Below are 576,716 nucleotides of genomic sequence, written 5' to 3'. Positions count from 1 at the left end.
CCAATTTTTTTTTTTTTAAATTTCAGTAAGTTCATATGCTTCTGTGAACAGAACATGAGGGAATTGTAGGATACACTTAAACCTCCTAATATCAGGATCACTGGAATACCAGAAGGAGAAGAAATTCAGACCAAAGGCATGGAAAACTTATTTAACAAAATAATTAAAGAAACTTCCCCAGTCTCTTAAAAGAAAGGCCCATCAAGATACAAGAAGCCAACAGCACTCCAAACAGACTTGACCAAAGGAGAAACTCTCTACGACATATTGTCATTAACATTCTAAACATTGACATCAAAGAGAAAATCCTACGAGCAGCTAAGGAAAAACTGCATATCACTTTTAAAGGTAACCCCATCATAATTACTCCAGACTTCTCAATGGAAACCCTGAAAGCTAGAAGGGCCTGAAAAGAAGCACTGCAAAGCCTAAGAACCTATGGCTTCCAACCCAAGCTACTCTACCCAGCAAAAGTATCCCACATAATACATGGTGAAAGAAAAACGTTCCATGATAAAAAACAGCTTTAAAACTATATGAACATGAAACCAAACCTACAGAGAGTATTTCAGGAAATTCTCCACACAGAAGAAACAATAATCAAACTCAAATGCCTACAAGAAGCAGATCACAATAACCAAACTCAGAGTAGGCACAAAAAAAAGTCAAACTCCATGGAAACACCAACGCATGCCTACCATCAAATTATGGCAGGGATAAAATCAAATCTCACAGTCATTACCATAAATATTAACGACCTTAATTCACCCATAAGGAGATAGAAGCTAATAGGATGGATCAAAAAATTAGACCCCTAAATCTGTTGTCTTCAAGAAACCCACCTCACCACTAAAGACAAACACGTCCTCAGGGTGAAAGGGTGGAAAGCAATATTCTAAGCAAATGGGAATAAGAAACAAGCAGGCCTAGTTATAATAATATCGGATAAAATAGACTTCAAATGAAAAATAATAAAAAAGACAAAAAAGGCCACTTCCTACTTATCAAGGGAACGATCCATCAAGAGGATATTACAATCATAAATCTGTATGCACCAAACACAGGGGCACCACAGTTCATAAAACAAAACCTACTTGACAATAAAACAGAAATAACCACCAACACCATCATAGCTGGGGACATCAATAAACCATTATCAGTAATAGATCATCCAAAAAGAAACTCAAGAGGGAAGTAAGAGAGCTCAACAAAACCATAGATCACTTAGACCTAATGGACATCTACAGAACTTTCCACCTCATCCCAAATCCACAGACTACACAGTCTTCTCAGCAGTCCATGGAACATTCTCTAAAACAGACCATATACTGGGTCACAAAGCCTGCCTCCACATATTTAGGAACATTGACATAATTCCCTGCATGAACACAATGCTGTATTTCTAGAAATTAACAACAGACCCACCAAGAATCCCAATGGTCCCTGGAAACTGAACATCACACTTTTAAACAAAAATGGATAGAGGATGAAATAAAAAATGAAATTTCAAAATTTCTGAAAATTGAATGACAATGAGAACACATCAACCAAAACTTATGGGACACAATGAAGGCAGTTTTCAGGAGAAAATTCATAGCACTCATGCCTTCATGAAAAAGACAGAGAGATACCAAATCAATAACCTAAACATCTACCTATAGGCACTGGAAAAAGAAGAAAAATCCTACCCAAAGAGCTCCAGAAGGAAAGAAATAATTACAGTCAGAGCAGAAATTAATGAATTGATAACCAAGGAAACAATTAAGACAATTGACAAAAAAAAGAGCTAGTTCTTTGAAAAAATAAACAAGTTTGACAATCCCCTGGCCAATTTGATCAAGCAAAAAAAAGGAGAAGCCTCAAATTAACAAATTCAAAATGAAAAAGGAGAGATCACAACAGACAGAAGTGAAATTGGGAGAATAATCAGGACTTATTTCAAAAAGCTCTACTCCACAAAACTGGATAATGTGAAGGAGATGGATAAATTCCTAGATGCATACCATCCATCTATTAAAGCTAAACTCAGAGCATATTAATCACCTCAATGAATGCAACACACTCATGGAGATTGAAAAAGAAATAAAAAGCCTCCCCAAAAAGAAGAGTCTGGAACCAGATGGCCTCTCAGATGAATTCTATCAAGCCTTCATGGAAGAACTCAAACCAATCGCCCACAAACTGTGACACAATTGGAGAACAGGGAAAGTTACCTAACTCTTTTTAAGAAGCTACTAACACCCTAATGCCACAACCAGGCTGAGATGCCACAAGAAAATAAAACTACCATACTATTTCCCTGATGAACTTAGATGCAAAGATCCTGAACAAAATTCTCGCAAGCTGAATCCAACAATGCATCAAAAGCATTATCCACCTTGACCAAGTGGGATTCACCCAGGAACACAAGGGTGGTTCAACATATGGAAATCTGTCAATGTAATACACCACATAAACAAGGTTAAACATAAAAACAACATGATCATTTTGATAGATGCAGAGAACGCCTTTGACAAGATACACCACTTCATGATCAAAACAATGGAGAGAATTGGCATGTTGGTTCATATTTTAACATAATAAAGGCAATATACAAAGCTCCTAAGGCCCAAATAATACTTAATGGAGTCAGGTCACAGAGGAAGAAATGCACACTTAAGAAAATGTTCATTATCCCTAATCATCAGAGAAATGTAAATTAAAACAACTATGAGATTCCACCTTACCCCAATAAGGATAGCAAACATTAAAAAATCAAATGAAAATAAATGCTGGCGAGGATGTGGAGAAGTAGGAACACTCATCCACTGTTGGTGGGAATTTAGGATGTTACAACCACTTTGGAAAGCAATATGGATACTCCTGGAAAAGCTGACTAGAGATACCAACAGACCCAATTATTTCCTTACTGGGCATCTACCCTAAAACCTTCAAACCACAGGCCAGAGAGATTTGCTCAACTATATTTGTAGTGGCTTAATTCATGATACCTAAGAGTTGAAATCAACCCAGATGTCCATCAGTAGAAGAATGGATAACTAAGATGTGGTATATCTAGACAATTGATTTCTATACAACAGTAAGAAAATGTACACAATGAAATTTGAGGAAAAATGGTTGAACCTGGAACAGATCATTCTCAGTGAACTCACCCAATCATAGAAAAAAAACTTGCCACATAGTCTCACTCATCTACAGCACCTAACCTGAATCTACCCAAGATACCCTACATATCCAGCAAGCATCTCGTGGACTAGACACTAGGATGGATGGGGAAAGAGGGGAGGGCATCGAAGGGGTTGGAAACACAAATCTAGACCCAAATGGCAATGGTACAACTAAATTCTACTTCCTAAAAGGCAGACCAAATGGCTGAACCTTCACCAGGCCCTTACAGGGGACACCTAAACCACAAGAAACTGGAGAGGATAGCATCAAGGCAAACCTTCATCTTCTACATCTTCCCTCCCTCCTTCTCCTCCTCTCTTTCTCTGTCTCTTCTCTCTAACTCTTGTATATTAGTTACCTTTTTCCTCATTTTCTTAGTGGGTACTGACCTGTAACTCCCAGTACCATCATGGAGCTAACATCTACAATGACCTTTTCATCAGAGAGACCGACAAAATTTCCTAAAAGACAGACAGATTTCTGTCAGGGTACTTGATGACCCACAAATAGTTAGTGGTAAGGTCCTACTGCTGAAGACACCAGATGCAGTTGACACTTAAAATGGAATGGCATGGCTTGAAGCTAGAAGAGAGTCAGTCCCCAGACAACGCATCTAATGCCAGAGGGTGTTATATGTGCGACTGGGTGAAAATGACCAATATCTGTCCGAGCAATGCATGGTCTAAACTACTTAGCAGCAAATAACCTGTTGTGATGCCCACACAAGTGCAATAGTGGCACACAGCCATGGTGGGGAACCAACTGCTCTTGATTTGGCTAGCTGATCACTCAGTGGTATGGGACCCATAGCTGGAGCTGGGATACAAGTCAGAACCATATCCAAACATAAGCCCACTCTCCAATATCAAGCTACCATCATTCATGGGCTACAAGAAGGCCTACACCTATTAAATTCTCTATTAAAAAGTTAGGGTTATCTCATTTGTCCTGGTGCTAACATACTCTCCATTGGAGAATCTGCTTCTCTTTTTCAGATAGATGTAGATCCTAAGGAGAGAGCCACCCCATCATACCTCAAAAGGGTCTTGGCTGAAACTAAGAAAAATTGGTGAAACAAGCAAGGGTTGTTTTCCTGATGTACTAGATACCGGCACAAGGGGGAAGGAGATCAACACAGAGAAAAATCAACTCCTACAAAATCAGAGAGCCAGAGCCTCACAGGCCCCCAACACCTCATCACTGAAGCAGACCAAAAATGAACACAAGGCTCAGGAAAATTTTGCAGAAGAGGGGGCGGAAAGAATGGTAGAGCCACATGTTGGGTCATGATATGCAGAGACATTTATCCTACCCATAAATGTGGGCCAACTCCACAATGCACAACCAATATACGTCAACAAGGAGGGGCCAATGGGGAGGAGGTAGGTCACAGATGAGTCTAATAATGGTCCCAAACTGACTGTATTTGCTAAATACAAAACTAATTGATTTTAAAAAAAAATTTAAAAAGAGACGTGCTGCCTTGTGTTAGAGTAATTGGGGGAAAGGAAATAATCAGACCTTTAGGGTCTACTGGACACTGGCTTTGAATTGACAGTGATTCCAGGAAACCCCAAAAAGCACTGTGGCCCTCCAGTTAAAGTAGGTGTTTATGGAGGTCAGGTGATCAATGGAGTTTTGGCAAATGTTAAGCTGACAGTGGGTCTAGTTGGTCCCCGAGCTCACCCTGTACTTATTTCCCCAGTCCTAGAATGCATGGTTGGGGTAGATATAGTTAGAAGTTGGCAGAACCCCCACATTGGTACCCTGACTTGTGGGGTGAGGGCTATTATGGTTGGAAAGGCTAAATGGAAACCACTGAGACCCCTACCACTGGGAAGATAGTGAATCAAAACCAGTGTCGCATCCCTGGAGGGATTGCAGAAGTTAATGCCACTATCAAGGACTTGAAGGAAGCGGGGATAGTGGCTCCCACAACATCTCCCTTTAACTTTCCTATTTGGCCTGTTCAGAAGACAGATGAAGCCTGGCGAATGACAGTGAATTATTGGAAACTTAATCAGGTGGTGACTCCAATTGCAGCTGTTGTACAGATGTGGTGTCTTTTTTTGAGCAGATTAACACATCTCCTGGCATCTGGTATGCAGCTATTGATCTTGTGAGTGCTTTCTTCTCCATACCTGTCCATAAGGGCCACCAGAAGCAATTTGCTTTCAGCTGGCAAGGTCAGAAGTACACCTTTACTGTTTTTCCTCAATTTTATATTATATTAGCTCTCCAGCTCTGTGTCATAGCTTAGTTCGAAGGGATCTTGATCACATGTCCCTTCCACGAGGTGTCATATTGGCCTATTATATCAATGAGATTTTGCTGACTGGATCAAATGAGCAGGAGGTGGCAACCACTCTGGAGTTTCTGGCACATATGTGCATCAGGGGATGGGAAATAAATCCATCCAAAATTCAAAATTCACCTCAGTTAAATTTCTAGGAATTCAGTGGTGTGGAGCATGCAGGGATATTCCTTCTAAGGTGAAGGGTAAGTTGTGGCATCTGACCCCTCCTACCACTAAGAAAGAAGCACAATGCCTAGTGGTTCTATTTGGATTTTGAAGACAGCACATTCCTTATTTGGGTGACTTGCTCTACCCCATATACTAAGCAACTTGGGAAGCTACTAGTTTTAAATTGGGCCCAGAACAATAGAAGGCTCTTCAACAGGACCAGACTGGCTTGATAGAGTAGTGGAATGGCCTTTTAAAGAAACAGCTACATGGCCAATTAGGTGGCAATAGCTTGGGGGCCTGAGGAAGTGTCCTCCATCAGGCTATATATGCTCTGAAATCAGCACCCTATATAGGGTACTGCTTCTCCTATAGCCTGGATTCATGGGTTCAAGAATCAAGGGGTAGAAATGGAAATGGTCCCACTTGTCATCACTTCAAGTGACTCTTAGCTAAATTTTTGTTTCCTGTTTCTACAACCTTACACTCTGCTGGCCTAGAGGTCTTGGGGCCAGAGGGGGGAGTGCTTTTGTCAGGAGGCACAAAGCACATTCCATTGAACTGTCAACTAAGACTTCCCCATGGCCACTTTGGGCTCCTTGATGCCCTCTAGTTTATAGGCAAAGAAAGGAGTTACAGTGTTAGCAGGTGTGATTGATCCAGACTACAAGGGGGAACTGGACTAATCCTCCACAATGAAGGTAAGGAAGAGTATGTCTGAAGTACAGGAGATCCTTTAGAGTGTTTCTTAGTGTTACCATGTCCTGTTATCAAAGTCAATGGAGAACTGCAACAACCCAGTCTAGGTAGTGTGATAAAATGGCCCAGATCCTTCAGGAATGAATGGGTCACCCCTCCAGGTAAAGAACCAAGACTTGCTGGGGTGCTTGCTGAAGGTGGAGGAAGTACAGAATGGGTAGTAGAAGAAGGTAGTTACAAATACCAGCTAAGACCACATGACCAGTTACAAAAACAAAGACTAATTGTCATGTTTCTGACCTACTTTGATACAAAGTGTTTATACTTATATACACCAATATTAAGATTATATAACTAGATAACTGTTCTTGAATTTATGTTAGACCTACTATATTAGAGACTAAGCATTCCTCAAGAAACCTTGATTTGTGTTGGGGGAAAGATTTTATATTTCCAGTTGTACAAGGGATAGCTATACCTAGGTGGAATTATGAGCTCGTTACTCTCTTCATTTGGAAATTAAGTATTATGTAAGTAGATGTGATTTGATGTCAAGTTGACAAGGGGTGGACTTGTGATGGTTAAGGTGTTGTCAACTTGATCTCTTTAGTAATACTCAGAAATCCCTTTCTGGTGGGTCTCTGAGGTTGCTTCCAGGAAGGCTTAACTGAAGGAAGGAGTCCTTCCTCTAGAGCAAGCCCTTCCTCAGAGCAGGCAGCTTCTCTCAGATGGTAACTTTATGTAAGGAAGGTCTCAGTGAGAAGAGTCCTGTTCCTTTCACTTGGATGCCAGAGCTGCTTGCTGCTTTCCAGTGTGAATTGAAGACTTGTCAACTGAAGACGTGTGTGGATTGAAAACCAGTGGATCCTCGGGAAGCCTACAGGCATTCAGTGCTGAATTGGGACAGCTGAGGCATCTGGCCATGTAGACTGACCAGCTACTGGGTTCCGTGATTCTTGGGCCTGCTACTGCTGTAGGACTACTATAAACTAATCCAATAAATTGTCTTTTTAACATAATTCATCCTAGAAGTTATGTTCCTGTAGAGAACCCTGTCTAATACACTGGAGTTAGGTAGAATCTCATAGTTGTTTTAATTTGCATTTCCCTAATGGTTAGGAATGTTGAACATTTTCTTGTGTGTGTTAGCCATTTGTATTTCTTCCTCTGAGAATTCCCTATTCAGTTCTTTGTCCCATTTATGGAGTGGGTTGTTTGATTTTTTTTTATTGTTTAGCTTTTTGAGTTCTTTGTAGATGCTAGATGCTGAATTTCTGTCAGTGGTATAGCTGCCAAAGCTTTCTCACATTCAGTGGGTAATCTATTGGCTCTGCTTATGGTATGTTTGTCTGTGCAAACACATTTTAGCTTCAACAGATCCCATTGGTTGAGTGATTATTTAATTTCCTGGGCTACTGGCATTTTGTTCAGGAAGTCTTTCCCCACTCCTATGTCATGGAGAGTTCTTCCAGTAGGAGAAGAGTTTCAGGTCTTATATTGAGGTCTTTAATCCTTTTGGATGTGATTTTCGTGTACGGTGTAATGAGTGTTGCTAGTTTCATTTTTTTACATGTGGTTATCCAATTTGTCTAGCACCATTTGTTGAAGATGCTGTCCTTTTGGCAATCTAGTACTTTATTGGCACATTTGTCAAGAATCAGTAGCTGTTACTTGACATAAGGTCCATGTCTTCAATTATGTTCCCTTGCTCTATGTTTCTTTATGCCAGTACCATGCTGGTTTTGTTACTGTGGGTTCTTTGTAATATAGCTTTACATTGGGTATGGTGATACCTCTAGAGGTGTGTTTTTTTTTTTTTCCCTAAGGATATGTTTGAATATTTGAGGCTTTCTGCCATTCCATATGAATTTTGAGATCATTTTTTTTTCTGTTTCTGTGAAGAATGATGCTGCATTTTTATTGGTAGTGCATTAAATCTGTATACTAGCTTTGGTAGAATTACCACTTTCACAATATTAATTCTACCTATCCAAGAGCATGGAAGATCTTTCCATCTTCTCAAGTCCTACTTGAGTTCTTTCTGGAGTGGTTTTATGTTTTCATTACATAGGTCTTTCATATCATTGGTTACTGTTATTCCAAAATATTTAACTAATTGTTGCTATAAAAAATGGAACAACCTTGCTGATTTCTTTTTCTATATATTTGTCCTTTGCAACTGATTTTTGTGTGTTGATTTTGTATCCTGCCACTTTACTGAAGGAATTAATCACTTTTACTCATGTTGAGATGGAGACTTTTGGGCCACTTATATATAAGATCAGGTCATCTGTAAATAGGGCTAACTTGACTTCTTCATTTCCAATTTGTATCTTTTTTATTTCTTTCTCCTCTCTTATTGCTTGTGTTAAGACTTCTAGTACTGTGTTCAAGAGCAGTGCTGAGAGTAGACACCCTTGTCTTATTCTCAATCTCAGTGGGAATTCTTTGAGTCTTTCCCCATTAAGTATTATTCGGGCTTTGGCTACTTTATATATAGCCTTTATTGTTTTGAGATACAAACCTCCATGACAATTATCTCCAGCATTTTGATCGTGAAATGATATTGTGTTTTGTCTCTGCATCAATTGAGATGATTATGTGGTTCTTATGATTAAGTTTATTTATGTGGTATATTACATATTGAATGATTTCTGTATGTTGAACCTGCATCCCTGGGATGAAGCCTACTTGATCAAGGTGTATAATACTTTTGATGTTGTTGAAGTTGGTTTGCAAGGATTTTGTTCAGGATCTTTCCATCTTTCCATCAGGGATATTGGCCTGTAGTTTTCTTGTATTTCTGTCTGGTTTGGGGATTAGGGTTATGATAGCTTCATAAAAGGAGTTGGGGATGACTCCCTCATCTCTGATTATGTGAACAGTTTGAGAAAAAATTGGTTTCACTTTTTCAATGAAGGTTTAATAGAGTTTGGCTGAGAAGCCATCTAGTGCAGGACATTTTTTTTTTTTTTTGAGGAGGTTTTTGATTGCCATTTCAGTCTCCATGGATGTGATAGGTTTGTTGAGGAGATTAATCTCTTCTGAGTTTACTTTTGGTAGGTGGTATGTGGCTAGAAATTCATCTGTTTCTTTCAGATTATTCAATTTTGTGGAGTAAAGGTTTTGAAAGTATGTCCTAATGATTCTTCCAATTGCAATGATGTCTGTTGTTACCTCTCCTTTTTCATTTCTGATTTTCTTAATTTAAGACTTCTCTTTTATTTGCTTAATCAAATTGGTCAAAGTTTAATCAATCTTCTTTATTTTTTCAAATAACCAGCTCTTCATTTCATTAATTTTCTAAATTTTTTTTTATTTTCCAACTTACTAATTTCTGCTCTGATCTGAATTTTTTTCCATCTGGAGTTCTTAGAGATGGCTTTTTCTTGTATTTACAATGTCTTTGTCTTTAGGTGGACAGTTAGGTTATCCATTTGAGATCTCTCTGTCTTTGTTATGAAGGCATTTAGTGCTATGAATTTCCCACTTAAGATTGCCTTCATTATTTCTGTTTTATTGTCAAGCAGGTTTTTAATAATTTCTTTTTTATTGACAACTTACATAAGTATAGACAATAACCCATGGTAATTCCCTCTGCCCCCACCTTTCCCTTTTGAAACTCTACTCTCCATTATTCCCCTTCCCCCTCTCAATTAGTCTCTCTTTTATTTTGATGCATGTCATCTTATTATGATGGTACTGTGTACATAGTGTCAGGCACTGCAATGTCATGGATATCCAGGACATTTTGTGTCTTGAGGAGCATGCTGTGAGGAGTGCTTCCCTTCCTTTGGCTCTCACATTCTTTTCTCCACCTCTTCTGCAAAGAACCATGAACCATGAAAGGTGTGATAGAGATATTTCAGTGCTAAGCATATCTCTGCCATTTCTTGGCACCATGGTGCCTTCTGAGTCATCCCAAGGTCACTGCCATCTGAAAAGAGAAGCTTCTTTGACCAAAAGTGGGAGTAGCATTAATATATGGGCATGAACATTAAGAGAAGTGCTTACTAGGCAGTTTGGTGAGCATAATATATACATTTAGTCAGACATCAGCAGATATTACATGCTTTGTCATAGGTTTTCAGTATTAGGCATGTATTTCCACCCATAGAGTGGTTGGTTTCCTCCATAAAAGACATGCCAGCATTGCATCTCTTGGCTCATTTGGCCTGGCTGGCCAAATTTAAGCTTGAAGTGTCCACTATTGAGAATCTCCACTAGTGATTTCTCTCTCTCCCATGGAACTGAAGCTTTTTCCAGCTTTTTGTCAGCTTGTCTACACAGAGGATGTTTTCAGCTCAACTCCAGAAGGATTTCTTCATGAGCTTGCAGCCCAAGTATGTGGAATCTTCAGCAACAGGGTCTTACCATCTATTCCTGGTGGGAAACCAAGAGCCTTGGCAATGGCCTGTAATGTTTTGTGGGGCATCAGGGACCTCCCTGGCCAGCAACTCACTGGAAGGTATCCCATTCCTAGCACTGAAAATTGACTAGTAACAATCTATAGCTTCTGGGTGTTCCATTTGTCTAAAAAGTAGGTTTCCATATGACTTATTCATACCTTCTTAGATTTTGATTAGCCCTCCCTCAACCTTTCCTTTACTCAATATCTTCCTCCTGATCTCACTTAAACCTTTTCACCCCCATTAATCTGTTCTTGAGCTTACATATATACAGTACTATCCTATTAAGTGCCACCTCCCTCCCATTCTATTCCCTTTATATCCCCTTTCTAAATTACTGGCCTCTGCTACTGAATTTTATTCCAACTCACATAGAAGTCCAATCATTTGTAGCTAGGATCATCCACATATGAGAGAGAACATGTGACATTTGGATTTCTGGGCCTGGGTTACCTCACTGAGTATAATTCTTTCCAGATCCATCCATTCTAATGCAAATATCATAATTTCATTTTTCTTTACCACTGAGTAGACTTCTCTGTATAAATGTGCCACATCTTTATTATACACTCATGTAGACATGTAGGCTTGTTCCATTTCCTAGATATTGTGCCTAGAGTAGTACTAAACATGGTTGAGCAAGTTTCTCTCCCATAGTGAGACAAGGCTTTAGGATATATGCCTAGGAGTGATATACCTGGGTAATAGGGTAAATCTCTTTTTTGCTGTCTCAGGAACCTCCACACTTATTTTCATAATGGTTGTACCAGATTATATTCCTACAATTTATTTTCTGGATGGTAACCATTAAGACAGGAGTGAGAGAGAATCTCAAAGTAATTTTAATTAGAATTTCCCTGATGGCTAGGTATTTTAGAAGATTTTTTGAGATATTTGTAGGCCATTTGTGTTTCTTCCTTTGAGAACTCTCTGTTTAGTTATATAGCCCATTTTTAATTGGGTTGTTTGATTTCTTATTATTTATTTTTATTTTTGAATTCTTTGTGTCATGGATATTAATCGCTTGTCAGATGTACAGCTGGCAAAGATTTTCTCACATTCAATAGGTTGCCTTTTTGCTATATTCACAGTGTCTTTTGCTGTATAAAAGCTTTTTAATTTAATGGGGTCCCAGTGGTGGATCAGTGGTTTTATTTCCTGAGCAACTGGGGTTATATTCAGAAAGTCTTTGACAAGACCAATATGTTGATGGGTTTCCCCTACTTTTTCCTCTAGCAGTTTCAGAGGGGTTTTTTTGGGGGGGGGTCTGTTTTTAAGGTCTTTGATCCATTTGGACTCAAGTCTTAGGCATGGAGAGGGATAAGGATCTATTTTCATCCTTCTACAGATACATATCCAATTTTCCCAGTATCATTTGCTGAAGATGCTTTCTTTTTTCCTATGAGTATTTTTGGCATTTTTGTGGATGATCAGATGGCTTTAGCTACTCTGACTTACATCTGGGTCCTCTGTTCTGTTCCATTGATCTACATGTCTGTTGTCTGTTTTTCTGCCAGTACCATCCTGTTTTTGTTACTATGACTCTGTAATATAGGTTAAAATCATGTATAGTGAATCACCAGCCTTATTTTCTTTGCTTAAAATTGTTTTAGATATTTGAGATTTTTGTGCTTCCAAATGAATTTTAGTATTTTTTTCTGTTTCCATGAAGAATGTCATTGTAATTTTGATGGGGATTGCATTAAATGTATAGATTTCTTTGGGTAAAATTGCTATTTTCACACTATTGAGTTTTCCAATCCAAGAACAAGGGATGCCATTCCATTTCTTAGTGTATTCTGCAATTTCTGTCTTGAATGTTTTCAAGTTTTCATTGTAGAGATCATTAACTTACGTGGTTAGGCTTATTCCAGGGTACTTTATTATTTTTGGATGCAGTTGTGAATGGGAGTGGTTCTCTGATTTCATCATCTGTGTGTTGATTCTTAGCATATTGGAAGGCTACTGATTTCTGTTTTTTGTTTTTTGGTTTTTTTTTTGTATCCCACTACATTTCTAAAGTGTTTATCAGCTCCAACAGTTTGCTATATAGAGTCTCTAGGGTCATTTATGTATAGAATCATATCATCTGCAAATAATACTTGATCTCTTCCTTTCCAATTTGTATCCCTTTTATGAGTGTCTCTTATCTTATTGCTACACTTAAGACTTATATCTTATGTAAACATGGGGACTGTAGATACCCTTGTCTTTGTCCTGATTTTAGTGAAAAAGCTTCAAGTTTTCCTCCACTTGGTATTGTGTCGGCTGTAGATTTGTCATAAATAGCCTTTATTATGTTGAGATATGCTCTCTTCCCAGTTTCTTTAGGACTTTTATCATGAAGAGATGTTGGACATTGTCAAATGCTTTTTCTGCATCTAATGAGGTGATCATGGAATTTTTGTTCTTCATATGACTTTTGTTCTGCATTTCTGGGATAAAGCCCATTTAGTCAGGGTGAATGATCTTCATAATATGTTCTTGTGTTATGTTTGCCAATATTTTGTTGAGAATTTTTATGTCAATATTCATGAGGAAGATTGGTCTGTAATTTTCTTTTTTTGTTGTTGTTTTGTCTTTGTCTTGTTCTGTTATCAGGGTGATGCTGGCTTTGCAGAAAGAGTTTCTTTCAGTTTTATGGAAAAGTTTGAGAAGCATTGGTGTTAGTTCTTCCATGAAGGTCTGGTAAAATTCACCAGTGAATTCGTCTAGGTCTGGACTGTTTTTAGTTGGGAAACTTTTTATAACTGCTTGGATCTCCATGCTTTTTATAGCTCTATTTAAGTGGTTAATCTCATCTTGATTTAATTTTGGTACATCCTATAAATCAAGGAAATCATCCATTTCTTTCAGATTTTCAAACTAAGTGTTCTTATATATATGTTATATGTTATATATGTTCTTATAGTATGTTCCTATGAGTTTCTGAATTTCTATTGTAATGGTGCATTTTCATCTCTAATTTTAGTAACTTGTATCTCTTCTCTCTTTTTTTCAGATTTGCTAAGGGTTTATTAATCTTGTTTGTTCTTGCAAAGAACCAATTCATTATTTCATTGATTCTTTAGATTTTTTTTTTGGGGGGGGGGGTTCTGTTTCATTAATTTCTGCCCTAATCTTTATATTTCTTCCTGTCATTGATTTTTGGTTTGCCTTGTTCTTCTTTTTCCAAGGCTTTAAGTGAAGTTGTTTACTTGAGACCTTTCTAATTTCTTAATATAGGCACTTAATGCTAGAAATTTCCTTCTTTTGACTGCCTAAACGTCCCAAAGGTCTTGGTATATTGTGTTCTCATTATCATATGATTCTATGATTTTTTTGATATCTTTCTTGATTTCTTCATTGACATATTCATCATTTAGTAGTATATTCTTTAGTTTCTATGATTCTATGTATATTTTATAGTGTTTTTGCTATTGGTTTGTAGTTTAATCCCATTGTGATCAGATAGAGTGCAAGGAATTATTTCAATTTTCCTGTATGTGTTAACATTTGCTTGTGTACTAATATTCTGGCCTATTTTAGAAAATGTTCCATGTGCTGCTGAAAAGAATGTGTATTCTGCAGAATTTGGATGAAATGTTCTGTAGATCTCTGCTAGGTCCATTTGTTCTATGGCCTCATTTAATCTAGATGCATCTCTGTTTATTTTTCACTGGGATGACCTGTCAGTTGATGAGAAAGGGATGTTGAAGTCAGCCACTACCACTGTGTTTGATGTTATCGGTGACCTTAGTTCTAATACTGTTTGATGAAATTAGGAGCATATGTTAGGTGCATATATGTGTCAGATTGAAATGTCCTCCTGTTGGAGTGTTCCTTTAATCAGCATAAAGTGACCTTCCTTATCTTTCCTAAGTAATGTTGGTCTGAAGTCTACCCTGTGAGACATTAGGATAGTGACACCTGCTTGTTTTCTATGCCCCTTTTCCATTCTTTCACCCTACAATAGTGTCCATATTTTGTGGAAAGGTGAATGTCATTGAGGGAACAAATTGAAGAATACTGTTTTTTAACACAGTGTGCAAACCTCTGTCTTTTGGTGGGGGTATTGAGGCCATTGATATTAAAAATTAATGAAAGGTGTGTGTTTATTTTTACCATTTTTCTTGTTTTGTAGTTCTTCCCATTTTACTTATACTCTTGTATTAACTAGTATTTGAGTATAATTTGTTTATTGCAGGTTTCTTATGTGCATGCTTTTCTTTCCCTTCAGCATGGAGGATTCATTCAAGTATTTTCTGTAGAGATGTTTTGGTCTTCATACATTCCTTCAGCCTGCTTTTATTGTGGAATGTCTTTTCTCCATCTATTTGAATGGATAGCTTTTCAGGATAAAGTAATCTTGGTTGACAGTTGTTATCTTTCAGAACTTGTAATACATCATTCCAAGCCCTTCTGGCTTTTTAAAAAATATTTTATTTTTATTTATTTGATAGAGAAAAAGGAAGAGAGAGAGAGAGAATGGGTGCACCAGGGCCTCCAGCCACTGCAATGAACACCAAATGCATGTACCACCTTGTGCATCTGGCTAACATGGGTCCTGGGGAATCAAACCTGGGTCCTTTGGCTTTGCATGAAAATGCCTTAGCCATTCAGCCATCCCTCCAGCCCCTTTCTGGCTTTTAAAGTTGTGTTGAGTAATCTGCTGTTATCCAGATGGGCTTGTCTTTGTATGTAAATTGATTTTTCTCTCTAACTGCTTTCAATATATCTCCCTTGGTTTGTGTGTTTTGTAGTTTAATTATAATATGATGGTGAAAGGTTCTTTTCTGATTTTGTCTGGCATTCTAAAGGCTTCCTGTATATGTATTGGCAGCACTTTCCCTACTTAGGGAGAGTTTTCTTCTTTGATTTTGTTGATAATACCTGTCATGTTTTTGGAGTGAATTTCTTATGCCTGTACTAAGCCCTGAATTCTTGTGTTTGATCTCTTCACAGTATCCTGAATATCTTGAAATTCCCATTCATCCCTTACTATTAGATTATCTTTCTCTTTGCTGGACTGTATTGGATCTGTAACCTGGTCTTTTAGTTTAGATATTCTGTTCTCTCCTTTATCCATTCTACTGGTAAGACTTTCTGCAGTTCTCTATTTGACTTACTCTGTTTTTTATTATAGTGATTCATCTTGGTATTTTTTTTTTTCATTATTTCTATTTCCTTACTCATGTTTTGTATTGACCTCCTTATTTCATCAAGTTGGTTTCCTGTGTTCTCTTTCAGAATTTGGTTTTCTTCTTTGATTCCTTATATTTATTCATTGATTTCTTTAAACATAGATATAATCATTTTTTAAAATCTTTGTCAGGTATTTCTTCTAAAGCAGTCTCACTGGAGGTCATTTCTGAAGGATTTATAATGTTTTGTGGGATTGTATTGTCTTGAATTTTTGTGTTTCTTGTATTATAATGTAGAGATTTTTGCATCTTGAGTGTATTAGATGCTTGGGTTTTCTAATTGCAGTGTTATTAGCTGTATATATCTGACTTCATATATCTTTAGTGTAGGGTTTAAGGTTCCAGCTACATTTTTTATTCTCCAAGAGGAACAACATAAGTGGCCATGGGTGTTGAGTTTGCCTGCTGTTCAAGTATTGTAGTAGACTGGGTAAAGCAAATTACTGCAAAATTATAAAATTCAAATGGGCAATATAGATAGTCAATAAAAACTGGCACAGAGTATTTATTCAAGCACATAAATCTAGTAAATCTATTAAAGCTAGAGTCCCTCAGGGTGTGTGTCACCCCACACCCTTAATCCTGTCAACTGGGAGGTTGATATTTCTAGTATGAAATGGGTTCCTAGTCAGCCTGGGAGCAATCAGTCCATGACCCCAATAATGACAGAAGAAAAAGACAAAAGCCCTAAAAATTAGGAAACATCAAAGGCAATAATAGTCAACACCAAAATACAGCTTATTTGAGAAGTATACAACAAGCAAAATATATATCATTCAAATGTAATACATAACATTTCCTGGCATGGAAAGAGAGATTAACACTTCCAGTGCAGACCTATGTATCTGGTGTTGTATAAGTAGGCCCTGTTACCTTTTGTGGTGGCTTCCAATCTCACCAATACTGACTGCTCACCTTGTTCCCTCTTGGTGCTGGGTGGCCAGGGATGAAAGAGTTCAGTGAGTTCTCTGGATGTTCACAGTCCTGACAATTGGGATTAGGGAGACTTTACAGGGTGCCTGGAGTTGTAGCAGAGCTGCTCAGCTGGTCCCATTTGTATTCTCCTTTAGAAGCTGCTCAGCTAGTCTGTGATGCCTTCTCCCTCAGGTTTCTTGACTTTGCAAGGAGGGTGATGTGAGTGGAACATCCCCCTCGCTTTGTTTTTGCTCTTGCCACTCTGTGCCCCTAAGCATGTGATCTCACAGGTTGGGGTTGCTGTTGCCTCAGTGGGATTCTGGTCAATTTCCTCCTTTCTGGAAGATCTTGGTCTCTCCTGCTTCTCTGCTGTGTTGATAACAACTTATACACCTTCAACAACTTATACACATTTCAATAGAAGAGTGTATTTTTCTGTGTTTCTATTTATTTCCCTCCCTACACTATTTTTGGTGTGGTTACTTTGGTACCATCTTACCTGGAAGTGGGTTTTCTTTAAAAACTGGTGTACCTGTGTTTGCTGCATACAGATTTATGATTGTGATGTCCTCATATTAGATCATTCCCTTCAAGAGTAAGAAATGGCCTTCTTTGTCCTTTTTGATTACTTTTGGTTTGAAGTCTATTTTATCAGATATTCATATAGCAATACCTGCTTATTTCTTATTTTCATTTGCTTGGAATAGGTTTTTCCATCCTTTCACCCTGAAGAGGTGTCTGTCTTTTTTTTTTTTTTAATTTAATTTATTAGTTTTCTTTTCAGTAAATACAGGCAGTTTGGTACCATTATTTAGGCTCATCTGTGATCTACCCCTTCCCATTAGACCCTCCTTGTTAATGAAAATGGGTCGTGCATTGTGGTGTTAGCCCCCAGTTATTGGTATGATAAATGTCTCTGCAAAACATGACCCAACATGTGACTCTAACATTCTTTCCGCCCCCTCTTCCGCAAAATTTCCCTGAGCCATGTTGGGTTCATTTTTGGTCTGCTTCAGTGCTGAGGTGTTGGGGGCCGAGGTGTCTGTCTTTAGTAGTGAGGTGGGTTTCTTGAAGACAGCAGATAGAAGGGTCCATTTTTTTATGCACCCTGTTAACTCATGCCTTTTGATGGGTGAGTTAACACTGTTACTATTTAATGTTATAACTGTGAGGCTAGATTTAATCCCTTCCATGATGGGGTGCTTGATAGGGTTTGGTTCTTTCTTGTGTTTTGTATTTTTTTGAGCCTGGTCTAGTTTTGGTTATTGTGATTTTCTTCTTGTAGGCTGTTGGCATTGATAGTTTGACCCTGTGGAGTATTCCCTGAAGTATTCTGTGCAGGTTTTGCTTTGTGTTCATATAATCATAGAGTTAACTTTTTATGGAAAGATTTCCTTTCACCATCTATTATGAGGAATACTTTCATTGGGTACAGTAGCTTCAGTTGGAAGCCATAATTTTTTTTTTTTTTTTTTTTTTTTTTAGAATTTGAAGTGTTCTATTCCAGGCCATTCTGGCTTTCAGGGTTTCCATTGAGAAATCAGATGTAATTCTGATGGGATTGCCTTTGTATTTAGTGAATTGTTTCACTTTTCTTACTTTAGCATGCTCTATCTCTCTTTGCTTTCATTGTTAAGATGTGTCTTGGTGAGTTTCTTCTTTGGTCCTATCTGTTTGGTGTTCTGTGAGCTTCTTGTATCTAGATGAGCCTCTCAAGAGATTGTGAACATTTTCTTCAATAATTTTATTGAATAAGTTCTCTATGACTCTGGCCTGGATTTCCTCTCCTTCTGGTCTACCCATGATCTGGATGTTTGGTCATTTTAGGATATCCCACAGTTCCCTCATATTCTGTTTGCATAATTATTTGAGCGTGGAGGTTTTTGAACTTCCAATCAATTTCTTCTGTCTTATCTTCCAGCTCACATGAGTAACTCTGTTACTGAGGGGTTCTAGAGAGGTGTTTAAATGTTTTATTCAACTTTTTTTCCTGCTGTGTTATTTTAAATCATGTCCATCTCTTTTTTGAGGTATTATTTTACTTCAAGGTCTGATTTTCTTGATGTTTCCTGGATTTCATTCTGACATTTGACAAAATCTTCAGTAAGCTTAATAAACTGGTTCTTTTGAGGCTTCTAATGTTTTCTTTAATTCTTTAATTTCTTTAATTCAGTCAAGTCTAGTGTCAAAAGCTATAAGAGATGATTCTGTTCAAGTTCATTTATGTGACTGTTTTTTTTTTATTATTAATTAGTTTTGTACTCAGAAAATACAGAAAGTTTGGTACCATTATTAGGCTCATCCATGATCTACCCCCTCCCCTTAACCCCTCCTTGTTGAAGTATATGGGTCATGCATTGTGGAGTTATCCCACAGTTATGGGTAGGATAAATGTCTCTGCATATCATGACCAAACATATGGCTCTAACATTCTTTCCGCCCCCTCTTCTGCAAAATTTCCCTGAGCCATGTTGGGTTCATTTTTGGTCTGCTTCAGTGATGAGTTGTTGGGGACCTCTGGGTCTCTGGATCTCTGATTTGATAGTAGTTGATTATTCTTTGTGTTGATCCCCTTCACCCTTGTGCTGGTACCCTGTATGCCAAGAAAATAGCACCCTTGTTTGTTTCACCAATTTTTCTTAGTTTCAGATGGGACCCTTTTGAGGTATGATGGGGTGGCTCTCTCCTTAGGATCTACATCTATCTGAAAAAGAGAAGCAGATTCTCCAATGCAGAGAACAACAGACAAATGAGATAACACTTATTTTTTTTATAGGGAATTAAATATGTATAGGTCCTCTTTTAGCCCACAATTAATAGTAGCTGGATAATGGAGAGCAGGCTTCTGTTTGGATATGGTTCTGACTTGTATCCCAGCTCCAGCTATGGGTCCCTTAACACTGAAGGGATCAGTTAGCCAAATCAAGAGCAGGTGGTTCCCCACCATGGCTGTGTGCCACTATTGCACTTGTGTGGGCATAACAACAGGCTATTTGCTGCTAAGTAGGTTAGAACACGAGTTGCTTGGACAGATATTGGTTATTTGCCCCCAGTAGCAAATGTAGCACCTTCTGGCACTAAATGTGCTGTCTGGGTACTTACTCTCTTCCAACTTCCAGCCTTACCATTCCATTTTACATGTCAACCACATAAGGTGTCTTCAGCAGTAGAATCTTACCACTAACTTTTGGTGGGTCATCAAGTACTCGGACTGAAATCCGTCTTTCTTTTACAAAACGTTGTAGGTCTCTCTGATCAAAAGCTCATTGTGGATGATAACCACATGCTGGTACTGGGAGTTACAGGTGAGTGCCCACTAAAAAATGAGGAAAAAGATAACGAATATAAAAGAGTTAGAGAGAGGGGGGGAAAGAAGCTGTAGATTAAGGTCAGTCTTCATCATACCCTCTTCAGTGTCTTGTGGTTCAGGTGTTTCCTGTTAGAGACTGATGATGGTTCAACCATTTGGTCTGCCTTTTAGGATGTAGAATTTTATGGTACCATTGCCGTTTGGGTCTAGATTTGGGTTTCCCACCCCCTCTGTTGCCCTCCCCTCCTTCCCCACCCATCCTATTGTCCAGTCTACAAGATGCTTGCTGAGTATGTAAGGCATCTTGGGTAGATTCAGGTTAGGTGCTGTAGATGAATGACACTATGTGGGGATTTTTTTTTTTTTTTCTGTGATTGGGTAAGTTCACTGAGAATGATCTGTTCCAGGTTCACCCATTTTCCCTCAAATTTCATTGTGGCATTTTTCTTACTGATGTATAGAATTCCAATGTGTAGATATACCACATCATAGTTATCCATTCTTCTACTGATGAACATCTGGGTTGATTCTAGCTCTTAGCTATTACAAATTGAGCTTCTACAAACATGGTTGAGCAAATCTCTCTGACCTGTGGATTAAAGGTTTTAGGGTAGATACCCAGTAAGGAAATAACTGGGTCTGTTGGTATTTCTGTAGTCAACTTTTTCAGGAGACTCCATATTGCTTTCCAAAGTGGTTGTACCACCTTACATTCCAAACAACAGTGGATGAGCATTCCTACTTCTCCACATCCTCACCAGCATTTGTTTTCATTTGATTTTTTGATGTTTGCTATCCTTATTGGGTAAGGTGGAATCTAATAGTTGTTTTAATTTGCATTTCCCTGATGAGTAGGGATGATGAACATTTTTTTTTTTTCATTTCAGTTACTTTTCTTTTTTTTTTTTTTTTTTAATTTTTATTAACATTTTCCATGATTATAAAATATGTCCCATGGTAATTCCCTCCCTCCCCACCCCCACACTTTCCCGTTTGAAATTCCATTCTCAATCATATTACCTCCCCATTACAATCATTGTAATTACATATATACAATATCAACCTATTAAGTATCCTCCTCCCTTCCTTTCTCCACCCTTTATGTCTCCTTTTCAACTTACTGGCCTCTGCTATTAAGTATTTTCATTCTCACACAGAAGCCCAGTCATCTGTAGCTAGGATCCCCATATGAGGGAGAACATGTGGCGCTTAGCTTTCTGGGCCTGGGTTACCTGACTTAGTATAATACTTTCCAGGTCCATCCATTTTTCTGCAAATTTCGTAACTTCATTTTTCTTTACCGCTGAGTAGAACTCCATTGTATAAATGTACCACATCTTCATTATCCACAATGAACATTTTTTTAAGTGTGTGTTTGCCATTTGTATTTCTTCCTCTGTGTACTACCTGTTGAGCTCTTTGCCCTACTTTGTGAGTGGGGTGTTAGACTTTTTATTGTTTATATTTTTGAATTTTTTGTAGATTCTAGAGATTAGACCACTGTCAGTTGGATAACCCACAAATATTTTCCCCATTCTGTGGGTAATCTATTGGCTTTGCTTATTGTATGCTTATCTGCAATGAAACTCTTCAGCTTCATGTGATCCCATTGATAGAGTGACTGTTTAAGATCATGAGCTACTAGGGTTTTGTTCATTCCTGTATCATTGAAAGTACTTCCTATATTTTCATCCAGTAGTAGTCAAGTTTCTGGTCTTATATTGAGGTCTTTGATCCATTGGGACTTGAGTGTAGTGCATGGCAAAATGTGTGGATCAAGTTTCAATTTCCTGCATTTGGTATCCACTTTGTCCAGCACCATTTGTTAAAGATGGTGTCATTTTTCCAGCCTTTAATGTTAGGAGCTTTGTCAAATATCAAGTAGCTATAGTTGCTTGACCCAAAGTCCTAGTCTTCAAGTCTATGCCATTGGTCTATACTCCTGTTTTTATGCCAGTACCATGATGTTTTTATTACTATGGCTTTGTAATAGAGCTTTAGATCAGGTCTGATGATGCCTGCCGAGGTATCTCTTTTGCTGAGGATATGTTTGGACATACGAGGCCTTCTGCCTTTCCATATAAAATTTGAGATCATTTTTTCTATCTCTGTGAAGAACACTGTGGGGATTTTAATTGGATTTGCTTTAAATTTGTATATTGCCTTTGGTAGGATTGCCATCTTCACAATATTAATTCTGCCTATCCAGGAGCATGGGAGGTCTTTCCATTTTCTCAAGTCCTCCTCAATTTCTTTTTTGAGTGTTTTCATTGTATAGATCTTTCACTTCCTTTCTTAACATTATTCCAAGGTATTCTATTTCTTTTGTTGCTATTGAAAATGGGACTATGTCCCTTATTTCTTTCTCTGTATCTTTGTCATTTGCATATAGAAAGTCTACTGATTTTTGTGCATTGATTTTGTATCCTTCTACTTTGCCATAGGAGTTAATCACCTTCAGGAGTTTTGTGATGGAGTCTCTTGGGTCTCTTACATACATAATCATGTCATCAGTGAATAGAGCTAATTTAACTTCTTCCTTTCCAAATTATATCCCTTTTATTTCTTTCTCCTGTCTTATTGCTTGAGCTAGGACTTCCAGTACTGTATTGAAAGCAGAGGTGAGAGAGGACAACCATGACTTGTTCCTGATCTCAATCAGAATTCTTCCAGTCTCTCTCTGTTAAGTATTATTTGGGCCTTAGGAACTTTGTATATTGCCTTTATTATGTTAACATATGCACCAACCACACCAATTCTCTCTATTGTTTTGATCATGAAATGATGTTGTATCTTGTCAAAGGCCTTTTCTGCATGAATTGAAATGATCATGTGTTTTTTGTGTTTGACCTTGTTTATGTGGGGTATTACATTGACAGATTTCCATATGTTGAACCACTCCTGTGTTCCTGGGATGAATCCAACTTGGTCAAGGTGGATAATGCTTTTGATGTGTTGTTGGACTCTGTTTGCTAGTAATTTGTTCAGGATCTTTGCATCTAAATTCATCAGGGAAATAGTATCATAGTTTTCTTGTGGCATTTCTGCCTAGTTTTGGAATTAGGGTGATACTAGCTTCACAAAAAGAGTTGGGTAACTTTTCCCGTTCTCCATTTGTGTGGCAAAGTTCTTCCATGAATGTTTGATAGAATTCAGCTGAGAAGCCCTCTGGTCCTTGACTCTTCTTTTGGGGGAGTTTTTTTTTTTTTTATTGTTACCTTTTCAATCTCAATGAGTGTGATAGGTTCACTGAGGTGATTAATCTGCTCTGAGTTTAGCTTTGATAGATGGTATGCATCCAGGAGCTTATTCATCTCCTCCACATTATCCACTTTTATGGAGTAGAGGTTTTTGAAATAAGTCCTGATGATTCTCCCAATTTCACTTATGTCTGTTGTGTTCTTTCCTTCATCATTTTGAATTTTGTTCATTTGAAGCTTCTCTTTTTATCTTTTGCTTGATCAAATTGGCCACAGGTTTGTCAGTCTTGTTAATTTCTTCAGAGAACCAGCTCTTTGTTTTGGCAATTATCTTAATTGTTTTCTTAGTTTCCAATTCATTAATTTCTGCTCTGATTTTAATTGTTTCTTTCCTTCTGGAGCTCTGTGCATTGCATTTTTCTTGCTTTTCCCGTGCCTCTAGGCGGATGGTTAAGTTATTGATTTGGGATCTCTCTGTCTTTTTTTTTATTATTTTATTTTAATTTTTTAATTTTTTATTTATTTATTTGAGAGCGACAGACACAGAGAGAAAGACAGATAGAGGGAGAGAGAGAGAATGGGCGTGCCAGGGCTTCCAGCATCTGCAAACGAACTCCAGTCGCGTGTGCCCCCTTGTGCATCTGGCTAACGTGGGACCTGGGGAACTGAGCCTCGAACCGGGGTCCTTAGGCTTCACAGGCAAGCGCTTAACCACTAAGCCATCTCTCCAGCCCCCTCTCTGTCTTTTTTATGAAGGCATTGAGTGCTATGAATTTTCCCTTGTGGACTGCCTTCATTGTGTCCCATAAGTTTTGGTGCGATGTGTTCCTACTGTCATTCAATTCTAGAAATTCTGAAATTTCATTTTTTTTATTTCATCCTGTATCCATTTTTGTTTAAAAGTGTGATGTTCAGTTTCCAGGTGCTGTTGGGATTCTTGGGGGTCTGTTGTTAATTTCTGGAAATATAGTATTGTGTTCTGATATCATGCAGGGGATTATGTCAATGTTCCTAAATATGTGGAGGCAGGCTTTGTGATCCAGTATATGGTCTATTTGGAGAATGTTCCATGGGCTGCTGAGAAGACTGTGTAGTCTGTGTATTTGGGATGGAAAGTTGTGTAGATGTCCATTAGGTCTAAGTGATCTATGGTTTTGTTGAGCTCTCCTACTTCCCTGTTGAGTTCCTGTTTGGATGATCTGTCTATTACTGATAATTGTGAATTGAAATCCCCGTTATGATGGTGTTGGTTCTTATTTCTGTTTTATTATCAAGTAGGTTTTTTTTTATGAACTGTGGTGCCCCTGTGTTTGGTGCATACAGATTTATGATTGTAATATCCTCTTGATGGATCATTCCCTTGATAAGTAGTTTGTCTTTTTGATTATTTTTGGTTTGAAGTCTATTTTTTCTGATATTATTATAGCTATGCCTGCTTGTTTTTTATTCCCATTTGCTTGGAATATTGTTTTCCACCCTTTCACCCTGAGGAGGTGTCTGTCTTTCGTGGTGAAGTGGGTTTCTTGAAGACAACAGATTGAGGGGTCTAATTTTTTTGAGCCATCCTGTTAGCTTGTGTCTCTTGATGGGTGAATTACGGCCATTAATATTTAGGTTGATGACTGTGAAATTTGATTTGATCCCTGCCATATTGTGATGGCATTGTGGTTTGTTGTTTTCATGGACTTTGAAGTCTTTTGTGCCTATTCTGAGTTTGGTTATTGTGATCTGCTTCTTGTAGGCATTTGAATTTGATTATTTGTTTCTTCTTTGTGGAGAATTTCCTTAAATACTTTCTGTAGGTTTGGTTTTGTGTTCATGCAGTTGTAAAGCTGAGTTTTGTCATGGAAAGTTTTTCTTACACCATCTATTATGAGGGATACTTTTGTTGGGTAGAGTATTTTCAGTTGGAAGCCATAGGATCTTAGACATTACAGTGTTTCATTCCAGGCCCTTCTAGCTTTCAGGGTTTCCATTGAGAAGTCTGGAGTAATTCTGACGGGGTTACCTTTAATTTTTGAACTCTTGAACTGTTTCTTCCATCTTGTCTTCCAGATCAGACTTTTTATACTCCACATGGCTGACTCTATTCTTGAGAGCTTTTAGAGAGTTTTGGACTTGTTCAATTAGGTTTGCATTTTCTACTACTTTTCTATGTATAATTTCCATCCCTCTGTCAAGCTCCCTTTTCACATCATTTTCTGATTTTCTTGGTGCTTCTTGGAATTCATTCTTACATTTCTTTATGTCTTTGTTTAGCATGGCCAGCTGATTTTTAAGGTCTTCTTTTTTTTTCACTCTCCCTCAAATCTCTTAATTGTCTTTGAACTTCCATTTTCTTATCTATTATGTCTAGCCTAGTGATGGCAGCATCCACATGATTATTGGTCTTTTGTTGCTTTTCTGCAAGTTCTACCAGTAGTTTGGTCAGGATCGCATTGCTCATAGGTTCATTTTGGTGTTCTGATCCTAATGACTCTTCTATGTTTTGATTAGAAATGTTCATTGTAGGACTGGGTGATCTTACTGGATTTTCTTGCATTTGGTTTTTCATGCTATTTCTTTTGCACTGTGGTCTGCCATTGCAGTGTATGGGCACATAGGTGAGGGGATCAGCCTGGGCCCAAGCACAATGGGAGTCTGGTGGTTGCCATACAGTATGGGCTTTGGGTCTCACTTGCCAAAGCCACCTAAGCTCCTGCCTGTCTGGGCTGCTAAAGTTGCCCTGAGCTCTCACATGGTAATTCGCCAAAGCTGCCTGCACTCACCCTAGGAGGGACACTGAGGCTCCAAGCACTGAAGCAGCCCAAACACTGGTTGGAGATCACTGGAATCCAGAAGCAGTCTGTGCTCCCCTACAACAGGACAATCACAGCTAGCCAACACAGCAGACAGGGTGGGGATAGCATCTGAGCTGGTGCAAGCAACATACACAGTCTGAGCTTGTGTGGCAGTTGCAATGGGCCTGGGTTCTCGTGAATGTGCTGTGGAGCGAGCAGTAAGTGAGCGAATGGGCAGAGCAGGCTAAGCTTCCACATGCAGTGATCAATAGGTGCAGTGCCTCCATTGGGCAGGCAAATTTATCAAAGGAGCCTGAGCTGCAATGGGCCAGCAGGCATAGCCTGACCAAGGTCACTCTTTGGCAGGGTAGCAGGGCAATTGCCCCTTTGCTATGAGGCAAGTGGAACTATGTTTGCCTGGGACCCTTTTCCTACAGTAAGTTCAGGAATTTGCTGAAGCTGGGACTGTGGGTACAGCAGCTGCTTGGGGGGGGGGGACTACCCGCTCTCGAGGGAATCAGCAATTCCCTGTTTTTCTGCCTCTGTGCCTTCCCACTGGCAATCTATTGGAGATTGCTCTCCCCTAAAAGACACAGTGAACCCTTAATGTCTTGCCTTTCTTTCCCAGGGATCTGTGGGGTAGTTAGGCAGTCACCATCTTGGCCAGAAGTCTGTGATTGGTTTTTGTTGTCTTGCTTCTTGTTCAGCAATTCTTTTGATCAGGATCACATTTGTTGTCATCTTTTCATTTTGGGATTAAATTCTGGCTTTTTCTCTGATTTCATTGGAAGCTTCCATTGCGGGACTAGGCATCCTTGGTGGAGATCTCTCATTTTTCTAAATTTTGTTGTTTTTTTGCATTGTGGTCTACCCATCTTGCAGAAACACTTTATTCCATTTAGGTGGAGGAAAGTATTTGCCCTCGTAGGGTCCTCAGTTGGTGTTCTGTTTTATTTCATTAACTGTGTTCTTCATTGCTAGTAATTCTGACTGGTTTTAATTCATTATTTCTATTTCCTTATTTATGTCTTGTATTGGCTTCTTTATTTCATTAAATTGGTGTCTTGTGTCTTCTTTGATTCCTTTGATTTCCTCTTTGAGGTCCTCTTTGACTCCTTTGACTTGTTCTCTGACTTCTTTGAACATATTTACAATCATTCTTTTGAAATCTTTCTCAGGCATTTCCTCTAACTTGTTCTCACTGGAGGTCATTTCTGATGCATTAATACTGTTAAGTGGATTTATATTGTCTTGCTTTTTAGTGTTTCTTGTGTTATAATGTGTATATTTTTGCATCTTGGTTTAAGTTAATGCTTGGATTTTCTAGCTAGCTAGGTATTCTTAGCTTTATCAATTGATTTTATGTTATATATCTTCAGGATAGGAGCTTAAGGTGTTAGGTGTGGCTCTTAAGGCTCTCAGAGGATCTACAAAGGTGTTCCTAGGGTTTGAGTTTCCCTGCTATGGGAGTATTCAAGTAGGCTGAGTGGAATAAAATATAGGTAGATTCCAAAATTGAACTAAACATTGTACACATTCAATCAAAATCATCACAGAATATTTATGCAAGAGTAATTATTATAATAACCAGATCCTCTATCAACAAAGAGGTTAAGATTTCTGGTCTATTGAGGGATCCAAGTCAGCTTGTGACCAAGTGAGACCCTTCCCTGATGCAATCCCAGTTACCTTGGATGGTTTTGGTCTCAGTCAAGTTGCTGCCTGGTTGCCGGGCTGCTGTTCTGATTTCTGGAGCTGGGCATTGGCTTTTCCTACTTGGCAAACTGAGCCTGGCAACTGTTGTCCTGCAGATCAGCACCCTTGCTGCTGGAACTGCTGCTGCTAAAGCTGCCACTACTGGATCTGTCGCCACTGCTGCTGGGTCCACTGCTGCTGCTGCCTCTGCTGCTGCTGCTGCTGTAGCTGCCACTGATGGAGCCGCCGCTGCTGCTGAAGCTGCTGCCACTGAAGCTGCTGCTGCTGCTGGGGCTGCTGTTATCAGTGCCAGAGCCGCTGATGTTGCTCCCAGAATGTGCTCCTGCTTGGGTCCCACTGTTAGCTCAAGTTGGTGTGGCCAGGTCCCGGGACCAGCTGCTCTGTTCACTGGAGCTGGGCACAGGCAGTGGGGGAGGGGAGGGAGCCACAGCTGCTCTAGCTGTCTTGCTGTTCCACGTGTTCTTCTACCTTTCTTGAGTTGCGGAGAGCTCTGGTGTGAGTGAAAGCTCCCCTCTCCTGGCTTTTCCTGTGGCTCGAACTGAGCCTGGTGGCTTTCTTGTGCACCACTGCTGCCACCGCCATCGCAGTCAGCAGACCTACTGGGGCTACTTTTGCCAGCCTGTGTGGGCTCTGGATGCTCTGGATCTCTTCTACTTCTCTGCTGCCACTTCAATTTCCTATACACCTCACTTTTTAGTAAAAGTGTATATTTTGCTGAGTTTTTTTTTTGGTCTTTTTCCCCCTATGCTGCTTTGGCATGTTACCTACACCACCGTCTTAACCAGAAGTCTCCTGGTGCTCTGTTTTAAATGTTAACTGGATTGGTATCCAGGCTGTGGAGAATTCAAGTGTCTGGGTACCTGTACAAGTACAAGGTACCTGGGGAACTTGGAATTCTGGCCTACTCACTCCACTTGCATGACCTATTCAGCAGGGGTTAGGGAACCAGGAACCAGGCAGCTGGATAGGCATGACAAGAGGCTAGCTTCTACAGTGGCCCATGTACCCTCTGACTCAGAATAATAGTGATTTGGGTTCCCAGGGGGCAGTCAATTATGAAACCAGACCAAAAGGCCTGCTTTCACAGTCCACATTCAGGGGCTAGGCCATTCCAAGGCAGCAGCAGGGGTTCTGAGACCAGGGAAGTAGGAGGTGGCCAACCCACCAGGAGCTCCAGCCTACTCCTTAGGTGCACCCTCTGGAGCAGGGGATCTGAATATTGGAAACCTCAGTGCTGTTTAATCAGGAAAGCTGCAGCAAGCTTGCAGGAGCTGGGCAGGTGAACTGGGGCCAGGGAGCTGTGAGGTGAGGAGGAACTGAGAGCTCTGGCCAACTGTCTCCACCCACTCACCCTCTGGAGCAGGGGATCCAGGAATTGTGGACCCAGGTGCTGTTCAATCATTAAGGTACAGCAAGAGGCCTGCTTCAGAAACAAGCTCACAGGGTCCAGGGGTACCAACCAAGACCAGAGAACTGTGATGATGGAGGAGACTAGGGAGATCGCTTTTTATATGTTTTTTTAGAGAGAGAGAAAGAGAAAGAGGGAGAGAGAGAGACAAACTTGAGACATTTCTGCTCCCTTGTGGACATGCATAGCATTGCATATTTTCATCACTGTTGTGTCTGGCTACATGTGGGATCTGGAGGATTTGAACAGCAGTTCATAGGCTTTGTAGGCATGTGCCTTAACTGCTAATCCATCTTTCCCACCCCCTTTTTTGTATTTTTGAGGTTGGGTCTTACTCTAGCTCAGGATGACCTGGAACTCACACTGTAGTTCTAGCCTGGTCTCAAAATCAAAGCAATACTTCTACCTCTGCCTACTGACTGCTGGGTTTAAAGGCATGTACAACCACAACCAGGAAAATATTTTCATTTTTATTTATTTATTTGAGAGAGGTAGAGAGGCAGATGGCAGATAGAGAATGGATGTTCCAGGACTTCTAGCCACTGAAAATGAACTCCAGATGCATGCACCACCATACATATCTGGCTTACGTGGGTACTGCAGAATCAAACCTTGGTCCTTAGGCTTTGCAAGCAAGTGCCTTAACCAGTAAGCCATCTCTGTGCCCCCCACAGTTTTAATATACATAAGACAACTACAGAAAAAGCCAAAGATGATTATACTTCCAGTTTATGATTGTTTCTCCTCCAAATCTATTTCAACATACTTTTCAATTCACCAGTATGTATTGTGAATTTTAATACATGAGCATATAATTTGATTGCACTCCCATCTAATTATCTTTGTTTGGCCCTTCTCTTCCATCCCATTGTGAACACTCTGCTTTCCTAATATACAAGATCTATGTTTCATTCCTAATCACCTTCTTCTCAGGGGACCTCAGAAAACCCAATCTTCACACTTGGGGCTAAGTTTGTGCTGAACAACATTATGACATCACCTCTTGCCTGCCAGAGTATTGAGGCCACAAGGACAGTGTACACAGCTGCAATGGAGATGTTTCTGGTTTAGCATCCACCAGCTGTGACTGATTCTTGCTCTTTAGGATTATGGCAATGTGGCTCCATAGACCTCTCTCTATCGTGCGCTCTGAGCTTTTTGGATAACTCTTCCTAAGTTTAGAATGCTGAGTTCTAGCATAAAAACTTCCCAGGGCCCTGTCACTCTTGACCCTAGAACACTCAGCCCAGCCAGCTGGTGTTATGGTGCACCAGGAGTGAATGGTGAGCAAGGAATTCCCCCTCCTGATAATCTGTTCATAGTTCATAGTTAAAATGACTGAGGGAATTCCCAGGTTTGGAGTCATGGTGTCCTTTTATAGAAGTTTCTGTTTCTAGGACTCATCAGAAAGGTAAAGAGAGGAAGCCATTGGCTCTAATAATAATCCAGAGCACAGGAAAAAGGGACAAGAAACAAGGTAAGGCAAGATGGTACACCCCTATCATTCCAGCACTGAGTTGGCTATGACTTTGCAAACAATATAGACTTTATAGTACCAGACAACTAACCTGACCTACATGGCAAGATCCAGTCTTATACCTGCCCTCCCTCATGAATGTTCTGTGATAGGTATTGTAGCACATGTATTATCTCAGCATTTGGCTGCCTGAAGGAAGAAGGTTGTTAGTTCACAGCCAGCTTCTGCCACTTGTACAATATAGTGAAGGATAGGCAATGAAGGGGAAAAATGGAAAAGGCTAGTGAATAAAAGTGAGGCTGTGGGAAGGAGGGCAGAAGGAGCTTGAGATAGATAGATTGTACCTCTAGTCCAAGTACTTGGGAGGGTTAAGTAGGAGGCCTGTCTGAACTTTACTATGAGATACTGTCTCAAAGTAAAGAAGAGGAAGGAGAGGTGGAGTGTGGGAGAAATATAGATACTGATATTTAGAGAATGATTCTCACATCATAAAACAAAAACTATCCAAGGGAAGAAGGAAGGTCTCTACTATTTAACATAAATGCATATTCCAAAGATGTAGGATTATGGGGAAAAAAGAATATTTCAAAATTATTGCTTGCCAAAGCATCTATTTGCAGAGTTTAGAGAAAGGGAAGAGTGATCAGTATGTGGTGAAAGACAATTTTTGGGCAGTGGCACTGTTTTATATAATACTGGGATGCTGCATACATGACAAATATTATTGAAACCTACCAAATTGTGCAAAGTTGAGTGACATCCAATGTAAAATTTGAAAGTTTGTTCGTTATTCCTCACCACCATAAAATATAATATATCAGTTTATGGTTGTAATAAATATACTGACTACATGTCAAATGGTAGGAAGAAGAAAGTATTTGTCATAAAGTATGAGCATCTAAAAAAAATCTGAACTATATGGTTAATTTCTCTGTAAAAAAAGAACGATTTAAGCAAATAATCTGTAAAATCAAGTCACCTGTGTGCAAAAAATAAACTTAACATAATATCCTATACAGAATTATGTTATTTAATTACAATGTGCAGAAATAGATGAACATCATGATACACACCTACACTTGAGGGAAAGAATGGAGGTGTTGCCTTTGCAAAGCAAGCCTGTTTTACATAGTGCTTCCCTGTTTGCAACATAGACACACACACACACACACACACACACACACAATGAATGAAGGTATAAATTAATAAATTAAATTTAAATGTAGGAGAGGGCTTGAAAGATGGCTTAGTGGTTAAGGTGTTTGTGAAGCCTAAGGACCCAGATCCAACTCACTTGAACCTATGTAAGCCAGATACACAAGATGACATATGTATACAAGTTGGCACGTGCACCTGCAGTTTGTTTGCAGTGGCTAGAAGCCTTGGTGTGTCAATTCTCTCTCTCTCATAAATAAATAAAATAAATACAGGAGAGCTTAGTTCATCATAATGTAGATTTAAGTACTTTGAAAGAATGATCAATGTCTTAACACATGAATGATCTTTAGGTCTGTCAGCTTTTGCTTGACATACGTGAATGGTCATGGCTGCAATTATTTTCAGGCAATTTTCTTCCTTTTTAAAAATCTTCACACCAGGGCCAAGTGTGGTGGAACATGCCTTTAATCCCAGCACTTGGAAGCCTGAAGTAGAAGGACAGCTGTGAGTTCAAGAATACCCTGAGACTACTTAGTCAATGAGACCCTACCTTGAAAAACCAAAAGTAAAAAAAAAAAAAAAAAAATCAAGAAAAAAAAAATCCATACCAAAGGAATTCTCAAGAGTGCTGGGCACTTTATTCAGCTCCCAGCACATCATAGAACACTTGCAGAACTAGGTTCAATGAGGAGCAAAATGAATAGAAGCTGTAGAGTTGAGCATCTAATCGTAAGTAGATATCATGGGTAAGAGGGAAAACCCACAACACATCTGCAAATGATTTCCTATGATTTAAGTGTCACTTGCAAGAGGTTAAATAATGCTAATGTTCTCCAAAGAAGTAGTTTTTCATCTTAACCTCATACTGAATCTCCCTGGAAAGCATTTAACATATTTAAAAATACCAGAATGAAGATTCAGATTTTATGACTTCACAATAACTTGAATTTGGATGGTTTATAAAGTCCTTCTGAGATTGTAATGTGCTTTCAGCAGTTTAACAATGGATTCAAAGGCTTAGAATGTATGAGCTATGCATGACATCTGTGTGTGCTATTTGGTTTATAGATTGTAGTAGCTCCCTTGTTAATATGAGAAAACAGCTTTGCCTGGATTTAATGTTTTTTGGAGGTGGGGTCTCACTGTATCCCAGGCTGACCTAGAATTCACTATGTGATCTCAGGGTGGCTTCAAATTCATGGCAATCCTCCTATTTCTGCCTCCCAAATGCTGGGATTAAAGGCATACACCACCACACCTGGCATGGATAATTTTTAATGTATTATTATTATTATTATTATTATTATATTTTATTTTTGCAGTTATTTAATACATTCAAGTAGATACCATTGTTAGACTCCACCCTGCCCTCCACAGGACCCTCCTTGTTGGGGTACATGAGTGGTGCATTGAGGGGTTAGCCTTTAGTTTCGGGTAGGAGGAAATGTCTCTGTGTGTTGTGACCCAACATGTGGCTCAGACATTCTTTCTGCCCCTTCTGCAAATTTCCCAGAGCCATGTTGGGTTCATATTAGGTCTGTTTCCATGTTGAGATCTTGGGTGCCTCTGTGTCTTTGGATATCTGGTTTGGTAGGGGTTGATTGTTCTTTGTGTCTATCTCCTTCACTGTTGTGCTAGTTCCCAATTCACCAAGCAAACAGCATTCTTGCATGTTTCCCCAATTATTCTTAGTTTCAGCTGGAGTCCTTTTAAGGTATTATGGGGTGGTTCACTCCTTAGGATCTGTGTCTCTCTGAAAAAGAGAAGCAGATTCTCCAATGGAGAGTAAAGTTAGTACCAAGTAGATGTGTTGACCATTGTTTTTTAGAGATAGTTTAGTGGAGAGTGGGTTCACTTTTGTATATGGTTGTGACTTGTTTTGCAGCTCCAACTATGAGTTCTGTTCCACTGAGCAGATCAGTTAGCCAAATCGAGAGCAGTTGGTTTCCCACCATGTATGTGTGCCACTATTGCACTTGTATGAGCATCACATCAGGTTGTTTGCTGCTAAGTAAGTTAGAACAGGCATTGCTTGGGAAGATATTAATCTTTATCCTCCAGTCACTCATGTAGCACCTTCTGGCACTAGATGCACTAACTGTCTGGGGACTGACTCTCTTCCAGCTTGCAGCTTCCAGCTTCCAGCCATGTCACTCCAGGCTACATACCAACAGTGTATGATATCTTCTGCAATAGGGTCTTACCACTAACCTATGGTGGGTCCTCAAGCACCCTGACATAAATCTGTCTTCTTTTGGGAAACCTTGTAGGTCTCTGTGATCAAAAGCTCATTATGGATGATTACCACTGCTGGTACCAGGAGTTACAGGTCAGTGGCCAAAAAGAGAAGGAAGAACCAGATAAGTTATGTAAATGAGATAGAGAGATGAGAGAGAAGAGGTAGAGAGAGAAACAGAAATAGGAGGAGATAATGAACAGTTTATGTCATACCCTCTCCAGTGCCTTGTGAGTCTGGTGTTCCCTCCAAGGGCCTGGAGGACGTTCCGCCATTTGGTGTGTCTTTTAGGATGTAGTGTTTTATGGTACCATTGCCATTTGGGTCCAGTCTTGTGTACCCCCCTCCCTTACATGCCCTCCCCTTCCTCCCCACCCTCCCTATTGACCAGTCCTCGAGATGCTTGGTAGTTATGTTGACAACTTGGGTAGATTCAGGTTAGGAGCTGTAGATGAATGAAACTATGCAGCAGTTATCTTAATGTGATTGGGTGAGTTCACTGAGAATAAGCTGTTCCAGGCTCATTTTTCTTCAAATTTCATTGTGTCATTTTTCCTTACTGCTGTGTAGAATTCCATCATGTAGATATACCATATCTTAGTTATCCATTTGTCTAGTGATGGACATCTGGGTTGATTCCATTTCTTGGCTATTACGAATTGAGCAGCTATAAACATGGTTGAGCAAATGTGAGCTGAAACACGGAGCTTTTAGGGTATATGCCCAGTATGTAATAACTGGGTCAGTTGTTAACTGTATAGTCAGTTTTTTTTAGGAGCCTCCATATTGCTTTCCAAAGTGGTTGTACCATCTTACATTCCTACCAACAGTGGATGAGGGTTCCTTTATCTGCACATCCTTGCCAGAATTTATTTCCATTAGATTTTTTGATGTTTGCTATCCTTACTAGGATAAGGTGGAATCTCATAGTAGTTTTAATTTACACTTTCCTGATGATTTGAGATGATGAACATTTCCTTAGGTGTGTTTGCCATTTGTATGTCTTCCTCTGTGAATTGCCTGTCCAGTTCCTTGCCCCATTTTGTGAGTGGTTTATTTAACTTTTTATTGTTTAGGTTTTTGAATTCTTTGTAGATTCTAGAGATTAGACCACTGTTAGCTGGATAACCCACAAATATTTTCCCCATTCTGTGGGTAATCTATTGGCTCTGCTTATTGAATGTTTGTCTGTGAATAAACTTTTCAGCTTCATAAGATCTCATTGGTTGAGTGATTGTTTAAGATCTTGCACTACTAGGGTTTTCTTCAGGAAGTCTTTTCCCATTCCTAGATCATGGAATGTTCCTCCTAACTTTTCTTCTAGTAGTAGCCAAGTTTCCAGTCTTATATTGAGGCCCTTGATCCATTTGGACTTGATTGTTGTGCATTGTGAGATGCATGGATCAAGTTTCAATTTCCTGCATATGGTTATCCAGTTTGTCCAGCACCATTTATTGAAGATGCTGTCTTTTTGCCAGCCTATATTGTCAGGGCCTTTGTCAAATATCAAGTAGCTGTAGTTACTTGACCCAAACTCTGGGTCCTCAATTCTATTTCATTGGTCTATACTCCTGTTTTTATGCCAGTAACATGCTGTTTTTATTACTATGGCTTTGTAATATAGCTTTAGATTAGGTGTGGTGATGCCTCCAGAGGTGTTTCTTTTGCTGAAGATATGCTTGGATATCTGAGGTCTTTTGTTTTTCCATATGAACTTTGAGATAATTTATTATATCTCTGTGAAGAATGATGTTGGGATTTTGATGGGAATTGCATTAAATCTGTAGATTGCCTTTGGAAGGATTGCCATTTTAACAATGTTAATTCTGCCTATCCAGGAGTATGGGAGGTATTTCCTTTTCCTTAAGTCCTCCTCAATTTCTTTTTTGAGTGTTTTTATGTTTTCATTGTGTAGATCTTTCACTTCCTTGCTTAATATTATTCCAAGGAATTTTGTTGTTGTTGCTATTGAAAATGGATAATTTCACTTATTTCTTTCTCTATATCTTTGTCATTTTCATTTAGAAAGGCTGCTGATTTTTGTGCATTGATTTTGTATCCTGCTAATTTGCTGAAGGAGTTTATCACCTCTAAGAGCTTGCAATGGAGGCCCTCAGATATAGAATCATGTCATTTGCAAATAGTGTTAACTTGACTTCTTCCTTTCCAAATTATAATCCCTTTATTTCTTTCTCCTATCTTATTGCTTGAGCTAGGTCTTCCAGTACTATATTAAAGAGCAGAGGTGAGAGTGGACAACCATGTCTTGTTCCCAATCTCAATGGGAATTTTTTAAAATAATTTTGTTAAATAAGTTCTCCATGCCATTGGTCTGAATTTCTTCCCCTTCTGGTATTCCCATGATCCAGACTTAGGTAATTTCAGGGTATCCCACAGTGCATTCATGTCTTCACAGAAATTTTTGAACTTATTGAAACTTTTGAACTCTCAAACTGTTTCTTCTGTCTTGTCTTCCAGATCTGACTTTCTATCCTCCACATGGCTGACTCTATTCTTGAGAGCTTCTAAATAGTTTTGGGCTTGTTCAATTAGGTTTGCATTTTGTACTACTTTTCTATGTATAGTTTCCATCCCTCTGTCAAGTTCTCTTTTCACCTCATTTTTTGATTTTCTTGATGCTTCTTGGAATTCATCCTTGCATTTCTTTATGTCTTCATTTAGGATCACCAGCTGATTTTTGAGCTCCTTTTTGTTTTCACTTTTCTTCATATTTCTTAACTGTCTTTGACCTCCTTCCATTTTCTTATCTATTAGGTCTAGTCTAGTAATGGCAGCACCTATATGGTTATCAGTCCTTTGTTGCTTTTCTACAAGTTCTACCAGTAGCTTGGTCAGGACTGCATTGCTCATACCTTCATTTTGGTATTCTGATCCTAATGTCTCTTCTATGTTTTGATTAGAGACATTAATTGTAGGACTGAGTGATCTTACTGGATGTACTTGCATTTGATTTTTCATGTTATGTCTTTTGCGCTGGGGTTTTCCCATTACAGTGTATGGACAGAGAGAGTAGGACTATGGTTTTGATGGGTGGGGAAGTGGTGCCTTTTGGGGGATCAGGCCTGAGCTCACACCCAGGCAAGCAAATGGGCAGAGGAGTCCTGAGCTCACAAGTGGGTGGGCAGACAGAGTGGTCCTGAGCTCACACATGAATGGGCAGATTAGCCTGAGCTTGCACAAGTGGCAGGCAGACGGGGGGGGAGGGGGTGTGTGTGCTGAGGTCACACAGGCAGATGGATGAAGCTGGCCTAATGTAATGTTGTGTGGTGGCTGGGCAGAGCAGGCCTCAGCTCACATGTGGGCTTGTGGGATCAGCCTGAGCTCCTGCGTGGGCTGATGGCCAGAGCAGCCTGAGCTCACTGGGGCAGGTGGGTGAAGACAGCCTGAGGTCATGTGTGGATGGAGTAGCAGGGCAATTGTCCCTGCGCAGTGCGGCAAGTGGAACTATGCTGGCCTGGGTCCTCTTTCCTGCAGTAACTGTGGGAGTATCCTGGTGCTGACACTGTGGCTAGGGTGGTTGTTTGGGGGGATTGGGCTATTGGCAGGCTACCCAGGAGTGAGGGACTCAGCTGATTCTCTTTTGTTTTACCTTCTGCACCCTCCCACTGGCAACCTTAGAGATTTCTTTCCACTAAAAGACCCAGTGAACCCTTAATGCCTTGCCTTTCCATCTTGGGGAGGTGCAGTGCAGTTAGGCAGACGCCATCTTGACTGGAGGTCTTCAACTTTCTAAGTATTCTTAAACTTTCTCATTCTCTTTAACACTTTAATACTGGATTTAAGCCACTTCTGAAAATGCTCATTTGTCAGAATCCATACTTTGCATTAACATTTCAGTTTTTAAGAATTATGGTTTCCACATCCTGTAATGATCATAGTCAGTGCATAAGAAAGTGAATGGGGTAGGACAAGTGTTTAATTCAGCTCACAATCATCCCCAGGTATGTAAAATTTGGACTGCCTCTCCAAATTATCCTGTGTTCTATCTTTTAAGTTCATATTCCTGTTAGAATGAGATAGATCACTCACAACTTCCTGTTTTGTGCCTTTCTGATCAAACTTATCCATGTTTGGGATTTAGCAAACTGTAAAATAGTCTGTATTAATTTTTCCATATTCTCTTTTACTTTTGTCTTTCTAGACTGTTACATAGCATTTCTTTTCACTTATAAAAAGAACATTTTAATAAACCTTCCAAGTGCCTATCTTGTACTATAGTTTTAATTATAAAAGAAAATTGGGGGTGGGACTGGTGAAATTGAGGAGCAAAACTAATAATTTTAGATCTCCTGTGTTCATACAGATTTTTAAGCATTTTTCCTGATTATTTTTAAATACACTTTCCTTGATATCCTTTTTAATCCTCACTAGACATGAATTCTGTCTTGGGGAGTAAGTTTCAAATCAAACCAGAAAGTGTTATTCCACTTATTGTGCCAGTGAGCACATCTTGTCTGCCTGGCTAGTTGTAGAACACATGAGGTATGAGGTCCACAGCTGGGTAAGACTGTTGAGAATTTTTTTTTTTTTTCCCTCAGCAGTCTGCATAGCACGTCCAGTACTAGGAAAGTCAGCCAGCAAGGAAGAAGTCTCCAGTGCAATTCCAGCTTGATTTCTCTTTATATTGCAATTGAAGTTCTGGTGTTTTAGCAGAAAGGACTTACCTTCTAGTTTTGGTGGGAAAGCACAAATAGTGGCAATAGCCTGTGTTGTCTTAGGGGCCTCTGTAGATTCCCTGATGAACAACTCTCTCCCCTGGCACTAGGATTGGTGTTTAACAACTTATGGCTTTTAGGAGCAAGTTTTCCCACCCACATAGGACATTTTCATTCAAACTGTTTTTTTTTTTCCTTTGGTTGGTTTTGTTTTACCTTTGGGGTCTTTTTTGTTTTTTGAGGGAGGGTCTTGCTGTAGCCCAGGTTGGCCTCAAACTCATAGCGTTCTCCCTACCTCAGACTCCTACTTCAGGATTAAAGGTGTGTGACAAAACGACTAGCCAAACTATACTTTAAATTATATTTTTAATTAGCTTACAAAGTAATAGGCTTACATGTTGCTTTTTTGTACATCTTTAGTTTAGGTTAGCCTCCTCAACCCCCTCCTGCTCCTATTCTTTGCCCTCATCCATGCTTAAACCTTTCCTGCCACTATTCTCCCTCTACTTTCATATCACATATGTCCTACTATTGCACATAGCTTTGATTGTGAAGTTGTCACATCATTCTGTTTTCATGTCTTGATCTTTCATGCTTTTCTCTGCAGAAGAGGACAGAATGTGCCAGTGTCTGCATCAGTGATGTTCTGAATTCTTTATGTCTCCCATAGAATCGGCTAGCCTGGAAATGATTTGTCCTCATAAATTCAATGTGTGCTTAAAATACACACAGTAGCATACTTAACTGTATGACTGATATACAACCATCCAGAAAGTTTGAATCAAAATAATATAATTAAAATTTGTCAAACTAGTTTTGCTTACCATCCAAAAGTTCAAACATGTTCAGCTTACAACTAAATATGAATCATTTATGAAGCAGATTCACACTTTTGAAAGGACCTCAATCTGATTATACGCATAATTCCTAAACTAAAAGGTTATTTGCTTGTTTGTGTGTTTGTTTTGAGACAGTATCTTATGTAATCCAGGCTGCTCTTGAACTTCTGATCCTCCTGCCTCCATCTCTTAAGTCCTGGGATTCTAGGGAGGCATACCACCATACATCTGCCTAGTTTATAATTGTGCATGTTAAGCAGTCACTCTACCACCAGAGGTTCACCCCAGACTATACTAAAAGTTCTCCAGAATAATGCAAGGTCTGAATAAGAGTTCTTAGTCACGTTGTATAGTTTCAAAAGCACTATTTAGAATTCTTCAAAATTCAAGTAAATTAAAAAAAAAAACAGGGTAAAAATTTTTTTGTTACCATATCTTCATTTAAACCTAACTAAGTTCTTGGGTAATTTTACTATTTAAAAAGTATAAGCAGTGTAAAAAGGAAATGGTGATGTTCTATTTCACATGTTTGTGGATATATATTTTTTATTTTGAGCTTATTTCATGCTAGATTTATGGAAGGCTTTTACGAAGAACACTATTGAGGTTAATGATGAGAATATGTATCTGTGTTCTGAAACTTGCTCTTCTAATTTTTAGTGAAACTTGGACATAGAATAGGTTGTTTTAAGGGTCATGAGTTCCTGATATCATGCCTCTTCAAGTAGAGGCTAAGGAAATGTAACCAGAGTTAGCTGGGGTCAAATCCTACTTCAATGGCTTGTAGGTTAGCTGGCTTTATAATTTTGTCCTGTATATCTGGGTTTTCTGGCAGATAAGATGGAAATCTTAAGAAGACATTTCTTGCAGGCTGGATATGGGAATGATATAGATTAATACACAAGGAGAGTATGGGACAGTGCCTGATTCCAAGTTTACACATCTACTATCATCTGTATAATTCCTTATGATGGGACGCATGAAGAGGACATTCATGCATCACCGGGAAAGACCCATGTTATCAGAATTTGTTACACATTTTGTATAATGCAATATGTATATGCATATATCAATTTAGATAAACATATATGTATGTAGGACTATAAACAAAAGTTTCCTAAAATTCTCATATTGTTTTATTAAAAATATTTCAGCCGGGCGTGGTGGTGCATGCCTTTAATCCCAGCACTCGGGAGGCAGAGGTAGGAGGATCGCGTGAGTTCGAGGCTACCCTGAGACTCCATAGTGAATCCCAGTCAGCCTGGGCTAGAGTGAGACCCTACCTTGAAATAACAAAACAAACAAACAAAAAATTTCATTATAACTTGCTAAGTTGATTTCATAACCTTCCAACAGGATGTAACCACCAGATGAAGATCTTTAAGGTTCTTTTGTAGTCTAAGATGATTTGAAGCAATTGCATATAATAAAGGTCTTATGGGTTAACACTACTATTTTCATACATAAAGTATAATTTGTACAAATGAGTCACTGATGTATACTTTTAAAATTAACATTGACATTAATGTGATTTTTTTTTAAATATTTTTTGTTCATTTTTTATTTATTTATTTGAGAGCGACAGACACAGAGAGAAAGACAGATAGAGGGAGAGAGAGAGAATGGGCGCACCAGGGCTTCCAGCCTCTGCAAACGAACTCCAGACACATGCACCCCCTTGTGCATCTGGCTAATGTGGGACCTGGGGAATTCAACCTCGAACCGGGGTCCTTAGGCTTCACAGGCAAGCGCTTAACCGCTAAGCCATCTCTCCAGCCCATTAATGTGATTTTCTTAACTGTGTCTGCTTCACCAAGTAAGCCATGTCCATGGATTTTTTTTTTTCAGTTAGCAGTAATCTTTTCCTTGCAAAGAATTCTCCCATAATTTAAATTCTGTGGTGAATATATTCTATTGACCTATTTTGAAACTTGAGATTTTATTTTAAAAAATACATATAATTGTGATTTACCTTGGGTTCCCAAATCAAAATTATCACAGTGGTACAGGAGCTGTAGGTTTACTCATCTGTCAAGAAAGACCTCAATCTTTCTCCCCCTTTCCTTGTGCCATCAACTGGGATTACCTATCCCTTGTGAGAATATGTACCTCCTGTCTTTGTAGCATTTTGACATCCATTTATCAATATTGCTTTTTACTGAGTAAATACCATGCATGGCAGTTATCCAAGGTAGTATGAATTGGGGGATTTGCATAAAAGCTTCACTGCTGTATACAAGTTATTCAGCTGTTACCAAGTAGATCAGTATATTAAGTCTTCTGAAGGGAGAAAATGCTCTAACTTGCTTGATTTTATTTTTTTGTAATCTTAAAGGATGATCTGGCAATTTTGATACTCTTGTCCCAGTTTTCCTGGCATGACTTTAGGCATTTTACCCTTGAAATCTTAGAATAAAGGAATTTTAAGGAGCATGAGTATTACACTAGGTGTTTTATGTGTAGTATGTATGGTGCAAGTGCATGTGATGTGTGTGTAGTATATGCATGTGTGTATGCCCAGTGTGCACACATGTGGAAGCCAAAAGATAATGTTGAGTATGCTCTTTTCCACTCATCTGCCTGTTTCCTTGAAAACGTGTCTCACTCAACCCAAGCTGCTGTTTTTGTTTGGTTTTGTTTTCTGTTTGTTCAGTCAGCAAGCCCCAGCCATTCTCCAGTCTCCATCCACCACAAGACTGAGGTTACCAACATGTATGACCATGCCCAACTGTTTATGTGGATGCTGGGGAATTACAGTTGGATGGCCTTAGGCCCTCATGCTTCTGCACCATATGCTGTTATCTGCCAAGCCATTTCCCCAGTCCCATCGTCTTTAGAAATGTGTTTCACATTATTTAGGGCAAGAGATTATTTTTGTTCTAATTCAGTCATCTCTTTCATGGCTAATGTTCTGTCCACCAAGAATGTTCCTTCCAGTTGATACCCTCCATATTAATAACTGCATAATGTTGAGCTAAAATTTCCACCTTGGCATTGCAATGGAAGAGAGTTCTTTGAAAGCAAAAGCAGCACATGTGACCATTAAGTTTACCCTTTTAAAAACTGAATGCCTATATTGTCCCAGCAAATACCTTGTAGCTCCTCCTGACCTTAGAACTCAAGGAAAACATCAAGTCCCAATTCCTAGTTTAAAAATTAGTCAGTGATGGATAGGTTAGATTATTTAATGGAAGAGTGAATACATTGTATTCACTATAATTTTCAAGAAAAAAATCAAGCATACCATTAGTATGCTTAGTATAGAAATGTCAAGCAAATATATAATACCAAATAGTAATGTTTGCTTTATCTTGTCTGTTTGTTCATGTCATGTGATTCCATCTGTAGGGCTAAGTCCTAGCCAGCTGAAGCATTATAAATGGCTGCTAACTAAAACCACAACCCTGTGCAATCAGATTAATAAGAAAAAAAATCATACTTTATTGTCCCAATAGTATCAAGTAGCTGATTACTTCTTGTTCACCAAACTCTAGAGTGATTCTTTTATTATTTTCTATAAGAGACAGAGAATGGGTGTATCAACCCTGTTCTACTTCATAATCTTTCCATCCTTTTAGCAAACTACCATTCTCAGAGTGTTTCATGGAGCTCACTGAGTATAAATTCCATGTTTGAATGAAAAAAGAAGAAAATCACAGATATGTTCAGGTTCCCTTAAAAATTCCATTTGTGAACAGCACCCCCTTTCACTAAACTGGTTTGTGCCAGAGAACAAAAACAAGTGGCTGTATTGTTTCTGCTTTCTGAAACGTATTTTACCAAAGGGGAAGTAGAACCAGCCAAAGTGCCAAGTGAGCGTGCATTTGAGGGTCTGTGTACCACGCAGATTATACCCTGAGCAATTTGTTAAATTTGCTTTTTCTCCTCAATTGTAGGAAGAATGCAAAACTCAGCAACCTTAAAGTTAACCTGTTGTTTATAGGACACACCCTTCATTCACTGTGCATGGCAACAGGGTCTGAAAGCTGTCTACACAAGGCTGGTCAAAGTGTCTATCTTTCCCAAATGCAAACTTGTTATTTACTGAGTGCACATGTGCCGGGCAGGGTATACTTTTATGTCTGCAGCACAGGTAAGTGTTGAACTTGTAATCTTCTGGCCTCAGCCTGGTGAGCAGCTAACTTTACAGGTGTGTGCCAACAATCCTGACTTTTTAAAATTTCATTTGATATTGTAAAAGCTCAATGTAGTATGTCTTATGGTAACTTAAGACACTTGCCTGCCAAGCCAAAGGACCCAGCTTCAATTCCCCAGGACCCACGTAAGCCAGATGCACAAGGTGGTGGTACTTATGTCTGGAGACCATTTGGAATGGCTGGAGGTGCTGGTGTGCTCAGTCTCTCTATCTCTCTGTCTCTGTCTCTCTCTGTGTCTCAAATAAATAAATAAATCATATTTCTCTTAAAGTGTGGTTTTAGTGGACAAGGCATTCAGGAAGGGCTAGGCTTGGAGGTGTCTCTGCCTCTTTTCATCTCTACATCACTTAATGTAATTTCCTGTGTGGTCATAAGTCCCCCCAGATGCTAGCAAAAGAAGTAAAGATCATCCTAGAAGGTGGGGCAGGCAGTATTTCACTTCTTTGGTAACAGTCTGCCAAGCCCAGTGATAGCAAGTGTGCAAGAGCTGGAATTATAATGAAGGCACATTACCTCTGGAGCCCACATGTTCAACTTTTGCACTCAACAGCCACCATTTTAATGTGTCATACTTTCCCCACCACTCTCCACAAACTGGATCACATGATGTAGCCCAGGCTGGCCATGTGTCCACTATGATCTTCCTGCCTCAGACTATGTGAAATGTTCCATACTCAATCCCAATAGTTTCTGGGTAAATACACATTTGATGCCCAAGGCACTTTGCATTCTATGAGTCAAGACCTGGGCTTAAAGTTATGACAAGGGCTTGAGGGATGGCTTAGCAGTTAAGGTGCCTGCTTGCAAAGCTGAAGGACCCAGGTTTGATTCCCCAGGACCCACGTAAGCCAGGTGCACAAGGTGGAACATGCATCTGGAGTTTGTTCACAGAGGCTGGAGGCCCTGGTGTGCCCATTCTCTCTCTCTCTCTCTCTCTCTGTCTTCCTATCTCTCTCTCAAATAAATAATAAACTGAATATTTTTTAAGAAAAGAAATGAAATAGCAAGTGCTGTATTGACTAGCAAGCTTAATATTTAAAAAATAATAAAGCTATAGCAAAAACAGAGTAATAAGTTGCCCTTCACTGTACATTGATTCCAAATGTTTATCATGGCCCTTCTGTAAGCCAGTGTCTGTGCTAGTTGCTAAGGTCATAAAGGAACCTCCATTCCTGAAGACCAGTGTCCAGATGAAGAAACTGCCAGGTAACCAAATTTCAATACAATGTAGGAACAAAATTAGCATGCTCATGGGATGTCTGACATTTGAAACCTAACACCAACAACTCAAGAGGCAGAAGCAGGAGGATCATCACAAATTTGGGGACAGTCTCTCCTATATGTTGAGTTCCAGATCAACTAGGGCTTCATAGTAAGGCTTAGTCTTTTATTTTCTCTTTGCATGTGTGTGGGTCTGTGTACATGTGTATGTGAATACATGCATGTACACCAGGATCTCATAGTGCTGCAAGAGAACAGCGTATTCTTGCATCACTTTTATTTTCTTTTGGTTTTTTTGGTTTTTCAAGGTAGGGTCTCACTCTAGCTCAGACTGACCTGGAATTCACTATGTAGTGCCAGCATGATCCTCCTGCTTCTGCCTCCAGAGTGCTGGGATTAAAGGCATGCACCATCAACCATGCACAGCTTCATCACTTTTTATATCTGGCTTACGTGGGTTGGTTGGGAATTGGAGAATTAAACCTGGGCCTGCAGGTTTTGGAAGTAAGCACTTTTAACCATTGAGTCTTATTCCCAGCCCCCCAAACCCAACCTTTAAACAAAAAAGCAAAACAAATGAATACTAAGACTAACTAGATAAGGGGGAAGGTAATAATCTTGGAAAATATGACTTAACTGTCACGAGGCTCTTTAAACATTAATACTCCTTTTGAATGTGTTTAGAGTTCTTCTATAATAAAAGACAAATGTAGAAAAGAAACCCAGAGGAGGTGATTCATTGCACTAAGTGAGACTAACAAGAGAACAGTGAGGTGAGGAGCCTTCAAGGAATGGCCTGGATGTTGTTTTAGTCTTCATGTTCATAATAAAATTATTCTGTGTTCTTGTTAACATGAGAATGCATGTCCATCACCCACGAGCAGATAACAATATGAAAGCTGAAATCTGGAAGACATGAAGGTTTGTAAAATAAACAGAGCAAGGAAGAACATTCCATGTGATGAAAGGAGATGTTGGCATCCACCCTTGCTGGCACTGTGGCAAGCCCACAGATTCCAATGTAGACTTGTCTGCTGATGAGTAAGCTAGTGTGTTTCCTCCCCTCAGAGATTAATGTTTCCTGAGAAGAAGCAAGTGGGTAAGATGAAGCCAGAGCACTAACCACTATCACTAACTCTGCTGAAGAGCAGGGCTTCTCCTCCTGGAATTCTATAGCTTGGGTGGTGGAACACTCCAATCTGATTTTAGGAACCAAAAAAAAAATTACAGTTTGATTTGATCTTGAATACTAATTTTATGGCCACTATATTAAGGGCTGAAATTCACGTTATGTTTAACCCACACACAAAAATAAGCCTTCTATATAAGATTTATTGTTCAGCACAAGATGGGTGGGTGTTCAAAATAGCAAATTTTGTTTGTTTGTTTGTTTGTTTGTTTGTTTGTTTTTTGAGGTAAGGTCTCACTGTAGCCTAGGTGACCTGTAATTCACTATGTAATCTCAGGATGTTTTCTAACTCATGTCAATCCTCCCACCTCTGCCTCCTGAGTGCTGGGATTAAAGGTGTGCACCACCATTCCATCTCCACAATAACATCTTTAACAATTTTGTTGGGAATCTTAACATATGAAATACTGCATATTGGTTTTATTCCCATCAGTATTTTCCCCCTCTCCCATGACCCCATTCCACTGAGGGCCCTCCTAAGTGGCTGTATCTCTAATCACTGTGTGGACATGAGTGTATGTACCAGTTTGTTCCTGTCAGAAGGACAGTATCTCATAGTACACCTTCTGTGGTAGTTTGAATGGATGTCCCCCAATAGATTAAGTTTTATGAAATCTTAGATATCTAGCCACATGACTGGAGGAGGTATCACTGGGTGGATCCTGGAGTCCACCCTAAGGTGTTTGTTACTGGGGGTATATATGAATTTGAGCCTAGGATATACAGAATGCTTGAGGTATTCCTTGCTTTCTTGAATGTGCTTGCTTGTGGTGTAGGTGGTGGTTTCTTTCTCTGTGTGGACCTGGGAAAAGAAGCTATCTTCTCCTGCCATTATGAAACTTCCCCTAAATCTATAAACTTCAAATAAATTCCATTCCTCCTATAAACTGTGCCTGATTTAAAAGTTCATCCCAACAACCTAAAACTCTCTACTATACCGTCCCACATTCATTCCATTCCCTATTCTACAATGTTCTCTGACATTGGGAGGTTGAGTTCAAAGTCTCCTCTCAAGTTCTCAGCAGTCTCTGATGTTCTGTTTTGATGAGTTTTAAAATGTTTCAAATTATTAACAACGTCCATAATTATAAACAATAAACCAGGATACTCCACTGGCACTTTCCCTTTTACAACTTCACTCTCCATCATATCCCATCCCCCTCCACCAATCTCTCTCTTATTTTGATGTCATCTTCTTTTCCTCCTATTATGATGGTATTGTGTAAGTAGTGCCATCCACTATGAGGTCAAGGATATCTGCCGGAGCCTGCCAGCTGAAAGGTTTCGAGCCTGATGGGGAGTGAGGATTAAGGAAAGACAGAAGACTGAAAGCTAGGACTCCAGTCCAGGGCTGAAGCAAGGATTCAAGCCAGGACTGAAGACACGGTTTATTTCACAGCATTCCTTTTTATATCTTTTTACAAACAGTTTTTCCATGGACAAAGATTTTATGAGCTTCACACAAGTTTCTATAAAAAAAAAAAAAACACAACCCTTCCTGTTACAGAGTTTTTGCACTTCAATCACTTCTCAGGACAAAAGACTATTAAGGCCAGCCAAATGGCTTCCTGACACTGAATATACATAATCTTGCTTACATGTAGGTGCTATAGTTTTGCTAAAGTGTTGCTGCCAAAAGCCCAGAGCTATGGATGCAAGTCCAACCAATATGGCTCCTGACAATTCCCCCTTTCTTATTTATTATTTTTATGAAGCGGGCTCCACCAGGCCTCAGTGCAGAAAGACTGTGCCTGTCTTAGGCTGTCCTCTACAATATTTAGGCCTTACCCTTCATCAGTACATGAATTCCATCATTCATGCCCTGTCTTAGGTTGACCTAACTCAAGAGAATCTTACTGGTCTTTAACTACCAGCCTCTGCAGGGGCTTTAAGATAATGTCTCTGGTAGCTGAGGTCGGTTCTGTAGCTGTATCCCATGTATTTCTGCATGGATATCCATAATGGATCTCAAAAGGCATTTAACGAGTATGGGCAGCAGACACAGAATGAGCAAAAGACAACACCTGTAGCAGCAAAGCTTCCTATCCAAGAAGTGAGAGAATTCCATCCAGGCAAGGTGGACTTAAAAGCAGATATGAAGTCATCAGCAGCTTTAGCTGCATCAAAAGTAAGATGATTATTTTGTAAAGACAAAATCTCTGAATGCAACTGAATCAGATCCAAGAAATATTATCATTATGCCAATACCTCTTAGATGCATTTTTATCTTTTCCCAATGCTATTGACTGTCATTATATGTTTTAGTAACACAGATCCATTGAAAATCTACATGACACTCCAAATGAGTTCTAACTTTCAACCCTAGTATCTCTTCACTCAAATACGTAACCTCATCATACAGTGCATCTATTTTTTCTTCCAATTTTCTATCTATATCAACTTGAGTTCCTAGAGAAATAGAAACATTTTTGGATAATTCATTAACAAATTGTGCAATTTGAACTTCTTGTGAAAAAGCAACAGCTGCAGTAGTAGCAGTAACTACCAATGTAATAAAAGATAGGATGCCTGCAATTACTAATCCTACCACCCTTTTTAGTCTACTTAAAGTATTCTTTACTTCTTGTAACACCTGTATTCCCTTGTCAGAATACCAAGGCCTCGTTACATTAACAGGAATCATAACAAATGCTGGTTGCTTAAAAATCATAACTCTATCAGACAATTCTGAAACACAATTAGACAAAGTACAATTGTTACATGTAACATTGACCATTTCCTCAGTCCATGTAATATTTATGTCTCCCATTAACATAGCATAGGGTGGAGTAACACAAGCCATGACCCTTCCCTTTGGGAGGGAAGAACTGTCATTCCTGGTGGAGGTGACACTCACTCCTCCCATGGCTGCAGCAACTTTCCATAAGTAAGTCTGTTGGAAGCCCTCATCAGACCACCAAAGTCCAGCAGAGAGTCCACCAGTCCAGTCATTGTCCCATTTACCACTCCCTTCTGTTCCAGGATTTCCTGACCAGTCTTTAATATGCCTTTTAGTTCTAGAGATGTTACACACGATGTAAGCAGTCCCAAGATACCTTTTCCAATGCAGAGACCTATTATACCAAGGTGATTGTCCCTCACACGGGGGCAAAAGCATCTGGTGACTCAGCTCCTCTGACTTGATTCCCTGAGGGGATCCAAATAGAGACTTGTGAAATAGACCCTTGACTTGCCTTTTTTCCTTTATCTGCTGAATGCTTTACAATCACATTCCTTGGTTGAATTTTTAAACATCCAGTTACTTCTGTTTTAGTTAGGCATATAGGAATACCAGTACTATGACCAGTATAATTGACTCCAAATTTCTGATGAACCTGCATATTCCCACTGGATGGCGTACCTAGTAAATGAGTACTGTTTACCAAGACCATAATTTCTCTATCTTGCCAAGTTGCTGGATGTAAGATGGGTGGGTCAGGAACATAAGCCCAGTACAGCTCACTGTGGATCATCAGGAGTTGAATCCACATCATCAGGAGCAGAGGCATCATTCTTCTGATGTTCAGTCCCCGCAAACCAGACCACCCTCTCCGGCAGCCACCTGGCATTGTCAGCGTCCTGTGGGAAAACACAAACATACCCTTGTCCCCATATTAATACCAGGTCAGGGCCATGTCATTGCCCATCAATGGGGTCCTTCCATCTAACCTGAGCATAAGTGTCCAATGTTCTAGGATGCTGTAATCTGTCTGCAGCAGAATGACCAGATGCATCCACATTTAAAAAGTTTAAAATAAAGAGTACATGGTTTAAAGCATTCTGTGGTGACCAAGGCTATAACTCCCCCATTTTTATTTTTTGTAATTGATTTTTTAAAGCTCCATGAGCACGTTCAACAATTCCTTGTCCTTGAGGGTTATAAGGATGCCTGTTTTATGAACAATTGATAATTGAGCACAAAACTGCTGAAAAGATTGACTAGTGTAAGCTGTACCATTATCTGTCTTTATAATTAATGGCATACCTGCTACAGCAAAACATTTTTTTTTAATTTTTTTTTTTTTTTTGAGAGCGACAGACACAGAGAGAAAGACAGATAGAGGGAGAGAGAGAGAATGGGCGCGCCAGGGCTTCCAGCCTCTGCAAACGAACTCCAGACACGCAGCAAAATATTTGATGTATCTGCTATGACATGTTTAGTAGCTTCCCCAGTCTGTGCTGTAACCATCAGAAATCCTGAGTAAATATCAATGAATACATGAACATATTTTAATTTTCCAAATTCAGGAATATGAGTTACATCCATCTGCCACAGATGATTTGGTTTTAATCCTCTAGGGTTTATTCCATACTGAGAAATTGAGTGATATTCAGAACAGGTATTACATTGTCGCACAATTTGCCTAGCAGCTTCTCTAGTAATTTGAAACTGTTTTCTTAAACTTTGACTATTTTGATGATGTAAATTATGAGATCTTTGAGCTAATTCCAATTGAGATATACCTATGACCTGTGTGGCTTTATCTACCATATCATTTCCCAATGCTGAAGGACCTGGCAAGCCTGAATGAGCTCGTATGTGACCTACAAAACAAGGATGAGAGTGAGTATGTATGTATCTCTGTATTTGACTAAACAAATCTTGCACTTGAGTATTAGCAGTTTCAATATAAGACAGGGTTTCAAGCACCTGTAAAGTTCTAGCAATATATTGACTATCAGTATACAAATTAAATGGAGTTGCAGCTAAAACATTAAATACTGTAGCTACAACTCTAAGTTCCACTACTTGAGCTGACACTGAGGGAGCAGAAAATGCATAAGACTGTTCTTGAATAACATAGAGGATCCATCTGTAAACACTACTAAAGCATCTTCAATAGGCTCTGCCCTGACTGTGTTGGGGGAAATAAAGGAATGAAAATTTGCAAATTTCAACAACTTGTCTTTAGGGAAATGATTATCTATAACACCAGGATAATGTGCAAAAGCAATAGCCCAAGAGTCTGCATTTTGAAATACCCAATCTATTTGTTGCTTTGTAAAAAGAACCCCTATAATAGCCAGTTCCTTAACAAAATATTTTCTAGAGTTTACTCGAGCCATTTGAATCAAACAAGCTACTGCTTTGTAATAAGGAATCAACACTCTATTGGGAGAAACAGGTAAATGTAGGCACAATAGAGGTCCTTCTTGCCATAAAACTGCAGTTGGAGTATGTTTAGTGGCCAGAACATATGCAGCCCATCACTGAGAATAATCTATATATTGAATGTGTTGTTTTTCTTTTTCTTTTTTTTAATTTTTATTAACATTTTCCATTATATAATATATCCCATGATAATTCCCACCCTCCCCACCCCCACACTTTCCCATTTGAAATTCCATTCTCCATCATATTACCTTCACATTACAATCATTGTAGTTACATATATACAATATCAACCTATTAAGTATCCTCCTCCCTTCCTGTCTCTTCCCTTTATGTCTCCTTTTTAATTTACTGGCCTCTGCTACTAAGTATTTTCATTCTCACATAGAAGCCCAATCATCTGTAACTAGTATCCACATATGAGGGAGAACATGTGGTGCTTGGCTTTCTGGGCCTGGGTTACCTCACTTAGTATAATCCTTTCTAGGTCCATCCATTTTTCTGCAAATTTCATAACTTCAGTTTTCTTTACCACTGAGTAGAATTCCATTGTAAAAATGTGCCACATCTTCATCATCCACTCATCAGTTGAGGGACATCTAGGCTGGTTCCATTTCCCAGCTATTATAAATTGAGCAGCAATAAACATGGTTGAGCACGTACTTCTAAGGAAATGAGATGAGTCCTTTGGATATATGCCTAGGAGTGCTATAGATGGGTCATATGGTAGATCAATCTTTAGCTGTTTTAGGAACCTCCACACTGTTTTCCACAATGGCTGGACCAGATTGCATTCCTACCAGCAGTGTAGAAAGGTTCCTTTTTTCCACATCCCCGCCAACATTTATGATCATTTGTTTTCATGATGGTGGCCAATCTGACAGCAGTGAGATGGAATCTCAATGTAGTTTTAATCTGCATTTCCCTGATGACTAGTGATGTAGAACATTTTTTTAGATGCTTATATGCCATTCGTATTTCTTCCTTTGAGAATGCCCTATTTAGCTCCATAGCCCATTTTTTGATTGGCTTGTTTGATTCCTTAATATTTAACTTTTTTAGTTCTTTGTATATCCTAGATATTAATCCATTATCAGATATATAGCTGGCAATATTTTTTCCCATTCTGTAGGTTGCCTCTTTGTTGTTTTTCACTGTGTCCTTGGCAGTGCAAAATCTTTGTAATTTCATGAGGTCCCAGTGATTAATCTGTGGTTTTACTGCCTGAGCAATTGGGGTTATATTCAGAAAGTCTTTGCCAAGACCAATATGTTGAAAGGTTTCTCTACTTTTTCCTCTAGCACTTTTAGAGTTTCAGGTCTGATGTTAAGGTCTTTAATCCATTTGGACATAATTTATGTGCATGGCGTGAGAGAAGAATCTATTTTCATCCGTCTGCAGATATATATCCAGTTTTCAAAACACATTTGCTGAAGAGGCTGTCTTTTCTCCAATGAGTATTTTTGGCATTTTTATTGAATATCAGGTGGCTATAGCTACTTGGGCTTACATCAGGGTCCTCTATTCTGTTCCACTGATCTACATGTCTGTTTTTGTGCCAGTACTGAGCTGTTTTTGTTACTATGGCTCTGTAGTATAGGTTAAAATTAGGTATGGTGATTCCACCAGCCTCATTTTTGTTGCTCAGTATTATTTTAGATATTCGAGTTTTTTGTGATTCCAAATGAGTTTTTGGATTGTTTTTTTATATTTCCATGAAGAAAGCCTTTGGAATTTTGATAGGGATTGCATTAAATGTGTAGATTGCTTTAGGTAAGATTGCCATTTTCACAATATTGATTCTTCCAATCCAGGAACAAGGGATGTGTCTTCTGCAATTTCTCACATGAGTGTTTTATAGTTTTCATTGTAGTGATCCTTTACTTCCTTGGTTAGGTTTATTCCAAGGTACTTTATTTATTTATTTATTTATTTTGATGCAATTGTGAATGGGAGTGATTCTCTGATTTCATCCTCTGTGTGTTTGTTGTTAGCATATATGAAGGCTACTGATTTCTGTGTATTTATTTTGTATCCTGCTACATGGCTGTAGGTTTTGATCAGCTCTAACAGTTTGCTAGTAGAGTCTTTAGGGTCCTTTATGTATAAAATCATGTCATCTGCAAATAATGATAACTTGATCTCTTCCTTTCCAATTTGTACCCCTTTTATTTGTGTCTTTTGCCTTATTGCTATGGCTAAGACTTCCAAAACTATATTAAATAAAAGTGGGGACAGTGGACACCCTTGTCTTGTTCCTGATTTTAGCAGAAAAGCTTCCAGTTTTTCCCCATTTAGTAATATGTTGGCTGTAGGCTTGTCATAAATAGCCTTTATTATATTGAGATATGTTCCTTTTATTCCCAGTCTCTGTAGGACTTTTACCATGAAGGGATGTTGGATTTTGTCAAATGCTTTCTCTGCGTCTAATGAGATGATCATGTGATTTTTGACCTTCAACCCATTTATGTAATGTATTACATTTATAGATTTGCGTATGTTGAACCATCCCTGCATCTCTGGGAAAAGCCTACTTGATCAGGGTGAATGATCTTTTTGATATACTCTTGTATTCTGTTTGCCAATATTTTGTTGAGAATTTTTGCATCTATGTTCATGAGGGAGATTGGTCTGTAATTTTTGTCTATCTTTGCCTGGTTTTGGTATCAGGGTGATTCTGGCCTCATAGAAGTAGTATGATAGAATTCCTTCTTTTTCTATTTCCTGGAAAAGCTTAAGAAGCAATGGTGTTAGCTCTTCCTTAAAGGTCTGGTAAAATTCAGCAGTGAATCCATCTGGGCCTGGGCTTTTTTTAGTTGGGAGATTATTGTTAACTGTTCAGATCTCCATGTTTGTTATAGACCTATTTAAGTGATTAATCTCATTTTGATTTAATTTAGGGAGGTCATATAAATCAAGGAAATCATCCATTTCTTTCAGATTTTCATACTTGGTGGAGTATATGCTTTTATAGTATGTCCCTATGATTTTTTTAATTTCTCTGGAATCTGTTGTGATGTTACCTTGTTCATCTCTGATTTTAATAATTTGTGTCTCTTCTCTCTTTCTTTTGGTCAGATTTGCTAAGGGTTTATCAATCTTGTTTATCCTTTCAAAGAACCAACCCTTTGTTTCATTAATTCTTTGGACTGTTCCTTTTGTTTCTATATCATTAATTTCTGCACTAATTTTTATTATTTCTTCCCGTCTACTGATTTTTGGTTTGCCTCGTTCTTCTTTTTCCAAGGCTTTAACGTGAAGCATTACATCGTTTACTTGTGACCTTTCTAATTTCTTAACATAGGCAATTAAGGCTATAAATTTACCTCTTAGGACTGCCTTCATTGTGTCCCAGAGATTTTGATATGTTGTGTTCTCATTATCATTTGACTCTATAAAGTTTTTGATTTCCTTCTTGATTTCTTCATTGACCCATTCATCATTTAGTAGTGTATTGTTTAGTTTCCATGATTTTGTGTATGCTCTATGGCATTTCTTGCTACTGATTTGTAGTTTAATTCCATTGTGGTCAGATAGAATGCAAGGAATTATTTCAATTTTCCTGAATTTGTTAAGATTTGCTTTGTGTCCTAATATATGGTCTATTTTAGAGAATTTTCCATGTGCTGTTGAAAAGAATGTATATTCTGCAGCCTTTGGATGAAATGTCCTATATATATCTGTTAGGTCCATTCCTTCTATGACCCCATTTAGTTCAGTTGCCTCTCTGTTTATTTTTTCCTGGGATGACCTGTCAATTGATGAGAGTGGGGTGTTAAAGTCACCCACCACCACTGTGTTTGGTGTTATCTGTGACCTTAGTTCTAATAGTGTTTGTTTGACGAATTTGGGAGCCCCCATGTTAGGTGCATATATGTTTAGGATTGTAATGTCCTCCTGTTGGAGTGTGCTTTTAATCAATATAAAGTAACCTTCCTTATCTTTCTTGACTAACGTTGGACTGAAGTCTACCTTGTCGGATATTAGGATAGCAACCCCTGCTTGTTTTCTAGGCCCATTTGCTTGAAACACCATTTGCCAACCTTTCACTGTAAGATAATATCTATCCTTTCTAGAATGGTGAGTTTCTTGGAGACAACAAATTGTAGGATCCTGCTTTTTAACCGAGTCTGCAAACCTATGTCTTTTCACTGGGGCATTGAGGCCATTGATATTAAAAGATATTATTGAACGGTGTGTATTTATGTTTGCTTTTTTTTTTTGTGGTTCTGGTTCTACTTGTGCTCTCTTATGTTAATGAGTATTTGAGTATTGCTTGTTTTCTCTAGGTTCCTTATATGTGTGCTTTTCCTTTTGTTCAGCATGGAGGATTCTATCAAGTATTTTCTGTAGAGCTGGTTTTGTCTTCAAATACTCCTTTAACCTGCTTTTGTCATGGAATGGCCTTATTTCTCCGTATTTGAATGGATAACTTTGCAGGATAAAGTAACCTTGGTTGACAGTTGTTATCTTTCAGAACTTGTAATATATCACTTCAAGCCCTTCTGGCATTAAAACTTTGTGTTGAATAATCTGTAATCCTGATGGGCTTGCTTTTGTAGGTAACTTGATTTTTCTCCCTAACTGCTTTCAATATTTTTTCTTTGGTGTGTGTGTTTGGAAGTTTGATTATAATATGGCGAGGAGAGGTTCTTTCCATGTTTTGTCTGGCTGGGGTTCTAAAGGCTTTCTGTATCTGCACTGGCACCTCTTTCCCAATTTGGGGGAAATTTTCTTCTATGATTTTGTTGAAGATGCCTACTATGCCTTTGGAGTGGAATTCTTCTCTTTCTACTATGCCCTGAATTCTTATATTTGATCTTTACATAGTGTCCTGAATATTGTGAAATTCCCACTCATACTTTTCTATAAGTTTGTCTTTCTCTTTGTTGGACTGTATTAGATTTGCCACCTGGTCTTCTAGCTTAGATATTCTGTCCTCTCCCTCATCCATCCTACTATGAGATTTTCTACAGAGTTTTTTATTTCATTAACTGTGTTCTTCATTGCTAGTAATTCTGACTGGTTTTTCTTTATTATTTCTATTTCCTTATTTATGTCTTGTATTGCCTTCTTTATTTCATGAAATTGGTGTCCTGCATTTTCTTTGATTTCTTTGATTTCCTCTTTGTTTTCCTCTTTGATTTCTTCCTTGATTCTTTTTATTTGTTTTTTGACCTCTTTGAATATATTTATAATCATTCTTTTGAACTCTTTCTCAGTCATTTCCTCTAACTCGTTCTCACTGGAGGACATTTCTGATGCATTAATACTTTTAGGTGGATTTATATCGTCTTGTTTTTTAGTGTTTCTTGTGTTCTAATAATATATTTTTTTTCATCTTGGATTAAGTTAATGCTTGGATTTTCTAGCTAGCTGAGTATTCTTAGCTGTATCAATTGATTTGATGTAATATATTTTCAGGGTAGGAGCTTAAGGTGTTAGGTGTGTCTTAAGACTCTCAGAGTATCTACAAAGATGTTCTTAGGGGTTGAGTTTCCCTGCTATAGGAGTATTCATGCAGGCTGAGTGGAATAAAATACAGGGAGATTCTAAAATTTAACTAAACACTGTACACATTCGATCAAAAACAGCCCCGAGTATGTATGCAAGAGTCGTTATTATAATGACCAGATCCTCTACCAACAAAGAGGTTAAGATTTCTGGTCTATTGAGGGATCCAAGTCATCTTGCAACCAAGTGAGACCCTTCCCTGGTGCAATCCCAGTTACCTTGGATGATTTTGGTCTCAGTCAAGTTGCTGCCTGGGTCGTCGGGCTGCTGTTCTGATTTCTAGAGCTGGGCACTGGCTTTTCCTGCAGGGCAAACTGAGCCTGGCAAGTGTGGCCCTGCAGATCAGCACCCCTGCTGCTGGAACTGCTGCTGCTTAAGCTGTTGCTGCTGGGTCTGTAGCTGCTGCTGAAGCTGCTGCTGCTGGACCCACCGCTGCTGCTGCCTCTGCTGCTGCTGTAGCTGCCACCTCTGGAGCCACCACTGCTGCTGAAGCTGCTGCTGCTGTGTCCACTGCCGCTGCTACCACTGAAGCTGCTGCTGTGGGATCTGCCACTGCTGCTGCTCCTGGGTCTGCTGCTGCTGCTGCTCTTGGGTCTGCTGCTGCTGGGTCTGCTGCTGCTGCCGCGACTGGTGCTGCCACTTCTGGGGCCCCTGTTACTGGTGCCGGGCTGTTGATGTTGCTGCCGAACTCTGCTCCTGCTTGGGTCCCGCTGTTGGGCTCAAGTTGGCGTAGCCGGACCCTGGGACCGCTGCTCTGTTCGCTGGAGCTGGGCTCAGGCAGTGGGGGAGGGGAGGGAGCCGCAGCTGCTCTGGTTCTCTCGCTGCTCTACGTGTGCTTCTACCTCGTGGTCTGCTCCTCCGTTGCTCACTGCCGCTCACCCTTCACATTTCCTGAGTTGTGGAGTGCGCCGGTGTGAGGGGAAAATCCCCACACCTGGCTTTTCCTGTGGCTGGAGCTGAGCCTGGAGGCTTTCTGGTGCACAGCTGCTGCCGCAGTTGGCGGAGCTGCCAGAGCCGCTTTTGCTGGCCTGTGCGGGTTCTGGATGCTCTGGATCTCTTCTACTTCTCCGCTGCCACTTCAAGTTCCTATACACCTCACTTTTTAGTAAAAGTTTGTATTTTGCTGAGTTTTCTTGGTCTTTTTTCCCCCCTAGGCTGCTTTGGCGTGGTACCTACGCTGCCATCTTAACCAGAATTCGAATGTGTTGTTTTTCAATAGCTTGTTCTACTAAGGCTAATGCCTTACGTCCTTCATCTGTTAACTGACGCACAGACTTTGGATTTGGATCTCCTTTTAAAATATCAAAGAGAGGCTTTAATTCTCCAGTACTAATTCTTAAATGAGGTCTAAACCAATTAACATCTGCCAAAAGCTTTGGAAATCATTTAAGGTTTGTAACCCGTCTTTCCTGAGTTGAATTTTTTCTGGGAATATGGTTTTTGGATATAATCTGTGTCCTAAATATGAATATGGTGGCTCAGTTTGAACCTTATTTGGAGCTATAATTAATCCTTGCTCTTTTAAGGCTCACTGTAAATGTGAGTAAGCTGTTAATAATAATCCCTCTTGTTTGAACGCCAGGAGAATATCATCCATATAATAAATAATATATACCTGAGGATAGGCCTGTCTAGTCTTTGTTACAGCTTGAGCCACAAACTTTTGACACAAGGTGGGGCTGTTAGCCATTCCCTGGGGCAACACTTTCCAATGATATCTTTTCATAGGCTCCTTAAAATTGATAGAAGGCACACTAAAGGCAAATCTTTTACAATCTAGAGGAGCAAGCGGAATAGCATAAAAACAATCTTTTAAATCCAACATAATTTTATAAGTATCTTCAGGAATAGCAGAAGGCATAGGCAAACCTGGTTGTAAAGTTCCCATCAATTCCATTGCTTCATTTACCTTGCTAAGATCCTGTAATAACCTCCATTTACCAGACTTCTTTTTTATAACAAAAATTGGAGAATTCCAAGGTGAATTTGAAAAAGAACCTCCTTGACTGACTTCCCTTGAAGGGCAGCAACCAAGGCTAGCCCTTGTGTATAGGATGGACCTATGTCAGAACACAGATTAATGTAATCAGTTATGTTCCCCTTTCTCCTAACTGGCCTCAAGGCTACTTGACAAGCAGAGTTAGCATTCTCATAGGCTAATAATTTTACAAGTGCAAGTCCTGCTTCAGAATCTCCAGCCAGTCTGCTAGCAGCCTGTAATAATCTATCCACAAAATTTTGATATAATTCATCAGGTCCTTTCCTAATTTTTGACAAATCTTCAGTCCCCCTCCCAAGGGATGGAGGCTTACGCCAAGCCTTTTTAGCTTGTGCATTAACCTGAGCATAAACGCCTACATCAGACTTCAATTGATTCATAAGTTCCCGATATGGTTCCTCTATTGCCAGCATATCAAAAGTAATAGGTACCCCCTGAGCCTTATTCACCTCAGCAATAGCCTGACAATTTTCCATATATTCTGTTTTCCACAATAAATAGTCTCTTCCTGACAAACATGCCTTTGCTACTTGTTTCCAGTCCCCTGAGTCTATAATAGCAAGAGTGAAAGGAGCTGTAGGGCCATATTGCACACAAGCTGCTTTTAATTCTTTCAACTGCTCAAAAGATATAGGGTTATGAGATCTTACTTTATTCGCTGAACTACCTTTTTGTTCAAAAATAGGATACACATCAAATCCATGCATATCTTCTCCTTTTTGCGCTACTCCTGCAAGAGTGCAGGGGTGAATCAAAGATACAAGATGAAATTCACCCTCAGGTTTTGACACTACCGCAATAGCGGGAGGTTTTGTTTCCTGGCGTACGCTTTCCCTGACATTGCTGTACTTGTAAAGACAGTGATTTAACCATACTTTGCAAACGTTGCATTTCCTCTAAATAATTTTCCTTCTGTTCATCTTCAGATTTAGTAAAAGTTATAAAAGGTGGAAAGTCTTCCTCTTGATGACCTTCTGTCACCTCCTCCTCTACTTTTGCTTCCTTATCTGAATCTGAATAACCAAGACAACATTCTTCTCTTCTAAATAATAGCTTAGATCTAACTCTGGTCCCTCAGGTGAGATGAAAATCTTAGTTTCATTTTCTAAGTTCATGCTGGGAAGCAGTCCTTTATCGTTAATTGTACCTGATTTAACTTTCTCTTTGATGTCTAGGATCTAAACTATCTCTAACTAAAGCTCACAAGCTAAAAGTTTCCACTGGTACTTTACTTGGCCCATGGGTATTATAATAATCTTGAAGCTCAGTCCCTACCCTTTGCCATATTTTTAAATCGATAGTTCCTCCTTCTGGGAACCAAGGACAAACTTTTTCTATAAATTCCAAAAAGTTACTAAGTTGTAGTAGACTAACTTTGGTTCCCCGAGCACACAACATATTTTTCACATATGAACAAAAAGAATACGACTATTACCTTGTCCCATTTTTACTTATATTACTCACTGCTCCCTTTTTTCTTTTTTGAGCCCTCCTTTTCAATCCAGCGGTGTCCTTCACTGTATCCCCATCTTCAGGCCACATGTTTGGGTGCCACTTGCCAGAGCCTGCAGTCTGAAAAGGTTTGAGCCTGATGGGGAGTAAGGATTAAGGAAAGACAGAAGAAAGACTGAAAGCTAGGATTCCAGTCCAGGGCTGAAGCAAGGATTCAAGCCAGGACCGAAGACATGGTTTATTTCACAGCATTCCTTTTTATATCTTTTTACAAACAGTTTTTCCATGGACAAAGATTTTATGAGCTTCACATAAGTTTCTGTCAGGGAAAAAAAAAAAAAAAAAAAAAAAAAAAAAAAAAAAAAAACCCTTCCTGTTACAGAGTTTTTGCACTTCAATCACTTCTCAGTACAAAAGACTATTAAGGCCAGCCAAATGGCTTCCTGACACTGAATATACATAATCTTGCTTACATGTAGGTGCTATAGTTTTGCTAAAGTGTTAATGCTGAAAGCTCAGAGATATGGATACAAGTCCAGCCAAAATGGCTCCCTACAGATATCCAAGCTACTTTGTGTCTGAAAAAGTGCATTGTAAGGAGTCCTGCTCTGCCTGTGGCTCTTATATTCTTTCTGTCACCTCTTCTGCAATGGACCCTGATCTTTGGGAGGTGTGATAGAACTGTATTAGTGCTGAGCACTCCTCTGTCACTTCTCAGCTCTGTTGTGCCTTTTGAGTCATCCCAGAGATCACTGACATCTAAAAAGATAAGCTGCTCTAACCAAACTGAGAGTAGCATTTATACATGGGTATGAGTATTAAGAGAAGTGCTTACTAGATGGTTTGGTGAGCAAAATGTACACACTTAACCAGACATCAGCAGGCACTACACCCCTAGGGCTCATGACTTCCCCTGTCATAGGCTTTTCAGTATCAGGCATATATTCCCTCCCATGGAGCGGGCCTCCAGACCAATTAGAAAGTGACTGGTTTCCTTCATAACAGACATACCACTGTTGCACCCATTGGCTCATTCTTCTCTTGGAATTCACTCCTTAAAGACTAGAACATACTTACAGATGGTGGGGCATTGGGATTCTTCGGTTGCTGAGTGGTCTGCCTTGCCTCACTTTAAGGGAGTGATATTTAGGCAGGTGATTTGGGTCATTCTAGGAACAATAATGGGGATGACTGCTCCAGGTAATTTCAGAAATGAGATAACTGGGAGAAGTAGTTGGATCATTTTGAGAAACAGAGGGTTACAATGAGATGGAAGTCAGAGTCCAAAGATGGAGTTATTCTGGTTCTAACATTCCAAATTCTGTTATTATATAGAAATCCAGGGTAGAAATATGCTTCTGAAACTGAAATTTGGAATTCTGCAGTTTGGAAGTGGAGCCACTGAATAAAACTACATAAGTGGGCAAATAAAATGTTGACACACATGGTATTAGAAAGAGAAAAACCTCAGTAAGTGTGAGGGAGGCCTTGAAGACAAGAGAATGATTTATCTTGGAGGAAATAAGCAAGGCCTTTATAGGTCTAGTTTAATAAGAATGTTTATAAAAACTATAATCCAGAACAACAGGTACATCAGCCTGTCACAAATGTCAAGTCATATACGGAAAAGGATAATAAACTGGCTATTTTAAAAGGCTAATATAGCCCCAAATTATTTTGGCTCTGGACTGGTAATATTTACTTCTCCACAATTGCTGAAGTCCATAGTAGAAGTTCTAGTCACACAGTGTGGCTTCTGGAAGACTCGGGTTTTGGTTCTTCATTTGCCAAACATCACTTTGCACATTTTGCATGTGGCAGGCTGTTGTCCCACGTGGCTAAGAGGCTTTCTCTTAGGTCTTATACATGATGTCCAATGAGGCATTAAGGCAGCATTCTTCAGAAGAATTATATAAATCCAAGCAGCTATTAGACATTATGATCTGGTCATTATAAATCTACATGAATTTTCTTGTATATGACATTTATAGGTGACACAAATATATCTAAGGTTGAAAATAACAGGCATTAGGTAAGGAAACAAAGAATGTCTGTAGAAGTAAGGAAGAAGAGTTAAATGAAATTTCTGGAAATCAGATGATTTAATTTAGGTAAAGTGAAAATGGGAAGCCTAAAAACCTAGTTTTGAAGTGATACTTTAATTATAACAGTTTTAAATTTGAATATTATTGAAATTAAGAAATTAATTTTGTAGTTATTTATAGGCACAACGAAATTTTATATAATTATGTCAAATTTCTATCTATTAAAATAAGTTTATAGGAAGCAAGTAAAATTTTTACCCAATAGGAAAACATATAAGGACAGAATATTTAAGAAATCTATTAATGTAGACATGTGCCTTAATTTCTGAGCTATCTCTCCAGTCCAAGATAAATTATTATAAACAGAATCCAAGCCAAGTAAAGGCTTTATCAGATGGAAAACATATACCTTAGCATTTGGATATAGCTTAATTGTAAGTTTTAAGTATCTATCACAAAATTCTTGCTTGTAACCCATTTTGTGAACATTAATAGAGTACTATAATATCTATGAGATCTATTGTTGTCAGAGAATCAAACACTTATCTTTTTATTTAATTTTCAAATATATCTCACCCTGAAACTTAAAAATCTTTTTAAAATCTTTTAATTTATTAGCAAATATTATATATTCTATATCATTATTCAAGACAAGACCTGTGGTCAGAAAGCAGTATCTTTTTCCCTTTTAATGTTACCAGAGACAAAGGAAATTAGGTCTGTATTTCAATGACATCAAAGTCAAGTCTAATGTCTTTTAAAAGTGGACAGACACTGCAAGTTCTTTTGGGAGGTGGATGCCAGGTTTGAATCTGTCTTCTACTAGAAAAGCTGCCAGGGAGTCAGCTATATTTTCTTTCTGTATTTTTTTTTCAAGGTAGGGTCTCACTCTAGCCCAGGCTGACCTGGAATTCACTATGTAATCTTAGGGTGGCCTTAAACTCATGGCCATTCTCCTACCTCTGCTCCCGAGTGCTGGTATTAAAGGCGTGCACCACCACACACTGTATTTTATTATTGTTGTTGTTATTATAAAAAAAAATAGAAATTAAGGCTGGAGGGATGGCTTAGCAGTTAAGGCGTTTGCCTGCAAAGCCAAAGGACTCAGGTTCAATTCCCCTGGACCCACATTAGCTAGATGCACAAGGGGGTGCAAATGTCTGGAGTTTGTTTGCAGTTGCTGGAGGCCCTGAAATGCCCATTTTCTCTCTCTCTCTCCCTCTCTCTCTCCCTCTTTCTCTGTCAAATAAATAAATAAGACAAAAAAAAATAGAAATTGGAAAGCACATATATATATTGTCTCTTAACAGTGATAAATATAGGCTGTCCCGACCCGCGGGACCTCGTTATTCGTGGGGGCGAGGGGGACCCTAACCTGAAATAAGATGGGCAAGAGAGAGGAAGAGACTCAAGCAAATGTACACTTGTCAAGAGTCCAATTTTATTGAGCCACAGCAGCCTTTTTAAGGGTTAGGGTTAGGGTCTTGGGTGAGGGGGGGGCTGGAGGAGGCAGGTGCTGGAAAGTTCCAGAATCTTCTTGGCCTTTGGCCTAGGACAGTTTACAGTTATTCCAAGAATTCACGGTATAGTTCTCATATCTCTGCAGTCGCCAGGCAGGATGTTAATTAGTTAGGTGTGGCAGGGTGGGGGGATGGAATCAGTTAGGTATGGCAGGGTGAGGGGATGAGGAAAGGTCGGAAGTTGCTCAGGGCAGAGGTTATCTCAGGGCAAAGATCTGTTCAGGGCTCATCTCCTCGTCTCCAACATCTCCCCCTCTTCTGTATACAAGGACCAGGATAGGGAGGTTACCGTGACCCCTTAATGATGTCCCAAAGAAGGGCTTGTTTTGGTGGCCAATTATTTTTGTTTAAGAGTAGAAATGGATCCAGAGGAGCAACCTGACAGCAACCTGACATCAGAGAGGCGAGTGAGCGTTCCCCAGAGTAGGTTGAGCGCTGTTACTCATAGGTCATTGATTTTAATAAAGTCATTTGGATTGACCTTAGAACAAGGGGCACAAATGGTCTGAGCCTGTTAGAAGGGCAGTGCTGGACCCTTACCCGTCATTGGATTGGCCTCCTCTTGGCGAGGTCGTCCTGTCTTAGGTGGGTCGAGACTTAGCCACCCGTTCCGTCGCTGACTTACCAGACCACTCACTTTGTGGAAATGTAACGCATTTTGCTCTCAACAAGACCGTCAATGCCACATAAGGATCCTGGAGGAAATATGTTTGGTAGCCAATTAGTATGAGGGGTTGCGGAGACCTGAGTTATTATTCGGAGGGGCGGGACCAAAATTTCCACCCCAGGGTGGGTTTTTGCAGGGAGGTAAAGTCTAAGGGTCGAGATGGGGGTTGTCTTGTTCTTTTGGCAGGTCAGCGGCAGATGTTTCTTCTGTGGCAAGGCGAGGTAGTGGACTTCCACCGGCTTGATTGCAGAATCTACCTGACTCTTAATGAAACTGGTTAGTCGTCTGAAGGCCCAGGGGCCAAAGGAGATAAGCAAAAGGAATCCAACAAAAGGGCCTAAAAGACTGGGAAGCAAAGTAGTTAGCCAGGGAGATGTGGAAAACCAATTTTTATACCACGATTCTTGTTGTTCTCGAGTCCTTTTTCTATCCTCTAGATTTCTTTTAACTTTATCAAGGCAATTTTGTATTAGTCCAGTCTTATCTAAGTAAAACAACATTCTTCTTTGAGGGCTACACAGAGTCCCCCTTCCTTTAAGAACACCAAATCTAGCCCTCTCCAGTTTTGAAGTACAACCTCAGAGAGCGAGGCCAAAGAATCTTTGAGATCTTGTATCCCCTCATGTATGAGGTTAAGATCTCTGTCCACTAAGGCACTGAGTTGTGAAAAATGCTGTTGGGAGGTTACCAGCGAGGCAATACCTGTCCCGGCCCCTGCAGCACTAAGTCCCAGGAGCACAGTCAGGGTGAGGGCAGTTAAAGGCTCTCTTTTTGGTCTAATGGCAATGCCTTGATCTATAGTAGTTGTAAAACTTTCAGAATCATGAATGAAAAATAGTGGCAAAACTATAACTACAACACAATAGTCCTTAGTATGTAAAAAGTCCTTGTTGACAATAAAGGGAGTCAGCCCCGTGGAACAAGCAAGATAGGAGTTATTAGGGGCTTTAGTATATATATGAAGGAGTCATTGATAATAGCAGTTTGGTTGCATACTGGTTCAAGAGTCAGAGGAGGGAGCATATCAGGGCCTAATAGACGCAGTCCGAGGCTGGAAATGGATGCAAGAGTAATACCCCCTCTGGGGCAGAGTGCCAGAATAATCCCTCTGCACTGTTAGTAGACATAGGAGATGTAAGGATGGCAATTCCCTCATAAAAGGGAGGTCCTAGAACTTTTAATCTGTATGGCATTTCAATCAAGCTCTATAATTTTATTTGAGGAACTTTAAATAAACTTATTTTAAGTAAACCTTATCTATGACAACAGGAACGTATGGTATAGACAGTCTATTTCCCTTTTGTTTCTCCCTCTCATGAGAAGACACTCTAACTGCTTTAGGGGGCGGGGTCGAAGACATCGGATCATTTACTACTTCCTGCTGAACGGGACACGAAGTGGAGACTTGTTGCAGTTAGAGAATCTCTCCTAGAGAGGGGAGCTATTTTAATGTACCCCAGAGTGTAGGAAGATAATCTTGAAAGATAACTTTGGAAAGAAAGAATAAAAGTAAGGAGTTACTGAGAAGTGAACACACAGCAAACTGGTCTTTTTGTAGGTCGAGGGAATCCAGGTAGACAGGCTTGGATCATCTCAGGCCCATCTGAGGATGAGCTGGCTGAGATTTTCTTTCAGAACTGTTCATTAAATGGCACAGTAGTATTTAACATGGCTTGTAAAACAGATGAGATGCTAGCAGAGTTATCAGAAACATATACATAACATTTAATCTTAATAATAAAGAGCTATTTTTTATCATTGGTTATACATTTTTCTCTGACTGTTTAAGACCTTGCAGATAGCCAAAAGTTAATTAAGGATTAATTTTGGAGGTCATTAATGGCTCTCCAAAGAGACTTTAGGGACACAGGAGTAGCCCCATAGCTTACTGGTGTCTTTTGCCTGTTAGGATGAATCAGGGCCATGCTGGCCAAATAGTTTTCCCTTCTTTGGGAAGTCAGGACGACCGATTGCTTCTCAATTGTGACTCTCCTGTTTTACATTGTACACCACTTTTGTTTGGGTCTCCATATCCTCCCTGCTCAGGAAGACAGGTGACTTACCAGGGGGCCAGTGTAGAAGTGTCCCATCATCTCCAGTGGCCTCATGACATGGGAGCACAGGCCAAAATATTGACACTTTTTACTCCGATGATTCCAATTGGCTTTGGCTTCTACATAGGTGATTAACACACTTAGAAAGGAAGTTACATCAGCTTGGATGTACATACATATGGAGCACATTTAATTACTGAAATAGACTTAACTAAAGAATGGCACAGGGCTTCTAAAATCATTTTGTCCTATCTTTAAAATTTTTGTTGTACTGTGGTACCATAAGCCATATATCTGAGGTATAGAAAGTAGGCACATCTCCCATTTTAAATATCCAACATTTATAAGTATAGGCAGAACCTGTTATCAGTCTTGAAAACAGTACCAGTTGATTTACAAACTTAACTTATTTAACCTAGAAAACAAGTAAGACAGTATAAGGTCTTAGCACCTGTGTGAAAACATCTTTGATTAGTTCAGATACCTGTGTGGGTACAAATTACCCAGAGAACATTGGAAACAGAACCATGGAGCTTGATTTATTTTTTTTCATATGAGGACCATTGTTTGAGCATGAGGCTGTGCCCTAAAGTAGGGAATATGTCTTAAGGGTTAATTTTGTTATAAGCACTGGACTTAAGATGCCAAAATTGAGACAGTTACTTTACATATAACAGAGTAGAATCTGGTCTTTTCTGAGCCCAAACAGCTAGCTAAATATTAATATAACCCTTGATAAATCTTTTTGAAAGAAAAAACCATTATTTGACAACCAATGATTTTGGCTTAAACTTGATAACTATTGATTTCATGCACCATAGAAATTTTTTATTAACATAAAACAATTTTATGTTTTACCCATGACTTAAATTTGATAAAGCTCAAGCAAACTATCCCAACATACTTAAGCCTGAAATTTCTTTTTCTATCACTGCAGCCAATATCCTATTTAAGTTCCTTTCTTGTCTCCTTTTCCCGTTATTTTTTCTCTCTTCTGCTTCCTTTTTTTTTCTTTCTTTTCTTTTTCTCTCTCTCTTATGATAAACCTTTTCAGCTTCCTTAATTATGTCTGTCATAGCTAGATCTTGTAAACCCTCCAGATGTTGTAATTTCTTTTTAATGTCTGGAGCGGACTGCCTTATCTATGTCATTGTTATCGCTGCCTGTTGACCCGGAGAAGTAGGGCCAAAAGGAGTATATCTCCGGGAAGCCTCCGTCAAGCATTCTAAAAAAATAGAGGGAGGTTACCTTAGCCAGATTTGCGGGGCGGCGAGCAGCCCCCCTGAGACCTGCCATCAGAGCCTGGCGGTAGACTGTCAGTTGCTCCCTACCTTCTGCTGAGTTATAATTCCATTCAGGTCGGGTGAGAGGGAATCCCACATCAATCTCATTTGGGAGCTAGGTAGGCTACTCATTTGGGCCTGAGACATGCTAGGGTCAGGGGGAGGACCAAAGGCTTGTATGGTGGAATCAGGTCCTTCAGTTTCTAGTCCCTGTAGCGGGCCCATCTCCTCCTCCCTTGGGCAAAGCTGGAGCAAGGAGAGCAGGGGGGTAAAGTGGGGGAGATGGAATCAGGGCAGAGGGCCACTTGGGAGGGTCCTCTATTTCAGGATATATTTTGGGCTGAGCCAAGGGGTCTGGGGCCACTTGGCTTGGTTTTCTCGTGGCTTGTTGGGCCACTGCCAGGACTCGGGAGCCTGACCATGGTGGGGGGTGGATCCAGGGCTTGACCCATGCTGGGGGATCCGTCACTAGGCTCTCCCAGACCAGGATGTATGGCTGTTGATCTGGGTGAGAATGGGTCCCTTCTGAAAAACAATATTCTTAACAGCAGAAATAATGGTTAGATCAAATGCTCCCTCTGGCAGCCACTCAAAGGAGCAGAAAGTCTGTAATTTACCTTTTTTAATTTTTACAGATTAGTCATGAGCCTTACTTCTAACTTCAGAGAAATGAGATACCGTCAGAGTCAGGGGGGTCGTCACAGTCTGTACCATAATTACAAACAAGAGTCCACAAACAAACACAAAATAGATACTGACAAAAAGAAACCAAAAACCGTGACACCTCCAATGCATCCAGAACAGAAAACCAAATGTAGTTTCAGATGGAAGATGCCTCTGTGGTTTCTCCTGAAGGAGAACTACACAATCTTCCTTTACCAGATAGGAGACTGTCAGCCACCCTGACTCTCCTCAGATCCTGGGGCGTCCCCCAGGATTGCAGCCTGTGGTCCTGCCAACCACCATTATCAGGTCCTCACGGTCCTGAACAACAGCTGCCCAAACCGAAATTAAAACAGATCAGAGCAACAGAAATCACTCAAACACTCAGACAAACACTCAGACAAGTAGCGCTGCAGACATTTACATTGTTTACCTCCAAGGGGGTCTCTGGAGTCCGGGGTAGACATGCAAATCCCCGGACGAGTCCTCAATTGAAAGACCCCCAGAGGGAGACCTTCACTCAAGTCTTGAGATAGCACGCACCCAAAGACACACAGGAGACCCAACTTGCTGCAAAAGCATGAGGCTTTATTTAGGAAACCAGAGCTCTGGGGTCGACACATATCTCACGCAGGGGACAGAGGTGTTGACTCTTTGCCATTTCTTTAGTAGTAAGTTTTTGATTTAATTCTTTACTGACTCTTTGTCATTTCTTGGGATGAATGTTAGGTCCATCAATCATAAACCATGGACATGTCTTATCAACAAAAATAAAAAACTGTATAAGATCCTTTTTCTTTACCCGTATTCCTTGCTCTCTGAGAGAGGCTTTTAAATCCTTTATGAAAGAAGCCTCTTTAGACAATGAATGGCCCATCTTGATGGGACTGAATGAAGAGGGAAAACTTACCAGGTTTTGCCGTCTTCTTGGGCGGAGAAGCGGTGACCATTCAGGAACACTCCGGAGCTCGTGTGCTGGGGGCTCTCCGTCCGGCAGGGGTCTGTGCCTCGAGCCGCCACATTGGGCGCCACTTGTCCTGACCCGCGGGACCTCGTTATTCGTGGGGGCGAGGGGGACCTTAACCTGAAATAAGATGGGCGAGAGAGGAAGAGACTCAAGCAAATGTACACTTGTCAAGAGTCCAATTTTATTGAGCCACAGCAGCCTTTTTAAGGGTTAGGGTTAGGGTCTTGGGTGAGGGGGGGGCTGGAGGAGGCAGGTGGTGGAAAGTTCCAGAATCTTCTTGGCCTTTGGCCTAGGACAGTTTGCAGTTATTCCAAGAATTCACGGTATAGTTCTCATATCTCTGCAGTCGCCAGGCAGGATGTTAATTAGTTAGGTGTGGCAGGGTGGGGGGATGGAATCAGTTAGGTATGGCAGGGTGGGGGGATGAGGAAAGGTCAGAAGTTGCTCAGGGCAGAAGTTATCTCAGGGCAGAGGTTATCTCAGGGCAAAGATCTGTTTAGGGCTCATCTCCTTGTCTCCAACAATAGGCAAAGCATATGAACAATTTTGGGTTTTGTCAGTAAGCCCAAATCACTCCTTTAAAGATTTAAGTCATAATAAATGTTCAGAAGTCAATGTTAGGAGCAGGGATAAACTTTGGTATGCAACATGTCCATTGTTGTAATAAGCATGAAGCCATAAGTACAGAAGTAAATTATTTTAAAATATCATAAACCTGTTTTTAGCAATTTATCAACATTGTGAAGTATATCTATGAACATCAGAACACTTAATAGCTATAACTTTTATTTGTTTATTTATTTTTTATAGAGAGTGAGAGACAGAGAAAGTGGAAAGGAGAGAGCAAACTGGCACACCAGGGCCTCAGCCACTGAAATCAAACTCCTGATACTTGCGCCACCTAGTGGGCATGTATGACCTGGTGCTTGCCTTACCTTTTGTGCTTCTGGCTAATGTGGGATCTGCAGAATAGAACATGAGTCCCTAGGCTTCATAGGTAAGCACCTTAACCACTAAGCCATTTCTTCAGCCCCAGAATGCTTAATAACTATAAACACTGCAACAATTACACTCCATAATTTAATTACATATAATGACAGAGTAAATGAAATATAGAACACATGACATGACATGGCTGGCCAGCATTAGAAATGATAAAGAACATGAAACACAGAAAGAAACAACCTGTAAGATTTTAGTTATACTAAACTTTAAAAAAAATTTTTTTCTCAATTTTTATTAACATTTTCCATGATTATAAAAAATATCCCATGGTAATACCCTCCATTTCCCGCCCCCCTTTCCCCTTTGAAATTTCATTCTCCATCATATCCCCTTCCCATCTCAATCATTCTGCTTACATATATACAATACCAACCTATTAGGTACCCTCCTCCCTTCCTTTCTCTTCCCTTTATGTCTCCTTTTTAACTTACTGGCCTCTGCTACTAAGTATTTTCATTCTCACACAGAAGCCCAATCATCTGTAACTAGTATCCACATATGAGGGAGAACATGTGGCACTTGGCTTTCTGGGCCTGGGTTACATCACTTAGTATAATCCTTTCTAGGTCCATCCATTTTTCTGCAAATTTCATAACTTCATTTTTCTTTACCACTGAGTAGAATTCCATTGTAAAAATGTGCCACATCTTCATCATCCACTCATCAGTTGAGGGACATCTAGGCTGGTTCCATTACCTAGCTATTATAAATTGAGCAGCAATAAACATGGTTGAGCACGTACTTCTAGGGAAATGAGATGAGTCCTTTGGATATATGCCTAGGAGTGCTATTGCTGGGTCATATGGTAGATCAATCTTTAGCTGTTTTAGGAACCTCCACACTGATTTCCACAATGGCTGGACCAGATTGCATTCCCACCAGCAATGTAGGAGGGTTCCTCTTTTTCCACATCCCTGCCAACATTTATGATCATTTGCGTTCATGATGGTAGCCAATCTGACAAGAGTGAGATGGAATCTCAATGTAGTTTTAATCTGCATTTCCCTGATGACTGTGATGTAGAACAGTTTTTAGATGTTTATATGCCATTCGTATTTCTTCCTTTGAGAACTCTCTATGTAGCTCCATAGCCCATTTTTTGATTGGCTTGTTTGATTCCTTATTAGTTAACTTTTTCAGTTCTTTGTATATCCTAGATATTAATCCTCTATCAGATATATAGCTGGCGAAGATTTTTTCCCATTCTGTAGGTTGCCTCTTTGCTTTTTTCACTGTGTCCTTGGCAGTGCAAAATCTTTGTAATTTCATGAGGTCCCAGTGATTAATCTGTGGTTTTATTGCCTGAGCAATTGGGGTTGTATTCAGAAAGTCTTTGCCAAGACCAATATATTGAAGGGTTTCCCCTACTTTTTCCTCTAGCATTTTTAGAGTTTCAGATCTGATGTTAAGGTCTTTAATCCATTTGGACTTAATTCTTGTGCATGGAGAGAGAGAAGAATCTATTTTCATCCTTCTACAGATACATATCCAGTTTTCCCAACACCATTTGCTGAAGAGGCTGTCTTTTCTCCAATGAGTATTTTGGGCATTTTTATCGAATATCAGGTAGCTATAGCTACCTGGACTTACATCTGGGTCCTCTATTCTGTTCCATTGATCTACATGTCTGCTTTTTGTGCCAGAAGCACACTGTTTTTGTTACTATGGCTCTGTAGTATAGGTTAAAATCAGGCATGGTGATGCCACCAGCCTCATTTTTGTTGCTCAGTATTATTTTTTTTGTGATTCCAAATGAATTTTTGGATTGTCTTTTCTATTTCCATCTAAAATGCCTTTGGAATTTTGATGGGGATTGCATTAAATGTATAGATTGCTTTTACAAGATTGCCATTTTCACAGTATTGATCCTTCCAATCCAGGAACAAGGATTGTTTTTCCACTTCCTAGTGTCTTCTGCAATTTCTCGCTTGAGTGTTTTAAAGTTCTCATTGTAGAGATTCTTTATTTCCTTGGTTAGGTTTATTCCAACGTACTTTATTATTTTTTTTTAAATTATTTATTTGAGAGCGACAGACACAAAGAGAAAGACAGATAGAGGGAGAGAGAGAGAATGGGCGCACCAGGGCTTCCAGCCTCTGCAAACGAACTCCAGACGCGTGTGCCCCCTTGTGCATCTGGCTAACATGGGACCTGAGGAACCAAGCCTCGAACCAGGGTCCTTAGGCTTCACAAGCAAGCGCTTAACCGCTAAGCCATCTCTCCAGCCCTACTTTATTATTTTTGATGCAATTGTGAATGGGAGTGATTCTCTGATTTCATCCTCTGTGTGTCTGTTGTTAGCATATATGAAGGCTCCTGATTTCTGAGTATTTGTTTTGTATCCTGTTACATGGCTGTAGCTTTTGTTATATTGAGATATGTTCCTTCTATTCCCAGTCTCTGTAGGACTTTTATCATGAGGGATGTTGGATAAACCCTTAGCAAATCTGACCAAACAAAAGAGAGAAGAGACACAAATTAATAAAATTAGAGATGAAAAAGGTAACATTACCACAGATGCCAGAGAAATTCAAAATATCATAGCAACACACTATAAAAGCATATATTCCACAAAGTATGAAAATCTGAAAGAAATGGATGAATTCCTTGATTTATATGACCTACCTAAATTAAATCAAGATGAGATTAATCACTTAAATAGACCCATAACAAGCATGGACATCTGAACAGTTATCAAAAGTCTCCCAACTTCAGCAATTCAAGTTTTCTAAGTTAATCCAAAAGTGGTATATAAGGTGAAATTTAGTAAATTGAATTTGTAAATCAATTTATCCTGTATGTATGCATTTCTTACTGTTTCTTGGGATTGGCCTTTTTCAGTTGTATGTGGTTATATGTGTATTTTATTTCTTCCAATAAATTCTAAATTACAAATGTAAAAGAAAACTTGATACATTACTAAATATATAAATTATGTGGTCTGATTGTGTATACCTGTCATATTGTGAAGTTTTTTTGATGAGTTTTTAAAAGTAAGTTTGTTGAACTGGAGAGGATTTTTAAGAATGGTTTAACTGTTTCTAAGGTCTTTTCCTAAAAGGCTTGCAAGGTACATGAATGAAGTGGGATGATTTTGTAGCATTTGTTTTTTGTTTTTTTTTTTATCAGAAAAATGGAAAAAGAGCTGTTTTAAAGTTTGATCATTTTAAATAGTTTTGGATTTTTTGTTGTTGTTTTGCCTGCTCTGGTAAAGATGATTTTTTCAAATACATATCGATTTGGTTTTTTGATTCTGTATCCTAAATGCTGTTAGATACCCATTACTTTTGTTTTTTAATAGAATTAAGTGTTTACAAAAGCTCTGAAAATACTTTTTATAAAACCTGAAAATGCATACCAAAGCTTTCCAAGAGAATTTTACGATCAACTTCATGTAAGGGCTGTCACGTTCTGAGAAAGAGCAGTTAGTCGAGGGAGATTTGTTAGAGACTATTTTGTAATGTAGCGAACGGTACCTTTATAAGAAGAGTGACTTGCCAATATATTTTTATAGCTAATCTTTATAAATTCTAATGTTGAGTTTTAATGATTATTTTAAATATTTTATGTAGTTTGTTTAGTGAAATTCTGCATCTCATCCTTTTTATATTATGAGAAAGTTATCAGATTGGCTAATATTTGGAATTGTAAGCTTTATATGGAAATCTAAATTTCAAAATGTCAGTTACACAAGTGTTAAACTCTGTATTCTAATTTGTATACACCTTGAAACTGTACTGCAAAACCTTTGTGCTTATTTCATATTGTCTTCTGTGAAATTAAAGAATGTTTGATTAAACAAAAAAATCTCCCAACTAAAAAAAGCCCAGGCCTAGATGGATTCATTGCTGAATTTTACCACACCTTCAAGGAAGAGCTAACACTATTGCTTCTTAAGCTTTTCCATGAAATAGAAAAAGAAAGAATTCTACCAAACTCCTTCTATGAAGCCAGCTTCACCCTGATACCAAAACCAGACAAAGATAGAACAAAAAAAAGAAAATTACAGACCAATTTCCCTCATGAACACAGATGCAAAAATTCTCAACAAAATATTGGCAAACAGAATACTAGAATATATCAGAAAGATCATTCACCCTGATCATTCACCAAGTAGGCTTTATCCCAGAGATGCAGGGATAGTTAAATATATGCAAATCTATAAATGTAATACATCATATAAATGGATTGAAGGATAAAAATCACATGATCATCTCATTAGACACAGAGGAAGCATTTGACAAAATCCAACATCCCTTCATGATAAAAGTCCTAGAGAGACTTGGAATGGAAGGAACATATCTCAATGTAATAAAATTTTTTATTGACAATTTCCATTATTAGAGACAAAAAACCATAATAATTCCCTCCTCTCTCCCACTTTCCCCTTCATATATATACCCTTGTTATATCCCCTCCCCTTGAAAGATAATGATATCAAATCTGTTTTTCTTTTTCAGAAAACAAAAAGAATGAAGAACAACCAAAATCTATCAGCAGGACAATGATGTCCATGTCAGCAGGTGAGCCACCTCTAGCACAGCAGCTAGAGCCCAGGTGAAAACACAAAGGAATTCGTGAGGTGAGCAAGAATAATGCTTCCATGGTGAGTTTGACAACCTGAACCACAGTGATGGAGACAAACATTAAGGACACTCAACATGCACCAAATCAGAAATCCAGAACCTGCTGGAAGTTCAACACTAAAGTAGGCTTAAAGCATACTGGCCATATCTCAGGGAATTTTGTGGAAGAGGGACCTGAAAGCATGTAAGAACCTCAGGGTGGGGCAAAATAAGCAGAGGCATTGCCCTTCCCCCCAATAACAGAATGCTGCTTTCACAATTTATAATTCATAACTCCATAGTGAATAACAGCTATCCAACTAAGAGGGGTCCTTGTGGAGTGGGGGCAGGAAGGAAGGGAATAATGGTACTTGATGTATCCATACAAAGTTTTAACTTGAAAATAAATAAATTTAATAAAAATTTAAAAACCAAGAGCAACAAAAAAATGATATTTTTAAATTGATATGAGTGCTTGCTTGTGAGTCAATGTTCCCATATCAACAATATAGAAATATATTTTCAAAGACAAATTGTTATCCTGATTATTTTTTAAACCATCAAGTAATCTTAAAGACAGGGCAATACCTGCTTGTAGTTTGAATTAAAAACTGACTTTTTTTTTTTCTTTCCTTGAGAAGACTCTAACATGTGCGAGTAGCCTATATGCCCTTTGGGAAGGCATGAAGTTGATGAGTAGTTCTTATTAACCTTATCTGGTGTCACAAAGAACAATTTATGTGGCCAGCATTTATGACTGGTAAATGAAGGCGCATACAGCAGAGAACATGGTTCCTATCTTAACATGCGGTACCAAATGTTAGGGGAAAGGGCGTGAGTGACATGAGAGTAGGAGGAGATGTCTGTAAGAGCTGATGCAGAGGCAGAGGAGTGAGGAAGGGCTGCAGCACAGCTAGGGTGGGAAAAGTTGCAGTGACACAGACCCCACAAGTGAAAAGGACAGGGATCAGAAGCAGCAGCGACCATGGTAGTGGTGGAAGTGCATAGGAAGTGACCAGAGGAAGGGTCAAAGAAAGGAAGTGCCCATTTTGGAGTTTTAGATATTGTAGGCCAAAGCTAGATTCCAATCTCCAAGTTGACATTTTGTTTGAATGATTTTCTGAGAGTTCTTTTTGAGCATCCCTGGAAAAGACTGACAGAAAAATGCTGGGCTCCTTCCTGCACAGGTAGTGCCAAGGGAAGAACCAGGCCTGCTGGTTCCTACCTAGGGGTTGAGGGGATGATGAGCTTCGGAGGACCCAGAAACCTCTCCTGGCCACCAGAGAAAAACCACACTGGATCAGGAATCCTTTCCAAGCAGGAACTCACTTTATTGTTACAGGCGGGTGTTTATATAATGTTGAGAAGAAGGCGGAGACTTTAGGGTGGGGTGAGATGGAAGGGCCAATAGCATACCGAGACCTCTGAAATGATTGGTTCCAAGCATGCACGAGCGGGGACTCTAACTTCCTGTGCAGAAATAGCAGGCCAGAGGCCATTTGGCTCCCTGCTGAATTCTAAGTGCCCATGGGCAGGAATTCTAATTTCCTGTGTGGAAATAGCAGGCCAGAGGCCATTTGACCCCCTGCTGAGTCATAGCTGGGCAGAGGCAGTTAGGCTCAGGAAGTTCCCCTAGGCCTCATGTCAGGGGCCTCTCAAGGCCCAACAGAAAAATATCCAGGAGATGTGAATCTCTTGCAGTTTGGAAACTGGAAACGCAAAGGCATGTGAATCTCCTGCAGTCAAGAGATGGAACCAGATGAAACCTTCTGGTGTCTGCACCAGAGGATTAGAATCTCTGATAGTCAGGACACAGAACCAGTGGAAACTAACTTTGTCTCTCAAGACAAAGGTTGTCTGAAACACTTTCCTGGAATTTTTCAAGAGTCCCTTGTGGTAGAAAAGAGGCTAAAAGTTGAACTGACTTACTGAGTTACTCTAAGAGTTAATTGCTAAGGAGCTAAACTTATCTTTGTCAGTGTAAGACCCCCAGAACGAGGACCCCATGCTCTGCCCAGAAATGGCGACACTCCAAATCACTCATGAGAAACGGTCTTGATGCAAACAGCAAGAGGATTTTTTTTTTTAATTTTTATTAACATTTTCCATGATTATAAAATATATCCCATGGTAATTCCCTCCCTCCCCACCCCCACACTTTCCCGTTTGAAATTCCATTCTCAATCATATTACCTCCCCATTACAATCATTGTAATTACATATATACAATATCAACCTATTAAGTATCCTCCTCCCTTCCTTTCTCCACCCTTTATGTCTCCTTTTCAACTTACTGGCCTCTGCTACTAAGTATTTTCATTCTCACACAGAAGCCCAGTCATCTGTAGCTAGGATCCCCATATGAGGGAGAACATGTGGCGCTTGGCTTTCTGGGCCTGGGTTACCTGACTTAGTATAATACTTTCCAGGTCCATCCATTTTTCTGCAAATTTCATAACTTCATTTTTCTTTACTGCTGAGTAGAACTCCATTGTATAAATGTACCACATCTTCATTATCCACTCATCTGTTGAGGGACATCTAGGCTGGTTCCATTTCCCAGCTATTATAAATTGAGCAGCAATAAACATGGTTGAGCATGTACTTCTAAGGAAATGAGATGAGTCCTTTGGATATATGCCTAGGAGTGCTATAGCTGGGTCATATGGTAGATCAATCTCTAGCTGCTTTAGGAACCTCCACACTGTTTTGATGAAAATAGATTCTTCTCTCTCGCCATGCACAAGAATTAAGTCCAAATGGATTAAAGACCTTAACATCAGACCGGAAACTTTGAAACTGCTAGAGGAAAAAGTAGGGGAAACCCTTCAACATATTGGTCTTGGCAAAGACTTTCTGAATACAACCCCAATTGCTCAGGCAATAAAACCACAGATTAACCACTGGGACCTAATGAAATTACAAAGATTTTGCACCGCAAAGGACACAGTGAAAAAAGCAAAGAGGCAACCTACAGAATGGGAAAAAATCTTCGCCAGCTATATATCTGATAGAGGATTAAGATCTAGGATATACAAAGAACTCAAAAAGTTAACTAATAAGGAATCAAACAAGCCAATCAAAAAATGGGCTAAGGAGCTAAATAGAGAGTTCTCAAAGGAAGAAATACGAATGGCATATAAGCAAGAGGATTTTTATTCCAAGCTCGCTGGGGCCCCCAGTCGTACACCACGCAGGGGTAGAGGACTGCAGAGCCCCAAATGCAAGAACAGGACAGTTTTTATAGGGTTTCTAACAAAACCTGTGCATTAGACCAATCATTTTTTTAACATCAGGAGCCCGTGGGATGTGAGCCAGTCAGTTTGTGCCACTCCATAGTTTTTAAGCCAATTAGTTTAATTTGTTCAAGCCCCTCATGGACCAATCAGTCTCCTATGATCTTGGTGGTCAGCATTTTGCAGGTCCTTGGGTGGGAGTAACAGAGTGTGGTATCAGTCTCCTGTGACCTTGGTGGTCTGAGGCAGGCTGCTACAGCTTATGGTGCTGGCTACTAAGGCTTACGGTGCAGGCTATTAGGGCTTATGGTGCAGGCTATTTACAGAAACCAAATAAGTGGTTCACTTTATTATTCATTTCCCATCCTTGAGGGCTGTCTCATGCCCTTTTTACCTAGTTTTATATTAGGAGCAGGCTCTGATATAATGAGAAGAGGGATTCTTTACTTGCTTCCAACAGAGAGTAAAGCCTGGAGTTTGAGGTATGCAGGGGCCCACTTAAGCTCCCTTTGGAGCATGATAGTATTTCTGGGCTTCTGAATTCTTGGGCCTTTCATTTCCCACTTTTTCTCTTGTTAATAGTTCTAATCCTAGAACTTGGAAGGACTAAATGTAAGCTTTCTCTTTGCCTTGAAGGCCCTTGTATTGTTGTCTAAGTATCATGATTAGGACCACGCTCACTCGTTCTCTAACAAAAGTAAAAATCTTATTAAGTATGCAAGGCCCAACTGAAAGCATCAGGAGCAAAACCATTAAGGGTCCCATCAGGGTGGAAAGCAGAGTAGTCATCCAGGGGGACTTGTTGAACCATCCCTCAAACCATCCTTGGTCAGTTTCCCTTTCCCTTCGATGCTTTTTTAGTCTTTCCCTGAGTTTGCTCATGGAGTCTCTGATAGCTCTTGAGTGATCTATATAAAAGCAACATTTTTCCTTTAAGGCTGCACATAATCCACCTTTTAGGAACAGTAGGTCTAATCCTCTCCAGTTTTGTAGGACCACTTTGGATAAGGAGGTCAGGGACTCCTCTAGATTACTAACAGATTTCTCTAAAGCTTGGAGATCCTCATTTATGACAGTATGTAGTTCATCAAGCCCTCTTTCTAATTGTTGTGGTCCCGTGATCAGGGCTGTGGTCCTTGTCCCCACATTGGCGGCTATCCCTAAGCCAAGTATGACTGCTAGGGTAAGGGTCACAGGCTCCCTTTTGGATTGGGTGGGATGATAGTCATATTTATCGATGACTATTTCCTCAGGATGGTAGTAAACCCGGGGGACAAGCTGGACCATTATACAGAAATTTTTGGATGGGTTAAAAACTGAGGTAGAAACACAGGGAGTTAGCCCAGTATCACATGTCCACCACCTGTTATACCCTGGCACTAGATTTTGGTTGTCTGAGGTCTGACTATAGGTCAGAGTAACATTACAAAGATGTTGGTGGGATGGGGGGGCTTTCCTATACATGCCCCCCTTCCTGAGACCTCCAGGAGAGTCAACTTGTTTTTGGTCCACCATGAACACCAGCTATATGTTCTTTAGTCATATTAAATTCTCCCATAGTTGCCATCCCCTCATAGTAGGGTGGTCCTGAGGATAAACAAAGCCAGCAGGCAGAGGTAACGTTGGAGTTGGTGGCATTTATGGCAAGGAAGGCCCCTTGGATAAGGTTAAAGAGCCACTGTCTTGTCCTGTGTTGGGCCTCCAAGAGTGGGCTAGTCAAAGGGGTTCTAGCAGTCGTTATGCAATGGGTCTTGGCTGCCACTGTGGGTGGGAGCTTGGGCAATGCCACTTTAGTTCTACTAGAACTTTATTAGGTCCTACTGGTCTTGGGGTGGGAGGCTCTATCTTAAGTCGTATAGTAAAGCTTAGGCCCTTATCCCATCCTGTCATATAAAACCTGAGTCCCCAAGTTTTTCCTTTTATCCAGTCTCAGGACTCTCGACCTTGGGGGATGGAAGAGATGCTGAGAGGAACTGCTTTTTTTTTCATCTAATCCTTCCTGCATAGTAATCAGGTCCCAGGAGGAAACTGGATGCCAGTAGGTATTGCCTGTAGTCTCACAACCCCAGTATTTACAGTAGAACTGTTTTATCCCTCCACAACTTTGTTTAGAAGTTCGGGGGCAGACATAAAATGGAGTATGCTGCATCTTACGTTGGGCTGGCCCAGAGCTGCACCCCGGGTTGTCTGCCATATATTGGCCTTGGGAGACGACCCCTTGTGTGAGTGCCCACTTAGCCACATGAGAGTGGACTTCTCTAGGGACCTCCTCCGGGGTGAGCTCTGGGATATCCCAAAATTTTATCCCAACTACCAGGGCACATACATCTGGGGTCAAGACAGGCCACCAAGTCCAGGGGGGCACTTCCCTAGTTGCAGTCCATATTATATCCCCAGTTTGAGAAAGCACTTGCCAAGTCAACTTTTGGGGGGTATGGGGATTGGAGGCATCACCTAGCTGGAGAAGGAGAAGCCACACAGTGAAGCCTAAGTTTAAGGGGATTGTCTGTCCTCTCAGCTTGCCATTTGGGGCCCAGCAGCGGAGCAGGCTTGACGTGAAATGCATGGATCCAGGTGGGTATTCCTTCAACTTTCATGGCCATTGGAGTGGTCAGTACGATGAGGTAGGGACCATTCCACCTAGTCTCAAGGTTTCCTGCACGGTGGCGTCTGACATAGACTGAATCTCCCACCTGGAAGCGATGTGGGACCTGTAAGTCTCCTTCTCCTGAGTAAGCCTCCCGGAGTCGCTTCCACACTCATTGTCTCACCCACTCGAGTGCCTTGAGCCTACAGAACAGAGGCTGGGAAAGCGGCACATCAGTAGTATGTATAGAGGTTATTTCTACCAGTGGAGGAGGCCCCCTGTATAGCAATTCATAGGGGGTCAGTCCAAATTGTCCGGGTGTGTTTCTGACCCTAAAGAGCACAAGGGGTAGGAGAGCTATCCAATCATTAGCGCCAGTCTCTGCGGTCAATTTGGTGAGGGTATCTTTAATGGTTCTATTCATCTTTTCTACCTATCCTGAACTTTGGGGTCTGTATGCACAATGTAATTTCCAATCAATCCCCAATATTTTGGTCAGTCCTTGACTTACCTGGGCAACAAAGGCTGGACCATTGTCTGATCCTATTACCTTGGGTATCCCAAATCTTGGGAAAATTTTTTCCAGTATTTTTTTAGCCACCATGGTTGAGGTTTCTTTCTTGGTAGGATAAGCTTCTATTCATCCTGAAAAAGTGTCTACAAACCTAGTAAATACTTATTACCATACTTAGCTGGCTTTACCTCAGTGAAGTCCACTTCCCAGTGAGCACCTGGGTTGTCTCCTCTTAGCCTCTTCCCAGGAGGCATTCTTGAGGGATTAGCATTGACCATCTGGGAAGGTACACAATGCTTGACTATTGAGCCAGCTATCTCTGGCAACCTCAGAATATGGTAAGGAGACATCTGTAGCAGTTTTTGTAGATGTTTGGCCCCTAGATGGGTTAGGTGGTGTATTTGTTGAATGTACTTTAGTCCCTTCACTTGAGGTAGAATCTCTTTTCCCTCTGAGGTAAAACAGGCCCCCTCTGGAGTTTCGGAGAACTGGCCTAACTTTTTAACTTCTTGCCAATTACCTGGGGTATATCGTTGCTCACTTTTTTGGTTCTTTGGCTTTTCTATTATGGGCAGAAGGCTGACCCCCTGGGCAGCCTGCTTGGCCACTTGGTCAGCCATCTGGTTCCCTTTGGAGATAAAATCTTTGGCTTTTTGGTGGCCAGGGCAATGCATAATGGCCAGTCTTTTGGGTAGATATAGAGCTTTTAGCAAACTTAGAATTTTTTCTTTGTTTTAATTTCTTTCCCTGCTGAAGTAAGTAGCCCTCTGTTTGTAGATGGCTCCATGTACGTGTGCAGTAGCAAAAGCGTACCTGCTATCCGTGTAGATATTCATAGACTTTCCTTCAGCTAGTCGTAAGGCCTGTGTGAGGGCCATGAGTTCACCTTTTGTGCCGAGGTTCCTTCTGGCAGACTGCTGGCTCAGAATGTTCGCATTTCGTCTACTATCGTCGACCCAGCCATCCTCTTACCTTCTACAATGTAACTGGTCCCATCTGTGAACCAGGTTAATGTTCCTCTGGTCAGTGGGACATCTGTAGGATCCTTTTGGATCCCAGTTTCCTCAACCAGCAGTTGATGACAGTCATGAGTCACTGGCTCATCAATTTCTTCAGGCAGAAGAGTAGCGGGGTTGAGGATGGCAGGTGGGGCAAATGTCATCCTGTCGGTGAGGAGCAGGCTCTGGTAGTGAGTCATATGGGCGTTAGTCATCCATTGGTCTGGGGGCTGCCGGACAATGCTCTCCAGGGCATGGGGGACAATGACAGTTAGCCTCTGCCCTAGAGTTAGTTTATCAGCATCTTTGATCAATGTGGACACTGTCGCTATGGTTTTTAGACATATAGGCCATCCACTAGCCACAGGGTCAAGTTTCTTTGATAGGTAGGCAACGGGTCTTCTCCATGGCCCTAAGGATTGGGTTAGGACTCCCCGGGCTATCCTCTTATGCTCATCTACGTAAAGGGTGAATGGTTTAATCACATCAGGGAGGGCTAGGGCAGGCGCACTTAATAGTGCCTTCTTGACGGCATCAAATGCCCCCTGGTGTTTGGAGTTCCAAGTGAATTTTCCTTTCTCTTTAGTTAGTGGATAGAGGGCAGCTGCTAGGGTTGCAAACCCTGGGATCCATAGTCTTCAGAACCCAGCTGTCCCCAGGAACTCTCTAACTTGTTTGGCCGTAGTTGGAACTGGTATTTGTACTATAGTCCTCTTTTTGTGCCTCTGTCAGCCATCTTTGTCCATCCCACAAGGAGTTCCCCAAATATCTTACCTCTCTTTTGCATATTTGGGCCTTCTTAGTTGAGGCTCGGTAACCAAGGTCAGTCAGCTCCAGTAGTAACACTTTTGTACCTTTTAGACAGTCCTGCTGGGTAGGTCCTGCCAGGAGTAAGTCATCAACATATTGAAGGAGGGTTACCTGGGGGTGTTGAACTCTAAAATTGGCTAGGTCCCTGTGTAGGGCTTCATCAAAGATGGTTTGGGAGCTCTTGAATCCCTGGGCTCGGGGAGGGGCTCTGAGCCCCATCCTCCCTAGTCTTTATCTTTTTTAAGGGGTAGGACCCTAGGTCTTTGCTGTTTTTCTTAGGGCAGTCTCTTGCCTAGTGCCTTTTCTCCTTGCAACAGACACATTGATCTCTATCAAGTTGGGTCCTGTTGCCCAGGTTCCCTATCTGCCTAGGGCCTGTCCTAAATTTTTGAATATATATTTTTTTCTTTTTCCTTTTTTTTTCTATCACTGTGGCCAGGATCCTGGTCAGATTTTTCTCTTGTCGTCTATTGCGCCTATCCTCCCTTTCCTCTCTCTCTTTCTCATGTCTCTCCTCCCATTCTTCTCTCTCTCTTTCTTTCCTTTGCTCCTTTTCCTCTCCTGTCTCCCTTTTGTAATATACCTTTTCTGCCTCTTTTACTAAATCACGCAGCTCAGCTTCCTGTAATCCCTCCAATCTCTGAAGTTTCTTTCTGATATTAGGAGCTGACTGTCCTATGAAAGCTAATGCTACTGAGCCTTTTTGAATCTCAGAGGTGGGGTCAAAGGGTGTGAACCTCCTAAATGCTTCCATGAGCCTCTCAAGAAACATTGAGGGAGACTCTGTTAGCCCCTGCATCATCTCTCTCACCTTGGCCAAATTGGTGGGCCTTCTGGAGGCACCTCGGAGACCCACCACCAGAGCCTGGTGATAGATTTTTAAGCTCTCCCTACCTTCAGCCATATTGTGGTCCCAAACAGGGCGAGTCAGAGGGAACCCCATGTCTATCTCATGCTGCAGCTGCGTGGGCCGCCTGTTGGCCCCAGGGACATTTTTTTGGCCTCTATTAAAATTTTCTCTCATTTCTCCGTTGTGAAGAGTGTCTGTAACAGCTGTTGGCAATCGTCCCAAGTAGGCTGATGAGAAAAAATAAGAGATTCCATCAGCCCCATGAGACATTGGGGTTCCTCTGAAAAAGGGGGGTGGTTAGCTTTCCAGTTATAAAGATCTGCAGAGGAAAAAGGCCAATATTGGAGGAGTTGTAGTTGGTCCCCCAGCATGGGAGGACCTGCCTCGCGTAGCGGCAGTGTTACAATTCCATCTGTTCCCTCCAGGGTAGCATCTCTCTGGCTCCGCGTCCTTGTGGCTGGCCCTCCCATTTCCAGGGACTTGGGAGGGGCTGAGGGAAGAAGCTTGCGTAAGCTGGGAGGCGGAGGCTCGGGGAGGGTGGAGTTTTGGGAAGGGTGAGGGGCGGAGGTTTGGAAAGGGCAGAGGGCCTAGTTTCGGGAAGGGCGAGGGGCCCTGTCTCGGCTCCTGGGACTAGGTAAGGGGGGAGAGGGGCAGGCTGAGTCTCCTGCCACACCGCGGGCTCCTCAATCTTGGAATAGATGAGAGGGAGAGGTCTGGCTCCCTCAGGAGAGGGCTTTTTTTTTTTTTTTTCTCAAGAGTCAGGACTCTGGAGCTTGAGTTCCTTGGTTTATTTAATTACGGCCTGACCCACAGCGGGGGGTTGTCCATAAAATCCTTCCATGTGAGGATATAAGCCTCTTGGTTGGGATGGGAGCCTAGTCCATTCTGAAAAATAATATCTTTAACAGTCAGAATAGTCTCGGAATTAAAGGTTCCTTCTGATGGTCATCCGACCTCATAAGTTGGCCACTCAAAGACACAAAACGTTTGTCAGGGTGTCTTTTTAACCTCAACTGACAAATTATGGGCCCTAGATTTAACTTCAGTCCAATGGTCAAGAGTCAAGCTAAGGGGAATTATCATCATCTGTCACATGACAAAAACTGTAGACAAAGACACAAAGGACAACAACACATACAACTGAGACTAACAGATTCAGACATCAGTGGCCCGTCCACGTCCTCCACAAGCAGGCAAAAGGATCTGACGGCCGCGGAGGGGGAAGCCTCCGCCTCAACAACAGAACTCGGTCCTCTGACTGACAATAGGAGACCACCAGGCATCCCTGGTTCTCCTCACCTCCTGGGGCATCCCAGAAAACATACTCAGAAGTCCCAGAAAACAGATACTCAGAACAGAAACACTGGCCGGCACACATTCACTCCAGGGGGTGTCCCCATTATCTCCAAGTCGGTTCTCAGGTGTGAGGGTGGTCACAAATTGCAGACAAGCCCCCAAACGTAAGACCCCCAGAATGAGGACCCCACGCTCTGCCCGGAAATGGCAACACTCCAAATCACTCATGAGAAATGGTCTTGATGCAAACAGCAAGAGGATTTTTATTCCAAGTACGCTGGGGCCCACAGTCATACACCACGCAGGGGTAGAGGACTGTAGAGCCCCGAATGCAGGAATGGGACAGTTTTTATAGGGTTTCTAACAAAACCTGTGCATTAGACCAATCATTTTTTTAACATCAGGAGCCTGTGGGATGTGAGCCAGTCAGTTTGTGCCACTCCATAGTTTTTAAGCCAATTAGTTTAATTTGTTCAAGCCCCTCGTGGACCATCCAGTCTCCTATGTCCTTGGTGGTCAGCATTTGTGCAGGTCCTTGGGTGGGAGTAACAGAGTGTGGTATCAGTCTCCTATGACCTTGGTGGTCTGAGGCAGGCTGCTATGGCTTATGGTGTGGGCTACTAAGGCTTACGGTGCAGGCTATTAGGGCTTATGGTGCAGGCTATTTACAGAAACCAAGTAAGTGGTTCACTTTATTATTCATTTCCCATCCTTGAGGGCTATCTCATGCCCTTTTAACCTAGTTTTATATTAGGAGCGGGCTCTGATATAATGAGAAGAGGGATTCTTTACTTGCTTCCAACAGAGAGTAAAGCCTGGAGTTTGAGGTATGCAGGGGCCTGCTTAAGCTCTCTTTGGAGCATGATAGTATTTCTGGGCTTCTGAATTCTTGGGCCTTTCATCAGCAGATAAAAAATCCCAAAGAGAGAACTGCCCAGAAAGGGCCCAGAGGGATGATAAGAGAGAAAAACGAAACAAAGTAAAATGGAGTTCATTGCTGGGGTGGCCTGACTACAGAAATGATTGATATGTGAATTGCCATGTCTTGTTTGTTCACCTATCCCTTCCCTCAACCATAAACTATAAAATGGAAATAAAATCTCAGCTTGGGTTCAGAGCTTCTTTGGAGAGCTATCTCAAGCTCTTTGGCCCAGAAGATGAGACAAGGACACCCAGGGTCAACAAAATCAAAGTCCCAGTTGTGCTATAATAGGGTGTTAGGGGTTCAGGAAAGTTCTTGAACCCTAAATCCTAGGTCTGTGTCTACTTTTAATCAAATGCTTGAATAAAAAGGAGATAAGGATAATTATTAAATTATTATATTTATTGAGGGAAGTACAGAACAGAGGAAAGACACCCATATAGCTTGAGAGCTTTGCATGGAGCCTGGGATAACTGCAGAGAGAAAGAAAGTTCAAAGAGCCCCTGCCATATGGGGAGCTGGAGGGGTAAACAGGGTGGGGGAGGGGCCTCCCCTCTGCTTGGTGGGGTGAGCAGAGGAAGAACTCAACAGTAGCTGGAAGTTCAGGAGAGGTCAGGCAACACAGAGACCTTGTTCTTCCCTCTCAAATGTATTTATAACCTATTATGGTGAGCCCTATCTTCTGGGTGTTGAGAGTGCTGTATTAAGTAGTTGAGAGGCAGATTATGTTATTTAATTGCCATACTTTATTCACTCTCCACACATGTTAATCAAGCCAAGTCCTTTCCTTTTTCATCCTCTCAACTACCCTAGCCTGAGGAGGTACTCACCTATGATGTCACTTGACCAGTGGGCAGCATCTGGGTCTTCTTCATCCATTTGCTAGACTCTGTGCCCAGCTCCCAAGGGCTGTTCCTTCTTGCAGTGGCTATCAACACAAAGAAGAATATGGAGTCTGCCTCTCTGAGTTCAGTGACAGTGTTCTGAGCTTTTTCTGGGGGATTTTAAACCCGTCTTTTTCCCTCAGTCACTCTCACTGCCAATAGCCACCTTAGGGTTAGCTCATTCACATATTGGCATGTAGGCATCCCCCCTCCTTGCCATGGTGATGTCATCATTGCTAGGTGAGTGCCTTTTTTATTCTTGCTATTACTAGTGCTCCATAAGGTGACTCAGTTCACCTTAGGGGACAGTTGATTAGTTTGGACTTGGAAGAGGCTAGCCATGATGCCAAATTCTGGGGGCTTAACTTTGACCAACCATAATGTTAGGGCTACATTTATATCCTAGGAGAGACCTCCCGGGAGGGACCCAGCTTGTCTGTGGAAAAACAGGTTTAGGGAACTAAGCAAGAGATAAGAAATCAGATCTGGAAAGTATAGACTTTCTTGCCTTTTTAATATCAGAGGCCCAGTCACCCTAACTTCCTACCCCCTTTCAGCACTCTGGGAAATAGATACCTTACCTAAAACTCCTTGGCTTGGTGAAGCATGGCTAGTGTTGAATGTTATTAAGAGAAAAGAGGGAGATAAATGAGCACCTGGGTAGGACAGCATTATTGACAGAGCTATTATTGTGTCTGGTTTATGAAGTTAACAAGATCTTTAAAGATTTGGAAGTTGAGTGTGCTATTTTGGCGCCAGCAGAAATTTAAGAAATAAGACAATTGTAGTTTATGTCTCCTTTTCGGCCAAGAGTCTGGGGTAGATTTGGAGCAAGGAGTTCCCATAGCTCTGCCTAGTGGGGAGAGTATGAGGGTAATGTCTAGTGAGGAATGTGGTAGGCTCTAAGTTCTGAAAATAAATCAGGAAGAGAGCAAAGGGGTCCCAGACTTCATCCAAAGGGACCTGGTCCCAGTCACCTGATTTAGATAATGGAACTGGTATTGCCTGTAATAAAGGCACCAGAATAGGCAGGTGGAAATGGGGAGAAGTGGAGCAGTCACTTTTGGGATATCTCCATCCCTTGTTTTATAATGGAGGACCAAAACAGACTGCTTTTTGGATATAAGAGTTTAAGATTGGTCATGAGACAGTTAAGGGAGAAGGCCAGTGAAGTTTTGGAAATTTAAGAACCCATGGAGGGCTGAAGTGCATGGGCCTCAGGGGTCCTTGAGCAATTGTTTCTGGCCTGATACTAGACAAAGCTCCCAATAGATGAAACTCGCTCCTCTTCTGTGAGCATCTCTAGAACTCTTGAACTTGTGAGAAAATTGTGTTCTTCAATTTGAAGTTCCCATCTCCTTTATTTGTTATGGAAATTTTGGGATTTCTTGTCAATACACCAATATGTCAATGCACTAATAAATTTAGAGTACTCCAGACTCTTGTCTTATAAATTACAAGAATTTAAATCCATAGACAAGAGGGTAAGGTTTAGAGAGACTTTATTAGGTTAAGAGAAGAGAAGAAAGTACAGAGAGTCTCTGCCATGTGAAAGGCAGGAGGGATTAGAGAGCCCATGTGGGGGTAAGGGGTAGTCTCCCCTCATCTCAGCCTAGGTGGACAGCAGTTAGGGAAGCTTACCGGAACCTTGAGGTTCATAAGCCAGCCAAGAGAGAACTTGCCCTTCCCCATGTAAATGTATTTATAATCTTACTGTAGTGGGTTTTACCTCTGGCTCAGGTAAGTCAGAGTAAGAGTTGATTGGGCTAGGGGCTGGCTCATGAAGAGGTTAGCCTTGACAATAAACTGGAGGCTGAAATTGACCAACCACAATGTCAGGATTAGATTTACAGTCTAGGAAAGAGGCTCCCCTCCCAGTAGGGGCTTAGGTTGTTTGTAGAAAAGCAGATCTAGGGAATTCCTTTAGGCAAGAGATAGAGAAGCTAGGATGCACATGCTGGTGCCTTTAATCTAGCACTGGGAAGTGGGGAGGAAGGACAGAGAAAGGAAGATCCCTGTGAGTTCAAGGCCATCCTGAGACTATATAATGAATTCCAGGTCACCCTGAGCTAGACAAAACCCTGTCTCTAAAGACAAACAAAAGAAATGGAGAAGCCACCTTCCTCTCTGATCTCTAGAAAAGCCCCAAAGGCATTCCTGGATTTTACTTTAAGGGTCCGAGTCACCCTTACTGCCTAACAAAGCTACCTGACACCCTCTCATATCAATATAAGGAGCAGTCAGCCAGGTGGTTGGGACTGCATATAGTGCACATTTAGAATACGATAGAGTATGAGGTTCAAAAGGCCTTACACTGGGGTGTCCAGCCTATGAACGAAGGGCCAGAATAACTATAAACGCAGCCCAACACAAATCATAAACTTACTTTCTTAAACTTTTTTTTATTACGAATACTTTTTGCATATTTTTTATAACTCAGTTGCATGGTTTTCTAGCATGAACTTTTACATAATATTGTGTCACGATGTCACTTAAAATAAACGTGTGCACTTTTACTATTTGCACACATATACAGCCTCAGTTTTATGGTTGTGTGCAGCTTCCAGTGGCACCATCAGACATGATGAAAGCTCATGGTGACTTGTGAAGTGAAAAATAGTAATTATCAATAACACTCTCTTACCATTGCCAATGATAGGTGCTTAGCAACAATTATAAGACAGGTAAAATTCTTGTTTGATTGTTAAGGGCACTTCCACACCTTGGCTACCTACACCTCATGCATCACGTTCAGATTAATCTCCTAAACAAATCTATCATATTTGAAAAGGTAATCAAGACCCTTCAAGTCAAGGACCAAATGGTTTCTCAGCTGAATTGTATCAAACATTCATATAAGAACTGAAACCAATTTTTCGCAAGCTATTCCACATAATCAGAAGCCAGGGAGTCCTACCTAACTCCATGTATGAAGGTAGTATCACTCTAATGCCCAAACCAGATAGAGATGTGACAAGGAAAGAAAATTATAGACCTATATCATAATGTACTTAGATGCAAAGACTCTGAATAAAATCATTGCAAACCGAATTCAACAACATATCAAAAGCATTATCCACCTTGATCAAGTAGGCTTCATCCCAGGGATTCAGGGATGGTTTAACATATAGAAATTGGTCAATGTAATACACCATATAAATAAACTGAACCAGAAGAACCACATGATTATCTCAATTAATGCAGAGAAGACCTTTGACAAAATGCAACACCACTTCCTGATCAAAACAGTGAAGAATAGGCATGGAGGGTTTATATCTCAACACAATAAAGGCTATATGTATAAAGCTCTTAAAGCTTAAATAATTATTAATGAGGAAAAACTAAAGGCGTTTCCAGGAACAAGACAGGGGTGTATACTGTCACCACTGCTCTTCAACATAGTACTAGAAGTACTAGCCCAAGCAATAAGACAGGAGAAAGAAATAAAAGGGATTCAAATTGGAGAGGAAGCAGGCAAGTTAGCCCTATTTGTGGATGACATGATCCTATATATAATTGAACCAAAAGTCTCCATCCCAAAACTTCTAAAGGTGACAAATTCCTTCAGCAAAGTGGCAGGATAAAAAATCAATGCACAAAAATCAGTAGCTTTTCTATATGCAAAGGACAAATGAACAGAGAAAGAAATTAGTGAGGCTGTCTCATTTTCAATAGCAACAAAAAAATGCAATACCTTGGAATAACACTAAAAAAAGATGTGAAGGAACTATATAATGAAAACATAAAAATACTCAAGAAAGAAATAGAGGAGGATGTAACAAGATGGAAGGATCTTCCATGTTCCTGGATAGGTAGAATTAATTAATAGAATAGAATTAATTAATAATTAATTAATTAAATAATAATTAATTAATAATTAATTAAATATTGTGAAAATGCAATTCTATCAAAAGCAGTATACAGATTTAACGCAATGCCAATAAAAAGTACCAGTATCATTCTTCATCAAGACTGAAAAAATGATCTCAAAATTCATATGGAATGGCAGAAGGCCTCAGATATCCTAACATATCCTCAGCAAAAAAAATAAAAATAAAAAAATAGCTCTGCTGGTATCACCATACCTGATCTAAAGCTACATTACAAATCCATAGTGACAAAAACAGCATGGTACTAGAATAAAAATAGAAACATAGAGCAATGGAACAGAATGGAAGACCCAAACTTTAGGCCAAGCAACTACAGCTGCTTGCTTTTTCACAAAGGTGCCATAATGTAGACTGCAGAAAAGACAGCATCTTCAACAAATGGTGTTGGACATATTGGATGACCATATCTAGAGAAATGAATTAGACTCACTCATTTTGCCTTATACAAAAATCAAGACCAAATGGATTAAAGACCTCAATATAAAACTTGAAAGTTTTCAATTACTGGAAGAAAAAATAGGAAGCACACTCCAAGATACAGGACTGGGAAAAGACTTCCTGAACAAAACCTCAGTAGCCAAGGAAATTAAACAAGCACTCAACTAATGGGATATCATGAAGTTAAAAAGCTTTTGCACAGACAAACATGCCAGAAGCAGAGCCAATAGAATACCCACTGAATGGGAGAAAATCTTTACCAGCTATACCACTGACAGAAGCCTAATATCTAGAATCTACAAATAACTCAACAAACTAAACAATAAAAAAAAACCTCACTCCATAAGTGGGGCAGAGAATTAAATAGAGAGTTCTCAGAGGAAGAATTACAAATGGCTAACATACACTTAAGACAATGTTCAACATTTTAGCCATTAAGGAAATGCAAATTAAAACAACTATGAGGTTCTACCTTACTAAGGATAGCAAGCATTAAAAAAATCATATGAAAACAAATGTTGGCAAGGCTGTGGAGAAATAGGAACCCTCTTTCACTGCTGATGGGAATGTAAGCTGATACAACCACTGTGGAAAACAATATGGAGACTCCTGAAAATGATGAATATAGAGTTACCAGCAGACCCTGTTATTCCCCTACTGGGAATTCACCCTAAAAGCTCCATATCTCAGTTCAGAAATATTTGCTCAATGATGAAACCATTTTGTCATTGGTACCTCTGATAGGAATGACAAGTTGAGTCTTATCCAAAGCATCAGTCTCTAAAGCATAAAATTTAAAATTAGTGCTCTACTCGCCAAAATGTTTTCTATAGATTTTAAAACTTCTTCATTGTGCATGGCTATATTCCAGTTAAACAAACTTATTTTATAAATAGCCCCTCATTTTCAGGGCATATTTTATTTGTCATAAATTGCTTAATAAACTCATCATCAGTAAATTTATTTTGTGGTGGTGGTATGTTTTTTTTTTTTTCTTTTTTTGAGGTAGGGTTTCACTCTAGTCCAGGTTGATCTGGAATTCACTATGTAATCTCAGGGAGGCCTCAAACTCATGGCCATCTTCCTACCTCTGCCTCCCAAGTGCTGGGATTAAAGGTGTGCCCAGCCCTGCCTGACTAGTAAATGGTTTTTGATATTAAAGATGCTACCACATAACAAGCTTTTATAACAGTATTCATCTGAGTTGTAATTTTTATTATTAGACACGGACATATTTTGTATGTGAACATCACATGTTGGTACCATCCTTTCCCTCCTCCATGCCCCTTTTCTGAAGAGGCCTTCCTCATTGGGGATGCAGGTCAACCCCATAGGGATTGTGGGTCATGCATTATTGAGGCAGCAGTCAGTTATGGGGGAGTGGCAATGTCTTTGTGAAAAATGTCCCAACTTGTGGCTCTAACAATCTTTCTGCCCCCTCTTCTGAAAAATTCCCTGAGCCGTGCTGGGAGCATTTTAATTCTACTTCAGTGATGGGCACTTAGGATCGCAATGTGTGGTTTGGTAGGTGTTGAGTGTCCTCAGTATCTTTCTCCATCACCCTTGTGCTGATATCAGCCTAATGAAGAGAAAAGCATTCTTGCTCATTCCCTAATTCCTCTGTGGTTTCAGCTGGGGCGGGGGTGGAGTGCACTGGATCCTTTATCTCCTCAAGTCCAGTTCCCATCTGAAAAAGAGAAGCAGATTCTCCAAGGAATGAAGCCAGCACCTGCTAAATGGGATAACATTATTAATTTAGAGAGAACTACAAGGGCTTAGATACTTTTATAATGTCAGGATAGTGGGAGCTTGACAGTGGATATGATTCTGACTTGTTTCCCAGTTCCAGATATGGTTTCCTTTCCACTGAGTGGAGCTGTTATCTAATTCAAGAGCAGTTGGTTACCCACTATGGCTGTGTGCCACTATTGTACTTGTGTGAGCATCAGGTTGTTTGCTTCTGAGTCACTTGGACTTTGAGTTGCTTATACAGATATTGGCTACTTTCCCCTGGTAGCTCATGTAGTGACTTGCAGCATTAGATAGGCTAATTATCTGAGGACTGGCTTGTCTCTGGATTCCATCCAGGTCTCTCCATGGTCCATGCCAACAGTAACTGGTGTCTTTAGCAGTAGTGTCTTACCATTAACCTCTGGTGGGTAATCAATGCTCTGACAGAAGTCTGTCTAGTTTATCTTGGGAGATCTAGTAGGTCTCTCTGATTAACAGCTCATTGTGGATGTAGACCATGTCCTGGTACAGGAGATTACAGGCCAGTGCCAAGGGAAAAAACAAAAACAAGCCAGAGAAGAAAGAGAAACAGGAAAAATTTGAGATTAGGTTTTGTTTCACTTTCTCCAGGTCCCTTCCATTCAGGTGCTCCCTCTAAGGTTTACTTGAGGGTTCCCCCTTTAAGTCTAATCTCCAGGATATAAGATTCTATGGTAACAATTTAATTTGGGTTTGGATTTGGTGCCCTTCCCCCACCTTTGCCCTACTGCCAAGCCCTACCCTCCCTATTGTCCAAGCCTCAGGATGCTATTCAGTAATGTCATCAACTTGGGCTGATCCAGGTTTGGAACTGCAGATGAGTGAGATCATGTGACAACTGTATTTCTGTGATTGTGTGAGTTTACTTAAAATGATCTGTTCCAAGTTCAACCATTTTTCTTTTCTTTTTTGTAAAGCTTTTTTATTTTATTTATTTATTTGAGAGTGATAGACAGAGAGAGAAAGAGGCAGATAGAATGGGTGCGCCAGGGCTTCCAGCCACTGCAAACGAACTCCAGACTCATGTGCCCCCTTGTGCATCTGGCTAACGTGGGTCCTGGGGAATCCAGCCTCGAACTGGGGTCCTTAGGCTTCACAATTTTATTGATAATTAAATGATATTTCATTAAACATGAGTTTTGAGTGGAAACTGCATGTGATCAATTGCTTTTACAGTTCTTGTCTTTTAGCTACTATTACCAAAGGGACCATCAGCAACTATATACATCGAAATGAACAAAGAAAACCACTTAAATTTATTTTTACTGATTTTTATAAATTTTGTGTACAAAAGCATCAAAAAAGGATAACATCCTGAAAATTGTCATCAAAATTGAATTTAGTAAATGCCAAGGGATTAAATCTTTATTAATCCAGGAGTTCCTTGAGTGTTGATACTAGGATGGGGAGATGGAGCAGTGGATTACATGTTTGCCATAGAAGCACGAGGACGTAAATTTAGATCCCCAGAATTCACATTAATCCAGAAGTTATAGCATGAGTATATGTAATTCTATTGCACCTATGGTGAGAAGGGAGGTGGACACAGGAGAATCTCCCAGAAGCTCATAGACCAACTAACATGGTAAATGCAGCAGTGAGCAATGAGAGACCCAGCCTCAAAGAAGAAGGTGAGTACCATCTGAAACAGTCTGCTAGCCTCCACAAGCATACTGTGTCATACTCATCCCCACACTCACACACATGAACATGCACACATATTCACACACCAAAAATGTAACAACCAAAAGGAATGGTGGTGCTTGCTATGTTGACATCATTTATTTTCCAGAAGAAAGATAAGTGAAGTCAAGGTCAAATGTTGAAAGTATTTTATGATTTGTAACATGTTATCAAGTCATTTATAGTACCAAAACCAAAATTTGTGGGCTGGAGAGATGGCTTAGTGCTTATGGTGCTTGTTTGCAAAGCCTAAGAACTCATGTTTGAATCTCCAGGTCCCATGTAAGCCAGACACACAGTGACACAAGTGCACAATGTCACACAAGTGCACAGGGGCATGTATGTATGGAGTTGGTTTGCAGCAGCTGAAGGCCCCAGTGTTCCCATTCTTTTTCTCTCTCTCTGTCTGTCTTTATCTCTTTCTTGCTCAAAAAAATAAATAAATGAATAAATAAAAACAAAAAACAAAACTTGTGCCAGAACTTGATGTCAAAACTGGCTTAGACATTAAGCATTTTAATAGATTTAACCACTCATTTAAATGAGTAAAATACCTTGAAAGCCAATTTATCAGTATGACATTTCAAATCATCATATTCCAGATGAAACTGAAATTAGAGCAAATTCAAGTTAAGGCAAACAGTTTTATGCATTTCAACACATTAGCTAAACATAGTACCTTTAACAACAACAACAAAAAAAATGTAGCCTCCTGGCTTTTTGATATGAGAATTTTCAAACAAATTTAAGATATGGTGTAGAAAAAAAAGGGTCATTGGAATTGCAACATGGTTTTGGTTTTTGGAAATGGTTATTGGGCACTGAGATGTAGGGTTGTTGGAGATCCTAAGATTTTTTTTTTAATTTTTATTTATTTATTTATTTGAGAGCGACAGACACAGAGAGAAAGACAGGTAGAGGGAGAGAGAGAGAATGGGCGCGCCAGGGCTTCCAGCCTCTGCAAATGAACTCCAGACGCATTCGACCCCTTGTGCATCTGGCTAACGTGGGACCTGGGGAACCGAGCTTCGAACCGGGGTCCTTAGGCTTCACAGGCAAGCGGTTAACCGCTAAGCCGTCTCTCCAGCCCCCTAGGATTTCTTTTTAGATCCCAGGACTGTGGAGTGGCTGCCAAAGAGAGCTGCCAGTTTGGGATAAATTATTCTCCTGGATGTGAACATGTCATCAAGAATGGCAGAATAGGAACCCCAGAGACTTTGTTATGATTTGTAGGTGGATGTGAAACTGCAGGACTTGATGTTTTGTGCTTTAGATCTTTCATTGGTTCAATCTTTCCTTTACAATGCCATCTTTTGCAATGTGAATGTCTGTGCCTTTATGTGTTTTCAGTTTCACAGGCTCCACAGTTAAGAGACCTTGGACTTATGGGGGTGTTTGAACAGTGTTAGGATTGATAACAACTGTTGGAAATTTTAAAGTTGAATGGAATGCATTGCATTTTACATTATGGATGGTTATCAGTTTATGGGGGTCAGGGTCAGAATGTGGGGGTTTGAATCTAATGTCCTCCAAAACTCGTGTGTTTGGAATGCTTGATCCCCAGATGATGGCAATGTGGGAGGTGGAATATTGCTGGAGGAAGTGTGTTGTTTGGGGCAGATTTTTAGGTATATTAGCCTCTAGCTTGCCAGTGATAGTTCACCTCATTTGTCTGCTGCTGTTATCCACCTGATGTTGCCAAGGAGGTGATGCCCAGACTCTGCTCTACCTTTTTTCCCTGAAATAATGGAGCTTCTTGAGACTATAAAACCAAAATGAAAAACTTTCCTCCCAGTAGCTGTGTTGGGTTGGGTGCTTTATTCTAGCATGAGAAGGTAACTACAGCAGAACTTTGATACCAAGAAGTATTTTGATGTAATGAATCTGATCAAGTGGTTTTCAATTTTTGGAAAATGTTTGCTGGAGAAATGTGGAAGGATTTGGTACTTTGGACTAGGGAAACCTTGCCTTGAAGATCTTGATGGGCTATCCTAGTGAGTTTAAAAATGCTAAATGCAGAGACATAAATATTCTTTCATTCTGATTTCTAGAGAACCTGGCATAAGATAGGTTTACTCCAGAATACCTTGAATTATTTTCTGAGTTTAACAATTTGTAAGGATTTTTAGCCAAGATCATTTAAGTTCTTATTTTTATAAAATAAAAGACTATACATTCATAGTAGAAATTTGGAAAAGTACAAAAACAAAAGAAAGAAAAATTATCAAGTGATAAAAACATTAAGCATTTCAAAGTTTATTTCTAGTTTTATTCATTATATCCAAAGCTAGTTTTCCTTAGTTGTTGTTTGTTGGTTGGTTTCTATGGCACCAAGGATCAAATCCAGGGTCATGTGCATGCTAAGCAACTGCTCTCCCATTGAACTCCCTCCCCATCCTAAGTGTGTTCATTTTTTAAGTAGTCTTTCTACAAAACATCCAGACTTACCATTTCCAAACTGTCTCTCATAACTCACAGTAACCTCATTTGTGGATTTTTGTGTGATTCACTTACATTAGAATAATACAAACTCATAGAATAAGATGCCCAAATACATTTTTAGATGTCAATGGAAATTCCCAATGTACCTAGCAGGCTTTAAAAATGCTTTGGTCATTGGTAGATTCTCTGAACACACCCAAAATGGCTGCTTCTCCTTTTCCCTTCAGAGTCAGTAGTACAAATGATAACCTCTCATGGTAATATTCTGAGAACAATAGGCATGGGAGGAGAACCACCGATGCATTGCTATAAGTAAGAACTCAATTAAGAGCTGTCATGAAATTCTCAATGTTGTGAGATGCTAGGCAGCTGAAGGAATTTACTGCTAAGAAGGGAACTACCGATGTTGGTTTATGGAAGCTATTTTAACACTTTAGAAGACTTTATTATAGCTATTAGTACCAAAAACTTGCAATTAGCCAACCCTGGATCTTACACCTGTATGTGGTTTGACCTTTGAGTATTATCTAAACCCCATGAATTCTAACTTGCTCATCTGAAACATGAGAGTAATAATAAGCATCTTATAGACTTGATAATTATTTATTCAACAAGTGTTTTCTTAACATCACCTACCCAATTCATATTTGTTTAATAGGTAGTCTATGGAATACAGTAGTGAATAATCCTGACAAAACTCAAGCCTACAGTGAAAAGTCATTTCCATTATCATTATCATCAGTGAAGTTTTCCCCCAACTTTTTGCTTTAAAAACATTTATTATCCTACAACAGTGCATTTTTTACATTATATTTTCATTTTGAGGTAGTTATGACTACTCATGAATTATAACAAATACTACAAGAAGGTTCCTTTGTTTTTTTACCCAGTTTCCTCAAAAGGTAATATCTTTGAGTACCCAAACAGCAGGATATGGGAATTGACAGAGCCAATCATCCTTACTCAGATTTCCCCAGTGTAACATATGAATGTCTGTGCACATGTGTATATGTGTATTTAGTTCTGGAAATTGTATCACCTGTATGATTTCATTTATCCTTCATCAGAATCAAGACACAAATATATCCATCTCCATACAGAGGCCTCATGATCATGTGTAACCATAGCTACCTTGTAGAGCCTACAAAGCTCCTACTTTCTGGCAACAATTAATCTGTGCTCCATTTCTATCATTTCTCTTGATTTTGTAAAATCATGTCATTATTTGAAATTCCAAACCAATGTGTAAATTTGGGGAATTTAGGTCATGGGAATTGAGCCCAGAGCCTCACATTTGCTAGGCAAGTACTCTATGACTAAGCTACATATTCCAAACTCTTTGAAACAGAATCTCACTAATTTACTTGGACTGGCCTTGAATTCACTCTGTTACCCAGCCATCTTTGAACTTGTGGTCTTCCTGTCTCAGCCACTCAAGATGGTAGGAGTACAGGCCTGCATCATTAGGCCTGGAGTATAGAAAAATTTTTAGTATATGTACTGCTGAAGTGAGCACTGGAAATAATTTTTCTTTTAATTTTCATTGAGAATTTAATATGAACAGACTGAAATTGGTCATATTCCCAACAGACTACACTCATGTCCCCTCACCCCAGCTCCAGTCCACAGAGGGCTCTCCTCAGTAGGAGTATCAGTAATAACTGTGGGGTCATGAATGCATCAGTTAACTTTCTGTGTGGGGGACAATGCCTCAGAGTACAACTTCTACCTGTGGCACTTACATTTTTTGCCTCCCTTTTCCGCATTGTTCCCTGAGCCTTAGAGGGCATGTAAGACATCTCCTTTACTGTTGAGTTCTCAGCAGCCTCTAATTTTCTGCTTTGGTTAGTTTTAAGTCTCCTCAGTGTCTACTTCCATCTCCATGGAGGATTTTCTCACACAAGTCTTGAGAGAAGCACTTAGTTAATCTGCCATTCCACTGCCAAATGTGGTAGAGATGACTCACTGGATGCTAGGCAGTTGGCTTTCCTTTCTTATCATTTTGATGGTCTGGGGTCTCCCCTGTATTCTCTGACATCTGTAAAAAGCAGACTCTCTAGCCAAGAATGAAAACAGCATGGACCTAAGGGGATAAATATAGATATTTAGATGACTTTTTGTTGGGCATAACTTCTCCTTTAAACCAAATAACAACAGAAGTTCCTTTCTAGTGTCTAAGACCATCTAAGCCATAGGCTTTTGATGTGTTTCCCAGTAACCAGCATGAATTAGCTTCTACTAAGCAGCCTCAGATCCACTCAGAAAGCAGGTGATTACCCTCATAACATATATGCCACTATTGAACTAGTGGATTCAGCTTGCCTGGCTGGTTGATTTTGACGCCTGCAGGATCCTCTGCTTTCTATATATTTCAGTTTGTGGTATACCATCTTTGGTTTTGGTTCATTTGTATTTTTTATTTATTTTTGTGAAGGGATAAATCTCAGCATTTCACTCATGCTAGTCAAGCATTGTACCACTGAGGTAGCTATATTCCTAGCCCTTTGCTTTATTTTTTATTTGTGATTTAATTTTATCTTAATTGCATAAATTATGTTTATAAAGTCTCAAGCTTACCACGTTGTAAGTTTCACTGATGTTTTGCTTTTATCAGTGTTCTTTAGTGTTTTTTCTCCATTCCCCAAAGTCACCATTTTATGAGCTTTTAATTATTGCTTTGTGTGTTTCTTTTGCAAATTTAACATAATATAAAATTGTATATATTTTTATTTCTTATATAAAAGACCTCATTTCTATCCTGCATACACAATGCAATATATCTCTATATATTCTTGTATAATGAAGATTTTTATATTTGGTGTGCCTTATTATTTAAGAATGTTTGTTAATTTTCTAATTGTTATGTATGTATTAACAATGTATATATCTGAATATTTAGATACTTCCTTCTTGTCCCCAACCCTGGTAGCAACAAAATTGACCTATAACTATTTATTTCCTTTCTTTTCCCTCCTCAAACATTACTTACTTGACTTATTGAACTTGTCATGTACTTTTTCTCATTCATTATCATGTCTTTTTATCTTGTCAGTACATATAATATTGTTACCTTTTGTATTTTTCATTATATTATTTGTCAATTTATAGAGGTAAATATATTTAAGGTTCATTTGGGACTTTCTCCTGTAATTTTTTTTTTTTTCCAGGGTAGGGTCTCACTCTAGCTCAGGCTGACCTGGAATTCATGATGTAGTCTCAGGGTTGCCTTGAACTCACAGAGACCCTCCTACCTCTGCCTCTAAAGTGCTTGGATTAAAAGTGTGTGCCACCATGCCCAGCACCTGTAATTTCTTTTGATTATTATGAAGGGCTGTTTGAATGTGACTTCTGTAAATTCCTTAGAAAGGTTGTGGGTACAATATTATTTGTGATCTTCATGTTTATAACTGTCATACATGCTTGTTTGCTTAGCTTTTTTTTTTTTTTCAAAGAGTCTTATATAGCTACAGTTGGCCTTGGAACTCATTGAATATTTGAGGCTAGCTGTGAACTCACAGGTGTGGACCACTGTACCCAAATTGTATCTTATTTTTAAAATTTATTTTATTTATTTATGACTTTGATAGAGAGACAGAGAGAATGAGTGTGCCAGGGCCTCCAGCTGCTGCAAATTAACTCCAGATGCATGTGCCACCTTATGCATCTTGATTATGTGGGCCCTAGGGAATCAAAACTGGGTCCTTTTGGCTTTTCAGGTAAGAGTTTTAATTGCTAAGCCATTCCTCCAGCCTGTGTCTTACATTTTTGATGGTCTGTTTGAAGATATATCTTTGGCTCCTATTTTCTTTCCTCAAATGTTGTAAATCAATATATCTTCTCTTTAAAATGGTGTTAACTATTTTGATACAGATTTAATATTTTGCTTGAATATTTTTCCCTTAGTCTATGTACCCTGATCATATTGTTTCTGTTTTAATCTTGACAGTTGATGTAGAATATGTTTCAGTGTGGGTCATTTTCTTTCTACGCTTTACCACTGAATCTAAACCTCATTCCCAATATCTATCTTTTAGGAATTCTTTTTCTTCATTTTTGTTGGATTTTTAAATTTTTTCCTTGGTCATCTTTTTTTTTTTTTTTTTTCCTCTGCTTTCTGAGACACTGATTTCTCTCTTGGGCAATATCAATCTCAATGTGAAAAGTGTTATTTTTTAAATGAGGTTTCAGCTCTTATTTGAAACATTTCCCACGCTTAGCTATCTCATTTCTGAGCTTTTCTATGTCTCATTTTTGCTATATATCTATAGTTCCTATAGTTTTAAAAATCCTTTGCTCATGATACCAGGGAGATCCTGGCACATCCATATTTATTGCTGCACTATTAAAATTCTCCAAAAATATGGAAGCCCCCTAGATGTATATCAACAGAGAAGTGGATAAAGAAAACATGGTTCATTATACACTGGAATTTTATTCAGCTATAAAAAAAATAAAATATGTCATTTGTAGGAAAATAAATGTAATTAGAGATCACCATGCTAAAAAAAAATCCAGATTCTAAATGACAAGGATTGCATGTTTTCTTTCATATGTAGAATCGAGATTGAAAAAAATTGGAGGGACCAGTGAATGAGGGAATGAAGGAAGTAAGTGGGCAAATATTAGCAAGATATTAGAATATATATGCATGAAATTATCATAATGAAACCCATTATTTTATATGCCAATTAAAAATTAATTTGAGATCATTTAAGTTTTTTAAATTTTTTTATTAACAATTTCCATGATTATAAAAATTACCCCATGGTGATATCCTCCCTCCCCCTACTTACCCCTTTGAAACTCCATTCTCCATCATACCCCCTCCCAATCTCAATCAGTCTCTTTTTCACTTTTGATGTCTTGACCTTTTCCTCCTCTTATGATGGTCTTATGCAGGTAGTATCAGGCACTGTGAGGCCATGGATATCCAGGCCATTTTGTGTCTGGAGGGAGCATGTTGTATGGAGTCCTGCCCTTCCTTTGGCTCTTATATTCCTTCCGCCACCTCTTCAACATTAGACCCTGAGCCTTGGAAGGTGTGATACAGATACTGCAGTACTGAGCACTGCAGTAATTGCTTTCCATCAACATGATACCTCATTTAATATTAAGACACTTTATTCATTTTCTTGACAGTTGTTATTTTCTGGACTTTTCAGACCTTTCTATTTGATGATATAATCAGTTCATTTTTCTTAAAATATCATCTCATGATCTGTGGAAACATGGCTTTGGACCATTTAGTCTCCCAAGCACGTCCCATGGGCAGTAAAGCCTAGTTTCAGAGCCACTCTCTGAGTTTAGCTCTTGATGGCAGCTCTCAGTTGCCTAACCTTGGGCAAATTTCTTGATTTTTCTGCCTGGCCTTCCCATCTGTAAAACAAGGGCAATGATAGTTCCCACTCACTTGAATATTGGAGACACATTAAGTCAAATATCCAATTAACAATCATCTGGTAATTTTCCAGTTATCCTTCCAATTCAGATAGAGCCTCCTTAGCCTCCAATGATGGTGCACACCTTCCTCACACATCAGCCAGGGCCCAGGTGAAGCCACAGAGGTATTGGTGAGATGAGCAAGAGTGCTGCTTCCATGGTGAGCCTGACAACCTGAGACATATTGATGCAAACAGACACTGAGGATACTCAAAACATACTTAAACAAGAAATCCAGAAGCTGCTGAAGCTCAATACTAAAGAAGAATTAAAACACACCCATGACAGGTCAGGGAATTTTGCAGAAGGGGGGGCGAAAAGATTGTAAGAGATACATCCTCAATGACTGCTACTCCAACATCTCATAGGAACACCACCATGGTGAATACTATCAAGCCCACTGAAGAGAAGCCTCAGTGGAGTGGGGGCAGGTAGGAGGGAAATTATGGTGCCAACACATATGTCCATAAAAAGTGTCTACTAAATTTTTAAAAAGTCTGAAATCCCAAGTGACTCCAGTTCTTAAACTTTTCTAATGCTGATTTGATGTGACAAATGAAGAATTTGGCACCATAAAACTCTGTTTGATACATAACATTATTGCTGTATCATATAAAATTACCTTGAGGCTATGCTTATAATTTATATAAAACATAATATATTTCATGTTTGGACTTGAGCCCTATCCAAAGGAGATTTCAATATGAATATGCAAATATTCCAAAACCAAAAGCAAAATTGAAATCTGGAACATTTCTGATCGAAAGCATTCAGAATCTATATTGCTTTTTAATGTAACTCTGTTATGGTCCAAAAACATAACCCTTGTGTCCATTTAACTGTAAATTTTTATTTAATGACCCAGGATATAGTCTGTCTTAGTGAATGTTTCCTATGCAGTTGAAAAGACTGTATTTTATCATTGGGTATAGTGTTCTATAAACAGCAACTAGATCCATTTGATTTGATAGTATTGTTTGATTCTTGGTGGAATTTAAATTTTTTTATTTGTTCACCTGTGTGTGTGTCAGTGGGGGGGTGTGTGCACATGTTTGTTGTAAACCAAGGACTCTGGCCTCTGCAAATGAATGCCAGACACATATAACACTTTTTGTGTCTTGTTTTACATGGGTGCTGGGGAATCAAACCCCAGGCAACAGGCTTTGCTTAAAATGCTTTTAACCACCAAGCTATCTCCTCAGCCTGTATTTTATTTTTTTATCTTCTCAGTTTCTCTATTACTGAAATAGGAGCATAAAAATCTCCAACTATAGCTGTGGATCTGGTCGTATCTCCTGGAAGTTCTATCAGTTTTATTTCCTGTATTTTGAAGCTCTGAAGTTGGCTACATATGCCTTTAACTATGTAATTGCATATTAACTGTGTGCTGAAAAACAAGATGCTATTTTTAAAGAGCCAGCACCAGTTAAAATATGGGAGAAGAGAGTAATAACTATTTCAAACTTTCAGTGAATTAAAGTATGGCATGGCAATGACAAGCACCACAATGTGACAGGAAATCATAAGCCAGCCATATTTTTTATGCTAACCTTTGATCTGAATTATCCATGAGGCAACTCAGGGAATGGGCTGGATCATTTGCTCTTAGAAAGCACCTGGATAGGATGATTTATTTAGGCTTCACCATGTGTCACAGGCAACAGGGCATGCTTCTGGAGCCAATGTGCCTCATCCACTTTATTATCCCAACACTCGCTAGCTGAATGTACTTCAACTGTTTTTTTTTTTTTCATGTGTGACAACAAAGCTTTAAAATATATGAACATTTTTCTCTTATGATAGTAATATCCACCTTAGAATTTCAGGTTATTGTAAGGATTAAGTGAAATGACCCATAAAAATGCATAGAATGGGCTTCTGTCCAAGATGGCGACTGCCTAGCTGCGCTGCAGATACTGGAGAAAGAAAGGTAAGAAATTAAGGGTTATCAGGGTCTACTTGCCAGTGGGAGGGCACAGAGTGGGGAAAAACTGGGAATCACAGATCTCCCCTCGGGTGGGTAGTCTACCCCCCCCCCATACAGCCGCCGTGCCCTGCACCCCAGGCAGCTGTGCTTTGATCCCACACCAGCCAGCCCATTGCATGCCTGCCAGCCCGCTGTGCTGACTGCACAGGGACCTCCCCCATTGTGCTCTGATAGCGCACGCTGGCCTGCCATGCTGTGCTTGGTTTGCATACCCATGGGGCCACCTCTGTCGTGATTAGGCAGCTGCCAGACCCCACACTGCTGTGCTCCGATTGCTTGCCCGCGAGCCAGCCTCTGCCGTGTCCCAATCCTGTGCCTGCATCAGCTGCCTCTGCACTACAATTGCACGTGTAGCAGGCCCAGTTCCCCAGCAAGGGCCACACAAGCCCACACTAAGTCACTAGCACCACCTCAGGTGCCACCCATCCCCCATTCCCCTGAGGTGGGAGAGTGCAGACTGTTTGCAGGTCCTGGTGTTTGCAGCCAGAGTTTGGGCAGCTTCAGGGCTTACTACCTCAGTCCCCTTTCAAGCTCGAAGGCAGGCAGCTTTGGTGCATTATTGGGTGAGAATTCAGGCAACTTTGGCACACCTGTCAGGCAGTAGATACGTGGCTTTGGCAAGAGAGAGCAAAAACCCCGGCTGCTTGCAATTACCCCAGGCTGCCTTAGATTCTCATTGAGCTAGAGCCCAGGCTGCTCCACCCACCTACCTGCCCATACACTGGCATGGGCAGACAACAGCACAAAAGAAATAACATGAAAAATAAAAGGCAAGATAATCCAGACAGATCACCCAGTCCAACAAGGATTACATCTAACCAAAACATAGAAGAGTGTTTAGGATCAGAACATCAAGTAGAAGCTCTGAGCAATGCAACCCTGACCAACCTACTGCAAGAATTTGCAGGAAAGTTATAAAAGACAGATAATCGTGTGGATGCTACCATCACTAAGATAGAGCAATATGATAAGACACTGGAAGGAATTCAAAGAGAGCTAAGAGAGTTGAGAGAGAGTGAAAAAAAGAGGACATTAAAAATCAGCTGGCCACACTAAATGAAAATATAAAGAAATGCAAGGATGATTTCCAAGAATCATCAAGAAAATCAGAAAATGAAGTGAAAAGGGAGCTGGAAAGAGCGATGGAAGTGATAAATAGGAAAGTAGTAGAAAATGAAAACTTAATTGAACAAGTAAAAAACTCGCTAGAGGCTGTCAAGAATAGAGTCAGCGAAGTGGAAGATAGAAACTCTGATCTGGAAGACAGGATGGAAGAAACAGTTCGAGAGTCCAAAAATTGCAATAAGTTCAAAAGTTCCTGTGAACAGAACATGAGGGAATTGTGGGATACACTTAAACGTCCTAATTTCAGAATCATTAGAATACCAGAAGGAGAAGAATTTCAAAACAAAGGCATGGAGAACTTATTTAATAAAATAATTGAAGAAAAATCCCAGTCTCTTAAAAGAAAGGCCCATCAAGATTCAAGAAGCACGCAGAACTCCTAACAGACTAGACCAAAGGAGAATTTTATCAAAACTTCATGGAAGAACTCAAACCAATCTTTCTAAAACTGTGCCACACAATTGTAGGACAGGGAAAGCTACCCAACTCCTTCTATGAAGCTAGTATCACCCTAATCCCAAAACCAGGCAGAGATGCCACAAGGAAAGAAAACTACTGGCCTATTTCCCTAATGAACAAAGATGCAAAAATCCTGAACAAAATACTCACAAACCGAATCCAACAACACATGAAAAGCATTATCCACCTTGACCAGGTGGGATTTATCCCAGGAACACAAGGGTGGTTCAACATACGAAAATCTGTCAATGTAATACACCACATAAACAAGCTTAAACATAAAAACCACATGATCATTTCAATAGATGCAGAAAAGGCCTTTGACAAGATACAACAACACTTCATGATCAAAACATTAGAGAGGATCGGCATGACTGGTTCACATCTTAACATAAAGGCAATATACAAAGCTCCAAAGGCCCAAATAATACTTAATAAAGAGACTGGAGGAATTCCCATTGAGATCAGGAATAAGACAGGATGTCCTCTCTCACTTCTGTTTTTCAATATACTTCCGGAGGTCCTAGCTCAAGCAATAAGACAGGAGAAGGAAATAAAAGGGATACAATTTGGAAAGGAAGAAGTCAAGCTAGCTCTATTCACTGAAGACATGATTGTATATGTAACAGACCTGAGAGACTCCATCCGAAACTCCTGAAGGTGATTAATTCCTATAGCAAAGTAACAGGATACAAAGTTAATGCACAAAAATCGGTAGCATTTCTGTATGCAAATGACAAAGATACAGAAATAGAAATAAAGGACATACTCCCATTTTCAATTGACAGACCCCCCCAGAGGGAGACCTTCACTCAAGTCTCAAGATAGCATGCACCCAAAGACACACCGGAGACCAAACTTGCTGCAAAAGCATGAGGCTTTATTCGGGAAACCAGAGCTCTGGGGTCGACCTGTATCTCACGCAGGAGACAGAGGAGTCGACCCTGAGCCCTATTGGGTGTTTCTTTTTATAGGGTTTTTAGCAAGGAAGGGAAAGGTGAGGGGTTTCACAAGGGTATTTGTCAAGCTTGTACAGTTATGTCTACATATCTTATTTGTGCATAACCAGAGTTTAAGTCCTTAGTCAGGCTGTCTTGGGAAACTATTTTATTATTTTGGTTTTTCTCAAAACTGTATTTTTGTTTCTTTCCCTTCCTGGGACATAAAGGTTAGGTTGACCTGACCAACCCATATCTTCGGCCATTCGCAGCCTATCTTTTATCCTATTTTTGATTTACTTCTGAATATACAGTTCAGGCTGTCCCCTAGCTGTAGCAACAAGCTGTTTCTTTACTAAGTTTACTTAAAAATTTTCTTTCCTACCATTCATTCCCCACTTCTTTTTCTGAATAGTTCTAATCCTAGAACTTTTAATCTGTATAGCATTCCAATCAAGCTTTATAATTTTATTTGAGGAACTTTAAACAAACTTATTTTTTTTATTTTTATTTTTTTAAAAATTATTTATTTATTTATTTGAGAGCAACAGACACAGAGAGAAAGACAGATAGAGGGAGAAAGAAAGAGAGAGTGGGTGCACCAGGGCTTCCAGCCTCTGCAAACGAACTCCAGATGCGTGCACCCCCTTGTGCATCTGGCTAACGTGGGACCTGGGGAACCGAGCCTCGAACTGGGGTCCTTAGGCTTCACGGGCAAGCGCTTAACCACTAAGCCATCTCTCCAGCCCTAAACAAACTAATTTTAAGTAAACTTTATCTATGACAACAGGAACGTATGGTGTAGATAGTCTATTTCCCTTTTCTTTCACCCTCTCATGAGAAGACACTCCAAGTGCTTTAGGGGACTGGGTCTAAGACATCAGATCATTTACTACTTCCTGCTGAACGGGACACAAAGTAGAGACTTGTTGTAGTTAGAGAGTCTCTCCCAGAGAGGGGAACTACTTTAATGGACCCCAGAGTGTAGGAAGATAATCTTGAAAGAGAACTTTGGAAAGAAAGAATAAAAGTAAGGAGTTACTGAGAAGTGAGCACACAGCAAACTGGTCTTTTTGTAGGTCGAGGGAATCCAGGTAGACAGGCTTGGATCATCTCAGGACCATCTGAGGATGAGCTGGCTGAGATTTTCTTTTAGAACTGTTCATTAAATGGCACAGTAACATGGCTTGTAAAACAGATGAGATGTTAGCAGAGTTATCAGAAACATATACACAACATTTAATCTTGATAAAGAGCTATTGGGTGCCATTAAAGGCTATACAAATATATATATTGGTCTCAGAACTTATTTATATATTTTAGATTTGAAAATAACCCTTTGAACATCTATAGTTGTTTTTCTTCATTTTAATAGGCCATTCATATATTTAAGGTATTTTTAATCTTTGGTTATACATTTGTCTCTGAGTGTTTAAGACCATGCAGATAGCCAAAAGTTAATTAAGGATTAAGTTTGGAGGTCATTAATGGATCTCCAAAGAGACTTTAGGGACACAGGAGTAGCCCTATAGCTTACTGGTGTCTTTTGCCTGTTAGGATGAGTCAGGGCCATGCTGGCCAAGTAGTTTTCCATTCTTTGGGAAGTCAGGAGGACTGATTGCTCCTCAATTGTGACTCTCCTGTTTTACATTGCATATCACTTTTGTTTGGGTCTCCAAATCCTCCCTGCTCAGGAAGACAGGTGACTTACCAGGGAGCCAGTGTAGAAGTGTCCCATCATCTCCAGTGGCCTCATGACATGGAATCACAGGCCAAAATATTGACACTTTTTACTCTGATGATTCCAATTGGCTTTGGCTTCTACATAGGTGATTAACACACTTAGAAAGGAAGTTACACCAGCTTGGATGTACATACATATATAGCACATTTAATTACTGAAATAGACTTAACTAAAGAATGGCACAGGGCTTCTAAAATCATTTTGTCCTATCTTTAAAATTTTTGTTGTACTGTGGTACCATAAGCCATATATCTGAGGTATAGAAAGTAGGCACATCTCACATTTTAAATATCTAACATTTATAAATATAGGCAGAACCTGTTACCAGTCTTGAAAACAGTACCAGTTGATTTACAAACTTAACTCATTTAACTTAGAAAACAAGTAAGACAGTATAAGGTCTTAGCACCTGTGTGGAAATATCTTTGATTAGTTCAGATACCTGTGTGGGTACAAATTACCCAGAGAACATTGGGAACAGAACAATGAAGTTTGAATTTTTTTTTTCCTTTTTTCTCAGATGAGGACCATTGTTTGAGCATGAGGCTGTGCCCTAAAGTAGGGATTATGTCTTAAGGGTTAATTTTGTTATAAGTACTGGACTTAAGATGCCAAAATTGAGATAGTTACTTTACATACAACAGAGTAGAATCTGGTCTTTTCTGAGCCCAAACAGCTAGCTAAATATTAATATAACCCTTGATAAATCTTCTTGAAAGAAAAAACATTATTTGACAACCAATGATTTTGGCTTACTTGATAGCTATTGATTTCATGCACCACAGAAATTTTTATTAACGTAAAACAATTTTATGTTCTACCCATGACTTACATTTGATAAAGCTCAAGCAAACTATCCCAACATACATCAGCCTGAATTTTTTTTTCTTTTTCACATCCGCACACCTTCATCTATATACTTTAACATTCTGATCTAAGTACCACTCAAAAGGCATTTTAAATAAGCACTCTATGTCCCAACATTGAAAAATTCCTTCCCAGTTTCTTTCTTTTGGGGGCATTCATGAACCCAACATCCTCTTTCCTTGCAATACATACATTGGTCCTTCTCAAGGGGCTTCCTAAAGCCCTCAGGTTCCTTTTTCCTTGTTTGCTTGTTGCCCAGATACCCTGGCTGTTTAAGTGTTTCTGATCCTGATGCTCTTTTTTTTTTTTCCTATCACTGCAGCCGATATCCTACTTAAATTCCTTTCTTGTCTCCTTTCCCGTTTATTTTCTCTCTCTTCTGCTTCCTTTATTTCTGTCTTTCTTTTTTTCTTTTCTCTCTCTCTTATGATAAATCTTTTTAGCTTCCTTAATGATGTCTGTCAAAGCTAGATCTTGTAAACCCTCCAGATGTTGTAATTTCTTTTTAATGTCTGGAGCGGACTGCCCTATATATATCATTGTTATTGCTGCCTGTTGACCCGGAGAAGTAGGGTCAAAAGGAGTATATCTCTGGTGAGCCTTCATCAAGCATTTTAAAAACACAGAGGGAGGTTACCTTAGCCAGATTTGTGGGGCGGCAGGCAGCCCCCCTGAGACCTGCCATCAGAGCCCGGCGGTAGACTGTCAGTCACTCCCTACCTTCTGCTGAGTTGTAATTCCATTTAGGTTGGGTGAGAGGGAATCCTGCATCAATCTCATTTGGGAGCTGGGTAGACTGTTCATTTGGGCCGGGGACATGCTAGGGTCAGGGGGAGGACCAAAGGCTCGTAGGGGCAGGGACACAGTGGAATCAGGTCCTTTGAGACTTTGGCTTCTAGTCCCTGCAGTGGGTCCGTCTCCTCCTCCCTCAGCCAAAGCTGGACCAGGGAGAGCAGGAGGGGTAAGGTGGGGGAGATGGAATCAGGGCAGAGGGCCACTCGGGAGGGTCCGCTATTTCAGGATATATTTTGGGATGAGACGAGGGGTCCAGGGCCATTCGGCTTGGTTTTCTCATGGCTTGTTGGGCCACGACCAAGACTTGGGAGCTTGACCGTGGTGGGGGATGGATCCAGGGCTTGACTCATGCCGGGAGATCCGTCACTAGGCTCTCCCAGACCAGGATGTATGGCTATTGATCTGGGTGAGAATGGGGTCCCTTCTTAAAAACAGTATTCTTTTTTTTTTTTTTAATTTTTTATTTATTTACTTGAGAGTGACAGACACAGAGAGAAAGACAGATAGAGGGAGAGTGAGAGAATGGGCACGCCAGGGCTTCCAGCCTCTGCAAACGAACTCCAGACACGTGTGTCCCCCTTGTGCATCTGGCTAACGTGGGACCTGGGGAACCGAGCCTCGAACCGGGGTCCTTAGGCTTCACAGGCAAGCGCTTAACCGCTAAGCCATCTCTCCAGCCCAAAAATAATATTCTTAACAACAGAAACAATGGTTAGATCAAATGCTCCTTCTGGCAGCCACTCAAAGGAGCAGAAAGTCTGCTATTTACCTTTTTTTAATTTTTACAGTTAAGTCATGAGCCCTACTTCTAACTTCAGAGAAATGAGATACCGTCAGAGTTAGGGGGGTCATCACAGTCTGTCCCATAATTAGAAACAAGAGTCCACAAACAAACACAAAATAGATACTGACAAAAAGAAACCAAAAACCGTGATGCCTCCGATGCATCCAGAACAGAAAACCAAATGCAGTTTCAGATGGAAGATGCCTCTGTGGTTTCTCCTGAAGGAGAAATACACAATCTTCCTTTACCAGATAGGAGACTGTCAGCCACCCTGACTCTCCTAAGATCCTGGGGCGTCCCCCAGGATTGCAGCCTGTGGTCCTGCCAACCATCGTTATCAGGTCCTCACGGTCCCAAACAACAGCTGCCCAAAATGAAATTAAAACAGATCAGAGCAACAGAAATCACTCAGACAAACACTTAGACAAGCAGCGCCACAGACATTTACATTGTTTACATCCAAGGGGTTCTCTGGAGTCCTGGGTAGACATGCAAATCCCAGACGAGCCCCCAATTGAAAGACCTCCCCCCCAAAGGGAGACCTTCACTCAAGTCTCGAGATAGCATGCACCCAAAGACACACAGGAGACCAAACTTGCTGCAAAAGCATGAGGCTTTATTCGGGAAACCAGAGCTCTGGGGTCGACATGTATCTCATGCAGGAGACAGAGGAGTCGACCCTGAGCCCTATTGGGTGTTTCTATTTATAGGGATTTTAGCAAGGAAGGGAAAGGGAAGGAGGTTTCACAAGGGTATTTGCCAAGCTTGTACAGTTATGTCTACATATCTTATTTGTGCATAACCAGAGTTTAAGTCCTTGGTCAGGCTGTCTTGGGAAACTATTTTATTATTTTGGTTTTTCTCAAAACTGTATTTTTGTTTTTTTCTCTTCCTGGGACATAAATTTTAGGTTGACGTGACCAACCCATATCTTGGGCCATTCGCAGCCTATCTTTTAGCCTATTTTTGATTTACTTCTGAATATACAGTTTAGGCTGTCCCCTAGCTGTAGCAACCAGCTGTTTCTTTACTAAGTTTACTTGAAAATTTTCTTTCCTGCCTTTCACAATAGCAACAAAAAATAAATAAATAATAAATAAAATACCTTGGAATAACATTAACCAAGGAAGTAAAAGATCTATACAATGAAAATATAAAAACTCTCAAAAAAGAAATTGAGGAGGACTTGAGAAGATGGAAAGACCTCCCATGAACCTAGATAGGCAGAATTAACGTTGTGAAGATGACAATCCTACCAAAGGCAATATAAAGATTTAATGCAATTCCAATTAAAATCCCTACAGTGTTCTTCACAGAGATAGAGAAAATGATCTCAAATTTCATATGGAAAAACAGAAGGTCTCGCATATCCAAACATATCCTCAGAAAAAGAAATACTTCTGGTGGCATCACCATACCTGATCTAAAGCTATACTACAAAGCCATAGTAATAAAAACAGCATGGTACTGGCATGAAAACAGGAGTATAGACCAATGTAATAGACTTGAGGACCTTGATTTTGGGTCAAGCAACTATAGCTATTTGATATTTGACAAAGGCCCAAATAATATACGCTGGAGAAAAGATAGCATCTTCAGCAAATGGTGCTGGACAAACTGGATAACCACATGCAGGAAACTAAAACTGGATCCACACATTTCACCATGCACTACACTCAAAGCCAAATGGATCAAAGACCTCAACATAAGACCAGAAACTCAAAAACTACTGGAAGAAAATTTAGGAAGTACTTTCCATTATATAGGAATGGAAAAAGACTTCCTGAACAAAATCCCAGTGGCTCAAGTTCTTAAAACAGTCACTCAACCAATGGGATCATATGAAGCTGAAGAGTTTCTTCACAGACAAGCATATAATAAACAAAGCCAATAGAAAACCCATAGAATGGAAGAAAATATTTGTGGGTTATCCAACTGATAGAGGCTTAATCTCTAGAATCTACAAAGAACTCAAAAGTCTAAACAATAAGAAGACAAATCCCCCACTCACAAAATGGGGTGCAGAGTTGAACAGGCAATTCACAGAGAAAGATATACAAATGGCATATACAAACTTAAGAAAAAGTTCATCATCCCTAATCATCAGAGAAATGCAAATTAAAACAACTATGAGATTCCACCTTACCCCAATAAGGATAGGCAACATCAAAAAATCAAATAAAAAAAATGCTGGCGAGGATGTGGAGAAGCAGGAACACTCATTCACTGTTGCTGGGAATGCAGGATGGCACAACCACTTTGGAAAGCAATATGGAGACTTCTGAAAAAGCTGACTATAGAGATACCAACAAACCCAGTTATACCCTTACTGGGCATCTACCCTAAAACCTTCAAACAACAGGCCAGAGATATTTGCTCAACCATGTTTGTAGCAGCTCAATTCATAATAGATAAAAGCTGAAATCAACCCAGATGTCCATCATTAGAAGAATGGATAACAAAGATGTGGTATATCTACACAATGGAATTCTATACAGCAGTAAGAAAAAACGACACAAAGAAATTTGAGGAAAAATGGTTGAACCTGGAACAGATCATTCTCAGTGAACTTACCCAATCACAGAAAAAAAATCGACACATAGTCTCACTCACCTATAACACCTAACCTGAATCTACCCAAGATTTCTTATATACCTAGCAACACCTCATGGACTAGACAATAGGATGGATGGGGTGGGTGGGGAGGGCATCGAAGGGTGGAAAATAGTAATCTGGACCCTAACGGCAAAGGTACCATAAAATTCTACTTCCTAAAAGACAGACCAAATGGCTGAACCTTCACTAGACCCTTACAGGAAACACCTGAACCACAAGACACTGGAAAGGGTAAGATCAAGACTAACCTAAATCTTCTACATCTCCCCTCCATCCCTGTCCCCGTCTCCCCCCTCTCTCTCTCCTCTCTAACTCTTGTATATTAGTTATCTTTTTCCTCAAATTCTTAGTGGACACTGACCTGTAACCCCCACTTCCAGCTTGCGGCTACCATCCACAATGATCTTTTGATCAGAGAAACCTACAAGGTTTCCCAAAACAATGACAGACTTCTGTCAGAGTACTTGATGACCCACCAAAGGCCAGTGGTAAGACCCTATTGCTGAAGACTCCATACGCAGCTGACACATAAAATGGAATGACATGGCTGGAAGCCAGGAGAGAGTCAGTCCCCAGACAGTCAGCGAGTCTAGTGCCAGAAGGTGCTACAATATCTGTCCAAGCAACTCATTGTCTAACCTAATTAGCAACAAATAACCAGATGTGATGCCCACACAAGTGCAATAGTGGCACACAGACATGGTGGGGAACCAACTTCTCTTGATTTGGCTAACTGATCCCCTCAGTGGTATGAGACCCATAGCTGGAGGTGGGAAACAAGTCAGAACCATACCCAAACATATGCCCACTCTCCAATATCAAGCTACCATCAATCATGGGGTATAAGAAGGCCTACACCTATCAAACTCTCTATCAAAAAAGTAAATGTTATCTCAATTTACCGGGCACTAACTTACTCTCCGTTGGAGAATCTGCTTCTGTTTTTCAGATAGATGCAGATCCTAAGGAGAGAGCTGCCCCAACATACCTCAAAAGGGGCCCAACTGAAACTAAGGAGAATCGGCGAAACAAGCAAGGGTGATGTTTTCCTGATGAACTGGATACCAGCACAAAGAGGAAGGAGACCAACACAGAGAAAAATCAACTCCTACCAAATCAGAGAGGCAGAGCCTCAGAGGCCCCCAACACCTCATCACTGAAGCAGACCAAAAATGAACCCAACATGGCTCAGGGAAATTTTGCGGAAGAGGGGGCAGAAAGAATGTCAGAGTCACATGTTGGGTCATGATTTGCAGAGACATTTATCATACCAATAACTGGGGGCTAACTCCACAATGCACGACCCATTTACATCAACAAGGAGGATCCAATGGGTGGGGGTAGATCATGGATGAGCCTAAACAATGGTACCAAACTGCCTGAATTTGCTGAAAAGAAATCTAATAAATTAATTTTTTAAAAAAATGCTTAGAATGGTACTTAACAAATGCTAATCATTCAACAAATAAAATCTATCCCAAAAGAAACTGTCTGAATTAGTTCAATTTCCTAGGACATAATTAAGTACCACAAACTGGGTTGGCTCTAAAGAAATAAAAGCAGCCAGGCATGGTGGCGCACATCTTTTTTTTTTTTAGTTTTTGAATTTTTATTAACATTTTCCATGATTATAAAAAAAATCCCATGGTAATTCCCTCCCTCCCCACCCCCACAGTTTTCAAAGGTGGTGCACATCTTTAATCTCAGCACTCAGGAGGCAGAGGTAGGCAGATCACCACAAGTTCGAGGCCACCCTGAGGCTACATAGTGAATTCCAGGTCAGCCTGAGCTAGAGTGAGACCCTACCTCAAAAAAACAAAAGAAAGAAAGAAAGAAAGAAAGAAAGAAAGAAAGAAAGAAAGAAAGAAAGAAAGAAAGAGAAAGGAAAGGAAAGGAAAGGAAAGGAAAGGAAAGGAAAGGAAAGGAAAGGAAAGGAAAGGAAAGGAAAGGAAAGGAAAGGAAAGGAAAGGAAAGAAAACAAAAGAAAAGAAAGAATAGCATTTGTTGCAGTTATAGAAGCTGGAAGTTTGAAAACAAGTTGTGTGCAGGGCTACCTCTAAAGGCACTATGGGAGGATCATTCTAGCCTCTTCCAGTTTCTAAGAGATATTTGGCTTTTGGAACAATAATTTCAGTCTTAGCCTTGTCTTCACTTCTGCCTACCCTTTTTTTCGTCCCCCCCTCCGTCTAACCCAAACACTACATTCATAATGCCTATAATTTCAGACCCATTAATGAAAATTTCTAATGCTCTGCTGATGTCCACATGAGTTGAATTGTAGATGATTGTGATATTGCTGTATTTATTTAGTCTAATATGGTGTGGAAGCTCAAGGGATAAGGGAATGGGCAGTTCTTAATATTTCTGAGCCTCAGATTTCTAAGTTTATTAACCTCTAGCCCTTTCCTGCAGGTATTCAACAAAAGAGAAGTCAAAAGTTTAATTCTCCAGCCAGGCGTGGTGGAGCACGCCTTTAATCCCAGCACTCAGGAGGCAGAGGTAGGAGAATCACCAAGAGTTCAAGGCCACCTTGAGACTACATAGTGAATTCCAGGTCACTTTGTGCTACAGTGAGACTCTGCCTCAGAAAAAAATAATAATAATAATTCATAGTGAGGATGAGAATCAAATATATTAAGTGGAGATCCTTCCAGGCATTGCAATGAAGACTCAAGCACTGACTTCATTTCCTCTGAGAAGAGGGCATGGAGATGCTATTTTCATGGAGTAAATTATATACATGTTGCCACTGAATTCAATTTGGCAAGTATAGGCCCAGTCCATCCTTTAACTCCTATTTGCTTCCTCTTCCTATCTGACATTTCTTTTCTGCTCTGGCCCTTGTTTGAGATTTCTGGTAGCAGCTCAATCTTCAGAGCATTTCATTCTGAAGACATCCACTCTTTCCATAGCTTATGTTCATTATTTTTTCATCTCTCATTAGTCTTCAGACAGGCAAGAACTCTGCCCCAAGGCTGCCATGGTGCAAAGTAGACAGCTTGCTGTCAGGTAACCATACATATTTGGAATTCAAAGTGGATTTGGACAGTAAAAGTGAAACACTTAAAAAAAAATAAAACAGGGCTGGAGAGATGGCTTAGCGGTTAAGCGCTTGCCTGTGAATCCTAAGGACCCCGGTTCGAGGCTCGGTTCCCCAGGTCCCACCTTAGCCAGATGCACAAGGGGGCGCATGCGTCTGGAGTTCGTTTTCAGAGGCTGGAAGCCCTGGCACGCCCATTCTCTCTCTCTCCCTCTACCTGTCTTTCTCTCTGTGTCTGTCGCTCTCAAATAAATAAATAAATAAATAAATAAATAAATAAATAAATAAATAAAATAAACCAAAAAAAATTTAAAAAAAATAAAATAAAACAAGGTTTGGAAACCAGTCAGCTCAGCCCTGGCTCCTTTGAAGTATGCTTGTTAAGTGCTAATTTCAAGCTGACCTTTCTGTGAGGGCTGGTGAAGCATGATGGTTAGTGAGTTAATTTTTCTTCTTTTAATGTGATAAACATTCCTTCTGTCAGCTGAGCATATAGTGTGGGGTGAGATCAAGTTTTTCTGTGGGAGAGAGAAGTGTTAGGATGAGACCATCTGGGCCTGTTCTTAATGCTGACCACAGCTTTGATGAAGGCTTAAGCTGAAAGCTACATCAAGTTCAAAATACATATTTTATGAGTGGAGGGTGTGGGATAGTGTTCTGGATTCCATCAGGCATGCATGCAGCATCCTGCCATGCAAAGCAGAGGATGCAGGGAACCAGTTGCTCAAATCCTTTGCCAAGAGGACTTCACACCTCCCTGTTCAGAAGCAAAGTCATATAACTTCTTTGGTCCAAACAAAGAAGGTAAAATTCTTTAATTCTGAGTAAGGAAAGAGAGAGGGGGTATGGTGGTTTGATTCAGGTGTCCCCCATAAACTTAAGTGTTCTGAATGCTAGATTGCCAGCTGATGGAGATTTGGGAATTAACACCTCCTGGAAGGAGTATATTGTTGGGGGCAGGCTTATAGGTGTTATAGCCAGTTTCCCATTGTCAGTGTTTGGCACACTCTCCTATTGCTATTGTCCAACTTATGTTGGCCAGGGGGTGATGTCCACCCTCTGCTGATGCCATTGTTTTCCCTACCATCATGGAGCTTCCCTCTTGAGCCTGTAAACCAACATAAACCTCTTTTATCCTACAAGCTGCTCTTGGTTGGGTGATTTCTACCAGCAATGCAAACCTAACTGCAACAGTAAAGAAGTACTGAGGAGTGGGATGGCTACTAGACACCTGACTGTGTGGCTTTAGCCTCTTGGAACTGATGTTCAAGAGGAATGTGGAAGGATTTTAAACCTTGGCCTAAGAGACGACTTGCAGTGCTGTAAGTACAGCTTGATGAACTATTCTGGTCAGAGCTGAAAGGCCTGAATGCAGTAAGAACTATGGACTACGAGGTTTGGTTTATGAGGGTGAGAAAGAGATTTGCTTGGACTGGGCTAGCAGTTTGTGTGGGAAGCTTGCTGTTATGCCTGGGTCCTGAGAAGTTGTGCAAGGTTGCTTTGTGTAGAAATGAACTGGTGTGAGCATAAGTATATGGCACAGAAAGAAAAATCTTTGGGTGAATTGCTGTCCATTCAGCTGCAATTGAGAGATTACAACCTTTGAGATTGAGCTAGCTGACCTGCACTGGGACAACAGGAAAAATGTAGACTCTTTTAAAGGTGCCTGAGTGCTCAAGGAGTGTCTTATTCTTCAAAGTGTGCTTTATTCCTCCCTGGATTAACAAATTGACACCCTACCTGGTATTATGGAGTATACAAAATGTAGGAAAGAGAGGGTCATTGAGTTTGCAACATGATCTTGTGTTTTGGAAATGGCCATGGGTAGTGTGAAGCAGGTTGGCTGGATGCCTGCATGGAGACCCAATGGGCCCATGAGGATGAACTGTGGATTGCGGTCGAGATGCTGGGACCACGAAATGGCTGCTAAGGAAAGCTGCTGACCCCCAAAAATTTTTCCAGGACTGTGAGTAGCCTAGCTGGAGGGGCAGAATTAGAATGCCAGAGACTTGTTGCTAGTTAGAATTATTGGACTTGGAGATTTGTCACTAGCTGGAGTTGTTGGACTTGAAGCTATACAGTTTGATGTTTCCCCTGGTTGTTTTATATTTTGTATTGGTTGAATATTTCTTTGCTATGTCCAATGCCACCTTCTGCAGTGTGAATGTTTATTCTGTGACATTGTGGATTTTTTGAGGGTTTTTTTTTTTTTTTTTTTTTTTTTTTGTATTATGGCTCAGTTAAAAGACCTTGGATTGGGCTGGAGAGATGACTTAGCAGTTAAGCGCTTGCCTATGAAGCCTAAGGATCCCGGTTTGAGGCTCAACTCCCTAGGACCCATGTTAGCCAGATGCATAAGGTGGCACATGCATCTGGAGTTAGTTTGCAGAGGCTGGAGGCCCTGGCGCACCCATTCTCTCTCTCTCTCTGTCTCTGCCTCTTTCTCTCTCTGTCTGTCACTCTCAAATAAATAAAAATAAGCAAAAAAATTTTTTTTAAACGACCTTGGATTATGGGGATGTCTGAACATCATTAGGATTGATGGGAATTTTTAAAGTTGGATGAATGTGTTTCATTTTAAATCATGTATGGTTATCAGTTTATGGGGGCCAGGGGTGGAATATTTTGTTTGAATCATGTGTCCCCCATAAATTTAGGTGTTCTGAATGCTAGATTCCCAGCAGATGGAGATTTGGGAATTAACACTTCCTAAAGCAAGTGTATTGTTGGGGGCGGGGTTATAGGTGTTATAGCCAGTTTTGCCTTGCTAGTGTTTGGCACACTCTCCTGTCCATCTTATGTTGCTGTCCATCTTATGTTGGCTAAGGGGTGATGTCCATCCTCTGCTCATGCCATCATTTCCCCTGCCATCATGGAGCTTCTGCCTTGAGCCTGTAAGCCAAAATAAACCTCTTTTCCCCACAAGATACTCTTGGTTGGTGATTTCTACCAGCAATGCAAACCTGACTACAACATGGTGTGAGACAGGGATGGAGGGAGAGGAGAAAGAGGAAGGAGAGGAAGGGGAAGGGGAAAGAAAAAGGAAGGGAAAATGAAGAAAATGTAAATACTGGATAAACTCTTAAGGTTTTTAAGCTTTCTCTTCCAAAATCTAATGGCAGCAGTGGTTTGTTGTGACAAGGTCACTCATAGTATGAACTACCAGGGTCAAAGGCAGTACTGCAGGTCTTAACTTTCCTTGTTCTGGAGAGCAGATAACATGAATACAGAAGAAGCAAAAATGTTTGTTCAATAGCTTGGGGGCAGTTTGGGCTGGGGCATGGGAATGTTGGGGTCAAAGTTTGGGAAAGAAACGTATTGTCAGGTGCAAAATCAAATTAAGATCACATTGTATTATTTATCCATCTTCCTTTACATTTTATGTAGGGAATGTTAACCAACATCAAGAGGAACTATAAAAAAGAAAGACCAGAATCCTAAAGGGATGTTGTGCTGGCCTGCAGCATGAATCGAAACAGACCCCGAAGAAGGGAGTGGAAATGGATCTGAGACAAGAACACAAGGAATGGAGCCAAGACAAGTTCTGATCAAGGCTCAAGTTTATTCAGGCAGACACAAGCTTATATACAAAAAATAAAACTTTCTCAAAACAATGCCTTCATGTCTGAAGTCTGCTCCACCAAGGGTGTTAATGCCTCTGTGTCTGAAGTCTGCTTTACCAAGGCCATACAATAAGGCCTCTGTGTCTGGAGATCAAAGACAGCTGCAGTTCCCAAGATCTAAGAGTAGCTGCAGCTCCCGACATCTTCCCCTTCTTTATTTATTAAAAGAAGCAAGTGTGCCTGTCTTGGGTTGTCATAGGCAAAAGAACATCCTTACCCGTCATAGGACAAACGTATTATCCTTCAATACATGCCTTGTCTTAGGTTGGATGTCTCCTCCCCCAATCTTACTTGTCTCTGGCTACCAGCTGGATAAAATTCAGGGAGAATTAGGATAAAGTCTGAGGGAGCCAAGGACGTGTTCTCTAGTGCCTAGCTCAGACCTCTGCGTGAACATTCACAATAGATTTCATTAGACACTTGAAGAAAATAGGCAATAGCCATAAGAGAAGCAGAAGGCCAACTGCCACAGCTACAAAGCTGCCTGTCCAGGAACTTAGAGAGTTCTAACCAAGCAGCACAGACTTAACAGCAAGTAAATCATTAGCAACCTTAGTGGCATCAAAATCAAGATGACTGTTCTGTATAGCTACAATTTTTTAATATAAACTAACCAAATTTAATGACATGTTATCATGGTGCCAAATTCCTTCCAAGTGTATTTTGACCTTTACCCAATTTTCATAACTAGTGTTGTAAGTTTTAGAGGTGATGCAGATCCATTGGTAATCTGCATGGCATTCCAATCGAGCTCTGTAATTGGCTATGTGTATTTAAGGAACTTTAAACAAACTTATTTTAAGCAAGCTTTATGACCACAGGAATGTATGGTGTAGACAGTCTATTCCCCTTTATTTCTCCCTCTCATGAGATGACACTCTAACTGCTTTAGGAGACTGGGTTGAAGGCATCAGATCATTTACTATTTCCTGCTGAACGGGACACAAAGTGGGTACTTGTTGCAATTAGAGAGTCTCTCCCAGAGAGGGGAACTACTTTAATGGACCCCAGAGTGTAGGAAGGTAGTCTTGAAAGAGAACATTGGAGAGAAACAATAAAAGTAAGGAGTAAACAAGAAGTGAGCACACAGCAAACTGGTCTTTTTGTAGGTCGAGGGAATCCAGGTAGACAGGCTTGGATCATCTCAGGACCAACTGAGGATGAGCTGGCTGAGATTTCCTTTCAGAACTGTTCATTAAATGGCACAGTATTATTTAACATGGCCTGTAAAACAGATGAGATGTTAGCAGAGTTATCAGAAACATATACACAACATTTAATCTTGATAATAAAGAGCTATTGGGTGCCATTAAAGGCTGTACAAATATATTTTTTGGTCTCAGAACTTATTTACACATTTTAGATTTGAAAATAACCTGTTGAACATCTATAGTTGTTTTTCTTTATTATAGAATTAGAACTGTGGGGAAAAGATGTCTTTATGTTTGTTTGTTTCCCCTCTTGAAAATCTCTTGTTACTTAATAGGCCATTCATATATTTAAGGTATTTTTAATCTTTGGTTATACATTTGTCTCTGAATGTTTAAGACCATGCAGATAGCCAAAAGTTAATTAAGGATTAATTTTGGAGGTCATTAATGGCTCTCCAAAGAGACTTTAGGGACACAGGAGTAGCCCCATAGCTTACTGGTGTCTTTTGCCTGTTAGGATGAGTCACGGCCATGCTGGCCAAGTAGTTTTCCCTTCTTTGGGAAGTCAGAAAGACTGATTGCTCCTCAGTTGTGACTCCTCTGTTTCACATTGTGCACCTATTTTGTTTGGGTCTCCATATCCTCCCTGCTCAGGAAGACAGGTGACTTACCAGGGGGCCAGTGTAGAAGGGTCCCATCATCTCCAGTGGCCTCATGACATGGGAGCACAGGCCAAAATATTGACACTTTTTACTCCAATGATTCCAATTGTCTTTGGCTTCGACATAGGTGATTAACACACTTAGAAAGGTACTTACACCAGCCTGGATGTATGTACATATAGAGCACATTTAATTACTAAAATAGACTTAGTTAAAGAATGGCACAAGGGCCTCTAAAATCATTTTGTCCTATCTTTAAAATTTTTGTTGTACTGTGGCAGCATAAGCCATATATTTGAGGTGTAGAAAGTAGGCACATCTCACATTTTAAACATCTAACATGTATAAATATAGGCAGAACCTGTTACCAGTCTTGAAATCAGTACCAGTTGATTTACAAACTTAACTCATTTAACCTAGAAATTATCAGAAAAACACAAGTAAGATGGCATAAGGTCTTAGCACCTGTGTGAAAACATCTTTGATTAGTTCAGATACCTGTGTGGGTACAAATTACCCAGAGAACATTGGGAACAGAACCATGGAGCTTGAATTTTTTTTTTTTTTTTCTCAGATAAGGACCATTGTTTGAGCATGAGGCTGCACCCTAAAGTAGGGAATATATCTTAAGAGTTAATTTTGTTATAAGCACTGGACTTAAGATGCCAAAATTGAGACAATTACTTTACATACAATAGAGTAGAATCTGGTCTTTTCTGAGCCAAAACAGCTAGCTGAATATTAATATAACACTTGCTAAATCTTTTTGAAAGAAAAAACATTTGACAACCAATGATTTTGGCTTAAACTTGATAGCTATTGATTTCATGTGCCACAGAAAATTTTATTAACATAAAACAATTTTATGTTTTACCCATGACTTAAATTTGATAAAGCTTAAGCAAGCTATCCCAACATATTTTAGCCTGAAAATTAGTTTTTTTTTTAAAGAGTTTGTAAACAGTTTAAAAACCTCTAACTTTAGTCATGGTGTTTAGGTTTAGCCTGAAAATTTCTTTTTTTTACATCTGCACACCTTTATTTACATACTTAACATTCTGATCTAAGTACCACTCAAAAGGCATTTTTTAACAAGCACTACCCAACATTGAAAAATTCCTTCCCAGTTCCTTCAATCAATTCATCTCACCCCATCATTAACCATCTTTCTTATAAGGCTATTAAAAAATTACACCAAATTGATTAATCCTATTACTAAAAAGAAAGTAGTCTTAATACAATTTTATGTTATTAATACCAATAACACACTTGGAAATGATTTTATTAGGAGTAACTAAGGCAAAATGTGTTGTTATCTTGAGGCCAGCTGGCTTAGAAGTCAGGTCACTTGCCTCCTCCTTTTAAGTAACAGGACATTATAATCTTTTAAAAAGTATCTGCCAAATTAAAAGTTACCTCTTCAGAGGAAGTTCTGTTGTTTTTAAATATTTTATTTTATTTATTTGAGAGTGACAGAGAGAGAAAGAGGGAGAGAGAGAGAGAGAGAGAGAGAATGGGCACGCCAGGGCCTCCAGCCACTGCAAACGAACTCCAGACACATGCGTCCCCTTGTGCATCTGGGTAACGTGGATCCTGGAGAATCGAGCCTCGAACCAGGGTCCTTCGGCTTCACAGGCAAGCACTTAACCACTAAGTCATCTCTCCAGCCTGTTCTGTTGTTTTTAGTAATCCTCTATTTAAGGTGAAGTTGACCTAGAACAAATATCTGGCGAATTCACTCCTGCAAAAGACATTTAACTTTTCCTTTTTAATGTCTATTCTCAGGTCTTTGATTTCCTTGAAATGGTTCTCTAGAAGAGAAAGGGGTGTTACCTGCATCCGTCTCACCTCTTTAGTTACAAATAGTCATAAACACAACATAACTAGCAAACACAATAAACACACACTCACACACCACACAAAAAGAACAAATCCTCCTGGTAAACAAGCTTTGCCTAGAGATTTTCAATCATCTGCTTTTAGAATTTTCCCTGCTGAATTAACTTCTTCACACTGTAATGCCCAATTCTCCCATGGTGATATTGGTATTAATTTTTAAGATAAAATCTATAAGCTGGCCATGGTGGTGCATGCCTTTAATCCCAGCACTCGGGAGGCAGAGGTAGGATTTCCATGAGTTTGAGGCCACCTTGAGACTACATAGTTAATTTCAGGTCAGCCTGGACCAGAGCAAGACCCTACCTCAAAAAATAAATAAATAAATAAAAAGATAAAAACTATAAATTAAATGAAAATTAATTTAAGTTGACAAGTTCCATATAGGCTTAGACTATTACTCCTTGACTAATTTCAACACTTAAATGTAACACATTAGACAGTGATCTCAAAATACTTGTCTCTTCATACTTTCCTCTAGATTTTTAAGAAGTCAAATATGTAGGTCACCTACACTTCAGATAGAAGGCTAATAGCCAGTGTTTTGAAAGACTGCAAAAATTAAATACCAAAAAATTTAATTTGTCACCAAATGGGCTAATGACATTATAATTTGTCTGTCACCAAATGGGCTAATGGCATGAGTAGAAAGTTTAGAAGAATTCAAACACAAATGGTGAACAAATACTTAAGAAAATGTTCAAGCTGGGCTGGAGAGATGGCTGAGTGGTTAAGCACTTGCCTGTGAAGGCTAAGGACCCCGGTTCGAGGCTCAATTCCCCAGGACCCATGTTAGCCAGATGTACAAGGGGGCGCATGCATCTGGAGTTAGTTTGCAGTGGTTGGAAGCCCTGGCGTGCCCATTCTCTCTCTCTCCCTCTGCCTCTTTCTCTGTCACTCTAAAATAAATAAATAAATATTAACAAACAAAAAATTTTTTTTAAAAAAAAGAAAGAAAATGTTCAAGCCACCCTTAGCCATCAGGAAATGATAACCAAAAAGAGAGCTGGGCATGGTGGCATATGCCTTTAATCCCAGCACTTGGGAGGCAGAGGTAGGAGGATCACCATGAGTTTGAGGCCACCCTGAGGTTACAGAGTGAATTCCAGGTCAGCCTGGGTTAGAGTGAGAACCTACCTCAGAAAACAAACAAATGACAACAACAAAAAATTCTGAGATATCATCTTACCTCAGTCAGAATGGCTGGTATTAAGAACACTGATAATGCATGTTGACAAGGATGCGAGGAAAGGACGACTCTCCTCCACTGTTGGTGAGAGAGCAAACTAGTACAGCCATCATGAAAATAAGTATGGCGGTATCTCAAAAAGTTAGAAATTGAGATGAGCATGGTGGTGCACACCTTTAATCCCAGCACATGGGATTAAAGGATCACTATGAATTTGGGGCCAACCTGGTACTACATAGTGAATTCCAGGTCAGCTTGGGCTAGAGTGAGACCCTACCTCAAAAAATAAATAAATAAATGTTAGGAATAGAGCTGTCATACTACAAGTCATACCACTCCTGGGAATATACCCTAAAGTTGCCACATTCTACTACAGAAATAATTGAACATCTATGTTTATTGAAGCTTTATTTACAATAGCTAAGAATTAGAAACAGCATAAATGACAAGTGACAGACAAATGAATAGTGAAACTGTGATACATAAGCACAATGGAAATAGGGGGAAGAGGGAGGGAAGATAGAAGAGGGATATAATTAACAAATGCACTACTCAGCAATATGGAAAACTGAAACGAAACGTTTAGGAAAATGGATGGATTTGAAAAGAATCATATTAAGTGAAATTACTCAAATTCAGAAAGACCAAAACCATGTGCTCTCTCTGATACATGGTCTTAACTTATAAATCCCTAAGTATGTACATATAAGGGGCAAATGTGGATAAAACCTATAAAGATAAAACCATAACTAAAAGTGAATATAAAGAAGTGAACTGGAAGACATGAGGGGTGAGGTATGGGCAAAAGTATACATGGGATTTGTAAATAGAAAGAGGGAAAATACAGGGGGGAAGGGGAGCTGGGGAAACGGGGAGGGAAGATAGGAGAGGGATGGAATTGACAAAAACAAATTGTATTTGAAAATGCCAAAAATAAATAAGTAAAGATAAATTTTTTTTTAAAAAAGAAACCACCCAAGGAGTTTATTTCATTTCATAATTTGAGGGTAGGAAATGGTAAGAAAAGCATAATGGCAAGGCCATGAGGCAGCTGGCCATATTATGTCTATAGTTAGGAAACAGGAAGTAAAGACAGATGAATGTAGGTGCTCAGCTCACTTTTTCCTTTTTATCCAGTCTGGGACCCCAGCCCATGGGATGGTGCTACCTACATTTAAGATGGGTCTTCCTTCCTCAGTCAAATTTCTCTGGAAATGCTCTTCACAGACATACTTGGAAAAGTGGCTCTTAGATGATCCAGTCAGATTGACAATGAATATAAACCATTATGACATCATATGCACTGTGGTAGTTTCAATGAATGGCTCCCAGTATAATCAGGATTTTATTAAAGTTTGTAATTTAGATTTGTAGCCATCTGGCTGGAAGTGTCTTTGTGCATGATCCTAGGGTCCAGCCCTAAGGTGTGGGAGTGATTTGGAATTCCAGTCTAAAAATAGGCAGAATGTTTGAGTTTTGCCTGGAGTTTCTGAGTTCCTGCCTGGAATTGTTTGTGGTGCTGAAGCTTAGGGCTTTTTTCTTTTTACTTTGACCTGAGAAAGCAGACCATCTTCTGCCATTATGGAATTTCTCCTGGATCTGTAAGCTTCAATAAATATCCCTTCCATAAATGTGCCTGGTTTGGAAGTTCATCTCAGTGGCCTGAAGCTCTCTGCTACATGCGCTATAATTTTTCTTTTCACCAATGGAAACAGGTCATGAATACCTATAAAACCAGGTCAAACAGCCAATTTCACATGGCCTACAAGTTACTCAGAGAACATATCTTCTAGTATTATTTTGGTTCTGACTTCCACAAAGGTCAGTGTTCTGCCATGAAGGAAATAAGGGATGTAGAATAAGGATTATTTTAAAAAGTAGTCTTTACTTAACTGTAGGAGGTCCTGTAGGGGTCTATGCAAGGTTGGTTGGGGGTCCCTCTTGTCTTACAATGAAGTATCTATACATTACCTACATGTGGTTGGTAAGATAAGTTAGATATGAGACAGGGTCAGCAAAGTCTAACCCATCAGGTCAAACTGAAATCTATGCCTGTTTCACCACCTCCAACTCTGACAACAAAGGTCACATGTAGTAGCTGGGTGGACTTCATGACAACTGTACACAGCCTGTCCCAGGACTCAGAGGTACTGAAGGAAGAGCTCTAGTGGGCATTGGGGAAGCATCCAGCCTAGTTGCTGGCCCATGGAACAAGGTGTGTCAGAGAATCAATGACAACTTTTGTGAATTAACACACTGTCTACAGCCATGACTGGCCTCTGGAACATAGAAGTAAGCCTGAAGCTTTACTTTTCAAGACATATAAAATCTTTCTTGGGGATAACTCTAACAAAGAAACATAAGGGAAGAGAAAGCTGGTAAGGTAGTGTTAGGTTAGCAAGGTTATGGAGTACAAAGTCACCATAGTAGCAAACAATATTTCCTGTTGCCAGAGAGTTTAAATGCTATTAAGGAATTAAACAACAAATTAATGTGTGTTGGTGTATATCACCACAGCCTTCTACAATTTTTGCAGAAATTCTCTGCAAATATCATTCTAATGCCAGTATGAGTGAAAGTAGAGGAGTTTATTTCCCCAGGAGCCAAAGAGCTTTGACATAGCCCTCCAAAGAAGCTCTGAATATGAGCTAAGATTTTATTTTCCTTTTATAGTTGTCATAGCCAAGGGAAGGGGTAAGTGAATAAACATGACATGGCAATTTGCATATCAATCATTTCTATAGTCAGGCCACCCTATAAATGAACTCCATTTTACTCTGTTTTAGCCTAAACTGTCTTTCTTTTTTTATTGTCCTTTTGGGCCCTTTCTGAACAGTTCTCTGTTTGGGATTTTTCCATCTGCTGACAAAGGTAATTGTAGCTCCTTAGCAACTAACTCTTACAGTAACTTAATCAATCAGTTCAACTGTAAGCTTCTTTTCTACCACATTGCCTCCTGTTTATCATTATAACACCTTATGATTTTGTATGTAATGGCTGGTACACCTGGCATATCACCTGTATTTTAGTTATTTTTATCTTAGATTGTATAAACCTGAACAGAGCATTTAGAACATAGGTTTTTATTTTTATTTTTATTTGTTTGCAAGCAGAGAGGCAGAGAGATATAAGAGAGACAAACAGAGAAAGAATGGGCATGCCAGGGCCTGTAGCCACTGCAAATGAACTCCAGACACATGTGCCCCTTGTGCATCTTGCTTACGTGGGTCCTTTGGAATTGAACCTGGGACCTTTGGCTTTGTGGGCAAATACTTAACTGCTAAGCCATCTCTCCAGTCCCTAGAACATAGGGTTTTAACATAAGTCCCTGTATAATTATTACAATAGGCCCCATTAAAGGAGCTAGCCAGTGCCCCCATGTTGCTCGCATAAGGGTCACACCTCAGGTCTGGGGTACATCAGCTGTAAGACCTCCAGAGTCTTAGGTAAACATGACCTTGAGGGCCAAACATGTGTCAGTCATCATTGGTTAGACTTACACAGTTACCATTAAATCTTGTATTTAATTATCAGCAGCAAGAACTGGTTCATGATTGCTGTCTTTGAAAATATGGATGACAACACAAAAGAATTATTATAATAAAATAAAGCCAAGTAAAGAGAGCCAGGAAGGCCTTCTCTGTGTAAGATTAGCCAGGAGTGGTGACTGTGACTAATCCTATTGTGAGGAGGAGAGTGCATGACATTCCTGCAGTTAGAGGAAGGGGATCATACCACATTACTCTAAAAGAAATAGATACTCCTTTGGAAGGAGAAAGGTGTAATAAAAGGCATTAGTAAAGAACTATATCTGTTCAGGGGTAAAAGACATAAAAGTCCTTTGGAACCAATGTTTCTCTATGAATCCCATGAGGTTATCAAATGAGCTCACTGATCCAGCAAGTGAAAGAGTAAGGATTCTACCCATGTGTCTGATTATTTTTGTTATTTTTATTATTTTTATCTCATGTTGAATTTTTCAGGCTGTATCATGTGTCGACCAGTCAGCTTTTAGGATTGTGACTGGAGCAGATGTCCTCCAGAGTTTGACTTTGACAGGACCCTCTACATCCCTGGCGACTTGTTAATTGTTACAATTGGCTGAGGACATTGTCTTTTTGACTCTGGTGTGATGAGTTTATATCTCTTGGCTGACGGGTATGGGCCCAGTTTTCCAAGAGTGTATGGGTCCCTTTGTGATGCAAATTTAAAGGAGGCATCAGTGGCAAGAGAATCTGGTTTATTTCTCTAAAGTTAAGCAAACACATGCCATCAAATAACCAGCACCACCAACATCAGCAGAATAAGCATCTAGAACTCTAAACTGTTTTTATGTCTTAAGGGTAGGCTCTAGATTTGCTCCAAATGTACTTTAGGGCTTGGCTCTGAGATCTGTTCTTAGTAATATACCTCCTTTTAATAAGACAATTCAAGGAGAGATTGGACTAATACTAACCAGTTGCTATCATATAATCAGTGAGGACAAATTTTTGATCTTTGATTTAAAGGCAAACAGTGGCTGAATAATCAGGGTAATAATAATCTAGGCAGAGTTAATAGCTTAGCCAGCATCAGGCAGGGCAGTCTATTTGTCTGAATATTGGTTTATATTGTAATATCTTATAATTATATTCTCTTACTGGGTGTTTATGACCATAGGCAGCAAAAATTAACTTTGTATTCCATTTTAGAAGTCATTCATGGCTCCGCAGGAGAGACTTCTAGGGACCTATGAGGATTTCTATGACTCTCAGCATTGTCATTTGTTAGGATAAGTCAAAGCCATGTGTACCAAGTGGCCCTCCCTCTTTTGGGAAGCCTGGAGGACTGATTTTCCTCCAATATAATTCCTTTTATAGATACATTGGCTTGGAGCTCATTTCCAGGCCTCTGTGTCCTCTCTGATCAAGAAGACAACTTACCAGAGGCTAGAAGTTTGCAAGTGTATCATCATCTCCTGTAGTCTTCTGACCTCAAGCAGGAGCCAAACTATTGGTTATCCTTTTAACCCAGATGTTTTCAATTAACTTTGGCTTTTATATGTGGTTAGTAATCATTCAGAGAGATGTAGATATCTCATTTGCAAAACATATTTAGGAAAAAAGTCAAAACATATCTGGTTAGAAAAGCAGATCTGGTTAGAGAATGACACAATAATTTAAAATCATTCTGGTTAGCATTTAAGTTAAGGTGTCAGGTGACAGTGTAAGCTATATCTTGAAGATAGAAAATATACAAATTTTATCTTTTAAGTATCTGCCAGTTATTGTTAGGTTTTTTTTGTTTTGTTTTGTTTTGTTTTGTTTTGTTGTTCGCTTTTGAGGTATGGTCTTGCTCTATCCCAGGCTGACCTGGAATTCACTATGTAGTCTCAGGGTGGCCTTAAACTCACAGCAATCCTCCTACCTCTGCCTCTTGAGTGCTAGGATTAAAGGTGTGTGCCACCACGCCTTGCTGTTCTGCCAGTTATAAGTATAGGCAAAGCATGTTAGCAGCCTTGGAAACAATATCTTATCCACAACTTTAAATCAATTGATTTGATCTGGAAACTATGTCAGGAAAAGACAAGACAGCATAAAAATTTGGCATCTGTGTTTGAAAGCAACTTTGGCTAGTCTGTATACCTATGTAGGTACCAATTACCCCCCAAAATAGAAGAAAAACAGCAGAATTTAAGATCATTTTTCTACAGCAGGGAACATGTCTTTGTAAGACCCCCAGAATGAGGACCCCACACTCTGCCTGGAAATGGTGACACCCCAAATCACTCACGAGAAACGGTCTTGATGCAAACAGCAAGAGGATTTTTATTCCAAGCGCGCTGGGGCCCACAGTCATACACCACGCAGGGGTAGAGGACTGCAGAGCCCCGAATGCAGGAATGGGACAGTTTTTATAGGGTTTCTAACAAAGCCTGTGCATTAAACCAATCATTTTTTTAACATTAGGAGCCCATGGGGTGTGAGCCAGTCAGTTTGTGCCACTCCATAGTTTCTAAACCAATTAGTTTAATTTGTTCAAGCCCCTCGTGGACCAATCAGTCTCCTATGACCTTGGTGGTCAGCATTTGTGCAGGTCCTTGGGTGGGAGTAGCAGAATGTGGTATCAGTCTCCTATGACCTTGGTGGTCAGCATTTGTGCAGGTCCTTGGGTGGGAGTAGCAGAGTGTGGTATCAGCCTCCTATGACCTTCGTGGTCTGAGGCAGGCTGCTACGGCTTATGGTGCGGGCTACTAAACCAAATAAGTGGTTCACTTTATTACTCATTTCCCATCCTTGAGGGCTATCTCATGCCCTTTTTACCTAGTTTTATATTAGGAGCGGGCTCTGATATAATGAGAAGAGGGATTCTTGCTTCCAACAGAGAGTAAAGCCTGGAGTATGAGGTATGCAGGGGCCTGCTTAAGCTCCCTTTGGAGCGTGATAGTATTTCTGGGCTTCTGAATTCTTGGGCCTTTCATCTTAAGTATCAATATACCTATAATCAATGAATGTAAGATATGAAGCAGTTACTTAAGTAAAACCTTCACTGAGAACTGATTATACATACCTTAAGAGAAAAAGCCAAACTCGGTCAATGTTGAGCTAAATTAGCCTGATTTTAACATACATTAGAGACATTATGACAAACATAAAGTAATTTCCTGATCAAATACCTTTAATAATCAAAACATTTTTTTAAGTTTAACATAAAGCAATATTTACAGCTGGCAGAATATAAGAAGTTTAGACAAACTATATTAATGTTGTTTGTATAAAGCAGGTTTTCTTGGAAAAGGAGGAGTTTCCTCAGTTTTCCTAAGAACAAAGTCACAATGATTAAATCACATTTTATAAAATGTAGACAATAATCTTACTTATAATCACCCAGTAAAACAGCATTAACAAGACAGGAACCATCTTGAGGTTACAGTGTTTTAGCTTTTTTTCTTAGATGTAATAACTTTATTACATACTAAAAGGTTGACAAATAGAAGAGCATAGCTAACTTGGTTGAGAACTTTAAAGCCAGTCTTTACAGCCTTATAACTATTGTTGTGATTAGATTAATATCAGTAAGTTAAGGTTTTAAATGTATAACCAGAATATCATAACATCCTACAACCAGTCAGGGCCATTCTTTGTTATTCTGAAATAAGCTTTAGACTAATAGTCATCTTAATGTCATACTTTAAGACTTAGTTAATCAACTTTGTCTTTAAACTGGTCATCTGTTTAAATTTTCTCATACCATTATTTGCATACTCTTACGTTACAATCTGTGTAACCATTCTACAAAAAATCTTTTTTTTTAATCAAACATTTAATATCTAACATTTAAAGTTTCTTCTTCAGTTTATCCTTTCATCTAGTTTATCTCATTATATAATTACCAGCAAAACTATTATTGCTCTTATCATAAGACCTGTTATTACGACCACTTAAGTGATTTTTTTATTGTCCTCAAAAGGCTCTTTGAAATAATCTTTTATAAAAGAGTACACCAGACTTCCGGTCAAGATGGCGACTGCCCAGCTGCACTACAGATAACAAGGAAAAAAAAAGGCAACTATTAGAGGGAAATTAGGAACTTTTTAAAAGAGGGAAGGCACAGATTGGGGTTAACCAGGGAAGCACACACACCCGCAACACTCCCCTCCCCCGTGCCTGCCGCGACCCGCCGCATCTGGCACGGCCCGGGACCCTGGTGGCCCAGAGCACACTGAGCCCCACGCACCCCGCACGCCCAGGGACCCCGCGCCCCACCCCCGCGAAACCCATGCCCCCTATCTGCACGCCACCTGCACGTCCCGGGCGCCCCAATGTCCCGCGGCGTACCACGCCCCGGTGCGCCCAGGCATGCCCCAACCACCGCGCTAAACGCGCCCCTCGCGCCCAACCCCCATGTGCCTCCAGCCACCCCCCCCCGCGCGCCCCGCCCCCACACCCCACGCTAGTCAAGAGCCCCCCACAGCGTTCCACAGTGTCCCACACTCCAGCGTACCTCAGCGTGCTCCGCCTCTCCCTGCACGCCCTGCGCCCCACCGCACTCCCTGCAACCCCATTGGTGCACACCGCGCCCCAGCCCAACCACCCGCGCGCACCGTGGCACCCCATGCATCCTGCGCCTCCCGCACGTTCCACGGCGCGACCACCCCCACGTGTCCAGAGCGAACCACGGCATCCCGCGGCGCCCCGGCATGCCCTAAACCCCGCACGCCCTGCCACCCCACGCACCCTGCACTCCCCCGTGAGCCCTGTCCCAATCCACGCGCACCGCGCCCTTTGCCCACACCCCGCACGCACCGCAGCACCCCCCGCATCCCACGCCTCTCGCGCACTCAACCACACCCACCCATGTGCATCGCGCCCCCTTCACACGCAGCCCGTGCGCCCCGCAGTTCCCGAGCACCCCCAGGGCGCCCACAGCATCCTGCGTCCCAGTGTGCCACGCGGTGTCCCGTGGCATCCCACACCCCAGCGTAACCCGCAACCCCCACGCCACCAGCGCACCCCATGCCCCTAGCCCCCCACGAACCGCAGCGTCCCATGCGTCCCACGCCTCCCTCATGCTCCCCTGTGCCCCCCTGGGTGCCCTGCTCACCCCCACTGCGCTCGCGGCCCCCTGTGTCCACCACACGCCTGTCACCCCCCCCGACTGACCGGAGCACCACACGCCACCCGCCCCACCCGGGCGCACCACCCCCGTGCCCCCTGCACCCCGCCGCATCCTGCACACCCTGCTCTGATCACCTGGTGCCCCGGCATGCCCCCGCCCCCCACCGCATGCCCCACTCACTCCATACACCCTGTTGCACCCCACGACCCCCATCCGCCCCCCGTGCCCGCGCACCCTCCGCACGCCCCACGTGGCTCGGCTCTGATCAGACACCCACCAACCACACTTGCCAGCCTGCTGCACTGAAGCTGAGACCTCCTACCTCGCCCTTGTTCTCTAATCCTGCAAGTAGACCAGCCATGTGGTGCTCAGTTCACAGGCCCGTGGGGGCCACCCCTGATGTAAATATGTGGCTGCCAGATCCCCTGCTGCTGTGCTCACATCACTTGCCGCAGGTCAGCCTCTGCTGTATCCTGATCCTGTACCCACTTCATCTGCCTCTGCACTACTATTCCACGTGCAGCGGGCCCACTCCCACAGCAAGAGCCACACAAGTCCACACTGAGTCACTAGCGCCAGCGCAGGTGCCACCACCTACCTGTACATCACCACCCATCCCCCACTCCCCTGAGGCAGGAGAACACAGACTGTTTACAAACCCGTGTACCCAGCCAGAGTTTGGGCAGCTTCAGGGCTTGCTACCTCAGTCCCCTTTCAAGCTCACAGGCAGGCAGCTTAGGTACATTGCTGGGTGAGAATTCAGGCAACTTTGGGGCCCCTGTCAGGCTATAGATAGGTGGCTTTGGCAAGAGTGAGCAAAAACCCAGGCTGCTTGCAACTGCCCCAGGCTGCCATGGATTCACATTAAGCTAGATCCCAGGCTGCTCCACCCACCTACCTGCCCATACACTGACATGGGTAGACCACAGCGTAAAAGAAATAACGTGAAAAATAAAATGCAAGAAAATACAGACAGATCACCCAGTCCAACAAGGATCACAACTAACCAAAACATAGAAGAGTGTTTAGGATCAGAACATCAAGTGGAAGCAATGAACAGTGCAACCCTGACCAAACTACTGCTAGAACTGACAGGAAAGGTACAAAGGATAGATAATCGTATGGATGCTACCATCACTAAGCTAGAGAAATATGATAAGACACTGGAAGGAATTCAAAGAGAGCTAAGAGAGTTGAGGGAGAGTGAATAAAAAGAGGACCTTAAAAATCAGCTGGCAACACTAAATGAAAACATAAAGAAATGCAAGGATGATTTCCAAGAATCATCAAGAAAATCAGAAAATGAGACAAAAAGGGAGCTGGACAAAGCGATGAAAGTGATACATAGAAAAGTAGTAGAAAATGCAAACTTAATTGAACAAGTCCAAAACTCACTAGAGGCTCTCAAGAATAGAGTCAGCAAAGTGGAAGATAGAAATTCTGATCTGGAAGACAGGATGGAAGAAACAGTTCGAGAGTCCAACAATTTCAGTAAGTTCAAAACTTCCTGTGAACAGAACATGAGAGAATTGTGGGATACACTTAAACGTCCTCATATCAGAATCATTGGAATACCAGAAGGAGAAGAATTTCAGACCAAAGGCATGGAGAACTTATTTAACACAATAATTGAAGAAAACTTATCCCGTCTCTTAAAAGAAAGGCCTATCAAGATTCAAGAAGCAAACAGAACTCCTAACAGACTAGACCAAAGGAGAAACTCCCCAAGACATATTATCATTAAGACTCTAAACATTGACACCAAAGAGAAAATCATAAAAGCAGCTAGGGAAAAACATCACACCACTTTCAAAGGAAACCCCATCAGAATTACTTCAGACTTCTCAATGGAAACCCTGAAAGCTAGAAGGGCCTGGAATGAAACTGTCCAAACTCTAAGAAACTATGGTTTCCAACCCTAACTACTCTACCCGGCAAATGTCTCCCTTATAAGAGATGGTGAAAGGAAAACTTTCCATGACAAAACTCAGCTTTACAATTATATGAACACAAAATCAAACCTACAGAAAGTACTCCAGGAAATTCTCCACAGAGAAGAAACAAATAACCAAACACAAATGCCTACAAGAAGCAGATCACAGCAACCAAACCTAGAGTAGAGAGAAAAAAAAAAATTAAATTCCATGGAAATGCCAACACACCTCTACCACCACAACATGACAGGGATCAAGTCAAATCTCACAGTCATCACCCTAAACATTAATGGCCTTAATTCACCCATCAAGAGACACAAGCTAACAGGGTGGATCAAAAAATTAGACCCCTCAATCTGCTGCTTTCAAGAAACCCACCTTACCACTAAAGACAGAAACCTCCTCAGGGTGAAAGGGTAGAAAACAATATTCCAAGCAAATGGGAATAAGAAACAAGCAGGTGTAGCTATATTAATATCAGATGAAGTTGAATTCAAACCAAAAACAATCAAAAAAGACAAAGAAGTCTACTTCCTACTTATAAAGGGAACAATCCATCAAGAGGATATTACAATCATAAATCTGTATGCACCAAACACAGGGGCACCACAGTTCATAAAACAAAACCTACTTGACAATAAAACAGAAATAACCACCAACACCATCATAGCTGGGGACTTCAACACACCATTATCAGTAAAAGACAGATCATCCAAACAGAAGCTCAACAAGGAAGTAAGAGAGCTCAACAAAACCATAGAGCACTTAGATCTAACAGACATCTACAGAACTTTCCATCCCAAATCCACAGACTACACATTCTTCTCAGCAGCCCATGGAACATTCTCTAAAATAGACCATATACAGGGCCACAAACACAGCCTCCACATATTAGGAAAATCCACATAATTCCCTGCATGATATCAGAACATAATGCTATATTCCTAGAAATCAACAACAAAAAAAACCAACAAGAACCCCAATGGCAACTGGAAAATGAATAGCACACTCTTAAACAATAAATGGGTAGTGGATGAAATAAAAAATGAAATTGCAAAATACCTGGAATTGAATGACAATGAGAACACATCATACCAAAAATTATGGGACACAATGAAGGCAGTCATCAGGGGAAAATTCAGAGCACTCAATGCGTTCATAAAATAGACAGAAAGATCCCAAATCAATAGCCTAACCATCCACCTAAAGGCATTGGAAAAACAAGAAAAATCCAACCCAAACAGCTCCAGAAGGAAAGAAATAATTAAAATCAGACCAGAAATTAATGAATTGGAAACCAAGGAAACAATTAAGGCAATTGACAAAACAAAGAGCTGCTTCTTTGAAAAAATAAACAAGATTGACAAACCTCTGGCCAATTTGATCAAGCAAAAGAAGAAGAGACTCCAAATTAACAAAATTCAAAATGAAAAAGGAGAGATCAAAACAGACATAAGTGAATTTGGGAGATTCATCAGGAGTTCTTTCAAAAACCTCTACTCCACAAAACTGGAAAATGTGGAGGAGATGGATAAATTCCTGGATGCATATCATCTACCAAAGCTAAACTCAGAGCAGATCAACCAACTCAATGAACCCATCACACTCATAGAGATTGAAAAAGTAATAAAAACCTTCTAAGAAAGAAGAGTCCAGGACCAGATGGATTCCCAGCCGAATTTTATCAAACCTTCATGGAAGAACTCAAACCAATCTTCCTAAAACTGTGCCTCACAATTGAAGAACAGGGAAAGCTACCCAACTCCTTCTATGAAGCTAGTATCACCCTAATCCCAAAACCAGGCAGAGATGCCACAAGAAAAGAAAACTATCGGCCTATTTCCCTAATGAACATAGATGCAAAGATCCTCAACAAAATACTTGCAAACCAAATCCAACAACACATCAAAAGCATTATTCACCTCGACCAAGTAGGATTTATCCCAGGAACAGAAGGGTGGTTCAACATACAAAAATCTGTCAATGTAATACACCACATAAACAAGCTTAAACATAAAAACCACATGATCATTTCGATAGATGCAGAAAAGGCCTTTGACAAGATACAACAACACTTCATGGTCAAAACATTGGAGAGATTCGGCATGGCCAGTTCACATCTTACCATAAGAAAGGCAATATACAAAGCTCCAAAGGCCCAAATAATACTTAATGGAGAGAGACTGGAGGAATTCCCATTGAGATCAGGAACAAGACAGGGACCCGAGAGACTCCATCCCAAAACACCTGAAGGTGATTAACTCCTATAGCAAAGTAGCAGTATACAAAATCAATGCACAAAAATCGGTAGCATTTCTGTATGCAAATGACAAAGACACAGAAATAGAAATAAAGGACAAAGTCCCATTTTCAACAGCAACAAAAAAACAAAATAAAATACCTTGGAATAACATTATCCAAGGAAGAAAAAGATCTATACAACGAAAATATAAAAACTCTCAAAAAAGAAACTGAGGAGGACTTGAAAAGATGGAAAGACCTCCCATGCTCCTGGATAGGCAAAATGAACATTGTGAAGATGACAATCCTACCAAAGGCAATATATAGATTTAACGCAATTCCAATTAAAGTCCCTACAGTGTTCTTCACAGAGATAGAAAAAAACTGATCTCAAATTTCTTATGGAAAGGCAGAAGGCCTCGCATATCCAAACATATCCTCAGCAAAAGAAATACATCTGGTGGAATCACCATACCTGATCTAAAGCTATACTACAAAGCCATAGTAATAAAAACAGAATGGTACTGGCATAAAAACAGGAGTATAGACCAATGGAATAGACTTGAGGACTTGGAGTTTGGGTCAAGCAACTATAGCTACTTGATATTCGACAAAGGCCAGAACAATGTACACTGGATAAAAGATAGCATCTTCAACAAATGGTGCTGTACAAACTGGATAACCACATGCAGGAAACTAAAACTTGATCCACACATTTCACCACGCACAACACTCAAATCCAAATGGATCAAAGACCTCAACATAAGACCAGAAACTCAAAAACTACAGGAAGAAAATTTAGGAACTACTTTCCATGATATAGGAATGGAAAAATACTTCCTGAACAAAACCCCAGTGGCTCAAGTTCTTAAAAAGTCACTCAACCATTAGGATCATATGAAGCTGAAGAGTTTCTTTACAGATAAGCATATAATAAGCAAAGCCAATAGAATACCCACAGAATGGGAGAAAATATTTGCAGGTTATCCAACTGATAGAGGCATTATCTGTAGAATTTACAAAGAACTCAAAAGTCTAAACAATAAGAAGACAAATACCCCACTCACAAAATGGGGCACAGAGTTAAACAGGCAATTCACAGAGGAAGAGATACAAATGGCAAACACACACTTAAGAAAATGTTCATCATCCCTAATCATCAAAGAAATGCAAATTAAAACAACTATGAGATTCCACCTTACCCCAATAAGGACAGCCAACATCAAAAGGTCAAATGAAAATAAATGCTGGTGAGGATGTGGAAAAGCAGGGACACTCATTCACTGTTGGTGGGAATGCAGGATGGTACATCAACTTTGGAAAGCAATATGGAGACTCCTGAAAAAGATGACTATAGAAATACCAACAGACCCAGTTATACCATTACTGGGCATCTACCCTAAAACTTTCAAACCAAAAGCCAGAGAGATTTGCTCAACCATGTTTGTAGTGGCTCAATTTGTAATAGCTAAAAGCTGGAACCAACCCAGATGTCCATCATTAGAAGAATGGATAACAAAGATGTGGTATATCTACCCAATGGAATTCTATACAGCAGTAAGAAAAAATGACATAAAGAAATTTGAGGAAAAATGGTTGAACCTGGAACAGATCATTCTCAGCAAACTTACCCAATCACAGAAAAAAAAATCGACACATAGTCTCACTCATCTACAACACATAACCTGAATCTGCCCAAGATGCCTTACATACCCAGCAAGCACCTCATGGACTAGATAATAAGATGGATGGGTGGGTGGGGAGGGAATCGAAGGGTGGAAAACAGTAATCTGGACCCTAACGGCAATGGTACCATAAAATTCTACTTCCTAAAAGATAGACCAAATGGCTGAACCTTCACTAGACCCTTACAGGAAACACCTGAACCACAAGACACTGGAGAGGGTAGGATCAAGACTGACCTAAATCTTCTACATCTTCCCTCCCTCCCTCTCCCCCTCTCCCCTCTATCTCTCTCCTCTCTAACTCTTGTATATTAGTTATCTTTTTTCTCAATTTCTTAGTGGACAGTGACCTGTAACCCCCACTTCCAGCTTGGGCCTACCATCCACAATGAGCTTTTAATCAGAGAAACCTACAAGGTTTCCCAAAACAATGACAGACTTCTGTCAGAGTACTTGATGACCTACCAAAGGCCAGTGATAAGACCCTATTGCTGAAGACTGTATACGCAGCTGATGCGTAAAATGGAATGACATGGCTAGAAGCCAGGATAGAGTCAGTCCCCAGACAGTCAGCGTGTCTAGTGCCAGAAGGTGCTACATAGGCAACTGGGGGAAATGACCAAGATCTGTCCAAGCAACACATTGCTTAACCTAATTAGCAACAAATAACCTGATGTGATGCCCACACACGTGCAATAGTGGTACACAGCCATGGTGAGGAACCAATTGCTCTTGATTTGGCTAACTGATGCACTCAGTGGTACTAGACCCATAGCTGGAGCTTGGAAACAAGTCAGAACCATACCCAAACACAAGCCCACTCTACAATATCAAGCTACCATCAATCATGGGGTATAAGAGGGCCTACACCTATCATACTGTCTATCAAAAAAGTAAGTGTTATCTCAATTTTCCGGATGCTAACTTACTCTCCATTGGAGAATCTGCTTCTCTTTTCCAGATAGATGCAGATCCTAAGGAGAGAGCTGCCCCAACATACCTCAAAAGGGGCCCAACTGAAACTATGGACAACTGGCAAAATAAGCAAGGGTGATGTTTTCCTGTGAACCGGATACCAACACAAAGGGGAAGGTGACCAACACAGAGAAAAATCAACTCCTACCAAATCAGAGAGCCAGAGCCTCAGAGGCCCCCAACACCTCAGCACTGAAGCAGACCAAAAATGAACCCAACTTGGCTCAGGGAAATTTTGTGGAAGAGGGGATGGAAAGAATGTCAGAGTCACATGTTGGGTCATGATTTGCAGAGACATTTATCATACCAATAACTGGGGGCTAACTCCACAATGCACAACCCATTTTCATTAACAAGGACGGTCTAATGGGAGGGGGTAGATGAGCCTAAATAATGGTACCAAACTGCCTGTATTTACTGAAAAGAAAACTAATAAATTAAATTTAAAAAAATAAAAATAAAAAATAAAAGAGTACACCAGACTTGATTTATATTATTTATTCAGAATATAAATTTAAACTTATCATTTGTTGATATTTAGAACCTCTTTTGTCAGTTTTCTGAAACACATGTTTTAAAAATATGAAAGCAGATTAGAACATTATTAGAAGTTTTAGAAATTTTCTGACAAACTCAGTATTGAGTACTCCTCAATCTAAACATAAACCTTGCGGCTGTTGTCTGTTAGCAGTTCCATAGAAGCATAGAGAGATAAAGTAAACTAAAGAATTACACATTTCTGATAATAAGTTCTCATTTGTCCACAGCAATTTGGGACTCACGAATAATCAGACTCTAAGATTTCCTGTGCCTATTGATTCCCCCTGGCTCTGCAGGCAGGTAAGCCAAGAAAGCACAGCTACCAGAGATTTCCCTGGGGTGGCATAAGCCCAGAGAGTCTTGTACCTTGTCTCCCAATGAAACTTGTGTGTCAGCTTCCCCCTCCTATTCCAGGGCCACTTGGCAATCATGTAGATCAAGCCCTGCAGGGGAAATACTAGATGACACATTGAAATTACAGGTGCCTGTTCATGTGTAGTCCCTCATTTTGTCGGTGCCCTGGACAGCCATCCCAACCACAGCATGTGAGAGCAAGACACACATAGAGTTTCTCCAGGTTCCTAGCACTTGCCTGGGACTGGCCCCAGAATTTAGCTATTCCTTATTGACCTTTGGCCCCTGGGGAATACAGTAGGACAGCATAACCCTTCTTTTCAAGTGTGCAGGGACACATCCTCTTCTGGTAGGTACGTGGTTGGGTTGAGGGCTTAAGTGACTTTCATTCATGTTCATTTTCCTTAAAACCTTGCAGTGAGACTCTTTTTATCTTGGTTTGTCTTTTCCATCATTTGACCCCATACTCAGTGTTAGGCCCTGGAGTGGTGGAATTCCCCAGTATCCCAGACAACATCATCTCCTGTTATCCCTCTTTCTGTGGCCTTGGGTTTTGCCAATTTTAAGTTCTGCCAGCCAGTACTTCATTACTGGAGAATGTGTTATGAGGCAGCTGTGTGTTGGGGGTGATCTCTGGCCTTAAAGTTTCTGGTCTGACTCTGAGCTGGGTTTTTTTTTTTTTTTTCTTCCCTACTAGGGAGGGTTTTGGATTTCTCTCAGAGCTAGAGAGCAGCTCCCTGATCTTGTCATTTTATCACTTAAGAGTAAGTAGGAGAATCTTGCATTTCTCCCTGTCTATAATCTTAGTTATTTTTAGTATTTCCTCTAGGGTCGATTCAACATTAAAAGCTAGTCTTGCTGTCTGGGTGTGGTGGTCCACGCCTTTAATCCCAGCACACGGAAGGCAGAGGTAGGAGGATTGCTATGAGGTCGGGGCCACCCTGAGAATATAGTTAATTCCAGGTCAGCCTGAGAAAGACCCTACTTAAAAAGAGGAAAAAAAAAAAAAAGCTAGTCTTTCTAATTGATGAGGTATTTAATTTTTCTGGCTTCATCTTATTAATATAATATTCCCTTTCCCTTTTGAAGTATGGTTTGTTTTGACCATGTAGTCTAGGATAGTGGAGTTAGTGGAGGACTCCCCCCAACCCTGGCACAATGAATTTCGCATTGTGTTAGTGCTGCAGAATAGTCACAAAGCAAAGCCTTCTTGAGTGCACTTCTCAGGATAGAAATCACTCTGCAGCCTTAAGTCTATGAGCCATATGCATACTTGTATATATATTCAAATCAAGTGTACTCTTCATACAGACTCCAGATGTCATTCACTAAGAATTTAAAACAATTTAGGGCTTTTGGTCAAGATGGCATCCACATAACCACGCTGCAACTCCCGGGAAGGAGAGGCAAGGAATCAAGGGGTCACTGGGACCTTTAGAGGGGAGCAATCTTTAATAGATTGACAGTGTGAGGGAGCAGAGGGCCAAAAACAGGGAAGCCATGGTAGACATAGTTTGGGCCTCGGGCTACTCTCGCCCTAACTGCAGGCAAGGAGACCCAGGCCAGTACTTCCACCTGCGCCCCCAGGCACAGGCAATTACCGGGATCCACAGCACCCTGGGAAATCACAGACTTCCCCCACACCGCCTGTCTTCAGACTCCCCTCATCCCCCACTCAGGTCCCTCTCACCCCACCCCCACCTCTCGTGACTTTGGCGTCACTCCACTCTGCCCCACCCACCCCTCCACTTCCACCCACAGCAATTGCCCCCGCCCCCACCCCAGGACTTCCGATCTGACTAGCTTGGCCTTATCCCCAAACAAATTATTTTTTTTAATTAATTAATTTATTTATTTGAGAGCGACAGACACAGAGAGAAAGACGGATAGAGGGAGAGAGAGAGAATGGGCGCGCCAGGGCTTCCAGCCTCTGCAAACGAACTCCAGATGCGTGCGCCCCCTTGTGCATCTGGCTAACATGGGACCTGGGGAACTGAGCCTCGAACCGGGGTCCTTAGGCTTCACAGGCAAGCACTTAACCGCTAAGCCATCTCTCCAGCCCCCCCACACAAATTCTAATGCCCTCTGCTATGCTCAGCCCCCAGTGCAGGACTTCAGACCTGCTCTGCTCAGCTCCGTTCAGCCCCCACACCCATACCAGCCCCTGGCATTTTCAGACCTGCTCTGCTCCAGCCTACTCTGCCTCCTGACAAGTCTTGACCCTCTCCACTCTGTCCCAATGTGACACGCCCAGCCATCTGTCCCTAACCTCCACCCCACCTGCCATGATAACTCTCTCCACTCTGCCCTGCCACACCCTAGACTTCCATTGGCTCTGCTCCACATCTTTCTTCCACCCACCCTGCTTGGCCCCAACCCCAAAAAATCAGATCCAACCACTCCAGGCCCTCACACAAAGTCTGACCCTCTCTGCTCTGCTCCACCCCCAATCTGCAGGACTTCAGACCTGCTATGTTCCACTCTGTTTGCTCCCCCCATTCACCCATTTGAATTAAGACCTCCTCTGCTCCACCCTGCCCCACCCCAAGAGAGTCTTGGCCCTTGTCGCTCTGTCCAGACCCTGTGTGACCCAGCACAAAGCTTTAGCCCTGCCCCTGTGCCTGTCTACACCCCACACAAAGCTGTACCACCTCTCTCACCCATCTCAACCACAGTCACATGCTTGCTGCTCCCATACTGTGATGGGCAGACCACAACCCTAAAGAAATAACATAAAAAGTCAAATGTAAGTAAATCCAATAAGATCTCTCAGTCATACCATGGAAGTCTCTAAGCAAAAAAAGAAGAGACAATAGGATCAGAAACACAAAATGAAGTTATGAGCAATGCAACCCTGACCAAGCTATTGATAGAACTTGCACAAAAGCAACAAAGGACTGATAATCATGTGAACACTGCCATCACTAGGATAGACCTAATAAGATAGAAAATAGAACGGGTCCAAACACAGTTAAAGGATTTAAAGGAAAGCAAAAAAAAAAAGAGGACCTAAAAAACCAGGTGGCTATGCTAAACAAAGGCATAAAGAAATGCAAGGAAGGATTCCAAGAAACATCAAGAAAATCAGAAAATGATGTGAAAAGAGAACTTGACAGAGAGAGGGAAACAATACATAGAAAAGTAGTAGAAAATGTAAACCTAATTGAACAAAACCAAAGTTCTTAGAGGCTCTCAAGAATAGTCAGCTATGTGGAGGAAAGAAACTCAGATCTGGAAGACAAAACAGAAGAAACAGTTAAAGAGGGCCAAAGTTTCAATAAGTTCAAAAATTTCTGTAAACAGAACATGAGGAAAATGTGGGATAACCTCAAACATCCTGACATTCAGATCATGGGAATACCAGACAGGAAAGAAATTCAGACCAAAAGCATGGAGAACATATTCATAAAATAATCAAAGAAGGAGGCATCCAGTTAAGATGGCGGCATAGGTGCCATGCAAAAGCAGCCTGGGGAGAAAAAAGACCAAAAAACTCAGCACAATACACACTTTGACGAAAAAGTGAGGTGTATCGGAAATTGAAGCAGCAGCAGAGAAGTAGGAGAGATCCAGAGCCCGTACAGGCCCACAAAAGCGGCCATAGCAGCTCCACCAATCACAGTGGTGGGGCTCACCAGAAAGCCGCCAGGCTCGGCTCCAGCCGCAGGAAAAGCCAAGTGTGGGATTTTCCACTCACACCGGCACTCTCCACAACTCAGGAAGTGTGAAGGAAGAGCAGCAGTGAGCAATGGAGGAGCAGACCACGAGGTAGAAGAACATGTGGAACAGCGAGAGAACCAGAGCAGCTGCGGCTCCCTCCCCTCCCCCACTGCCTGAGCCCAACTCCAGTGAACAGAGCGGTGGTCCCGGGACCGGCCACACCAACTTGAGCCAACAGTGGGACCCAAAGAGGAGCAGAGAACAGCAGCAATATCAGTGCCTCCGGCACCGGTAACAGCAGCCCCAGCAGCAGCAGACCCAGCAGCAGCAGCTTCAGCAGCAGCAGAGGTTCCAGAAGTGGCAACTACAGCAGCAGCACCAGCAGAGGCAGCAGCAGCGGTGGGCCGAGCAGCAGCAGTATCAGCTGCTGACAGACCCAGCAGAGGCACCTTTAGCAGCAGCAGTTCCAGCAGTGGGGGTGCTGATCTGTAGGGCGACAGTTGCCAGGCTTGGTTTGCCCCGCAGGAAAAGCCAGTGCCCAGCTCCAGAAATCAGAACAGCAGCCCGATGACCCAGGAAGCAACTTGACTGAGACCAAAATCATCCAAGGATTGCACCAGGGAAGGGTCTTACTTGGTCACAAGCTGACTTGGATCCCTCAAAGACCAGAAATATTAAGCTCTAGGTTGACAGAGGATCTGGTTGTTATAATAACTACTCTGGCATACATACTAGGGGCTGTTTTTGATTGAATGGGTACACTGTTTAGTTAAGGTTTAGAAGCTACATGTATTTTATTCTACTCAACCTACTGAATACTCCCATAGCAGGGAAACTCAACCCCTAGAAGCACCTTTGTAGATAATCTGAGAGTCTTAAGAGCCATAGCTAAAACCTTAAGCTCCTACCCTGAAAATATATAACATCAAGTCAAATGATACAGCTAAGAATATCCAGCTAGCTAGAAAATCCAAGCATTAACTTAATCCAAGATGCAAAAATATATACATTATAACACAAAAAAAACACTAAAAAACAAGACGATATAAATCCAGCTAAAAGTATTAATGCATCAGAAATGACCTCCAGTTAGAGGAAATGCCTGAGAAAGATTTCAAAAGAATGATTGTAAATATGTTCAAAGAAGTGAGAGAACAAATCAAAGGAGTCAAAAAGGAACTCAAAGAGGACATCAAAGGAATCAAAGAAGATGCAGGAAACCAATTTAATGAAATAAAGAAGGCTATACAGACATAAATGAGAAAATAGAAATAATAAAGAAAAACCAGTCAGAATTAGTAGCAATGAAGCACACAGTTAATGAAATACAAAACTCTGTAGAAAATCTAACCAGTAGAATAGATGAAGGAGAGGACAGAATATATGAGCTAGAACACCAGGTGGCAGATCTAATACAGGCTAACAAAGAGAAAGACAAACTTATAGAAAAGTATGAGTGGGAATTTCAAGATATTCGGGACACTATGAAAAGATCAAATATAAGAATTCAGGGCATAGCAGAAGGAGAAGAATTCTACTCCAAAGGCATAGTAGGCATCTTCAACAAAATCATAGAAGAAAATTTCCCCCAAATTGGGAAAGTGGTGTCAATGCAGATACAGGAAGCCATTAGAACCCCACCCAGACAAAACATGGAAAGAACCTCTCCTCGCCATATTATAATCAAACTTCCAAACACACACAGAAAATAAAAAATATTGAAAGCAGTTAGAGAGAAAAATCAAGTTACCTACAAAAGCAAGCCCATCAGGATTACAGCAGATTATTCAACACAAACTTTTAAAGCCAGAAGGGCTTGGAGTGATATATTCCAATTTCTGAAAGTTAACAACTGTCAACCAAAGTTACTTTACCCTGCAAAGCTATCCATTCAAATAGATGGAGAAATAAGGATATTACATGACAAAAGCAGGTTAAAGGATTATTTGAAGACAAAACCAGCTCTACAGTAAATACTTGATAGAATCCTCCATGCTGAAGAAGAGGTAAAGGACACATATAAGGAACCTAGAAAAAACAAGCAATACTCAAATACTAGTTAGCATAAGAGAGCACAGGTAGAACCGGAACCACAAAAAAAAAATTGCAAACATAAATACACACCTTTCAATAATATCTCTTAATATCAGTGGCCTCAATGCCCCAACTAAAAGACAGAGGTTTGCAGACTGGGTTAAAAAGCAGGATCCTACAATTTGTTGTCTCCGAGAAACTCACCTTTCTACAAAGGATAGACATTATCTTAGGGTGAAAGGTTGGAAGACGGTGTTTCAAGCAAATGGGCCTAGAAAACATGCAGGAGTTGCTATCCTAATATCTGACAAGGTAGACTTTAGTCCAACGTTACTCAAGAAAGATAAGGAAGGTCACTTTATATTGATTAAGGGCATACTCCAACAGGAGGACATTACAATCCTAAACATACATGCACCAAACATGGGGGCTCTCAAATTCATCAAACAAACACTATTAGAACTAAGGTCACAGATAAAACCAAACACAGTGGTGGTGGGTGACTTAAACAACCGACTCTCATCAATTGACAGGTCATCCTGGGACAAAATAAACAGAGAGGCATCTGGACTAAATGAGGTCATAGAAGGAATGGACCTAACAGATATATACAGGACATTTCATCCAAAGGCTGCAGAATATACATTCTTTTCAGAAGCACATGGAACATTCTCTAAAATAGACACAAAGCAAATCTTAACATATTCAGGAAAATTGAAATAATTCCTTGCATTCTCTCTGACCACAATGGGATTAAACTACAAATCAGTAGCAGGAAAGGCTATAGAGCATACACAGAATCATGGAAACTAAACAATACACTACTAAATGATGAATGGGTCAATGAAGAAATCAAGAAGGAAATCAAAAAATTTATAGAGTCAAACGATAATGAGAACACAACATATCAAAATCTCTGGGACACAATGAAGGCAGTTCTAAGAGGTAAATTTATAGCTTTAAGTGCCTATATTAAGAAATTAGAAAGGTCACAAGTAAACAACCTAATTCTCAACCTTAAAGCCCTAGAAAAAGAAGAACAAAGCAAACCAAAAATCAGTGGGTGGGAAGAAATAATAAAGATTAGTGCAGAAATTAATGAAATAGAAACAAAAAAAAAATCAAAAGACTTAATGAAACCAAGAGTTGGTTCTTTGAAAGGATAAACAAGATTGATAAACCCTTAGCAAATCTGACCAAAAGAAAGAGAGAAGAGACACAAATTAATAAAATCAGAGATGAACAAGGTAACATCGCAACAGATTCCAGAGAAATTCAAAAAATCATAGGGACATACTATAAAAGCATATACTACACAAAGTATGAAAATCTGAAAGAAATGGATGCTTTCCTTGATTTATATGACCTCCCTAAATTAAATCAAAATGAGATTAATCACTTAAATAGGCCTATAACAAACATGGAGATATGAACAGTTATCGATAACCTCTCAACTAAAAAAAGCCCAGGCCCAGATGGATTCACTGCTGAATTTTACCAGAACTTTAAGGAAGAGCTAACACCATTGCTTCTTAAGCTTTTCCAGGAAATAGAAAAAAAGGAATTCTACCAAACTCCTTCTATGAGGACAGCATCACCCTGATACCAAAACCAGGCAAAGATAGAACATAAAAAGAAAATAACAGACCAATCTCCCCCATGAACATAGATGCAAAAATTCTCAATAAAATATTGGCAAACAGAATACAAGAGTATATCAAAAAGATCATTCACCCTGACCAAGTGAGCTTTATCCCAGAGATGAAGGTATGGTTCAATATATGCAAAACTATAAATGTTATACATTATTAGTATTAATTAATATCATATTAATTAATATTAATGGGTTGAAGGACAAAACTCACATGATCATCTCATTGCATGCAGAGAAAGCATTTGACAAAATCCAAAATCCCTTCATGATAAAAGTCCTACAGAGACTGGGACTAGAAGGAACATATCTCAATATAATAAAAGCTATTTATGACAAGCCTACAGCCAAGATATTACTAAATGGGGAAAAACTGGAAGCTTTTCCACTAAAATCAGGAACAAGACAAGGGCGTCCACTGTCCCCACTTTTATTTAATATAGTTTTGGAAGTCTTAGCCATAGCAATAAGACAAGAGACACAAATAAAAGGGATACAAATTGGAAAGGAAGAGATCAAGTAATCATTATTTGCAGATGACATGATTCTATACATAAAAGACCCTAAAAACTCTACTAGAAAACTGTTAGAGCTGATCAAAACCTACAGTCATGTAGCAGGATACAAAATAAATACACAAAAATCAGTAGCCTTCATATATGCTAACAACAAACACACAGAGGATGAAATCAGAGAATCGCTCCCATTTACAATGGCATCAAAAAATAAATAAATAAATAAAGTACCTTGGAATAAACCTAACCAAGGAAGTAAAGAATCTCTACAATGACAACTTTAAAATACTCAAGAGAGAAATTGCAGAAGACACTAGAAAGTGGAGAAACATCCCCTCTTCCTGGATTGGAAGATTCAATATTGTGAAAATGGCAATCTTACCTAAAGCAATCTACACATTTAATGCAATCCCTATCAAAATTCCAAAGGCTTTCTTTATGGAAATAGAAAAGCCAGTCCAAAAATTCATTTGGAATCACAAAAGACCTCAAATATCTAAAATAATAGTGAGTAACAAAAATAAGGCTGGTGGAATCACCATACCTGATTTTAACTTATACTACAGAGCCATAGTAACAAAAACAGCATGGTACTGGCACAAAAACAGACATTTAGGTCAGTGGAACATAATAGAGGACCCAGATGTAGTAAGTCCAAGTAGCTATAGCCTCCTAATATTCAATCAAATGCCCAAAATACTCATTGGAGAAAAGACAGTAAGTGGTATTGGGAAAACTGGATATATATCTGCAGAAGGATATATATCTCCAGGCACAAGAATTAAGTCCAAATGGATTAAAGACCTTAACATCAGACCTTAAACTCTGAAACTGCTAGAGGAAAAAGTAGGGGAAACCCTTCAACATGTTGGTCTTGGCAAAGACTTTCTGAATACAACCCCAATTGCTCAGGCAATAAAACCACAGATTAATCACTGGGACCTCATGAAATTGCAAAGATTTTGCTCGGCAAAAGACACAGTGAAAAAAGCAAAGAGGCAACCTACAGAATGGGAAAAAATCTTCGCCAGCTATATATCTGATAGAGGATTAATATCTAGGATATACAAAGAACTGAAAAAGTTAAATAATAAGGAATCAAACAAGCCAATCAAAAAATGGGCTATGGAGCTAAATGGAGAGTTCTCAAAGGAAGAAATATGAATGGCATATAAGCATCTAAAAAAATGTTCTATATCACTAGTAATCAGGGAACTGCAGATTAAAACTACATTGAGATACCATCTCACTCCTGTCAGGTTGGCCACCATCATGAAAACTAATGATCATAAATGCTGGCTGTGATGTGGAAAAAGAGGAACCCTTTTACACTGCTGGTGGGAATGCAATCTGGTCCAGCCATTGTGGAAATCAGTGTGGAGGTTCCTAAAACAGCTAAAGATTGATCTACCATATGACCCAGCTATAGCACTCCTAGGCATATATCCAAAGGACTCATCTCATTTTCTTAGAAGTACATGCTCAACCATGTTTATTGGTGGTCAATTTATAATAGCTGGGAAATGAAACCAGCCTAGATGTCCCTCAACTGATGAGTGGATAATGAAGATGTGGCACATTTATACAATGGAGTTCTACTCAGTGGTAAAGAAAAATGAAGTTTTGAAATTTGCAGAAAAATGGATGGACCTGGAAAGGATTATACTAAGTGAGATAACCCAGGCCCAGAAAGCCAAGCGCCACATGTTCTCTCTCATATGTTTATCCTAGCTACAGATGATTGGGCTTTTGCGTGAGAATGAAAATACTTAGTAGCAGAGGCCAGTAAGTTAAAAAGGAGACATAAAGGGAAGAGAAAGGAAGGGAGGTAGGTACTTAATAGGTTGATATTGTATATATGGAAGTACAATATTGTGATGGGGAGGTAATATGATCGAGAATGGAATTTCAAAGGGGAAAGTGTGTGGGTGGGAGGGAGTGAATTACCATGGAATTTGTTTTTATAATCATGGAAAATGCTAATAAAAATTTTAAAAAATAACTAAATAAAAAATTAAAACACACACACAAAAAAAAAAAAATCAAAGAAAACTTTCCCTCTCTCTCAAAAGAAATGCCCATCAAGATAGAAGAAGGTAAAAGAATTACAAATAGTTTGGAGCAAAGGAGAAACTCTCCAAGACATATTGTCATTAAGACTCTAAACACTGAGATCCAAGAAAAGTCATAAGGGAACTAGGATAAAACATCACATCACATTTAAAGGCAAACCCAACAGAATGACTTTAGACTTCTCAATGAAAACCCTGAAAGACAGAAGGGCTTGGAATGGAATACTGCAATGTCTAAGAACCTATGGCTTCCAACCCAAGCTACTCTACCTAGCAAAAGTATCCCTTATAATAAATGGTGAAAGAAAAACCTTCCATGACAAAACTCAACTTTACAACCATATGAACACAAAAACAAACCTACAGAGATTATTTCAGGTAATTCTCCACACAGAAGAATCAAATAATCAACCTCAGGTACCTACAAGAAGCAGATCACAATAACCTAATTCAGTGAAGGCACAAAATCTTCAAAGTCCATGGAAACACCAAACCACATAAACCAACATAATATGGCATGGATCAAATCAAACCTCACAGTCATTACCCTAAATACCAATGTCCTTAATTCATCCAACAAAAGACACAAGCTAACAGGGTGGATCAGAAAATTAGACCCCTTAATCTGTGGTCTTCAAGAAACCCACCTCACCATTAAGACAGACACCTCCACCTCCTCAGGGTTAAACAAATGGTGCTGGACAGATTGGATAATCATATGCAAGAAATTGAAACTTGATTCACACATCTTGCTATGTACAACAATCAAGTCCAAATGGATCAATGACCTCAATATAACACCAAAAACTCAGCTACTACTGGAAGAAAATATAGGAGGAAACTTCCATGATATAGGATTGGGAAAAGACTTCCTGAATAAATCCCCAGTAGCACAGGATCTTAAACAATTACTCAGCCAATGGGATTTTATGAAGCTGAAAGTTTCTTCACAGACAAGCATACAATAAGTAGAGCCAATAGATTACCCAGAGAATGGGAGAAATATTTTGCTGGCTACCCAACTGACAGAGGTCTAATTTCTAGAATCTAAAAAGAACTCAAAAACCTAAACAATAAAAAGTTAAACAACCCACTTACAACATGGGGCAAAGAAGTGGACAGGCAGTTCACAGAGGAAAAAATACAAATGGACAGCACACACCTAAGGAAATGTTTATCATCCCTAATCATCAGGGAAATGCAAATTAAAACTACTATGAGATTCTACCTTACACCAGTAAGGATAGCAAACATCAAAAATTCCAATGAAAATAAATGCCGGCGAGGATGTGGAGAAATAGGCACCCCCATCCACTGTTGGTGGGAATGTAAGATGATACAACCACTTTGGAAAGCAATATGGAGACTCCTAAAAAATCTGACTACAGAATTACCCAGTTATTCCCTTACTGGGCATGTACCCTAAAAGCTCATGCCTCAGCTCAGAAAGATTTGCTCAATTATGTTTACAGCTGCTCAATTCATAATAACCAATAGCTGGAATCAATCCAGATGTCCATCATTAGACAAATGGATAACTAAGATGTGATATATCTACATGATGGAATTGTACACAGCAGTAAGGAAAAACAACACAATGAAATTTGAAGAAAAATGGTTGAGCCTGGAACAGCTTATTCTCAGTGAATTCACTCACAGAAAGATAATCACCACATAGTCTCACTCATCTACAGCTCCTAACCTGAATCTACCCAAATTGCCGACATACCTACCAAGCATCTTGAGGACCAGACAATTAAGAGGGTGATGAAGGAGGGGAGGGTAAGGAAGAGTGGGGGGGACACAAAATTCAATGGTACCATAAAACTCTACACCCTAAAAGACAGACCAAATGGCTGAACCTCTATCAGGCCCTTAGAGGGAACATCAGACTCACAAGGCCCTGGAGAATGTACGACAAAAACTGTCCATAATCTCCTCCAGTTCTGCTTCTTTCTCTCTTTCTCTCTCTCCATCTTCTCTCTCATCTCTCTATCTCATTTGTATCATTTATCCAGTTCTTCCTTCTCTTCTTGGCCACTGACCTGTAACTCCTGGTATCAGCAAGTTGTTATCATTCACAATGAGCTTTTGATCACAGAGACCTTCAATGTTTCCCAAAAGAAGACAGATTTATGTCAGAGTGCTTGAGGACCCATCACAGATTAGTGGTAAGACCCTACTTCTGAAGACACCATACACTGTTGGTATGCAGCATGAAGCGATATGGCTAGAAGCTGGAAGAGAGTCAGTCCCCATACACTTAGCGCATCTAGTGCTTCTGCCCAAGCAATGCATGGTCTAACTTACTTAGCAGCAAACAACCTGACGTGATGCTCATACATCTGCAATAGTGGCACACAGACATGGTGGGAAACCAACTGCTCTCAATTTGGCTAACTGATCTGCTTAGTGGAACAGAACCCATAGCTGGAGCTGGAAAACAAGTCAGAACCATATCCAAAAATGAACCTGTTCTCCACTAAACTATGTCTAAAAAACAATGTTTACACATTTACTTGGTGCTAACTTTACTCTCCATTGGAGAACCTGCTTCATTTTTTCAGATAGACACAGATCCTAAGGAGAGAACCACCCCCTCATACCTCAAAAGGGCCCCAGCCGAAACTAAGAATAATTGGGGAAACATGCAAGAATGCTGTTTTATTGGTGAACCAGGAACCAGCACAACAGTGAAGGAGATAGACACAGAGAACAATAAACTCATACCAAACCAGATATCCAGACACAAGGGTACCCAAGATCTCAACTCGGAAGCATACCTAATATGAACCCAACATGGCTCAGGGAAATTTGTGGAAGAGGGGATGGAAAGACATGCAGAGACATTTCCTCCTACCTGAAATTAAAGGCTAATCCCACAATGCATGACCCATATACCCCAACAAGAAGGGGCCTGGTGGGGGAGGACAGGGAGGAGGCTAACAATGGTACCAACTTGACTGTATTCACTAATTACAAAAATAAAAATGTAGTTTAAACAATTGTACTTATCTAATCCCATTCATAATCCCAATGGAGCTAGTCACAGAGACTGGAGCAATGTTGGTCCTTATCTAGGTAGTTACTGAGGCCAGAATGCCACTGGTCCTGACCAGAACAACTTTAGGTCTCCTGACAGATAGAGGGCCATCACCTCAGAACTGCATTGAGGCCCGGGAGTACTCTTGCAGGCATCAGTCCACACCAGCCCCTCAAAACCTGAGTATTCACAATCCCAATTTCCAATTTCCTTGGGGAGTTCTTACTTTGTCTGGACGTCTGACTCACCTCTTTCGTCTCAGGAACTGCAGTCTGGGTTTCATGGTATCCTTGAGCCACCTGGAAAGGGACCCCACAATCATGTCAATGGTGTGTGCTTCCCAGTTCCAGAGACCTTTGGCAGGCTAGGAGGTCCAGGAGCGGCAGGCCTTCCTGACCAATGGGGTCATGGTGAAGGAAAATCTTACTGGGGCCTCCAGAGGTATTTCAAAATTTCTCTGGAAATATCACTTCAAGTCCTGTATGAGTGAAAGTAGAAGAATTTATTTCCTCAGGGGTCAAAGAGCCTGGGGAAGAGTAAGTGAACAAACAAGACATGGCAATTTGTATATCAATCAGTTCTGTAGTCAGGCCACCCTAACAATGAACTCCATTTTACTTTGTTTTAGCCTAAACCTATTTTGATTTTTTAATCGTCCTTTTGGGCCCTCTCTGGACATTTCACTCTTTGAGATTTTTCCATCTGCTGACAAAGGTAAGTTTAGCTTCTCAGCAATTAACTCTTAGAGTAATTCCTTAAATCAGTCCAACTTTTAGCTTCTTTTCTACCACAAGATAAGCATGTGCATTATCACTGTAGTACAAATGAAGAAATTAAGGCAGAAACAGATATTTACTTTTTCCTATGTACAAAGAAATGCTGGAGCCAAGCTCTGAACCAAGTACTATGACAAAGACCTTGACATTAACTGCTACTTTATTTTGTTTATTATGCATAAAGCCTCTCCCAAACATTCAAACTGATCCTTTTTTTTTTTTTCTTGTGGCACCACAAATTTTAAAAATTAATTGTTTTGTTCTCTGAGTCCTGGGATTTCAGGCATGTTCCACCCACATCTGGCTGTTTTATTTATTTTTATTTTCTGTTGTGTTTTTTGATAATGACCTCCCCTAACCAGATAGCATAGCTCTTTCACAGATAATATGAGCTACTTTTTATATATTCAGTTTAGCTGCTAATAGCATTGTACATTCAGCTGGTACTTTGTAAATTCTTGGTTTGCTGACTTTGTACTTTGACCATCAGAACAAGGTGAGTATACCACAATGTGTGGTGTCTGTAGCAAGGCAGCATTAAGTCTGAATGAGCTCTTTTTCTCAATGCTTTTTGTCAAGTCTTTGAAGGAGTTCCTTCAAATTGTTATTCAAGTCCATGCTGATCTCTTGATAATCATATAAGCCAGACAAGTCAGGGCAAGAGAACAGTTAGAGAAAAACAAGGGGTCACTTCCTATGCTGGCCAGATGCAGCACACATCTAGTTTTGCTCTGAAGCAGGATCATTCCAAGGGATTATGACATGAATTCCTGGAGTGCATTCAGCTAATGCCAGGTAAAAGTCTCAAAACTTCAGGACTACATCTTCTGCTTGCTGTAAGCACCAGAATGAAAAGGCACTTTGTTGACTTTGATTTAGGTTTGTTAACATTTGCACATAGAAAATGGGAAGGTAGTACATGACACTGAGGAAGGAGGCCCCACCTGCCTTACCTCAGTTTGGCATTAGCTGTTACTGGCTCCCATGGAAACACTGTTCAGTGGGTGGGTGCTTGAGTTTCCTTATTTTAACTGTCCTTACAGCTATATCTGCAGTGTTTCCTCAAATATGTGAGGGGAAGGGAGTGGTGACTTCCTAAAGGAAAGTATTCATATTTTTAGACTTAAATATGCTATTATGAAGCTTTACTCAGAAAATACACTTGAGAAAACAACAGAAAAATTCATAAGTACATCTTAAACCACAATAAGTTTAGCTTATAAAATCTATTATACTATGAAGAAGAAATGGACAGTTTTGTTTTAAAGAAAAAAAAATAAAATAAAATAAAACAGCTCCTTGTTTTTAGTAAATCTGCCTGTACCCTACTTTCTTTTAATTCTCTTCTTTTAGGCTCAAGTGTCAGCAAAGGCCATCATAATGGCTGTCTTGGGAATGACAACCCAGCTTGATTGCCCAGCCCAGGGAGAGACAATGGATCTGGAAAAGGGCCTATCTTCTGGTGGGAAGGAGAAAGGGTGCAAGAGGAACACAATTCTCACTATTTGGCCATATATTGAAGGAACATCATAGCTTAGGGGAGTACTGGAGTTATCTAGCCCAGCTGACCACATGCAGCAGAAAAGGAAGATGGGAAACATGCCCAGCATGCTGCCCAGGTGAGTGATCCTGCAACAAGCTAGTGGAGTTACTTCACCTATGAGCAGGCAGAGCTCTACAGAGATAACTGACTCTGAGCAGCAGTCAATTCAAGGAAAGCTCACTTGAGACCTGTGGCTTCAAGATGAACACTGCTGCCTAGCAGGTGTGGCCAGAGTTGCTATTGCCTGTGTGATGCACTGCATGTGTCTCTGAAAAGATAGCTCCACCTTCCCATTCCTCTCTTACTTGCTTCAAATTCATCAATACAGAAACTTATCATCATAGTTGTAGATAAAATATAAACCTCAGCAAATTAAGAGGTTGGCATACACATACCCAACACTCAGGAGCTGTGAACATGGATAACAATCCATTTCTGAGTATATTTCTCCACAGGATGAAGAGGTGGCAGAAAACTGCACAGGACCCAAAGGGCTGTCTTGAAAAGAGGAAAAGACACAAGATCATGGACTCATCTGGCTAGAGGTGGGAATTTGGTTTCCTAATTTTACTATATTTTCAAACATTCATAAGATTTAACAAAGTATACTGTATTATGTATTTGTAATAAAATGTTATTGCATATACCATAAATATGAATAATTATGTGTTAATTAAAAACAAACATCTGTGTATAGAGATAAATACATGTAATCGCAGTAATCAGGAGGCTGAGGTAGGAGGACCATAACTGTAGGTTTGAGGCCATCAAGAGCTACATGGTGAAACTTTGTCTTAACAAAAAGGAATGCAGTATTGCTCATCCATATATCTTTTATATCAAATAATATTAACCATGTGCTTACATTGGCATCATCTATCCACAGGTACTTTTCTCTATCAGTATGTATGTGTGTGTGTGTCAGAGAGGGTGTGAGTATGTGTATGAATGTGTGTCCTCCTATGTGTGTATGTAGTGAAGGCCAAGTGTTTCTCTAAAGGATGCAGAATGTTTGACAAAGGAAAAGATAGGCAAGGATATAATTTACTCCAAGTCACAAAACCATAAAAAGAAGGTCTAGACCTATGACTTCTGGGATTTCAGACTGTCCTTGCCACTAAATTAGGATGATGTACACTTGACAATTTTAGTCACAATTCTGGGTGTTCAAGTTGCTTTGACATAATTCACATTATTTCAGAGTTATTCCACAAAGTGTTAAAGAAACAGGACCAATGACAAAAAAGGAGAGATGACCTAGGGTATGTCACCACCAGAATGTGGAGCTCAAAACATGTGGAGTTGTTTTCTTTGCATTGAATTTGACTCACAAAGAAGATCACAGCACTTTCTAGATTCCCAGTACCTTCATTTTCTACTCCCTCAGCCCAAGTGGAGTCCTAACTATTGTCCATCTCCTTTGCAGTATGCTTCTGTGCTTTTGCCCTTTTTATGTTCCAACAAGGTTGGATGTCCCCAATCCCACCCAACCCAGGGCTTCTTCCTGTGGTTGCACTTTTCACTCTAGGTTGTTATTCCTGTTTGCTTACTGTATCCCTGGGAACACAGACTTCTCCATGACTGAAAGTATGCCCTAACAGCTTTTTCTTAGCACTAATCTTTATCCCTGCCACTAGCTAACATGAAACATGTAATATAGTTGTTGAATGGACCAGATAGAGAATTTGAATTTGTGCTTGAAATAATTAAGAGCAGCAGGGTTTTTATTTCATTTCTTTTCTTTCTGCATTTGTTTTCTAAGGTGAGAAGCAAGTGAAAGAGTTTTGTATGGAAGGAGAAAGGAAATGGACTTCGATGTACTTAAGACAGAGACTTAATCAGGTTGAAACACAGTCTAACTGGATGTTTGCAAAGCTAATAACACAGTCTTGGGACAGAGGGTATTTAATATTTCAAACAAAGAGTTTATTGAAATCTGTGCCATAGTAAGCCTGAAAGGATGATGTAAGAGAATAAATGGAGGGAAGAGCCACGGGCATGAGCAGAAAATGGGTCTAGCCTCAGCGCTGCCTAGGAAGCAGCAGGAAGTGAGAACTTTATTGGTGGCATGAGTAGATCTCTTCTCGTATCCACAGGAAAAGGCTTAGGTGACAAGTGACAAGGATAAGGATTCAACCCAAGGTATCTTGTATGCTAAGCAAACACTGCAATCCCAGACCCACATTTCCAGAAGTTTTAACCACTTTCCTCTTAGTGTTGGCCAAGGGATATCTATTTTTATCAGATATATTTATGTTTCATGTCTTGCCAAGGGAGTTTATGCTGATGAATGTGATAAATTTTAACCATCTATGTCCCAGAAACACTATGATCACACCCAAAACTTGAGACAGCAGGTAGAATGAAAGAGAAGTGTCCCAGTAATGACCAATGCAGACTAAAGACCAAGGCAAGTCAGACAGCACAAGTATAGATGAAACCGGTGAGCTGATCAATATTTGCAAAACTGGCTTCACCATGGTACCTCCACAAAACAAAACAAAACCTAGATATAATTTCAGGTAAAGGTTGAATGCTATTTCATTCTACCACTCTGTTGTATTCAAAACAGTGAATAGAAAATTTAAATAAACAAGCTAAATAAAAGTAAAGGAACATTCTTTATATTGCCCAGTATTGCAAAGGTTTACTGAGATATAGAACTGCCACAAATATTTAGACAATTCTACATTTTTTCCTTCATTGGAAGAATATATTTTTTCTTCCTTATTAGCCCATATCAGTCTTACATTAAATATTTTATTTACTGGTGTTTATGGAATGTACACATATGTGTACATGTGCATGCAGAGGTTAGGGTACAGGATTTGAGACAACACAATAATTATAATCATAAATTTATGTTTTTTGAGTCTAATTTTAGAATCATGTTTGATGTAAATGCTAGGGAGAAAGATTTTTTTTTTGTATGTGTGTTCATGTGAATACATATACGTGTACATGTGGATGGGACCAGAGGTCAATGTTGGGTATTCCTCCATCACTCTCCATCCAATTTTTTTTTTTTTTGAGACACATCACTCTCCAATCCTAGAGTTTATCTGTTCTCACCCCCCAAGACTGGGATTACAGCTATGTGCTGCTGTACCCAGATATTATATTTGTGCTGGGGATCAAAACTCAGGTATTCACGATTACACAGTAAACACTTTGACTACTGAAACCATGTACATAGCCCATTGAGAAAGTATTGTGATTAAGGAAAAGCTGATATCAGCAATATATAAAGAAAAAATGAAAATTGAAGGTAGTAAAAAGACACCAGTAAGCATGAAGGAACCTGTGGGTAGAATGTCTACCATTGGGGGAACCAATAGGAAGAAGTAGGTCAATTTAAGTTCATTGGCCCATAAGAAGGAAAGTAGTCCAGACTGGCCTACAACTAAGCATAAAAAAGAAGTCTAAGGTTTTCAGAGTCAAAGGCAAATCCATTTAAATAGGGCCATATTTAAAATAACATCAAGTTAGATTTTTAGGTGAAATCAGAGATCTAAAAGTTGGTTTTTTTCTTGGGCTATTGGATGAAGCATGAATAGCTAGATCTACAGAACAAAACAACACAAGAGTAAAGCAGATTTATATCTTTAGAATCCTTAAACAGGTAGGCTTGGTCTGCCTATTTACAGCATAAAAGCCTCTGCTATTTATTCTCTTATGTTACATGTTTGGAAGACACACTATACAACATTGCCAAGCCAGAGACTTTTAGTTAGGTCTTGGACTGTAAAGATACCTCATCTTAGGGGCTTGGACAAGGCACATTTAATAAGCAGTGTTCACAAGAGTCACATTCAAGTCTTGTGGGGAAAAGATGATTTTAAGAACCTCCAATACCTGTAGAAGCAAGGTTCCCATCACATTCCTAAGTCATCTTCTCTGATCATTCCTATAGGATAAATGTTATCTTGACAGCTCTGTAATATTCATGTAAGAATGTACTGCAATGTTTTTATGGTTGTTATGGTCACTGCTCAGAGTGGATATACTATCTCTCTCCACTGGTATATAATTCAGCAGGGGTCTCTTCAAAGCCAGTTCCTTTATAATGACATGTTCCTGAGATACTAATCACTTTCTGACTTGTGGGCATGTCCGGTACTGATTTTCTACAAAGGCCATTTTGTAGTCACAGAACCTCAATTGGCCCCATTTGGCAAAATATTTATTGTCCTAGTGCTGAGAGGGATTATAACTCTGAAAGGGATTATATTTCTATAAGGTTGCAGAAGAGTCCCAAACTTGGGAACCTCAACCTCTCCAAGTTATCAGAGAGTTGAAAATGTGGACACAAAAAAAGGTAATTTGATTATCAGATATTAAGGCTAAGGAGAAAATAGGAGAGCAGGAAAAAGCAGGAAAGACAAATTCTCCCCACTCAGTTGTGGCTCTGTAGGAGCAACTATTAGGGTTCTGGGAGGAACTCAATGCACTTTCAGCAGTTTTATCATCTGTTCAGGTGATTCAAGGCTATGCTGACCATGTGGTTCCCTTGGAAGCATTCCTCTGTTGTAAAACGCTTCTTATACACTATACACTGTAGCCCAATATCTATATCTCCATGTCCCCCTTGACCAAGAAGACAGATGGTTTACCAGAATTATAGAACACACTAGGAATATCCTGTCACTCCTGTTGCCTGCTTGTTCTGGGAACAGAGATCAAAATATTTGTTGCCCTTTTAGTTCCAATGTTTCACATTGACTTTGGCTTCTATATGGTTATTAAGCACTCAGAAGGACGGTTACACCCATCTTGAACAAAAGTGTGCGTACAGAACACATGTGATCACTTTGTCTTTAACAAAGCAGATCTAGTAAACTTTAAGTCACTTTGCCTAACATATAATTTTGGTTACCTAGTGACATTGTAAGCTAAGTCTATAACATAAAATAGACATGTCTTCTTTTTAAATATGTAACAGGTATAAGCACAGGCAAAATACGTTAACAACCCTGGCAAAAATTTACCTGTTAACAAATATAAATAAATTGATTTGATAAAGATCAAACAAACAAATATAAATTAACAGAAAAAGGCAGCTAAGGCAGCATAAAGTCTTGGAATTTGTGTTTTTTTAAAAAATCATGGTTAATCTGTATGCCTTTATAGATGAGCATATGAATTACTCAGGGAAGGCTGGAGCAGAGACAATCTAATCTTTGCATTTGGAAGAGTAGAGCTCAAGACCATTCCTCTGAAAAGAAGACCATTGTTTGAGCATGAGGCTTTATCTTGGATCAGGAGCTATATCTTGAGAATCAATCTACTTTTAAGTAATAGGTGCTTGAGATATCAAAGCTGAGACCATCACTGAAGTAAAATTTTGACTAATACTGTTTGATTATACATAGTTTAATGAGTTAATCAGAACCTGGTCTTTCATAACTAAAATAACTTGGTTTTAAAATAACCCCTTTTTGACTAAGCTGGACAAAATACAACCTTTAATAAATTTGATTTAAAAGTGAAAACACAGATGTAAAAGTGATGCACTTTATTTAATCCTGAAAGATAAATTTATAGAAATGAATCTAATATACATTATAGGGTACTTAAATTAACATAAAGCAATTTTATGTTTTACTCATTACGATCAAACATATATGAACATTAGGTAAGTTATCCAACTGCATATATATAAATGGTACCAACATTATTTATACATGACAGATTCCAATGTTATAACTGGGACTTAGCTCACTTTGACTCAGGAATTGGGGATGGAGCCTCTTAACATGTCTTTAACACAGAGGTTATCGTAGAACATGGGGGCATCTCCTTAGCTCTTTTGTTGTTGTTTTTGTTGTACTTTCATCAATGTAGGGTCTCATTCTAGTCCAAGCTGACCTGGAATTCACTATGGAGTCTTAGGTGACCTTCAACTCATAGCAATTCTCCTACCACTGCCTCCCAAGTGCTGGGATTAAAGGTATGTGCCACCATGCCCAGCCTCTCTTTAGCTCTTTGAAGTCCTAAAGACTGAAACCAAATCACTTCTTTTATAAATACTAAATGATAAACTCAGTGATGAAAATTTTGTAGAATTAATATGAATGAGACAGGTGATTAACTAATATAGTCTTATCAAAGAAAACTCAGCAACTAATGAATCAACTTTGGCCTTAATACTCAGTTTTTTCAGTAGTTAAAATTTTGATAGAGGAATATAGGTAATTTGATTAAATATTTGAGAGTCAGTTTTTATAGCTGTTATTACGAGCAAACTAAAATCAGTGAACTGAAGTTTTAACCTTGAAATTATGAGGCATGGTGACATAAATTAATTTATATATGACATTTTGTAAGGTGCTTGATCTTTAACTGCTGAGACATATCACCAACCCAGCAAGTTCAGGTTACTTGTTTTAGATTGGGATAAGTTCCCCCCCAACCCACCCAAGGTAAGGTCTCTCTTTAGCCCAGGATGACCTGGAACTCACTATGTAGTATCAGGGTGGCCTTGAACTCATGGCAATCCTCCTACCTCTGCCTCCCAAGTACTGGGAATAAAGGCATGTGCCATCATGCCTGCCTTAGCTGGGGATAAGTTTTAAGCAGGCCCTGTGGTTGTCCTTTGTACTTTTAGGAACTTGTATTTATTTTATAATTCTTATTTATTTATTTATTTGAGAGAGATGGGGGACAGACAGAGAGAGAGAGAGGAAGAGAATGGGCATGTCAGGGCCTTCAGCTGCTGCAAATGAACTCCATGTGCACGCACCATTTTGGCTTATGTGGGTCCTTTGGCTTTGCTGGAAAGTGCCTTAACCATTAAGCAATCTCTCCAGCCCTTATTTTATTCCTCTACCAAAAATCTAAAAACTATATTAAAACTAAAAATAATGGAACTTCAGTGACCTGGTAGGGATATGGGTTTTAAGTAACCAAAGTCAAGAGAGAACAATATATAGAATGAAAACTCTTTATATATGCCTTTGAGCTGTTTGTTCTCCCTTTCCTTGTCATTGAGCCAGGAGGCCAAGTCTGTCTTAAGAGAAGAAAATCCCAGGGAACATCTGAATAAAATTAAATTGAATCAGTCTGACACTTACTTTGAAAAGGAGGGGGGAAATAATCTTCTGTCATTCCTTTTCTCTAACCCCAAGGCATTCTTAGGGGCATTGTCCACTGATGAAGGAAAGAAAAACTGAAAGTGGGCTCTCCAGGATACTGATGCCTAGAATTTTCATACACTGCTTTAAGAATTCCTTTGTTTATATTATTGGGTTTGTGTCCCTTTGTGGAGTTACTTTAGGGTCTAAAATGATAACAATATGATTTTGGACTCATCTGTGTTTATGACTTGGTAACACACCATGATGACATGGTCTTACCTGTGTCTAGCCTGAAAACCATTATCCTCTAGAGAGAAAATGAATCTAGACTGACATAGCTTTCACTTTTCAAAATTTATATATTTTTAAATTCCTTTCACTGTTTAAATTTTTTCTTTCTCATATTTCACATTTACGTATGTCCCTAAGTTTTATAACATCTGTTCAATTTAATCAGACTTTTTACACATGATTTTCTTTCTAGTTTATCATTTAACCATTATATCTCAGTATAAATTTACAGAATCATAAACAAAAACATTTTTACCTGGCTTCTTTTAACTTTAATCTATTAGAGCCATTTTAAAACTGTCTTTATCAAACATTTCATTGAATTCCCCACAGACAGTTCAACATTTATTATTCAAAATTACCTTTCCCTTCTAATAAGATAATATAGTCAGCTTAGATTAGGACTTAAAATTCACCCTTTTATCATGTTTATGTCATCAAGCTCTTTTGAAAAGACATGTACATAGTAATTGTATCCCAGGGACATGACAACCAGATTTGATTTATAATATTTACCCAGCATACACATATAGGTCTTACCACATGTTGACTTTTGGAACATTTTATTCTGGAAAGTTTCGGAAACACATTTTTTAAAGCTATGAAAGTAGATTAAAACAATTGGAACATAAATTAACATTAAAACTTAGACCACTGGAAGAGGCTTACATCTCTTTGTCATTGAGCAAACCTTAATTTAAAATTTGGTGACAGTCTGAGTATAATTGATACCTCTGCAGAGCCAGTGGAAGGATGCTACCTAGCCTCAAATTGTGTCTTGTTAGGCTGGGTGGCCAGACTCTGTCCAGGTATGAATTGGATAGCTGTGGGCAGAGAATATCCATAGGCACACATAAAAATTTATGGGTCATATACACTGATTGGAATTCTCCTCCCAAGCTTGATGTCTATGGAGAGAAAAGGATTAGATACGAAAAAGTATAGTTCATTTTTTCTCCACTCTCCAATTTCAGAGAGGCAGAGGCTGCTTAGCTTCTTTGGGTTGTCCCAGCCCTCACTGCCAGGCAGGTGTATGCATCTGGGGCTCCACCGCACCTGGGCTGAGTGGCTATGGGCAGAGGGCAGCCAGAGGAAGTAGGAGGGATCATCAGCTGGCATGTCCCTCTTAAGCCTAATGCTCATGTGTTGTAGCTACCTTTTTGCTAGAACAAAAGACCCAACCAAAAGCAGCTGATAGGAGTAAAGGATTTATTTTGGTTGACAGCCTCAAAGGGAAGCTTCATGATAACAGGGGAAATCACAGCATAAACAGCAGTTGGACATCACTTCTGCACAGCAGTTGGAAAAAAGCAGCAGGAGAGTAAGCCACTTATCACTAGCAAGCTAGGGGCTAATAAGCCTCAAGGTATGCTCACAGCAACACACTTCTTGTAGCAATGCTCCACTTCCCAAGTTGCCATCAGCTGGAGACCAAACATTCAAAACACACGAGTTTATGGGGCCATCTGATTCAGACCACCACACCATAGAAACAAAGAAGATTTAAAACAATCCAGAAAAGAAAAAAAATCACATTTTACTATTTTTCCTTTTTCCCTGATGTGCAAGGGTCATTTTGCCTTTTGAGTCATTCCACTCCAAGGTGGATCTTGGGCTGAAGTGGCATTTAGGCTCCACCCAAGCAAGTATGGGCTGAAGTCATGTGGCTGTAGGCATGATGATCAAGTCACATGGTTGTCACCATGCTGGCCAGCTTTTGAAACCACCAGCTTTCAGGGACAATTTAAGTATGTGGGGAAACATGCCATTCCCCTGTATGATCAGGTCCGGGACATCTTAGCAAAAAGACAAAGCAGTTTAAAACTGCCTAACATATATACAAAATGGCACATGCATGTGGACTTCATTTGCAGTGGCAAGAGGCTCAAGTGCTCCCATTTTCTTTCTCCTCCACTTTCTCTGCAAATAAACAAACAAATAAATAATAAATAATTTTTTAAAGTGGCTAAGATTCCAACAAGAGTTCTGTGAGTACCATGTGCATTGACCATTGAAGTGTAAAGTATAGCAGTGAGACTAAAGCAGTTTTAATGCCCAGAGAAAAATGAAAAACAAGCCAGGTAATTCTCTTGCCCCATGGCCAGACAGGCCTTAGGGGCTATAATATGGTAGCATCTTAAAAATAACAATTTTCTCTTAAGATAAATTTAATAAGGAGTGTAGTCAACCCACCAAACTGTACTATCAAATTGCTTCATTTTCCTTGCATCAGGCCCAAGCACTGCACTTTGCAGCTGAGAACGTATGAATTAGCATTTCAGTTGCTTAAAGCTTGTAGTCACCATGTGCCATAGAGGTAGGTGGGCAGTGCTTGTGTAAATTAGAATTTTTAAGATGTCCAGGGCAGTGCTAGGTGGCTTGAACTCACTGGAACTTGCTGCCTAGGGAAAATTCCTTTGACTGAAGCTCCCTTCACCCACTACTCACTGTCAGGAGACTAAAAAAACATGCAGGGTCTGGAGAGATGGCTTAGCGGTTAAGACATTTTTCTGCAAAGCCAAAGGATCCCAGTTTGATTCTCCAGGACCCACGTAAGTCAGATGAACAAGGGGCACATGCATCTGGAGTTCATTGGCAGTGGCTGGATGCCGTGGAGTGCCCATTCTCTCCCCCCCCCCCGCCTCTTTATCTCTACAAATAAATAAATAAAATATATTTTAAAAAACATTCAGTTTTGAGTCATAAGATCATGGGAGACAGACAGACAAACACACACCTTAACTTACCCTGTGGTCACTTTGTGGTCAACAAAAAATGCTGTGGGATTGGAGCTCTTAGAGGGTTTAAATGTTCACAAAGGTACAGGAGATCCACAGACAACCCCAACTTCAGGTTCTTGTTCATGTTATCAAAGAATTGAAAAACACAGGCAGAGAGCAGTGTAGGATATCAAAATTTATCAAGGGTAGGATGAAGACAGACCAGGAAGGAAAAAAAGTGAGAAGGGCTAGGTTAGACAGGTTTGAATCAGGCAGTCAGGGAGGCCCTCCAGGGAGGAATCTTACATCACACCCTTGGCAGGCCTATCCCACCTCTCAGCTCACCCTGCCTACTTCAGTTGCAGGATTCATCATCTGCCAATCTCACCCAATCAAAATCAAATCTCTTTCAAGTGCTTACCCTGCCCAGGTGTGGGTGGAACCCTTCCTTGAGCCTAAATCGATTGGCTGACACAACTCATATAGTTCCATCCTGAGAATGAACTCCAAAATACCTTACTTGGGCCCACAGAGGGGGCTGGACTTCGTTCTGCCTTTTGAGCTGTACACAACTCCATGCCTGGGTCTCCAGATTATTCCTCTCCCACCAGGCTATCAGGATGGGAAGTGAAAGAAAATTAATTAGTTTTTAGGACTTCTTAATCTCTGTGGAAGCACACCCCTTTGCTTTTTAGAAAAAAGCTTTCTCACATTTTTTTGTGTGTGTGCTGAGGGTCCACACTCTTTCTTCCACATGGGGTTCTGGACCAAGTGAGTATTTTCTCTCTCCCCAGCCACTTTCCCTTCCCTTCCTCCTCGGCCCTCTGACCCTTGGGCCCTTTCTCTCCCTCACATTCCAAAGCCCCCCCCCTTTTTGGATAGGTTTTGATAGTTCCCGCTATCAGAAGAGTCCTCCCCATTTCCAGCATCGCTGGGAGAGAGGAAAAGACAGGGAAGAAATTGCCTCACATGGGAAATTCTCTATGGGGAATAAGACTGTCAGAAAGGAAGGGCTCACATAAATGTTTCAGGTGCACTTATATGACTTAGACATTCAATTAGAACGAGACTGTCATTAGGCTATGTGTGTGAAGAAACCTGTTCAGTTGGTGGGCCCAAGAGAACCTCTGATTTCAGGAAAGGTCAGCATACAGGTGCTAAGCCCATGAAATTGAGGAAGAAACTGATCTCTTCCTCCTGTTGAGGCAGGATTAGGAAGTTGTTACTTTCAGCCATCTTGGATGTTTCTTTGGGCCAGTCCCTAGCATCTCTCTCTCTCTCTCTCTCTCTCTCTCTCTCTCTCTCTCTCTCTCTCTCTCTCTCTTTCTCTCTCAGCCAAATCTTTACATCCTGTATAAACCATACCTCCTAAATCTTTTCTCACAGTAGCAAAAAAAGCTTCATATCCTACATGCATTCCATTATGTGTAGCATTTATTTACTCTTAGGTTAAGTTTGCTTTTTCATTTCTTGGAGAATGTGAGAATATTGTGTTTAATTACCAATTCATTTAAAAATACTTTTAAAAGTAAGGATCAGAATCAAGTAGCATGTTAAAACTTTTTACCAATGCTTTCTAGTTCCACTCACCAGTGGTCACCACTGTTCATTGCTTTTGTCTTTGCAGGAAACATGGCAATCACAAAAAGGAATTACAGAAGGACTTATCAAGGGTCAAAGAGTGGGCACAACTGAGAGACACTAACAAAGGACAGTGAAATATCCTGGGGTAGTAGCGCTGACCCTTTGATACTTCTCTAGATCTGAAGGAGCAAGGGAAGAAAGTCAGCAAGACCATACATTGAAGAAAAAGGCCCCAAACAGGCCATGAGGTTGGGCAGAGGGACACTACTTCTGTCATTGGGGGCCTGACTAAGAACAAGTAAATGATACATTCTCTCCCTCTTTCTGGCTTCTCATTTCTGGATATTGTCTCACTTCTGCCAGATCTGCCTGGAAGTAAGAAGACAAGAACTATTTGGTGTAGACCTTAGCAGTTTGGCTCCTTGGTGGAAAGCAGCAGAAAGTGAATGGGAAGAAACATGGAAACCCAACAAGGCAGCTTATGTACAGCTTTGGTCACTCTCATTTCTGACCAAGGTGCCCACAACATCTGCCATTTGAAGGTTTTCCTGTTTTTTTGTTTCTTGTCCCCCCCCCCCATTAGGGCAGAAGTAAATTCCTGTGTATAGGTACAATGATCCTTTGAGGGGGTGGGATGGAGGCTTGAGAGTATCCTAAAAGACTAGTCTCTAGCCAAGATACCACAAAAAGGCAGATCTGAGCAACAGACATGGTCTTCAGGGACAGTTTACTATTTAGAGTCTGATTCATCCAAACCCAGGTGGTGATAACTTAGATCCTGGCACCACTAAGCAGTTTTATGAAAGAACATTTATTTAGCTCTTAATTAATGCATGATAAAGCATAGAAACATTTTGTTTTATGGAAGTGCAATGCTTAGACTAGTCAGACCATATTTAGAACCACAGAGTTGCAGAATTGTTCCACTGTAAGCCCTTTCCCAATTTGAACCATACCCTAATAGCTAATGGTAGTTGCATAGCAAGAAACTCTGTATATAATTGCCTTTATTCCAAAGTTTTTGTTCTTAAGGTTTTGAATTATACTAATACTATGATCAAGGAAATCCAGGGGTTTTATTTTTTCACTTTTCAATTAATTTAAAAAAGTTTGCCCACAAAAATGCTTAGGATGGACTTATAGACCAGTTATTTACAAAATGGGCCACAAATCTCTATGGTTGAGTTTTAGATATTAGCAAAACAGTGCACCCACAGAGGAATTACATTTTAGTAGAAAGCATTGATTTCAGCTGTGGCTAGGGAGACACTGGTGTCTGTTATCTGAAGAAGGTAAATTGAGGCCTGGATGACTTAGTCTGTTTTGTACTGCTACAATAAAACATCACCCACAGCACAGTTCATAATTAACAGATGTTTCTTTCTCATAGTTATGAAGACTAGGAAGTCTGAGGTTGAAGGTCTTGAAAGCTTCATCTTCTGGATGGAGGCATGCAGTGTCCTCCCATGGCTGAATCCTTTCCAACAAGCCTCTCTTCAAGGACATCTAATCCCATGCACAAGGGAAAAGCCCTCTTGGTTCAATTACTTCTTAATACTGTCACATCAAGCCTTGTGTTTTAAGACCTAAATTTTGGAGAGGGACAAATTCAAACCATAGCTAGTTTAGGACAAGATTCAAGATGGCAATTGAAGCAATGTAAGATGTTATAGTTTAGAGCTGATACTTTCTGTTTGACAGAAGTATAGAGTAAGTTATAACCTTAGACATTTTTCAGTGGTAAGGCACAATGCAGCCTACAAATAATTAGAACTTCCTAATTCTGTTTGCACTTCCTACTCTTCCTTGTCATAACCCCAAAGGCAACCATTTCACAGTGCTTAGTTTGTGTGAACACATTGTGTATGGTCCTACTAGTGACAATGCAATACAAATGGATACATTTGGCACATGTTGAAATAGTCAACAGCTTTAAACTAAGCTCATTAGTTGTTAAAATATGTTCTGCAACATATTTTATTTACATCATCTTATTTTATTTTGTGTGATAAGTTAGGTTTTTTATTTTACTTATTTATTTAAGAGAGAAAAAGAGGCAGACACACACACACACAGAGAGAGAGAGAGAGAGAGAGAGAGAGAGAGAGAGAGAGAGAGAGAGAGAGAGAATGGGTGTGCCAGACACATGTACCACCTTGTGCATCTGGCTTATGTGGGTCCTGGGGAATCAAACTTAGGTCCTTTGGCTTTGCAGGCAAGCACTTTAACCACTAAGCCATCTCTCCAGCTCAAATTAGGATTTTAACCATTGAATTTTGAGTCCTCCTCCTTCTTCTCCCCCCCCCCTCCTCCTCCCCCCCCCTCCTCCTCCTCCTCCCCCTCCTCCTCCTCCTCCCCCTCCTCCTCCTCCTCCTCCTCCTCCTCCTCTTCCTCCTCCTCCTCCTCCTCCTCCTCCTCCTCCTCCTCCTCCTCCTCCTCCTCCTCCTCCGAGGTAGGGACTCACTCTAGTTCAGGCTGACCTGGAATTCACTTTATAGTCTCAGGGTGGCCTTGAACCCTCAGTGATTCTCCTGCCTCTGCCTCATGAGTACCGGGATTAAAGACATGCACTACCACACCTGGCTTGAATTTTGAGTTCTTTAAATATTATGAATATAAATTCTTTAGCAGATATGTGATTGGAAAACATTTTTTGCAGTAGAGGGTTATATTTTTCCTTTCTTTCTTTCTTGGAGATAGGATCTCCCCCTATAACCAAGGCTGGCTTCAGAATTCAAGTTCTTACTGCCTCAGCCTCTCCAGCATTGGGATGAGGGGATATGACATCATACCTTGCTTGATGGTGTGTTTTCTTAAAGTTTGGATTTTATTTTACTTATTAAAACAAAAGTTAATGACATTGACAGGTGAATAAAATGGCTCAATACACTGATTTTTCTATATGGAAATCATTTTTATTCATAATGTCACAAGTGACTAACAATAAATACCATTTTTCCTTTTTTATCTTTGACACTTATGTGCAGGTATATAAAGTATTTTGATCTTGTGCCTTCTCAAATACCCTCTCTCATCTCCATCCTCTCTTACTAAGACCCTTGCTCTTCCCAATTAATCTTTTGATGGTATCATTTGACCTGCAAAAGCTTTTGATATTCAGCCTTAGTTATCAGTTTTTCTCTGATTACATGTGTTTGTTAGGACATATCTGAAAAAGGCATCATTAGGAGACTCAAGATTGTGAAGATTTACTCCTGTTTATTCTTCTATGATGTAGAGTTTTAGCTCTAAGGTCTATGATCAGATGGGAGTTAATTTTTGTGTACCATGTAAGGTAATTTTTATTTCAAATATCCAGTTGTACCAGCACTATTTATTGAAAAGACTACTTCTTTTTCAATATCTTTTGGGCATTTAAATAAACATAGTTGGCTATATGTGGTGGTTTGAATAGATGGCCCCCAATCTATTCAGTTTTTTATTTGTTTGTAGTTTGCATCTGCAGCCACCTGGCGGGAGGCAATGTCACTGGGTGGGTCTCAAGGTGTGGTGGTGGGTTTCAGATTTCAATCTAAAGATATGAAAAGTGCACCTAGTTGGAGTTCCTGAAGTGTGTTGTGGCTTTTGGCTTTTAGGCTTGTGCTTCTCTCTCTGCTTGGTCCTGTGAAAGCAGGCCAGCTTCTTCTGCCATTATAGAACTTCCCCTGGATCAGTAAGCTTCAATAAATCCCTTCCTCCATAATTGTGCTTGGTCTGGAAGTTCATCTCAGTGAACCTGAACCTTTCTGCTACACCACAGGTCAAGGCATTTATTTCTAGGCTTTCCATTTCAATTTTTTGCCATTGACCACTATGTCTGTCCCCATGTCAATAAGTGTCTTGATTTCTATGGTTTACTTTTTATTTTGAAAAAATAAACTGTTGTAATATCCTCTGCATTCAGGTTCTAATTTGATTCCATGGAATTTTGCATTAGAACATTCAAAGATATCCTCTAGCTTCAAGCCTGAAACTTTCTCCTTCTTTTCTATTTCCAGTTCTGTCTCAGTGTTAGATTGGTGTCTGAAAGGGGTTGGAATTATTATTAAGTTAGGCTGCTGTTTTGAGTTAGAACCATTTTAACTAACCTTTATTTTGGAACACTATTGTCACTGGTAAAAATTCTAGGTTGGCAACTGCTTTCTTTCAACATTTAAAAAACTATTCCATTGTCTTCTAATTTTATAATTTCTTCTGAAAAAAAAACAGGAGATAATCTTATTGGTAGACCTTTGAATATAATATGTCTTTTCAGCCTCTGATTTTAGAATCTTTTTTATTATCAGTTTCATCTTGACATGCACAGATGTGATTTTCTTTATGTTTATCTTACTTGAGGTTTGAAGTTTCTAAAATCTGTGAGGGTGTTATTCATAAGGTTTGAAAAATATTCTTTGATCTCTTCAAATATTTCCTCTCCCACCTTATAGAATTTAAATGATACCTGCATTAGATGTTCCAATATATTACACAAGTTACTGTGATAATTTTTCCCATTCTTGTTGTCTTTTGTGCTTAAAATTTGCATGTTCCCTTTTGACACATGTTTTTCAGATCACAGATTCTTGTCCTATATATGTATCTAATCTTTTTGCATTACTGTTTTTACTGATCATCTTTTTTTTATTTAAGCAACATTTTTTATTACATATGGACATATTATGTACATAAACAACACATGTTGGTACCATCTTTTCCCCCTTTCCTACCCCTTTTCTGAAGAGGCCTTCCTCATTAGGGATGCACATCAACCCCATGGGGATTGTGGGTCATGCATTATGGGGAATGGGGGAAGAGGGAACGTCTCTGTGCAAAATGTCCCAATTTGTGGCTCTAACAATCTTTCTTCCCCCTCTTCCACAAAATTCCCTAAGCTATGCTGGGGGCATTTTAAATCTACTTCACTGATGGGGACGTAGGAGCCTTTGGGTCTCTGGTTTGGTAGGTGCCCTCATTATCTATCATAGTCAACCTTGTGCTGATATCAGATTCACTAAGAAAGTAGCACTCTTGTTCATTCCCCCAATTCCTCTATGGTTTCAGCTGTAGCCAGGGTGTAGTGAACTGAGTCATTTATCTCCATAGGTCCAGCTGCCATCTGAAAAAGAGAAGCCGATTCTCCAACAGAAAATGAAGTCAGCACTGGTTAAATGGGATAACCATTATTAATTTAAAGAGAATTAAAAAGGTGTAGACCCTCTTATAGCCCAAGGTTAGTAGGAGCTTGACAATGGAAAGCAGAATCATTCTCTGGATATGATTCTGATTTGTTTCCCAGTTGCAGATATGGTTTAATTTGCATTGAGTGGATCTGTTAGCCAATCCAAGAGCAGTTTGTTACCCACCCTGGCTGTGTGCCACTGCTGCACTTGTGTGAGCATTGCATCAGATTGTTTGCTTCTGAGTCACTTAGACATTTAGTTGCCTAGACAGATATTGGCCACTTTTCCCCAGTAGCTCATGTAGCGCCTTCCAGCACTAGATGGGCTAGTTTTCTGGGGTCTGGCTCTCCTCTGGATTCCAACCAGGTCTCTCCATGGTCTGTGCTGACAACATATGATACCTCAGCAATAGGGTCATACCATTAACCTCTGGTAGGTAATCAAATGCTTTGACAGAAGTCTGTCTTGTTTGTTTTGTAAGATCTAGTAGGTCTCTCTGATCAACATCTCATTGTGGTTGTACTCCACATCCTGGTACAGGGAAAAGAATTACAAGGGAAAAGATAAAGAAAAGAAAAAGAAATAGGAGAAATTTGAGGTTAGATTTTTGTCTCACCCTCTCCAGTTCCCTTCAATTCAGATGCTCCCCAAAATGTTCTTTTGAGGGTTCCACATTTTAGTTGGTCTTCCAGGATATAGGATTCTATGGTGCCAGTTCAATGTGGATTCAGTTTTGTATACCCCCACCCTTTCCCTTTCCCCTAGCCCTACCCTCCCTATTGTCTAAGACTGAAGATGCTATTCAGTTATGTCAGCAACATGGGCTGATCAAGGTTAGGAAGTGCAGATAAGTAAGAACATGTGATGGTTATCTTTATGTGATTGTGTGAGTTCCTTAGAATAACCTGTTCCAAGTTTGACCATTTTTCTGTCAATTTCAATGGGTTATTTTTTCCTTACTGCAGAGTATAATTCTGACATGTAAATATGCCCTGCCTTGGTTATCCATTAATCCAGTCATGGGCACCTGAGTTAATTCCAGTTTTTAGCTATTATGAATTGAGCAGCTATAAATATGGTTGAGCAAATATCGCTGAACTGAGATGTGGAGCTTTTAGGGTAACTACCCAGTAAAGGAATAACAGGATCTGTTGGTAATTACATTCGTCCTTCTCAGGAGTCTCCATAATGATTTTTCACAGTGGTTTTACCAGATTACATTCCCATCAAGAGGGAATGAGTGTTACTATTTATCCATAGTCTCGCCAACATTTGTTTTCATTTGATTTTTTAATGTTTGCTATCTTTACTGAGGTAAAATGGAATCTTCTGCCACTTAAATAGACCTAAAATAAAACCAACATGGCTCAGAGAATCACATAGTTGTTTTAACTTGCAATTCCCTAATGGTTAAGGGATGTTGAACATTTTCTTAAATGTGTATTAGCCATTTGTAATTCTTCCTCTGAGAACAACCTATTTAGTTCTCTGCCCCACTTGTGGAATGGATTGTTTGATTTTTTTTTTTTTTTTTTACTATTTCGTCTTTTGAGTTCTCTGTAGATTATAGATATTAGGCTTCTGTCAGTGGTAAAGATTTTCTCTCATTCAGTGGGTAATCTATTGGCTCTGCTTCTGGTATGTTTGTCTGTGCAGAAGCTTTTTAGCTTCATGAGATCCCATAGGTTGAGTGCTTTCTTATTTCCTCAGCTACTGGGGATTTGTTTAGGAAGTCTTTGCCCAGTCCTATATCGTGGAGAGTGCCTATTTTTTCTTCCAGTAGGAGAAGACTTTCAAGTCTTTTTTTGTTTTTGGTTTTTAAGCTTAAATGCACTAAGTTTATTTTATTTTATTATTAACAACTTTCATGATTATAAACAATATCCCATGGTAATGCCCTCCCTCTCCCCCAATTTCTTCTTTGTGTGTTTATTTTGTATTCTGCTATATGGCTATAGGTGTTTATCAGCTCTAACAGCATGTAGGGAGAGTCTTTAGGGTCCTTTGTGAATAGAATCATGTCATCTGCAAATAATGATAACTTGATCTTTTCCTTTCCAATTTGTATCCCTTTTTTGTGTGTCTCTTGCCTTATTGCTATGGCTAAGACTTCCAGAACTATATTAAATAAAAATGGGGACAATGGACACCCTTGTCTTGTTCCTGATTTTAGTGGAAAAGCTTCCAGTTTTCCCCCATTTAATAATATGTTGGCTGCAGGTTTGTCATAAATAACCCTCATTATGTTGAGGTATGTTCCTTCTATTTCCAGTCTCTGTAGGACTTTTCTCATGAAGGGATGTTGGATTTTGTCAAACGCTTTCTCTGCATCTAATGAGATGATCATGTGATTTTTGTCCTTCAGTCCATTTATGTAATATATTACATTTATTGATTTGCATATGTTGAACCATCCCTGCATCTCTGGGATAAAATTTACTTGGTTGGGTTGAATGATCTTTGTGATATATTCTTGTATTCTGTTTGCCAATATGTTTTTTGAGAATTTTTGCATCTATGTTCATGAGGGAGATTGGTCTGTTATTTTCTTTCTTTTTTTTTTTTGTTCTATCTTTGCCTGATTTTGGTATCAGGGTGATGCTTGCATTGTAGAAGGAGTTTGGTAAGATTCCTTTTTTTCCTATTTTATGGAAAAGCTTAAGAAGCAATGTTGTTAATTCTTGCCTGAAAGTCAGGTAAAATTCACCAGTGAATCCCTCTGGGCCTGGACTTTTTTCAGTTGGGAGATTTTTGATAACTGCTTAGATCTCCATATTTGCTATAGGTCTATTTAAGTGATTAATCTCATCTTGATTTAATTTAGGTAGGTCATATAAATCAAAGAAATCATCCATTTCCTTCAGATTTTCATACTTAGTGGAGTATATACTTTTATAGTATGACCCTATGATTTTTTGAATTTCTTGGGTATCTATTGTCTGCCATTTTCATCTCTAATTTTATTAATTTGTGTCTGTTCTATTTCTTTTCATTAGATTTGATAAGGGTTTGTCAATCTTGTTTATTCTTTCAAAAACTCAACTCTTTGTTTCATTGATTCTTTGGGCTTTTAAAATTTCTATTTCATTAATTTCTGCCCTAATATTTATTATTTCTTCCCATCTTCTGATTTTCAGTTATCCTTGTTGTTCTTTTTCCAAGCCTTTAAGGTGAAGCATTAGGTAATTTACTTGAGACCTTTCTAATTTCCTAGCATAGGCACTTAAAGCTATAAATTTCCCTCTTAGGACTGCCTTCATTGTGTCCCAAAGGTTTTGGTACATTGTATTCTCATCATTTGACTCTATGAATATTTTGATTTCCTTCTTGATTTCTTCATTGAGTCATTCATCATTTAGTAGTGTATTGTTTGGTTTCCATGATTTTTTTGTTGCTATTGGTTTGTAGTTTGATTCCATTGTGTTCAGACAGAATACAAGGAACTATTTCAATTTTCCTGTATTTGTTAAGATTTTCTTTGTGTACTAATATATGGTCTATTTTAAATAATGTTCCATGTGCTGCTGAAAAGAATGTGTATTCTGCAGCATTTGGAAAAATGTCCTGTATATGTCTGTTAGGTCTATTTGTTCTATGACCTCATTTAATCCAGATACCTCTCTGTTTATCTTTTGCTAGGTGACCTGTCAATTGATGAGAGTGAGGTGTTGAAGTCACCCACTATCACTGTGTTTGGTGTTATCTGTGACCTTAGTTCTAATAGCATTTGTTTGGTAAAGTTGGAGCCCCCATGTTAATGCATATATATTTAGAATTATAATGTCCTTCTGTTGAGGTGTGCCTTTAATCAATATAAAATCAGATTTTAGCATAGCAACCCCTGTTTGTTTTCTAAGCCCATTTGCTTGAAACACCATCTTCTAAACTTTCATCTTAAGATAGTGTCCATCCTTTTTAGAAAGTTGAGTTTCTTGGAGGCAACAAAATAAAGGATACTGCTGTTTAACCCAGTCTGTAAAACGATATGTTTTGTTTGGGGCATTTAGGCCATTGATATTAAAAGATATTATTGATATTATTATTTTTTTGCCATTTTTTATAGTTCTGATTTTACGTTTGCTCTTTTGTATTAACTAGTATTTGAGTATGGTTTGTTTGTTTTTTTCCCAAGTTCCTTATATATGTGTTTTTCCTTTTCTTCAGCATGGAGGATTCTCGCAAGTATTTTCTGTACTGCTGGTTTTGTCTTCAAATATTCCTTTAGCCTGCATTTGTTATGAAATGTCCTTATTTCTCCATCTATTTGTATGGATAGCTTTGCAGGATAAAGTAACCTTGGTTGACAGTTATTATTTTTCAGAACTTGGAGTACATCACTCTAAGCCCTTCTGGCTTTTACATTTATGTTGAGTAATCTGCTTTGATCCTGATTGGCTTGCCTTTGTAGGTAACTTGATTTTTCTCTCTAACTGCTTTCAATATATTTTCTTTGGTTTGCATGTTTGGTAGTTTAATTATAATATGGTGAGGAGAGGTTCTTTCCGGGTTTTGTCTGGTTGGTGTTCTAAAGGATTCCTACATCTGCATTATTACCTCTTTCCCAATATTGGGGAAGTTTTTTTTTTATGATTTTGTTGAAAATGCCTACTATATCTTTGGAGTGAAATTCTCCTACTATATCCTGAATTCTTGTACTTGATGTTTTCATAGTGTTCTGAATATCTTGAAATTCTCATTCATACTTTCCTATGACTTTGTTTTTCTCTTTGTTGGAATGTATTAGATCTGCCACCTGGTCTTTTAGTTTAGAAATTCTGTCCTCTCCATCCATTCTACCATTCTACTGGTGAGATTTTATACAGACTTTTTTTTTTTTTTCCTTCATTAACTATGTTTTTCATTGCTAGTAATTCTGACTGGCTTTTCTTTATTATTTCTATTTTCTTATTTATGTCTTGTATTTACCTCTTTATTTCACTAAATTGGTTTCCTGTGTCTTCTTTGATTCCTTTGATTTACTCTTTGACTTCTTTGAGCATATTTGTAATCATTCTTTTGAAATCTTTCTCAGGCATTCAGTCTTTTCAGATGCATTAGTACTTTTTTGTGAATTTATACTGTCTTTATTTTTGGTATTTCTTGTGTTATAATGTACATACTTTTGTATCTTGGGTAAATTTAATGCTTGGATTTTCTAGTTAGCTGCAGTATTATTAGATGTATCAATCAATCTGATGTTATATATCTTCAGAGTAGGAGCTTAACCTGATAGGTGTTACTCTTAAGACTCCCAGAGTATCTATCCTTCATGTTCGATTTGCCTGCTATGACAGTATTCAAGTAGGCTGAGTGCAACAAAATACAGGCAGATTCTAAAATTTAACTAAACAATGTACACAGTCAATGAAAAACAGCTCAGAGTATTTATGCAAAAGTAGATGACAACCAGATCCTTTTACAAAGTCACAGTCCCTTAGGGTATGTGTTGCCCCACACCCTTAATCCTGTCACCTAGGAGGTTAAGATTTCTGGTCTGTTGAGGGTTTCAAGTCAGCTTATGATAAAGTGAGACCCTTCCGTAATGAACAACAGAAGAGGAAAGAAAGCCACAATAAACCAGGAAGCAACAAATAACAAGCCCCAAATATAGCTTACTTAAGAATGGCAAACTGATCATCCATCAGATTTAACATATAACTTAATGATATGGAAGGTGCAATTAGCACTTCTGATTCAAGCCTATATACCAAGCTTATTTGGCAGGTACTGACCTGGTGTAACCCCAGTTACCTTTTAGGATAATTTTGGTCTCAGTTATGCTTTGCTCCTGCTTGAGTCCCTCTTTGGTGCACTGTGCGGTCAAGTAGGCTAGCTGGGTCACTTGATCGCTGCTCTGGTGATTGGTGTTGGGTGCTGTGAACTCCCGTCCCCAGTTCTCTATGCTTGCTGGTGGTAGGGGAGGGGAGGCTATGAATGGTGGCTGTAGTTCTCCTACTGGTCCACATGATCCTCTACCTTGTGATCTGCTCTTCTGTTGGTTGCTGCAGTCCTCTCTTCAGGTTTCTTGAGTTTGCAAGGAGCTCTGGTGTGAGTGGATACTCCCCTCACCTGGCTTTTCCTGTGGCTCAAGCCGAGCCTTGCAGTTGTGGCCCTGAAGACCTGCTGCTGTCCTGCTGCTGTGGAACTGGTGCAGCCACTACTGGCACTGCTTCTGCCTACCTATGTGGGCTCTGGATGCTCTGGATCTCTCCTACTTCTCTGCTGCCAGTGATAATTTCTTATACACCTCACTTTTTAGTAGAAGAGTGTATTTTGCTTTTTTGTTTTGTTTTGTTTTTCAAGGTAGGGTCTCACTGTAGCTCAGGCTAACCTGGAACTCACTATGTAGTCTCAGGGTGGCCTTGAACTCACAGTGATCTTCCCACCTCTACCTCCCGAGTGCTAGAATTAAAGGTGTGCACCACCACACCCAGCTTTGCTGTTTTTTTTTTGGATTCTTCTCCCCTAGGCTGCTTTAGTGTGGTTCGTACACCACCATCTCAACCAGAAGCTCCCAACTTTCAGGTCCCATTTTGAGGTCTTTAATCCATTTGGACTTGACTTTTGTGTATGTTGAAATGAGTGGGTCATCCAAATTGTCCAACACCATTTGTTGAAAATGTTGCCTTTTCTCAGTCTACATTATTGACATTTTTGTCAAAGGTCAAGCAGCTATAGTTATTTGACCTAAGGTCTGGGTCTTCAATTCTGTTCCATTGGTCTGTTTCTCTTTATTCCATTATGCTTTTGTTGTCACTATGGTTTTGTCATATAGCTTTGGATCAGATATGGTAATACCACCAGAGGTGCTTTTTTTTTGCTGAGTATCTTTGGATATCTGAAGCCTCAAGCCATTCCAAATGAATTTTGAGATCAATTTTCATTCTCTTTTAAGAATGATGCTATTATTCTTATTGGTATTGCATTAAATTTGAATTTTACTTTTGTTAGAACTACCACTGTCACAATATTAATTCTACCTATCCAGAAGCACTGACGGTCTTTCCATCTTCTCATGTCCTCTATATCTTTCTTGAGTGTTATTAAAGTTTCATTTTTTTAGGGCTTTGACATCATTTATTACTTTTACTCCAAGGCATTAAACTTTTTTTGTTTTGTTGCTATTGAAAATGAGGCAGCCATTAGGCATTGTTGCTCATGCCTTTAATCTCAGCACTTGGGAGGCAGAGGTAGGAGGATTGCTGTGATTTTCAAGGCCAACATGAGACTACATAGTAAATTTCAGGTCAGTCTGAGCTAGAGTGAGACCCTACCTCTAAAGAAAAAGAGAGAGAGAGAAAGAGAGAAAGAGAGAGAGAAAATGAGGCAGCCTCAGTGATTTCTTTCTCCGTATATTTGTCCTTTGCATATAGAAAATGTACTGATATTTTCTTTTAATTTTTATTAGCATTTTCCATGATTATAAAAAAAATTCCCATGGTAATTCCCTATCTCACCCCTCCACATTTTCTCTTATGAAATTCCATTCTCCACCATATTACCTCCCCATCACAATCATTGGACTTACATATATACAATATCAACCTATTAAGTACCCTCCTCCCTTCCTTTCTCTTCCCTTTATGTCTCCTTTTTAACTTACTGGCCTCTGCTACTAAGTATTTTCATTCTCACACAGAAGCCCAATCATCTGTAGCTAGGATCCACATATGAGAGAGAACATGTGGCGCTTGGCTTTCTAGGACTGGGTTACCTCACTTAGTACAATCCTTTCCAGGTCCATGCATTTTTCTGCAAATTTCATAACTTCATTTTTCTTTACCACTGAGTAGAACTCCATTGTATAAATGTGCCACATCTTCATTATCCACTCATCAGTTGAGGGACATCTAGGCTGGTTCCATTTCCCAGCTACTATAAATTGAGCAGCAATAAACATGGTTGAGCACATACTTCTAAGGAAATGAGATGATTTCTTCGGATATATGCCTAGGAATGCTATAGATGGGTCATATGGTAGATCAATCTTTAGCTGTTTTAGGAATCTCCACACTGATTTCCACAATGGCTGGACCAGATTGCATTCCCACCAGCAGTGTAGAAGGGTTCCTCTTTTTCGACATCACAGCCAACACTTACGATTATTTGTTTTCATGATGGTGGCCAATCTGACAGGAGTGAGATGGTATCTCAATGTAGTTTTAATCTGCATTTCCCTGATGACTAGTGATGTAGAACATTTTCTTAGATGCTTATATGCCATTCGTATTTCTTCCTTTGAGAACTCTCTACGTAGCTCCATAGTCCATTTTTGATAGGCTTGTTTGATTCCTTAATATTTAACTTTTTGAGTTCTTTGTATATCCTAGATATTAATCCTCTATCAGATATATAGCTGGTGAAGATTTTTTCCCATTCTGTAGGTTGCCTCTTTGCTTTTTTCACTGTGTCCTTTGCAGAGCAAAATCTTTGTAATTTCATGAGGTCCCAGTGATTAATCTGTGGTTTTATTGCCTGAGCAATTGGGGTTGTATTCAGAAAGTCTTTGCCAAGACCAATATGTTGAAGGGTTTCCCCTACTTTTTCCTCTAGCAGTTTCAGAGTTTCAGTTCTGATGTTAAGGTCTTTAATCCATTTGGACTTAATTCTTGTGCATGGCGAGGTAGAAGAATCTATTTTCATCATTCTGCAGATATATATCCAGTTTTCCCAACACCATTTGCTGAAGAGGCTGTCTTTTCTCCAATGATTATTTTGGGCATTTTTTATCAAATATCAGGTGCCGATAGCTACTTGGGCTTCCATCTGGGTCCTCTATTTTGTTCCACTAACCTACATGTCTTTTTTTGTGCCAGTACCATGCTGTTTTTGTTACTATGGCTCTGTAGTATAGGTTAAAATCAGGTATGCTGATACCACCAGACTTATTTTTGTTTCTCAGTATTATCTTAGATATTTGAGTTTTTTTTGTGATTCCAAATGAATTTTTGGATTGTTTTTTCTGTTTCCATGAAGAATGCTTTTGGAATTTTGATACGGATTGCATTAAATGGGTAGATTGCTTTTGGTAAGATTGTCATTTTCACAATATTGATTCTTCCAATCCAGGAACAGGGGATGTTTCTCCACTTTCTAATGTCTTCTGTAATTTCTTGCTTGAGTGTTTTAAAGTTCTCATTGTAGAGATTCTTTACTTCCTTGGTTAGGTTTATTCCAAGGTACTTTATTTGTTATTATGCAATTGTGAATGGGAGCGATTCTCTGATTTCATCCTCTGTGTGTTTGTTGTTAGCATATATGACGGCTACTAATTTCTGTGTATTTATTTTGTATTCTGCTACATGGCTGTAGGTTTTGACCAGCTCTAACAGTTTGCTAGTAGAGTCTTTAGGATCATGTGATTTTTGTCCTTCAACTTGTTTATATAATGTATAACATTTATAGATTAGCGTATATTGAACCATCCCTGCATCTCTGGGATAAAGCCTACTTGGTCAAGGTGAATGATCTTTTTGATATACTCTTGTATTCTGTTTGCCAATATTTTGTTGAGAATTTTTGCATCTATGTTCATGAGGGAGATTGGTCTGTAATTTTCTTTTTTTGTTTTATCTTTGCCTGGTTTTGGTATCAGGGTGATGCTGGCCTCATAGAAGGAGTTTGGTAGAATTCCTTCTTTTTCTATTTCCTAGAATAGCTTAAAAAGCAATGGTGTTAGCTCCTCCTTAAAGGTATGGTAAAATTCAGCAGCGCTTGGGCTTTTTAGTTGGGAGATTATTGATAACTATTCGGATCTCCATGTTTGTTACAGGCCTATTTAAGTGATTAATCTCATTTTGATTTAATTTAGGGAGGTCACATAAATCAAGGAAAGCATCCATTTCTTTCAGATTTTCATACTTTGTGGAGTATATGCTTTTATAGTACGTCCCTATGATTTTTTGAATTTCTCTAAATCTGTTGTGATTTTACCTTATCTCTGATTTTTATTAATTTGTGTCTCTTCTCTTTCTTTTGGTCAGATTTGCTAAGGGTTTATCAATCTTGTTTATCCTTTCAAAGAACCAACTCTTTGTTTCATTAAGTCTTTTGATTGTTTTTTTTTTGTTTCTATTTCATTAATTTCTGCACTAATCTTTATTATTTCTTCCCACCTACTGATTTTTGGTTTGCCTTGTTCTTCTTTTTCAAAGGCTTTAAGGTGAAGAATTAGGTCGTTTACTTGCAACCTTTCTAATTTCTTAATATAGGCACTTAAGGCTATAAATTTACCTCTTAGAACTGCCTTCATGGTGTCCCAGAGATTTTGATATGTTGTATTCTCATTATCGTTTGACTCTATAAATTTTTTGACTTCCTTCTTGATTTCTTCATTGAGCCCTTATCATTTCGTAGTGTATTGTTCAGTTTCCATGATTTTGTGTATGCTCTATAGCCTTTCTTGCTACTGATTTGCAGTTTAATTCCATTGTGGTCAGATTGAATGCAAGGAATTATTTCAATTTTCCTGAATTTGTTAAGATTTGCTTTGTGTCTTAATATATGGTCTATTTTAGAGAATGTTCCATGTGCTGCTGAAAAGAATGTATATTCTGCAGCCTTTGGATGAAATGTCCTGTATATATCTGTTAGGTCCATTCCTTCTATGACCTCATTTAGTGCAGATGCCTCTCTGTTTATTTTTCCTGGGATGATCTGTCAATTGATGAGTGTGGGGTGTTAAAGTCACCCACCACCACTGTGTTTGGTGTTATCTGTGACCTTAGTTCTAATAGTGTTTGTTTGATGAATTTGAGAGCCCCCATGTTAGGTGCATATATGTTTAGATTTGTAATGTCCTCCTGTTGGTGTGTGCTCTTAATCAAGATAAAGTGACCTTCTTTATCTTTCTTGACTAACGTTGGACTAAAGTCTACCTTGTCAGATATTAGGATAGCAACTCCTGCTTGTTTTCTAGGCCCATTTGCTTGAAACACCATCTTTCAACCTTTCACCCTAAGATAATGTCTATCCTTTGTAGAAAGGTGAGTTTCTTGGAGACAACAAATTGTAGGATCCTACTTTTTAACCCAGTCTGCAAACCTATGTCTTTTCATTGGGGCATTGAGGCCATTGATATTAAGAGATATTATTGAAAGGTGTGTATTTATGTTTGCCATTGGTTTTTTGTTTTGTTTTGTTTTGTTTTTGTGTGGTTCCGGTTCTACCTGTGCTCTCTTATGTTAACTAGTATTTGAGTATTGCTTGTTTTTTCTAGGTTCCTTATATGTGTGCTTTACCTCTTCTTCAACATGGAGGATTCTATCAAGTATTTTCTGTAGAGCTGGTTTTGTCTTCAAATAATCCTTTAACCTGCTTTTGTCATGTAATATCCTTATTTCTCCATCTATTTGAATGGATAGCTTTGCAGGGTAAAGTAACTTTGGTTGACAGTTGTTAGCTTTCAGAAATTGGAATATATCACTCCAAGCCCTTCTGGCTTTAAAAGTTTGTGTTGAATAATCTGCTGTAATCCTGATGGGCTTGCTTTTGTAGGTAACTTGATTTTTCTCTCTAACTGCTTTCAATATTTTTTATTTTCTGTGTGTGTTTGGAAGTTTGATTATAATATGGCGAGGAGAGGTTCTTTCCATGTTTTGTCTGGGTGGGGTTCTAATGGCTTCCTGTATCTGCATTGACACCACTTTCCCAATTTGGGGGAAATTTTCTTCTATGATTTTGTTGAAGATGCCTACTATGCCTTTGGAGTAGAATTCTTCTCCTTCTGCTATGCCCTGAATTCTTATATTTGATCTTTTCATAGTGTCCCAAATATCTTGAAATTCCCACTCATACTTTTCTATAAGTTTGTCTTTCTCTTTGTTGGCCTGTATTAGATCTGCCACCTGGTGTTCTAGCTCAGATATTCTGTCCTCTCCTTCATCTATTCTACTGGTTAGATTTTCTACAGAGTTTTGTATTTCATTAACTGTATGCTTCATTGCTACTAATTCTGACTGGTTTTTCTTTATTATTTCTAGTTTCTCATTTATGTCTTGTATAGCCTTCTTTATTTCATTAAATTGGTTTCCTGCATCTTCTTTGATTCCTTTGATGTCCTATTTGAGTTCCTTTTTGACTCCTTTGATTTGTTCTCTCACTTCTTTGAACATATTTACAATCATTCTTTTGAAATCTTTCTCAGGCATTTCCTCTAACTCGTTCTCACTGGAGGTCATTTCTGATGCATTAATACTTTTAGCTGGATTTATATCGTCTTGTTTTTTAGTGTTTTTTTGTGTTATAATGTATATATTTTTGCATCTTGGATTAAGTTAATGCTTGGATTTTCTAGCTAGCTGGGTATTCTTAGCTTTATCAATTGATGTGATGTTATATATTTTCAGGGTAGGAGCTTAAGGTCTTAGGTGTGGCTCTTAAGACTCTTAGAGTATCTACAAAGGTGGTCCTAGGGGATGGGAATATTCAAGTAGGTTGTGTGGGATAAAATATAGGTAGATTCTAAAAGTTAACTAAACACTGTACCCATTCAATCAAAAACAGCCCCAAGTATGTATGCCAGAGTAGTTATTATAACAACCAGATCCTCTATCAACCTAGAGGTTAATATTTCTGGTCTGTTGAGGTATCCAAGTCAGCTTGTGACCAAGTGAGACTCTTCCCTGGTGCAATTCCAATTACCTTGGATGATTTTGTTCTTAGCCAAGTTGCTGCCTGGTTGTCGGGCTGCTGTTCTGATTTCTGGAGCTGGGCACTGGCTTTTTCTGCAGGGCAAACCAAGCCTGGCAACTGTGGCCCTGCAGATCTGCACCCACCCTGCTGGAACTGCTGCTGCTGCTGCTGTAGCTGCCACTTCTGGAGCCACCGCTGCTGCTGGATCCACTGCCGCTGCTGCCACTGATGCTGGTGCTGCTGGATCTGCTGCTGCTGCCGCTACTGGGTCTGCTGCTGCTGGGGCAGCTCTTTCTGGTGCCGGAGCTGCTGATGTTGCTGCCGGACTCTGCTCCTGCTTGGGTCCCGCTGTCAGCTCAAATTGGTGTGGCCAGGTCCCGGGATGCTGCTCTGTTCTTTGGAGCTGGGCCAGGTGGCGGGGGAGGGGAGGGAGCCGCAGCTGCTCTGGTTCTCTCGCTGTTCCATGTGTTCTTCTATCTTGTGGTCTGCTCCTCTGTTGCTCATCACCGCTCTCCCTTCACGTTTCTTGAGCTATGGAGAGCTCTGGTGTGAGTGAAAGCTCCCGCACCTGGCTTCTCCTGCAGTTGGAGCTAAGCCTGGTGGCTTTGTGGTGTACTGCCGGTTGTTGGAGCTGCCAGGGCTGCTTTTGCCAACCTGTGCAGGCTGTGGATGCTCTGGATCTCTTCTACTTCTCTGCTGCTACTTCAATTTCTTATACACCTCCCTTTTTAGTAAAATGTGTATTTTGCTGAGTTTTTTGATCTTCCCCCCCCACCCCAGGCTGCTTTGTCGTGGTACGTACACTGCTATATTAACCGGAAGTCAAAATGTACTGATTTTTGTGCATTGATTTTGTGTCATGCAACTTTGCTGAAGGAATTTACCACCTTTAAAAGTTTTATGATGGAAACTTTTGGCTCACTTGTATATATGATAATGTCATCTACAAATAGGGCTAACTTGAATACTTCCTTGCCAATTTGAATCACTTTTCTTTCTTTCTCCAGTCTTATTGCTTGGGCTAGTACTTCTAGTGCTATCATTTCCACTTTGAATCCCTTTTATTTCTTTCTCCTGTCTTATTGCTTGGGCTAGTAATCCTAGTACTATGCTGAAGAGCAGTGTTGAGAGTGGGCACCCTTTTCCTGATCTCAGTGGGAACTCCTGGAGATTTTCCTGATTATGTATTATTTGGGCTTTAGGAGCTTTATATATAGCCTTTATTGTGTTGAGATATAAACCTTCCATGCCTATTCTTTCTAGTGTTTAATGTAGGGAGCTAATGCAGACGCCATTACAAGATGGCGCTGGCTTCCTGCCAGTCTTGAGGTAAACAATTCCTTATTTAGGCAGTGCCTTGGCGCCAACCTCTCTTGAGGTTGCGCATGCGCTTGACGCACCTTGTCCCGAGCCTATCCTGTGGCTCCTGTGGGCGGGTGAGCCTATGGCAGCCAATCAGCAGGTGCCCCGTAGTATTCTGCCCTATAAAAGCAGCTACACTCCTGCGCCCCCCGCCCCTCGCCATCAGCTTTCCTGTCAACCAAGAGGCTCTCCAATAAAGTGTGATCAAAAAGGATCTTCGCCTGTGGTCGTTCTTCTCCTGTAGGACAGGGGGCTGGCCCCAAGTGGTGCCGAAACCCAGGACGCCGGGTGCTTTGTGGTCACCGGGCGAGGGGCTGAAGAGGATCCAGAACTTGACACACGGAGAGGAAGACGTTGGTAAGTCATCCCCAGTCATAATGCTTCTCCACTTACACCCCTACCTGATCCTTGTTATTTTCATTCCTGTGTGGTTTATTGTCCTTGTCGTTTGCTGTGAGCGCAACATGGGCAACTCTCAGGGTGCGGACTTTGCGCCCGTTGACTTCGTCCAGCCAATAAAAGAACTGCTTAAGCAAAGGGACATTAAGGTCTCCTCCGCAACAATAAAAAAGATTGTTAAAGATTTGGACGAGATTGCGCCATGGTTTGCGGTGTCGGGGGATTTCTCTCTCCCTACTTGGGAGAAGCTAGATAGAGACCTGGAAGCGGCAAAACAAGAGGACAGAATTGGTAAGGGTACATTGCCGTTCTGGCGGCTTATTCATTCCTGCTTGAGTAAGGGGAACCACATAGACATTATTAGAAAGTGATGGGAGGCTTTGGCAAGGCATCAGGATAGCCTTTCTGAGTCAGATCCAAATGGGGATTCACAGACTAGGCCTAGAAGAAAGGGAGAAATAAAAAAGGAAAAACAAGGACAAGACAAAGATAAAAGTTTACAAGATGAGCTCAAAGAAATAGGTGAAACTTATGATCGCCCGTCCCTTGAGGGGGGCAAAGGAGCCTTTGACAGGCTCTATCCTCCCATTGAGGAGCTTGCACATTTAAATGTACTTGACACAGATGAGGAGGCTAGCTCCGATTCTGCAGAGGAGGAAGAAGAAAAATTATTTAAAGGGGAAGAGGAAAGACTAAAGGAGGCCACCGCCTCTTATAAAAGGGAGCAATATAGGTCCCCGCCTAGGCGCCCTCTGCTGACAAAGGGGCCTAAAGGCCAAGGGTGTGGTCCTTTACAGTCGATAGAGCCTTCCGCACCCCCACCCTATAATTCGCCTGGGGACACATGCCGCTTCATTAAAACAAAAACCTGGTCGCGGCTGGCCTCTGCTTTTCCCGTTTTTGAGGACCCAGTAACTCAACAAAGGAGACATGAACCAGTTCCCTATAAACAACTAAAGGATTTGGTTCAGGCTGTCAAGGATTTTGGACCAGGTACAGATTATTCCGTTGCGCTGTTGCACAGGATCATTACAGCTCCTTTGACTCCTACAGATTGGACAGAGTTGGCAAAGGCTTGTCTTTCAAAAGGCCAGTTCCTTGAGTGGAAATCTTTGGTTACAGATAATGCTCAGACACAGGCTAGACAAAATATCCAGAATGGCCATCCAGGATGGACAGCCGACATGCTCCTGGGGCTCGGCCCTCACATGGCTGACCAAGTAAATTTTCCCATGGAGGTATATCAACAGGTTAATGACATTCAGTATCGAGCATGGATAGATGTCCCCAATAAGGGGGAAGTAGCTGGCAACCTGACAAAAATTATACAAGGCTCAACAGAACCTTTTGCAGATTTTGCTGCCAGATTGATGGAGGCTGCTGAGAAAACTATAGGTACTACAGATCATACCATGCCCTTTGTGCTCCAATTGATATATGAGCAAAGCACAAAGGAATGTCAGAGAGCTATAAACCCAGTCAGAAAAAAGGGAATTGAGGCCTGTATCAAAGCATGTCGCGAAATTGGCGGGCCGCTGTCTAATGCAGGCCTGGCCGTGGCAGTTCTTGCTGCCACAAAGTCTCAACAGACTCAAAATTCAAAAGGATGTTTTAAATGTGGACAGCTTGGGCATTTTAAGCGTCAATGCCCTCAGGCCGGTGAATCTGCCCCCCTAGTCAGGGAGGGACCAAAACAGCGACCACCTGGTACTTGTCCAAGATGTAAGAAGGGTAAACATTGGGCTAATGAGTGTAGGTCAGTGAAAGATATTAATGGTCTACCTATACCTCCCCTTCAACGTGCTCAGGAGTCAAAAAACGGAATGAGGGGCCCCCGTCCCCAGGGCCCACAAATTTATGGGGCACTCCAGGCGCCAGTCCCAACATTGGGCCCGCCGCCGTCCTCCCACTCAGAAGAGCCACATCAGGCTCCGCAGGGCTGGACCTCTGTGCCGCCTCCGGACTGGTCCTGAACCCTGAGATGGGTATACTAGCCATAGAGACTGATGTCTGCGGACCTTTACAAAAGGATACCATGGGCCTCCTCTTAGGACGTTCATCATCAACTTTAAAAGGACTGCTTGTTTTCCCTGGAGTCATTGATCCTGATTATATGGGCACAATAAAGATTCTCTGTCATTCCCCTTATGGGGCTGTGTCTATTGCACCAGGAGATCGTATTGCTCAATTGTTGATTTTGCCTTCTACTCATTCCACATTCCTCGCTGAACAGAGAGAGAGGGGAAAGGGTGCTTTGGGTCCACTGGGATAGACCTGGCTTGTTTATCACTAGAACTGGATCAGAGACCACTCTTACAGTTGACCATTGAGGGTAGGACATTTTCAGGCCTAGTCGACACAGGTGCAGATAGGAGCATTATTCAGATGAATTCTTGGCCTAAGTCTTGGCCCCTTCAAAAATCTTCCCAGACCCTACAAGGTCTGGGATAAGCAGAGACACCCCAGATGAGCGCAAAAAAACTAACGTGGTGTACCGATGATGGACAAAAGGAAAAAATACAGCCTTTTGGATTGGCAGTCCCAATTAATTTGTGGGGTAGGGATGTTCAGTCCCAGTTGCGCCTCCATCTAACTAATGACTATTTGGAGGCTAACAAAAATATGATGAAAATACAAGGCTTTGTCCCAGAACAGGGACTGGGAAAATTCCTCCAGGGGCGTCCAGACCCAATCATCCCAAAAGAAAAGTTGGACCATTGTGGATTGGGTTTTTCCTAGGGGCTGTTGAAAACGCCACTTCTGAGAGAGTCCAGGTGCCCATTCCTTGGTTGACTAACAAAGCCATATGGATTCCTCAATGGCCCCTATCACACGAAAAACTGGAAGCAACAAAAGGACTAGTCCAGGAACAGTTGGATCTTGGTCATCTGGAGCCCTCTGTTTCTCCTTGGAACACCCCAATATTTGTGATCAAAAAACAATTAGGCAAATAGAGATTGCTCCATGATCTGAGAGTGGTTAATGCCCAAATGCAGATTCTAGGACCTGTTCAGAGAGGCCTGCCGGCACTTTCTGCCTTGCCCAAGGGTTGGCCAGTGATGGTCCTAGATATTAAGGACTGTTTTTTCTCTATACCGCTTTGCCCTCAAGATAGGGAACGTTTTGCTTTCACTCTTCCCTCAGTCAATCATGAGAGGCCGGATGCTCATTTCCAGTGGCGTGTGTTGCCACAAGGAATGGCTAACAGCCCTACTATGTGTCAGCTATTTGTGGACACTGCGTTGGCCTCTGTCTGCCAGGAGTTCCCTTCTCTCCGCATGATTCATTATATGGATGATATTTTGTTAACAGCCCCCACGTTGGCTACTCTGCATACCTCTTTCCAAAGGGTCATTCAGGCATTAGAAAATTATGGCTTAACAATTGCCCCTGAAAAGATTCAACAGACAGATTCCGTCACTTTTCTGGGGTCTGTCATTGGCCCGTGTTCTGTGGGGCCACAAAAGATGTGCATTCGTACCTCCCATTTACATACTCTCAATGATTTTCAAAAGTTACTGGAAAATATTAATTGGTTGCGAGGATTCCTTCATGTGCCTCGATCAGAGTTGTTGCCACTCTTCTCCATCCTTGAAGGCAACCCCGATGTTTTGTCTCCTCGCACGCTTACACAACCTGCCCGTGAGGCACTTAATAAGATTAAAGAGGCACTTAGTAAAGCACAACTTGATCGGTTTGATCCTTCTAAACCACTTCTTTTATCCATCCTAAAAACTAAAGATTTCCCTACAGGAGTGATCTGGCAGGAGGGGCCTCTATTATGGCTTCATGGAAACTCCTTGGGAGCCCGCACTCTCCAATATTTTCCGCAGCTGGTAGCCCGACAGGCTTGTTTGGGGCTTAAATATTGCTTAATACACTTTACAAAGTTACCTGACAAGCTTATCATTCCCTATACTAAGGAAAAAGTAGAGGTCTTGTCTGGCACTGTGGATGACTGGAGCATTCTCATGTGCGCTTTCCCAAATGTCATAGATAATCATTATCCAAAGAGCCCTATTTTGTCCTTTGTTGAAAATAATCTGGTTTACTTTCCTAAAATCACTGTTCAGGAGCCTATTACATCAGCCCCTGCCATCTTTACTGATGGTTCAAAGTCTGGTCATGGGGCCTACTTGGTACAGGGCTCGGAGCCTATAGTAAGAATGTTTAGACCCAATTCCCCTCAAATTGTTGAATGCCTAATTGTTTTGGAGGTCTTTCAGACATTCTCTACTTCTTTTAACTTGTTCACGGATTCCCTATATGTAGCTAATGCGGTTGCTGGCCTAGAGATTGCCGCTTCGGTTTGCTCTACTAGTCTAGTGTCTAATATTCTTTTACAACTTCAGTCTTTAATTTTACAGCGAACTTGCCCTTTCTATGTAACTCATATTCGGGCACATTCACTACTGCCTGGTCCCTTATCACAGGCTAATGACCTCGTGGACCGGGCCACTAGGCTCGCCATGATTTCTCTGGAAGATACAAAAGCTTCAGCTACTGAATTCCATAGACTATATCATGTTCCTGCAAACACCTTCAGAAAGAAATTTTCTATTTCCAGAAATGAAGCACGAGACATTGTAAAATCTTGTCGGTCTTGTGTCACCTTTTTGCCCTCCCCACATGTGGGCATTAACCCCCGGGGCCTATGTCCTGGAGACCTTTGGCAAATGGATGTGACACATCTTCCAGAGTTGGGAAGATTAAAATACCTACATGTCTCAGTGGACACTTGTTCAGGCATTATTTTCACCTCTCCATTGGCAGGTGAAAAGGTCTCTCATGTCAAGACTCATTGTTTGGAGGCCTGGGCTGCTTGGGGAAAGCCGCGCCATTTAAAAACTGATAATGGCCCAGCATACACATCTACTGGTTTCCAAGCCTTCTGCACACAAATGCAGGTCGCTCATACCACTGGCCTTCCTTACAACCCACAAGGTCAAGGTATAGTAGAAAGAGCAAATGAAAGCTTAAAAGCTCTCTTATTTAAACAAAAAAGGGGGATAACAGAAAATGCGACCCCCAAGGAGAGAGTTTCCTTAGCCCTTTTTACCCTTAATTTTTTAATTTTAGACAACAATGATAAATCTACAGCTGACAGGCATAGTCAACATAGGGTCCAGTCATCTAGTGAGATGGTAATGTGGAAGGATGTCTTAGATAATAAATGGAAAGGACCAGATCTTGTTATAATAAGATCCAGGGGAGCTGTTTGTGTTTTTCCACAGGAACAGGATTCCCCTCATTGGGTTCCAGCCCAGCTGGTGAGGACAGTCAAACGATCTCCGGAGGAGGGTCCAGAAGACAGTAAGGTCCATCAGGGCGGAGATGATAAAGGTCTTGTGGATAATCTTCCTCCTGTGCCTGGAATCCATTAAAGGAGAGCCACGTTGGGGTATTCTGTCAACCTTTCCCAAACCTATGCCGGTGCTCCATTCTGCCACGGTCTTCCCTCGCTTCTTTACAACTCCATTTTCAAAGTGGATTTTATGTGGGACAAATGGCAGCTGCACGGACTTTACACCCTTTGTACTGTTACAAGGAGGACTTGTAGCTTGCAATAATGTGTCCGGGTCCCTCCATACGGAGAATCAAGTGGAAGAGGAAGAGACACAAGATGAAGGGGCGTTTTGGAAGTGCCTCAGTACATCTGGAGGTGTTAATGACATTGAACATGGCTGTGGGAGGAATACTTCCTTTGCCCCTGCGCCGGCGTGTGTTCATCCACCGTTTCTGTTCGTTCTTAGTAACTTCTCTTTCAGTAATTGTACCAATGCTTCCTGTTACTTGTCTCAATGCTGAAATGCCAAGGTATTCAAGAATGCTATGGTCCTTAGGGTGCCCTGGTGGGTCCCCGTGCCTGTAGAGGCCCCCAGCACGCTATCGCTATTCAGACAAAAAAGAGATTTTGGTATCACGACAGCGGTGATAGCGGCTGTGGCCGCAATAACAGCTGCTGCCACAGCAGCCGGTGTGGCCATGGCCACTTCGGTACAAACTGCTGAAACTTTGAATAGTTTGGCCTCCTCCACTACCGTGGCCCTGGAGACTCAGACAGCCCTAAATTCCCATCTAAAGAGTGTTCTCTTATTTTAAGGAATGGGTAGGAATGGGAATGTTCCTGGTGTGCTGCCTGGGAGGATGCGTACTTTGCCTCTGGTTGATTTGCCGCCTGCGAACCCAGACCAAGAAAGACAAGATGGTCATTTCTTAAGCGCTCGCTGCCTTGGAAAGTGGTTCCTCCCCCCAAATTTGGCTATCAGCTTTAAAAGGCAAATAGCTCCCCTGGCCCTTGCATCCTCAGGGTCTTAGAGTACCCATTACACGAGGATGGGCAGGGATCTGGTAGCTTTCGTTTGACCGCCGCCTTTGCACTCTCAGGGGATCTGTCCCATTGCACTGAGGAAGGGGAGATTGAACTTCTTCCCTTGATCGGTCAACACATCATGAGGTGCGGACCTGATCGGGAAGGTAACTATTTTTCCTGAGCTATGCCATAAGTTAATAAAAAAGGGGGAACTGTAGGGAGCTAATGCAGATGCCATTACAAGATGGCGCTGGCTTCCTGCCAGTCTTGAGGTAAACAATTCCTTATTTAGGCAGTGCCTTAGCGCCAACCTCGCTTGAGGTTGCGCATGCGCTTGATGCACCTTGTCCCTAGCCTATCCCGTGGCTCCTGTGGGCGGATGAGCCTATGGAAGCCAATCAGCAGGCGCCCCGTAGTATTCTGCCCTATAAAAGCAGCTACACTCCTGCGCCCCTCGCCATCAGCTTTCCTGTTAACCAAGAGGCTCTCCAATAAAGTGTGATCAAAAAGGATCTTCGTCTGGTGGTCGTTCTCCTGCAGGACAGGGGGCTCGCCCCAGTTTTATCATTGTTACATTTTGTCAAAGCTTTCTCTGCATCAATTGAGATGATCATGTGGTTCTTCTGGTTCAGTTTATTTAAGTGGTGTATTACATTGACCAATTTCCATGTTAAACCATCCCTGCATCCCTGGCATGAATCCTACTTGATCAAGGTGGATAATGCTTTAGATGTGTTGAATTCAATTTGCAAGGATTTTGTTCAGGATTTTTGCATCTAAGTTCATTAATGATATAGGCCTATAATTGTCTTTCCTTGTTGCATCTCTATCTGGTTTTGGTATTAGGGTGATGCTGGCTTCATAACAGGAGTCAGGGAGGATTCCCTGCTCTCCCATTATGTAGAACAGTTTGAGACAAATTTGTTTCAGTTCTTCTATGAAGGTTTGATAGAATTTACCTGAGAATCTATCCAGTCCAAGTCTTTTCTTTTGGGGAGGTGTTTGATTACCTTTTCAATTTTCTTAGATGTGAGGTTTGTTTAGGAGAGTTATCTGCCTTTAGTTTAGTTTTGGTAGGTGGTATGTGTCTAGGAATTAATCCATTTCTTATAGATTATTTAATTTTGTGGAATAGAGGTTTTGGAAGTATACCTGATGATTCTTCCAATTTCATTGATGTCTGTTGTGATCTCTCCTTTTCATTTCTGATTTTGTTAATTTGTGACTTCTCTTTTTTCTGCTTATTCACTTTGGCCAGGGGTTTGTTATTCTTGTTTATTTTTCAAAGAGGCATCTCTTCCTTTCATTAATTAAAAATTTTTTTCTTTAGTTTCCAATTCATTAATGTCTGCTCTAATCTTGATTATTTCTTTCTGTCAGTAGCTCTTTGGTTTGGCTTCTCATTGTCTTTCCAGTGCCTTTAGGTGGTCCGTCAAGTTGTTGGTTTGATATCTCTCTTTGTAATGAAGGCATTTAGGGCTGTGAATTTCCCCCTTAGGACAGTCTTCATGGTTGCCCATAAGTTTTCATAGGGTGTGTTTTCATTATCATTCAATTCTAGGAATTTCACAATTTCTTTTTTGGTTTCTTGCATAACCCATTCATTCCTTATGTATGTTGTTTAGTCTCCAGGAGCTGGTGGAGTTCTTTTTTTTTTTTTTTTTCCCTCTGAGGTAAAGATGAAAGTTTTTATTTGGGTAAAACACGAGCTGCCAGGGCTGGCTGGAGCACAGCCTACCTGAGATTCCAGATAGTGGGCTTTATAGGGTTCTCCAGTTGGGAGAAGGTAAGGAATGAAAAGAACTCCTTTGTTCTTTACATTAGCCATTTCAAATAGCTAGTGTGTGTGACCAGAACAGTGAGCAGGTGACTTATGAGATAAGGGGGCAGGAAACCATGACCTTTTTAGGCAAGAGAGGATTAATGGTTGGACAGTTTCATGAGGAATGTGAATAAGTCTTTGTTGCCCTCCTGCTGTCCTTGGTGACTCCATTTTGGGATCCTATCCTGACCTAAAATTCTAGCCTTTTGTTAATGATAAGAGACGAAGGTTATTTTTTTTATGCTGACTATAAGGGTGATGTATTCTTATGGGAGAGGCTGGATAATGCAGTCGTGTCTCCCTCCAGGGCAGGTGATGAGGAGGCAGTTTCATGGTAGCTAGAGGTGGCAGAATGGTGGGATCAATAGTCAGCAGCAGTTTAGCATGCTGTTATGGTTTGGTCCTGAACAATGGTCTTGTACCATTCCTGTAGTGAGCTGGCCTTGCATTAGTTGCTGGTGACATCTGTTACAGAAAAGGTGTGGGAGATGGGCTCTGTGCACCCTGTGAGAGGACAGAAGGAAGAATTAAGGAGCTTGTTATCCTTGTCAACAGTTACATCAAAATGCCAGGTGCAAGGGGAGATGGGCACTCAGAGGTGAGGGATAGAGGGATTGGGGCAAGAGAGAGGAGGCAGTGCATTCAAGAGGAGCATTTTGGTATCAGGGGAAGAGTAGGAACACAAGAGAGTTTAAGTTTGAGAGTGTCCACTGGGGTGGCCATGTACTTATCCCTGGATGAGATAAGGTAAGGGCTAAGGAAGGAGGGGACCCAAGGAATAGTTCTGATTCTGGCTAAGACAAGTGTGTGTGGGGGGAGCTGGGGCCTGAGTAGGTGGAGTTCAGAAGTAATCAGGGACAAGCATAGGCAGAAGGCATGAGTTAATGTTAGAGTTTAGTATTGTAAGCCAGCATCAGGCAGGGGAGCCTGTTAGTCTGAATCTTTGTTTATTTTGTAGTTATATTTTTCTTACTGGGTGATTAAGATCATGTAGGCTTCCAGAATTAACTGCATATTTTGGAGGTCAATAATGGCACTGTAGAAGAGGCTTTTAGGGACCTGTGAGGAGTTCTATGACTCTCAGCAGTATCATCTGATAGGATAAGTCAAGGCCATGCTGACCAAGTGGCTCTCCCTCTTTTGGGAAGCCTGGGGACTGATTTTCTTCTGATGTAACTCTCCTGTTACAGATCTACTAACTTGAAATTTATCTCTGGGTCTCCATATCCTCTCTGATCAAGAAGACAGGTAACTTATCAGAGTCTAGAGGTTATCAAGTGTTCCATCATCCCTTGTGGCTTTCTGACCTGGGAGCAGGAACCGAAAATATTGGTTGTCCTTTTGTTTTTTAATTTTTTTTTCATTTTTATTTATTTATTTGAGAGAAACAGAGAGAGAGAGAGAGAGAGAGAGAGAGAGAGAGGGAGGGAAGGAGGGAGGGAGGGAGAGAGGAGGGATAGAATGGGCATGCCAGGGCTTCCAGCCTCTGCAAACGAACTCCAGATGTGTGTGCCCCCTTGTGCATCTGGCTAACATGGGTCCTGGAGAACCAAGCCTCGAACCAGGGTCCTTAAGCTTCACAGGCAAGTGCTTAACCACTAAGCCATCTCTCCAGCCCTGGTTGTCCTTTTAATCCCAAAGTTTTCAATTGATTTTGGCTTTTGCATATGGTTATTAATCACTCAGAGAGATTGTACATATCTGATTAGCAGAACAGATTAGTTAAAAGGGTGCAGAACATATCTGGTTAACAAAGCAGATCTAGTTAGAGAATGACACAATAGTTTAAAATCATTCTAATTAATATTTAAGTTTAATTGTTAGGTGACAGTGTAAGCAATATCTAGAACATAGAAAGCATACACATTTCATCTTTTAAGTAACTGTTAGTTATGAGTATAGGTAGAACATTTCAGTAGCCCTGAAAACAGTATTTTACTAAATTTTATCAATAATTTTAAGGCAATTTATTTAGTCTAGAAATTGTATGTGTAAGCTGTATCTGGAACACAGAAAGCATACACAGTCAGTTATAAGTACAGGCAGAACATTTTAGTAGCCCTGAAAACAATATCTTATCAATTATTTTATCAATAACTTAAAGCCAATTGATTTAATCTAGAAATTGTATTCCAGGAAAAAGACAAACAGTATACAAACTTGACATCTGTATTTGAAAACAACTTTGGCTAGTCTGTAAATTCCAAATGACCCCCCCAAACCTGAAGTAGAACATCAATTTAAGATTATTTTTCTAGGGCGGGAAACATGTCTTAAGTATCAATACCTCTATAAGCAATGAACTTAAGATACCAGAAATGAGACCATTAAATAAGTGAAATCTTGACTGAGACTGATAATATATAGCTCAAGAATAAAATAAAACTTGGTCATTGCTGAGTTAAGCAAGCCCAATTTTAACATTCATTAGAGACAATATGACAGACACAAAGTAACTTCTTAAATAAGTACCTTCTCCCATTGAACAATTTTAAGGTTTAACTAAAGAAATATTTATTACTATTACATGAAGCTTAGAGAACCTATATTAACATTGTTTGTATACAGTAGATGTTCCTAATGGAGAGCTTCTTTAGTTTTCCTAAGAACAAAATCAATAAGTCACTTTTTATAAGACTTATATTATAACCTCAGTAATAATCACCCAGCTAAACCAGCAATGAACAAGACAAGAACCATCTCAAAATTACAGAGTTTTAGCCATGCATGGTGATGTATGTTTATTGATAGTCAAACATCCTGGACTTTGTATAAACCAAACTGAAATATTCTAATATCTGGAAAAGTCTGATATTAACAAAAGGTAGAGTTTATATATTTAAGGCACATGAGGCTACACACAGTAAACTATGAACAAAAGATCTGCTAACAGAATTGAAATAAAAAAGAAATATATATTATGTAGCAACATTTTTGGTTTGAATATGAGGACATGAAAAATTAAAAAAAAAAATTTTTTTTTTTTTTGGTTTTTCGAGGTAGGGTCTCACTCTGGTCCAGGCTGAACTGGAATTAACTCTGTATTCTCAGGGTGGTCTTGAACTCATGGCGATCCTCCTTCCTCTGCCTCCCAAGTGGTGGGATTAAAGGTGTGCACCACCACGCCCAGCTAAATTTTACAATTTTTAAAGCTTATCATAATAGGGATATTTTATGTATTATATATATATATATATATATACAATGAGGAGAGTTGGCACTTTTAAAAGCTGAATAAGGTGACCATCCAATGTATAAGTTAGTTTTTGGAATTACTTTAGCTACATCTAACATACCCAAAGAATAGAGGAACTGGACTAAACTGCCATGATCTAATGAAAGAAGGAGACAAGTCTCATGGAAAAGAGAGGGAATGGGCATGCCAGGGCCATTTGCCACTGCAAACAGTCTCCAAATGTATGCTCTACTGCGTGTATCTCACTTTGCAAATAAGCACTCTTAACTGCACAGCCAGAAAGAAATATTGTTTTGAAAAAATATTTATTCTTTTGACAGAGAAAGAGGAAGAGAGGGGAGAGAGGGAGAGAGAGAATGGGCATGCCAGGGCCTCTAGACACTGCAAATGAACTCCAGATGCATGCGACCTCTTGTGTATCTGGCTAACATGGGTACTGGGGAATCAAACCTGGGTCCTTTGGCTTTGCAGGCAAGTGCCTTAACCACTAAGCCACCCCTCTGGCCCAGAAATATTTTTTTTTTTTTTTCCTGAGGTAGGGTTTCACTCTAGTCCAGGCTGACCTGGAATTAACTATGTAGTCTCAGGGTGGCCTAGTACTCATGACAATCCTCCTACCTCTGTCTCCCAAGTGCTGGGATTAAAGGTGTGTGCTACCATGCCTGGACAGAAAGAAATATTTTTAATCTCCTTCAAATTAATTTTATAGAACTATATTAAATTTCAAACATACACATAATTTTATGATACAATCTATAACTATTTGAGCCTTAATCAACTCTATAATTCTGCCTGTGGTACTTTGGTAAGCTTGTTTAGTAATGATGTAAATTAAATTTAAAGTATTAAGACTGATTGTTGGAGGAACTGGGGAATTATATCTTAAATCACAACATAATTTTGTTTAGAATTTTTTTTTTTTTTTTTTACTGCTCACCATTAAGTAAATAGTTTTCAAGTGTGTGACAGATAAATACTGTTTAAGGTTTCCAAATATATGTGGTCTATTTACCTTATAAAATAGGTAAAAACAGTAAATAATTTTTTTCTTTGAGATTTTTCATGAGGCAGGGTTTTAGATATAATAACCTTAGAGAGCATTAAATAATGAGTCAATTTTAACCTTAAGATTTAGTTCAAAGGTTGACAATGAGAGGAACTTCGCTATCTTGGTTGGGTACTCTAAATTGTCTTTCATAATCATTATAATGACCAGATTAACATCAATAAGTATAAGTTTGCAGCCTGAATACCATAGTAACTTGCCACTAGTCAGGGCCTTCCTTTGTTAGTCTGATGTAGGTTAATAGACATTTAAAAAAATTATTTTGATTTATTTATTTGAGAGAGTGAGAGGGAAAGAGGCGGACACACACACAAACATACACACCGAGAGGGAGAGAGAGAAAGAGAGAGAGAGAGAGAGAGAGAGAGAGACAGAGAGGAGAAGAAGGAGGAGGAGGAGAAGGAGAAGGAGGGAGGGAGAGAGGGAGAGAGGGAGAGAGAGGGAGAGAGGGCAGGGAGGGAGGGAGGGAAGGAGGGAGAAAATGTTCACACCAGGGCCTCCACTCACTACAAACGAACTCCAGACACGTGCATTTGGCTTATGTGGGTCCTGGGAAATTGAACCAGGATCCTTTGGCTTTGCAGGCAAACACCTTAACTGCTAAGCCATACCTCCAGCCCCCATAATACACATTTTATATCTCAAGAAGTCTGTAATCTGGTGGGCTGGAGAGATGGCGTAGCGGTTAAGTGCTTGCCTGTGAAGCCTAAGGACCCCGGTTCAAGGCTCGGTTCCCCAGGTCCCACGTTAGCCAGATGCACAAGGGGGCGCACGTGTCTGCAGTTCGTTTGCAGAGGCTGGAAGCCCTGGCATGCCCATTCTCTCTCTCTCCCTCTATCTGTCTTTCTGTGTCTGTCGCTCTCAAATTAAATAAATAAATAAAATTTAAAAAAAAGTCTGTAATCTAATCAAGTATTTAGTCTTTATTCATAGCTTCATCTACATACTTTACTTATACATTCATCAACATACTTTCATGCTACAATTTATGTAACCACTCTGTAACAATCTTTTTCATCAAACATTTAACATACAACCTTTGAAGTTTACTCTCCAGTTTATCTTCTTTAGTCAGTTCACCTTGTAACTACCAACAAAACTTTTGTTGTCCTTACCATAAGACTTTTAATATGACCATTTAAGTTTACTTTTTTTTTCTCAAAAGGCCTTTACTACTTATCCAGAACAAACAGGTAGATTTTATCAATTTGGTACTCTATTTCTTATAACTTTCCTGGAACACATTTTTTTAAAAAATATGAAAGCAAATTCAAACATTATTTAGAGTTTAGAATTTTTTTTACTATCTCAGTATTGAGTACTTCTAAATTCAAGCATAATTTTTGAGGCTGTTGCTTGTTAGTAGTTTTATAGAAGCATAGGAAAATAAAGTACATGTAAAACAGTTACAAATTTCTTATAAGAAGTCCCCATCTGTTCATAGCCACTTGACATTCACCCATCATCATGCTATGGCCAAGATCCTGAGATTCCATGTGGTTTCAGCCACCTGGCTCTTCAAGGCAGGGAAGCTAAGAATGAGCCAATTTTTTTTTTCTTCCTAAATTCCAGGGATATTTTGGACTTCTGTCAGAGCTACAAGGCAGCTTTCCAATCCATTTTACAACTCTTTAAGAGTAGGGGAATGTTACTTTTTTTTTTTTTTTTTTTGGCCTATGATCTTAATTTCTTTTAGTGTTCCTTCTGGGGGATACCCAGCAGTAAAAGTTGGCTATGCCATCTTGTACAGTGGGCTTGGTGGAGAACATCTCCCACAATGAAATGGCACTGCTCAGATTAGAAATCATTCTTCAGCCTTAAGGCTGTGAGCCACATGCATACTCATACACACACATTTATTTTAAGTGCACTTTGCATATTGACTCTAGACAATCATTTCCTCTTTACATATTCATTCATTCAATCATTTAGAAACTATACATTCCCATTTAAAATTTTTGTTCTATTTACGACTCTGGAGACCAAAATCAAACCTTGTTATCAGGCAGGGGCCAGGAGAGGCTCAGGGAGCTGGAGGAGCCAGAGGAGCTGTTGGGGTGTAGTCATCTATAGTGTCTGGGTCAAAAGCAGAGGGTGAAAGGGACTGGAAAGGGTTAGTGGTTAAGTGCTTGCCTGCGAAGGCTAAGGACTTAAGTTCAAAGTTCAATTCCCTAGGAACCACATAAGACAGATGCACAAGGTGGCACATGTATCTGGAGTTTGTATTCAGTGGCTGGAGGACTTGGTGTGCCCTTTCTCTCTCAAATAAATAAATAAATATTAAAATTAAAAAAAGCAGAGGGTGGGGATGAGTATGGGGAAGGGGTTGAGTGACAGTACATTCCTAAGACCTTGGCTAGAGGGACCTGGTGAGATGAGAAGATAGAGCAGAGATAAGGCAATGCATACAGAGAGAAAATGTTTGAAGACAGGGTATTTTGGACCATTTGTCTGCCTATTGGCAGAAGATTAAAAAAAAAAATTTTGTTTATTTTTATTTATGTATTTGAAAGTAACAGAGAAAGAGGCAGAAAGAGAGAGAAAGAGAGAGACAGAATGTGTGCACCAAGGCCTCCAGCCACCTCAAACGAACTCCAGATGTATGTGCGCCCTTGTGTATATGGCTAATGTGGGTCCTGGAGAATCGAGCCTCAAACCAGGGTCCTTAGGCTTCACATGCAACCGCCTAACCAACAAGCCATCTCTCCAGCCCAGAAGATTTTTAAAACTGTGAGAATTTGGAAATCAAAAGTACCTTTCTCAGGCCATTTAGACCCATTGTCCAGCTTATATTGTGGCCAGGCAGAGTTGCAGAGAAAGATAAATTATTGTCTTAGAAGCTTTAAGTTCTTAGGGAGACAGGGAAAGAGCAAGACAATGGTGAGAGAAAGGAACCCGGGCTTAAGCTGGGTTTACATAGAATAGCAATATGACCCCTTGGCCCATCAGGGTGAATGGGGCCTGAACCTCCCACATGGGCAGAAGCAATACTGGTCACTACTGTTGGCTTTTTAGCCTGTTTATGGCAAGGCAGGTGACTGTGCTACTGATGGTGAAAGCAGCTGAAAGTGAAAGATGAGACATCAAGAGGGAAAAGATGGAGGAGGAGAGTGTCCCAAGATGATGCAACCAAATCAAAAGGTGACCCTTGGGATGTGGTAGACCAGAGAGTGAGAGACCCAAAGTGTTGAGGGTGTGTCTTTCTCAAAATGTGGGGTTGGAGCCCAGAAGTGGGCAAGGGGTGTACCCTGGCATGCCACAAGGCTTCCATGCAGAGGGATTAAACCCAAGAGCAGGCCAGCCCAAGAAGGACACTTGCTGATAAGAAGGGAGGAGACAGAGAAGGGAAGAAGAGGGAGGCCAAATTGTGTTGGGTGTGAAAGCTGGTATCAGCCAGAGATGATCTGAAGCCTTCAGGGGGTTAATGCCAGCTCGGTAGTCTTGTCAGGGGAAAGGAAGTCTGGCCACCCTAGAGGGCAACTTGAAGCCTCCTATCTGAGTCAGGGTACCAGATGTTAAGGTTCAAGAGGGATCAAGACCAAGCAAACCATTCTGATGCAAAGATCAAAGCTTTTATTTGGGAAAACACAAGCTGTCAGGGCTGGCTCACAAGAGAGGTGCACACCCTCTGGTGGAGTTCTTGATGTGTTTCTTGTTAAATTCTAGCTTTAAAGCATTTTGATCTAACATGATGCAGGAAGTTATTTCAATTTTCCTGACTTTATGAAGGCACATTTTATGGCCTACTATATGGTCAATTTTGGAGAAGGTTCCATGGGCTGCTTAGAAGAATGTGTGTTCTGTAGAGTTGGGGTGAAAGTTCTGTAGATATCCATTAGGTCTGTTGATATATGAGGTTGAGCTCTATGATTTCCCTGTTGATTTTGTGCTTGGATGATCTATCTACTGATGATAGTGGAGTATTGATGTCTCTGACTATGATGGTATTGATGTTTCTTTCCATTTCATTGTCGAGTAGATTTTGTCTTATAAACTGTGGTGCACCTGTGTTTGGCGCATATATATTTGTAATTGTGATGTACCCATGTTGGATCACTCCCTTCATGAGTAAGAAGTGGCTGCCTTTGTCCTTTTTGATTACTTTTAGCTTGAAGTCTATTTTATCAGGTATTAATATAGCAATATCTTTAGTAGTGAGGTGGGGTTTTTGAAGACAGAAGATAGAAGGGTCCAGTTTTTTGATCCATACTGTGAAGTTGAAAACTTTATGGAGTTTGGAATTTTCTTTTTCTTTTCTTTTCTTTTTTTAGTTTTTTGAGGTAGGGTTTCACTCTGGTCCAAGGCTGACCTGCAATTCACTATGTAATCTCACAGTGGTCTTGAGCTCATAGTCATCTTCCTACCTCTGCCTCCTGAGTGCTGGGATTAAAGGCATGTACCACCACACCTGGCTGGGTGTTTTCTTTATCTTCATTTGCTTTCACAGCTGTGCTAGTTTTGAGTAGTATTCTGGGTATTTCCCACCCCCCTCTTTTCAGTACATTCAAGTATTCCACCCAGTATTCTTTGCAGGGCTGGCTTAATGCTCATATATTCATAAAGCCGGCTTTTTTTTTCATGGGAAGTTTTTATTTTTCTCTTTATTATGATGGATGACTTTTCTACTCATAGTATTTTAGTTTGTCAGCCTTTGTTTGCAAAACTTGAAATACTCCATTCCAAGCCCTTCTGGCTTTTAGAGCTTCCACTGAAAAGTTAGATGTACTTTTGATGGGCTTACCTTTGTGAGTGAGAGCTACTTTTCTCTTTAAGCTTTTAGTACTCTTTATTTTCTGTGTTTAGCATTTTAACTATAGTGTGGTGTGGACTGTTTCTTCTCTGGCCCTGACTATTTGATGTTCCATGTGTCTCCTGTCCCTTTTGTAAGATTTGGAAATTTTTCTTCTATACTTTCATTGAAGATACTCTCTATGCCTATGACCTGTAGTTCTCCCTCTTGTGGTCTGCCCATGAATTGAATGCTTGGTCTTTTTAAGGTATCCCATATTTCTCTCATGCTCAGTTAGTATGTGTTTGTTACCTTGTCATTGATTTTGGCCTCCCAATCTATTTTCTCTGTTTTGACCTCACCCTGATAGCCTGTCCTCCACATGATCTCTTTTATTGGTGAGACTTTCTTGGGAATCTTGAATGAGTTATTTTATTTTTATCTTCCTTTAGGGTTTTTCAGTGTCTCTATACCTTTAGTAAATTTCATTTTTATTTCTTGCTTTGAATTTGTTATTGTCTCTTACAATTCATTCCTGCATTTGATCATGTCCTTACTGAGTAAATTTCTGTGTTTTACTGATTTTTGTTTTTTGTTGTTGTTTTTTGTTATAGGAAGTAATGAGTCAATGAGAATAATCAGGCAAAATCCACTTCAGAGAGAGGGAGAGAGCCTTTATTTATGTATGAACCTCTGCTACTCATGCCCAAAATCAACAGAGGCCCTGAACTCAGACTGTGCTGGACTTATATACATTTTACAATCCTTGTTCTGAATTCTCCCTTGCTTAGAGAGGGGCGAGATTTACATCCATGAGTGTAGGGTTCTGTCAAATAAGATTAAGCATAGGGAGCTGTCTCCTGAGATAAGGTAATTATATCTGTCCAAAATATTCAGGCTCAGAGTCACAGAATTCTTGTCAGCTACCATCAGAGGAATCTCCTCTGCTGCACTTTCAGAGTAGTGAAGTGCAACATCTTTTGCTTCAGTGAAATTCCTAGGTAATACATTGATTATATTCCTTCTAAACTTATATTTTTATCTTATCTTAGATAGAAACATTAAATATATGGTATTATTTCAGTAGTTTCCCCCTTTTGAAGTCTTTTCAATTTTATATAAGAGACTTCAACTTTTATAAATGAGTCTTGTTTCATTGGACTATAATGAGACCTTAGGCTGAGATATCTAGTAGCTATAAGTCTACTTAGGAGCTCTAAAATGCAAGGCCTACATAATTATCCTGGTCTGATTGGGGACATGGACAAGTTAGCCAATGACAACCAGGAGTTTGTTAATTTTTTCTCCTTTAGCCACACCTTCTTTAAGTCTCTAGAGTCTACTATTCATAGTAACTCCAGGTTTATTTGTATAAAGTAGCATTCCTTATTGTAAATAAACATAGTCCTCTATTAGTTGTAAGTAGATTCAGGCCTCTTTGGTTCTGTATAACCATATCATCCAGGGAATTTAGCTGCTTTTTTTAGGTCCATCAATGATTTGGCTATTTGGTGTACATTACCCATGAATTTAGAAGACAAGGTATGTTAGAATTGTGTAGCAACACTTATTCTTTTATTTTTACTTCCTATTCATGGGTGTTTCCCAGTTCTGTATAGCTTGATATAGAACAGTTATATGTATATTAAAAAAGCACCTCCAATCATGTTTTCTGTCATTATGTAGAATAGGGCTATAACTATTTTTTATTTGTTTCCTTTTCAAATTTTTATTAACAACTTCCATGATTATAAAAATACCCCATAGTAATACCCTCCTTGCCCCCACTTTCCCCTTTGAAACTCCATTCTCCATCATATCCCCTCCCACATCTCAATCAGTCTTTCTTTTATTTTGATGTCATGATCTTTTCCTCCTTGTTTGATGGTCTTGTGAGGTAATTGTCAGGCACTGTAAGGTCATGAATATCCAGGCCTTTTTGTGTCTGGAGGGTGCACATTGTAAGGAGTCCTACCCTTCCTTTGGCTCTTACATTCTTTCTGCCACTTCTTCCGCATTAGACCCTGAGCCTTGGAAGGTGGTAGAGATATTGCAGTACTGAGCACTCCAGTCACTTCTTTCCAGCACCATGATACCTTCTGAGTTGTCCCAAGGTCATTGCCATCAGAAAAGAGAAGGTTCTCTACCAAAAGTGAGAGTAGCATTAATATAAGGATATGAACATTAAGAGAAGTGCTTACTGGGCAGTTTGATAAGCATAGTATGTACATTTAGCCAGACAACAGCAGATGTTACAACCCTAGGGCTCATGACTACCCCTGTGTAAGTTTTCAGTATCAGGGATGTATTCTTTCCCATGGGCTGGGCCTCCAGTCCAATTAGAGGGCAGTTGGTTTCCACCATGATAGATGTGCCACTATTGCACCCATGGGCTCATTTGGCCTGGCTGGCCAGATGTAAGGCTTGCAGTGTCCACTGTTGAGTATCTTCACTGGTGATTTCCCTTTCTCCCATTGGAATGCATGCAGAATGGCTTCTTCCAGCTTTCTGTCAGCTGATCTACATGGAGGAGGTTATCAGCTCAGTTGCAGCAGTATTTCTCAGTGGCCTTGCAGCCCAAGTATGTGAAGTCTTCAGCAATTGGGTCTTACCATCTATTTCTTGTGGGAAACCAAGGGCCTCAGCAATGGCCTATAATGTTTTGGGGGCATCAGGGACTTCCCTGGACAACAACTCACTGGAAGGTATCCCATCCCCGTCACTGAAAATTTTCTAGCAACAATCTATGGCTTGCGAGTGTTCCATTGTCCCAAAAAGTAGGATTCCATATGATTTATTTATATCCTCTTAGATTTTGATTAGCCCTCCCTCCACCTTTCCTTTACTGGATCTCTTCCCCTGACCTCATTTTGGGCCTTTTCACCCCCATTAATCTATTCTTCTATTTATATATATACAATACCATCCTATTCTCTTTTGTTTATATCTCTTTTCTAGCTTACTGGCCTCTGCTACTGAGTGTTTTCCTTCTCACACAGAAACCTAATCATCTGTAGCTAGCATCCACATATGAGAGAAAACATGTGGCACTTGGCTTTCTGGGCCTGGGTTATCTCACTTAGAGTAATCCTTTCCAGATCCATCCATTTTCCTGCAAATTTCATAACTTCATTTTCCTTTGCCACTGAGTAGAACTCCATTGTATAAATGTGCCATATCTTCATTACCCACTCAATAGTTGAAGGACATCTAGGCTGGTTCCATTTCCCAGCTATTGTGAATTGAGTGGCAATAAACATGGTTGAGCAAGTATTTATAAGGTAATGAAATGAGTCCTTAGGATATATGTCTAGGAGTGATATAGCTGGGTCATATGGTAGATCAATTTTTAGCTGCCTTAGGAACCTCTACACTGATTTCCACAATGACTGGACCAGATTGCATTTCTACCAACAGTGTAGAAGTGTTCCTCTTTTTCCACATCCTTGCACGCATTTATGGTCATTTGTTTTCATGATGGTAGCCAATCTGATAGGTGATGGAATCTCAATGTAGTTTTAATTTGCATTTCCTGGATGACCAGGGATGTAGAATATTTTTTTAGATGCTTATACGCCATCTGTATTTCTTCTTTTGAGAACTCTCTGTTTAGTTCTGTAGCCCATTTTTTAATTGGCTTGTTTGATTTCTTATTATTTAATTTTTTGAGTTCTTTGTATATCCTAGATATTAATCCTGTATAAGATATATAGCTGGCAAAGATTTTTTCCCATCCTGCAGGTTGTTTCCTGAGTTTTAACCTTATGAAGCCATTGACCCCATCACCACTGAGAATACCAGCAATGGTACCACTATCAGACCTAATTGCATGGAGTGGCATCATGATGATGGTCCAGAGGTGTCCCTGCAGATTTCTTCAAGTTTCTGGTGTGCATGGGCCAATTGGCTCTCAGTTGTGCAATTGGTGTGGGCCTGTAGATCCTCAAGCTTTAGCTGTGCATAGAATGACTAGCTTATGGGTGTGGTAAGAGAAGAGCTGCAGATCTTTGGAGTGTTCCTGGCACATCCCCAGGGTGATTCAGAGTGGCTTATCTGGATATTGTTGTGTCATCCAAGAAAAACTCTCTTCAGCTATGTGGGCCTTCTTTACCCAAGCATGATGAATCCATAGAGTAGCACCTGCAAATTTAATAGCAATTAAAGTGATGTATTGTAATATGGGAGCCCAGTCCAACCTGGCTAGAGTGACTCCTTCTTTCAATTTCTTATTTAGATCATAGCCTCTGGTTGCTGGGGGTGTGTCTAGTTTCCTAGTGGTAATTGGGTCTCCTTGTGTTACAAATTCCAAGGGAACATCACCAAACAACCAGCATCACTAGTATTTTTAAATATTTTTGTCGGGGGTCCAGATTTGTTCCAAACATACCTTTTTCCTTAGTTGGGCTCTATCCATTGGAGACAAGTTTTAGGTCAATTTTATGGGCCTACACATTTAATCCATTTTTTTTTCATAGACTCATGACCTTCTCATAGTGTAAACTGTATTTAGGTTAGCTTTATAAGTCCCCATAACCTTTTGCCAACTTTAAGTTCTAAAGCTTTAAGCCTCATCTGAGATTTAGGACTGTTTGATAACTATGAATCCCATAAAGTCAAAACAAGCTGCATATTTTAACATACAATGGCAAAATATGCATTTTCATTGTAATAAAGCACAATGAGGAGAGACTAGACAAATACAAATTGATAACCACTAGGTAAACATAACCAATAATGACAATCTTTGGATTATGTATTTTGCCTATCTAATTGGGCTGATCACAGCATGGTCAAATATCCCATCCTGAGCCATTAGCATAGATCAGGTTACATCTAGACTTTTTTTTTTTTTAATTTGAAGGAAAACACTGACATAGGCAGAAGAAGGCATAAATTGACATGAGAGCTTAGTAATGTAAGCCAACATCAGACAAAGTAAACTATTAGCCTGAATTTTCATTTATCCTCTAACATTTTGTGGTTATATTCTTTTACTGGGTGTTTAAGACCATCCGGGAAGCCATAATTAGCAATACATTGTATTTTAGAGATCAGTGCTCTAGGACTCTCACTATTGTGTCAGCTTCTAAGAAGAGTCAAGGCCATGCTGACCATGTGGCTTCCTTTAGAAGCCTCTATAGATACACTGACTTAGAGTCTATTACCTGGTCTCCAAGTCTCCATGTCCTCTCTGACCAAGAAGACAGGTAACATACCAAAGGATAGAAGTTAGACATGCCCTGTCACCTCCTGAGGCCTTTTGACCTGGGAGGAGGAACCAAAATATTGGTTATCATCTTAACTCTGATGTTTCCAATTGACTTTGGCTAGTACATATGGTTACTAATTACTCAGAGAAACTATATACTCCTGATTAGCAAAACAGATCTGCAAAAAGGAGTGAAGAACATATTGTGTTAATAAGGCAGATCTGGTTAGAGACTAATGCAAAAGTTTGAATCATTCTGATTAATATTTAAGTTTAGTTGTCAGGTGTCAATAAACCATATCTGGAACATAAAAAGCATGCATATTTTATCTTTTAAATATCTGTCAATTATACTACAGGCAGAACATGTTAGTAGCCCTGAAAAAAATTGTTTATCGCTAACTTTAAATCAATTGATTTGATCTAGAACTTGTATGTTAGGAAAAGCCCAGTAAGTATAAAAACTTAGTATCTGTGTTTGAAATCAACTTTAATAAAACAGAGTTTAAGAATTTTTTCAGCAGTAAAGATCATTTGGACATGAGGCTGTGTCCTAGAGCAGGGAACATGTTTTAAGCATCAATATATCTATAAACAATGAACTGAAGAGACCAATAATGAAACAACTACTTAAATAAAACCTTGACTGAGACTTTGATTACACACAGCTTAAGAATAAAGCAGAACCTCGCCATTGTTGAGCTAAACCAGTTTGAATTATATATATATTAGAGATAGTCCGACAGACATCTTGTAAGTAAGCACTTCTAACCATTGGGCAATTTTATAACTTAATTTATGACAGTTCACAGTAACTTATCATTTTTATTAAAATTTTTGTTGTTGTTGTTGTTTTTTACTTATTTGAGAGTGACAGACAGAGAGAGGAAGAGGGGGAGAGAGAGAGAGTGTGTAAGTATGGGTATGCCAGGGCCTCCAGCCACTGCAAACAAACTCCAGATGCATGCACCCCCTTGTGCATCTGGCTCACATGGGTCCTGGGGAATCGAGCCTTGAACCGGGATCCTTAGGCTTCACAGCCAAGTGCTTAACTGCTAAGCCATCTCTCCAGCCCACATTTTTATAGGACTTATAACTTCAACAATGACCACCTAGCAGAACCAGCATGAACAAGACAAAGACATCTCATAGTTATAGTATCTTTACATATAATAATTTTATAGTAGAAGATTTAATACTAATGAGTAAACCTTGATGCTAAGGCTCAGTTTTTTTTTTTTTAGTAATTAAAAGATTGACATAGGAGCATAGCTAATTTTGTTTAGTTACAAACATTACCACGCACAGGTTAACATCAGTGAGCTGAAGTCTTAACCTTGACATCTTGAGGCGTGGCAATCACAATTTATAACCTGGATACCATGGCATAACTAGTTAACAAATACATATTTTGGACAGAAACATCATGTTATCTTTTAAACATCTTAATTAACAAACTTTTTAATATCTGTTATCCTTCTATTAACATTGAATAATTAAAATGTCTCAAATGTTAAGCTATATTTAAATATATTTGCCTTTTAATCAAATTTTATTTAAGTTATTTTTTTAAGTAGTACCCTGTTTACTTTGTTTTCCCAGGTTTTCTAAAATCAGCATCTTATTTTTCTTGTTATGCTCATTGACCTCTGTAATATAATAATTACACATTATATATTAACATTTATAGGACATTCTTAAAAAATTTCTTATGATCAGATACATGTATAAATTTTGCTAACAGGACACATGACATATTACCCTATAGGTATATGGCTTTTGTGTTGTAAAGCTAAAATCCCAATGCTAACACATACCAATGGAAAAGTTATTTTTAACTATATCTGACTTTCTGGGTTTCCTCTTATTGTTGTCCAAGGCCTAGCCCATATCCATTTCCAGTGTAGGGAAAGCAAGATTGAGTTAATATCCATTCTCCAAATTATTATGAGTCCTAACTCTTAAAAGGGATAATATAGAGAAAACAGGCTCAAAGGCCAACAAAGACTGACCCAATATTAACATTAAAAAGAACTATTTTCTTGAGCTGGAGAGATGGCTTAGCGGTTAAGCACTTGCCTATGAAGCCTAAGGACCCTGTTTTGAGGCTTGATTCCCCAGGACTCACGTTAGCCAGATGCACAAGGGGGCACACGCATCTGGAGTTCGTTTAGAGTGGCTGGAGGCCCTGGAGTGCCCATACTCTTCCTCTCTCTCTCTCTGTCTGTCTGTCTGTCTCTCTCTCTGCCTCTTTCTCTTTCTGTTTGTCACTCTCAAATAAATAAAAATAAACAAAAAATATAAAAAGAAGAACTATTTTCTTCTAACCACAGGATTGGTTCCAGATACCTCTAAGTTAAAAGATATTGAACTGGCTAAAATTATATTATTAGAGGGTATTGTTATTAGGGAATATTAAATGCCCATAACCAAAATTCAAGTCTTAGTAAATCCAATTTTACTCTTATATATTGCTACACTTATACTGATATTTATAAAAGTTGTTTTCAAATAGAACTTTAGGTTTATGGTATTTTTAAAATCCTTAATTGTATGTTCTTTTGTCCATAACAAGATTTCTTCCTCTTAAAATATTACTATTTTTTTTCCAGGGAAGTCTTCAATAATTCCAATTTAGATTATGCCTGAATGTCAAGCTTGTATGTTTTCCCAATGAACAAACTGGCTGTTTTGATATAATATGTAAATTCCTCTCCATTTATATGTTTGATCTCATATCATTCCTGTTATACCAAACCCCATCTAATAGGGAAATTCATTTCAATAGACATTAGGCCCAATGATACAAAGCTCATAATTTCATGGTTATATAAAACTTGACAAAAATAATCACACCTTTAGTCTTTTTAGTTTGACATCCTTTCATATCTCTATTTTCTTTGCCTGTACCAAGTAAGTAAAGTACATTTATTTATTAGTCACTTAATTTTAATTACCTTTCTTTATCTAAGTTAATGTCTCTTTTTATAGACAAAATTTCTCTCACCTGTAATTGACATTTTTGACCTTGGATATGATATTTGTCTGTGTAATTTGAAAATGTCATGCCACATACAGAATGGTTGTATAAGGTAATAGCCAGGCTATAGAGGCTAATAGACTTAATATAATCCAGGGAATTATTTCCTTAGTGGGTTTGATAAGCACCCTTTTTCTGAAAAGTGGTCTCTATGCCTATTCAGCATACAAAAAGGAACTAAAACTGAAGTTCTTAAGGGCTATACCTGTATTATTAGAACTTTGTCTTCAGCAGTTAAGAATTGATTGCTGTCTGTCTAGAGCCAAATAATCTTGGGCTGTATTTGCCCCATAAAATAGTCAATTACTGTCATTCTGTATGCAACCTGGCATCTCTGTGACCAATTGAGCCACCTGTTGCTCTGTGTTATAATTCATATATATATATATATATATATATATATATATATATATATATATATATATATATATATTTTAATTTACAAAACCAGTTAGGATCTTTTGGCCCCTTTGAAATAATTTAATAGCAAACAAAGAAAGAAAGGTACCATAAAATGACCTTTTGCCCATGTATCTGTGTAATTAAAACAGTTTTATGTTCCATCAGGGCAAAAGGAGAATACACTAAAAGGAAAGAGGCTCTCTCAAACAAATTTCCCAGTTGTAAATTTTGTAAAATTTTCCCTTTTCTAATCAACCCTAGTGTGGGTGATAGTTAATAGCATTTTATTTTCCTCTCAAGTCTTCTGAAGATCCATCTCTGTTTATTTACCTTTTCTGGTCTTCCTTCCTTTACTTATTTTCTCATGAAGTTATCAGCCAGTCTCTGTGGGGGAACAATGTCTTAGAATACTCCTTAGTACCTTATCATAAGACCTCAACATAACTGAAGGATTTATGAACCACTGACCTCCATGGAAAAATTCTTTGGATCATAAAACTTACAAGCTCACAGATAGCCAGATTCAACCTTCAAGTTATCAGGCCACCTGGGGAACAGCTTTAATCCCCCCACCAACAGGCAATTAGTAAACAAATAGGAAAGTCCCAGTATGCACTCTCAGGGAAAATTAAACAGCCAGAAGTTTAATTTTATTTCTATCCCCCCCACCAATCTTGGACTGCTCTGGCAACCCAGATACTTCAATGACCCCCTCCACACAGCTGGAGTGTTTAACTTCTTCTAATGGACCCTCCCCACAGGGGAGCACAGTGAGATAGCATAAATCCCACAGGGAGACCTGTATTGCAGTTTGCATCCTCCCATTGTCCATTTGTACAAGCCAAGGGAGATAAAAGGTCCTGAAACAGCTACAGAAAATTCTTTCACAATTTCTGTAAGAGTTCCCCTTGGGTCCGCAAGTAAACCTTTAATAGTTTGGGACCCACCCCAGCACCCAACTTTTCAGATCAATTTCCAGTACTAGGGAAATAGCATGGACCAAGAGCTCAGGAACACAGTAGCATTGGCACAAGCTGTGCCAAAGCAAGTCTCCCTGTCCCCTTCCCAAAAGACTAGAGCACACTCTCTGTGCCATTACATACATTACATACATTAGAAGGCATCATGGTACCTCCTGCTTCTTGTGTCCCCCTCCTGGTTTAAGTGACATAAAACAGACAAGGAATGGGTTCAGAATGAAGCCATTCAGATGTCCATCTGGCCATGTCCCTGAGGAACTTTGGCAGCACTTGGCCATAGTGGGTTCAGCTTGTGACTTGCTATTGGATACTATTCCAATCCCTCCATGAGACCTTATGCCACTTGCCACAGTAATGTACAATAAGCCTACTGGAATACTATGGCCTTAGTGGGGATCTTAAGGATGCCCAACTGTAGGACTACAAGCTTGATCTCAGAATGCAAGTGGAATTAGTTGCCATTCATTCACACATTCACACAAAGGTAACATTACAGTTTCCTTCCCCCATACAGGAATTCCCTCGCTATCAACATGTAAATGCCTCTTAATGGCCCCCTTTGGGCCTTTATAAAGCTTTAATTTTCAGCTCTGTATACACATGGAGCCCCCTTTCAGCTCAGCATACACATGGATCAACTCTGAATACACATGGAGCAGACATCTGCTCCGAATACACATGGAACAATCCAAATACACATGGGGCCCCCTGTCAGCCACTGTTCCGACCCCATACACACATGGGGTCTACTTGGAATGGCCCTAGAGCTGATCAGGCTCTATCTCAGTCTGCTTTCTGGTACCCCCAGGACCTACATTAGCGGATTGACTGGTGGTTCTGTCCATCTTCTCTTCCAAGTCTGGTCAGGAGCTTGGGTGACATGGGAGGGCAAATCTCCAGTCTGAGTTTGGACCCTGGAACCCATCAGGGAGCACGCTTTCCAAATTGCCTGGAATCTCCATCCCCCCCAGCCACTCAGTTTCCCCTGTCAGTGGCTCAAAGGGCCAGGAGTTTGCATCAAGACTCAATTGACTCAAGTTTCCTGGCCAACACACCAGCTATGTTATAAGAATTAATGAGTCAATGAGAATAATCAGGCAAAATCCACTTCAGAGAGATGGAGAAAGCCTTTATTCACACATAGACCTCTGCTGGCTTACACCAAAAATTGACAGAGGTCCTGAACTCAGATTGTGCTGGGCTTACTATATACCTTTTACAATCCTTTGAGTTTTCCCATGTGTAGAGAGGGGAGGGATTTACATCCATGAGTGTAGGGTTCTGTCAAATAAGATTAAGTACAGGGAGCTGTCTCCTGAGATAAGGTAGTTATATATTGTCCAAAGAGGTCAAGCTCAGAGTCACAGAATTCTTTTTCTTTTTTTAAAAGTTTTTTGTTGTTGTTCATTTTTATTTATTTATTTGATAGTGACAGAGAGAGAAAGAGGCAGAGAGAGAGAGAATGGGCGCGCCAGGGCCTCCAGCCACTGCAAATGAACTCCACACGCATGTGCCCCCTTGTGCATCTGGCTAACGTGGGTCCTGGAGAATCGAGCCTGGAAGTAGGGTCCTTAGGTTTCACAGACAAGCGTTTAATTGCTAAGCCATCTCTCCAGCCCACAGAATTCTTGTTAGCTACCATCAGAGGAATCTCCCATGTTGCAGTTTCAGGAGGAGGGAAGTACACTTCACTGAAATTCATGGGCACATTTATTTTTTTTTTACATTTACATTTCTTATACATTGATTATATTGATTATATTACATCTAAACTAATATAAGCTAGAATAATTAAATATATGGTATTCCTTCAATAGCTAATGATTCACATCCATTTCATTTAGCCATTATTGAGTTCTTTTAGGTTCTCTTTCTTTTCACTCATTGTTCAGCTTAATTAAGTTTATTGAATATTCCTATCATTATTGCATTTAAATTCTATGTCTGGGGTTTCCTCTAAGTAGTCTTCACTGGAGGCTTCCACTATAGGACTAGATGTTCTTGTGGTGATACCCTGTCTTGTGTTCTTGTGTTATATTTATATGTGTGTGTGTGTGTGTGTGTGTGTATATATATATATATATATATATATATATATATGTATATATATATATATATATATGTATATATATATATATATATATATATATATATATATATATATATATGTTGTTTTTTTTGAAGCAGGGTCTTGCTGTAGCTCAGGCTGATCTGGAATAATTTACTTTGTAGTCTCAGGGTGGCCTCAAACTCTTGGCAGTCCTCCTACCTCTGCTTCCCAGGTACTGGGATTAAAAGTGTGCATCACCGTACCCAGCTTGAAGATTGTTCTTTTGTCTTGCCGAGAAAACGGAACGCAACAATATATCATTTGGAGTCTGTGTTGAGTGGCCTGGTTAGCCTTGATTCAGGTGGGTGTGGGATGGAAAGGTATGTGCAGATTTGGTCTGGGAACACTGGAAGTTGAGCAGGCTCCTTCTTGTTTATGCAGTCACCATGCATGTCTGGGCTAGACCCTAGACAGCCTGGCCTACTCATTGCCTGGGGTGGGAGTGCATTGTGAGTCCCTACTTTTGGCAGCACAGTCTTTATTGCCAGAAATGGGTGGTTTAAGTGTACTTTTTCCCCTCAGTAATGTTTTCTTAAAATATGTTGTCTTTACTGTTCACATATATTTAATTTTGATATGAAATAGAATTTTTAGATATGAAATACTAATTTAATTACTTTTTGGGAATATTTTAAGCCTTTCAAAATATGTAAGTTGCATAAATAGAGCCAAATAAAAGTGCTGAACTGAATAGACATGAAGATTTGTAATAACTCTTACAGTTGGCAGACAAGTCTAGTCGACATGGCACTTATTTTCCACTCACTTTTAATTATCAAGACAATTCCAAATATAGATGGTTTTAAAGTTATACTTTTTATCAAATCAACATGAGTGAGATCGTTGCACTTTTTCTGATGAATGACTATGTGTGGCAGTTAGAATAGATGGATCCCAATATATTCAGTGTTTTATTAGTTTGTAGTTTGGATCTGCAGCCACCTGCCTAGAAGAGGTGTCACTGAGAAGATCTTAGGGTCCAGCCCTAAGGTATGGTGGTGGATATATAATTCCAGTCTAAAGATATGCAAAGTGCCTGGAGTTCCTCAAGTATGTTTGTGGTATGGCTTTGGGGTTTTTTGGCTTGGTGCCTCTTTCTCTCTGAACTTGGTCCTGTGACAGATGGCCAGTTTCTTCTGCCATTATGGAACTTTCCCTAGATCTGTAAGCTTCAATAAATATTCCTTCCTTCATAATTGTGCTTGGTTTGGAAGTTCATCTCAGCAAACAGGCTGTCTACTACAGTCAGCCTTTGGAATGTTTTGAATATCTGCATGTTTCAGATATGTTATCTGATTAACCATAGAAATTTTCTAATGCTACCATTTTTAGTATGCCTTTTCTTTCCCCTTGGAGATCTGCCATCAGCACTAACTCAGGAGGGAGGGCTTGTTTATTAGCGAATATGTGCTGTGGGTAAGATGTTAGGGCCCTGACAGGTTATAATTTCCCTTGTTGGAGATCATAGACAATGAGTGCTTTTTAGAAAGAGACATAATCAAGGGTAGAATTTGGTGATTACATCAAAAATGAACAGATGGTGAACTGCTGGTGTTTCACTGAGAAGAAGAAAATGAATGCTGATGGCATTTGTTTTGCCATGTTGCTCTGTTATTAATGCCACTTCGTGCTATTTTACATGAAGTGTCAACAGGCTATGTATGATATGAGCACATCTGCATAAGAAAATAACAATGTCATAGTTTGTGTCATAAAAGTAGTTTGTCACTTCTTCTCTCCCATCACAACCCTCATGAGGTTGTCACTTACATAAAGGACACAATCCTGTTGGAGTACTAGTGACATTCCAACATCTTACCAGTGACATTACATGCACTCTTCTTTATTTGGTCTTTAAGAAAACCAAGCAATATGCCAAAGAATAAAATTATTAGTGAAGGAACTTTAAATATAACTTAATTTAAAAAATAAATCCATCCCAAATTGACAATTTGGTATTAACCATTTTGACATACTTCCCAGCAATACAGACTCAGCCATGGCTCATGACCCTTATGGCTGAAATAAGCTGTATGGAATACATCAGCATCATACATTTAGTCTTTATCTTTAGGACTTTTATTGCAATAACTACTCATCCAAGTTTTAGCCCAGTATTACCCACAGAATGGCATCTTCCCTCATTCCTAATGTCACCCATGTATAATGAACCACTCCTTTCTTTTATCTTCCTCTTTCTTTTCTACTCTTTGATACTATGTATAGGCTTATATCATAGTAGTGATAAGGCATAGTTTATTTTGAGGTCAATACTTAACTGTGCTTGCATACAGATAAAAACGTTATGCCACATTTATTCCTTTGTGTAGGTTATTCATCACATTGCTTACAAGAGACAATAGTTGTTTGGTATGACTAGACCCTACTGTGGTAAGATTTTTAGTGAGTGGTTGTGGCGGTTTGATTCAGGTGTCCCCCATACACTTATACATTCTAAATGCTAGGTTCCCAGCTGATAGAGATTTGGGAATTAATGCCTCCTGAAGACAGTGTATTGTTTCGGGTGGGCTTATGGGTATTATAGCCAATTTCCCCTTGCCAGTGTTTGGCATACTCTCCTGTTTTTGTTGTCCAGCTGATATTGACCAGGAGATGTTGTCCACCCTCTGCTTGTGCCATCGATTCCCCCTGCCATTATGGAGTTTCCCCTCAAGTCTATAAACCAAAATAAACTTTTTTTTTTTTTTTTTTTTTTACCATAAGCTGCTCTTGGTGGGGTGATTTCTTCCAGCAATGTGAACCTGACTGCAACAGTGGTTTATTCAGATGCCATTGTTTCTGACACATGCCTGAAAGGTAACTGGAATTATGAACTTATGACTCAAAATCCACATGTAACTCTTGTGCTATAAAAAACATACAGAAAGCCTTTTTTATTTGCTCATTTACTTATTTGAGAGAGAGAGAGAGAGAGAGAGAGAGAGAGAGAGAGAGAGGCAGATAGAGAGAGAATGGGCACACCCAGGCCTCAAGTCACTGCAAATGAACTCCAGACGCATGTGCCACCTTGTGCATCTGGCTTATGTGGGTACTGGGGAATCAGACATGGCTTTAGGCTTTGCAGGTAACAGTGGGAATAGATCATCTCTGTTATATAAAAATGGAAGCTTTAGCTGGGGTAGGTTGAATGACTGGAGATGGAGATATATGGGACAGTTCAATAAGGAGCACCAGTCTGGGGCTCCAGTTCTATAGTAGGTATCTTCTGAGATTGGAGTATTCTGTGCCTGACTTGGAATGTTAAGACTAGCTGGGGTGGTGAGGGTTATTTTTGGTCTACACCCTCTCAAGTTTTCTCACATGATGATCTCTGGAACATTTGTAAAGTGGTGGCTGCCTTCTAAGGAGGCAAGAATGGGAGCCAGGATCAATAAGGTCTGTGATCAAATTTGCTACAGAATCCCATCAGTTTTATTCAATTAGTTGAAGAAAATCGCAGTGTCTGAAGAGAGTCAAAGAGGTGAAAAAACAGACTTCACTTCTTGATGGGCAAGGGGCAGTGTGAGGTTCAGTAAGGTGTGTTGTGAGGTCTTGTCACAGAAATGCAAATGAACAGGAGATACTTTGTCAGCTATCTTAAGAAAATATTGGGGGGGGAGGGAGGGAAGGGGGGGAGGGAGGGAAATCCCATGGGATTTTTTTTATAATCATGGAAAATGCTAATAAAAATTAAAAATAAAATAAAATAAAATAAAGAAAATATTATCTGCCAAAAGCAGCAATTCCAAACTGAAGACATCTCATCTGAAATGCACATTCTCGAGTGATAGTTTTCTTCAAGAACATTGTGGATAAGCAGCAACTGAGAAGTTTGTACAAGGACAAATTTAGCAAAATCCTTTTTCTCCAGCAAGATTGGCAGGATGCTCAATTCTGGCAGTGGGGAGAAGTGTTGACAGTTTAATTGATAATGCCTTTTCATACTGAATAAAATCCCACTCATTTTGAACTTCAGTCTTGAGAACACTGAGACTCCCCAGGGCATTTGAGATGACTTTGAGGATTATGTGATTAGGTATTTAAGCACTTCTTTGTCATTTTTTTTTTCTGAATGTTTTCAGATTGATTCATGAGTTCCTAACTAACAAACACTGGTTTATCTTGTAGGACCTTAATTTCTTTAGAAGTTTAGAAGCATGGTGAGGTAGCGTGGGTCTGCAATCACAGATACAGTTCAAATCTTTGACTAAGTATTAATTGTGTGACCTCCAACAAATGATATCTGAGAACCTCACTTTCTTGGTTAGAAAATTAGAATAGCAATTATTTCTACTAACAAACTTCTGTAAGAATGAAGCTTTTCATAAATGTTGAATACATTTCCTTGGAAAATAATCTAGAAATCATACTACTAGTAGGGTCGATATAAAGATTTTGTCAATAGAATCTAGGAAAGTAAATAGCTCCTTTCTAAGTAATGTTTTCCCATTCCTTGTTGGTGGTGGTGGTGATGATGAGGATGATGATGATGAGGATGATAATGATACTTGATTCTCTGAAGGGAATAGAATAACAGCCACAATGTAGCAACAAATACGATAACTAAGGCAAGGTGGCATCTCTTATCATTGAACTAGAGTAAAGGCTTAACTTTAAGCTCTTTGGAGAGGTCTTCTCATGTTTCCTCATATGATGTGGCTTATCTACTGTAGCTCCTCCCATTTCTCCCACTTCACCTATTTGACATGTGTTAGCTTCTCACTGCTGAGATAAACACCCAACTAGAAGCAGCTTATGGGAGGAAAGGGTTTATTTTAGGATTCAGTTTCCAGGGGAAGTTTCACAATGGTGTAGGAAACTGGCTTACTTCATTAGATATCCACAGCAAGCATCAGCAAGGATGAGATGAGTCTGAACACACATGGCTGGACTCCATCCCCAGGTCCTCCCTGGCAACACACTTCCTCCAGCAGAGCTCCACCTCCTAAACACTCCACTTAATCAACAACACCTGAGGCTATGGAGACATTTACATTCAAAACCACAACATGCTATAATGATTTTTTAAGTTATTTCTTTAGCTGGTGCTTCCTCTAAGCCTGTTTATTTTTCCTTGGCTGGTATGTATTTTGACTTCATAACAGCATTTGAAGAATTCTCTGTTCAAGCTCCCTGCTAGCTCAGCAGTTGGGGAATGAGAACCAAGAAAGGGCAGACTGGGAATGGTGGTGTGGCATATGGGTGGGAGAAAATAAAAAGAAGAAAGTTCTGAGGAAAAGCAAGCTATATTCAGGAGTAACTTTTGATGAACTGACCTGGAGTTAAAGAAAATGAGTCAATAGGTTCAGTATTCTACAGGAAAACTGGGAACTGAGGATTACTGAACATGGAAGATATTGGATTCCTTATGTACAAACATTATTTTGCTATTTTAGTTCTTATCTGTAAAAGGCCACAGTAATAAAACTATGCATGAGAAGTTCTCAACACACTGCCGAGCATGTAGAGAACAATCAATAAGTGGATTTCAAGTTTTTCCTTTTTAAAATTATATTTACTTATTTATACATACATGCTCACTCACAAGTGTGCATATGCTAGGGTCTCTTGCCACTGCAAATGGCCCCATTTTTTTTTTGTGTGTGTGTCCTGTTTGAGGTGGGTAGCTGAGAAATTGAATCCCAGGCCAGCAGGCTTTGTAAGCACCTCTAATCACTGAGCAATATCCCAGCCCCAGAAATGATGATGTTAGTGGACTTGATAATAACAGTAGTAAGAACTCATAAAGAACCTACTTATTTTGATTGTTTTGAGTTTTAAGGTAATTTTATTTATTTGTTTTTAAAGATTTATTTATTTACTAGAGACAGAGAAGGGAAGAGAGAGAGAGAATGGGCATGCCAGGGCCTCTAGCCACTGCAAACGAACTCCAGATGCATGTGCCACCATGTCCATCTGGCTTCCATGGGACCTGAAGAATCTAACCTGGGTCCTTAGGCTTTCCAGACATGCACCTTACCTGCTAAGGCATCTCTCCAGCACCCCCAGGCAAATTTGTTTGAAAAGAAATAGTTTCAGAGATGTATGTAGAATTTGCATATACATATATGTAATGGAGAACATATGTATTAGACAGTGCACTTTTAATTTATAAGTTTATTGCAACTGTCTGGAGTACCTTTTCATGGTTTATTATGGAAATGGTAGGCAGCTTCAAAGCACCCCCCAGTGACCGACATTTTGGTATTCATACTTCTGTTTTAGTCCTTCCCCTTGACTGTGGGTTTGGCCTTAGTGACTGACTCTAACAAATAGTATGCAGCAGAGGTGATAAGGTGTTAACTCCCAATATTAGCCTGTTACCTCTGTCTTGAATGATATGAAAGAAGCTATCTTATGTGCTATAAGCACCCTATGGGGAGGCTCATGTTGCAATGAACAGAGACTATCACCAGAGAATACTAGAAGTCTTCATTCGAACAACCCTCAAGAGCTGACTGCTGCCCAATAATTGTGAGTGAGCCTAGAGATAGACTTACATCCACTTGAGCCTTCAGTTAGGACTTCAGTCCTGGTTTGGTTGCAACTTTGAGAGACTAGGAATCAGAGGAATTAATTCAGGTGGGCCTGGCCTGGATTCCTGACCAACTAAAATGTCTGCTGTTGTATGCTACTAAGTTTTGGAATGATGTTGTATGTAGCAATAGATAATAATTTTTTGTACTGAGCTTGTGATTTTTGTCTGAAATTATGACAAAATGAAAAATTAAATACATCAATATAAAATATACAGTCAATTTATAATAGCTGGGAAATGGAACCAGCCTAGATGTCCCTCAACTGATGAGTGGATAATGAAAATATGGCACATTTATACAATGGAGTTCTACTCAGCGGTAAAGAAAAATGAAGTTATGAAATTTGCAGAAAAATGGATGGATCTGGAAAGGATTATACTAAGTGGGGTAACCCAGGCCCAGAAAGCCAAGTGCCACATGTTCTCCCTCATATGTGAATCCTAGCTACAGATGATTGGGCTTCTGTGTGAGAATGAAAATACTTAGTAGCAGAGGCCAGTAAGTTAAAAAGGAGATATAAAGGGAAGAGAAAGGAAGGAAGGAGGGTACTTAATAGGTTGGTATTGTATAGATGTAAGTAGAATGATTGAGATGGGGAGGTAATGTGATGGAGAATGGAATTTCAAAGGGGAAAGTGCAGGGGGGGGGGAGGGTATTACCATGGGATATTTTTTTATAATCATGGAAAATGTTAATAAAAATTGTGAAAAAAAAGTCAGGAATTTTCCTTCTTCTGTTTTTCATCCACCATCTTCTCTTCCTGAGATCCAGGCACAGAGAACAGAGACTAACAATGAGACAGTTCAGCAAATGCCAAATGGAGGCTTAGAGCAAAAGCACTAAGTTCCAGGCAGGAAAATATCAGATCTCACTACATTGAGGATGCTGGGAAATTCTGAGGGAAGATGCAGGAGCTCCAGCTTTTTGAGGTCTAAGGGGTAGTGTGACTGGAAATAGCATCCTCATGCTGCATTCGAATTTCATAATCTGAGTTGAATCCATATTCACAACTTGATTTTTTTCTCCAGCCCAGTAACAGGGGCAAAGTAGGAATCTATTTCTATCCTACACATGAAGAACTGAGGCTCAAAGTCATCTTCCAATAAGACTTAAAAGTCAGACCTTCCTATCTGTATCTAATAGCATTTTTGTGATATTAACATAGCAGTATGTCAGTAGTGGACAATGCAGCCTGTGACTAAGCTGGACATATTCTATTGCAGCATTTTCACGTTTTTATTTAATTTTTTTTTGTGTGTAAGCATGATAGTATATGTGGTGTGGTGCATTCACATGTATGCACTGTTGCTGCACCCCATGCACTCATCTGAGGCACCCCTGTAGTGTCCAGAGGAGAGCATAGGGTGTCCCTTCTATCACTCATTGTCATTTCTGCAGAGTGTCTTACTAGTTACAGAGCTTACTGTTTGCCAGCCTCCGGGGTTCTCCAGTCTCTGCTGCTCACAGGACTGGGGTCACACTGAGCTGTTTACATGAGCTCAAACTCCAGTGGTCTCAGGCTCCTCATGACTGCATACTTAACCATTTTGAGTCATTTCTTCAGCCCTGTTTACTTATTTTTCTCTCTGTGTGTGGTGTATGTATGTATGGTGTGTGGTGTATGTATGTATGGTATGTGCAGATGTATGAACCCCTGTGCACTGTTAACAGGCCAGAGAGAGGTATTATGTGTCCTCTTCTTACTCTTTTTTTTTATTTTTTTAAATTTTTTTTAAAATTTATTTATTTGAGAGCGACAGACACAGAGAGAAAGACAGATAGGAGAGAGAGAGAATGGGCGCGCCAGGGCTTCCAGCCTCTGCAAACGAACTCCAGACGCGTGCGCCCCCTTGTGCATCTGGCTAACGTGGGACCTGGGGAACCGAGCCTCGAACCGGGGTCCTTAGGCTTCACAGGCAAGCGCTTAACCGCTAAGCTAAGCCATCTCTCCAGCCCACTCTTCTTACTCTTCCACGTTATTTTCCTGAGACAATCTCACACTGAATCCAGAGCTCACCATTTTTTTTTTTATCTAGGCTGGCTGACCAGCAAGCCCCAGCAATCCTCCTGTCTCTGCTCCTCAGCACTGGTGTTACAGGCGTCAGCCACATATCTGGCTTTTTACAAGGATGTTGTGGAGCCCACCTCTGGTCCTTATGCTTGTGCAGCAAGCACTCTTAGCCATTGACCTTTTTCCCAAGTCCCAATCAGTGTTTTAAAAGGGTGGTCCAGAACCAGCAACATCACCTAGGAACATGGTAAAATTTTTCTTTTTGCTTGTTTTTTTGAGGTAGGGTCTCCCTCTAGCCCAGGCTAACCTGGAATTCAGTATGTAGTGTCAGGGTGGTCTTGAACTCATTGTCATCCTCCTACCTCTGCCTACACTGCATACTGGGATTAAAGGCATGTGCCACCATGCCTGGCTTGTTAGAAAGTTTAAAAAAAATAATAAAATAAAAATCAGGTCTCTCAGACCTGTTGAGACAGACTCTGTGAGTAGGACCCACCTATCTGTGTTTTAACCTGTGTTCCAGGTGACGCTGATGCACACTGATACTGGACAACAGCTGCACCCCAGTGTTTCTTAGTACAGCCACCTCTGATGACTACAAGTCTCTCTAAAAAACTTAGCATAGAAACTCGCCTGAAGAGGGTTTTTCAAAAGGCCTCACCACGACCTTTCCTAGTAATTTCTGTAACTTCACCAGCCTGGGCTGCAGAGTTAATTCCTGGGCTTCTTCCTGGGTAGGCCCGCGCATACCTGCCACATGCCAGATTCAGGAGAGAATACCCTAAATTCGGGAGGAGGGACTCATGACAACTTTTCGTGGTTGACTGAGTTTTTTAAAAAGCTACTTCAAGGGTACATAAACCATTCAGGAAATTCACTAGTTTCAGAGGGAAGGGGGAGGTAGGCGCGGGGGTGGAGCGTGGGGCGGAGCGACACTAGCAGCTCCAGAATCCCTGCCTTGCCTGAGTCGGCGCGCCTCCCCTTCCCCCTCCGGATCCGACCGGAGCCCTGCCACCGAAACTCACCCGGCTGGCGGACCTCGACGCGTAGCCCACCTCAGTTCAGGATTTCTCGGAATTCCTCAGGCCAAGTTCAGCCGAGGGGATTCTTCAGATCGCAGCGAACTGTCCCCCGCTGGCACCCTCCTCCGGTTCACCGCCCCCGCGGGAGCTGCCCGGTGCGCAGCGGGAAAGGGTACCGTGCCCCGAGGGTGGCCCGCAGCCGCTGGTAACGCGCGCCAGAACGCGCGCGGCCAGTTCCCGTCCCCGCGCTGCGCCCCGAGGGCTGCGAGGACTCCGGGAAGCCGGCGATGCCAGGGTCGGAGAAAGGCGCGGCCCGCACGACCCCAGGGTGCCGAAGCTGACGCCGCCCGCTGGACCTGCAGCCGCGTTCCCGCGGCGGTTCCCGGAGCGGCGGGAGCCGCGGCCGCCCAGAGTGGGGTCCGGGCCGCCTATACCAGAAGATGGAGAAGTTTCTGCAGATCGCGCCGCACTCCCTGGCCATCGTCCTGGGCACAGCCGAAGGCCGAGGGGAGGAGAAGCCGCAGGCCACCCAGCCTCTGCATAGGACCCCGGCTGAGCCCCGGCAGCTGGCCCGACACCACATCGGCTACGAGATTTTCGCGGATTTCAAAGCCGAGAACATGCAGCACTTCTGGAACAAGAAGGTCACGGCCGCGGTGGCCGAGACCTTCTTCCTGGGTTGGATCGACGAGCAGGTCTTGCTGATCCAGGGCAAGGAGGAGCATCTGGAGGTGCTGCGCGAGGGCTGGACGCGCCGGGCACTACGCCCCCCCTCGGGCTTCCATATCCGCTGCTTGGGTAGGTGGAACAGCGCCGACGTGACCCGGGCAGACCAGCCCCTAGAGTACCGACTCATCCCCAGTGTGCTGGCGGGGCTGCGGAGCCCGCGCGCCCTGGGCCGGGGAAGGGCCCGTCGCGCTCTGGGAACTTCCTGGCATTTCCCCCACGGAGCTGTGCCCTGCCACACGCCTCCCGCGGAGTTTACCTGTAGGGGCGGGGCCGTGCCTGAGGCTGGCCGGGTAGGCGGCGCCGCGGAGCTCGGAGCCGGGAGCGCTGCGGCTCCGGCTAGGCGTGTCACTGGCCCCCCGGAGTGATCGTCAAGTCCTGGAAGGGGCCACTGAGGTAGCGACAGGTAGCTGTGTGGCTCTCTTGGAAGCTGAGGTTTGGGTGCTTCGCCGACCAGCGGGAGAACTTTTCCCCGGGAGGAGACCTCTTGGGGAGGAGGGGGCGTCCTGCGACGACTCAGGTGTGGCGGAATTTTCACGCACCTGCATTTCTGTACCAGGCGAAAGGTAGATTTAGTCTTAATGCTTTGCCTCCATTGCAGCTTTCAAGTCGCTTTGTGTGATTTTAGGAGTTAAAAAGACAATAACAACAACAAAAAAATTAAAACATTTCTGATTGAGGAAAGAGGGAGAAAACGAGTTAGAAGGGATTGGAGAGGAGTTCCGTCCTTACTTCCAGTGTTGCTTTTGTTACACTACTTAATTTTTCCCCTTAATTCAGTTTACTGCTCCTTTAGAACATGATTTTTAGTATTAGACCTTAGGCCCGGTGGCTAAGCCAATAGAGTAAGTAGAATGCTTTATGAACCGATTTGAAGGAAGAAAGCATTCTTTCTAGTTCCAGGGTTTAAAATTCTTTCATGACATTTTTGGGACGAGGTCAAAAGTTCAAATTCTAAAAGACTGTAAAGCCTCCTTTTTCCTTAACAATGGTAGCTAGGCCTCTCCAAAGGATTAGCTTTTACCTACTAAATGTGTCTTCTATTCCCTTGGTAAATTTATAACATTTTATATTGTTGGTTTTCTTTATCTATTATTTTTGCATGGTCGCTTTTTTTTTAAAACGCTTTCCTTGACTTGAGTAGACAAAAGGCTAATAAAGCTTGCAATTTGTGAATTCCCTAAGCTATACTGCATTTAAAGGACCTCTTCCCCCTCCCCCTCTCTCCCTCTCACTCCCCTCTAGCTTTTAGCAGAAATCTAAATAGAGTCCCTGTAATTAAAGTGCCTTAGTAAAGGGCGAGATTAATGACCCTGAGACTTGATCTGCCTTTATACTGTCAGATTTCCACACTTTAGGAAGAACAATTGTAGTCACAATTATGTAGTCTAAAGCCTTTTCTACAGCTTTTTGTTTCCCTTGAAACAACTTCATGCTTATGTTTTGCTTTTCATGTTGGAAAATTTCAAATCTATACAATAGCAATATAATATATAAATTAGTATTGTACCTCAGGTACCCATGGTACAACTCCAAAATTTATCAACAGCCTGGGCACTCTTATTTCATCTGTACCTCCCTTCACTCTTACCATCTCAATTTAGAAATCTTACACTTTTTAACGTACTTTCATTTATAAATATTTCATTGTGTTGTTTCAGCAGCATTTATAAGCAGATTGGATCTAGTCAGGTTTGAAAGGCTCCACATTGCTGATGTTGATTGTTGTCCAGTGTGGTTAGATGTTTGGAGCTGCCATAAGCTGCCTGCTCCAGGGGAGTCTGTGCTGGGTGATGCTGTACTATCCTCAGACCTTAACTTAGTCAGGAGAGGACTTTCTCATAGGGTAGTAGATGAAAAATTAGGGGTGATACCTGCTGATGATACACAAGTAATAAGTGCCTTGACAGTGAAAATTCTCAATCGGAGTTTCATTTTTGCTTCAGTTGTGATAGTCTAGTGCCAAATTGTCTGAGAGAGGTGTATCTACTATAGAAATTCACTAGTAGAGTCTCAATGACTGCTGTAGGTTCCTTATATTTGTCATATCTTCTATTGGACATTGAAATGCCAAAATTACAAAGCCAAGGTGGCCACAATACAGTGATGTTAAGTGCAAATGCAAGAGAGAGAAACATAGGGCAGGAGGGATGGCTTAGTGGTTAAGCATTTGCCTATAAAGCCTAAGGACTCTGGTTTGAGGCTCGATTCCCATGTTAGCCAGATGCACAAGGGGGCGCACACATCTGGGACTCCTTTGCAGTGGCTAGAGGCCCTGGAGTGCCCATTCTCTTTATTTCTGTCTATCTGCTGCTTTCTCTGTCTGACACTCTCAAATAATTAAATAAAAATACACCAAAAACTATTTTTAAAAAAGAGTGTGTCAACAACCCCCCACCCCCCAAAAAAAACATGTCCAGAGGAAGCCTTGCTGAAACAAGAGTGATTAACATTATCTTAGGGATACATCAGAATTTATCTAATTAATGTACAAAAGCAGGAAGCAATTGTTGTCTTTGGCATTTTACTATTAGTAATGAATCTTACGTTGTTCATGATTTAGCTATTTATTTTATGGATGCGCATTAGCCTCAGTGCCAGCTGCATCAATGGGCATTGCAGAAAGTGTTAATATTCCTACTTGCTGAGCTTGAACTAAACTCATCAATTACACCTAAGCTTCTGAAATAACAGCTGGTTCAAGTTTTAATATTCTTATGGTAGATAACGATATCACAAAACTGGTAGTTTCCTAGCTGGTCTCCTACCAGAAAGAATGGTAATAAAATAGTCCCTCAGATTGCCTGGGTGAGAAGAAGGTTTTTCTTTCTCTAAATTTTGGTTCTTCTGGACATGTGCTCTTACATACAGCCTCAAAGGAAAGGCAATTTAGAGGAAAGTAGAGAAAGTATCTTCCCAGGTACCTTTTGCTAGCTGCTCTGCAGTACAGTTGAGGCAAGACCACACAAGTTCACATTTAATTTCATAATTTGAGATACCCATACCAGCAATTGCAAGTGTTTCAGTGTCTGTAATTCTAAAAGCAGATGGTTCTAGCCAATGGTAAAATTTTCCAGTAAGGGCTGGACAACTAAGTGCTGATTACAGTATCAAATAAAAGCAGGAAATGTAGTTTTGATTTGGTATATTTGAATCCACCACTTAAAAATAAACTACTAGAATATTCTTAGAAATATCCTACTGTGGGCATAGAAAACAAGAACACTTTTTATTTATAGGGCCCTCTCAAAGGGGCTGTTTGTGCATGAAAGAAACTAGTAACATTGTAAAGTGGTGTGGCAATATTGAATCACTCATGTTAACTCAAATCGCATGCATGTATATTGAGAACTTTCCCATGACAATCTTGTCATTTTTTGAAAAGACGAAGAGTAATGTGACATGTAATTTGGGCTGGAGAGATGGCTTAGCGGTTAAGCGCTTGCCTGTGAAGCCTAAGGACCCCGGTTCGAGGCTCAATTCCCCAGGTCCCACCTTAGCCAGATGTACAAGGGGGCGCACGCGTCTGGAGTTTGTTTGCAGAGGCTGGAAGCCCTGGCGCGCCCATTCTCTCTCTCTTCCTCTATCTGTCTTTCTCTCTGTGTCTGTCACTCTCAAATAAATAAATAAAAAAAAATTGAGACATGTAATTTTTGGTTTAGAGTTATTACAAGAGAAACTGAGCTTACTAAGTATTTTGAGGGCTTTGTTGTGATTTTTGTTCTACATCTGACTTGTGAGCAGGTAGGGGAGGTTTCCCAGGGGTGAGAGGAGCTTGGCTCATGAAGTGATGGGGATGGGATGAGCGATGATACAGAATAGGAGGGCTGTGGCATGGGGCTGGAGAGTCCATGGCACATTTGGAACTGAGTGGGATGAATGAGGGAGAATGCTTGCTTAGCATAGAGGGAGCTCTGGGTTCAATCTAGTGCTTTTAAAAACTCGGCGTGTGTAATCTCAGCATTCAGATCAGAAGTTCAAGGTCATCCTTGGCTACTTAGGCAGTTTGAGGCCAACCTGGACTCCAAGAAACCATGTCTTCAAAAAAAGAAAAGGCACTGAAAAATTAAGCAAGGGTGCCAGATGTGAAGACTTAGAAGGCACTGAGAGCATTTAAGCAGAGAGGGGAATGACATGATTTCATCTGGGATCTGTATTATAGTGAGTTTTTTTTTTAAATTTATTTTTATTAGATATAGATATATAGAATGTAAATAACACACGTTGGTACCATCCTTTCCCTCCTTTCTGCCCCTTTTCTGAAGAGGCCTTTCTCATTGGGGATGCAGGTTAGCCCCCTGGGGATTGTGGGTCATGCATTTTGGGGCAGCAGTCAGTTATGGGGGAGAGGCAATGTCTCTGTGCAAAATGTTCCAAATTGCAGCTCTAGCAATCTTTCTGCCCCCTCTTCCACAAAATTCCCTGTGCCATGTTCAGTGCATTTTAAGTCTACTTCACTGATGTGGTCTCTGGTTTGGTAGGTGTTGATTGTCCTCAGTATCTATCTCCTTCACTCTTATAGTGATATCAGATTCATTAAGAAAGCAACACTCTTGCTCATTTCCCTAATTCGTCTCTGATTTCAGCTGGGGCCAAGAGTAAAGTGCACTGGGTTGTTTTACCTCTTCAGGTCCAGCTCCCATCTGAAAGAGAGAAGCAGATTCTCCAATGGAGAGTGAAGTCAGCACTAGTTAAATGGGATAACCATTATTAATTTAGAGAGAATTTAAAGGATGTAGAACCTCTTATATCCCAAGATTGGTGAGAGCTTGACCATGGAAAGCAAAATTGTTATCTGGATATGATTCTGACTTGTTTCCCAGTTCCAGATATGGTTTCCTTTCCAGTGAGTGTATCTGTTAGCCAGTCCAAGAGCAGTTGGTTACCCACCATGGCTGTGTGCTACTATTGCACTTGTGTGAGCATCATGTCAGGTTGTTTGCTTCCGAAATGTGTAGACATCGAGTTGCTTGGATAGATGTTGACCACTTTCCCCTGGTCATATAGGGCCTGCCTTCCAGCACTCATATAGGGCCTTCCTTCCAGCACTAGATGGTCTAATTATCTGGGGACTGGCTCTCTTCTGGATTCCAACCAGGTCTCTCCATAGTCTGTGCCAAGAGCATATGGTGCCTTCAGTTAGTAGGGTCTTACCATTAACCTTTGATGGGTAATCAAATACTCTGGTAGAAAGTCTGTCTTATTTGTTTTGGGAGATCTTGTAGGTCTCTCTGATCAACAGCTCATTATGGCTGTAAATCATATCCTGGTACCAAGAATTACAGGCCAGCAACAAGGGAAAGAAAAAAGAAGACAGAGAAACAGGAGAAATTTAAGGTTGGGCTTCATCTTACCCTCCAGGGCTCTTTGATTCAGGCGTTCCCCCTCAGGTCATGTTGAGGGTTCTACCTTTTAGTCTGATTTCTAGGATATAGGATTCTATGGTACCAGTTCAATTTGGGTTCAGTTTTGTGCTTCCCCCCCCACCCTTCCTCTGTATTGTCAAAGCCTGGAGATGCCATTCAGGTATGCCAGCAACCCAGGTTGATCCAAGTTAGGAACTGCAGATGAGTGAGATCATAACGACTATTATCTTTCTGTGATTGTGTGAGTTCACTTAGAATGATCAGTTCCAAGTTTGACCACATTTTTCTACAGATTTCATTGTGTCATTTTTTTCTTACTACTGAGTACAATTCCATTGTGTGGATATACCACATTCATCCAATGATGGGCACCTGGGTTGATTCCAGTACTTAACTATTATGAATTGAGCAACTATAAACATGGTTGAGCAAATAACTCTAAACTGAGATGTGGAGCTTTTAGGGTAAATGCCCAGTAAGGGAATAACGGTCTGTTGGTAACTCTATATTTACACTTTTTAGGATTCTCCATATTGTTTTCCATAGCAGTTGTACCAGCTTACCTTCCCACCAACAGTGAATGAGTGTTCCTATTTCTCCACATCCTCACCAACATTTGTTTTCATTTGATTTTTTAATGTTTGCTATCCTTCCAGGGGTAAGGTGCAATCTCATAGTCGTTTTAATTTGCATTTTCCTAATGGCTAAGGATGTTGAGCATTTTCTTAAGTGTGTGTTATCCGTTTATAATTCTTCCCTTGAGAATTCTCTATTCTGGCTATGCTCCACTTTTGTAGTGGGTTGTTTGATTTTTAATTGTTTAGTTTTTGGAGGTCTTTGTAGATTCTAGATATTAGGCTTCTGTCAGTGGTATCACTGGCAAAGATTTTCTTCCACTCAGTGGGTAATCTATTGCCTCTGCTTATGGTATGTTTGCTTGTGCAAAAGCTTTTAGCTTCATGAGATCCCATTGGTTGAGTGCTTGCTTAATTTCCTGGGCTACTGGGGTTTTGTTCAGGAAGTCTTTTCTCAGTCCTATCTCATGGAGAATGCCTCCTATTTTTACTTCCAGTAGAGTTTTCTTCCTGAAGAGTATCCTTTAATCCATTTGGACTTGAGTTTTGTGTATGTCGAAATGAGTTGGTCTAATTTCATTTTTCTACATATGGTCACCCAATTTGTCCAACACCATTTGTTGAAGATGCTGTCTTTTTCTCCTGTGTACATTATTGGCACCTTTGTCAAAGATCAAGCAGCTTTGGTTACTTGACCTAAGGTCTGGGTCTTCAATTCCGTTCCATTGCTGTATATTTCTGTTTTTATTCCAGTACAGTGCTGTTTTTGTCACTATGTCTTTGTAATATAGCTTTAGATCAGGTCTCACCAGAGTTTTTTTTTTTTTTTTTTTTTTTTTTTTCTGAGGATATGTTTGGATATCTGAGGTCTTCTGCCATTCCATATGAATTTTAAGATCATTCTCCAAATCTTGGTGAAGAACAATGCTGGCATTTTTTTTTTTTATTGGTATTGCGTTAAATCTGTATATTGCTTTTGGTAGAATTGCTATTTTCACAGCATTAATTATACCTATCCAGGGGAATGGGAGTTCTTTCCATCTTCTGAAGCCCACCTCTGTTTCTTTCTTGAGTGTTTTTATGTTTTCTTTATTTAGGTTTTTCATATCCCTGGATATTGTTATTCTAAGGTATTTAATTATTTTTGTTGTATTAAAAAATGGGACAGCCTCACTGATTTCTTTCTCTGCATATTTATCCTTTGCAGCAAAAGCTGCTGATTTTTGTGCATTGATTTTGTATCTTGCCATTTTACTGAAGGATTTTGCTACCTTTAGAAGTTTTAAGATGGAGACTTTTGGTTCAGTTATATATAGGATTATGTTGTCTGGCTAGGACTAACCTAACTATGTCCTTTCCAATTTGAATCCCTTTTATTTATTTCTCCTGTCTTATTGCTTGGGCTAGTACCTCTAGTTCTATGTTGAAGAGCAGTGGTGAGAGTGGGCACCATTGTCTTATTCCCGATATCAGTGGGAACTCCTTGAATTTTTCTCCATTAGGTATTATTTGGGCTTTAGGAGGTTTTTTTGTTGTTGTTGTTTTGTTTTTTGTTTTTTGAGTAGGGGGGGGTTCACTCTAGTTCAGGCTGACCTGGAATTCAGGAATTGACTGTGGAGTCTCAGGGTAGCCTCAAATTCATGGTGATCCTCCTACCTCTGCCTCCCGAGTGCTGGGATTAAAGGCATGCGCCACCACTCCTGACTAGGAGCTTTATATATAGCCTTTATTGTGTTGAGATGTAACCCTCCCATGCTTATTTTTCACTGTTTTGATCATGAAGTGGTGTTATATTTTGTCATAGTCCTTCTCTGCATATAGTGACATGATCACATGGTTCTTCTGGTTCAGTTTATTTATGTGGTGTATTATGTTGACTGATTTCTGTATGTTAAACTATCCCTGTATCCCTGGGATGAAACCTACTTGATCAATGTGGATAATGCTTTTGATGTGTTGCTGAATTTGGTTTGCAATGATTTTGTTCAGGATTTTTGTGTCTAAGTTAATTAGGGATATAAGCTTATAGTTTTCTTTCTTTCTTGCATCTCTGTCTGGTGTTGGGAAGGATTACCTTGTCTTTGAATATGTGAAACACTTTGAGAAAAATCGGTTTCAGTTTTTCAATGAAGGTTTGATAGAATTAGGCTGAGAAGCCATCTGGTCCTGGACTTTTCTTTTTGGGGAGGTTTTTGAATACCTTTTCATCTCTATGGATGTGATAGGTTTGTTTAGCAGATTAATCTGCTTTGAGTTTAGTTTGGGTAGGTGGTCTGTGTCTAGGAATTCATCCATTTCTTCCAGATGATTCAATTTTGTGGAGTAGAGGTTTTGAAAGTATGCTCTGATGATTCTTCCTTTTTAATTTCTGATTTTGTTAATTTGAGACTTATCTTTTTGGTTTTTTCTTTGCTTGATCAAATTGGCCAGGGGTATATCAATCTTGTTTACTTTTTCAAAGAACCAGCTGTTTATTTCATTGATTTTTAAAATTGTCTTCTTAGTTTCTAATTCTTTAATTTCTGCTCTAATCTTGATTATTTCTTTCCTTCTGGAGCTCTTTGGGTTAGATTCTTCTTGTTTTTCCAGTGCTTATAGGTGAACAATTGGTTATTAATTTGGGATCTCTCTGTCTTTGTAATGAAGGCCTTTACTGCTGACTGCCTTCATTGTATACCATAAGTTTTGGTAGGTTGTGCTTTCATTATCATTCAGTTCTAGGAATTTTACAATTTCTTTTTTTTTTTTTAATTTCTTCCATGACCCGTTCATTGTTTAAAAGTGTGTTGTTTAGTTTCCTGGAGCTGGTGGATTTCTTGCTATGTCTCTTGTTAATTTCTAGCTTTAAAGTTTTGTGATTTAAAAAAATTATTTATTTTTATTTATTTATTTGAGAGCAACAGAGAGAAAGAGGCAAATAGAGAGAGAGAGAGAATGGGCGTGCCAGTGCCTCCAGCCACTGTAAACAAACTCCAGACGTGTGTGCCCCCTTGTGTATCTGACTAATGTGGCCTGGGGAATCAAGCCTCGAACTGGGGTTCTTAGGTTTCACAGGCAAGTGCTTAACCTCTAAGCCATCTCTCCAGCCCCCTAAAGTTTTGTGATCTTATATGATACAGGAAATTACTTCACATTTCCTGAATGTTGACCTACGTTATGGCCCAATATGTGGTTAATTTTGGAGAAGGTTCCATGGGCTGTTGAGAAGAATGTGTATTTTGTAGAGTTGGGATGGAAAGCTCTGTAGATGTCTGTTAGGTCTAGTTATTCTATAGTTTTGTTTAGCTCTATAATTTCCTTGTTGATTTTCTGCTGGATGGTCTGTCGGTTGATGATAGTGGAATATTGAAGTCTCTGACTATGATGGTGTTGGTGTTTATTTATTTTTATTGTTGAGTAGATTTCGTTTTATAATCTGTGGTACACCTGTGCTTGGCACATATATACTTATGATTGTGATGTGTTCATGTTTGATCATTCTCTTGATGAGTAAGAAAAGGCCTTCTTTGTTCTTTTTCATTACTTTTGGTTTGAAGTCTATCTTACCAGATATCAGTGTAGCAACACACACTTGCTTTTTATTTACATTTGCTTGGAATATCATTTTTCAACCTTTCACCCTAAGGAGGTATCTATCTTTAGTGGTGAGGTAGGTTTCTTGAAGACAGTGGATAGAAGGTCCAGTTTTTTGATCTACTCTGATAACTTGTGTCTTTTGATGGGTGAGTTAAGCCCATTAATATTTAAAGTTATTACTGTGAGGTTTGAATTAATCCCTGCCATGATGAGGTGTTTTATGGGGTTTGGTGCTTTCTTGTGTTTTGTAATATTTTGAGCCTGATCTATTTTGTTTATTGTGATCTTATTGTTGCCTCTTGAGATTAGTTGACTGTTCTGTGTGGAGTATTCCCTCAAGTATTCTCTATAGGTTTGGCTTTGTGCTCATATAATCATAGAGTTGATGTTTTTTTCATGGAAAGTTTTCCTTCCACCATCTATTATGAGGGATACTTTTGTTGGTATAGTAGTTTGGGTTGGAAGCCATAGTTTTTCAGACTTTGAAGTGTTCCATGCCAGGCTTTCATGGTTTCCATTGAGAAATCTGATGTAATTCTGATGGGATTGCCTTGGTATGTTGTGCATTGTTTCTCTTTTGCTGCTTTTTACACTGTCTATTTGTTCTTATTAAGAGTTTTAACTATAATGTGCCTCGGAGAGTTTCTTCTTTGGTCCTGTCTGTCTGGTGTCTTGTAGTTTGATGGGCCTCTCTTTTGAGAGATTTGGAAAGTTTTCTTCAATAATTTTTGAATATGTTCTCTATGCCTCTGGCCTGGATTTCCTCTCCTTTTGATCCAGATGATTGGTCGTTTTATGGTATACCACAGTTCCCTTGTATTTTGTTCACTTGATTTTTTTGAACGTAGTGAAGTTTTTGGCCTCCTGATCAATTTCTTCTGTCTTGTCTTCCAGGTCAGAGGTTCTGTCTTACACATGAGTAACTCTATTGGTGAGGGGTTCTAGCAAGGTTTTTATAATTTCTATTTGATTTTTGTTTTGTGTTGTGTTATTTTGCATCATGATCATCTCTTTTTTAAGGTATGATTTCAATTCAAGTTCTGATTTTCTTGATGCTTCCTGGAATTCATTCTTACATTTGATCAAGTCTTCATTAAGCTTAATCAGCCAGTTGTTGAGATCTTCCACTTCTTGACTCACCTTCAATTCATTAATATTTCTATCTCTTTTTTTTTTCTAACACTTTCTTCATTCAAGTTAAGCCTACTGTCAAAAGCTGAGTGCTCTAGGAGATGATTCTGTTCAATTTTATTGATATGATTGTTGGTTCTTTGATGGTTTGTCTCCAGCTCAGCAATTCTCTTGATCAGGGTCTCATTGGTTATTGTGTTTTTGAAGGGTTAATAGCCTTCCCTGAAAACTAAAGGACACTAAAGAGTTAATAGCTATCCCTAAACCAGCAATAAAGAAGTTTGGCATCCTTCCCTAATTGATGTACTCCCCTTAGTCTTGATGGCCTTCAAGGGCCAGACACCATCTAAATATCCTCCCTTAGACATTCCTGGCTGACGAAGCCTATTCTGAACAAGGACACATAACTGTGCCTGGGCCAGTCTGTTTTTCTTGGGTTCCTCTGTATAAATTTACACCCCAGCCTGGCTCAGTGCTTCAGCCTTTATCCCCCGGAAAAACTGAGACCCCTCGCTGTTTTCTCTAATAAACATTCTATCTGTAGAGATCAAGTCTGGTGTTCTCTTTTGCTTTTATCTTTCACTTTCTTTCAGTTTTCATTTGGGGAATGGATTTCTTTATGATTCTTATTGGAGGCTTCCATTGTAGGACTAGGCATCCTTGGTGGAGACCTCTCCATTTTCTGACTTTTTTGTTTTTGTTTTTGTTTTTTTGGTATTGTTGTCTTCCCATTTTAGGGAGACTATTTTATTGAGGAGGAAACAAGTTTTTCTGCTTTGGCCTGTGTACCCTCTGACTCAGGTGAACAGGGATGTTGGCATCCAGTTGCCAATCAGGATACCAGAGCAAAAGACCTGACTCTACAGCTCACACAGGGTCCAGGCCTCCCCACGCAAGGCACAAGGGGACCCATTAGGACCAGGGAACTGGGAGGAGCCAGGGAACAGGGATCTGGCCTACTCACTCCGCACCACACCTGCTTGCACACAGTCTGGCCCAGGGAAACTGGACTGGGAACTGGGAGGAACCTGGAAACCGGGGTGTGGCCTATTCACTCCACAGGGCTGTGCCCACCACTACAGAGTCCAAGCAGGGAACACAGACCAGGGAACTGGGAGGAGCTGGGAAACTGGGGTCTTGCTTACTCACTCCATCCCCCTGCGGCACCCGTACACACACTGTCCATGTAGGGTACCCAGACCAGGGAGCTGGGAGGAGTAGTGAAACAGGGCTATAGTGAAATTTTTTGGACCAATGTGGGTGATTGATGGGGCTGGAAGGGCATTAGAAATAGGCACAATTCTATTGAAGCAGTCGCAGAGAGAATTTATGAGTTCCTTACTAGAACATATGTCTTTTATGTTACGCTGTAAACCTGCACCCCACCATGGTCATGACTAAGGATGATGCCATCTGCCTGCTTGGATTTAGGGATCTTTTACTCCAAGCTTTGTCCTCTCTGTAGAATCATATGTTCCACCCTCACTGGGTGACTGTTTTTTCCCCACCCGTCCATGCCTGTTGGTTCCCCTAACTTGAGATTTCAGGAAACATGTGTTCCTATTTATGTCACCTCAAGTGACTCTTTACACATTTGAGCTTTAGATATTTAAATAGTTAGGACCAAGGTACTTTTTAGAGCTAAATATGATTTTTATCCTGAAATCAGAGCTAGTGTTCAAATTTAGAATATATGTGCATCAAGATTTTAGACTATTTGACTATTTTAGACTATTTTTACTGGTAGTTTTGGAAAGAGTTGCTTATGTAGCCCAGGCTAACCTCAGACTTGCTGCATAGACAAGGTCCACCTTTAGCTCCTGGTCCTTTTTTATTATTTTTTTATTTTTTGCCAATGTTAAATAGTTTTTATTTAAAGTATTGCATTTTTCACTTACATACAGTGCTTATAAAGCGCAATGTTATTTCATTTCCCTGTGTACAAATGTTCCATATTCAAGTATTGAGAATGCTCAGTAAAATTTATAGCAGCCAAACTTTAAACTGCCACAGAACTCACTAATCTAGGTCCTTCAAATATTTGACTGTGGAATAGTGCTCTGTGTACTTGGGCTGACTTAATCAACCTCTTCAGTGGTGGGCCCTGAGGAAGCACCACCAGAGGGAGGAGCTCCCCCTCCAGGAAAGCCCCCAGGCATTCCTCCTGGCATGCCTCCTGTACTCTGGTACAGCTTGGTAATGATGGGGTTGCACACCTTCTCCAATTCTTTCTGCTGATGCTCAAATTCTTCCTTTTCTGCAGTCCGATTCTTATCCAGCCAGCTGATGATTTCATTACACTTATCCAGAATCTTTTGTTTATCCTCATTGTTGATCTTGCCTTGAAGTTTTTCATATTCAACAGTTGCTTTCATGTTGAATACACAGGACTCCAGAGTATTCTTGGATGACACCTTGTCTTTCTGCTTCTCATCTTCAGGTTTGTACTTCTCAGCTTCCTGGACCATTCTCTCAATGTCCTCCTTGCTCATATGGCCTTTGTCATTTGTGATGGTAATCTTGTTCTCTTTTCCTGCACAGCAGAAACATTGAGGATACCATTAGCATTAATATCAAAAGTAACTTCAATCTGAGGAACACTACGGCTTAGGATTAGTGCTGGAGAGATGGCTTAGTGGTTAAGTTGCTTGTCTGTGAAGCCTAAGGACCTATGTTCAACTCTCCAGATCCCATATGGGATGGTTTGATTCAGATGTCCCCCATAAACTTAGCTGTCTTTAATGCTAGGTTCTCAGCTAATGAAGATTTGGAAATTAACGCCTGCTGGAGATGGTGTATTTTTGGGGGTGGGCTTATGGGTGTTATAGCCAGTTTCCCCATGCCATTGTTTGGCACACTGTCCTATTGCTGTTTTCCACCTTATGTTGGGCAGGGGTAGATGTCCACCCTCTGCTCATGCCATTGTTTTTCCCCGTCATTGTGGAGCTTCCCCTCGAGCCTATAAGCCAAAATAAATCTCTTCTTCCCAGAAACTGCTCTTGGTTGGGTGATTTCTACCAGCAATGCGAACCAGACTGCAACAGTAAAGTGGTACTGAGGAGTGGGATTGCTACTTGGCCTCTTGGAGCTGGTTTTCAAGAGGAGTGTGGAAGAATTTGAAACCTTGGCCTAAGAAATGTCTTGCAGTGCTGTAAGTACAGCTTGATGAATTATTCTGGTCAGAGTTGAAAGACCTGAAATGCAGTAAAATCTATGAACTGTGAGGTTTGGCTTATGAGAGTGAGAAAGAGCTTTGCTTGGACTGGGCTAGCAATTTGTAGTGAAAAGCTGGCTGTTATGCCTGTGTCCTGAGACATGTGCAGGGTTGCTTTGTGTAGAAATTAACTGGTGTGAGAAGAGGGATATGACACAGAAAGAAAAATCTTTGGGTGAACTGTTGGCCCTTTAGCTGCAATTGAGAAATTATAACCTTTGGGACTGGGCTAGCTGACTTGCACTGGGGCAGCAGGAAGAATGTAGACTCTTGGAGGGGCCTGAGTGCTCAAGAAGTAAGTGTCCTGTTCTTCAAAGTCTGCTTTAATACTTCCTGGATTAACAAATTGGCACCCTGCCTGGTATTGTGGAGTGTGAGAAATGCAGGAAAGAGAGGGTCATTGAGTTTGCAACATGGTCTTGTGTTTTGGAAATGGCCATGGGCAGTGTGAAGCAGGTTTTCTGGTTTCCTGCATGGAGACCCCATGGGGCCATGAGGATGGACCGTGGATTGCAGTAGAGACCCAGTGGAGATGCCGGGACCACGAGATGGGTGCTAAGGTAAGCTGCCGGTCTTGATGAAGTTTCCCAGGAATGTGAGTAGCCTAGCTGGAGGGATGGAATTGGAATTGACTTGGTGCTGGTTAGAGTTATTGGACTTGGAGACTTATTACTGGCTACAGTTGTTGGACTTGGAGCTACAGAGTTTGGTGTTTGCCCTGTTTAATTTGTGTATTGCTTGCATATTTCTTTGCTATACCTAATGCCATCTTTTACAGTGTGAATGTTTGTTCTGTGCCATTATGAGTTTGGGGGGGATTTTTTTGGTATTATGGCTCAGTTAAAAGATCTTGGATTATGGGGATGTATGAACATCATTGGAATTGATAAAAACTATGGGGGACTTTTAAAGTTAGATGAATGCATTGCATTTTACATCACACTACACCCAGCAGACAGCAGGTCTTAGGATGTTATATTACAAGTAGGAACACAAACCTCTGCTGTATAGTTTGTTCTCAAGACCCAATTAAAAACAATAAACTTCCTCTATTTTCTCCATTCAGTGTAATGTAATTTTCATTTTAAATTTATTTTTAATTTTTATTGAGAACTTTAATGTATGAATACATTGAATATTGGTCATATGTCATTGGGTTATATACTTATATGTCCCATCCCTCTGCCTTCATTCCACTGAAGGCCATCCTCTAAAGGGTTATCTGTAATAATTGAGGAGTCATGAGTATACCAGTCAGTCCACTGGGGAGACAATACCTCAGAGGCCACCTTCTCACCCTGGGATTTTTACCCTGGCCCCTCTTTCTCAATGTTCCATGAGCTTTAGCAGTGAGCTCTCAACAGCCTATAATTATCTGCTTTGATGATGTTTGAGTCTCCACACTATCTAGAGCCATTTCCCTGGAGATTCTCAGCATAGCAGTGAGAGCAACACTCATATTTAATTCGTTACTCTTCTTGTAACATTTCCTAAGTCCTGATGAGTGTGGTAGAGATGACTCCTATGGTGGTAGGCACTCAGCTGTCTTTTTATGTCATTCTGAAGGGTCTCGGTCTTGTAGATTATCACTATTGTCTATAAAAAGCAGATTATATTAACAAGAGTGAAAGCAGCATGGATCAAAATGGATAAACATACACATTCAGAAGACTTTCTGAAGGATATAATCTCTTCTTTTAGCCAAACAACAGTGGAAGCTTACCCTGTAGGGTCTATAACCTTCCAGGTTTCTGACAGTTCTTAGCACCAAGCATGATTTCCCTCCTACTGAAAAATTATATCCATTCAGTAAGCAGTTGATTACCCTCATTAAACTATATGCTGCTATTGCATCACTGTGTTCATCTTTCCTGGCTGGTTGATTTTGTAGCTTGCAGTATCCTCTGCTTGTTCATGCTGTTGGTGACTTTTATCTCCAGCATGTGCCCGAGCACTTACCAGCACAGTAAGAGCTAGGGAGCTGAGTTCTATCGCAATTCCAGCATTTTCTCTCAATTTCCTGAGACCAAAGCCTGTGGTAGCTTCACAAATGTGTGTGGGTATATGTATGGTATGTGTATGTATACTGTATGCATGTGTGTGTGTACTGTGTGGGGGGTATGTCTGGTATGTGTATGTATAGTGTATGCATGTGTGTGCCCTGTGTGTGGGGTTTGTGGAATGTGTATGTATAGTATATGCATGTGTGTGTGCACTGTGTGTGGTGTGTGGTATGTGTATGTATAGTGTATGCATGTGTATGTGCACTGTGTGTGTGGTATGGGGTATGTGTATGTATAGTTTATGTGTGTGTGTGTGCCCTGTGTGTGTGGTGTGTGGTGTGTGGTATGTGTATGTACAGTGTATACATGTGTTTGTGCCTATGTGTGTGGTGTGTGGTATGTGTATGTGTAGTGTATGCATGTGTGTGTGCCCTGTGTGTGGGGTGTGTGGTATGTGTATGTATAGTGTATGCATGTGTGTGTGCCCTGTGTGTGTGGTATGTGTATGTATAGTGTATGCATGTGTGTGTGCCCTGTGTGTGTGGTATGTGTATGTATAGTGTATGCATGTGTGTGTGCCCTGTGTGTGGGGTGTGTGTTTGTGTATGTATAGTGGATGTATGTGTGTGTGCCCTGTGTGTGGGGTGTGTGGTATGTGTATGTATAGTGTATGCATGTGTATGTGCTCTGTGATTGTGGTATGTGCATGTATAGTGTATGCATGTGTGTGTGCCCTGTGTATGTGGTGTGTGTCTGTATAGTGTATGCATGTGTGTGCCCTGTGTGTGGGTTGTGTGGTATTTGTATGTATAGTGGATGTATGTGTGTGTGCCCTGTGTGTGGGTTGTGCGGTATTTGTATGTATAGTGGATGTATGTGTGTGTGCCCTGTGTGTGGGTTGTGTGGCATGTGTATGTGTATGTATAATGGATGTATGTGTGTGTGCCCTGTGTGTGGGTTGTGTGGTATGTGTATGTGTATGTATAATGGATGTATGTGTGTGTGCTCTGTGTGTGGGGTCTGTGCTATGTGTATGTAATGGGTGTATGTGTCTGTGCCCCCTGTGGGGTGCATGTGTGTGGTATGTGTATGTGTAGCATATGTATGTGTGGGGTGTGTGTTCTGTGTGTCTGTATAGTTTATGCTTATGTGTGTGCCCTGTGTTTGGAGGGTGTGTTTATAGTGTGTACATGTGTATGTGTCCTGTGTGCATGCATTCAAAGACCAAAGGAGAGAGCGAATATCCTCCTCTGTGGAACTTCCATGTTGTTTCCTTGGGTCAGAGTCTTTAACTGAACCTGGAGCTATTGTTTTTTGGTCCAATTGCCTGACCAGCAAATCCCAGCAGTTCTCCTGTCCCTGAATCCTCAGGACTGGGGCTTTAGGCATGTTTAGCCACACCTGGCTTTTTATGTGAGTGCCTTGGAGTTAAGTCAGTTCCTTATGCTGTGGGGCAAGTACTCTTACCTGCTGAACCATCTTCCCAGTTCTCAATTATCCTTTTAAAGCTATGGATTCTGTATATATATAAATCCAGATGCATTGTCTTTTGTTTGTTTGGGTATGCTTTTTATGCACAGAGCAGTGTAAGGTTAGTATATATTAATAGGGCATGAATCTTGCAAAGGACTAAGATTTTCTTACTTTGCTTCAAAGTATACTGGTTGAATACCATAAGCAGCTGAGTAACCAGGCTGATTGCAGCTGTGGGCTTGACACTCAAGGTAACCCTGAAATCAGAAGATAATACAGTGAAGTTCCAAGATTTTCTGTTCATGGTTCTGTTCATTCTGGCCCTCTTTCCCTGATACTAATCCAGTAGAGTGTAACAACTTTATTTTGCTCTTGAATTGTACCCAGAGGCTTGGATAGGGCCCTCCCTTGGGTGGGTGCCCATGTGGAACATATGGCACTTCATGGAATGCAGATAATGGCTTCATTTCCCTTTCTGTTTTAATAGATTGAAACCTGTGTGAGCAGGTAGACATTTCATAAAGTACAAATGAAAGTATTATACTATTATTCATGGCAGAGCACAGCCAGCATGTTATTCTGATGAGCAAATCCCAGTGCCCTTCTTACTTACACCCTGCTGGATATTTTGCTTATAACCTAGACCCTTGCTTTAAAGGTCACGTCTCAAAATGTAACCCTTTCTGTAATTGCTTTTCTGATGTCACAGAAGTTGGGCCTTGAGCTTTTTAGGGAGACTGATGGGCAGGTAGGTCCTGATTGGAAGGTTGGCACAACCTTCTCCTCTGCAGCTGTGGGGCTTCTGGTGCCCTCTCAGTCCCTATTACCTGTGTCCTACCTGGGAGAGGCAGGGAGGGATCCCTTCTCCTTCTCTACCTACCCAGTAAAGCACCCTACCCCTAATCCTGTCAGGCTGGAGTCTAGCTAGACTCTGATTTTTTGCCTCAGGGCTCAGTGAGTAGGATGATCACAGAGGTAGAGTTTAGGAGGATTTTTCTTTTGTTTTTGAGACAAAGCCTTGCTATGTAGCTCATGCTGGCCTCAAATGAAAGTCCTCCTGCCTCAGTTTCACAAATGTTAAAATTGCAGGCATGTACCTGGCTCAGTTTATATTATATTGGATAGGACCTTTGGGTTTAACACTTCAGCCCATTCCTGCTAGGAAACTGGAGAGTAGGAAGGTGATGTGATCTCATGAGGAGTTATAGCCAGGCTGACCAAGGGCAGCCAAAATGCAGAGCTTTGCCCTCCCAAATGGGTTGTTCTTCTTTCCCCTATCCCAGTCATCTCTAAATGTACTAAGGTTTTGCTACCTATATGATAGGAGTCAAATGGTTTCTAATTCTGGCTACAAAGCCCAATCCCCATAAATCATGAGTCTTGAAGGAGTCCTGTTACCTCTCAGAGATGATATGGCTGCTTAAGAATGAGTCTTTAGGGGACTGGAGAAATGGCTTAGTGGTTATGGCATTTGCCTGCAAAGCCTAAGGACCCACATAAGCCAGATGCACAATGGGCACATGTGTCTGGAGTTTGTATGCAGTGCTAGAGGCCCTGGTGTGCCCATTTTTTCTTTCTCAGTCTGTCTCTTTCTTTTTCATAAATAAATGAATAAAATATTGAAAAAAGAATGAGTCTTTAAAGCAGGACGTAGTGGTGCACACTTTTAATCCCAGCACTCATGAAGCTGAGGTCAGATTGCTATGAGTTCAAAGACAGTATGAGCTACAAAGTGAGTTCCAGATCAGCATGGGTGAGAATGATGCCCGTCCTCAATAAAACACAAAAAGGATGAGCCTTTAAAAGCTCACATTTACTAAATATATATAACATTTCAGTCAACAGTGGGTCATATAAATGATGGTGGTCTGAAACTGGCTTATGCTTTCTTAAAACTGTCCCTATCATTAAATCTTGAATGACTATCCATTGTTATTTTAATGATTACTATTATTTAGTCTTTGCAGAAACTCCACAAGATTTTTTGTTGTTGTTGTTTTTGTGAAGTAGGGTCTGGCTGTAGTCCAGGCTGACCTGGAATTCACTCTGTAGTGTCAGGTTGCCCTTCAACTCATGGCGATCCTCCTACCTCTGACTCCCATATGCTGGGATTAAAGGCGTGTGCCACCACACCTGGCTCTCCACAAGATTCTTCATCCCATTTTGTTAGATGCTAAAATTGAAAGGTTTCATTTCTATGTGCAGTGTGCGAGTATAGTAAAGCACTCTTCTTCTGCTACCAGCTTAGACTCTGATCCCTGCTTCAGGACTCAGTCAGTAGACTGAGTGCTAAGACCCAGTCCAGATCTAACTTGATCCATAGCTGGTGCTTAACCCATAGGGCCAGAGACAGATCTATACCTGGCCCTTCCACTTTCACTCTCATGAAAACCTCCAGGTGGGCTTCAAACCTTAGTCAGTTTTCTTCCTTTAAGACTGTGATAATTAATATCTGGTTGTCAACTTGACAGAATTTAGAATCACCATGGTTTGTTTGGAATGTTTATTAGGGATTTTTTTTTTCTTTTTTTTGAGGCAGGATCTCACTGTGGCCCAAACTGACTTGGAACTCATTCTGTAGTCCTAGGCTGGCTTTGAACTCATGGTGATCCTTCTACCTCAGCCTCCTGAGTTGTGGGACTGAAGATGATTATCACTAACCACTCCAGCTTCTATTAGGGATTTTCTAGATTAAATTGTGGTGGGAAGACCCACTCTGACTGTGGATGTCGCCATTCCACGTGTTGGAGGTCCTAAACTGTATAAAAAGAAGAAAGATATCTGAGCATCATTCATCACGCTTTCTCTACTTCCTCTCTGCTGATGTGAAAATGTGACTCTGCTTGTCTGCCCCTACCTACCATGCTTTACACACCATGACAGAGTGGGTTCCCAAGGCTTCCAGTATGATTGCTCTGAGGATCACCTTCAAGAAAACTGACACTGTTAGTTGTCAGAACTCAGCAACTTTTTTTCCTTCAATGTTCCATTTTGGCCATTCTTTCTGGTTTTAGCCACTATAAGAACCTGTCTCTCCAGGGCCAACCCAACCATTTCCTCTTCCAATTACAATGGCTTACTCATTTATAGCAGAGCATGTTTTGGTTGTCCATCTTAGCCCTACAGTTAAGGTGACCCCTGTCTACATGATTGGCCTTTGAGGCTTAACCCAGTTCACCTTCCCTATGAAACCTGCAGCTCTCTCCTCACCAATGAGTGTGTAGCACCTGGTCTGGCTTCTGTTTCCTTTTATCTTTAATTTTTTAATTTTTTTTTATTAAGAACATACTTTGTATGGGATACATCATGTGTTGATACTATCTTGTCCCTCATCCCTTCCCCCATTCCATTGGGGACCCTCTTCAGTTGGTGTTGCTGGTATTCCCCATGGGATTGTGGGTTATGTATTGTAGGAGAAGCAGTCAGTTATTGAGGAGAGGCAATGCCTCTGGGCATGACATCAGCACCTGTGACACTTACATTCTTTCCACCCCCCCCCCCTTCTGCAAAATTCCCTAAACCTTGGTGGCTGTGTTTTAAGTCTGCTTCAGTGGTGAGCTCTCAGGAGCCTCTGGATTTCTACTTTGGTATGGGTGGAGTATCCTCAGCATCTGTCTACTTCACACTGGTACTGATTGTCAGACTCAGCATGGAAGCAGCACTCTTGATTTTCTCCCTACTTCCTCTGTGGTTTTGCCCGGGCCTTGACTGAGATGTAAGGGATAGTTTATCTACTCAGTCTCACTACCTTCTGAAAAAGAAAAACAGATTCTCCAATGGAGAGTGAAGTCAGCATAGGTGAAATTGGATTAAGCATTATTAATTTAGGGAGAGTTGGATGAATATAGCCCCTCTTTTAGCCAAAGATTAGTGAGAGCTTGACACTGGAGAACATAATCTTTGTCTCCATAGGATTCAGACCTGGTTCCCAGTTCCAGATATGGGTTCCTTTCCACTGAGTGGATCTGTTAGACAATCAAAGAGCCATTGGTTACTCACCAAGGCTATATGCCACCATTGCACTGGTGTGTACTTCTTGTCAGTCTGGTTGCTTCTGAGTAGCTTAGTCCTCTGCTTGCTCACACCATTGTTGGCCACTTTCTCCCAGTAGCTCATGTAGCACTTGCCAGCACTAGATGGGCAGACATTCTAGGGAATGGCTCTTTTCCGGATTCCATCTGTGTCTCTGTTCTGTGTCAGCAGCATATGGTGTCTTCACCAATATGGTCTTACCTTTTACCTCAGGCAGGTAATCATGTGCCTTGACAGAAGTCTGTCTTGTTTTTGGGACCTTGTAGGTCTCTCCGATCAACAGCTCATTGTGAATAGCAACCTGTTTCTGGCATTGGGAGTTAACAGGCCAGAGCCTTAATTTTTAAGGTTAGGCTTCATCTCACCCTGTCCAGGACCCTTCTTTTCAGGTGCTTCACCCCTTCCCATAGTCCTGTTGAGGGTTAAATCTTTTAGTCTATCTTCAAGGATAAAGATTTCTCTGCTACTAGTTCATTTTGGGTCTAGTTTTGTGTTTGTTTCCCCATACCCTCCCCTTCCCCTCTCCCCAGACCCTTCTATCTGTCCCTCAAGTTTCCTATCAGGTATGTCAGCAACTCAAGCTGATCCATGTTAGGAACTGCAGGTGAGTGAGAACATTTGGCACTTGTCTTTCTGTGATTGTGTGCATTTGCTGAGTATGATCTGATCTGTTCCAAACCTGTCCATTTACCTGCAGATTTCAATGTATTTTTTTTTCATACTGTTGAGTAGAATTTCATTATATAAATGTACCACAACTTTGTTTTCCATTCATCCAGTAATGGGCACCTGGGTGGATTCCAGTTCTTAGCTATTATGAATTGAGCATCTATAAACATGGTTGAGCAAATATCTTTGTAATGAAGCAAAGAGCATTATGATAAATCCCCAGTAAGGGTATAACTGGGTTTGCTTGATTTTTTTTTTTTTATTGTTTAGATTTTTAAGTTCTTTTGTATATTCTAGATATTAGGCCTCTGTTAGTGCTATAACTAGTAAAAATTTTCTCCCATTCTGTGGGTAATCTATTGGCTCTGCTTATGTTATATTTGTTTGTGCAAAAGCTTTTAGCCTCATGAGATCCCATTGGTTAAGAGATTGTTTAATTTCCTAAGCTACTGAAGTATTGTTCAGGAAATCTTTCCCCACTCCTATATGGTAGAGAGTTCCTCCTATGTTTTCTTCCAATAGTTGAGGATTTTCGGGTCTTATATTGAGTTCTTTAATCCATTTGGAGTTGATTTTTGGGTATAGTGAGTTGAGTGGGTCTAGTTTCATTTTTCTACATGTGGCTACCCAATTTATTGAAAATGTTCTCTTTTTTCCAGTCTAGATTATCAGCACCTTTGTCAAAGATCACATAGCTGTAGCCACTTGACCTAAGGTGCAGGTCTTCAGTTCTGTTCTATTGGTCTATATTTCTGTTTTTATGTGAGTAGCATGTTTTTATTACTATGGCTCTGTAATATAGCTTTAGATCGGGTATGGTGATACCTCCAGAGGTGTTTCTTTTGCTGAGGATGTGTTTGGATATCTTAGGACTGCTACCATTCTGAACTTTCAGATCACTTTTTCTGTCTCTGTGAAGAATGATGCTGGGAGATTTTATTTGTAATGCATTAAATCTATATATTGTTTTTGGTGGATTGCCATTTTTACAATATTAATTCTACCTATCCAAGAGCATGGGAGGTCTTCCTGTTTTCCGAGGTCCTCCTCAGTTTCTTTATTGTTTGGCTTTACGTTTTCATTATATATGTCTTTCGCATCATTGGTTATCGTTATTCCAAGGTATTTTTTTTTGTTGCTATTGAAAATGGGTAGCATTACTGATTTCTTTCTCTGTGTATTTGTCCTTTGTATGTAGAAAACCTACTGATTTTTATTTGTTGATTTTGCATCCTGCCACATTGCTGAAAGAATTAATCACCTTTAGATGTTTTGAGATGGAGACTTTCAGGTCCCTTATGTATTGAATCATGCCATCTGCAAATAGGGCCAACTTGACTCACTCCTTTCCAATTCATATTTCTTTCTTTCTCCTGTCTTATTGCTTGGGCTAGGACGTCTAGTATTCTGGTGAAGAGCAGTGGTGAGAGAGGGCATCCCTTTCATGTGCCTGATCTCAGTGGAAACTCCTTGAATTTTTCTCCATTAAGTATTATTTGGGCATTATGTATTTTATATATAGTTTTTATTATGTTGAGATATAAATAGTCTATTCTTATTTTCTCCAATGTTTTGATTATGAAGCAATGTTGTATTTTTTGTTAAAGGCCTCTGCAACTATTGAAATGATCTTGTGGTTCTTGTTACTAAGCTTATTTATGTGGTGTATTATGTTGACTGATTTCCATATGTTGAACCATCCCAGCATTGCTGGGATGAATCCTGCTTAATCAATGTGAATAATGCTTTCATGTGTTGTTGAATTTGGTTTGCAAGGATTTTGTTCAGTGTCTTTGCATCTAAGTTCATCAGGGATATAGGCCTATATAGTTGTCTTTTCTTGTATCTTCATCTGGTTTTGATATTAGGGTTGTGCTCATTTCAGAAAAGGGTTTGGGGAACATTTCCTATTCTCAGATTATGTGAAATACTTTGAGGAAAATTGGTTTCAGCTCTTCCACAAAGGTTTGATAGAATTTGGCTGAGAAGCCATCTGATCTTGGACTCTTTTTTTTTGGGGGGGGGGGGAGGTTTTTGATGATCTTTTTCATCTTCATGAATGTGATAGGTTTGTTGAGGAGATTAATCTGCTCAGATTTTACTTTTGGTAGGTAGTATGAATTTAGGAATTCATTCATCCATTTCTTCTAGATTATCCAATCTTGTTTACTTTTTCAATGATCTAATTCTTCATTTCATTAATTTTAATTGCTTTCTTAGTTTCTAATTCATTTATTTCTGCTCCTGTCTTATTTCTTTCCATCTGGAGCTCTTTGGGTTGTATTCTTGTTTTTCCAATGCCTTTAGGTGAGTGGTTAAGTTATTGATTTGGGATCTAGCCATCTATGTCATGAAGGCATTTAATGCTATGAATTTTCCCCTTAGGACTGCCTTCATTGTGTCCCATAAGTTTTGGTAAGTTATGTTTTCATTATCATTCAATTCTAGGAATTTTACAGTTTCTTTTTCGACTACCTAGTCATTGTTTAAAAGTGTGTTGCTCAGTCTCCAGGAGCTGGTGGAGTTTGACTTGATATGTCACTTGTAGATTTCTAGCTTTAAAGCATTGTGATCTGATATGATGTAGGAAATTATGTCAGTTTTCTTGAATCTATCTAGGCATGCTTTATGGGCTAGTATATGATCTATTCTGGAGAAGGTTGTATGTGTTGCTAAGAAGAATGTGTATTCTGTAGAATTGGGGTGGAATGTTCTGTAGGTGTCCATTAGATCTGCTTGATCTATTTTCTTTTCTTTTTTTTTTTTTTTTGGTTTTTTAAAGTTAGAGTCACTCTCATCTATGGTATTTTTGAGCTGTAATAATTCACTGCAGATATTTTCTGCTTGGGTGGTTTAACTATGTTTCAACTATGATGTGTTTTAGAGAGTTTCTTCTTTGATCCTGTCTGTTTGGTGTTCTGTGAGCTCCTTATATCTAGATGGGCCTCTTAATTTGTGAGATTGGGAAAATTTTCTTCAATAATTTTGTTTGATATGTTCTGTATGCCTCTGGCTTGGATTATTCCCTTTATGGATATTTGGTCATTTTAAGGTATCCCATAGTTCCCTTGTGGTATGTTCATATGATGTTTTGAACTTTTTGACTCCTGATCAATTTCTTGTCTTCCAGCTCAGGAGTTTTGTCTTCCATATGAGTGACTCTGTTAGTGAGGGGTTCTGGAGAGGTTTTTAAAATATATATTTGATTTTTGTTTTCTGTTGTGTTATTTTACATTTTATCCATCTCTTTTATGAAGTATGATTTCAGTTTGAGGTCTGATTTTCTTGATGCTTCCTGGAATTCATTTTTGCATTTAATCATGTCTTCATTAAACATATTCCACTGGTTATTGATATCCTCTATTTGTTTACTCACTATCAATTCATTTATCTCTCTTTTGAGGTTCTCTGGTTTTCTTTAATTAAGGTAAGCCTAGTGACAAACACTTAATGCTCTAAGAGATGATTCTGCTCAATTTCATTTTTTATTTATTTATTTGATAGCTTGCTTCCAGTTGAGCAATTCTTTTGATCAGGGTCACATAGCTTCTTGCGTTTTCATTTTGAGATTCAATTTCTGTTGTTTTCTCCATGATTTCATTGGAGGCTTACATTGTGGGAATAGGTGTCCTTGGTGGAGATCTCTCAGTTTTCTGACTTTCGTTTCTTTTTTTTTTTTCTTCTTCTTTTTTTGCATTGTGGCCTACCCATCTACTGGGAGATAGGGAACAAACTGGGAGCTCTGTCCTACTTACTCTGTTTGAGTACCCTCTGAGCAGGGAATCTGGGAGTTGGGGACCTAGGGGCCATTCAATGAAGAATGCAGAGCAATGGGGTCTGTTTCAGCAGCATGCATGCAGGGTCTGGGCAGCCCCAAGCTAGCAGCAGGGGTGCCAGGACCAGGGAACTGGGCAATGAGGAACAAACTAGGAGCTCTGGCCTATTCATTCTGCAGGTGGACCCTCAGATGCACTGGATCCCTGACTTCTATTTCTGTGGTGTTTGTTTTCTACACTGATAAATTCTTTTCAAATGTCAGCTAACAGCTTGTGAAGAGAGCAAGGGCTTGCACTTAGATAGCCTCGGAGTGGTTGCTGGCTACCCTTGAGGCTCTGGGGCAAATCACTTTATGTCTCTCATCTTCGTTTTTCTCCATCTTCATTTTCATTCCTCTGTGTCAAGGAATGAAGCATTAGCACAAACCACAAGAGAACAGACTTCATAGTTTGTTTAGGTAAATGCCTGTTGCCCTCCATTTCCCTGTACATCCTGAATCTCCAGCTGGACCAAAAGATCTTCAAATGACTGTTTTTTGAGACAGGGTCTCATGTAGCTCAGTCTCAGGCTCATCTCCAACTTGCTGTGTAGCTGGAAATGAACTTGAACTTCTGAATCTTCTGCCACCACCACACCCATTTAAGAAAAACTGTTTTATGTGCCTCTGATTTCTCAACATTGAGCTTTTCTACTAGCAATAATAGTATAAGAAGTAGTTATAGTAATGGGAATTTTAGCATATTTACAAGTATTTATTATATGCCAGGTTTTACTTGTAACACTATTTATTTGGATTTCTCAACAAAGCTTTGAGGCAAGTACCGTGATACCAGATGAGGAAACTGAGGTACAGTGGTTAAGAAAATGGTTCAAGGTCACCTAGCTTCGATGAATCATAATTAAAATTTTAACTCAGGAGCTGGAGAGATGGCATAATAGTTAAAGTGCTTGCCTGTGAAACTTATGGACCCAGGTTCAATTCCCCAATGCCAACATAATCCAGATGCACAAGGTGGCACATGTATCTGGAGTTTGTTTTCAGTGGTTAGAGGCCCTGGCATGCCCATTCTCTACCTCTCTCTCTCCCTCTCATTCTCTCAAATAAATAAATATTTTTAAAAACTGAACTCAGAGCTGGGCGTGGTGGCGCATGCCTTTAATCTCAGCACTCGGGAGGCAGAGGTAGGAGGATTGCTATGAGTTCAAGGCCACCCTGAGACTCCATAGTGAATTCCAGGTCAGCCTGGGCTACAGTGAGACCCTACCTCGAAAAACCAAAAAAAAAAAAAAAACTGAACTCAGAAAGTTTGTGTTTGTGTGTGCATGTGTGTGCATTTGTGGAGACCAGGGGACTGTCTTTGACCTTTTTATTTTGAGACTGTGTCTCGCACTGGCCTGGAACTTGCTGTGTAGGCTTGACTGTCCAGTGAATAAGCCCTAGAGACCTGCCTGTCTTTGCTTCCACAGTGCTGGGATTACAAGTTCACACCACACTGCCCAGTTTTTCCTTGTTAAAAATATATTGATTCTGGAGATTTAACTCAGGACCTCATGCTTGCAGAGTAAACACTTGACAGACATTACTATCACACCAGTATCACAAAATTTTTTATATTGCTATGAAAATTTTTAGTCACATACAAAAATAGAATGGCATAATGAATTTCTGTCTTCTACCCTTCCATGACATTGCCTGACTTTCTGTCTTCCCACTCACTCCTCTGTTTCCATCTTGGATTATGTTGAAGGAAATCTCATGTAACTTTTCATGATAAACACTTTGTAAGTATTATCTTTTTAGTATAAATTCTATGCTATTATCATACTAGTAGTTTGTTAATAATAAAGGCATAGGGGCTGTGGAGAAGCAGTTAAAGTCACCTGCTTGAACAGTTTGACATCCCAGATTTATCCTAACACCTAAAACCAGGCACCAACTTGCAGTGGCAAGAGACATTGGAGTGCCCCATCCCCACACATGCAAATAAACAAATAAAATTATTTTTAAAGATATAGTTTATGTTTATTTGTCTTAGTCTTAGGTACTTGCAGAAACATATTTTTGGCAGTTCATTGTTCAGATTCAGACTCAAAAGATAGTTTAGTTTTCATAATGGTATCTAAATCCCTGAATGTTTGGGTGTTTATTGCACTGTATTCAACAGGTATTTCTTGTATGCTATGCTGGGCTCATCTGAGGATGGTGAAAGATATTTCCCTGAAGCTGTTAGCTGGCCATGGTAACTTACAGGGCTCATAAAAATACCCATTGGCTCATTGTTCTTTAAACTTATTAAGCTTGGGGAAAGGATGCAGGGTAGAACTTTTGACAGAGATGCGGAAGGTAGGAGGAAGAAACAGCCCTAAGAAGAAGCCATAGGTGTATCTTGGGGATGTAATTAGAATCTTCAATCATACTCTGTCCTCCAAGTTTGTTTTCTGCCTCTCATTCTACTCTCTCTGCCCGTCCACTTGTTTCTTCTTTCAATGGCATCTGGAAAGTCCTTCTGCTAACTCTTTCTTCCTTTTGAAAATTGTTGACAGAAACCCAATGGATGTGCTTGATGATAACAGCATATTCGCACATAATAAATGAGTGTGGTGGGGTAAATCTGTGCCAATGGCCACAATGTCACAATGGTGACAGATGTCAATTTCCCAAAATGTGTGTGTTTATGTGTTTATTATTCAATCTGTCCCTATGTAATGAAAACTTCTTGTCAAGCAAGCAGAGATCAGAGTAACTGGAAAATGACATTTGGCAAGATGTTTCTTTTTGTTTTGAAGTTATGCATATCTTTGTTTTGGGGACCTTGCTAAGCCAAAGGTATAGTCATATGACTTATCTTGAGCTTGATGGACTTATTTTCCCTATATTTAACCACTCTTTTAAACTAGACACAGAAGCCAGGGATAATTGTGCACATCTTTAATCCCAGCACTTAGAAGGCAGAGGTAGGAGGATTGCCCTGAGTTCAAGACCACCCTGAGACTACATAGTGAATTCTAGGTAAGCCTTGGTCTAGAGTGAAACCCAACCTTGAACCCCACTCAAAATAGACAAAGAATCATGGTATGATTATTAAAATTATACGCACACTTGAAACCCAACCTACTGCTGCATATATCTGAGTTTCATCAAGTATGTTTCAGCTTTAACAGGCATGAGAAAGAAAGCAGTTTGGGTTTGGTGCCAACAGAGGATTAGAACAGTAAATTGCTTATTTCAGCTGTTTAATGGCAGTTTTTATAAAGTTGACTAATTTTATCCAGGGTTATCTTGCCAACTAGCATTAAGAAATGAGAGATTTTTTTAAAGAATAAACTTTTACTCTTGTCCAATGTAAAGGAATGGTAATTTCCCCCTTTTTAATCTATCTTTTTTTTTCTTTTGGTTACAGAAATTAACTTTTATTTATGTCTGAAAATTTTTTATGCTCATTATAAGTTATTTTCCAAATTGAGTTATGAATTGACTAGATTTTCTTTTGTGAGATATTTTGTGAATCTGCTATGCTTTGAAACTCAGGTTGAGACATATTTTAATTTTGAAAAATTGAAAACATTAATCTATATATTTAGTAATATCCTTTCAGGTTGTGAGGTAAAAGTAGAAGCAAGAGAACAGAGAAATTAGAAAAGGAGCATTTCCTTATCCTAAGTTAAAACATTTAGACTTTTGTCACTTATTGCTTCTTCCCTTTACAGGTCTAAATACCCACCCGTGTGGTTATAAATAGATAGGGATGACTGGCAGCATGGCAACTATGTTACATAGTCTGTCTCTATCCCCATCTGCTCTCTCTGTCCTTGCTTTTAGCTACAAGTCTTCTATATGTTTTTGTATTAGAGGTAATGGCTATGGCTTGGGTATAATGCCTTCCCCCCAAATCAATGTGTTGAAATACAATCATAGCAAGTGGTAGATAGTTTGAAGAGATGGGACTCATATTTTAAAAAAAAAATTAAAAAATGAAGTCCTGCTGTTTGTGGCAGAATGGATGGAGCTGGAGGATGGTGTATTACATAAGATGGGGCACGGAAAGACAAGCAGTACATGTTGTCTTTCTCATGTAGGTGCTGAAAAAGTTGACCTAAAAGTAAAAGAGTAGAAGAGTGATCCCAAAAAGTTGGAAAGGGTAAGAGAAGGAAAGACAGGGGGAAGTTGATAACAGATTTCAGAGTGGAGTAACTATAATTTACAATAACCTGTAATATATTTAAGAAGAAATTGAAGAAAGGAGATCAGAGCCTCTGATTATAAAGAAATATGGCTATAAAATCCCTTTAGTCCCATTGGAAGTAGGATGATAATTGTGAGTTAGAGGCTAGCCTGGGCTACAGAGTGAGTTCTGGTTAGCCTGAACTGGAGGGAGACCCTGCCTCAAACAACCACAAAGAACAAAATGAAATGAGAAAAAAGAAACTTGGAGATGGACATGCCTACTTGTCCTGACTTGATCATGGTACATTGTGTATATGTATTGAGACATTCCACTGTTACCCAGAAATATATAGTTATTATGTGTTAATGAAATAGAAAAAACAGTTTGGGCCTAGTGGTAGGCTATTAGGTCATTGTGGGGCATGCTCTTAGAAGGGATTATGATAGTTTTCATGAGACCCTAGTTACTCTCTGGCTTTCTTTCTCACCATGTGATCTTTCCCTCTATACATGCTCTACTGTGAGGTGAGAATTTTGGCAGTATACATGCCATGGTATGTAGATTTTCCACCTCCAAAACTATGTGTGACCTAATAATCCTTTTTACTTTATAAGTTCCCAGCCTCAAGTATTTTGTTTTATTGACATAAAATAGATGAATACAGTACATGTAACACATTTAACATTTCATATGAAGCCCAATCCCTGGTCATATTATCTAGTCATTGGGACAAGTCTTTGCTGATTCTAGCCCTACCTCAGGAGGTCATGGTTATGTTAGTGAATAAATTCTCTTTAAGTTTAAGTCAGTTTGACTTGGAGTTCCTATTATATGTACCTAACTGACAATAACTGTAACAAATTGTGTCAACAGATTTTCTGTTGTTTCCTAAAAATAAAAAAGAGCAGGGCTGGAGAGCTGGCTTACCAGGTAAATGCTTGCCTGTGAAGCCTAAGGACTCCAGTTTGAGGCTCAGTTTCCCAGGACCCACGTTAGCCAGATGCACAAGGGGGTGCATGCATCTGGAGTTTGTTTGCAGTGTTTGGAAGCCCTGGTGTGCCCATTCTCTCTCTGTTGCTCTCAAATAAATTTTAAAAAAATAAACAAAAAAATAAAGAGAAACTAAAACAGAGAGCAGAATTTATACTACTAAATACACATCAAGTAGACTGAACAATTATTGAGCATTGGCTATGTGAAGCACAAATGTAGATGCTTCACAGGTATTTCCTCCTTTAATTCTGATGGTGAGCATTGCTGCACCTGTTAGCCTGCTTATGCAATGTAAGTGACTGAGGTCTCATTGGCCAGTGATATACCACATATTGCCTTGTTGCTACAGTTATGCTGACTGTGGTTATATCTGAGCCATCAGTGGGTTTTTATGTGTCTCTGGGGACAGAGCCCTAGGGAAGAAGTACTATTTGTGGTCCCTGAGGAAATCTACTCTTATTTCTACCCCTCATAAGGTACCCTAATAATGTCCAGTGCATTGATAATATATAATTAAATACTTATAATTACATATGTACATAGTTAAAAGATTATTAACATAGTACCCACTTGGTTTCAGTTGGTAGAGCATGAGACTCTTAAAAAGTCATGATCACTTAAAGATATATGGAGATTAATCTCAAAGCAAAGGTTTATTTGGGAATAAGAGAAAGTTGCAAGTCAAGAGACATGAAGGCCAGTGTGACTTCAAGTGTGTCAGAAAAACAGAAGGAATGGCTGGGGTTTTACTAAGAAAGACTGTATAGATTTTTTTTTTAATTTTATTAACATTTTCCATGATTATAAAAAAAATCCCATGGTTATTCCCTCCCTCCCCACCCCCACACTTTCCCCTTTAAAATTCCATTCTCCATCATATTACCTCCCCATTACAATCATTGTACTTACATATATACAATATCAACCTATTAAGTATCCTCCTCCCTTCCTTTCTCTTCCCTTTATGTCTCCTTTTTAACTTACTGGCCTCAGCTAACAAGTATTTTCCTTCTCACGCAGAAGCCCAATCATCTGTAGCTAGGATCCACATATGAGAGAGAACATGTGGCGCTTGGCTTTCTGGGCCTGGGTTACCCCACTTAGTATAATCCTTTCCAGATCCATCCATTTTTCTGCAAATTTCATAACTTCATTTTTCTTTACCCCTGAGTAGAACTCCATTGTATAAATGTGCCACATTTTCATTATCCACTCATCAGTTGAGGGACATCTAGGCTGGTTCCATTTCCCAGCTATTATAAATGGAGCAGCAATAAACATGGTTGAGCATGTACTTCTAAGGAAATGAGATGAGTCCTTTGGATATATGCCTAGGAGTGCTGTAGCTGGGTCATATGGTAGATCAATCTTTAGCTGTTTTAGGAACCTCCACACTGATTTCCACAATGGCTGGATCAGATTGCATTCCCACCAGCAGTATAGAAGCGTTCCTCTTTTTCTACATCCCTGCCAACATTTATGATCATTTGTTTTCATGATGGTGGCCAATCTGACAGGAGTGAGATGGAATCTCAGTGTAGTTTTAATCTGCATTTCCCTGATGACATAGAACATTTTTTTAGATGCTTATATGCCATTCGTATTTCTTCCTTTGAGAATGCTCTATTTAGCTCCATAGCCCATTTTTTGATTGGCTTGTTTGATTCCTTATTATTTAACTTCTTGAGTTCTTTGTATATCCTAGATATTAATCCTCTATCAGATATATACCTGGTGAAGATTTTTTCCCATTCTGTAGGTTGCCTCTTTGCTTTTTTCACTGTGTCCTTTGCAGTGCAAAATCTTTGTAATTTCATGAGGACCCAGTGATTAATGTATAGACTATTTTGAAAGAAAGTTAATGGGTGCTTGCAGTGTCCCATGGACTCTTGCCAGGTTTCCCCCAGCAGGTAGTTGTGGGGGAGGACCAGGCCCACTGGTTCCTCCCAAGGGGTTGAGGAGGAGTGTGGGTGTCGACGGCCAGGAACAAAACCACCAAGCTGGGAGTCTCGTCAAAGCAGGAACTTGCTTTATTGTCACAAGCTGTTACTTATATGATGTTGAAAACAAGGGTGGAGATTTTAGGACAGGGGGAGAGGTAAGGGCCAATAGTAAACTGCAACTTTTGAAATGATTGGTCCCAAGCATGTGCAGGAATTTCAACTCCTACATGGAAGTAGCAGGCCAGAAGACATTAAGCGTCTTGCTGAGTCATAGCTGGACAGAGGCAGATCACCAAACTTTAGCTAGGCTCAGGAATTTCCACTAGATCTCACACCCAGGACTTTCAAGGCCCAACATCTCCCCCTTTTGTTTTTGTAAGAGCATTAGTCACTATGGCCCCTGTCTTAGTTGTCCCCCTCTGGGGATCTTACCTGTCACTGGGTACCAGGTGTTTAGCTCACTGAGAACCCACTCCATGGCCTGTCTTAGGTTCTTTCAGTCAGTCTGAGATCTTACCCATCATTGGTCACATGGAGGGCAGAGGAGGTGGCAGTGGGTCATCTGAGGAACTTAGTTCCTGAGTTGCCAGCCTGTGATAATGTTTCTCAACCTGATGGATTTTTATTGCCTCTAGCCGCTGGTGAATGAATTGTGTAATTTTGTTAATTACACAAGGCCGGGCAGTGAGGATAAAGAAAAGGAGAAGGAGGGGCCCAAATAGAGGGAGGAGGTAGGGTAAGAAGCCATGCAGGCCCATCCACAGTGGGTTGTCCTGGAGGTCCTGCCTTCTCTTCTCCAGGTTTTCTTAAAGTCTTTTGATTTTTGTCTTGAACGATTCCCGATCTATTGGCATAGAAACAGCACTTTTCCTGTAAAAACAAGCATATGTCTCCCTTTTTGGCAGTTAATGGGTCTAGTCCCCTCCTGTTTTGTAGGACTACCTCAGCCAAGGAATCTAGCTGTTGTTGGAGATCAAGGATAGTACTGGACACAGCTTTTATGTCACTGATCAGCTGGAGAGAAAGCATTTTGTAGAGATGGGCTGCCATGCCCATCCCAGCTGTCCCGGTGGCCATGCCTATGGTTATTCCCAACCCAATGAGTAGTGTCATATGGGCAACTGTATTTGTATCATTGGTGATTACTGCAAGCAGCTGGGGAAGCCCAGATTGGAGGCAAAGCCAGCAATTCTCCGCAAGGGAGGGAATTGTTTGGTTTAGCAGGGTGAAGACCATTTTAGGAACAGTCTTCAGGGGTGGGACACTCCCTGGAGGGCTGATTATCAGTGTCCCCTTGTTGGGGTAAATATTTTAGGTCCCTTGTTGGTATCCAAATGGGTATTTTTTTATCTGGGGGGAAGACGCATCCAAACCCTCTCCCTGCTGTGAGGAGTGGGTCTGGTCCTCTCCAGGCCCCAGTCAATGGGTCTCTCCATTTGTCCTTGATCAAGCTATATGTGACAGAGGATGACCAATGTTTTTGAAATGGGGACATTTTTTTCATTTCTAGAAAAATTTAAAATATTTAAGGTGAATAATGCTGATCATGATCAGCTGATCATGGGGGGGTAGTGATTCCCCCTTTTGTTTTTGTAATTTTGATTTAAGTGTTTGGTTGTATCTTTCAACAATAGCTTGGCCTCAGGGTTATATGGAATACCTGTGGCATGTGTAATTTGCCACATCTGGAGGAAACTTGTAAAGTTTTGACTTACAAAGCAGGGGCCATTATCTGTTTTTACTTGATCAGGCAGTCTGAGAGTGGAGAATGGAAAAACATTGAAGTATATGAGTAATGGCATGTTTAGATTTCACCCTGGCATATGCAGATGCCCAACAGGCACTGGAGAAAGTATCAGCTGATAAGAAGATAAAGCCAAAAGCCACAGCACACTTCAGGAACTCCTGCTAGGCACATTTTGTATATCTTTAGATCGAAATCTGAAACCCAGCATCATACCTTAAGATACACCCAATGACATTGCCTCCAGCCAGGTGGCTACAGAATGTAAATTATAAACAAATAAACAACTGAATACCAATTTAAGATATTAAGACCTGTAAAATCAAACAAGTTAAACACTTGCCTGTAATTTTAACTTGTTTGAGGTTTTCTAGCTTAAAATCTTAAATCTCTCAGTCTAATATCTCTAGCCAAGCACATCAGTCCATTGCAAATTTAACCTTGATCAAACTCTCTGGGCCTGGGCAGCAGGATGCAGCCAACCCTTATGCCAGTAGCCCAGTTCCAACAGTCTTCTGTAGTCTTTCCTTCCCTTTATAAAGCTCATAAGCCAAGCCTCGGAGTTTAATGTTATCTGTATTTAGCATTCTCAGGTTCTCATCCGAATAGTCCATAAAATTTGGCTTACCTCTCCAGAAGACACCTTCAGTTGCAAGCACCAAGTCCATGCCTATTTCTTCAAAACAAAGGTTCCAAAAAATCAACATCCACATGGTCAGGTTCATCTTAGTCCACTCCTCGGTACCAAGTTCTGTATCAGACAGCTTCAGGTTCACTGAGATGAACTTCCAGACCAAGCACAGTTATGGAGGAAGGGATATTTATTGAAGCCTACAGATCCAGGGGAAGTTCCATAAATGGCAGAAGAAGCTGACCTGCCTTCACAGGACCAAGGAGAGAGAGAGAGAGAGACAGACAGAGAGAGACAGACAGAGAGAGAGAGAGAGAGAGAGAGAGAGAGAGAGAGAGAGAAGCACAAGCCTAAAGGTCAAAAGCCACACAGTGTGTCCACTAGGGACATTTGACCTGTTTAGAAATACAAAACCCGCAGATGTAGCTTGCCAGCCAACTGAAAGTGAAAGGAAAGAGAAGGGGAACAAAAAGATGTTGACAAACAAGCACAGGTTACAGAAGCAAAGTTTAGCACATTAAATATGAAGACTGCCTGATAACTTATGAAGGTACACTCACCCGATTGACCTCCTCAACGAGAATGCCTCCACATGGGGCATCAGTCTGCCGGGCTCCCCCAGCAGGTAGTGCTGAGGAAGGACCAGGCTGCTGGTTCCTCCTAAGGGGTTGAGGAGGAGGGTGAATGTTGACAGCCAAGAACTAATACCGAGCCGGGAGTCTTGTCGAAGCAGGAACTTGCTTTATTGTTACAAGCAGTTACTTATAAAATGTTGCAAACGAGGGTGGAGATTTTAGGATGGGGGTGGGGGAGAGGTAAGGGCATTAGTAAACTGCGACTTTTGAAATGATTGGTCCCAAGCGCGTGGGAATTCCAACTCCTATGCGGAAGTAGCAGGCCAGAGGCCATTAGGCGTCTTGCTGAGTCATAGCTGGCCAGAGGCAGATCGCCAAACTTTAGCTAGGCTCAGGAAGTTCCACTAGATCTCACGCCTGGGCCTTTAAAGGCCCAACAGCCTCTCAGGTGTCTATGGTGACTGGTAACATTTCTAGAGAAGAGTTGTTTTAGTTATGGCAGTCCGGTATGGATTTGGCTGGGCTTGGAAGACAATTCCTACAGCAAGTGTTTGCAACTTGACTTTTCTCCCTATGGCCTTGGTCTGTTTTATTTGGGTATGAAAGAAATGACTCCATTTTGCTTAATCCAGTTTTCATAACCCTTGTTTTAACAGAGCTGTCTGTTACATACATTCTAGATTCATGAAGAGATTAACTCTGATGGGTATTACATTGTTTTCTCAATTCCCAGAACCATGAATTGTTGCTGTAGTTAAAACTGTTTTCCCTTGGAGAAAGGATGGTGTCTAGTGAGACCTCAGGGTCAACATTGGAGACTGAGAAGGTGCTCTAAGTACAGACTGACTTCTCTTCCCAGCTGGCTGCTCTTCTGCTATCCTAGTTTGGCTATTCTTCTTGTACGGCTTATATGAGACTAGTTGGGGATCATGCATGGTATGTCTGCTAGTTGAAATTAGCTGGGGTGGAAAGCATACCTCTCATCATAGGCCAATGGCTTGTTGAGAAATAACTGTATCTTTCATCAAAGACCAGTGGCTCATTGAGAATAGCCATGTGAAAGCAATAATAAAGGCTTCCTCTAAGAATAAAAAAGTTGTTATGGCTTTTGTGTCATGTGATCCACCATCAGTTTGTGTAGGAAAGTCACAACGATAAGGGGCAACTGAATAATAATTCTTTGCAAGGAATTTTGTTATTTTATTTTATTTATTTATTCATGAGAAACAGAGAAAGATGCAGAGAAGGGGGTGGGGGGAGAATGGGCATGTCAGGGCCTCTAGCCACAGCAAAGAAACTCCAGATGCATGTGTGCCACATTATGCATCTGGCTTACATGGGTACTGGGCAATCGAACCTGGATCCTTAGTCTTGTCAGGCTTAATCACAAAGTCCCTGCAATGCATTTACAAAGGTAGCTGTAACAGATATGGGTCAACAGTTTTAGCAATTAAGATTTTTTTGTTGTTGTTAGCTGCATGTAGTTAAGTAGTTCTCAGTTTCAAAGTTGTACCCTCTCATGTTTAGGTCATGCCTGGAAATGACTTAGGAGAATCCTAACTGGAGCTGATCTTTGTGAGAGGCCCAGGACTGAGCTAATTTGAGGCCTGAGCAGTTGGTAGGGTATCTTGGCTTTTTTTTCTTGGTGGAGGTGAGCAGTGGAGGGATAGGGATTTCAGAAGGAGTTACTGCTATTGATAGGAGAGAGAGGATTTGAAAAGCAGGATGTTCAAGGTTAGAAAGGTTGTCCTGTCACACACCCACTGAAATGGTACAAATAAAAGAAAAAAGTTGGCAGGAAAGAAGCTTGACCTTTATTTCTTTACTCATTTCTGCCATTATTCTGCCTTGAATTTGGAACCTTTCCTTAGCAGTGTTGCCAAATTGCAGCTCCTGTCAGGAAACAGGTGTGAGACAGTTCCTGCAAAGGTAAATAACTATGGTTCACAAGGATTAATTTTTGAAAGCCTTGATAGGAAGTTTAGAAAATGTTTTGTGAATATCATACTTAAATTATGGGAAAAAGGAAAGTCCAGAAGTATTTTCTTAATTGTGCAAATTTTGTAGAGTAGTAAAGAATTAATCTACTATGAACTTGTTATATGCAAAAAATAAAATTCTGTTTTTGTTGCTTTCTTTTGCTGTTCCCAAAACATTGGGTCCTGCTGGGTTATTTCTGACTGTTTTGTTTGTTGCTTTTCTGAGAATTGAACGCCGAGCCTCACATGTGGCATACTCAACCCTCTTATTATTTTCAGACAGGGTCTTTCCAAGTGGCTCAAGCTAGTCTTGAACTTGCTCTCCAGGTTAAGCTTAAGGTTTTGTGACCTTGAGAGACTCCTGCCTCAGCCAGCCCTCTCATATCTGGGATTAGAGAGCTATGTCATCAGACCCAGGTCTTCCTGTTTTCCTTACTGGGACAGCTCTGGGCCAACCCTCCCAATTCCAAGATTTACTCACTTCTTTATTTTCTAGAAGCTTCTTTTTGAATTTCATTAATTTCAGCTTTTTCTCCCCCAAACAGTAAATATCACCACCCCCAGTCTAGCTCTTCCTCATATACTTGTCACATTTTAGAAATTGAAATTATCTCAGGAATATTAACAAACTAGATTAGATATTCTCCAATTTTTAAAAAAGTATTTATTTGCAAGGAGAAAGAGAATGAGAATATGAGGAAGGGTGGGAAGGGTGTCCCTGAAAATGAACTTCAGACACATGCTCCACTTTGTGAGTCTGGCTTAATGTGGGTGCTAGGGAATCGAGTCCAGTAATGTAGGCTTTGGAAACAAGCAACTTTAACCACTGAGCCATTTCCTCAGCCCTATTATCAAATTTTTGAAGTTCCAGAAAACTAGATTCTGCAGCTCTTTAATAGCTGCTATTCATTTTCTTAAAAATATCTTATTTTTATTTATTTATTTGAGAGAGAAAGAGACAGAGAAAGGAAGGGAGGGAGGGAGAGAAACACAGAGAGAGAATAGGTGCAGCAGGGCATCCAGCCACTGCAAACAAACTCCAGATGCATGTGCCACCTTGTGCATCTGGTCCTGGGGAATCAAACCTGGGTCCTTTGGCTTTGCAGGCAAATGCCTTAACCACTAAGCCATCTCTGTAGCCCGCTGCTATTCATTTTTGAAACTTACCTTGCCATACTTTTTTTTTTTCCTGAAATTCTCCTGTAAATGAAGATGAGGTTACCTTATACATAATGCTCACACATTCATTTAAGGAATTGCAGTTAGAACTTCCTGTTCTGTGATGTCCATGGTAATTATTACTGGCTGCTAAGAATACTTTGCTACTTTCTTACCAAATCTAGTGTATCCAGGGTACTAGTATGCCTCTAATTTTTCTCCTCAGGAAAAAATGGTTCAGTGAGGTTTTAATAGTGATGAATATATTTCTTAATGACCCTTCTAAATTTAGCTACAATTCTTTTTTTCTACAAACAATACTTGCCTGAAAGAAGTCAAGTCCAAGCTAGGCATGGTGACACATGTCTATAATCCTAGAACTCCAGAGGCCTGGAGGCAGAAACATCTTGCATTCAAGCTTCCTGGGCCTCCAGGCTACATAGGGAAACTTTCAAGAAATCAAGGTGGGGTTGGGGAAGGTGGCTCAGTTGGTGAAATGCTTTACATATAAACATAAGGACCTGAGTTCAGATGTCCAGCATATATGTAACAGCCAGATAGGTGGTGTATTTGTAATTCTAGTCCTGGGGAGACAGACAGGGGTTTTATGGTCAGCTAGTCTAGTCATAAGCTCTATATGTTCAGTGAGCTGTCTCAAAAAAAAAAAAAAAAAAAAAAGAGGTGGAAAGTGGTTGGGAAAGACACCCAAAGTCATCATCATTCTCTGGCCTACATACACGCATACACACACTTGAACTCACATACATATGAACATGTTTGCACACATGCATGCACACACCAAAATGCAAAAAAATCCCCACAAAACTGAAGATTGTGGATGTAGCTCAAAATAAAAAAAAATAAATCCAGATCAGACCAAAGAGCCAGCATCTCTTCCTGATTTTCTGGAACTTTTATGCTCTGTACCCAATCTGTGTTTATAATACAACATATCAGAATGTTCCCCATGATAACTTAGAAGAATACTTAGGTCCAGAATTGCCAAACAAGATCACTGTATGTGATGATGATGAAACTGACAAAGTTTGTTAAATTATACCTAAAAAGATGTTTCCTCAGTAGGCTTACAGCATGGGATTTTTTTTTTTCCTTAGAAAATGTCAAATGGGGCTGGAGAGATGGCTTAGCGGTTAAGCGCTTGCCTGTGAAGCCTAAGGACCCCGGTTTGAGGCTCGGTTCCCCAGGTCCCACGTTAGCCAGATGCACAAGGGGGGCGCACGCGTCTGGAGTTCGTTTGCAGAGGCTGGAAGCCCTGGCACGCCCATTCTCTCTCTCTCCCTCTATCTGTCTTTCTCTCTGTGTCTGTCACTCTCAAATAAATAAATAAATTAAAAAAAAAAGAAAATGTCAAATGTCCCTTAAATTCTTTTCTGTAACCCATCTTTAAAACAAAACAAAAACAAAGCATGAATTTGAAGTTATGTGTGGAAATAAACTGGGAAAATGAAATACAAATGTTCACCAGACATAACTGTTATGGGTTGCCACAATAAAGAAATCACAACTGGGAAGTGGGATTAGAGTTAATAAGATGTTGTAGACAGAAGAGACTTTGGTTTCTCTATAGATTTTGTTTTTTATTCCAGGCATATTGACCAAAGCAGACAGAAAGAATGTGAAAATGCATTGTTGTAAGCTTCTGGCATAGAGGTATGTCCCTGACTGACACACATCTGAGCTTTTTTGGTCCAGCCATTACATCTCAGGTCTTAGCTTCCCCATCTGTTGTAGAGCCATAGGAGTGTTATTTTCTTCACAAGAGAGAAGTGAGGCATGTACTAGCCTCATTTTCAATTTCCTGTCAGGCTAATAATACAGTTTGAGACATTCATTCATTCAACAACATATGTGTAGTTCTTATTCCATTCCAGGTACTTCTGTGGAGATCAGGGTCCCTACCTGAGGAAACTTTGAGTTTATGGTGGAAGACATGTGCATCCTTATGACCCAGTTAAAGAGGCAAGAGATGTATGAATGAGGGGCCTCTGGGAGGTGCCTAATGGGTAAACCATGAACTTTTGGTGCTAGGGCTGGGGTGAGTGTGAAGGGTGAGTATGGGGTGAGCCAAGGATTTTTAGGACTTGAAGCAACACTGTTACAGAGAGGAAACCTGTGTGGACTGAACCAGGGGTAGCTGAATGTTATTCTAGTTCTTCCTCTAACCGTTGTGGGAGTCAGAGGCAAATGACTTTTTTTCTTGAACCTCAGCCATTTTATCAGAAAATGAAGAAAAAGATAAAGATGCCCAGAAACCTTGGCATAGTGCTTGGCAACCAATTGACCAATGTTCTTTTATTCTCATTTGCTTCTTCTTACTACTTTTTACATTGTTGTAAGAAACAAACCATTGTATTTGAAAGAGCACTGTAATCCACAGATGTTTAGCTTTGGCTCTGCCACCAGCCTGCTGTGTAGTGCTAGGAGTGTGAAGCCCCCGACATCCCTTTGTGGACCTTATATGAGATCCATGGGAGGAGACCTGTGTTGATTTGTTTGTATTTGTTGGCTATTTATGAGTAGTGCTTCTACACACATTCATGTACAAGTCTTTGTGTGGACATATTTCTTTTAGGTGTATAGCTAGAGGTTGGATTACCAGGCCATAGTCTATTTAATTGTTTGAAGGACTTCAGCTTCAGTGTGTATAGATACTGATTATTTTTTTAAATTTTTTGTTCATTTTTATTTATTTCTTTGAGAGTGACAGAGAGAGAAAGAGGCAGAGAGAGAGAGAGAGAAAGAATGGGCACGCCAGGGCTTCCAGCCACTGCAAACGAACTCCAGATGCGTGTGCCCCTTTGTGCATCTGGCTAATGTGGGTCCTGGAGAATCAAGCCTCGAACCGGGGTCCTTAGGCTTCACAGGCAAGCGCTTAACCGCTGAGCCATCTCTCCAGCCCGATGATTCTTCCACACCCTTTGCCACACTTGAGATTGCCCATCCTTTTTAACTGTCATTGTGAGTGTGAAGTGGCATTTCACTATGGTTTTGATTTTAATTTCCCTCATGACTAATGATGTCAGGTACATTTCATGTCCTAATTGCTATTTATATATAGTTTCTGGAGAAATGTTGATTCAAATCTGTGTTGGAAGGCAATCCAGGAAGTATAGCTCTTCATGTCTTAGAGGCATCCTAAGGTTAGTAAGTGGCAATGATGTTCGTCATAGTCACCAACTCTCATTCTAGGGAGCAGTCACTGGCTTCTTGTGGCAGCCTCATGAACATGAAAAAGGAGGAATGACCTCAACTTAATATTTTTGAGAATATCTTAACCGCTCCACAAAACTTCACTTGAAATGTTTAAATAGATAAGGAATGTCTGTTTCTAATTGGACCTAGCAGGTTTAGTAATTTTTTGCTTCAACTATCATTTCTTTTTTTTTTTTTAATGTTTTACTTATTTATTTATTTGAGAAACAGAGGAAGAGGCATAGAGAAAGAGAGAATGGGCGTGCCAGGTCCTCCAACTGCTGCAAATGAACTCCAGACACATGCGCATCTGGTTTACGTGGGTCCTGGGGAATTGAACCGAGATCCTTAGGCTTCACAGGTAAACGCCTTAACCGCTAAGCCATTTCCCCAGTCCTCAACTATCATTTCTATTTTTCATGTCATCATTCTTAGGAAATATTCTTTTTCTTTTTTTATTACTTATGGACATACTCAGCATGTAAACAGCACATGTTGGTACCATCCTTACCCTAATCCCTATCCTGTTTCAAAGGAGCCCTTCTCATTGTGGATGTCAGTTATCCCTGTGGGGATTGTGGTTCATGCATTGTGGGGGTAGCCATCATTTATGGGGAAGGGGTAATGTCTCTGTGCATAATGTTCCAACTTGTGGCTCTAACAATCTTTCCACTCCCTCTTCTGCAAATTTTTCTGAGCCATGTTGGGTTCATTTTAGCTCTACTTCAGTGATGGGCTCTTGAGAGCCTCTGTATCTCTGTATCTCTGGTTTGGTAAGAGTTGAGTGCCGCTGTGTCTATCTCCTTCACCCTTGTGCTGATACAGGTTCACCAAGAAAGAAGCACTCTTGCTCATTTCCCCAGTTCCTCTATGGTTTCAGCTGGGGCCCTGGTGAAGTGCAATGGGCTGTTTCCTCAGGTCCTGAGTCCATCATAAAAAAGAAAAGCAGATTCTCCAATGGAGAGTGAAGATAGCACAGGTTACATGGGATGACCATTGTTAGTTTAGAGAGAAATTAATGGTGTAGGCCCTTTTATAGCCCAGGATTGGTGGGAGCTTGATATTGAAGAGTGAACTCGTAATCTGGATATGATTCTGACTTGCTTCCCAGTTCCACATATGGGTTCCTTTCCACTGAGTGGATCTGTTAGTCAATCCAAGAGCAGGTGGTTACACACTATAGCTGTGTGCCACTATTGCACTTGTGTGAGCATCACGTCAGGTTGTTTGCTTCTGAGTAGCTTAGGCCTCAAGTTGCTTGGACAAATGTTGGCCACTTTCCCCCAGTAGCTCATGTAGCACCTTCTGGTACTAGATGGACTGTCTGGGGGACTGGATCTCTTCCAGATTCCAGCCAGGTCACTCCATGTTCCATACCAACAGCATATGGTGTCTTTAGCAGTAAGGTCTTACCATTAACCTCTGGTGGGTAATAATGTGCTCTGACAGAAGTCTGTCTTCTTTTGAGAAACCTGTGGCTTTCTCTAATCAACAGCTCATTATGGGTGTTAACCATATCCTGGTACTGGTAGTTACAGGTTAGTGCCAAGGGGAAAGAAAGAAAATATAAGAGAGAGAGAGAGACAGAGAGAGAGAAAGAAAGAAACAGGAGAAAATTAAGTTTAGGCTTCATTTCACCCTCTTCAGGGCCCTTTGATTTAGGTGTTCCCTCTAAGGTCCTGATGAGGGTTCAACCTTTTAGTCTGTCCTCCACGATATAGGATTTTATGGTACCAGTCCCATCTGGGTCCAGTTTTGTGTCCTCTCCCACCCTTACCCCCCCCCCCCAAGCCCTACCCTCCCTATTGTCCAGTCCTTGAGATGCCTATTAGGTATGTCAGCATCTCAGGCTGATCCAGGTTAGGAATCACAGATGAGATGAGTGAGACCATACGCTGATTGTCTTTCTGTGATTGGGTGAGTTTGCTGAGTATGATCTGTTCCAAGTTTGACCATTTTTCTATAAATTTCATTGTGTCATTTTTTTCTAACTGCTGAGTAGAATATCATGGTGTAGATATACCACATCTTGGTTATCCATTTGTCTAATGATGGATGTCTGGGTTGATTCCAGTTCTTAGCTATTATGAATTGAGCAGTGATAAACATGGTTGAGCAAATCTCTCTGAACTCAGGTATGAGGATTTTAGGGTAAATGCCAATAAGGGAATAACTGGGTCTGTTGGTAACTCTATAGTTAACCTTTCTAGGAGCCTCCATATCACTTTCCATAGTGGTTGCACCATCTTACATTCCCACCAACAGTGAATGAGGGTTCCTATTTCTTCACATCCTCACCAACATTTGTTTTTATTTGGTTTTTATTTATTTCATTTATTCCTTTGAGAGTGACAGAGAGAGAGAGAGAGAGAAAGAGAAAGAGACAGAGAATGAATGTGGGTGCATCAGGGCCTCCAGCCACTGCAGATGAATTCCAGATACACATGCCACATTGAGTATATGGCTTATGTGGGTACTTGGGAATCAAGCCTAGAACCAGGGTCCTTTGGCTTCTGAGGCAAGTGCTTAAGCACTAAGCCATCTCTCCAGCCCTTCATTTGTTTTTTTAAATATTTGCTATCCTTACTGGGGTAAGGTGGAATCTTACAGTTGTTTTTGTTTTCATTTCACTAATGGTTAGGGATGTTGAAGATTTTCTTAAGTGTGTGCTTGCCATTTGTATTTCTTCCTCTGAGAACTTCCTGTTCAGTTCTCTGCCCCACTTTGTGAGTGGGTTATTTGAGTTATTTTTTGGTTTTTATTTTATTTTTTTTATTTATTTGAGAGCCACAGACACAGAAAGAGACAGAGAATGGGCTCTAGCCACTGCTAACGAACTCCAGATGCATGCGCCCCCTTGTGCATCTGGCGAATGTGGGTCCTGGGGAATTGAGTCTTGAACCGGGGTCCTTAGGCTTCACAGGCAAGCGCTTAACCACTAAGCCATCTCTCCAGCCCTGAATTTTTTTATTTAGGTTTTTGAGTTATTTGTAGATTCTAGAAATTAGGCCTTTATCAGTTGTATAGCCAGCAAAAATTTTCTCCTATTCTGTGGGTAGTCTATTGGCTCTGCTTATTGTATGTTTGTCTGTGAGAAACTTTTTAGCTTCATGAGATCCCAATGGTTGAGTGATTGTTTAAGTTCCTGAGCTTCTGGGGTTTTGTTAAGGAAGTCTTTTTCCACTCCTATACCGTGGAAAGTTCCTCCTAATTTTTTTCCAGTAGTAGCAGAGTAGATTTTTTGAGTGCCTACTGTGTGCTAGGTGCTGTGTGTGCTGGGGCATTAATCAGAGTTCACCCCTGTTTGTTATGACTCCTAGCCGGCAGTAGAGACAAATGTGCAGATTGGTAGTCATGCTGAGTGGAGGGATATATATACTCTAGTGTAGGAGGAAGGGGCTCCGGGATGATAGGAAGCCCCCCCCCCACTGCTGCCTAAGGGAATGGAAAAAAGCATTTCCAGGTATTTCCACTTAAATTGTGATATAAATAATATTATGATTTTGATCATTCATAAGTATGAAATTTAGTGGCATTAAATTTCATACAGTGTCTATCACCTCATCTATACCAGAACCTTTTTCATCATCCTTATCAAGAAGCTTTTTTTTTTTTTTTTTTCAGTAAACAGTAGCTCTCTTTGTCTTCAGCCCCTGGAACACTCCTTTATGCTTTCTATTTTTATGAATTTGCCTACATTATATAACTGGAATTATGCAATATTTGCCTTTGTACATCTGACATATTTCTCTAAGCATAATATTCTCAGGTCCATGTTTTAATATATATCCAAATTTTGTTTGTTTTTGTGGCTTAATAATTTTCCATAACAGTTATGCCACATTTTGTTTATGCATTTGTATGCTGATGGATACATGGGTTATTTCTACTTTAACTATTATGAATAGTACTATTATAAATATTTCTGTACAAATATGTTGTTAATGGAATTCATTGTTAAAGTCATTTTACTCCGTATTATGAAATGCATATTCACTGTAAGTCACAAGAAATTGATGACATAATTTCAAATTTAGAGATAATTTTTATACTTAAACACAGTAAATTTTAATCTTTTTATTTTACATTATTTCATGATTTTAAATGCTTTTAATGACCACAAAAAATAATATTGGGGATATCATAGCTTATTTTATTGCTTTTTAAGATTATTTTGAGTCATTATTAATTACATTGAGAAACAACATCCAGGTAAATCTTTGTTGATGAATCTGTTATTTCCTTAGAGATGGAATTGTTGCATCAAAGAAATGATCATTTCATGTGCTTGCCACGGGTGGCCAGATTACTTTGTCAGAGTTTTGTCACAGCCATGGCAGAGTGTGAGAGACCTTGTTGGTTAAAGCAACACAGTGAAACTTGCTCACTGTGCTCCAAGTTTGAGTCTGAACCCCTCTCAATGCTGCCCCTTGAGGGCAGCCATTGTGGATGGACATAGGCTGACAGACGTTGTTGGGGGCCTGTGTGATTTGTTGTCTCCACTTGTTTCTCATGAGCTACACAGGCTCATTGCTGTCCTGTACCATTCCTTGAAGAAACTTACACGTTGTAGGAAAAAAAAAAAAAAAAATCAGCATTTTTTTTTTTTTTTGAGATCACTCTAACTCTCGTTGACCAAATGTTAACCTTATATAAAACATAGAGTGGTGTCTAGATGGATATTTAATCAAATTCGTGGGTACTGTGGTCAGGCTAGTTGACATGTACCATTAACTATCACATAGATGTAAAAATTTTCTGTATCATTGACCTTAATATTCTCCTACTGCAATTCAAGAATTGAAGAACCCGGGCTGGAGAGATGGCTTAGCGGTTAAGCGCTTGCCTGTGAAGCCTAAGGACTCCAGTTCAAGGCTCGGTTCCCCAGGTCCCACGTTAGCCAGATGCACAAGGGGGCGCACGGGTCTGGAGTTCGTTTGCAGAGGCTGGAAGCCCTGGAGCGCCCATTCTCTCTCTCCCTCTATCTGTCTTTCTCTCTATGTCTGTCGCTCTCAAATAAATAAATTTTAAAAATGAACAAAAAAAAAAAAAAAAAAAAAAAAGAATTGAAGAACCCACAAAGCTCCATTTGTCCTGGTAACCACATGAGGGCACTATGAGAACCAGAAATGGAAGCTGGGCGCTTGTGCTGTTTCTATTAGAGTAAGCAGCCTCAAGCTGGCAAAAAATCTACAGGGATTTATCCATTTAAATTTCTAATTTTGTTATGAGCTACATATGATGGAAGTGGCTTCTATATACTGTTCAAATTGTAAAACTGAAGAGTCCATAGAAGTTTTAAGCATGAGTTTTTAAATGACAGACTTCTTAAGATAGCCAGTTTTTGTTATTATTGTGTCCATGGTTAGTTTTGAAGAACATGTGAACATGCCAAGTATTTTGTATTTTTGCAAACTATTGACTTTAATGGGGCTCAGAGTTAAAGTTACTTGCTTGAGAAGCCTGATAGATCAGGTACAATTCCCCAGCACCCACACAAAGCCAGATGCACAAAGTGGTTCATGTGTCTAGAGTTTGTTTGCAGCGGACAGAGGGCCTGGGCCTCACACCCCCCACCCCCCACATCTCTTGCTCTCTCAAATAAATAAAAATACTGTCTTTTAGTCACACAGAGAGGTTTGTGACCCTTGAACATTGGTGTGCAATGATTCTTTTCATGGTATTTATGTACACATATGTGAATGTGTATTGGCAAGGGGAGTATTAGAGGGCAAGGGTAAGCCAACAAAAGAAGAAAATAAAATGTATATTTTTTTCTGTTTTTTTGAAAAAATTATACTGCCATTTTACTTTTGGAATTAAGCTGTCTGGAGTGTTATAATGCCTTATCATTACAGATAGTGTGCATGAAAGGCTGAAAGGTTTGAGAACAGATGGATGATATAATTCTTAACCCATTTGGAAAAAAACTGTTTTGTTTCAAATACCATTTATTTTACCTTGTCCTTTTATAGTTGGTTCTGTGTATCCAAAGATTCTCTTGGTGGCTGCCTTCTTCTTTAGGAGGCTGCATTAGGTTTAGTTTCCCCAGAGGGGACAAACAAAGAAAAGCAGAATGCCCTGACAGCCCTCTTTCCTGCAAGTATGCTGGTGCTGCCTTCTTACCATAGGGCCACAGGTAGAGAGAGGGCTCACCTGGGGTTGGGTTTGTGAAGGACTGTGAGGGGCAAAGTAGTTTTGCTGCTGTTGTTGTTTGCTGATGAAATGACAGGCATTTAAACATTGAGGCTAAAGAGATTGAAAACCTTGCCAGCCTGGGTTTGATTCCCAATTACCAACATAAATTTAAACTCACCAGGTGGAATATGTTTCTGGAGTTTTTTTTGCAGAGGCAGGAGGCCCTGGTGCACCTATGTTCTCATATTCTTTCTCTCTCTCTCATATAAAATGTGCATGTGTGTGTGTGTGTGTGTGTGTGTGTGTGTGTGTGTATAGATATACATATATACATATGTACATATATATATATATATATATATGTTTTTAAGGAGAAATATTTTAAAATGATTAAAACAAGTGATTGTAAAGAAACATAATGATAGAGCCCAATAATATGCTTATTCCAAACTTGCCAGCCACCCTTCTTGATGCCTTGATATTTTCTGATTAATCTGACTACAAATAAATGCTTAGAAATGTGGTTAGAATGTTCTGAGAGGCATTATATATTGTGGATCTGTGTGAGAGTTTTCAAAATAATTCAGATGTTGAGAATCCCTGGCTCAGAATACTGGAATCCAGAAGTGTTTTTAATTTTGGATTTTCTTGGACTTTGGAATACTTGAATAAACATAATGATATACTTTGGAGATGGGACAAAAGTATAAACATAAAATTCCTTTATGTTTCATTTACTTACAGATATAGACTGAATGAATCTTCTATAGTGTTTTTCGTGTCCCTGTGTTTCCATTGTGATATATCACATGGTATCATGTTGGCACTAAAAAAGTTTTGGAGTTTGGTGTATTTTCGGTTTTGGAATTTTGGAACCCAGCCTACATTATTAAATAAAGAAAAACCTGTGGACCATGCTGGCCCCTTCCCTATATCTTGTATTCAATCTGCTTCTAATTTTAAAATAGGTTCATTTGTGAGTTACCTCACACACTATTGCTGAACATTGAGAACATGTTGGAATATTCAAGAAGTTTAGAAAACAAGGCAAGAAAGAAAAGGATTGCTTAAGACATTTTGAAATTTATGCCTCCTGATTACAAAGAACAACACTGTTTAAAGAATTTAATCAGTGGATGGACAGTGAAAGCAAATATGCAGTCAACCTTGCATTCATCAAGATATTGAAAACTAATGGGTAAGATAAATACTTTCTGGAGAGATTTTATTTTCCTATGAAGCCATACATTTCAAAGAGTCATGTATATAGGGAAACTTGAACACTGGAATTACTTTCAGTCTTCAGTGCTGAGTGTTTGCAAGCGTGTGTCTTATGTAATTATTTTCCTTATATAATCCCTGTTAGAAAACTTAGATGGATAATGAAAGCACTTGATCCTTTCATGTTCATTACAACATATATTCATTATAGTTCAGCACACAGGTAATTCCCCATTTTCCTAGCACTTCTTACTGCCTTTAGTGATTTGAGTATTTAGGAAGCCAGTCTTGTTAGTAGCTTCCCTAAGCACTTAAGAAAACCCAGTGTTTGTGAGCATGTAGAAGTACATTTTTTTAAAGGTGAAACCCAGCCTGTATCAGTTTACTAGTTCCATGCAATATGATTGAACTAATTTTTCAGATGCTTTGAATGTATAACAGACTATATTGCTTTACTTAAAAAGCAAACATGAAAGTTTCCACCCTTACAGTCAAGTTCTATTAGTTTCCCTTTAATTACCTCTTTGAAGTACCTGTTAATGAGTCATTAGTTACAAAAATAAACTATAGGCACTCTGCAGCTCTGTTTGTAGTTCTTTAAAGTTTCTGAGTTGGCTACCACTAGGCATATAGATGTGTGGCAATAATACAGGAATTTGAATAAAACTGTAATTTGATAGATTTAATGAAAGTACAGTGGGACAGCAGTATGTGCAAATAGGAAGAAAGTGCTTTAGGATAGAATCATGTCTTCTTAAATGTACCATGTTGACCTCCTACATTCTTTCTGCAAGATCGAGGCTCAGCAAGCAGGACTGATTGGTTTTTATTTCTGTGATTTGCATGGCCTGTGAAACTCACTTGAGACTGTAGTCCCTTCTCATGTAGGTCAAAATTTCAAACTTTTGTTTTAAATATGTTTTTAAAAATTGTATCTGAGGCTATTTTAGCATACAAGGATAAAAGCAGGGCTGGGGCGAGGCCTTATAGAATAAAGTCTCTTGCCTGCAAGTCCAGGTTCAGTTTCTCAGCACTCATGTAGAGCCAGGTGCCCAAAGTGGCACATACATCTGGAGTTTATATGCAGTAGAAAGAAGCCCTGGCATACCCATTGTCTCTCTCTTTTTCTTTCTCTCTTTGTCTTTCTCTCTCATACTCTCTCTCCTCACAAAGAAATAAAAATAGTAAAATAGTAAATAGAAGAGCAGACAGATTGTTCTTCCTTTTGGTGTGTTTGTGTGTATAGTGTATGCACATAGTTATGTAGACACATGTGCACCCCCTGCACACACATGCAGTGTGTAGGCCAGAATAACATGTCATGTGTCCTCATCTCTTACTCTTCTCCATTGTTTACTTGAGACAGAGTCACTTTCTGAACCCAGAACTGTCATTTTTTGTCAGACCGACCAATGAGCCTCTGCCTCCATGATTCTCCTGTCTGTGCTTCCTGCAGGATTGGATTACAAGCATGTATGACCATATTTTTTTTTTATGTAACTCTCTCAGGCCTTCACATTTTTGTGGCAAGCACTCTTAGCCATGTCCCCAGCCCCAGAACAGCTCTTTTTGAGAGGTAGAATAAAGGTATAATAAAGTTCCAGAACCTTTTGTCTCTCAAGATAACATTAGCTTCACCCTAATCATTCCTCAGATCATTGATGAAAATAGTAGTGTAGATAATTTCTGTTTTGATGTCCTACAAATTTCCACTTTTAAATTTTTTTTTATTTTTTGCTCATTTATTTATTTGAGAGTGAACAGACAGAGAAAGAGGCAGACAAAGAGAGAATGGGCGTGCCAGGGCCTCCAGCCACTGCAAATGATCACCAGATGCATGCGCCCCCCTTGTGCATCTGGCTAACGTGGGTCCTGGAGAATAGAGCCTCGAATGGGGGTCTTTAGGCTTCACAAGCAAATGCTTAACCGCCAAGCCATCTCTCCAGCACCAAATTTCCACTTTTTAATCCTTGTTCAGTTATCTCTATAGATAGAAACATGTACACCTTCATGGGAACTGAATTTTAGAAGACAAATTGATTTACAGTTTATTTCTGCAAAAAGCTAGATAGTCACTGTACTTGACCTTGTGGGCCAGATATCCTATAATACACTTTCCAGCTTAGTTATTGTGGAGCTGAACATGGAACTGAATGAGCCTGACTACTCCAATAGAATTTGATTTTCCAGGCTTGAGGCATGGCTTAGTAATTAAGTACACTTCCTGTGCATGCATGAAGGCCTAAGATGGCCTGAGACTGAAAAGTTCAGCTTCTTTGGTACCTACATAAACAGCAGGACATAGCCACATACTCTATTCCTGCGGGGAGCAGAGACCTGAGAATCACTACGGCTCTTGGAAAATGACAAGATCTGGAATCACTAAGAGACTCTATGTCATGGAAAAACAGGTGGATTAGTTATGGAGGGTATATATACCCATGGTTCTCTGGCCTTTGCAGGTGTGCACACCTGATGCTGCATCAGCACATACAAGTGTGTATACAATACACACACACACTCATACACACCATACAACATGTACTATACACATGCAAAAACAAACAAACAAAAAAACCCCTCAATTTTCCATATGAAGAAATACTACTGACTTTTTCCCAATGGTTTATACATTGGCACAGTTCTTGGTTCATGGACTGGATTTGGTCTGTCAACTGGAGTTTGCTCCCTCCTGCTTTAGGTTACTCTGTAGGTATAAGTTTTACTGGGATATATATGTTTGTGTGATAAATGTGCATGTGCAGTGTAATTTATGCAGATGTATGTGACCAGTGAACACACATGTGAAAGCCAGAGGAAACTATTGGGTGTTCTCCTCTTTTTGACTCATTTACTTGATTCCTTGAGATGGAGTCTCATTCAACCTGGAGTGGCCATTTTCACCAAGTTTTTCTTATCAGTGAGCTCCAGAAATATCTACCTACTCCAGGAATAGGGTTACAGGACCACATCCAAGTGTTTACATGGGAACTGGGAATCAAACTCTGGTCTCAGACCCTTATGCTTGGGCAGCAAGCATTCTTAACTAATGAACTGTTTCCTCAGTCTCTGTAGGTAGGTATCACTTTTACAAAATAAAGTTATGTTTCACTGAAGTTCATATTTTATTTATTTATTTGAGAGAGAGAGAGAGAGAGAGAGAGAAAGAGAGAGAGAGAGAGAGAGAATGAGAATGAGAATGAGAATGAATGGCACACCGGGGCTTCTAGGCACTGCAAGCATGCACCACCTTGGGCATCTGGCTTACATGGTACTGGGGAATTTATCCTAGCTCCTTAGACTTCACAGGCAAATGCCTCAACTGGTAAGCTAACTCTCCAGCCCTGTTTCACTGAAGTTCAAATAAAGGGTTTTGTCATTTATTTCTGCTCCTCTCAAAGCTCTTTCCTTTCCTGAGACTTTTCTGAGATTGCTAAATATGTCTTCTTTGCGATTTAGGGACTGCTAATTCCTGACACAAATGTTCCCTGAGGTACATCATACTAAGAAATTTCTATTAGCCATTGACCTAGATCACAAACTGGTCAAAATTTAATGTCTAAAATTACAAAACTATTATATTGGTCATTTTTCTTATTGTTTTGACAAAATATCTGATGGAAGCAACTGAAGGGAGGATTTATTTTAGCTCATGGTTTAAGAGGATACAGTATGTCATGATGGGAAAGCGTGGTTGTGGGGGCTGTTCTAGTTTCTAGTGGCAGCAGAAGCTCTCTGTTGTGGCAGCTAGAGCTTGAGACTGGTTATATCGCATGGACAGCCTGGAAGCAGAGACAGACTGGGTCTGGAAGCTGGTCAAGACTATATCCTTTAAAGCCCACATCCATTGACTTACTACTGCCAAACAGACTTCACCTCTGAAAGATTCTAAGCCTTCTACAGCATCATTAGTTGGGGACCAAAAGTTAAAATATGAGGCTCTGGGGGACATTTTACTTTTGAACCGTGACAACTACTATTCCAAATTTAGGATGTAATTCCCCCCGACCTGCCCTACATCTTATACTCCTTCATGGTAGTCATGTAGAAACCCAGTCTGTGGAAAAGAGTGATTTCATTTTGCAATTTTCTTTGCCCATTCAACCCACTCATGTTACAATGAGAGTTGAAAAGTATCATAAGTGTAAGAACCATAGTTTATAAGTGCAGAGAAGTATGTATAGGACTGACACTGAAATGTTGTCCATTGCAGGAGCTGGCATTCTACCCCTTACTCTTCTCTGCTGTCCCTAGAATGCCCTGCCTTTGATTGAGTGTTGCAAGGAAGAGATGCAAGAGAAGGCTATAGTTAGCTCATTTATTTCACTTTCCCCACGCATTTTTTGTTTTTCAAATTTTATTTCTGAAGAAGAGGAGTCTTGCAACATGCCACGCATAAAATGCAATGTCCATCAAAGACAATATGAGTCTATGTTTGCTTAGGGCCTTACTGTCCAAGGCTTGGACAGATGACGATGTGGGGCTAATAACATGGGACAAGGAGGATGGTGTTGATTGGAGACCTTGAACTTTAGAGTGGGAGCCATAGGCAGTGAGGGCCACTGTAAGTTCTTGATAATGGGATCTCTGTGAGAAAATAGATCATTTAAGAAGTATGTTCTGATTGGCTTTTGAAGATGGATCACCAGATCAAGAAGTAGGAAAATTAGTAGCTGTTTGCATGACCCAGATCTGCATTATGAAGGTGTCTGTGGTGGTAGAGAGGGAGTAAATAGTCAGGGGGATTTTGAGGCATAATAGGAAAATTATGGTGACAAGGCTGGATGAGAAAATGGAGCAAAAGGCACCAGCCTGAAGAGATACCAGGACTTTCTCCGTTCAAGGTGAAGCATCTGGGCTTTCTGAGAGGGGCTTTGTCTATGAGGTCAGGGCACTGAGTAAAACTGGTTCTACCCTGTCTTCCAGACTTTGAAGCATTCTTCCATCCATCCATTCATGTAAGAAATGCTGTTTTTATAAATATTTTATTTATTTACTTACTTGACAGAGAAGAAGGGGGGGAATGAATGAGAATGGCTACGACAGGGCCTCCAGCCACTGCAGAACTCAATATGTGTGCGCTACCTTGTAAATCTGGCTAACGTGGGTCCTGGGGAATTGAACCTGGCTTCTTTGGCTTTGCAGGCAAATGACTTAACTGCTAAGCCATCCCTCCAGCCCAAGAAATGTTTTTTTGAGCATCTATTTTTATAAGGACTGGATCACCCTCTGAGAGTTGGCAGTTGGGAGTAGCTTTGACCCATAAGTGAACCAGGTTGTATAGAGTGTCAGCTCTTGTCAGAGTGAATGCAGAGCTTGGGGGATGTGGGTGGTGTATTAAAGGTCTCAGCTGGCTGGTAATAAAGCCTGGGCCCAGGGCCCTGCATAAGTGAATAAGGAAGCCAGTAGGTGGAAGGGAAAAGAGCTGACTGAGGAGACCTGGGAAGTGTGGAGGCCCAGATTCAGAAGCAAGGCTGTTGGGCTGGTGGGGAAGAGCTGATACATCCAATGTGAAAGGAGAGAGGCAGGAGCTATGGACTACATGGTCACAGCCACCATGGCCTTTATGCCAGAGTGCTACACTGTTTATGAGAAAGAAAATCCACTATGCATGTGAGTCAGTCCCCACACCCAGTCCCACTTTGTTACCTTGACTGCATGTGTATAAAGATATGCATGACCAAAAATAGAAGTCACGCACTGTCCTCCAGTGTCTATTTATTTATTTTTTGAGGTAATAATTGCTCTAGCCTGGGCTGACCTGAAACTTACTGTATATTCTCAGGGTGGCCTCAAACTCATGGCAATCCTTCTACCTCTGCCTCCCAAGTGCTGAGATTAAAGGATTCTGCCAGCATGCCCAGCCTACTCTAGTGTTTTGTCTTCTATTGTCTTTTTCCTTTTTCTTTATTTTCCCCTTTCATTAATGCTAACTGACAACAAACTAAATTGGTCTCATGAGTCCTAATGGTAAACACTGTGTTATGTATTACATTGTAAAGAATGTGAATGTTTTCTTGTGACCTCAGGCAAGCATTAAGGCTTCTAATCTGGGGTGACACCTCCATTATATCCATTATATGTACATTATATGTATTTTCAAAAGATCACTGTGGTCAGATGTCTTGAGGAATGCATGGGATGGAGACCAGGTTGAATAAGAAACCAGTGAGGAAGCAGGTGAGGTGTCCCCTGGCCAAAATTGTAGTTTTAAGGTAAGATGGTGGCTGTGGAGATGGAGTGGGCTGGACTGGAGAGAAAAGCTCTCGAAAGGCTGGCTGAGGTAAGGTGAGGAAGACTGGGCAAGTGCACACATATTTTTCTGGTGTCATCATGTGATGAGTGGTGACAGCACAGTAGTGTAGGTACCCAGCTCCTGAGTTCTCATGGGTTTCCAAAGATGGCACTGGAGTAGGCCTTCCTCTCCATTCTCTCCCATCTCTGACCTACACACTCATGTCAACACTGCACAAAGCTCAACTTCTTCTTGGTTTCTCCAATAGTACACTCTTAGAAGTGCTTCCATTCTGTGCAGCCTTGGTTCACTTATGGGCCAGAGCTGCTCATACTGCCAACTCTGAAAGCGCTGTCCAACCCTTATAAAAATGAATGCTCAAAAAAAAAAAAAGTTACTAGTGAATGGATGGATGAGTGAATGAATGCCTCCAAGTCTAGAAGACAGAGTAGAAATATTTTACACTCAGGTTCCCTGACTTCATAGCAAAATGCAGGGGGAGTGGGGAGGGAACCTAAATGTTTTGTGGATTCATTGTGAGAGGTGAGGAAGAAATATAGGTATTTGTAAAATCTCTGAGGTAGTGCTCATTAAAAAAAAGTAAGAAAAGGTCACAAGTTGTCTTAGGCTACTCACAAATGCCAGACTCTTCACTTTTCATTTTTGCATGTCAACAGCAGCTGTTTCAAAGATTTTGTTTTTTAAAAAATATTTTTATTTACTTTTTTTAAAAAATTTTATTTATTTATTTGAGAGCGACAGACACAGAGAGACAGATAGAGGGGGAGAGAGAGAATGGGCGCGCCAGGGCTTCCAGCCTCTGCAAACGAACTCCAGACTCGTGCGCCCCCTTGTGCATCTGGCTAACGTGGGACCTGGGGAACCGAGCCTCGAACTGGGGTCCTTAGGCTTCACACGCAAGCGCTTAACCACTAAGCCATCTCTCCAGCCCTATTTACTTATTTTTTATTTGAGAGAGAAAGAGAGAGAAAGAGAATGGGTGTGCCAGGGCCTCTAGCCACTGCAAACTCCGTATTCATGTGTCACCTTGTGCATCTGGCATACGTGGAAACCAGGGAAATAAACCTTGGTTCTTTGGCTTTGTAGGCTAGTGCCTTAACCACTAAGCCCCTTAAAGTTTTTTTAAAAAGCCACTCTTATCACTATTTTTGTGTCATCTATATTAGTCTATTCAGGCTGCTATAACAAAATACTGTAGCCTGGGTGGCTGAACTCATAAAAATTTATTTCTCACAGTTCTGGAGCTAGTGTGGTTCCTCATGAATTCCCTTTCCTGGCTTGCAGAGGGTCACCATCACACTTTGTCCTTATCTGATGGGAGAAAGCCTTAGTTTCTCTTTCTCTTCCTATGGGACAGAAATTCCATCCTCATGACCTTATCTAGATCTATTTACTTCTCAAAGATCCTACCTCTGAAATTATCACATTGGAGATTAAAGCTTTAATGTGATTTGGGGGGGGATACTCAGAGGTAACATCTTCCTTTTTTTAAAATTTTCATTTTCATGAGAAGAGCAAAATTGGAATGAATACACTCAAGAAGTTGTTGGAATACGGCATTTTTTTTGTTAAATATTTTATTTTTATTTATTTAACAGAGAAGGAGAGAGAGAAAGAAAGAGAGAGAGAGAATGGATACACCAGGGCTTCTATTCACTGCAAACGAATTCCAGATGCAAGCACCCCATTGTGCATCTGGCTAACATGGGTTCTGGGGAATTGAACCTGGGTCCTTTGGCTTTGCAGGCAAACACCTTAACTGCTAAGCCATCCCTGCAGCCTGCCATTTGTTTTTGCCAAAACCTTAAATTCATCAACAAAGCATCAGAACTCAATTTGTCCACCACAGAGCTGAGCTGTTGGTGTTTGTGTGAGATAGGCCCTTTCTATGTGGCCTAAGCAGGCAGTGATACTCCCTTCTCGTCTCAGCCTGCGGAGTATTGGGATTGCAGGTGTACACTTTTTAAAAAGAGAGTGAGGGCTTAAAAGGAGACATGAAAGAGGAAAATTTACATGTGAGGCATGGCTCCCGAGATGTGCTTGCTTTAGTCAACAAATACCCATGCAAAATTTCACAACTTAAGATATTATATGTTCCTCTCACTTTGTCACCACAAACACAATGCAATATTCCCACAGTGGTATTATTGCCTGTTGGCAGCTCCATAGCATAGGGTGTGTTTCATAACTGCTTTATTTTCTCCTGCCAAGTCTTTAAGCCATTGCTGCTGTGTTGTGACCTCTACTTTAGAGATCAAGGCCTTCTGGCCTTGTGTGGGGAGTTGGAAGCCTGGGCCAAGATCATATCACAATTTAGTGACAGCTGAGATGGAGTCCAGACCAGTGGCTACAGGGCTAAAGGTCCTTATAATTGTCACACCATGCTACTTCCTTCAGCCTCGGTGGTGAAAAGTGCTTGTCTAAATTTATCTTACGGACTCGGTAACAGGGTTTCCTGTTTCAGCTTCCTGAATCCTGCCAGCTCTGTTATAGATGACCTTCTTGCTGTTTTGTGCCTCTCTTTAAGTGTTTTGGAAATTTGAGTGAGAGAATGCCTGTTTTTTTTGGGGGGGGGTTGTTTGTTCGTTTTGTTTTTGAGGGAAGTGTCACCTTTCTGTCATGGTCACTTAAAGCTAAATCCTCTAAGATGCTTATATTGATAAGAACCTTAAACAGGATTCTTAAATGCATTGGCCAAATGTATATAAAATGTAAATTTTGCTTCTATGGAATTCTGTTTGAGGCAGAAACTTATGCCAGAGTGAAAAGCATAATGACTAATAGACAATAAAACCAAAACAGCAAGAAATGAGTAAGTCCTTCTCTGGTGGTAGTAAATAGTGAGGACGAGTGTTCAGTGACTCTTAAAAAATTCTCTTTTAAGCCTTTCAGGAATACCTTAATAAGGATGAAGTAAACTTATATTTCTAGGTTGAAGTATCTTGTGGAATGTGGAGCTTGGGTATTGTGTGTGTTGAATGACTTCCTTCCAGCCAATGGTGGGAATATGGGTATCTGAACATTGGATGATGCTGGCTCCTTTAGGTAAATGTGTTGGAGGGAAAGGCAGAGGAGGGAAGTGTGGCATCCCTTGGTCCGAGTTAGCTGGGAGGTGGGGCTGAATCCTGTTTTCTTGGATGCTCCAGATTGAGATTCATATGAAGGACATACAGTCTACAAGAGTTGTGAAGATTACTGAAAGGAGGAACTGGAGGGTATTTCTTATCCTAGCCCCCAGTGTCAAGTTTTAGTCTCAACGATGTCCCTCATTGCTATGTATGCATGGAGGAGAAACTTCAATAGATGAAGGAGAATGGTCTACATTTTGTTTTTGTATCTGGTGCTCAGTAAAAGGTACTTTACTTTCTCCTTCCTTTTCATAGTTCCAAAGGCCCCCAAAGTAGCTAGTGGGTTATGACCAGTAGTATGGTATCCAGGGCTCCAGACTGTTGTGGCCACATATTCCCATTCCTACCTTCTGAGAGGAGTGTTGGCTTTGCGCTAGAGCTAGGAGAGGCCACTGAATGAGTCATAGGAGTGACTGCCTTTGTCTGAATCTGGGCCTCCCCATCCTCCATTGTGGCATGGGTATGCATACCAGTGACAAGGTAGACACAATCTGATTGAGATAGGTGCAGTTCTCTTATTCAGTAGTGTATCCTTTCCTTGTGACTACAAACTCTATGATGATATGGACCACATTAGTTACAGAGGTAAATTTAAGTGTTTCAAATATTAGCAACAAAATGACAGTTGAATGAATGAGGAACATTCTCTGACAGGTAGGAATACAAATATGAACTCCATTAATGTCTGCCAAGGAAGTGCCTTTATTTATTTATTTTTTAAATTTTAAGTGTATGATTCAATGATAGTTTTTTTTTTTTTTAAAGAAACATGTATATGAGCATGTATGTAGCTGTCCCTTGACATCAATGGGATACTAGTTCCAGGATCTCCTTGTAGATACCCAAGTCAGAAATCTCCTTTATACAATGGCATAAGTCTTCCATATTATCTATGCATATATCTTTCAGTATATTTTAAACCATTTCTACGTTACTTATAGTACCTAACACCATGTAAATAGTTGCTATGCTGCATTTTTCTTTCTTTCTTTTTTTTAGAAAAAGTATTTTTGCATATACAGTATAGACACTTTAAAAAATATTTTTGTTCTCTGGAGCTAGTGCAAATGCCCCTGGCTGGCAAAACCAGGCATTGTGGAGCTCACTGGGGAAATTTCTGGAAGGTCAGAAGAAAGGTTACTGTAAGTAGAGTATCTAGGGAATCCCTCTTTCCAAAGATTGGAGATGAAAATCTGCACCCTGGTGATGAAGAAAGTGTGGGCAAAAGAAGTCAGGCTAGTGGCCTCATCTTTTCCACCAGTGTGGGCTGTATGGCAAAAGGGTTTGTTGTTTCAAAGGAGGTGAGGTATGTTTTAGGGACAGGGAGATGATTGCCCCAGTTAGGTGAAATCTAAATATGTTTCATCATGTGATAAGGGATGTTAGAGGAGCTACCTTGGAAGAGGTAGTACAGATATATGAAGGATCTACTGGGAAAAGTGGAGCACACACAGGAAAGTCTTCTGGGAAAGGATGAATATGATGAGCATCTGGATCTCCTCAAGTGTTGTACTCTTATCACTCCACACTCCTGGAAACTGGCTGAAGGGAAGGGAGGGTGAGTTAGTTATATCTGGGCCCACTGGGATCATGGGCACAAGATCTAAGAAATGCCATGGAACAGGATTTTCTTGAACCATTGTGGAACAGATGCCCTAGCACAGTTTAAAGTGAAATGCACAGAATGAGTACAGAGACCAAGAAGAGAGGCACAGGAGATATGTTTATGTCTATAGCCTCAGTGATCAGGGAGTAGGAGCTTAGTGGGCTCCTGATTGGTGAAAGGATTCCATTTCTGAGCTGATTTCTACCAATTCTGGGACACAATACTTCAGCCTCCATTGCCGTAGGTAAGTAGGTGGTCACTATATGTAGATAAGATTCAATTTACTAAATGGGCCCTACTATTTAAAAATGGTGAAAGGCTGGAGAGATGGCTTAGCATTAAGCACTTGCCTCTGAAGCCTAAGGATCCCAGTTTGAGTCTCGATTCCCCAGGACCCACGTAAGCCAGATGCACAAGGTGGCACAATGCATCTGGAGTTCATTTGCAGTGGCTGGAGGCCCTGGTGCATCCATTCTATCACTCTGCCTCTTTCTCTTGTCTTTCCCTCTCAAATAAATAAAAAAAGTAAACAAAAAAATTTAAAATGGTGAAAATGTGCTTTATTTGGATCTTTAAAGGAACCTCAGAGCACAGAGGTTCAAATTTAGGAAGAAATATGGAAAAATAGTTGGTTTTATTATAGCAGTCACAGTTATTTGACTGCTTGGGAATCAGTTTTGCAAAAGCAATGAATAACTGAGAACAGTGGTACCTGATTATAATCTTGACACTTGGGAGGTAGAGGCGAGAGGATCATGAGTTCAAGGTTATATGTGGACACAGCAAGTTCCAGACCAACCTGGACTATAAGAGACCTTGTCTTAAAATGGCAAATAAATGAACAAACATAAAAACATCCCAAATGAGGCAACCAAACATAGAAACCAAAACTAGCAAATAGCTTTGAAAATTTTATTGAGTGTCTACTTTATGCTAGACATTATGCTGTGAACGAAAGATCCAGCAGCAATTAAAATTACAACAGTTTTTACCCTCATAGAACTTATATTATTTTGTACTGATTTTAAGGTTTTTCTTTTTCTACACTTTCACTGCTAAGAAAACATCTTAAGGACTGGGGATATATATATACACACACGCTGTCACTGATAAGAAAACATCTTAAGGACTGATAAGATATATCTTAAGGACTGGGGATACACACACACACACACACACACACACACACACGCATATGTGTGTGTGTATGTATGTATGTATATTTCAGTATTTCAGTGGTAGAATGCTTGCCCAACATGCAGAGGTACTAGGTTCAATCTCCAACACTGTGAAAAATACATATAAAAATACATATAAAAATTTAAAAATAAGCATTAATAACAAAATGGCAGTTTAAGAAGATACAAAGCAACTTCTATTGAAGTTGGAGTGGATTTTCAAATATTTAAAATCTGGGCAGGTTATAATTTTTTAAAAGACATAAAATGAATTCTAACTCAACCTTATAGTAGCATTATAAAAGGCCTGTCTCTGTTTGTTAAAATAAATAAGAAGATTTCCTTCAGATTCATGTAGAAAATATTGGGATTTGACAGCCAACTGTCGATGTGTGTAAAACAGTGCAAGCCATAGGCTCGGCTGGGCTTGAAAAATGTATCTGTGAATATTCTGTGATGTTAAGGTGACAGAAACCGTTACCTATTAAGTGACACATGGAAATATTTCAGGGCACTGACGTGTGGCCCAGCAGCTAAAATACTCTTTTTGTTGTGATTTCTTGGTATCATGAGGGAGAAGAAGCATGTAAGAAAAAAAAAAAGGAAGCACGTTGAAGAGTATCTTGCCAGGATTGTGTATCTGAAAATCAAGTAAATATGGTAAATTAACCAATGCATGCTTTTCTTCTATTTATAGAAAACAAATTCAACATTAAATAACCTTAAAGAAGGTTGCTTAAGGAAAAAAGAACCCCAATGTAAAATGTAAAAGAATCTTCAATGTAAACCACCAAGATTAATTGTTCAGTGTTTTATTTGAAGTTTTACTTCAAACCCAAGAATTCTTAGTTGTTTCCAAACTTAGTGTTGAAGCATTTTTCTGTTCCAAATTAACAACAACAAAAATAGCAGAACATGATTTTTCAGTTATTTTCACACTTCTTAAATTTAAATTTTAGAGGCAGCTTAAACCAAAACAGTGAAAATAAACTGTAAGAACTGTTTGAATTGTTAGTAGGAGAAAAGAAATTTTCCAGAAGCTCTCCAACAAATATGCTTATATTATTTATACTCAAAATTGGCAACAGAAATGCACTTACATGAATGCTTCAAGTTTTTAGTCTTTTCATGGATTTGGTTTAAAAATTGTACATTTTCTTAATCTTTGGGCTATAGTTATTAATATGAGAACATTTTCAAAGAAAATAAACTTACAAAATCTATTACTTCATCATCAGTGAATTTTATAATAATGCTAATTTTAATTGACTCATAGTTCTGTACTTTTGTTTTTTTTTCAGTTAATTTCTTTATCTGTAAATCATATTTATAGAATATAGGTATACTATTCAACGAGATCATTTACTTCTGTAATCTCATTCAGTTTTTCATACCCAACCCCACCCAATTTCAAATCTAAAACCAATATAATCCTTTTTGGAAAAGCAATCTATTCAACTTTTTTTTTTTTTTTCTATTCTCAGACTTGTAACACTGTCTCAAGAGGGTTCCTGTGGTCCAGTTGAGTATTTTTTTTTTCTTATTTTTGGCAATAAGAAATGTCTTTAGGAAAGGAACAGTTGATTTTTCTAGAAAAACAAACCTGTAAACTTTATTTTGTTTTCAGGCTTTCTGTCATTTGTAGGTAGGTATAATACTATGGTGGACAACTGAGTCATTTTCCTATAAAACCTTCAGCTTTTACTCATTTCAATTGTATTTGTTATATTAAAGTAGTTTTTAAAATTTGAGTATCATTTCAATGTTCTGGGTGAAGAGATTTATTTAAATATTTTTAACCAGAAAAGAAAAAAAGAGAGAAAAAGGAAAGGAAGGAAGGAGAGAAGAAAGAATGGAAGGACTAAAGGAAGGAAGGCAGGAAGAAAAAAAGAAGAGAAAAACAATCAAGAATTTGTGGGTGTGTGTTGGGCCATATCTACAATACTCATTTCTGTCACAATTCTGCCTTAGCCTTTACTTCTGCTGGTGCAGTTCCTGAAGATCAGCCATAGGTCAGAGCATAAGATCACTGCAAGTCTTTGAACGTGTTTCTTGCCTTTAGCATGTAATATGAGTCCTGAGAATACATGAAAGATTCTCAGAGTCCCTCTTTGGAGAAGTCTCTTACTCTCCAGCCTTTTCTCCCAGGTATTTTGGTGTTTATTATTATTTGCCCCAACCAGTATCCTTTGTTCTTGATGTCACCAACTAACACATGTGCTGTTGAACTTTTCAGGTAAATGATTCTTGAGAAGTCCCCTCCACTTAGGGAGATGTCTGAATTAAGCTAAAGAAACTAAACTGGTTGCTTCAGGCCTTTAGGGAGACAACAGTTAAGTTAAAACAGATACAGTTCTTTGAAAATATATAATCTGATCTTTCCAGTATTAGGAGCTCTTGCAATAGATAGGATGTTATAGTCAAGAACACACTTGAACTCTAGGGGCATATGACATGGGGCTGCAAATCTCTACTACTGGGATTGGGCTCCCTTTTTTTAGGGGCTACCTTGTTATTCGAATCTTGGAGTAGTTCCAGAGTGCAGACAAAGTTGATTCTATTGGATTTTGCTTATTTACTATTTCTGGTAAGGAAGAGGCCTTTGTAATTTCCTACTCTGATTTTCACTGATGTAATCTTATGCATATATGTCTTAAAAACACAGTGTGCAGGGCTGGAGAGATGACTCAGCAATTAAAGATGCTTACTTGCAAAATCTGATGGTCTGAGTTAGATTCCCCAGTACCTAGGTAAAGCCAGTGCACAAAGTGACATATGCATTTGGACTTCATTTGCAGAGACAGTAGGCCCTGATGTGCCCATTCTTTTTCTCTCTCTTTTCAAATAAATATGTAAAAATAAAAACAAAACCCCACTACATACATAAAAGAAAACAGCAAGAAACATGGGGAGGGATAGACAAATGTTAGAGAAGTAGCCCGATAATTTTGTCCAGTATTCAGGCCTTATCATTCTCTCTCACTATCATTGATTCTGTAGGTTTTCTTGATCTCAAAATAGCTATTTCAGCTCCAGATAATCTTTTTTGTACTCAAGGCATGGAATTTTCAAGAAGTTTCTTGATGATTTTTTTTAAAGCTGGAATAGATTATTCTCCTCAGATGATTTCTTATATGTATTTAACTATAAATGGGTCACATGCCACTCTTCTATTAAATACTAGAGAGAAGAAGAGATTGCCATGATTATTTCCTCACAGCTGGGGAAAGGGTATCCAATAGATTAAGGAACCAGGATTCTGTAACACAGGAAGAAAGAATAAGTGTAAGTAATTGGCAGGTGGTGGACAATGGTGGCTTTGGTCAAAAACTAGGAGAAAGTTTGTATGTGGTGTCTCTTTGGAAGGGTAACACTTCCTGCTCTCTCCTAATCATCTCAAAAAGGAACAAGTTGCCATCTTTATTGGAGAAGTGGGGGATTAGGAATGGGGATCAAAAATACAAATGTCCAAACTGTCATGTAGTAGGGGGAAAATCTGAAGAGTCAATCTGGAGCCAAAGTAAGCCAAAGTCTTTGGTGTTCTGACATGGGAACAGGAACTCAGATCCTGGAGCAGAGCCTATATGGATAAGTAGAATTCTGCTGAGTGCCTGCTTTTTGGCTCTGCTTTTTGCCTGGTGGGAGTTTAGATCACATTGAAAGCTGGCAAACAGTTTTAGTTAGGCAGTTCGGTGATCACTAGGCCTGGGTAACTAGTAAACTCTGGGGGGCTAAGCACAGTATTTCAGGGGCAGCAGATACCAATGTTGAACTAAAGCTTTCACTTCCAAGTTGAGACCTTGGCCAGAGTTCCATGCCAATGAAGAGTTAGATTTATAGGAGCTTGGGAACAAGGCTTATAGGGGAAGCCCTGTTATTTAAGGGTTGGAAGAAGATGTAGTATTAAGGAAGCTGCAGCCCTTTGATTAATGCTGGGGCATTAGGGAGGGAGGACCAGCCAGTGCTACTGCTGGAAGAGCCCAGGGGGAGCTGGCCCAGGTTGAAGACCTCCTACTGACAATTCTGAGAACTGAAAGTCAAACTGAGCCAACCTCATGGGAACTAGGTGCTTCCTGTTGGACAAGGAACAGAAAGGATATAACTTGGATAGGGAATGGGTATAGGAGCTGTTGTAGAGATGGCCTTTATAGTGTTTGGCAGAAGAAGGCACGATAATGTTGGATCTTGAGCCTAGGAGATTTGCTTCATTAAAAAAAAAAGACAGAATATTAATCAGATGTGGTGGTACACACTTGTTATCCCAACAGTTGGAAGGCTGATGCAGAAGGTTAGTGAGTTTGGGGCCAGCCTGAGCCAAATAGAAAAACTATCTCAAAAACCAAAACAATGAAAAAGGAATATTGAAGCAACAATAATTTTTGAAGCTGGGTATAAGAACATTTAAGCCGATGGGCTGGAGAGATGGCTTAGTTGGTATAGTGCTTGCTACTCAAATACCAAGACCTTAGTTCAGATTACCAGCACCCATGCAAATACTGAGTGAGGTGGTGTACACTTGTAACTCAAGAAAATGAGACACAGAGACAGGAGGATCCCCAGGGCAAGCTGGCTAGGTAGATTAGCCAAGTCGGTAAGCTCTGGGTTAAATGAGGGAGAGAGGGACAGCCCATCTCAATAAATAAAGTGGAGAGTGATTGTGGAAGAAACAGGATATTAACCTTTGACCCCCAATTGAATACTCACCAATGCATACATACGTGTGTATGTGTGCACACACGCATAAATGCAAAAAAAATCTAGAGAAATGTGTTAATAATTGTTGACTTGAGATTGGGACTTGGGAATGAGAGGACATCTACAGAGACTGGAGCCATCACCTTGGAAAGTGGCATCACCTTCAGGATAAGGATGTTGTAGTCAGGATTTCATTGTTGGCAGAAATCACTCAACCAAGAGCAGCTTGAGAGAGAAAAAGATTTATTTTGGCCTACAGACTGGAGGGGAAGCTCCATGATGACAGGGAAAACTATGGCATCAGCAGAGGGTGGATATCACCTCTTGGCCAACATCAGGTGTACAACAGGAAAGTGTGCAAAACACTGGCAAGGGGAAACTGGCTATAATACCCATAAGCCCACCGCCAACAATACACTGCCTCCAGGAGGCATTATTTCCCAAATCTCCATCAGCTAGAACCCTAGTATTTAGGACACCTAAATTTATGGGGGACACCTGAATCAAACCAACACAGAGGGCATGCGAGGGCTTCATGTTGTGCTTTATATGTGTGGCTAGGGAACTGAACCAGCAACAGCAGGATTTGCAAGCAATAACCTTTAACCACTGAGCAATCTCCCAAGCCCCCACCACTCTCCCCTTTTTTGGAAAACGCCATCTCCATCCCTAAGCAGAGAAACTGTGCTCATTATTCATGATTTCCATCTGTAGTAATTATTATTTATTAGTCATCCAACAGGTTAGTTTTCGTTTTCTTTCTTTTTGCAGTGCTAGGGATTGAACTCATGCATGCCAGATGCTAGACAAGAAATACTATTTCCCTAAACTGTGTCCCAGCTTGCCCACCCACCAGTATTCTTTAGTGAGGTTTCTCAATAAAAAGTTAAATGATGAGCATGGTGTTACCTTCACTTTTGTCCTTCAGTCATGTGGCCACCAGGAGAAAGAAACATGTGGTCTTATTCTCACCAAAACTACTCTACATTGAGCAATCCAACCACACTTTATACTGAATGAAATATTCCTTTAAGCTACAGTCTTCTTCATTTAGAGGTGGAGTGTTTGAGGTTTATATTAATAAGAAAATGCAACTCAATTAAAATCCATATACAAATGAACAGATTCATAAGTTATCTCAACAATAGGAAATGACACAGAGCCCATGATAGTCAAATGAACTTGTGATTTGGGAATATGAATGTCAAGCCATCCTTTGAAACATACACAGAAAGTGTCCAGAACTTTCCAGACCTAGATAGGCAACCAAGTAGTTTATGGGCTGAAATAAGGAGACTATAAGAGGGAAAGGCAGGATAAGGAAGAATTCTGTCCTGGTGTTCTGGGGAAAAATCAACTTCTGGTCACCTAATTCTACTTTGCAATATTAGTTCCTAGTGTACAGGACTCAAAGTGAAATAAAGAGAAAGTGAGGCATTTCCTCCTGGACTGGCAACCAAGTTGAAGGGCTAGTTTTGTGATATAAAATACAGGAGGTTTGAGCTTGTCTTGTTGAATCTTTCCAGGTCAAGGTGTTTGGGGACTGTGCTAAGTGGATTCAGGCCCTGTAGTTCCTTAATGACTTCAGTGTGGGTGTTTCATCTTCTGGCCAAGTGTTACAATACTTGTCCGGACAAGCCAGTCACTACTTGAGGAGAGTGTGGGAAAATTAACACTGCCCAAGCAACATGAGAGAAAAAAAAGTGTCTGAAGGTAGGAAGCAATTGTGATTAGGATTTATTTTAATGCAGTCCAGAATAACATAACTTTAAATCTCTGGGATGTTTCAGGAGAACCCATACCTTTTTCAGAGGGAAAAAGAAACAGAGCATTGAAAACAGTTCTCTTTAATGTTTGAGTTAGCTATCTGGAAAGCCAAAATGCAGAACATCATAAAACATTGACAGCAGTTTCATTCAACATGCAGTAACTCTGGAATACAACGATATATTTGGCACCAAAGGAAATCAAAAGAATAAAAGCAGCAGTCATCGGGATTTGAAGTAAGCCACAGATGATTACCATCTGTACATTTTACAGACCACTTGCAAGAACCAGACACCCAGGCCCCAGTCTGCAGGGTGACTGCATTGAAATCTGGGATGTGATGGTAGACAGAAGAAGCTAGGAAATTGGCCTGAATTTCTAAACAGGATACTCTATATAACCAGATAGTTTGTTTATTTCTTTTCTCACTGGTGATAGTTGCACTAATTTGTCTAAAATTTGGTGCATCCAGAGGCATCCTTTGTATGCATTATGTGAAATATACCATTATTACAAACTTTAATGAATTGGGTCCTCCTGTCTTCATGACATTGTGCAAATGTAGACTTGTCAATTGTGCCCCAGTTTCAGATTGTTCCTATGTGGTATGTTTTGGTGTTCTTTCCACATATTTGTGGAAAGATCATCTTGAAATACACTGAAGTGTTTGGAACAATGAATTGGTGCTTAACTGTCTCACACCACTTAGCTTGGACTTTTCTGCTTAGTATAGAGAAAATTATTTTGGATGAGCTGAGATTAAATATTAGGTGAAAGTGTTACCCCATGTTTGAATGATATTATATCCTAGGCCAGTGCTTATATTCCATGCAGTCAAGATATATAGATGAAGACTATACACAAAACATAAAACTTTCCAACCATGTGTGTGTTTGTCAGGATTTATGTTTGTTCAAAGATATGAAATCTGAGTTTCTTAATTCATCCTTGAAAAACTAGAATCCTGGCAGCAGGGGCTCAGGGAGAGGCAAAGCAATGCATTTATTACATTTTATTTAAAAGTAAATGTATATTTTAGTAAGTTGTTATATATTTTAAAGTAAGTAGCAAATAAGAGAGGCCCTTTTATCTAAAATGATTATGTAAAATAGAGTTAAGTCCTGTGTGAATAAGACTGTTAGGTAAATTATTTGACATCTCAATGAGAAATAGAAACTTTCTTGGAAATGGGTTTGATAGGGGTTAAAGATATAGCTCAGTTAGTAGAGTGCTTGTCTAGGATGCTCAAAGCCCTGGGTTCTTTTGATCCCCAACACTGCATACCAAGCGTAGTGGTGCATGGCAGCACTTGGGAGGTGGAGGAGAATCAGGAGTTCAAGGCCATTCGGGGTTACATGAGACTTCTTCAAAAAATGAGTTTGATATAAAACCCTATAAATGAAATTTAAGGCAATAAGTTTCACTTGAAAATATCAGCTATGATTGCTGAAGATTCCACATACTTGGGCTGCAAGGCCACTGAGAAATCCTGCTGTAACTGAGCTGATAACCTTCTCCATGTAGACCAGCTGACAGAAAGCTGGAAGAAGCCATTCTGCATGCAGTTCAATGGGAGAGAGAGAAATCACCAGTGAAGATACTCAGCAATGGACACTGCAAGCCTTACATTTTGCTATCCAAGCCAAATGAGCCAACAGGTGCAACAGGGGCATGTCTATCATGGTGGGAACCAATTTCCCTCTAATTGGACTGGATGCCCACTCCATGGGAGGGAATACATCTCTGAAACTGAAAACCTAAAATGGTTGGTCATGAGCCCTAGGGGTATAATGTCTGCTGCTGTAAATGTATATACTAAGCTCATCAAACTGCCCAGTAAGCACTTCAAGTATTGTTCATACCTATATATTAATGCTATGCTCACTTTTGGTAGAGAACCTTCTCTTTTCTGATGGCAGTGACATTGGGATGACTCAGAAGGCATCATGGTGCTGGGAAGAAGTGACAGAAGTGCTCAGCACTACAATATCTCCATCATACCTTCCAAGGCTCAGGGTCCATTGTGGAAGAGGTGGCAGAAAGAATATAAGAGCCAAAGGAAGGGTAGGACTCCTTGCAATGTGCTCCTCCAGACACAAAATGGACTGGATATCCATGACCTCACAGTACCTGACACTACCTACACAAGACCATCATAATAGAGGAAAAGATCATGACATCAAAATAAAAGTGAGACTGATTGAGAGGGGGAGGGGATATGATGGAGAATGGAGTTTCAAAGGGGAAAGTGGGGGGAGGAGGGATATTATCATGGGCTATTGTTTATAATCATGGAACTTGTTAATAAAAATTATAATAATAAAAAAGAAAATAGCAGCTAATAGGTTGCAGAAGTCAGCCAGTTAACTGTCACTTACTGCTTTCCTATCCAACACATATGGAAGATTGTTTATCAACAGGAAGTGTTAGTGTGCATATGAATGTAGCATAATAATACTTGGAATTCTTGGCTATTTTGGCAACATTAAAATCAGAGATCATTGGTAGTTAGACTTCCTCCTGGATATGAAATGTTCCACAGATTGGCATGTTCTTTCCTTACAAGTCTTGAAATCTTTATGTTTAAACAAGATGCTCTCCCCAATATGTTTCTCTAGTAACTGAGATTTCACAACATAATCTAATATAGAAGATATGACCAAATTAAAATGAGGGGAGTTGGAAATAACAGAATTAGTTCACACACCTGTGAGATACTAGGTAAGTTGAACCACATACTTTAAAGTGTTTGATTCTGGAGAAGACTCATCCCTAATACCAGTTGGTAATGAAGAATGTATTCTAATCCCTTCTCAGGAGGTTGTCCATACATTAAATGGTCTCCTGTGTCCTAAAAACATTCATGTAATTTCCATGTTAACTTTTTTTTTTTTAAAGCATTTTTTTTTTATTTATTTATTTTTTTTTAATTTTTTTTTTAATTTTTATTTATTTATTTGAGAGCGACAGACACAGAGAGAAAGACAGATAGAGGGAGAGATAGAGAATGGGCGCGCCAGGGCTTCCAGCCTCTGCAAACGAACTCCAGACGCGTGCGCCCCCTTGTGCATCTGGCTAACGTGGGACCTGGGGAACCGAGCCTCGAACCGGGGTCCTTAGGCTTCACAGGCAAGCGCTTAACCGCTAAGCCATCTCTCCAGCCCCCATGTTAACTTTTTATTAGTGCATAGTGTAATTTAACTTGGAAATCCCAGCTCATTACTAAAAAAATAATTTTAGTGTGGGAAAATATTTTGTAATATTTACAACAAATCTGTTTGTATATTTTAAAATGCATATATATGCATCTTAAAGAATAAGAAAAAGCACCAAATCCCACTGGTGATTCCTCCAATTGCAAAGTACACTTGAGGCGAGCAAGAAGGTTTTACTTAGAGGTAGACAGGGCTGGAATTACATGTTGAGGAATGTTAATGACTTGTCTGGGAGTGAGAGACCATGAGACAAATGCTTTGTGAAGTGACATGTGGCATTTTTAGTTACCTAGTGGTGCCACTTTGACAGGGATCTTGAGGCTGTCACACAAATTCTGGGAATGCTTTGACCTCAGCTGCTATAGTTTAAGTCAGAAACAGGGCAGTCTAACTGAGGCAGGCAGCTGTTTTCCAGGCTTTTCTGAGTCTGCTTCCAGTTCAGGGTCCATTCTGATCTTGTTGGCTCTTGCTGACAGGCTTTAGGAGAGTTTTGCTGGAGGGTTATATCACTTGAAAATATTCTAAGAGTGACACTGGAATCCCAAGCAGGCTTAACATGGGTTATCAATCTCTTTTCTCAGCTGAAGGGCAGCCTAGGGATCTGCCTGCAGACACCTAAGAGCAGTTCCTGCCTCAATTCCTCACAGACACACAGCCACTGGTGGGGTGGTCTTTGTGTTCATCATTTTGTGCTTAGCTAGCATGTCCTGCAGGATGATAACTCCCTTGCCCAAGAATAATGAGGTGCTTTCCTCTGAGGGCATAGGGGAAAGATGATGCCAGGGTGTTACTTTAAATGTCTCTTTTGGCAGGATTGTTTGTTTAAAAGTTATTGCATATGAATTAAAGCCTGTCATGTTATTTTCTTTGGCATTTAACCTATGGGATTTGAATAGAACTACCTGATAGTACTGTCCTACTTTCTGTGACAAAATACTTGATGAGAAACAACTTAAGGGAGGAAACATTTCCTTCAGTTTACAGTTATGGGGACATTGACAGCATGGAAGCAGGAACATAAGGTGAGTAGCTGGTCACAGTGCATATGCAGTCAGGAAGTGGAGAGAGATGAGCACTGGCATTCAGTTCACTTTCTCCGTTCTATTCAGTTCAAGACCCAATCCCATGGGCTGGTACTGTGCACATTCAGGGTAGGTCTTCCCTCCTTAGTTAAATATCCTCTCAGAAACCTAGAGATATATTTTTATGGTGATTCTAAATCCTGTCAAGTTAATAAGAAGAACTGACCATCATTCTGATCTTATCCAGAATTTACTGTGGGAGGTCCTGAAGAGCTGGTTTGTGTCTTTTGAAGGAGAGAGGACATTGAAACAGCAGTGAAGAAGTCACTAGAGCTAAACTGTGTGGTGAAGGGGACAGGAAGGTCTTCCTTATATTCACAGGGTAGTTCTGCCCATGCAAGCAGTGCCTGGTTTGAGGCAGCAGTAGTCCAATTCTCCCTGTTAATAACTTGCCACACTAACTCTAAATTTGAAGTTCTATCTGCTATGGTGTAAGATGTGTTAAAAGCTTGTTGGCAGTCTATAGTGCTACTAGGAAGTTGTGTAACCTTTAAGAAGTTAGGTCATTGGATCATGTTTCTGAAGAGGGTAATATGACTTCAGACATTACTCTTCTTTGTTTCCTGGTCACTATAGGGTAGACAACTTGGCTTCACCACACATTCCATGTCATGATATTGTGCCTTGCTACAGGCTCTAAAGCAACCATGGGCCAGCCAAACATGGCTTGAAACCTCTGCAACCATAAGTCAAAATAAATCTTTCCTCCTCCTAAGTTGTTTGTCTTAGGGTTTGCCATAGTCACAGAAAACTGACTAACATTGACCTTGTTTTAGTTTCTCCTTGTGATATCATATTTTTATGTGTTTACTACAGAAAATAAAAGACTACTTTGATTTCATTCTAGTAGTTTTCTCAACCTCTAGCCATAAAATTGGTTTTTCCAACTCTCCTGAAATTGCTACCCCTAGATGGTGGGCAACCTTGTAATTGCTGAACTGTTTTTCTAGTCCTGTGTTGCCTCATTCTTTACCACAGTGGTTGCTGTTGGCGGCCCTTTCCTTTTTGCAATTTCCCCATATCAGCTTCTGGAAAATTGCACTGCTCTTGTTAACATCTGTGCTGTTGCTGATGCTATCTCCACACATCTGTATTTCCCTAGTTCAATCCCACTTATCTCCAGTGTCTCCCTTGGATGATGATAACTCTTCTCAGTATTTCAGCTATTGTCTAGAGAATTCTGTAACTCAGTTCCCAACCATTTATTGAGTGCCACCCATGCATAAGGCATTGACCTCACCATTGGGAGTGAAATGACAGGACATAAGGCCATCTCAACGACAGCCTGAAAGGGGACCCCTAGGAGAAGTATAGGCTCCTGTGAAATAGTGGAAGCTCATGTAACCCTACTCCTGAATCTTCAGCCCCCTTGGTCCTTTACCTTTCTTTGGTGCTCTGGTGACCTGTTCCTACTCCAAATAAACCATTGAAAGAGTAAACTGAAGTCCTTTCCTTTAAAGCTAATTGTTCTTCATGCTGCCCCTTTCTGTCAGTATTCTCATTGGATATCACCCTGAATTTCGTCATTCCCTTCCATTTTGCACTCAGGCACCCATCTCTGTCAACTCTTCCTCTGTGATTGTTCTTAACCCTACTTCTCACTTTTCATTCCCATCATCACTGCCTGCATCCAACTCCTCACCACCTAATTCTTGTACTATGTAATACTTTTTAAAAATATATATTTTGTTTATTTACAGAGAGAGAGAGAGAGAAAGAGAGAGAGGGGGAGAGAGCATGTGCACGCACTAGGGTCTCCAGCCACTGCAAACGAACTCCAGTTGCATGTGCCCTCTTGCGCATCTGGCTTATGTGGAACTTCGGGAATCAAACCAGGATCATTTGGCTTTGCAGGCAAATGCCCTAACCACTAAACCATCTTCTCCAGCCCATGTTTAATAGTTATAAATAAACTATTTATATATTCAGAAGATATTTTTAAAATTGTTTTCAGGCAATTCATGTTTCTAGTAGAAAATATAGAAAATATAGGTAAGTATAAGAAATGAAGGAAAGGAGGAAGAGAGGGAAGGAAGAAAAAAATCATATATTTCACAACTTAGATAATATTTATATTAATACTTTGTTATTCTAGACATTTTCTGTGGTATCTGTATAGCTAAATATTCTTATATGTACAAATGGGAGAAGCGTTTATGAAATGTGATAATGTCATCCACATTGCTTTGGTTTTTTGCAGGTTCATGTGCTTGGTGTGTGTATGTGTGTTTATGCATGTTCATTATGTGTGGACACGTGTATGCACATGTATATTTATACATGTACACATATGTGTGGAGTCCAGAAGACTATTATAAGAATCATCCTCAGGTATACGATCTATTTCTTTTTATTTTTTTAATTTTACTGATGCAATTTATTAGGCAAATACAAAGTTTAGGCTTTTGCAATTTTCTTTTTGAAGCAAAACCAAATAAATTATAAACTAAGTACATGTATCTTCTTTAAAATAGAAACATAAATTAGTTTTAACTAGCAATCAGGCCCTTTCAATATAAATGCAAGATGGCATTTTAGAAATATAACTATACAGTTATACTTTGAAATCCCTCCTGAAATATTTTTGTAAACACAAAATTAAAAGCACAGAAAACACACTTCTAAACAGACAATATCCTTTAAAAACAAACACACGTAAGACAAGATCTCAACTCAAACTCCACATGATAGTTCCATGATTAAAGTACTAGCACATACAATATTTTATGAAATTTACAGATTTGATTAAAGTGTAAGCATTTAATAAAATGACTACAACAGCATACAGTAGATAATGGAAAATATATGTCAGGAAAATAATAAATTCTAAACTTAAAATTTTACTTTACAACAAGGCACTTAACACATTGAAACAGTACAGTAAATTTCCAAAAGAATGTAACTGGCTACCTCTCAAGCCATGTAAATGTCTTTCTTTTGTGAATAAACTGTAATCTAACCATACATTTTTGCAGCATTAACATTGCTTAGGAGATAAATTAAATAATGAGTTCCAACTTGGCAACTAGATTAGAGGGGGGAGGACATGGAGGAGGGCAGCAATGGTGCCAACTTGACTGTATTCACTGAGTACAAATCTAATTAATAAAAATATATATTATTAAAAAATCTCTATGAAAGGTTTGCAAAAATAAATAAGCCGGTCTTAACACACTCACCTCTGTATTATAAGGAGGTGTGAGAAGGAAAAGGATAAGTTTTTATACAGATAGACACATCATAAGTTCTGGTTTACTTTATTACTTGTTAATCTCACTATACTGTGTTCTAAGTGAATCATAAATAAAAGTGGGTCATTGGAGAATTATTTAAAACTGCCCTTTATAAGAAAAAGATCTGTTTCTTTTTAAGATAAAGTCTCTCATTGGCCTGGACCTCATTGATCAGAGCTGCCTGGCCGGGAGCTCTAGTGATTTACATATCTCTACCTCCCAAGTGCTGCAATTGCAAATGCATACCACCATGCCTGCATGTATGTGCATTCTGGGTTCCAAACTCAGATTCTCATGTCTGTGAGGAAAGCATTTTACCAACTGAGCATCTCCGTAGCCTTCCTTTGTATTGTTTTGTAGCTGACATTTTTTTTTTTACTTATTACTTTTCCATATCTCTAAATATAATTATTTCTTGTGAATTTTCATGATGGCATACTGATTTGCAATAATTTTTCTCTTTATGTGTTTGTCCTTCCCATGTATTGTATACAGCACTACTAGGCAATCTTAAGACTTATCTGAAAAATGTTCAGTGGCTTCCTTTTTCTTCCTATTTATATAGGGCTGATATCCTGACTTTTTTAGTCTTTGGTACTGCTTCCCTCAGTCATATGTTGAGATTATCTTACCTTAGCAGCTTGTATTGATATTGTTCAGGGAGAAGGAGGATGTGGTGGAACAATCTCTGAATCCCATGGCATTTCACTCATTGCCTTGCTTCTATCTCTGCCCATCCTTTCTCTCTCCAATGTCACTGGGTGTCACATGCTTGATAGCCCTGAGACTACTATGTGACCAAAGCTCTTCTGAGCTCTGGCTTTTACTGCACTGAGAACTGGGACAGCGGTGACAATAGATTGTGATATAGTATGGTCAGTTTGCTGTATTGAATTAACAGGAAAGGGGAGGGCTCAGCTCGTTGGTGATGTGGGGGGACTGAGATTGCAAGGTAGTAGGCAAGCCCAGAATTTAGCTGGTGAGGATCAAAAGATAATGCAGGTTTACATGATCAGGAGGTAGAGGATCTGGGAGGCAGAGGTGTCAGGAGATGCCAGACCAGAGTCTAAATTGGTGGCATGATGGAAGTCCTCGGAAAGCAGAAATAGGTATGTTGCTGTTGGCATGGCCAAGGTGAGGGGAGATGCCAGATTCAGAAGGTAAAAAACCCATACAAGAATGCACCTTCCTCCCATCAGACAGTTTGAATTAGGCAAATGAAATGGCAAAGCATATCATATGGCATGACCTTTGTTCCTCAGAAGCCCATAATTTTATCAAGGTAAATTTCTGTAATTTGATGTTTGTGGTTAAATCCTGAAATTCACATGTCACTGGGGAAATTTCAACTAGTCAATTAAACTGAATGGATTTATTTCTAGTACAGCAAAGACTGTAAAGACTTTTTTTGTTTTAAATATTTTATTTATTTATTTTGGAGAGAGGGAGAATGAATGGATGCACTATGTCCTCTAGCCACAACAAAGGAACCTAGATGCATGGACCACCATGTGCATCTGGATTATGTGGGTACTGGGAATTTGAACCTGGGTCATTAGACTTTGCAGGCAAGCACCTTAACTGCTAAGCCATCTCTCCAACTCAAGCCTTTGATTTTCCTTGTCACAGGATTCTTTTTTTTTTTTTTTAATTTTTTTGTTCATGGTAGATAGAGAGAGAAAGGTGCGCCAGAGCCTCCAGCCACTGCAAATGAACTCCAGACGTGTGTGCCCCCTTGTGTATCTGGCTAATGTGGGTCCTGGGGAATCAAGCCTCGAACCAGTGTCCTTAGGCTTCACAGGCAAGTGCTTAACCACTAAGCTATCTCTCCAGCCCATTGTCACAGGATTAGTGACATGTCAGCTATGCTTAGTTTCCAGCATGTGTGTATGTATTTGCATATATGTCAGTGTATTCAACTAGTGTGGATATTATTCTGCCTATCTTGAGAAACCTTTTGCTGTTTAAAGATAATATATAATTCTGCAATGAAATATCAATTTCCCTTTAAAATCCCAATTTTTGGTGTTGGTACCTATTTTAGATGTATCAAAGAAAGAAAAAAATTTGCTCCAGTTTCTGAATGAGGAGACAAGGAATTACTAAAGCATCTCAAATAAAATGGTAGTGTTCATAAACTATGAAGAACTTTCCATTTGGATCTGTCTCATCATTATACAGAAAAGGACCTTGAGGCCATCAAAGGTGAAACAATTTGCCTAAAATGACACAACTAATTAGTGTTCAGCTAAAACCTCAATCTACGACTTCTGGCTTTCATTCCTATAGCCTTGCTGTTATTCCATGCTGCCTGATGGCTTAAAGGAAAGAATGAAAGAAAAGGAGTTGGGGGAGGGGCAAAGGAGATAAAAGCAAAAGAGAAAAGCAAAAAAGGAAAGAAAAAGGAAAAGTTGGAGAATCACGTTGACTTTTTTTTCCTCCTACCTCTTTATTGAGTGAGGAAAAAGATCTTGATGTATGTTAAAGAAATACTTAAAGCTCTTATCAGGATTTTTGAAAAGAAGACTGGGAATATTTGTGTTATGCTAATTAGAAAGTATCTCATTATGCAAGGCACAGAAAATTTGGCAGAGGGAGATGCTATTCAGAGTAACTTAAGGAAACCTCGAAGGCAGCACAAAAGAGTGTTCTTTTTATTTATTTCATAATATGTGGCTGCCATCAAATTTCTGATAGGGTCTGATACCTTTATAATAAACCCCAAAGAAACTGGGTAACCTGTCAGGCCCATGGAAGGAAAAGCAAACAATTTTATTCCTATCTAGACTTAGTTGGAAGATGGCTCTTTCCTGTGGTACTTGCTTGCCAACCTTCTGTAGAAACTTGTCTCTGCCACAGTTTGTTTGCAGTGAGATCTTATTTTGGCAGCCCTGCAAACCACTCCAAGGTGACCCTCGGTTTCAAGAAATGAATCCTTTTCATTGGTTGTTATGCTATACTAATCTTCAAAGTAAGTAGTTTTGTTGAGGAAAAACAAAAAATGGAAGCGTATTTTATTCTCACTACTGTTTTTTCCCCTAGATCTCTCCTCAATGAGAAGTGCTGTTTGTTCCTAAGATTTCTAACTGGCATGAGAAACAAAGCAAAGCAGTCATAGAACAACAGAACCTGATCAGATTTCAAATGTGAGAGAAGATAGGATTCCCCAGATCACAGAAGGAGTTATCCCAACCTCTGCATAGTCTAAGGAGCTCTCAGGCGAGGGAATTGATGTGTTGCCTTGGTAGATCTTCACCCCTGATGCACTGGGACAAACAATGCCCTGTCTACTCACTGTTATGATCCTATTGCCTCACACTCCTCAGTGATGGGATTATAAGCATTCATCACTATGCCTGGCAACAGGTGTTCTTTTTTAAGGGGTTCTTTGGCTCCAGGGGCTCTACCCCAGGAGATAGGTAACAACAGAGTTCTTATCCCCATGATGCTTTTCCCAGAGGTGAGAACAAGAAAGCAACATGCATATGAATTAGTGAGTAAGACATTTCTGATAATGCTGCATTATGAAGAAAATTTAAAAAAACTACCAAGCTAGAAAAGAGCTATCAGAGGGTACATCTGGAAGGCTGACTGGCAAAGTCTCTTCTGAAGAAGAGGCAAGACAGGGCAGAGCTGGCGCCATACTGTTTGAACTTGTAGTCACCAAACTATGAGCTAAATGAACCTCTTTTCTGCACAAATCAGCCAGTCTTAGGTATTGTGTTATAGCTATAAAAATGGACTAATATAATCAACCAGGCACATGCATTACTCATGAAAAAGGGAGTCCTATGTTGAATACATGCAGATGCCCAGTACCATGCCACAGAAAATCTCAACGTAAGTGCTGTAAAGGCTTTGAGGAGTGTCCCACACCAAATCATAGAACTGCCTTTAATATAAGGCTCCCATTGTTGTCTCAGAAAAAGCAAGCTCCCCAAATGCTTTTGGGAACATACCAGCCCAGGGCTCCATTTTATGGTGTTCTCTAGATGGTTTCTTAAAAGAGTTCAAGTATTTTCTAGCCTGAAACATTCATAAAGTACTTTCTTATGCCTTTAGTTGAAAACCTAGATGCATGGAGACTAGAAGTGTTGCAAATCATAAATCAACTCTTGTTTAGAACATGTGAGAATTAATTGTAGGAAAGAACTGTGGGCATACTTCATGTGAACCTTACAAATAACTTTTTTGAGTATGTTTTCATTAAAGCCCTTTTCTGTGAAATTCCTGACTTTTAAGTAAGCTAAACTTATGCTCTGAAGTTAATTTACAACCAGGTAATCAGCCTGCTTAAAACAATATAACCAAATTTCCTATGCCTCAGATTACCTATGCCCTGAACAGCACATGTGGTCAATATTGACAAGGAATGTTAGATATATTGATGTGATCTTAAGCCATGCACCTTGTTTTACCTTCTCAGTGACCTGGTTGTACTCCTGGCCTTGCACAATGTGTGCACACATGAGATATGTTGACCACTGTTGAAAGCAGCAGATGTGGAAAGCAATGAATTGCCCACAAGAATGTTGAATATTAGAGGGATAACATCTGTAGATGGTAAATAGTATGTGCATGTGTTCTCAGTCAATAGAGTTCACGCATGTATCCTGCCCGTAGGTCCCTTCCTTTGAGCAAATGTTTAAGGAAATTTTTGGAGACAAAGTTCCTTGATCCTCATTTACATGTTGCTAATTCACTGTTCAACTTGCTCACATTTTGGTGTTCAATAAATACACCACATGAGTGCCTACAAAAGAACCAGCAGCCACAGGAGCACCAGCCACAGTAACAGCAGCAGAGGTAGCCAATTCACTCATGGACTAAATGACTCCAAGATTCAGTATCTTTATTTCTGAACACTGAGACAATCAGGCAAGGACACTCATGTTAGTTACTTGCCCTTTGAACTCACAGTTTTTCCATTAATGGGATGTATAATGCTTAGACTTCTGGATCCTAGGATCTCAAAACAAGAATTACTTATCAGGTTTAAAATATAAATATTCTAAATCACACATGCCATTGATTTTGGAGTACTGGGTACTAGGCTATATATTCCACATCAGCCTGAGCTAGAGTGAAATCTGCCATGTAAAACCAAAAAAAAAAAAAAAAAAAAAAAAAAAGTAAAGAAAGAAAGAAAGAAAAAAATCTCATTATGAATCACTTGTGGTCATTTTAATCTGCTTCCATCTAGATTGCTCTCTTTTAATTGTTTTCTTGCTCTAATAAAGTTATTTACTTTGCCATTTCTGAATATGTACAGAATGTTTCTGATAGATATTTATAGAAATCCATTAAACTCTGGCAGAGTTTATGAAAAATTGCCAAATTTGCTTCTAGCTTCAACTTTACTGTTACAGAATGTCTGCTTGTCTTTTTTATTTATTTTTGTGTTTTGTTTTTCGAGGTAGGATCTTGCTGTAGCTCAGGCTGACCTGGAATTCATTATGTAGTCTCAAGGTGGCATCGAACTCCTACCTCCACTTCCTGAGTACTGGGATTAAAGTCGTGCACCACCACATCCAGCTTTCTGCTTGTCTTTTTATCTTTACGTCTGTATCTCCCTGTGTCCCAGCTCCAGCTCCAGCTCCAGCAGTGATGTCTTCTTCATTTTGTTAATTCTGGCCTACACTTAGTAACATTTGAGGGTAGCTATTTTATTTTTTCATGTCATGACTCTTTTTTTTGTGTGTATGTGTGTGTGTATTTATATGTGTGAGTGCAAGTTGTCAAGTCATGCCTATAGATCTCAGAGAAAGTCTTGGGGATCAGCCCTCACCATCCACCTGATGGCATGTAGGGTCCCTTCTTTGTCAGGTTAGCTAGCTGTGAACTTTAGGGTAACTTTTCTTTCTCTGCCTCCCATCTTGCTGTCAGTATGCTGGGATTACAGAAGCCCAAATAGCTTGAGCAACAAGCCATCTGTCTAGCCCAGGGTTACTTTATTTTTAATATTCTATGTTCACTAGAGTTTTGCATTTTTCAAATATTCAAATTTTCAAAACAAAAAGTTGTGGAATAGGAAGAAACACATACTGTTCTTTATTGCAGGTCTTGTCAGTGCCTTGAGCACTTCCATATATATTATTCCTAGAAGTAGGAGTAGTTAGAATTTTCCAAGCTTACCAAACTCCTCAATGTTGGTATCTTTGCATTGCAACTTATAGGAATGATGTTCTGTAAATCCTATTTTAGGTAATGCAATTGTAGGACCAAACCTATGTCTGTCTGCATGGGCTTTTCTCATCATTTTCTCAAGTGTTCTGTCTTCTTACCTTTCAGATAATCTGCCCCAGAAAAACTGTTTTACAGTACTTCTAAAACATTTCCCCACTTTGCATCTCCTCTCATGACAGACTGTTTTCTATTATTTCTTGGCAAGCCTAGAGTGCTTCTCTTTCCTCTGCACCTAAATCAAAGATCAGATTTTTCAGATGTCAGTTTATCTGGGAAGACTGTCTTGACTACCACAATGCTTGGAGGTTCTACCTTAGCTGTTATCTGTATCATAGCTGCCTAAGGAAAACAATTTAGTGCTGTTTCATCCTTGTGGTTTATCACATGTATGCTGTGTCTGGTCCACTGTGAGACTAAAATCTGTATGTGTGCTTAATTCCTAGTTTATCTTTGCACGCATTGATAACTGCTGAATGAAGAGAACAGCTACATCCCATTTTGAAAATTAATGCTTTATCCTCTCTTTCTGGACAGTAGCTGAAAAGTGCCCGGGCTGGGAAGCTCAGGTTTACCTACCTTTTAGTCTACAATAGGGACAGAGAATATAAAAATGGAATGGACAGGGCTGGAGAGATAGCTTAGCGGTTAAGCGCTTGCCTGTGAAGCCTAAGGACCCCGGTTCGAGGCTCGATTCCACAGGACCCACGTTAGCCAGATGCACAAGAGGGCACACGTGTCTGGAGTTCGTTTGCAGTGGCTGGAAGCCCTGGCACGCTCATTCTCTCTCTCTCTCTCTCTCTGCCTCGTTCTCTGTCTGTCACTCTCAAATAAATAAATAAAAATAAACCAAAAAAATTATTTATAAAAAAAAATGGAGGGCTGGAGAGATGGCTTAGCGGTTAAGCGCTTGCCTGTGAAGCCTAAGGACCCCGGTTCGAGGCTCGGTTCCCCAGGTTCCACGTTAGCCAGATGCACAAGGGGGCGCACGTGTCTGGAGTTCGTTTGCAGAGGCTGGAAGCCCTGGCGCGTCCATTCTCTCTCTCTCCCTCTATGTGTCTTTCTCTCTGTGTCTGTAGCTCTCAAATAAATAAATAAATAATGAACAAAAAAAAATGATATATGAACAGTGAATTTCTATTAAAAAAAATGGAATGGACAATTGCTATAGACATTGCAACAAACAATCATATTAAGCACATAGAGGGTGCCAGCTTCAATGAAAAAAAAAATGCATTGCTATTTTCCCTAAATGAACTTACTGCCTGTTTGGGGAGATAAACATTATAATGCAGTTTAATGAAAGGCCATGCTAGTAGTTCCCAAAGGCATTTATGAGAGTCTATAAATAAGACTGGTTAATTTAAAATATAGAGAGCTGCAAGAAGTCAGATATAAGGGATCAAAAGAATACAGAGAGGAGTGGTTTGGGATGAAAGAACAAGGTGGAACTAGGGGCTTTTGAAGGGGAGAGTATGTAAAGGAGTCTGTGAACAGAGGTAAGCAATGGTATGCAGGCATGAAGGCTTGAAGTCAGGACCACCCAGGAGTGTAGATTCCAGGGAAGCCATGCAGAAGCAAAGGGGGAATTACATTTGCTTGTCATATTGTGGAAGGCTTTGGCCACACAGGGATGACATTTAATCTTTTAAGTTCAAGCCAGTAAAGCACCCTTTATGCTTTAGGAAAACAGAGGAGGGAGTTGAGTAATGTAAGGAGGGTTCACATGACACTGTTGTGGATACACTGATCCTGAGTTACCTCACTTAGTATAATCCTTTCCAGATCCATCTGTTTCCTGGTGAATTTCATTTTTCTTTACTGCTGAATAGAACTTCATTGTGTAAATGTACCACATCTTAATTATACATTCATCTGTGGATAAATGTCTAGGCTGGTTTAACTTCCTAGCTATTGTGAATAAAGCAGCAATAAACATGGTTGTGCAAGTATCTCTGAAGTAGTGAGAATAGTCATTAGGCTATATGCCTAGGAGTGCTATAGCTGGATCATATAGCAGATCTATTTTTAGCTGTCTCAAGAACATCCACACTGATTTCTACAATGGCTATACCAGACTACATTCCCACAAAGAATTTATAAGGGTTCCCCTTTTAGCCCATGCTCACCAACATTTTTGTGATTTGTTTTCTCAATGGTAGCCATTCTGACAGGAGAGAGATGGAATCTCAAGGTAATTTTAATTTGCATTTCCCTGATAACTAAGAATGTAGAACACTGTTTTTAGATGTTTATATGCCATCTGTATTCTTTCTGATGAAAATTCTCTATATAGTTACATAGCCCATTTTTAGTTGGGTTGATTTCTTATTGTTCTGTTTTTTTGAGTTGTTTGTATATTATAGATATTAATCCTCTGACAGATGTGTAGCTGGCAAAGATTTTCTCCCATTCATTAGGTTGTCTCTTTGCTCTAGTCATAGTGTCCTTGGCTGTACAAAAGCTTTGTAATTTCATGAGAGCCCAGAGGTTGATTAGTGGTTTTATTTTCTGAGCAATTGGGGTTAAAAAATTCAGGAAGTCATTACCTATGCCAATATGTTGAAGGGTTTCCCCTACCTTTTCCTCTACCAATTTCAGAGTTTCAGGTCTGATATTAAAGTCCCAGATCCACTTGGATTTGATTCTTCTGCATGGAGACAGACAAGAATCTATTTTCATCTTTCTACGTGTAGATATACAGTTTTCCCAACACCATTTATTGAAGGGGCTTTCTTTTCTCCAATGAATATTTTTCTCAAAAATCAGATGTCTGGAAGTTCTGGTTAAGATGGAGGCATAGGTACCAGGCCAAAGCAGCCTAGGAGGGAAAAACCCAAAGCCAAAGCAAAAACAAAAACAAAAACAACCTAGCAAAATACACAATTTTACTAAAAAGTAAAGTGTATAGGAAATTGAAATGGCAACAGAGGAGTAGGAGAGATCCAGAGCATCCAGAGCCCATACAGGCCAGCAGAAGGGGCTCCGGCAGGCCCACGGAACTGCAGCGGTGGCAGGCCAGCCAGCTGCCAGGCTGGCTTGAGCTGCAGGAAAAGCCAGGTGAGGGGATATTCCACTCACACTGGAGCTCTCCACAAACTGAAGAAACTTGAGGAGAGAATGGCAGTGAACAAAGGAGGAGCAGATCACAAAGTAGAAGAACACTTGTAACAGTGAGAGAACGAGAGCAGCATCAGCAACTTCCCCTCCCCCACCACCAGTGCCAAACTCCAGTGAACAGAGCAGCGGTCCAGGGACCCAGCCACTCCGACTTAAACCAACAGCAGGACTCAAGCAGGAGCAGAATAACAGAGACCAAAATAATCCCAAAAGGTAACTGGGATTACACCAGGTCAGTACCTACCTAATAAACCTGGTATATAGGACTGAATCAGAAGTGCCAATTGCAGCTTCAATATCAGGATAAATTATATGTTAAATCTGGTGAAAGGTCAGATTTGCAATTCTTAAATAAGCTGTATTTTAGGCTTGTTATTTGTTGCTTCTTGATTTATAGTGGCTTTGTTTCCTCTTCTTTTATATATTACGGAAGGGACTCACCTGATTACAAGCTGACTTGGAACCCTCAACAGACCAGAAATCTTAAACTCCTTGTTGTCAGGGTTAAGGGAACCACACAGCCTAAGGGGAAAGACAGAGGATCTGGTTGTCATAATACCTACACTTGAATAAATACTCTGTGCTGTTTTTCATGGAAAGTGTACAATGCATAGTTAAATTTTAGGAACTATCTGTATTTGGTTCCATTCAGCCTACTTGAATACTCTCATAGCAGGCAAACTCAACACCTAGGATCACTTTTGTAGATACTCAGTCTTGAGAGCCACACCTAACACCTTAAGTTTCTACCCTAAAGATATATCACATCAGATTGATTGATACATCTTATAATACTCAGCAAATTAGAAAATCCAATCATTAAATAATCCAGGATGCAAAAATATATACAGTATAACACAAGAAACACCAAAAATCAAGACAATAAAAATCCACCAAAAAGTATTAATGCATCAGAAATGACCTCCAGTGAGAACAAGTTAGATGAAATATCTGAGAAAGATTTCAAAAGAATGATTGTAAATATGTTCAAAGAACTCAATTAAGAAATCAAAGGAGCAAAAGAGGAAATCAAAGGAATAAAAGAGAACACAAGACACCAATTTAATGAAATAAACAGGTCAATACTAGACATAAATAAGGAAATAGAGATAATAAAGAAAAATCAGTAAGAATTACTAACATTGAAGAACACAGTTAATGAAACAAAAAACTCTGTAGAAGATCTCACCAGTAGTAGTAGAATGGATGAAGGAGAGGACAGAATATCTAAGCTAGAAGACCAGGTGGCAGATGTAATACAGTCCAACAAAAAGAAAGACAAACTTATAGAAAAGTATGAGTGGGAATTTCAAGATATTCAGGACACTATGAAAAGATCCAATATAAGAATTCAGGGCATAGCAGAAGGAGAAGAATTCCACTCCAAAGGCATAGTAGGCATCTTCAACAAAATCATAGAAGAAAATTTCCCCCAAATTGGGAAAGAGGTGTCAATGCAGATACAGGAAGCCATTAGAACCCCAGCCAGACAAAACATGGAAAGAACCTCTCCTCGCCATATTATAATCAAACTTCCAAACACACATACCAAAGAAAAAATATTGGTAGCAGTTAGAGAGGAAAATCAAGTTACCTACAAAAGCAAGCCCATCAGGATTACAGCAGATTATTCAACACAAACTTTTAAAGCCAGAAAGGCTTGGAGTGATATATTCCAATTTCTGAAAGATAACAACTGTCAACCATTCAAATAGACAGAGAAATAAGGACATTCCATGACAAAAGCAGGTTAAAGGAGTATTTGAAGACAAAACCAGCTCTACAGAAAATACTTGATAGAATCCTCCATGCTGAAGAAAAGGAAAAGCACACATATATGGAACCAGGAAAAAACAAACAATACTCAAATACTAGCTAACACAAGAATGCAAAGGTAAAATCAGAAGAACTACAAAAAAAATAGCAAAACTGAATACACACCTTTCAATAATATCACTTAATATCAATGGCCTCAATGCCCCAATGAAAAGACATAGGTTTGCAGATTGGGTTAAAAAGCAGGATCCTTCAATTTGTTGCCTCCAAGAAACCCACCTTTCTACAAAGGATGGACACTACCTTAGGGTGAAAGGTTGGAAAATGGTGTTTCAAGCAAATGGACCTAGAAAACAAGCAGGGGTTGCTATCCTAGTATCTGAAAAGGTAGTCTTCACTCCAACATTACCTAAGAAAGATAAGGAAAGCCACTTTATATTGATTAAAGGCACACTCCAACAGGAGGACATTACAATCCTAAACATATATGCACCTAACATGAAGGCCCTGAAATTTATCAAACAAACGCTATTCGAACTAAGGTCACAGATAACACAAAACAGTGGTAGTGGGTGACTTCAACACCACACTCTCACTAATTGACAGGTCATCCTGGGAAAAAGTAAACAGAGAGGCATCTGGACTAAATGAGGTCATAGAAGGAATGGACCTAACAGATATATACAGGACATTTCATCCAAATGCTGCAGAATATACACTCTTTTCAGCAGCACATGGAACATTCTCTAAAATAGACCATATATTAGGACACAAAGCAAATCTTAACAGATACAGGAAAATTGAAATAATTCCTTGCATTCTATCTGACCACAATGGAATCAAACTACAAATCAATAACAAGAAAGGTTATAGCACATATACAAAATCATGGAAATTAAACAACACATTGCTAAATGATGAATGGGTCAATGAAGGGTCAAGAGGGAAATCAAAAAATTTATAGAGTCAAACAATAATGAGAACACAACATACCAAAATCTCTGTGACACCTAAGTGGTAAAGTTATAGCTTTAAGTGCCTATATTAAGAAATTAGAAAGGTCGCAGGTAAATGACCTAATGCTTCACCTTAAAGCCTTGGAAAAAGAAGAAAAAAGCAAGCCAAAAATCCGTAGATGGGAAGAAATAATAAAGACTCAGGCAAAAATTAATGAAATAGAAACCAAAAAGCAATCCAAAGAATCAATGTCACAGAGTTGGTTCTTTGAAAGAATAAACAAGATTGATACACCCTTAGCAAATCTGACCAAAAGAGAGAGAGAAGAGACACAAATTAAGAAAACTAGAGATGAAAAAGGTAACATCACAACAGATGCCAGAGAAATTAAAAAATCATAGGGACACACTATAAAAGCATATACTCCACAAAGTATGAAAATCTTTAAGAAATGGATAATTTCCTTGATTTATATGACCTACCTAAATTTAAATCAAGATGAGATTAATCACTTAAACAGACTTATAACAAGCATGGAGATTCAAGCAGTTATCAAAAATCTCCAAACTAAAAAAAGCCCAGGTCCATATGGATTCACTGCTGAATTTTACCAGACCTTCAGGGAAGAACTAACACATTTGCTTCTTCAGTTTTCCACAAAATAGAAAAAGAAGGAATTCTCCCAAACTCCTTCTAGGAAAACAGCATCACCCTGATACCAAAACCAGGCAAAGATAGAACAAATAAAGAAAATTACAGACCAGTCTCCCTCATGAACATATATGCAAACATTCTCAATAAAATATTGACAAAGAGAATACAAGAATATATCAGAAAGATCATTCACCCTTACCAAGTAGGCGTTATCCCAGAGATGCAGGGATGGGTCAACATATGCAAATCAATAAATGTAATACATTATATAAATGGACAGAAGAACAAAAATCACATGATCATCTCATTAGATGCAGAGAAAGCGTTTGACAAAACCCAACATCCCTTCATGATAAAAGTCCTACAGAGACTGGGAATAGAAGGAACATATCTCAACATAATAAAAGCTATTTATGACAAGCCTATAGCTAAATGGGGAAAAAACTGGAAGCTTTTCCATTAAAATTAGGAACAAGGCAAGGCTGTCCACTGTCAACACTTTAATATAGTACTGGAAGTCTTGACCATATCAATGAGGGAAGAAACAGACGTAAAAGAGATACAAATTGGAAAGGAAGAAATCAAATTATCATTATTTGCAGATGACATTATTCTATATATAAAGTACCCTAAAGACTCTACTAGCAAACTGTTAGAGCTGATAAACACCTGTAGCCATGTAGCAGGATACAAAATAAATACAGAGGAATCAGTAGCCTTCCCATATGCTAACAACAAATACACAGAGGATGAAATCAGAGAATCACTATCATTCACAATTTCATCAAAGAAAATAAAGTACCTTGGGATAAACCTAACCAAGAAAGTAAAGGATCTCTACAATGAAAACTTTAAAACACTCAAGCAAGAAATTGCAGAAGACACTAGGAAATGGAAAAACATCCCTACTTCCTGGATTGGATGAATCAATATTGTGAAATTGGCAATCTTACCAATCTACACATTTAATGCAATCCCCCTCAAAATTCCAATGGCATTCTTCCCATAGAAATAGAAAAAACAATCCAAAAATTCATTTGGAATCACAAAAAACCTTGAATATCTAATATAATACTGCTCAACCAAAATGAGTCTGGTGGTATCACTATACCTCATTTTAACCTGTACTACAGAGCTATAGTAACAAAAACAGCATTGTACTCCCACAAAAGCAGACATGTAGATCAATGGAATAGAATAGAGGACCCAGATGTAAGTCCAGGCAGCTATAGCCACCTGATATTCGATATATTTGCCAAAAAATCTCATTGGATAAAATACAGTCTCTTCAGCAAATGGTGCTGGGAAAACTGGATATGTACCTGTAGAAGGATGAAAATAGATCTTCTCTCTCTCCATGTACATGAATTAAGTCTAAATGCATTAAAGACCTTAACATCAGACCTGAAATTCTGAAACTTCTAGGGGAAAAAGCAGGAGAGACCCTTCAACATATTGGTCTTGGCAAAGACTTTCTGAATGTACCCCAGTTGCTCCTGTAATAAAACCACAGATAAACCACTGGGACCTCAATTAATTAGAAAGATTTTGTACTGCAAAGGACACTGTGAATAAAGCAAAGAGACAACCTACAGAATGGGGAAAAAATCTTTGCCAGTTATACATCTGATAGAAGACTAATATCTAGGATATACAAAGAATTCAAAAAGTTAAATAATAAGTAATCAAAGAAGCCAATCAAAAAAAATGGGCTATGAAGCTAAATAGAGAGTTCTCAAAAGAAGAAATACGGATGGCGTGTAAGCATCAAAAAAACCTGTTCAACATCCCTAGTCATCAGGGAAATGCAGATTAAAACTACAATGAGGTTCCATCTCACTCCTGTCAGATTGGCTATCACATGAAAAGAAATAATCATAAATTCTGGTGGGGATATGGAAAAACAGGAACACTTCTACACTGTTGGTGGGAATGCAATCTGGTCCAGCCATTGTGGAAATCAGTGTGAAGGTTCCTAAGACAGCTAAAAGTTGATCTACCATATGTCCCAGTTATAGCACTCCCAGGCATATATCCTAAGGAGTAATTTCTTAGAAGTATGTGCTCAACCATTTTTATTGCCGCTGTATTCATAATAGCTGGGATATGGAACCAGCCTATATGTCCCTCAACTGATGAGTGGATACTGTAGATATGGCACATTTGTACAATAGAGTTCTCTACTCAGTAGTAAAGAAAAATGAAGTTATGAAATTTGCAGGAAAATGAATGGATCTGGAAAGGATTACACTAAGTGAGGTAACCCAGGCCCAGAAAGCCAAGTGCCACATGTTCTCTCATATGTAGATCCTAGCAACAGATGACTGGGCTTCTGTGTGAGAAGGAGAAAACTCAGTAGCAGAGGCCAGTAAGCTAATAAATAGATATAAAGGGAAGAAAAAGGAAGGGAGGAGGGTACTTAATTGGTTGCTATTGTATATATCTATGTAGAAGAATAGAAAAGGTCCAAAGTGAGGTCAGGGGAAGAGATTGAGTAAAGGAAAAGTGGAGGGAGGGCTAATCAAAATCTAAGAGGATATAAATAAATCATATGGAATCCTCCAGTTTTGGACAATAGAACACTCAGGAGCATTAGATTGTTGCTAGAAAATCTTTAGTGCCAGAAATGGATACCTTCCAGTGAGTTGTTGGCCAGGGAGATGCCTGATGCCCCCAAAACATTATAGGCCATTGCCGAGGCCCTTGATTTCCCACCAGGAATAGATGGTAAGACCCTATTGCTGAAGACCCCACATACTTGGTTGGCAAGGCCACTGAGAAATCCTGCTGCAACTGAGCTGATAACCTCCTCCATGTAGATGAGCTGACAGAAAGCTGGAAGAAGCCATTCTACATGCAGTTTAATGGTAGAAAGAGATACGACATTTGAAGATACTCAATAGTGGACACTTCAATCCTTATAAGTGGCCAACCAGGCCAAATGAGCCAATGGGTGCAATAGTGGCACATCTGTCATAGTGTAAACCAACTGCTTTTCAATTGGACTGGAGGCCTGCTTCATGGGAGGAAATACATCCCTGATACTGATAATTTAAAACAGGCATAGTCATGAGCCCTAGGGTTGTAACATCTGCTGATGTCTGCCTAAATGTATGTACTGTGCTACTCAAACTGCCCAGTAAGCACTTCTTTTAATATTTATACCCTTATTTTAATGCTACTCTCATACTGGTTAGAGAATATTTTTTCAGATGGCAGTGACCTTGGGATGACTCAGAACGTATAATAAATAGTGCTGGAAAGACGTGACTGGAGTACTGAGTAACATCTCTATCACACCTTCCTAGGCTCAGGGTCTAATGCGGAAGAGGTGGCAGAAAGAATGTAAAAGCCAAAGGAAGGTTAGGATTTCTTACAACATGTTCCCTCCAGACATAAAGTGACCTGGATATCCATGACCTCATAGTGCCTAACACTACCTACACAAGACTGTCTACATAAGAGAAGGAAAAGACTGATTGAGACGTGGAAGGGATATGATAGAGAATGGAATTTCAAAGGGGAAAGTGGGGGGAGGGAGAGTATTACCATGGGATAATTTTTATAATCATGATAAATGTTAATAAAAATTGAGAAAAAAAAAATCAGATGTCTGTAGCTGTCTGAATTAACATCTGGTTATTCTGTTCCATTGGTCTCAATGTCTGTCTTTGTGCCAATACCATGCTGTTTTTGTTACCGTGGCTTTGTAATATAGCTTAAAATTGGGTTTGGTGATATTACCAGCCTTATTTTTGTTGCTAAAAATTGTTTTGGCTATTTGAGATTTTTTTTGTGCTTCAAAATGAATTTTAGTACTGTTTCTTTCCTTTTCTTTCTTGTTTTCTTTTTTTTTTGTTGTTGTTGTTGTTCTGCTTCTGTGAAGAATGCCATTGGAATTTTAATGGAGATTGTATTGAATGTGTTGATTGCTTTTGGTAAGATTGACATTTTCATAATATTGATTGTTCCAATCCAAGAACATGGGACATCTTTCCATTTCCTTGTGGCTTCCGCAATTTCTTACTTGAGTGTTTTAAAGTTCTCATTGTAGAGATCTTCACTTACTTGATTAAGTTTGTTCCAAGGTATTTTATTTATTTATCTATTTTGGGGCAATTGTGAATGGGAGATATTCCCAGATTTCATCCTCTGCATTTGTTATTAGTATATAGGAAAGCTACTGATTTCTGTGTATTTATTTTGTATCTTGCTTCATTGCTAAAAGTATTTATCAGTTCTTATAGTTTGTTGATAAGGTCTTTAGGGCCTTTTATGTATAGAATCTTATCATCTGCAAATAGTGATAATTTGATTTCTTCCTTTCAAATTTGTATCTCTTTTATGAGTGTCTCTTGCCTTATTGCTATAGGTAAGACGTCCAGTACTATATTAAACAAAAGTGGGGACAGTGCACACACTTGTTTTATTCCTGAATTTAGTGGAAGAGCTTTGAGTTTTTCATCATTTAGTATTATGTTGGTTTCATCATTTAGTATTATGTGGTTTGTCATCAATAGCTTTTATTATGTTGAGATAAGTTCCTTCTATTCTGAGTTTCAGTAATACTTTTACCATGAAAGAATGTTGGATTTTGCCAAATGCCTTTTTTTCATCTGTTGAGATGATCACGTGATTTTTGTCCTTCAGACCATTTATATGATGTATTACTTTTTGATTTGAGTATGTTGAACCATGCCTTCATCCCTGGAATAAAGCCAACTTGGTTGAGGTGAATAATCTTTCTGATATGTTCTTGTATTCTGTTTGCCAATATTTTGTTCTGAATTTTTGTGTTTGTGTTCATGAGGGAGATTGGTGTGTAATATTCTTTTCTGTCCTGTCTTTGTCTGGCTTTGGTGTGAGGGTGATGCTGGCTTCATGGAAGTAGTTTGGTAGAATTCCTTCCTTTTCTATTTTATGGAAAAGTTTAAGAAGCATTGGTGGTGTTGTTCCATGAAGGTCTGGTAAAATTCACCAGTGAGTCCATCTGTGCCTAATTTTTTTTTTTTAATTGGGAGAGTTTTTATAACTGCTTGGGTCTCCATACTTGTTATAGGTCTACTTAAATGGTTTATCTCATCTTGATTTAATTTTGGTAGGCCACATGAATCATGGAAATCATCTATTTCTTTCAGGTTTTCAAACTTAGAGGCATATATATTCTTAAGGTGTGTCTTTATAAATTTCTAAATTTCTTTGGTATCCCTTGTAATGATGCCTTTTCATCTCTAATGTTAATTTTTTATCTCTTCTGTCTTTCTTCTGGTTAGATTTGCTAAGGATTTATCAATCTTGTTTACCCTTTTAAACAACCAACTCTTTGTTTCATTGATTTTTTGGATTATTTTTATTTGTCTCTATTTCATTAATTTCTGCCCTAATCTTTATTATTTCTACCTGTCTACTGATTTTTGGTTTGCCTTGTTCTTCTTTTGCCAAGGTCTTAAGGTGAAGTATTAAATTCTTTGTTTGTGAACTCTCTAATTTCCTAATACAGGCATTTAGAACTATAAATTTCCCTCTTAAAACTGCCTTCATTGTGTCCCAAAGGTTGTATTATCATCCTCATTTGATTCTATGAATTTGTTGATTTCCGTTTTGATTTCTTCCATGACCCATTAATCAATAGTGTACTGTTTAGTCTTCATGAATTTCTGTATGCTGTATAGCCTTTCTTGTTGCTGATTTACTGTTTAATCCCATTGTACTCAGATAGAGTACAAGGGATTATTTCAATCTTCCTGTGTTTGTTGAGATTTATTTTGTGTCCTAATATATGGTCCATGTGCTGCTGAGAAAAAAATGTATATTCTGCAGTGTTTGAATGGAATGTTCTGTATTTGTCTATTAGGTCCATTTGTTCCATGACATCATTTTATTTAGATGTCTCTCTCTCTCTTTTTATTTTTTGCCAGAATTACCTGTCAATTGATGAGAGTGGGGTATAGAAGTTACCCACTACAATGTGTTTGATGTTATCTGTGACCTAGTCTAATAGTGGTTTTTTTTAAAAACTTTTTATTTATTTATTTGAGAGCGACAGACACAAAGACAGATAGAGGGAGAGAGAGAGAATGGGCACGCCAGGGCTTCCAGCCTCTGCAAACGAACTCTAGATGTGTGCACCTCCTTGTGCATCTGGCTAACGTGGGACCTGGGGAAACGAGCCTCGAACCAAGGGTCCTTAGGTTTCACAGGCAAGCCCTTAATTGCTAAGCCATCTCTCCAGCTCTAATAGTGTTTTTTTGATGAAACTTGGAATATATCATTCCAAGCCCTTCTAGCTTTAAAGTTTGTGTTGGACAATCTACTGTGATCCTGGTGGGCTTGCCTTTGTAGGTGACTTGATTTTTCTCTCCAACTTCTTTCAATGTATTTTCTTTGGTTGGCGTATTTAGTAGTTTAATTATAACATGGTGAGGAGAGGTTCTTTTCAGGTTTTGGATGTTTGGTGTTCTAAAAGCTTGTATCTGCATTGGCATCTCTTTCCCAATTTGGGAAAATTTTTCTTCTGTGATTTTGTTGAAAACACCTACTAAGCCTTTGGATTGAAATTCTTCTCCTTCTATTATACCCTAAATTCTTATGTTTGATATTTTTGTAGTGTTCTGGATATCTTGAAATTCCAATTCATACCTTGCTATTAGCTTGTCTTTTTCTTTGTTGGCCTGTATTAGGTCTGCCATCTCATATTCTTGTTAAGATATTCTGTTCTCTCCTTCATTCATTCTACTGGGGAGACTCTCCACAGAGTTTTTTTCATTTCACTGAATGAAAATGGTAAAGCCAACCAAGAATATATAACCCATAACTGTCCCTGACAAGGAAAGAGAGATTAGCTCTTCCAATGCAGGCCTATGTACCTGGTTTATTTTTATTTTTTCTTTTTGTCAGTTGGCCTCATTACCTTTTGGGGTGGCTTCCAATCTCACCAATGCTGAATGCCCACCTCGATCCCTCAGTGTTTTGCTGTGGAGCTGAAGCTCTGATCATCTGTGCTGGCTGCGCTGATACTGGGGCCTGAATGCTGGAGGTTCATGGTTCTGATGTTGGGGGATGGGAGAGTTCAGACTTCTGGAGTTGCTCAGGCAGTTCCACCTGGGTCCTTTTCTGTAGCAGCTTAGTTGACTTCAACTGTCTTTCCTTCAGGTTTCTTAACTTCGCAAGAAGCCTGATGAACTTGAAGAATCCCCTTGTTTGGTCTCTGCTGCTGTAGCTGCTTGGTGTGCCTAATTGGGCGGTGCCAAGCAGGTGTGCAGATGGCATGGCTGGGCGGGCCACAAGCACCTCAGAGGGACTCTGGTTTTTTTCCTCCTGTCTGGTGCATCTTGTTCTCTCTGGCTTCTCCACTGTGTCTAAGAACAACCTATACTCCTTCACTTTTCAGAAGAGTGTATTTTGCTGGGGTTTTGCTTAAATCCCTCCATAGGCTGATTTTGTATGGCTTCTATGCTGCCATCTTACCTGAAAGTCTTTGCCCTCTGTCCAGACTTATTTTTTTTTTAATTTTTTTTTTATTATTTATTTATTTGAGAGTGACAGACACAGAGAGAAAGACAGATAGAGAGAGAATGGGCGCGCCAGGGCTTCCAGCCTCTGCAAACGAACTCCAGACACGTGCGCCCCCTTGTGCATCTGGCTAACGTGGGACCTGGGGAACCGAGCCTCGAACCAGGGTCCTTAGGCTTCACAGGCAAGCGCTTAACCGCTAAGCCATCTCTCCAGCCCCAGACTTATTTTTATAACCTAAACATTATTGAAGTTATGCCAGGCATAATTGAGTTTTCTCATTAAAATAAATCTTTGTGTTAAGATTAAGTTCTTTTATTTTAAAAAAGAGTAAGCCTTTTATTTTTCTTCGTTGTTCTTGTCCATGAAAATATGCCTTTAATACAGCAGTGAATATACTCTTCAGACCCTGTGGGTTTGTTATTTTGTGTGCTAATCCTGATAGTACAATGTGAGGATGTAGGTCTAGGAGATTCAGATTTTTTTAAATTTAACTTTCCAAATACTCATTGGTTATGTACTTATTTTCCATGAAAAGGTTCTAGCTAGTGAAATGAAAGCTTCCTGGTACTGTAGCATGTAGGTGAGCAATGCTATCTTAGAACACGTTTTTTCCACCTAAAGCAAAGACAATATACAGTAAAGGAGATGAAACTACTACTCTAATGTCAACAGTGGTCATTGCGGCTCGGAACTGTTACTGAGAAGGCTGTCAGGAATCCATGCCTGTATCAGCACTGCATATAAAGTGATGGGTAGAAGTTGTGTGGATGATACTTCTAGCTCTTTTTCCTAAAGTAGGGGCTCCATGAAAGCCTATACATTCTAATGCATTAATCTTTTCAGTTTATTAAGTTGTATTTTCATCCCTGAAATTTATTTGTGGTAAAATGTCTATGTATTACATGGTCACTCAGCTTGGAAAATAAGAAAATGTTTCCATTATTCAATAAAGCTAAAACTTCAGACGTCAGAATATGTAGAAAAATCGTTAATCACACTATTACCTTGTCAACTCAGAATTTACCTTTACTAGAGCCGGGTGTGGTGACACATACCTTTAATCCCAGTACTTGGGAGGTAGAGATAGGAGGATTGCTGTGAGGTTGAAGCCATCCTGAGACTAGTGAATTCCAGGACAGCCTGGGCTAGAGTGCACCCCTACCTTGAAAAACAAAACAAAACAAAAAAAGAATTTACCTTTATTAAGTTTGACAAACTCATTATAAATTTTGTGATTATTTAGATTTAAAACATATGAGATTTACAGTGAGATTTATGAAATAAATTTTTAGATTAATCTTGTTAGATAATATAAACAATCAGTGGCTAAAGGTGTTTAGGGGATTTTTTTAGGAAGCTCTCCTATACTTGAAAATACTGATAAGTTATTTAAAAGTCATTCTTCTGGAATGGAGAGATAGATCAGTGATTAAAGGTGCTTGCTTGCAAAGCCTGACAGCCCAGGTTAAGTTCCTTATACCTATGTAAAGCCTGATGCAGAAAATGGTGCATGTATCTGGAATTCATTTGCATTGGCAAGAAGCCCTAGCATGCCAATGCACACACACACTCTCTTTCTCTCTGTCTTGCAAATAAATAAATAACTAAAAAGTCTGTTCCTAGTATGTCATTGAATCCTGGAAATGACTTACTTTTGTTTGCTTTTTTTGTGACATATTAATTTCAGGCTTCCTTATGGCAGGACCATGGAATAAGCATCTAACAGACAGTCATAATGTAATATAGATCTTTCCAAAGATTGAGTATTAATTATTAATTAATTAATGCATGTATTTGTGTGCATAGGTGTATGTTCCACAGTTCACCCGTTGAAGTGAAAGGATAACCATGAGGTTTCTGTGCTCTTTTTCCACCTTTGAGACAATCTCTTGTCTTCAGATGAACACCAGTCTAGATGGCACATAAGTTTCCAGATTCTTTTGGCTCCATCTTCTATTGCTGTTTTATCACCGATGCATGTGCCACTTTCTGTCTGGTTTTATTTTACATGGTGCTGAGGAATTGAACACAGTTCAGTGGTTTATAGCCACTGAGCAATCTCCCTAGCTTTTGAGTTGAATGAATTTTAAAGTGATACTTAGGTTGTATGGTTAGTCTTGTCACTGTGAAAAAGTGCCTAAAAACATAAGGGGAAATATGATTTATTTTGGCTCCCAATTTCAGAGGGTTTAGTCCATGGTCACTTGGTTCAGTGTTTGTGGGATCATTGTAAGACAGAACATCATAGCAATAGAAGCATGTGGTGAAATGACTCCTTCATGGGGAACAAGAAGCAGAGAAGAGACCTGTTATTTATTACCAAGCTGATTTGGAACATTCAAAATGTATGATTTTATAGGAAAACCATTGAAAACAGTGCGTGTATTTTAAGACTAGCCCATCAAGGCCTATTTTATTCTTTATCTGACTGTGATAATCTTGTACTAACATTTCTAAATTGCAATGGTATTATATCAGCTACTCCTACTAAAATATTAAAAGACATAGGGTTGCTCCAGTGGCTTTGGTAGGTTGGTTTGGGCTGTTCCCTGATACCTTTAACACCACATGTAGTCTGTTCTGGTTGGATTCTAACAGGTTGTGAGTAATGGCATTAGCATTAGAAAGTGTGTTTGAATTTTATTTCTTTCTAGTTATCAACTGCAGTTTGTATGGCTATTGTATTTAACTATTTTTATACCAGTTTAAAAAATATATTTTATTTATTTATTTGAGAGAGCAAAAGAGGGAGAAGGGAGAGGGAGGGAGGGAGGGAGGGGGAGAGAGAGAGGATGGGGGAATGTGGATGGGCATGCCAGGGCTTCTAGCCACTGCAAACGATCTCCAGATGCATATGCCCCTTGTGCATATGGCTTACGTGGGTCCTGGAGAATTAAACCAGGACCCTTTGGCTTTGCAGGTAAATGCCTTAACCACTAAGAAATCTCTTCAGCCCAGATGCCAGTTTTTTATTAATTTTTTTCTGCTTTCTGTGAGTGAAATTTACTCACAATGGGGATTATCTTTTTTATACTCTGAAATACAAAATGAATTATTATTTATAATATTATTTATTGGAAGTGAATGTGCTTTATAAATGTAACAAGGGCCTATGTTTAAATTTGAATTATAAGACTTATGGTAGGCAGCTTTCTGTCACTGTGACAAAATGGCTGAGAAAACAACTTAATAAAAAAAAAGAATATTTGTCTTATTGTTTCAGAGGGTGCAGTCTGTGGTCATGTGGTTTTTGTTGCTTTTGGCTTTTTGTGGCACATGCATCATGGTGGGGAGTGTGGAGAGGAGCTGATCATGGGGGAAAAAAGGAGGGAGGGAGAGGTGGAGAGAGAGAATATGGATGCAAAAGGCCAGGGTTTCATATAATCTTTAAGAATACAGCCCAGTAACTGAACTTCCTTCCTATGGGCTTCACCTCCCTAAGGTTCTACCACATCTCAGTAGTACTACATTCTGGTGGCCAAGTCTATACTACATAGTGATGCTTTTTGGAAGATACTTTTCCAAATTATAACAAAGCCTGAGTATAAAATATATTAGTAATAAAAGTCTTTCTAGAAAAACTTTCTTTGGATGATTCTTAAAGCATTTCCATCCATATATGGTCAAAGTCACAGTTATGAATTTCAGTTACCACACTTGACAGAGTAGTAAGAATTTCAGTTATTCCTATACCGGAATGCTGGTTGGTAGAGCCCTGTCTGTTGATAGAACTGTGTTCTTGAAAATATGACCATGTGCTGCCTAGGGGGATTCTTCATTGTTTTAGTTTCACACATCCATGTTACATACAGTCTACTGAATATAAAAATGTTCTCACATGAAATCATATGTTTCTATCCTGAAAGTCCAACTTAGAGACAGAAATCTTACAGAGATGGTTATATGTGGCTTACCTGATGGTTGCCTGAAATTATTTATGATCTTTTTATTTCTTTGACTTCCTTATAGTGCTGACAGGATTATTTTTGTGGAAAGGTACATCCTTTCTGGATGGATGAGAATGCTATCCTTGCATGAGAGCTGTAGTGAGACCTGATCTGCTGCTCTAGATATGCCCATGATTTTTCTTTTTTTTCTTTTTCATCTCCTTTCTTCAACTACTTTGAAATTCTTTCAGGAAATAAGGATTCTTTATCCTGCTCTTGGCCATGCTTCACAGGGCATGCCTTTTTCTAATTTCTTTGATAGTCACTTCCTGTTCTGTTTTCAAATCTTGCTAATCTTGAAAAGAAGGTTTTGAACCTTGAAAAGCATGTGTTGTTACCTGCTTTCAGTGCTAAAACCAGTGAGTAAAATTATGCTAATTGCTTTTAATCTCTTAGTCACTTTAGTTTTGATATGAGAACTTTGTGGTATTTGTGAACAGACTTTTGAAATAATATAAAACCATTGCTCAGAAAAATAGTGCACTAGACACCATCAGCAGCACATGATAATGGCATTTAATGATAGTCAGGGCCCAATCTAATGCTGGCTGTTTCTGACTTTTCTTTAAAGGAGCACAACATATGAAGTTTACTTTTTAATTTTTTTTCTACATTGTGTATGTATTTTTACATCTGTTTGTGATTATTTTGCCTTGTAACTACCACCTTAGGCCCAGTTCTTTTTTATGGGAAAAAATCAATTCCTTTTGTAATAAGTTATATTTTGGAAAATTTCTCTGACAGACCATGAGCTCTTCTTATGAAACATTCAATACAAGAAAAAATATGCAGCTATAATTCACTTCAGAAATATGGATTTAGATAATAGATAGTGAATATTTTATATGTAAGTTACATTTATGAGGATAAAAACTTGCGTCTTCTAGACAAATATGATAATTTAATATGAAGCATGATACTACTAAAGAAACAACAAGCAAACAAACAAAAATTCTGTCACTGGATGAACTGTGTTTTGTCCCAAGATAGTCTACATTGAAACAGAACTGTTTGAAAAGACTTGTTGTAAGATGACATCATAGAAATATCTTCATTTAGGTTCATACTGTAGCATACAGTCAAAGGAAGTTACAGCAAGCTTCCAAAGTGGGTAAAAATTTATATGTGTTTAAAAATCATAAGTATGTTAAAAGATTTAAGTATTAGGGAGAAGTACAAAGGATCTGGGTCAAAGACTTGAAATAACTTATTTAGCATTGATACTCACAGGGTTTCTTAGAGATTGAGAGGTGTTTTGAAAATTAGAAGCTGAGTATCTTGCAACCCAAGAAGTGTATGATATAGCTATTACTAGGGTAGTGCACTGCTGAGTTTCAAAACTGAGAGAACAAAGAAGATAAATCCACATAAACTAAATGCTCATTGACCATATGCTTATTATTATTATTATTATTTTAACCCCATGTTTTCTCACCCTAGAGTCCCAGGGTATCTGACACTGGGAATTCAGATCTGCTGAAAGGAGGTTCATCAGCCATCTGTGCAGCTCTGCTGTTCGCTTTTCAGTTGAAAGTGTGAGAAAGCCTTGGAAATGATGAGAATGCAAAGCACTTCCACTGGCTGATCCTTTGGAATAAGCTATGACCATTTTTTCTCACATATTTGAAGCATAGCTTTTTTTATTTTTTCAGGAGCTGTCTTTTTGTTTTTAATATAAAGATAATCTTAAGTTTTTTTCATGTAGAGTATATCCTGTTGTAATATTCAGATCTATCTATAAGCTCCTTTTTGCATTATACACATAAAATGTGGGAAATTTGTTGATTTTGTTATGTACCCTGGATTTCTAAAAGTGTGTTAAATATCACCTGACAACTTATAAATAGTGACTGTCTTGATAACATAATAATATGGCATGCCGTCTTTCTCCGTGACCTTGGGGATTTGGGTACATTTTTTTCTTCTTGTTTTTTTTTTTTTTTTTTTTTTTTTTGTTGTTGTTATTTTGAAGCCAAGGCCTCCTGCATGCTAGGCAAGTGCTCTCCCACTGTGCTGCAGCTCCACCATAGAATGATTATTAAAGGTAATATGAGAATAATCTCCCACGTATGTCAGAAAAGTATATGATAATGTTTGTGAACACATTTGAAGTTCTTTGGAAGAAAATTCTTTAAGTGAGGAATGTAATCAGTTCCCCCACCATTGCTGCTCATGCTCATGCGAACAGCCTAGGGAAGCTCTGCAGTGAGGCACTGTTGGGGTTGTACCAGTACAATACTACCAATGCTGCAAGATGAGTAGGTGGTGCTGTTTTCTCTAGAAGTAACTCTAGTGCTCTGTGGTGAGTTTGCACTGGCATCTTCTCACAGTGGAGAGCACAAGTGAGTTTCTTCTCTCTGTACCTACTGTCTACTTCAAATTGACCCCTGGAAACTTCCTTTTACACAGGCTTTTATTCTTTACCCCACATGGGCTGGATGTCTATCACACTTTTTGTGTCTTCCCTGAGGTAAATGGTGAATGAACACTTACTCTATCTTTCCAGATAAGGGATATGCTAACTCAGGCATAGTTGTATCATATCCCAGAGGGTGGCAAGAAACAGGTTATAGAGACTTGTAATTAAAAATAAAAAGTGCCATGGATGTGTGCTGTGGCTTGAATGACACTTTCAAAACCCATATTGAAATTTAATTGCTATCATAAAGGTTTTAAAAAATAAGACTTTTGGTGCTAGGGAAATGGCTCAGCAAGTAAAAATGTTTGCTATGTATGCATGAGGACTGTCAGGGTCTAAGAAGGCTTAAGTTTGATTCCTAGAATCCATGTAGAAATGTGGCCACACATGCCTATAATTCCAGTGCTGGGGGGAGCTGGTGCTCAGTGGTCAGAAAGTCTGATTGAAATCAGCATCTCTGGGTTCAGTGAGAAATACCATCTCAAGGAAACAAGCAGAAGAGTGATAGACAAGGACACTTGACATCCTCTGGCCTCCACATGCATGGGACACATGTATCTGCACATACATGTGCATGTATCACATATATATCACAGTATGTTCCATACCAAGCATACATAGTATAAGCTCCCCTCCCCAAATAGGACAATTAAAAGACATTTGGGCTATAAAGACCCAACATTCATGAATGGATGAATGAATGAGTGGTTATTATTGAGAGTGGGCTACTATCATCTCCGTCTTCTATATTCTGTTCTCCTCCCTTCCTCGTTGCCCCCTTCTCTATTTCACCATATAGCATGAAGGGCCTGGATAGATCCCAGCACCATGTTCTTGAGCTTTCTGACCTCCATAACCAATGGCCAAATAAATCTCATGCTTTTTAAAATCACCCAATCTGAAGTAGATTCACTTTCCTGAGGGGGACATGTTTCAAGATATCCAGTGGATTCCTGGAACCACAGATTGTACCAAAACCATTATAATATATGCCTATGTATGTATGAATGAATGTATGTAATATATATAATAAAATGTATATAGTACATATATGTGTATGTATGTTACATATATATGTGTACCCACAACACAGTTTAATTTAGACATAGTGGAAATTAAAAATAGTTAATAAATAACAGTACACTATAATAGAAGTTAAGTGATTATGACATCTACCCCTCTTGCAAAATATCTTCTGGTCACACTAATCTTTCCTATGACATGTAAGAGCCCACCCTCTCCCCTACACAGGTAGGATGTTGAGACACTTTAGTTGTGGTAATTAGTGGACTATCATTCTAAGAGAAGGGTATCCTTTGAATTTTGGAGAAGATCCAATGATAGCATATTACAGGGCTTTGTTACCTGGAGAGTGCTCCATCACATGTGTCAGGGAAAACTTAAGACAACCTTGGTCATAAGAAGAACAGAGTTTTGTCCATTTTTGTTTTTCTTTTCTTTTGTTTTAGTTGGGTATAAAAATTTATTACACATAAAGAATAATTACCACTAATGAATGCAGATAAGCTAAGACACAATGGTATTAGATGGCTAGCTCTTTGGAAAGTGAATGGGTTTAGGTGGCTTGGAGCTTTCATGCCATGGTGATTGGTCAGTCAGACATAAAGGCACATGCCAACCACTACAGAGCTTCAGGGCATCAAGGGATTGCCCTGAGTGCCCACAATGCCCTCCCTGTCTGACCTAGAGCTTCAAAGGAATGGCACACCCAGAAGCAAGAGAAAGAGCTTCCTAAGGTGGCCCAGGCTTTTCTCTGAAGTCACGGCAACACCACTGTAAGCACTATATTTAATTGGATGATTCCCACAAACTATACATGGACATTTCTAGCCATCACAATTCCGTGGAGTACAAAACACCAAGTTACAGGCTGTGGGGAAAGGAAGGTAGCGCCCATGGCGGCCCCCTCCAATCCTGTTGTTCTACTGGTAAGGACTGGGGAAGGTTAAACGAGGCCCTCCTTTCAATGTAGAAAAGAATTACTCTGATTGATATTAAATTGTATTGAAAACAAAATGGACTAAAAAGCAAATACTACTCTATGTTGGGGTGGAAGTGGGAGGAAAAAATGAGTCCTTCAAAGCAGGAAGGAGACAGCTGGGGAGGTTTCCGTGGCTGTGATCCAGTTGGTCACTCACGCTGCTCCATTTTTACTTTCGGTGGTCTCAGGAAGGTCCGATTCTTCTTCTCTTTCTTCCCCTTTGTATTTGCTTGGAAATTTCGCCAGCTATCTACTCGACCGTCTCGACTTTCCTCAAAGTTTTTCTGCCATTCCCTTTCTCGTTTGGCTTTTTCTTGAGCTTCAATCTCCTCTTCTCTTTGTTGTTTCATTTCGTGCATTTCTTTGTCTTCTCTCTTTTTTTTTAATTTCCAGCTCAGCAAACAGTTTCATGGTCTGTTTATATAGTGCTTGTTTGAACAGCTCTGGATCATCCTCCTCCACATTTATAGGTTTTCCTTCCTTCTTTAATTGTTTTTTTTTTTTTTTTTCGCTCTTTAACAGTGTGTTCCACGTATTCTTTTCCTGCCTGAATTACATCCAGGGCCCTCTCCTTTTGTTCCTGATCCAGTAGCAACTTGTAAGCTTTGTCCACAGCTTCAAAAGCCTTCTGTGCTCTGTCAGCATCATCTTGATTTTTGTCAGGATGCACCAATATAGACAACTGTCAAAACCTCTTTTTTATTTCTTCATCTGTCACCTCAGGATCTATTGGAGAACCTCAAATGGGTTCAAATTAAAGTAACAGGAACCAGGACGGGTCAATCTTTCAATCTGATTTTTGGATGTTAGAACTGAATCTCTTTTCTCTATTTGTTTCACCTGCTGTGATGTCAGACTCTGAACCAACTAATGAGTCTCTTACTGAGGTTTGTTATCTCACTGTAGAAGGTCATAAATGCCTCCTCTGTGCTGCCTGCGCCGCCCGAAACCATTTTTGTTTTTCATGAACACCTTAGATCCTGTTGCCTCTGACGCTTAACGTCAGTTAAAAGCATTCTGTTGATGTTCACCTTGAATCTCAGAAATTTCCCAAGAGGTTTGGCTCTCTTGAAGAATCAAGTTCTGTATTTTGAGGACACCTGAGCCCTATCTCTGACACACATTGTTCTTTGTCAAAGAATTGTTGTCTACCATTTGAACTTGAGGGGAGACTCCCCACCAGGCCAGTGCACTGCTCCAGTCTTGGCTAGGCTCCAAGCTCTTGGCAGCTTCCCAAGCAGGTCTGAGAAGCCGCAAGACCAGCCTTCCCAGGAGTACATAGCAGCCCTGCAAAGCGTGGGCCTGGTTTCCTTTGGGGAACATGCCGGCATTGGCTCAGCATTCTGGTTGACTCTGACCAGAAAGGATAACTAATAGGCTTCTTGGTATTTCTTGTTTATGGTATTAATAACTAGAAATAGACCTCTACCTGATAGGCAGTTTTAACTAATGAAAGTAGTTAGTCATGTTAAGCTGGGACTGGAGGAGACATTACCAAGTTCATGTGATTTGAAAGATGCAGGAAGGCCCCACCTGTGAAAAGGCTGTGCATCAGGCTGTCTGCCAAGTTGTTTGTGATTCTCTCACTGTGCTTGGGCAAACAGAACCTTCTCTCTGCTGACCAGCTCTGTGACCTGGGTCACATCACTTCACCACAGTGTCCTCACGTTTTTGTCCAAAGAAAGAGTGGGGTGAGTCAGGGGTTGCCACACAAGCAATATAAATTAGTAATGCAGGCACCACAGACATTGTTTCTTATGAAGCATATGGGCCTTTTAGCACCATGGCAGTGTGGGAACTGGGCCATATATTTCTAGTGTGAGAAAAGCTTATATCGATATTTACATCATGATACATGACCTCTGCCACTCAGCCTGTATCAGAGGATATTGTGGCTCGAATGTGAGATGACCTGTGGAAGTTGAAGCCTCAGTTGCTGACTGGTGGTACTGTTTCAAGAAATCTTAGGCAATTAAGGCCTAGCTAGTGTAAGGACTCAAGACTGTATCTTGCCCTGACCCCTTCCCATCTGTCCATATATCTACCTATCCATCTCTCTCCTTGCTTCCTGACCACCATGATGTAAGCTGTTCTGCTCCACCAATTCTCCCTGCCATGATAGAATTTTCTTGCTGTAACTGTGAATAAAAATCAGTCTTTCTTTCCTGCTTATTTATTTATTATTACTTTGGCAATTGTTTTGTTTTGTTTTTCTCGAGGTAGGGTCTCACTTTAACCCATGCTGACCTGGAATTCAGTCTGTATTCTTAGGGCGGCCTCCGACTCACAGCGATCCTCCTACCTCTGCCTCCCGAGTGCTGGGATTAAAGACGTGCACCACCATGCCTGGCAACTTTGGCAATTTTATACACATTGTGATCTTCCTACTTACCCTCTCCCGTTTCCCCTCCCACTAAAACACAATTTTGTTTTTAAATTGTTTATGATAGGTATTCTCACACTGTGATGAGAGTGCTAATGAGTTCAGGGAATACCATGGAGTATGTATTGGGAAGGGTCTTGGAGAAGATGTGGTTCATTTTTAAAGCCACTACTCAGTTTTAGCCTTCACTGATAGTCCCCAGGGTCAGGGGAAAAGGAGGGGCTGTAGAAATGGATTAGTGGGTGTTGAAAGAATTAACCTAAGACAGATCAGGGCAGATAAAGACAAATTTATTGAGTACACTGCAGAGGGAGCAATGATAAAATTGCTGCCTGCTGGGGGATAGTGACTGTAACTGTTTTCATTTGGGAGCTTTCTTCCTTTCAGTTTGGGTTTCTTCCATGCAATTCCTGCCATGCAAATGAGAGCAGTCCTGATTGGTTGATGTTTGACTCTGAGTGGGGGGTCATGGTTAATTTTATTGGCTGTGATAAGAGACATCATTATTGTATTTGAATTTGGTGGGAAAGAAGCATTGTTCTCTTTCATAGTGAAATTGTTACCCAAGTTGTTAGGGTAAAACCAACTAACCGTGGTAGGCCAATTAAAGGGGTAATAGTGAAAAGCAGAAAAAGGAGATTGATGAGTCAATGTATCCACATTGGGAAGAAAAGCAAATAAAGAGGTCTAGCAGTTCTCTACTCCAGACCATTTTTGGATCCAGACATGAAGTTCATGTTTACTTATAGGGCAAGAGGTATGCATATCTGAGTAGTACTAGTCAAGTGTGGTTCTGTCCATCAATGGCTCATCAAAATCTAAGGTCCAGTCTTTCCTACAAGATGCTTAGTTGTCAGAACTGTGTGAAATCTCTTCCTGGGAGAGAGGTTCCTCTTCTGACTGGCAACAGGCTTCAACCTTATCTTTTGTCCAGCATGAAGTTCCTCAGGAAATTCCAGTTCCTTAGGGATCACTATTTCAATAATATGATAGCCAAAGATAGGGGCACAAGTGTCCTGTATACGTTTTAGAAAACCTTATACTCCTGTCAGGATGGTTACACTGTAAGGAAGTTCTCTTGGACTAGGTTTGTATTGTAGATATACTGATGAGACTCTGTTTCCTCAGTCATGGATTTCCCCCCACAAGGCCTGTATTATATCTGTAAAAATTGATCAATTTCTAAAATTATATATATTGTCCAAAAATAAGAATAAAACACATGCAGGAAGAATTTGAAGCATTTTTTTTTCTTTTTGCCTTTGCAATCAAAACAATCTCAATGTTTTCTTTTAGCATTGAAATTCTATGAGGTTCTATAAGCTTCTGAACTAGAAGTTACTACTCAACGTGTGGCCTGTGGACCACCACATCAGCATCTCCTGCAAGCTTGAGAGAAATGAATCTCAAGTTTTGAAGCAGATCTATATGCTCTTTATTTTAGCAAAATCTCACAAGTTTCAGGAAAGGCCCTACCAAAATGTTTCAGAAAATATGCTATACCTGTTGGTATGTGAGAATATATCCAGTCTTAAGATTAATTTTGATGCATGGAGAAAAACAGATCTGTGACTTTCATTTGCACAGTTGTTTTTGTATTGTCAGCATAGTGGCGCAGGAGACATGGGAACTTTGAGCTTCTGACTGATACTAAAGGCTGAAAAGATTGCTTAGTTGGTAAAGTGCTTGCCTGCAAGCTTGCATATATGTCTTGGATCCTCAGAACCCATGTTATAAAAAAATGCGTGGGGCTGGAGAGATGGCTTAGCAGTTAAGATACTTGCCTGTGAAGCCTAAGGACCCAGGTTCAATTCCCCAGGAACCACATAAGCCAGGTGCACAAGGTGGCACATGTATCTGTGGTTTGTTTGCAGTGGTTGGAGGCCCTAGTGTGCCCATTTTCTCTCTCTCTCTTTATCTCATAAATAAATAAATATATTTATTTTTTTAGATTCTAGGACCTTATTCCCTAGCCCACTCACTTGTGCCAACCTGAATAGGAGTATCCAAGCTGGTCTCATTCTCCAGCACTGTGCACTGAGTAGGCTGGCCAGGGTCCCAGTGAGTGCTTCCCCCATACTTAGTCCAGGGGATACAACTTGGCCCATGTATGACTGGGGTGGGGATCAGCCTATTTGGAGCTGACCTCACTCCCCAGCCTATGTACCTGCAGTACCCTGAGTAGGGACCGTCCAGGCTGGTCACATTCTGCAGCCTAGACCTGGAAGAAACTACAAGAACAAGGAGGAACCTGCTTATCTTCCAGAGAGACAAGCGCAGACCTGCAGGTAAATGGTCAGCCCAGGCCCACCTGGATCAAGGTTAACCTGGCCACTCAAAACAACTCTCACAAGAACCACTGTTGGTGCATCTCAGTAAGAGAAATGGACTAACTGCAGATGGGCAAACCCCTGTGCAAAAATAGCACAAGAAAATAAGGTAAGATATCCCCAACAATAATGCATAGTCACAGAGTAGAAGCCTTCCATGCAAACTACTTAGAAGAAATAAAATTCCAAAGTACAATTACAATAAGCATATTCAACAAATTTAATGAGGTAAGAACAAGTGGCTGAATAAAATGGAAGATAACCAACAAGAACTCAATAGATGGCTGATTGAAATGGATGAGAATCAACAACAAAAAAGAGCTCAGTGGACAGTGATCAAATAAAGAAATTAATTGCAAGAGACAATAAGAAAGTCAAACTAAGAACTGAAAGTGGAGTTCAATAAAGAGGTAGAGGTAGGTAGAAATACCTAATGCAAAGGAAAAACAAAATAGCTCATTTAAAAGGCTCCCAGGAAAGTCTCACAAATAGAATAGATCATGTGGAAGACAGGCTACTAGAACTTGGGACAAGACAGAAGAAATAGACTTGAAATTCAAAATTAACAACTAGTTCAAAAAAAATGAGAGAAATGTGGGAAGCCTTAAAAAGACCAAACATTTGAATCATGGGTATACAGGAAGAGGCAGAACTATAGGCCAAGGACATCGAGAATATCTTTAATGTAATTACTGAAAAAAAAAGTCCTAATCTTATAAACAAGAGGCTTGTCCAGGCACAGGAGGTGCACAGAACACCAAATAGATAGAACCAGAGATGAAATTCCCCACATTACATTATAGTTAAAACATTAAACACAGAAAAAAAAGAGAGAGTATGAAAAGCTGCAAAATAAAAATAGCTTTTCACTTACAAAGGTGAGCTCATTAGAATTACATATAATTTTCAAAGGAAACCCTAAAAGCCAGAAGGGCTTAGAATGGAGTGTTTCAAATTTTGACATACCATTGCTGCCAACCCATACTGCTATACCTAGCAAAATTATCTTCAAAATAGAAGGAGAAAGAAAAACTTTACATGCTAAAAGCCAGCTTAATGAGTACATGAGCACTCAGCCAGCCCTTCGGAAAATACTGGATGAAATATCTCACATTGAAGACAAGAATAAACATAGGAAGGATAAAACAGTAATCAAAACTAGAACAGATAGGAAAGTAAGTGAAGATCAAAAAACACCAAAGCCTGCAAAGTCTTCATCTTGACATAGATTAACTCAAACCTGTCAGTTATAACTCTGATCAACTCCTTAACCAAAAGACACAAGCTATCATGGAATGGATTAGAAAGCTGGATCTATCCATCTGCTGTCTTTCAAGAAACACATCTGTGGTGGTTTGATTCAGGTGTACCCCGTAAACTTAGGTGTCCTGGATGCTAGGTTCCTAGCTGATGGAGATTTGGAAGTAACGCCTCCTGGAGGGAATGTATTGTTGGGGGTGGGCTTATGGGTATTGCCCGAAAACCACAGGCTTTTGCTAGTAAATCCCAGTGCCAGAATTGAGTTACTACCTATAATGAGCTGTTGGTCAGTGAGGCTCTTGAGGCCTCTAAAACAATGTAGAACATTGCTAGAGCATTTAGTTACCCACCAGGACTAAATGATAAGACCCTATTGCTGAAGAGACTACACGCTGCATTTTCTGGACATTTAGAGATCATGCTGGAACTAAGACAGACACCAGCTCCCTGCTAGCTTTCTCTCATAGTTCTAGAATGTGCTATGCGAGCTGCTGGGGGATAAAGGTCACTAACGATATAAACAAGCAGTGGATCCTGCAAGCTATTAAATCAACCAGCCAGGCAAGATATATACATACCAGTATAATAGTTACACAAAGGCTATGGAGGTAATTAACTGCTCTCTGATTAGCTATGAGGCCCACTCAGTTGCAAGGAATTCATACCTGTTACTGAGAACCAAGTCAAAAGCCTATGGTGTAAAAGGTCTTAGATCCTAGAGGGAATCTTCCACTGTTCTTTCGCTACAAGGGGAGGCTATGCTTTTCAAAAAGTCTTCTAAAGCTGGTGTGGTGGCACACGCCTTTAATCTCAGCACTCGGGAGGCAGAGGTAGGAGGACCACCATGAGTTTGAGGCCACCCTGAGACTCCATAGTGAATTCCAGGTCAGTCTGGGCAAGAGTGAGACCCTACCTCAAAAAACAAAACAACAATAACAAAAAGGTCTTCTAAAAGCTGCAGAGATAGCTTAGCAGCTAAGGTTCTTGCTTACAAAGCTAAAGGACCCATGTTTGATTTCCCATACCCACATAAGCCAGATGTACAAGGTGGCACATGCATTCGGAGTTTGTGTGCAGCAGCTAGAGGCCCTAGTACACCAATTCTCTCTCTCTCTCTTTCTCTCTCTCTCTCTCTCTCTCTCTCTCTCTCTCTCTCTCTGTGTGTGTGTGTGTGTGTGTGTGTGTGTGATTCTTTCTCTCAAGTAAATAAATAAATAAATAATTTTTAAAAGTCTTCTAAATATCTATGTTTATCCCTTTTGATCTCTTGACTAGAGAATCTGCTTTTCACATATGGCAGCCAATCTCATCGAGACCCAAGAAAAGAAATCTGGTTGCCTAGCATGAGAGGAGTCATCTCTAACACATCTACCAGGGTCTAGGAAACATTACAGAAGGGATGGCATATTAACTATGAGTACTGCTGTCACTGCTAATGTGGAAGCCACCACCACGAAGATGGTGGTACATGCAGAAGAGACTCAAAATGTATCGAAGCAGAAGATTAGAGGCTGCTGACAGCTCAACACTAAAAATGACTTTTAATATACACTCCAAGGATAAGAGAACATTGTAGAAGAAAGAATGTAAGATCCACAGGGTTGGAAGGACTCTGAGACATTGTCCTCCTCACAGACTGCTTGGTTTATTCAGGACCACATGGTGATTAGGCATAACCTCACTGAGGAAGGCCCTCAGTGGAATTGGGGCAGCAGAAAGGGAATATTTGCCAAATGGTTATATAATAACATTCTCAATTAAAAATATAGCAAAGCAAGAATGTCAGAGCCACATGTTGGGTCATGATATGCAGAGACATTTATCCTACCCATATCTGTGGGCTAACTCCACAATGCATGACCCGTATACCTCAACAAGGAGGGGCCAAGGGGAGAGGGTAGGTCATGGATGAGCCTAATAAGGGTACCAAACTGACTGTATTCGCTGAGTATAAAACTAATTAATAAAAAAAATTAAAGCAAAAAACATAAAAATTAAAACAAAGCAAAAACAAATCAATAACAAAAAAGAACATTTCAATCCTGGGGAGGTGGAAACAGATTGATACATGGGGCTCACTGGCCAGCCAGTCTGGTCTATTTGCTGAGTTCCAAACCACTGAAAGACCCTGTCTCAAAAACAATGGAGGATTTCCTGAGGATCAGCACCTGAGGTTTCTCTAATGGCCTCCACACACGTGCGCGCACACACACACACACACACACACACACACACACGAATTGTTAACTTTATTCAGGATTTTTATGCTTATTGGATGGTATACTTTCATAATTTGTCTGACACCTTGACAGCTATTTTCTGAGGTAACAATTGTGTGAATATTTTAGATGAGGAAACTTAAATCACCGTCTAGGGCCATTTCCTCAGGGGAAAGAGCTGTGATTTGCATCCAAGATAAATAATCTCAGATCTACCCAGTATAAACTTTATTTTTCAAACTGCTATAACTTAGCCTTGCTGGGGACATTCTTAGATTCAGCAAACTTATCTGTGACTAGTGCCATTTGTGGAGTTTTCAAGAATGAGAACTGGTAAGGTGCTTAGAGCAAGTTTGCTCTTCTGCTTTATATGTGTTTGAGGAATTCATTTTTCATATCTTCAGTAGTGGGTTTGCCCAATAAAAAGTGAGAGCAGCTACAAAGTAAAAATTATTTGTCAATTCATGATGCTCAATTATTCTGTTTTAACAGTTATTTCCATTTAGTCCAGGAGGTGGGTTCCTGATTTTGATTTTGAATTAGAATTACAGACAATTGCAGATTGAGAACATAGATGAAATCTAGGTGTTGAAAGAAAACTGGGTGACCAAGAAAAGCATGTTCATGTTGTGCCTTTTAGGAAAAATGTACCTTTATGAGGACCTCTTAAACTTGAAATTTAATATTTCAAAGGCTTTGAAGGACTCTGCTTTCTCAAAAGTCACCACAGATTTCTAAGTATTGTCATCATTAGACTTCAAAGCAGAAACTGTGGGCTATTTTTATGCTAATGATTCTAATCCTAACCTTTATATTAGAATTAGGAACACAAAGAACAGCCTGCAAGGGACCAACTGAATTCAGTTTTATTTTGTGTTTTCTCCAGTTATCATGAAAGCTGGACTCTCTATAATTATTCTTTATTCATTGATATATTTTTTAAAAGATGAAATCTACACTATGATGTCTGTCACTTAAAAAATATAGGAAAGATTCATTGGAGGGGGGATTTAGGAGAGAGGAAATGAGGTGGTGGGAGAGGATTATGATCATGGTATATTTGTTATGGAAAGTGTTAATAGAAAATTTTAAAAAGGGCTGGAGAGATGGCTTAGCAGTTAAAGCGCTTGCCTGCAAAGCCAAAGGACCCAGGTTCAATTCCCCAAGACCCATGTAAGTCAGATGCACAAGGGAGTGCATGAATCTGGAATTCATTTGCAGTGGCTGGAGGTCCTGGTGCACCCATTCTCTCTCTTTCTCTCCCTCTTTCTCTCAAATAAATCAATAAAATAAAATTTTTAAAAAGTTTAAAAAATTAATAAAACTACCTGCAGTAATGAAAGGACTTGATACAGATCAATTTCATGTGCTCACAGCCTGTTTCCATAAAAGATAAAGGACCACAAAGCTCTCCAAAATCATGTCATATGTGGCATTATTTTAATGTCTAAAGGCTAGGCAGTTGCATGGAGTTGAAGGGGTTGACATAAGTTAGTTATAATGACATCAGACAGTCTCAGGCCATTCATGCTTTGCCAAAAGACCTCTCTGGGATGGCTGTCTTCCCCTTCTTTCTCACCACTGATCCTTCTCTACTTCATACAGTTATTCACATACTTTCCAACTCTCAACAGAACTCCCTACAAGCTATCAGTGGGTCTATACTAGCTAGCATCACATAGAGGAAAGCTACAGAACTCCCTTACTTGGATTCTCAAATACCTTGCACATCTTGCATTAATTCAGAACATGACTGGATAATGCTATATAACTATTTTAGCCCTCCTTCAAAATATACAGGGTTCCAAGATTCTTCAAGTTCCAAGATTTCTTCAGCTATAAACATCTGAAGATGCTCATTCAAGTCTCTTTTATCAAATGCCAGTGTTTTTTGTTTTTTTTTTTAGTTTTTCGAGGTAGGGTTTCACAATGGCCCAGGCTGACCTGGAATTAACTATGTAGTCTCAGGGTGGCCTCGAACTCACGGCGATCCTCCTACCTCTGCCTCCCAAGTGCTGGGATTAAAGGCGTGCACCACCACGCCCGGCTCAGTGTATTTACTGGTAATCTCTGTACATTTGCTTGTTATACTAGCAATCATCTACACATACCTCATATTACCTACTATAATGTAAATACTATGTAAACAGTGGTTATTGTGTCATGTTTAGTTGCTATAACAAAGTCCTTGTACAAGATAACTTAGAGATTTATTTGGGCTTGTAGTTTCAGGGGTTTGAATCTATTCTGGCTGTTTCTGAGCCTGGTGAGGCAGAGCATCATGGTGGGAGGCATGATGGACCACAGATTCTAACTTTGTGGCTCCCAAGAAGAAGAAAGGGAGACAGAGAAGGGCCCAGGATAAGTTATAGGCTGTGACCCAGTGACCTACTTCCTCCAAATAGGCACCTTCTCTAAAAGTTGTCATCACCTTCTAATATTATCATCCAATTATGATTCCATCAGTGGTTTAGTAACAGATTAGATTAGTAGTAGATTAAAATTATAATGATGAAATTTATCTCTCTATGGATGGATCTAGTTAGCTGGGGCCAAACCTTTGTGGAAGAGGACACTTCATTTTTATACAAAGTTCATCATACAGATTCAGTATATTTTCAATCTATACATGGTTGAATCTATAGGTATATACCTACAGACAGAGAGCACTACCTGTTAGTTTTTTGTTTTTTTTTTTTGGTATTTTTTTTGTGTGTGTGTGTGTGTGACAGGCAGGATCTTACTCTAGCCTAGGCTGACATGGAATTCACTATTTAGTCCATGGCTGGCCTCAAACTCAAGGCAAATCTCCTTCCTTTGCCTCCCAAGTGCTGGCGTTAAAGTCATGGGCAACTACACATGGCTTTTTTTCTTTTAAAGTCAATTGAGATAAGTCAGACATGTATGCCCTAAATTATATCATCTATCTTTGGTTGTGCTGGGTCCCTTGCTTTTGTGTGGCAATTTTTACTACTCTGTACCATCTTCTAGAATGAATCTATAGTGTGTTTTTTTGACAGCCTGCAGTGGCTTAGTTGATTGGCTGCTGATTAGTTAAAGGAAAAGTGGTATGAGAGCCATATGGGAATTCAAGGAAACTGTAAGGAAGTATACTTGAGAAGCATAGAGAAGCATGAAGCTGAGAACTGTGGGAAAGTAATGAAATAAAATACAGTGAAAATAACACAGAACTGGATGTCAGAGACCCATTTTGTGCTGCTCACTCCTGCCTTGGAAAAGTCACTTTGTGCCTCAATTTCTTCATCTGTGAATATATACATCTATGAAATGTATGTATAGCAGCAGGTGGGTTTAAGTCTTCATTTGTAGTTAGTTTTCATACTGGTTCTAATGTAAAGCATTTATGCATAAAACAAACAATGAACCAACTAACCTATCAAACCAACCCACGTTTTAGAGTACAGAATGAAACAAACTGTGATAGTTTTACACAGCAACTGAAAGATACTGTTAGGAGATTAGAAAGAGAATATTATAGCTAGAGCAGGGACAATGATAATTTTTTCATCTTCATTTGATATGCTCAGAAAAAAGTATGCCTAGCTGCCAGAAAACTAGAAGAGAGGGGACTGCAATATGTAGTAGAATTAACTTTGGGCTTATATCTGATAAAATGAGAGATGTGTCTAGAAGAGATTGTGAAAGAGGTGGCAGAAAGATTTGTTGGTGTTTCTGTTATTTAAAATTGGAAAAATCAACATGTGAAACTTTAACTTTTCGTGTTAGACAGATAAAGGAAATTATAGGGAAAGAGTTTTGACTGTTTGATAAATTATTTTAAAATATGAGTTAGTGATTTTTTTCTTGCCTGTGTTTTGAACTTGTGTGTGTATGTGCTTGCGTGCACATATACATATGTGATTATGCATGCAGGTGTACATTTGTTGCTTTGTGTGTGCATACATGTACATGTGGAGGCCAGAGGACAAATTGAGATGCTGTCACCCAGTTTTCTTGAGATAGGGTCTCTCACTGGCCTGGAGCTTTCAAAATAAGTCCCAGGATCTCCCCGTCTCATCCTCCCAGTGCTGGAATTTCAAATGTGGTTGAGTTATTCAAGTTACAGATGTAAACGATGGTGGAAACCATGCCTAGTGACGATAATAAAGGTAGAAAAGGCATCTTCATATTATCCCTGTCTTCAGTGCAACTAAAGCAAATTAGCTTTTCTGAGCTCTAGGATTGCTGAAGTTACACATAAACTCAAAGAATGTCCAGAAATAAGTGGAATTTCAACATTAAAAGAACAAGAAAGTTTAAGGCCCAGTCTAGGAGAACAAGAAGAAACTTGGTCAGTGGATTGAAATGATGCCACCATGGCTTGTTTTAGGTCTTTAAAACATGTTAAATTACTCTGTAAAATCAGAATGTCAGTGCATCATCATCTAGGGAAAAACCTGGGGAACATATTGAAATCCATTTAAAATATTGGTAGAAGTGCACAAAAAGAATATCTGTCCTATGCTTGCTTACATTCCTTCCCATCCCATACAACCCTATTTCATACATGATGTAAGTTTTGCATGATTTAATTCTCTTTGTGGTATAACAGCCATCACTTGTGTGGCTTCATAACACTGACATAATATGAAGGGAATGGGCTGGAGGGATTGCTTAGTGGTCAAGGCACTTGCCTCAAAGCCAAAGGACTATGGTTTGACTCCCCAGGATCCACATAAGCCAGATACACAAGGTGGTACATGTGTCTGGAGTTTGTTTGCAGTGGCTGGAGGCCCTGGCATGTCCATTCTTTCCCTCTCTGCTCTTTCTCTCTCAAATAAATAATCTTTTTTAAGAAATGAAGAAAATTATTACACATTAAGACATCCATGGGCATTCTTCATTCTAGGAATGGAACATAATTTGCACCAGTAGTTTGAAAAATAACTTTTTCTTGACTGTCTTGAACTTAAACCTACCTAGATCTGAATTAATTACATGTAATAAGGGTCCCTCCTAAATTGCCATGCTTCATGATCAACAGGCTTAATGAGAAGTCAGAATAAGTGATAACTATTAGCACCTCGAGTCAGATGTTTGCACCATGCACTGGTTTGAAAAATCACAGCAGAAATGTTTGACCTGAAACAGATTCCAGCCTTTTTTAGTTTACAAGGACTCACAAAATGGGACTTAGGAAACTGAAATCTCTGAGATTAAATGTCATTCCCTTGATCCTAGTTAGACCCTTACCTGTTTTTAAGAATATAGAGTTTTCTCTTAGTTGACCCTTGACTCAGAATACATACTGATCTTTATGGGTTCCTGAGTGTTGGGTTCCCACTTTATAAAGCAATTATGAAAGGGAAAATAGGGACCTTCCCAGATGTAAAACTGTTTCTCATTTCCCAGTGGGCCAGTTAATCTTGAGGAACTGTAAGAGTTCAATGAAATCTAATTCAATTAAATTCTATCACTTCATTTTGTCCTATTTCTAGAGTATACCTCTGGCCACATAAAGGACACAAAGTGAGTCCTTGGTCAGTGGCAGATACATGGTTATCCCATATTTAGGTGCATTGCTTAGCTTTTGTAGTTGAACAAATGAACTGCAGTGTTTCAGCAGCTGTTAGGATTTACTGTGCCTGTGTTGCATTTTATACTGCTTCTCTGATAGATTTTGCTGCTTATTTTTAAGTGGGCTTTCTATTTCATTGGATCTCATAGATGGAAGAGACCTTGGAGAACTTCTGGTCCAATGAATTCAATTTATATAAATGATATAATGATGCCCACAGAGGTTCAGAGAGGGCTTAAGGTCACACAATGCTAACATGTGGCAAAGCCAGGGCTAGGACTCCCATCTCCAAAATCTTGCTCCAGTGGTTCTGGTAACTTATTTCTGAATAGGTTTTTTTACTGCTGTCCACACTCTGTGCCAGACTTTCCAGAAATTGCATGTTATTGATGGAAATTGTGTTTAGCTGTTAATTTTTCTTTTTATTATGCTTCATTTTAACATATATAAAAGTAGAATGGGAAAAAATTGAATAGCCAGCAATTTTCATCTTCATTCCTATCTAGTTCCTAGTACCCCAATAATTTGGAAATGATCCAAGATAATGTTATTGTTTGATCCATAAATACTTTAGTATATATTTCAAAAAGATAAAGATACTTTCAAGTAGCCATAATATTTTTATCTTAATAACCCAAATAAATTATCACTAATATGATAATATTGTTAAATATCTCATAGTTTGTTCTTTTTATGTATTGCAAATATTATATTATTCAGTTTTTTAAAATACATATATTTTTTATTGACAACTTTTATACTTACAGACAACAAACCATGGTATTTCCTTCCCTCCCCCCACACTTTCTCTTTCATAACTCTGCTCTGTTAGTCTCTCTTTTAGTTTGATGTCATCATATTTTCCTACTATTATGATGGTCTTGTGTGTGTACTGCTGTGCACTGTGAAGTCTTGGATATCAAGGCCAAATTCTGTCCAGACAGTTGTATGTAAGGAATGGTACCCTTCCTTTGGTTCTTACATTCTTTCTGCCACCTTTTCTGCAATGGACCTTGAGCCTTGGAGGGTATGAGATATTTCAGTGCTGGACACTCCTTCATCCCTTCTTTTCAGCACTATGTTGCCTTTTGGGTCATCCCAGTGGTCTTCACCATCTGAAAAGAGAAGCTTCTCTAACCAGAAGTCAGAGTAGAATTAATATATGAATATGAACATTAAGTGTAGTGATTTCAGGGCAATTTGGTGAGAGTAATATATGCATTTATCCAGACAAGAGCAGGCTTTATACCCTTCAGACTCACGACCTCTCCTGCCATAGGCTTTTAATTAGGTTTTCAGTACCAGACATGTATTCCCTCCCATAGAGTGGGTCGTCACTCCAATTAGAGAGCAGCTGGTTTCCCCCAGAGCTGACATGCCACTATTGCACTTGTTCAGACATTTGGCCTGTCTAGCCAAACTTGAGGTTTCCAGTGTCCACTTTTTCTAACTTTCAGTTGGCTGGGCTACAGGGAGAAGGTTTTCTGCTCAGCATCACCTTGATTTCTCAGTGACTTTGCCTCTCAGGCATGTGAAATATTCAGCAATAGGGTCTTACCATCTTTCTCATGTGGAACCAAGGGACTTGACAATAGCTTGTAATGTTTTGGAGGCAACAGGGACCTCCCTGGCCCATAACTCACTGGGTGGTATCCCATCCCAGGCACTGAAAATTTTCTAGTAACAATCTATGGCTTCTGGATGTGCCATTATTTAAAAAAGTAGGGGGCTGGAGAGATGGCTTAGCAGTTAAACGCTTGCCTATGAAGCCTAAGTACCTTGGTTCAAGGCTTGATTCCCCAGGACCCACATTAGTCAGATGCACAAGGGGGTGCACCGTCTGGAGTTCATTTGTAGTGGCTGGAAGCCCTGGCACACCCATTTTCTCCCTCTGCCTCTGTCTCTCTCTCTGTCTGTTGCTCTCAAATAAATAAATAAAATAAACACAAAAGGTTGTGTTTTAAAAAATAAATAAAATAAATAAAAAGTAGATTTTTTTAAATATATTTTTTATTTATTTATTTGAGAGCAACAGACGCAGAGAGAAAGACAGATAGAGGGAGAGAGAGAGAATGGGCGCGCCAGGGCTTCCAGCCTCTGCAAATGAACTCCAGACGCGTGCGCCCCCTTGTGCATCTGGCTAACGTGGGACCTGGGGAACCGAGCCTCGAACCAGAGTCCTTAGGCTTCACAGGCAAGCGCTTAACCGCTAAGCCATCTCTCCAGCCCAAAAGTAGATTTTAAATAGTTTTTTTTTTTTTAATTTATTTATTTGAGAGCGACAGACACAGAGAGAAAGACAGATAGAGGGAGAGAGAGGGAATGGGCGCGCCAGGGCTTCCAGCCTCTGCAAACGAACTCCAGATGCGTGCGCCCCCTTGTGCATCTGGCTAACGTGGGACCTGGGGAACGGAGCCTCGAACCGGGCTACTTCTTATTCTGACTTGCTTATTTTTGGGCCCTGGGCTTGGCAAGTAAGAGCAGAAGGTATACATGCTACATGGAAACTAGACAGACTCGCTTCTATTAATGAGCATTAAACACACTGATAACTTTTTTCCATCTTCTTGCTGTTCCATCCTTTTGGATAATGCTTAGACCCACTGGCTATGCAAATGGCCTTAAGGCATTGCTGCTATACCACTTGATCCTTAACTCATTTATCTGACTTTGATGAGGGAAGGTGGTAAATGTTTCTTTTCTCATTGACACAAACCAAGCTGGCTTGTTCCTGTATAATGGAAGATGAAGGAAGCACAGTTTTACTGAAGTTTTCCTTTTTTGTTGTTGTTTTGGTTTGGTTTTTGTTTTTCCAAGATAGGGTCTAGCTCTAGCCCATACTGACCTGGAATTCACTATGCAGTTGTAGGGTAGCCTTCAACTCACGGTGATCTTCCTATCTCTGCCTCCCAAGTGTTGGGATTAAAGTCAGAAATTTTGATTTTCTAAACATTGTAGGAAAAAATCAATGCCTGGTTAGGCCATCTCCTACTTGAGTTTTTGTTGTTTGTTTGCTTGCTTGTTTGCTTGGTTTTGTATGAGACCAAGTTTCACTTGTAGCCCAGACTGACCTTGAATTTGACGTAGTCCTCCTGCCTCAGCCTCCCCAATGCTGGGATTATAGGCTTGTATGCCTACACTTGATTTTAATTTTTTTTCTTTCCTTTAAACTTTTTTGCATATGTATGCATGCTTATGTGCACATGGGTGTTTATATGATGTGTGTGGAGGCTAGAGGTCCATGTTAAATCCCTTTCTGTATCTCTGTCTCTCTCCACCTTATATATTTTGAGACATGGTCTCTCACCAAATCTGGAGTTTCCAAATTCTGCTAAGTAAACTAGCAAGCAAGTCCCAGGGATTCTCCTGTCTCTGCTTCCCTAGCACAAGGATTACAGTCATGTGCTTCCACACCTAGTATTTTTTGTGGTTGTTGAGGATCTGAACTTTGGTCCTCATGTTTGTATAGCAAGTGTTTTACTAGCTGAATCATCTTCCCAACCCCAGTAAAGAATTGTCCTCAACAATCCTGTTATGGTTTCAAGTGGGTCTCCACAAATTGATGTTGAATTCCTAAACCCCAGTAGTTCTGGATAGCATGTGAATTGGACATAGATGCATCATGGGTATAATTCATTAAGGTGGAGTCATTTGTGTCTAGAGTGGACTCTACTTTTATATGGCTGGTGTTACATTAATGAAGGGGAAATGGGAAAAGACATGGACACAGGGTTAACATCATGTGAAGACAGGGGTGATAAAATAGGTGACAGGAGACACCAGAGATTACCAGAATCCAGGACTCAGGTGTGGAAAGATTTTCCCTTATAGCCTTCAGAGAGAAATAATTCTGTTGATCCTTGATCATTGAATTGCTATTTGCATTGAATTACCATTTTTGCTGTTTAATCTGTATCCAGTTTGTGGATTTTATAACAGCATCACTAATAAACAAATACCTTTAACAAAACAGTAAAAATTTGATGGATTGGCACCCATTGTAAAACTGTCCTGTCCTTTTGCTAATGTGACAGAAACTTGGAAAAAGAAGTACCTGTCCTTAAAAGAATGCTTCTCGGTCTTGCAGAAGCTCCTGCAGGTAGAGCCTGACCTGCTATACCCCTCTCAGTGACTCCTTTCTGTTGGGATATAGGCCTTCCCCCAGATCTGAATCCCAGAGTCTCTCTTAACTAATTCCTTTCTCATTTTTACCCTTTTCCTTTAAATCTTTCCAGTTTGATGAAAATATGCTGATGGCTTCCTTTTGGTTTCCAAATCTGGAAGTGAAATGACCACTATTATCTTGCAGAAGAAACTCTACCCTAATTTTAGATTTTTTTCCAACTCTATCCTCTCCAGGTCTTCAGGCTCTTTCCATCCATTCAGATGCATTATCTTATGAATCGCTGTCTTGTGGCTGTCCTACTTAGGCAGGCTGTACTTAGGTCAGGTTGGAGCTGAGGCAGTGAAGCCAGGGAATGGATTTCCCTTTCAGTGTTGGAAGAGAAATATTAAGTTATAGTAATAGAACCTGTAAGTTTAGGCAGATCAGAGTAAGAATCACAAATTGGCACATAGCAAAATTAGAACATTGAAAATTAACCAGAGATATAGGATAAGAAAAACCAGACAAGACTGACAATGTGGACCCATGAACCAAAGAAATGCATGCTATATAGATAGTCCCTGAACTGTAGTATGGTGTGGTGTGGTGTGTGTTTCTGGAGGCTTGTGTAGGTCTTGGAGGCTGTACTTTTTAGGAAGTACAGAGACATCTAGGACTGTTCCACTCTGCCATCTTAGATTAAAATCCTTTAGATTTAAGGACCTAGTCGATTATACTTTCTGGAACATAATGCTTTGTAGATAGTAATAATAATATAATAATAATTCATTCTACAATTTTACTATTTTCTCTCTGTGGAACCCTAATGCTGTCAAAGTCTGCTTTATGTGGGAGGGAGATGGTGGGCTGTGCTGATGGAATGGGGAAGGTACTGCTCCATGGCCACCCAGGCATTGGAGTTGCTGGCTTAAGTAGCAGTGATAGTCTGAGCTAGTAGTAGCATGTACAAATGCAGAGAATGCAGGCACCAAGGCAGTGGACACAAAACTATAAATGCATTTGTTGAGTGTAGCAGTTACCCACTGCTGGAACAAAATGCCGGAGTAGAAGTAGCTGAAACTGAGTCAGTATGTGTGTCCAGAGTTGAATTACGTAGGTCTTTGGCTGAAATAGTGACTATTTTTAGATTTCCTAAAATTAAGAATGTTTGTGCAAGTAAACATTGAAAAACTAGAGAGGACTAGATGGAAAAAAGAGAAAGAAAAAAGGAGTGCTTGACTTATTCAAAGTGACAAAACAGAATAGATTTCCACCACCTGATATGGCAGTCAGAAGTTGTGTGTTTTACCATGGACCAAGTGTAAGGTTTTTTTTTTTAATTAATTTATTTATTTGATTTTTTAAAATTATTTATTTATTTATTTGAGAGCGACAGACACAGAGAGAAAGACAGGTAGAGGGAGAGAGAGAGAATGGGCGTGCCAGGGCTTCCAGCCTCTGCAAACGAACTCCAGACGCGTGCGCCCCCTTGTGCATCTGGCTAACGTGGGACCTGGGGAACCGAGCCTCGAACCGGGGTCCTTAGGCTTCACAGGCAAGCGCTTAACCGCTAAGCCATCTCTCCAGCCCAAGTGTAAGGTTTAACTTGAAAAAAAAAATTAATTTACATTTACAGAAACAAGTTGAATGGTCACTGTTCTAAGATGTTTAGGAGTATCTCAGGAAGAGAAATCAGAATGGAAACTGTTGTTGTCTTCCTATTGCAGAGGAAGCAGGGAGGAGAAAAAACTGTTTCCGGGGTCACCCAGCTGGATGGTAGCAATGCTGCGATTCAGAAACTGACTGAGGTATTTCAGAAAATTCTTTCTAGCTCCTAAGGTACACTTCTTAAACAAGATGCTTTCAGGGATACCCTGGCCTTAGCACAAGTTTGAACGTTTCATGGAGAGAATTGTGTTCGTTGAAGGCAGTTTAGGGTTTCACTATACTCTGTGGTACTCAGGTACCACAGGCCTATGAGTCTCCTGGAACCCTGCAGCTATATGATGCACAGCATGGAACATTTGACTCTGATTATGTGGTTGCAGTTCTTGAACCCTCCTGGTCAAATGAACTCTGACAAGTATGTGAAACCACTTTTATTAAATGTTTACAGTTTAATCCAAGAGGTTACTGAGGAACAATAGTTTGTAATGATATATAAAAACAAAGTGGATGTTCTTGAAATCAGTAGATACTTTGGATACATTTAGACTCTTAGCCAAGGCAGTTTTGTTTTGCTTGTTACAAGATCTAAGTTAAAAACATACTTCTTAGTCCAGGAGTATATTGATTTGCTAAAAACCCCCATGATTGATTCCTTTATACCTTACACTTAAGTAGTTTAGGTTTTAAAAATATATCTTGATTTTGGAAAAGTATTTGTGAATCTTTTCTACAGAGACTTGGAGATGTGTAAACATAGAGCCAGGACACCTAATCAGATATCATTTGGAAATTAGTCTTTGAGATTTTTTGGAACAAGACTAAGCCCATTAAATCCCTGGGTTCAACTTTCCTTTATTGACATCTGTCTCTTTCTTATGGCCTATAATTCAATTTGGGCCTTATCCTATCTCTAGAATAGTTTCCCTCCTGTCTATCCAGAAGGCACAGACACAGGTAGGTGGCAATCTCCTTGCTAGCAGGTGTGTGTGTGATAACATGAACACCTGTTTGCAGGCAGAGATGAGGGGTGGACTATAGACCTAGTCTGGTTTGTGTTTTGAGGCACATTCTTGTGTAAAGGGTTGGGACTTGATCCATTCCTCTGCCACCAAATCTGCAGCTCAGAAGACTGGAGAGAGGTGATGGTCTCTAACTGTACTCATTTCCCCATGGGAAATAGGAAAAAAGGAGGGAAGAAAATAGCTTAGGAAATGTAGCTAGGCTGTATTTCATCTTGTTACCGGAAGCATTAATCATCATATGCAGTTACATGAACCTCTTTTTAACTTAAAAACAGTGGAATTGGGGCTGGAGAGATGGCTTGCCTGCAAAGTCAAAGGACCCAGGTTCGATTCCCACAACCCATGTAAGCCAGATGCACATGCGTCTGGATTTTGTTTGCAGGGCCCTGGCATGCCCATTCTGTCTATCTCTCTCTCTGCCTGCCTATTTCGTTCTTTCTCCCTTTCTCTCAAATAAATAAATAAAAATAAAAATATTTAAAAACTGAAATCATAGTGGAACCAATTTATTATATATCTTACCAAAAATTAACTGTCACTGATCATTGAGTCTCTGACCTTCTACTCAGGGGTGAGAGAAGAGCAAATAGAGTTACCCTAAAACAACTACATTTATACATTAACAAAAATTTTGATCCTACTAGTATTTTCTCTTGTCTCCCTAACTTAATGTATATATTTGTGTTACAAAACAAAGCATGTTTTGGGGTTACTTTTTTCACATAAAGTAGGGTTACCATATGCACCAGTTTTACCCAGAAGGTTACTAGTTACATGTTCTGTTCTATTGTAATTAATATTAGTTTTACTTTATAGAGCATTCTAGTTGATAAGTTATGGTGCTTAATAAAAGCTCTTGCAAGTTGTTGTTATGTTATAGCTACCTTTCTATGCTAGAACCATTAGAAGTGAATATTCTACCACATCTGTATCATATCATGACTAATAATGGGAAGATTTAAGATTCCTAAGCCTAATTATCTTAACTCTCAAGAGTAAATGCTGAAGCAAAGTATAAAACAGATCTTTCAAATAGACTTATTAGAAATTATAAATAATAGTATCTATATTTTGATTCTATGTTAACATTGGAAATGTTAGCCCTCGTTAAGTAACAATATCACACAAGAGTCTTAAAATAATTCTAGATAAAGAAATTCATGGGCTGGAGAGATGGCTTAGTGGTTAAGCGCTTGCCTGTGAAACCTAAGGACCCCGGTTCGAGGCTCGGTTCCCCAGGTCCCACGTTAGCCAGATGCACAAGGGGGTACCCGTGTCTGGAGTTCGTTTGCAGAGGCTGGAAGCCCTGGCGCGCCATTCTCTCTCTCTCCCTCTATCTGTCTTTCTCTCTGTGACTGTCGCTCTCAAATAAATAAATAAATAATGAAAAAAAAAAGAAATTCATGTGTGTGGGGGCTGGTGTGGTATGGAACTAGCACCCCATATATTTGCCTGTGATAGGGGGTGTTGCAGTCAGGTTCACATTGCTAGCAAAAATCACCAGACCAAGAGCAGCTTGTGCAGAAAAAATAGGTTTATTTTAGCTTACAGGCTTAAGGGATGCTCCAGGATGGCATAGACAAATGATGGCATGAGCAGAGGGTGGACATCACCTCCTGGCCAACATAAGATGGGCAATAGCAACAGGAGACTATGCCAAACACTGGCAAGGGGAAGCTGGCTATAATACCCTTAAGCCCCCAACAATACACTGGCCTCCAGGAGGCATTAATTTCCAAACCTCTATCATCTGGGAACCTAGCATTCAGATTGCCTAAATTTATGGGGGACACCTGAATCAAACCACCACATTTTGCCCCTGGCTCCCATAAAATGATAACCATCTGTGATGTAAAATTCAGTCCATCTTTTAAAGTGCCCATAGTTTTTGTCAATCCCAATGATGTTCAAGCATCCCCATGATCCAAGATCTTTTAACTGAGCCATAGCACCAAAAAACTCCCCCCCCCCAAAACCCACAATGTCACAGAACAAACATACTGCAAAAGATGGCATTGGACATAGCAACAAAATATTCAACCAAAAAAAGATTTAATCAGAGCAAACATCAAAATCTGTAGCTCTAAGTCAAACAACTCTAGTCAGTGACAAATCTCCAACACCAATAGTTCAAACCAGCAACAAGTCTCTGGCGTTCCAATTCCACCCCTCCAGCTAGGCTAATCACTGTCCTGGAAAACTTCATCTAGGGCCAGCATCTCTTCTGGGTCTCCACTGCAACCCATGGTTCATCCTCATGACTCCATTGGGTCTCCATGCAGGTATCCAGCAAACCTGCTTTACATTGCCCATGGTAAAATTCCAAAACATAAGACGACATTGCAAACTCAATTACCCTCTCTTTCCTGCATTTCTTCTTTTTTTTATGGGAAGAAAGGGTTTATTTCAGTTTATGGTTGTTTTAATTAGATATTGACATCTTTAGTATGTAAACAACACATGTTGGTACCATCCTTTCTCTCCTCCCTGCCCCTTTTCTGAAGAGGCCTTCCTCGTTGGGGATACAGGTCAACTCCATCGGATTGTGGGTCATGCATTATGGGGCAGCAGTCAGTTATGGGGGAGAGGCAATGTCTCTGTGCACAATGTCCCAACTTGTGGCTCTAACAATCTTTCTACCCCCTCATTGGCAAAATTCCTGAGCCATGCTGGGAGCATTTTAAGTCTACTTCAGTGATGGACACTTAGGAGCCTCTGGATCTCTGGTTTGGTAGATGTTGAGTGTCTTCAGCGTCCATCTCCTTCACTCTTGTGCTGATATCAGATTCAATAGGAAAGCAGCACTGTTGCTCATTTCCGCAATTTCACTGTGGCTGAGGCCTGGGTGGAGTGTGCTGGGTTGTTTATCTGCTCAGGTCCAGCTCTCATCTGAAAAAGAGAAGCAGATTCTCCAATCCACACCGCTGGGCCTTTCTTATGTTCCTCAATACCAGGTAGGGTGCCAATTTGTTAATCCGGGAGGAATAAAGCAGACCTTGAAGAAATAGGACACTCCTTGAGCACTCAGGCCCCTTCAAAGGAGTCTATGTTCTTCCTCTTGCCCCAGCGCAGGTCAACTGGCCCAGTCTCAAAGGTTGTACTCTCTCAATTGCAGCTGAATGGGCAGAATTTCGGGAAAAAATTTTATTTCTGTGCCATATCCCTCTGCTCACATCAGTCTGTTTCTATGAAAGCAACCCTGCACAAGTTCTCAGGACATGAACATAACAGCAAGCCTCTCACACTAACTGCTTCCAGCCCAGTCTAAGCAAAGCTCTTTCTCACCTTCATCAGCCAAACCACACAGTCCATAGTTCTCACTGTATTTATGTCTTTCAACTATGACCAGAATAGTCCATCAAACTGTACTTACAGCACTACAAGGTGTCTCTTAGGCCCAGGTTTCAAATCTTTCCACATTCCTCTTGAAAATAAGCTCCAAAAGGCCAAAGCCACACAGTCAGGTGTCTAGCAGCAATGCCACTCTTGGTACCAACATTACTGTTGCAGTCAGGTTCTCATTGCTGGCAGAAATCACCCAACAAAGGACAGCTTTTAGGGGAAAAAAAGGTATTTTTTTTTCTGTCTTTCTTTTCGGCTTACAAACTTTTTAAAAAATTTTTTTTATTTTTTTAATTTTTATTAGCATTTTCCATGATTATAAAAAATCCCGTGTTAATTCCCTCCCTCCCCCCCATACTTTCTCCTTTGAAATTCCATTCTCCATCATATTTTGGCTTACAAACTTGAGGGAACACTCCTAGATGGCAAGGGAAAATGATGGCATGAGTAGTGGACAAAACCCCTTGGCCAATATAAGGTGGACAATAGCAATAAGAGAGTGTGCCAAACACTGGCAAGGGAAAGCTGGCCATATGGCTATAGTACCCATAAACCTGCCCTCAACAATACACTGCCTCCTGGAGGCATTAATTTCCTAATCTCTATAAACTAGGAATTTAGCATTCAGAACACCTAAGTTTATGGGGGACACCTGAATCAAACCACTACTAAGGGGTGCTTGTTTAAGGTGGCTGGATCAGAATGTTGGATGTCCCAATCCATTGCTCTTGTACCAGGTCTTGTTTTGAGATAGTGTCCCTTTACTGATTATGGAGCTTGTAGGGCATTGTTGCCCTATGGGACTGGGATTACAGGCACATGTGGCCATGCCCCACTATTTATATGGGATCTAGACAAACTCTGGCTCTCCAGCTCCAAAAGATTCTTAGAGTCTCAAATGTAAATATTTGGAGTTTTTGATATTCTTTTCTTTCTTAAATTACTATAATTTAAAAAGACAAGAAGTATGTGAGCTTTGCTTCTTTTTTGATATAGGATTTTAATTGTGTATAAAATTTCCTAAATTTTAGGCAGCCACATATTGGAAAGGATCCATTCTTTCAAATGCACCTGTGTTACAGTGTGGTTTTTCCCTGGCTTAGGAAGCAGCTGTATGGTGACCTGCAAACAGAATCAGGAAAAGAAAACTTTCAAGACTGATTAGTCTGAAGGACACATGTGAATTAACCTACCCAGATCTCCTGCACCGCCTGTAGAAATGAGCAGGGGAAGTCACTTGAGCCATCTGAATACATTTGTCTTCCAGCATTTGTGTACATATATTCATAACTTCTTGTTCATAAAACAGCTTACAAACTTGGGGGGATATTCTACACTAAGATTTATATAAACTTCACTCATGCTACATAAATGACAGTGAATGAGAAACAACCTACATCTAGTCACTGTTTGGCATTGTAGAGGCAACAAGGGAGGGGAAAATGAAACATCCAGGAGTACGAACCCTCAAAATGATTTTTTTTTTGTCAAAATGAAATTTTTGTTCTTAAACTTCTGATCCACTTGTTTGATGTTCTATAAGGCTTATTTTTCTCATCTTAATTCCTAATATTAACCCTTGCCTTGCTTAGGCTTAACAAACTGTAAAGCACTGTCTGTCAGTTTTTCATCATTATAATAAATGCTGGAGAGTGTGAACTTTGAAAAAGAACAGGTTAATTTTGACTCATAGTATTGGAAGTTTCACCCCATAATTGATTGGCCCTGTTACTTTTGGACCTGTGTTAAAGTAAGCACATTATTAGCAGGAGTTCATATACTATAGCAAAACCACTAACTTTGTACTCTAAAAAGGGAATTAAAGGAAAGAAAGATAAAGGACAGGACTCCATAATCCTTTTAGGGGCATTCCCTTCGGAGACCCAAAGACCTCCAACCAGAACCCTCCTATTAAATGTCTTATCACTCTGGTAGTGCCTCCCTGTAGAGACCAAATCTTTTAACTATTGCATGTCCTATGCAAACAAGGGATGTAGCAGATAGCTTCAGGTTCACTGAGATGAACTTCCAGACCAGGCACAGTTATGGAGGAAGGGATATTTATTGAAGTTTACAGATCCAGGGGAAGTTCTGTAATGGCAGAAGAAGCTGGCCTGCCTTAGCAGGTCCAAGCTGAGAGAGAGAAGCACAAGCCAAAAGCCACACAACACAGAACACTTTAGGAACTCCAGCTAGGCACACTTTGCATATATTTAGATTGGAATCTCAAACCCACCTCCACACCTTAGGGCTGGACCCTAAGATCCACCCAGTGACACTACCTCCAGCCAGGTGCCTACAGATCCAAACTACAAGCTAATAAAACACTGAATATATTGCGGGGTCATCTATTTGAACTACCACAAGGGATATTTAATTTTCTTTAAATGCAAGTGCCCCTACCTATTACCAGGCTATGAGGGAAAATGAAATAGATATATTTGTTCTGATACTAAATTCACTAAATGCATGGGCATTAACTATGCCTCTACTAGGAACTCAGCACCAAAGAAGGGCTAAAATTGCCACATTATAGCCCACATCCTTTTTAAAATATATTTTTAAAATTTCATTTATTTATTTTCAAGTACAGAGAGACTGCAAGATACAAAGAAAGAGTGAGAGAGAGAATGGGCATGTTAGGGCCTCTAGCCACTGCAAACAAACTCCAGCTACCTGTGCTACTTTGTGCATTTGGATTTATACTGGTACTGGGGAATAGAACTGAGGTTATTAGGCTTTGCAGGCAAGTGTCTTAACTGCTGTACCATCTGTCCAGTGTAGATAACTCACATTTTTTGAGAGCCTAATTTTTGAAGGACATTAGGCATAAAATAATTGATATCTTTCATGTCCACCCTATTTTTAATTGTAACCCTTCAGTTTACATCAGTGACATTATTTTCAGTCTCAGAAGGTGGGCATTATATTCTTCCACTTCTTTTACCAGTATTTTATGTTATGTTATATGGTTATTAGGATGTGTGAAAAAAATGTGGTTAAATTAGAAAAAAAAAATATTTTCCAATTGTTGTTTCTTCTCATTAGAGTATAGACTCCTCAATAACAGATCATTTTGTTTATTGTGGTTTTATAAAACTTTTTTTGACAAATGTATCCCAGTATCTATAGCCAACATTAGTGAAGGGTCATTTGTTTAATCAATCCAACACCCTGCGTATTACTTACTTTTCTCATGGCAGAGTGTTCTATAGGGCTAGGTGGAAGTTCCAACCAATGGAGGCTGCTTCTGTGTGGACCCATGTTTTCTTCTACTTTAGTAGCTTGCTCCCTATTGCATTTTATTTTCAGTCATTTGTGAATTTACTGCTCTCATGATCTGCATGATTTTTAATGAAAGAGGGGTTAACCCTGAACATATTTAGGGGGCTGGTATGTTTGTATGTGCATATGCACGTTCATATATTTGTAGGTTTGTTGCTTGTGCATGTGTGTGGAGGCCAGAGATTGACATTGGGTGTTCTCAGTTCCTTGTTACCATTATTTATTTCCTTTTTTTTTTGTTTGTTTTCGTTTTTGTTTTCTGAGGTAAGGTCTCACTCTAGCCAAGGCTAACCTGGAATTCACTATGTACTCTCAGGGTGGCCTCGATCTCACAGTGATCCATGTACCTCTGCCTCCCAAGTGCTGGGATTAAAGGCATGTGCCACCACGCCCACTTACCTTTTTTCTTGATGCAAAGTTTCTCACTGAACCTAGAGCTTAGACTAGCCAGCTAGCAAGCCCCAGGGATCTGTCTGTTTTTCTGTAGTACTGTGATGACAGGTACATGCCACCACACCCAGCATTTTACATTGACGCTGAGGATCCCATTCAAGTCCACATGCTTTATGTGGAAAGCACTTTATGTGGGTAATACTGAGCCATTTTCATAGTCCCCTGAACATATTTTCTGCTATACAAAAGTCCACTATTTCTGTAACAGAATGTCAAGGATTTAAAATTTCAAAAAAAAAAAAATCTAAGGTATGAATTTTTCTTCATGAAATGAACTTTTTTCTCAATACAGAAAGTTTGGTGCCAGTTATGGTCATCAGAGGAGCCCACTAATACTGTAATCTTAGCTAAACTTTGGGGTTAGGCACCAAGAAGCACATGAAGAAATTGTGGCAAAAGTCTTGTTCTCTCTCTCCTGGAACTTGGTAGGAGAAACATGAGATGTTCACATCATATTCCTGAGTTGTATACAGAAAATTAAAAGATTTACTTTGGATGCTTAAAATTGTCAGCCACAGAAGCCAGCTAACTAATTTTTTCCTTGTGTTTCCCTCAACTTCTGAGAGATTCTGTGATTCAAATCACTACTGTAATTCAGTGACACCGGATTCACAGGCAGAAGCTTGGTATTGGCAACTTGGTCTCAGGCAAACATTGGTTCATTCTTTTAAAACATATTTTTAATTATTTATTTGCAAGCAGAGAGAGATAAAAAGAAGAGATACAGAGCATATGGGCATAGCATGGCCTCTAGCCACTGCCTGTGAACTTCACATGCATGCACCACCTTGTGCATCTGGCTTTATGTAGGTACTGGGAAATTGAACACAGGTCATTATTAGCCTTTGCAGGCAAGTGCCTAAACTGCTAAGCCAACTCTCCAGCCCAACGATGGGTCTTTTTAATGAAAAGTCTGTTCTCTTTTTGAGTCTTGGCTTGCCCCTGGCTTTGTAAATAACCATATTGTTGGTGATACATTTTGTACTTGAAGCTTTGTGAGTGTAACTGTTAGTTTCTTCAAATGCTGCATGTGCTAGGGTACTGCTATAGTTTGAATGTAAAATGGCCCTTATTGGCTCATGTATTTGAACACTTAATCCTCAACTGGTGGGGCTGTTTGTGAGCCTTTAGGCGGTGGAGCCTTGCTGGAGGAAGTGGTTCACTGGGGGTGGGTCTTGAGCCCAGTCCCACTTCTTGTTCACTCTGTTTCCTGACTGAACACAATGTGACCAGTTGTTAGCCAACTCCTTGCTGTCTTGCTTTCCCTGACATAATGGACAGTATCCCCTGGAACTGTAAGCCAAAATAAACCCTGCTTCCTAAAACTGCTTATTGTCAAGTATTTGGTCACAGCAATGAGAAAGTAACTAATATGGGTACAAAGATGGTGTTGCCAAATGAGACATATTTTAAAAAGGACTTGCAGTCTACACACTGGGGTCATGATACACTGGTTTCTTTGCACTAAATGAAAAATCTTACTAGGTCGGTATTCTTCTGATTTTACTGAAAATACCTTAAAATTTTAGAAGAGAAACTTGTAAGCTAATTAAGAGAGCCTCATAGATATTTTCCCAAAGAAAATGGAATCGATATTATTAAGTAAGTGCCAAGTGCAGAATAAAAATAGATTCTGAGATTTACTTCCTATAACAAAATTTAGTGAACAGAACTAATCTTACCAGAGAATATGGTTCAGTATTTTTCATTATGTCAGACTGCATATGTGAATTGGGTATTTTTTATGCTAGTTAATATGCACACAAATATACTCATTTTAGTATATAGTCTGATGCTGGCTTTAAACTATTTAATATTGAAGCAAATTACTACTTAATACTCAAGTTTCATTTTTGAATTGAAAAGCTTATTTTGAAGTGTTCTAACAAATACACTAGGTGTGTGATAATATGTAGGAGAGAGAGACAAAGAGAGAGAGAGAAGAGAGAACACACACATATATGACAAGGTCTCATGGTGTAGTTCAGACTGTCTTTAACATTCAGTCTCTTGAGTGATGGGATTATAGGTGTGTATCACTGTGTCTGATGTCCTGTTGCAGTCAGGTTCGCATTGCTGGTAGAAATCCCCCAACCAAGAGCAGCTTCTGGGAAAAAAAGAAGTTTATTTTGCCTTACAGGCTCGAGGGGAAGCTCCATGATGGCAGGGGAAAACGATGGCATGAGCAGAGGGTGGACATCACCCCCCTGGCCAACATAAGGTGGACCACAGCAACAGGAGGGTGTGCCAAACACTGGCTTGGGGAAACTGGCTGTATTAGTCAGGGTTCTCTAGAGGAACAGAATTACTAGAATGAATTATTTTATAAAGGGAATTTACTGGATTAGTTTACAGTAGTCCAATAGCAGTTGCAGGCCCGAGAATCACCAAACCTGGTAGCTGCTCAGTCCACGAGGCCAGATGCCTCAGCAGTCCTGACCCGGCACTGCAGATGGTGCCGGAAAGCCTGGAGGCTTCCTGAGGAGCCGCTGGGTTTTGATCCACGTGGGTCTTCAGTTGATGTTGGTCTTTAGTCCGCACTGGTCTTCAATCCACCTAGAAAGTAGGGAGCAGCTCCGGCAGCCAAGTGGTAGGAAGGAAGTTAAAAAGGGAACTCTTCTACCCAGAGCTTCCTTATATCAAGTCCCTCTCTGAGCGGGCCGCCCACTCTGGGGGAAGGGCTCACCCTGGGAGAAAGACCTCCTCCTTTAGTTGATCCTTCCTAGAAGCAGCCTGTGGATTACTAAACAGATCAAGTTGACAACACCTTAACTATCACACTGGCTATAAGGCCCATAAGCCCACCCCCAACAATACACTCCCTCCAGGAGGCATTAATTCCCTAATATCCATCAGCTGGGAACCTAGCATTCAGAACACCTAAGTTTATGGGCGACACCTGAATCAAACCACCACACGCCCATATATTTGTTCATTTATTTCAGTACTAGCAATTGAACCCAGAGGCTCTTGCAAGCCAGGCAAATGCCCTACCAACTGAGATATAACTTCAGCCCTATTTTCATCTAATTTTTAAATATTATATTATTGTAAAAGTCTTACTTCACTGAGTTTTTATGTTACTTGTAATGTGTTTTCATCAAGTGATGCTGATTTTCTGTTCATAGCCTTCTCCTTCCCGAGTTTCCTGACTTTGGCCTGTAGAATATAAGAAGTCAGCAAAAACAGAGTCTGTTTACCAAGTGCAGAGATGTCAAGAACTGGATGAGATTTTGTGACAATGATGGAAGAGTAGGGGATGATTCCTATGTGGTTGCCTAGGTCAACTGGGTGGTGGGAACCTAGTCACCATGTCTAGAAATATGTACCAAGACCCTAGATGCTGGGAGAGTGAGTTGGTAGTGATGAATCTTATATAATGAGAACTTTGTGTTTGACTGTCAATGGAGTGTTTGGGGAGATATTTAACTGATATCAGAGAATCAAGATTTGAAGATCCAGTGGAAAGAAATGAGATGGTGAGATGTATTTGGAAAACATTCAGTCTGGGGTGTTAAGACAAAACATCAGATGTTTTGGACTCTGCTAGTGAGTTTATGACTATGAAGGAAGGTTGATTGAAGTGAAATCCTGGAAATAGCCTGTACAGAATGGGCAGAGGTGTAGTCACGTTGTCAGGAACTAGGGGATAGTGCCACTAGGTCCAGGAGGGAAATGCTTAAGAGGAGGGAAAGGTTAACAGTGTTCAACAAGAAATCACATAAAGACTTAAGTCCTAAGTGGATTTGACATTGATATTAACAAAAAGAAAAAGTACATATATATAATTAGGAATGAACACCAAAAAGGAGTAGAAAAATAAGGGTTAACATAAGTAACATTAGTAGTAAGCACTAACAAGTTTAGGAAACGGGAGGATCTAAAATTCAAATGATCTAATTTCTGGGTCTGGAGTCATCAATGAATTAAGTCTGCTGATCTCCCTGAGTCTGTATCATCTATCTACCCTTCATTGTCCCCTTGATTCTCACTAGCTATCTTTGGTATATTTAATTTTAAAATCAGTTTTTACATCTGACTGACAGATTTCAATCAAAATTTTTGCATTTGTTTAATTGGCCTGTACCAAATGAGAACACTGAGCCACAATGAACAGAATTGTTCCTAACTTTATAGAGCTTACATTTCTTTTCTTTAAAATTTTATTGATTTATTTGAGAGATAGAGAAAGGCAGAGAAAGAAGTAATGGGCACACCACAGCCTCCAGCCATTGCTAACGAACTTCAGATGCATGTGCCACCATGTACATCTGGCTTACATGGGTACTAGGGAATTAAACTTGGGTCCATAGGCTTCACAGGTAGTGCCTTAACTGCTAAGCCGTCTCTCTAGTCCCATTTAAAAATATGTTTTACTTATTTATTTGAGAAATAAAAAGAGAGAGAATGAAAATGAACATATGGGAGCACCAGGGTCTCTCCTGTATGTGCCACTTGGTGTGCCTGGCACATGTGTACTAGGGAATTGAACCCAGGCCATGAGGCTTTTCTAGTAAGCACCTTTAACCACTGACCCATCTTCTCAGCTCCAAACTATAAAGTTTTAAGAAAAGAGAATTTCAAAGTCAAAATTCTTACACCTTACCATTTATGATTACACATCTAAAATTAATGGCACAATTGAATTAGGTTACAAAGATCTAATTAGTATTTCTATCTGATATATAAACACCAAGATACAAATTATTCTTAAGCCTGATTTAAAATTTTTTGTACTATAAAGTGGATTTGCTTTTGTCATTGCTTTGGTTATGAACTTTCCCAGGTTGAATACTGGGGTCCCAAAGATGGGTTGACTTGATGAACCATAACCCATAAATATAACATTGTCTGAGGTGGCCTGGGGAACTACAACTGGAGCCAAAGACCCAGAGATCACATATGAACAAAGCAAAACTTTCCATAGTGCAGTTAGGCATTCTGAGCTTGACTTTCACACAACTGTACTCACCCATTTTCTTCCAATAGGATTGGTTTCACAATATGCCATTTGCTACTTAAGCTTTCCCCTCATGACCATTCAGTATTGTGACCTGAATTGAATAAAGACATTCCCTAACTGCTCCTGCTATTCCTGCTGTATTTATCACCTGATCTGATTCTGTGAGGCCATTGTGTTTCCTGTTTGGTTCTTCTGTGTCTGACTGCTTGGCCACTAGATACTGTCACTTCACTGGAAGGTCTGCTGTGCAAAGCAGCTGAGACCAGCAGTAGCTTTCTTCCCCAACGAATTATCAACACACCTCCATTGGTTCATATGAACAGTGAACATGTTTTTTAAAAAATATATTTTATTTATTTACTTTACTTATTTGAGAGAGAGAGAGAGAGAGAGAGAGAGAGAGAGAGAGAGAGAAAGAAAGAATATGGCAGGGCTTCCAGCCACTGCAAACGAACTTCAGATGCATGTGCACCCTTATGCATCTGGCTTATGTGGGTCCTGGAGAGTCAAACTGGGATCCTTTGGCTTTGCAGGCAAACACCTTAACCACTAAGCCATCTCTCCAGCCCCAGTAAACATGTTTTTAAGACTTAAATGTGATTCAAACTTACTTTCCAGGAAATTCCCAGCTGACCCCTTTCTTCACATTTTCCCCAATAAACTTTTATAGAGAAATTCTAAAACTGTCACTGGCTCTTTGCTTTAGACCTTCAGTGGCTTGCATTGTACATGGAATAGAATATAAAACCTTGAACATGGCCAGCAAGTCCCTGCACGATCTGCTCCTTTTTCCTCCATAACCTCATCACCCACATCTCTTGTTATGTTCCAATTCCAGCCAGCCACACTGGCCTTCTTTCATTTCTTCCAGTAGAAGAAACCAAGACTCATTTTCACCTCAGGGCCCCTCAGGGCTTCTTGCACAAACTATTCCTGTGGCTGTAAATAGTATTTCCTTCACTGTTGGGGTAGCTTTTCATGCTATAGGCCATAGCTCAACTGTCATGCCCCATAGAAGTTATATTTCCTCCCAGAACATAGTACAATTTAGCTGGATGGGGCCTGTGTTCTGTCTACTCAATAGCCATCACAGTGTTAACATATACTAATTAAACAATCAAAATTTATTTGCTCAATGCATGGGAATCATCATTGCCACAGCTATCACATTAGCATTAAGTCATAAGTATTAGAATCATTTGTATAACTACTTTGGGCTATGAAAGGTATGGCTAATAGTTAACTTGAGTAACTTGCACTCATTAATTTTTTTTTTTTTTTTTTTTTTTTTGAGGTAGGGTCTCACTCTAGCTCAGGCTGACCTGGAATTCACTATGTAGTCTCAGGGTGGCCTCAAACTCATGGTGATCCACCTACCTCTGCTTTCCAAGTGCTGGAATTAAAGGTGTCCACCACCATGCCCGGCTTCATTAAATATTTTTAAAAATCATCATTACAATTCTTTATACATATATACTTCTCTAGCTTATAAAGCTGCAGTTTTTCTATTCTTAGCAGTCCTCATACCTATAAAAGAGAGACATTTTCGCAACGTACCTTTTTTGTGGGAAGTATCCTAACTTTTATTGTTTAAAATATCTTTATTTGTAAGGAGACACACACTAGAAAGAGAGAGAATGGGATTGAATGAGAATGGGTAAACTAGGGTCCCTTGCCAGTGCGAATGAACTCTAGATGCTTACACCACTTTGTGTATTACTTTCTGTGGGTACTGGGGACTTGAAGCAGGACCACTAGGCTTTGCAAAAAAGCACCTTTAGCAGCTGTGTCATCTCTTTAGCCCTATCTTAACTTTAAAAATTATTTTTATTTACTTATTTAAGAGAGAGAGAAAGAGGCAGACAGAGAGAGTGTATGTGTTGGGTGTGCATGGGTGTGCCAGGGCTTCTTGCCTCTGCAAAGGAACTCCAGATGTACATACCACTTAGAGCATCTGGCTTTATGTGTGTACTGGGAAATTGAACCAGGGCCATCGGCAAGGAAGCGCCTTTAATCACTGAGCCATTTCTCTAGCTTTCCCCCATCCTAACGTTTTTAACAACGTCACTGAACATTAGCTAATTTGTCCACAGTAGTACATATTGCTATAAGTTCCACATGAGGCTTGTGGCTAGTTATTTATTAAACCTGTTATCCAACATAGATGATCTTGGCTGTGGGTTACAGGGGGCAGCCTAATGATATGGAAAGATTAGGTCTCTACTTCCAGATTCTATTCTGCCAGTCACTTTCTCCCTGGTTCCCTAAGAATCTTGATACTCCCCCAACCAAAAGAAAAAAAGAAAGGAAAGGAGGGGAAGGGGAAAGGAAATTAGAGGAACAGTGAGAAATCAAAATCGTCTTGGAATAGCCCTGGGTTCTGCAGGGACTTCAGGAATCTTAACCCTTTAGAACATACTGGATGATGACAGCATGCCTTTATAAAAGGTTTAATATCCCTTTGTATCCTGTCTCCCATTAATCTGGAATGCTACCTTTAAAATGATTTTTGAATGTTGGCGTTGTCACATATATATGGTAAATACTTATCCTTGAAGTAACATACCGCGTTTAAAGGCCGCCAGATTTATATTTGTTGTTGATTATACAACACGACAAGCATTTTTGAAAACGCAAATTGGTAGCGAGGTGGAAAAAATGGCAGTGTGGGAGTGTGGTTGGGATGGGCCTGGTTGAGGCTGGGCTCCTTTAACTAGGCGTGACCTGGACGTCCTGGGCCCAGAGCCCGGGCCAGCGGCGCTTCGCCCCCTCCTCTCGCGCGGCGCACTGTGGTCCTTTAGCGGTTGGTCCTTGGACCAGAAACAGTGGTGCCGAGCATAGCAGGGCGGTGGACCCAATGCAGCCAGGGCAGCTGGGAGTGACTTCCACCCAAGATCCAGGAGGAGGCGGAGGCCGCCGGCGCGGCGCTAGGCAGGCGGAGTGGACGAGCATCCCGGCGTCCGTGACGCTCGGAGGAGCCGGCAGTGGCGCCCCCGCCCGGCGGCTCGGGTTTCCTCGGGACTCGGCCCACCTGCGCCGGGCCGGACGCCGCCGAACAGCCCGTTCCCACGGCAGCTCGCTCCCGGGACCCAGGGGAGGGCCTAGCCTCCCAATAAGTAAATATCTCAGCGCTGTCTCCGGCGTTGGTGGCCCCCAGGCTCCCAGCGCCGACCACACTAGGGCTTTTTTCCCCTAGGAAATGCGAAGCCCGCCGGGTCCCGACTCTGACTCCTCGCGGCCGGGTGATTAGCATGACACTGGGCGGCCGCCGCGCTTCCGGTCCTCCCCTCGCCCCGCTGCGCGGCCGCCACCCAGCCGCCGCGGCTCCGCGCGGGACTCGATCCGCGCCCTCCGCAGCCGGGGCTCCCGGCGCCGCAGCGGCCAGGAAGTAGGAGCATGCCCGCGGCGAGGGGGCCCCGCGTGCCGACGCGCGCCCCGACCCACCTGCTCCCCCGCGCGCCCGCACGCCGCCTCCGCCGCCAGCCTCGGGAGAAGGAAGCCTGACGCGGCGGCGGCGCGGTCGCCCGCGCCCGGCGGGCCCTTCCGGGACTCCGGCGGAGCGCCCGCCCTCCGGTCGGCGCTGAGGTTTGCACTGCCCGCCGCGCTTCCCGCGTCGCCTTCATTGGAGCCTCTGGAACGGAGACGGCCTCCCGAGCACTGCGGGTTTAGAAGCGGTGGCGAAGGCGGCCCGCGCCGTGGACCGCGGGCCTCGCGGCTGATAGGCCCGGGGGTACACGGCTCTGACACCGTCACCTCCACGCCTCTCGCTGAGCCTGTCGGTGCAGCTGGGGCTGCCGCCACCCATCCGCCTTCAAGGTGTCCGGTCCCGGGTGACGGCCCCCTCTCCGGAGGCCCGGGCCCCATCATTTGTTTGGGTCTTTTGTGTGGTGGAGCACCGTTGGCCAAGCACTCCTGCGCTGAATCGGGCCATTGTCTGCGAGCCCATCGCCTTCACGCGGCGAGCCTCGGCGCCCCCACCCTGCCAGCCCCTCCCGGCCGGGGGCCTCCGAACGTGCCTCCCCACACCCCCGCCCGAGGAATCTGGAAGCTGTAAACCGGGTGGATTTCAAATGAAGTGGAATGCATTGTGGGACGTGTGTAAAACCCGAGCCTTCGCCGTGGGGGTGGGGGGGGGCGTTGGGAGGGCCGGACCCGCCGCTGGCGGTGTAGACGCCGAGGACGACGAGGGTCTGGGAAAATGCGCGCAGAGTCCTCCCGGGTCGTGCCCGCCGTAGACGGATGAAGCTGCGCGCTGTGCCCCGGCGCTGAGGGTCCCGCGATCGGGGCAGCAGGTCGCCCTCCCCACCATGAAGAAGACCAGGAGCACAACCTTGCGGCGAGCCTGGCCTAGCTCGGATTTCTCGGACCGGGCCTCCGACCGCATGAGGTCCCGCAGCGAGAAGGACTACCGCCTGCACAAGCGCTTCCCCGCGGCCTTCGCGCCCCAGGCTTCGCGCGGCTACATGACATCAGGTTGGTAACCGTGTTTGGGCGCTCGTGGCCGGTTCTGCCAGGGCTGTGCTCCGTGCATCCCGGCTTTGGAGCAGGGGGACCTGTGGTGATGGGTGCGCCCAAGTTATGGGGAGAGCAGGAGAAAATTAGCTCATATCCACCATTTTGTACCTCTGCTAGATCCCCAGCAGGCCCTCTCAACATGGGGTTGGTGAGCTATTAGGTAAAATCGGGGAGGGGGTTCAAGCCGAGTATCTGGGCTGCTGGCACACAAACGACTGCAAGCTCAGGCTGCAGCCTTCTCCAGTTTGGTGGTGGGCAGCCTGCGTCCAGGGTCGTCCGCAGTGTCAGGCTAGCCTGCTTCTGCATGTGATACCTCTGGGATTTAAAAGAGCGCTTTTTCTGAAAAGGGCACAGGTTCCCTGCACCGTTCTAGTGTTTCCAGGCAGGGGATGGTTCTGCACACGTTCCTCTCAGGCTCCTGAGATTTGCACGCAGGGACCTATGCTGTGTTCTGGGGAATCATGGTGTATCTGCGGATTGAGTCCTCACACATCTGGGTGCCTTTAACATATGGTCGCATTGAATTAGGTTGTGTGGAAAGAATGGAGGCTGTATCATGTCACATGAGAAGGACAAATAAAACGGTCCATGGAAGTGAAAGCTTCAAAATAGGTGTCATCTTCAATTTGCAGTGCCTTGCAGACCCTCAGAATGCGCCTGTTCTCCTTGGAATGTGATGGAGTGGCTTTGGTTTGAGACTTGGGGACCCAGGGATAATGTACTTGAGATGCTGAAGTATACACATTTTGTGAATCTTGCATTGTTTTCTCCTTACTTGTTAACCACTTGTATGTTAATGATGCGTCAGGCATCAATGTTTGTTTACTTTTCATTGTGGAATTAATTTGCTTTTGACTACAATATAATGTCAGCATAGAGATTTTCTTTTAAACCACACACTGTACCAACTCATTCTAAGCCTTGCCTTTACTGGAAAGATTGTTGAAGCTTGTGGTTGGTACTTAAAAGTCGGCCTTTGCTATCTTCGTCCCTAAACAGCAGTACTTCATGCTTTAAAAATGCCTTGAGACCACATTTTCATGCACATAAAACCTAAATAACTGTCTTTTTATTACAGAATCAGATGACATAAAGATGTTGCACTATTTTGACAATAAGGCTGTCTTGTCTTTCATGAAAGGCCAAATTGGTAAAGGAAGTGACAGCTACAGGTTATATACTTAAGTAATTTAAGTCGCTGTAGGCTCTGGGCAGTAAATTTTGCAACACACGTAGATCTAAATCTAACCCCAAAACACAAATGTACATAAAGCCATGCCTATGAGTGTTCAAATAATCCCAGGCTTCTACTTAGGGTATGAATGTCTTCATGGCCCCCTTCTCAGGGGCCCCTCTTCACTGACAGTAGACTTGGGGATCTTGGAGGGCAGTTGTCTATCATTAAGAAATGTGAAAGACTCTTTAGTAAATTTTAGATATATACCTGCGAGAAGCTGTTTCTATCTGTCTCTTGGCTTTGCTTTATCATTATCATATATTCAGACTTTGCAAAAGAACTTCCCTGTGATTTGACAGTGCTACAAGGCGTTTGAGAGGACAGGAGGGAAAAGGCTTTAATTTTATGTGATGTTCTCGTTGTATTCCATGATCTGCATATGGTAATATGGTCTTGCAGTGATTGCCTATTTGAAATGGGTTTTGGTGGTTTTCTTCTTATATTCAATGTTAGGTCATGGCTGAGAAGAACAGGGAATGTAGTCATTCAACATTTTATGGAGTGCCCCCTAAGACCAGAATGTCTTGCAAGATTCTTGTGGGGTTATAGAGCTGGATAGAATTAGAATACAGGTTTTGCTCAGGGGGGGAGGTCTATCATGTAGTCTTTATTTTAAATGTCAGTTAGTACAAGGAAGGAAAAGTAGACGCTGGCGTTAATTGAAAGAAATAGTAAATATTAGGACAAATAACTAGAATGATCATTGGAGGACCTTTTAGGGGGAAGGCTTGTGGCTAGGCAAGAGTCTTTATCTAGTTTCTTCCCAAATATAGTACCTTTCCGCATATGAGAGTTGATAGAAACAGATGCTAAAATGAGATCCGTTGAGATCATTTCTAAGGAGTTCTTTTCTACCGAGGAAATGTGAAGGAAATACACTCATATGAAGCTATTTTTTTTCATGTGCAAGCCAAGCCTTTGTCACATAAACTATAAAATGAAGTAGCTTAGAAACAGGTGAGGCCTATGATTGTTTTTTTCCTCCCTGTCTGTCCAGTCATTGGGTTTAATGATTATTCAGGCTATCATACTTTATTTTTAGTGTAAAAATAATGATTTATTTTCATAGTGGGTTGATTGTTTGGGCTCAAAGGACAAGATAAGCCCCTTCAAAGATGTACTAAATAATCTAAAAATAATCAGGTAAAAGACTGTTTTTAGATTCTCCCTTTCAGCAAAAATTCCTGAAAATTAAGGCAAATAATAATTTTCCCCCAAAACAATTTGGGAAATGAAAACACCAGGACATTTTTTAGAAACAGATAATTGATAGTTGTAGATATTGATGACTGCCCTTTGCATTTAGCATACCTATTTAGAACACACGGTAGGTGCTTTTAATGGTGTTGTAAGTTTTTATAGTAGCTTTCTAATGACAAAGCACCATTTCACACTAATAATAAGTAATTACCAGTGTGAAATGTGGTTTATTACCCTGGGCTTGACCTTTGGCCTTGGCTTTTGGGTTCCCTTCAGGATAAACCTCACTTAAGCTCAGGAGGTTGAACCAAACACATAAGACTGCTGATTGTTGATGTCTTGAAAAAGACAACTAGATGGAAAATTCTTGAACTTTAAGATCATGCTTTCTATGCCCGTTTTAAGCTACCAATCCTTGCTATCAAATCCTACCAATCAGTGAGTTCATTTCCCACTGGTTTCTGGGCAGAAAAGAGGAAAGCTTAAATAAAGATGAATCATGAAATGTGCATGGTACTATATGAAGAAGCAAATGGAGTTGGGTTAAATGGATGTGGGTAATTCTTCCCTTTTTTCTAACACTGGAAGTTTTGATATTAAGTGAATATAAAGGTATAATTTCCAGGAGGAATCAAGGCTGTATATTGCATAATGGTTTATATATGCAGATGTGCTTGTGGTCCCCTGTGGTACTTTATATATGCAGAGATGCTCGTGGTCCACTGTGGTACTTTATATATGCATACATGCTTGTGGTCCTCTGTGATACTTTATATATGCAGACATGCTTATGGTCCACTGTGATACTTTGAATATGTAGAAATTCTCATGGTCCACTATGTGTTCCCAGTCCTTTGGCTCTGTGGCTCCAATCCAAAGTCAGGCTCTGCAGAAGTGCCCTAATGAGCAACTACAGAACTTCTGAACATAGCATGTGATCACTAGAATAGCCCTCACCTTCTTTACTTGCTGGAGTTGTGTGCTTATGGATAGACACAGTGCACACGTTAAGATAAAATTCTGCTTCCTGTCATCCTCAACCCTTACATATATTAAATGTGTATATTTTATATTAAATACGTGCATTTTAGGGCTCTATTGATAGATAATAACCTGGCAGGTTACAACCATAGGCAAATTTAAATAAAGACCATCCTGTCTCTCCCTTTCCCCTTTGAAGGGATCTGTTTGTGACTTAGATGTTCCAAGTGCTCTAATTTGAAACTACCTAAGTTGACACATACCCATCAGGCAAGTTGAAGTAAAGAATGTTACACTTGGAACTGAGTGGCTTTATTCTTTATTTTCCAAGAGCACATGTATGTGCTTTCAGAAGTTCAACTCTCTTAGTATTTCAGTACCTTTTGTATGCTTCAGGAGCATTTTTATATGAAAAAAAGGATTATGAGAACCTTAGAATTTCTACATGTCCAGGAAAGTTTGACCCTTAAGTTCCCTGCACCCAAGAGACTTCAGATTAATTAAGACAATGGTATATTCTTTGACACATAATCATTTATGCTGAATGCATAACATGGGAATAAAATCTGGTTAGGTCCTTGCTGCAAGGATAATACACTAACTTTTTGATAATAGAGATGTATAGTAGCTCAGTCACAAAACTATGTGATGCCTAATCTATTAGGTATAAGGTAGAGGTTTCTTGCTGTGTGAGAGTATAAGTTATAGTTAATTCAGAATTAACTTTGTCTGCTGTCACATGAGAACAAACTGACATGGGTAACTTTTGAAAGAGGTAATAAGCCTTTCCTTAAGTAGTAAATCCCTGTAATATTTTTATGTGATGTTGGAATGTGCAACCAGCTCGCCAGAAAATCCTGTTGGTTTCTGCTGCTCAAATATTTCTAATAAACTTCTTTTCTCTTCATTTCTGCTGTCTAAATCTTCAGGTGTGCTATAGGATCATTCAACATACATCTTTTCCAGCCCAGTTCATTCTCCTTGTTACCTGACAAGACTTTTGTTTTGCTTTTGTTGTTTTCCACTTGGCCTAAAAACAAAGTTGGGAACATTGCTTCTCTTTTTACTGCCTGTCATGCATATGAATGAAATTGTATACAGATGTGTACTGTGTACTAGGAAATCTTTAATGGTGTGACTTTCCCCATTATTTCTCCTTTTGTTTCTTCTCCATCTCTGTGTGCTCCAGGTTCTGAGAGCTCTTTACCACCAGCTACACCTCACTGACATTGTTACACTTGTGACATTCTGTGGTACTGTGTAGAATATGCTACTTGTCTCTCTAGGTTGGCTAGAGTCCCATTTCACTTTCTAGGATCAGTACATCTCCCGTCCCCTTTATGTGGGATGTGGTCTTGTGTTGCCCAGAAGGACCTTAAACTTGCAGCACTACCACCTCCGCCTCCAGAGTAGCTGAGATTTCAGGTATACCTCACTGTGTTTAGTTTTCATTTCCTTCTCCAACCACTGCCAACAAAGTCCAGACACATGCACCACCTTGTACATCTGGCTTACATGGGTACTGGGGAATCATTCCTGGGTCCTTAGGCTTTGCAGGGAAGTGCCTTAACTGCTAAGCCATTTCTCCAGCCCATGTTTCATTTTTTTTTTTTTTAATGAATATATATACATATACTAGGCTTCTACCTTTGACGGATCTCCTGCTGCTTGGTAGGTTCAAACAGCTTCTCCATTGTAAAGCAGGAATTCATAGTGTACTAATAAGTGACAAGTAAAGTGGTTGATTGAGGTGGTATAGGAGAGACATGATTCAAAGAAGAGAAGGATGTCACCTGCATAGGGAGAGGGCTTAGGTCTTACATAGCTAGGATTTAAGGAGAAAGGGAAGGAGAAGGATTAGGGGAGGTTGTGGAAAAAGTATAAATCAAGCCTGAGGCTGGAAATGAAATTGGGTGTATGAAATTTGTTATGTTGTGACTTTGGGATGTATAGCCAGGTCAGGGGAGAACCTGACATTTAGATGGGCTCAGGTTGTGGGGTGGGTAATAGATTTGTGGCTCTGGGAGAGTAATGGTGAAAGTAGCACTTGAGAAAGGGATGTCTGGCTATGGTTAACAGGACAGATGGATTCCATGAGTGTATAGTGCTTAGGAAATCTGGGAGGTGGTTAGAGGACCTATATGGTAATCCCTTGATGAGGATGGCAAGGGACTAGCACAAAATCATGTTTGACAACACTGGTAGACCACACCGAAAACTTTTTTTTTTTTTTAATCCCCAAAAGCACCTTGTCTTAGTCTGTTTTCTGTTGTAGCAACAAAACACCTGTAGCTGAGTAACTTACTAACTAACTAAAGAGCTGTCTTTTGCTCATGTGGCTGTAAGATCTAAATAGCATAGTACCAGTGTCCCCCCCTGGAGTCTCCCACTATCCCCATCTATTTCCATGCCACAGTATAACATGGCTAAATGGCTGCATGCAGAAGAAAGTAGGATGTAGCCTTTCTTTATAACCCTTCAACAGAGAAAAGAGCAAATGTGTATATCCATAATGGAGGTTATTTTAACTGTAATGAGGAATGAAGATAATTAGATGGACATGGAGACCATCATATTATAAGCCAGTCTTAGGGAGACAGTTATCACATGTTTAGTTTCACATGTGGAACCCAGAAATGGAAAAAGATCAGTAGGAAGGGGGACACAAGGGAGGATGAGGAGTGACCGTGGTCAGAATAGTTGATATACTTGAGCAAAAATGTTGTTATAAAGCCCATCACTTTGTATACCAAGTATACACTGATTGGAAAAAAAATAAGACAGTAAATCAGGGGCTGGAGAGATGGCTTAGCAGTGCTTGCCTGCAAAGCTAAAGGACCTAGGTTTGATTCCTCAGGACCCACATAAGCCAAATGTACAGGCATCTGGAGTTCTTTTGCACCAGCTGGAGGCCCTGGCATGCACATTCTTTCTCTCTTTAATAAATAAATAAGAAGTCTCTTTTAAAAATGTAAATGTGGATTTTTTTAATGGGAAGAGTACAGTGAATGAGCAAGAAGCTGGAAAAAGTGGAGCAGATGATGGTTCTGTTTTGGACTACAAACAGCTGTCTGAACAGTAAGGTCCTTCAGGTGCACACATAAATAGTAAAAAGGTTGTATGGTGAGGTGGGAGGTCATCTTTGCAGCCCTGCAAATTCAGAACACAGGAATAGCTGAGCTTTTTGCACTTTATGTTCTGCTTTTTAGTAGGGAACAGATGACGTAAGTTATTTTTATTTTCAGCAGATGGTGGGTCAGTGTGTTTCCATTGACTTTGAGTTCTTAGATCTTGAAAAACCTGAAAATTTGAAGTTAGAAGTGCTTGGAGATTGCTTTCCTGGTTATAAGGCCAAAAAGTGTGGTTTAATGCTTAGATTTGTTAACAAAAATGTCTGCATTGATTCAGAGCTATTGTTTTGTTGATAATAAGAAAAGTGTTCAGTATCTATACTCAGCTTTGGAAAGAGTTAGAGCTATGCAAGTAGCTACACAAAAGATGAGGCCAACTATGTCAATAAATGTATATTTCAAACATCTGTCATATACATACTCAGTAGAAAAATTATGGTTTAGGTAACTCACACTCACAGTTAAAATCTCCATATATCTTTCTACTTTAATTCATGATGGCTCCTCCAGGCCAAGTTTTCTCTTTTTGAAGATAAAAGAGGGATATTTGGCAGATGCCTGTGGGCATTAGGGGGTAGCAGAACGGATGCCTGGCCTTATCCTTCTGATGCCCATATCTTCAGAGGAAGGGGACCAAGTAGCTTTGCAATTAACACACCATCTCACCCCTGCTCCAAATTCCTGTCTGGTCTCATCCTTTCAGAGAGCTAGTACTCCTTATTACTTTAGCATATCCACCTTTTCTTTGACTTAATTTCACTAGTAGACAAACTACAGCTCTTCCACCCATGGTAATTGAAGTGCATTGGATTTTTTTTTCCCTTATCTGTCATACTTCCAAACTTCACTCATGTCTTTATAGTTCCTCGTGGCTCCATATTAGACATGTCCCACCAAAACATACATTCAGACTTAGGCCATTGGTACCTGTAAATATGACCTTACTTGGAAATTAAGTCTTTGTAGGCATACTCTTGTTGAGATATATCCTAACAGTACAATGGGCCTGCCATCTAATGTGATTGGTGTCCTCCAAAATAGAAGTATCAGGGCTGGAGAGATGGCTTAGCTGTTAAGTTCTTGTCTGTGAAACCTAAGGACCCAGTTCAAGGCTCCATTCCCCAGGACCCATGTAAGCCAGATGCACAAGGTGATGCATGCATCTGGAGTTCATTTGCAGTGGCTAGAGGCCCTCATACTCCCATTCTCTCTCGCTTTTTCTCTCACTGTCTGCCTCTTTCTTTCTCTGTCTGTCGCTCTCAAATAAATAAGTAAAAATAAACAAAAAAATTTAAAAAATAGAACTATCATAGACACAGGGGAAAAGTACCATATGACTACAGAGGCAGAGACTGGGTTGTTCATAAGTAGGGGGAAGCCAAGGATTGCTGGCCACCACCAAAAGCTGGAGAGAGGCCTAGGATGGATTCTCTTCAAGCTCTGGAATGAAGCTACTCTGTAGATGCCTGTAATTCCAAGTTCTGAAACTGAGAGAGAAGCTTTTCTGTTGTTCTGAGCCATGCAGTTTGTGGAGTTTGTCACACTATTCTAGGGATGACCACTTATCTCTGGTCACTGGTCAGAAGCAGAGCCTGGCTTTTCTGCCTACTGAGATGTCACTATGTAACTGGCTCCCTTACATGGAGGCAGGGCCTGGTGGCCTGGGTTTTGCTGTTTGCACACTCCCTGCCTGACTTTGACTATTGCTTTGATAGGGCAAGATGGTGGGGACCATAACATGTATTTCCCGGAAGTAGAGGTGAATTTGTAGGAGGGTTACAGTCCCCATTCAGTGGTGGCAGCCAAGTGGTAGCGTTGGTGTGGCCATGTTGGTTATGACAACTGCACAGCTGTTCCTGGCTGTGACTGCTGAGGCAGAGCCTTGCCTGAAAGAAGTCCTAGCTGCAGAGTTCCAAGCCTGGCATTCCTGCCCTGCCTAGACGCCTGTGAGTTACTTAAAATACTTGAATACACTGAGTTTCTGAGGGACTGTGGAGCACAATGAGTTAGAACAGAGGCAGGCCTGATAGCTTGGCTTCAGAATATAGCCTTTCCATCCCAAGCTTGTTAAACTGAATACATGACCTGTTTTCCCAGGATCTCTGGAAGTAATAAGTGCCACCTACCCATCAAACATTGAATAAATCTTTTGAGTTCCTGTGTATACAGGCTTTAGAAGTTAAGTTGGTACATTGGAAGCATTATGTCCTCATTATTTATCATTAATTTTGTTTAAAAAAGCCAGTACTGATATATGTTGCATGTAACTGTGAATGCCAGCAAAGAATTATAAAAGCTCAGTAGTCACTTGACATATTGACAGGAGGATTACATTACATAGAAATTGCACAAAAGAAGTGCAGTTAACTTTTACTTTGCAACAACACTACCCTTACTTTTTAAAAAATTGCTAGTCTTTTCTCTGTCTAGTAATGGCCCATTTCCCTCTACTTCACATGTAGTTTTCTCTTGGTGTTTCAGACTTCTTTTCTGGAGGAAGCCTAATTGCTTTGAGCTTCTCCTTTCTGCACCCATAGCACCTGTGCATACCTCTATCACTGATGTGTCAGTCATCGATTTCTTGTGTGATCTCCTGGGAAACTGGAAGCTCTTCTGCCCCCTGGCCAGGTATATAGCAAGTATACAGTAGTTTACATTTAAAACTATGAGAGCACACAGTATTTATTGATTAGAGAGTGTGAGAGAGAATGGTCATGCCAAGGCCTCTAGCCACTACAAAGGAATTCCAGATGCATGTGCCACCATGTGCATCTGGCTTATATGGGTTCTGAGGAATCGAACCTGGGCCCTTAGGCTTTGCAGGCAAGAGCATTTACCACTAAGCGATCTCTCTCTCTAGCCCCTTTCTTTTACTTTAAAAAATTATTGTTAGTTTTCACACATATATAAAATATACTTTGATCATAATCCCCTCTCATTATTTTCCTTTTGTCCCACTCCCCCTTCTCCTTTCCAGTGAACCCTTTCTTTCCAACTAGTCCCTCCTCTATTTTTTTTCCTCTTCTATTTTAATGTTACTTTTTTCCCTCCATCCCTTCCTCCCTCTCTTTCTCGCTTTCTTTCTTCTTTCCCTTTCTCCAAGACCACATGTTGGTTGGACCAATATCATACCTGTGTTTTGTAGATAATGACAGCTGCTGTGAGGTCATGAATGCACTCTGCCATTTCAGATCTGAAAGACAGTATTCCAAAACACTCCTCCCCTTCCTTTGACTGTTACATTCTTTCTACTATCTTTTCTGCAAAGATTCCTGAGCCTTGGAGGGTGGGATACTCACATTTAGTGCTGAACACTCCACTGTCACTTCTGAATATATTAATGACTTCCGAGTCTCACCAGGACCATCTGAAAAGAATCTTCTCTAACAAAAACCTACTGTAGCACTAAACTATGGATGGAAACATACATATTTTGCAATCAATTTGGTGAGCATAATGTATACTTTTAGCCAAACAATACTAATAGCATACCTCCAAGGGCCTATGACTTTCTAGACTGTCCACTAGGTTTTCAGTTATCAGACATGAATTATCTCCCATGGAGTGGGCCTCAACTCCAAACCCTGGCATACTTGTTACCCTGGGGTGATGTGAAGATGCTGCAATGTAATTATGGAATATCTGTTAACTTGCTCTACTCACTATGCCCAAGGAGTATACAGGTGAACTGGAACAGCTTCTACAGGCACTGGGTTGAACATGTAGGGACTTTCTTTCAGACAAAAATATTTTTATTTATTTTAAAGCAGAGACAAAGACAGACAGAGAATGTGTATACTAGGACCTCTTGCCACTGCAACCAAACTTCAGTGGCATGCACCACTTTGTGGATCTGGCTTTTCATGAGTACTGGGGAATTGAACCTAGGCTGACAGGCTTTGCAAGCAAGCATCTTTAACTGATGAGCCATCTCTCCAGCCCCAGATTTCTTTGTTAAGTTCCACTATAGATCTTTGGCGATAATGCAAAATAGAACTAGCTGTTTTGCATCCAACAACTATTTACGAAAACATTTATTTATTTATGAGGCAGGAAACATTGTAACTTTTTGTTTATTTTTATTTATTTATTTTTGAAAGTGATAGACAGAGAAACGGGCAGATAGAGAGAATGGACGTGCCAGGGCCTCCAGCCATTGGAAACCAACTCCAGATGCGTGTGCCCCCTTGTGCATCTGGCTAACATGGTTCCTGGGGAATTGAACCTGGGTCCTTTGGCTTTGCAGGCAAATACCTTAACCACTAAGCCATCCCTCCAGCCCTGTAACTTAACTTTTAAAAACTATTTATTGACAACTTCTGTACATATAGATAATATACCATGATCATAATCCCCTTCTACCACCTTCTCTTTACTTTCTCAAAACTCCCCTCCACTGTAACCTTTCTTTTCCACTAGTCTCTCTTCTATTTCAATGTCACCATTTTTCTCCCCTCTATTATGCAAGTCTTATGTAGGTAGTGTTGGCTACTGTGAAGTCATGGATGCCATCACTGCTTTGTGCCTGGAAGACAATATTGTAAGCACTCTTCTCCTTTCTTTGGCTCTTACATTTTTTCACCACCTCTTACACAGTAGTCCCTGAACCCAGAAATGTCTCACTTAGTGCTGAACACTGTCACTTTTCAGCACTTGCATGAGTTTTGAGTCTCACCCGTGGTCACATCTGAAAAGAGAAGCTTCTCTAACCAAAAATGACAATAGCATTAATAAATGGGCATAAATAACTATTTAGAGGGAAGTTTGGTGGGTATAATAATATATCTATTTAGATAGACAACAGTAGTAGTTTATCCTGAAGGTCTTAGGATTGCCCTAACCATAGGCTTTTGGTTAGATTTTCACTACCAGGCAGGAATGCTCTCCCTGTGGATTGAGTCTCAAATCCAATCGCAGCACAGTTGGTTTTCCCCAAATCAGACATGCAACTATTGTATCTGTTGTCACATTTGACCTGGCTGGACAGGAAGAACTTGACACATTGTTACTATTGTATAATTATTACTTTTTTCTAGAACATAATGATGTAGGATTAGGCATTGCTAGATGTTTTACATATGAGGATGCAGGAAATGGGTGGGGCAAGCATCTTGTCCAGGGTTAGATGATGTTTGGATAAGATTTAAGTTAGATTCTTAGCCTCTTAGTATTTGTATAATCAGAAAACCAAGATTCTGTTTCCTACTGATCTTGATATGTGATTTAAGAAAAAAAAAAACACAAATTACTCATTTATGTAACTGGGCTTACTTGTCCTCAGATTTCCAATTTAGGAAAACTGTTAGAGAGTTGTGGTGGTTTGATTCAGGTGTTCCCCATAAACTTAGGTTAGGTTTCCAGCTGATGGAGATTTGGGAATTAGCATGTCCTGGAGGCAGTGTTATTGTTGGGGGTGGGCTTATGGGTATTTTAGCCAGTGTCCCCTTGCCAGTGTTTGGCACACTCTCCTGTCCCTGTTGTCTACCTTATGTTGGCCAGCGGGTGATGTCCACGCTCTGTGCATGCCATCATTTTCTCTGCCATCATAGAGCTTCCCCCTCAAGCCTGTAAGCCAAAATAAACCTCTTTTTCCCACAAGCTGCTCTTGGTTGGGTGATTTCTACCAGCAATGTGAACCGGACTGTAACAGTAAAGTGGTACCGTTAGTGGGGTTGCTGATAGACAACTGACTGTGTGGCTTTGGCCTTTTGGAGCTGACTTTCAAGAGAAATGTGGAAGAATTTGAAACCCTGTTGTAAGAGATGCCTTGCAGTGCTATAAGAATAGCTTGGTGGACTATTCTGGTCAAAGTTGAAAGACCTGAATGCAGTAAGAACTGTGGACTGTGAGGTTAGGTATATGATGGTGAGAGAGAGCTTTGTTTGGACTGGGTTAGCAGTTTTTGTGAGAAGCTTGCTGTTATGCCCATGTCCTGAGAATTTGTGCTAAGGAAAGCTACCGGCCCCGCTGAAGTTTTCCAAGAGTGTGAGTAGCCTAGCTGGAGGAGTGGAATTGGAACTCCAGAGACTTGTTGCTGGTTAGAATTATCAAACTTATAGATTTGTCACTGGCTAGAGTTGTTGGATTTGGAGTTACAGAGTTTGATGTTTGCCCTGGTTGTTTTAAATCTTGTATTGACTGAATGTTTCTTTGCTGTCCCAAATGCCATCTTTTGCAGTGTGAATGTTTATTCTGTGCCATTATGGGCTTTTCCTTTCAAGAATTTTTTTTTTTTCTTATTATGTCTCAGTTACAAGACCTTGGACTATGGAGATGTATGAACATTACTGGAATTGATAAAAACCATGGGGAATTTTAAGTTGGACTGAATGCATTGTATTTTATATCATCTATGGATATCAGTTTATGGGGGCCAGGAGCGGAATGTGGTGGTTTGATTCAGGTGTTCCCCATAAACTTAGCTGTTCTGAATGTTAGGTTCCCAGCTGATGGACATTTGGGAATTAACACGTCCTGCAGGCAGTGTTGTTGCTGGTGGCGTGCTTATGGATATTATAGCCAGTATCCCCTTACCAGTGTTTGGCACACTATCCTGTCCCTGTTGTCCACCTTATGTTGGCCAGGGGGTGATGTTCACCCTCATGCCATCATTTTCCCTGCCATCATAGAGCTTCCCCCTCAAGCCTATAAGCCAAAATAAACCTCTTTTTTCCCACAAGCTGCTCTTGGTTGGGTGATTTCTACCAGCAATGTAAACCTGACTGCAACAAGATTCATTATGAATTCAACAATACCCCCCCATCTATCTACACACAGATACATATGCACACAAATACATACATACATGGCTTTACTTAAATTTCAAATTTAGTCCCATCTAATCAGACACAGTATAATCTGAGCTTTCTTTTTTAACTATTCATCTGAAGGTAAAGGGAAAAATGTCTCTTTGTGGTATATGTGTGTGTGTGTGTGTGTGTGTATGTTTTCACTTGCAATAAAAATAAGTCTCACCAAAACTCACTATGAGAAAAGAAAGCCATGAAACTAAACTCCATCCTTCAAGGCAATTTTGAAGGAAAAGTGAAGTAGAATCTCTCCTTTCAACCAAGTGCATTTTCCCACTTAAGTTCAGTTTTAAAAAGTAATTACATGGTTGTACAAGAAATAAAAAATGGAGGAATATCACAGTTTTGGCCCACATGTCACAGGTGGTAGTATTTTAGCAGCTTTTCTGAAAGCCTTTGGTTTGACAGTCAGATTTAGGGCTCTCAGATGGTGGCTGACTTATGGGGAGAAATGGTTTCCTACCATCCTTAGCATTAAAGCCACCTCATGAAAATTTGGCTAGCTAGGATCTTAGTGCTCAAAGACTCCTGCTTTGACTCTGTCCACCTTAGTTTCTATTTTTTCAAAAAAATATTTATTTATTTTTGTTAGGGGGTGTGTCACAGTGTGTGTTTGGAGGCCAGAGGACAACAGTGGGGTGTCTGTGCTCTTCCTTCTTTGAGACAGTGTCTCTTGCACTGCAAACATACATCAGACGTGCTTTGCACTCTCTTGGCTCCTTCTTCCATTGCCTGAGGTGCACTGGGATCAAAGTTTCATGTGCCAATTTGCAGCCTACTTTATGTGGCTGCTGAGGAATTGAACCTGGTTCAGCAGAGTTTGCAAGCAAGTACCTTCAACCGCTAAGGCATCCCTCTAGCCCTCCTGAGTTTCTATTTTACTTATTCATTTTCCCACTCCCAATTTTCCTAGCCTTCAAATCAATAGGAAAAGAGCTAAAGAAAAACCTAAAAGATTTAAGCAAGTTACTTTCTATTGGTGTGACCAACATATTAAACTTCAGAAGGTGTCTCTACTTTTGATTCCACAAGTTTTAGCTTTTTTTTTTTTTTTTTCAGTAAAAGCATAGTTTCTGGAGAATACAAATAATTGTTTTCTACACATTGAACCCTGTTTAGTGGGAGTAATTTAATCACTGATGTATAATGACAAAGAGTATGTGAGGATTCTGTATTATTTCTCTCATTACTAGGATCAAATACCTGACAAGAAGCAACTTAGGGAAGGAAGGGTTTATCTATAATTGGAATGAATATAGTCCATCATGGTGGGGAAAGCATGACAGCAGAAGTATGAGGCAGCTGGTCATGCACTTTGGCCGGCATGATGCAGAGAGACAGAAGAAGAAAGGGAGCCAGGCAGAAGTTTTATGGCCTGCCTCCAGTGACCTACTTCCTTTAACAAGACCCCACCTCAAAGCCCATTCCCAGATAGGGACCAAGTGTTCAGATACTTTAACATGTAGGGGACATTTCATAGTCAAAGCACAACAGATGTCATAGACAGTAGTATATGCTTTCCTGACCCAAAAGGCAAGAAATGAGGTTCCTTTAGTTAGATATAGTCTTATGTGTGAAAATCTGTGCAGGGAAGTTGTATAGAAGTCCATAGCCTGGAATAGATGCCTTGAGCTTCTCTCAGAGGTGTGGTTACTAGAGGTATAGTGTCTTGGAGGCAGGCCTCTGGAGAAAGGTTCTCGGAAGTGTCAGCTATTGAGAAGCCAGAGGTCCAAGGGTGTCCACAGATATAACCAGCTTCTCTCATTCTGACAACATACTTCTTTTTTTTTTTTTATTTGAATATTGGCCTTACTCTCTGCCTTTTTTATTTTATTTTTTATTTTTTTCCTTTTTTTAAAATTTTTATTAGCATTTTCCATGATTATAAAAAAATACCCCACAGTTATTCCCACCCTCCCCCCCCACACACACTTTCCCCTTTGACAACATACTTCTTTAAAAGACAAAAGAAAACCTGAAATTTATATCTCCACATGGAGACTCCTTACCCTCAACTCACATTGCTCCAAGGAACGATGTTTTTTGCAGGCTTCTTGGGTACCAGGAGCTGCAGTTTTATTTAGGCCTCAGAACAAGACAGAGAGGTAGCCACCAATGAATATTTTAAGCAGTACCAATGATAAAGCAAATCTTACACACACACAGTGTATTCTCATGCTTATACACATGCACTTTGTTATATACCTTCACATTTACACACATACAGTGTATTCTCACACACTATCATACATGTACTTTTAATCATAAATGTTTGACTCTTAAGCCCTATGTCAAGATAGACTTTTTATTTTAAAATAAAATTTTCTTCACTTTCCTAATGGTTTATCTTGCACTTATTCTAAAAGAAAGTAAGGGGTCCCTGCTTGAAATGCCAGTGTTGAACTGAGAAAGGAATGATTTTATGGTTCTCTCCCTATTCTAATCAAGTCTAACCTTAAACATTTATGTATGTTTTTGAGAATGACCTCTACATAGCCAACTGATGTTCTAAGAATTACTCTGTCTAACCCAGAGATAATAGAGCCTTGTCAGATCTGTTAAGGGAGGGATGGAGAGACAATTCTTGCCTTTCCTCTTCTTATCACCAAGAGTGGGTTTCTTCACACCCCGTGAGCTCCTCTGATGTCTTAATTGGCTTGATGTTATCATGAACTGTCACTCACATCCCTGATTCCTGGGGGAGATGAGCAATTGGCTTTATACAAATCCTAGGTTTTAACTTGTTTAGAATGAAGGTGCCTGGAAACTACATGTGCCACTTTGAAAGAAATGGAACAAAGTCTCATATGTGCACATAACCCAATTCATTTATAAACTGTTTCCTTCTTCATTTTCATTTTCTTTTCTGCTCTTGACTTTTTAATTTTTAAAATTTTATTTATTTATTTGAGAGAGAGAGAGAGAGAGAGAGAGAGAGAGAGAGAGAGAGAGAGAGAGAATGGGCACGCCAGAATCTCCAGCCATTGCAAACGAACTCCAGACACATGTGCCACCTTGTGCATCTGGCTTACATGAATCCTAGGGACTCAAATCTTGGTCCTTTGGCTTTGCAGGCAAGTGCCTTAACCACTAATCCATTTTTCCAGCCCTACTGTTGACTTTTTTGAGTATGAAAAATCACTAAAGAAACATTAGATTGCATGTGGCTGACTTTTGTAAATACTTTGACTGAACATTACTTTGAAGATAACCACAGGCCAAATAATTGAACAAGTTGAAGAGACCTGACACTGTAATTCAAAGGCACATTATCAGGAAACAAAGTAGGAGGAGTTGTGTGGCCTTTCAGATAAAAGATAAGATTATATCCAAGGTAATAAGACATTAATAAACTAGTAATTTTGCTGATATTATGGTAGTAAATATATAACTGGTTAAAATGGGTAAGTCTATGATATATTTGATAAGAATCAGTTAACTGATTTAGAGTACATTATACTAAATGTAAGGGAATGTCATGTAATATAATTCAATTTAGGGAGAAACATGTTCCTGAGACTCTCCATTAAGTAAGTGCTCCATCTTTCCAGTTTTCTGTAGTTTCTCCATAGTTATAGGGTGAGTTCTATTATCCACATCGAATTATTACTCACAGTGAATGTGAATACTATGGAAGTATATTTATTTAGTTCTACTGGCAGAAGGACTGGCAAAAATCTAATCCATGGGCTGGAGATATGGTTTAGTGGTTAAGCACTTGCCTGTGAAGCCTAAGGACCCCAGTTCGAGGCTTGATTCCCCAGGACCCAAGTTAGCCACATGCACAAGGGGGCACACATGTCAGGAGTTTGTTTGTAGTGGCTGGAGGCCCTGTCGTGCCCATTTTTTTTTTCTCTCTATCTGCCTTTCTTTCTATGTCTGTCACTCTCAAATAAATAAATAAATAATGAAAAAAATACTAAAAAATCTAAAGTCCACATAATCCCTGAAGTATATAACATAAAGTAATGCAAATGCAGAAAAATAATTTTTGGAGTATTTAAGAATGTTCATAAAGCCTTATGAGACAATGTATTTTTTTTCCAAAGAGTCTTGAAATTGTGTTCACATGAAAGTAATTGTTAGAGCTAGGCACACCTTTAACCCCAGCACTCAGAGGCAGAGGTAGGAGAATCACCGTGAGTTTGAGACCACCCTAAGACTACATAGTGAATTCCAGGTCAACCTGAGCTACAGTGAGACCCTATCTCAAAAAACTGAAAATTTGTTAGAAATTGTATCTATATATAAATAATATTTATTTGTGTGTGTATGGGCATGTGTGCTACAACACATGTCTGGAAGTATCTGTGTTCTACCTTCTTTGAGACAGGGTCTCTTACCACTATAAACAAACTGCCAGACCATAAACCAAATATGACCTTTGAATTCTTCTGGCTCTGCTTCCCATTGTTATAAGAGAGTTGGGATCACAGATGCACATGCTGCTTTGCATTCAACTTTATGTGGTTGTAGTGGTTTGAGTCAGGTGTCCCCATAAGCTCACATGTTCTGAATGCTAGGTTTCAGCTGATGGCAATTTGGGAATTGAAGCTTTGCTGCAGAAGGTATGTTGCTGGGAGCAGACTTAGGGTATTATAGCAAGCTTCCCCTTGCCAGTGTTTGACACACTTTTCTGCTGTTATTGTCCACCTGATGTGGGCCAGGAGGTGATGCCCAGCCTCTGCTTATGCCATGTTTCCCTATGCCATTATGGAGTTTCCTCTCAAGACTATCAGTCAAAATAAACAACTTTCCCTTCATTGGCCTCTTTTGGTCAGGTGCTTTGTGCCAACAATGAGAAGGTAACTAACTACAACAGTAAGTGCTTGAGAATTGAACCTGATCCAGTGGGCTTTGCAGGCAAACACTTTTAACTGCTTAGCCAGCTTCCAGCCCCATTAGAAATGATTTTTTATACATATTTTTCTCATTATATGATTAGCTAACTAGCTAACACTTAAGCTCTTTATATGCTGTATTCAAAAGTATTTAAGAAATAAAATTCAAGGTTGAAACCTTGCAGCTAATACTGTGATTTATAGTTTGTCTATGCTTTTAACTTTAGAATCAGGCAACAACATGTAAAGGTCAAATTCACATTTCCTAAAATGATTTTCATATCACTTGTTTGAACTTCTTATTCTTTGTTCTTCTGATGATTTGTAACTTTGATTAGTAAACTACTTTTTTAAAGAAGAGGGCTTAATGGTGTACAAGAGATTCAATATATAAAAAGTACATTCATCTGAGCTAGGTGACTCAGGCACTATACCCTTGCCCTTTATGAAAATAATTAAGTAGTCTTTCCTTAGGTGTACACATATTTAATTATGTATGCTTTCAACCACAATCCACCATTGTTCCCCTTCTAGTTCCTAGTAACTGCCATTCTGTCTCTGAATTTTACTCACTACATATCATATGTAGTATCAATATTGTGGAACCATACAGTATTTATTTGGGACTGACTTATTTCACTTTGCTCAATATTATCAAGATTCACACATGATATAGCATGTGTCAGACTTTTCTTACTTTTTTAGGCTGAATAATGTTCCATGGCACATATATGTTTCATTCATTTGTCAGTGAGATTTAGGCTCTTCAAACCTTTTGACTCTTGTGATGAATATCTGTTAGTTTGTATTGATTCTCAACCTGATAGGAACTAGAATCACCTGTGAGAGATGACCTAGATTAGGTCGGCCTCTGGGTTTACCTATGAGAAATTATCATCATTAGGTTGAGGTGGGAAGCCCTACCTTAAGTGTGAACTATGCCATTTCATGGACCAGGTTGTAGTGGACAATGTGAATGTGGATATGGCTGAGCATCAGCTTTCATCACTCTGCTTCCTTACTGTTGGCAAGATGTGACCAGCTTAGCTTCAAGCTCCTGCTACATGGCTTTCCCCACCATCGAGAACTGTAATTTGGAACCGTGAGCTCTTTTAAACTGATTTTTGTCAGGCATTTTGCCCCAGCAATGAGCAAGGTAATTGATGCAGAATACTTGTATGAACTGAAGTTATGTTGAGTCCTTGCTTCTAATTCTTATGGATATGTACCCCGTGGTGAAATTGCTGGCTCCTATGGAAAGTTTTTATGAAGGACCACCACACTTTTCACAATGATTACAGTGTTTTGTCATTCTCATCAGCAGTGTACAGTAGTAACCTCCTTGGCAATGCTTGGTATTTTCTAGATGTTCTTGATAGTGCTGGCCCTAATGAGGGTGGGGCGGTTACAGACATAGGCTTATGAATACATATAGGAGGCTTTCCTTACAAATTGCCCAAAGATCACCAAAGTAGAAGGCCACCTAGTTCCTTGTGTTTCTATTTGAATACTACTTTTTAATTTTTTTCCAAATGAGAAACATATTTAAATATGAGAATAATCAACTTCTAAGTCGTCACCTTTGATCTCCATAGCAATGTATGCTTTGAGGAAGAGCTGTAGCATTTAATCATCCAAGCTTTTGCCCTCAAGGCCCTTAAAATGTAGTTAGGAGCATAGAATGTATGTATAGGTGACCTGTAGAATGCAAAATGATGCATTGTTGAAAAACCCCTAATCCTTAGCCAAGGATTCTGAGAATTGGGATGTGACATTGTTAGGCTACATTGAGTTGTCACTGTCCTTATATTCTGTCTTTACTCAGCAGGAGGTAGTCACAGCAGGAACATTCTGTGTAGGCTGCAGTTCCCAGACACCATCTGTGATTCAGCACTGAATTTGTTCCTGCTATAGAATCTCCCAGGGAGCATGTTAATCAGGCACACATCTTGGCCTCATTCTCCAAGTATTTGTAGGCTTGGGACTAGGCCCAGAACTTAATGTTTTTAAAACTCTCTAGGTAATTCTGTGTTTAGGAGCCAATGACTTGCCATTACCTATATCCCTGAACTTCTCCCTTTATTCGTCTACTTCTTCTCTTCTTCACACAGAACAAACCAGTATCGAGTGCCTGTAGGAGAGCCTTGGCATGTGTGAGCTTCTTTTCTACAGTAAAGATGTGTTATTGCTTTATGGAATCCCACAGCTCCCTGGAGACATGTAGAAAACATTGCAGGGCTGTGGAATGATGGGAAATGAGTAAGAACTGCTGGTTCACCACATGGCAGGAGCATTCACCTGCATTCTGATTCAGTATCCAGTAGGCATCATCCATGCAAAGCAGGGGCTATAGAAGTTGGGAGGCTAGAGACGGGAGGTATTGCATAGGTAATTCTGTCACTTTGGAATCTAGCTAGGGGTGGTAAGAGAAGACACAGAGGCTAGGATCCAAAAGGATATTATATTTCAAGCTACGGCACTATAATTTTATTCTGAATATAATAAGTTACACAAGAATTTCAAGTAGAAGTATGATGTGCTGGGATTTGCATTAGAGAGAGGCCACCCTGGCTCAGGGTGGACATAGCGGAGAGAGCAAAAACTTGGAAGCAGAGAGTAGGTATGAATACACTGAAAATAACAGGGATTACTCAGGAGTCCATGCCCAACGGTGTGTGTCTCCTCCCTCATACAGCAAATTGGCCATCTCTTAGGAGATAGAAAGGGAAGCAGGGCAAAATGTTAAAAGAGCTGAGTAGACACACTGAAGGTTGATGATTAGCTGAGAGCCCAGTATAGGGGATGGCATGAAATTATGGTGTCCTTCAATTTTTACCACTGAGTGACATTTCATAAATAGTGTTCTATCATGCAAAAGTAGAAAGACCAGGCATTTCATGTGTTCTCCCATTGGTGCTTTGGCAAACAGAAAGGTCAGGAGCAATAAAGAAGTTGAGGGTTCTTTTTTATTATGTATTGTGAGCTTGAAATGAAGCTAGGGGCTGCTAGGGTATCTCCTTTGGGGATCATAGTTACTATGCATTGTGGAGGGAGGTAATCTGTCTCATCTTCTGGATAGTTTTCTGAGAATGGTATTCTGGATTCACAGAAAGGGTACCAAATCAGAGATTCAGTAGGTGAAGATTTGACTGTTGTTTTCAAACCAAGTCCCCAAGCTCACTTTTAAAAGTTGCTTTAAGAATAATTCAAATGAGACTATATCAACATTAGGAATTAGTTCTTTAGCACTGCCAGGGCTTCTTGCTAGCTGTAGTCAAAGGAAAAAAATTAAAAATTGATCATTTAATTAAGCCTATGTCAAAGTGACACATCTGTATATGTGCATATATATACATATTACATATATATTTATTTATGTAAATATAATGTTTCAATAGACAATATAAAATATATAAAATTTGGACATGAACTGCACTAATTAAGGATAAACAGTAGGAAGACTTGTCTAAGTGAAAGATTTAAATTTTATAGAATATGTAATGAAAGGAAGTCATTACTTTTTTGTCCTCAAACTAGCTAATGAATGGATAAATTATTTATAATTAGCAAATCAATTGTTGCCACATTAGAAGTTGTTCCTTTTGTATTTGCAAGTGGGTTATTTTTTTTTTCCATCTTTAATAACTGATACAGTCCTATTATTTATATCACTTAATTGTATTAACTAGTGGAAAAGTAACTCTTAACCTTGCTCTTTCTCCTAATTCCTACCCTCAAAATTGGTAGACTTCAAATTAAAATGAAATTTTTGTTACATGGACAGGGGTGAGGTGTGGGGAGGAATAAGGTAATTCTGTATTCTTAAAGATATTCCATATATTTTTCTTGTCTTTAAAAAGAAGTATGCAATCTCACCATCTATATAAAAATATATGTGCTTTAAACTCAAGAAGGAAATGATTTCTACACATATATTAAAGATAAATAGCTAAACTTATGAGAAATTTAAAAGTTAAGGTTGAAGAATTAATATATACATCAAGGTAAATTACTAAATAATAATTAAATTAAAAATAAGTAAGTAAAAAAATTCTGCATAAAACACCCAATATGGAGCTGGAGAGATGGCTTGGCAGTTAAAGGCACTTGCTTGTAAAGACTCACATCCTTGATTCAATCCCTCAGTGCCAACATAAAGTCAAATGTACAGGGTGACTTGTACACCTTGATTTTGCAGTAGCAAGAGGCTCTGGCATGCCTGTTCTCATTCTCTCTCTGCTTATAAATTTTAAAAACTATTTTTTTAATTACTCAATGATAAAATACATTTCCAAGAAAAGATAATAATTTATAATAATGATATTTTCCACTTACTGAGGACCACTAAAGTGCTTTTGATATATACTTTCACTTAATAAATAGCTAATCCTATGAGGTTGGTACTATTTTTGTGTCAATGTGTACAGGTATACATGCACTGTTATCTGTGACACAAAATGTCACATATAACAAATTCCCAATTGAACATTACATAGCTAACATATTGTAGAAGTAAAATTTGAATCCAGGCCTATTCAATTTTCTTAGGGAAAACAATTAGTGCCGGGCTCCTCCCCAGTGGGTAGGTAGAGCTGGGGAGGTACCAGGCCCGCTGGTTCCTCCCAAGGGGTTAAGGAGAAGGATGAGCGTCGGTCGACTCAGAATCTCTTCTAGTCATTGGAGAAAAACCACACTGAATCAGGAGTCTTGTTGAAGTAGGAACTCGCTTTAATGTTACAAGCAGTTCCCTATATAATGTTGGGAACAAAGGCGGGGATTCCAGGATGGGGGAAAAGGTAAGGGCCAATAGTAAACTGTGACTATTAAAATGATAATTCCAACTCCTGTGAGGAAGTAGCAGGCCAGAAGCCATTAGGCATCTTGCTGAGTCCTAGCTGGCCAGACACAGATCACCGAACTTTAGCTAGGCTCAGGAAGTTCCACTGGGCCTCACGCCCAGGCCTCTCAAAGCCCAACATCTCCGCCTTTTGTTTTTGTAAGAGCATTAGTCACCATGGCCCTGTCTTAGGTTGTCCCCCTCTGGGGATCTTACCCATCACTGGGTACCATGTGTTTAGCTCACTGAGAACCCACTCCATGGCCTGTCTTAGGTTCTCTCAGTCAATCTGAGTTCTTACCTGTCATTGGTCACATGGAGGGCAGAGGAGGTGGCAGTGGGTCATCTGAGGAAGTTAATTCCTGAGTTTCCAGACTGTGGTAATGTATCTCAACCTGATGGAGTTTTATTGCCACTAGCTGCTGGTGTATGAATTGTGTAATTTTGTTAATTACACGAGGCCTGACAGTGAGGATAAGGAGGAGGGGAAGGAGGGGCCTAAGTAGAAGGAGGTAGAGTAAAAAGCCATGTAAGCCCGTCCACAGTGGGCTGTCCTGGAGGTCCCGCCACCTCCTCTCCAAGTCTTCCTGGAGCCTCTTAATCTTGTCCTGAACGATTCCTGATTTACTGGCATAAAAGCAGCATTTTTCCTGTAAAAACAAGCATATGCCTCCCTTTTAGGCCGTTAGTAGGCCTAGTCCCCTCCTGTTTTGTATGACTACCTCAGCCAGGGAATCTAGCTTCCAGGAATGATATCTACATCTGGGATTAAGGTGGCTGGGGCACAAAAGCCCATCCAATTGGTGGGCAGAAAGTTATAGGCCATCCCACCTCCACAAACATAAACCATTCCAAAAGGTGGGCAGTGTTGAGCACTGGGCTCAGTTGTGTTAAAAGTACATAAGGATGAATGTATCCCACATCTATACTGGAATTATTGGGAGAATGCGGGGCCTAAATGCAAGTGCCAGGGGAAATATTGGGAAAAGCTGGACGGGGATGGAAAAGCTGGTTGAGCAATTTTTTAAGGTCGTATGGGCAACTGTACTGCAAGCAGCCAGGGAGGCCCAGATCGGAGGCAAAGCCAGAGCAAGGTTAAGACCATTTTAGGATTACTCCTCTGGGGTGGGACACTCCCTGGAGAAGTGATTGTCAGTGTCCACTTGTTGGGACAAATATTTTAGGTCTCTCGCTGGTACCCAAATGGGTCTTTTTCATCTTGAGGGAAGACATATCCAAACCCTCCCCCTGCTGTGAGGAGCAGGTTTGGTCCTCTCCAGGCCCCGGTCAATAGGTCCTTCCATCTTACCAAGATAGAACTGTAGGTAATGGATGAGAACCAATGTTTTTGAAAAGGGGATAATTGTTTATTTTCTTTAGAAAAATTTAAAATATTTAGGGTAAATAATGCCTTTTTTAGTTGATCATGTGGGGGTAAGGATTCCCCCTTTTGATTTTTTAATTGTGAATGGAGAGTATGATTTTATCTTTCAACGATAGCCTGGCCCCGGGGGTTGTATGGGATGCCTGTGGAATGTGAGATTTTCCAGGTCTGGAGAAAATCTACAAAGGCCTTGCTTACAAAGCAGGGGCCATTATCTGTTTTAATTTGGTCAGGTAGTCCAACGGTGGCAAAGCATTGAAGCATATGGCTAATTGCATGTTTAGATTTTTCCCCAGCATGTGCCGATGCCCAGCAGGCACTGGAAAAGGTATCAACTGAAAGAAAAATATATTTAAGTTTTCCAAATGGAGACTAGTGTGTGTGACATCAATTCGCCAAAGATGATTAGGGCGGAGCCCTCGAGGATTGCTTCCTGTAGTTTGAAGGAGGGATACTTGGAGGAAAGGCTGACAGGACTTACAAGTCCAGACAATTTTTTTAAGGTCCTGGACTGGTACCTGTGTAAACCAGTGCTTCAGACCTCTCCAGTTGACATGGGTCAATAAGTGGAAGCATGTAGCTTCTGTAATTGTATTACACTGAGGCATAGAAGCCATTTTATCAGCCAAATTGTTTCCTTGAGAGAGAAATCCCAGTAAGTTTTGATGACCCCTGAGATGTTGAAGAAAAATGGGGTTAATTCTTTGTTTGAGTAGGGAACGAACTTGAATCATCAAAGGAGATATAGGGTTGGAGTCCAGTCTAATATGGGCTTCAGTCAGGTTGGGTAATTAACAACATAAATGCTGTCAGAAAACAAGTTAAACAGCTCTTGAATAGTGTCCAAAGCTAGAACGACAGCAAATAGTTCTTTGAATTGTACTGACCTCTCAACCTCATGGGAGACTGACTTTATGGGCATAGGTTCTTTTTCCTGTTTTAAGGGAGGATAAATAACTAGAGAAGCCTCCAGGCGCCTTCCATCGTAAACACGGTAAGAAAGTCAGGGTTAGGTTGAGATAGAAAAAGCCTGAGGGGCTTCCATTCTAACCTGGAGAAAGAACTCATCCATTTGTGGGGGCCATAATGGCAATCAATTTTACCTAGAAACCCCTCGAGAGCTGTAGCAACTCTGTTATTTCTCTGAAGCCAGGTGAAATCTGATATCTTAAAGGGAGTGACAATAAGGTGAGGTTCTGTATCAGACAACCAGACAGAGGTATCTTTGCCCTTGATAATGCAGTCAGCAACCTGGTTGGTTATAGAATAAACTCTGGGGAACCCACCGCGATTGAGAGGTGGCTCCATTGGGTGGGCTCACCTTCCTGGGCCAACAATGTGGTACATAATGTTTCCCCAGAGAAAATGTACAGGGAGATGGGCAAATCAGGATTGAACCTCTTTAGGGTGGCACCATTTATAGCCTGTTGTACCTTATGAAAAATTTGTTGATGACAAGGGGACAAAATTACCTGAGAGGAGAAGTTAAGATCCTTTAGGAGGTCAAACAAAGGGGACAGCTCTTCAGTAGTTATGGGTATCCAGGGCCTCATCCAATTAATTTCTCCCAAGAGCTTCTCAAGTTGAGGCAAGGTGTAAGTATCCTGAATATAAAGTTGTGGTTTAACAGGTAAAACTGTATCTAGGGTAAGGATTGAGCCCAAGATCTTAAAGGGAAGCACAGTTTGAACTTTCTCAGGAGCTACTTTAAAGCTGTGAATATGAAGGATAGTTAGACATTGGTGGGTAAGGTCCTGGAGTCTGGCGGAATCTAGGCACCCACAAATAATATCCATGTAAATATAAAACAGGGTATTGGGGAGATTGTTAAGAGAAGAGTAAATGTATGACAGGTAATATTGACAAATGGGTGGGCTATTAGCCATGCCTTGATGAAAGACAGTCCACTCAAATCTCCTATCTGGGCCACAGAAATTAGCAGGTACAGAAAATGCAATTTTTTCCATGTCTCCTGGATGGAGAGGGATTGAGAAGAAGCAATCTTTAATGTCAATGATAGTAATATGGTATATATTGGGAGTATCTGGGATCCATGGGAGTCCCCTCTGGGAAGTCCCAAAGGGGATCATGTGTGCATTGATTTCCTTAAATTATGTAAAAATCTCCAGGTCCCATTAGGCTTTTTTTATGACAAAGACAGGAGAGTTCCAGGGACTTGTGGAGGGGTGGATATATGAGGCCTCCAACTGTTGATCAATAAGTATGTGGAGTTGGTGTAACTTAGAAGGGAGAGGCCACTGCTCAACCCATATAGAATCTACTGGTCTCCACTGGATTTTAAATGGGGGGGAGCCCTGGAAAGTGGCCCTTAGAATTGGGGGTGTTCATTGGAGTAATTGGGATGACATTCCCTCCCTTCCTCAAACTGTTGTTGACATTCTTTTTTATCTAACAAATCATTATAAAAGGTCTTATGGTCAGTAGTGATGAAAGCCTTGGCTTGCCCCAGTAAGTTAGCAGTGAGACCAGTCACCACAAGAGGGCGGGTTTTTCCCCACCTGGGTCAGTGCAAGGGAACCATGTGGCAGTTTCCCAGAGGTGGACTGCCCGCCAACTCCCAGTATGGAAGGGCCAGGCACAAGCTGCCAGGAGGGCACACTTCCTCCTTTCTCAGGACCGTTTGGTCCACTCCAGTGTTGATGAGATGTTTGCATTTTTTATTGCCAATATTTAAAATAATTTTGGGTCTAAGGCCGGGGACCAGAAGGACGGTCCAGTGGGCTTTGATGGTCTCTTTTCCCTTATTTTATGGGGCTGGGGAGAGCCCCGGGAGGAGTTTAAAGTCTTTCACTGTATGTCAAACTTTGACTGATACTCCCTAGCCCAATGAAACCACCTATTGCATTTAGAGCAGCGGGTACAAGAGGCATTTGTCGTCTCTCCAGAGGGCAGGGGAAGCTTTGTCTTGTTGGGGCACTCCTTTTTTAAGTGCTGTCATCCCTACACCCGAAACATGTTGATTTTTTAGGATTTAACTGTAATGTGCAGATCATAGTGGCCAAATCTCTGTGTTTATTTTCCTGAAGGGCAGCAGCCATGGCCCTAGCCTGATGGGAGATAGTGCCAACGTCCTTGATGGCTACAATCCAGCTACTCATGGAGTTGTCCTTGAGACCCATGCAGGCGAGGCAGTGATAGGCTGTAATCTCATCCCAGGCCAACATTATAGTAAACTGATCCCCTAATGCCCCTGGGGGAAATTTTCTTTGGAGGCTTTTTTCTACCCTATCTATAAATGTAGCCAAGTGCTCAGATGGTTTCTGAGTAATACCCATAAGGTGGGGTTCAGGGGGTCCCTCATCAAGCCTTTTCCATGCCACCAAGCCCAGTGCCCTGACCTGGTCAGGGATAACCGCCTGTTGAGTTCCTGTAGCATATTGATCAGAGGTACTGGAGAGCATCCCAAAAGTTATTGGCACAGGGGGCTGTTGACTTTGGTTTCGTTCTGCCTGTGTATGGCACTCATCTTTAAAAAAGGCACACCAATGCCAGGCGTGGTGGCGCATGCCTTTAATCCCAGCACTCGGGAGGCAGAGGTAGGAGGATCACCGTGAGTTCAAGGCCACCCTGAGATGACAGAGTGAATTCCAGGTCAGCCTGGACCAGAGTGAGACCCTACCTCGAAAAACCAAAAAAAAAAAAAAAAAAAAAAGGCACACCACTTAATGTATAGGGGACCCGACAAGACATCCCTGACTAGATTTTTCCAATCTTGTGTTGTATGTTGATGGGAAAGTCCCTGTAATAGGTTCACAGCCCAAGGAGAGTTGGGTCCATCCTCCGAGACCGTCTTTTTAAGCTCCTTAGTGTCCTTAGCTTCCCATGGATACCAGGCAGCAGGGCAATTGCCCCCACGATTTAGATTGATCGGAAATAAAAAAGTAGCTCTATTTTCTGGTGGCATGGCGGCCAAATATGAAGGAGATGCTGAAGGGGTCCAGAAAGGGTTAGTGGATGGAGGAGGTGGAGGAGGTCCCGGGAAGGCCAGGGACCACTCTTAAAGGGATCAAGTGAGGAGTATAAAGATGTACCCTTTTCTGGTTTTTTTAAAGGTGTATCTCCAGGAGAAGTAGCTGGATCAGGCTGTATACTATCTTTTTCCTCTGTCTTTTGTTTATGTTTGGTTGGACTTGGAGGGAAGCAGTCCTTGAGGGCTGAGATCATAGGGAGGACCCCTGAAGCGGGTATTTGACCCTTTTCCACATGTGCCCGACAAACAAGGGCCTCTACCCTATCCCAAGTGTCCCAATCAAAGAGATTTTCTTCCGGCAGCCATGGCGCCAGCTTAAGAAGGCAATCCCAGGTTTATCGAGTCTGATTATCAGTCACATTAAGCCCTCTACTCTTTAGGAGTGCCCTGAAAGATTCTAAGGCAGGATTGGACTTAGAGGGAGACTGTCCCATCTTATAAAGTTGAGAGAGAAATGTCCATAAAATTAGGGCAATAGCAACCCACAGACACATGAGTACAACACAACCACAAGGATCCAAAGGATAGGTAAAGATGATGTACAAAAGCTACAGATGCAGCTTGCCTGTGAACCAAAAGTGAAAGGAAAGAGAAAGAGAATGAAGAGATGTTGACAAGCAAGTAGAAGCAAAGTTTAGCACATTAAATATGAAGACTGCTCATAACTCATGCGGGTACGCTCACCCACACACCGATTGATCTCCTCAATGAATGCCACTCATAGGGCACTAGTCTGCCGGGTTCCCGGAGCCCCACGTTAGGCGCCAGATGCCAGGCTCCTCCCTGGCGGGTAGGTAGTGCTGAGGAGGTACCATGCCCACCAGTCCCTCCCAAGGGGTTGAGGAGAAGGATGAACATCAGACGACTCAGAACCTCTCCTAGTCGCAGAGATAAACCACACTGAGTTGGGAGTCTTGTTGAAGCAGGCACTTACTTTATTGTTACAAGAAGTTGTGTATATAATGTTGGGAATGAAGGCGGGGATTCTAGGATGGGGTAGAGGTAAGGGACAATAGTATTCTTTGACTATTGAAATGATAATTCCAACTGCTGCCTGAAAGTAGCAAGCCAGAAGCCATTAGGTGTCTGGCTGAGTCCTAGCCTCAGGAAGTTCCACTAGGCCTCACGCCCAGGCCTCTCAAAGCCCAACAAATTAGTACTCTGCCTCCTAGAATTAGAATAAAACAAATGGAAGTCTTTAAACAAAATGATGTATTTATTTATTTATTTTGTTTTTTCAAGATAGGGTTTTGCTCTTATCCAGGCTGACCTGGAATGAATTCACTATGGGTTATTTTCTTTGAGCAGCATGTAAGGTGAGACCTGAACAGTTCATAGCTGTAACTGGGTGATCAAGTTCATGGCCATCATTAAATCACGTACTACGCTGTTGTTTTATTCTGTGGTGATTGTTGCCTTCCCTTGAATATTCTGGTATAGATGTAGATATATGTTTTGGAAATGCAAGGAAAAAGAATGGCATTGAATTTGGAGGTACACATTCTCTCTTCATGTTACATGGAATGTGGTATGTTGGACTGTCTCCATACATGAGTATTTGGAGGACATAATTTATGCCAATAACCACTTTATTGGGCATAATTCAATTATTTTAACTGAGATAGAGAAAGGAATTGAATTTTTGGCATAGAACACAGTTGGTTCTGCTGAGCTTTTGGAAACATTAAAGCCAAATGAACAAAGAGGCTCTTGCTAAGGATTCATAACTAACTTCTTGATGCCATACTCACAAGCTACCAGAAAAAAATCATATTCAGCATCATATGTAAAGAGTGACAGTATGGAAGGTGCTCCACTCAATGTTCTTCCAAGGTACAGTGACCATGATCAGCATGGTGCCACTACTCTGATTGCATGCCTAGAAAATGTTATTATCCTAGCCATGCCATCTTTGGATTTAAGAGGGAAATAATTTCTCCATATCAAATTTTCAAGCTTGCTAGAATAATATGAAGCTATATTTATTTCCTTTTAGGGAAGGAAGTCATATTTTGGTGGTTACTACAGGTCACTGTACAAATGATGATTATTTATTTTTTCATGCCTATGGTCTAATGTAAGTTTTATTAGTAGTGGAATAGCCCTAATAGAAGTATTTCCCTGGAAAGTATAGTTTGTTGTTGTTATAGTTGTAAGCCCAAACCCTAGTTTGTGCAGTAACTTTCCTTGTAATTTCATAAAGCATTGTTATCCACTATAATATACTGATGATATCCCTGGTATTCTCAGTGTTGATTGACTTTAGCAACATATCATATAGCTAGAATATGTAAGTATTGTATTGATTCCAGCTACATATGGTATGAAAGTACTGTATCAGGGTCAAGATACCTAGAAACAATGGAAAATTTAAGTCTCCTGTTCCCATGAAGCATGTAGACTGTAGGGAAAGAAAGAAACAGAAAGGTATTCACTGTGTTGGGTGTGTTTGTATTTGTTTTCAAGTGTGGTCATGCTGTGCAGGGTAAGAAGAAGCTAGAAAAGACTGGAAAACAAGACAAGAGGTACCATATAGGGAGTTGCACTAGAATCTAGAACACTTAAGCCAGTAAAAGGTGTCTCTGACTAATTTACCAGAAGAAAAAGTATTAGTTGAACAAACCCAGTCTAAGCAAGACACATAGGGTTGCTCTACTCAGGGTTAAAAGTTGCATATTGCTCAGGGCAGTAAATAAGAAACCATAGAAAAGAATTTTTAATCTAGAGTTATGTAATTAAGATCTGAGTTGTAGAAGAAAGGAATGGAATTGAGAAAATCAGGGAGGGATTAAGGGAGACCAAGAAAGGGCTTTTCTGGGAAGCCAGGTACAAGATGTAGATGATGCCAGTGGAGAGCAGATAGCAAACAGGACTGAGATGTTCTTTGGAGACTCATCTATTTGAGGTTGTAAATCCACATGTTACATCAGAAGGGCAGGAGGAAGGTGTCTGGAGGCAGATACCTGAGTAAAGTGGTTTGGGAAACAGAACATTAATGAGTTCCATTTGGGATGTGCTAATGCTGAATTTGAAGTTTTCATGCAAACATATGAGTAGAAATATCTAATGGGTGTTTTTTCCTTCCTCTTGATGTGTTAATCTGAAAATCAGCCTGCACATACCAATTTACTTATGGCATTTAATCCCTATAAAGATCTTGAGCACATAGATTTGTTGTGATTCACTCAAGGCATCATGTCGGTCTTGAACAATTAGTTACTGTTTTGAGCCTGCTGGAAAGTAGTATGGCCTGTCTTCTTGAAGCAGAGTAAATTTGGCTCTGACTGAGGGAATCCAACCTCTCACAGTATCCCTGTTCCCCAGCTCTTTGTCAGAACATGGAAGATGTGGGTGTATCCACAGCTTTAAGACCCAAGAATTGTTCTACACAAGGGCTCCTCATCTGAACAATATTTATAGCTGCTTGCAGGGTAGCACCTCAAAAAAATTTGTATTTTTATAAAGTACTTATTTTAAAGTGCTTGCTTGTACTTTCCACTTACCCTTAATATGTACATAGGAGGTGAACAAGAGGCAGATTCACATTCAGGATGACAATGGATATTAAAGAAGCATGCATTGCTTCCAGAATGATTTAATGGCTAATGTTCATATTAGCCCAATGTTTATAGTTTTAATGTGCACCAGTAGAAAAGAATTCTTTTTAAACTCTTGTATAATTTCCAAACATTATCAGGTTCACATCCACCATTTATTTGAGTTTGTGGACAGACTATCCCAAGTGATACTGATTAAGTACTGTAGATTTAGCAAAGGTCATAATGGAGAATGGCTTTCTTTAACCATGTCTAAGTCTTGTGCAAACCAAAGTGCTTGCATTAAAGTCTATACCAAACAAGGTCTGGAGAGATGGCTTAGCAGTTAAGGCACTCGCCTGCGAAGTCTAAGGACCCAGATTCGGCTCCCCAGAACCCACATAAGCAGATGCACAAGGTGATGCATATGTACAAGATGGTGCACATGTCTGGAGTTTAATTGAAGTGGCTAGGAGCCCTGACATGCCAGTTCTCTTTCAGTCTCATAAATAAAATAAAATTTTAAAAAGTCTATACCAAACAAGCAAGCATCTCAGGGAAGCTATATAGTATACTACAGAACTTAGGCATTACTAATGATTTCAGTTTTGAATGTGGTAGCTAAAATTGCCATATATTACATATCATAAAGTTGGAAGAACACTGAACTATCTTCCCAGCCCTGAATGATTTTTTAATTGAATTTTATTTATTAGTGTATGCATGTTGTACATATGGGGTGTGAGTGTAGGTGCATATGAGTCGCAGCACACAAGTAGAGGTCAGAGGACAACCTTTTGGTTTGTTCTTCTTTGTCTACTTTATCTGAGGCAGGGGCTCTCACTCTGGATTTTCACTCTATTGCCATGCTTGCCACAGCCTTTGGGAAACCCTCCTGTGTCCACCTCCCATCTCATCATCAGTGTCCACAGGCTAGAACTACAGATGTCTGCCCTTGCTTCCAGCTTTTTGTTTTGTTTTGTTTTGGTTTGTTTTTCAAAGTAGGGTCTCACTCTAGCTCAGGCTGACCTGAAATTTACTCTGTAGTCTCAGGGTGGCCTTGAATTCATGGCCATCCTCCTACCTCTGCCTCCCCAGTGCTGGGATTAAAGGCATGCACCGCCATGCCAGGCCTTGCTTTCAGCTTTTTATGTTGGGTCAAGAGTCAAACCTGGGTATTCTAGCTTGAGCAGCAAGTGCTTTATCTGTTGGAGCATCTCTCCAGCCCAAGTGAGTTGTTTTCAAAGTGAGAGCTACATGATAAAATAATGAAAGGAGGAAGCTCCTTACTATGTGCCAAATAGAAGTCTGCTTTTCCAATTTCAGACTTATAAAAGTTATTAGCATTTAGCCATGCAATTTGGATTTTAAAGTAGTTTATAGCAAAGTTATGTGGTGACTTGTACTGAAGACTGGGATATCAATTTCCCAAGGCTGTTGTAACAAAATACCATAAATAGATGGCTTCCAATCACAGAGCTTTATTTGCTTGAAGCTCTGTGGGGCACAAATTTGAAATCAAGATTTTGGCTGTCAGAGAGGATCTTTTCCTTGTCCCTTGCGAGCATTCAGGACTCAGGACTCCAGAGAGTCTTTAGTTTATGGCTGCTACAGCACTCCGTTCTCTGCTTCAGCATTCACATGGAATTTTCTTTTCTGTGTCTTGTTTATCTTTAAAAGGTAAGGTCTCACTCTAGCCTAGGCTGACCTGCAATTTGAACGCACAATGATCCTTTGCCTCCCAGGTGCTGGGATTATAGGCATGCGCCATTTCTGTGTCTTTTCTGATTGCCCCCTCCCCCGAGGTAGGGTTTTACTCTAGCTCAAGCTGACCTGGAATTTACTATGTAGTATCACAGTGGCCTTGAACTCACAATGATCCTCCTACCTCTGTCTGTATCACACGCCAGGTTCTTTTTCTGATTCTCATAAGAACATTTTTCATTGGACCTAGAACCACCCAAGTAAGCCAGGGTGATCTTTTGAGGTCTCCCGTGTACAAAGACTGCCTCCCATTTTTTCCCATAAGGTTGTAGTCACAGGTTCTGGTGGTTAAGATTTGGTACTCTTTTGGGAACCACCACTCAACCCCTGTAGATGGAACATATGTTTTATGTAATTACTGGGTTGCCTCTGGAGTGTTACATGTATGGAATGTCATGCTTCCTGGCAAAGAAAGTGAAGCACACCCACAGAGGTGGGTAGCACTGGGATTGAGTTCAGGCCCTAGAGTCCTCCTTGTTCTATAACCTGCCACATTCTTCTTAACTTCTCTGCAGCTCATTTTCCTCCGATGCAAAATGACATTGTGGTGAAGAGAGATCATGTTTTTTAAAATTCTGAATACTCTAATAGATACATCAAGAGATATCCCTACTGTAGACATTTCTTTTATCATTTCTGAAATCAAGGTTGTCTTTGAAATCCAGTACCCATCACTGAGTCTCTGTCACTTTGCAGGACCTTTCATACCTTAGTAATTTTTCTCAGTAATATTTTTCTTATGCTCTACCATTAGGAATGTTTAGTTGTTCTGTTTACTCATCCAAATGACTTATAAACAACTATTATTTTTGTCTTACCAGCTACATAATGATTTGAAAGATGCTTTGCTTTGCCAGTGCCCTCCTCAGGGAATGTGTGTGCTGGGCATTATATTACTTCTCAGATGTGGGGATTAGATGGGATGTGGCCATCCTTACTTTTGTTCCACTGATGTTTGCACGATACAGCTTTTTATCACAACAGTCACCAAAAGCCAGTTTTGTAAAGATATCATCAAAAAGAATAGAGCATGATGTAATTTGGAATTTAAAGATAACCCAAGGTGTCTGTTCCCATGATGTCCTACAAAGACCAAGTATAATTTTCTAGTTTGGCTGTACTAAATTTACCTTTTTGTCAGTAAAATTTGAAAGCTTAAGTTCTTTTTTCTTTAAAAAAAACATACTATTCTTCATAATACTGCATATTCTGTGTAGTATATCTTATTCTAACCCTATTTTTCTTTCTGAATTGCCAATCTTATTTACCTTAATGTTTTCAAATTTCATTGTACAAATTCTGTATAATTCCCTAGTAAATACTTCTTGTTTTTTTAAATTTATTTATTTATTTATTTATTTGAGAGCGACAGACACAGAGAGAAAGACAGATAGAGGGAGAGAGAGAATGGGCATGCCAGGGCTTCCAGCCTCTGCAAACAAACTCCAGACGCGTGCGCCCCCTTGTGCATCTGGCTAACGTGGGACCTGGGGAACTGAGCCTCGAACCGGGGTCCTTAGGCTTCACAGGCAAGCGCCTAACCGCTACGCCTTTTCTCCAGCCCCAGTAAATACTTCTTGATGAATATCATGCCAAAGAAAACACACTTTACTGAGACTGACACAAAGATGAGGCAAATATGACACAAAGACAGAATTTATGCATGCTTCCCCCCCCCCTGTGTGTGTGTGTGTGTGTGTGTGTGTGTGTGTGTGTGTGTGTGTGTGTATTTGAGATCTGGTATGGCTAACTAAGCTACTTTATGAAACAAGCTCAGACCTAGCTTCTCTTACATGGTCTAGAGATAAGGATGATGAGGTATTGAAATGTGATAATCCTCTAGATATCTTTTCATAAAGTAAGTTATTTACTGTAGAAGATGACATAATTAAATTAAGGATTTCATATGCTGGTGGAGTCTTTAAGTAATATGTACTCATTCATAAAATTTATCCATAGGCCTCTGGTTTCCTATTCTTCAGTGCTTTCACTCATTTATATATTATTTCTTGTATATATATTTATGCACTGGGGATACTCTAAGATTATACTTGGTATATAGCATAAGTGAGATGGTAAACATGAGTACATTATGTGCTGAAAATACATCACATAGACCATCACAAGAAGTTGTCAGCATCCAGTAGATAGAATTAATTTTAATATCGTTAACTTTGTTGTACATTGTATGTCAGAAAGTTCCAACAGAAGAAACGATGTGGAAATTAATAGATTGTGAATGTTTTTTTACTGTACACTTTAGCAAACGAGTACTGATCTCCATGCTGGCATCTTACTCATATTCTTCCATTATTAGATGCCATGTGTTGAAGGGTCTGTTTTTAACCCATTAAAAATATGTCTGGTCCTCAGGGGTATTTAGTACATCAAAAGTGTTTAAAAGCCTCAAGGATTAGTAAGTAATTAGCCTTATGCCTATTGTGTAAACAACGCAGTGATCTTTGATTTTGGCTCAATCAATGTAATTTTAATGTTAACAGCTTTGAGACCAGCAGCCAACAGTTAAGTAAACTCTGACACTGAGAGTAGACATATTAACAAAGGCACAATCTAATTTACTACTGATTGATGAGCCAGCAAATTTCCTTTCAGTTTAGATGTTCGTATGACTATTATTTTATATGTATGTAGTATGTAGATATGCAAAGCTTCTGTGTTTTGGAAAAAATAAAACAACAAAGATTAAAAACAAACAAAATATATCACTGTGGAGTATGCATCATTCACTCAGTTGGACCAGATCTTTGATATCAGATCTGAGTCCCCTGGCATAGTCTTGGACCTTCCTGGACTTCAGCTTTCTGAAACAGTTAGCAGTTTCTCCTTCCATTTTCATAACCTATTCCTAACTTCAAGTCATTCCTGGGCTGGAGAGATGGCTTAGTAATTAAGGTGCTTGCCTGTGAAGCCTAAGGACCCAGTACTCGGACAAGCCAAATGCACAAGATGGCACATGCACCTGTAGTTCATTTGCAGTAGGTAGAGGCCCTGGCACACCCATTCTCTCTGCCTCTGTCTATTCCTTTCTCAAATGAAATATTTTTAAAATTTTAAAAGTCATTCCATGTGTTGTAGTTACCTTCACGTTGCTGGGCTGATCTTCCAAACCAGACACAGTTTATGGGAGAAAGGAGGGATTTATTTGAAGCTTACAGATTCATGGGAAGTTCTGTAATGACTGGAGAAGCTAATACCACCATCAGCTCCATAAGCAAGCACACTTTAGGTACCCCAGGCAGAGCTCAAGCACTCTGTATATCTTAGGCTGGAATTTAGATCCAACCCCAGTAAAACCTTGGGGCTGGACCCCAGGATCCACCTACGGTGACACCAAGTTACAAGCTTGAATAAAACTCCTAAATCTATTGGGGAAAATCCATTCAAAATACCCACACCATGCTACATAATTTGCATATCATTCTTTAACTTTACAATTTTAAAAATTTATTTGTATATATGTATGCTTGCAGTATTCTTTGCACTGGGCTTTACATAGATCCTGGACTATTGAATCTGGGCCAATAGGCTTTGCAAACAGGTGCCTTTAACAGTTAAGCCATCTCCCCAGCCCTCATGATTATCACTACTTTGGTTAAAAGAACAATACGGGTACTGTGGCATGGATATGGAACAATGCTTCATCTAGTCCTCCATAATCCACAGACGCTTTCCATGGGACATTTGGGGTCTGTATCCTGGGGTGCTGCTGCTGTCATGGTGGTTCTAAGCATATCCCCTCCCCCAGCAGTCTCAATGGAGTCAACTTGCACTCCTTGGTTTGCCTCAAGTACAATGGGTAATAGGCTCCTGCACTCACCTTTTGTACCTGCCACTCAGGTTGTTTCTCTAGGTCTGACAGGTTCCAGGCCTTTACTACAGCTGCGTCCCTGGCTATTGTTTCTCACTTAGTCATCCCTGGCTATTGTAAGTGACTCAGGTTCAGTGAACTATCCTCAGCCAGCATGCCTTTTTGCAGGAAAGAAATATCCACAGTTCACTTGGGGAGTATGTGTATGGAAGGGTAAGTGTATAGCCCTAGAATAAACAGTTTTGTTTTGTTTTTTACCTGTATTATTATATCATTTATGTCTTCTGAAAACTGTTGTTTAGACTTTAAATCCTAGTATACCATTTGACTTTTTGTCAATTTATTTCCTTAGGAATTTGGTTGGCACAAATCTTAACATATTTGTTTTGTGGTGACCCAGACTGATCCTTTTGTCTTCTTTTTCTTTCATCTTGTCTTGATTGTTTTTTTTTTTTTTTTTTTGCACTTTATGGGTCCAATCTGCATGTTTGACACAATTTACATTGATATGTAAGTTGCTCAGATCATCTAAAGCCTTGGCTACCTAATAAATGTCACCTAGCTAGAGTCTCAGCAGTCACTAAAGTTCCATACCAGTCCTGAAGGGTCCCAGATTATTTAACTTTTTTCTTCTTGTTTTTCAAGGTAGGATCTTGCTGTAGCCCACAATGACCAGGAATTCACTATGTAGCTTCAGGCTGGCCTCAAACACTTGGTGACCCTTCTACCTCTGACTTCCATGTGCTGGGATTAAAGGTGTGCACCACCATGCCCAGCATTAACTTCTTTCTTCATTCACTGCTGAACACAGTGCTATATGGCCTGGTAACCTGTGCATCAAATACAGTCTCTTTAATGCCTAGTTTCCTTAATAATATTTGTCCTTCCTCTATTGTTTTCCACTCCCTGTTATTCATGGGGACCTTAGCTGGTAATAAAGTGTCCCTATTGGCTCATATATACCAGTCCACTGGGGACTAATGCACCTCATGTTTCTTTAGGTTACACTGTCTTTGCCACAAGAAGAATGGGTAGTTATGATATTCCATTTCTCTGCTGCTTTGAGCTGAATGGGATCATCTGGTGTAGAATTTGGGGTACCTCTCCAGCGAGTTTATGTAAGTGACCATGAAGGTGTATTGGTATATAGTGTGGGAAGACAATACTTGATAAAGATATTGGGGAGAAAGAATAAAAGTAAGAGGAGTCAGGGAGAAGTGAGCCTTGGGTGAATTAGGGTCTTTGAGGTTCCTATTCTTGTAGGCTTTCAGGTCTTGGAGAGCAATTGAGGGGACCTAGGCAGATGGAGTTACTTTATCGTAGGACTGAGTTTGGGCTGACAGAGCTGTAGATCCTTTACAAGGGTCTTGTTGTCTTTTGGGGTTTGATTGACCTTGGGGCCAGGACCAAAATATTGGTTGCCCTTTTAGCCCCAGTGTCCTCATTGTTTTTTGCTGCTATATCTGATTATTGATCATTAAGAAGAAAAATGTGAATACAGAGTACATCTGAATACCTTATGTCTAGTTAAAGAATGGTAACATCTTATTTGTCTTATGATGTGTTCAGCTGTATCCTCTGATTTCCTGGCCCATCCAGCCAATATGGTATTGAAAAAATTGTATTTTCAGCAAATGAAATAATATGATTAGGGAATTTTCAGGTGTCTAAGAGAGCTGACAGAGCCTTTCTTGGTTCTTGGTTGGGCTTTAACCCAGGAGTTAGGCTGCCAGATTTTCATGGTCACACAAAACTTCCACAGAATCAGTGGCTTCTAGGTCCTTGTCTTATGAATTCAAAGAATTGAAATTCACAGACCATAGGGTAAAGTTTAGAGATGTTTTATTGCACTATGGATAGAACTTAAGAGAAGGAAGGTAAAGCTCTTGTACAGTAGGAGGAGATTTCTAGAAATAAAAAACCCTAAAACTTAAGGAAAAAATGCAGAGCTCTTACCCAAGAGATGGCAAGAGTGGGTTCTAGAAAATGGAAATACCCTAACCATGTAGTTTTTAAAAGTCTGTTTATGTATTCTTTAAAATAAAAAGTCATTCTTACCCTTCAAGCCAATACTTTTGTTCAGTAAGTAAAATGTCCTGTGCTCTGCTATGTAAGCATAATGCTATATAAGCATAACCTTTTAGCCTACCCACTTGCTGGGGTCTTTAATTGTGATAGTAATAAGCTCAAAGTTTTCTAGAATGTTTAGGATGCTAACTGGAAGCATGAGATTCCAAATTTAATAAGATTCATTAATCCAGATGACAATCAAGTCTGGAAGGGAACACCAACCTTCCACTAGTAAATAGATTGACTCATTTAACTAGTACTAATTTTTACTATAGGCTACTATTAGGCAGTGACCCTGTTGACAAGCTAACAGACAAGGACATGAACAAAACCAGTGGCTAGTTGTTCAGTTGATAAACTTAGCTAGAGCAGAGAATCATTTGTTTGTTTTTTTTTTTTTATTTTTTGAGATAGATTCTCTCTATATAACCCAAGCTGGCCTTAAACATGTGTTTCTCCTACCTCTACCACCAAAATGGTAGGATTACATCTATGCACCATCATTCCCAGTAGGTAATCATTTAAAAAATAATTGAGGTATCTTATTTTACTTTTAAACACCTTTTTGATACAAAGTCAAGGAGTCTAATTAACACATGAATTTGCATCATTTTTCTTTCCTAAGTCAGACATATTATGTGACAGTAATGGATTCTATGTATAGTTTCTATAAAGAGGGATATATCCATGAAGTTGAGGATGTTATTATAACAGTCTTTGAATGTTTAAAACTTCCTTGCTAAAGTATTTGTTAAATGTATAATGAAATGAAATATCAGTAATTTAAATCATGTGAGAAGATATGGAAATACATAATCATATTTGAGTTTTAGGATTAAAAAAATCTATCCAGGGCATACCATTCCAAAGCATTTCACTAAGTGTCATAGATTGATGTTGTCTAAAATCAATTTCATTTTGTGAAGCCCATGATGGTGTACAGAAGATAGACAAGTGAATGTTAAAAAAAAAAAAAAAAAAAAAAAACATGCCGGGCATGGTGGCACTTGCCTTTAATCCCAGCACTCGGGAGGCAGAGGTAGGAGGATTGCCGTGAGTTCAAGGCCACCCTGAGACTACATAGTAAATTCCAGGTCACCTGGTCTACAGTGAAATCCCTACCTCGCAAAACAGCAACAACAGAAAAGGACACATTGCAGTTTTCTAAATATTCTGAGCTTATATAGAAACAGGAAAGAATTATATCTTGTTAGGAAGATGGCAAATACTTGGAAGAATGGTTGGCAGTACCAAATTAGGTAGTTATTTATAACTTTATCCCTATTGCTAAGTTTACATCATGCATAGTGAAGACATAGTGACCAGGTTATGCTATATACTACCTCCCATGTCCCGGAACATATGCCTTCCTTTAAACACTACTCCATAGCTGCAGTAATTCATACACTAGTGATATCTGTACCCTCCAAACTCTATTGAATCATATACTTACATATTACATTAAGAATACACTAAAAATATATCTTAAAACAGATTTTAGGTAGAAGTACGCTGCAGGGATATAAATGTTGTACCCAGAAACAACAGTTTGTCACAGAAAAAGTTTCACTGTCCCAATGAGATACTGGTAGGTAAGGCCCTTGAGATTCCCCAACTATACAGGTTATTGCCAAGGTCCTTGATTGCCCACCAAAACTATATGGTAAGATGCTATTGCTTTAGTTGCTGAAAAATCAAGTGGGAACTAAGCTGGAAGCCTCCTTTCTGCTGAGTATCAGTCATAGTGCTAGAAAGTGCTGTGCAGACTGCTGGAGGAGAAGAGCCTTCAGCAGCCTTCATTAGCAGTGTATCTTCAAACTGTACAACTGGCCACTCAGGCCCACTAGTGCAATAGCAGCATATAAATATTGGGGATGATCAACTACTATCTAATTTAAGGCCCAGTCCATAGGAGGGAGGAGGGAATTCATGCCTGACACTGAAAACCTAGTCAAAACCCTATGGCTAGGAGGATAAAACCGAGGGGTTGAGTTACTAATGTTGTTTGACTACATGGATATATTATGCCCACCAAATTGCCCTCTAAATACTTACATCTACACAGACACGCATACGCGCACATGTGCTCATTACTGCTACTCTTACTTTTGGTTAGCAAAGTCTCTTTTCATATGGTGGTGACTGTTGGAAAGACTCAATATTTGTCAAAGTGCTGAAAAGAAGTGATAGTTCAGCACTTCTCTCCATGTCACTCTTCAATTGCTCAGGGACTAGTAGAAGAGTTAACAGAAAGAATGTAAGAGACAAATATAGGGAGGGGTTCTTGGAAACATTGTCTCCCAGGCATAAATTGGACGTTGTATTCATGACCACAGCAGCTGTTATCTGTATAAAACCTGCATAATATTGGAACCACTGACAGATTATTGTGGATAATGGAAGAGAACAAAAAAAAAAAAAAGAGGTAATAGTAAGCAGAAAGTAGGAATTCAGTGGAGGGGGCTGGAGGAGAAAGGAGGGAAATGGAAGGAGACTGTATAATTTTTTTAAATAAAGACACATCTCCTTTACCTGAAAGTTTCATTTCGTTCCTTTCCTGTCCTGTCCTGTCCTGTCCTATCCTGTCCTGTTCTTTTTTGAGTCAAGCCCAACAGACTAGCCTTGTTTTTATGTGCATATGAGAGAGAGAGAATTGGCACACCAGCCACTGCAATAGAACTCCAGGTGCATGTGCCACCTTGTGTGCACATGCAACTTCGCACTTGCATCACTTTTGTGTGTCTGGCTTATGTGGGACCTGGAGAGTTGAGCATGGGTCCTTAGGCTTCACAGGCAAGTACCTTAACCACTAAGCCATCTCTACAATTCTGAAAGTTTCATTTTTTAATAGAAAAGTTTATTAAAATGGTTCAGCAGTTACTTTGGAAGGCTGTCTAAGCAGGTGCTTGTCGTCATCTATGCCTTTGAGTTGTTTTTTGTTTTTTTAAGGGAGGGTCTTTCTTACTTTAGCCCAGGTTGGCCTGGAATTCACTATGTAGTCTCAAGGTGGCTTGAACTCCTACTTCTGCCTTCCGAGTGCTGGGATTAGAGTTGTGCACCACCATGTCTGGCCCTCTGAGTGTTTTAATATTTGCAAACTTTCTCTAGAATGAGAAAACATGGGAGAATCCATTTCAGAATTTGGGGGATGGAGATGGAGAGTGGGCAGAAATTACTGCAGTATGCAATCATGCTGAGGTGAGAACAGAGGTGAGGTGAAAAGGCAAAATGATCTTAGATTCTTGTTCATAATTGGTTCACTTGGTTGGCTTTATAACTGTAAATAATTTGAACATTTAGAATTTAAAGATAATTTCCAATTTGCTCTGTGCCAGAGCAACAAGTTGTGTTGGTTGTAAGTTGCTGACTTCCTGTAAGCTACATTTAAAAATGGAAGGGCAAACCAGTTTTATGAAAATAAGATGTCCATTTTCTTAGGGGATTGCAAATTCTGTAGTGGGTTGAACAAATCCATCTACCTGGTATGGCAAAGTTGCTTTCCACTCCTAAAATGGGGAAAAAAAAATCGTATTTTTGTGAAGACTAAAACGGTACTTATAATTGAGGTTCTGAGTAAGAGTTTGGAAATGTTGATCGTCCTCATTCTTATCTTCAGGTTATTTTGGTAAGAGGCATCATTTCCTCCTTCCTTGCTAGGAATTGCAGTCATTCAGTACTCCCATTAAATACATTCCCTTAAACTTTAAAAACTAGTCATGAAATGCTTAATGTTCTAAATCTGAGCAAAACAATTCTGAAGGTAGCTGCATAGTTCCCTTAAGAACACAATGTTTAAAATGAAAGCATTTAAAATATTTTCTTTGTAAGTGGGTGTTCAGGGTATAGGATTTGGGGAAGAATAATATACTATTTTCTAGAATTATTGTCTTCTTCTAAATCCAGTAAGTAAAAGATTGGCAGGATTCAAGGTAATAGACACATATTAATTGTTTCAGATAAACTTTCAGTCTTATAAAATAGTATTTGTGTTAGTTACTTTTCTCATTGTTTTGACAAAATACACCATAGGTGCAACATAAGTAAAGGAGGAGAGGTCTTTTGTCTCACAGTTTACAAGGTCCATCATGGTGGAAGACAGAGTGGCTGAACCAAGGAAGCCGGAGCTTGTGACTACCACTTGGCATCTTAAGTGTATTAGGAAGCAGAAACAGGAACCAGAAGTAGGACTATGTGTAACTCTCAGTGCCCACTCTTTGTGACCTGTGCCTATCAGCTGAGTCTTACAAAAATTCCCTCTCCTTTCAAAACAACTCCAGCATCTGGGACTGAATGTTCAAATCCCATTGAACTAGGATTTAGGGGCATTTCACTTTTAAACCATAACAAAATGGCAGCACAGTGACTAAAAATCAGGGATTTCTTTTCTCATTGGATTGACTTGATTTCAAGTTTTGAATGCAGCCATTATTTACTATATGACCTCACACAGGTTATATACCTTAGTTTCAGTTTCCTTATTTATAAACAGCTATTGTAATCACTGCTTCACAGATTGTTGTGAGGAGTGAGTGACATTTTGTATGCTAAAAGTACCAAGCTGTTAGAAAGAATTTAATAATAAGTAATAGCTAATTGTTGGCTACAGCATTCACTCATTATGTAGTTTGGGAGCAAACCTGTCTTTTCCTGGTTATACAACATTCATCCTTAAATATGCTCTGTTTTGGCTTATTGGTTATATTCAGAGGAACTCTTCATATGCTGTATGTACTATTTGATTTCTTTTGTTTCTATTACTCAATTAGTAAAAAGCAAATAATTTACCACCTTATTGGGTTGTTGAGAGGATTAAATAAAATAATTGCTCCTGGCCAGGCATGGTGGCGCACGCCTTTAATCCCAGCACTCGGGAGGCAGAGGTAGGAGGATCACAGTGAGTTTGAGGCTACTCTAAGACTCCATAGTGAATTCCAGTTCAGCCTGGGCCAGAGTGTGAGACCTTACCTCGAAAAACCAAAAATAATAATAATAATAATAATTGCTCCTCTGTACATATTTTCTACAGTTTTAAAAATCTGGTTTCCTGATTTCATTGTCTTAATGACCTCTTCCCCCAGCCTTACTCCTTCATAAGGACTATCATTGTCACCTTTTCTTATTTTTTTTCACTATTTTCAAATTCTGTGACACTTTGTGTCCCATACAAGTTTGTATATACTCATCTGAGCACAGTTGGCCTCTGGCATTAATGAATTGCTTTGAACTCGATTCTCTGCTGTTTTAAACATACAAGGTTCCATTTTGACAAACTTACATTCAAGAGTTAGTTGAGAGGTATATTAGACAAGCATGTGGAGCCTTATTTCCTTTCAGTTAACTGTTTTGAGCTTACACATATATTTGCCCTTAAACTAATATAGAGCTTTTCTTTCCCTCCCTATCTCCTTCCTTCTCTTCCTCCCACTGTTCCTCCCTCCATTTTGGAACAGGGTCCTCCCATATATCCCAGGGTGGCCTTCTCACCACATCCTGCCTATGTCTCTTGAGTGCTGGGATGGTAGGCATGTGCCACCATGCCCAGCTCATGCATAGCCTTTCAAACTTGGCAGGTGGCATATTTTCCAATTTAGCTGCATGTTAATTCAACACAATTTAGTAGATAATCATTAGGCAGGGATCCAGCATTCTTGGGGCTGTTGGTTTAGTGACTCTGTAGCCCCTGGACAAGCTATTAACTTAATAATGCTTATTCTTAAGATTGAAATAATGAGCTTACTGTGTTACTGCTGTGACTAAATGAGAGACTATATAGAGGACTGTCTTTGGTACTAAGGTGGTACTCAGTCGCCACCTTGGGTCTTTTCTTCACCTTGTGTTTGTTATACCCATTACTACAACACTTATGTTAACTCTTAAGAGATAATGAGAAAAAGATAAGTGATATTTACAAACTTAATTTTCTACACAGTAGTGCTATTATAGATTTATAGTTTTAAAAATAGTCTTATGGAAACATTGAAGTTTTTATATCATTTTATCAAAATGGTGGAATGAAGCAGAGTTCATAGCCACTGATGAGATATCTGGGCCAGGGACAAAAGGAAGAGAACAAAACATGGAAGTGGTTGAATGTGACAAAAATGGTAAATGGCTTGCCTAGTATAAAGAAGCCCCTGTGCTTGATCCCCTGCAGTACCACCCTCAACACACACACACACACACACACACACACACACACACACACAGATTTCAAGTTACAGAAACAAGGACTCAAGTTAATAAATACATAGACAACTTTTAAATCAATCATAATATCAATTCTTTGAACGTGAAAATTTAAAAGTATTTTCCATGTATTCTTTTTTATCTCTGTAATTTCTGTACTTTAAATTTTTCATCCTGGTATATTTCACGTTTTAGAAATTCTGTTAATTGTATTTGTTTGTTTGTTTTGTTTTTTGAGGTAGGGTCTCACTCTGGCTCAGGCTGACCTGGAATTCACTATGTAGTCCCAGAGTAGCCTCAAACTCTTGGCGATCCTCCTACCTCTGCCTCCTGAGTGCTGGGATTAAAGGCATGCGCCACCATGCCCAGCTAACTGCATTTTTATGACTTTTTTTTTTTTCTTCAGGCTGGCTTTCTTATAAATTCAGAATTTCAGCCAAATCATGCTTTCCCAAGTATCTTCATTCTTTTCAGCATTCATGTCCTATATCTAACCATGTCACCTTGCCCAACTTTTATCACAGTGTCCCTCTGACATATAAGGCCTCCTGAAGACAGTCAATAACTTAAATTAGTCATAAAGTTTTAATTTTAGGCATACCCTTTCACCATTGTATAGCCTTTTGATTGTATTTGATTCACATGCTAATTGTGTTACACTCATTGTTGCTGGCACTTCAAGCTAAAATTCTTACAAGTTTTATTTTTCTGGATGTTGCTTATTTATCTATTTGTTTATTCTTTCTTTCATTCATATATTCATTGTGTGCTTCTGGAGACTTACTACTGTGTGCCTGGCTGTGACATAGGTATGGAAATTATTTGAAAACATCCTCTAGTTAGCAAAGTACAAATGGTGTATGCCTTCTTGGGCCCTTAGTGTAGTAGGAGAAAAAGAGAGTGTAGTCTAAGTAGGATGGAAAGAGTCCCTGTTGACTTAGTTGCTGAAAGTCACTGCAATGCAGGAATCAGGATAACATGGGGCTAGGTAGTTAGAAGACCTGACACTCAAGACCTCCTAGTACCTCAGGAACTTACGGTTTGTAGGAGATCCCAGGAAACACAAGGAAATCCCAGTGCCCTAGGAGAGAAGGTGGTGTGAAGTCATGACTGGTTGCAGGAGCTCAGAATTCTGCAGGGAAGAGTCTAGGAGGAGGAGGAAGAAATGTCTACAAAGAATCACAGTTGAAGCTGGGAGCTGGGGGCCCAGTTTAGAGCTCCCAAAGATGTTAGCTTCCCTATAAGGACAGGATGTAGTCATTGAAGAGGAGTGGCATAGCCACAGGGAAGTCCTTGAGAACCTTGCCTATCCTACTATTAGAAGCAAGGATTTGGGGTGACTGGATGGAGTAAGAACAGAATGGAGAAAGGGAACTTGTCATTGCTTCCTTGTCAGACACCCTCACTCACAATTTATCAGAAGACAGACTCTTCAGTTTTTTGGGTTTTTTTTTGTTGTTGTTGTTGTTTTAAGTAAGGGGAGTTTACTGTCTTCACCATCTAATGGTTTCCTAGAACCTTTTTAAGTCTTTACACATTAAAACAGTTTGGTTTTTCTGTGAGATAAGCAACACTGGGCTTCCAGATTCTTTTTCTTAGAACATTCCAGTACAGAAAGAATGTATTTATGATTTTTCTCAAAAAGCAAGAGAAGCTAATGAATATTAAAGAATCCACCATACATATTTTGGAATAGGACAGTTGCAAAACCTATATGCTACCTAAGAAAAAGATGCACTAATAGACACGTAAGTGTGCATGCGTGTGTGTGTGTGTGTGTGATGTCTGTATGGCATATTTATGTGTGTGTGCTATATGGCATATGTATATGTGTGTACTGATGCAAATGGAGGCTAGAAGAGAACATTAGATGTCCTTTTCTATCACTCAACTGTGTGTTTCCTTGAAAGAGATTCTCTTACTCAACCCTGAGACCCTGAGCTGCCATTTTTTGGTCAGCAAGCTCCAGCGATTCTCTAGTTTCCACTCCCACATGAACTGGGGTTACATGTGTGACCACACTCAGACTTTTTTATGTGGATGATAAAAAAAAAATCAAACTCTGGTTGTCTCAGACCTTCTCAAGCCTTCATGCTTCCACAGCAAGCGTTCTTACCTGGTGAACCACCTCCTTAGCCAATACATATTTTAGAAACTATAACATATCCCATTTCAATTACCTATGATTCATAGTATTTCTTTAAAAGAGTAAAGAGTCTATTACTGATGTTAGTTTTGCTCTTAAAAAAATCTTTAATTGGAGCTTTGAAATTCTTGGTTCGGACCAACTGTGATCATTTTTAAAGGCATATAAACATCTCATCAGCATATGTTGGCCTCCTTTTTACCAAAGTAGTTAAGGGAGTTTTCCATTAAATATTTCTGGGCTGTGGGGATGTCTCGGTGGGTAAGGCACTTGCTTATAAATAATATTTTCATTGTAAAAATGTGGCAGCTTTTAGAATTGTCAAAGTGTTTTGGGTAAGCCAATAGGAATATGAAAAGCTATGGAGCAGGAGTAAAGTAGGGGTAAAGGCAGTTTCTCCTTATTCATAGTCTTGTCAGTGACTTCCAGAATTTGTGATCTTGAGCTTCTTGATCATGGTCAAAGTAATGGGAACAAGTGCTGAATTAAACAAAATTAAACAATTTCCTTTAATTCTAGTGTGAATGGTATCTGTCTATATGGGCATACAAAGTGTTTTCCAGACTGATTTTACCACAGAACTTTGTTTTCTGCCATGTAGCTTAGTGACAACACCAGGGCCCCATTCATGATAAAATGAGTACTAGTTAGCTGAATTGAGCATTTCTGTCTGGACCACATACCACTTAGAGATAAGTATTGCTTTTCTGAAATTTATTATTTTATTTTTTGTATGTGTACACACATATGTATATGGAGGCCAAAGGACAACCTTGGGTGTTCCACACACAGTTGCTGTCCACCTTTTATAAGACAGAACATCCTTGTGGCTAGATTGGCTGGCCAATGAACCCTAGGGATACTTTGCTTGACTGCCCCACCCCCCAGCATTGGGATTAAAAGCTTGTACCACCATGCCCAGCTTAGTTTTTGCAATGTTAGTTCTAGGGGTTGGACTCAGGTCTCCACGGGCGTCCTCCTACATTGATCATCCATGTGTTTCCTCAGGCAAGCACTTTACTGACTAAGCTATCCATCTAACCCAGAGATATGCATTATTAAGCCCATATTGCATAAAAGGAAACCTATATAATAGGAGATTAAAAACTTAAGTTGAACATGGTGGCACATGCCTTTAGTCCCAGCACTCAGAAGGCTGAGGTAGGAGGATGGCTGTCAAGTTGGAGGCCTGTCTGGAGCTATAGAGTACGTTCCTGGTTAGCTGGGACTATAGTGAGACCCTGTTTCAAAATAGCAGCAGCAGCAACAACAATAAAAACTTGTCCCAAGTTATATAGCTAGTACATAAGGGAGCCAGAAAAGAAATCTTCAACAAACTGAACAATGAACTGCTGAATTTCTATAAGTAGGATTCCAGCTAGATCCCTTATTTTCATAAGAGGTATTAGAAAGTAGTTTCATATTTGGCTAGGTTGTTGCTCAGTGGATAAAGCCCTCGCCATACAACTCGTGAGTACCTGAGTACACATACCAAGACCCCACATAAACAGCCGGAATCTTTAGTACGCTTCTGTAATCCCAGTGAACCCATGGTAAGAAGGGAGGCAGAGACAGGAGAATTTCACAGAGGCTTGCAAATGGAGTGGTGAATGAGTGACTCTGTCTCAAATGGTGTGGAAGGCAAGGAACAACCCAAAAGTCGTTCTGACCTCTGCCTGCACACTGTGACACATATGCATCCACACTCATAATACAGGAATACACACACACATAAACATAAAAACAGAAAAACGTAAAGAAAGTAGTTTCAGACTGACCAGTACTCCCTATAGTCCCATTCTAGTAACATCCTTCGTGGTTCTTAATGAAAATTGTGTCGTTAAATTTTCCAAACAACAAGAGTACCTACCCAGCATTCTGGAGTCTTTCTTGTCATGGTACAGGGCCCATGGAAGGAGTCAGTAAAGCTTTGATTGCCTTCTGCCTTACCTGAATTTTCTTAGTTTTGTTTTTATATAAAATTTTACTTTTACAATGTAATTACATACACAGTTTAATACAAGCAACACGGTTGTTATGATCAGACACACATACACACTGCTGTCAATAGTACACTGATTCCCAAAACAGACCATCCATCCACCACTCCACACTCCCACTTTCTGAAGGTAAATTCTTCATAACTGTTCAGTTGCTTCTTTGGTATTTATCTAATTTCTAAGTAATGTTTTGTGCAAATGCTTTTTTTAACGTACTTTTTAACTTTTGTCTTTCTTGTAAGGTAAATGAAATTGAACCTCCCAATATACTCCTCTCCTCTCCTCATATTGTTTCAATATGAGAATTTAAAAATAACTTTTTAATCAATGTTTACATTATGATGACTGTGTAGCTCTTAGTTTTGAAGGACCAGATAGTGTATATTTAGTGCACTTAACTCTCTTATGCAACCATTTTTTACCTAAAGTTATGATTGTCTTTCTTGCTTAACCACACATATTTCATCTTTAAATATATTTGTTTATTTGAGAGAGGGAAAGGAAGAATGAGAGAGAATGCGTATGCCAGGGCCTCCTGTCATTGCAAACAAACTCCAGATGCATGTTCCACTTTGTGCATCTGGCTTTACATGGGCACTGGGGAATTGAAACCAGGCCTGCAAACTTTGCAAGCAAATGCCCTTAATAACTGAACCATCTCCCAAGCCCCACATATATATTTTTTTTCAAGCCCCACATATATTTTAAATGTCAGTATTTTTTTCAAGCACATCAAATAGTCCAGATACCTATTAGTGTTTTTGTCCCAAATATTCTATGACCTCAAACTATTTATTCAGTCTTTTCTTTTTATTGAAGGCTTTCAGAGTATTCTTTCTTCCTCCTCTTACCTGGGCTTGTTGCATTGGAGGCTCATTAAGAGGTGGTATCTGGGAGATTCTTTCTCACTAACCCTGTTGGATGCACTTGTGTGCCATGTCTTTTTGTTCACTCACTACCTTACCTTGTTTTCCTGGACCACATCTCTTGTAGTTCCTAAGATTATTAATCTTAGAAGTAGGAGAGAAGGTTCTTCTGTTTTTTGCTTTGTTTCCATTTCATTAACATTCCTTTTAGGGTTTTTGTCTGCTTTGCTCTCTACAGGTACCACAATGCTTTTAGGAAGTTCTGTAGGAGACAGAACTTTACTTGTAGAGTGATCTGTTAGAGAAACAGGTGGTCTTTTCTCTTACATAAACCAATTTCACAGAAAAGCCCACCAGTTTCTACCCTTAGCTGCCAACATTGTAGAAGCTGATGCATCAGGTTTCACTTAGTCCCAGCGTACTGGGTTCTCCATCCCCCTTCTCAGCTATGCTTAGCTTGGCATCCCTAAGTTAACCTGTCTGGTTTAACCTTTCCAGGAGCTATAAGGTCTTTCGTGAGTATCTCATAACTCTTTTTTTCTTTTAGTTTTATGACATAGGGCCTCATTCTAGCCCATGCTGACCTGGGATATACTGTGGAGTCCCAGGCTGGCCTCAAACTGACAGTGATCCTCCTAACTCTGCCTCACAAGTGCTGAAACTACAAGTGTGTGCCACTATGCCAGGCCTTGTGAAGCAGTGATCCTGTGCTCAGTCCTATCTCACACTTCATTCAATTCTACTGTTGCCATCTATTGTCAGCTTTATTGTTTCTACTGGTAAGGGTTTCATTTATTCCAGAATATAATGTTAGAAATTGCTCTTAGGTGAATCATTCCAGCATCAGGATTTTTTTAAACACTTCTTTTTTAAGACCCAATTCTACAGACTTGTCAGCATTCTTTCTTCTCCCTTGTTTTCCAGTTATTTCTTGCACCACAAAAATTTCAAAGAAAATAAAATGAACACCAGTATATTCTACAGCTAGGTTTACTAATTGTTAATATTTTGCCATATTTGTAAGCTCTGTTTATCTAATCTGTCATCTATCTGTTTGTCATCTATCTATCATCTGTTTATGTATCTATCATCTATTGGATATCTAATGTCTCCCTCCAACTTTATGACACTTCACCCATAAGCATTTTAGCTGTGCATCTCCTAAGAACCAGGATATTGTCTTACATTCTGAAATTATGAAAACCAAATTCAGAAAATGAACAATGATATGACACTGCTATCCATTGTAGTCTATATTTATTTAAAATTACCTTCTGTCCCAAGTAACATCCTATATACTTTAAAAATACTTATCATTTTTTTTATTTACTTACAAAAGAAGAGAGAGAGAGAGAATACAAACCAGTATACCAGGGGATCTTGCCATTCAAACAAACTCTAAAAATAGTGCCTTCTTGGGCATCTGGCTTTATGTGGGTACTGGGGAACTAAGCTTGGGCTGTCATGGTTTTCAAGCAAGTGCCTTTAACCACTGAGCTATCTCACCAGCGCTTGTATCCTATATTTTAAAAAAATACTTTTAAATTCTAACTTTTTTAGGGTAATAAGTGATATTTCATTGCATATCAGTAGTCTCTTAATGATGAACAATTTTCTAGTCACTCCTTGTCTTTGGTGACATTAACAGTTTTGACACTAACATGCCAGTTTTGAGGAATGTTCCTTAACTTGTAGTTGTGTGCTTATTGCATGATTAGGCTGAGAATAAACACTTTTTGTAAGAGTACTGTAAAGACTGTGTGTTGTTCTGAGTGCACAGCATTAGGTAGCTTAGGCAGCTCATTGTTTAGTGAGTGATTATGTAGTTTGGGCATTTGGATATTATGCTTTTGGCATAGTTTCTCCTTTGCCTTTTCTTTTGCAATTAAAAAAGTAATCTGTTGATTTGGGGACTGTAGGAATAGCTTGTTCTCTAACAACCTTTCACCATAGGCTTTAAGTACTGTCCTGTTCTGTGTATCATGTAATATTTTATTTTTGTATCACAGTGTAGTTTTGTGTTCATTTTATTTCCGTGGATTTAGATCCTTTGTGATCATCCCATTTTATGTTCAACTTATTCATCATTCATCTCTAGAATCTTCCATGTCTTGTCTTGCTTTTTGTTATATAATGCTCCAAGTTCATGTAATGATTTTTCTTGCCTTGGCAACAAGTTATTTCTCAAAAAAAGCCTGACCCCTGGTGTCTTTCAGTGGAGACTGGTGTTTAGAACACTAGATGCTGAATGTTGGCACTCCTTGCATTGGAGTAGCATTACTTCCAGAGTCTTTCAGTGGCCAGAGTTGGTTATAGACACAAGTAGGTGTACATATTTGTCTTTAGGATATGCATTTGAAGCTGGATTCCATAGAGCTCTTCCTGTAATCTGTATTTATATCTTCCCTCTCCCACAGATATTTACAAACTTCCTCAGTCTCATCATGCACACTGAATTATTTCAGCATCCCTCCATCCACACCACCCTCCATGGTTGGTGTCTCCTCTTGTATGTATATTTAAAGTTCTTCTCATACTTCATTAAGCTATCTCTCTCATCTGTCTGTTCGTCCAACTCCCTGAGTTATGTTTTTCTTTTAACGGTTTTATCTGTTTTCATATTCCCTCTTTTTCTTTTTTAAGAAAAATCCCACTTACTGTCATTTTGGTGGGAGTTGGGAGGTACTGTTGGCACTCTTATATGTTCCATCTGTTGCTAACATGAGTGAGAAGACAGGGAGGAAGCAAACACTGAATACCTTTGATACCCAAGAGAGCTCTGCCAATCATCTCTGCTTCACTTTCTCTGGCCCATAGTCCTAGCATAGCTTCACAAGCAACATGGATCCCCCTGCTCAGTGTAGTGGAAATTTCTGTTCTTCACTGTGTCTGTCCATGGGGACAAATTCTTTCAGATGTACTTGGAAGTAGACCTGAATGTTTAGGATGTGGGCAGAATGCAAAGATATAGCCAGCCTATATGATTTTGTATTTGTTCTGTGTTTGAGGACTAAATGTTACAAATCAGGCAATTCTGGATTATTTCAGTGTGAGAAAAATTAGTAGACCAACCTGGGAGAAAGCAGAAGCCAAGCCACTTTTCCTAACCTTGAATGTGTGTGAGTGTGTGTGTGCATGTGCACATACATGTGGAAGACAGAGGACAACCCTGCCAATTCTTCAAGGTCCATCTACCATTTTTGAGATAGGATCTCTCAGTGTCTTAAAACTCATGTTGTAGGCTGTACTGGCTGGCCAGTGAGCCTCAGGGATCTGACTGTCTCTATTTCCCTACCTCTGGTATCACAAGCATACACCACATACCTGACTATTTTTTTTTAAACATGAGTTCTGGAGGTCAAACTCAGGTCTTTGTGTTTGCAAGGTAAGAACTTTACTTTTATCTCAGCTCCTACCCTTATATATCCTTGTTATCCACACAGACCTTCCCTGTTCACTATAACATTTGTACCTTCAAAACGTTGATGGTTATCTCGCTTTATATTGGACATAGTTTCAAATTACAACTTTTTTCTGCTCTACTTAGTATTTATGTGACGAGCTGAACTACCCTGAGAAATATTTACTTTCAAATTCTAAAAATGCCTTTGGTATCTGTCATTTCCAGTGCTAGAGATTTAACAAAGGGTAGAGAAGGAATTTTCACAAAGGTGATCTAGGTGAGCTGCCATCATACTTGGAACTGTTTAAGATGTGTAATCTATTTCTCCATGCTTTGGTAAGCAAAAAGTGGCATTTTCTTTCCGTGGTTTTTCAGCTTCAATGATGCAGTCTGTCTTCAGCCATGCTACATTTTGGTGGTTAAATCTACAATATATGGCATAGTGCCAGGCATGATTTTTGCCAGAAACCTCTTTAGGCACTTGACATATTGGCAGTTTTTACAGAATCTTTTCTGTGTGCTTTTTTTTTTTTTTTATTCTGCTTGCATTGTGGAATTCTGGGTAAAGCTGCTTTAAATCAGTATCATATTAAATGAAAATACTTAAAAGAACATTTTGGCCAACAGTAATGTGAATAATGCAACATAAATAATCTGTGCCAATTTGGCTTATAGATTGCCAAAAGGAAGAATGTCTTTAGCAATGTTGATGGTTTGGCTTTGCTTTGCTGCAGATTAGGTTTAGCGACAAATTCCATCTGGCTACAGCTACAACATGCAGTCTCTCCATTGATTGGTTATATTGGGACTTCATGGGAGTGTCCTTCAAATAGCTTTTCCCAGCATTTTTAAAAGCTTCATTGAAAAAGGGGGGTAGGGAGAAAAGAGAAAAAAGGACTCTGCATTGTTTCAATTTGCTTCCAACATGCAAAACATAGTTCTAAATTTTTAATTAGCTAAGTGAGTGGTGAAAAGGAAAAGTAATATAACAAGCCTCGGTGAGCAGCTGGGATGTGTTGCCATGACGACAAGTTCAGCAGGCTGCCAGTGAGCATGGCAATGGGTAATATTGGGAGAGGGCTTTGAAACAGTGCCTGCTAACCACAATGTGATTGGTCACGCCTCTGTTGTCTTTGTGTGAACCAGTGGATGCTGGGTAAGACCTAGAGTGAATGCTCAGCTTGTCTCAAGGCTGCAATGAGGTAATGCTTCTGAATCTTTGGGGATTATGAGCTGTCTCCAAAAGACTGCAGTCTAGTGTGTTTTCATTCCTGCTTGCATTAATTGCTGAATATAACATGGGAGGAACTTTTGCAGCTGCCTTTATTCATCCTTTTCTATGTGCATGTATATATTACAGATAACACATGTGGACGTGGCAGATAGAATGTCAAGCGTGTTCCAAAAAAAGAGATAACCCTGCACATTTAGTCATTCTGCATAGAGTCAACATTCCATTTGATTTCTGGCATCAGTGGCAGGATCTCTTGATGGATAGATGATATATTAAAGTGGATTTGTGTTGGGTAAGCAAATTTGTTCTTTTCTAGAGAATATTTTGGCATTGATTACCTTTTAAAGTCTTTTATATGTATTTATGGTAGACATGAGGGGATTGGACAAAGTGTCAGATTTGCTTGATCAGTAAGATAAGCATTTTTAATTACTGGACAGTGGTCAGTTTTTATCCCAATTTTGACCATATTGGATCTTTCATTAATTGAACATAGTATTTGACTGCTTCAAAATTAACTGCTTAATAATGCTTTATCAGTTTGAAACTTGGATCTTTGAAGAAAAGCTGTGTTCCTGAAGCAAAAAGCTGTAGATGTTGATGGTGGTTTGTGAAACAAATAACTAAGTCAAGGTGCTGATGTGGCAGACACACGATCCAAACCCCTAAGTCCTAACTCTAGTTCTCTATGACATAGTGACTTATGTTCTCTCTAGGGTTTTGCTGGGTGGTTACAGAGTGTTGGATCATATTCAACCTAGGTCCCTATAATGGTTAGGGCAGTATTTCCAAAAGTGGTGTAGCTAAGTAGGGAGAAGCTGCTTGGACAATTCAGCTTTTCCTATCACAAATGGAAAGTATGTGAGCTAGCTTTAGGATTGAGTGCACCACACTGTCATATTGCCATCCTACTGTTGCATTTACCTTGCAAACAGTTCATTAAAATGTTAAACAAAGCTGGTCATGGTGACGCACGCCTTTAATCCCAACACTCAGAAGGCAGAGGTAGGAGGATCGCCGTGAGTTCGAGGACATCCTGAGACTACATAGTGAATTCCAGGTCAGCCTGGGCTAGAGTGAGACCCTACCTCCAAAAACAAAAACAAAGCATGATTGATTGGAAGACTGATGCCTAAGGATTAATCACAAATGCAGTATTGTTTCATCACTAACATTATCAATGAAGCCAGTAGTTTAGCAGAGGTCTTTACTCAGAAATAATGTATTGCTGCTCTGTAAAGTTTCCCCAAACATGGTCCTTTGTGAATGTGGAAAGGACTGATGGTACATAATTTGAGGCAATCACAAATACTTTTCTATAAAAGTTTGCCCTTTACAAACATAACATAAAGCCCATCATGATTATAGACTTGAACAGTAGTTTCAGAAAGTTTATGCTGGAAAAGCAAACTTTTAAATGAAGACTACAAGTAGGGAATCTGCAAGGTAGAATGTCAAGAGTATTAAGGCTTTGGAGTTAGACAGAAATCTTAATTCTTCTACTATACTTCATTGTAGATTCTAATGTTTTTAAATTGATACTTTACCATGATAGGCTGGTCACCACTTAAGGTATAGATGAGGGGAATGGACTCATAGGCTTACCTGGGTCTTTACTGAAGAGGAATTCCTTCATGTGGAATTTCTATCTTGACATCCAAAGGTCACATTTATAAAATACCCAGCTTCATTCACAAAATGCCACTAAAATAAGGTCTTGATTGCTTATTTTTTGAGACAGATTCTTACTGTTTAGCCCAGGCCAGCCTCAACCTTGTCATCTTCCTGCCTCAGCCTTCCAAATGTTTGCATTATAGTCCTGTGCCACTATCTGGGAAAAATAATGTTTTATTGAGAACTTAAATATATGAACATACAGTAATTTGAATATTTATTTGTTTGAGAGAAAGAGGCAGATTTAGGGAGGGAGAGAATGGGTGCACCAGGGCCTCTAGTAACTGCCAACAAACTCCAGACATATGCACCACTTTGTGCTTATGGCTTTATTTACATGGGTACTGGGGAATTGAACCTGGGTCCTTTGGCTTTGCAGGCAGGCACCTTAACTGTTAAGCCATCTCGCCAGCTCCATACAGTAATTTGATCATGTTCCCATTCCTTTATCCTTTTTTGTCTCCATTCCTCCATCCCAACCCCTGAGGACTCTCCACTTTCAAGGAAGTCCTTAATCTGTTTTGTTGTCTCATTCCTTTTGGACAAAATAACTTTGAGTGGCTTTATTTCATCCATATTAAAATATTTCCAATAAAATAAAACAAACCTTTATAGTGTGCTAACTCAGAATCTTAATAACTGAAATAGGGGCTAGTTTGAAATGTATATCTATCTTGTTAACGAAGGATTCTATCTTGAATTGCTTAGACAAGTACATCAGGGAGGAAGTGTTGCTGTAAAGAATACATTTTTCAAATGGGCTGCTAAATTAATATTCAAATGTTATATTTAGAGAAGACTAATTTTCTGATTTTTGACATAGACTGTCCCTTAATATGGTATGTTTTACTCACTTCTGTGGTTTTACTATGTCAAATACTCCCATATTTGGAGCAGATATTGTTTAGGCTTGACATATAGTGATATTGTACAGATTGCATAATGCCTTAATGCCTGCCTACCAGATGTTATTTTTATCAGTGATACATTTCTGAGCTTTCTTGAGCTAAAAGTTGGTTCCTTGTAGGTAGATAGCACTGTGTCTTTATCTTCCTTTTGTCCTCCAAGGACTGAAACCAACACTAAAGCATGAAATATGTTTTGATGTACATATCTTATTTTATATAGAATGGGTATTCTTGATCTCATAAATATAAAATGGATGAATTTTACATAATCTTAGACAAGTTTTCTATTGATTTTTTTTTAATCAACAAATACGGTTTTATCTTGATCCATTCCCCATCTTGATCCACCTAAAATTTTTGTAGTCTTAAAATCAGAAATTCCAATAAAAAAGAAAATGCTGGGCTGGAGGGATGGCTCACCAGTTACAGCATTTGCTTGCAAAGTCTTATGGTCCAGGTTCAGTTCCCCAGTACCCACGTAAAGCCAGATGCGCAAAGTGGTATGTGAATCTGATCATTTGCAGCAGCAGAAGACCCTGGTCCACCCATACTAACTTTCTGTCTGCCTCTTTGTGTCTGTGCCTTTCTCTCTCTCTCTCTCTCAGATAAATAAAATATATTAAAAAAATATAAAAATGCTATTTTTGTATTTAAATCAAAACAGTTATGTTATGCATCTTAGCATTTTCACCACTCTTTATGCCTGTATGTTATTGGTGGTAGGGGATGTGGAAAGGTGCATGGCATATTTTTATATTGGACAGAATCCCATTTGAGTTCTAGATATGTGTGCCCTTTCACTTTTTTGGAGACTTAGAACAAATAAATCAGATGCATCACAGGGCGCCTGCCATGTGGTAGCTAGTCAGGCAATATTAGTGCCTATTTTAATTTCATTGCTAAAGTGAACAAATTCTTTTAGCTTTAATGGGACACCTTTCCTAGTGGGTTAGGAGAAATATTATTTGTTCTTCAACTTTGGTAAGTTGCTCTAGAGGAATATCATTCTTATATGATTAGAACATTTTGTCATCTCATGTAACAGCCTTGGTTTTATCAGTTCAAAATGAAAGTTTTAAGTAGAGCACAATAGCACATACCCATAATCTTAGCACTTGGGAGGCTGAGGCAATAGGATTGTGAGTTGGGGGCCAGCCTGGGCTATATAGTGAAGCCTTGTTTTTTTGTTTTTTTGTTTTTTTAAATCAAATAAAAGATGTAGTTGGTATCAGTATATTTAGAGCCCTGGAAGTTTGCCAGCATAAAATCAGCAGGGATAAGAAAGAAGCCTTGGAATGGGAACAGTTTCTTGCCTTTAACATGGGGTCTATGGAGATTAGTATGTGCTTTTCCTAGAAATCCAGTGTAAAGTTTAGGGGCAGTGACCTGGCCAGTGGGAAAGCAGAAGGAAAGAGACATTCAGACAGACAGCCAACTGGCTATACCGACTCTTCTTCGGTGGTACTGCTACAGCCCAAACAATCAAATTAAGAGATGCAGGATGTAGCCAGATTTATGGGAAAAAGAAATTTGGTCTTGGACATGTTTGGTCTGAAACCCTGGGATGTGTAGAGGAGAGGGAGAGGAAAATCAAGAGGGAGGTCTACGAGTCCAAGGAGAGTTTCAGAGCCAGAGAGGGAGTTATGTCACTCATCTCTGTGGAGCTTAAGATGAGAACTGGCATGGTGAGTGGGAGAATGGTCAGGATGTAGCTGGAGCACAGAGGAGGCCTCAGGTTTTAGCCCTTGCAAACACTCCTGTGTGTGTGTGTGTGTGTGTGTTATGCATGTAAATTCATATGTCTGTGGATATACACGTTGGGCAGGTATGCATTCATGTGTATACATGTGCGTAGAGGCCAAAGGTCCATGTTAGATGTCTTTCTTATTTACCCTCCATCTTATTTTGGAGGATTCTTGATGAACCTGGAGTTTAGTAATTTGACCAGGTGAACTAGCCAGCAAACCCTAGGGTTCCTTTTGTCTCTGCCTTCATAGCTGTGGGATCACAACCATATGCCCACCACATCCATCTTGTAAGTGGGTGCTTGGGTCCAAACTCAGATCCTCATGCTTGTACAGCAAGCACTTTACCCACTGAGCCATCTCTCCAGCCTGTAACTTACTCCTTTCTAGTGATAGTCTCAGGAAGCAGTTATAGAAAGATCAAACTCAGACCCAAGATTTGAGTTGAGAATCTCAATTTCCTTTTAGTGATTTACAGATGATAGACCTTTCCCAAAGAAATGGATGGCACCTGTTTGGAAGTCAAAAACCCAAGCTGAAAAGAACCATGAACATTTTCCTTGGTTCTTCTGCACTTGATTGGCAGGATGATGGTGATGTGTACTCCAAGTTCCCTGAAGCCTATCTCTGTCATCACACCCCCTTTCTAGCAGAGGTTCCTCCAGAAACAGCATGTGGAGGTTAGTGACTTAGGACAAGCCACACATTCCCTCTAACTGGCCAGGAATGCAGAAGGATATGGAAGGCTATGGTAAAGAGAGAAAGACAGTGACTCCTCAAAACAAACTCCTAAAGTTAAAAAATAGTTGTTATTCATCTTCAACAACAAGTTCAAATAATTTCCTCACTTGAAGAAATGGCGTAGGACATACAGAAAATGTAACTTAATCTCTTAGGTACTTTTGCAGACTGTTTACACAATCAGCTTGTTCTTGTCGATGTCTGCTTGAGAACTTGTTTCCTTGTTATAACTCCATTAGTGCCATAGCAATGTGATTATGTGCCATTACACCGTTAATCATCTGTGACCAGTTAACGAAGTTGGACGAACTATCTAGCTTTCCCAGATTTCATCCAAACATGACATTGGTAGAATTAACTTCATAAGGCTTTTGTGAGAAATAAATGGTATGTGCAAAGTCTCTTGCATAATGCTTGGTTTATACTCACACTCGATAAAGGACAGTTATTAACAGAAGAAAGGAAGTGATAAAAATGGAGGTCTTGAGTAGTGAAATAAAAATGGTAAGGGAAGGTAAATGTATTTTGGGTCTCAAATGATAAAGAAAAGCATAGGAGTCGCTGGAACTTAGACTGTCCACCCACTGGTAGTGCTCACAACTGTCAGTTATGTGCTTGGCACTCCAGATGCACCCAAATTAGTTGCAGTGCTATATTTGCCAATTGTTTTGTTTTATTTTAGTTTCCTGAAATGAGAAGTGGTTAAAATTGCAAATTTGTTGGGTTATGGAGATATGAAGAAGGAAAGTAGTTAGAACCCTTTGTTGATTGTAAATGTCACCCAATTTGGTTTAGGAAAATATATGCTAAAATGTATGGAAACTTTAATACTTATAAACCAATAACATAATGCTAACATTGGAATACAGATTGTGAAAGTGTATTTTTATATTTTATTTATTTATGTATTTATTTGAAAGAGGGAGAGGAAAGAGAGAGAGAGAATGTGTGTGTGTGTGTGTGTGTGTGTGTGTGTGTGTGTGTGTGTGTGTATGCACTAGGCCCTCCAGCTGCTGCAAATGAACTCCAGACACATGCTCCACCTCATGCATCTGGTTTACATGGGTCCCGGGGAATTGAACCAAGGTCTTTGGCTTTGCAGGCAAGCGCCTTAACTACTAAGCCATCCCTCCAGCCCAATGTGTATTTTTCTTTTTAAGCAGAAGGTACAAGTGTAAGGAAGAACAGTGAAGTACCTACTTGAACAATAAATTAGTACACTTAAAACATAGCCAAAAAACTGACATGAGTTGAAGAGCAAATATTAATGCTTTGTGTTAACAAAATAAACATGAAACTGAATTTTAAAATCTGGGCACCACAGTGGAAATGGGGATGTTCCAGGGTATCTGTCTCTGGAGACCTCTGCTGTATGAAATCAAGTTTTACAGTCCTCAGATCTGTGGACATTACTAAGAACCCTTCAATAACATTTGTGTGGACTAATAGAATATTGCTGATTTTTAGTTCTGATACGTAAGTTCAAAAAAAAAAAACCCACCATCTGTTTCCATCACTGCATTAAAAGAAAGAACATTTAACACACACATACATGCACACACACACACACACACTTGGACAGAAGAGCATAATATAATAAATGGTTGGCTTTTTTGAGACTTCAGTAAATTTTAAGTTAAAAAACATTTCTTGAAACTGTATATAAGTCAAGACCTTTGTTATAAAAACTGCCAAGAATATTTTTAAAGCCAAAATAGGTTATTAAGACCAATCAACAAATTGTAGGGAATGGAAAGAAAAAACAGGTTATTTACGGAAAACACTATCTACATATGTACTCAAGGTACATATTTGGTGACAGAGACTTCAGCAAAGGCTGTTTCCTCAGGTCCTATCAACATCTAAGTTCTTTTTTGGTCCTCAATCTTGGGAGCCAAGTGGTACTTTAAATATCCCATGTCAGTAATTTTATACTCCACAACACAGGACATCTGCAGACATACTGAATGTTACTATAGGAGAAAGTCGAGTGGCTTTTGTAAAAAAGTTCAGGTTCCACAGTGCAAATGTTAGCTGAACTGGCTCATTCATTTCTATGGCAACAGCTTCATCCTCTTTATCCACATTACTCAGTTGTGACAACTTATTATTTCCATTTCTAAGTTCTCCACTTGCAGAAAACTTCATTCCATCTTTTGCTCAGGGTATTACAATAGCATCTCCAATATGACTGAGATCTCGGCATATATGTGCAAATTCTCCAGAAGGCATCTTGACTACGGAGCTGTAGTCTTGTTCTGGAATTCCAAGTTGCTCAACATCTAAATCCATTAACTTCATTTCAGAGTCTGAAACTTTCTCTTGATATGTTGCTTCAATACTAGTGCCAAAGTATCAGTATTATCATCAGCCCTTAGTGTAAGATGTCTTTATTGTCAGCACACACTTTATAATATGTTGAACATGCTGGTGGGGTTCACACCCATGGCCAGATTGCACAGTGGTAGGTGTAAAAGCCTTCATAGTGCAGGGTGAGCTGCACCAAGGAGACCACGCTTTGCAGGTTCATGCCACTGGAGCTGATGTCCCGGCAGGCCTTGTTGATGCGATACTTGAGCTCCTCCAGCATCTTCTTCAGGATGGAGCCCTGGACCAGGCGTGCCTCAAATATGGTCGCTAAGTTGTAAGACAGGTGGAAAAGAGAAAGGCCGAGTGGGCTTAGGCATGCTTGGTTCTTCAAGGGACAGAGCAGTGAAGACCCAACATTGGTAATGACAACTTGCTCACTGTGCCTGCAACCATTTAATAAAAGTTTGTTTGGTTTTTTGGTTTTTTGTTTTTTTGTTTTTTTTGGTCTTGTTGTAGTTTTGGTGAGGTTTTTGTTGTTTTTTGAGGTAGGGTCTCACTCTAGCTCAGAGTGACCTGGAATTCACTATGTGTAGTCTCAGGGTGGCCTTGAACTCACAGCGATCCTCTTACCTCTGCTTCACGAGTGCTGGGATTAAAGGCATGCGCCACCACATCTGGCCAAAAGGTTACTTTTTTAAATCCAGGAATGTTATATCTTTATTAAAATCTTCTTATGTTTTCCTTATTTTTCCTTCTTTTCATGTGGACTGCTAAACTAATAATTGTCCACACAGCACACAGATTTCCTTCAGATAGATTTGTAAGTCCTGATTCACCCACCTCTTAGGTGGTCAGTTCTGGGCAGCTCAGGATACTACCACTTGCACCACTACAGAAACCAACACTTTTTCCTGGACCACTTTGTGGCCCCAAGCCAATTTCTTAAAAGCATCTTTGTTACCAGTGCAGGCTGAATTGGAGAGGCAGGTTATAGATAGATAAAAAGTAAGTAGTAGATGAAATATTAAGTACTTATAATGATTAAGTACATATGATTTTATGCTATGTAGGCAAGAGTGTTTCACATTCTAGCTAAAGAAATAGAACATTGTATCTCACTGGGAATAATGCCTTTCTTCATCAGCCATTTGTTCTTAAAACAAGCCATTTATGAGGTGTGGGACTTTAAAGAGGCCAGTTTTGCTATTCCTATGAGAACTGACTTCTTTGTTACAAAATGTGAATGTTCTAGACATAGTGATTTTTTTTAAAGGTAACAGAAAAAAATACTGATATGTACAAGTCATTAAGAGTATAGTCTGTTCAATGTATGTGCTACTCAAAACACATTAAAAACTCAGTGTGGCTGAGGGAAAGGAATAAAAAAGAAAACTAAGGAAGAGAAAGATTATACCATGATCCTTTTATTATAAAGGAGCTTACAGTGTGGGCTGGAGAGATGGCTTAGCAGTTGGGTGCTAGCCTGTGAAGCCTCAGGACCCTGGTTCAAGGCTGGATTCCCCAGGACCCACTTTAGCCAGATGCACAAGGGAGCGCATGTGTCTGGAATTTGTTGGCAGTGGCTGGAGGCCCTGGCATGCCCATTCTCTCCCTCTCCCTCTCCCTCCCTCTCTCTCTCTCTCTCTCTCTCTCTCCCTCCCTCTCTCCCTCCCTCCTTCTTTCTCTCTGTCACTCTCAAATAAATAAACAAAAATAATATTTTTTTAAAAAGAGCTTACAATGTGTTTGGCTAAATTTCATACATTTAAAATTATATTAACATCTAATATTCATAAACATTTACTATTAAAAGTTAATTTTTGTTTGCTTATCACCAACATATTAACTCTGCTTTTATAATTTTGAAATATTAAATTGATATGTCTCTTGAGGGAATTAGTAAGCCATAGTTTGATTAACCAAAGTTTCACCTTTAACATAAAGTGTGTCTGTCATATGCAACTTTCCCTGGGGTGATGGGAACACATGTCTGTTCACCCCAGATAGAGCACAAACAATAGATCATTGCACAGTTTTACCAAAATCCAATTTTGGTGAACCAATGAGTTTATTAGGGTTACTTACAGAGCATGGATGTGGAAATATTTACTTACAGAAATGTGGTCAACTCAAAGGAAGCTGCATCACCATAAAGTCCCACACCATTCTGGATGGTGACCTATAAAAGCTGCATTCTCAAGTTCCCCTTCTAGTTTCCCTACTTCCTACATAAGCTAACATCTCCCAAGATCACTTGTTGCTAGGGAAAGGGCAGAAGCTAACAATGGCTGGGATTCCAGGTGAGTGTTTTGTGACACTCTCCTCCTCCAATATCATTTACCCCATTATTATTGCCTATGTACATTTCCTGTGTGCCCACCAACCAATAAAGGTCTCTGCTGTGTATGCACCTAAGCCTAACTATGAAACACATCCTAAGTGCCTCTTAATTTATATTTCCAAGGTTATAACAAAGCCCCAAGTTTATTTTAAAAATCCCAACATATTAACCTGCTCAGGAACCCCTCCCAGCTTCTCAGCAAGAGTGCTTTACATGTTTTCTCAACCCATATTCTTTCCTAAAGTAAATCTTTAATAATTTTACTCTTTGTGTCTGCTTTTCAATTTTTTGCTAAATGTGGATAAGGACTTGGATTGGAGTTCTAATCTCACTAAGAACTCAAATCCCACATCTCTGACTCAGAAATAACTTCTGCTCACATTGTAATCTTATGATGATAAGTGTGGTATGCTTCAAACATTTCCAGTAGTTGTCCTCTGCCTACCTGTCAGCAAAGAGCTTGCTGATTCCATTTAGATCATCCCTTAGACATAGGTGGGCCTGATTTGTCTCTCACTGAGAAGCCCAGGACCCCGTTTTCTCACCCAGGTTACATTATGTTCTCCCACCAGACTGTTGTATCAGGGTCTGCATAAGTGTTCATGGAGGAATTATACTGAAGAGTGGTACACCTATGTGCAAAGCCAGTGACTTATGCTGACAGCAAGTGGGAGGCATCTGCACCAAGCAACCATGCCTGTTGGTCTCCATTCTGTCCCTGTCTAGAGTTGCTTCCAGTGGCCAGAAATGAAAATCACCCCCATTTGGCTAAAATTGGAAAGTTGATCTATTATACATAAGCCTTTCTAGCAAATAGGCTCATGCTGCATGTATTCAGATTTTCCTCATTAATAGAGTAGAATTACAAATATGACATCCATTCATCCTGAGCTCCTCCCAAGGGTTCTGGTCAACAAACATTTCACTATCCTATTATGAATGAATACCTTAGCATATATAATATGAATATGGATTTCATAGGGATTGTATTAAGATCACCACTGCGGGGGGGGAGGGGCAGGCAGCTGCAGAGATGGCTTAGCGGTTAAGCCTATGAAGCCTAAGGACCCAAGTTTGAGGCTCAATTCCCCAGTACCCATGTAAGCCTGATGTGCCCATTCCCCCTCCTTCCCTCTCTCTTTCTCTCTCTCTCTCCTTCTTTCTCTGTCTGTTGCTCTCAAATAAATAAATAAAAATAAACAAAATTTAAAACAAAGATCACCACTGGGTTACATGCTCCAGTGAGAAGGCCATAAGAATTTTGGTATGTTAGTTATTTTAATGTTTTATTTATTTTAATATTTTATTTATGTATGAGAGAGCACACCAGGGCCTTCGACCACTGCAAATGAACTCCAGATGCATGGGTCACTTTATACGTCTGGCTTTACTTGGGCACTGAGGATTAAACCTGGACTGACAGGCCTTGCAAGCAAGTACTTTAACCACTGAGCAATCTCCCTAGCCCATGGGTCTGCTATTTCTGCAGGACCATAATATTGTTGAGGCATAAGGTTTGAGAGTTAAGTTTTGGGTGGAATTTTATGAGGTAATGAACTATAGAAGTCGTACACATAAGCTGAGCATATTTGAATGTTACTATTCTGGGATATATAAATATCAATAACTGGAAACAGGAAGAGAAAGACTGAACATTCCTGGGGGAAAGTCCAGGCCTCTACTTGTTTCTCCTCCCAGTTGTTGTTTTAGCCAAAGCTAAGGAAGGAGACTTTGAAAGCGCCTATCACTCCTCTCTGTGCAGTGTGGCCCAAGCCAGCCCAGGCCCAGCCTAGGGAAATATTTATCCACAACTGGAAGTTCTCAAGTGATTAGAGGAGAGAGCCTGTCCTCCGCTTGTAAAGGTATTTATAACCTTAGGGTGGTGTTTTTGAGCCCAGGTAAACCAGAGGGCCAGTTAGTTGGTTAGGACTAGGGGATGTCTCAGGAAGAGACTAGTTTAGCTTGACCAACCACAGTGTTTAAGTCCTATGAAAGATCTCCCTCCCAGGAGGGGTCCTGACTGTGGAAAAACAGTTCTTTGGAAATAGGCAAGAGATAAGAAAAACTTTCCCAGCCGGGCGTGGTGGCGCACGCCTTTAATCCCAGCACTCGGGAGGCAGAGGTAGGAGGATCGCCGAGAATTCGAGGCCACCCTGAGACTACATAGTGAATTCCAGGTCAGCCTGAGCTAGAGTGAGACCCTACCTCGAAAAACCAAAAAAAAAAAGAAAAAAGAAAAACTTTCCTGCCCTTTATACCCCTTTAGGGATCCAGTCACACTAACTCTACCCTCCTTCAGTACTTGTGCCAGACAGTGGACTTGAGGAAAGGAAGGTCAGCATGCTGTCACTCAGTTTACCTTCTTATTAGTAAACCTGAAAACATATTGTGCCAAAGAGGTGAGAATCACAGTTAAGCAGGAAACTTGTAGTTAGCCACATCTTTCCACCATTATCACAGAGGTGGAGAAGAGTGCTTGGAAATGTGGGAAGTGGATGAAGTGAAATGGAATCTTTTTGAAGTTGAAACAGCTTAAAACAAAGTAAAAGAAACTGGGCTGGAGGGATGGCTTAGCAGATAAGGTGTTTGCCTGCAAAGCCAAAGAACCAAGGCTTGATGCCCCAGGACCCATGTTAGCCACATGCACAAGAGGGTGCACATATCTGGAGTTTCTTTGCGGTTGGAGGCCCTGATATGCCCATTCTCTCTCCCTCTCCCTCTCCCTCTCCCTCTCCCTCTCCCTCTCCCTCTCCCTCTCCCTCTCCCTCTCCCTCTCCCTCTTCCTCTCTCTCTCTCTCTCTCTCTCTCTCTGTGTGTGTGTGTGTGTGTGTGTGTGTGTGTGTGTCTTTGTGTCTCTCTGTCCCTCTCTCTGTTTCCCTCTTTCTCTGTCCAATAAATAAATAAGTAAAAATTTTTAAAAAGAAGAAAGAAATAACTACATCATCTCCCAAATAAAAGCCAATCATTAAAGAGCAAAGTGAATGGATTTACTTCTATCACAGTGAAATTTTTAAACAATAGAAATTATGGATTGTTTCTTTTTTCAAATTGTTTTCTACTTATTTATTTGATGAGAGAGGAAAGAGAGAGGCAGGTAGAGCGAGAGGGAGAGAATGGGCATACTAGGGCTTCTAGCCACTGTAAAAGAACTCCATGTGCATGTGCATGTGCCACCTGTGGATCTGGCTTACATGGGTACTGGGGAATCAAACCTGGGTCCTTAGGTTTCACAGTCAAGTACCTTAACCATGAAGCTATCTCTCCAGCCCCTGATTATTTCTTTAAGAAAATATTGTGTATATTGATTGTAGGGGGACACCAGGGTATCTTTCTAATGTAAATGTGCCTATTTGGCTTTACGTGGGTGACTGGGGAATTGCACCTGGGCTGGCAGGCTTTGCAAGCAAATACCTTTAACTGCTGGGCCATCTCCTAGCCCCACTTTTTAACTTTTTTTAGTCCTATACTTAGGTTTGGTTCACCCCACTCTGATTCTGTATTTGAGCAAACACAGTGCTACTGAATGTAGCTGTAAATCTGGGCAAAATGTATCCAGCAGCTCTTTGAAAATTCTGAAAAGTAGGTGGTAGCAAGTATATGGGGAAAGGAGGTCAGAATTCAAAACAAAACCAAACTAGTATATATATTGTGTATCCTATTCTCTCATCTAAGTAGACTCACTTAGTAGCCCAAAACTTAGAAGGGCACACTGGTGTGGACAGAAAGGTCTTCAAAATAAGCCTGTACTTTCTCAGCCAAGGAACACCCTACTGAGCATAGAGTGAGTGGGGAAGTCACTGTAGTGTTTTGTTTTCTTTTGTTCTCTTCTTCCCCAGTGTGTAGTTACGGCACAGCAGCACTAAGAACTGGACAAGCACCTAAGACTATGATGGTGGAAAGCCTTTTTCCTGATGAACTGTGGTGCCAAGGAGGTGTATCTCTATTGTCATTGGTCTCTGTCTTCCTCCGTCTTGGCACCATCATATATTAAAGGCTTAAAATACCAATTAAATAACATTGTCAGAAGAGATTGTGTATGTGTGTACATGTATGTGCAGATGCATGCGTGTGAGTTAAAATTTACCCATGCACATATGGATGCCAGATGACAGTCTTGGATGTTACTCCTTCGGCTCCATCTACCTTTTTTTGAGACAGAGTCCTTGATTGGCCTGGATCTTTTCTAATTAGGCTAAACTGGCTGACCAGTGAGCTCCAGGTGTCTCCCTGCCTCTGCCTGTCCAGCACTGGGATTACAAGCATGTACCGTCATACCCAGCTTTTTTTTTTTTTAATGTGAATTCTAGAGATTGAACTCAAGTCTTCATGCTTGGTAGGCAACTATTTACTAAGTAAGCTGTCTCCTCAGCCAGAATGGAGTTGTTTTTTTTTAATGAATATGCATATGCACGATGCAAATGTGCTCATGTTGAAGTCAGAGGACAACTTTAGCTGTTTGTCCTTCTACTTTCTTTTTCAGATTTGGTCTCTGTTGTTTTGCCATAGGCTCATTGGGGTCACATATGAGTGTACCATTTTCTTGAGGTGTTATGTGCATGCTAAAAAATTGAAGTTGAGCTGTGTGGTGATTTGATTCAGGTGTCGCCCATAAACTTAGGTGTTATGAATGTTAGGTTCCCAGCTGATAGAGATTTGGGAATTAATGCCTCCTGGAGGCAGTGTATTGTTGGGGATGGGATTATGGGTGTTATAGCCAGTTTCCCCATGACAGTTTGGCACACTCTCCTGTTGCTATTGTCTACCTATGTTGGTCAGGAGGTGATGTCTACCCTCTGCTCATGCCATCATTTCCCCTTGGCATCGTGGAACTTTTCCTCGAGCCTGTAAACCAAAATAACCCTTTTTCCCCCTACAAGTTGCTCTTGGTCAAGTGTTTTCTGGCAGCAATGTGAACCTGACTGCAATAGGCTGGCAGATTTGCAAGCAAGTGTTTGTAACCATTGAGCAATCTCTTCAGCTCCTAAATTTTAATTAGATGTTAAAAAAACAGGGTTTTGCTTATTAAGTCCAGGATATCCTAAAAATTCTAATCCTCTTTCTCTGCCTCCTGAGTATATCACCACATCTGAGTGGGTTTTTTTTTTTATTGTTATTTTTGTCAGTGCTGAAGAGTCTAACCCAGGAACCTTGCACATAGTAGGTTAAGTGTTCTACCACTGAGCTATCTTCAGGCCTGAAATTATGTTACTTATATCCATTAATTTTAGCAAGACAAGAGAGAATATAAGTAAATTTTAAATTTTTATTTCAATTTATTTATTTGAGAAAGCAAGAGACAGAGGGAGAGAAAAGGCATGCCAGGGCCTCCAGCCACTGCAAATGAATTCTAGACACATGTGCCACTTTGTGCATCTGGCTCACATGGGCCTTTGGGCTTTGCAGGCAAATGCCTTAACTGCTAAGCCATCTATCCAGCCCTATAATTAAATTTTTATTTCTTGGCGTCAAGATTTTGTGGCCTTTTCTGGTTCTATGACTACTTTATTAATAAAGCTGAGTGATCTGACTTCTGTGACAGGATTTGTGGAGGAGAAACAGTATTGACTTATATACAGATGTTAGTGAATGAGCAAATGTTTGCAATAATGGAGGTGTAAAGCAAACAAAAGCCTAAATAATTTTTAATTCAAGTGCAGCAGACTCTCCTTACTATTGAAAAAGTTGTTCTGAGAGTCTCAGTGGATACCTGAAGTCACAGATGCTACAAAAACCCTAATTATACTGTTTTTCCTATATATTAGTATGATAAAGATTAATTTATAAGTTATATCCAATAATAGGTTATCAATAATATAAAATAGAATGATCATAACAATATACTGTGGCAAAATTATACTAATCTATTCTTGTATGTTCACCTAATGAAGAAACATATAGCCTGTCTTTGGCATATCTGAATGCATTGCTTATCCTTGTTCTTTGGACTATCATAAAGTGAGCAAGAACTACCTGAACACAAGGCTGTGGAACCAGAACAGTTGACCTCATAAAAAGCTACTAACTGATGCATGAGTAGTTTATGTAGATACACTGGAAATGATTCATATCCTAGGTGGAATTAAGTAGGACAGCATAGCCTCACACTACAAGTTACAGTTTTTTTAATTCTGGAATTTCTCATTTAATTCATTCAGATTGTGATTGACTATGAGTAACTAAAACCTTCAAAAGTGAAGTCATGAAAAAGTGATAACTATTTTTGGCTGTTGCTAGTTGCTGAGAATATGGTGAACACAGACATCTAAACCAGTTTCATTATGGTTAGTAGGACTAGAATGAGAGGAGACAGTAGGCACCAGTCACAGAATATGCTCAGATGTCAAGGAAGCAGCCTGTTAAAGGCACTTCCAAGCATTGTGAAGTGTATGTTACATTGAGGCTTACTCTTTCTAACAAGTGCTGTTGGGTCTATAAGAAGTGCCAATTCATGGGCTGGAGAGATGATTTAGCAGTTAAAAGCACTTGCCTGCAAAGCCCTAAGGACTCATGTTTGACTCTAAGGTCCCACTTAAGCCAGACACACACAGTGAAGCAAGCATGCAAAGTTGCATATGTGCGCAAGGGTGGGGGGCACATGCATCTTGGAGTTCTACTGCAGTGGCTGGAGGCCCTGGCATGCCAATTCTCTTCTCTCTCTCTCTCTCTCTCTCTCTTACACACACACACACACATATAAAAAGGCTTAAAACTGTGTTTACTGTACAAGTGTGAGGACCTGAGTTTGGATCCCCAGTGCCCACATAAAAGGCTGGTGTGGCTATAATCTCAGTACTGGGAAGACAGGGATAGAGAATCCCTAGATCTTATTGACCAGCTAGTCTATCTAGTTGAATCAGTGAGCTCCAGGTTCATAAGAGAACTTGTCTCAAAAAATAAGGTGCAGAGTAATGAGGAAGACACTTCTGGTGCATGCACACACACACACACACACACACACACACACACACACACACACACACAGAGAGAGAGAGAGAGAGAGAGAGAGACAGAGAGAGAAAGAGAGAGAGAGAGAGAGAGAGAGAGAGAGAGAGAGAAATCAACCTCAGATATGCCAAGCTCAGCTTGGTGATGGGAATGTCTGGCCAGTATTTCTTTTTACATTCTATCTGGACTTAATTTAAGTAAGTTTTCCCTCTCTCCCATAACTATTTTGGGAAATATTGTGGTACTTTGTTTTATGTGTGTTTACTTTTTGTTCTGCACTTAATTGGAAACACCTTGAGGTCAGAGGTTACTTCAATAGCTATGTCTTTTCCAAAACGTGGCAGTCTTTGGACCCTTCATACTTCTCCCTGATCTTATCTTAGAGAGGAGGAATGCATCCCACAGAGAGGATAACTCAGCCATAATTAAGTCAGTGATAAAGCAATTTAGTTTCTTCACTTTTGACCTTGTAACTAATTTCAACAAAAAGAGCTCTGGGTATACCTTTAAAGCAGAAGAAATACTGATAAGAATTTTGAAAAGGAATTGGGAAATAACATTCTCAGTTATATTTTAAGTATACTTGTTGCTTGCCAAATGGGGGGCATATTTGTCCCCAGGGGTTGGGACCATACAATGACTGGCTTATGATGTTGCCTCAAGACAAACACAGGTACTCTCTCCAAATGGTCAGTAGCACACCTGCAAGTTTTGGGAAGTAATATGGATGTTGTTGAATATAAATAAATTATTTTTAATAGTCAAGCAGCAATTTGTTATGGAGTAGAATGCATAGCTTGTGCAAATTTCAGAGAGTCTTTAACATATAATCTTATGTTTGACCCTGTATATATAAGGATTTTGAAAATATCCTTCCACTCTCCCCTGAAAAAGGAAGTATTAAGGAGGAGTATCTGAGATATGCTCATATGTTTAATCTAGCAGGTTGGAGGTATAACATTCACAAATCCAAATGTCATTGGGATAATAATATAATTAAGAAGGATGGTATATTAGCTTTCTGTGCCTTCACATGGCTTTATTGACATTTAGTATTAAAATAAATTTGCAGTTTTCACTTTTAATTGGAAAATGAATCTGTCTTTGTCCCTTTGCTTTTTTTTCTTTCATCATTTTTTTTTCTTCCTTTTCCTTCTCTTCTGTTTTTTGTTTGTTTATGAGATGTTTTCCAAAGCTAGCCTGGAACTCTCTGTATATTCCATTTGGCCTTGAATTTGTGATCCTCCAGCCTCAGACTCCTGAGCACTACTACTAAAGATACATACCACCATACTCAGCTCTCTCACTTTCATTTCAGCTTGTCCTTTCTTTCTCTAGATGTTGGTTAGAAGACCTAAGAAGAATAAAATAATTTATGCCATACTAGAATTTGGAATTTTGGATGTCTGCATACTTAATTTTCAAGTCCTAATCCATACTACACCTGAAGAAACCTTGGAGCTTAACATTCTTATAATAATATTTTATTAAGTGTTGTAAAATAGTAGATGTTGATACTGAGAATCAAGACACATGGTGCTTTGTCACCTGAGCAAGTCACTTCCCCCATTTGGGCTGGGGCATGATCTTCTGTCAACTGGTAATGTACTAGATAATTTACAGCATTTCTTCTGTCTCTAAAACTTTATTATTCTGTGGTCCTTATCCTCTGAGAACTGATCTGATCAAAAGAGTATTGAGAAGTGCTGTAAGTAGCAGAACAGCCAGAGTCCTCATGCTAGGCTGATATTCTGATATTCAAAGGGATAACAAATGCATTTTCTCTTAAAATATTTTCTTTCCTTGCCTACACTGTGTTGCATCTAATCCAACATTACCTTGAACTTGTTTATTCCTTCATTACAAAAATACACTTAACTCAGTAAATCCTGAGATATAGAAGCCTTGAAAACTTTAGAACTTTCTGTTTTGAAACTGCTTTTGTTGAATTTATATTTTGTGTCTTATCAGCTTTTGTACAACCAGAAAATCTGATCTATTACTGTTGCCATGGTATTTCTGTTTAGAGATTTTTTTCTTTCTTTTTCTGTTTTTTTAAAATATTTCTTTATTAATTTGAGAGAGAATGGGCACACAGGGGCCTCCTATCACTACAAACGAACTCCAGACACATGTGGCATTGTGCATTTGGCTTTACGTGGGTACTGAGGAATCAAATCAGCCTATCAAACTTTGCAAACAAGTTTCTTTAACTACCTAGCCATCTCTCCTGGTCTCCCACTTTTTAAAAAATATTTTATTTTTATTTATTAGAGACAGAAAGAGGGGTTGAAAGAGAGAGAATGAGCCATGCCAGGGCCTCTAGACACTGCAGATGAACTCCAGACGTATGCGCCGCCACATGCATCTGGCTTATGTGGGACCTGGAGAATTGAACCAGGGTCCTTAGACTTCACAGACATGCACCTTTCCTGCTAAGCCATCTCTCCAGCCCTGGTCTCCCACTTTTTTGTTGCTCTTGTTTGTGTGTTTTTCTAAAATTAAATTCTCAATTTGAACTAATAGTCCACCTTGGCCAGTACTCCAAATGTCAGGCTACTGCAATGGTTTTTTTTTGTTTTGTTTTTTTTTGTTTTTTGTTTTGTTTTGTTTTGTTTTTTTAAGTCTAGGCAAGTAGTGTTAGGTATTTGTGACACTCCTGAAAACTATCTTCTCTCTCTCCCTTCTTGCCTCCCTTCCTTCCACTGCTGGTACTTGAACCAGGGTCTAGTGTAAGCTACCACTCAACTACATCCCCAGTCAGAAATGCATTTCTGATAATATCTTGATATTTCATGCTGGAAATTTTACATAGTATTTTCATGAAATGGAAATAGTTTTTTACATTCTTTTGCTTTCTCTCTTCCATGACTAAACATTCTGCACTTACTTGCTTTCTCACAATAGGCTTTTCTTAATAACTATTTTTTCCCTTTGGATATTGCCATGGTTTGATTCAGGTGTCCCCTTAACATAAGTGTTCTGAATGCTAGGTTCCCAGCTGATGGAGATTTGGGAATTAATGCCTCATGGAGACAGTGTATTGTTGGGGGCAGACTTATGGGAATTATAGCCAGTCTCCCCTTGCCAGTGTTTGGCACACTCTCCTGTACCTGTTGTCCACCTGATGTTGGCCAGGAGGTGATGTCCGCTCTGTGCTCATGCCATAATTTCCCCCTGCCGTCATGGAGCTTCCCCTTGATTCTGTAAGTCAAAAAAATCCCTATTACCCACAAGCTGCTCTTGGTTAGGTAATTTCTGCTAGCAATGTGAACCTGACTGCAACACATATATTGTATGCCTCTTTTCAGATGAACCTCCTCATTCAACATCAGTGACATCACTCTGTAAAAATGTATGTCTTTTCTCTATCAATTTAATGTTCTTCAGAATCTTATCCAATCTGATTATCTCTTTTATCTTGTTAATATACTTCATATAAATCCATCCATCTTGCCCAAGCTAGACAAACTACCAGCCTTTTTCCTAAACACCTTGAACTTCCTAACCCCATTGTTATGACCCTTGTGCTGATCTGCGTGGAAAGATATCCCAATCATTTCTACCAACTTTGTGCAGCCACCTCAAATACTTCTTTCTTCTCTATTATCTTCACTGATCTGCTTTGATGACTCTTATATCAGAAATGGCCATCTTTCTTTGTTCTCATGGTATAATTTCTGTCTATCCTTAATGACTCAGATATAAATCTAAACTATATGGATAAAAGACATACCTCATATTTACCTGAGCAACAAACATCATAAACATATTGGACTAAATAATATTCATTGACTTTTAAATAAGATATTGTTATAAACTGGGAAATTTTTTTTACCTTATTGGTGTGTTCTTACAAACAAAAAAAAGCAATAATATCAATGTTTCTGAGTGGTGATGGGAGGCACAGAATCCCCTTAGAAGTCCTTATTATCAACATGCTTTCCTGTCTACCTATGTTCCAAAAGATTAGCAATAATTATGTTTGAAGAGGGTGAAGATCATGTAGGTGTTTCTTAGGGATGAGACTTACTACTGGGTGGTATAAATACTGAGTAAAATTCATGGCAAATAGAGGTTGTCCACTCGAAATTTTCTTGAACCACCTTTTTTTTTTTTTTTTTTTTTTTTTTTTTGCTTGCTCTCTTTACTTCCCAGAATGAATGCTTGGGCCTCCCTTCCTTGGCTCCTGCTTCCTCCCTCCTGTCATCCCTTCCTTTAGCATGTGTTCATTCAATGATGAGGCAATATACTTTAACACAAAATATGCTAAATCTCCCTCTTCATAGAGCTTATGATACAGTATGGCATAGGATGTCCTTTCTCTTTTTCTCTCATCTGTCAAATTCTAGTAGTTTGCCCTTTTCTGGTTCTTCTAAATGTTTGTGATCTACCTGTGCCTCCATTTGACTAATACTGTTTTGTATTCTTTGTACTTAAATGTGAATATTATATTTCCTTCAGTGCATTTACAAACATATTGGAAGGTAGAGACCTTCTCCACTCCTCATTTTAAAAGTCTGTACAGGCTGAAGAGATGGCTTAGCAGTTAAGTGCTTGCCTGTGAAGCCTAAGGACCCCAGTTCGAGGCTCGATTCCCCAGGGTCCACGTTAGCCAGATGCACAAGGGGGCATACACATCTGGAGTTCGTTTGCAGTGGCTGGAAGCCCTGGTGTGTCCATTCTCTCTCCCTCTTTCTCTCTCAAATAAATATAAGTAAACAATTTTTTTAAAAAGTCTATGCACCAATTTATATACCTTGAGTTATGGACAATGTACTTGTACTTAAATTCCTCAAGTATCTGTAGGGCATAACAGTCAGACACCCAGTAAATATTTTTTTTAATTTGATTTATTAGTTTTCTTTTCATCAAATACAGGCAGTTTGGTACCATTGTTTAGGCTCAACACAAGCCCACTCTACAATATCAAGCTATTACCAGTAAATATTTTTGATTGATTTAATGGTATTTATTACTTTCTACTTCTTCAAGTACAGCAGCTCTAAGATTGCACTGGACCATTTAACAACCAAGTATATATTACAATTCTGCATGATTATATAACTAATGCTGCTACAATTTAATCTTCTGCCAACAAACCAGTCAAGTGCCAAGTACCACTTCTCTTCACACCTCGTCAACTGAGCTGGTCACCAGTGGGATTCTCTAGATGATGTTTGTAAATCTTTATTATAATGGTGAAGTTGCTGATAAAAGAAGCAGGGGGAAGACAGGGGAGGAGAACTGCTAATTATGGCTGGAATTAGTCCTTGACCTTCCCCTCTCACTGCTTTCTAAAACTTGGAAGTGTCTTTCTTGCCTTTATTTCTGAGTTGAAGTTAATAGGTGTCCACCATAAACCTATCTTCATATTAGTAGGGCAGCAAGAAAATCTGGTGTTTATTTTGACTGGTCTTTTGTACTTGTTTATATGGCCACTTAATGAAAGTCATTAGAGGCCAGAGGGCAGCAGAAGTCCTCGAACCAGACAAAGGTACTGACCTGCAGTTGAAGGAATTCAGCCAGTGACCTTTATCATAATTGGCCCTATGTTCCATATGAGAAGTTGGCTTTGATTTTAATTATTTTAGAAAATGGCTTCTTAAATGTTTCCAATAGTTATTTTATTACAATAATTGAGAAGTTTGTATGATACTTAAAACCCAGGCATTAGAACCAGCTTTCCAGGATTCAGATCCTGCTGCTTACTTACCAGCTGTGCCACCTTGAGGAAGAGTTAATCCCTTTTTGAAAATTGGAATCTCACAGTACTTACCTTCAGGATTCCCATAAGGACTAGATGTTTCTATCAATGAGCAGAATAGACCCATATAAAGATGGCAAAAATGTGTACCTTCAAGTATTAGAAAATCTGAATACATTTTTATTTGTAATTTTCTAACTCTTTGAATACTTGTACTGTTTTCTGCACTCACTATTGTAATCTTATGTATATCACAGAAGAACATTGAATCTTTAACTGTCAAGAGGTGGTACAATGACCTAGCCTTTCCCAAAGGGTCTTAAGTTGCCAGGGATAAAGTTAGCTGTATTCAGACCTTGATTTATTTGTCATGCAGTGACATCATTGCATTCTTAAGTTACAAGTGTTTATAAGGTATGCTTTCTGACCTTACAGTGATCAGATTATGCCTGATAAGATCAGGATGTTGTACTTTCTCATTGCTGTGACCAAACACTTGACAAAAGCAACTTGAGGAAGCAATGGCTTGTTTGAGGGTTCAGTACATCATGACAGGAAAGGCATGGTGACAGGAACATGAAGTGGCTGGTCATTGTGTTCACAGTCAAGGTGTGAGAGAGAATATGAATATTAATGCTATTGCTGAGTTTGATTTTTCCAACCCATGGGAAGGTGATGCCATATTCAAGGTAGGTCTTCTTTATTCAGGCAAATCTCTTGGGAAATGCACAGAGTCATGCCCAGAAGTGTGTCTCTCAGATAACTCTAAATGCAGTCAAGTTGACAATGAGTATTAGCCATCACAGATGAAATACATGCATTTGGGTGAATTTATAACTAAGGATCCAGTCAAGCTCAGAGAATTGAACTTAGAGGTGCTTCGGCAGGTAGCGCTGGTGCTCCGGGTATAGCACAGATGAGACCATCAGGGATAAGTGAAAAGAGGAAGCAAAACACTGAACCAGGGGAAAAGCAAGACTAAACCCTTTCTAATTAAGCTGATACGGCTATAATGTGTGAGGATTTTGACAGTCCATAGAATAATAATACATGAAGCACCATCTGATTTACTAATAGCTATAGTGTGGGATTGACAGTGGCACACTAAACCAAAAACCTACTATGTTCTTAGACTACCTGTAATAAAGACTAGTCTGTAACAAAGGCATGTACTACTGCTGGTATCCACAGCATGCTAAGAGGGAGTTTGATAGGTGAGATCAGTAGAGAACCCATGGGGTTCAAGGTTTCAAAGTGCCAGAGAGGATCTATTTTAAGTAGCATTCAAATCAAATCTATCAATTGGCCAACAAATACATACATAGTCTGAATGCTTGCTGGTTATCCCCAATTACAGGCAGCTCCAGAAAAGTTACAAGTTCCCATTTGTAGCTACTGGAGACAGAAGATAGTTAGTTTATTCTGTCTCCCAAGGGCAGACTGGGAATCATTTTAAAGTAATGACAGGAGAGGTTGACTAGGGTGTGCTTGGCTTGGAACAGGCTCTGAATTCTATGGTTGGAGGTATTTGTAAATGACAGAATCACAGAAGTAACAAGTGGAAATGATTCTTGTGGGACTTGAGTTTAGGATGATCTTCCAGGTGTAATGGCTTAAATTTATAATCCCAGCACTGAGGAAGCTGAGAGAGGAAGGTTGTAGTAAGTTGGAAGCCGGCCTGTACCTCAGAGTGAAATTGTATCTCAAAATACTAGGGAAAAATAGTAGAGAAAGGGAGGGAGAGAGAAAGAAGAAAATTGGAAGGCCTCCTTATTATGTGTTTATACTTCCTAGCTTCAGTTGCACCTCCCCTTTGTAGCTTAGATCCTGTTTCCATGAGGCTATGAGTGACTTTGCTATACAAACATATCTGCTGCACAGATCTATCTGGCTTCTGAGTATGGGACAATTGATGGGTATCTATCTGGTTCCTGAGGTGAGAATGATGATAACTGTTTTGGTGTTACTCTGGCAGCATTTGGGCAATATTACTGCCAGTATTAATAGAATTCAATCCCTCCTTAATTTTTTTCCTTCTTGACTCTATTTTTCTTTCACATGCATGTGTTATGTATATTTGTCCTTATGTATATGAGTGCACTAATTTGCTTAGGTTTGTGTGTGTGTGTGCATTTTATGCAGTGCTTGTGCATGGGGAGGCCAGAAGTTGATGTCATGTGTATCCTTAATAGCTCTCTACTTATTTTTGAAAATGTTTATTGAAACTAGAGCTTACTGATTTGGCTAGAATAGCTGGCCAGAGAGCCTCAGGGATTCCCTCACCTTTCCAGCACTGGGATTACAGGCATTTGCTACCATGCACGGCTTTCATGTGGGTACTCAGAGTCCTAACTTCAGTCCCAGTGCTTGTATGACATGCACTTTACTGGCTGAGCCATCTCCTCAGCCCCTTTCTTTGGGATGTGTATGTTTTTTCAGTGCTTCTGCTGCTACTGGGTTGGATGTATGTGTGTATGTATCATTCTTTGTGTGTGCATACAGTAAATGCATGAGTTATTCAGTCTGTGTTAATAATGAGCTTGTTACAAATGGTGCAGTGAAAAAGACATTTTTGCCTACTTAGGTAATTGATTTTTTTGCCTTACTAATCTTAAACATAGAATTTCTTTTAAGAACAAAACCAGATGAAGCAGCAACATTAATAAGTAAATAAATCCTATGACTCCTACCAGTTGTGTTGTAAGCTTGGGAGAACCTCACGCTGAGAATGAGTTCCTGACATAGTGACCTCATTCCCAACGCTGCCTTTCTTGGCAGACCTGTGCTGGCTGCCCAGGCTGCAAGGCTTGTAGGGATGATGAGACCTGTGCTTGCAAAGACTTGTATGGTAACTGGAATTCATGACAAATTGTTTGCTGCAGCTACTAAACTTTGGTGCAGTGTATTGTAGAATGGCCTATTTTACACGGGTGGGGAGACTCATCGTTGGTGACAATGAAATGCCTGCCTTAACAAAACAAAACAAAAGAGGAAAATGTGTCAGGTCTATAATTCTGTATTGGTGATTTAATGTGTGTGTTCTTCCTTCAAGCATCTGGAAGTATGTGCCCTTTTTACTGTTTTAACAAAATAACCAGAACTAACACATGCATGGGCACCTGGGTCCCTTGGAGAGGAGGCTGTGCTCCTTGCAGTCCTGCACCTGGGCTCCTTCCCCATCCAAGTCTTCAAACTGCACAAACAAAAGAGCTAACAGACACACACAGACTGTAGCTTTTCTTGGAGCAATGACTCATCAGCTCACAAAGGATTCTGGGCAGGGTAGTGAGAAGTCAGGTTGGCTGCTCCATCTCTATGACTTCATTTTGCAGAGAAGAATCCAAAGAGGAGTGACACTGCAGATTCCCAAAGCACTGCAGTGGGATATTAGCTCAGTACAGTGGCTGTGATGTTTGGGCTTGAGAAAGAAAAAAAAAAAGAAGATAGAATGGGCACACCAGGGCCTTTAGCTACTACAAACAAACTCCAGACATATGCGCTACCTTGGCATCTGGCCCTATGTGGGAACTGGGGAATTGAACCTGCGTCCTTTGGCTTTGCAGGCAAGTGCCTTAACCGCTAAGCCATCTCTCCAGCCCTTTAGCTAGCTTTTGAACTGAACTTATTATAGCATCTCAAGTCCTGAATTGTATGGATTGCTAAGAAAGAATTTTGCAGCTCATTTTTTTAAAACTATATCTGGCAAGGCAAAGTACTAGATTCTTATTGTGTTTCATAGGCCTGCAGTAGCCAGTCTGAAATGCTCATTGAAGATCCTGTTACTTGAAAGTTTACTCTCTCTTCTTATTACAGATACTAGGACGTCCATTTCTGTTACTGGCTCCTTCTTGGGCTTGGTTGCGTGTCCCTAGCATGCACCAGCCTTTAGCATCAAAGCTACCTGAGGGATGGAGCCAGTCCAGAAAGGGTCAGGTAGGTCCCCCTGTTTTTATTTCAAGAGTTGTATGCAAAGAAATATGGTAATATGTTAACACCATGTGATGGAGAAAAGCTGTACTCTGAAAACTGGTCTTTCTTCAGCCTGCCTCTCTCTCAGACAGTCCAGGTGTTCCAGTGAAGTTTGCCTACTGCATGTGACATGGCAGCATGAGCTCTCATCACATCAGATCTGAAAGTCAACAGCCAGAGGATTTGATACTAGGATGCAATTGAAGCACATTTCCATCAGCAGTATCTCTTTCACTCCACAATGGGAGGCATTCAGTAAACATTACTTGAAGTTTTCTACCTTAATTAACATATTCCTTGAAATGTAGTTTATTTGGCTTGCATCCCACATGCAGCATGCTAAAATAAAGAGAGCCTGATTTACATGCTCAGGGATGGCTTCCAAGACTAGATAGAATCTTAATGAGGCTGCTTATTGATACTGACTACTAAGGAAGTAAGCATATTTCATTAGAGTCTGTTTTAGGATTTTAATGTTAATATACTGAACTGTTTTCTTACAACATGCATTGATTGTTCACACAAAAACTTAAAAAAAAAAATAATAGTGGAATGGTGAATGGGAAAAATACATCCCATGCTTCATTGCCAAAGTGAAGCATGGCATATCTGAAAACGTGATTTTTGCCGCCGCCTCAAATGCATAGTTTCAGTGCTAGAGATATTTCTCAGTGTGTTGAATCCTTTATGTAATTTAGAGGAATAATTGGAACATTTTAAAATTATGCATCTCTATATTGATGAACCTCCTTGAACATCTCCTTTCTCTTTGCATCATTCTTCCACAGAGGAAAAGAAAGCGTGTTTCTTATTTTCATTGTTAAGGTTGTTTCTGTACATAGTACTTTGTGTCTTATAAATACAGTCAGGGGCTGGGGAGATAGCTTAGTGCATAGATCCCTCGCAATACAACTCTATGTCCGAGTTCTGATCAACAGACACCCCATAGAAGCTTGAAATTATGTCTGATTTCTGTAATCTTGGTGATTCCATGAAGAGAAAAGAAGTAGAGACAGGAATATTTCCTGGAATATGGAATAGTGAACAACAAGAGACCCTGCCTGAAAGCAAGGTGAAAAGCAAGCATACCTGTACACACACACGCACGCGCGCACGCACACACACACACACACACACACACACACATATGAATAAATAAATATTTTTGAACAGTAAAGTTGATGGAATTAGTTTCAAAGGATATTTGGTCAGGGGAAACATAGTATGTTATGAATATGAATTACCTGTATACCCCACCAGTTCTACTCATTCTTAGAGACCCTACTCAGAATCTTTCTTCCACATAAATTCACCCAGTGGGTCAGATTACCCCAATGGGAGATCATTTTTTTTCATAGTTTCCATTACATATATTAATTGTATTTGAGATACATACACACACACATATGTAAATCTGGGAACCATTATGAAAAAAACACCATATTTATTTTCCTAAGACTGGCTTAATTTGTTGGATATTATTATCTCTAATTGTATCTATTTTCCTGCAAATTACATGACCTTGTTCTTTGTTGCTGAAAGTATATGTGTGTGTGTATCACATTTTCTTTATTTCTCTGTTGTTGGATACCTAGTTGATTCTATAACTTAGCATTGTAAATAGTGCAACAATAAACATTGATGTTCAAATATCTCTGTGGTATGTTAACTTGGAGCCCTTTGGGTAAATACTCAGGAGTGGTACAGTTGGGTCATATCAAGTTTTTGAGAAATCACAATACTAATTTGCATAGTGGCTAGACTAGTTTACATGCCTACCATCTGTGTTTAATTTCATTTCATTAGTCCATTTATTGATTGGGTTGCTTGATTTCTTGTTTAGTTTTTTAAGTTTCTTCTATTCTTGGGTGTTATGCCTCTGCCCAACTTATAGCTACTAAATATTTTCTCTGGGATGTCTGTTTAATCATAAGCTATTTGCTGAGCAGAACCTTTCTTAATTTCATGAGATCAAGCTTGTTAATTGTTAGTATTATTTCCTGAGTGACTAAAGTTCTGTTCTGAGGTCACTTTTGCTTTTTGGATCATTTTTGTTTGTTTCTTTGTTTTGGTTTGATTTAGTTTTTTGAGTCAGGGTCTCATGTAACCAAGGCTGGTCTTGAACTCCTGATCCTCCTGCTTCCACTTACCAAGTGCTAGGATTATAGGTATGTGCCACCATGTCCAACCAGGAGGTCATTTTTTACTTACTCTTTGTTGCTTCCATCGTAAAATCTGTTAAACATGTATTTTTCTTATGTGGCCCTAAGGATGTTTTGAACATTGATTTGAGTATTTTATGATAGCTTATATTTTCACATATGTGTGTATCTTGTTTTGCTAACTAAATTGTAAACTCACTAAAGGCAGGCATAAAGATCTATGCCTTGGTTTGGAGAGATGACTTAGCAGTTATGGCACTTGCCTGTGAAGCCTAAGGACCAGGTTTGATTTCCCGGTACCCACATAAGCCAGATTCACAAGGAGGCGAATGCCTCTGGAGTTCATTTGCAGTGGCTCGACGCCCTGGCACACCCATATTCATTTTCTCTCCCTCTCTCCCTCTCTTTCTCTCTCTCTCTCTCTCTCTCTCTCTCTCTCCCTCCCTCTCTCTCTCTCTCTCCCCCTCATAAATAAATAAATAAAATATTTTAAAAGATTGACACCTTTTTCCACAATTTATATTGCTTCTGTATTCCCTACATGTGTAAACTACTCAATAAATAGTTAATTAAAGGAAAGCAATTTTGATGGAACTAGAGAATATCATATTAAGTGAAATAAGAATGTAGAAAAAATAGTAAGTGTTCCCATGAATTAGTAGAAGGTAAAAAAAAAAATCAGTCTTAGAGAGAAAAAGATGGAATAGTGGTTACTGGGAAAGTAGTGGATACTAGCAAAAGAAGAGGGGAGGAGGGATGGAGAGAGGTTTTACAATGAGTGCCAAAATGCCGTTGGATGGGGGGAAATATTCCTAGTATTCTACAGCAAAATAGAGAACAGCCTATAACAATTTATGGTAAATTCAAAAGAACTATAAAAGAAAAATCTCATGTTTCACAACACACAGATATGGTTTGAGGAGATTGAAATGCTGACTCCTCAGATTTTATTGTTACACACTGGAAATCCATGTATCAGCTTATCATAAATGTCCTATAAATATGTCAAATTTGCTTTTTATTTGCGTGTGTGCACGTGCGCGCGCGTGCGTGCGTGTGCGCGCCTTCCAACCTTCTTTTTAAAATAGCCCTTTGCTGCTGGTTGCAATTAAGGGCCTAGTTTTAAAATTTTGAAATCAGTGACATTTAAAGCAAACTGGTAAAAGTGCCTTTTTTTCCTTTCATTTTTTGAGGTAGGGTCCTACTCTAGCTCAGGCTGACCTGGCATTCACTATGTAGACTCAGGGTGGCCTTGAACTTACGGTGTTCCTCCTACTTCTGTCTCCTGAGAGCTGGGATTAAAGGTGTGCACCACCACGCCAGGCACAAAAGTGCCTTTTTTAATACCAATTTTCCTTCATATTTCAATAGGAAGATGGGCACATCAAAGACAGTAATCTGATTTTCAAGGAAGCATAGCAGCATGTGAGCTAATACTTGTCATATGCTCTGCCCCTTCTCCACCACCTTGCATAAAGGTGTGGTCTTCAAGGCTACGTAGGACAGAAATATGTTCTTTTCTATAACATCTTATTTGAAAACAAAAATATCATAGGAGGTCTGGAGAGATGGCTTAGTAGTTAAGACAGTTGCCTGCAAAGCCAAAGAACCTATGTTCAATTCCCCAAGACCCATGTAAACCAGATACACAAGGTGGCGCATGTGTCTGGAGTTTGTAAAAAAAACAACAATAATAATAATAGACTTTCTGTTAAAATAATCAAACAGCATATAAACATAAAAATTTCAGTACTAAATTGAATTAAATTATAAAACAAAACGTTTGTCTGATGCTTCACAGAGAAGTTGTTCACTTAACTGAAACCTCAGAGAGCATATGAGTCCCACAAGCCCAAGGGCACTTCAGAAGATAAAATTTAGCAAATTGGCAGTTCCATGAACAGGGTGTTTTTTTTTTTGTTGTTGTTGTTTTTTTTTTTTTTTTTTTTTAATGGAGTAGAAATGCCTTTGGTGTTATTTTGGCAGCCTAGAGAACAGAAAGGGCACCTGCTAGTCCTAAGAAACAAAGCTGAGTAAGATTTGAATCAGAAAGAGTAAAATATGAAGCTTTTGTTTGTTTATTTATTTTAGAGTGACAGACAGAGAGAAAGAGGCAGAGAGAGAGAGAGAATGGGCGTGCCAGGGCCTCCAGCCACTGAAAACGAACTCCAGACGCGTGTGCCCCCTTGTGCATCTGGCTAACGTGGGTCCTGGGGAATCGAGCCTCAAACCAGGGTCCTTAGGCTTCACAGGCAAGCGCTTAACCGCTAAGCCATCTTTCCAGCCCAATATGAAACTTTTATTATGAGGGTTTTGAAAAAAATCACAGTCCATTGTTTAATAATTTCTTAAAGCCTATTCCTTCAGATCACATAAACATGGAAATAATTTCTATAACATTGGACATAAACCTGGACATGAGCATTGTATTTTGACTGCCTGGCCAAATTCTGTTACATTCATAGAAAATCATAGAACTTTGAAGCATGAAGGAATAATTGAAATAATTTTACCCAAATCCTTATTTTACAGAGAAAGAAACAGGCTACAACTAAGTATTTAATTGTATTTGACTTAAGACACTGGGTTCTTAAATACCAGTGTATCTCCTGGATGCTTTCTTATAATAATACTTCCCCATTATAAACTACTGCAGTTTCACAACTGTATTTATAACTAAATTGTTTTGGTATGTGACTGTCATGAGGGTAAGAGATGACCCTTCCACCCACATGAGAGATTAAATTAACATTTACAGTGAAAAGTGATACCTATGAGATGGGGAAATAGAATAATTGATACTGAATGTAGACTAAGAGGAAAACAGATTAAAGAAGGATAAGAAAATAGATGATGGAGTATTTTTTAAAATATATTTGTCAGGAAAGAGAAAGAGGGACAGAGGCAGAGGGACAGAGAGAGAGAGAATGGGCACACCAGGGCCTCCAGCCAATGCAAATGAATTCCAGATATATGCATCACCTTGGGCATCTGACTTTATGTGGGTACTAAGGAATTGAACCCAGGTCATTAGGTTTTACAGGCAAGCACCTTAACTACTGAACAATCTCTCCAGCCCCTAATGTTGAAGTTTTTTAACATTGCTATTTATTATTATGCTCTTCTCTTGAAAAAAAATATGGCTTTCCTTTTATTCCACAGTTGTATTAAGAGGAGTAATTTAAGATATAATGAAATAGGTGTATGTATATATGAGTTTTCTTGGGTATCATTCAGAAAGCTGTGGATATCATCCTGGAAGGAATGAATGTTAGTTATCATGAAAGTCATATGCTAAGGGTTTTGTCATCTCCTCTCATATACAAAGGTAGGGAGTAAAGCAAACCCAAAACATGGTACAAAAGATAATTTTTATTCATAAAGATAGGGCTTTATCACAGTACTTTTTGAATAATGTTGTATATTTTTGGCTCCAAAACAGAATCCAATTTTGGAACTTGAGTGTCTAAAGTTTTTGGAATTTAATAGACATTCGAATATTTCTTGAATATACAAATTATATGAGAGTTAATTCCTTTTTGAAATAATTCCAACAAAAGTCTTATTAAAAGTTAGAAGGGGGCTGAAGAGATGGCTTAGTGGTTAAGCGCTTGCCTGTGAAGCCTAAGGACCCCAGTTCGAGGCTCGATTCCCCAGGACCCATGTTAGCCAGATGCACAAGGGGGCGCACACATCTGGAGTTCGTTTGCAGTGGCTGGAAGCCCTGGCGCGCCCATTACCTTTCTATCTGTCTCTTTCTTTTCCTCTCTCTCTGTCACTCTCAAATAAAGAAATAAAAATGACAAAAGTATTTAAAAAAGAAAAGTTAGAAGGAAGCCAGGCGTGGTGGCACACGCCTTTAATCCCAGCACTCAGGAAGCAGAGGTAGAAGGATCGCCATGAGTTCAAGGCCACCCTGAGACGACATAGTGAATTCCAGGTCAACCTGAGCCAGAGTGAGACCCTACCTCGAAAAACAAAACAAAACAAAAAAAAAGTTAGAAGGAAAATGGAGGGAGATTTAAATAAAATAAAAATGTTTGTGCTTGGAAGAGATGTTTTCTCAGGAGGAAACAAGTAATGTAGATGGTGAGACAAAACAATCTGGCATCTACAGTCTTTCCTGTCCACCTGTTGTGTGTCCACCCTTTTGTCAAGTGTGTGAGAGGTGGAGTCCACAGCAGTCCCTTTTCAATAATTACACACGAGTGGTTATCTAACATAAATGTCATATGATGAGTATATGAAAGCATGGGCAATGCCTCATATTCACTGACAATAAGACCTAAGCCTTCTGGTCTGCAAGGATCTAGCTTTAATCCTTCTGTATCTCATCCCCAGTCTTCCCCATCTGAAAGCTCCAAACTTCCTCAGGCTCAGCATGCTCCTTCATTCTATGCAAGGGTTCTCTCCTTTCTCTAGTGTAGGTAACCCATTTTCACTCCCTTTATCATTCATCCCAGTAGCTTAGCTTTCTCTTAATGCAGCTCAACTGAAAAAGTACTCTACATGAAAATAGTATCCAAATTTTTACTGGCCTACTTTAAACAAATGCTTTTGAAACAAAAATTCACTCACCATTGTGATATGTTCATATGTTTTTGCATTTGAAGTTCACTTAGCAGAAAGTTATCTGTCCAAGGCCCTATGATTGATATTATCTGAAGTATCCTAGACTGGACAAATGCCTTCTAAGGATTGTACTTAAATGTTTATAAGGAAATGGAACTAAAATAAAACCTTTTAACTACTTTTTTTGTATGTACAAAAGGATACACTGATAGTAGTTAAGAAAAAATTCATTAGCCCACAAAATACCTGTGAGCTTATAGTTGACCTAAGCGTGTGTTCAGATTTCATTCTGACAATAGAAAATCCATCCTATAATGTATGGACAAAAAGTAAGTAATAAATAGTAGCTTATGCAAAAATGTTAGTATCTGCAGGGGTTTTCTTATGCCCTAAATGTTTTATTTCAGTTGTACTTCAAGGTTGGAAATAATTTCCAGTAGACAAAAGGAAATGATGTTAAAAGCAATCTCAGGTACACAAAAGAATTATTTACTTAAATACAAGATTATTTGGGCTAGAGTAATGGACATAACTTACATGTTTGAAACAGATATACCAGTCATTGCCTTTCATTAGTAACTACTTCTTTTAAAAAAAATAAGTAAATAAAAATAAATGTTTTCTGCAAGTTAATTTAATGTAATGCTAAATAATCAAGGACTTTTTTTTTTTTTTTTTTTTTTTTTGGTTTTTCAAGGTAGGGTCTCACTCAGGCTCTGGCTGACCTGGAATTCACTCTGTAGTCTTAGGGTGGCCTCAAACTCTCAGCGATCCTCCTACCTCTGCCTCCCAAGTGCTGGGATTAAAGGCGTGAGTCACCACGCCCGGCCTAAGGACTTTTTATTTGAGCAGTTTCTACAGTCTCTCAAGCAAGTTGATATAAGATCCACAGAAAATCTTTGACTCAAGATTGTGTTGTGTTATATGATATCAATGATTCCTTTAATACAGATATTAAATGCATATTCCAAACCTCATTTAATATATAATTTTTTCTATAATAACTACCATATTTTGGGAATTAATCATGAAATTAATGAGAGACCAGCTTAAGTATTGAAAGACTAGATATGTTTAGTATCTGTTTTGTAACTATCAAAATATGCATAAAACATAATTCTTTAAAGTATCCTAAGAAATCCCTTCTATTACAGTGTTATAAGTATAGGTGGATATTTATTCATTCACCAAATATGTATTGGGTATCTGGTATAAACATAGCCATTATTGGAGGTACTGGCAGTGGAGTGTTCATGTTACCTTCTGTCAAGGAGTTATATTTAGTGGTAAGACAACTGTACACATAAATGCACATACATACAGAGGTAGGTAAGTCAGGAAATTGTTCCTAAGTCATGTTATATAGCATTAGACTGGGTGATCAGGGTGGGGCTTCCTGAGCACATGCTGTTTCACTTGTGAAGTAAAGGATGAGAAGGAGCCAGTCTTGAAAAGGTCCACCTCAGGAATATCCTTGGCCAAGCACACAAAAAATACAAAGGCCCTATCTGAGTTCAGAAAACACTTGGCAATAGTCCAAGAACAGAGGAAGTTGTAGGCTTAGAATAATAAGCAGGGAAGTGGTCAGAAGATAGGTACTCAGCTGAGTACGCAGATGCAAACCTTGTAGGTCCTTGAAGAACTTAACACGAAATCAGATTTCCCAACTAAATGCAATAGGCAGTCATTGTGGAGTTTGACACAAGGAAGTGACATAATTTTTTTATTACCTTAAGAGATCCCTGGCTGCCCTGTGGTGCAGAGGATGTCAAGAAGTCAGGCAGGGCTGGAGACATGGCTTAGCAGTTAAGGCACTTGCCTGTGAAGCCTAAGAACACAAGGAGGCTCATGCATCTGGAGTTTGCAGCCGCTGAAGGCCCTGGCACACCCATTCATCCTCTCTCTCCCTCCCCCCTCAAATTAAAAAAAAAAAATTGAAAGAAGTCAGGCAGGCTGAGCATCACCAGGACATTCTAATGGGCCAAGTGAGATATTACCATAATTTGCATTGGAGAAGAGTATGTGAGATGCTTGGTAATAGAGGTGGAGTGTAAGGAAAGGATCCAGGAAGTTTTTGGCTGCAGAAAGTTTTGTTGATGAATTGGGGGTGGGGAGGGAGTGTAAATTAACTTCTCTTAATACAGGATAAAAATGGGATCAAGGCTGGGAAGATGGCTCAGTGGATAAAGTGCTTGTAAGCATTCGCACTTGAGTTCAGATATCCAGAAAACACACAAAATGCTGGCATCTGCAGTCCCAGAGCACCGACAATGAGAAGGGAGGTGGAGACAGGCCAGGTAGCCTGGTGACCAGTGAAAACAAGAGATCCTGCCTCAACCAGAGTGCAATGCAAGGACCAACATCCCAAGTTGTCCTCTGACCTCCACACATGTGCAGTGGCAGGAACACAACCCCATTCACATACATGAACACACACACAAATACACATATCACATACACACTCATATACAGACATACAACAAAAAGGAAGAGGGAGATCATTATTTAGAGTACCCATATTCCATTTTGTTCTGTATCCTGCATTGAAAGTTACTGACAGTATTCACTGTTACAGAGAAACTTGTGTCAGAACACAGACACTGCAAACACTCAAAGCATGCTGCCTCCTACAATGGGCTGTGGTGAGTGATAAGAAATTAACTAAGAAGATGGCAGAGAAATGAAGCGAATTGTTTTGGCCAAAACAGTAAAGCAAATAATTAATTTTACTACTCGTCATTTTCATAAAGAAGTTTTCTATTGCAATGTATAAAAAGTCAGGAAATAGTTCAACTTACAACTCTAAAATTTCTGTTTAATATTTTGTATCTCAGTCCTCCGAGACATTCTTACTATGATAAGATTTTTGAAGGTGTTGCTATCTCAAATTATACACAAGTCCAAAGGTCTTGGAATCTGCTTTCACTACTCTTCAGTAGCTGACCCCATCATCCTCCTTACCTGATTTTAAAAATTATTCAAGGAGACTTTGAGGTAGGTCCACATGGCTAACACAACAACTAAGCCAGACAGCTGGCCTCAATACCTCTCATCTTCTACTGTTGAAATGCAGTGAGAGAGAATGAATAAAAAGAGGATATTAGTGTCTTTCGCTGCATTCCAGGGCACACATTGGAGGGGAGAGATGATTAGAGGAGCTCCCAGCTCCCACCTCTGTTGCATTCACCATGATTTTTTGTGCATTCTTTTTTTTTTTAACATTTATTTATTTGTGTGTGAGAGAGAGAGAATGGGTGCACCAGGACTTCCAGCCATTGCAAACTAGCCCCAGATGCATGTGCCACCTTGTGCATCTGGCTTACATGGGTCCTGTGGAATTGAACCTGGGTCTTTTGGCTTTGTAGGCAAAAGCCTTAACCACTAAGCCATCCCTCCAGCCCCTATGCATTGAGTAAGATTTTGCATGGAACAATTGGGTACTTGTCAAATAGTTTAAATATATTGTTATATACTTGCCCACTCAAATGGTCCTAGCCCACACAGTTCTGTCCTTTTAGAGTGTTCAATGTAAATTGAGCTTCCCCACCCAGCGAGCAAAACTCACCTCTCTAGTAAATGCCCTAAGTTCCTGTGTTAGTTTCTACTTGCTGCTGTCAAATATTATAAGAACTTTTCAGAAGGTTTCTCTTTCAGAACTTTATGGGTTCTGGTTAGATCAGTTTTTAGTTTTGGTGTTTTTTGTTTGTTTTTTGGTTTTTTTTTAATTTTTGAGGTAGGGTCTCACTCTAGCCCAGGCTGACCTGAAATTCACTATGGAGTCTCAGGGTGCCCTGAACTCATGGTGATTCTCCTACCTCTGCCTCCCAAGTGCTGGGATTAGAGGCGTGCGCCACCACGCCCAGCTAGTTTTTAATTTTTTTTTTTAATCTCTTTGGAGCTTCTTTTCTGAATTTCAGTATTCTCGCCACCCACCCCCATCCATTAGCAGGAAGCCTTACTCCTCTCACATCCATCTTGCAGAGAGTAGAGCTACAACAGAGTTGATAGAATCCCAAATAATGCAGAGGGGAGGAAGCACAGAATTCAGCTGGACTTGGGAAGAGATCCAGGGCTCAGCCTGGACCCTGGAGTCCTACTGTTCTGACTGATTCTAGACTTAACCCCAACACTAGGGATCTCCAGCCCCATTACCTAATTCCATGCATCATACCATTTCTCTTTTAGTCTGTCAAAGCTGTATTCATTTCTCAAAGATCCTCTATTCTCTCCTGCAAACTAGGAGTTGTGGCTCAACATAGCTTTAAGTCACCAGACAGTGAGGCTGGTCCACTCTGGAGCCCCCAAACATCTTCTGGGCTGGCCAGCTTTCGTAGGTTATTACAGTCATGCTTAAGAAACCATTAAAAAAAGGAAAGATGATATAAATGCAGGCAAGAAGTAAGATTAGGAAAGCACAAATAATCTGACTGCTGATTGTTTTCACAGTTTCTGTAGGACCTCTTCTCACCTGAAATTTTACGGAACACACAAGTATGAAACAAGTGGCACTCAGCTGTCAGGAGCTGATTCTTCCGTTCTCTTGGTCTCTCCTTCTACTGGGGTTACCCCTTCTGGGAATTGTAAAGGGTCTTGGAGTATAACTTGATCATCTCCACACTATAGTGTAAAGATTTCCAAAATAGAGGAAGGTGTTTCCATCACAGGTTGACACTTCAAAGATCAGCATTGTCATCCTTCAGTCCTCGCTCGTCGGTCTCCCCTACCTCCATTGTCCCTTTTAGTGGGCAAACATACACAAGAGAACACAGTTTTCTAGGACATTGTAATGTGTCCTTCCCTTCTTCTTACAGGCCATCATCATGGCTGCCACTTTCTGACATCTACCTTCATCAATCTTAAAATTCCTTCCATGACTCAACTGTTCCATGTGATGGAGGCCATTGGCACTCAATTCTGTTCTCATAGCTGTTGCTACATAGCTATACCCCTTCTCTGTGACTTCCCAAAAAACAATCTCACCTTCGATGTACACCCCCACACACCTCCCGGCTTACGAAGGCCTTGCTTATGCCTAGACGCCAGCATCAGATTGCACATCCTTAAGAACAACCCTGCAGTCTCCTGCCTCTAGACCACACTGCCTTTCCCCCATCCCAATGTTATATACTGCCTTCCTTACTGCTGTGAGCTTATTGTCCAGTACATTATGTGCACTGTCACATAGTCCTGTGACCTCTGACCTATGGTCTATATCCTCCAATTAGTAGAAACACTTTGAAGGTAAAGGTCTTTGTAAAAGACCTTCTTCACTTCCTGTCTGCAGTTCTCAATCTTCCTGGCAGATTCTAGACATATAATGAAACCCAACATTTGAATGAATCCGTCTTTCCATAAATCTATTTATTGTGATGTGAGTGGAAGTTATTAAATAAATCAGTTTCAAGCTAATAACAATCAGAAATTGCTTTTTCAAAGCCTCATTTGTTGCATGTTTTTTAGTATTCTCTTAAGTGATATGAGACCCGAGGTTTTAAAGGAAAGTTTTGTTTGTAGAGGTAATCAGAGCATCAGCTGTATGTGGAAGCCTTTCCACCTGAGTGGAACTGACTGTGACTAGAACAAGTTTCAGTGTTCAAAGCTAATTGAAGGTCAGAAGAGATGGCTCAGTAGTTAATGTGCTTGCTTCAAAACCTAACCACCTGAATTCAGTTCCCCAGTAAACCACATAAAGCCAGATGCACAAAGTAGCACAAGAATCTGAGGTTCATTTGCAGTGGCTAGAGGCCCTGGAGTGGCTATTCTCTGTCTCTCTGCTTGCAAATAAATAAAAAAAAATATTTTTTAAAAGCTGGTTGAATTTATAATACAAAGGATAAAAGATAGTGATGAAAGGGTATACCTATGTGTGAAGGTGTATGTGTATGGACAAATGACTGGATGTTTTAATGTATCACTCACTTGAAAATTGTCTTTCTGCAGGTGATGTATCACCAATCAGTATGTCTCCCATCAGTCAGTCTCAATTTATTCCACTTGGGGAAATTCTTTGCTTGGCCATCTCAGCAATGAACTCTGCAAGAAAGCCTGTCACCCAAGAAGCACTGATGGAACACCTGACAACATGTTTCCCAGGTAACAAGAAAATACAAGAGTACTTCCCAAATGGAAGTGCACTGTAATGGTTCTAGAACTTCTAGAGATTTTTTTAAAAGGGATAGCAAGAGAGAGAGACAGAATTGTTGCGCCAGGGCCTCAGCCACTGAAATCGAACTCCAGATGCTTGTGCCACCAAGAAGGCATGTGTGACCTTGGGCTTGCATCACTGGTGCGTCTGGTTTCATGGGATCTGGAGAGAGATCTAATATGGGTCCTTAGGCTTCACAAGCAAATGCCTCAACCACTAAGCCATCTCTCCAGCCCTAGTGAGCTGTTTTTTACCATTTAAATATAATAGAAAAAATTTCACCAAAATTAACCTGAAACTTTTCTTACTGTAATTAATAAAATTAAAGCACTCATGTTATTTCAGAAATAAGTTCACTAACTTTTTAAATTGATACTTTTAAAATTGATACTGAAGGGAAGAAGTTAAATCAATATCCATAAGAATCTGGCAGAAATGAGAGTGGGGACATGGTTCACTGGGTGAGTACCAGAGTTTGGTTCCCCGGTATCCCCATAAATGCTTGGTGGGCATGGTAACCTGCATGTACTAGTGAGAGGCAGAGAGAGGGAATCCCCAGAGCAAGCTGGTTAGCTAGAATAGCTAAATGGCAAGCCCTGGATTCAAGTGAGACACCCTGCCTTAGTGTATAAGGTGGGGAACAACTGCCAAAGACACCAGACATCAACTTCTGGTCTCCTCTCCACATAGACATACACACATACAAAAAAAATTGAGAAAAATGAGCATGATTGCATTCATCCTTTGCAGTTCAACGTTAAATACATGAACATGGGGCTATTCAGAAACAAGAGAACTGTTGTCTCTTGAGAGTTTTACTACAGAAAGAATAATGTCAAAAATAAGTATACCTTGCCTGTTTGTGTTATGGCCTGATGAGCCATAATAAAATAGTACTTGAAAAACTTAAGATTTTACTTTTAAAGAAACATAATTGCTTTTTTCTTCCTAAATGAAGGTAACATGCCAGGTGCTATATGAATGATATTTGATGATTGTAATATAAGAAGGTATTGGGAATGGTGATCAGACTAAACAATGCATGCCCCATCTCAAGAAAGCTACCTTTTCACTTTACTCCAGGGTATTATCAACACCCCAAATACATGATATCCTACAGAGGTGCCACGTCTGAGGTTATAAGAGAATCTGGGAATTCAGTTTTCTGACAAATCTCTAAATTCCCTTAAAACTGGCAATTTTCTATGTGTGCACATCTCAACTGTGTGTACATTAGCATCATGCAAGTCAGATAAAACACTGGACCTGCCAACTTTCCAGCTTGGCATATGGAAATAGAAATCATATTTCAAATGAATCCTTGATACATTGTTCTTTAATCTCAGAAGAAACAACTTATTGGATGTATCAGTTGGTTTTTACTACAAACATGCTAGGTGATAACCACAGGCTATCAGGGACATGAAGCAATAAGCATTTACCTAGGTTCTGTGTTTATGGATTCTTCAGAAGCCAGCTGATCCAGGACAGGCCTATCAAGGTGGCCCTGCTCCATCTATATGCCATCCCCTTTAGAGGAGTGGGTAAGTGGAGGTTGTGGAGAGCATGGGAATGCAAGCCCACAGCACAGGGATTGCATTGCAGTAACAAAAGCAAATGACCCAGCCCAAAAGTTAAGGTGTGAGAATTGTACCCCTCACCCAGGGAAAGGGTAGAAGATCCAATTCTAAGATAAGTAATAATATAATTTCCTTTGACTGGATCTCCCCACTTTTCCTCCAAAGAAAATTTATGTAATAGATTCCTGAGTAGCCATGCAGACTGCCTTTGTGACAAGAGACACTAGGCAACATACAGGTGCTATCCCAGCGCATATTGCTAGAACACAAGCCTGCAGTCTGCTGGTGTCAGCATGTCTAAGATTACCTTGTAGGAAAAATATAGGATATTCTCTGACCACAGTGACATGCTCAAACAACGTGCTGCCCTGCTGGATTTAGTAACTTGGTTAATTTCTATCTTTCCTGGCAGCAGAGAGTGACCTTAAATCCATTCCATGTCGATCCCTAATAAAAACCCGTGTAGACTTCACACAGAACCATAGTCATATCACCACTGCCCCTAAAGGCTATGGCTTCCTTTTGCCTCTAGTTCACATTAAGCACACATCTAAAATCAAGCAGCCCTTAAATATCTCACACTGCACAAACCAAAAATGAAACAAATTTGTATTTCTTTCCTAGTGAATTTTCATCCTTTTTCAGCTTTCAAATTAATATTTTGATAGCATATCAAACACTAATATGAACCCAAACCTTGCAATCTGTAAATTATCTTAAATTTCACATTTCAAATTTTACTATATCTCAATAGTCTTTTGTTTTGTTTTGTTTTTGTGAAAGTAAAAATTTTTTATTTTGATTGATTTTTTTCAATGTATAGTTCAATATAATGCCAGTTTTTAATGGCAAAAATTTGGTTCCACAGAAAGCCCATAATGCTACAGAGAGCTACATCTTTTCCAGAAAGTTGGTAATGCCTACTTGATTTATATCTCAATAGTCTTAACTGTTTCATTTTGTTGCCTGCAAAGTACAATTTTTTCCTTTGGTAGTAAGATGAGCAGAACCCCAGGTGCTCTTGGCAAACAATGGTGAAGGCTGGCCTTTCTTACTGCATTCTCAGATGCTTTAAATATATATATATACACATATTTATATTTGAGAGAGAGAAAGAGGGAAAGAGAATGGGCACACCAGGGCCTGCAGCCACTGCAAACAAACTCCAATTGTATGTGCCTCCTGTGCATCTGGCTTACGTGCGTCCTGGAGAGTTGAACCATGATTCTTTGGCTTTGCAGGCAAACGTCTTAACCGCTAAGCCATCTCTCTAGCCCTCTGTTTTTTAGCCAGCTGTTTTTAAAGTCCCTACATTGATTGCTACATAGCCTCATGAGAGATCATGCAGGTCTTTTAAAACTGGGTACATGCCTCACTATAAAATAACATAGAGCTGTATTGTAAAACGTTCATCACTTTTTATAACATCGCTAAGTTGGAATACCTAATAGAGAAATTAATACATCGTTGATATTTAAAATGAACTCAAATCTCAAGGCCTGGGCTGGCTTACCGGTTAAGCACTTGCCTATGAAGCCTAACGACCCCGGTTCCAGGCTCGATTCCCCAGGACCCATGTTAGCCAGATGCACAAGGGGCCGAATGCATCTGGAGTTCATTTTCAGTGGCTGGAGGCCCTGGAGTGCCCATTCTCTCTCTCTATCTACCTCTTTCTCTCTCTGTCACTTTCAAATAAATAAATTTTTTTAATTTTGTTTTAAAAATCTCAAGGCCTTAGTCATCACAGGGACTGAGAGGCACTCAGTAAACTTTTCTCACCTGTGTGACACTGATCACTATTGACTAGGTCCCAGATATTTGCAAGGCCAATATATATACTTGAGTCCAGATCAAAGCCATATTGTGTAGCAAAACAAAACAAATAACAGCAAACAAAACTATGTCCTGTAGGCCTAGTGTGGACCACAAGGGGTAGCAACTCCTGATTCAGGGTGCTGTGGTAATTTAAATTTTTCTTTAGCAATAACTCCAAAGTTATAAGGAATATTTTATTTAAAAATGAAATTTTATTTCCTACCTTCCTTTCCTCCTTATTTTTTTCTTTTCTCCCTTTTATTTTTTGCCCAATTAAGCTATGTCAGAATAAAACACTTTGAAAACTTAACACTGTTGAAATTTTACTAGAAAAATGTGTTTTCAGTGACAATGCTAAGTCATAGTAAGTTTTGTTCCAATATACTATATATTTTTACTAAAAGCCTTTTCAATTTCAATAAAAATTGTCTTTGCAATATTGCTATCCAAAATAGAAAATATATCAAATAAGACTTAGATGCTATAGTTGGTAAAATTTTTATTTTATTTTATTTTTATATATTTATTTATTTTTGGTTTTTCAAGGTAGGGTCTCCCTCTAGCCCAGGCTGACCTTGAATTTACTATGTAGTCTCAGGGTAGCCTTGAACTCACGGAGATCCTCCTATCTCTGCCTCCTGAGTGCTGGGATTAAAGGCGTGTGCCACCATGCCCAGCTTATTTTATTTTTTAAAATATTTTAATTATGTATTTGAGAGACAGAGAGAGAGAGAGAATGGGTGTGTCAGCACCTCTAGCCACTGCAACCAAACTCCAGATGTATGTGCCATCTTATACTTCTGCCTTTTTGTGGGTACTGGGGAATCAAACTCAGATCCTTAGGCTTCTCAGGCAAGCACCTTAACTGATGAGCTCTCTCTCCAGCCTGAAAATATTTTCTTTTATAGCTTACTGTTTAAATCAAAAGTTTTGAAGTCTAACAATATTATTAAAGTATTTTAATCTTCATATTTGATTATATTTTATAAATAAAACAAAGTATCCAGAATCTTATTTTCCATTTTGGATAACAAGATTGCAAAGACAATTTTTATTGAAATTGAAAAGTCTTTTAGTAAAAATACAGAGTATTTTAGAACAAAACCTACTATGACTCTTTATATGAACTGAATTTTGGGTTTTTTTTAAAGAACATACTTAGTATGGATTCATCATGTGTACCATCTTATTCCTCTTCTCTACCCCCATTCTGCTGGGGGCCCTCCTCAATAGGGTTGCTGTTATTCCCTGTGGGTTGTGGGTTATATGTCGTGGGATCAGCAGTAGTTATGGGGTGGGATGGGCAAAGTCTCTAGGTATGACATCCCAACCTATGGCTCTTACAATCTTTCCACCCTCTCTTCCACAAAATTCCTTGAACTCTGGTGGGTGTTAAACTGAACTTTTGAAAATCAACTCAGAAACTTTTATAGAATCAAGAGTATATATACTGTATATATTTGCATATGTATGTGCGCAGGATATATTGGTGCTGGAATTGAACCCAGAACTACAATGACATGGACAAATGTTTAACCTCTGAGCTACATCCTCAGCCCAAATATATTTTTGAAGAACTCTGCATCCATTCATAAAATAGTGATCATTTAAATGGAACCAGCATTTATTAAGGTGTTAGAACCGGATCTTCCAGGGAGGAGTGCAGACTCAAGGTAGGGGTGTGAGGCTGAGGCTGGTTCTAGAACGTACTTGTCAGAGTGTTAGGATAGCTACACCATGTTCTCTTTCCAGTTCATCTTACTGCATTCCCATTAGCCAGTGTTTTTTTTATAAATAAATAAGAATAATCTAAAGAAGCTCAGTAAACATTTACAGTTTAAAACTAAGCATGTGGCATGAGACTGTACTCCAGCTACTTAAGAGGCTGAGGCAGAAAAATTCCTTGAGCCCACATGTTTAAGAGACTATAGGGAAGTCTAATGAATATAGGGAAGCCCTATTGCAAAAAAAAATCTATAATGTTTAGCATATAGAACATGTAAGTGTGCTGTGTTTGACCGTTTGTCAGATTTGCAGGATAAACAGTATGTAGGTATAAGATACACCACATTGTCAAGCTGTGTTTTTAAATATCTATGTTTGCTTTGGAATATGCAAGTGCATGAGAAAGAAGAGGGGTCAGGCTTCAGCCCTACTAAAGCTTATTTGTTTTCTTTACACCTTCAAAATCCAAATTCATGACAAACTTCAGGTGTAGAATCTAGAAGTGATGGAACCTACAAGCAGCCATCACTTTGTCAGGTTAACCCCACAGATTTGTGAGAGAACCCAGGATTTTAGGAGCTATTGAAAAATCAGATACCATATGAGAGCTTATAGTAAGATAATTATAAATATCTGCAGCTTTTAATTGGGTCAGAAAAACTCAAAGTGAAATATGGTAAGAAAGTGGAAGCGAGAGGCAGGGGGAAGAGACTGGCATCACACAATCCCGTTCAGGGGCCTCAGTGACTTAAAAACCTCCTACTAGGCCTCACCTCTTAAAGGTACCACTACCTCCCAATAACAACAACTCTAAAACCAAGCCTTAAAGGACACATGGAGCTTTGGGGAACATTTGAGATCCAAATTATAGTAGGGAGGAATAAGAGTGCATAATTCAACCAGTAGCACTACTGTGAGTGATAGAGGTGGCTTTCAAACCAGCCGACTGGCTCTAAAACATGTCTTCAGTCTCCACATTACACTGCCTTCACTGGGGCACATGGCATTGCAATTTGAGTGGGTCGGATATGGTTGAATATTGGCAGGATTTATATGATTTGACCTGACCTATTCTCAAATTATATCATTCAGATCACTTTTACAAGTATCATTACCATTTATGTGCTTGGCACAGAGCAGAGTGCCTAAGAAATAAAATAAGTGGGCTACACCCTGGAGAATTGATACTCTTAAGAATTTTACTCCTAATTCTGTCAAATAAGGTAGGGAAGTCATAAGCATGCACATAAAACCTTTTCAAAACAATGTCAGCCATTGTGCAATGAAGCACCATTCTTTGCCCCTGGTATTTCTACTCTAGCAAGCATAGGACTATAAACTGATGCAGGTTACACACACAGCATTTACTAGTGTGCTGATTAAGTAGGGCTCAGTGGTTAGAAACTGCTTCTGTTGCTCCCTTACCTGTCTTTCACCCCTTGGTGAGTTTCAAAACAGAAGGCGATGAATTCAGAATTATGGAGCATATTATAGACAGTGGTCTAATTGTCTTTTTATGAGATTTGTAAAATCAAGTTTAAGTAATCTTTCAAAACCTAACATGTAAGATAGTTCTACATGTATCTGTTTTTCAGTATCAAGGCAGCCATTTTAATTTCATTTCCCAAGTTAATCTTATTGAAAAGTCTTATCTGTAAATTTCTTTGATATTATAGGAAACTAGTAATTTTCTCTCCCTTAGAAATAGTCCCTCTTGGGCTGGAGACATGGCTTAGCTGTTAAGGTGCTTGCCTGCAAAGTCTAAGGGCTCATGTTTGACTCTTCAGGTCCTGTGTAAGCCAGATGCACAAAGTGATGCAAGTGTGCAAGGTTGCATATGCACACAAGGGGGAACACATATCTGGAGTTCGATTGCAGTGGCTAGAGGCCCTGGCATGCCAATTCTCTCTCACACATAACTCTTTGTCACTCTCACTCTCCTGCACAAAATAAAATAGTCCTTCTTGGCTTCAGCAATAGCTCAGCGGTAAAAGTGTTTGTCTGCAAGCCTTCCTACCAGAGTTTTTAACTTCCCAGAACCCACATTAAGCCAGAAGCAAAGTTGTTTACATATCTGTAATCCTAACATGCCTATGGCATTTAAGGGCAGAAATAAGCAAATCAAGAAGCTTGAAGGCCTACCTGATTGGTGCCCACAAAGCAGTAAAAACAAAACAAGGGAGACCCTGTTTCAAGCAAAGTGGAAAAGGACAAACTCCTCCTGGGGTTGTCTTAGACCTCCATAGGTATGCTGAGGCACATGTGCATGCACACACACACAAATGTACACCTACATATTCACATCATGCACATATACACACAAAAAAATGATCTCTCATGATATAGCTCAATGAAGGCTTTGTGACAGCAGGAGCCATCTAACTCTAACTTTTATTCTCTTTTAAAGAACTTTTTTTTCTCCCCAGTAGTGTTAGGGATAGAACCCAAGGCCTCACACATGCTGGGCAAGCCATCTATCACTAAGTTACATCTCCACCTATTTTATTTTTTTAATATTTCTCACTGGGTAGGTCATACATAATGTTCTTAGGAGTTTTCAGAGAAAACTAAAAAGTGTTGAAGAAAACAAAAAACACTTACATATCCTGACATGATACTTTAAACATGAAAATATTACTAGGATTCTGAAACCTAGGATTATGCAACATGTTTCTGCTTCCTTCTCATGAGTATCTATTTTTATGGTCTTAGGTGTTCCAACTCCAAGCCAAGAAATTCTGCGGCACACACTAAACACACTGGTACGAGAGAGGAAGATCTATCCGACCCCAGATGGCTATTTCATTGTGACTCCGCAGACTTATTTCATAACTCCTTCCCTCATAAGAACTAACAGCAAGTGGTACCACTTGGATGAGAGGATACCTGACAGGTCTCAGTGTACCTCTCCACAACCTGGAACCATAACACCCTCTGCCTCAGGCTGTGTCAGGGAACGGACATTGCCCAGAAACCACTGCGACTCTTGCCACTGCTGCCGGGAAGACATGCATAGCATGCATGCCTCCACTTTGCAGAGGAAACCTGCCAAGGACTGCAAAGACCCTTATTGCCCTCCTTCACTATGCCAGGTGCCACCCACTGAAAAGAGCAAAAGTACTGTAAACTTTTCTTACAAGACAGAAACTCTCTCAAAACCTAAAGATGGTGAAAAGCAGTCAAAAAAATTTGGCCTTAAGTTATTCCGGCTGAGTTTTAAGAAAGACAAGACCAAACAACTGGCCAATTTTTCTGCTCAGTTTCCTCCTGAGGAATGGCCCCTGCGAGATGAGGACACACCGACAACTATCCCTCGGGAAGTGGAGATGGAAATCATACGGCGTATTAACCCAGACTTGACCGTGGAAAATGTCATGAGGCATACTGCTCTAATGAAGAAACTTGAAGAAGAAAAAGCTCATCGGAGTAAAGCAGGATCCTCTGCCCACCACAGTGGAAGGAGTAAAAAGAGTAGGACTCATCGGAAGTCCCACGGGAAGTCTCGATCACACAGCAAGACACGAGTATCTAAAGGAGACCCTTCAGATGGCTCTCATCTGGACATCCCTGGTGAAAGAGAGTATGACTTTTGTGACCCTCTCACCAGGGCACCCAGGGAAGGCTGTTTCATCATTGAACACAAAGGAGATAACTTCATCATGCATAGCAGCACAAACGTAATTGAGGCCCACTTTCCCATGACGCCAGAATGGGATGTATCTGGTGAACTGGCCAAAAGGAGAACTGAGATGCCTTTTCCCGAACCTTCCAGGGGAAGTTCCCACTCAAAAGTGCACCGAAGCCACAGCCATACCCAGGACCGAAGGTCTAGAAATGAGAGATCCAGCAAAGCCAAGGAAAGATCTAGGTCCATGGATAATTCTAAAGGTCCACTGGGCGCCTCTTCTCTAGGGACACCTGAAGACCTGGCTGAAGGCTGTAGCCAAGATGACCAGACTCCCAGCCAGTCCTATATTGATGATAGTACTTTAAGGCCTACACAGACTCTTGGTCATCAAAGGGCTCACATTTCATCCATAAGCTACAAAGAGGTGTGCATTCCAGAAATATTAGGTAGCAGCAAGGAACCTTCTACTGCATGTAGTCTTTTGGAGCCAGGCAAACCCCCTGAGAGTTTGCCATCCTACAACGAACTCAACTCCTGCCCCACAAAAACAGCTACAGATGACTATTTCCAGTGTAACACTTCTAGTGAGACTGTGCTCACTGCACCATCACCTTTGGGAAAGAATAAGGAAAACCATGACACACTTACTCTGGTGGAAGGAGTAAAAAAGCTATCTTCATCTGAGAGACAAACTCCTCATTCATCCAGGGAGCCTACTGGACACAAGGAAGAATCACCAAAAGGGCCAGGTGGGGGTCCTGCTGCCTCCAGTGGAGTGGCCGAGGGGATTGCCAATGGCCGCCTCATTCAGCACCATAGCACTGAGCCTAGCAGCTTGGATAAAAGGAAAGAGATATTCAGCAAAGACACATTATTCAAGCCTCTTCACAATACCTTGTCTGTAAACAGTTACCACAAATCAAGCCTGTCCCTCCTCAAAACTCACCCAAAGACACCTGCTGATGTGCTGCCAGGCCGATGTGAGAAACTGGAAACTCCCCTGGGGACATCAGTGGCACAAGCCATACCTGCTTCCCAGCGGCAGCAGGAGTCTGGAGGGAACCAGGAGGCCTCTTTTGACTATTACAATGTCTCTGATGATGATGACTCTGAAGATGGGGCCAACAAGCACACAGAGGAGGAGAAAAATAGAGATGATGTGGGCACCATGCAATGGCTCCTGGAAAGGGAGAAGGAGAGAGACTTACAGAGGAAATTTGAGAAAAACCTTACCCTCCTTACCCCAAAAGAAACTGATAGCAGCAGCAACCAGAGAGCCACCCACTCAGCACGGTTGGACAGCATGGACAGTAGCAGTATCACTGTGGACAGTGGATTCAACTCCCCACGGTAGGGAGAGCCATCCCTGTGTGTGCATGTATACCCACCAGGTCCTGAGGCTTTATGCAGATAACTGATTTCACAGTCTCAGTTCTGTAGATTAGGGCTATGAGTTTTGTGAGTTATATTGTTAACCACCTGTTTCTAACTTCTTTTTCAGGAATTGAAAAATAATGTTTCTGCAGCTGTAGAGATCACCAATCTGGACTGGTGGGTTGGCTTCTTCCCTCAAGCTTGTGTCAGTCTAGCCTGACTAAGACTGATACTTCCCAGTAGTTTTTCTTCTGTAGTATTGACATCATGCTAAGAGAAGGGATTTTTGTAAGTCCTTCAAAAACAATAGCTTTTGGAGTCGAATGAAAAGTCAGAGGGGAAAGAGAAGGGTAGGGGTAAATTATTGCCAGGGCATAAGATTCTCCCTCTAATGAGAGTGTAGTAGCAGATCTTGAGGTTCTAGAAGCTTGTTACCATCTTAATTCCTACTTTGTGTGCAGTCTGTCTTACATGCTCAGATTTCTTCCTCTGTGGGAATCCTTCCTCTGTCTATGGACAGAGAAGAGGAATGTTGTTCCACTCACTGAAAAGTTAGTCACCTGAGCTCTGTTAGATCAGAACCTTTGCTGGCACTTTTACTTCTCCTCCTACAGGATTGATGCAGCCCATCTAGACACTATATCACAATCTCTTTCTTTTTGTGGGTCTTGGTAGTTCCACAGAGTCAGTATTTGAGAGGGCAAAATGCTTAGTGGTCATGTACAAAGCATGAGGTTGGTTAGGGGTAATACAAGCAAACTCAGAGACTTTGCACTTCTCCTTAACTTTTTCTTCTCCTTATATAGCAAATTGGGTCCTAAATCTTGCTTCTAATTTCTACTCCAGATTGGTGACTCCAAGATGCAGAAATGCTACTGGGAGACTGACATTGTTCATCAGCTCTGATTTCCAAGTCTTGCAATACTTATAGGATTATGCACTGCATAGACTTATTTTAACTGTTAAGAATCATAATTATTTCTGCTGCAATCATTTAACCATATTTCTGGATGATGTGGGGGCAAAACATCCCAAAATTAAGATTAGGATTTTTTTTTTTTGTTTGTCCCACGTGCAGCTTTTGTTATTTTTAATGGGCTAAATTCTTGATTTATTACTGTTATTATTTTGATCATGTAATCTTTTTGTCTAATTTAACACATATGTGGCAGTTCTAATGTTCAATACACTTCAGAGTTTATACTCTGGATAAAGTGCATGGGAGACCAAGAGTCTCTTGAGGGGCCAACCTGTCCCTTGAGGATCCTTGAGAAACTGTTTTGCTAAATATTTTCTTAATCCCAAACCAAGCCTTATTTTCCATTTCATTCTTTCTTTGTACCTATTTTTCTGTTCTACTCTTTTATTTCCACTTCTGAAATCCTAATAGTGGATACCAGATAAGCACAATTGATGGTCTATAATAAAAGTTCATAGCCATCACATATGGAAGAGAGAGTTTATTTTTATTTGGCTTTATTTTTTAAATATTTATTGGCAAGAGAGGCAGATAGAGAAAATGAGAGCTCCAGGGCCTCCGGTCACTGCAGAGGAACTCCCAGATGCATGAGCCACCTTGTGCATCTTAACTGCTAAGCCATCTCTCCAGCCCTATTTTGCTGTAGACTCTATGGCCTATTGTTGTTCAAACAATAGTTTCAACCTTCATGTTCCCCTGTTAGCCCCTAGCCTTGGTCATGGTGTTTCCACAGTTATTGTTAAGGAGATGTTAGAAGTACTTGAGCTAATCCTAACCCAGAAACCCTACTACTGCATAACATTGGAAGTTTGTTGGTTTAGGGGTAAACAGATTTATTCATGAAATAATTGTACTAGTATCTCCACAGAATATATCATCTTGAAACCTTGAGTGCATAAGACTATTTATGAGTTGTGTCTGAAAGTTTAGTTTTCGTAATTAAATAATTTTCTTAATTAAAATATTTAAATAGTAAATGCATTACTATAGTACAAAGTAAATTTTTTTCTAAGTAGAGAACCTTCATACATTAACCACAGGTCTGTCCACTAATACCAGGTTAAATTTTTTCTCTAAGTACATAGATCTCCCATGAATTTTATGCATCTAGAGACTTTATGCAAGAATTGCTGATTTATCCTTTTTGTATTCAAACTCCTTTGGTTAGAAGTTAGGTGACAAATGTGTTTTCTATATACCTCAGTGAGTTCAATAGCATTTCTCATACATTAAAGAATTCCAAAGAAAATATCTGACTTATAGACTTCAGCATGAGTAGTGTTTCAGCTAAATAAAATTATCATGCTGCTATCCTTTCAGTGTTGCGAGATGTGTGAGTTTTAAGTTGCTATTTATTTGGATCTTTCAGTAAAATAATTCATTAAGCAACTGAGACTCAACCAGGTGATTTTTCCCTCTACATTCAAAATTTTGGTCCAAAAGTCATGTTCAGTCACATTTTCAAAAGTTTTCAGTCTCTTTTGTAGGAAATTAAGGAATACTGGAAAGGAAAAAAAGTAGAAATTTGAATTATGCTATGAAAACTCACATTGAAATTGAAAAATCTTGACTTGAACAGGCTTTCCTTCAAAGCTGAAGCCGAAAACAACAACAGTACAAAAATCAGAGAGAAGGCTGGGCGTGGTAGCGCACGCCTTTAATCCCAGCACTCGGGAGGCAGAGATAGGAGGATCGCTGAGAGTTCGAGGCCACCCTGAGACTACATAGTGAATTCCAGGTCAGCCTGAGCCAGAGTGAGACCCTACCTTGAAAAACCAAAAAAAAAAAAAAAAAAAAAAAAAAAAAAAAAAAAATCAGAGAGAAGATATTGCTAGGGTTCTGTCTGCTGAATGCATAGCATGATATACACTCTAGAAAGTCAGGGTAAGCGACCACGTACATGCACAATGAGCAATGGAGCCACTCATCTTATGGAACTCTAAAACCTTATTTTTAAGTTTGCATACTTCATTGGCTCTCTTTAAAAAATTAAATTTCAAAAATATTTTTATTGCTTAAAACTATCTCTGTTAATTTTTTCACCAATATATCCAGAGTTGTAATCTGAATGCCATAAACTTTACTCAATCTTATAACAGTAGTGAAGTATCTTCTTTGCAGAACTGAAATACTGTAGACATCTACCCCTATTAAAGTATCTAGGGGGCTGGAGAGATGGCTTAGTGGTTAAGGCATTTGCCTGCAAAGCCAAAGGATCCTGGTTCGATTCTCCAGGACCCATGTAAGCCAGATGCACAAGGGGGTACATGCATCTGGAGTTTGTTTGCAATGGATAGAGGCTCTGTCACACCCATTCTCTCTCTCTCTCTCTCTCTCTCTCTCTCTCTCTCTCTCTTTCTCTCTCTCCTGCTTTCTCTCTCAAATAAATAAATAAAATATTTTTTAAAAGTAGTATCTGTTTGGGCTGGAGAGATGGCGTAGCGGTTAAGCGCTTGCCTGTGAAGCCAAAGGACCCCGGTTCGAGGCTCGGTTCCCCAGGTCCCACGTTAGCCAGATGCACAAGGGGGCGCACGCGTCTGGAGTTAGTTTGCAGAGGCTGGAAGCCCTGGCGCGCCCATTCTCTCTCTCTCTCCCCCTCTATCTGTCTTTCTCTCTGTGTCTGTCGCTCTCAAATAAATAAATAAATAAATTTTTTAAGAAAAGTATTATCTGTGTTCAAAGATCTTACCACAGACCCCTCCCAATTACATTTTATTTTTAATTTTTTTTTTAATTTTTACTTTTGAGAGAGAGAGAGAGAATTGGCATGCCAGGACCTTAGCCACTGAAATCGTATTCCAGATACTTGCACCATCTAGTCGGCATGTACAACCTTGTGCTTGCCCCACCTTTGTTCATCTGGCTTATTTGGGATCTGGAGAATTGAACATGGGTCCTTTGGCTTTACAGGCAAGTGCCTTAACCACTAAGCCATCTCTCCAGCCCACAACTACATTCTATACTATATATGATTTATGTTTACAATACCAGGCACACTGCCTGCCACTTAACAGGTACTTAAAAGCTGGTTTAAAAGTACTTTTTTTTTCTTTTCTAGAATTTATTTTCCCATAGGAATAAAGTTGTTAGAGATATTTAGACTCCCAAGCAAACCCATACTAGCTACTTAATTCATTATATAACAGATGTATAACAGAAATAACGTAACTTAATGAGCAAATTCTTCACATGTTTATTTCTTCTTCATAGTCACTCTCTAAGAAGGAAAACCACATCATAACAATCCCCATCGTAGACATGAGGAAGTTAAATGCTGTCCAAACTTTCTATTGAGATTAAAAGTGGAACTGAAGGAATATGCATTCTTTGTGATTCTACATGTTTTTTGTCCTTCTTCTCTTCACCTGATCCCCCCCCCCCCAATTACATCTTAATTTCTTGGGAGAGAGTCAGGCAGGTAAATCGATAAAACTAATACTATCTGTACCTTAGTGATGATGTTCTAGAGTATGCTTTAGATGTGCCCAATGCTTATCTTTAGTTTCATGGAAAAACGTGACTTATCTCTTTAAGCATATTAACCTTCTGGAGATACTCTATACATTTAAGAATAATACATTGTCCTTTTTGTTTGTTTTTTTTTAATTAATGAGCAAATTGTTTTTAATCAATCAATTCATGTCTTGATGAAAAGTAAATTCAAGTTCCTAAAGAATTGGCATTAAATAACTGCTAGAAATGACTACCAAAGAAAAAGGTTCAGGTAGAATTGTTATGAGCTTAGGATGGGAATGAAAGAGATGAAGAGATGATAACTTAACTGTGGTAGTTGACTTTTTGATTAGGTTTAGTCAGCTTTAATTAGTTATGGGACCAACTCTGAATACTTTCTAAACTTTAAATCTGCACAATGAATGGATGCTTTGAGAATGATTATGGCTTATTCCCTTTGTGCAAGTTGGTAACTTTCTTTAAACATTTACTTTAACATTAAACTTATTCATTTCCTCCCGATCAGATTTATTAATCTTGTTTCTGTTGGTGCCATTTAAGTGTGCAATATTCTAAGTCACTTACAGCAATAAAAACAGTTATTTCTAATTTAGAAAATGTCCAAGAAAAATTAAAATAATGAAACATTTAAATCTATGTTATATATTCTATATTATCCCTTAAAAGAGAAATATTTCTAGCAAAGGGAAATATAAATGGGACAAAAACTAATATTCTGGGTTTGGGAGATAATTCAGTCAGAAAATGCTTGCTATGTAAGCATAAAGACCTGAGTTCAATCCTTAGGCCCCATGTGAAAAAAAAACAAAAAGGTGGGAATAGAATCCCAGTGCTGGTAAGGCAGAGGCAGATGGATCCCTAGTACTCACTGGCCAACCAATCTAACTTATTTGGTGAGTTCCAAACCAGTGCAAGATTCTGCCTTACAAAAAGGTAGGTGACACTTGAGAGGAAAAGTACCCCAGTTTGTCCTCTGTGATCCACATATATGAACACATATGTACACACATGAAGGAACACACACACATAAACTAACATTCTTATCTGAAAATATAATTGCATTTTAATTGAAGTGAGGTATAAAATGTTTTAAAAGAATTTTATTCCCATTCACATGACAAAATTAGCTTGTGGCGTGCTTGAAGTCCACCAAAATCAAAATCTAATCAGAGACAGAGAATGGATCTTCAGTAAAATTATAGAGTTTATTCAGGAGCAGCTATGCCCACAAATTCCCAGCTCTTGATGAAATCATCACACAGGGATGAGCATTCCTTTTTAAAGCTAGTGTGATGCCTATCACATCAAATTTTGAAGCAGTTTTCTTGAATATGAAAAGAAGGGGAAGCCATTTCAAAGTGCATTTGGTGGTTAAAAACCCTTTACTCATTCTATGAGCTGCTGACTGGCATGTCTCATGTGAGCTCCCAGAGCCCTGGCTGGAAAAACATATGCAAATAATCAGTGGAGATGTATATTGTTATGACATTGTGAATCAACAGAGGAAATCCATTAACTACATCATTGCTGTTCCTCTGGGGCTGAATATATAAGTATTTATGCTCAAAGAAAAACAAAACCATTCCTTTTTACTCTTTTAGTACTCGGGAGAGCCTGGCTTCGAACACATCAAGCATTGTTGAAAGTAACCGCCGTCAGAATCCTGCTTTGAGTCCGGCCCATGGTGGAGCTGGCTCAGCCTTCAACTTCCGCGCAAGTACGGATCCCCCAGCAAATGAAGCTGAGAAATTACAGAAACCGTCCAACTGCTTACAAGCTTCTGTTACTAGTGTGTGATTGTCCTTCTGCCTCAGATCTGTCTCATTTGATATAGCAAAGTTTACGACACTGGGACTGATGTTTACATCTTTGGAAAGACAAGCATCTCAAATGCAGTTTGGGGATTTCCTTGAACTGTGTGAAGTAGGCTAGGGCAAATATATATCTTTATTTCAGAGTATTGCTTTTCACATTTCTGGCTCTGTAGCAACCGAATAGCAGTAGGGGTGATGTGTATACTTTGCTTCACTAACTGTATCTGAGCACACATAGGAAAGTCTAGACACTGTAAGTGGAATAAGCATTTTCAATGTCATTCAGTTGCCAATTCCATTTTAAATGCCACAGATGTGTGTTACTTCCAGTCTGTGGTTAAATGGGGCCACAGAACTGATCCTTAATAATTAAAAAAAAAGGAAAAACATAATAAATCCAAGCCACTACAAAACGTCAAATCCAAGGGTGTACCCCTTGAGTGAAATCAATGCCCAACTGACCAGAAGGAACCCCACCCCTTTGTTTGCTGATCATTTATGCACCAGTCATCTTTCACTGTGAGTTTCCATGACACTGTTTTGCAGGAGCCAATGGAAGTGTATCAGAAGGGATCACGATGGAAATGCTGGGAGTGTTTGTTTTCAGGATTATATTTTCTAGTGAACTAGATGCTTGTCTTGATCTGTAACCTTCCATAATCATAAACAGGAACATAGGCCTTTGAATCTGAAGTGAGCAAAGGAAGGGAAGTCCCAGTTTGGCTGGGACACAGCACTAAGTGATAGAAGAGGCAATGTGGACTTTTAGAAGGAATTAATCAGATATTGAAGGAAGATGACTTCCTCTCTGATCCTATGATGATCTGTCTTCTATAATATATACAATAATTAGTTTGTTTCAAAGCAAAATGTTCTTTGTGATACAAATGAAGAGTATGGCCTGAGGATGTTATTCTTTCTAATGGAAGGACGTAAATCTATTTTATGTAGTTTTAAATAGAATGCCTAAATTAGGCTGTGAGAGATAATTTTTAGTGGTTATAGGAAAGAGCAAATTTAGGGAGAGTTGAACTTCAGGCCTTTTATTCCTGGGAAGATATCTATAGAAACCTTTTAAAGTAATTTTGGTTAGAAATATACATGGGCCCATGTAATAACAGAATGTCTTCATTCTGCTAGTGTGGTATAACCATAATTTTTACTCCCCTAAAATTTATCAGAATAACAATTATGCAGACATGAACTATGCCAGAGTAATGTTTACAAATACTTTGTAACTAATTTCAGGAGGCAATCTTTTAGGTGGATCTGTAGTCAGAAGCCCAACTTATTTCAAAATGGTTTGCTCACATTCTGGTTTGGTTTATAATATCATATTGGATACAAAGAAAGGTTCAGTGGCAAAGGGTCTACAAGCAATTAGGCTTCAATCCTATAGGAAAAACAATGGAACAATGGAATATACTTGTATTACAAAACTTTTTCAGAAGGATTATACCCGTCCAAGTAAGTGGTTTTTCATATTTTTTTATTTAAGTTAATAGCATCTGTTTTTGGAGATAAATACCATAAAGAATAATTCAAATACTCAAATAGGCTCTAAAAACCTAAAATTTTTTATCTAGAATTTCAGTGACTGGCATAAAATTTGTGAGACTTCTTTTCTCATGTTGTTTAATCACTACCAATCTGCCTAATGAATGCAGGCCCATATGTGGTCAGAAATACACGAATACTCTCCTACTTTATTTGGAAGTTGCATTGGGTCAAACTGGATGCCTCAAGTTTGGTATAAATTCTTGTATGCTAACCATAGTGAAACTTAAGTCCATTTCTTTGTATACTGCCACACCACTGAAACGCTTAAGCCAGTTGGCTTTCAATCTCATGCCTTATTTCCTCCAAGGCATGCCTTGATTGCTCAGAAACCCATGGTTTGCCTCATTGATCAAGTATGTCTAGGAAGAATAATAACATACCTAGTGGACTACATCATTTGTTTTCTTGGGGAGTTGTACACCACATGACTGGTAACTTTGCTGTCTAAATTTTTTTTCAAAAACTTGCTCTCAAATTCTTATCACACTCAGTTCATAAATAATACAGCCATTTAAATAATGCATCATCCCTCCCGTTGGACCTCTGAAAGTAGCCATTGAAATAATCAAATACTGTGTGAACAGGAAAAGAAATCATTACCATTAAGAGGAGCTTTAAAATACAAATTTTTGGTAGTTCACAACAAAAAGGTTTACAAAAGATGTTACTCAAATCAAATGTGTACCCTGTTTGCCTGATACTGTGGGATATAGGATATTAAAAAAAAAAAAAAAACCTCCCTTAGACCATCAGCCATTAACATAGAAATAATTGACTTCCAACCTGATATTTCATGTAAACAGACGTTCTATATAGAAATACTCTTGTCTGTGTATGCTATGGATTCTGGAATGGTAGTGGGATGTGCATGATAAATGTGACATATGATGAATGCACATGTCTGAGATGGTCTCACCAAGAAGGTTAGACCATTTGATGCCCCAAACTTTGGCTCTCTGGATGTGTTGCCAATATTCTTTTCCTCCAGTGGAACCATATCTTTGTGCTACATGACTGCTTGTCTAGTCTTCAACAACTGAAAGGTTTACAAAATTGAATCTGGTTGAATCTCTGTGAGGCATTCAACTTTAAAGGGTCAACACATCTGTCGGCATTTTGCACACTTATATATTATGATACAGCATATTACTTTATGGTAATTTTTATTTTTACATATAACTACCTCCATGAATTTGAAGAAATGGCAGCAGTGTGTTAAAGTGTATTGTTAGAAAAGCAGCATTTAAAGCATGCCTTGACATTAGGCTATGGCAATCCGTGTGTGTGTGTCAGTGAAATGCCCATGTGGATTCATGACTTTTTTGTTGCCATGGTTTTCTTCCCCAGCATTCCGTGGCTTTCAGCTGTAAACCACCTTCTTCTCATTTTCCCATGAAAGCACATTTGATTCTAGTCACAAATGAACAAAAGATTTGAAATTCTTGTCTTCCCTCCTACCCTTCTTCATTCCTGTTAAAGTTCTCTTTGGCAAAGAGCCACTTGGTAAACATAATTTGGCAAGCTATTTACTTCTATAGAAATATGATTGGATTGCTAGGTTTTTCAGTAACGGAAGACATGTAAGAAATTTGGACTGCCAACTTGAAGCACTTTGAGCCTCTCTGCCTTTATAGCATGCTACCCTGTGGAGCCCAACCTCACTTTCATTCAAAGAGCTGTGCTGTGCATTCAGGATTCTGTTAAGTCATTTGTATTCCATTTGATATACTTTGCACATCTCAGGGGAACTTAATGAGCTTATGAAAGGGGGTGCACCCAATAGAGAAAGCAAATAGAAGAGCTAAAAGGGGTCTAGCTGGATAAAATAACAAATTTTTGCTTCTCTGATGTTGGAGAGCTCAAGTTCAGGAAGCATAAATTGAAAGTGAGTCTGAAGTAACAATAATTTGAACACCAGCTGTTCAAAAATGGCTCTTTTTTCATAACCCAATCGGTATTTCAAAAGTGCACATTTGAATTCTGTCATTATCATCCTCAAGAGAAGGAATGTGTTCCATAGAACAGATAACATCAGCTTTGTAAGTTCTACCCAGAACAAACCATTTGTCATCACAAAGTGTACTTGAAAATAAAGTTTTTTAACTTAAAAGATAGACATATTTCTCACAATACAATGGAAATCATTGTTGAGAAGTCTTGCCTTTCATATAGACAGCATTCAGAACTTGATTTAAAATGCAACAATTGACAATGTTACACAGTTCATTTGGAGATCTCAAAGTGCTTCTAAAATATTATATTTACTGACAATTAACACAGGTCATATTTGTAACACCGTTACTTGAAAAGATTAAAAAAAAAATGTGTCTCAAAATAACCCAAAAATATAGTGGCAGCTATCAATGACATATTTTCTAGCTGTTTGATAGACCACTATGAGAAATCATGAATCAATACTATTTTTCTGATGGGTTCTAATAAAGTCAAAGTAAACAAATCCAACTAGACACCTTTGTCCATTTTATTCAAAAAGCTCAAGATGTTTGCAGTCTTACACCTCAGCACACCTTGCTAAAATTGAATTGTGAAATGGGAGATGAATAAGTCCATACCAAGGCCATTGTAGTCCATGGATAATCCAGATGCCTATCCTTGTTTACAGTTCATTTGGGGTTTCTAATTCCTGTGCTAAAAAAATCACATCTTCAGGAGCATGACTGCTCTGGGCAGTGGAAGATGCTGAAACAACTTTTAATTTAAAAAATACTCTATCAAATAGACTTCTAATGCTCAGCTGCGCAGTAACAATTCAATCAGACACATCAAGCCCTGCTCTGGAGAATCTGGATGTCCAAGGTCACAAATTCAGTTCTAACTGCTTTCTCAAATTAGGAAGTATGAGATCCATTGCAGGTGCCTTCTGGATTCTACAGACCAGTCTCTTCCATCAAGCAGTGTAGCATTAGACCACAGTAGACCCAAGGAAAAGTGATTGCTTCCTCCCTTGGCCCATCCCCCTGCTCACTGTCAAAGCCACCCAGCACTCTTTGTGAGAGAGGGAACCTTCTGAACATTTTAGGGTTTGGGTGAGCTAGAATGCAGGGGAAAACATGAATGTAAAAGCCATGGGAGGCAGTATTTTCTTTGGTTTTAGTAAGATATGGGCAGGAAAGGGCTATTGGTTTGAGGTTTGCCAAGTAAGATAAAAGAATTAGCTGTCACCCCATCCTTCTCCAAGGTTTTACAGTATTAAGGATACATCCACTCTTTTCCCATAGGTTTTTGCTAAGAGACATTACATAAATTATACATATGGAAAAACTTCATGATTAAGCTTCCTCATGTTTTGAAAACGGCGCTGGCATCTCCCTGATCAATTGAATCCCCATGGCTTTTGCAGCAGCATCACAGAGAGACTCCCCAGTGATCAGTGATCGCTCTTACAGTTGTTCTAGGACTTACAGTTAATGAATTGCAAGATTCAGAATTCTAAAAAGCTCCAAAGGAAACTAAACCTTATTATGATTGTATATGGTCAGCTATAGGGCTTTAATTGCTAACTGTTGATTTCACATGTGAACATGCATATACAATACCAATAGGTTAAAAAAAAAGGCAGCAGTGGTTATGCAAGGGTAGAAATAGGTTAGAGCTGGATTATTCCACATGCAGCTGCCTAACTCCCTGTGTAAAGGCTGACCTTGGTACAACCATTCCCTTGCTCCCGCCAGAAAGAGGTACCAAGTCAGAGACCTCAGCTTTCCTCCAATACCAATCTTTGCCAGTCCAGGAAAAAAATCATGCACTGCACTCAGCAGCTCCCAACCCTTCCTTTCTTGTGAAGACCACCCTGTATGCCTCCTTCCCACCTCTCCCCAGCTGGATACCTACACCGCCACCCTTCCACACTGGAAGAGTAGAGTACTGTGCAGTGCTGTGCACACATACATATGGTTTGGTTAGGAGTAGAGCTGCCCGAGTCTCCTTCATGTAAGTACCAACAGCTACAAATCAAAGTCCTTAGAGCAGTGATCTGGACACTACCTGGAAGAAAAATAGATTTAAGCAACAAAGTTTAATTCTGCGGGTATCTTTCTCTGAGTGACTGAATGTGACTATGTAAATGAATAAGAAAAGCAAGTGGGATTTACTGTGTTAGAAAGGAGTTTTGCAGCCAAGACTGCCTTGAATAAAATGTGTTTGCACTGAAAAAAAAAATTAAATTACTTGGTCTCTGGTTGCTGTAAAGGTCATCCAAGATGGATGTTCTGTTTATATTGTATAGTATTTCATATGAAATAGCAACAGTTCATGAGATGTCTTCCCTAATGTTACTGATTTCTAACAGCACATTTGTAATATGGTTTTTATTGTGTCAGTGTACCATATTGTAAATGATGATTACTTGTCATGCTTAGTATAATAACTTAAAAGAAAAAAATGACAGGGATTTTTGTAAGTCTATATTTGAAAGTCCCTCCATATGGTAATATTGTGTTCATGTTGTTTATGTAGTGTTGTGTGAAATATCCATTTTGGATTGTGTTACTTTTTAAGATATTAAATAACATTTGGTTATATGTGTAAGTGGATTTTTTTTGCTACTTGAGAGAAAATAATTCAGGTGAGACCAGTTTCTCTCTTCTGTTAATATAATCACATATATAACACAATCAACAAAGATCTATTCTTTATCAGAACATTTTTTAGTTAAGGGAAAAATAGCAATCTGAGATCAAATCATTTTCCTATAAATGTTGAAAAAGTCACATTTAAAATATATATTTACCAGGCGTGGTGGCACACACCTAGCACTTGGGAGGCAGAGACAGGAGGATCTCTGTGAGTTTGAGGCCACCCTGAGACTACATGGTGAAATCCAGGTCAGTCTGGGCTAGAGTGAGATTACCTCAAAAAACTAGTGTATATATGTGTGTGTGTATAAATATTTCCAAGTAGAGAGAGGCAAACAAGAGACAAAGAATGGACACACCAGGGCCACCTGCCACTGCAAACAAACTCCAAACACATGCACACTGTGCATCTGGCTTTATGTGGGTGCCAGGGAATCAAATCCAGGTCCTTAGGTTTTGCAGGCAAGTGCCTTGACTGCTGAACCATCTCTCCTGCCCCCAGATTCACATTTTTGACTGAATTTATAACAGAGCAATGATTAAAAATTCATATAATTAAGTTTCCCATGAAACTATAAAGTAATGTACTTAGTTTGGAGAGTTCTTTTTTTTTTTGTTTTTTTTGTTTTTTTTGTTTTTCGAGGTAGGGTCTCACTGTAGCCCAGGCTGACCTGGAATTCACTATGGAGTCTCAGGGTGGCCTCAAACTCACGGCAATCCTCCCACTTCTGCCTCCCAAGTGCTGGGATTAAAGGTGTGAGCCACCACACACCCGGCGAGAGTTCTTTTTAATAAGTACTCATATCACAACTTTAACCTCAGTTAAAATGTGATCCTTTCTCAGGTAAACACTGGTAGCTTATTGGTACATTCAGTGAGGTACGTATACACTTTGGAATCCCTCTGTATTTAATAGCCTTCAGAATAGAATGTAGAATTTTTAGTCATGGTTTCCTATTCCCATCTGCAGTTTGAAGATATTTTTATTTGGTTCCATACTGAACATTTATAGACTTTTCCTTGTTCTTTCCCCTAAATAATAGAGCCAAACAATTGTTTTCATAGCATTTACATTGTACTAGGCATTATAAATAATCTAGACATGGTGTAAATCATTAAATGTGCATAGGTTATGTACATCTGAGGGTCTGAGTCTGTTTGGAGGTCCTAGAGCCAATTCCTCTGGAGTTAAGGATCCTATATGTTCTTTGATTCTCCTGAGTGGTTATTTTTCGTCTTTGGAGATTAGACTTCAATTTTTTAAACTAAAAGTGATATGTGCAATCGAATGATTAAGCTAAAAAAATAAATAGCATTTTTGCCCAACAACACTATAAACATAGGCTTGATTTCTTTTGTAAAGACAGAACCTAAAGCAGACTTCCAAACATTATTTTGAATAATGGCCTTGTTTTTTGAAGTAATGTGGTGACTCCAAGGTGATAATTTGGAAGAACAAATCATATGTTTGTTGATGTGTTTTTTTAAGTATTTTTTTAATAAATCGATGTATTTCAATGTTGTAACATGATAGCCGAATGCTATATCAAGGTAGCAAAAGTGAAGATTCCTGGTATTTTTATATAAACACTATGAATGACAGTACACTTGCATTCAACTTCACAAGAAATGATCTTCAGGTCCATGGAGATGCGTTGACAGCTGTACCGCCTGTCGACGGGAGAGGTGCGTGTGTGGACTGAGCAGACAACAGAAGGGGAGCCATCGAGCTGTGCCCTTAAACCACACTGATGAAGGACGACAAGATGGTCAACTGCTGAAAACAACTCAGATGCTTTAAACTTAAGTCATTTAAAGAAAACAGCATGTATCGAAACTTCAGGGAATCTTACAGAACAGAGCCACAAGACGTACATTACAGCCCTGAAGCAGTAACATGTTTCTACCCGTTATGTGATAGAAGCAGCCATGGAAACACAGTCCTGCAGCTGTCTGTGGTGTCGAATCTCCTCACACACGCGGTGCTATCAATGGACTAAAACCGGAATTCCCTGCTCTGTGCAAATGCTGGTGATGGGTAACATATCTATTGCTGTGGGCCAGAGCAATAGCTGGCTGCAGTTCAGGCATCAAGTGGAGGTGCTCTAAGACCACTGCCTTCTACAAGGCCACGAGACACTTTCCAAAGCTGATGCCCCCTGCTAAGGATTAACCTCCCCAGCCCCCCAAGGATATCTAAAGAAACAGTGGAAACCAGACATCTCTCACTGTATAACTCTATCAACCCACTGGGAAGAATGTGGTCCATTTTAGTTACTCAAAAAAAAATTTTATATATATATATATATATATATATATATATATATATATATATCTGATTCCATTAATCATGGAGTTTTGAGCTGGAATTTTCTTAAAAGAGTTCAAGTTGAGAACAAGATTCTTTACCCTCAAGGGCAAGAAAAGCAGGTCAAATGCTAGTTAGTAAAAGCCATTCTGAATCTGAACTGTAGAAAAGGACCTCCTTTGAATGAGATTTTCAAAACTCTTTTCCTCAGCCTCAAGTACGATTAGAGTACAAGGAATTTCATGTCCAGAATCTGCTACTAGATAATTGGCCTTAGACCACTACTTATTTTTGTTAAGACCCTTTAGACTATTTTAAAACTCCAAATGTTTCAGAAAGAAATAAATAGAATTAAACTTTTCACGTGTTGAATGACTGAAGTTTGGATAATCACAGGTAGAATGTTTCTGGCTGTTTGCCCAAAACGGCGAAGGGCCATGCCATTGGGCTTCAAGGGGCCAGCCGGCTCACAACATGTGTATTTCAGCGGATAGAAAACGCTGCTCTGTATTACCACAAGCACTTTCCACTAAGGTAGGTTTGGGGCTAGGAATCTTCTGTGAACAACTTGCTGCTGGGGCCTTAATGTTTTGTCCTAAGCCTCACTTTCTAGACCTGAACTAAGTCAACTCTCCATAAACGTCACATATTCCATCTATCCACTCTCTTAAAACAAAACCCCACAGAGCAGAGAAATTTATGACCGCTTTCCTCTCTGGAAACAGAACAGTCAAAACAGCATAAAGTGGCTTCATTTGCCTTAGGCCAATGCTTATAACCCAAGGTTTGTTTTCCCTTTGAACAGGGTGTGCTTATGTTGATAAAAATCAATCAAAATCAGCTTATGGAAAAGTTAAAAATGTAGTTTACTGAAAGATATGTATCTTTACATAGAGAAATAGTAAATAACCCAATCTAAAAGTTTAAATAAATGTAAATGACTTTAAAATTATATATATATATCTGAAGTCACTGCCTTGGATCATTTATATACTATATTTAATATGACCTAGGACATTCATTCTTAAGGCAGAACATTGATTGTGACATGTAATGACTTGTTTCTTACATCCAACAGTCAATCTGGGGGTAGACGCTAGCAGATAGCTTCCTTGATAATGAGGATTTATCTGTGGTAATGTTCATTCTTAGAGTATGTTAGTAAGAGACATACATTTGAAAGAACTTAAAGAGATGGATTTTAAGACACACAAAAATATGATTTTCCAAAAAGAGGTCAATGAGAATAGACTTTCTATTATGAGGTGAAACTATTCTCATTATAAACTAATAAATTCCAACAAACTTTCTGAAATGGTACATAAAAAGTATGAAATATCAAAGAATTACTTGTTTGGGGTGTGTTTCTTTAGACTCAAGGTCCAGTACAAAAGGTAGCCCAAATAGTTAAAAAGTAGTTCAATATCAACTTGTACTGTTAAGTCAGAAGGCTACCACTTAAGATATTCCTGCCTCACCCAAAACTCCTGTGCAGGAGGAAATTACGTATTAAAATAAAGATGAAGCCCCGCCCCCAGCGCATGTGCAAAACCACTTGTCAGTTACAAGAATATCCTCAACAACAAAAATCTTTTATACAATTGGAGGCATCGAAGCCAGACAGATACAAGAACCCCACCCTGCGGAGGTGGACGGGTAATGAAGCCGACTGTGCCACCGACGCGCTGCGAGCTGTGCTACTCAGAGAGGGAGGGTGAGGAGGAGCTGGCTCCCAGTGTTCTGCTGCTGTGTGTGCTCCTTTGCATCAGGCCAGTTTGGTTCCCTGTATCTGGTGTCAAATATCAACAAGAACAAAACCAAATACAAATCTAAAAGACGGCTAAGCAGGTGATGGTAACTAACTGCGTGAGTACCTTTTTATGCACCTATGATTTGCCATAGCTCTGGCACCGTCAGGACGTGTACAAAGATTACCTGCCTAATTTTTGAAGATGAAGATTTCTTTCATGGTGGCAGAAGTCCATGCAAGATTTGTAAACAGCGATACAAGATACTGTAAACATAACTTAACAGAGCATGTATAAAACAGAAGTAAATCTAAATTTACAAGTGGGTAAAAATAAAACAAAACAGAGGGCAGCTTCGTACAAAGTTCTCCCTCCTGCGCCAAGTAATTTTTTTTTTCTTTTTTTTTTTGTCTTTTTCTTTTCTTTTTTTTTTTTTTTTTTTTTTTTTTTGACTACAAATATAATCCTGAGCTGAAAAACTGGGATTTGGGGGAGAGCCATCTTTGCATACAAAATCCCCAAAGGATGCTTTTCCCTAGTGATGCTTTTCCCTAGTGATACTCAATTGGCAAAACAGTTCTGAAGGTGTGACTTTGGAGATGCTTAGAGTTTCCTGTGGCGCCCAGGTCTGGAGCCTGCTCCGGCGCTTGCCATGGTTGCAGAAGCAGCGGCATCCTCTGCCTCTTCCAGTCCCTCCTGGAGCTCTTGGCTGACGCTAGACTGCAGGGCAGCGGGGGTGAGCCACTCCTTCGGGAGGCAACTCTGTAGAAAGGGTATACAGGAGCTGAAGTAGGCCAGTCGATTAATCCAGCGAGGAATCTCTTTCCCACAAAGAATCTCTGATAATGCTGAAGAAAAGTGATTGCAGTTTTTATGCATCAAATGATAAGCATTGCCTTTATATTCTTTCCCCAATTCTTCTACAATTTTTTCAATCTCATCTTCTAGAAAGTCAGTGCTCCCTAAAACAACAGCTTCTTTAAATTTAAATGTTTCTCCTAGTTCAGAAGCATTTCCTGGGGAAATTTCAAATATTCCAGAAAAAGGATAAGGATGGCCACCATAAGCAAATTCTCTGCCATACACTTCAATTCCTGAATGAAAAACTCCAATTCCAATGGATGAGGTGTATTCATTCATCCAGTACATGTACTCGTTGAGCACCACTAACTGGGTAGCCCCCATCCTCCTCCCCGCGGCCGCCGCCTCGTCCTCAAGCCGCTCGGTCTCCGCGGGGCGGAGGCCGCCGCCCCCCCCGCGGGTGCTTCACGGGAGCCCAAGCCCGGGCACTAAGCGTCCAGCCCGGCCCGCCGCAACCCGGGCGGAAGCATCGGGCAGGCAGGCCGCTCCTGGGCGCCGCCGACGGGGACGTATATGTGCGGAGGAGCCGGGCCGGACCCGTGGCAAGCCCGCTTCGGGCTTCAGGCGCCTTGTTGATGTGTTTTAAACTGCTTCCAATAGACACTTCTGTTTTCAGATATGAAGTTAGGACCAGCAAGTACCTTTTGAATTGTACTGTAGCCTTGCCACTTGCTGCAAGAAAGGAAAGGATATTGTGTTCTTCCTTCAAAATGATCCAGTAAATTTGATGCATGGAGGAAATGTAAGGACTTAATAAGATCAAAAGCAGGTTTCTAGCTCCTTTGAGAGAATGGTCACAGTTCATAAAAATCTTTTCTTTCCAAAGGAAATGGTATGGTTTTAACTTATTTTATGTGTTTAGAATGGTAGAATTCTTAATCCTCCTCCATAAAGAAAATCCAATTGAAGTACATAATACTTGCCTTCTGCCCAGTTTGGGGCTGTGAGATTGAGACCACTGTATAATAAAAGATGTTATTCACCTGACATTCATAACTTATTTAACTGTAAAATTTTACCCCTACTGTGAATATACTTGGATTCATTGATCAGCCCATTTTCAGGCTCAGTGGCTCCAGACTCTTCCTGTCAAGCAAATAGTTTATTTTATAAGCCACAAAGCAAATGTGTATGAATATATTCACATGGTGCATTGCGACCACTCAGGAATATCAAGGAAATTCAAGGCTCCGGCAGTCAATATAGCCTGGCTAGAGGTTTTGGTGACTCTTTTTAAAAGAATTGCACTGGGAGTCTCTTGCTAAGCATGAAGATGAAATATAATCTGTTAAATAAGAAAAATGAGGTAAAAGAAGCTAGTTTGGAATCAAAAGGCAAAAATTATTTTTAACCAGAATCCTTGGTCACCTTCCTTTATGTTTTCCTTGTTTCTCTTCTTTTATTATAAAGTTCCATACATTCTTTTCTCTTACGTTAGGCTTCTTTCACCTTACTATACTTCCTAAAAGTTTCTGTTTTATTATTGTTTCGCTATTACAATTTGAATTCAGGGCTAGAAAGATGGCTTAGCAGTTAAGATACTTGTCTGTGAAGCCTAAGGACTCATGTTCAACTCCCCAGATCCCACATAAGCCAGACACACAAGGTGATGCATGCATAAGGTCACATGCACACAAGATAGCACACATGTTTGGAGTTCAATTGCAATGGCCAGAGGCCCTGGCATGCCAATTCTTTCTCTCTAATAAAAAAAAATTTATTCATTCCTATTGTTAATTATTGACCATCATGGGATAGTTTTTAATTTTATATTCATATTGCCTTACCTCCACGTCCACAAACCACTAACCTTCTTTAATCTCATATCTACTTAGCTATGTAAAAGACTTACGGTTTTTACATTTTATCCATTTATTCTTCAGAGACCTGACACATAACAGCAATGCATAAATATGCCTAAAAAGGTAGCTAGATAACTGATGTATCAATGGTGGATGATTTATTGCAGTAGACCATAGATATTGTCTTTAAATAAGTAAGTAACTTTATATATTGCAAAATGACTAAAAAATGCTGTTAGCTGGATTTTCATTTTAAATCTCCAAATAAGGAATTATTTTCTTCTCCTTAGAATGAGCAAGTCAATCTCTCCTTCTTTCATGGCTTTCTTAATCTATTCTACCACCTATCAGCTGCCTGTATTACTGACTTCTGTCAATTTGTCATCTTGGCATTCTTAGTCTGCAAATGACAGTGGAACAAAATGAAATGCCACATAACAGAGAACTATTTCATTTCTGAGTTACTTCCTTTTAAAGATGTGCTGCCTTGGGAAGATCTGTGCTTCAAGTCAAATCCTGCCATTATTTGCCCTGTTATGGGAAAAGTTGTTTTTCCCCTGGACAGTACTTCCTTTAAGGTGAAATAACGGCTCATCAGTCCTTGCATGGAGGGATCGTAGTCTATGCTGTACAACACACCATGTGTCACTGTTAGCAAGACAAATGTAATAGATAGGTTACAAATCTTCAGTACACTGGAGAAGATAGGTATTTCTTCTCTTTTGTCCTTTATATGTAAGTTAAAGGTAGTTCATGTGAAGATGTGTTGAATGTCAAAGAATCAATATTAAAAATGGGAAATTTTCAAGATTCTCTGGAATGAGGAAACAGAAAATGCCCCTTCTATGTCTCCTTCTGTCATTAAAAAGTGACCTAACTATGTCAGCTGGGCTCCAGATGGCCCCATAAGAAACCAGGCAAATCAGCACATTATATGTACATATATATAGCTTTTGTAGCTTTCAGGGTCCACTGCTTGTCCATGCTGTTAGTGAATTTTACTCCCCAATAGCTCACATAGCACATTCTAGCACTATGCTAGATAGTCAGTAGAGCACAGGCTTCGGTCTCAGTTCCAGCATGATCTCTCAATGTTCTACAACTGAAGCCTGTTGCACTGTATCTTTAAACTTTTTATCTTGTAATAGTTTTAGAATTGCAAAGATTTTTATAATGCAGGGATAGAAAGTTCTTATAGGTCCTGTATCCAGTTCCCTCTATTAATAACATAATAATATGTTAACACTGGTCACTACTAACCAATATTGATATAGTATTGACTAAAGTACACACTTTATTAAAGTTTCCTTAGTTAGACTGGAGAGCTTTCTCAGTGGTAATAGACACTTGCTTGAAAGTCTGATGGCCCAGGTTTGATTCCCCATTACCCACACAAAGCCAGACACACAAACTGTTACATGTGTCTCAGAGTTTGTTTGCATAGCCAGGAGGCTCTGGTGCACCCATTCTGTCTGTCTGTCTGTGTCTCTCTTTTTGTCTCAAATAAACAAATAATATTTAAAAAGAAAAATCTTATTGTTTAGACTTTTGAGTTCTTTGTAGATTCTAGAGATTATTCCTCTATCAGTTGGATAACCTGCAAATATTTTCTCCCATTCTTTGGGTATTCTATTGGCTTTGCTTATATTATATGCTTGTCTGTAAAGAAACTCTTCAGATTCATATGATCCCATTGGTTGAGTGACTGCTTAAGAACTTGAGCCACTGGGGTTTTGTTCAGGAAGTCTTTTTCCATTCCTATATCATGGAAAGTACTTCCTAAATTTTCTTCCAGTAGTATTCGAGTTTCTGGTCTTATGTTGAGGTCTTTGATCCATTTGGATTTGAGTGTAGTGCATGGTGAAATGTGTGGATCAAGTTTTAGTTTCCTGCATGTGGTTATCCAGTTTGTCCAGCACCATTTGTTGAAGATGCTATCTTTTTTCCAGCCTATATTGTTCCTGCCTTTGTCTAATATCAAGTAGCTATAGTTGCTTGACCCAAACTCCAGGTCCTCAAGTCTATTCCATTGGTCTATACTCCTGTTTTTATGCCAGTACCATGCTGTTTTTATTACTATGGCTTTGTAGTATAGCTTTAGATCAGGTATGGTGATGCCACCAGAGGTATTTCTTTTGCTGAGGATATGTTTGGATATGCGAGGCCTTCTGTTTTTCCATATGAAATTTGAGGTCTTTTTTTCTATCTCTGTGAAGAACACTGTAGGGATTTTAATTAGAATTGTGTTAAATCTATATATTGCCTTTGGTAGGATTGTCATCTTCACAATGTTAATTCTGCCTATCCAGGAGCATGGGAGGTCTTCCCAACTTCTCAAGTCCTCCTCAATTTCTTTTTTTGAGAGTTTTTATATTTTTGTTGTATAGATCTTTTACTTCCTTGGTTAACATTATTTCAAGGTATTTTATATTTTTTTGTTGCTATTGAAAATTGGACTATGTCCTTTATTTCTTTTTCTGTGTCTTTGTCATTTGCATACAGAAATGCTACCGCTTTTTGTGCATTGATTTTGTATCCTGCTACTTTGCTATAGGAGTTAATCACCTTCAGGAGTTTTGGGATGGAGTCTCTCGGGTCTCTTACATATACAATCATGTCATCAGCAAATAGAGCTAACTTAACTTCTTCCTTTCCAAATTGTATCCCTTTTATTTCCTTCTCCTGTCTTATTGCTTGAGCTAGGACTTCCAGAACTATATTGGAAAGCAGAGGTGAGAGAGGACATCCCTGTCTTGTTCCTGATCTCAATGGGAATTCCTCCAGTCTCTCTCCATTAAGTATTATTTGGGCCTTTGGAGCTTTGTATATTGCCTTTATTATGTTAAGATGTGATCCGGCCATGCCGATTCTCTCCAATGTTTTGATCATGAAGTGATGTTGTATCTTCTCAAAGGCCTTTTCTGCATCTATTGAAATGATCATGTGGTTTTTATGTTTAAGCTTGTTTATGTGGTGTATTACATTGACAGATTTTCGTATGTTGAACCACCCTTGTGTTCCTGGGATAAATCCCACTTGGTCAAGGTGGATAATGCTCTTTATGTGTTGTTGAATTCGGTTTGCGAGTATTTTGTTCAGGATCTTTGCATCTATGTTCATTAGGGAAATAGGCCGGTAGTTTTCTTTTCTTGTGGCATCTCTGCCTGGTTTTGGGATTAGGGTGATACTAGCTTCATAGAAGGAGTTGGGTAGCTTTGCCTGTTCTTCAATTGTGTGGCACAGTTTTAGAAAGATTTGTTTGAGTTCTTCCATGAAGGTTTGATAAAATTCACCTGGGAATCCATCTGGTCCTGGACTCTTCTTTTTTTACTTTTTCAATCTCCATGAGTGTGATGGGTTCATTGAGGTGATTAATCTGCTCTGAGTTGAGCTTTGGTAGATGATATGTGTCCAGGAATTTATCCATCTCCTTCACATTTTCCAGTTTTGTGGAGTAGAGGTTTTTGAAATAGGTCCTGATGCTTCTCCCAATTTCACTATGTCTGTTGTTATCTCTCCTTTTTCATTTTGAATTTTGTTAATTTGGAGTCTCTCCTTTTTTTGCTTGATCAAATTGGCCAGAGGTTTGTAAATCTTGTTTATTTTTTCAAAGAACCAGCTCTTTCTTTTGTCAATTGCCTTAATTGTTTCCTTGGTTTCCAATTCATTAATTTCTGGTCTGATTTTAATTATTTCTTTCCTTCTGGAGCTGTTTGGGTTGGATTTTTCTTGTTTTTCCAGTGCCTTTAGGTGGATGGTTAGGCTATTGATTTGGGATCTTTCTGTCTTTTTTATGAAGGCATTGAGTGCTATGAATTTTCCCCTGAGGACTGCCTTCATTGTATCCCATAAGTTTGGGTATGATGTGTTCTCATTGTCATTCAATTCCAAGAATTTTGCTATTTCATTTTTATTTCATCCACTATCCATTCATTGTTTAAGAGTGTGCTATTCAGTTTCCAGATGCCATTGGGATTCTTGGTGGGTTTTTTGTTGTTGTTGTTGATTTCTAGGAATATAGCATTATGATCTGATATCATGCAGAGAATTATGTCGATTTTCCTAAATATGTGGAGGCATTCTTTGCCCCACTCACAAAATGGGGTGCAGAGTTTAACAGGCAATTCACAGAGGAAGATATACAAATGGCAAACACACACTTAAGAAAATGTTCATCATCCCTAATCATCAGAGAAATGCAAATTAAAACAACTATGAGATTCCACCTTACCCCAGTAATGATAGCCAACATCAAAAAAATCAAATGAAAATAAATGCTGGCGAGGATGTGGAGAAGCAGGAACACTCATTCACTGTTGATGGGAATGTAAGATGGTACAACCACTTTGGAAAGCAATATGGACTCTCCTGAAAAAGCTGACTATAGAAATACCAACAGACCCAGTTATTCCCTTTCTGGGCATCACCCTAAAACCTTCAAACCACAGGCCAGAGAGATTTGCTCAACCATGTTTGTAGCAGCTCAATTCGTAATAGCTAAAAGCTGGAATCAACCCAGATGTCCATCATTAGAAGAATGGATAACAAAGATGTGGTATATTTACACAATGGAATTCTATACAGCAGTAAGAAAAAATTAAACAAAGAAATTTGAGGAAAAATGGTTGAACCTGGAACAGATCATTCTCAGTGAACTTACCCAATCACAGAAAAAAAAAAATTGACACACAGTCTCACTCATCTACAACACCTAACCTGAATCTACCCAAGATACCTTACATACTCAGCAAGCACCTCATGGACTAGACAATAAGATGGATGGGGAGGGCATTGAAGGGTGGAAAACAGTAATCTGGACCCAAACAGCAATGGTACCATAAAATTCTACTTCCTAAAAGACAGACCAAATGTCTGAACCTTCACTAGACCCTTACAGGAAACACCTGAACCACAAGACACTGGAGAGGGTATGATCAAGACTAACCTAAATCTTCTACATCTTCCCTCCCTTCCTCTCCCCCTCTCACCCCCCCTCTCTCCTCTCTAACTCTTGTATATTAGTTATGTTTTTCCTCAATATCTTAGTGGGCACTGACCTGTAACCCCCACTACCAGCTTGGGGCTACCATCCACAATGAGCTTTTGATCAGAGAAACCTACAAGGTTTCCCAAAACAATGACAGACTTTTGTCAGAGTACTCGATGACCCACCAAAGGCCAGTGGTAAGACCCTATTGCTGAAGACTCCATACGCAGCTGACACATAAAATGGAATGGCATGGCTGGAAGCCAGGAGAGAGTCAGTCCCCAGACAGTCAGCGTGTCTAGTGACAAAAGGTGCTACATGGGCGACTGGGGGAAATGACCAATATCTGTCCAAGCAACTCATTGTCTAACCTAATTAGCAACAAATAACCTGATGTGATGCCCACACAAGTGCAATAGTGGCACACAGCCATGGTGGGGAACCAACTGCTCTTGATTTGGCTAACTGATCCCCTCGGTGGTACGAGACCCATAGCTGGAGCTGGGAAACAAGTCAGAACCATACCCAAACACAAGCCCACTCTACAATATCAAGCTACCATCAATCACGGGGTATAAGAGGGCCTACACCTATCAAACTGTCTGTCAAAAAAGTAAGTGTTATCTCAATTTTCTGGGTGCTAACTTACTCTCCGTTGGAGAATCTGCTTCTCTTTTCCAGATAGATGCAGATCCTAAGGAGAGAGCTGCCCCAACATACCTCAAAAGGGGCCCAACTGAAACTACAGAAAATTAGTGAAATAAGCAAGGGTGATGTTTTCCTGATGAACCGGAAACCAGCACAAAGGGGAAGGAGACCAACACAGAGAAAAATCAATTCCTACCAAATCAGAGAGCCAGACCCTCAGAGGCCCCCAACACCTCAGCACTGAAGCAGACCAAAAATGAACCCAACATGGCTCAGGGAAATTTTGCGGAAGAGGGGGCGGAAAGAATGTCAGAGTCACATGTTGGGTCATGATATGCAGAGACATTTATGGTACCAATAACTGTGGGCTAACTCCACAATGCAGGACCTATTTACATCAACAAGGAGGGTCCAATGGGAGGGGGTAGATCATGGATGAGCCTAAACAATGGTACCAAACTGCCTGTATTTGCTGAAAAGAAAACTAATAAATTTAACTAAAAAAAATAATAATAAAAATAAAAAACTTGGGCTGGAGAGATGGCTTAGCGGTTAAGCGCTTGCCTGTGAAGCCTAAGGACCCCGGTTTGAGGCTCGGTTCCCCAGGTCCCACATTAGCCAGATGCACAAGGGGGCGCACACGTCTGGAGTTCGTTTGCAGAGGCTGGAAGCCCTGGCTCGCCCATTCTCTCTCTCTGCCTCTCTCTGTCTTTCTCTCTGTGTCTGTCGCTCTCAAATAAATAAATAAATTTATAAAAAAAAAATTTTTTTTTAGTTTGGACTTACCATTTTTTTTTTCTGTTTCAGGAGCCTATTGAGATAATATATTATATTTAGCTTTCATGTGTCTTTGGTCTGAAGCAATTATCACCTATGCCCACATTCCGTGTATATACGCAATTATATACATATACATTACTATAATCTACAACAAAATTATAAGCAATCATATGTATTGCTGTATATATACACAATTATATACATAGGCTAGTAGGCCTCTATCTTTTCTAGACTTACAATCTCTGCATATTTATATTTCTATCATATTTTACGGTTAAGATCAAATGTCATGTCTTTCACAAGTGCTTCTCCAAACACTCCTCTTCTCCTTCAGGGCCTAACGAAAGTATATTCTCATTTCCCTTCTTCAAATATTTATCATTTCCACTCCTGTGTTCTCATTTTCTTTGATGCCTGCCTAAGACCATGCCCTAATCCTTTCGACTTTTACAATTTTTTTTTACTTTTTTTACTACTTTTGTACAAGATTTACCAGAGGGCCTTCCTCTTGGGCTTTTTTTTTTCTCAGTGCTGCTTATGAACATGAAATCTTTAGACTTGATTGTGCAAGAGGTAGGCTCAGTGTGCTGGCTGTAAATGGAACTCCAAAAATGGATCGTATTTTAAAATTTTTTTGTTTATTTTTATTTTTTTGAAAGCAACAGAGAAGGAGAGAGAGAATGGGCGTACCAGGGCTTCCAGTGGCAAACAAACTCCAGATACCTGCGCCCCCTTGTGCATCTGGCTAACGTGGGTCCTGGGGAATGAAGCCTCAAACCCGGGTCCTTAGGCTTCACAGGCAAGTGCTTAACCGCTAAACCATCTCTCCAGCCCAAGGATTGTATTTAAGGTTGCTTTTAATTTAAGCAGCCTTCTAGAAGTGTCTTCAGTGGTTGAGACTTCCCTTTAGATTCATGTATCTTTCTTAGTGCCCAAGAAAAACAAGGGGGAAAGCTTTTAAAATGTTAAAAAGTTGTGAAAAGATTAGAAGCCAAAGGAGAAACTTCCAGCCTTCACAGAAACTGCTCCCTTTGCTCCGGACTCTGTGGGGCTGTGGTGACTACCTGCACTCTTCAGTGTGAGCACAGCCCAGGTAGGAGGTACTTACAAAAGGTGGGAAATGGCTGGGCATGTAGCTCTTGAGTGCTTGCCTAACATGGACAAAGTTCTGGGATTGATCCACAATACCAAATAAAATACTGCGACAATCCTATGATCTCAGGACCTGAAGTGGTGGCAGGAAGATCAGAAATTCAGTCCTCAACTACATAGCAAGCTTGAAGCTAGACTATACTCCATCAGACCCTGTCTCTAAACAAAATTAAAATTCAATAAAAAGAGATGCAGAAGCTGGGAGTGGCGGTGCACACCTTTAACCCCAGCACTTGGGAGGCAGAGGTAGGAGGATCGCCAAGAGTTCAAGGCCACCCTGAGACTACATAGTGAATTCTAGGTCAGCCTGAGCTAGAGTTAGACCCTACCATGAAAAACCAAAAAACCAAAAAACAAAAATAAAAAGATGCAGAAAGACACCACACTAGCTGGTCTTGAGGTGCTGCAGGCATGTGAAGGGGACAGTCTTTGCTGGGCTGGAGGTGCAGGCTATTTGTGAGGGAAATCCAAGGCTATGTGCACTGTAGACCACAGGGGCAGTCTTTTCTAAAGTGGCTGGAGTATTTATGACCATGGTCATAATGTGCTTCGTTGTACCTTCAATCTAAAGACAGCTGACTGTTTATGCAAACTTTCCATACAAGTATAACAAAAAAAAAAAAAATCCTTTATCTGGATTTAAACACCTCCTCCTGTCCTAGCCACATGCTTTTATTTCTGTTTCTTGTCATTTCTTCCCTCAACCTCAATTTTTTTTCTCTTTATGCAGTTGTGAGACTTTTACCTCCAGCTAACTTCTGACCTTCATGTTTTCACTTCTCCCTCTCCATCACACACTTTTCAGACAAGACATTGGGAATGATTTCTTGATAATGCTTTTCTGTGTCTTCCTACAAAAATTTCCCCAACTGTTACATCACTAGCTGGGTTTGTAGCCACAGTGTTGCTATTTTTAGTTTAGTCAGGAAGTTCAATCGTTATAAACTACTTGCTATTACTTCCACATGCTCAGGATAGCTAATATGTTAATGAAATGTAGTAATATATTAATGTAAAAACTACTGTCTCTGCTTGAGGCTTGCTTTGGCTGATAAAATACCAGAACTGTCTCAAAGTTCCAGTTTAACTGAGATAGTGGGATTGGAGTATTTGGAGAGATACAAGTTGAAGTCACTCTCTGTGGCCCCAAGTTCCAGAAACAGTAGTTACCATCCAGCCCTGGATATTGGTTTGAAGGCCAAGATTAACTGAATGTCTACAAACTCAAATTCCCTCTGAGAGACATGGCCTTATAGATCAATTGAAGAAAAGACTCCACATCCACATCTCTGGAAAGTCTTCTTCCAAAAAAAAAAAAAAAACCCACATCTCTTAATTGTTGATATGCTCCTGTTTTTACTATAAGCATATTTATTTCAAAGAAAACTGTTTATAGACAAAATATGTAAGAATATAAAAATATGGGATTATAAACAGAAGAAAGGCTGCAAATGATGATTCATATGCATTTAGCCTTTGGTTGCTAAGTCCTTTTCCATAGCAGCCCTGGCTGCTTCAGCTTGGCTGGGGGCTGAATTTGGAAGTTTACAGAATTCTCTCAAATATGAAATGAGGTCCTCATATGTGCACTTTACCCACTGAGTTATTTCCCAAGTCCCATCCTTATTATTTTTCTCGCTACAAATTAATGTGCTTCCTTTTGTCTAGAGCAAAAGTATTTTCTATGTCAGTGGAATATAACCCAAAATTTCTGAATACGAGTTAGAAAGGAAAAGGGCATGCCTAAAAAGTGTCATTCTTTCCTTTAGGCAGAGAGGAAAAAGCAAGCTATCATGTAAGGGAGATAAATGGGTGGCTTATAGCCAATATAAACCCAGAATGTGAGGTCTTTACTTGCTTCTTTTCTCCCTTTCTTTGTTTATTTATTTATATTTATTCATTTGAGGTAGAGTATGTGTGCACCAGGGTCTCTTGCCACAGCAAACAAACTCCAGATGCATGTGCTACTTTATGCCTCTGGATTTAAAACTTTTTTTTAAAAATATTTTTTGTTCATTTTTTATTTATTTATTTGAGAGTGACAGACAGAGAGAAAGACAGATAGAGGGAGAGAGAGAGAATGGGTGAGTCAGGGCTTCCAGCCACTGCAAATGAACTCCAGATGCGTGCACCCCCTTGTGCCTCTGGCTAACGTGGAACCTGGGAACTGAGCCTCGAACCGGGGTCCTTAGGCTTCACAGGCAAGCGCTTAACCACTAAGCCATCTCTCCAGCCCTGCCTCTGGATTTAATATAGGTACTATAGAATTGAACCTGGGTTGGTAGTCTGCAAGCAAGTGCCTAGTTGTCCAAGGTGTCTTTCAAGTCCTGGACTCACATGCATTTCCTACCTCAGCCTCCTGAATAGCTAGAACTACAGATATGTGCTACTACTCCTGCTTGCTTTATTCCTTACTTGAGCAATTAAGTATTCTCTCCATGATTTGTCACAACAAATCCCCTCAGAATCCAAATGAGAGCCTTCAGACAATTTTTACATGCCCAGAAATCTCATACATACTTGATTCTGACCTTACCATAATTTATCCTATATAATTTCCCAAAAGTGGCCCATTGTGGATGTGTCTTTTATAAGTCAGGGCTGGTTAAAAACATTTTGCAAGGTTTTAAAGGCCATCTTATGGGTTTTTGAAAGGTAAATAAATTGAGTTTGAAGTTGATATGCAAGTTGAATATCCCTTACCCTAATTGTGTTGAGACCAGAAATGTTGAGGATTTGAGACTTTTCAGATTAGCTGTACCTTGCACACTGCCCTTTTAATTTTAGACATTAATTATCATGGCTCAATGTAGTCCATAGGAAGTTTTGCACAAATATAGTTTTATATATTGATATATAATTTGAATATTCTTTTTTTGAGATGGGGTCTTTCTTTCTAGCCAAGGCTGGCTTCAAACTTGAGATTCTCCTGCATCAGCCTCCAGAATTCTGGGAATACAGAACTACATCATCATGCCCATTTGGGATATTAATTTTGTTACAATTGATATTTTAATAGGAAATGCTAAGTGTTTTCCTCCTGAATGTCAGGTGTTCTTTGGGTTCTAAGGACACAAAGTAAAATAAATGATCCTTACTTAACTAAGGGATTCATAAAGAAAAGTAATCCCTTTGCTCAAAATGATCAATTTAACCATGGAATGGTATACCTGCCTGAAGCAGATTCAGGTTCCAGAATTTTTCCACCTACTCACCAACTGTTGGATTTGGCAGCCAGCATCACTCATGAGATTCCTGAGTTTCAGAGCCATGGTATCTTAGCAAAATGGTGATGTATCTTGCCTCCTGTGTTTCCCAATGCCTTCAATGAGGATTTTCTGAGAACCTTATGCATATCAGGTAAGGTATAAAACCATTATGGTATTACTGTGCAAGTTTAGGGAGATGGAACTCACTTTGTACCTGTGTATGTGTTTATGTGTGTCAGATATAGTCTTACAGACAACTGGGTTATTTAAGCCAGAATCAGGAGATCTTGGCAAGGACAGAAAGATGTGAATATGCAGTCATTGATAACAAAAATAATAGTTATAAGACAAAGAGTATATATATATATATATATATATATATTCTCTAGAGTTTTTGTTCAACATCTAAGATTCTTGTGTATATACAGGAGAGAAACAGGATAACTATTACAAATATTTTTTCTAATAATTTTCCACAGAACATTAAAGATAAGTTCTGGAAGTCCATCAAATACTATTGTTTTGTGACTTGTGAAAATGGAGTTGCTACCTGTGTTAGTTACTTTCCTCATTGTTATGACCAAATAAATAACTGACAAGAAGCAGTTCAAAGAAGAAAAAGGTTTTATTCTGGTTCACAGTTTCAGGGGAATTTGGTTTATCAAGGTGAGGAAGACATGGCAGCGGGAATGGGAGGCCAGCTCATCACATTGCATCAGCACTCAGGAAGAAGAGAGTATAGAAAGTGTGTCTGGGCTATAAAACCTCAAGGCCTGCCTAGTGACCCATTTCCTCCTGCAAGACCTCACCTTGCAAAGATTCAACATCCTTCACAATCAATGCCCCAACTAAAAATGGTGTGTTCTAATACATGAGCCTGTAAGGGACATTTTACATTCAAACCATAATACCCTCACTTTCAACTATTAAGTTAAAATTTCCTTTAGGAAAAACTCCCCTCACCTCCAGTTACTTGAATGTCCCTGTCTTCTCTGCTTTTTTTCTTTTTCCCATGTATTTCTAAACTCCTTGAAGTTAAGAGCATTTTACAGTCATGTTACTTCACAAAACTAGACAGAGTGGTTGCTTCCAGGTTGATACTGATGAAGCAAACTGTTCATTTGGGCTGAGGATGTAAAGCTCAGTGGTAGAGCACTTTCCCAGTATGGACAAGACCCTGAGTTTACTCCCCAGCACTGCATAAAAACCAAAACATTGCTCTTTCCTCTTGATTTAATAATGTCATTAACTTTAACATTCATATCCACTTGCAACTCCATTAGTAGAGTTCAAAGTCACATTCACAAAGTCATTTCACTGGAGAAGAGAAAAAGCTCAAACTATTTTAAGACTTCTGAAATATTTATGGTGTTGTGCTACATCTTTATAGTAATGCCAGACATGTGAAGATGTTGTGATCTTATGATATTTTATGATTAATGACATGGGTAAACAACAAAATTAATTTCTGAACATGTTTTTTTCCCAACTATTTTGGCTCTTCCTTCTTAGGTCCTTTGCCCTTGAAGTACTGGTGTTTTCTGAGGATCATAGAACCTATTTCCTCCCTGCCCTGGGCACTTTTCATTAATGTCCATGTGAAAGAAATCAGTATCTTGATATCCAGTCCAAATGCCCTCTTTTTTTTTTCTATTCCTTTAAAACCAGTTTTCTAAGCTGAATTTGTATCTTTCCCATAAGCACTATGTTTGCCTGTCTGTGTCTTAGTCCTACATATGTTTATTATGGGTTGAATTTATATGAAAATACATAAGAAGAAAACATGAACTGACCATCATTATGCCAAACAAAATTATAATATTTCAACAAACTATGTTTCCTATAGTATATATATAATTTGTCAAATATATTAATGTATTATATGTTATATATAATTGATCAGAGGAAATATAGTTTATATATGTATATATTTAAAAACAAAATTAAGACCATGAAGTTCAAATATTTGGAAACTTACCTTTTTTCGATAATTATTTTGAACATATATCATGACTAAATATTCTGCCACATTAAGCTAAAATGCTGCATATTGACACCTTCCTTGAATCATTTTTCTTTTGTTTCTCAGTATTGAATATTTTTTTAAACATTTTCCTGATGTTGAGTTTTTTCAGAGTTAAATTTGTTCTAAAGTCACTGAAGCAAAAAAATCGTGAGAAAACATTCTTTTACAACCCCCAGCTATTTGCAGGAAAAAAATATGATTTTGTACATGGGATGAAACAATATAAATTCAAAACAAACAGATAACAGTTAACTCTATCACTAATCCCTTTAAGAAGTTTTTATGAATGTCCAGTCAAAACCAACAAGGTGTCTCTCTTGAAGAGTTATCTATATGGATTCCAAGTAGACCACAGAACTGTATACTGTCTTAGAATGTCCTCAGAAGGCTGTCACTGAACAGGTTACAGATTATAAACCCCAGAGTACTTTCTTTCAAATGGAAGAGGGAAAGACTGAGACAGAAAGAGCTATTTTTGCTTTCTTTCCTTAATGGCTAGAAATAAGGAATGCTTTATGAATATGCATGTCATCCTTGTGCAGGGACCATGTTAATCTTCTCTGTATCATTCCAGTTTTATTATATGTTCTGCCAAAGCAAGCACTGGTGTTGAATTTTTAGGCTGCAGCAAACACTACTGGAGAAGATGAATGTTCTAGCATGAGTTGCTAAATCAAATTTTATACACATGTTTAAGACTTTTTAAATATATTGTTAAGTTACCCTCGACAATCTGTTGTGTCCACTTATATGCTTGTCAACAGTTAACATTTTTAATGCATCCAGGATCACTTTCATTTTGTTACTTTTTTGCAATTATATCCATTCCCATGCCATTTGCATTGTAGGTTTTGCAATCTGAAAAAGTTAGTTTGCCTGTTGATTGAGTCTTTACCAATTAAGGTATCATATCTTCTAATTAAACTTTAATAAAGCAGCATTATTATAAAAGACTTATTGACTTTTGTGCTTCTAAAAGTACCATAGAAAACTGAATTAATAAATTCTTTATAGATATTTTGAGACAAAATAAGTTTTATTTTTTTCTCTCCTTTTATTACAATGAAGTTTAACAAAACAGAAAATTCACATGACCATGATGGGTCAGAATTCTTAAATCTTGCAACGTGAGGAACTCTAAATACATTAAATATTGTTACACATTCAGACTTCCAATGTACATATACTTGGAAACAGTTACAGCCCTCACCAAGCAAGGTTGGGGACATAAAGTCCAACAGCATCTGAAATGCTGTGAAGGCATAACTTTACAAATAGCAATGTAAGCTTACAGAACTTGCCTTCATAAAGGTGGTATGTTCATGTAATTCTAGCGCCTTCACAATTTAACAAACCAAATTTACTATACTTCACCTCTAAAAACCTAGATGAAACATGAAAAAGAAGCCATACAGTATAAATTGCAACTTCAGGAAAAGTTCCTGCTTTATTATTCCAAATAATTTTCCCATGTAAAATAAATGTCCAATAGTTCCTGGTATGTGGGAAGATAATGTTTGTTAACATCACAATGAAGCCTTATTGACAGAAGCTTGGCTATATAAACAGCACAAGTTGAGAAAAGGTTTAATCTCCAAACCTATTAGACTGGATCAATTAAGATCAGTAATGGCCACCTTGTGACATTACAGGAGGTCTCATTCCCATTGGAGGTTGAAGAGGCCCACCTTGGTAAGGGGGTACCATTGGCGGTCCCTGGCCATACAGTGGCATAGCACCAGGAAGGAAACCTGGCATACCTTGATGATGACCACCATATTGACCATGAGGTGGCATTGGGGGTCTCATTCCTTGCTGCTGTGGGATGCCTAGCTGTGGTGGCATCATACCCCCAATTGGTCCAACTGGTGGATTACCAATTGGGGCCTGTCCAGGTAGAGGAAGATTACGTTGATATTTGGGTAACTGTGCCCTTCTCTCTTCCAGTGATATATCCTCATCTGGATGGATCAACTTACTGGTTGCACTGGTGGTTGTAAGTGTAGCAGGCTTGCTTGTTATTGAAGATGGCGGTTTTGCTGAAGTACTATTTGTTGTACTGGTTGTTGAAGCCGTAGACTGTGTATAAGAAGGGAATGTAGGCTTTGGGGGTTCTGTAGTTGTAGCAGGGGTATTATTTACGGGCTTGAAATCTGTACCAACAGGTCCTGGGACAGCTGCCTGAGCCTGTCCAGCACTGGGGAAAAGTGGTTTAGTAACTGGAGGCTGTGGAGCAGGTACTGTTGCAGTTGGTGCAGGTGGTCTATTAAGAATACCTGCTGCTGAAACAGCCTGTGCTTGTGTCATTGGAGGAATTCCAGGCATCAGAGGTGGTATTCCATGTCCAGGTGGCATCATTCCACCCATTGGCATCATTATGTTTTCACCACAAAATGACTGGGTATATTTTCTCTGATGATGCAATCCAGGGGGCATGCCTGGTATAACTGGTGGCATTCCTGGCATCAGTAGAGGTATACCTGGAGGCATTCCTGGAGCCCCTGGAAGTGGTGGCAATCCTGGCTGTGCCATTGGTGGAATATACCTTTGCTGAGGTTGTACAGGTTGTGGCTGCAGACTCATCATCATCACATTCACCAGAATCATCTTGTTGCTTCTTTTTCTGGCTCTCTTGTGTTTTCTGTTCGAGAAGTCATTGTCTTTCATCCATGTCCTTTTCTGGAATACCTTCCATGCCATATATATCCAACTCTATGTCTGTTCTCCCAGGTATTGCATTTAGTACAGCATCTATTGTCTCTTTATGCACCTGCATGCAATGAATAGCCAAGCCAGGTCCTGTATACAATTTCTTGTGGCATATATGGCAGTTAAAATGTTTTGCTTTTTGGTGCTGTATAAGGATATTCTCATCATCAAAATCTCTGTTACAATACCAGCATCACGGCTTCAGCTGCTTCTTCTTCTTGTGATTCATATCTCCACTCTGCTCACAAAACAGAAGGGTGAAGAACAGAAGAGCGGGGAGCAGGGGATTAAAATTTTTTAATAAAAAGGACTCAAAAAAGAAAAAAAATCTCCCACTTTGCCCGTAACCAACTGACACCACCCATCCCCACAGGAAACCCAAAATAAGTTTTACTTAAATGCTTTTTTAACAGAGTAGTCACAAACAGCATATTTAAATTCAAAATTGTTTCCACTTATTCTCAAGTACTCAGGCACAATGCACATATGATTTGGTCTTCAACTTGGCAGACAAAATGTTCACAATACAACCCAAACATTTTCATCCTGCATGTATGGGTTGAATGAAAATATCTAATTTCCACAAAGATGCAACCTCTTGTGTAAGATTTATTTTATTTTTTTTTTATTTCAGCCTGAGTGAAAGCTGCACAGAAACTACTTGACAGTATTCTTCTCTGTTGGTAGCATTCAATTCCCATGATGCAACAAGTTTTCAGATTTATTATTCTATCATAATGAAGAAACTCAAGGACACTTAAGCCTAGGAGAGCTTTTTATTGGACATCTTTCTTTCAAGGTAACAGTTCAGCTGTGGTTTGTTTAGCATATGCTGCCTTATTAGCTGGAGTGCTTTGTGAGACTGTGGCTTTCAAAATAAGGATAATATATGAACTGGACCAGCTGCTCCAGTTCACAAGATTATCCTCTTCCAGTAAAGCCTATCCTTTGCTTATAACAGTCAGAAGAAAACTAAAACCTTGAAGGATGATAAATAGTTTAAAAAAACATTTCTCCTCAGTGTTGTGAATGTTGCTTTGTAATGCAGTGCACTTTCCCTGAACCAGAAATTGTTGGCCATAAAAGAATATGGGGAAAATGTTTAGATTCCCATTGAATTCTAGAACTTAGAAGGAACATTCCATTTTCATTGCTAAAGGTTAATAGCTGGATATATGTCATAAATTGTAATAAAATAAAAGTTTTAGTTCTTTTACCACCAATAAACAGTTATAATTTTTTACACATAAAAGCTGGAGACCATTTTCCTAATTGAAAATAACATCTAAATGAATTTCTTGGCAATAAGAAAATGATTTCTTTTTAAAAGTCTTGTAAATATTTCTTTTTTATGTCATTGCAAAGAATAGATCATCAATTTCAACTGCCTTATGGCACAAAACCATCTTTCTTGTGTGTGCAGGGAATAAATATTATTTTTCTTGGTAATTATGCTGATGTCATTTTTGGCTGTTCATCATTGGTTTACACATGGCAGTGACGACCCTTACAGCAAGCTGGACTTGCAGCTACCCCTCTATACAAAGGGAAGTCATGACATCATAGAAACAACCCCAGAAGCTTCCCAAGACTTGTTGTGACTAAGATGAATTAGAAATGATCAAACCATGGTAGCAAGTTCACTGTTGACTCTAGATTGTGACTTGAACAGCTTGTTTGTGAGAAAAGTTAGTTATATGATTTTCTTCCATGTAGATGACTCCTTCAAAGTATGAGCAATTATCATCGTTTACATAAAAAATCTCTGCCAGCAGTGGTGGCTCCTACCTATAATCCCAGCACTTGGGAGGCTGAGGTAGGAGACTCCCCGTGAGTTCAAGGTCAGCCTGAAGTTACACAGTGAACTCCAGGATAGTCTGCTTAAAAAAGAGAGAGAGAGTGAGACACAGAGAGAGATTGAAATTCCTGGTTGTTCTTGATTTATCTTAGAAATGCAACTTTGTTTGGAGAGAGTGACATGCTGTCTTTTCTGTTAAAGGGTTAAAAAGATAGAGAAACTCAATTCTGGAGGGATGCTATTCTGTGGGAAATCCCACTTCCTGAGTCATCTGTGCTTAAGAACAAGAGTCATCGACATTCAGAAGACTCAACAATCCTTGAAACCAAAGCTGCTATTCTGCATTTGGGAAGAGGTCTCTAACTCTTTCATTCCTTAAGGTTTCACCTGGAAACTGCCTTGTTTTTATATTTAGGCCAGTCATGCTAGATTGTGAGGTCAAGCTCTGACTAATCAAAATGAGACACAGAACCCTCATGTTAGGAGATTAAAATGCTATCAGAATTACTTCTGATGTGCTTTGAACCTTTTTTTTTTTTTTTTTTTTTTTTTGGCTTTGTGCCCTCCTGCAGAAGTAAACTTTGCCTGTATATGTTTAGGATTGTGTGGTTCTTGTAGGGTTCTGAATCTAGACTCATTTCTAACATTACCTTACTGAAGTCTAAGAATCCTTGAAATGTTTAGTTGTTTGAGCTTGTGCAATAAAAGAAAAAAAAAGTGAGGGTTTTTTTTTTTTGTTTGTTTGTTTTTGCAGCCTGAATCTTCCCTGAAATGGACAGTATTCTTGTTTGTCTAGATGGCGAAATCAAGGACTCCTACCTTGACGTTGTAAGAAAAACTTCCCTCCAAACTCTAGATTCTCTCATCTGACAGAATAAATTAGAAAAGCCTGCTTCTCATTGGTAGGCATTTAGAATGCCTCCACCTTAGATTAATATCCAGAAATCAGCCCTTCACTGCTGAAGCAGGAGGCATGTGATGGATTCCAGATGTTTCTATGGGGCTGTCATCCCCAGGTTTAATAGAGTACATCAGGGAAACCAACAAGAAGAAACTGAGCAGTGGGCAGTCTCCTTCCTCCTTTTCCCTCACTCACCTCTTTTCCTCATCCTCTTTCTCCTCCTCATCCTTTTCTTCTTTCTCACCTGTATTCTCCTGACACTGCTCTCCCTCTTTTTTTCTGTCTCTTTCCCTCTCCTCCCATATTTTCTAAAAATTTGGAGGATTTGAAGATTGACTAGCAGTCACATTTTATGGAGTCACCCCATATTTTTGTAATAACTGCCTTTTGAGGCAGGAAGACTGAATGGTAGGGGATATTTCAGTTGTCACGAACTTGGGCATCACATAGGAATTCACAGGGGCACAGCATGAGAAGTGCCACAGCTTTTCCAGTGGACAAGCTTCCTACAGATCTATTTTGGAAACTAGGTTGATTACTACAGGTGTTATCCCTCCTCACCTTAAAATATAAAGCTAATAGTGTTCCCTAGAAAATTCCAGCATCTCCAGATGTATCAGAGAAAATAATCTTGATAATAATCCAACCTCCCTCAATTCTCTAGTCAGTGTTAGGCACTTTTCATAGGTTAGAAATAATGAGATTCAAAATGAATTCATTGCCTGATTTCAAAGACAGCAGCCTGATACTGGTGAGAACACATGGTCCTTGTAATAGGAAGCAAGGAAAGGGCTAGGTCAGGCCACAGATCTTATTTTAACTGGAGAGAGAGAGAGAGAGAGAGAGAGAGAGAGAGAGAGAGAGAGAGAGAGGGGGGGGGGGAGAGAGAGAGGGAGAGAGCCTATTGGTAGAACTATTCCCACAGAGGCTGTTTCTGTCTCTTAACAGGACATCACTCAATCTCATGGAGTTTGCCCTTGAGAGCCACAGGAATGAGCTACAACCTGCAGGTTGCAGCATACAGTGGCTGTGGGCACCTTCATAGCAATAACTCCATAAGACTTCTCATGGCATGGATGAAGAATATGGATGGGGACAGGACTATAGGACTTCCTGTGGCCATGGAACTTAGAGACTGCTTTCTTTTTTTCATTGCTCCCAAGCCTCAGTCCACCTGGAATATGCTGAAACTGATCTTTCTCAAAGGACTCCTGAAATCAAAGTGGAGAACTTAGAGGAAAGCAGGCACTCTGGTACCAGGGAGGCTTGCCTCAACATCTTAAAACTCTGTAAACACCATTTGCATATTCTGTGGGTTCTCATATAACTGTAGGAATATTAGACATACTGTGTGAAATCCTACTGAGAAAATGGGGGTATGATTAGGAAGGTATGAGCTTAGGATTTTCCATACCATTCTTCTTCAACTAGCCATCATATACTTATGGTTTAATTTTCCAAGGATTATGGTCATTGGTGGAAGAAAGTAAATGGACACTTTTGACTCTCTTTCTGATCATGCGGAGCTTGGAAATGACTGAGATCGTTACATTTTCCATCATTCAATTTGTCTTTCCAAGGACAGAATGTGTGCAGACCTACCACTATATGTTTGTGTCTGATGTATAGCTGTCTTCCCTGATTTGCAGATTTTAATTTCTTTTAGTGCACTGCAAAAACAATAAAAAGTAGTTGGCAAGACCTACTTTTTGAATAAAGCAAATTTGGAGATTAAATATCTTTCCCCAAATCATACAGCTTACAGAAGGGTCAGAAATCAAACACTAGCCAATTTCATCTCAAAGCCTATGTCTGTATGCCTTGTATACTTTTAGAGCAATAGGAGCATCTATGTTTTTATACTACTTATATGACTGAAACAGTTAAACTGATCATATTTCAACTGTCACTGGTACATAGCAAACTAAAGTGGGGTCATAATAGAATGTGTCCACACACTCACCACTGTTGCTTACAGAAGACAGATTTTGAGTCAAAATAACTCCACAGAGCACGCTGAAAATTTAAATTTACTTAATTATTTGAAATAGAAAGAGGGAGAGACAGAGCGAGAGGGGTAATGGGTGCACTAGGGCCTCCAGCCAATGCAAATGAACTCTAGATGTGGGGTCTCTCTTGTGCATCTGGCTAACGTGGGTCCTGGGGAATTGAACCTGGGTCCTTTGGCCTTGTGGGCAAACGCCTTAACCACTAAGCAATCCCTCCAGCCCTGAACATACGTTTATGATGCCAAGTCACAAAGAAGTTTCTTTTTAAAATAGTATTTACCACATTTTTGCCTATTTATAAAAGCAATTCAAAATCACTGAGGGGAGAAAAACCCTAGGAAAACATGGAAACCACCAATAATATTAACATAATGACACAGATAGTTTTAATTTTACAGCAGTACATACAAACATTTTTAAACAAAATTAACTTAATATTTTACATATATGTATATATATAACCTTAAAAGTTATTTTATTCACTGTGACCATATGGCCACCTCTCCGCTACTCCATGAGTAAATTTAGATCATCTCCTTTTACATCACTGCCCACTGGGAGGATTTCTTTTCCCAGTGTTTAGAATTCCCCTTAAATAGGGCAATCATGATGGCAAAAGTCCATTTAGAGCTGGTCCTAGCATATGGTACAAAGCCATCTGTAAATCTGACCTCAGTGGTTTTGTCCTTTGTCAGCTGGTCATTAAGAATTTATCATAAGATCATTGGTACTGGCTGAGGATATGCTTTCAAGAAGGTCAATATAAACCCTCAGGATTAATGAGCATTCTGATCATGTGTCTGACTGATGCCTATGGGAACTGTCAATCTGCATATATCATCTTTCTGTAATGGTTGAGTACTTCTTGGAATTTCTAACATTATGTTAGGTAACACACCATTCATGAATGGCAAGTATGGGATGTCTGTATCCTATGATTACTAGTGTCCACCAGGATCTGGTGGCAATCCAGGAACTATTCCTTTAGAGAGAAAGTCCTGAAAGTGTTTTGCTCTCTAACCATTTTTATTGTGGTAAAATAAATGTTTTGTAACATTTTTGTGGGTGAGAGACATGAACAATCTTTTATTCACCCTATGTAGGGTTCTGATGACATTTCAAAGAAATAATTTTATCCAAGTCCAGCTTAGTAAATCTGTGAGGTTTCTTTTTGTGAGGGGTTACTTACAGGAGTGTGGATGAAGGATTAATTATGGGGGTATGATGACTGCATCACTAAAAAGCACATCCCAGCACAGATGAAGACTCAGCAAAGATGCATCCTCAAGCTGTTCCTTTGTACAACCTTCAGGCAGCTCAGCCAGTAGGAGTGCCTCTCCTTCCCAACAATACTCACTGCTTATATAACTTTGGGGATGGGCCTTGTGACTCTACAATAGAACTCCAGATGCTTGCACCACTTAGTGGGCATGTGTGACCTTGCATTTGCCTCACCTTTGTTCATCTGGCTAAAGTGAGTCTAGAGATTTGAACATGGGTCCTTAGTCTTCACAGACAAGAGCCTTAACTTAGTCATCTCTCCAGCCCATGCCTCTTTAAATTTAACTATTAGGGCTGGATAAATTGATCAACACTTAAAAACACTTCCTTGAAAAGCCTGACAGTCTGGATTTGATTCTCCAGTATTCACATAAAGCCAGATGCACAAAATATCACATATTTCTTGAACTGGTTTTGGTTTGCAGTGGCAGAAGGACCTGGTATGCCCATTCATTTTCTCTCACATTCTGTCTCCCTCCCTCCCTGCAAATAAAATATTTAAAATAAATAAATTCAACTATCATGTGAATGAAATTATCATTTTGTGGCTAGCTTATTTCACTTATATAATGTCTTCAAGGTTCATCTACTTTGTTCAGAATATCCTTTTTGTGAAGGCTGAATAATACTTTTGTTGTAGTATATAGTCCATAATAATTACCTGTTCATTTATTTAAAATGTGGGTTGCTTCCACACTTAAGTTTTTATGAATAAAGGTGATATGAACATAAGTTTATAAGTATCTCTTCAAGTCCCTGTTTTAAACTCTTTGGATTTTGTATCTATAAATATGATCATTACACAATCTGGTAGTTCTATTTTTACTTTTCTGAGGAGCAGCCCTATTGGTTGTTGCAGGTACTTAGAGCATTTTTCATTGTCACTAAAACTCCAACAATATTCCATATTCCATATACATACATATATATACATACATACATACTTGTCAAAACTTATTTTCTGTTTTTATGATCACAGCATAATGGACAGGGGAGCAAATCCCTGTAGCTGAATTTCTCATTTGTGTTACGGGGAACAAGCTCAGAGCCTCATGCCTGCTAGGCAAGCATCTACCACTGAACTGCATCTCCAAACCTCACTGCTACAGTGTTTTTTTTTTTTTTTAAATATTTTATTGGCAACTTCCATAAATATAGACAATATACCATGGTCACAATCCCCTACCACCACTCTCCCTTTTTTCCTCCTAATACTACCCTCTGCTGGATCCCTTCTTCTTTATAACTAGACTTTCTTAGTTTGATGTCATCATTTTTCCCTCCTATTTTGTAGGCCTTGTGTAGGTATTGTCAGCTACTATGAGGTCATGAATATTAAGGCCACAATATGTCAGGATGACAGCATTGTATGTTTCTTTTGTCTCTTACATTCTTTTCACCACCTCTTTCACAATGGTCTTTGAGCCTTGGAGGGTGTGATAGAGATGTCTCACTTGGTGCTTTACACTCCACTGGCACTTCTCTTCAGCCCTGTGGTGAGTTTTGAGTCATCCCAGTAGTCACCACCATCTGAAAAAAGAATCTTCACTAACCAAAAGTGAAAGTAGCATTTATATATGGGCATAAACATTAGTATTTAGAGGGAAGACTTTGGGCATAATATATCCATTTAGCCAGACAACAGTAGTAGTTTCCTTCTTAGTGCTTATGAACTCCCAAGCCATAAGCTTTTTATTAGGTTTTCAGTGTCAGGAATGAATTCCCTCATGTGGAGCAGGCCGCAAGTCCATTGAGAAAGCAAATAGTTGCCCCCAAAACATTGTACCCCTTATTACAATTGGTCTGGTTGGCCAGCTGCAAAGTTTGCAGCATCCTGCAATGGTTAAGAACATTTATGACCTTTCTCCTCCCAAAGGCTGCACAGCTCTTTCTGGAATCTTGACAGCTAGCTAATAATGAGATGGCTTTCAGATTTATTTCTCCTCACTGAAGTTTTGATTTACATATCCCTAAGGATTAATGACATTGAACACATTTTCATGTGTTTATTGGCCATTTTTACATTTTCTTAGAGAAAGAAACTATTCAAGTCCTCTGCTCATTTTGTAATAAGGTTATTTTTGGGTTACCAAAGGTCTTTTAGCAACACCTATTAATTTCTTTTCACTGTGACCATCCTGAGATGGTTCTGTCTGTCACCTAAAGCCAGCTCCTTTTCACAGAGAACCAGAAAAGTTGTGTATCATAACAATTACCATTAAGTTGTTTTGTAATTTTCCAGTTGATTTTCACAAGTTGTCATATTCAAGCAGTCCGGTTCACATTGCTGGTAGAAATCACCCAACCAAAAGCAGTTTCTGGGAAAAAGAGATTTATTTTGGCTTACAGGCTCAAGGGGAAGCTCCACGATGGCAGGGAAAAACGATGGCATGAGCAGAGGGTGGACATCACCCCCTGGCCAACAGAAGGTGGACCACAGCAACAGGAGGGTATGCCAAACACTGGCAAGGGGAAACTGGCTTTAATACCCATAAGCCCGCCCCCAACAATACACTCCCTCCAGGAGGCATTAATTCCCAAATATCCATCATCTGGGAACCTAGCATTCAGAACACCTAAGTTTATGGGGGACACGTGAATCAAACTACCACATTCCGTCCCTGGCCCCCATAAACTGATATCCATACATTATGTAAAATAGAATGCTTTCAGTCTGACTTTAAAAATCCCCATAGTTTTTATCAATTCAAATGATGTTCATACACCCCCATAGTCCAAGATCTTTTAACTGAGCTATAATACCAAAAAATAACCTCAAAAAATCCATAATGGCACAGAATAAATATTCACACTGCAATAGATGGCATTGGGCATAGCAAAGAAACATTCAACCAATACAAGATTAAAACTACCACGGCAAACATCAAACTCTAAGTCCAACAACTCTAGCCAGTGACAAATCTTCAAGCCCGATAATTCTAACCAGCAACAAGTCTCTAGCATTCCAATTCTGCCCCTCCAGCTAGGGTACTCACAGTCCTGGGAAACTTCATCGGGGCCGGCAGCTCCTTGGCTGCCATCTCATGGTCCCGACATCTCCACTGGGTCTCCACTGCAAGCCACAGTTCATCCTCATGGCCCCATGGCGTCTCTATGCAGGCAACCAGCAAACCCGCTTCACACTGCCCATGGCCATTTCCAAAACACAAGACCATGTTGCAAACTCAATGACCCTCTTTCCAGCATTTCTTATACTCCACAATACCAGGTAGGGTGCCAATTTGTTAATCCAGGGGTGAATAAAGCAGACTTTGAAGAACAGGACTCCTTGAGCACTCAGGCCCCTTCAAAAGAGTCTACATTCTTCTTGTTGCCCCAGCGCAGGTCAGCTAGCCCAGTCTCAAAGGTCGTAATCTATCAGTTGCAGCTGAACCGGCAACAGTTCACCCAAAGATTTTTCTTTCTGTGCCATATCCCTCTGCTCACACCAGTTCATTTCTATGCAAAGCAACCCTGCACAACTTCTCAGGACATGGGCACAAGAGCAAGCTTCTCACACAAACTGCTAGCCCAGTCCCGGCAAAGCTCTTTCTCACCCTCATAAGCCAAACCTCACAGTCCATAGTTCTTACTGCCTTCAAGTCTTTCAGCTCTGACCAGGATAGACCATTAAGCTGAACTTACAGCACTGCAAGGCATCTCTTAGGCCAAGGTTTCAAGTCCTCCCACATTCCTCTGGAAAATCAGCTCCAAAAGGCCAAAGCCACATAGTCAAGTGTCTAGCAGCAATCCCACTCCTCAGTACCACTTTACTGTTGCAGTCCGGTTCACATTGCTGGTAGAAATCATCCAACCAAAAGCAGTTTCTGGGAAAAAGAGATTTATTTTGGCTTACAGGCTCAAGGGGAAGCTCCACGATGGGAAAAACGATGGCATGAGCAGAGGGTGGACATCACTCCCTGGCCAACAGAAGGTGGACCACAGCAACAGGAGGGTGTGCCAAACACTGGCAAGGGGAAACTGGTTTTAATATCCATAGCCCGCCCCCAACAATACACTCCCTCCAGGAGGCATTAATTCCCAAATATCCATCATCTGGGAACCTAGCATTCAGAACACCTAAGTTTATGGGGGACACCTGAATCAAACCACCACACATATATAAATTGAAGAATTGAACTTACTTATATCTCCCCTCTATCATAATGCCCTTCAGCAATTATCCAAGCTTCATTAACAAAATCAAGTTTGTGCCTTCCTGTATAATTTTATATTATGCATTTTATCCATACACTAAAATCTAAATTTCATTTGCATTTACAGATTTAGGATTATGTTTTCATTACCTTTAATCACAATGAGTAGTTTTTTCATTGATACTAGACATGGAATTCTTTGAAGTCTACTGAAATGTAGCTTAAGAAAAATTTTTAAGAAGGATACACAAACAACAATAATGTGTTTTCTGAACTATTGCGTTTAGAAGACAGTTTTCTGATGACTTCACAAACAAACAAACAAAAGCTTAACTGAAGATAAACTTGATTATGGAACTTACCCCAAGCTTCTGTAATTATTACTTTATTATTTATGTTACTGAGTAAGGCAGAAAAAATTCAGTCCAGGTTGCTAGTATAGTTTGATTGTTGTTTTCTTTTGAGGGGGCAACTCTTATGACCAAATAAGCTTAGAATTGTTTCCGTGGAAGGATAAATTTTACAACCTTTAATCTTTTCTTAGAGTAATTCCAAATTTACCAAAAAAAAGTTGTAATAAAGCATATTAGTACAAAGAACATACATATACACTACCTGGATTTGGGTTTTGCTCACATTTGATAGTTTTTTGTTTTTTGTTTTTTAATTCTGCTCACTCCCCTCTTTCCAGTCCTTATCTCCCCCACCCCTACACTTCCTCCCTTCTCTTTCCCCACCCATACCTTTTTCCTGAACCATCTGAGGGTAGGTTGTATATATCATGACCTTATGGATGAAATATTCAAGTATGTAAGGCCAAGACTAGGGCTAAGACTGCCATAAAGGTAACATTGAAAAAGTTTTAGAATTTCACCTAACCCTTCATTTTCCAGGGTTGTCAGTTTTCCTAGAGTGCTTTTTCTAGCACGTGTTCCTGTGCAGCATAGCATCCAGCCTAGGGTCACGATTGTGTTTAGCTTATGTGCCTCTTCACATTCGATCTGGAATGTTTCCATAGTTTTTATTGTTATTTTTATTGTTATCAATATATTTTGAAGACCACTGCCCCCTCCTATTTTAAATGAAATGTTCCTTATTTTGGAATTCTGATGTTGCCATATAGATTCAAGTTATGTATTCTTGGGTCAATTATCCTGCTAGGGTATCCCATGCAGAGAGAGGCATGTGATATATGTCTGTCCTTCATACTCAACTGCTCTGAATTGGGACATTTAGGATATTGCCAGGGGCTTCAAATCACAAATCATCAACACTTCAGAGAATAGCCTTGTGAAAATCTATTTTCATATATTTGGAGGTATATTTCCAGGATGAAATTTTAAAAGTATGATTAGTGGATCATAAGTAAATGAATATGTAGTTTAGATAGCTTATACTTTCCAATTCCCTCCAGAAGAGTTTTACTATCTTGCTTTGCCACCAGTGATGTGTGATAGTGCTTGCTTCTTTATCACCTTGTCACAAAAATCATATCATTTTACATGTTTGGCGTATTATTAATATTTTTATGAATTGTTTGTTTGTGTCTTTTGGCCATTCTTATATATGACTTTGTTTCTTTCTTCAACATAAAAAGTTTGTTTGCTTTAGCTAACCTAAGTCTACACAAATACATTTTCCCAGCTTGTCATTTGTTTTTCCTATGATATTTTTCTGTATGTGTGTGTGTTCTCATGTATGAGTGTTGATGTTTGCATGCCACAGAACATTGTGGAGATTCCAAGACTGGTCCTCACCTTCCACCTCATTTGGGGTAGAATCTCCTGTTTTTTCTTGTTGTTCACCATGATGCATTTGCCAGGCTAGCTGGCTATGAACTTCCTAGAAATCCTACCCACCTCCCATCTCACCCTTGGCATGCTAGGATAACAGAACCTCACAAAGGCTTTTACAGGGACTCTGGGGGTCCCAATACAGGATTGTTCAGCAAGTTGTTTTACCCACTGAGTCATCTCCATAGACCTCTTTGCTATGTTCAATGAACATTTTATAAAGATGAGTATATCAATTTTATTTTACTGCATCTGGACATTTAATTAGAGAGCTTCATTCAATAACCAAATAATAAAAGAATTTACTCATATTTTATCTAAAGTACTTGTTGAGCTTTTTTTTAATCTTTAAATTTCTGGTGCATTTGGCTTATTCAACTTTGGGATCATTGTGCTTCAGTGCTTTTCTCATAAACCCAAGAGTCTGGTTTTGTTTATAAGCCAATGTGGAAATATTTTTACTTTTAGAAGGTGAGTTAAGCCAATTCTCTTTTGTTTATGTAACTGCTAAGCTGTATCTAAATTTGGACACATTATCTTATAATTTTGCATTTTTTGTTGTATTGGCTTTTCATTCCTTTGTGGAATTTTTAGCAAGATTTGTATTTTCATTTGAGTGGTTAACTTTACTGTTATTATTTATACAGATTTTTAGACCTACTTTTTCTTAGTATTTACATGATGATTTAAATGGCATCTTTAGACCCAGATAAGACCTATACAAGAGTTTTATTCTATTTTATAATGTTATAACTACCATTTTCACATATTCTTAGTTGTATTTTCTTTATCAGAGCATATAATATATACTTATTAGATTATCTATGCATTTTGTTTGCTTTTATCCTTATATCTATATTAATTATAGCATGTTCACACAAGTCCCCTTCCATACATTTCTTGTCAGTTTTTGGTTGGATTGAACTCATCAGCTCAGACTCATCAGGAAGTGTATGTACAGAACAGCCCTTGGGATCTGGCACAGTTAAAGTACTTTTCTATTCTTTTTGGGGGAAAATAGCTTATATAGATATCATAGCCTTGGTTCAACTTTTTGTGTTATTTGAACATACTGTTTCACTGTTGTTTTAACCTTATGTGATATATCTTGGAAGTTTGGTGCCAGGTTAATTTTCTTGCATTTTAAGGTACTACATATTTTTTTGAGAGCAGTAAGAAAATTCTTATCTTTATGATCTGATAATTTTACTAGGCTATATTTTGTATATGATCATTCTGCACAAATTTTCTCTATACCCAGGAGGATCCTGCATTTTATAGATTCAATTGTTATTTTATATTTAGACATTATGCTTAAATTATTGTTTTACAAATCAGTTCTATTTTATTGTTTGTCTTTTCTTTTCCAAGCTTGGAAAAGCTTTGCTTGACTTCTTTATTCACTTTTTCTCAAACTTGTACTTTTTATACATTTTAACTATTCATACTTAAATAAACTCAATAATATTCACTGATCAATATTTAAAATTTATGTCTAACTTCTGATACCCTTATCAACAAAACATATTTAGATCAGAGAAGCATGAGTTTCTCTCCTTCCTTCCAATTACCTTATATTAATTGTGAAAAATAATGGTATTCTTTGTACAATTTTCATATATTCCCATTACATTACATTACATACATTGATCATCTTTCCACTTCTAACCTCCCTTCTCTTTCCTAATAGTCTTCTTCTATTTTCATTTCTTTTTCCTCCTAGATTACACAGGTGAGGAAAAAAAAAAAAGCAATGCTAGTCTAAGTCTGGATATTCTCCACATTACATGATGACTTCCAGATTAATTATTTTTTCTATAAATATTTTCATTTTCTTTATGGCTGAATAACACTCTGAGATATAATTTTCTATACTCATTCATCTGTTGATGGATATATAGGCTGATTCCACATCTTGTAATTTGACTATTGTCACAGTGAACATGGATGTTCAGGTATCTGTTGCATCTGGCTTGTATTCCTTCAGTAGTAGTATACCTGAATCATGTAGTAGTTCTTTCTTCAGTTTTTGAAGAATCTCCACATTAATTGCCAGTGACTATACTACATTACTGCCATGATTTATAAGTGCCCCCTCTCCCAACATTCTCATGAACATTTACTAATTTTTGTTTTCTTAATTATAGTCATTATGACTCAGAGAAACAGAATTTCAATATAGTTTTAATTTGTATTTTCTTGCCATCTAAAGATGTTGACCATTGTATGTGTTAATGTGGCCATTCATGCTTATTCTTTTTTGTTGCTTAGATGTCTTTTTATTGCAAATTTTAATACATGACTCTACTGTAATTTGATTATATCTTCATCTTATTGTCCCCTTTTGTCCTTCTATCTCTATCCCATTGAGCCCCCTTGTCTTTCCAAATACTCCTACTTCTTTTTTATTCTTTTATTTATTTATTTGAGAGCGACAGACACAGAGAGAAAGACAGATAGAGGGAGGGAGAGAGAATGGGAGCGCCAGGGCTTCCAGCCTCTGCAAACGAACTCCAGACGAGTGCGCCCCCTTGTGCATCTGGCTAACGTGGGACCTGGGGAACCGAGCCTCAAACCAGGGTTCTTAGGCTTCACAGGCAAGCACTTAACTGCTAAGCCATCTCTCCAGCCCTCCTACTTCTTTTTTGATGACTCATTCTTTTTGTCCCCCACTGATCCTCTATGTTAAAATGTTGTTGGGATCACAATTGTCCAGGTCTTGTAGGGATAATGACAGCCACTGAGTGGTCACAAATGCACCAGTCAGTTCATGTCTGAATGGCAGACCCCCATAGTACGCCTTTCTAACCTGTGAATGCTAAGTTCTTTCTGCCCCCTCTTCCAAAATGTTGCCTGAACCTAGGAAGGAATGATAGCGTTATCTCATTTAGGGTTGAGCTGTCAGCGACCTCTTATTTTTAGCTTTGATATGGTTTGAGTCTCCTTTGTCTACCACCATCTCTATAGAGAAGTTTCTGTGACTAGCAATGATAAAAGTTCAAATACTCTTTCTGCTACCTCCTCTGAAATGTTTCCTGAGCCCTGGTGATTTGATAGGGATGACTGGTCCAGTGCTAAGCACTTGCCTTTTTCTTCTTCAAATCACCTTATCTAGTCTTAGGTCTCCCCAGTATGCACTGCTATCTGTATAAAAAAGCTTCCCTAACCAAAAGTGAGAGCATTGAAATGTGCATTTAGAAGGCAATTTGATGGGCTCAGTGTATCCATCTATCCAAAGAACAATGATAGCTTCTCTATAGACCCTATGTTCTTCCAAGCTGTAGGCATTTGACTCAGTTTTCAATAACAGCCATGAATTTTCTCTTACTGAGTGGGTCTTAAATCCAATCAGAGATAGCATTTGTTTACCCCTATACCTACTTTCCACTATTACATCCAGGAACAGGTTTTTTTTTTTTTTCTAAGTATCTGTTTAATTCTTTTGCCCATTTATTATTTGAGCTTTTGGTTTATTAAAAATTAAGTTCTTTATGTATTCTGGATATTAACCCCTGGTAGATGAATAGCTGTAAAAGATTTCCCCATGTTCTATAGGATTACTGTTCACTCTATTAACTGTTTCCCTTGATGTGTAGAAGCAATCATCATTATCAATTATTTCCTGAACTATGGGGACCTTATATAGAAAGTGTCTCTTCTATGTTTTCCTCTAGCAGTTTCAAAGTTTCAGGTCTTGCACTAAGGTATTTGATACATCTTGAACTGATTTTTGTGGAGGATAAGAGATGGGGATCACATTTTATTCTACATGTGAATACCTACTTTTTCCTCAGTATCACTTATTGAAAAAACTATCTTTTCTCCATCATATTTTGTATTGTGGTCAAGAAACAGATAGCGCTAGCTGTTAAGTATATTTCTGGATCCTATATTTTATTTTATTGTCTATATGTGTTACTTTGGTGCCAATATCATGCTGTGTTTTTGTTACTATGGCTGTATAATATAATTTGAAATTGTATATTATGCTAGCTCCAGCATTGCTCTTTTTGCTGAGGATTATTTGGCTATATTGAGTCTTTTGTGGTTCCACATGAATCTTAGGATTGTTTTTCCTAGTTCTGTGAAGAACATCATTAGACTTTTGATGGGATGGCATCAAATATATAGATTGCTTTTCACAATATGGCAACTTTCAAAGTACTAGTTCTGCCAGTCAATGTACATGGAAGATCTTTCTGTCTTTTCATGACTTCTTTTTTGTAGCATTTTTATAATTTTCCTTGCAGAAATCTTTCATGTCCTTGATTACAGTTATTCTTAGAATATTTTAGGCTGTTGTAAATAGGATTATTTCCTTGAGCTTCTTAGGGTGTTCATTTTTAGCATATAGCAAAGCTAATGACTTTTGTATGTTTATTTTCCATCCCAATACTTTAGTGAAAATGTCAAATCTAAGGCTCTTCTGTAGTGTCTTTAGGGTATTTTAAATATGGAATCATATCATCTTCAGATAGTGACAATTTGGCTTTTTCTTTCATATTTTTATCACTTTTATTTCTTCCCCTACCTTATGACTATGATTTTAAACAATGTATTGAATAGTAAGAGTGTGCACCCTTGTCTTAATCCTGGCTTTGGAGAAAATACTTTCAATATTTCCCCATTGAGTAAAATGTTACCTGTAAGTCACATATAGCCTTCATTATATTTAGTCATTATCCACATATTCCTAATTTCATTAAGGCTTTTATCATGAAAGGATGTTGAATTTGTCATAGGCTTTTAGTTCATCTATTGAGTTATTTGTAAAATTTTGTCCTTGGTTCTATTCATATATTGTACTACATTTGTTGGTCTGTATGTGTTTAATCATCCTTGTAGCCCTGAAGTAAACCCAACTTCATCATGTTCTGTGATCATTTTTATATGTTGATGAATCCACTTACGAGTATTTGGTTAAGAATTTTCACATCTATGTTAATCAAAAAACTTAGCATATAGATTTCTTTTTCATTTTTTCTCTATTTGATTTTTACTGGCTTCATATAGTGCGTTTGGAAGTATTCTTGCCTGGTGTATTTTATGGAATAGTTTGAGGAATTCATGTTAGTTCTTCCCTGAAGACCTGACGGAAGCCAGGCATTATGGTACAAGCCTGTAATCTCAGCACTTGAGAGGTTGCAGCTGGGAGATTGTGAGTTAGAGGCCAGCCTAGGCTACATAACAGTTCCAGGTTAATCTGTGCTATATATATATTGAGATTCTGCCTCAAAACCATAAATAAAATAAATCATAAGATGAAGATATAATAGAATTCATCTGTGAATATTTCTATTCTTCCTTAGAAGTTATTGCTGTTATAATAATAATTATTATTATTAATACTACTACTTTAATAAAATTGTTCATTAGTGGTCTATCTGAGTGCCTTATGACCTCCTGGTTCAAATTTAGTAGGTTATGTATATCTAGGAATTTATCCATTTCATTAATGTTTTCTATCTTATTGGCATGTAAGCTCTCAAAATATTCTCTATTTGATATATATGGGTGTTAAAATCATATATCGTAATATCCTCCTTTTCATCTTACATTTTATTATTCTTTCTATTGATTTTGGTTAGTTTTGGCTACAGGCTTGCTAATCTGTCCAAACCAGTTTTGTCTTTTTTTTTTTTTTTTTTTTGGTCTTCATTTGATCTCTGTTATTTCTTTCCTTCTACTAATTTGGGGCTAGGCTTCTTCTTGCCTTTCAAAGACCTTGTACCATTAAGGTATTTATTTAAGATTTGCCTGAATTTTTTGATGTGTTTATTCATAACTATAGCTTTCTTTATTAACATATCTTTGTGCCTCCAGTAAGTTGTTTTGTTTTCCATTTTATTCTAGGAATTTTTTAAAAATTTTTTAAATTTATATTTATTTGAGAGTGACAAACAGAGAGGAGGAGGAGGAGGAGGAGGAGGAGGAGGAGGAGGAGGAGGAGAGAGAGAGAGAGAGAGAGAGAGAGGGAGAGAGAGAATGGGCATGCCAGGGCTTCCAGCCACTGCAAATGAACTCCAGATGTGTGCGCCCCCTCATGCATCTGGCTAACGTGGGTCCTGAGGAATCGAGCTTCGAACCGGGGTCCTGAGGCTTCACAGGCAAGCGCTTAACTGCTAAGCCATCTCTCCAGCACTATTCTAGGAATTTTTTAATTCCTTGCCATTTCTATACAGACTCATTGATTATTCACAAGTGTATTGTCCAATATTCATGTGTTTGTATGTTTCTGTTTTCCCTATAGTTTCTCATGTTATTGATTTCAGTTTTATTTCATCATAAACTGAGGAGATGTTTCAAGTATTTTTTTGTATTTGTTAAGATGTTAAAATGTGTTTTATGTCCTATGTAATAAAGTTCCATGAGCTACTAAAATTTTAGAATATGTATTCCACCACTGTTGGATGGAATATTCTGTTAAATACATCTGATCTATGGTGCTCTCTGGCTCTGAAGGTTTTGTTGAATTTTCTATTATTAATGAGACTGCCATAACAAAGTCATTGCTATCATTATATCTGAGCCTATCTGTCCCTTCATATCCAGTAGTACTAGTTTTATGAAAATAGGTGCACCCAGATGTGGTACACACACACACACACACACACACACACACACACACATATGATGGCAATCATTATATCTTGTTTTAAAATTTTATTTATTTGAGAGAGAGATGGAGGCAGAGAGGCAGGGGAGCTCAAACTCCAGACACATGCACCACCTTGTGCTTCTGGCTTATGTGAGTCCTGGGGAATGGAACCTGGGTTCTTTGGCTTCACAGGCAAATGCCTTAACTGCTAAGCCATCTCTCTAGCCCCCATTATATTTTTGATGGATTGCTTCTTTATTAGTCTGTAGTTACGTTTTTAAGGCAGAGTTTTATGTAGCTCAGGCTGGTTTCAACATTACTATGTAGCTGAAGTGGACCTTATATTCTTGATTCTCTTCCCTCCACTTTCCAAGTGCTAGGATGACAGGTATGCATGGCTGTAGTGACCTTATTTATCTCTTCTAAATTTAGATCAAAATATATCAACATTGCTACTATGTTTACTTTTGCCTTCCATTTGCTTGGAATATCATTTTCCATCACTTTTCCTTCAGTCTGTATGTGTTTTTGGAATTAAGTTGAATTTTTTTTATTATTATTAAGTAGAAGCTTTGTATGGACACATCATTTGTTGGTACCATTATTTCCCTCCTCCCACTTCACTGAGGGCCCTCCTTAGGGGGATTACTGGTATTCACCATGGAGTTGTGAGTTATGAGTTGTGAGAGCAGCAGTCATTGTCGGTGTGTGTGTGGGGGGCAGTTCCTCTGGATATTCACTCCCACCCTTAGATTCTTTCTGCCTCCTCTCCCACAAAATTCCCTGAGCCTTTGTGGGTGTGCTTTAAGTCTACTTTGGTGTTTAGCTCTCAGCACCTTCTGGATTTTGGCTTTGGTGTGTTTTGAGTATTCTCAGTGCCTTTCTCCATCAACCTGGCACAGGCTGCCAGGCTCGCTGTGGAAACGGCACTGTTACTCCTCTCGCCAAATCCTCTGTGGTTTCATCTAGGCCCTAGCTGCTAATGCCAGGTGTGGCTCATCTCCTGTAAGGGAGTCAGCTGTCTATTATTGTCTTGTTGTTATATTTTGGTTGCCCTTGGTTCTCACTACTGAAAACGAAAAACGGATTCTCCAGTGGAAAGTGAGATTAGGATAGGTTAAAGGGGATAAGCTTCATCCTATCCTCTCCAGGACCCTTCTTACCAGACCATCCCTCCATGCTCCTGGGGGTTATATCTTCTAGTCTGCTATCCGGGAGGAAGATTTCTATGACACCAATTAATTTTGGATTTGGTTTTGTGTATATCTCTCCCTTGCCCTCCCATTCCTCTCCCTCCAGACCCTTCCATCCCATTTATTATCTGTCCTTTGAATTTCTTGTCAGGTGTTCCTGCAACTCAAGATATTCCAGTTTAGAAATTGCAAATGAGTGAGAATGTGTGGCATTTGTCTTTCTGTGATTGTGTGTGTGTGAGAATGATCTGTCCCAAGTTTGTTCATTTTCCTACAAATTTCATTATATTCTTATTGGTGAGTAGAATTTCATGATATATATGTACCACTACTTTATTATACACTCATCAAATGATGGACATCTAGGTTGATTTCAGTTCTTAGCTATTGTGTATTGAACAGCTAGCTATAAACATGGTTGAGCAAATAACCACACTGAGGAGTGGAGCCTTTAGGGTAGATGCCCAGTAGAGGAATAGCTGGGTCAGTTGGTAGCTTATTTATTTTCATCTTTATCAGGAGTCTTCATTTTGATTTCCATAGTGGTTGTACAAGTTTTCACTCCCAGCAGCAGTGAATGAAGGTTCCACTTTCCTCACATCCTTTTCAACATATATTGCTGTTTGATTTTTTTTTAAAGTAGGGTCTTGCTCTAGCCTAGGCTGACCTGGAATTCACTATGTAGTCTCAGGGTGGCCTTGAACTCACGGCAATCCTCCTACCTCTGCTTCCTGAGTGCTGAGTGCATGCGCCACCATGCCTGGCCTTGATTTTTTTTTTTTTTTGATTGTTATCCTTTTTGGAGTAATATGGAACCTCATAGTTGTTTTAATTTGCATTTCCCTGATTTTTAAGGATATTGAACAATTTCTTAGGTATTAGCCATTTGTATTTCTTCCTTAAGAATTCCCTATTCAGTTCTCTACCCTATTTTTTTAGTGGATTGTTTGGTTTTTTTTTATTGCTTAGTTTTTTTAAGTTCTTTGTAGATTCTAGATAGTTGACCTCTGTCAATGGAATAGCTGGTGAAGATTTTCTTACATTCTGTGGGTAGTCTGTTGGCTGTGTTTACTACCACTATGTTTGTCTCTACAGAATCTTTTTAGTTTCATGAGATTCCACTGATTGAGTGATTGTTTAATTTCCTGGACTACTAGGGTATTGCTCAGGAAGTCTTTCCCTACTCCTATATCATGAAGAGTTCTCCCTACTTTTGCATCCAGTATTTTGAGTTTCAGGCCTTATATTGAGATCTTTAATCCATTTGGAATTTACTTTTCTTCATGGTGAGAGTAGAGCGTCTAGTTTCATTTTTCTATATTTGGTTACCCAATTTGACCAATACCATCTGTTGAAGACTCTGTCTTTTCTCCAGTGTATACTATTGACTCCTTTGTCACAGGTCAAGCAACTGTAGTTACTTGAACTAAGAGTTTGATCTTCCACTGGTCTATATGTCTGTTTTTATGCCAGTATCATGCTTTATTTATTTATTTTTTTTAACTATGACTTTACAGGACAGCTTTAGATTGGGTATGAGGATACCTCCAGGGGTATTTCTTTTGCTGAGGATATGTTTGTATATCCAAGGCCTACTGCCACTCCATATGAATTTTGAGATCACTTTTTCTATCTTTGGGAAGAATGATGCCAGAATTTTTATTGGTATTGCACTGAATTGCTATATTCCTTTTGGTAGAACTTATTAATTCTACCTATCCAAGAGCATGCAAGGTCCTCCCATCTTCTTATGTCCTTCTGTATTTCTTTCTTGAGTGTTTTAATGTTTTCAGTATATATGTCTTTCACTTCCTTGGTTAATGTTATTCCTAGGAATTTGATTTTCTGTGGCTATTGAAAACAGGACAACCTTGCTGACTTCCTTCTCTGTATATTTGTCTTTTGTGTAGAAGGCCACTGATTTTTGTGTGTTGATTTTGTGTCTGTCACTTTGTTGAAGACATTTATCACCTTTAGAACTTTTGTGGTAGAGTCAGGTCACATAGGTATAGGATCATGTCAGCTGCAATAAGGCTATTTTGACCTCTTCCTTTGTAACTTGTACCCTGTTATATCTTTTTCCTGTCTTATTGCTTTGTCTAGAATTTCTATTAGTAAGAGCAGTGGTGAGACTGGGTACCCCTTTCGTGTTCCTGATCTTAATGGGAGTTCCTTGAGTTTTTCCCTATTAAGTATTACTTGGGCTTTAGGTGCTTTGTATATAGCCTTTGTTCCTCTATGCCTAGTTTCTCCAGTGTTTTGATCATAAATTGGTGTTGTATTTTGTTGAAGGCCTTTCCTGCATTAATTAAAATGATCATATGATTCTTGTGTTCAAGATTGTTTATATGGTATTACATTTATTGATTTCCAGATGTTGAACCATCTATACATCTCTGGGATGAATCATGCTTTATTGAGGTAAATAATGCTTTTGATATGTTGTTGAATTTGCTTTGTGAGGAGTTTGTTCAGAATTTTTGTTGTGTTTGTGGGTTTTTGAAGTAGGGTCTCGCTGTAGCCCAGGCTGACCTGGAATTTATTATGTAGTCTTGGCCTGACCTTAAACTCAAGGCAATCCTCTTACCTCTGCCACCAGAGTGCTGGGGTTAAAGGTATGTATCACAACGCCTGGCTTTGTTCAGGATTTTTGCATCTAAGTTCATTGATATAGGTCTATAGCTTTCTTTTTGTGTTATATCTCTATCTAGCTTTCATATTAGGGTGATGCTAGCTTCATGGCAGGAATTGGAGAGCATTCCCTGTTCTCCAATTATGTGAAAAATATTGAGAAAAAGTTGTTTCAGTTCTTTGACGACTGTTTGGTAGAATTCAGCTAAGACTCAAGCAGGTTTTGGGCTTTTCCTTTTGGGGATATTTTGTTTACATTTTCAGTCTTGACGGATGTAATAGGTTTGTTTAGGAGATTTATCTGCTCTGGATTTAGGAATTCATCCAATTTTGTGGAATAGAGGTTTTGGAAATATGTCCAATTTCACTGGTGTTGTAATTTCTTTGTTATGAAGGCATTTAGTCCTATGAATTTTTCCTCTTAGGACTACTTTCTTATGTACCATAAGTTTTGGTATACTGTGTTTTTGTTATCATTCAGTTCTAGAAAATTTACACTTTCCTTTTTGATTTCTTCCATGACCATTCATTGTTTAATAGCATGTTGTTCAGTTTCTAGGAACTTGTGTAAATTCTGCTATTTTTCTTACTGTTAATTTATAGCTTTAACATATTGTGGTCCAATATGATACAGGAAGTTACATCAATTTTCCTGAATTTATGCCATGCTTTATGCCCTAATGTATGATCGAGTTTTTCAGAAGATTCCATGTGCAGCTGAGATGAATTTTGTACTTTGTAGAATTAGGGTGAAATGTTCTGTGGATGTCTGTTAGGTCTAGTTCATCTATAGTGTTGTAGAGCTCTCTTATTTCCCTCTTGATTTTCTGCCTCTGTTGATGATAATGAGAAATTTATATCCCCTACTATGATAATGTTGGGGTTTATTTGTGGTTTGTTGTCAAGTAGGTTTTGCTTTATAAACTATGGTGCACCAGTGTTTGGTATGTATACATTTATGATTGTGATGTCCTCTTGTTGGATCATTTCCTTGATGAAAAAAAAGTGTCACTCTGTCTTTTTTTATTTTTTTATTTTTTGAGGCAAGCCCAACAGACTAGCCTTTTTTATGTGAGAAAAAAAGAGTGAATAAGAGAGAGAGAGAGAGAGAAAGAGAGAGAGAGAGAGAGAGAGAGAGAGAGAACTGCAACTCCAGATGCACATGCCCCCTTGTGTGCATGTGTAACTTTATGTATTTGCATCCCTGTGCATCAGGCTTACATAGAGAGACAAACATGAGTCCTTAGGCTTTTTAGGCAAGTGCCTTAACAACTAAGACATTTCCACAGTCCTCTTTGTTCTTTCTTTAATTACTTTTGGTTTGAAGCCTATATTGTCAGATATTAATATAGCCATACCCACTTTTTTTCTTATTTCTGTTTGCTTGGACTATCATTTCCCATCCTTTCACCCTGAAGAGGTAACTATCCTTAGCAATGAGTTGGTTTTCATTTTTTGCCTAAAATTTATTAACATTTTCCATGATTATAAAAAATATCCCATGGTAATACCCATGATAATCCCCCATTTCCCCTTTGAAATTCAATTCTCCATCATATCCCCTTCCCATCTCAATCAGTCTCTCTTTTATTTTGATGTCATGGTCTTTTCCTCCTCTTATGATGGTCTTGTGTAGGGAGTGTCAGGCATGGTGAGGTCATGGATATGCAGGTCCTTTTGTGTCCGGAGGAGCATGTTGTAAAGAGTTCTGCCCTTCCATTGGCTCTTACATTCTTTCTGCAGCCTCTTCCACATTAGACCCTGAGCCTTGGAAGGTGTGATCGAGGTGTTACACAGTACTCCAGTCACTTCTTTCCAGCACTATGATACCTTCTGAGACATCCTAAGGTCACTGCCATCTGAAAAGAAAATATTCTCTACCCAAAGTGAGAGTAGCATTAATATAAGGGTATAAATATTAAGAGAAGTGCTTACTGGACAGTTTGATAAGCATAGTATATAAGTTTATCCAGACATCAGCAGATGTTATACCCCTATGGCTCATGACTACCCCTGTTTTAAGTTTTCAGTATCAGGGATTTATTCCCCCCATGGAGCGGGCCTCCAGTCCAATTGGAGGGTACTTGGTTTCCTCCATGACATACATGCCACTATTGCACCCATTGGCTCATTTGGCCTGGCTGGCCAATTATAAAGCTTGCCGTTTCCACTGTTGAGTATCTTCACTGGTGTTATCTCTTTCTCCCATTGAACTACATGTAGAATAGCTTCTTCCAGCTCTCTGTCAGCTGGTCTACATGTAGGAGGTTATCAGCTCAGTTCCAGCAGGATATCTCAGTGGTCTTGCAGCCCAAGTATGTTGGAGTCTTCAGCAATAGGGTCTTACCATCTATCCCTGGTGGGAAACCAAAGGCCTCAGCAATGGCCTATAATGTTTTGGGGGCATCAGGAACCTCCCTGGACAACAGCTACCTGTAGGTATCCCATCCCTGGCACTGAAAATTTTCTAACAATGATCTTTTTCCTCTAGCAATTTCAGAGTTTCAGGTCTGATGTTAAGGTCTTTAGTCCATTTCGACTTAATTCTTGTGCATGGAGAGAGAGAAGAATCTATTTTTATACTTCTACAGATACATATCCAGTTTTCGCAGGACCATTTGCTGAAGAGGTTGTCTTTTCTCCAATTAGTATTTTTGGCATTTTTATTGAATATCAGGTGGCTATTGCTACCTAGATTTATATTGGGTTCCCCTACTCTGTTTCATTGATCGACATGTCTGCTTTTGTAGCAGTAGTACCATGCTGGTTTTTATTTGTTTTTTTTTTGTTGTTGTTTGTTTTTTTACTATGGCTCTGCAGTATAGGTTAAAATCAGGTATGGTGATACCACCCGCCTTATTTTTATTGCTCAGTATCATTTTACATATTCGAGGTTTTCTGTGATTCCAAATAAAATATTTTGATTGTTTTTTCTATTTCCATGAAGAATGCCTTTTGAATTTTGATGGGGATTGCATTAAATGTGTAGATTGCTTTTGGTAAGATTTCCATTTTCACAATATTGATTCTTCCAATCCAGGAACAAGGGATGTTTTTCCATTTCCTAGTGTGTTCTGCAATTTCTTGCTTGAGTGTTTTATAATTTTCATTGTAGAGATCCTTTACTTCCTTGTTTGATTCTAAAGTTTATTCCAAGGTACTTTATTTTCTTTGAAGCAATTGTGAATGGGAATGATTCTCTGATTTCATCCTCTGTGTGTTTGTTGTTGGTATATAGGAAGGCTACTGATTTCTGTGTATTTATTTTGTATCCTGCTTACATGGCTGTAGGTGTTTATCAGCTCTAACAGTTTGCTGGTAGAGTTTTTAGGGTTCTTTATGTATAGAATCATGTCATCTGCAATTAATTATAACCTGATTTCTTCCTTTTCAATTTGTATCCCTTTTATGTGCATCTCTTGCCTTATTGCTACAGCTAAGACTTCCAGTACTATATTAAGTAAAAGTGGGAACAGTGGACACCCTTGTCTTGTTAGAGCTGATTTTAGTGGAAAAGCTTCAAGTTTTTCCACATTTAGTAATATATTGGATGCAGGCTTGTCATAAATAGCCTTTATTATATTAAGATATGTTCCTTCTATTCCCAGTCTCTGTAGGACTTTTATCATGAAGGGATGTTGGATTTGTCAAACACTTTCTAGGCATTTAATGAGATGATCATGTGATTTTTGTTCTCAGTCCATTTTATAATGTATTACATTTAGTGATTTACGCATGTTGATCCATCCCTGCATCTCTGGTATTAAGCCTACTTGGTCAGGGTGAATGATCTTTCTGATATATTCTTGAATTCTGTTTGCCAATATTTTATTGAGAAATTTTGCATCTATGTTCATGGGGGAGATTGGTCTGTAATTTTCTTTTTTTTTAAATTTTTTAATTTTTTTTATTAACATTTTCCATGATTATAAAATATATCCCATGGTAATTCCCTCCCTCCCCACCCCCACACTTTCCCATTTGAAATTCCATTCTCCATTATATTACCTCCCCATTACAATCATTGTAATTACATATATACAATATCAACCTATTAAGTATCCTCCTCCCTTCCTTTCTCCACCCTTTATGTCTCCTTTTCAACTTACTGGCCTCTGCTACTAAGTATGTAATTTTCTTTATTTGTTCTATCTTTGCCTGGTTTTGGTATCAGGGTGATACTGGATTCATAGAAGGAGTTTGGGAGGATTCCTTCTTTTTCTATTTTATGGAAAAGTTTAAGAAGCAATGGTGTTAGTTCTTCCCTGAATGTCTGGAACAATTCAGCAGTAAATCCATCTGGGCCTGGACTTGTTTTAGTTTGGAGATTTTTGATAACTGCTTGGATCTCCATGCTTGCTATAGGTCTATTTAAGTGAGTAATCTCATCTTGATTTAATTTAGGTAGGTAATATAAATCAAGGAAATCATCCATTTCTTTCAAATATTTATACTTTGTGGAGTATATGCTTTTATAGTATGTCCCTATGATTTTTTGAGTTTCTCTGGCATCTGTTGTGATGTTAGCTTTTTCATCTCTAATTTTATTAATTTATGTCTCTTCTCTCTTTCTTTTGGTCAGATTTGCTAAAGGTTTATCAATCTTGTTTATCCTTTGAAAGAACCAAGTCTTTGTTTCATTGATTCTTTGGATTGTTTTCTTGGTTTCTATTTCATTAATTTCTCCCCTAATCTTTATCATTTCTTCCTGTCTATTGATTTTTGGTTTGCCTTGTTCTTCTTATTCCAAGGCTTTACGGTGAAGCATTAGGTCATTTACTTGCAACCTTTGTGATTTTTTAATACAGGCACTTAAAGCTATAAATTTACCTTTTAGGACTGCCTTCATTGTGTCCCAGAGATTTTGGTGTGTTGTATTCTCATTATCGTTTGACAATAATTTTTTTCATTTCCTTCTTGATTTCTTCATTAACCCATTCATAATTTAGTAGTGTATTGTTTAATTTCCATAAATTTGTGTGTGCTCTATGGCCTTTATTGCCATTGATTTGTAGTTTGATTCCACTGTGGTTAGATAGAATGCAAGGAATTATTTCAATTTTGCTGTATTTGTTGAGATTTGTTTTGTGTCCTAACATATGGTCTATTTTAGAGAATGTTTCATGTGCTGCTGAAAAGAATGTATATTCTGTAGCCTTTGGATGAAATGTCCTATAGATATCTGTTATGTCCATTCCTTCTATCACCTCATTTAGTCCAGATGCCTTTCTGTTTATTTTTTCCCAGGATGACCTGTCAATTGATGAGAGTGGGGTGTTGAAGTCACCCACTACCACTGTGTTTGGTGTTATATGTGACCTTAGTTCTAGTAGCATTTGTTTGATGAACTTGGGAGCCCCCATGTTAGGTGCATATATGTTTATGATTATAATGTCCTCCTGTGTGTCTTTAATCAATATAATGTGGCCTTCCTTATCTTTCTTAATTATGTTGGACTGAAGTCCACCTTGTCAGATATTAGGATAGCAACTCCTGCTTGTTTTCTAGGTGCATTTGCTTGAAACACCATTTTCCAACCTTTTACCCTCAGATAGTATCCATCCTTCGTAGAAAGGTGAGTTTCTTGGAGGCAACAAATTGAAGGATCCTGCTTTTTAACCCAATCTGCAAACCTATGCCTTTTGGTTGGGGTATTGATGCCACTGATATTAAGAGATAATATTGAAAGGTGTGTATTCATTTTTGCCATTTTTATGTAGTTCTTCCTGTTTTACCTTTGCTCTCTTGTGTTAACTACTATTTGAATGGTTGTTTTTTTTTTCCTGGTTCCTTATATTGTGCTTTTCTTTTTCTTCAGCATGGAGGATTCTTTTAAGTATTTTCTGTAGAGCTGATTTTGTCTTCAAACACTCCTTTAGCCTGCTTTTTTCGTGGAATGTCCTTGTTGCTCCATCTAGTTGAATGGATAGCTTTGCAGGAGAAAGTAACCTTGTTTGGCAGTTGTTATCTTTCAGGACTTGGAATATATCACTCCATGCCCTTCCTGCTTTTAAAGTTTGAGTTGAGTAATCTGCTGTAATCCTGATAGGCTTGCCTTTGTAGGTAAATTGATTATTTTTTTCCTGTCCATCTTTTAATTTTTTTTGAAAAATTCCTGACATTGCAGAACTAAACTGAAATGTATTAATATTCCACTCCTACATTTCCATGACAAAAAAGTTCATGAGCAGAAAAGAAAAAAAATGAAAAAGGGGTAAGGGTAGAAGCTTATAAAACTAAATATGGGCCAGGCATGATGGCGCACACCTTTAATCCCAGCACTCGGGAGGAAGAGATAGGAGGATTGCCGTGAGTTCAAGGCCACTCTGAGACTACAGAGTTAATTCCAGGTCAGCCTGGACCAGAGTGAGACCCTACCTCAAAAAACCAAAAAAAAAAAACATAAATATGGATCTTAGCATTAACAGCTGAACAGAGAAAGTAATTAAAATGCTTTAATTAAAAAAATCATGAGTGGATGATAAATTGTGTAGACTGAAAATTTACAAACTATTTAAAACCTGGAATTGCTGACTGTTCAGAAACTACACAGATGGATCATGGGTGGTGGTGGTGAACAGCAGAGAGTATGGATGAATCTTCACTGTTCTAGCTGCTCCCCATGCTACTTGTCTCTGTGGAAAGCCTGCCATTGATTAGATATTGAGCAAGGCTAATGCTGGCAGCAGATCCAGTGATGGTAACCTGCCTATCAGCAGACTCTTCCACTGGGTTTGCAATTTTGATCTGAGCCCCAGACATCTGATGGATCTCATTGATTTTGGCACCCTGACACCCAATTATGCAGCGAAGCAAATCGTTTGGAATGGTAAGTTCATGAGAAGTAGTAGTCTTAGCAGACGCATCCAAACCCCAATAGCCTTTCACCTCTGGAGAGCTGGATTCAACGCCACTGAATCAAGCATTGCCATGTGTCATGGGAAAATGAGACTGTTGCATTGCCAACTGGTGCAGCTTGGTCAACTCTGGCTGTGGAATGGCATACTGTCCTTGAATGGTATAGGCCTCTAGAGGTGGTCCCTCCAGGTCAGGGTTGAGGCACATGGACGGGGTGGTATGGGGAAAGCTCACACTGTCACTGCCTGTGCTGTACCTGTCCTGACCACCTGCAAAGATGACTGGAGAACTTGAGGGCTTGGGCCAGTACAGGATGGTCAAGCCCATTGGGTGGGACTCCAACATGACCATGCAGATCTGTTTGACACACTCAATGATGGACTGTGGAATGCCAGCAATAGTGATGGCCTACTCAGTCGAGTTGGGGAGCATATACCCTGCCACCTGGACCTGAGCCCCTGTACTCTCTCATATTTCCTTGATCTTGCAACCACCTTTTCCAATGAGAGAGCCACACTGACTAGCTGGTACCACCAGCCTTAGGGTAACTGGGGGCTACTGGCAGCTGTGCTATTAGTCATAGAGCTGCTAATGTCCACTTCCAGTTTATCAATGATCATAGCAAAGGCTTTGAAGATGGCATTAGTGGGTCCAGCCAAAGTGATAATTCTCTCAGGACAATTCCCTTCTGAAATATTGATGGGTGCACCACTCTCCTCTGCATCTTCTTAACTGATTCTCCTTTCTTTCCGGTGATACTGCCAACTTCCTTCCCATGCATAAGTAGCCGATGGTGAGAGTGACATTTAATCCACCTTCAATAACACCAGTGTCCATGTCAAGCAGAGTTATGGGGAGCTGGATGTTGAGTGGTCAAGTCTCTGGTTACTGGTGGGGGGATGAAAGCCAAAACTGCAGGCGCGAAGTGACTGAGGGGAAAAGGAGAGTAGCAGGAAGGGGAAGGGCAGGAGGCTGGGGGTGGAACAATAGGGGCTGGTGGGAAGGAGAGGGGGGACCCACTGGTGGGCAGAGGACGATGGGGGTGGAGGAGGAGGAGGAGGAGGAAGGGGGAAAGACACCACAGGGTGGGTGGAGGGCCGAGGAGGGCAGGTGGGCAGAGGGCCAGCGGGAGAAGCACAGGCTGCGGCTGCTCCAGCTGCTGCCTCTGCTGGTCTGGTGACTTTATTTTTCACTCTAACTGCTTTCAATATTTTTTCTTTGGTTTGTGTGTTTGGTAGTTTGATTATAATATGGCAAGGAGAGGTTCTTTCCAGATTTTGTCTGACTGGTGTTCCTGTATCTGAATTGGCACCTCTTTCCCAATTTGGGGGAAGTTTTCTTTTATGATTTTGTTGAAGACACCTACTATGCCTTTGGAGTGAAATTCTTCTCCTTCTTCTATGCCCTGAATTCTTATGTTTGATCTTTTCATAGTGTCCTGAATATCTTGAAATTCCCACTCATACTTTTCTATTAGTTTGTCTTTCTCTTTGTTGGACTATATTAGATCTGACCTGGTCTTCTAGCTTAGAAATTCTGTCCTCTTCTTCATTCATTCTACTGGTGAGATTTTCTACAGAATTTTTCACTTCATTAACTGTGTTCTTTATTGCTATTAATTCTAACTGGTTTTTCTTCATTATTTCTATTTTCTTATTTATGTCTAGTATTGGCCTCTTTATTTCATTAAATTGGTGCTCTGTGTCTTCTTTGCTTCCTTTGATTTCCTCTTTGAGTTCTTCGAACATATTTATAGTCATTCTTTTGAAATCTTTCTCAGGCAGTTCCTCTAATTCATTCTCACTGGAGGTCATTTCTGATGCATTAATGCTTTTTGGTGGATTTATATTGTCTTGATTTTTGGTGTTTCTTGTGTTATAATGTATATATTTTTGCATCCTGTATTATTTAATGATTGGATTTTCCAGTTAGCTGGGTATTATTAGATGTATCAATCAATCTGATGTTATATATCTTCAGGGCAGGAGCTTAAGGTGCTAGGTTTGGCTCTCAAGACTCTCAGAATATCTACGAGCATGATTCTAGGTGTTGGGTTTGCCTATTATGAGAGTATTCAAGTAAGCTGAGTGGAATGAAATACAGATAGTTTCTAAAATTTAACTAAACAATGTACACTTTCTATGAAAAACAGCACAGAGTATTTATCCAAGAGTAAGTATTATGACAACCAGATCCTCTGACTGTCCCTTAGGCTGTGTGGTGCCTCACCCACTCCCTTAATCCTAATGTACTCTCTGTAGATTTGGCTTTGTGTTCACATAATCATAAAGCTGGCTTTTATCATGGAAGGTTTTCCTTTTACCACCTATTATGAGGGTTACTTTCACTGGGCATGGTAGTTTGGGTTGGAAGATGTAGTTTTTTATACCTTGAATTCCTCAATTCAAAGCCCTTCTGCCTTTCAAGGTTTCTATTGAAAAATCTGAAATATTTTGGATGACATTATCTTTGTATGTTATTAATTGTTTCTCTCTTGATGCTTTTAGCATTCTCTCTTTGTTTCTGTTGTTTAGGGGTTTAACTATGAAGTGCTATGGAGAGTTTCTTCTTTGGTCCAGTCTGTTTGGTGTTCTGTGAGTTTCTTGTATCTGGATGGGATGGGTCTCTCTTCTATGAAAGTGGCAAAGTTTTCTTCAATAATTTTGTTGAGTATGTTCTCCATGCCTTTGGCCTGAATTTCTTCCCCTTCTGGTATACCCACGATCTGGATGTTTTGTCATTTTAGAATATCCTACAATTTCCTCATATCCTTTTTGCACAATATTTTGAACTTATCAGTTTTTGGCCCCCCCTCAAGCCATTTCTTCAGTCTTGTCTCCCAGATCTGAGGTTATGTCCTCCACATGATTCATTCTGCTAATGAGAGTTTCTAGGGAGGCTTTTATAAAGCTCTATTTCATTTTTGTTTTATGCTTCATTTTTCTCTGTTGTATCTCCATCCCTTTGTCAAGTTCCAATTTCAGGTCATAGTTTGATTTTCTTGATGCTTCTTGGAATTCATTCTTACAATTACCCACATCTTTATTAAACTTAATCAGCTGGTTATTGAAATCCTCTATTTGTTGACTCCTCTTCAATTCATTTATCTCTCTTTTGAGGTCTCTCTGGTTTTCTTCAATTAAGTTAAACCTAGTGAAGAAAGCTGTGTGCTGTAAGAGATGATTCTGCTAAATTTCATTTATGCCATTTTTTTAATGACTTGCTTCCAGTTCAGCTATTCACTTGGTTAGGGTAAATAAGCTTTTTGTGCTTTCACTTTGGGGTTCAAGTTCTGTTGTTTCCTCTATATTTTCATTGGAGATGTCCATTGTGAGACTAAGCAAACTTGGTGGAGGGCTCTCATTTGTTGTTTTTTGTCTCTCTTTCTCTCTCTCTCTCTCTCTGTGTGTGTGTGTATGTGTTGAATTCTACACATATCAGGGTAAAAAAAAATGGTTTCATTAAGGAGGAAGCAAGTATTTACCCTTGTAGGATCTTCAGTGAGTGTTCTATATTGAGTTTGAACTGAATTGGTGTGGAATGGCAATGTATTGGGTTGTTGAAGGTGCAAGAATGCCTGCAGCTCTGGGCTTGTGGCTAATGGGAGAGCTGTGGTTGGAGGTCTGAATTCTCTTTAGCCTATGATCATAGTGGTGCCCTACCTGTGCCGCTCAGGGGCTGTGACACTTGCACCTACCCAACTACTGTACCAAGCTAAACAGGTAGTAGGGGACTCACTGGCACCCCCTGGTGGGTTTTGCCAGATATTCTTGTGTTCCCTTTCTGGAGTAGGAGAGAGGTCCCACCGGGGCACCAGTAGACAGATGCCATCAGTGGTGGAGGGAAGTTAGGGTGGGAATGGGGTATGAGGCACTAGACTGTATGGACCAGGTTGGAGCCTGGGTCTAAAGTAGGGGTGTTGGTGAGTGGAAACAATCAGTGAAATGGATTGACATGATCAGTGGAGGTAGCCAAGACCCAAGTGGTCTGCTGAGGCTGGAGATACAGTGTGAGTAGGAGGATCCAGCAGGGCCCAGGCAACACAAATTGGGCATTCTGGCCTCAAACACACCATATCCCTCACCAGCCCTGAGTGCACAGATTCCAAACACACCTTGCCCCTCACTCACCTGTAGTACATAGGCTCCAAACTTGCTGGTACCCCAAAGGCCCAAGTCCCCTACTCCCCTCACCCTCCAAGAGCTCACAAGCCACAGAGATTCAGGCTGTAAACACACCATGCTTCTCACCTGACCAGAGTACACAGGCCCCAAATCAGCCATGCCCCTCACTTCTTTGGAGTGCATAGGCCCCAAACATGCTGCACCACATACCATAGGCTCCAAGCACAGCAAGTACCTCACCCACCAGGAGTACACAGGCTCCAAATATGCTGAGAACTCTGAATTTCTTATACACAAAAAAGTTGGTTTAATCTGACCAGGTAATGTGTTTCTTTTAATTTGAGAATTTAGACTATATTTATGGTTATTATTGAAAGACAAGAGCTAATTCTTGTTATCTTTTACACTGATTGCCTTGACTACCTTGTGTGATTTTTCCTTATTCATCTTAGAGGTTTGCTTTTTTATTGAGATAACAATGTTTGACTTTTTCTTAATTCTCATATCCTTATCTATTCTAATGAGGTTAAAACTTTCCTGAGTATTTTATGATTGTATATATCCTTCTTTCTCTTCTCTGTGAAGTAGTCCTTCAGAAATGCTGATTAGGTAGTAATGAATTGCTTTAGTTTATGCTAATTGTAAATGGTAAACTTCTTGAAATTTAATAGGTAACATTGGATATAGTTATCTTGGTTGGAAGTTGCATGGGAAGAATTTAGTAATCTGTCTCAGTGTTGGAGGTTTCTCACCCCACCCCACATGTGGTGGTTTTATTTAAGTGTCATGATAAACTTATGTGATCTCAATGCTAGGTCCACAGCTGGTGGAAAATTTAGAATTGAAGCCTCTTGGAAGTTATGTGTCATTAGGTGTGTATTGTAGACATCTTCTCCTTGCTAGTGTTTGGCAACCTCTCCTGTTGTTTGTTGTCCATATGATGTTGGTGAGGAGGTGATGTCCACTCTCTGCTAATACCATCAATTCCCCCTGCTATCACGGAGCTTCCCCTCAAGTCTATAAGCCAAAATAGATATTTTCCTCCCACAAGCTGTTCTTGATCAGGTGTTTTCTGCCAGCAATGTGAATCTGACTGCAACAATAAGCTTGGTACTGAGATGTGGCATTGTTACTGCTAGAAACCTGATTCTATGGCTTTGACAGGAGGAATGTGGATGAATTTAAAATATTGACCTAAGAGACACCTGGCAATGCTGTAAGTACAGCTTGAAAGACAATTCTGGTCAGAGTTGAAAGACCTGAATTCAGTAAAATCTATGAACTATGAGGTTTGGCTTTTGAGAGTGAGGAAGAACTTTGTCAGAACTTGTCTAGAAGCAGTTTGTGTGAGATGCTTGCTGTTTTGCCCATGTCCTGAGAACTTGTGCAGGATTGCATTGTATAGATATGGACTGGTATGAGCAGAGGGACATGGAACAGAAAAAATAGAATAAAATCTTTGTGCTAAAACTGCTGCTCATTCAGCTGCAATTGATTGAGAGATTCCAATCACTGAGATTGGACCAGCTGATCAGCATTGAGATAGCAGAAAATCTTCAGACTCTCTTTGGAGGGGCCTAAATGCTGAAAGGAGAGTCTTGTTCTTCAAAGTCGACTTTATTCCCCCCGGGTTAACATATTTGTAGCCCACATGGTACTATGGAGTATAACAAATGCAGGAAAGAAAGAGTCACTGAATTTGCGACATAATTTTGGTTTTTTGGAAATGGTCATGGGCAGTGTGAAGCAAGCTTGTTGGATTACTTGCTTGGAGGCTGATTGGAGCCATGTCGATGAACTGTGGGCTGCAGTGGAAACCCAGTATAGATGTCAGGACTATGGAATGGCTGCCAAGGAGAGCTTCCAACACCAGATGATTTTTTCCAGGACTGTGTGTAGCTTAGCTTGAGAGGCATAATTGGAATTCCACAGACAAGTCACTGGTTAGAATTACCAGATTTGTAGAATTTTCACTTGTTAGTGTTGTTGTACTTGGAGCTACAGAGTTTGATGTTTGCTCTGTTTGTTTAAATCTTGTATTGATTGAATATTTCTTTGCTATGCCCTATGCCATCTTTTGCAGTGTGAATACTTATTCTATGCCAGTATGTTGTTTTCATCTTTTGTTGTATGTGTTATGGCTCAGTTAAGAAACCTTGGATTATAGGGATGTTTGAGCATCATTGGGATTGATAAAAACCATGGGAAGTTTAAAATTTGGAATGAATGCATTTCATTTTACATCATGGGTGGTTATCAGTTTATGGGGCCATGGGCAAAAAGTGGTAGTTTGATTCATGTATCACCCATAAACTTATGTGTTCTGAATGTTAGGTAACCAGGTTGTAGAATTTTGGAATTGGATCATCTTAGAAGTGATGTGTTGTTGGGGGTGGGCTTAGGTGAATTATAGCCTTCTCCTCTTGTCAGTGATTGGCATACTCTTCTGTTGCTTATTTTTCATCTGATGTTGTCTAGGAGGTGACATCAACCCTCCGATAATGCCATCATTTTTCCCTGCCATCATGGAACTTCCCCTCATGTCTGTAAACCAAAATAAAACCTTTTCTCCCACAATCTGCTCTTGGTTGGGCATTTTCTGCCACCAATGTGAAGCTGACTACAATACCACATCAAACCATCTTGATGCAAGAAGGAATCTGTAGGATGGGTGATTAGAGCTCTATCACCCCATAGTAAACCACTTGCAAAAGGGCAGAAGCTTCAAACACTATCTGCTAGCCTCAGGTGTAGAGGTCTCAGCTCCCAAGGTAATGAGACTTGCTCCTAAATGTGAATTGTGAGGCCACCAACCTCCATAACTTTCACAGCTATAGCTCTGTACTGCTTAAATTATTCAAGTGGCCCCAATCCATACCTCCCAATCTGCTACTTAGACTCTCTGGCAAGGTATTCCCAAGCTCATGGATTTATGACTGTTCTTTGTATTCAGGTCAACAGAATAGCTCAATTTCAAGCAACTGTATTAGTTCAAGGTCATGCCTGTCTATAGTAGTACAAGGTATGGGGAGGAACAGTGGAGCTCTTCTTTAATGTTCCACATAGTAGGAGTCATTTTCAGACCAAATATATGAAGTAGGCTTAAAGCTTGTGAAAACTATAGAATTTTCTTATACCGAGAACCACCATTATGTCACCAGGACTACCAGTGTAACTTCATCTCATTTTCTGGTTCCGATCCAATCCCTTTCTGATTCTTTTTTTTGTTGTTGTTGTTCATTATTTATTTATTTATTTGAGAGCGACAGACACAGAGAGAAAGACAGATAGAGGAAGAGAGAGAGAATGGTCGCGCCAGGGCTTCCAGCCTCTGCAAACGAACTCCAGACGCGTGCGCCCCCTTGTGCATCTGACTAACGTGGGACCTGGGGAACCGAGCCTCGAACCGAGGTCCTTAGGCTTCACAGGCAAGTGCTTAACCACTAAGCCATCTCTCCAGCCCCCCTTTCTGATTCTTATTGGGTATCATGTTGCATGGCATGTTCAAAGTCTGCAAAAGACTATATCCACTTCAAATCATGAACCAAAATAAACCTGACTTCCCTTAAGTTATTTCTGGATGGTATTTTATCACAGTGATAAGAAAAGTAACCAACACAGAGGGAAAGGTATATTATTTCTTTATATTTTTGAAGGATATATTTTTTTTTTACCTTTATCTCCTCATATAATTAATTCTGTTTGAGAAGCTGTCTTTCTCTTTCACTTCTAATTTGGCCTTTTAAGCTCATTGTCTATAGTTAGAGTTGTGAATGAACAAGTTGTGATCTGAGTTTACTATTTTACCATTTACTGTTGTACTTCATTTTCCTGGAGTTGATTTTGTCTGTACTTCATTGTAATACCATCCTTACCACCTGGTATGTTTTGCACACTCTCAAATCTTCCCTCTCTTATTTTTCACACTCATAAACTTATAGTGGCAGGTGAGTAGCTCTGTTGGAATTCACTTTTAAATTTACCAAGACTAGGTATATTAAGACTGGGATTTTTCTGCCTCCTTAAAATGCTGAAGGTATAATAATTTTATTGTTTTATTTTCTTCTGGGAGGGTATGTGGGGAGACTTAGAATCAAATGCTTTTCCTTTCTCTTGAAATCTAGAGCTCCCCATAGGTATGAGTATCTTTCATTAATGATAGCTGAAATATAGTAAGCTTTTTCAAATTTTGTGCCCTAATAAAATTTTTACTCTAGAAATGTTAATTTAATGACACCTTCGGCAATGGACTCTTATTTTTCAAATCATATTAATGAACACACCTAGGATTTGTGGTTTGGCTTTTTGAGGGGGGTTATTTGTTACGTTTCTTATTGCTGTGAACAAATATCTGGCAAGCAGCAAATTAAGGGAAATCAAAAGGTTTATTTCAGCCTATAGTTCAAAGGGATACAGTCCATGTCAGGGAAGGCATGGCAGCAAAAGCATGAAAGAGAGCTGGTCAGGAGGTAAAGAGTGTTCCAGAATGAGGAAACATCTTTATAAGTAGTGATCTCCTTCCATCTAGTTCTATCCTTTAGCTACACTGTCTTTAGGATCTCAAAATTCTTTACTAAATTTTTGGAATCTGATTTGCAAATAAAGAGAACTGAAGAAGTTCTAGCATAAAAGTAGGACTCAAACTCATTCTATTGGCTAGCACTCAGTCATGTGTCCTTGTCCAAGGGAGATGATGGAATGTACTATATACACAGAAGGAAATGGATGCAGGTTAGGTTAACATAGAGCTATATTTGTCTGCATAAACTGTTATGGTTTGCTTGCAAAATGTCCTCCATCAGTCCATCAGTCCATGTATTTGAACACTTTTTGGCATTATTTTGGGAGGTTGTAGAACCTTTATCAGGTGGGGCTTTACTCAAAGAAATGGATCACTGGGTCAGGGATGGCAGTCCTTAAAGTTTAAAGCTGAGCCCTGCTTCTCGTCCTCTCTCTTTTGATGTGAAGAAGGGAGGAGTTGCAGCTGCTCACTTACACTGCCAGGGAGCCTCCTGCTATCATGCTAGCCACTGTTTCCTTAAACTTTGGACCAAAGTAAGTCATTCCTCTCTGAAGTTATTTCTGGTGAGATATTTCCACAAAGGTGATAAAAGTAACTAGAACTCCAATTCAGATATTAGTTCTATGCTCATAAGTATAACTTTGAAGTGATGGTTTAGTTTCATCCTCTTCTACTTGATCTTCAGTTTGTTGCTTTTGCAGCTTCCAGCTTCTTATCATATTTTCATGTCTTTCTAATTCATCTTGTTGCCTTTTCAGGTTTTATTGTGAATCATTATTTCAATTATTTTTCTTGTTTCTTGTAAGATACATGTATCCTGTGTCTTTAAATCAGTGTCCCATTTATTGTATTCTACAATTATTTTTCATAAGAACTATGTAATTATTTTGTATTTATTTATGCTTAAACAGCCCATAAACTTAAATAAAACATAAACTGTCAAATTCTGAGTCTTGGGTGACTGGGTTTTTCACAGCTGTATTTAATGTTCTTTTAATGACTTATTTTGTCTTTGATTTATTCCTCTCCCATAATTTTGCTTTATTACGTTGCTGTCAAATTCTCTCTCTCTTTTTCTCTTCTTTTATTTATTTGTTTATTTAGGTCTTTCAAGGTAGGGTCTTGTTCTAGCCAAGGCTGACCTGTAATTCATTATGTAGTGTGAGGGTGGCTTCAAACTCACAGCAATCCTCCTACCTCTGCCTTCTGAGTGCTGGGATGAAAGGTATGCATCACCACACCCAGCCAAAATCTCCTTTAGAATTCTTCTAGAAGACTTGTTTTAGCCAGCTTAGGTTTCAAGACTATCTGGTGTTCACCTGTGCACATATCTAAATTGTTATGAATATGCATTATTTATTAGAAAGTCACATAATTATTTGAATGACACTATAATCCAACTGACCTAACAGACATATATAAAATACCCCAAAGTACACATGTATACATATGTATGCTTCTTCCATATACACAGAACAGAGGAAAGTACATGTTAGGCCATGAAACAAATTTTTTTGTTGTTGTTTGTTTGTTTTCTGTTTTTTTTTTTTTTTTTTAAGATGGGGTCTTTATCTAGCCTGGGCTAACCTGGAATTTACTATGTAGTCTCAGGGTAGCTTCAAATTTACAGTGATCCTCCTGCCTCTGTCTTACGAGTACTGGGACTGAAACAAGTTCATTTTTATATTTTAGAGAAAACAAGAGAGAGAAAGAGAAGGAGAGAGAAAATTGGTGCACCAGGTCTTCAGCCAATGTAATTGAACTCCAGATGCTTATGCCACCTAGTGGGCACGTGCCTCATCTTTGTGCCTCTGGCTAACATGGGATCTGGATAGTAGAATATGGGTCTTTAAGCTTTGCAGGCAAGTGCTTTAACCTCTAAGTCATCTTTCCAGCCCCTGAAATAAGTTTTTGAACAATTGAAATCAAGGGCGTGGACAATTGCTCAGTGGATAAAGCACTTGCATGTGAATATCTGAGTTTGGATCCCAAGAAGCCATGCAGAGCTGAATGCTGTACTGCAAATATTTGCAATCCCAGTATTCCTTGGTGAGGAAGGAGGCAGACAAAATAGAAGCATTTGTAAGCTTATGGTAAACAATGAGAGATCCTGCATTAAACATTATGAGAACTAACACCTGAAGTTATCCTCAGAGCTCTTCATGTATGCCATGACACCCACATATCCACACTCACATACATGAGCATGCACATATATACACATGATACTTACAAAGATGTCTAAAAAGTTGGAATCATACAATGTTTATTCTCTCACCACAATGAATAAAACTATAAAATAACACCAATAAAAATTGAAAATTACACAAATATATTGAAATTGAGCAAGGTACTTTAAATAACAATTAGTCAGGAACAAAACATAACTACAAAGTTTATAGTTGTATAAATTTGTTGCTCTTCAATGAAAAATAAGAAAAGGCTCCAACCAACCCAACTTTATACCATAAACAACTATAAACAGAATACCAACCTAAACCCAAAGATAACAGAAAGAAAACTAAATATTACAGTGGGTATATATGAAACAGACTAGAAATGCAAGGGAATTTTTTTAAACCAGAGTTTAATTTTTTAAAATATAAATAAAGTCAACAAAGGTGTAGGTTGCCAGGGGGAAGACTCAAATCAGAAAAATCAGCAATAAAGAAAAATTATAGCAACAAACTAATTTTGGTGATACATGTAAGTCTAAACCAAGTGAAACTGTACATTTCTTCACTACCACAATGGAATGAAACCAGAAATTAATAACATAAATCACTCAAACTGACTTGTTACAAAGTAAAATATTTGACCAGATCTAAGACAAAGAGATTGAATTCTCCAGAAAAGGAAGGCTCAGGACCACATGACCTCATTGATGAATTTTTCCAAATATGTAAAGAAAAGTTAAAATCAATTCTTCTGAAAGTATTCCAAAATATTCAAGGAACACTTTTTAATTCACCCTATCAGATCATCATTTCCCTGATTCCAAAGCCAAACAAAAATATCACAAGAAAAGACAGCCACAGACCAATATCCCTTACAAATATAAATATAAAAATCCTCCACACAGTACTATCCAGCAAAACTTAACAGCATATTAAGAATGTGACTGTGGTGGTTTGAGTTATATGCCCCCAATAAACTCATGTGTCTTGAGTGATTTGTTCCTAGCTGAGGGCAATTTGTGAGGAAGTGTGTCACTGGGGGCAGAACTTGAGGTTTATTAGCCCCCACTAGGCTCAGTGTCCTGCTGCTCTCTTTCACCTGCTATGGCAGGATTATGTCTAGCCTCTGCTTGTGCCATGTTTTCCCTGCTGTCATGAAGTATCCTCTTGAGACTGTAAGCCAAAACAAAACCCTTTCCTCCATCAGATGCTTTTATCATGCTCTTAGATGATCTTTCTTTCTTTCTTTCTTTCTTTCTTTCTTTCTTTCTTTCTTTCTTTCTTTCCTTCCTTCCTTCCTTCCTTCCTTCCTTCCTTCCTTCCTTCCTTCCTTCCTTCCTCCCTCCCTCCCTTCCTTCCTTCCTTCCTTCTTTCTTTTTGTTGTTGTTTGGTCTTTTTGAGGTAGGGTCTCACTCTCTCCCAGGCTGACCTGGAATTCACTGTGGAGTCTCAGGGTGGCCTTGAACTCACTGCGATCCTCCTGCCTCTGCATCCCAAGTGCTGTCTTTCTTTCTTGAGGTAGTTGTGGATATTTTTATTTTGCAAAACAAAAGTGTTCTCATGTTATACCTGTTATTGTTTTGATATGAAATGTCCCACACAGACTTTTTTTTTTTTTTTTTTTTTGAGGCAAGCCCAAGAGACTGGCCTTTTTTTTTTATGTGTTAGAGAAAGACAGAATTAGCATGCCAGGGCCTTCAGCCACTGCAACTGAACTCCAGATGCATGCATCCCCTTAAGAGATATTGCACAATTGTGTCACCATGTGTCTGGTTTACCTGAGACCTGAAGAGTCAAAGATGAGTCCTTAGGCTTCTCAGTCAAGCACCTTATCTGCTAAGCCACCTCTCCATTCCAGCTCATGTTTTTTAACTGCTTGTGCCAACGGGTAGAATTATTATTGGTGGATTTGTAAATGTTGGTAGGTGAGGCCTAGCTAGAGCAAGTAGATAACTGGGGGTGTGCCTTTGAAGATTGTACCTGGGTCCCAGCCTGCTCCTTTTCTTTCTACTTCCTAGCTGTCATGTTGCGAACTGCTGTTCCCCACCACTCCCTTTAATCAATGCTAATTTAGCCTCTTTCCATTTTCTCTATTGTCTCTTCTGTGAACTCCTACTTGATTTTTTACTTGACTTTTTTTCCCCCCCTCATACGTTCTCTGTTACTCAGTTTTATTTGTTGGATGTCATAAACTGAGAAGCTCTGTCTTTAAAGTGGTCACAGGAATCTGGAAAACAAGTAGCAACTCTATTTTAATGTTTATTTCTTTATTTATTCATGTATTTTTATTTGAGAAAGGGAAAGAGAGAATGGTGTGCCAGGGCCTTCAGCCACTGCAAACCAACTCCAGACACATGTGCCACCTTGTGCATCTGGCTTAGGTGGGTTCTGGGGAATCTAATCAAGGTCCTTTGGCTTTGCAGGCAAATGCTTTAGGTGCTAAACCATTTCTCCAGCCCCATTTTAATGGTTTTTAATGGGTAAAAAGCCAGCATCACTATAAGCACCCTACCTGTGCATGTCCCCTGTGTTCCTTGTGTCAGGTTTCCCTTTGCTGAAGGAACTACCCTTTCTGGAGAGCAGGTGGATCCTGTCCTTTTGTTCCTTGTTGGGAGTTTGTATGTAAAACCCCCAAACAAAGCTGGTTTCCCACTGTCCTTTCCTCCATCTAGTCATTTTCCTGGTACCCACTCTCCCTTCCTCAATCTACTTGTTTGTTGTCCTTAGCCTTTGAAAGCTGTCAGTGGCTCCCAAGTGTCAAGTGGTTTCCTGTTCTACTATTCTTTCTGTTAGATCAGAACAAAATGGAGTTACAGCAGGAGGGTGAGAGAGACATAAGGAAGTGTGTCATCCACATTCCTCAAGAAACCATCCAGCCATTATACCTTCCTTGCCTAACAATGCTCCAGGTCTAGGTTTCCTGCCCCCTTATCACTCAGTACACCTGGTCACTGCTCTGGTCTCACACCCTAGCTATTTCCCTTCCTTACCTTTCCCCAATTGAAGAACTCTATATAGCCTACTACCTGTAATCTCAAAATTGACTGTGCTCAGCTCTTGAGAGTCAGTCGTGGCAGCTCATGTTTCCTCCAAATAAAAGCTTCCATCTTTGCCTTAGAGTGATCTATGTGGTCTCAGTCACTCCTGAACCTTATATCTGGTGCTTGTGACTCGGACAGGAAGGGTTCTCGTTGCCCTCTTTTGCAGCCAGACATCCTTTCCCCTGACCAGACCATCCATCAAGCTGCCTTTTGACCCTCCAAAGGCTTCAGACCATCTCTGCCTCATACAGGCTCACACACCCATCATGATTCAGCCTCACTGTTCTTCCCTTCTCCATCTCCTCCCTCCTTCTCGGTAAGTGTCCTCTCAGGTTGGCCTACTCTCATATTTCCTCCCTCCTCATGTAAGCTATGCTGACATGTCAGGCTACACCCCTCAGCTGTCAGGACCCAACCCCAGGTCTCAAGAAAGAAGCACTCTTGACACCTCGGGTCTCTTTCTCTCTGGTCTCCCATACCCTAAGGGGCACCTTTTGGTTCAGTTACCATCTCAGGACATTCCCTCTCCCTCCCTCCTCTCCTTCTCCCTCCTGAGCTCTCATCTTTCACAGCCAGCTGTTTTTGCCATCAGGATCACAGTCACCCTCCTTGCCCACTAACATGCTAAAAAGCCAACAGTTGCAACCTGTATGGCCTCTGCCCACGTGGGAGGTGCAGGCCCTGTTCACCCTAACAGGCCAGGGGTGTTCTGTGTAAACCCAGCTTAAGCTCTGGTTTATTTTTCTCTCACCCTTGCTTTGCTCTTTCCCTGTCTCCATAAGAACTTAAAGCCTTGGACAACAGGTTATCTTTCTCTGCAACTCTGTTTGGCCACATCCAAAAGCTGGACAATGGGTCCAAATACTTTTGATTTCCAAATTCTCACTGATTTAAAACAAACTTCTGCCAATGTACAGGCAAATGGTCCAAAATACCCTATTTTTTCACTCTGCGTGTATGGCCTTCTCTCTGCTCTACCTGCTTTTCTCATCAGGTCCTTCTAGCCAGCTGGCCCCAACAGCTCCTCCAGCTCCCTCAGCATCTCCTGACACCCTGCCTGGTAATAACATTTGATTTGGGTCTCTGGACTTATAACTTAAATAAAATTTATAATGGGAAGGCAAAACTTCTGAAAAAAAATGAATGGATGAATGAATATGTGAAGGGGAAATGGTTGTCTAGGATCTATATAAAAAGTGCACCTGAAGCAAATGTGTTTGTGTGAGTATGTACATGGCTCATAGTCCTAAAGCTGCAGGATGCAATGCCATCTCAATGTGGGGATGTTTTCCACCAAGTCCACTATACTAGATGGCATAGCCAATTTTTACAGTTGATTGTCCCCCCAGAAGGAACACTAAAAGTAATTAAGATCATAGAAAAAAATGCAAGATTCTCTTACTCTTAAAGAGTTGTAAAATGGCAGGATCACAAAGCCTCCTTGTAGCACAGAGGGAAGACAAAAATTCTTCCTGGAATTTAGGGGGTAAATGGCTCTTTCTTAGCTTCCCTGCTTTGCAGAGCCAGGGGGTAACAAGCACAGGGAATCTCAGGATCCTGGCCCCAGCATGATGATAGGGAAATGCCAAGTTGCTATAAACAAATAGGGACTTCTTATAAGAAATTTGTAACTGTTTAACATTTACTTTATCTTTCTATGCTTCTATGGAATAGCCTTAAGATTTATATTTAAATTTAGAAGTACTCATTACTGAATTTTTTTAAAAAAAATTTATAAAATTTCTAATAATGTTCAAATCTGCTTTCATAGTTCTTAAAAAATATGTGTCAGGAAAATTATAAGAAACAAAGTTCCAAAATCTATATTTATTCTGGGTACATAGCATAAGTCAAACCTGATCTACTCTTTCTCTAAAAAAGTTATTTGAAAAGGCCATTTGAGGGGAAAATGATCCTATTAAAAGTGTTATGATAAGGACAATAAAAGTTTTTGTTAGTAGTTATGAGATGAACTGACTAAAAAAATAAACTGCAGAGAAAACTTAATATGTTGGATGTTAAATGTTTGATGAAAAAGATTGCTACTGAGGGATTCCATAGATTGTAAAGTAAAAAGTATGTAGATGAAGATATGAGTAAGCTTATACAAAAGATTAAAGACAAAATACTTAATCAAATCACAGACTTCTAGAGACATAAAATGACAATTAGCTTAGGGCTTGCATCATACTAACAAAGTAGGGACCTGTTTTCAAACAGGTTGCTGTGGTATTTAGGTGGTAAACTTAACTTTAACTCATTAATGTTAATCTGGTCATAATAATGGTTATGAAAGACTAAACTTAAAGTACCCAACCAAGTTAAATAGGTTCCTCTATTTGTCAACCTTTTAATTAAATCTTTTTTTTTTCAAATTTTTATTAACAACTTCCATGATTATAAAAAAATATACCATGGTAATACCCTCCCTCCCCCAACTGTACCCTTTGAAAGTCCATTCTCCATTATAGCCCTTCCACATCACAATCCGTCTCTTGTTTATTTTGATGTCATGATCTTTTCCTCCTCTTATGATGGTCTTGTGTAGGTAGTGTTGGGCACTGTGAGGGCATGGATACCCAGGCCATTTGTGTCTGGGGGGAGCACGTTGTAAGGAGTCCTACCCTTCCTTTGGCTCTTACATTCTGTCTGCCACCTCTTCCACATTAGACCCTGAGCCTTGGAAGGTGTGATAGAGATATTATATTATTGAGCACTCTGGTTAGTTCTTTCCAGCACCATGATGCCTTCTGAGTCATCCCAAGGTCACAGCCATCTGAAAAAGAGAAAATTCTGTACCAAAAGTGAGAGTAGCATTAATGTGAGGGTATGAGCATTAAGAAAAGTGCTTACTGGGCAGTTTGATAAACATAGTATATACATTTAGCCAGATAGCAGCAGACATTACACCCTAGGGCTCATGACTACCCGTTTTAAGTTTTCAGTATCAGGGCTGTATTACCTCCCATGGAGTGGTCCTTCAGTCCAATTAGAGGGCAGTTGGTTTCCACCATGATAGACATGCCACTATTGCACCCATTGACTCATTTGGCCTGACTGGCCAAATATAAGGCTTGCAATGTGAACTTTTTATTATCTTCACTGGTGATTTCTCTTTCTCCCATTGAACTGCATGTAGAATGGCTTCTTCCACCTTTCTGTCAGCTGGTCTACATGGAGGAGGTTATTTGCTCAGTTCCAGCAGGATTTCTCACTGTTCTTGCAGCCCAAGTATGTGGAGTCTTCAGCAATAGGTTCTTATCAACTATTCCTGGTGGGATACCAAGGGCCTTGGCAATGTCCTATAATGTTCTGGGGGCACCAGTGACCTCCCTGGCCAACAACTCACCATAAGGTATCCAATTCTTGGCACTGAAAAATTTCTAGCAACCATCTACAGCTCCTGAGTGTTCCATTTTCCAAAAGAGTCGGATTTTGATTAACCCTACCTCCACCTTTCCTTTACTCAATCTCTTTCCCCTGACCTCACTTTGGGGGTTTTCACTCCCATTCATCTATGCTTCAACTTACATATATACAACACCATTCTATTAAGTACCTCTCCCTTCCATTCTCTTCCCTTTATCTCTTTTCTAGCTTACTGGCCTTTGCTAATGAGTTTTCTTCCTACTCACATAGAAGTCCAGTCGTCTGTAGCTAGGATCCACATATGCGAGAGAACATGTAACACTTGGCTTTCTGGCTTGGGTTAACTCGTTTAGTATAATCCTTTCCAGATCCATCCATTTTCCTGCAAATTTCATAACTTCATTTTTCTTTACTGCTGAGTAGAACTCCATTGTATAAATGTGCCATATCTTCATCATCCACTCATCAGCTGAGGGACATCTAGGCTGGTTCCATTTCCCAGCTATTGTGAATTGAACAGACATAAACATGATTGAGGAAGTATTTCTAAGGTAATAAGATGAGTCCTATATGCCTAAGAGTGCTATAGCTGGGTCATATGGTAGATCTATTTTTAGCTGTCTTAGGAACCTCCAGACTGATTTCCATAATGGCTGGACCAGATTGCATTCCCATCAACAGTGTAGAAGGGTTCCTCTTTTTCCACATCCTCGCCAGCATTTATGGTCATTTGTTTTCATGATGGTAGCCAATCTGACAGGAGTGAGATGGAATCTCAATGTAATTTTAATCTGCATTTCCCTGATGACTAGGGATGTAGAACATTTTTTTAAATGCTTATATGCCATCTGTATTTCTTCTTTTGAGAACTCTCTCTTTAGTTCTGTAGCCCATTTTTAACTGGCTTATTTGATTTTTTATTTTTGAGTTTTTTTGTATATCCTAGATATTAATCCTCTATCAGATGTATAGCTGGAAAAGATTTTTTCCCATTCTGTAGTTTGCCTCTTTGCTTTATTCACAGTGTCCATTGCCATTAAAATCTGTAATTTCATGAGTTCCCAGTGGTTAATCTGTGGTTTTATTGCCTGAGAAATTGGGGTTATATTCAGAAAGTCTTTGCCAAAGACCAATATGTTGCAGGGTTTCCCCTACTTTTTTCTCTAGCAATTTCAGAGTTTCAGGTCTGATGTTAAGGTCTTTAATCCATTTGGACTTAATTCTTGTGCATGGAGAAAGAGAAGAATCTATTTTCATACTTCTACAGATACATATCCAGTTTTCCCAGCACCATTTTCTGAAGAGGTTGTCTTTTCTCCAATGAGTATTTTTGGCATTTTTATCAAATGTCAGGTGGCTATAGCTACCTAGATTTACATCTGGGTCTTCTATTCTGTTCCATTGATCAACATGTCTACTTTTGTGCCAGTACCATGCTGTTTTTGTTACTATGGCTCTGTAGAATAGGTTGAAATCAGGTATGGTGATACCATCCGCCTTATTTTTTTTTTAATTTTTTTGTTCATTTTTATTTACTTATTTGAGAGCGACAGAGAGAGAAAGAGGCAGATAGATAGATAGAGAGAGAGAGAGAATGGGCGTGCCAGGACTTCCAGCCACTGCAAACGAACTCCAGATATGTGCGTCACCTTGTGCATCTGGCTAACGTGGGTCCTGGAGAATCAAGCCTCAATCCAGGGTCCTTTGGCTTCACAGGCAAGCGCTTAACTGCTAAGCCATCTCTCCAGCCCCACCCGCCTTATTTTTATTGCTCAGTGTTGTTTCAGGTATTTGAGAATTTTTTGTGATTCCAAATGAATTTTTGGATTGTTTTTTCTATTTTTGATGGGGATTGCATTAACTGTGTAGATTGCTTTTGGTAAGATTACCATTTTCACAATATTGATTCTTCTGATCCAGGAGCAAGGGATGTTGTTCCATTTCCTAGTGTCTTCTGCAATTTCTTGCTTGAGTGTTTTATTGTTTTTATTGTAGAGATCCTTTACTTCCTTGGTTAGGTTTATTCCAAGGTACTTTATTTTCTTTAATGCAATTGTGAATGGGAGTGATTATCTGATTTCATCCTCTGTATGTTTGTTGTTAGTATATATGAAGGCGACTGATTTCTGTGTATTTATTTTGTATCCTGCTACATGGCTGTAGGTGTTTGTCAGTTCTAACAGTTTACTGGTAGAGTCTTTAGGGTGCCTTATGTATAAAATCATAACATCTGCAAATAATGACAACTTGATCCCTTCCTTTCGAATTTGTATCCCTTTTATGTGCATCTCTTGCCTTATTGCTATGGCAAGACTTCCAGTACCATGTTAAATAAAAGTGGGGACAGTGGACACCCTTGCCTTGTTCCTGATTTTAGTAATATGTTGGCTGTAAGCTTGTCATAAATAGCCTTTATTATATTGAAATATGTTCCTTCTATTCCCAGTTTCTGTAGGTTATTGACCATGAAGGGATATTGGATTTTGTCAAATGCTTTTTTTTTTTTTTTTTTGCATCTAAGGAGATGATCATGTGATTTTTGTCCTTCAGTCTATTTATATAATGAATTACATTTATCACTTTACATATGTTGAACCATCCCTGCATCTCTGGGATAAAGCCTATTTGGTCAGGGTGAATGATCTTTCTGATATATTGCTGCATTCTGTTGCCAATATTTTGTTGAGAATGTTTGCATCTATGTTCATGAGGGAGATTGGTCTGTAATTTTCTTTTTTTTGTTGTTGTTCTATCTTTGCCTAGTTTTGGTATCAAGGTGATGCTAGCATTGTATAAGGAGTTTGGTAGGATTCCCTCTTTTTCTATATTATGGAAAAGCTTAAGAAGCAATGGTGTTAATTCTTCCCTAAAGGTTTGGCAAAATTCACCAGTGAATCCATCTGGGCTTTTAGTTGGGAGACTTTTGATAAGTGCTTGGATCTCCATACTTGTTATAAGTCTATTTAAGTGTTTAGTCTTATCTTGATTTAATTTAGGTAGGTCATTTAAATCAAGGAAATCATCCATTTCTTTCAGATTTTCATACTTAGTGGAGTATATGCTTTTATAGTATGTCCCTATGATATTTTGAATTTCTCTGGTATCTGTTGTGATGTTGCCTTTTTCATCTTTAATTTTATTAAGTTGTATCTCTTCTCTCTTTCTTTTTGTCAGATTTGCTACGGGTTTATCAATATTGTTTATCCTTTTGTTGCAGTCCGGTTTGCATTGTTGGTAGAAATCACCGAACCAAGTGCAGCTTCTGGGAAAAAGAGATTTCTTTTGGCTTACAGGCTCGAGGGGAAGCTCCACAATGGCAGGGGAAAACGATGGCATGAGCAGAGGGTGGACATCACCCCCTGGCCAATATAAGGTATACCACAGCAACAGGACAGTGTGCCAAACACTGGCATGGGGAGACTGGCTATAACACCCATAAGCCCCCTCCAACAATACATTCCCTCCAAGAGGCATTAATTCCCAAATCTCCATCAGCTGGGAACCTAGCATTCAGAACACCTAAGTTTATGGGGGACACCTGAATCAAACCACCACACCTTTCAAAGAAGCAACTCTTTGTTTCATTGATTCTTTGGATTTCTTTTTTGCTTCTATTTCATTAATTTCTTCCCTAATCTTTATTATTTCTTCCCACCTACTGATTTCTGGTTTGCCTTGTTCTTTTTCCAAGGCTTTAAGCTGTAGCATTAGGTAGTTTATTTGTGACCTTTCTAATTTCTTAATATAGGCACTTAAAGTTATAAATTTCCATTTTAGGACATTGTGTCCCAAAGGTTTTGGTATGTTGTGTTCTCATTATCATTTGACTCTATGAATTTGTTGATTTCCTTCTTGATTTCTTCATTGACCCATTCATCATTTAGTAGTGTATTGTTTAGTGTCCATGATTTTGTGTGTGCTCTATAGGTTTTCTTGCTATTGATTTGTAGTTTGATTCCATTGTGGTCAGATAGAATGCAAGGAATTATTTCAATTTTCCTGTATTTGTTAAGATTTGCTTTGTGTCTTAATATATGGTCTACTTTAGAGAATGTTCCATGTGCTGCTGAAAAGAATGTATATTCTGCAGCATTTGGATGGAATGTCCTGTATATATCTGTTAGGTCCATTTCTTTTAGGGCCTCATTTAATCCAGATGCCTCTCTGTTTATTTTTTCCTGGGATGGCCTGTCAATTGATGAGAGTGGGGCGTTGAAGTCACCCACTACCACTGTGTTTGATGTTAACTGTGACCTTAGTTCTAATAGTGCTTGTTTGATGAATTTGGGAGCCCCCATGTTAGGTGCATATATATTTAGGATTGTAATGTCCTCCTGTTGGAGTGTGCCTTTAATCATATAAAGTGACCTTCCTTATCTTTCTTAACTAAGGTTGGACTGAAGTCTGCCTTGTCAGATATTAGGATAACAACCCCTCCTTGTTTTCTAGGCCCATTTTCTTGAAACACCATTTTCCAACCTGTCACCCTAAGATAGTGTCCAGACTTTGTAGAAAGGTGAGTTTCTTGGTGGCAACAAATTGAAGGATCCTGGGTTTTAACCCAGTCCGATAACCCATGTCTTTTGGTTGGGGCATTGAGGCCATTCATATTAAGATATTATTGAAAGGTGTGTATTCATTTTTGCCATTTTTTTGTAGTTCTGGTTTTACCTTTGCTCTCTTGTGTTAACTAGTATTTGAGTATTCTTTGTTTTTTCCAGGTTCCTTATATGTGTGCTTTTCTTTCTATTCAGCATGGAGGATTCTTTCAAGTATTTTCTGTAGAGCTAGTTTTGTCTTCAAATATACTTTAGCCTGCTTTTGTCATGGAATGTCCTTATTTCTCCATCTACTTTTGCAGGATACAGTAACCTTGGTCGACAGTTGTTATCTTTCAGAACTTGGAATGCATCATTGCACTCCAAGCCCTTCTGGCTTTTAAAGTTTGTGTTGAGTAATCTGCTGTAATCCTGATGGGCTTGCTTTTGTAGGTAACTTGATTTTTCTCTCTAACTGCTTTCAATATTTTTTCTTTGGTTTGTGTGTTTGGTAGTTTGATTATAATATGGCAAGGAGAGGTTCTTTCCAGGTTTTGTCTGGTTGTTGTTCTAAAGGATTCCTGTATCTGGATTGGCACCTCTTTCCCAATTTGGGGGAAGTTTTCTTCCATGATTTTGTTGAAGATACCTACTATGCCTTTTGAGTGATTTCTTCTCTTTCTACTATATCCTGAATTCTTATGTTTGATCTTTTCATAGTTTCCCAAATAGCTTGAAATTCCCATTCATCTTTTCCTATGAGTTTGTCTTTCTCTTTGTTGAAATGTATTAGATCTGCCACTTAGTCTTCTAGTTTAGATATTCTGTCTTCTCCTTCATCCATTCTTCTGGTGAGATTTTCTACAGAGTTTTTTTTTTTTTTTAATTTCATTAACTGTGTTCTTCATTGCTAGTAATTCTGACTCATTTTTATTTATTATTGCTATTTCCTTATTTATGTATTGTATGGACCTCTTTATTTCATTAAATATGTGTTCTGTGTCTTCTTTGATTCCTTTGACTTCCTCTTTGATTCCTTCAATTTCCTCGTTGACTTCTCTGAGCATATTTATAATCATTCTTTTGAAATGTTTCTCAGGCATTTCTTGTAACTCATTTTCACTGGAGGTCATTTCTTATACATTAATACTATTTGGTGGATTTATACTGTCTTGATTTTTGTTGTTTCTTGTGTTATAATGTATATGTTTTTGCATCTTATATTAATTTAATGCTTGGATTTTCTAGTTAGCTGCAGTATTGTTAGATGTATCAATCAATCTGATGTTATATATCTTCAAGGTCAGAGTTTAAGGCACTAGGTATGGCTCTCAAGACTCTCAGAGTGTCTACAAAAGTGACACTAGGTTTTGGATTTGCCTGCTGTGAGAGTATTCAAGTAGGCTGAGTGGAAGAAAATACATGCAGATTCTGAAATTTAACTAAACAATGTATACTTTCAATGAAAAACAGCATAGAGTATGTATGCAAGAGAAGGTATTATGACAACCAGATCCTCTGTCTGTCCCTTAGGGTGTGTGGTGCCCCACACCCTTAATCTTGACAACAAGGAGGTTAATATTTCTGTTCTGTTGAGGGTTCCAAGTCAGCTTGTGACAATGTGAGACCCTTCCCTAATGTATAACAGAAAAGGAAACAAAGCCACTATAAATTAAGAAGCAACATATAATAAGCCCAAAATATAGCTTTTTAAGAATGACAAATCTGCTGGGTGTGGTGGCACATGCCTTTCATCCCAGCACTTGGGAGGCAAAGGTAGGAGGCTGGCCATGAGTTCAAGGCCAGCCTGAGCCTACAGAGTGAATTTCAGGTCAGCCTGGGCTAGAGTGAAACCCTACCTCAGAAAACAAAAACAAAAACAAACAAACAAACAAAAAAGGCAAAACTGACCATCCGCCAGATTTAACATATAATTTATCCTGATATGGAAGGTGCAATTAGAACTTATGGATCGGGCCTATATATCAGGTTTATTTGGCAGGTACTGGGACCTGGTGTAATCCCAGTTACCTTTTGGGATGAGTTTGGTCTCAGTTATGCTGCACTCCTGCTTGGGTCCCTCTTTGGTGCACTGTGGGTTCAAGTAGGCTGGCTGGGTCATTGGATCACTGCTCTGGTTGCGGGTGGCAGGTGCTGTATGCTCCCTTCTCCTGGTCTCTGGTGCTTGCTGGTGCTTGCACTGGTGGTGGGTGAGGGGAGGCTGTCAATGGTGGCTCTAGTTCTCCACTGGTCCATGTGATCCTCTACCTCGTGATCTGCTTCTCCATTGTTCACTGCAGTTCTCCATGTTTCTTGAGTTTGGGAAGAGCTCTGGTGTGAGTGGAAAATCCCCTAACCTGGCTTTTCCTGTGGCTCAAGCCAAGCCTGGAAGTTGTGGCCCCAGAGACCTGGTGCTACCACTGCTGGAGCCGCTTCTGCCTGCCTGTGTGGGCTCTGGATGCTCTGGATCTCTCCTACTTCTCTGCTGCCGTTTTAATTTCTTATACACCTCACTTTTTAGTAGAAGAGTGTATTTTGCTGTTTTGGGGTTTTGTTTTGTTTTTTTCTCCCCTAGGCTGCTTTGGCATGGTTCCTATGCTGCCATCCTAACCAGAAGTCGCCTTATCTAAATCTTAAGGTAAAAATTGACACATTAATATTTAACTCTCTCCTAAGGTTAAAAAAGTCTAAAGCCCTGCCTCAAAAAAAAAAAAAAAAAAAAAAAAAAACTCACAGAGGAACTATATACTCTTTTTTCCTATTTTATAAGGTAGATAGATGACATTTAAAACATTAAGCACTATTTATCTGCCACACACTTTAAAACATTTTACTTCATGGTGGACAGTGAAAAGAAATTCTAAACAAAGTTATGTTGTGATTTAAGATGTAATTTCTCAATTCCTCCAACAGTCAGTATTAATGCTTTAATTTTAACTTGTGTCATTATCAAACAAGTTTACCAAATTATCACAGGCAAAATTTTAGAGTTGGTTAAGGTTCAAATAGTTAAAGATTGTGTCATCAAATTTTATGTATGTTAAGGGATTAAAATATTTCTTTTTGCTGGGTGTGGTGGCACATGCCTTTAATCCCAGCACCTGAGAGGCAGTGGTAGGAGTGCCATGAGTTCAAGGCCACCCTTAAACTACATAGTTAATTCCAGGTCAGCCTGGGCCAGAGAAAGACCCCACCTCAAAAAACAAAAATAAGCAAACAAACAAAAATTTCTTTCTGAAGCTGGGCATGGCGGCACATGCCTTTAATACCAGCACTTGGGAGGCAGAGGTAGAAGGATCATCATGAGTTCGAGGCCAGCCTGATATTACATAGTGAATTCCAGGTCAGCCTGGGCTAGAGTGAAACCCTACCTTGAAACTCCCCCCCCCCCAAATAATAATCTATTTGGCTCAAGTGGAGCATACATTTGGAAATTGTTTGAAGTGACAAGTGTCTTTGGCATGCCCATTCCCTCTCTTTTCCATGAGGCTTGTCTCCTTTTTTTATTAGATCATGGCAGTTTAATCCAGTTCCACGATTTTTTGGCTATGTTAAGTAAAGCTAAATTAATTTCATAAAACTGGCTTATAAATTGATGGACATTTTACTTAGTATTTTTTAAAAATTTTTATTAACATTTTCCATGATTATAAAATATATCCCATGGTAATTCCCTCCCTCCCCACCCCCACACTTTCCCATTTGAAATTCCATTCTCCATCATATTACCTCCCCATTACAATCATTGTAATTACATATATACAATATCAACCGATTAAGTATCCTCCTACCTTCCTTTCTCTACCCTTTATGTCTCCTTTTTATCTTACTGGCCTCTGCTACTAAGTATTTTCATTCTCACGCAGAAGCCCAATCATCTGTAGCTAGGATCCACATATGAGGGAGAACATGTGGCACTTGGTTTTCTGGGCCTGGGTTACCTCACTTAGTGTAATACTTTCCAGGTCCATCCATTTTTCTGCAAATTTCATAACTTCATTTTTCTTTACCGCTGAGTAGAACTCCATTGTATAAATGTGCCACATCTTCATTATCCACTCATCTGTTGAGGGACATCTACGCTGGTTCCATTTTCCAGCTATTATAAATTGAGCAGCAATAAACATGGTGGAGCACGTACTTCTAAGGAAATGAGATGAGTCCTTTGGATATATGCCTAGGAGTGCTATAGCTGGGTCATATGGTAGATCAATCTTTAGCTGTTTTAGGAACCTCCACACTGTTTTCCACAATGGCTGGACCAGATTGCATTCCCACCAGCAGTGTAGAAGGGTTCCTTTTTTTCCACATCCCCGCCAACATTTATGATCATTTGTTTTCCTGATGGTGGCCAATTGACAGGAGTGAGATGGAATCTCAATGTAGTTTTATCTGCATTTCCCTGATGACTAGTGACGTAGAACATTTTATTAGATGCTTATATGCCATTCATATTTCTTCCTTTGAGAACTCTCTATTTAGCTCCATAGCCCACTTTTTGATTGGCTTGTTTGATTCCTTATTATTTAACTTTTTGAGTTCTTTGTATATCCTAGATATTAATCCTCTATCAGATATATAGCTGGCGAAGATTTTTTCCCATTCTGTAGGTTGCCTCTTTGCTTTTTTCACTGTGTCCTATGCAGTGCAAAACCTTTGTAATTTCATGAGGTCCCAGTGATTAATCTGTGGTTTTACTGCCTGAGCAATTGGGGTTGTATTCAGAAAGTCTTTGCCAAGACCAATATGTTGAAGGGTTTCCCTAGTATTTCCTCTAGCAGTTTCAGAGTTTCCGGTCTGATGTTAAGGTCTTTAATCCATTTGGACTTAATTCTTGTGCATGGCGAGAGAGAAGAATCTATTTTCATCCTTCTGCAGATATTTATCCAGTTTTCAAAACACCATTTGCTGAAGAGGCTGTATTTTTGATTTGATGAGTATTTTGGGCATTTTTATCGAATATCAGGTGGCTATAGCTACTTGGGCTTACATCTGGGTCCTCTATTCTGTTCCACTGATCTACATGTCTGTTTTGTGCCACTACCATGCTGTTTTTGTTACTATGGCTCTGTAGTATAGGTTAAAATCAGGTATGGTGATACCACCAGCCTCTTTTTTGTTGCTCAGTATTATTTTAGATATTCGAGGTTTTTTGTGGTTCCAAATGAATTTTTGGATTGTTTTTTCTATTTCCATGAAGAAAGCCTTTGGAATTTTGAGGGGGATTGCATTAAATATGTAGATTGCTTTAGGTAAGATTGCCATTTTCACAATATTGATTCTTCCAATCCAGGAACAAGGGATGTTTCTCCACTTTCTAGTGTCTTCTGCAATTTCTCGCTTGAGTGTTTTAAAGTTTTCATTGTAGAGATTCTTTACTTCCTTGGTTAGGTTTATTCCAAGGTACTTTATTTTTTTTGATGAAATTGTGAACGGGAGTGATTCTCTGATTTCATCCTCTGTGTTTTTGTTGTTAGCATATATGAAGGCTACTGTTTTCTGTGTATTTATTTTTTTTTTAATTTTATTTTTTAATTTTTATTAACATTTTCCATGATTATAAAATATATCCCATGGTAATTCCCTCCCTCCCCACACCCACACTTTCCCGTTTGAAATTCCATTCTCAATCATATTACCTCCCCATTACAATCATTGTAATTACATATATACAATATCAACCTATTAAGTATCCTCCTCCCTTCCTTTCTCCACCCTTTATGTCTCCTTTTCAACTTACTGGCCTCTGCTACTAAGTATTTTCATTCTCACACAGAAGCCCAGTCATCTGTAGCTAGGATCCCCATATGAGAGAGAACATGTGGCGCTTGGCTTTCTGGGCCTGGGTTACCTGACTTAGTATAATACTTTCCAGGTCCATCCATTTTTCTGCAAATTTCATAACTTCATTTTTCTTTACCGCTGAGTAGAACTCCATTGTATAAATGTACCACATCTTCATTATCCACTCATCTGTTGAGGGACATCTAGGCTGGTTCCATTTCCCAGCTATTATAAATTGAGCAGCAATAAACATGGTTGAGCATGTACTTCTAAGGAAATGAGATGAGTCCTTTGGATATATGCCTAGGAGTGCTATAGCTGGGTCATATGGTAGATCAATCTCTAGCTGCTTTAGGAACCTCCACACTGTTTTCCACAATGGCTGGACCAGATTGCATTCCCACCAGCAGTGCAGAAGGGTTCCTTTTTTTCCACATCCCCGCCAACATTTATGATCATTTGTTTTCATGATGGTGGCCAATCTGACAGGAGTGAGATGGAATCTCAATGTAGTTTTAATCTGCATTTCCCTGATGACTAGTGACGTAGAACATTTTTTTAGGTGCTTATATGCCATTCGTATTTCTTCCTTTGAGAACTCTCTATTTAGCTCCTTAGCCCATTTTTTGATTGGCTTGTTTGATTCCTTATTGGTTAACTTTTTGAGTTCTTTGTATATCCTAGATATTAATCCTCTATCAGATATATAGCTGGCGAAGATTTTTTCCCATTCTGTAGGTTGCCTCTTTGCTTTTTTCACTGTGTCCTTTGTGGTGCAAAATCTTTGTAATTTCATGAGGTCCCAGTGGTTAATCTGTGGTTTTACTGCCTGAGCAATTGGGGTTGTATTCAGAAAGTCTTTGCCAAGACCAATATGTTGAAGGGTTTCCCCTACTTTTTCCTCTAGCAGTTTCAAAGTTTCCGGTCTGATGTAAAGGTCTTTAATCCATTTGGACTTAATTCTTGTGCATGGCGAGAGAGAAGAATCTATTTTCATCCTTCTGCAGATATTTATCCAGTTTTCAAAACACCATTTGCTGAAGAGGCTGTATTTTTGATTTGATGAGTATTTTTGGCATTTTTATCGAATATCAGGTGGCTATAGCTACTTGGGCTTACATCTGGGTCCTCTATTCTGTTCCACTGATCTACATGTCTGTTTTTGTGCCACTACCATGCTGTTTTTGTTACTATGGCTCTGTAGTATAGGTTAAAATCAGGTATGGTGATACCACCAGCCTCTTTTTTGTTGCTCAGTATTATTTTAGATATTCGAGGTTTTTTGTGATTCCAAATGAATTTTTGCATTGTTTTTTCTATTTCCATGAAGAAAGCCTTTGGAATTTTGATAGGGATTGCATTAAATGTGTAGAATGCTTTAGGTAAGATTGCCATTTTCACGATATTGATTCTTCCAAGCCAGGAACAAGGGATGTTTCTCCACTTTCTAGTGTCTTCTGCAATTTCTCGCTTGAGTGTTTTAAAGTTCTCATTGTATAGATTCTTTACTTCCTTGGTTAGGTTTATTCCAAGGTATTTTATTATTTTTGATGCAATTGTGAATGGGAGTGATTCTCTGATTTCATCCTCTGTGTATTTGTTGTTAGCATATATGAAGGCTACTGATTTCTGTGTATTTATTTTGTATCCTGCTACATTGCTGTAGGTTTTGATCAGTTCTAACAGCTTGCTAGTAGAGTCTTTAGGGTCCTTTATGTATAGAATCATGTCATCTGCAAATAATGATAACTTGATTTCTTCCTTTCCAATTTGTATCCCTTTTATGTGTGTCTCTTGCCTTATTGCTATGGCTAAGACTTCCAAAACTATATTAAATAGAAGTGGAGACAGTGGACACCCTTGTCTTGTTCCTGATTTTAGTGGAAAAGCTTCCAGTTTTTCCCCATTTAGTAATATGTTGGCTGTAGGCTTGTCATAAATAGCCTTTATTATATTGAGATATGTTCCTTCTATTCCCAGTCTCTGTAGGACTTTTATCATGAAAGGATGTTGGATTTTGTCAAATGCTTTCTCTGCATCTAATGAGATGATCATGTGATTTTTGTCCTTCAACCCATTTATGTAATGTATTACATTTATAGATTTGCGTATGTTGAACCATCCCTGCATCTCTGGGATAAAGCCTACTTGGTCAGGGTGAATGATCTTTTTGATATACTCTTGTATTCTGTTTGCCAATATTTTGTTGAGAATTTTTGCATCTATGTTCATGAGGGAGATTGGTCTGTAATTTTCTTTTTTTGTTCTATCTTTGCCTGGTTTTGGCATCAGGGTGATGCTGGCCTCATAGAAGGAGTTTGGTAGGATTCTTTCTTTTTCTATTTCCTGGAAAAGCTTAAGAAGCAATGGTGTTAGCTCTTCCTTAAAAGTCTGGTAAAATTCAGCAGTGAATCCATCCGGGCCTGGACTTTTTTTAGTTGGGAGATTATTGATAACTGCTCGGATCTCCATGTTTGTTACAGGTCTATTTAAGTGATTAATCTCATTTGGATTTAATTAGTTAGGTCATAGATCAAGGAAATCATCCATTTCTTTCAGATTTTCATACTTTGTGGAGTATATGCTTTTATAGTATGTCCCTATGATTTTTTGAATTTCTCTGGAATCTGTTGTGATGTTACCTTGTTCATCCCTGATTTTATTAATTTGTGTCTCTTCTCTCTTTCTTTTGGTCAGATTTGCTAAGGGCTTATCAATTTTGTTTATCCTTTCAAAGAACCAGGTTTTTGTCTCATTAATTCTTTGGATTGTTCTTTTTGTTTCTATTTCATTAATTTCTGCTCTAATCTTTATTATTTCTTCCCGTCTACTGATTTTTTGTTTACCTTGTTCTTCTTTTTCCAAGGCTTTAAGGCGAAGCATTAGGTTGTTTACTTGCGACCTTTCTTATTTCTTAATATAGGCACTTAAGGCTATAAATTTACCTCTTAGAACTGCCTTCATTGTGTCCCAGAGATTTTGATATGTTGTGTTCTCATTATCACTTGACTCTATAAAGGTTTTGATTTCCTTTTTGATTTCTTCATTGACCCATTCATCATTTAGTAGTGTATTGTTTAGTTTCCATGATTTGTGCATGCTCTATAGCCTTTCTTGCTACTGATTTGTAGTTTAATTCCATTGTGGTCAGATAGAATGTAAGGAATATTTTAATTTTCCTGAATTTGTTAAGATTTGCTTTGTGTCCTAATATATGGTCTATTTGAGAGAATGTTCCATGTGCTGCTGAAAAGAATGTATATTCTGCAGCCTTTGGATGAAATGTCCTGTATATATCTGTTAAGTCCATTCCTTCTATGACCTCATTTAGTCCAGTTGCCTCTCTGTTTATTTTTTCCTGGGATGACCTGTCAATTGATGAGAGTGGGGTGTTAAGGTCACCCACCACCACTGTGTTTGGTGTTATCTGTGACCTTAGTTCTAATAGTGTTTGTTTGACCAATTTGGGAGCCCCCATGTTAGGTGCATATATGTTTAGGATTGTAATGTCCTCCTGTTGGAGTGTGCCCTTAATCAATATAAAGTGACCTTCCTTATCTTTCTTGACTAACATTGGAGTAAAGTCTACCCTGTCTGATATTAGGATAGCAACCCCTGCTTGTTTTCTAGGCCCATTTGCTTGAAACACCGTCTTCCAACCTTTTACCCTAAGGTAATGTCTATCCTTTGTAGAAAGGTGAGTTTCTTGGAGACAACAAATTGTAGGATCCTGCTTTTTAACCCAGTCTGTGAATGTATGTCTTTCGTTGGGGCATTGAGGCCATTGATATTAAGAGATATTATTGAAAGGTGTGTATTTATGTTTGCCATTTTGTGTGTGTGTGTGGTTCTGTTTCTACCTGTGCTGTCTTTTGTTAACTAGTATTTGAGTATTGCTTGTTTTTTCTAGGTTCCTTATATGAGTGCTTTTCCTTTTCTTCAGCATGGAGGATTCTATCAAGTATTTTCTGTAGAGCTGGTTTTGTCTTCATATACTCCTTTAACCTGCTTTTGTCATGGAATATCCTTATTTCTCTGTCTATTTGAATGGATAACTTTGCAGGATAAAGTAACCTTCGTTGACAGTTGTTATCTTTCAGAACTTGGAATATATCATCCCAAGTCCTTCTGGCTTTAAAAGTTTGTGTTGAATAATCTGCTGTAATCCTGATGGGCTTACTTTTGTAGGTAACTTGATTTTTCTCTCTAACTGCTTTCAAGATTTTTTCTTTGGTGTGTGTGTTTGGAAGTTTGATTATTATATGGTGAGGAGAGGTTCTTTCCACGTTTTGTCTGGCTGGGGTTCTAAAGGCTTCCTGTATCTGTATTGGCACCTCGTTCCCAATTTGGGGGAAATTTTCTTCTATGATTTTGTTGCAGACACCTACTATGCCTTTTGAGTGAAATTCTTCTCCTTCTACTATGCCCTGAATTCTTATATTTCATCTTTACATAGTGCCCCGAATATCTTGAAATTCCCCCTCATACTTTTCTATAAGTTTGTCTTTCTTTTTGTTGGCCTGTATTAGATCTGCCACCTGGTCTTGTAGCTTAGATATTCTGTCCTCTCCTTCATCTATTCTACTGGTGAGATTTTCTACAGAGTTTTTTATTTCATTAACTGTGTTCTTCATTGCTAGTAATTCTGACTGGTTTTTCTTTATTATTCCTATTTCCTTATTTATGTCTTGTATTGCCTTCTTTATTTCATGAAATTGGTGTCCTGCAACTTCTTTGATTCCTTTGATTTCCTCTTTAAGTTCCTCTTTGACTCCTTTGATTTGTTCTCTGACTTCTTTGAACATATTTACAATCATTCTTTTGAAATCTTTTTCAGGTATTTCCTCTAACTCGTTCTCACTGGAGGTCATTTCTGATGCATTAATACTTTTAGGTGGATTTATATCGTCTTGCTTTTTAGTGTTTCTTGTGTTATAATAATATATTTTTGCATCTTGGATTAAGTTAATGCTTGGATTTTCTAACTAGCTGGGTATTCTTAGCTGTATCAATTGATTTGATGTTATATATTTTCAGGGTAGGTGTTAGATGTGGCTCTTAAGACTCTGAGAGTATCTACAAAGGTGCTCCTAGGGGTTGAGTTTCCCTGCTATGGGAGTATTCAAGTAGGCTGAGTGGAATAAAATACCAGTAGATCCTAAAAGTTAACTAAACACTGTACCCATTCAGTCAAAAACATCCCCAAGTATGTATGCCAGAGTAGTTATTATAATAACCAGATCCTCTATCAACACAGAGGTTGTTAAGATTTCTGGTCTGTTGAGGGATCCCAGTCAGCTTGTGACCAAGTGAGACCCTTCCCTGGTGCAAACCCAGTTACTTTGGATGATTTTGGTCTCAGTCAAGTTGCTGCCTGGGTCGTCCGGCTGCTGTTCTGATTTCTGGAGCTGGGCACTGGCTTTTCCTGTGGGGCAAACCAAGCCTGGCAACTGTGGCCCTGAAGATCAGCACCCCCGCTGCTGGAACTGCTGCTGCTTCTGGATCTGCTGTTGTTGCCGCTCCTGGGTCCGCCGATGCTGACGCTCCTGGGTCTGCTGCTGCTGGGGCTGCTGGTACCAGTTCCGGACCTGCCGATGTTGCTCCTGAACTCTGCTCCTGCTTGGGTCCCGCTGTCGGCTCAAGTTGGTGTGGCTGGGTCCCGGGAAGCTGCTCTGTTCGCTGGAGCTGTGCTCAGGCATTGGGGGAGGGGAGGGAGCCGCAGCTGCTCTGGTTCTCTCACTGCTCCACGTGTTCTTCTACCTCACGGTCTGCTCCTCTGCTGCTCACTGCCGCTCTCCCTTCATGTGTCCTGAGCTGCGGAGAGCGCGGTGTGAGGGGAAGCTCCCGCCCCTGGCTTTTCCTGCAGCTGGAGCCGAGTCTGGCGGCTTTCTGGTGCGCCCTGCCGCCACGGCAGTTGGTGGAGCTGCCGGGACCGCTTTTGCCGGCCTGTGTGGGCTCTGGATCTCTCCTACTTCTCTGCTGTCACTTCAGTTTCCTATACACCTCACTTTTTAGTAAAAGTGTGTATTTTGCTGAGGTTTTTTGGTCTTTTTCCCCCCAGGCTGCTTTGGCGTGGTACCTACGCCACCATCTTAACTGGAAGTCTTACTTAGTTTTTAAAAGTGCTAAATCTCTTTATAAAATATATATTTACATATTATATAAAGGTATCCTACTTCTGATGATCTTTAAAAATTATAAAAATTTTCATATCTTCATATTTAAGCCAAAATGTTACCACATAATATAGATTTCTTATTTATATTAAATTCTGTCCACAGATATTTTGTTCATAGTTTACTCTCTGGAGCTTCATGTGCCTTAAATATGTCAACACTACTTTTTGTTAATGTCAGACTTCTCCAGATGTCAAAATATTGAAATATTACAATTGGGTTTATACAGAGTCGATGATATTTAGCTATCAATAAACATACATCACCATGCCTGGCTAAAACTGTAATTTCTTGTTCATGCTGGTTTTGCTAGATGATTATTACTGAAGTCATAGTCTAAATATTTTTAAAAAAACTTTTTATAAGACTTAGACTATAACTTCAGTGAAAAACTAAAAGAGCTCGCATGTCTTAGAAAAATTCACTGTATACAAACAGTATTAATGTAGCTTGTCTAAGCTTCATGTAACAGTCGTAAATATTTCTTTAGTTAAGTTTTAAAATTGTTCAATGGTAAAAGATACTTATTTAAGAAATTGCTTTGTGTCTATCATATTGTCTCTAATGCATGTTAAAAATCAGGCTTGCTTAGCTCAACAGTGACCAAGTTTTATTTTATTCTTAAGCTATGTATAATCAGTCTCAGTAAAGGTTTCACTTAATTAATTGTCTCATTTTTGGCATCTTAAGTTCCTTGCTTATAGAGATATTAATACTTAAAATATGTTTCTTGCCCTAAAAAGAACCTTAAATTGTTTTTTACTTCCAGTTTGTGGGGTAGCTGGTGCTCACATTGATATACAGATAAGCCAAAGTTGTTTTCAAAGGCAGATGCTAAGTTTTTATACTGTCTTGTCTTTTTCCTGACATACAATTTCTAGATTAAATCAATTGCCTTGAAGTTATTGATAAATTATTGTTTTCAGGGCTACTAAAATATTCTTCCTATACTTATAACTGACAGATACTTAAAAGATAAAATGTGCATGCTTTCTATGTCCCAGATATAGCTGACATTGTCACCTGACAACTAAATATTAATCAGAATGATTTTAAACTATTGTGTCATCCTCTAGCCAGACCTGCTTTGCTAACTACATATGTTCTGCACCCTTGTCACTAATCTGTTTTGCTAATCAGATATGTACAGTCTCTCTGAGTAATAACCATATGTAAAAGCCAAAATCAATTGGAAACATTGGCGTTAAAAGGATAACAATTATTTTGGTTCCTGCTCCTGGGTCAAAAGGCCACAGGAGATGATAGGACACTTGAACTTCTATCCTGGTAAGTTACCTGTCTTCTTGATCAGAGAGGATGTGGAGACCCAGAAATGAATTACAAGTCAGTGTATCTGCAACAGGAGAGTCACATTGGAGGAAACCTCCAGGCTTCCCAAAAGAGGGAGGGCCACTTGGTCAGCACAGCCTTGACTTATCCTAGCAGAAGACAATGCTGAGAGTCATAGAACTCCTCGCAGGTCCCTTCAAGTCTCTCCTACAGAGCCATTATTGACCTCCAAAATATACAGTTAATTCTGGCAGCCTATATGGTCTTAATCACCCAATGAGAAAAATATAACTACAAAACAATAAGTCAGACCAATAGGTTCCCCTGTTTGATGCTGACTTACAATATTAGGCTCTAACATTAACTAAAGTATTCTGCCTCTGCCTGTCCCTGATTAATTTCACCTACCCTGACCCCAGCTCCTCCCACTTGCCTTAGCCAGAATTAGAGCTATTCCTCAGCCACCCTCCTTCCTCAGCCCTTACCTTATCTCATCCAGGGATCAGTACACTGCCACCACAATGGACACTCTCAAACTTAAACTCTCTTATGTTCCTACTCTTCTCCTGATCCCAAAATGCCCCTCTGCCTCCCCTCTTGCCCCAATCCCTCTATCACTCACCTCTGAATGCTCATCCTCCCTTTACACCTTATGTTTTGATGTCATAACTGTTGACAAGAGTAACAAGCTCCTTTGTTCTCCCTTCTGTTTTCTCATGAGGTGCACAGAGCCCATCTTCCTCACCTTCTCTAAAACAGGTGTCTGCCAGCAACTGCCCTGAAGCCAGTTCAATACAAGAATGGTATGAGAAAAGTCTCTGCTTTTCTCAGGACCAAGTCATACCAACATACTTCACTGATGCTATTGGTCTCACCACTCTTCCACCTCTAGCCACCATGAAACTGTCTCCTCATCACCTGTCCTGAAGAGAGACCCATTGACTGCATTATCCAGCCTCTCCCATAAGAACTCATTCCCTTTATGATCAGCAGGAAAAAATTAGCCTTCATCTCTTATCATTAACAAAAGGCTGGAATGTTAGGTCAGGACAAAATGGAGTCACTAAGGACAGCAGGAGGGTGATAGAAACATAAGGAAGTGGATCATCCTCTATCTGTAATGTCAAAGATGACTGTGCTCAGCTCTTGAGAGTCAGTATTGGCTCATTTTTTCCCTGAATAAAAGCTTCCATCTTTGTCTCAGAGTGGTCTCTTTGGTCTTGGTCACTCCTGAACCTTACACCATAGCTTTTCCTTTGATCCCACACACATATTTGTCATGGGTCTGAACTTGTCATAGACCAGACATGACCTATTGAAGTGAAAAATCAGGTTATGATACATATAATTTCCAAAAGACATTTCTCAGATTTGGGCCATGTTTTAGTTTGTCATTATGCTTACATACAATGATTTATGTTATTTTTGAAAACTTAAATTTTAAAATAAAATGTTGATTATATTTGTGTTCATGTATGGTGCTTACATGTATATGTGTGTGGTGTGTTCCGGTGTGATTATGGGGGTGTGTCATGACACTTGTGTGGAGATCAGAGGACAAGCTTAGGTATAGGTCCTCACTTCCACCTTATTTGAGGTAGGGTTTCTTGTTGTTCAATTCTGTGCCAACCTAGTTAGCTCCCATCAGCTTTGGGAGATTCTCCTGTCTCCACCTCCCTTCTTTTTTTTTTTTTTTTTTTTTTTGGTTTTTTGAGGTAGGGTCTCACTCTGGCTCAGGCTGACCTGGAATTTACTATGTAATCTCAGGGTGGCCTTGAACTCTTGGCGATCCTCCTACCTCTGCTTCCCGAGTGCTGGGATTAAAGATGTGCGCCACCACGCCCGGCTCCACCTCCCTTCTTGACATAGGAGGATTAGGATTATAAAGTCTTGCCACTGCATCTGGCTGTAGATGACCTCTAGGGATTTGAACTGAAGTTGTCATGCTTGTGCAATGAGCACTTTTACCCACTGAGCCATCTTCCCAGCCCAAAATAGTGTTTATACTGATCTTCCTTTTCCTTGCCTTAGTTTTGCTTTGGGTCTTGTTCTAGCCAAGGCTAACCTGAAATTCATTATGGAGTCTCAGGGTAGCCTTGAACTCACAGTGATTCTCCTATCTCTGCCTTCCAAGTGCTGGGATTAAAGACATGGGCTACCACACTCATCTCACCATTTTCTTTTTTTTAAAAAAAGATTTTATTTATTATTTACTTGTGAGCAGAGAGAGAGTGCACATGCTCATTGGAGTGCCAGCCCTCTTGCAGCTGCAAATGAACTCCAGATGCATGGGCCACTTTGTGCATCTGGATTTTCATGGGTATTGGGGATTTGAACCCAGGTCAGCAGGTTTTGCAAGAAAGTGACTTTAACCACTGAACCATCTCCCCAGCTCCAGTCATGACAGTTTCAAAAGCACTTACACATGTCATAGACCAAATACAAATATTTCTTTTTTTAATTGTTTTTTTAAAAAATTTATTTATTTGAGAGCGACAGACACAGCGAGAAAGACAGGTAGAGGGAGAGAGAGAGAATGGGCGTGCCAGGGCTTCCAGCCTCTGCAAACGAACTCCAGACGCGTGCACCCCCTTGTGCATCTGGCTAACGTGGGACCTGGGGAACCGAGCCTCGAACCAGGGTCCTTAGGCTTCACAGGCAAGCGCTTAACCGCTAAGCCATCTCTCCAGCCCAAATACAAATATTTCTAATAGACATAGTCAATCTCTTTAAAATGAGTTGGAGACTTTCAGTTGGCTAAGTAGGAAAAAATATCTTCATATCATTTGTAAGCTTCACTTTGTTTTTCATTTAACAGTGTGGATGAATAGAATATTCTTACAGCTTCTTGCAAGGGTGCTTATATTTTAGGATTGATCTTGGTTTCTTCATAGTCTGGCATTTTAATCTTTGACCATTTCCTGTCTCAGTGTTATTTAGATGGGAAACAATGGCAGCACAACATGAAGCAGAACCCAAGAGAAAGTGTTAGTCTGGGGCAAATTCCTTCTTTGCTAAAACATATGGGAAGAAGAGGGATCTAGAATTCAAATTTTTGTTCTTATCCTTATTGGAATAGAATCTCTTTTCTGTGAATAGCTCAATTATGGCAAATTCTTAAGCTTGCAGGTCTTTCAATCTATATGACTTTCATTGTAATAGAGGAAATGTTTTTGACTGGCACTCATTTTCTAACAGGGAAAACTATGTGATTGGTCTCTCTGTAGGGCTTTTGTGATTTTAAACTTTTCTTCTCTCAAATTATGACTGTTTCCCCATGAGTCTTGACAATAATTTCTAAATTAGCCCTGTCTAACTTGTGTTTCATAATCTTAGGCATTTAATTGCAAGTGTCATAGATTCCTAGCATTTCCAGGGCAGGTGTCAGGTTAAAAAGACAGTTTGACATCCTCACTGTGCAGGTCAATTCCCTCATTTTCTATTCCAGGAACAAGGTAATTGATCTCTCACTGTAGGGCCAAAGCAGTTACTCTGAACATTATACTTCCCACTTATGGGCAGTGAAGCCCCTTGTGCTAGTGGTTTGCCTAATGCAGTACCTACACAAAGGACACTGCTTTCAAAACCACAGAGTTGAAAGCAAGGAAGCAATTCTACCAAGGAGTGGTGTCACCAGTACTAATTTGCAGTTATGTCTGTTGAAATGTCTACTTTATACGATTTTTGAAAAGTGAATGGAAACCATTTTAATTTGAGTTAAGAAGCATTATACTATACAGGAAATCGGATGCATAAAATGTTTAAGGAACTATAGGCTCAGTGGCTGGAAGTGATTGCTACACAAGCTTTGTGACTGGGCTTCCTATCTCCAGAACCCATGTAAAGTTAGATACAAATAGTATAGGAGTCCACAATCCCTACATGCCTATGGCCATGGGAGGTGGAGTCAAGAGAATTTTAACACTCATGGGGCAGCTAGTCTG

The 576,716-nt window shown here is 39.7% G+C and overlaps 3 protein-coding genes, 1 non-coding gene and 4 pseudogenes across 8 annotated transcripts; 2 read left to right on the top strand and 6 right to left on the bottom strand.

The window, feature by feature from the left end:
- Positions 1–133,570: 133,570 nt before the first annotated feature.
- Positions 133,571–134,152, top strand: LOC101604111 (vegetative cell wall protein gp1-like). The gene has a single exon (XM_004666410.2). It carries the CDS (start codon positions 133,571–133,573, stop codon positions 134,150–134,152), a length of 582 nt encoding a protein of 193 aa, XP_004666467.2.
- A 93,305-nt stretch (positions 134,153–227,457) lies between these two features.
- Stox2 (storkhead box 2) lies at positions 227,458–486,248 on the top strand. 5 transcript variants are annotated; one of them, XM_045141918.1, is made up of 5 exons: positions 227,458–227,772; positions 463,554–463,706; positions 471,591–473,856; positions 474,008–474,057; positions 479,935–480,071. In XM_045141918.1, the coding sequence occupies exons 1-4, from the start codon at positions 227,595–227,597 to the stop codon at positions 474,012–474,014; spliced, it is 2,604 nt and encodes an 867-aa protein (XP_044997853.1). In that variant the 5' UTR covers positions 227,458–227,594; the 3' UTR covers positions 474,015–474,057; positions 479,935–480,071. The 5 variants fall into 5 exon arrangements, with proteins under 5 accessions (XP_044997853.1, XP_044997852.1, XP_004666445.2 ...); XM_045141917.1 differs by lacking the exon at positions 474,008–474,057 and having other exon boundaries at positions 227,462–227,772; positions 479,935–486,248; XM_004666388.2 differs by lacking the exons at positions 227,458–227,772; positions 474,008–474,057 and adding an exon at positions 368,214–369,052 and having other exon boundaries at positions 479,935–486,248.
- LOC101603531 lies at positions 332,013–333,333 on the bottom strand (annotated as a pseudogene).
- Positions 431,470–450,785, bottom strand: LOC105944621 (annotated as a pseudogene).
- Positions 486,249–490,961: 4,713 nt separating the features above from the next.
- On the bottom strand, positions 490,962–491,543 carry LOC101603240 (deubiquitinase DESI2-like). The gene has a single exon (XM_045141725.1). The coding sequence runs from the start codon at positions 491,541–491,543 to the stop codon at positions 490,962–490,964; it is 582 nt and encodes a 193-aa protein (XP_044997660.1).
- A 14,777-nt stretch (positions 491,544–506,320) lies between these two features.
- On the bottom strand, positions 506,321–506,427 carry LOC123458211. The gene has a single exon (XR_006635508.1). It is a non-coding gene; the product is annotated as a U6 spliceosomal RNA (small nuclear RNA).
- An 813-nt stretch (positions 506,428–507,240) lies between these two features.
- LOC101602933 lies at positions 507,241–508,761 on the bottom strand (annotated as a pseudogene).
- Positions 508,762–537,502: 28,741 nt separating this feature from the next.
- Positions 537,503–538,618, bottom strand: LOC101615654 (annotated as a pseudogene).
- Between the last annotated feature and the right edge of the window lie 38,098 nt (positions 538,619–576,716).

This window comes from Jaculus jaculus, chromosome 1 (assembly GCF_020740685.1).
Source record: "Jaculus jaculus isolate mJacJac1 chromosome 1, mJacJac1.mat.Y.cur, whole genome shotgun sequence".
Classification (NCBI taxonomy): Eukaryota; Metazoa; Chordata; class Mammalia; order Rodentia; family Dipodidae; genus Jaculus; species Jaculus jaculus.
This window is presented reverse-complemented; position numbering and strand designations above follow the sequence as displayed.

Excerpts from the sequence above, each read along its gene's own strand:
- Stox2 (XM_045141917.1), top strand. The coding sequence starts at position 227,595 with ATGCAGCACTTCTGGAACAAGAAGGTCACGGCCGCGGTGGCCGAGACC. Across the intron at positions 463,707-471,590 it reads CCTGACAACATGTTTCCCAG|GTGTTCCAACTCCAAGCCAA; the intron begins GTAACAAGAAAA and ends TTATGGTCTTAG. Across the intron at positions 473,857-479,934 it reads AGTGGATTCAACTCCCCACG|TACTCGGGAGAGCCTGGCTT; the intron begins GTAGGGAGAGCC and ends TTACTCTTTTAG.
- LOC101603240 (XM_045141725.1), bottom strand. The coding sequence starts at position 491,543 with ATGGGGGCTACCCAGTTAGTGGTGCTCAACGAGTACATGTACTGGATG.
- LOC101604111 (XM_004666410.2), top strand. The coding sequence starts at position 133,571 with ATGTGCCTCCAGCCACCCCCCCCCGCGCGCCCCGCCCCCACACCCCAC.